The 576716-nt window shown below is 41.4% G+C and overlaps 3 protein-coding genes across 10 annotated transcripts; all 3 read left to right on the top strand.

Annotated features, from left to right (window-relative positions):
- Positions 1-32781: 32781 nt before the first annotated feature.
- On the top strand, positions 32782-38825 carry EOMES (eomesodermin; the record flags this gene model as incomplete). 3 transcript variants are annotated; one of them, XM_080673234.1, is made up of 6 exons in its annotated part: positions 32782-33650; positions 34524-34678; positions 35332-35453; positions 35890-36048; positions 36135-36196; positions 36934-38825. In XM_080673234.1, 6 exons carry the CDS (start codon positions 32782-32784, stop codon positions 37670-37672), a joined length of 2106 nt encoding a protein of 701 aa, XP_080529360.1. In that variant the 3' UTR covers positions 37673-38825. The 3 variants fall into 3 exon arrangements, with proteins under 3 accessions (XP_080529360.1, XP_080529361.1, XP_080529362.1); XM_080673235.1 differs by having other exon boundaries at positions 36991-38819; XM_080673236.1 differs by having other exon boundaries at positions 37133-37347.
- A 159205-nt stretch (positions 38826-198030) lies between these two features.
- Positions 198031-288739, top strand: SLC4A7 (solute carrier family 4 member 7). 5 transcript variants are annotated; one of them, XM_080674057.1, is made up of 26 exons: positions 198067-198369; positions 235057-235138; positions 239171-239317; positions 242250-242388; positions 242610-242770; positions 243536-243724; positions 246308-246676; positions 252497-252612; positions 254549-254706; positions 256442-256529; positions 258241-258387; positions 261409-261515; positions 263747-263921; positions 267470-267603; positions 269157-269402; positions 271475-271580; positions 272238-272399; positions 272745-272858; positions 275338-275499; positions 275685-275936; positions 278496-278564; positions 279923-280096; positions 281277-281408; positions 282160-282257; positions 284709-284816; positions 287242-288739. In XM_080674057.1, exons 1-26 carry the CDS (start codon positions 198322-198324, stop codon positions 287321-287323), a joined length of 3765 nt encoding a protein of 1254 aa, XP_080530183.1. In that variant the 5' UTR covers positions 198067-198321; the 3' UTR covers positions 287324-288739. The 5 variants fall into 5 exon arrangements, with proteins under 5 accessions (XP_080530180.1, XP_080530179.1, XP_080530183.1 ...); XM_080674056.1 differs by having other exon boundaries at positions 198190-198381; XM_080674054.1 differs by lacking the exon at positions 246308-246676 and having other exon boundaries at positions 198031-198369.
- A 4169-nt stretch (positions 288740-292908) lies between these two features.
- Positions 292909-451849, top strand: NEK10 (NIMA related kinase 10). 2 transcript variants are annotated; one of them, XM_080673185.1, is made up of 37 exons: positions 292909-293026; positions 321236-321349; positions 321633-321693; positions 329388-329518; positions 331182-331280; positions 342924-343008; positions 349866-349907; positions 351139-351217; positions 352329-352396; positions 354876-354955; positions 356282-356368; positions 358773-358997; positions 360033-360172; positions 362371-362432; positions 363164-363241; positions 364072-364136; positions 365470-365572; positions 365669-365797; positions 366286-366423; positions 368259-368304; positions 370773-370894; positions 371029-371131; positions 378646-378721; positions 391080-391209; positions 392378-392448; positions 400365-400578; positions 412401-412584; positions 412669-412755; positions 414493-414547; positions 418406-418443; positions 418543-418683; positions 429860-429960; positions 436121-436231; positions 442626-442734; positions 445231-445283; positions 445368-445423; positions 449276-451849. In XM_080673185.1, the coding sequence occupies exons 2-37, from the start codon at positions 321273-321275 to the stop codon at positions 449322-449324; spliced, it is 3495 nt and encodes a 1164-aa protein (XP_080529311.1). In that variant the 5' UTR covers positions 292909-293026; positions 321236-321272; the 3' UTR covers positions 449325-451849. The 2 variants fall into 2 exon arrangements, with proteins under 2 accessions (XP_080529311.1, XP_080529312.1); XM_080673186.1 differs by lacking the exon at positions 436121-436231 and having other exon boundaries at positions 449276-450469.
- The last annotated feature ends 124867 nt before the right edge of the window (positions 451850-576716 follow it).

The raw sequence follows: 576716 nt of genomic DNA, 5'->3' as shown, positions 1-576716 counted from the left end.
ATCATGAAGGCGGCCGCGAGCATCAGGTAGTGTCACCAGAGACAGACCAGCACTCACCACCTTCGCCGCGTCCCGTCCGCTCTAATCCTCCTGTTCTTCTACACTCATGCGAAAGTCTCCTCCTCTCTCCCGCCCCGCGCTCACCACTCACTCCAACCTCCGCTCTGCCTCCACACAGCAGTGACGTCAGAACTCCGCGTAACGTCACTGGTTGCTAGACGCCAATAGGGGCGGCCCTAGCGACCAGTTTACGGTAAATTAATTTTCATTCTGAGACAGAGCCTGCGGGCCTTATTTTCGGGGGATGCCTTATATTTCACCCAGAAGGAAACCTGTAAGTAGGTCTTATTTTCGGAGGATGTCTTATTTTCGGGGAACACGGTACTTCTCTAATGATGCAGCAGGTACTTAATGTACAGAAATGCATCAGTGTTCCCCTCTCACAAGTGGCGAAACTAAGCAGAGATTCGTAACTTGCCCAAGAGCCAGAGCTAGGACATTCCCTGAGGGTTCCCAGATTGGAGAGGGTGCAGGCTGGGCTGAGGGACACCTGCTCCATGCATGAATTTCGTGCACCGGGCCACTAGTTTCTCAATAAAAGCTGAAAATTACAAAGAGAATATGTCTTATTATTTTTCACACTCATGCATACAAGGAATGCAGGTCTTACTACTAAAGAGTTTGCAAAGGTGGCTACCTGAGCAATTAATGATGAACCAAAGGCTAATAAATACATAGCTAACTATACATGTGGATTAAATTAATTAATTAATAATAAATAGAAATAAGGAAAAAGTCAATACACCTTATTAAATTCTCAAATGTTGAATAGCAATGAAAACCATGGATTTTGGAATCAGATGGCCTAGGTTTGAAACCCCATTTAGTGCTTACTAGCCGACTCTGGAAAAATTTCTTAAACTCTGTGTCTCAGTTTCTTCAACTATAAAATAAGATGATAATAGTATCAAACTCATAGGGTTATAGTTGCTATTAAAGAGCTGGAATGCATACAGTATTTAGAATAGTGCCGGGAATACGTGGTAAAGCATTGATAAATGATTTTATTTATTTTATTTTTTTGGGGGGGAGGGTGTAAACAAATGCAGAAATATAGAAAGATAAAAAATATAAAATATGGTAAACTCCAACAACCAAATGATTGCTTCTTTCCTTCCTTCTTTCCTTTTCCTAAATTCCCTTCTTTCTTTTGAACACACACAATATGTTCTAACCGAGCTTGGCCTGTTTGGCTTAGTTGTTGAGCATTGACCTATGAACCCAGAGGTCACAGTTCAATTCCTGGTTAGGGCACATGCCCAGATTGTGGGCTCAATCTTCAGTGGGGTTGTGCAGGAGGCATCTGATCAATGATTCTCTCTAGTCATTGATTTATCTCTCCCTTCCTCTCTGGAATCAATAAAAATATATTTAAATATATATATGTCAAATTTTGGGAAACAAGAATAATTATATCACATATAAATTTCTATAGGTTAATACATGAACACACAATTTCCTAAAAATGAAATCACTTTCTTAACCTTTTCTCTGGGGTTAAAAAAAAAGTCCTGATGATTCAATCAAAAAACATCCTCAGAGTATAACCAAATTGTGTGCTTTCAATTTTACCAAATAACAGCCCTTAAAATCTGTCATTTCTCCTTGAATGGAAGAATTTTGGCTTCCCACTTGTGTAAGTAAATTTCCTGACAATCTCTCCAGGAAAATTCACAGAACGAAGAGGGGTGGTTTGCTCTGGCAGATGAACAGCTTTCCCACTCGACATCTCTTCAATGTGTTGTTTGTGTTTCTCTCCTTAACAGTTTCCTTTCCTGGACGGAAGAAACATATTTTCACATAAACAAAAATATGTTCATATCAATATTTGGTTGAGATTTTGTCACAATGTTCCCCCTTGGCAACTACTTAACTGCTATTCGATAACAGACTTTCCCGTATTTACAGTGGCAAGGAGTGCTCGGGAAAATTTAATTTCTTTTTTCTAGCCTTTAACAAAATGGTTTTATTAAATGACACTGTGCAGGGGGCTGTGCAGTAACTTCCAGAGCTTCACAGACCAATTCCCTCCCACAGGGAATACTGTGGAAGGCTCTCCTGCCGTCCCTCTCTCTCGCTCCCTCCTTCCCTCCTCAACACACACACACTACTCTGTAAATAAAAGCTGAAAATGGGGGAGGTTTGGGAGAAATGTCAATGTAGTAATATGCATAATCATAAAATTCCAGCCCGGGTTTGAAATTTGTGAGAAACTTTATTTGCCAAGAGACGTGTGTAAGTCTACATTGCCAGCAACCCTCATCCTGGACAACTTTCTCCCTCGCTCTGTCTGCATCTGAGATTGGGCCTTGGAGAACCCCAAACAAGAAGCTGTCGTCTAAGAATACTGTTGGGACAAGATCATTCTACTAGTAATTAATGGGCCCATAATATGAACCCAATCTTGATCTTCAGCCATATCCATTACCTCCTGTCTCTAGTCTTTTTCTCCTCTCCCCACACCATCCTACACTCTACCCCTGGAGCACCAAGCTGCTTTGGCCAGTATTACCCTTTTCTGCTAATCCAAGTTTTAGCCTCTCCTGTATGCTCTACTCAAAATGTGCTTTCTCAGAGACCCTTCTCCTGGCTACTCAGCTCTTCACATAATAGCTTCTTTGCCTCCTGTGAATTCACTACTTTCTGCTAGCTCTACACAGCCTCTACCTGATCGGGTTCTTTGTCATGTGGAGTGGCCTCCCTCAGCAGAGCTGCATGGGGAAGGGAAGCTGGGACAGTTCCCCAACCAGGTGAAGAAGAGAAACTGCCAAACTAACCACAGAGTGTGCGGTGGAGTGTGTGCCTGCCATGAGGGAGAAGCTAATCCAAATCACTCCCTAAATCACGGTTCCCAGAGGCAACAGGACTGAAGCCACTGAAAAGATACCAAAGCAACAAGGATCAAACCCAGGTCAGAGTGCCTGCTGAAGCAGTCGCCACCAAGAGGGGCTGCAGCGCTGTTGAACATGGAGCCCTGAAATAAAAGCCCGGTGGGTGGGAGCAGATGGCAGCTGGGCGACCTGGAAAAGGGGGCTGTACCTTCCAGAGCGTCACAGACCAAGAAAAGAGAGATGTTCACTTCCCTTCACTATGTTCGTTTCCCAAGGCGAAGTTTTGCTAAGAAGTTGTGCTTTTCAGTTGAAAACAAGACCAGGAGAAGGGTATCTGCAGGAACGGGCAGAGGGGGCTGATCAAGCTCTCTTGAGTTGGGGGAAATGCCCGGAGAGGTCACAAATGATGAAACGGGGAAAAGGAAAATGTTCTATGTAACAGTAACAGATGTAAACAGTCAGTTGAGTAGGTTTCTAATGCCGAGAACATAGAGCATGTGAAAGCTGCAGAGAACGTCTGCAGAGTGGGATTTGCATGAAAGTTGAAGGTTCCACAGCAAAAAAAAATGATGAGTGTCACTCAGTGGGGAGGGTGCCATGGTGCAGAGAGGAAAGAGGAGATAGAAGAAGGGCAGGAAATCAGTTCTGCAGGCTTGGAAACCTGGAGGGGGATGGAAAGCATCCATAAGGCATTGTTACTATTCTAAGAGAGATAAACAAATTCAAATTCTTCCTGGCTATGGCCAAGAGGGCACCACATCCGCTTACGCAAAGTCCTTTCTCTTTGAAAACACGTTGTCTCTACCCTCTTGTCCTCCCCTACCTCCACCCCTGTCCCCGTTTCCCCACCCTGGGCCTCTATCCAGGTTTGGGCAATAACAGAAGGAAGAAGAGGCTTGAGGAGATAGCCCAGCTCTTTGATCTTCCAGGGGCAGCACTGGGCCCACTCCCCGGGTGCCCATCACCTCTTCCTGCCCACTCAAAGTCCCATTGATCTTTAACTACTGCTTCCCTGTGAGAAAAATAGAGGGAATGCCATTACCATTGCTCCATAGATGTCAAAGCTGAGGCAGGAGAACTTAAGCAATTTGATGCAAATATACCTAACAGATCAGTGAACTTCCATGAAATCTGGCCAAGCAGCCAACATTATTTTTAGCAGTTTGTTTGTTTATTCAGTCATTCATTTATTTTTATTGTTGAGAATATTACAAATGTTCCCCCTTTCCCCCCCTCATTGTTCCCCTCCACCCCAGGCCTTTACCACCCTATTGTCTGTGTCCATAGGCAATGCATATATGCATATAAGTTCTTTGGTTAATCTTTTCCGGCCCCCCTCCCCAACCCCCTTTCCTCTGAGATTCGTCAGTCTATTCCCTGTTTCCATGTCTCTGATTCTATTTTGTTCATTGTGACATTGTTTATAATAGCTGAAAACTGGAAACAGCTTAGAGTTCCACCAGTAAGAGAATGGATTAAATGATATATGCCCATATTTGGAAAATTGTTACACAATTAAAAAGATTAAAATAGATCTAGGTCACTCAGATGAAAATCTCCTAAAAAATTAATGTTAAATTGAAACAAAAACCAGTTGGGAGGAAATACAGACTGTGATACAACTTATGTTTTTAATTTATATATATAACTATGTATTCTACAGATACAAATATATGTATATAAATACATTAAAAAAACTAGAGAGATAGATCAAATTTCAATGTGGGACTTAGATGTGGAGTAAAGTACTTTCATTTGATTTGTACTGTTTATGTTTTTATAAAAATGAATTCACTTATATAATTTAAAATTTAAATAAATACATTCATTGCTTTTAATTCCTAAAGAATCAATAGATATATATTATATATATATATGCCTTACACATACAATTTGATCCCATAGTTGGTAAGAAATTTTTGTTTTTTTTCTAAATTTCCACTTGATTTTTCTGTTTCTATTATATTTCACTCAGCACTTCCTTATCTTAAAAATATTTTTACTTATGTACATTATCACTATGATGTAGTAAATATTAATTAGTTTCTCAGTGGAATATATTATTCCCCAGTAGACTATACATTGCTAGTGTACTCAGAAGGCGGTTGAAATCCTAAATGTAGCATTGACCATAGCTCACCTCATCCTTTCTCGCCCCATCCTTGCCCTATCCCAACAGCCTAGTGTCCTTCCAATGCAGTTTATCAGGAGATTCCAGGTGGCTCTACCTTCTGCTGCTCTGTGGCCACCTGGTTGCCTCCTTCTCTTCCTACTCCCTCTGGGAATTTTCCCTAACCACACAAATTAGCTTCGGGTGCCTCTCCTATGGACTTCCTAAATAACTTGTAGCTTTCATGCTCAGAGCACTTACAACATTGTCTCTGTCGGTGCAAATAGTATTAAGCATCTACTAGGTGCAATGCCAGACATCATAGAAGAGGCTGCCACTAGAGGAGTGAATAAACGGTGTTTCCTGCCCTTGGATGACTTTTATTTGTTTATTTGTTTATGTTGCTCTCTAGGTCTGCTGTCTCCAAATTATCTTCATCTCACACTCAGGCTAATAAATACGTTTGAATTCATAGTCCCAATAATGTGCTAATAGACTTAAGTTTGTTTAAAAATTGAAAAAATAAAGCAAGAAAGAAAAGAAAAAGACGTTTTGTACTTGGTGAGAACAAAATAATTTAATATCCTTTTAATTTTTTTATTTGAGAGAGAGAAAAAAATCATTGATTTATTGTTCCACTTATTTATACATTCATCGGTTGATTCTGGTATGTACCCTGACCTGGGAATCGAACCTGCAACCTTGGCATATCTTGTTGCTGCTTTAATCAACTGAGCTATCCAGCCAGGTCTAGATTTAATATCCTTTAAAAAAAGAAATGTTGGTTTAACGTTTTGTAATTTAGTAATTTTATAGTATCAAGGCTTCTTCATTTCAATACAATACTTGTTTTTACAATATAATTAAAACTGCCAGAAATTCATAGCTACACAGGCCTACCTCCAGAAACAAGAAAAGCCCAAATAAACAATCTAACTTCACACCTAAAGAAAGTAGAAAAAGAAGAACAAACAAAACCCAAAGTAAACAGAAGGAAGGAAATAATTAAGATCAGAGTGGAAATAAACAAATAGAAATTTAAAAAACAATAGAAAAGATCAATGAAACTTAGAACTGTTTCTTTGAAAAGATAAACAAAATTAACAAACTTTTAGCCAAACTCATCAAGAGGAAAAGAGCCCAAATAAATGAAATCATAAGTGAAAAATTAAGTTAAAACCAACACCAGAGAAACACAAAGAATCAGTAAAGAATACTACAAGCAAGTATATGCCAACAAATCTGACAATCTAGAAGAAATGGATAGATTTCTAGAAGCATAGAACCTTTCAAGATTGAACCAGGAAGAAATAGAAAATCTATAAACCGACCAATTACTAGCAATGAAATTGCACAATAAGTTTTAATTGCTGTCACAGCTGAAAATTTGCCTTAAAGGATCCTTAGATGGAAAAGGAAGACACACAGTACTGATTGATCTGTTTTTTCCAAACATAAAAGTCAACTATGCAAAAATTTTTATTGAAATTTGCCTAATAAACACCCATTTTCCCTCATAGCAACCATTTCTAGTTCTTCTTCCAGGTAGTAGGAGAGCACTCCCTCTCCCAAGTTTTGGAATCAGATATGCCCATGTGACTTCTTTGGGCCAAAGAAATGTACAGTTCACCAGAGCTCTCCCTCCCTCGGCCATGGTGACCACCAAGGCTTCATGTAGTGGCTGCTGCTTCAGTTTGTAGAACACAGGCCCAGCCCACCTACAATGCAGTGACCATGCGGGAGGGCTGGAAAGTAAGCCTTTGTTGTTTGGGGCCATCTAGATCTGGGAGCTTTTCATTGCAGCATACTTAGCCAACCCTGACAGATTGGGTACTGTGAATCAAGTGGCCATTAGTAGGCAATTGGCTCATTGCTCCAAACCCACTCCTCTAGTCTATGTTTTGTGGTGCTGAGCCTAAAGGGTCTACATATTCCATGCCTCCTTTTCCAGCTGGCTTCTTGTTGGGCTGTGCCAATGTGGAAGGATATTGGAAGACAGGAAGGTGGTAGTGGTGGCAGTGAGGAGGTTTCTTCTTTCCTGTTTGCTCACTATTTCCGTTAGCATATCTCTCTGGCTGTGGCAGATGGTTCCAGTCCAGTCTCCAGGGTGTGTGTGTGTGTGTGTGTGTGTACGCACACAACACCAGTCTCATGTTGGCACCTCAGCTAAGCAGCACCCCTCCTCAGTGGTCCCAGCTCCAAGAAGTCCCTCCTTTGAGTACCTGAACCACCAGCACCATCCAGACAACACCTCCTCCCCACCTGCCCAACCTCCCAGCTCCCAGCCCCACCCCACAAACATCTGTGTTTCAACTACACAGGGCTTCTCCTCCAAGTTTCTCTGTTCAAATAACCCGAACCCCATCTATTTGTTCCCCACACCGCAGAGGTCATAGTTTATTCCTGGAGTTACTATCTCTGAGTTATCTCAATGACTATTTTCTAGTTTTTCAGTCCTAGAAATCGGTTAAACTAATCCCCCCCAAATTAGATTCTCTCAGTTAACATACTATTGCAATTTCTGTTTTCCTGTTTGTACCCTAGATACTGCACTGAGAAATATTTTTATGTGTGAGAGAATTGAGCTTAGTCATTCCTTTACTCACGTTGCCCCACAGTTCTCCCAATCTTTCATGACAAAAGGAAGATGTGGACCACTGGTCATCTCTTCCTGTCTTTTCTCTGAAGGAAATTGCTCAAGCCCATAATGTTTATGGAGCAAGTACAATAAGCCAAGGAGTCAAGTGTTGGGTGGACATTTCACACTGAACCAAGATCTGTGCCTTTGATTTCTAAACAATTCCAATACCAGAAACCATCAAACTTGGTTCAACTGACCGTTTGCCCCTCTTGAAGACACCTTCCAAGTAATGGAAATAAAGTTTTTGCCTGTCAGTATACACGGACAGAAAAGAGTTTGACTTAATAACAAAAAATTCTATGGGTGCAGGTGGGCAAAGGGAGAATGAGAACATCTGTAATAGCATCAACAATAAAAATAAAGTTAAATTTGTTTCAAATAACAAGGAATTCTAATTCACAGCAGAAGACACAGCCAAGCTGCCTGCAGTGGGAGTGTTTCACCTCCCTTTGTTGCATAGGTATAGCCAACAAGAGGATCCCCCTTTTCTCCATCAAGTTTGCTATTGACTCTTCTTGGCCTGGTTCCCAAAATGCAGCCTCACTTATATAATATGGAAAGTAACTTTGGTTTTTTTAACCAGCATCTGATAGCATAGCTATTAAAAAGCCACTGAACAGGAAATTGAAGCTAAGAACGCTAACAAGTGGCTTGTTAGTGAAGAATGTCCTGACTGAAGTAAGGAGCAGGCTTGTCACTTTTTACCCCATCCTCTGAGGATGATAAGTAAGGAGGACAAAATGAGTGCAGCTCTCCTGGGTCTCCCCTTAAGAGTTTAAAAGCAAAATATTGATTTTGAGTTACCCTGCTTCAACTCAGCTTTGCTCTCATGATATTTTTATTCCCTTGTAGATTCCTGGGTCCATTTGTTGCAGATTTTAAAAAGTAAATCACTGGTGAATCTGTGGTGTGTCCATGTAATATTTCTGCACCTAAAAATATGGTCAATTGACACCTTAAAGGTTTCTGAGTAGCTCTAACTCTTAGTGACATCTCCAGTTGCATCCCCAGTATGTTCAAAACAGATAAAGTGGATGCATTGATTTTAGTTGTATAAAACCCTTGACAAAATCTCTTTGTGGCCATCTAACGGTCTCTTGATGATTTAGAAAGGATTTGCTCTGACACAAATGTGATCCTTCCACTCTTTTCCATTTTGTTTCTCAACGAAGTCCACAGTGAATTTCCTGAGGCCCACAAACCAGGAGCAGAAAATTCTTAGGTATGCAGTGCTAGACATAGAATCTTTAATGTTAAGAGACAACACTAGAATTGTGATTCCGATTATTATCAATAGAGCCTTGGATTAGATCTTAAGATTCTTAATTTTAGCTAGCACTTTAAATTAAGTTTTCTGCTGCTATGGAGAAAATGTGTTGACTAAATTATGACTAGTGAGAGCTGGAACAAAAGCATACCAACATTCATTCTAAGTGGAATTTAGACACTCTTATGGGTTTCTTGGGAAGAGATGAAAAGAGTTTACACTAGAAAAGAAATCCAAATTCTGACTCTTCATTTGAATTTCTCAAGAAGAATTTTGTGACTTTATTAATAGTTATATAAGTATCAAAGGAATGAACTCCTTTCTTTTCTGGATTCTTCTGTGCAGATGAGGACCATTTTTATCTAACAAAATAGATACCAAAATCTTCAACTGCAAAAGGAGGTATTATTCTCCAAAATGCTTTGATATTAAATCCAGAATGTGGAAGGTTCCTCTTGGCTGTGCTGTAGAGATGCTAGTGACCTTGATTAATGTACTTTCCCTCTAACTGTTTATATCTCTGATTTCCCTCTATAAAATGAATGTCACCATGTTCCTATGAGACAAATACTCTCCATGGAGATGGTGCTAAAGTCATCGAAGGTAAAATCCATTTGTCCAATAACACATATTAAGACATTTATGCAAGGAGCTGTAATAAAGAGATGAACAAGACACAGATCACAGTGAGATACAAGCAAAGAAATCAATGGTCAAAATGCAAAAGACTTGAGAGCCCGAGGAGACGCCTAACTAATTCAGCCATGGGAGAGGTTAGGGGATGTCAGAAGAAGCTTTTAAAAGAGGTGACCAAATTTTTTGAAAAATTGATTTCAGAGAGGAAGGGAGAGGGAGAGAGATAGAAACATCAGTGATGAGAGAGACTCATTGATCGGCTGCCTCCTGCATGCCCCTCACTGAGGATCAACCCCACAGCACAGGCATATGCCCTTGACTGGAATTGAACCAGGGACCTTCATTCTGCAGGCCAACACTCTATCCACTGAGCCAAACCGGCTAGGGCAAGGTGATCAAATCCTGAAGCTAAATATTGAACAGTGAGTACAAAGGACTCCACCAAATGGGAAGAAGATATGTTAGTTCTTTAGGGCCGCCATAACAAAGTACCAGAGACTGGTGGCTGCATACAATAAGAATTTACTGTCTTACAGTTCTGGCAGCCAGAATTCCAAAATTAAGGTGTCAGCAGGGCCATGATCCCTCTGAAGGTGCTAAAGATTTACTTCAAGGCTCCCTCCTGGCTTGTGGCAGCATCATTCCAATCTTCACAAGATGCTCTCCCTGTGTGCATGTCCGTGTCCATATTCCCCTTTGTATAAGAACACTAGTCATATAGGATGAGGGGTCCATCATACTCTAGTATGATCTCATCTTAACTACTTATATCTGCAATGAACCCATTTCCAAATAAGGTCACCTTCTGAGACAGTGTGGTTAGGACTTAAACATATGAATTGGGGTGGGGGAAGGGAGCACATTCAATGTATAACAGAGAGAGAAGGGCCAGAGAGGCCAAGTCAATGCCTGTGCAGTCGCTGAGGGAGGACTCTGAGGTGGGGATGAAAGGTATGCTGGGGAGAGCAGGAGAAAATAAGGAGAGTGCTAGACAGTCAGATTACAGAGGGCCTTGGGGGCTTAACCAAATACTTTGGCTCATACCCTGAAGATCATAGGAAGCCACTGGAGAACATGAATCAGAGAGTGGCATAGTCAAGACTCTGGTTGAAGAAGAGCTCTCCGTCATCAGTACAGAGGATGAACTGAAGGGGGCAAGATTGAGACTTCGGAGCCATTAGAAGAAGTTAAAGGAAAAAAAATAGTAGCCCATGACTATTTTTCATCATCTAATGATTTCATTAATGACTTATTTCCTTATTAAGGCTAATTACCTAGGAAGGGGATTACTCTCATAATCAGGCTCACTGAGGTCTTACTATGTACCTTTTATGGAATGGTACTAGTTTATGAGGACATGTATCACAGTTTAGACTGATATCTACCTCATAGATATGTCATAGATATCGATGTCTAAATTATGTAGCACATAAACATGTTGAGAAGATAATCTATAATAATAAAAGCATAATATGCTAATTAGACCAGATGACCTTCCTGCGAAGCTACAGAGGTGGGGGGGCATGGCAGAGGCAGCTGCCACTGTGGCAGTGGGAGGGGGGCTGACCCCCTTGTATGAATTTCGTGCATCAGGCCTCTAGTGTTATATAAAGTAAACAAATAGATAACAAACTAGATTAGAAAGAAAATAAAAGCCAAACACCAAAAAAGTATGTGTTGCTAAAAGTAAAAATTGCAAGAAAGTCTTCTGGAGGAGATGGTACTTTGCATTGGTCTTAAAAGTTATGCCCAGCTTGTATGGCTCAGTGGTTGAGCATCGACCTATGAACCAGGAGGTCATGGTTTGATTCCCGGTGAGGGCACATGCCTGGGTTGTGTGCTCAATCCCCAGTGGCCGGTATGCAGAAGGCAGCCAATCAATGATTCTCTACATCGTTGATGTTTCTATCTCTCTCTGCCTTTCTCTTTCTCTCTGAAATCAATAAAAATCCTATCTAATAAAAGAGTAATATGCAAATTAACCATCACTTCCCAACAAAAATGGCGGCACCCATAGCCACAAGATGGCGGTGCCCAGTCCTGTCAGCCCTACCAGAGTCCCCCAGTCTCAGGTAGGGCTGCCACTGAGAGCTGGCAGAGTAAGTGGCCTGGCGGAATGCTGCCCAGAGGCCCTCCTGACCCTTTATAAAAAACAAAAACAAACTCACTCCCCACAGAGTGATCCCACACACACAAACCTGCAGCCTGGGGTCTCAGCCTGGGAGGCGCCCGCACCCCCACAGAGAGATCCCCTTCCAGCGGAAGCCTGGGGTCTCAGCCTGGGAGGGGCGTGCACCCCCACGGCACGATCCCCTCCCAGTGGCGGTAGCCTGGGGTCTCAACCACTGAGTCACACCAGCCAGGCAGATATGGAGGAATCCTAAATGTTTCTTTTTTAAAAAAATATATTTTATTGATTTGTTACAGAGAGGAAGGGAAAGGGACAGAGAGCTAGAAACATCTATGAGAGAGAAACATCTATCAGCTACCTCCTGCACACTCCCCACTGGGTATGTGCCCCCAACCAAGGTACATGCCCTTTACTGGAATCGAACCTAGGACCCTTGAGTCTGCAGGCCAACTCTCCATCCACTAAGCCAAACCAGTTAGGGCTGTCCAATATGTTAAAGAAAAAAACCCTATCTAATAAAGCAGGAATATGCAGGGGAGGGCATTTGGGGGTGACCAAATTGTCAGGGGAGGGCAGTTGGGGATGATCGGGCCAGCAGGGGAGCAGTTAGGAGTTGATCAGGCTGGCAGGGGAGTGGTTAGGGGGTGATCAGGCTGGCAGGCAGAAGTGGTTAGGGGCAATCAGGCAGGCAGGCGAGCAGTTGGGAGCCAGTAGTCCTGGATTGTGAAAGGGATGTCCGACTGCCTGTTTAGGCCCAATGCCAGTCAGACATCACCTGAGGGGTCCCAGATTGGAGAGGGTGCAGGTTGGGCTGAGGGACACCCCCCCCCCCCCGCCGTGCACAAATTTCATGCACTGGGCCTCTAGTATATATATATTTTTAAAAAGGTAACTAGAATTTAGGAAAAGTAAGAATCAACTGAGCTTATGTTTTGAGCTCTTGTTTCAAAACAAGTTATTGCTCTCTTCAACTACCAGGGGATGAACTAAGAACTCCTTAACAATGATTGGATTGGGAATGGAAGAGTAATAATAGGCATGCTTTGCAAAATTCTTTATTTTAAAAAAGCTTTGAATTTTCATAACTCCACTCTAACAGCAGTACCTGGCTATTCCATGGAGACAAACAGGAATCTTCTCCCCAAAATATATACAGCATTGAATGTCAGCACTGCGGCAAGTAAACTGTGTCAATGCATTTCTGAGCCATCCTAACATGTTCTTAATCCAAAAAGAAAGTGATTCATCTTTGCCCTTTAGGAAACGGGAGCAATTTTCATATTGTGAAATCTTGGCAAAGGTTTCCTCTTCACAATAGGTGAAGGGGAAAAAGCTGCATTAGGTACCATCTGTCAAACATAAATCCTTCAAATGAGTGGTGACCCCAGAATAACATATGCAGTGAAAATGTGGACAATATATTTTATGTGCGTAATCCTGTTAGGAGGAGGTGTCTTCTCATAGTTTATTAGCCTTCTTTCTTAATGACATTGACAAACTTTATACTCTCCTATGTATCCTACTACTTCCTTTGGGGATTATTAAGATTAAAATGCTTTGATGACTTTATAACTCTTGTTTTCTTAACACAAGACTCAGTTATCATCAAATAATAAATAAATGCTAGAGACTAAAAACCAATAGTGTGCATCACAATATGGTTTCTTTCTTTACATTATAAACCTAAAGGAAACTGAATCTATCAGTTAGGATGCTTTTAGCTACAAGCCATAGAACCAAAGAGACATGTAATCAGACAACATCTTGACTTGGGTCTCCTGCTCTCCTATTAAAATGTATTCCACATGGAAACTCTTCCTTCTGCTCCTGGATGAAAATTCAGGCACTCAAGCAATTCAATTATTTTACTAATAACACAGGAATGCATGAATGAATGAATGAATGAATGAATGAATGAATGAAAGGCTTGCACTTATTTTAAGTTGGAAAACTTGTCTAAGCTCAGTAATTATTTATAGTCCCATGTAATAATCATAAATTTGAACATGATTTTAAGTTAAAACACTCTCCCTTCCTAATTTTGGGGGGATTCTGAAGACAGGAAGCTATGAAAGTGTAGCATGGTGGCTACAAGAGCATGGACTTTGGACCATACTGCCTGCCTTTGCATTTAGATTCCATAATTTATGACCAGGGCTCATCTTGGGGGAATTGCTTGATCTTTCTGTACCTCAGTTCCTGATTTGTAAAGTGGGATAATAATAGTTACCCGTCTTGTGATGAGGATTAAATGATTCTATACATGAAAGTACTTAGAGCAACAGTGCCTCACACATTGCAAGCACTGGGTAGACATCTGTTATCTGCATCTTGCCTGATATATGTTTCCTTATGGGAACGTTAAGAAAAAATGAAATAGTACTTACCTTATGCCTCTATCAGAAGTGGGAAATATACAGTGCCTCAGAAAATAAAGATTATTCCTGCAAAATGAATCTGTTTCAAAGAAATGGACGATACCACTGTGAACAATTCACAGTAAGAGCTTTAATCGAAATACAAAATAATGGTGGAAAATTGTTATCTAAAGAAAGGGTTAGGATTTCAACAAGAGTTGTTTTTTCAATTCAAGCAATATAATTGGTCTTAATATAAAGTAGAGTAATACGTGAAGAGAAAAGGAAATAGCAATAACTCTGCTTCCTTGATTTGCTGTATCTGACTGGCTCTTATAAACAACTAGTGACCCGGTGCACAAAATTCGTGCACATTAAAAGGGAATTAATTAGAGGAAATAATTTAATATTGCTATTTGCCCTTTCTCTATAATAGAAGTGTCAGAGATTAAAGAAAATTAGTAAAATGTATATGAAAACCTTCCTCCTGTCAGAGTCTGAGGCTCACCATGGGACTCACCATCCACATGCACCTCAAAATCACGTGAGACCCAGACCCGGCCAGCACTCCCCCCCCCCCCCATGGGCTAGATCCAGACCCAGCCAGTCCCACCCTTGTCAAGCCCTGCTGGGGAGGAGGCATAGCCTCAGGTCCCCTGGCCCGGCGCCAGGATGGGGACATGGCCTGAGGTCCCCCAGCCCAGACCTGGGCAGGGTCGTGCCTTAAGGTCCTCTGTCAAGTCCCGCCAGGTGGGGTACACGGCCTGAGGTCCCCCATCAAGCCCCACCAGACAGAGGGGCGCAGCCTCAGGTCCCCTGGCCCAGCACCGGGAGAGGGGCGCAGCCTCAGGTCCCCCACCCAGCCCCACTGGGCAGGGGCGCAGCCTGAGTTCCCCTGACCCAGCACTGGGGGTGCACCTTGAGGTCCCCTGTCAAGCCCAGCCAGGCAGGGGAGCGCAGCCTCAGGTCCCCTGGCCCAGTGCTGGGGTGGGGAGCATGGCCTGAGGTCCCCTATCAAGCCCTGTCGGGTGGGGGATGTGGTCTGAGGTCCCCTGGTCTGGCGCTGGGGTGGGGGGGATCAGTCTGAGGTCCCCTAGCCCAGCACCAGGACGGGAAGCGCACCTTGAGGTCCCCTATCAAACCCTGCCGGGTGGGGGGGGGCACAGCCTGAGGTCCCCTGTCAAGCCCTGCTGGGTGGGGGGCATGGCCTGAGGTCCCCTGTCAAGCCCCACAGGTGTGGGGGAGGGCGTATAGTCTCAGGTCCCTGCTGATTGCTTGTTAAGGCTCCTTATGGAAACTTGGCCTCAGCTGTGGGTGCAGCCATCTTTGTGACAGAGTGATGGTCAATTAGCATATTCCCTCTTTATTAGGTAGGATTAGTTGGGTCACCATGAATTTAGGCTTTAATTTCAGGACAAGTCTAAGAAGTACCAGGGGGGGGGAAAAAAAAGATAGCTGTTTGGATGAGGCAAACTGAACTAAAAATCATAGATATTAGAAAATCCAACTGTAGACCTATATAATTTTGACATAATTATAATAGAAGTTATTGAAAAACTGTACAATGAATAATCACATTTTTAAACCATCAATTTAGTGATACAATAAATATAAAATAGGCTTTTGAGAAAGATGGCCCAGGTTTACAGAACACCTCTTTCCACAAACAAACAAAAAATAAAAGACATAAGACTCCAAGCAAAGGCCAGCCATGCTAAAACAAACGAGAACGTAGCCCAATTCTGTAGACTGTGTTAAGAATCAGCCAGAGCCCTGGTCAGGTTGCTCAGTTGGTTGGAGCATCATCCTGCACACCAAAAGGTTTAGGGTTCGATCCCTGGTCAGGGCTCATATGGGAGGCAATGGACCCATGTTTCTCTCTCTCTCTTCCTCCCTCTCTCTCAAAATCAATAAAAACATATCCTCAGAGGTGAGGATTTAAAAAAAGGAGCTTTGGCCGGTTTGGTTCAGTGGATAGAGCATCATTCTGCAGACTGAAGAGTCCCAGGTTCGATTCTAGTTGAGGACATGTACCTCAGTTGCAAGTTCAATCCTCCAACTTGATTGGGGCCCGTGCAGGAGGCAACCAATCGATATGTCTCTCTCACTTTGATGTTTCTGTCTCTCTCCCTGACCCTTCCACTTTCTCTAAAAATCAATGGGAAAATATCCTCAGGTGAGGATTAACAACAACAAAATTAAAAAAGAGAGAGAGAGAGAGAGAGAGAATCAATCAGACAGAAAAATCTGCAGCTCATTGAAAGAAGCCTCTGAGAGTCCGTACTGGGTTGCTATAAAACAAGAGCAGTAAGTCAAACTGATGATGTTGACTACAGCTCTGGAAACTCTCACCAAGCCTGAGAGTGCAATGGCCAAGGGGAAGCTCATATCTCAAATGGAGCCCGCTTCCCAGCACCAATAGGAATTAATGGGGCCAAGTCTAAAGAAGTGCTAAGATGCACAAAATGAAATTTAGAGGGTCTAAAGGAATACCTGCCTAAGGCATGGGTCACCATACATCCCATTCACCCCAGAGGCTTTCATAAAAAGTCACTATCCGGAAATTCTGATGCAGTTGCTACTGAATAGAAAAGGAATGCAATGCAAAAGTATACCTATTAAAAAGCATTACATGGCAAATGACTAAAAACAACCTTAATTACCATCAGTGGGAAGATAGATAAGTAACTTCGGTGCATTTGTGTATTGAAATACTCCTGCAACTGGCCACACAAAAAAGAGGAAACTCTTTACAAATTGCTATAAAGTAATTTCCAACATATATTCAGGGGGAAGGGGAGCTGATGCAGAACAGTGCTAGTCTATGCTACCATTGGGGAAAAAATAAGTATGTCTCCATTTGAATAAAATATCTCCAGAAACTCCGTGAGAAACTGATAATACTGGTTGTGTCTAAGAAGAGGAATTCAGTGGCTGGGAAAGGAGAGGAACAAAGATTTTCCTTTTTTATTCTTGAGTTTGGAACCATGTACATGTCTTACTCTATAAATAAATAATTGTCTTAGAAATATATAAAGAGAAGGAGGGAGGGTGGGAGGGAGAGAGGGAAGAAGATCAGATCATGGCAGCACCTGCAATGATTTCCTGAAACACACACACACACACACACACACACACACACACACACACACACGTATATATAATAAACACAACCCAGTCAGGCAAAAGATATTGGAAATGCAGAGGTCAGTGCACAGGAGGACTGGTAGTGAGCTCAGACCTCAGAATCACTTAATTATAAATTATGGCAAATCATTACAGCAATTGTAGTTATAAAATGAATGTCAAGTGTAAAACAACATAATGTTGAACATACAAGAATACATATAGCCCTGACCGGTTTGGCTCAGTGGATGGAGCGTCGGCCTGCGAACTGAAGGGTCCCGGGTTCGGTTCCGGTCAGGGGCATGTGCCTTGGTTGTGGACACATCCCAGTGGGGGGTGTGCAGGAGGCAGCTGATCAATGTTTCTCTCTCGTCGATGTTTCTAACTCTCTATCCCTCTCCCTTCCTCTCTGTAAAAAATCAATAAAATATATATTTTTTAAAAAGAATACATATAGATAGAATAGACTGTTTACCTAAATCTCAAAGCCTGCTGTCAAAACTTAGTGACTGTATTAATTCATTCATCCAATCAGGTTCTATGTATCCAACTTCTGTGTCTGTGTCCCTGTGCTGGGCACTGAGGATACAGAGTGAGAGACGAGTACTCACTCACCCTGTCATGATACTTCCACTCCAGCTAGTTCTCTCTTTAGCTATAGTCATTATAAGCCATTTTGTTTCTTAGGTTGGATGGGAGAGGAAACTTATGTATATAGTTTAAAGCCATTAAAATAATCTCTAATGGCAGATATTTTCTGAAATACTAATACAATGGGAATTATCTCACACACAAGCAAAAAGAAGAAAACAAAAAGGCAACAAAAAAGAAGTAAAATCATAAAATAAGACAGCAGAATCAAGACCAGATGTAACACATGACTATTATTACTATATAAAATAGGTTGCTATATTATATAACTGTACTATTTGGTCAAATTCTCAGTTAAAACATTTGAATTTTAAGAATTAAATAGTGCTATAAAAATAGAAGAAAAAGTGAAAAAGCTTGTAGAGTATTTCCAAGGATAAATTCAGGGGTAAATTTTTATTAAATTGTTGTTTCATAGAGAATAAAACAAAGTTCCCAAATTACTTTTACAAATTTAGCATATGATTCCAATCAAAACCTACAAAGATAATACGGACCAATTTCCCTTGTAAATATTGTGCAATACTCCCAAATAATAGGTTAGCATATAGAGTCTAGCAATGCATTGTGGATATAAAATATGACCATAGCCAGTTTACCACAAAAATGCAAGAGTGTTGAATATTAGAATACTTCTTAGCAAAATTTCCCATGATTGATTAAATAGGGAAAACAGCACACCTCATTTTATTGTGCATTGCTTTATTGTACTTCATAGATACTGTGTGTGTTTATATATATACTAGAGGCCGGGTGCATGAAAATTCATGCACTGGAGGGGGGTCCCTCAGCCAGGCCTGCCCCCTCTCACGGTCCAGGAGCCCTCAGAGGCAGGAGGCAACCCGGCGATCAGGGAAAGGCGACGCCCCATCACACCTCTGCTGCTGCCGCTGCCACCAGCGCAAGCCTCGGCCGGCCCTGGCTACCTGTGCCTCAGGCCGGCCCTGGGCACCTGGGCAGCTGCCATCTGAGGCTTGCCTGCACCTTGGGCTGGCCGCGGGTGGCTGGGGGGCTGAGGGAACTGAGGGACTCTGGAGGCAGGCGCCCCAGTGGGGCTGAGGGGACTGGGCGCCATCATCTTGTGGCTGTGGGTGCTGCCATCTTTGAGGGCGTGGCAGTCAATTAGCATATTCCCTCCTTATTGGCTGTGGGCACCGCCATCTTTGCGACAGCGTGAGGGTCAATTAGCATATTCTCTCTTTATTAGGATTTTTTTATTGATTTCAGAGAGGAAAGGAGAGGGAGAGAGAGACAGAAACATCAATGATGAGAGAGTATCATTGATCAGCTGCCTCCTCCATATCTCCTACTGGGGATTGAATCTGCAACTGGGCATGTGCCCTGACCAGGAATCGAACCATGTCCTCCTGGTTCATAGGTCAAGGCTCAACCACTGAGCCATACTGTCCAGGCAGATACTGTGTTTCTTACAAATTTGAGATTTGTGACAACTCTGCATGGAGCAAGTTCATGGGCAGCATTTTTCCAACAGCATTTGCTCACTTCTCATCACATTTTGATACTTCTCACAATATTTCAAATTATTTCAGTATTATTGTATTTGTTATATCTGTGATCAGTGATCTTTGATGCTACTTTTGTCATGGTTTTGGGGAACGACAAATCATGACCATGTAAGAAAAGAACCTTAACCGATAAATGTGTGTGTCCTGACTACTCCGCCCACTGACCACTCTCCCATCTCTCTTGCTCTCCATAGGCCTTCCTATTCCTGAGACACAACAATATTGAGATTCGGCCAAATTATAACCCTACAATGGCCTCTAAGTGTTTACATGAAAAGAAGAGTTGCACATCTCTCACTTTAAATCAACAGTTGGAAATGATTAAGCTTAGTGAGAAAGGCATGTTGAAATCTGAGATATACCAAAAGCTAGGCCTCTTGCACCAAACAATTAGCCAAGTTAGAAAAGTTTTTTAGCCCAGCCAGTGTGGGTCAGTGGTTGAGCCTCGACCTATGAACCAGGAGGTCATGGTTTGATTCCCAGTCAGGGCACATGCGTGGGTTGGGGGCTCGATCCTCAGTAGAGTGCCTGCAGGAAGCAGCTGATCCATGTTTCTATCTCTCCCTCTCCTTTCCTCTCTCTCTAAAATCAATAAAACAAAATATTTTTTAAAAATTATAATTCTGGGAAGAGAGAAACCAAGATGGCGGCATAGGTAAGCACCTAAACTGCTGCCTCGCACAACAATTTCAAAACTACAACTAAAAGACAGAACGGACACCATCCAGAACCACAGGAAAGCTGGCTGAGTGAAAATTCTACAACTAGAAGGAAAGAGAAAAGCTCACAGAGAATTGGAGGTACGGCAAAGTGTCTTTGTGCACGCAGAGGGAAGGGCAGCTGAGAGCCTGGCTGATTTTCTCTGGCAGAAGGGGGAAGGAAGCCCCCGACCGCACTGAACCCCAGTTCTGACTGCACTGAACCCCAGTCCCAGGCAAAACCCCATGAACCCAGGCTCATACAGGGGGAGTCTGGACTGTCAGGTAGAGAGAAAGGCACCCAGAGACTCGGAGACCCGGGGGAGACCCGGGGGAGCCCCGGCAGGCAGGGTTTCGGAGGCACGCCGCCAGTGTGCACAAAGGCTGAGGAGGTTGCCACAGGCTTTTCCTAGCAGAAGGGAGTGGGAAGCTCCTGACTGCACTGAACCCCAGTTCCAGGTGAGCCCCTGGGGACCCACGCTCTTACGGGGGGAATCTGGACTCTCGGGCGGAGACTCGGGAGCCAGGGAAGGCAGAGGTCTGGAGGCGCGTGCATGCCAGTGCGCACAAAGGCTGCAAAGGTTGCCACAGGCTTTCCCTAGTGGAAGGGAGTCAGAAGCTCCTGACTGCACTGAGCCCCAGTTCTGACTGCACTGAACCCCAGTTCCAGGCGAGCCCCTGGGTACCCACGCTCTTGTGGGGGGAATCTGGACTCTTGGGCGGAGACTCGGGAGCTGGGGAAGGCAAAGGTCTGCAGGCGTGCACGCACGCAAGGGCAAGGCTGACTGGAAGCCAGGACTGTCTGCTCCGCCCTGAGACTCCACCCCATCCAAGCTGAGCACAGAGGCTATTGCAATTTGGCAAGTCTAATCCTATAAGGCTGTCCCCAACACCGAACTTCTCCCAGCGTAGACACAGCTGATCCTTACAGCCAACTGGCCTGGAGGTCAATTCCTCCCAGTGATACCAACAACAATCAAGACTTAACTACAACAAAGCTGTACACACAGTCCAAAAAGGGGTGCACCAAGAGTGTCCACCTCAGGTTAACTGGGGAGGCCGACCCACTGGGCCATATAGAAAACCTAGCACACAATCTACCCTACCAACTCAGGGAAGCAGTGAAAATGCGTCGTCAAAGAAACAGATCACACACAAAAGAAATGGAGGAAAACAAACTACTGGATATAGAATTCAAAACCACCGTTATAAGGCTTTTCAAGAATATCCTAGAAAAGGCTGATAAATATAACGAGACCCTCGAAGATATGAAAAAGGACCAACTAGAAATTAAATATACACTGACTGAAATAAAAAATATTATACAGAGACCCAACAACAGACTAAAGGAACACAAGAATCAAGTCAAAGAATTGAAATACAAAGAAGCAAAAAACACTCAACCAAAAAAGCAAAAAGAAAAAAAAAATCCAAAAAGTTGAAGATAGTGTAAGAAGACTCTGGGACAACTTCAAGCGTACCAACATCAGAATTATGGGGGTGCCAGAAGAAGAGAGAGAGCAAGATACTGAAAACCTATTTGAAGAAATAATGACAGAAAACTTCCCCCACCTGGTGAAAGAAATAGACTTACAAGTCCAGGAAGCGCACAGAACCCCAAACAAAAGGAATCCAAAGAGGACCACACCAAGACACATCATAATTAAAATGCCAAGAGCAAAAGACAAAGAGAGAATATTAAAAGCAGCAAGAGAAAAACAGTTAATTACCTACAAGGGAGCACCCATACGATTGTCAGCTGATTTCTCAACAGAAACTATGCAGGCCAGACGGGAGTGGCAAGAAATTTTCAAAGTGATGAATAGCAAGAACCTACAACCAAGATTACTCTACCCAGCAAAGCTATCATTCAGAATTGAAGGGAAGATAAAGAGCTTCACAGATAAGAAAAAGCTAAAGGAGTTCATCACCACCAAACCAGTATTATATGAAATGCTGAAAGGTATTCTTAAAGAAGAGGAAGAAGAAAAAAGTAAAGAGAAAAATTATGAACAACAAATACATATCTATCAACAAGTGAACCTAAAAATCAAGTGAATTAAAAACCTGAGGAACAGAATAATCTGGTGAATATAATAGAATCAGGGGCATAGAAAGGGAGTGGACTGATAATTCTCAGGGGGAAAGGAGTATGGGGGGGGCGGTTCAGGAAGAGACTGGACAAAAATCATAAACCCATGGATGAGGACAATGCGGGGAGGTAAGGGCAGAAGGTGGGGTGGGAACCGGGTGGAGGGGAGCTATGGGGGGAAAAAGGAGAAACAATTGTAATAATCTGAATAAGGATTTATTTTTAAAAAATTATAATTCTGCCCTAGCCAGTTTGGCTCAATGGATAGAGTGTTGACCTGGGGACTGAAGGGTCCTGGGTTTGATTCCGATCAAGGGCACATGCCCAGGTTGCAGGCTCCATCCACAGTAGGGAGCATGCAGGAGGCAGCCAATCAATGATTCTCTCTCATAATTGATGATTCTGTCTCTCTCTCCTTTCCTCTCTAAAATCAATAAAAATAGATTTTTTAAAAAGTATAGTTCCTACCTCATATGGTTGTTGTGAGGAGTAAATGAACTGAAACCTGTACAGCATTGAGAGTAGAGAGCTCTTTGGATGACATGTGCTTACGTTAATTCTGTGACTCACCTTTCAATTTATGGAAATTCAGATGCATTCTGCAATCAATGGGGTCTTACAATCACTGTTCCTCAGGTGGCAAGTGTGACATAGTTGTTACTGCTTATGCTTACAGCTTTTCTTTCCTTCGTGTGTATGAGTGAAATATGAAAATAATTTGTCCAAATAAGCAGTTCCTTCAATAAGCACAAAATTAAAGTTTTAGAAGGAAGCTTCCCCCACCCCCCTTAGTGGACATATGAAAGGTAGCTTCTTTGATTTGAGGCAACGTCCTTATGAAATACCTCGTTAAGTTGCTGTTCGAAGCTTTCCAGCAATATTCAATTTTTAAAATATTCCCATGCATTATTTGATTTTTAAATTATGCTTAAAAGTCAGTCATTTTAAAGTAGGTATTTCCCAATGATCTTTCAAGCGTCCCTAGGCATTGGGCGATTGAAAGACTTCCCAGGGATGCACTGCGCTGTGACCAGATGCTCCGCTATCACCTGCTTCCTTCTGCTCCTAAAAGGCCCTTTCTCCCTCTCCGCTGCCAACCCCAGAGCACCAGCAAACACAGAACCTGGGCCAAGGGTATCCTTCAGGTCTTCTGCCTGCCACCTCCCCATTCCCATCTGAGCTCAAATATCAATTCTTCAGAAAGACCTCCACCAACCCCCAAGTCCAGGAGCCCAGTGGTTCCCCAACTTCGCTGCATATTGGAATTATCTAGGGATCTTTAAGTAATACTGATGCCTGGGTCTCATTCTCAGAAATCCTGATTCAGTTGTCCCAGGACACTACTTGGGCATGAACTTCTAACCTGCAGCCAGGATTGGGAACCATTGCATTATCCTGTTTGGTGATGTTCTGATATTAATTATGCTCTTAATTGATGGTTTGAATTGTTGTCTGTATCTCCCCCCCTAGCTCTGGAGAGCATGGCGTCTTGTCCTGGTCAGCATCGTGGATCCTGTATCCTAGCTACCCCGCACCCAGCTAAGAACTGAGCCTCATTGCACAACTTCTGAGAGAGAAGAGGAGGCAGCTTAGGCTTCCTCACTGAGCCTGCCATTGAGCCGGGAGGGAATTCAGAAAGTACTCCAAGTCCGGTCACTCCTTGGGCCTTTTGCAACGCACGATTCCTGGCTCTCTTACTCAACCTCATCCCCGCCCCTGGCTTCGGAGCCTAGCGGGATGTTAATGGAGATGACTGTCCCCTCCAGGTCCTCCTTTGATCAGCTAGGGGCCTGTCTAGCAGATCGCTCCCCCGCCCACGAGCCCCAGGAGCACAGAGCAGGGTCTGAGAGCTTGTTTACCTGCTTCTGGGGTCTCAGAGGACAAACAATGAGGGTCGCAAAGAAAGGAAAACTCCCACAGGGAAGCCCCGAGGGGTTCCGCGCACGTGAAGCAAGGGGGCGCTGCGCCTTTTGCGGCGCCAACCTCTCCTCCCGCGGGGCGCTTGCGGGGCGCAGAGCAGCTGGCGACCAGCCTCAAGAGAGGACCGCGGCGCAGCTGCAGGGAAAGCCCCCAAAGCACCCATATCAACTATTTCAGCTTTTCCCGCCAATCGTGCTCCACCCCGGATGTGCTGAGCCAGCAAAAACTCCCAAGTTTCCTGGAACTGACCTCAAGTTGTATTTTGAGTGGAAAAAGCTGGGTGGTGAACAGTGTGTATAACCCCGTGCAATGGGTGGAGGGACCGATAAGGAGATTCAGGTGTATACACTTACTTGCTGGCACAAACATTTAATAAACCCTGGAAATACGAGAAATTAATCCTGGTTGCTAGCGGGGGCTGAGGCGCGCGCGAGACGTTGCAACCTGGTGACTTTTTGAGTTATGAAAGCCTATGCAATATGTACATATGTTTTAAGCACCTGTGATTTTCTATTATATTTTATATTGGATAGTGTTATATATAATATGTTCTATTGTGAAAGATGCATGTATTATATATTATTATATATAGCACCACACAATGTTTTGTATAGCACACATATATCTCTGGCTGGTGGAGTTAAAGTATAAATTAGCCTCTGCCTTCGTCCTAAAGTACAGAGAGAAAGACTCCCGGCGTGAAAAGGCAAAGAGGCAGGACCAGCGGAAATGTGTGGGCACCCTGCACCCCATATATTTTCACTGAAGACAGCAGAGCGGTTGTGGGAATGGGGCGGAGGGAAACTGGGACGCGGGGCTAGACAAGCGCAACCTGAGCGCATTTGGAGTTCTAACCCCGCAGCGGGGCAACGCCGGGAACCCACCCCCGGAGAGACCCTGGCCCGGGTGCAGATGCCTTGGTTGCAGCCCCCGCCTGGATGGGCGCTTTTTTGCTCAGGCCTCCTGCCAGGGTGTGACTGGGATGATCGTGCGTCACGATGGGGACGTTCGCTGCGCGCTCGGAACCCTGCAAGACTCCCCAGAGGAGGACTTGGCTCCTCTGATGGCGAGCCGCGGTACCGAGGATGCGGCCGCACAGGCCGGAGCGCATTGGAGGAGCGATCCCGGGCGCTGTCTCGCGTTCCCTCTGTCCATCCTCAATCCAAAGGCTTCCGGCGCCTGCCCGGGAGGGGGAAAGAGCCCCCAAGGTCCTCCAAACCCCACCCTGGAGCGCATGGACGGGCCGGGAAGACGGGAAGAGAAAGGGAAACTCCGCGGCAGCCGGGGGAGAGCTGGCGGTTGCTTCGCCGCAGCTCCCTCGGCCCAGCGCCCAGTGATAAAAGTTCAGGGCCTGGAGGCCCCAGTTTCCTATTACAGTTTTTAAAGTTCCAGGGAGAGGTCGCCGCCTCCCCAGCTTCCGGGTCCGCTCGGACCTGCTACCTTCAAACTGCATGCCCTCCGGCAAATTTACCTCTCCCAGCCTGGGTTGTCTAATCTGTAAAATGGGGATGATTTAAAAGTACCTTCCTCCTGAGGTGGTCATGAAGGTTTAAAGGAGATAGTGTATGCCTAGGGCTCGAGTCAGCTCTAGCTTGTAGAGAGGTCTCCCCCCCACCCCCCCATTCTGGTTATCCCAAGCAAGAATAACCACCTCGAACCCAGGATTGAGATGTTAGAAGTCCAGCGTCCTCCAAAGAGACTCATTGTAAAAGCGACAGTGGCTGCAGATGGGCACTCCATTCCAACACCTCCCTGGGAGCCTTCCCAGGTATAGACAACCACTCGCTCCATCCCATTCACACATACTTAACCCTTCCACCCAGGGCCCCAAGGTCAGGCCACCCCTTCAAACTCCCGGGCTACCATTTTCAGCTGGTGCCCTTGGACAAGGGCCTTCGCTTCTCCAGGCATCTCTTTAGGCTTCTGTGAAATGGGATGGTAACATTTAGGGTGCCGGTGTGGAAAGATCGCACAGGTAAAGGAAAGACCCTGGCCTGTATAGTCAGCTGCTGCTGCTTTTATTATTTCCCTCCTTTGGCTGCGGATTCCAGGATGAACCCTTTTGGGGAGGATGGGGGGAGATCAGCCTCAAATGAATGGAGAGATGATCCCAGCTGCTCTTTGCTCCCCGTAGAGCTCGCTGGCCTGTGGGCCCCTCATACTCTGTGGGAGGAGGGGGTTCCTCCCGGCCCCTGCGGAGCGGTTAAGCAGTCCTGGGAGACCTGGGCTGGCGGGCCTCCTCCAGACTTCCCTGAACAACGACCCTCCACGGCTGATCTTGCTCTGCCCTTGTCCTGTCGGTTTTCAGAAGCCGCCACTGACGGTCCAGACGGCGTCTTTTTCGGGTTCCCGGGTCAGGGTGCCTTCTCCCGGAGCGGGAGCCCTGCGGGAGGCTTCCGACGATTCACTTAACTTGGTCAGCGTGGAGCGTTTAACCTCATAGGGAGAAGAACAAAACCTGAGCTAAATACCCTATTTTCTCTGCCTTTGACGAGTAACCCGCCGGAAAGGCAAAATCCCAGCGGGGGGGCGGGAGGGCGGGGAGGCCTGGGAAAAACAGAATGCTAATGGCAGCCTGCAGGGGGCGGAAGGGGCTCCGGGGTTGGGGCACCCGGCCGCCTGCCTTTGAAATGCACCTTCCCAGCCGCGCTCAAGGAGAGGGCACTGGATTTCCTTCCCCTCTGGAGGAGAAAGAAGTTGATGGGACACTAGGGTCTCCCCCTCAGGTTCTTACGGACTCGCTCCAGCTTCCTACCTCTAGTTCGTGTCGCCTTTGACCTGTTTGCTTCTGGCCTCCCACGTCACACTGGGCATACCTGGGTTCCTCACTGAATCCCAGTATCTAACAAGAAGGGCAAAAAAAGTGAGCTCTATGCAAGTGTGATGGTAGGAACAGAAAAGACTGGAGACCTTCCTCTGCGCCAGGTGCTGCTCTAATTGATGTTCCCTATGTTATTATGACACGGCACTGGGGACAGAGATGTTAAGGAGCTTACCCAGACCCACACAACAAGTAACGGAGAGCCTCAAATACCTAACAATCCTGCCTACACCCTTCTGCTTTTCTCTTGGGTGGTGGGGGAGTCTGAAAAGAGAGTTTAAGGAATGATCTCTTTGGTCTCTAGCATGTTGACTTTCCTTCCCTCTCATTCTTTCATCCTTGGTTATCTATCTCATGGGCTTAATTCCTTCTGCTGGGTAATTCCTCAACCCAGACTTCCCCTTTCGTCCCTTCTCACACGGGGCCTTGGGTCTGAGATTCCAGCTCTCTGCCATACTGAAGCTTTGCTCAACAGGGTTGGATTCTGTCCACCTGTCGTGTGGACATCCTGCCCCACCTGTGTCCTAAGGGTGCCTTCAGTTGAAACATTCATGTCCAAAGGCTCTGCCAACTCTAACAGTGATGTGCCAGGGGTGTACGTTCTGGATAATATTTCCTCTTGGCTACATGGTGGCCACTCCCATTAGCAGCTGCTCTGCAATCCCAACTCTCGCTTTTCTATTCCCCCTGGGAGAGTGTCACCACTGACGTGTACACGAAAAGCCATGCCATCAGGCAAGAACGTGGGGTTAGGAAAGGTCGAAAGGAGGTTTTTAAAATCTTAAAAAGTATTTTTAAAAAAAAAAAACAATGAAAATGCCCATTCTATCAACTTAGGAAAATCTGTTTCCTTTTTCTTTTCACTCCAGTCTTCACAGTTAGAAAGCCTGACACCTAACACTGTCCTGGGGCTATTTGGGCAGGTCTAAAATTTATTAACCCTTTTCTTTCCATGAACAACGGAGCAGCTAAGCGCCAGGCCTTTCAAGGTGCAAAGTAAGCGAGACAGGTGAGCCCAGCATAACTCTTTCATATTTTAATGCAGCAGCATTTAGCCAAACATCCCCATAATTTACTTTTGAGAGTAATTCGCTTTGTTTACTTTGCTTCATGTGGCTTTTCTTGTTATTTATGGGCTCTATGTACGTCCATTAATATGATGATGATGATGATGACGATAATCAGTTAAATCCAGGAATTCATTTGCAGTTTCAAAACTACTTTCAAAAAAAAAATTCTTGATTCTTCTTAAGAAAAGTTCATTTATTTTTTTAAAATAAGCAACTTTTGGTGTGTTTATTATCTTTCATTCCAGGATTCCCCCACCTCCTCATATTTTAACAGTGAGCAACAATTGCATTCAGCATTCTAAAACTAAGACTTGATAACTAAGGATCACTTAAATTGGTCTTTTTTGTTTGGAAAAAAAATACAGTGGATTTAATATAACCCTTTGCCTCACACATTCGTGGGCCTGGTGATTTTTTTTAAAAAATTTATTTATTTAAGCAGGTGATCAGTCCATTTTAGTGTCACGGTGACATATACATGCTTATAAAAATGAAACTGTGCTGATGGGAGTATCTTGTTGTTGTCAGCAGAATCAACATTACTTGTCCTTGCCAAAAATGTTTTATCTTACGGGACATTTTCTTTCTTTAAAAAAAAAAAAGTGAAACTTGAACAACCTTACAGTGATGAAAGCTCCCTCCCCCTTCGGAAAGCACAGTGGAGGTGGCAGATCTGGCCATCAGAGAACAAAGGGCCAAAGAGTGAACCCGAGATGGTGAAATAAAATGTAACGTCAACAAAGAAAAGGCCATAGATAAATAGTAAAAGGACCAACTCACCACAAAAAACCCATTGACGTTTTCCCAGAGTCCAGGCGAAGCGCTGGTGACCGGTTAATGTTGGAATGTTTTCCTAGGGTTAAAAGGAGAACCAGCAGCAAGTCTGCTCAGAGTTTACAAAGTGTTTGAATAACACGGACAGTGTTTGGATAACACATTTTTAGCGGGGGTGAAAATAATAGAATTTATTGGGACATTTATATAGGCCCCCTTGGTTGTGTGTGTAGGGGGAGGGATGGGAGGGATATAAACTATATATCATTGCACTCATCTATAACTCACCACTGTAATGTATCCATGCATGTATATATGTATTTGATGTATAATAGTCCTGTAACAGCCAAATGCTTCTCAGTTTTGCTTTTAAAAGAGGAATGCCCTCACAGTAGTTACCTTGTAGTTACCTTGGGGGGGGGGGCGTAAAGAGTTCACCTGGCCAGGTTGGCAGTCACTGTGTGTTATCAGGGTGAGACAGTGGCATAAAGTTGGTATTCTTGCTTGAGACAACAGAGCAGAGATTCTTAATGGGCTCTCACACAGGCATGGCCTTGGCCTCATTGTGGCCATCAGAGGGTCCTGCTTGCTCCATCCCAGGCTGAGAGGTGCAAGATTTGAGTTAATCCAGCCAGCATTTGGGTCTGGGGCTCCAAGGGGTCTCCACGTTTCCTCCCCAATGTTGATGTTTTTGTTCAATGTATTCCAATACACTGTCAGTTGAGCCACATAAAACCAGGCACCTTTCCATAAATGTCTCATTTGGATTTCATGAAGCTTGGGGTGTAATTGAAATCAAACAGCAAACAGGCTGGAGGGCCCTGTTATTTGCCCACCCAGTCTAAGGAGGGTGCTGCCTGACATGTTCCCTGAAGCCACTGCCTTCCATTTCTTTTCTGTTTCTCTTCTGGAAAAGAGCATTGGTAGTTTTTTATTTTAAAGTGCAGCTGGGACACATGAAAATAATGTTCATGTCCCTTTCCTTGGTTATAAGTAAAACCGAGCCAGCCAAAGGAGAGCCCATTCCAAGGAGGAAATCACAGATTTGCTCATCTACAACTCTGTAGGCACTGAGACTTGTATATCCTATCGGTAATAATTAAAATGTAATTAGTTAATTAATACAGAAGAACCATTAAATGAGATGTCTTTATCTTGACGCAGTCAGGAAAAAAAATCTTTAGCTGAAAGAGTCCTTTTCCTTATGTTAAAAAAAAAAAGGTATTTGTAATATCTGCTTATAAAATGTCATCTACATTATGTACATATTTGTTCTGAAAAGCCTGCGTTCCTGGACAGTTTTGTAGAGCCTGCATGTTGATTCTTTTCCGTTGTTTCTCCATCTGTAAAATGGGTTGACGTTTGAGTGAATCAATAGATGTGTTGGAGAGGTGGGGAGAGAGAAGCTGCAGCTTCTTGCCCCAAGAATCAGCACTCGCCCCGATTACAGATACCATATCGGTATATATTTAATCAGGAGGTAGCGCGGGGACCCACGCGCTTTCCCGAGCTTGCTCTAGGGCTGGAATAAAACCAGCGCTTTCTGATGTGGCGCGGGGGACAGCTGGCCCGCGTTACGTGCGCCAGAGTGGGTCGGAGCGATGCCTGTTGCCTGCGATGGCGCTTTGCCACGCGCAGCGCTTCCCTGGCCGCCTCGAAAGCAGTTTGAAGGAACACCGAGGCCCGCTTTCTCGCTGCGACAAAGCGCTACACGGCTATCCACCCCAGGCCACTCAATCTCCAATGGAGATTGGATCGCACCCCTACTTTTTCAGCGAACATCCCGAAGCTCAAGGGTAACGTGGGGGAGCCTACGAGTGGTTTCCAGGATCCCTTAGCCCCCCGGTCTACGTCGCCAAGCCAACCCAGCCGCGCGCCCCCTTCCTTTCCTAGCTCTCGCGTCCCACTCGCGGAATCTCCACTTTGAAAATCACCAAGTGTACAGAAGCACAAAGGATTTGCAAAGGACAACTCTTCCCGCTTTCCTAGAGTCAAAATACAACAAAAGCCGGGGAGGTGGGTGTGGACGGTGGGTGATCAGCGCAGAGAGCCACGTCAAACCTGAACGAGGCTTGCGGGACGAAATGCTGGGAGCGCAGGGCTGAGCGCGCTCGGGGACAGCTTTCCCGGGGTCTGCGGCCGGGCTGCTCGGCCCCGGGACTAGGAGGTCCTTGCGCCGACCCACGCGTTTAACTTGCTCCCTCCCCCTGGCTGGGCCGTGACCCTGAAAACCCTCGTGCGCTCTCCCTTTTCACCGCCGCGAAAAACCGGTCAAAGCCCAGAAGCACCCGAGTTGCCTTAAGGACCAGCCGTCTGGCTCTCTAACCCAGACGTGCCGACGCTGGCGCGGCTGTGGTTTGAACCTAGGTTCGAGCCGTTCTGCCCCGGCGTGTGGGAGCTCGATACATCCCGCGGCCGCCTCATCTGTTGTGGGCGCAGAGTTTCCCGTGTGATCGTGTTCGGTTGGGTTAGCAGAGTCCCGACATCTCAGCCGGAAAATGCGCTCCCGGAGCGATTACAAGCAGCGGCTGGAATTGCTTATTAACGGCGAACGTTCAGGCTTCTCCGTATCAGCAAGGAAACGCGCCCCATCCCCCGTAATAATAACAACACAGTATCTAGGATGGCACCACTCTCGACTCTACGGTCTGCGGAAACTCGGGAGAAGCAGGCAGCTGGGGGCAAAAGGGCTTCATTCAATATCAGACTGATTATGTCACTAATTATTCTATCTTCTGTGTTGCGCCGCGGAGGAGAGGCGCAGGGAATCATAACGGCGGGGCTGCTGGCGAACCTTTGTTTCGCCGCGTCAGGCCCCGCAGAAGATGGGGTGGGGGCAGGATCTGGGATCCAGGGAAACTGAGCGGCTAGGACTTTACATGGCAGCGGCTGTGACTGCCTCCTGAAGGCAGGCGTGTTGGCGTGGGGACGGGGGTGTTCCCAGTACCCCACGCCACCGCGGCTTTTGCTTCAGAAGCTGAGCGCTTTGGCTCTCAAGGATGGCAGTGCGCGCCCGCCGTCCCCGAGCCCAGAAGCCGAGCGCGAGGTTCCTCCCACAAATCCTTCCCACGGCGTGAAAGGATGGGACCAAACAGGAGTGATTCGCGTGTGCTGACGGCCCGGGAGTCTTCCCCCACCGGGAGGAACGTGTACCTGAAGTTACAGCCCCTGGGAGGGAAAGAGAGTTCGCTTGGGCCTCTCTCCAACTCCCCAGATTCTCACCCTCAGGGACAGGGGCCTTCCAGCAAGCCAACTTGCAGAGCCTTCTCCCTCCCGGCCTCTAAAACCTGCATTTTTCTCTCAGAGCGCTCAGGTGACGTGGACCCGGCTACGGAGACCCTAAACCCTGTTCCCCTAAACTTCAGCGAAATACAGACATCAGAATTGATCCTCGCAGCAGGGCAGAGTCTCAAAAAAAAAAAGAAAAAAAAAAAGAAAAAAGAAAAAGAAAGAAAAAAGAAGAAGAAGAAGAAAAGAAAAAGAAAAAGAAAAAAAATCAGACTAAAGGAAAAGAAAGTTGCAGGCGACTTGATCCAATTAGTACATGCCTAATTGAATTAGTGTCACCTCCATCAGCCAATAGGCGGGTCCCGGGGCTGCGGGGCCGCGAAACCCCTCCCTGGCGGCACATATATAAAGCAGCCAATGACAGCCTGCAAGTTTCCAAAGTGGTCAACTTGACCGGTAGCTTGGCAGTCGCGAAGGGCAGAGAGGCTAGCGCCGGTGGGTGGATGGGAACAGGGGGCCGAGTCCTCTCCTTACTGGGCGTGAGTGGGGGAGGAGCCTGGGGGTCCAGAGAGGCCAGAAGGACCGCTAAGAAAACAAGAGTGCTTCTCCATCAATTCCACCTCCTGCCTTGCAAGCTCAGTGCGCTTTCCTTGCGGAAAGGACGCTGGGTTGCGTACGCGCGAGGGTGCCTTAGCCGCCCCCGTGTCGCCAGGTGGGTAGCCCAGACACCAGAGGCAGGGGAAGTTACCTTCCCCTCGGAAGAGGGCGCTGGCTCCCCCATCCAGCCTTTATAATAAGGCCGCAGGAGGAGAGGAAGCCTTGCCGTCTGCACTCTGTAAAGCATGCAGTTAGGGGAGCAGCTTTTGGTGAGCTCGGTGAACCTGCCTGGCACGCACTTCTACCCGCTGGAGAGCGCGCGAGGCGGCGGGGGCGGGCCCGCCGGCCACCTCCCCGGCGCGACCCCCTCGCCTCAGAGGCTGGACTTAGACAAAGCGCCGAAGAAGTTCTCGGGCAGCCTCTCGTGCGAGGCAGGGAGCGGGGAACCCGCAGCCGCCAGCGCGGGGGCCCCCGCGGTCATGCTCAGTGACGCCGACGCCGGGGACGCCTTCGCCAGCACCGCGGCAGTGGCCAAGCCAGGGCCCCCGGACGGCCGCAAGGGCTCCCCCTGCGGGGAAGAGGAGCTCCCCTCAGCCGCGACTGCAGCAGCCACCGCCGCGGCCGCCGCCACCGCGCGCTACTCCATGGACAGCCTGAGCTCGGAGCGCTACTACCTCCAATCCCCCGGGCCGCAGGGCTCCGAGCTGGCCGCGCCCTGCTCGCTCTTTCCGTACCAGGCGGCAGCTGGGGCGCCCCATGGACCTGTGTACCCGGCTCCCAACGGGGCGCGTTACCCCTATGGCTCCATGCTGCCCTCCGGCGGCTTCCCCGCCACCGTATGCCCACCCGGGAGGGCGCAGTTCGGCCCGGGAGCCGGCGCCAGCGGCGGGGCGGGCGCCGGCGGGGGAGGTGGCCCGGGAGCCTATCAGTACAGTCAGGGGGCTCCGCTCTATGGGCCGTACCCCGGGGCAGCAGCCGCGGGTTCGTGCGGAGGATGGGGGAGCTTGGAGGTTTCTGGTTCCAGTTTACGTGCTCACGTCTACCTATGCAACCGGCCTCTGTGGCTCAAATTCCACCGCCACCAAACCGAGATGATCATTACGAAACAGGGCAGGTGAGCACAGCGCGGAGGGGGCGCGGGGCGCCGGGTGGACAGTGACAGGGTGGCCCGCAGGAAGGCCGGGGATGCACTTTGCTGGGAAAGTGTTTTTCCGTGCGCAGTAAGTGGAGATGCTGCATCTCCAGTTCCTCGTCCCTCCCCTCTACTCACGGGCGGTCCGTGCAGGGTGTACTGTTACGGCTGCCTCCTCCCTCCCGTTACCCTTACCTGGATGGAGGAGGAGGAGGCGGCGGCGGAAATGAAAATTGAAGCTTGTCCACAAAGCTGGATTTACTAGATCCGCCCGCTCGGCGATACGCAGCTCCCCGCTAGACCGAGAGGAACGGGATGGGGAGGGGGGCGGGAGGCGCATGGGTTGCCCCCCTGAGCGCAATAGATGGGCTCCCGCAGTTTTAGGCGCCAGGGTCGCCATGGGGCACCTCCGGAGGATGGAGGTCGTTGGTTAGGCAGGTCTTGGAGCCAGACCTGGCTGGGGTTTGGGAGTGAGAAAGTTCTGATACACATCCAATTGCTAACAGCGATTACTTCTGCGGAAAGTAAGGGGCGGACCAGTAGAATTGGAAAAGGACATTTTCACATCATGGAAGAAAGATGAATGAGCGCCTTAAGAAGTCGAGAACTTGAGTGGGGAGAGGACACAGAAGCACCTAACTTTGGGGCAAATTCTTTTGGACAAGAGATGTCCAAAGAGTTGCCAGCTCAAAACTATTTTGCATAGGAAGGGCCACTTCCCCGGTATTCTCTTCGTTCTGTAGATTTCTAAACGTTGTACTCCGACCCTGCCCCAGGTGCCCGCGAACCCGGCCGAGCGCGGGCCTGCTCTCGGGGTGATTAAATCGCTTCTCCTGGCTCTGTTCCCTCGCACAGGCGCATGTTTCCTTTCTTGAGCTTCAACATAAACGGACTCAATCCCGCCGCCCACTACAACGTGTTCGTGGAGGTGGTGCTGGCCGACCCCAACCACTGGCGCTTCCAGGGGGGCAAGTGGGTGACCTGCGGCAAAGCCGACAATAACATGCAGGGTGAGGAGAGAGGAGGCCCTGGTGGGGGGCGGGGGGGGGGAGAGGAGCAGGTGGGAAACCCCTGACACAAGCGTTTTCCCCCCACCTGGAACCTAGAGGTGTGAGCATGAGTTTCTTTGTCTTGAGTGTTTGGCTGAAAGAGAGAATTGCTAAGTCAGATTTCTTGCTTACCAATATACAGAGCTTTAACCATACCCCTACTGCAGCCCCCCAATTTCTACGTTTGAGTAAAGAATTATCATAAACTCTCCGGGTGTCAAGGGCTCCTGGCATTCTAATTTTCACCTGAGAAAGCCTTCCGCAAGGTTGGATACCACCCATAAAAATGCAACTATTTCCATCAGATGTTGCCCTGAACTACAAGAGGCATCCCCGGTTGCCTCCATTTTTATATTTTGAGGTCCTATTAAGATGAGCACCTTGTCAAGGAAGGCCTGGAAACACAGGGGCTCTGGAGGGGATGTGGTGGGATGTATCAGTGGAGCCTAATGGTCTCCATTGGCCTTTCTAAGCAGCTAGTGCTGGGGAGATTTGTGCTGTGAATCCTGCTCTTAAACCTCGCCCATAGGTAATAGGACATCCTTCCCTCCTCCGCTCCATTTGTAAACAGCCCTCTTTGCTCAGGTTCTGTGTTTTGTTTCATTTTCTCTTAGGCAACAAAATGTACGTCCACCCAGAGTCTCCTAATACTGGATCCCACTGGATGAGACAGGAGATTTCCTTTGGGAAATTAAAACTCACCAATAACAAAGGCGCCAATAACAACAACACGCAGGTAGGGTGACAGAGGAGGGGATGTCTTCTGGCTAGTGATCTGTTTATCTCACAAGTTCCCATACTCTTCACTGGTTTTACCTGTTTACTCACCTATTTCTAAGCTTTTTTTTTCTTTTCTTTTGACCTTTCTCATTCTCACTTTCACACTGGATTTCAATAACAGTGAGTTGACTATTAGGAACAGAAATACTGAAATCTTTGGGGGACTCAGGAAACCAAGAGGAAAGGGTGCTTTGGAAACATGCACACCCAGCTGTGTTTCGTTACAAAGTGGCAATGATCAGATCTTAAAAATGGCAATAGAGAAAGGGTAGCTGTTGGTGGGGAGCAAGCAGGAGTCCCATTCCAAAATAGGCCGTTGGTTAAAGTCTACTTTTGTTGAACCTTTAAGAGACGGTTTCGATTTGGCCACTCTATTCCTGTACCACTTCCAGATGATAGTCCTACAGTCTCTACACAAGTACCAGCCACGACTGCACATTGTGGAAGTTACAGAGGATGGCGTGGAGGACTTGAATGAGCCCTCAAAGACTCAGACCTTTACCTTCTCAGAAACGCAGTTCATTGCCGTGACGGCCTACCAAAACACCGATGTGAGTGTCCCAAAATGTCCCACGCCTCTGGCAAGCCAAGCCCAGTGTGCTAAAGCACTCAACAGCTGTTTCTCTCCCCTATCCAGATAACGCAGCTAAAGATTGATCACAACCCCTTTGCAAAAGGCTTCAGGGACAACTACGATTCGTAAGTGCTGCTTTTGTCCATGCCTGCATGTCACTTTGGAGCAGGACATTCATAACCAGACACTTTCCTAAGAACCTATTCTGGGAAAAGCTTTCATATTTGAGTCTTTCTGTTTTTATTTTTACTTTTTTTTTTTTTTTTTTTCCTGCCTGGACTAACCTTGCTTTAGAATTTTCACAGAAGGCTTTTGTTAATTTCTAAAGAAATGTAAAGGACTTTAAAATGAGGAGCATTTTTCTTTTTAACATTTGAGTGGAGATTTGACATTTTCATAATCTGCATTTACATATCTTTCCATGTAATCCCAACTTTTTTACCCTCTCAGGAGCAAGTATTACTACTACCCCCCCCTTTTTTTTCTTTTACATAAGAAAAACCTGACACTAAGGGATGTAATTTTCACATCAACAACAAGGCTCTGCAAATGGCCTTTTAAATGTGGCATTCCTCCCATCACACTAACAAGGGAGAGTTGTTGCTCTGAGTTCCTCAAATCCTAGGATTTGCAAAGGTGGACTTCCTATAGTTTAAATACTTAATACCTGGGAGGGAACTTTTTCTTACATGGTGGGAAAATTTCCCCCTGGAACCAAGAGTCCAAGTTCAGATGAGCCAGGGCATCTCCTACCTCTGTCCCTCCACACCAACAGACCAGTGTGTTTTCATTTCTGGGAATTTGGTTTGTTTGGGGACAATATTAGGGTTATTTTTTTTAAGTGTTTTTCTTTATATTGTAGCATGTACACCGCTTCAGAAAATGACAGGTTAACTCCATCTCCCACGGATTCTCCTAGATCCCATCAGATTGTCCCTGGAGGTCGGTATGGCGTTCAGTCCTTCTTCCCGGAGCCCTTTGTCAACACTTTACCTCAAGCCCGATATTATAACGGCGAGAGAACCGTGCCACAGACCAACGGCCTCCTTTCACCCCAACAGAACGAAGAGGTGGCCAACCCTCCCCAGCGGTGGCTTGTCACGCCTGTCCAGCAACCTGGGACCAACAAACTAGACATCGGTTCCTATGAGTCTGAATATACGTCCAGCACCTTGCTCCCCTATGGTATTAAATCCTTGCCCCTCCAGACATCCCATGCCCTGGGGTATTACCCTGACCCAGCCTTCCCTGCAATGGCAGGGTGGGGAGGTCGAGGTTCCTATCAGAGGAAGATGGCCGCTGGACTCCCATGGACCTCCAGAACCAGCCCCCCTGTGTTCTCTGAAGATCAGCTCTCCAAGGAGAAAGTCAAAGAAGAAATGAGCTCTTCTTGGATAGAGACTCCCCCTTCCATCAAGTCTCTGGATTCCAACGATTCGGGGGTGTACACCAGCGCTTGTAAGCGAAGGCGGCTGTCTCCCAGCTCCTCTAGCAATGAAAATTCTCCCTCCATAAAGTGTGAGGACATGAACGCCGAAGAATACAGTAAAGACACCTCAAAAGGCATGGGGGGATATTATGCTTTTTACACAACTCCCTAAAGAGTGGTTTCGACCTCATCAAAATGAGCTAAGTTTTTGCAGATGAACTTGGTGGTGTTTTTTGTTGTCTTCTTTGCCTAGGTTGCCAAAAAGATGTTTGCCTTCCACCTTGATGCATCCTGTTCTGTGCAATTCTCTAAAAGAAGGTGCCAAAGCTTTTTGATTGCTGCAGGTAACGGAAACAAGCCTAGCATTTTATTTTATTTTTTCTGAAATACAGTTAATGGAGGACTTGGAAGGGTTTTAAAATTTGAAGGTTATTCAAGGTTCTGGATTTATTTATTGGAAACACTAAACATTCAGAGAATGGGGCTGTGAAGATGGAGTGCTGAGCGCTATCCAATGAGTTGAAAGCTTTGGTTCTTATTTCTGTTTTTTAAATATCTGTGATCATATAGAAGCCCAGAATCGGTAAGGTATTTTGCTTCTAGAAGAGAAGGGCTGGTCCTTAAGCTTCAACAGGGGACTTTTTGCTGTTACCTTCTAGGGACAAAAGATGTTAGGCCTGGGAGGCAAGAAAAACTTTTGTAAAAGAAGGTATTGGTCTTACTGACTTCGATTCCTCCCAGGCTTTCAGCACAAGCCATGTCTGCCCTGGTTCAGGATTGCCTCGCTGGCTAGGCCTCTGCTGTGTGCCCGGGTGGCTCATAAGACTCAGGAGAGGACAAGGAAGGGAGTCAACTCCCCCCAACCCCCAAAACTAAAGAAAAAAAGAATCAACGAAAGAGAAAAATTTAAAGTGTATAGTTTGTGTGCTTAGATACACTGTAGAATAATGTGGAATATATTGTACAAATAGTCTACCTATGTGTCTGAGATGATGTAAAATTGGTGCTTTGGCTTTGTACAGAATGTGCAGATCACCTAGCAACAGCTGCAGAGGCAGGGGGATCGTTTCCTCATCCCGACCGTATTGGGGAATATACTGTTTACTTTTTAGATAGTTAAGAATGTATTCAGCTACTCTGTACTTAACTTGAACCGTGTCTAAGGGAAATGCCTATTTCGTCCTCTTCCTCCGCCACCCCCACTACCCAACTTGGTAATGTGAAGAAAGTAAAACCCGATGCCACAGCTCCTATAGGCTTTTTAGAGACCTTGGATTTTCATGTACAGTCTTAGTCATTTTTTAATAAATGTGGTTCATTAAGGGAGCAGGCACAGCTCTGTCTTCTGTACTATGGGTTTTCATGGAAGGATCTTATTTTGCTTTTGCCTTCCACCCTTCTCCGGCGTGAACACTTCCACCAACCCCTCTCCCTGCCATGGAAGGCTCTGGAATCTCTAAGTGGACACTGTAGTCATGAGAAGTGGGGGTGGGATGCTTTTTATTTATTTTATTTTTTTTATCCTCAAACATGAATGGGGTTATTTCCTCACCCCTCTGGGAAGCCTGGACAATGGGTATGGGGCTGGGGGTGGAGGTTACCCAGATGCAAGATTGCCTACACCAGGGCTAATTCAAACCTGGAAAACCTCGCGCCCTGGGTATCCGGGCCCTGGGCACGTTCCTAGGCTTACTTGGGGCCACCCGTCCCTGACCCACGTGGGCTCTCTGGGAACCCCCGAGGCCCTTTGAGCGCCCACGAGTTCCGGGTAGATTGGGAGCGGCGCGCAGCTGACCGCCCACAGCTCAGCTCCTGCCCCCACCTGCGGCTTCTGCGCGGAGCTTGCGGCTGCGCTCCTCGGCGGCTGCGGGCCTGGCCCGGGGCTCTCTGCGGGCAGCCAGACTCGCCGGGTGACACTGCGCCCGCGGGGGCGCGACGCCTCCACACGAGGATTCCAGTCCTCCCGCCCCTCTGCGTTTAGCTCCGTGTATTTGGCGCTCTCACTCCCCCAGGAGGGTGGAGGCTGCCCCATCCCCTGGCTGAGCCCTGGATCCGCCAAAGGATGGGGCGGAGGGCCCTTTGTCCCCCTGCCAGACGTCCCGCCAGGTTTATCAGCAGACGGCTGCAGGCCCCGCTTGCAAACCTTCCCGCCCCCTCCTGACCCTCCCGGGGTAAAGGTCTGGCCGGGAGGGTCCTTCTGCTAACTGCTGCGCGGAAATGCAGCTGCTAAGAGGATTAGCTGCTGGGAGGCGAGCAATCAGCCGGGACCTCCTCCCCTTCCGCGTCCAATTAAGGCCTCTGGGAGCTCGGACCTCGCCTCTCCCCAGTTTCCCATCCCTTCCACCCTTCAAGGGCCCAAGTTCTTCCCGCGCCGCCGGTGACCTTGGGAGCTCAGACTCTAGCGCCGCGTCTCCGACCGACCGTGCAGGTTCAAAACGCTTTGTCAAAGCCGCCCTGGATCTTACCTGAGCTGGGAGCGAAAGCCGTGAAGTTTGGTTTATGTATATTTATCCTTTTTTTTTTTTTTTAAACAAGCAAGGCTATTTATTGTGCTTTCATTACAAAGTGCATTTCACATGACACTTGCTACCACTTCAAACACAGGCATCCTTCTATCACTAAAATGAAAATGATCTCAAAGATTTTGGGGGGAAAAAGCTAACTGATTATCAGTGAACTTAGATAACTGAGTCGTGTTTGTATTTTTGATGACATTTAGACCCCTAACCTGGTCAACGTCCCCTCCCCGTCCCCCTCCCCCACCCCACCCCCAAGAACCATTGGGTGTTGGGAGATGCTAAGGAATTTCCACGCGGTGCCCTCCTGCTCTGCCCTCTGGAAAGCCGACGCTGGCCCCCGTCTATTTCGAATCCTGTATATTTTTGCACCGTACAGTGAAAAGCACCTGGTACTTGTGAAAAGTCCCTCACAGTGTTTAATAGAAACGTTAGTGGCTGAGTGGCCCCAATTAACACCTTGTGATAAGGCATTCCTAAGATGGAGTGTCAGACACCAAATTGTGAAGAGATGTATCTAATTAATCCTCCTAGGATGACACCGATAAACAAGCCTCGATTTAAATAAAGATCAAGGGCGCGGCGCCCGGTTTGTTTACATTCGCCGGCAGGGTCCCCGCCTTTGCACCCGCGCAGGCGGCGCTCCTGGCGCGCAGCTTGGAGACCTCGGCTTGGGGGTCGGCTGACTCGCCAGGGTTCGCTTCACCTCCGGTGCTGCCCCAGACAAAAATACACCAAAACAAGTCAATAAGCCGCAAGGAAAGAGGAGAACGAAGTGCCCCAAGGAGCCGACCCTAAGTTGGAAATGCTATTTGCCCTTTTCCAACACGTGTCCTTTCCATCGCCACTTTTGGGTTGTTAGGGTTAAAAAAAAAAAAAAAAAAAGTCCACATGTAGCCCTTGGAAATCTTTTTTGCTTTGGGGAGAACTGTAAGCCGGACCTTCCTCCAACCCCCTACCCCGCCTTGGCACGAGTTAGCCTCCCCCACACCCGCCAGGGTCCCAGGATTCCCCCCTCCGCCCCTCTCCTAGGCGCTGAAGCTGAGAATTGCTGGGATGTAGGGCAGCTATCCTGGGATGGGGCGGGGAGCCGCCCACTGGGAAAGGCCGCAACAGTCGGACACGAAATCGGGGAGGAGGGACAGCTGCGCACTAGCGCGCCCAGGTCCCAGTCTGAACCCGGGCCGGAGTTTGGAGCCCGCGGGGGGTCCGCGGCGCAGAGAGCGAGGAGGCTCCAAATCAGCGTTTGGTCCTAGCGCCCTTCCTTTGCAGACTCGGAGGATCAACTCTAAACCTGCAGTCCCTCCCTTCTTTCTGAAGCAAAGAAGGGAGAAGCGGGGGTGATGCAGGTTATTTACAAATTATGCAGGTGTCATGGAAACGCTCTGCATAAACACATTTCCGCACATCTCTTGATTTTAATCGAAATTGAGCCCCAGTGGAGACAAAACTTAAAGTCACTCATTTTCCACTCCCCTTTCCCGCCGGCACTCCCGATGTCCCCCACCATGCTGCACGCTGACTCCAAAAGTTTGGTTTTCACCTCACCGGAGATTTCGGCCTCATCAGAAGGCTCTTTTATAAAAAGCAGCTTGCAAAACTATGTTGGTGAGCCCGACGGAGTCCCGTTCTATGGAATCCCCATCCTTCCGTCCCTCATCCCTCCAGTCCAGACTTTCTAGTGCGCGAACCTCAGGAATCCATCCACCTGCGCCTGTCTCCGTCGGGGGTCGGGCTCCCTCCTACGTCTTGCAGAAACCTGGGCCCAGCGCATACATTTGGGGTTCTCTGGAGTTCCCGCCCGCGCGCATCCGGCACGGAGTTCCTCTTCACCCCGCCCAGGAGCTGAGCGGTTTGTATCAGCCAAAAGTTAAACTTTAATGAAAAAAAAAAAGGGGGGAGGGGGACTCTGATCTTGGTGACCACCGAATTTCTTCTTATTATGGCTTAAAGGAAAAGTAAATTTCTGGCCATTCATTTATCCCTCGCCCCACTTTCTCCATCGGCCCTAGTTATCCTTACTCGTCGCGGAGGGCGCGCATTGAGTTTACCAGGGCAAGGATTTAGCTGCGCCAGATAACGAAGCAGGCCCTCAGCGATGGTCCCTGAGATCCCAGCTTCTGCTGGGTCCCAGACCGCCGGAGAAGCGGGGCGTCGCTGCTTATTTTGGGCAGCAGGGCGTGCACCCCCAGCTTTAACCCCCCTCCCCCATTCCTGGCTCCTTAAAAATCCCGAAACTTTCTTCTACAAGCTCTTGTGGAGGCAGCGAGGCTCGAACAGTAACTTCTGTAATTTTAGGCTCGACTCAGCTTCCCCTGCACTGTGGGCGGGAAGGAGGACCCGGCGACTTGTCCTTGGCCTTGGGACTCGCGCAGTCTCCGCGCGGGGCTGCGGCCGGGCGTCTCCTCTGGCCGGCGAGCAGCCTTCGCCATCTGGTGGCCAGAACGAGTAAGGATCTCCCCAGCCGCCCCACACTCGTCAGGTCCTGAAATAAGTCTTTTCTTCATCCCACTCCCCTTGTTCTTTTCTAAAGCTTCGTGTTTGGGGAGGTGCCCGGGTTTGGAGTTTTAGGACTTGAAGTTCTAGTCTCCGAGGCCGGGGTTTCCTAGCTGCAATTGCGCCAGGCTTCTTGGATCAGTTCCTCATCCGTGATGTGTTGATTCGAAGTAGTACCCGGGAGGAAGAAATGAGATCATAAACTTAACTGTGTTGTAAGTTGTTGAGTAGCTCCAAGTATTAATAGGCATTATTAATTACTAATTTTATAACATGATTTGTGAAGCATTGGCAAATGGAAGATTTTTTTATTCATTAAAAAAATGACAAAATTTCAAACATACAGGAAAATAGGGAGCAACGGTCCCCCATGTAGCTGTCTTCCAGCTACAACCACCAACAACTCATGGCCACTCTTGTTTCATTGAATAATCCCACCCCCTTCTTTCCACCACAAATCACAGAAACCCCTAATCCAGTTATTTCCATGTATAGCCCTAAAAAAAATTATTTCAAAAATATATAATTGCATAGACATTTTAAATATTCATATATTTAAAAATATATAAAGTTTTTGTTGTTTTTCTTGTTTGTTTTACAGTTAGTTTGTTTGGATCAAGTCCCACACTTCTGGTTGATTCTCTGAATCTAGACATCTTCCTGTTGCTCCCCTTGTCTATTTTCCCCAGCAATTTATTGAAGATATCTGAGCATTTATTCTCTCTAGTTTTCCAAGTTCTGGATTTTGCTGATTGCATTTCTAGAGTGATAATAAACATCACCCTCTGACCCTGGTATTCCCCACAAAGTGGTAATTAGATATGAAGACTTGACCTGATTCAGATTCTATGTTTTGGGCAATGATATTCAAACATTGATGGTAGTCTTCCATCAGGAGGCCCATGATGGCTGGTTTGTCTCTTCTTGGAGCATGCCATTGTGCATTGATGATTGTCAACTAGATCCATTATTTCATTAGGGGCTTGACAAAGAAGGTAATTTCAGTGCAGCTGTTATTATCAACACACTCATGAGAAAGGTGTACTCAATGACACTTTGTTTTCTTAACATGGTTTTTTCAGCTTTATTGAGATGTAATTGACATAACATTGTGTAAGCTATACAGAGAGATATGCCCATTTTCATTTATTCATTCACTTGTTGAAGTACAGTCAGGTTGTTTCCATATTTGGGCTATTGTGAAGAAAGCTGTGATGAACATGGGGCACAGATACCTCTTTGAGATAGTGAGTCTCAATGACACCTTGAATGGGATTTTAAACTGAGTAACCCAGAAAGTCAGGGTCATTGCTCTTCACATATGATCTCAGGAAAACAGCTGTGGCCCTCTGAGAAACATGGGCCATAGAAAAATCCAGTGAGATGCCGAAACCGGTTTGGCTCAGTGGATAGAGCGTCGGCCTGCGGACTGAAGGGTCCCGGGTTCGATTCCGGTCAGGGGCATGTACCTTTGCTGCGGGCACATCCCCAGTGGGGGGTGTGCAGGAGGCAGCTGATCGATGTTTCTCTCTCATCGATGTTTCTAGCTTTCTATCCCTCTCCCTTCCTCTCTGTAAAAATATCAATAAAATATATTTAAAAAAAAAAAAAAAAAAGAAGAAAAATCCAGTGAGAATGCACAAAGTACATTAATTGATAAGATTTAGTGGATGACACACATTTATTGAAACAGTTTGCTACACACAAATTGCTAAGAAATCACATTAAACCAGTGCATAACAGTGTGATAAAGTCTGTTTCTATTTGCCTTTCTACTCCCAGAGCAAATTATCAATCTCTTTTAATCCTCTTAAAAATATATTTTGAAAATTGATAAGGAGGATTGTATGAAAATCATAAGCCATAAAAAGGACTATCAAATGATTTGATGGCTGTTATGGGAAAGCAGCGATTTCATCCTTGACAAGTAAAGAAAGTGATTTCCTACCACTTAGTTTGGAGTCTAGGCAGGTTTGAAGAGGGGATGTGATGGACAGAAGATGGGGAGAGGGAGTCCATGGGACTGCCAGGTTATTGTCCACAACCCACGGCCCAAACTTCTGAAACTGGATGGAGTTGGTGACTGAGAATATCATGGTAATTCTAAGAATAACAAGGGTAGATTTTAACAGGTACATGCCATTGCTATACTAGTAATCCCATCCCCTTCCTCATCCCAGACACCAAATTGTAGCCTATTCCCAAGGCCCCCAGTCAGTCAGAATATTTGCTGCAATAGCCTTTGTTACCTTTTTTTTTTGGTAACATCCAAATTTTCATGCCCTGAGAATGTGGCCTTCTGTTGATTAGACTGCTTTCTAAGTCCTTTAGTCACTGAATTGGAGAGCTGGAAGGCAGGCACCTTAGAGACTGATCTAGTTCCGTCCACCCCACTACACAGAGGCAGATTCGAGGGTCACAGGGCTCACCTGGGTGCCAGGCCCCTGGGGAGTCCATTGGGTCTGCAGCATCCATACCACAACGGATAAAGTATAAGTTTATATTTTAAACTTACAAAAAATTTCAGAGGCCTGTAAAATATGTAGTCATAAAATTCTAAACGATGGTTTTCATTATTATTTCTGTTGCTTTTCAGGGAATGAACAAGTCTTGAGAGCTAACTGGTTCAATGATTAATTGTTCTTTGTTTTCCCCCCTAAGCCTGCCAGGGAGTGGCGTCTCTTTGCTCTTGCACTTTGGCCTATACTCAGCTCTGGGTTGTAAAGCCACAGACTATCAGTGGTTCTCAACCTTTTTAATGCCACGACCCTTTAATACAGTTCCTCATGTTGTGGTGACCCCCAACCATATAATTATTTTCGTTGCTACTTCATAACTGTAATTTTGCTACTGTTATGAATCGTAATGTAAATATCTGTGTTTTCCGATGGTCTTAGGCGACCCTGCTAGTGATTCTCAACCTGTGGGTCACTGCTGTAGAGCCTAAGACCATCAGAAAATTACAGTTATGAAGTAGCAACGAAAATAATTTTATGGCTGGGGGTCACCACAACATGAGGAACTGTATTAAAGGGTCGCGGCATTAAAAAGGTTGATAACCACTGGACTAGATGTCTTCCACCCTACGTATTTGCTGGTCCTCTTCATTTCGGCAGGCAGATTTTATCTTGATCTTACAAGTCTAAAATCCAAGAACAATCTTTGACATTTTACTTCCTCCAGTATTCCTGTTCTTTCCTGTGCTCAAAAGGTGATTGTTGATCTAATTAATCCACTAATTAGACTATATTTAGAGACCACATAGCTGTTACAGAAAAGCACATAGGAACATGGGTTGAGTTATTGTGCAAAAGTGTGTATAAAGCCTATATGTGGGGGGTGTGTATTTGGGTTCCAGAGCTGAATATCATTAAGCTGAGATCACAGAGTACAAAATAGGATTTGTATAAAATGATAGGGTGGGTACCTAGTATTTTCTTAAGGACCCTTCTGCTCAGAGCTGTCAAAACAGATTGTGTAAATAGTCTAGACTGCCTGGCCAGTGTGGCTCAGTGGTTGAGTGTCAACCTATGAACCAGGAGTTCACGGTTCAATTCCCCACTAGGGCACATGCTCCGGTTGCAGGCTCCAGTGTGGGGTGATCCCCATTGTGGGGCGTGCAGGAGGGAGCAGATCAATGATTCTCTCTCATCATTGATATTTCTATCTCTCTCTCTCCTTCTCCCTTCCTCTCTAAAATCAATCTACACTGGAGAAACCAAGATGGTGGCATAGGTAAACACCTAAACTGCTGCCTCACACACAATTTCAAAACTACAACTAAAAGACAAAACGGACATCATCCAGAACCACAGGAAGGCTGGCTGAGTGGAAATTCTACAACTAGAAGGAAAGAGAAAAGCACACTGAGAATCAGAGGAGCTGCAGGAGGCAGAGGTACTAAGACGCATGTGCAGACAGGACTGGCAACTGAGTGCACAGCTGGCTTTCTCAAGCGGGAGGGAGACAAAAGCTCCCAACTGCACTGAACTCCAGTTCTGGGCGAGACTCTGGGGACCCAGACTCATTCGGGGAGAAACTGGACTGTCTGGCAGTGTGTGGAACTCGAGGGTGGCTTTCTCTCAGAGGTGCTTGCAGCGATTACCATGGGACACTGAGACACAGGGGCCTATTAGGGCAGGGCTGATGGGAAACCAATGCTGTCTGCTCTGCCCTGAGACTCCGCCCTATCCAAGCTGAGCACAGAGGCTTTTTGCAAGTCTTGTCTGATAAGGGTGTCTCCAGCACAGAAGTTCTCCCAGAGTAGACACAGCTGATCCTCACAGCCAATTGGCCTGGAGGTCAATTCCTCCCAGTGATACCAACAACAATCAAGGCTTAACTACAACAAGACTGTGCACACAGCCCACAAAAAGGTACACCAAGAGTGTCCACCTCAGGTAACTGGGGAGGCTCAGTCATTAGGTCCTATAGGACACCTAGCACACAAAACCACTCTATCAACTCAGGGAAGCAGCCAAAATGCGGAGACAAAGAAACAAATCACAAATGAAAGAAATGGAGGAAAGCAAACTACTGGCTATAGAGTTCAAAACCATGATTATGTTTTTCAAGAATTCTCTGGAAAAGGCCGATAAATTTAGCGAGACCCTCAAGGATATGAAAAAGGACCAACTAGAAATTAAGCATACACTGACTGAAATAAAAAATATTATACAGAGATCTAACAGCAGACTAGAGGATCACAAGAATCAAGTCAAAGATTTGAAATACAAAGAAGCAAAAAACACTCAACCGGAAAAGCAAAAAGAATGCAAAAATATGAAGATAGTGTAAGGAGCCTCTGGGACAACTTCAAGTGTACCAACATCAGAATTATGGGGGTGCCAGAAGAAAATAGAGAGCAAGATACTGAAAACCTATTTGAAGAAATAATGACCGAAAACTTCCCCTACCTGGTGAAAGAAATAGACTTACAAGTCCAGGAAGCGCACAGAACCCCAAACAAAAGGAATCCAAAGAGGACCACACCAAGACACATCATAATTAAAATGTCAAGAGCAAAAGACAAAGAGAGAATATTAAAAGCAGCAAGAGAAAAACAGTTAGTTACCTGCAAGGGAGCACCCATACGATTGCCAGCTGATTTCTCAACAGAAACCATGCAGGCCAGACAGGAGTGGCAAGAAATATTTAAAGTGATGAATAGCAAGAACCTACAACCAAGATTACTCTACCCAGCAAAGCTATCATTCAGAATTGAAGGGCAGATAAAGAGCTTCACAGATAAGAAAAAGCTAAAGGAGTTCATCACCACCAAACCAGTATTATATGAAATGCTGAAAGGTGTTCTTTAAGAAGAGGAAGAAGAAGAAAAAGGTAAAGATAAAAATTATGAACAACAAATACATATCTATCAACAAGTGAATCTAAAAATCAAGTGAATAAAAAAATCTGATGAACAGAATAAACTGGTGAATATAATAGAATCAGGGGCATAGAAAGGGGTGTGGGGGTGCAGGAAGAGACTGGACAAAAATCGTACACCTATAGATGAAGACAGTGCGGGGGTAAGGGCAGAGGGTGGGGTGGGAACTGGGTGGAGGGGAGCTATGGGGGAGAAAAGAGGAACAATTGTAATAATCCGAACAATAAAGATTTATTTAAAGAAGAAGAAGAAGAAGAAGAAGAAGAAGAAGAAGAAGAAGAAGAAGAAGAAGAAAAGATTAGGACACAAACAGGTACAGAACAAAGATGCAGAAGGAAGGTAGTCATCTGTACCAGGACTGGGAAGATATCAACCCTTCTGACACTTTGCTCATGGACTTCTAGCCTCCAGAACTGTGAGAAAATAAATTTCTGTTGTTTAAAAAATAAATAAATAAATAAATAAATAAAATAAAATCAATCTACACTAATAAAAGAGAAACATGCAAAGTAATCATCACTCTGCTACACCCACCAGCCAATCAGGAGCAAGTATGCAAATTAACCCAACTAAGATGGCGGCCGCTGCAGAGCTGGAGCAAGCAGGAGGCTTGGGTTGCCCCGGCGATGGAGGAAGCCAAGCTTCCCACCTGCCCTGGCCGGCCCTGGCCTCCGCTCAAGGCTATAAAGTTTCAATTATAGAAGATAAATAAATCCCAGATACCTGCTTCCAGCTGGCCCTGGCCTTGGCTCAAGGAGGCACTGAAAAAAAAAAAAAAGCCCCTTACCCAGGCTGGCCACACCCCCATGGAGTGAGGGTCCCCACTGGGGAGCTTGGCCAGCCTGCAAACAGCCCTCAGCCCCTCACTCAGGCTGGCCACACCCCCATGCCCTGTAAATGGGCAGTTGAACATCCCTCGAGGGGTCCCAGATTGGAGAGGGTGCAGGCTGGGCTGAGGGACACCCCCCTCTCGCCCCTGTGCACTAATTTCGTGCACCAGGCCTCTAGTAAGAAAATATATTTTTAAAAAACTATAAATAGACTAGATTGAGAGAGGTAATCGTAATCATATTGATGAAATGCTCTTTTGAAAGACAAAATGTAAACAGAAGACTTTACAATTAATTCTTAATCTGGAGGTGGATTTCTCAAAATAACTCCTTCTTATTCCTCCTTCTCTTTCAGCAAAAGGAAACTTGCTGAGAAAGGGTAAAAGCAAGGATTCCTGAGCCTTGGAATTTAAGGTTAGCCTTCTAAGGACCCTCTAGTTGTTTTGAGATATCCCCAGAAAAGATGTTTAAAGAATAAATGGAAATCTGTATTCGTATATGAACACTCCATTATTTCTCAATATTGGCAACTTATTTGAAAAAATTAAACAACTGAAACAGTTTTTGAGAAAGATTCAGCTATAGACAACTAGCTTTGTCCCCTGATCTAGATCAAGGATTTAATTTTAATTAACTCTAAAAATATATATATCAAAAGCAGGACTTCCCCAAGACAAGTTATAGTAACAAGGATGTGATTTATCTTTCTGTCTGGAAAATAAATCTAAAAATGAAAAATAAAAATGACAAAATAGAAAGAAGTAATGGCTTCCAAGTCTAAGGTTGCTCTAACTTATTGCCTGGAGAGTGTCCAGGCTGCATTCAGGGTGAAATAGGAGGCTCAGGCAAAGCCCAGCAGTCTACTTAAGTTGAGGACATAGCGTTGTGAGGCCAGGGGAGGTAACTACGGTGGGAATTCAGGGCAGAGTTCCAGAGAGGAGAATGCTGTAGATTCTGATTAGCAACTGCCTATGAAGAAACGTCCCAAAGTCCAGGGAACAACCACCCAAAAGGATCAGGTATGATTTCTCAACCTCAGCACTATTGACCTTTTGGGACAGATAATTCTTTTTGGGGGGGCTACAGGATGTTTAACAGCATCTTGGCTTCTACCAACTAGATGTCAGTAGCAACACCCTCTCCCCACCCTGAGCTGTGAAACAAAAAAAAATGTCTCTAGACGTTGACAGATGTCCTGGGTGGGGCAAATTTGCCCCCAGTTGAGAACCAGTGGCTGGTAGAAATTAACACCATTGATTTTTTTTTATTTTATAACTTGTACTCAGCTCTCTTACCAAATTCCCTGGTTTATACTGGAATTGTAATAAAGTTCTTTAGGATTGCTGGAGAGTCAACAGTTAAAGGATATCTTGTCTCTCTATTTCTACTTTATGAAACCCTTATTTTGTTTTCTGTTCTTACTGCTTTGGTTCAGATCTCTAAAGCAATGTCTTCTTAAACTACAGGGAAAATTTATTAGAAGTCTGAAGGGACAGGCTTGGCACTAGGATAACACGTGTCATTTCCTTCCATTTATGCATCAGTTTTTTTGTTTTTTTTTTTTTTTCAAGATTCAAAGCTGTGGAAGGGAAATTTCAACTGGTTGAACTTAGGTCTTCTGCCCACACTTAGCAGTATTGGGAGAATGATAGGATTAGCTCTTCAACTTCCCAATAGGGAGGTCAACTAATCCAGATGCAATGCAGTAGAGGAGAGATACTACACCTGAGAAAGCCTGGAAGCTGTACAAAAGGAGATGCCAGGTTTCCAAAAGTGAACAACGTCTTTTTGAGTGGGCATCTTAAGGGAATAACTTTGTTGTGAAATCAGTCCTAATGCCCACTCCTCTTTTGTAAAAATATTTCATAATACCCCCTGTGTTATTCTGCTCATGCTACCATAAGGAAATACCATAGACTGAGTGGCCTAAACAATGGAAATTTATTTTCTCACAGTTCTGGAAGCTGGGACATTGAAGACTAAGGAGCTGGCAAGGTGGGTTTCACTCTGAGACCTCTTCTCATGGCTGTAGGTGATCACTATCTTGCTGTGCACACACATGACATTTCCTTGGTGCCTGTGTTCAGAGAGAGAGAGAGAGAGAGAGAGAGAGAGAGAGAGAGAGGCTGGTATCTCTGGGTGTCTAGAGCACCACCCTCAGGACCTCATCTAACCCTAATGACCTCCCAAAGGCCCCATCTCCAAATACCATCATATTGGGGGTTGTTTTCAACATATGAGTGAGGTGGGGGCAAGAAACACAGTTCAGTCCATAGCATCCTTTTATTATCCTGAGAGGAAATGCATCCTATCTAATAAAAGAGTAATATGCAAATTAACCATCACTCCGCTACACCCACAAGCCACGCCCACCAGCCAATCAGGAGCAAATATGCAAATAAACCCAACCAAGATGGCTACGGCCACAGAGAGCAGTAGGGAGGCTTGGGTTTCCCTAGCAATGGAGGAAGCCAAGCTTTCCACCTGCCCTTGCCGGCCTAGGCCTCCACTCAAGGCTACGAAGTTTCAATGATAAAAGATACGTAAATCCAAACAGAAATGGCGGCAGCCACAGAGCTGGAAAGAGCAGGAGGCTAGGGTTGCCCCCGGTGATGGAGGAAGCCAAGCTTTCCGCACATCCTGGCCGGCCCAGGCCTTCGCTTAAGGCTACGAAGTTTTAATTATAGAAGATACATAAATCCCAATAGAAATGGCTGCCACCACGGAGCAAGCAGAAGGCTTGGCTCCACTCCAGGCTACAAAGTTTCAATTGTAGAAGATAAATAAACCCCAGATACCAGGGCCTCTGCTTAGGTTGCCAGAGGGCGTGGCCAGCCTGCAAACCACCACAGGCCCCTCACCCAGGCTGCCCCACGGGAACCCCCACCCTGATCCGGGACACCCTTCAGGGCAAACCAGCTGGCCCCCACCCATGCACCAGGCCTCTATCCTATCTAATAAAAGAGTAATATGCAGATTGACCATCACTCCAACACACAAGATGGCCGCCCCCATGTGGTCAAAGATGGCCGCCCCCATGTGGACACAAGATGGCCACCACAAGATGGCCAGCAGGGGAGGGCAGTTGGAAGAGACCAGGCCTGCAAGGGAGGGCAGTTATGGGCGATCAGGCCAGCAGGGGAGGGCAGTTGGGAGGGACCCAGGCCTGCAGGGGAGGGCAGTTAGGGGCAAACAGGCTGGCAGGGAAGCAGTTAGGCATCAATCAGACTGGCAGGGGAGTGGTTAGGGGGTGATCAGGCTGGCAGGCAGAAGCGGTTAGGGGCAATCAGGAAGGCAGACAGGCGAGCAGTTGGGAGCCAGCAGTCCTGGATTGTGAGAGGGATGTCTGACTGCCCGGTCAGTCGGACATCCCTCGAGGGGTCCCAGATTGGAGAAGGTGCAGGCTGGGCTGAGGGACACACACCCCCGTGCACGAATTTTGTGCACTGGGCCTCTAGTAGATAATATAACTGCCTATAATCAGTTTTATAAAGTGAATATGATCACCTGGAATATAAAGGAGACATTTGAAAAAGTAATTCAGAATAAGATGCTATAAGAATTTTTGATAAGAAAGTGCTTGGGCACAACTCTACTAGAAAACACGAGTAGGCAAATATCTGACTAGACATAGAAATACCATGAATATGACTATTAAAAATGTAGGCTGTTACAAGTGTGTAGGCTGATCATTCAAATTACCATGAGGCTGAAATGGAAAACAACTCCTAGTAACATTCTGATCCAAACAGAATATAATCTTCTGTTTATTTAAATGGTATTTGCATTTCTAAAAATTTGGTAAGTATTAAACCACATTATTTTGCCCTAGCTGGTTTGGCTCAGTGGATAGAGTGTCGACCTACAGACTGAAGAATCCTGGGTTTGAGTCTTGTCAAGGGCATGTACCCTGGTGGTGCCCCTGGTTGAAGGCACCCTGGTTGGGGCATGTGCAGGAGGCAACCAATCAATGTATCTCTCTCATATTGATGTTTCTCTCTCTCTGTCCCTCCCCCCCTTCACTCTCTCTAAAAATCAATGGGAAAATATCCTTGGGTGAGGATGAACTAACACCATGCTATTTTTGTATTTATATGTAAAATGAAATTAGGTTCTAGGCTCAGATTGTTATAAAGAGGGCCTGCTCCTACAGGTAGTGTGATATGGTAAGGTAGGCACTGACCAGTCAGAAGGACACTAGCTGTGGCATTACCCTTTCATCAATGGATTGTGTGTGTGTGGTTGGGGCAGGGAGTGCTAAGGGGCCCCTAGGGAAGAAGCTGTGGCAATTGGGGCATCTGGGAGGCAGTGGCTGTTTACCAATCATCATGTTAGCATATTATTCTTTTAACGATTGCTTCAAAATGCCTACCTCTCTTTAGGTTAATTCTAGAAGTAGTTTACTAAAAATCAAGCATTTCTTTTAGTATTCTCTTACAGCCATTTTATATTCAGACTAGAGGCCCAGTGCATGAAATTTGTGCACAGGTAGGGTCCCGAGGCCTGGCCAGCGATCAGGGCCGATCAGGGCCTTCCGGCTGCTGGCTGGGGCCTTCCTTTGTTCCGTGCTGCCCCCTGGTGGTCAGCACACATCATAGCCAATTATTGCACTCCTGGTCTCTCGGTCGAACTCCCGAAGGGACACTTTGCATATTAACCTTTTATATATATATAGATATACCAATGTTTGTAGCTTTTTTATAATTTTGTAATTGTTTATAATTTCTAACTGTATTTTCCCAGGGTTTTCAGAGATTTATATATTTAATGGTTCTTATTCTTCTTTGGGTTTTCTCTGTTTAATTAGTTCTCATTTTAATTCTTCTAATTAGGGATTTATGTTATTCTTTTTGTAGTTTCTTATGCTGACTTAGTTCATTTATTTTCTCTTGTTAATTTTTATTGATGAAAACATTTAAGACTATAATTTTCTTCTAAGTATCTAATTGTCTTAATTTTTTTTTAAGATAAAACACAAGTCAAATTTATGAGAGTTGTCCACAGTCAGCAATGGTGATCTTGCTTACTTAGTTCATTTACTTTCTCTTCTTAATTTTTATTGATGAAAACACTTAAGACTATAATTTTCTTGTATCTGTCTTAAATTAAAAAAAAATTTGTTCTAATCTAGACTCAACTAAATTCTATACATTTCAATTTATTGACGTTTCTCAAGTTTCTTTTTTTAAAATATGTTTTTATTGATTTTAGAGAGAGGAAGAGAGAGAGAAACATTGATGCATCAACATCCATCTGCGGCCTTCTGCATACCCCTTCTCAGGGATTGACCTGGCAACACGGGGGCGGGGGTTGGGGGGGGGGTGGGAGACGACTAGGCATGTGCCCTGATCAGAAATCAAACTGGTGACCTCTTGGTGCATGGGTCTATGCTATGCTCAATCACTAAGCGACACCAGCTGGGCCCAAGTTTCTTTTTAAAAGCAACTTTATTGAAGTAAAACGTACACAAATGAAATGAACACATTTTAAGTATGTTGTTCAATGAGACTTAACAGATATGCATCGCCACTCAAGATGCAGAATATTTCTATGACCTTTAAAGGTTACTTTGTGTCTTTCACCAGTCAAATCCCAGTCCCCACACCCGCCCCAAGGCATCCACGTTTGTGCTCTATCTCAGGGAGATAGTAATCAGTTACATATTAGTCTTTCTAACATTTCCTGTTAATATACAGTGTGTGCTTTTTCTATCTAGCAGCTGTTTAATAGTAATGTTAAGCAGGGAAACACACAGAAAGTGCTTCTAAGCCTGACACTGTGAGTGCTTATAAATCTCAGCTATTTTACTATGATTCCTTGGCTAGATTAAAAAGTTTTGTGCTTTTAACACTGTGCTGTGCATGTAGTAGGTGCTCAATACACACTTTTTTTGTTTGACTGTAGAATATAATGAACTTGTAACAAATATTTCCAATGTGTTCCAACCACTTTGCAAACATGGATTCACTTATTGCTCAAAACGACCCTATGGGACAAGGTAGGTTATCTCTGGTGACAAGGGAGGAAACCGAGGCACAGAGAGACTTAGAAAACACGCCTCACGTCAGATACCTGGTAAATGTCGGAGCGAATTTCAACCCGGGCGCTCAGGCTGCTGCCGAATGTGGGTGCTTAAACACTGCGCCATGTGGCTGAGTCCGTGAAGTGCAATCTTAGCACAAACAATGCGCTCCAACATGTCCTTGGCTCTCACCACACTCCCATGATAAGGCACTATTATCCCAATTTGGTGTAGGAGACAGCTGAGGATGGAACCACCGAAAGTCACTTGCCTCTTCCGTGCGAGGCGCACCTGACTCCACATCCACTGATTTCTCCCTCCTGATGTCACTTCTTCACGAAGAAGCCATTACAGTTATGGAATAACAAGTCCAAGTTTGGCAGACCTGGTCTGCATATTCAGTCTGAGCCGTATTGGCGAAATCTCAATCCGCTGGTCAGTTTTGGGAAATGCAGTCGCGTCTCAATCATTGCCTTTCCTCGCTCTTTTTCTGGCGCTTAATTCTTCCCCTTGCCCACTAGAGGGCAGATTTGTGCCATCGCTTCCTTCTCCGAGAGGACAAAGGAGGCTGCCCAGCCAAGAGGGAAGAACCACAAGCCGATTTCCTTGCAGATTGCAGCGTGGACGGTCTGAGCTCCTTGGAAGGCAAGTGATTAGAGGGAAGGCCATAAAGCACCTCATGCCTTGGGATCGCATTCTGATTTCTGCAGAAAAATTCAGGAACAGCCGTTCCCGGGGCTTTTACTCTTTCTGAGATCTCAGCCACTGAGGTGAAGATGGGAGACGCGGGAGTGAGTCGTGATAACAAGGCGTGGGGACAGGATGAGTTCTGGTGGCTTGGAGTTCTCAGGCTGCTGCTGAGAACAGTGGGGCCGTGTGCTGCTATCACTGTGTCAACTGCGCTCAAGGGCTGGCAAATGCCACCTGCTGGGAGCAAAGTTCCAGGGGCGCGCTGTGGGCCAATCACCCTGGGTCTGGTTTCCAGGATGTGCTCAACAGGCAGCCGGTGTGCCCCGAGGAGCCCCAACAGGGTGAGGCAAGTGCCCAATTCGGTGCCATTGTCATTCTCCTTAGCCCTGATTTCTATGATAAGCTGCTTGGATTCGGTGAGGGAGGAGGAGGGGAAAGAGAGATGAACCTGGCTGCACGAGCTGCCTCTCTGAACATGCCAGAAGCCTTGAGCTTCTAGCTGCCACAGCCTTTCTATGCGACTTGTAGCTCAACTCCCTCACAAGGTTCCCAGGTGCAGCTGCGCTGCAGGAAAGGGCATTATGCTCTTCTTCAGAACGGGGAGCGGAGGTCCTTTGAGAAAAAACAAATCGAAAGGCAGTGCCAAAATCTTGGAACTAACCGTCTGTAAACCTAGGTGGGAAGAATGGGCCCCTGTTGTTTGGCTCCATGCTCATGCAGAGGCTCTGTTCGCAGCCTGTTTGGGGGCCATGGACCTCAGGCTCACCTCTGTCATTTGAATGTGTGACAGTCTTTTGGTTCTATGTCTTCCAAGTACCCTGCTTCTCTGAGCTCAGTTCTGAGCATGTCGGATGGCCTGCCCCACATCCCCACCCGTTGTAACAGCGAAGTTACCAGTGGAAACAGGTTACTCAGGTTCCATGTGGAGAACCAGGGAGCCAAGGTGGCTGTGCCCTGGGGGCCTGGGCTTTAGGCTGCTCTGTAAAAGTCACTCAGTGGATAGAACATTTGGCTCAGTGGATAGAGCGTCGGCCTGCGGACTGAAAGGTCCCAGGTTTGATTCCGGTCAAGGGCATGTACCTTGGTTGCGGGCACATCCCCAGTGGGAGGTGTGCAGGGGGCAGCTGATCGATGTTTCTCTCTCATCGATGTTTCTAACTCTCTATCCCTCTCCCTTCCTCTCTGTAAAAAATCAATAAAATATATTTAAAAAAATAATAAAAGTCACTCAAAACCTTTATTGACATGGTGGGCCCTTAAGGTCCTTAGGAAGTAGGAGGCACTTTTGTAATTTTATCATGTCTCCCCCAGCACCCCCTGCCAAGAAAAAAGAAAAGCTGCTTCTCTGGATACCATTATTTCACAAGGAGTAAATATTATGGAGAGCTAAAAAGGACAGAGTAAGCCTGGCCAGCGTGGCTCAGTGGTTGAGCGTCGACCTATGAATTAGGAGGTCACGGTCAGGGCACATGCCCAGGTTGCACGCCCTATCCCCAGTGTGAGGCATGCAGGAGGCAGCCAATCAATGATTCTCTCTCATCATTGATGTTTCTATCTCTCTCTCCTTCACCCTTCCTCTCTGAAGTCAATTTTTAAAATTAATTAAAAAAATAAAATAAAAAGACAGAGTAAGAAGATCCTGAGTCCTAAAACTGTTTCAATCTTAGAACAGCTACTTGCCCTCTGTAAGCCTCAGTTTCCCCATCTGTAAAATCAAAATGTTGGTACAGCTGAAACCAGGTAAGGAAAGGGTTGAATCCTTGCATACTGTACACACTCAGTAAAAGTTGGCTGTTCCATTACTGTTTGCAACATTCTGCAAAGAGGAGTCCCTTTGATACTCATTGTGATGACAGTAGCTACTGAAACACTGCCCTCTCAGTCACTTCTGGACACTGAGTGTTCCCGCCTGTTGATTGTTTTCGTGAAAACTGCTGTGAAAACCCAACTTTTTCTTTGGCAGACATTGCCTTATGTACCCTTCACCCCGCTTGCCCAGAGAGGCTGGAGAGGGGAAGTAAAAAACGCCTGGCTTCTTGGAGGCCTTCTCCAAGCTACCCAGCGTAAGAATGATGATGAAACCGAGGTCAGCGGGTTGGAAATGCCTGAGGGGGAGAGCCGAGGTTTGAGTCACATTCTGCATTGCTATTAAAATTCTTACCCGCCCAGATCCTGTTCCCTACAAGTCCCATGTTATTTATTTCAGGGCCCGTGCCTGGGTACATCGTGTGTCTGCTATCATATGTACTTATGATGCAGCAAAAATTCATTTGATTGCTTTCACTCTGGAGCTAGTTTAAACGGTTACAAGAAACCCTTCTTTTTTTTTTTTTTTGATAGCTGCATTAAATTTCTGTGTATAGATATATTTAACCAATTCCTTACTGATCTTTCCCTATTACTAGTATAACCAATCATGCATAGAATACCTGTGTGCATACGTTAAGTGACCTATAAGATACACTTTTAGAATTGGAATTGCTGGGATCAACATGCATATCAAATTGTGTAATTTTTTTTTAAAATATATTTTATTGGTATTTTACAGAGAGGAAGGGAGAAGGATAGAGAGTTAGAAACATCGATGAAAGAGAAACATCGATCAGCTGCCTCCTGCACACCTCCCACTGGGGATGTGCCCGCAACCAAGGTACATGCCCTTGACCGGAATCGAACCCGGGACCCTTCAGTCCGCAGGCCGACGCTCTATCCACTGAGCCAAACCGGTTTCGGCCAAATTGTGTAATTTTGATAGACTTTTACAAATTATTCTCCCTAAGATTCTACCAATTGCCATTCCCGCTATCAATGTGTGAGAACCTTCAATAAAGATTTGAAGAATAGAGAAATGGTGAATTTGAAGTCACATACTCATTTTGGGACCATAAAATTTCTCTTTTGGGCCAGTGGGCAAAATCTCCCCAATATGTAATCAATAATTCAAATGCTAGAAAATTGATTTCCTTTAAAAGGCCAATAACTTCCTTTGTTCTGAGTGTAATGGTAATGTTACCCAATTACTTCATTTGAAAGTGCCTCCCAATTTTCTCTCTCACTTCAGCTGGTTAGACCTTTGTTATTCCCCAAACAATAAACTGGCAGGGTTAAGGAGACATCACAGGATCCATAGAGGTTATCATTACAGAGGGCAGAGAAAGGAACTAGAAATACCTTCCTCTACAATTAGCCTTTAAAAAGTTTTGCTTCTGCCTGGCCAGCGTGGCTCAATGGTTAAGCGTCAACTCACAGTTCGATTCCTGGTCTAGGCACATTCCCAGGATGCGGGCTCAATCCCCAGTAGTAGGCATGCAGGAGGCAGCCTGTCTATGATTCTCTCTCATCATTGTTGTTTCTCTTTCTCCCTCTCCCTTCCTCTTTGAAATCAATAAAAAAAAATATTTTGGAAAAATAGTGGTGCTAAGTATTTCTACAAAAACTCGTCTAATCTTCATTCATGAGGGATCTCGATGAAATTGTGGTAAACAACTATTAAGGCTTAACCAGTGTTGGTGAGGTATCTCTAGAGTGAATCACGGGTTCTGTGCTGCAGAGGTATTTTAGGTCAGGTCCCCTCGCCCCAGAACTTCAGGTGACCACATTCCTGAATGAGGTTCATGAAGTTAGTTTTCTCAGGAGAAGGGAAGTGAGAGAAGCAGGATGGGGTAGGGGAAGGATTGGTGTTATTCCTGCATGCTCACAAGTTGACTGGGGATGAATTATGTATCAATTTTTGCATTTACTAATATAAGAGTAATTTGGCCTTAATGACTCTTTTTCTCCTTAGATTCCAGGAAGCTCAGAGCTTAATATAATGCCCAAGGTAATCATATTTGCCTAATTAGGGCTAATATGATAACTATCACTTACCATCACTACCCTTCCCCCTCCACACACACACACACATCACTTGTATATTGATTTTACTTTTCTGCATTAGTTTTGCTCTTGTATAGATAAGACTTATTACTATAATGATAATAGTTCCCATTGACTGAGAGGTATTGTACTAAATTCTTTGCATCTATAATCTCATTTAATCCTCCCAAGAATCCTGTAAAATCCTGATTTTACACATGAAGAAACTAAGGCCCAGAATGGTTACTTTTCCAAGATGAAAATGGTAATAGGTAACATAGCCTGGGTTTAGACTCAGGTAGTCTGTCTTCTAGATCGTCTCTTCTATTTCTTTTATGTTTTGCTAATTGGTAGAATTACCCAGTAAATAAATATTACTGGTAGAGCCATTACTCATCTAGGGGAGATGATGATACCCATCCACCTGTTTATACAGGTCGACTTGCTCAGTCACAGGTTATCTTGGAGGCCTACACCATGTTCTGGCTGTGGATCAGAACAACACTCTCCGTGCTCACCTGGCTGGAACACCATGGCTTTGCTCCAGAGGCCTTTGAAGGCACTACAGATAGCTCACCCACCATCCAGTTGGCGGTTGCAGCCTCAGGGAGGACATGCTCCTCTGGACCACACTTGAGCTGCCTTCCATGAGTCACTGCTCTGTCTGAGCTCTCTTTTATGGGCTTTGCCAGGCCTAATGAGCCTTGTTTGATACTCTGCTCCATAAAAGGCTGTCTCTCACTGTCTGCTCTCAAAAGGTACCTGTGTCTTTTTGTTCTTGCATTCACCTTCGTTTGGTGATGTTTGATGCTTTTGATCATCCTGCTGCGCTTTTTAGAAGCTAGAATTTCCAACATCAGCCTTAATTTTCCATTCCATCCAGAGACAGGAAATACTCAGAACCTGCCAGACTGTCCTCCCTCCTTAGGGTGAGAGCCTCAATGAGGGAATGTCTGGAAAGTGACAGGAGTGTCTTGAAGGTGGGCGAAGGTAGACGTGCATTGTGGTCCTCACATGATTTTAAACAGTCTTTGTTCTGACGGGTTTAAATTTTTATCAGCTTGTTAAATAAATCCTCTTGTGTTTGTTTAGATGTTGGCTATAATTTTTGATTCCTTGTAAGACTAAGGAGAACACATTTTAATTGGCCAAAGGAGGCATGTGATGACAAAAGGAACAGTGCCAACAAGACAGGTCTCCCTTCCAGGTCCCTCCACTCCCGCCTGACTCCACTCAACAGGTCTGCCACCTGCTCTTGGCCATTGATAAACAAGCTGGATACGAGAGTTATATTGGCAAGGTTGTCTTAAAGTTTGAAAAGTGCATTGACAGGATCATATATGCAATACACTATTTTGAGGTAAGAATGGTGTCACACTCCAGCCACACGGCCATAGCATCAGTCTCTGAGGCGGCCCTAGGAGCAGGCTTGAAAACAAAAGGCTATGGTGTTTGCACAACAGAGGATTTTGCGGGTTCGTTTCCTTTGATTTCCCCAGGAGCAGACACAGTAGTGTTACAAGTTTGGAATCAGTTTTTATCTGTTCAGGTTGGAGACTAGATGGATACCTACCTTCATAGAATGCAGTCATGATGGAAAACAGAAAAAGCGTAAGTAGACAAGATCTTGTTGGGGTAGGAGGGTGAGGGGATGCCAAGGTGAGGGACAAGTGTGGGAAAACTAGTGGAATGAATGAATCAATCAATCAATGAATTTGCTGCAGGACATAGAGTAGGGCTGATATCTAAAGCCCATCCATTTTCCACCTGTTTCCTGAGACCTCCAATATAGTAGGTGACACCTTTCCTGATTCTTTTTGTTGTTGTTGTTGTTAATCCTCACCCGAGGATATTTTTTCATTGATTTTTAGAGAGAGTGGAAGAGAGAAGGAAGGACAGGGAGAAACATCGATGTGAGAGAAACACATTGATTGGTTGCCTCCTGCACGTGCCCCAACCAGGGCCCCGGGCCAAGGAGGAGCCTACAACCAAAGTATGTGCCCTTGACAATGCCCTTGACCAGAATCAAACCCAGAACCCTTTGGTCCACAAGCCGACACTCTATCCACTGAGCCAAACCAGCTAGGGCTTTCCTGATTCTTCAACAGTCCATCTCGTATCTTGCTTAGTGTCCTTCCTCAGTACTGACCCCCTCCCTCCCCTCTTCATCCCTCCTTCCTAATACTTCTACTCCGAGCCAGGAGAAGACAAGGTTGCGACTGCTAAAAGATGCTCAGTATTTGAGCAGAGAGGCAGGTTCCCACGGTAACCATCCACCGACAGCAGGGCAGCACGTGCTACTAATTCTCTGTAGGCCTCAGCTCCCCACCTGGCACGCCTGGCGGTGGCCTGTGGGAGGCAGCAGACAGACGCTCGGTAGCATTTCCACACTACAATGTGGGCTGTGGCCCTTTGCCTCCTCATTTCATGCTTCTAGTGTGAATTTGTATTTTTTATTGTTTATGTATTTTTTTTTTTTAGAAATGTAAAAATGGTCTTACAGCCCACAATTCTCAGATCTTACATATATAGGGCACATTTCTGTGTGTGTGTGTGTGTGTGTGTGTGTGTGTGTGTATGTGTGTTTAAAGCCTAAACAAGGAAAGGAGATTAATACCATTTATTTTTCCCCCCTCCTTATTGAATGGGAATGAGTTACAGTGTCTATCTGTACTTATTGCACATTGTGAATTTTTAAAGCTTGCTTTCCTGTAGGAAGCTTGTTTCCTTATTATTTGCGCGAGTGGAAGAGGGGAGGGACGAGCAGAGCAAACTCAAGTCATCTCTAAATGGTTCTGAAAATAGCGGCGTCTACTCTTGCTCTCCCGTTCTTATCCCATAGAAATGGGGATTAGTGAGAGGAAGCTCAGCTTGGGGCTTAAGAACTTCTTTGTGTGGAAAATATCGTTATCACGGAGCCAGAAACCAGCCCCAGGTGTGCTGTGTTCGGTCCTGAGTTAGAGGATCAGGCTGGGAAAGGCTTGTTCCTCCAGCTTTGTTTCCTCGTGACTGGTGTTGTTTACTGTGCCTTTCACAGAGCTCACATGGGAAATGTCTTTGCATTTCCTGTAAAAAAACACACACACGCACAAAAAAACTAAAAAAAACCAGCAACACAAAAACCTGTCTGTGGGGAACCTTCTTTACAATAAGCAAGAATCTGGTGATAAATTCTGAGAACTCAGGGCCCAGGAAGAGCTGATTTTTCTTTTTTTCCCCTCCTGATGGTCAGTGAATGCCTTTTGGCTGCCTAGAATGTTCCAAATGCTATTTTTCTCAGGAAGCAGGTCTTGTCACAAAATATTTTTATATATTCAGGGAGGGTTGGTTTTTCTGGCCTTTTTTAAAAGCTGTGATTTTATTAGAAAGTACCTTCTACTGTTTGGTTAACTGGGGGTGGGCAGGAATGATATGTGTACCCTGTTTATTGAAGGATCGCAGTGATGATAGATTTGGCCCCTCTTGGCAAGTCCTCAGGGAAGCAATTGGGTCACAGCCTCTGCAGGTTTTCCGAGAGACTTTGGGCTTCCTGTTGCCTTTTGTTTTCAGCAATGACCCTTAGTCACCATTCTGGGAAAACGGGGGGAGGGGCAGGGACATCACACACCCATCATCCTATCCTGTGGGAGTATGTAAATTATCAAAAATTGTTTCCTGAGGAGATGAAGGGTTTATGGCTCGAGAAAGGACTCCGGAGGTTTGGTGTGGTTTTGTTTTTGGTGGTACTGCTCTCCTTTACAGATGGCAGACCCTGTTTTAAGGAAAATCTGAGAGAAGTCTTAGTATTTCCAGTCTTCCCTTTGCCTCTAGGGGGCAGTGTTTTCCCCTACAGCTCAGGACTTTGTAACTCATTTTACAGGCTCCAGAGGGAGGCACTTGGGGGCTTCCTCGTTCTCTCTTCTCCAGGAGCGTGGTTGCTGGATAGGTCTAGCTACATATCATAAACTAGGAACATTCTGCGACCTGGGAGACATTCTGTGTGGTGAAGTTCAAAAGGAATCTGTTTTCTTGCAGTGCATTAAGGGCACCGATTTTTTTTTAAATATATTTTTTATTGATTTTTTACAGAGAGGAAGGTAGAGGGAGAGAGAGTTAGAAACATCGATGAGAGAGAAACATCAATCAGCTGCCTCCTGCACACCCCCCACTGGGGATATGCCCGCAACCAAGGTATATGCCCTTGACGGGAATCGAACCTAGGACCCTTGAGTCCGCAGGCCGACGCTCTATCCACTGAGCCAAACCAGTCAGGGCAAGGGCACCAATTTTGAACAGTTGGGTAGATCCCTAACCAGAAAAGGACAAGGGGCTTAGGAGTCTATGAGAAAATAGTCCTTCTTTATAAAGAGTCCAGCTCTGTAAATCTGGTTGGGTTGTTATACTTGCTCATCTCCTGGAGCCATCATTCGGGGGGGAAATGAAGTATTAAATGGCAATGAGTGTCCCCGCGAACAGAATTGCTTCTTTCCATGTTGTTTTAAAATGTATACACCTTTGCATGAGGGAGTTTTTGGGGGGCAATAGATTTATCGTGTATCCTGATCATGGTCGTGGTTCCATGAATCTGTACATGTGTGAATGTACGTATTATCATTAGCATAGAGCTTTACTAGGGAGAAGCCAACCTTCCGTAGATAAATGGGATGGAGTGGGTGGAGGGGTCACACTTAAGAAAGCATGATCATGCCTGGTCGGTGTGGCTCAGTGGTTGAGTGTCGACCCATAAACCAGGAGGTCCTGGTTCCATTTCCTGTCTGGGTACATGCCTGAGTTGTGGGCTCACTCCCCAGTAGGGGGTGCAGGAGACAGCCAATCAATGATTCTCATCATTGATGTTTCTATCTCTTTCTCCCTCTCTTTTCCTCTCTCTGAAATCAATAAAAGCTTTTTTTTTTTTTAAAGTATGATCATCTGTATTATCAATCACCTGAGAAGCACACACATCCTTTCAAATCTGAACTGAGATCAATGGTCCCAGGTAAAAATCATAGCTACCATGTGTTGAACCCTCCATCTTAAATGGTTATCAAATCTTATCTCACCTATCCCCCACAACGGCACCAGGAAGTACATCCAAACACCGGCCGGAGAACTGAGGCACAGAGAAGTTAAGTAACTTGTCCAGGGTCACCCAGACAGTAAACTGTAGAGTGTGGATTTGAATATGATTTCCCTTCAGAGCCCAAATTCTGAGCCCTCTGCTACGTCATTGCTGGCCTGGTACAGGCAGGGTGCTTTGGGGCTGAGGAACTAGGATAAAGCCCTCCAGCAGGAGGGGCAGAAACCCGTATCATTGCAGGGTTCATGCTTTTTCACGTACACCTTTTTTCCTGTAGTATCGATTCCACCCTTTTGTTTTCTGCAGTATCGATCACACCCTTTTTAGCTTAATTAGGGAGTCCATGAGAATGGGGTTCTTACAGTTGGGTTAGACTGACACAGAGGGATCAGAGTGCCTCAGGTCACCGAGGTCACCATGGAGACGGCAAGGCAGGGTTCAAAGTGAGATGACACGGAGGCCACGCTGGCAAAGGAGGCCTAGTCCCGGTTGCTTGGTTGGTTCGGCCGCACTTGTTCCCATCTGGACATTCTCTCTCCGCAGCCAGCACCTGGAGTTGCTGGTTTAATTTTGTTGGGGAACACAGTGTGTTGTAAGGTGCCACCTTCAGGCAGAAGTTAGAGAACTTAAAAAATAATAAAATAAACAACGGGGAAAGGTGAGGACAAAAAACGTTAAGCTTTGACCAGGTTGAAAAGAGATCTAGAAAGTAGTCTAGACCAGTGGTCGGCAAACTCATTAGTCCACAGAGCCAAATATCAACAGTATAATTGAAATTTCTTTTGAGAGCCAAATTTTTTAAACTTAAACTTCTTCTAACGCCACTTCTTCAAAATAGACTCGCCCAGGCCGGGGTATTTTGTGGAAGAGCCACACTCAAGGGGCCAAAGAGCCGCATGTGCTTGCGAGCCGCAGTTTGCCGACCACGGGTCTAGACAATTGTTCCTGAAGCACACCTACGATTTGTCTAATGTGACATGGATTCCCATGACAGCAGCATCTCCTGGGGCCATCACTCGGGGGGAAACGAAGTATTAATGGCAATGAGTGTCCCCGCTAACAGAATTGCTTCTTTCCATATTGTTTTAAAATGTATACACCTTTGCATGAGGGAGTTTTCTGGGGGCAATAGATTTATCGTGTATCCTGATCATGGTCGTGGTTCCATGAATCTGTACATGTGTGAACATTCTCCGAGCTGTACACTCTTTCAGTGGACACGTTTATTGTAAGATAACTTTTTAAATGAAAAACTTTTGAAGGGCCGAAACCGGTTTGGCTCAGTGGATAGAGCGTCGGCCTGCGGACTGAAGGGTCCCGGGTTCGATTCCGGTCAAGGGCATGTACCTTGGTTGTGGGCACATCCCCAGTAGGGGGTGTGCAGGAGGCAGCTGATCGATGTTCCTCTCTCATCGATGTTTCTAGCTCTCTATCCCTCTCCCTTCCTCTCTGTAAAATATCAATAAAATATATTAAAAAAAAAAAAAAAAACGTTTGAAGGGAAAAATGCCTACACGTTTTTAGAGGAAATGGTAAAACGTATACTTCCCAGCCTTTCTCACCAAGCTAAGCTGCATAGGAGTCCACCTCTTTGGGGTGAGGGGGCATCCATTGGAGGAGCAGGACAACATGTTCCCTCTGGTGGAGGCAGTTTCCCCGGAAGGCTGATGAGGCATAAGCGCCAGGACCCCTCATTATCGCAGACCACAAGAGCCTGGGCAAGCTGGGATGGCAGAGTGTTCTGGTAAGTCGCCAAATTGCAGACAAGTCTCAGAAGAAAGGGACCAGTAATTGTGTGTGTGTGTGTGTGTGTGTGTGTGTGTGTGTGTGCGTGTGCACGTGCACACACGCATGCCTGTGTTCCCATTGCTAACAAATATTCCCCTTTATGCCTGTTTGTGTTTTGTATCTTTGTGTTATTTTTCTCAATGACAATCCCTTAAATTATACAACCTTCAGATCACACAAAACCCGAGTTCACCCCTGCTTCAGCGTTGGGAAGGTGTGTGGGACACTTGATAACCCAACATTGCTGTCCTCTAGGTCTTGAGTTGATTTTTTTTTTTAAATATATTTTATTGATTTTTTACAGAGAGGAAGAGAGAGGGATAGAAAGTTAGAAACATCAATGAGAGAGACATCGATCAGCTGCCTCCTGCACGCCCCCTACTGGGGATGTGCCCGCAACCCAGGTACATGCCCTTGACCGGAATCGAACCTGGGACCCTTCAGTCCGCAGGCCGACGCTCTATCCACTGAGCCAAACCAGTTAGGGCTTGAGTTGATTTTTGAGAGGGATTTTTTTATTAAAATCTTTTTTTTTTAATTTATTGATTTTAGAGAGCGAAGAAGGGAGAGAGAAACATCAATTTGTTGTTCCATTATTTATGCATTTCTCAGTTGATTCGTGTGTGTGCCCTGATCAGGAATCAAACCCGCAACCTTGGTGTATCGGGACAATGCTCCACCAACTGAGCTACCCGACGAGAGCTTTGAGAAGATTTTGTCATTACTCCCTTTTTCCTGTGGCACCATGCTTAACTCAAACAGTACGCACATTTTATTTGTTAGGTCCCTTCTTCTGGTCTGCTTGGGGCTAGAAAATCATATAATGGAGCTTTTTAGAATCACCTAAAGTCTGGGTAAGATTTGTTTGAACGTAATGCCTCAAATCTTTTTCTACTCACTTCCCAGCTCCCACACACACTTCAGATGGTTGATGTTCCTGCCCAAGTTCTTACTGCATGAGTTAGATTGTTATCATCATCTGCTTATTAATAAAACAAGACTTTTTATTTGGGAGGAAAGAGGAGAAAGTAGAGTGTAAGGACTTGATACATTTTTAAGACAAATTCTAAATCTTTAAGCAGCATATTATAGTCATCTCAATGCTCCAAAGCACCCTGCCGTGTACAGGCAGGTACGCACTTCCCATTGATATTTGTGGTTTCAGAGGCTGTAGGATCACGTGGCTGCGTCCTTCTTGCAGACTCTGGCTGTAAGAAGTGGTATGAGCTCTAAGAAGTCACTTCCCTTCCCCACACCATGGTCTCTAAGGCTCCTCACAGCTCTGTGATTCTCTATAGTCTGTCTCCGGGATGAAGGAGGGGTCTTCCAGGCAAGTTCACTATAACTGGTGGCCAGCAGGGGGCTGAGGCACTTAGTGGCACCCAGGCTCCAGGCCTCCGGAACGCAGAATTGACAAGCACATGCAATGGCACCTAACCATCCTCAGCGCTTTCCACCACTATTCTTTTTTTTCCCCCCAATATATTTTTATTGATCTCAGAGAGGAAGGGGGAGAGAGAGAGAGAGAGAGAGAGAGAGAGAGAGAGAGAGAGAGAGAGAGAGAGAGAGAGAAACATCAATGATGAGAAAGACTCATTGATTGGCTGCCTCCTGCACACCCCCTACTGGGGACTGAGCCCGCAACCCAGACTATGCCCTGACCGGGAATCAAACCATGACCTCCTCGTTCATAGGTCAAAGCTCAACCACTGAGCCATGCCATTGGGCTCACCACTATTCTTTCCAAGCCTTATTCTCCATCACTACCCTGTGTCTGATATAGAAATAGATACTAGTAATGAATATACATACCATTAGTACTAAGTACTATGTAATTCATAGGTTGTAATACATTCTTATTATTTAACAATAACCTGTATCCGCATGACATTTTAGTCCTAATCTAGATAGCATTTCCTTTCCAGTTGCCTGAGTTCACCCCCACTGGCCCATGAAGAGGTAGAGAGCTGCCAGAGGCCAACCACCTCCCCATGTGAACCAGGAAGGGAAGCCATCCCTCCTCTCCACCCACCACCTGACGGCGCTCTAATGGGTACAGCATGACTCACAGGTCTCATGTCCAAGAAATCCTTGGGCCCATTTCTGCCTCCACAGCTGATGGTTCCAGTGATAAGTGTCTAAGAAGTCTGAGCTACTTGGTTGTACTTTAACCTCAGCCAGCTGAGGTCATAGGACACTGGAGACAGGACCAGGGAAACCCACCCTCTTCCTGCCCTTTCTTAGGGGCAGAGAATGAAAGGCTCTGCTGACGAAGCCTTTCTTATCTAAGTGACAATGATGCAGCACATCCAGTGACAAGAGCATGGTCTTCCTGATAAGGCCCTGGAAATCCAGGTCTGGCCACTAAGTTGTTATATGTTCTTAGCTCTGTGGGCTTCCCCTTCCCTGGACTCACCTGGAAAATGGGTTTTTACAAGGCCTCACTTAACACACTCTCGTGATCTTATTTATTTTTAAAATAACGTATTGTCAGGGCCATCTACATGGACTGTAGGATTCCAGAGAGCCCAGGCAGTGTAGCTATCATCACTACATACCTAGGGGTGTGTAATGCACCAATGATAATGCTGTTCATATTGTCATTCCCAGACGGGAACAAGCTACCAACATGATCAGACACTGGGTGCAGGCATTGTTCTTGTATAGTCAGAGGGATTATAATCTTTGCCCTCAAGGAGTTTACAGGTTAGTGAGTGGAACTAGTACAATTTTGTGAGTGCTGTGAATGTAGGGAGCACAGAGGACCATTTAGAGCAGGCGTCCTCAAACTACGGCCCGCGGGCCACATGCGGCCCACCGAGGACATTTATCCGGCCCGCCGGGTGCCGCTGCCTGTCCTGCTTAGCAGCCGACTCGTCCCGGGCCCACACTGCGCATAGGAATTTGTTCATAGTTTTTTTTTTTTAAACTATAGTCCGGCCCTCCAACAGTCTGAGGGACAGTGAACTGGCCCCCTGTTTAAAAAGTTTGAGGACCCCTGAATTAGAGGGTTCCCTATTTCATATGAGAGGCCAGAGAAGACTTAAGGAGACGACCCAAGATGAATTTTGAAGGATGAATAGGAGATAGCTAGTTGAAGAAAAGTAGGGGAGCGTTTGTGGGGGGCCAAGAACAGCATAACCAGCCAGAGGAACATTGTTTATTTATGCCAATCTGAATGTCTTATAAAGAAAATCAAAGAGTAATATGGCGCGCTGGTCCAGAGGTTAGAAAATCTGGGGTCATGTCCTGATACTGGCATCAGCTTTGTGAAATTAGTTCACCCAGCCCCTTAATCACTCGGGGCTTCTTTACTCATCGACTTAATGGGAGGGCAGGCAGGATATGCTCAAAGATGGCCCAAGGCCTGACTTTCTATAGTTCTGCATTTTGGGTTGACCCCAAGAAGCCACGTGAGGGTCCCAGCATCCAGTGACATTGCACCTTGGCTGGTGGGCCTACGGTCATCAGTGGAGTCTTGCTGGACACAGCGGTGATGTATTGTATTTAGCACAGGGCCATGCACAGAGCAGCTGCTCAATCAACATTCACGTGAAAAATTGGAACTCGGCACTTCGCCTCCTGGGGGAAGGTGGAGATAGTGATCATTATTTAAAACCAGGGAAATCAGATCTGTGACATGTTGGCCAGGCAGCAAGGTGCTGAGTGATGGAGCAGAGAATTCAGGATTTGTGCCTTGAAGTTGCTTTATGGAAAAGGTTGGACAGCTAACCTTGTCCCCTGAGAGGCCCCCAGTGTTGGGAGCTCCGGCAAACACTCAGGTTCTGGAGGATTAAACTTTTCACTTGGAATGTGGCTGTGAAAGGCCTCAGGAATCCAGTTCCTTCTGACTCATTCAGATATGATACAGTTTGTATTGGCCTACTGTGAGAGGAAAAGTAAATTCCTGGGGTGGAGGTGGGAGGGGGCAGCATAGGGTTAGGCATAAGGATTAGTCCTTGTCCTGTCTCATGTTCAGTAGTCCCATATTTCCTTGACGGATCCAAGCAAAGAGGGCCTGTAAGATCTTGTATTCTCCACTCCTCTCCCTCTTGCTCACATTCTGGAAATAGCTCCTGCCCTTTTGTGATTCAGATCCTTTAGATCCTGGTTACTAAAAACCAGCCTTGGTATCCTCCCCCTCTCCTCCCCCTGCCCCAAAAGAAGCCCCTTCCCCATTCCTGCCTGAAGTCAGCAAAGTCAAGGAAAAGGAAATTGGGCCAGAAAGGTAGATTCTTTGTTCCTTGGCCAAATGATGACATAAGGCCAAGGGCCATATTCTCTGAAACTATTTAACAGAAAGTAGCAAGAGAGCTTTTAAAAGCACAAGGTGGTTTGAGTATTGAAAAATTTGGCTTGAAATTTTAACATTATTCATTGGTCTTCTAAATTGAGTCACCCGTGACATTGCAGGGTCAAATGGAGTTTCTCCATGAGTTATGAGAAAAAGTCCTAATTGTGGTCAGTGATCTCCAGATAGACTTACAGGAATCGAACCACACCTGAGAGGATATTTTAAGAGAAAAATTTCTAGCCAGTTTGTCTCAGTGGATAGAGCGTCAGCCTGTGGACTAAAGGGTCCCAGGTTCGATCCTGATCAAGAGCACATTCCCGGATTGCGGGCTCAATCCCCAGTTGGGGACATGCAGGAGGCAGCCGATCAATGATTCTCTCTCATCATTGTTCCTATCTCTCTCTCCCTCTCTGAAATCAATAAAAATGTATTTTTAAAATAATAATAAAATTATTTTGTATGAAAAGAAAAATTCAAGAACTTCAAATACTATTTCCTTATCAAGGAAAATGTGGCAGGAAAATGTAGAGGGACAAAGGACCAGGAACCAGTACAAGGGGATGTTTTCAAAGGTTTCTCCTTGGAGCCAACATTCCATTAAATATCACCTTTGTTTCTACTGCAACTTCCAAGTTCCAAGAAGCTCCATTGGAGATTTTGTTTTTCCCTCCCCATAACCCTTCACGACCTTGAAGCCGCTGGGTTCACGGTGTTGTCCCATCTGAGAATGCCAGTTGGGAAAACCTTTGTCCCTGCTTGCTGATTTAGGCAGCACTGAGGCTTAATGACGTGTGGGGAGGAGAGCTGGAAATGAGATGAAGCTGCAGCGGGACTATTTGTTGCATCAGCTTGAATCAATGAGGGATGGGCCACCTGTGGGGGAAGTGGAGTCCTGCCTTCCTTGCCCTCAGGAAACTGCTTTTGAAAAGTAAACAAAATGGCTTTCTTCCTTAGGATGGTGACTGCATTTGGAAATCTGTAGGTGAGTCCTGGACATTACGGCAAAGACAGCTTCAGACATGAGGTGGTATCTGCCAATTGGAGCATCAGCCACTGACTGTTTTGAGGACCGCTGAGATGCCTAGAAGGCCAAGTTGAAGAGGTGCCTCGCATATTGTCAGTGCTGAATCAATGATGGTTGTTTGGGTGAATGAATGAATAAATGAATGAATGAATGAATGAATGAGTGAATATTTCACCTCAGGCCCTTTACTCCCCTTCCATTTAGTTTGTGGGCTTTCTATATCTCCCTAAATTTTATCTTGACAGGAGTCCTTGGGTGGACTCTCTGGGTACTTTTCCCCTAACCTTTACTGAGTCCAAACAACAGGAGGAAAACAAAGGTCCTGAAAAGCAATGATGACTCAGGGGCCGACCTTTTTCTCCGGAAAGGCCAAGGGCTACTGGCAGAGGTGCAGTTACCTCTACAAAACCGATAAGCAATTGATTTTTCAATTCAGTAAATTATGAAACATTTTTTTAAACCAAAGCCAACACTAATTAACACCAGAGAAGATTAAGCATGCACTCAAGTCTTTCACTAACTTTAATGAATTACTTGGGTTGCTGGGACATTACTCAGCACTGGCAGAATAAAGGACAGATATGTGCTCCCCAGTCTGCTGAGCATGATAATGAGGTCCCCACCTCATTTGCAGGGAAAATGTTCTTCGGTGAGCATCCACAAGTGACTGAGATAATGAACCTATGCCCCGTTTTACTTCCAATTTTATTAATAGATTATTTTACAGACTAATGTAATTATAAATTAGCTATTCAACAGCACACAATGGAATTCATGAACAGATCTGGGTAAACGCTTTCCTTGATTGCACTGCGTGTATAACATCTTGAAAACAGGGATTCGATTCTTAATTCACACCATCAATTAATGCTTGCACACATTGTATTAATCAGTTCCCTTTGCCAGGGGAAAGTTGTTTATTGGTAGGGATGTATTAGCATTTGCTGGCATCTCTAATTACTAATCTGAAATTCCTGGGGGAAAGAAGAAACTTTTATTTTTTTAATTTGTGGTTTTAAATATCAAAATACTCCTTTATGTTCATGATATAGTAAAGGGAAAAACGGGTTCAAAATGATATGACATGTATCATGCCATTGTTGTTTACCATCTAGAAGAGTCCAGAAGAAAATATCCTAAAACTTTGACCATGGTTACTTCCAGGCGATAGGCTTCCTGGTGACTTACTTTATTTTGTTGTTGTTGTTTTCCTGTATGTATAGATATTTTCCTACAGTGAACACATATATTTTGAATAAAATAGAGAGCCATACATCCTATATAATAAAAGGCTAATATGCACATTGTACCCTCAACCAGGAGTTCAACTTGGAGTTCAACTGGGAGTTAGGCCAGGGGGCAGGCCGGCCCCCCAACCACCCGTGGCCCCTCCCCCTTGCCAGCCCCACCCTCATCGCACCCCCCATCAGGGGTGGGGCCAGCCAGCCAACCTCCCTTGGCCCTTCCCCCTGGCCGGCCCTGCCTCATTGGCCCTGATCGGGGTGGGCCAGTCAGCCCCCACCCATGCACAAATTTGTGCACCGGGCCTCTAGTATATACATATGCTAAAATATACTGAAAAACATGTAAAGCATTATATGGTTTCTAAGAGTTCAGATATTCAATAAATCCTTGTGTAAATGGATTATAAAAACTCTATCACATTGGAGAATGGAATGCTGAGTAAGACAAATGAATTTAATTATATTACAAATGTATAATATAACATCACTGAATGGGGAGGGGAAAAAGGAACTGACCTATTTAACTTCTAAAAATGGTACTTTGGGTCCTGGCTGGTTTGGCTCAATGGATAGAGCATCGGCCTGCCTGCAGATCAAGGGTCCTGGGTTTGATTCTGATCAAGGGCAAGTCCCTTGGTTGCAGGCTCCTCCCTGGCATGGGCCCTGGTCAGGACACCTGTGGGAGGCAACCAATCTATGTGTTTCTCTCGAATTATTAGTTCTCTCTGTCTTTCAGGTGAGGGTAGAGAAAAAATAAAAATAAAAGTAAAAATGGTACTTTGGGTCTTATAAGACTAAAGACAAAAAGAACTTTACATAAACACCTTACTCCAGGTGGTAAATTTGTTTCTTACAGGGCTGTGGATTGAATAAATAAGTAAACAAATGTCACAAAAAGAAGTTACAGAGATACAAGAGGGAAAGGCTAGAATGTTCTCTCTGGTGTTGTATTAGGTAGGTGAAATTATGTTTATTTTAGCATATATACTTTTATATGTACATCTATATTTTATTTGTGTTAATGAATTCATTAACACATATATTAGTTTAATATATGTTTGTTTAATATGAATACATGCAGATAGTTAAATACAGAAATAAATATAGATACGAGTTAGTACACACACATATTTCTTTGCTCTGTTAGCTGACAGGGTCTAGAAGTAATGATGCCCAACAGCAAAGAATGCAACCAGTGTTCAGATCTTGCTTTCTAAAAGGCCATCCTATATAATAAAAGCCTAATATGCTAAGTGTCTGAATGTTTGTTCGACCATTCGACCAGTCACTATGATGCACACTGACCCCCAGGGGGCAGACGCTCCAACCTGTAGGTTAGTTTGCTGCTGGGGTCAGGGCGATGAGGACTGGGCCAGATGGGCTGGCCACGCCCTGGAGCCCTCCTGTGGTCCCTTTCTGGCCCCGATTGTACACCAGTGGGGTCCCTCAGCCTGGCATGCACCCTTTTGCAATCCGGGGCCCCTTGTGGGATATTGGAGAGTCGGTTTCAGCCTGATCCCTGCAGGCCAGGTGGAAGTACCCCACTGGTGCACAAATCCATGCACTGGGCCTCTAGTTCTCCAATAAAAAGAACCAGGTCTCCTTGGAGAAAGGGCTGGAACAGAGAAAATGAGTTTCGAACACCCTGTAGTTCCAGAAATTAAGAACTTCTAAAATAAATAAATAAATAAATAAGAAGGTACTAAGCATGTCGAAAGGACTTAGGGGCCAACCTGCAATAGCTCCCAATGGCCAAAGACGGAACAATTTAAGCAAGAAAATAACAACAATAATGGATTATAACCGAAGGAATATACAAAATACCCCTGAGTGCATACTAATATAAATTGAATACATACATTCAGGGAGAAGGGACAGATCTTCCATGCAGAAGAATTCCGATTCGTAAATATAGAGACTCTCCACTCCAGAAAGTGGAACTTAATTCCTCTTCCTCTGAGTGATTTGCTTCCAATGAATAGAGTATAGGGAAAGGGGCCATAGAAACATCGCCGTGAGAAACCTACTACACACCACCTCTGTCCTGCCAAGGTTAAGATCACTAGTGATAGGTCATGTAGGTATCATACCCTCCCAATATAATGAGATGAGCACTTCACCTCTCTGGTTTTCTTCTCCAAAACTCAATTTCCCTGTCTCATGATGAGAAAACTTGTTGGACAAACCCAAATTTAGGGGCACCCTCCTGACCAGTGCGCTTCCACACTATCAATGTTATAAAACTCAAGGAAAGATTGAGAAATCCTCTTGACCTGAAGGAGATGAGGGAGACAGGACAACTAACGTGACAGGGTATCCTGAATTAGATCCTGGAACAGAAAAATTCATTCATGTAAAAACTGGTAAAATCGTAATAAAGTCTATACCTAAGGTAATAGTGTTGTATCCATGTTAATATCTTTATAAAATAAATGCATCATGGTTAAGTAAGACACTAACATTGGAAGAAGCTGAGGGAAGGAGATACTGGGACTTTCTGTATTATTTCTGCAAATTTTCTATAAATCTAAAATTACTCTGAAATTTAAAAAATTCAAATCTATCTTATTATTTTATAGACCTGGTGTTCTAATTATTTCCACTACTCAAAGAAATGGTCTGTTAATAATCTCTATCTTGTGGTTCAGCATTTAGCAGCAGTAAGTGAAGAATCAGACTGCCTGTGTTTGAATCGCTTATTATGTGTGACCTCAGATAACTCATTTAGCTTTTCAGTGCTTCTGTTTCTTCATCTGTAAAATGTGAATAATAATGTAGCATAGGGAGACTGTGAGGATTAAATAAGATAATACACAAAAACGTTGTTGTTTGTGATAAATGTTGAATCAGGGTAGTAGAGATCTTTTTAAATGTCCCAGAAAGAACCTGAAAAAAATAGTTTTCATCACAAAGTCTTTTAGTTATGAGTCAGAAAATAGGCCAAAGAGTCAGAGATGGAGAAAGAGGTGAAATGAATCTGCCTATGATTGTTCTGTCCAGAGGGCACCAGCAGGAGAACTAATTTAAATAAAGCAAATATTTATATCACTCTTTTCTGCTTCATAAATTAAGCTAATTTTTCTCTTGAATGTTGACAAAGTTTTCTAATTTGCTTCATTATTTTGTTATTCTATAGTCTCCCTGAGTCAGAAGGGTCCAAATACCAGAAAGCCACCTGTGAGATGCTTTGCTCAGCTGAACGCAATAAATATTTAGGGCCTGTTATGAGTAAACCATTATATTTTTCTAGTACTCCTAGTGTTGCAAAGCTCTGGAGTGTTCCTGTAAGTCTAACTGCATTACCCTTGGAGGCTTTGCCTTTGGATCCCATTAGTCACAATCAATACTAAGCAGATATTTCACTTTTTTAAAAAACCACATTTGCTAGCATCTGATCGAAAGAAACACTTTTGGAAAAACCCTGACATTGGCAACAAAAGGAGAAAGGTTTTAGAGAATTCCTTAATATAGGACAGTGGTTCTGCGCTTTTAGCCTGGGTCAGAATCACCTGGAAGGCTGTACAAGTACAGATCGCCAGGCACACCCAGAGTTTAAAATTCAGTAGGTCAGGCTGGGACCTGACAATTGCATTTCTGATAAGCTCCCAGGTGTTGCTGGTGGTCCCAGTCTGACCTTACTTGGGGATCACTGGCTTAAAAAAACTAAGGTGGGCCTGGCCAGTGTGGCTCAGTGGTTGTGCATCAACCTATGAACCAGGAGATCACGGTTTGATTCCCGGTCAGGGCACGTGTCCTGGTTGCAAGCTCGATCCCCAGAGGTTGATCAGTGATTCTCTCTCATCACTGATGTTGCTATCTCTTCTTCTCCCTTCCTCTCTGAAATCAATGCAAATATATATATTTTTTAAAATAACTAATGTGGTTTAGGACTTATTTTACCTAACCTGGGAATACGGCTAATACCGAGGGGTGAAAAAGAGATGACCTCAGCCCTCTGGTGAGCCCCCGGGGGGGGAATCTCCTGTCATTGCTCTCTCCAGGGCTCTGAGCAGCGGACACAGCTCTTTATTGACCTGCAGGCTTCCCATGCAAGAGAGATGTTTGGCTGCTTGGCTGCTGGGGTAGAATCGGCTTCCTCAATGTTTTCCCAGTGTACAGGAATGCCAAAGGGTGTGTCTCTGTTTCTTCGGTTCTCAAATCTTATCATGCATGAGAATCACTTGGTGAGCTCATTTTAAAAGCACATTTCTGGGCCCTACCCAAGAGACTTTGATTTATTAGATAATAATAGCAAGTATTTATTATGTGCCAGGCACTATTAAAAGTGCCTTACTTGTATGAACTCATTTAATCCTCACCACAACCAGATGAGGTAGCTACTATTATTCTCATTTTACAGATGAGGAAACCGAGGCTCTCAAGGGTTAATAACTAGTTGACTGGTTAGTGGTGGAGCCTGGATGTGCACCCAGGTATTTGGCTCTGAAACCTCTTACCCACCACCATTCTAATGCCTCTTGTCTGGAGTGGGGCGCCTTCAGCTGAGTTGCCCAAAAGGAGACCCTAAAAGAAATGTGTACATGTAAGCAGTTTATTGGGGCGACAGTCCCAGAAGCACAACCAAGGGAGCAGGGAAACGTGCATTAATGAACAGTCATTGCCTTGGGCAACCAGGGCTGAGTCCTGCGGGGACCTCTAAGGAACCATGCAGAACATGCCTTAGCATTGCCCTACTGAAACCAGGAAAAGCTGGCGCCTTTACTCGGACTGCGTTCCCTTACTGGTTGAGAGTTGTCTTTCTGGGCTTGAATTCCTTGGCTCCTACAAACTCATCTGAAGGTAGAGAAGGGCCTTAGGCAATACAGTAGAGTAAGTCAGCGCACTCTCCATCGTAGCTTAAGGTGGCGCAAACCGTGGCAACAGGGTCCTAAGGGATATGAAACTGGACAGCTTTCCCCTTCTTCTTTTCATCCCCAGCTCCCCAAACTGTACCCTAAGAACCAGACCAGCAATTCATTAAGATCCCACAGTTATGTCCTGCCTTCTGTCCTAGAGGGACACATTGCACAGCCAACCAGGGACAGCTGGATCTAACCGACCACAACCAAGTCCAAGTTCTCCAGATGGGTAAGGAGAGGGGAAAAGTTTTCTGTGTCTTTATTTCTCTTGCTAAGTTTTGCCCTTTAAATCTGTTTAAAACGCTGTCACTGACTCTCTCGCCCCCACACTGATAAAATTAAACAGAACACAGAACCCAAATCCTGGGAAGGATAGAAGACAAAGCTGAAGAGGCATCTGCAGGTAATATATTTAACTCTGGCCTCCCACAGCACTCACTGAGTCCTGGTGAAACAGCATGACCCTCCGGGGATCATGAGAAAGAACGAGAACCAGAAATGTCAGAGCTGAAAGGAGGACTATTGTGTATTGGTTTGATAGGATTTCAAATCCAGCTATTTATGACAAAAATGAAGTTTTTAAAAATATACATGAATTTTATTGATTTCAGAGAGGAAGGGAGAGGGAGAGAGAGATAGAAACATTAATGATAGGAGAGAATCATTGAGAATCATTGATTGGCTGCCTCCTGCACCATGGGGATTGAGCCCACAACCCGGGCATGTGGCCTCACCGGGAATTGAACCGTGACCTCCTGGTTCATAGGTTGATGCTCAACCACTGAGCCACACCAGCTGGGCAAAAAATGAAGTTGTTTTTAAGAGTAAATTGTTTTGATATCAGAGTGAGGTAAGCTGTGTCGGGATGTCATCTGCTCCTCTCTTGTTCTTGATAAGCACTTGGTAACTCAGCTGCGAGGGTCTCCATTGGTGGTTTATCAAATAAAACATGTGGAGAAGCAACTATGCTAAGGAGACAGTTAGACTAAGAACAGTGAGAGTTTGTGAGGCCTATACCTCCAAGTGCCCAGTAATGAGAGAGGAAGAAGAGGGGTTAATAAAGTACAAGGGACCACCTGGAAAGGTTTTAGTTAATAGCACAGGTTGATGGCAGTGTTTGAAGGGATAGTGGTTAGGGGTTGAGGTCAGGGGGAATCTGAAGAGGTGGGCATTCTGAACCTGTGTGCAGTGATACTGAGTAGAAAGGAGAGGAGGGGAGCAAAGCAGAATTTTCTCAGTTGAGCAGGCAGCACAGGCAGAGGGGAAGGAAAAATAAGACTGGAGATGGAGGGAGAGGAATAATCTGCAGGGTCTGGAATGCCACTTTGCCAGGAGTTCCTGGTATCTCTCTACATTTCGCTAGCCCATGGTGCTCTATGTACAGGGAATGCAAAGCATTGGCTAGATGGTGCATACTTCAGCTTAAAGATACTCTGTAAAGGAGATAATGCTCCATATGTGGGTTGGAACGACCAGGGAGAAAGACAACTGGACCTAGGACTGGCCTTACGGACCAAGAGGCCTCTGCCCTAGGCGTGAAGGAAGCCAACCCTGAAAGAAGTGCCATGTGACCGATGATACCTTTTCTTTTATTTCTTTCTCCTTCTTTTTGTTAATCCTCACCCGAGGATATTTTTTCTTTGATTTTTAGGGAGGGTGGGAGAGAGAGGGAAAGACAGAGAGAAACATCGACGTGAGAGAAACACATCGATTGGTTGCCTCCTGCATGAGCCCTGACCAGGCCTGGGGCCAGGGAGGAGCCTGGAACCAAGGTACATGCCCTTGACTGGAATCGAACCCAGGACCCTTTGGTCTGCAGGTCAATGCTCTATCCACTGAGCAAACCAGCTAGGGCTGGATGATACCTTTCCTGATCTCCCTCCAAAGATGTCCTGGGGAAATCTGTTCCCAGGCACAGGATCCCGAATGACTGTGTGCACTGTCATTCTTTTCCCCCTGTATGTTCGCAGATGTTAGATTAGGCATTACCTTTTTTTAAAAAAACACACCACAACTATATCATAAGCATGTTCTGTGAAACCTTCCGTGGAATTAGGCAAAGCAAAGCAGGATCTTAGTATGGAAGGCTGAACAAACTTTGGATCCCATTAGAGCTCCTGGGAGATTTGCTGAGCAGTCAGAGAAGGTTAATGTGTAACCGGGGCTTAATTTACGAGCTGAGTGTACAAACCTCTTTCAAGACCGTACAACTGACTAATGAATTTATTAGGGAGATTAATGCTTATTACCTGTCATTTCAAGCTGGGCTGGTATGTGCTAGCTTGATTGTTATACTCAGAACATGCTGAAACCTCCCAAGGTTCGTCGGGAGACGGGCCTGCCTCCCAAGCCAGGTGCTCTCAGGCTGAAGTGGCGGGTTGCGAGGAGTCAGCTCCCACTCCCGTGCTGACTTCTGTGCCTCAAGGCCCATCTCCAGGGCCATGATGACCCAAGAGGCTGGCACGTTTCCCCTACCCCACCAGCCTTGCTCAGGGTTTGCCTTGAGTAGGTGCAAGCAATGCACCTGCTACGGGTAATGGCCCCCCACCCTCTGGCAGCCAAATGGCCACCTCCCTTAGGGAAGGTAAACATATGTCTTCCCACTGCCACTCACCTTCAACCTCCCTCCCTCCCCACCCCATACACATGAGCAAGTGAACCATGCTGTGTCTCCAGACAACAATAAACCTCATTAAAGCAGAGATTAGTGAGGCATGGCTAATCACCTGATTGATTCATCCATGCCAAGCCCCAGTCTTGCCTGCAACTGCCCTGTAGGGTCCTCCTGGTCCAGGTCTCTCTTGTCCTTTAACTCAAAGTCACATGAAACAGCCAGGAGTTTTGTAAAGAAAATGGAATCTCTTTTGTTGGGTGAGAAACATGTGCATTTAGTCTGTACATGTTCCCTAGACTTTGGGACTCTTATGGCTCATTATCATGAAGCACAGCATCTCTCTGAAGGACCAACTCGGCTCTCCTTGGATGGACGAAGAACGTCAGAGCCTTACTCAAACCAAATGGAGAGAGAGCGCTGAAAAGCACACCTTGGTCTCATACCACCGTTGCCTTGACTGCGGGTGTGGCTACTGGATGCCACACGGGCTGTAAATGGAAGGTCCTCATGACCTCTCATGCATTCAGTCATGTGCTCAGGGAAACACTTATTTCCATTTACCAGTTTATTATGTATGTAAACAACACAGAGGCACAGACAGATGAGGAGATACTTAAGGCAAAGTCTGGAAGGGTCCCCAGCATAAGCACAGGAGCTTCTGTTCCCATGGAGATGGGGTGCGCCCCCTTCCCAACATGTAAATATCCCCAACCCAGAAGCTCTCCAAACCTCGTACTATTGGGATTTCTCTGGAGGTTTCATCACTCCATTCCCAGGCATGAACTCCATTCCCAGCCCCTCTCCCCTCTCTGCAGAATGAAGGGTGAGGCTGATAATTTCAAACTTCTAATCGTGGCTTGGACTTTCTGGGACCAGAAATGAGCCCACCAAGAGTGACCTCATGAAAACCAAGATACTGCTACCACCTAGGAAATGACAAGGGATTTAGGGACTCCGTGTCAGGAACTGGGGCCAGAGACCAAATCTCAGAACAAAAGATGTTCCTGGTGCTCTTATCACTTAGGAGATGACAAGGGTTTTAGGCAGGGGTCCTCAAACTTTTTAAATAGGGGGCCAGTTCACTGTCCCTCAGACCGTTGGAGGGCCGGACTATAGCTTAAAAAAAAAACAAAAAACTATGAACAAATTTCTATGTGCACTGCGGGCCTGGGATGAGTCGGCTGCTAAGCAGGACAGGCAGCGGCACCCGGCGGGCCGGATAAATGTCCTCGGCGGGCCGCATGTGGCCCACGGGCTGTAGTTTGAGGACCCCTGGTTTTAGGAGTTCTGTGCCAGGGACTGGGGTCAGAGAGCAATATGTGTATTTTCTGTTATCCCACAGGCACCGACTCAGAGAAGTGGTTGGGAATGGTGGGGACAGTGGTAACCTGGGGTAAGCCACTAGCCAGTTTTAGCTGATATTTGTCATATAACAAGTGTGAAATTTCTCGTTTTTAAAAATTGGCTCAAATTTTGTCAAACACTGTGTAGTCCAAACAAAACCTGTCTGCGGGCCAGATCTTGCCTGTGGGCCAGCAGTTTAGAACTTGTAGGGGAAAGTGATAATATCTGGGACACACAGAGATGCTCCGGTGTTATAAGGTAAGCAGTAGGACGCTGTATTCACTTGCTGTTGTTACACACAAGACTAGCCAGAACCTCTCGGCATTCTGAGCACTGAAATTCCTTAGAGTTACTTCTTTTTCTGTAGGGAAAAACCACAGATGTTATGAATAACAAAGTGTGCAGCTTTCACCATCCTCCACCTTTAGCACGCAGAAAAGGCCTATATCCTCTCTCCTTTCGTCCAGGGAGAAAAAGACTCAGAGAGCATTGTTTCCCTTGGTTCACATTAACATTCTAATTTGGAAGTAGGTAGGTGACGAGGAGAGGGTGAGAGGGTGGGTTATGTGTTCACGGGTGCTTTCTTCCCCCAGCATTTGGGAGAGAGGGAGAGAGGAACTACATTTCTCATATGACGAAAGAAAAGGATGGGCTGGACAGAGGTATTCAATTATACAGACATTTGCAAATGTCCACGAGGCTGATAGCATGTAGTCAAAACATCTGAATGAGTCACTGACACTGTCGGCCTGCAGATGCATGCTTGGCATACGAAGACCGAAAGGGTGCTGTTTCCACTTACAGATGCAATGCCTTTCTCTTCCTTTATTGATTCTTTCATCCAACAGAGGAATCCAGAGTCACTCAATTTGCTATTCCTGGAATATAAATAAGGGGCCCATGGAAGCTGTTCTATTCCTTTCATAGCCCCAGGGTACCAGACCATTCTTCCTGGTCCCCTATACCAGTGGTCAGCAAACCGCGGCTCGCGAGCCACATGCGGCTCTTTGGCCCCTTGAGTGTGGCTCTTTCACAAAATACCACGGCCTGGGCGAGTCTATTTTGAAGAAGTGGCGTTAGAAGAAGTTTAAGTTTAAAAAATTTGTCTCTCAAAAGCAATTTCAGTTGTTGTACTGTTGATATTTGGCTCTGTTGACTAATGAGTTTGCCGACCACCGCCCTATACTAAGTCACATCCTATGGAGCTCATATTTCGAGCACACATGTAACCCTCATGCTATCGAATTATAACTGAATAGGTTACACACGGAGAAAGCTGGCCCATTTTTTGCAATGATCCTAATAATTAGCTATGTCCAAAGTTACATAAAAATGCATAGAAAGAAAAGTCTAATTAAATAATGACAAGCCCTAACCGGTTTGGCTCAGTGGATAGAGCTTCGACCTGCGGACTCAAGGATCCCAGGTTCGATTCCAGTCGGGGGCGTGTGCCTTGGTTGCGGGCACATCCCCAGTGGGGAGTGTGCAGGAGGCAGCTGATCGATGTTTCTCTCTCATCGTTGTTTCTGACTCTCTATCCCTCTCCCTTCCTCTCTGTAAAAAAATCAATAAAATATGTTAATAAATAAATAAATAAATAATGACAAGGGAAATGGATATATGAGTGAGTACAACCTGAGTTTGACTTATCAGGCAAAAAAAGACAATTTGATTATTTTCAAATGCATACAAATAATGCTATAGGGCACATCAAAAGTGGTCAACAAAACAAAACATGTGATCTGACAGTGAGTCTATTGCTTTAAGTAATGGGAATGATTTTTAATTTGACTATCAGTTATGTGTAGGTAAATGAGTGTTGGAAAATTGCTAGTTTTTTTAATCTCCCAAATTTGAGTCATTTGTATCTCTAAAAATATCAAGATACCAAGGCCTGCTAATTGCCACCTTCATTTGCTTTTCATATATATATATTGTTGATTTCAGAAAGAAATGAGAGGGAGATAGGACCATGAATGATGAGAATCATTGATCAGCTGCCTCCCGCATGGCGCCCCCCCCCCCCCCCCAGGATCGAGCCCACAACCCGGACATGTGCCCTTGACTGAAATTGAACCCGGGACCTTTCAGTCTGCAGGCGGACACTCTATCCACTGAGCCAAACAAGCTAGGGCTTCATTTGCTTTTCAAATCTACCCTTCCCTCCTCAGTCTCTCAGCTAACATCCTAGTTCAGTGCTTCCAAAGTTTCAGTTACACTGTCAAGTCTCCTGGGGATTTTGGTAAAAAAAACAAATCTATAATGATAAAAGCGTAATATGCAAATTGACTGAATGGCTGAATAGCAGAACGACCGTCCAGACGACCTTCCGGACGAAGCCGTGGCTGCAAGGGCTGAGCCCCTTGCACAAATTTCGTGCATCGGGCCTCCAATATATATTCTGGTGCAGATCCTGTTGGTACAGGGACCACACTTGGAGTAGCAAGGCCCTAGCCTATTATTTCCACACATCTCCCCGTTCTACCCTCAATTCTAACCTCATGGTTGGCCCTGCTGCTAAGTCTCCCTCTTCCAGCCCTTCCGGGGTCCCACTGGCAGATCAATGATTTATAAGTTGATTGATCCCTGGTGGTTTCAGTAAGGGGTCAATTAATTTCCCTTAAAGCAGTGGTTCTCAACCTTTCTAATGCCGCGACCCTTTAATACAGTTCCTCATGTTGTGGTGACCCCCAATCATAAAATTATTTTCGTTGCTACTTCATAACTGTAATTTTGCTACTGTTATGAATCGTAATGTAAATATCTGTGTTTTCCGATGGTCTTAGGCTCTAAAGCAGCGGTTCTCAACCTGTGGGTCGCGACCCACAGGTTGAGAACCGCTAGCAGGGTTGCCTAAGACCATCGGAAAAGACTGATATTTACATTACGATTTTTTTTTTTAAATAAGAATTTTACCAAGGTAATAAATGCTGTTTATGACTTTTTAAAATTCACATAGTAATCCAACATATTAACACCCTGTAAACTGCAAAAAAAAAAGAAAGAAAGAAATGCATTTACAACGGTGTTATTGATCACCAAATGGAGAGAGGAAGAAAACCTCACAATTGTGAGAATACGCAAATGTTCGCATTAAGGCAGACTTGACTCAGATGGCATTGGCGAGTTGACTCTTCTGGAAAAGGCCTGCAGAACAAGTAAACCTGGCAGTCTTCTCCGAAACTCCCCGTTCTCAGCCTTTTCCCAGCTGTGATCTCAGCTGCCGTTCTCCCCAGTCCCAAACGATTCGCTGATGCTGCTTTAAACCCTCACCTGGGAATGGCCAAAGCCCTTTCTCTTGGTTATGCTTAGCACAAAAGGAAGTAGTGATCGAAATCCTAAAGGGCACTATGGTCATCAGATTCAAGCATCTGACCTTAAGGCAATACCGTCCAGCCCCAAAACCGGGAACAATTTTTCAGGAGATGATCTGACTTTCTTTCCCAGGCCAGTTTCATTATGATGACCATCATCTCATTTCTAGTGTCCTAAAAGCTGTTTTCCCAAAAGTAACCCATATATATGTCTTTCAGACACCCTATACTCTCCCACTAAGTTCTGCTCTCCATTTGGGGAGTATTTCATGGTCACGGCCAATGGCAGACACAACAAATGATCTCATCCTTCCTGAGCCATCTTTGCCCACATGGAAGCATGTGAGTCAGGTGAGACCTACCTCTCCAAACACAGAAAATGGTTTTGTCCACATATACATAATGACCATAACAATTCCTTAGCATAAAATGCCTGTAATATACATAAAAGACAAATTTGCAAATGTTAATTAGGGCTGACTTATCTGCCAGGTCCATGATACTTTTAAGGGCCAATTTAAATTTATAAGCTTTTGGTGATATAGATGAAACAGTCAAATGTCTACATAACAAGTTTAATTTGTTCATTTAAATACACAAACATTTTTAAAATGGCTTTTTATATAAAATCCTATCTTAATTTAGAAATACTGCCTTTTGGTCTTATCTCACATTTCATGAGACAGTTTTATTTGAACTCCTCATTGCAACTACAGTTCTTAGTCATCACTCGGGCAACATGTTGGCTCATCAAACACAGTGTCTAGATGATTTCATCTTCACTTCCAGCTAAATATTTTACTTCCAAATAAGTCCTTCTTGAAATCTTTTATGGGGCTATTGCTAGAGAATATTTTTCCAAGCTACAACAGCTATTAATGTAACAGCAGGACCATTTGCTTACATTAGTGATTTCCTCATTGTAACCGCTGAGTTTTTTGTTTTGTTTTTTAAATGATCTTGTTTTAAACTAGCTACTTTATAATAATGGCCAACATTTGCAACTGAGAGGTCACAGCCTTAAGAATACTTACTAGATCTTTGTTAAATCTCTGCATTCTTTTTAAAAACAGTCTCCTTATTTGGTATCTATAAATCTCAAGCTAGTGTTCTGAAATTTCAGGTTACTACTAGAGGCCCGGTACACGAAATTCGTGCACGGTGTGTGTGTGTGTGTGTGTGTGTGTGTCCCTCAGCCCAGCCTGAACCCTCTCCAATCTGGGACCCCTTGAGGGACATCCCTCTCACAATCCAGGACCGCTGGCTCCCAACCCTCACCTGCCTGCCTGCCTGATTGCCCCTAACCACTTCTGCCTGCCAGCCTGATCACCCCCTAACCACTCCCCTGCCGGCCCAATTGCCGCTAACTGTCCTCCCCTGTAGGTCTGGTCACCCCTAACTGCCCTCCCCTGCCAGCCTGATCCCCCCACCCAACTGCCCTCCCCTGCCCGCCATCTTGTGCTGGCTATCTTGTGTCCACATGGGGGTGGCCATCTTGTGTGTTGGAGTGATGGTCAATTTGCATATTACCTCTTTATTATATAGGAGGATGTTGTTCCCCATTATTATGTTGTGGTTCAAAATGAAATAATTGAGATAGAGTCCCATTATGAGAGAGACCTATAAGGACTAGAATTTAATGTCACTCACTCCTTTTCTGAGACATAATTTAAAGGATAAAATGTTGCTTGCATTTGAGTCCATATAGATGTCCCAACACCTAATGACTTGGCATAATTTGGCAAGTGTTTCTGATGCATCAGTCTTTTTCCTTCCACCCCAAATAAATGTTTTTATTTTCCACTTTTTTTTTAAACAATTGCATTCTTTTAATTTGTTGTTGTTGTTGTTAATCATCACCTGAGGATATTTTTTCCCATTGCTTTTTAGAGAGTGAAAGGGAGATAAGGAGGGGGAGAGAGAGAAAAAGAGAGAAACATCGATGTGATTATCTCCAGCACACTCCCCAACTGCGGTGGGGAGCAAACATGCAACCCAGGTACCTGCCCTTGACTGGGAATAAAACCCTCAACCCTTTGGTGCATGGTCTCTAACCATTGAGCACACCAGCCAGGGTGACATCTTTTAATTTTTAAAAGTACTTTTTTTATTTTTCAGTTAAAGTTTCAGGTGTACAACCCAGTGATTAGACATTATATAACTAAGTGATTACCCTGATAAACCTATACCCATGTGACACCATACGTAGTTATTACAATTTTATTGACTACTAGAGGCCAAATGCATAAATTTCTTGCAAGAGTAGGCCTTCACAGCCTCAGTGGGTGCCTCGATCCCACAGCTGCAGCCACAGCTGCAGCTCTGGCTTCATCCGGAAGGTTGTCTGGAAGGATGTCCGGACAGCCGTTTGGTCAATTTGCATATTACGCTTTTATTATTATAGATATTTCCTACGCTATACTTTACATCTCATGACTATTTTGTAATTGCCAATTTGTGCTTCTTAATCCCTTCAACTTTTTCATCCAACCCCTAGTCCCCCTCCCTTCTGGCAATCATCAAAATGTTCTCTGTATCTATGAGTCTGTTTCTGTTTTGTTTGTTCATTTATTTTGTTCTTTAGATTCCACATATGAGTGACATCATGTAGTACTTGTCTTTCTCTGTCTGACTTATTTGCTCAGCACAATACCCTCCAGGTCCATCCATGTTGTCATAAATGGCAAGATTTCATTTTTTATGGCTGAGTAATATTCCATTGTATATTTGTACCACATTTTCTATATCCATTCGTGTATTGATAGGCACTTACGTTACTTCCATATCTTGGCTATCTATAACAATAAAAGCATAATATGCTAATTAGATTGGGCAGCCGAATGAAGCTGGGGCTGCGAGGGCTGAGTCCCTTGCACAAATTTCATGCATCGGGCCCCTAGTTATAAATAATGCTGCAATGAACATAATCATGCATATATCTTTTCAAATTAGTGTTTTGGGTTGCTTCAGATTAATACTCAGAGTTGGAATTGCTAGGTCCTTTTTCTCTCTTATAAAGCTTTGCTTTAAAGTTTATTTCGTCAGGTCTAAGTATTGCTACCCAGCTTTTGTTTTTTCTTTTAATTTCTAGTTTCATGAAATATCTTTCCCATTCCTTTACTTTCAGTTTCTGTGTGTCTTTCCATCTGAAGTCAGGCTCTTATAGACAGCATTATTTTATTCTTCATTTCTGATGGGTCCTTTTTTATGTTTCTGTCTCTTTGTTGAAGTTCTCACTGAGTTGACCTATTAATCCCCTAAATTTGTTGAACATCCTTAAAAGCCAGTGTTTTGAATGCTGCATCTAGTAGGTTGCTTATCTCCATTTTGTTTAGTTCTTTTTCTGGAATTTTATTTTGTTCTTTCATTTGGGGAATGTTTCTTTGACTCCTCACTTTGGCTGCCTCCCTGTGCTTGTTTCTGTGAATCAGGTAGAGCTGCAATGTCTCCTGGTCTTGGTAGAGTAGCCTTACATAGATGTCCTGTGGGTGCCAGGGGTGCAGCCTCCCCAGTCACCTGAGCAGCGTGCTCCAGGTGAGCACTCCCCCCAAGTGGACTGTGTGCAGTTGAGCCTTGATTGCTGTTGGCAAGTCAACGGGAGGGATTGACCCGCAGGCTAATTGCCCCTGAGAACCCGTTGCAACTACAGCAAAGGAGCTGCTGTGCAGGGGCCAACCCCACAGAGCAGGATGCGCTTCAGTGGGGCTCTGGTGCCCATAAGTCCGCCCCTTGAGTGTGCTGCTCATGAAGGTGGTTGGGTGGTGCCCCGGCTTGGTCAGAAGCTCTCCACTGGGTACACTGGCTCTAGGGCCTCTGGGGAGGTGCAGGCCAAGGTCAGCTGATTCCTGTGCCTTGCCCAGGCCACCCAGCACGAGCTACAAAGCAATCTGCAGATGATTGCCACTTGTGCTAGGATTGGAGGTGCCCAGGAGGAGGCTAAGCTGAGAGCTGAGGCTGGTCGGCTTGGGGCTGCTTAGCCAGAAGTATGGAGCACGCCGAGGCCAGATGCTGCTTGTTCCGGGTTTGTGGATCTTTGAGACATTTTAGGAAAGTCCAAAGCATGAGCCAAGACAGGCTGTTTGTATGGAAAAGCCACGGGAAATGGCTTGGTAGGGCCCCAAAGTTGGAGGGGCGGAGTCTCAGGGAATCATCAGGGCGGGGCGAACGGTGACAGGGTGATGGCAGGGTTGATGGAGACTCAGATACAGGGCCCACCTGCACTTGCAGGGAGAGAGCTCAGCAAAGGAGCAATGGCTTCTGCCAGCATTTCTGCCTGGGAGGAAGCTGGCCCTGCAGCCTTCACGCTGAAGCCAGACAATGCAGTTCTTCATATATGTCCCTGGCGACTTGGAGCTGCTGCCCCAGCGCTGGAGCTCAGAGCGAGTGAATCCAAGTAAGTCGGTGTGGGGGCCTTTAACAGGAACGCCTGGGCTCCAGCAGCCCTGGGTCTCACTCAACCACCATCCCTGCTGATTTTTGGTTTTGGGGTTTTTTTTGGTTAATCTTCACCCAAGGATATTTTTTCCCCATTGATTTTTAGAGAGTGGAAGGGGGTGAGGAGACTCAGAGAGAGAAACATGGATGTGAGAGAGACACATCAGTTGGTTGCCTCCCACACGAGCACCAACCAGGGCCGGGAATCAAGCCTGCAACTGAATCAAACCCGGGACCTTTCAGTCCGCAGGTCAATGCTCTATCCACTGAGCCAAACCGGCTAGGCCCTGCTGGTTTTTACAGTCATAAGTTATGGGGACATCTCTTCCCAGCATTGGAACCCTGGGCTGGGGAGTCAGTCTGGGACTGGACTCCTTGTTCCTCAAGGGAGGCCTCCACAGCTGAGAGATCCCTTCTGACTTTTAACTGCCACACATGGGTGTGGGACCAGCTCATTCTGGGTCTCCACCTCTTCTAGTCCGTTTTTTGTTGTGTTTTTTTTTTTTTTTAATATATATATTATTTCAGAGAGGATGGGAGAGGGAGAGAGAGACAGAAACATCGGAGATGAGAATCATTGATCAGCTGCTTCCTGCTCGCCCCCCAGCAGGATCCAGCCCGCAACCTGGGCATGTGCCCTGACGGGGAATCCAACCGTGGCCTCCTGGTTCATAGGTCGATGCTCAACCACTGAGTGACGCCGGCTGGGCCACCTCTTCTAGTCTTGACGTGGCTTCTTTATAGCCTTAGTTGTAGGACTTCCGTTCACCTAGATTTCAGGCGGTCCTGAATGATGGTTGTCCTGTGGTTTAGTTATCATTTTGATGTGGTCGTGGGAGGATGTGAGTACCGTGTTTACCTACTGTGCCATCTTAAATGGAAGCTATTTCCCCCTTTTTATGATGGAAACTTTGAATATATACAAAAAACAGAGGTACTAGCTTAATGAACCACATATAACTATCATCCAACATCAACAGTAATCAATATATGGCCAACTTATTTCACCAGCCAGTCTCCCCCGACCCTCATTATTTTGAAACGAATTCTAGACATCATATCACTTCATCTGTTAATATCTACAGAAAAACAAACACCACAACATTATTTTCAAAAAGTGTAATAATTCCTTAATATAAGAAAATATTGTTTTAGCTAGTGTTTGTGCATTTTGTTTCTCGTATTCTGGATCAAAATATTGTCCATAAAATTGCAATTGCTGGATCTGTTTCAATTCTTTTAGCCTATAAATGTCCTCTAACCTCTCTCTCTTTTTCCTTTCTCCTTGCAGTTTTTTTTTTTTTTTTTTTTTTTTTTTTTTTTTTTCAAATTTTTATTAAGGTATTATATGTGTACATATCTTACCATTGCCCCCCACCCCCACCCCACTCCCATACATGCCCTCACCCCCCAATGTTTTGCATCCGTTGGTTACTCTCATATACATGCATACAAGTCCTTCAGTTGATCTCTTATTTCCCCCACCTCTCCCTAACCTTACCACTGTAATTTGACAGTCTGTTTGATGCTTTACTGCCTCTGTAACTATCTTTTTGTTCATCAGTTTATAATGTTTTTCATTATCCCCAAATGAGTGGGATCATGTGGTATTTTTCCTTCATTGACTGGCTTATTTCACTTAGCATAATGTTCTCTAATTCCATCCAAGTGCCTACAAATGGTAGTAATTCCTTCTTTTTTACGGCAGCATAGTATTCCATTGTGTAGATGTACCATAGTTTTCTGATCCAGTCATCTGCTGATGGGCACCTAGGCTGTTTCCAAATCTTAGCTATTGTAAATTGTGCTGCTATGAACATAGGGGTGCATATATCCTTTCTGATTGGTGTTTCTGGTTTCTTAGGATATATTCCTAGGAGTGGGATTACTGGGTCAAATGGGAGTTCCATTTTCAGTTTTTTGAGGAAACTCCATACTGTTCTCCACAGTGGCTGCACCAGTCTGCATTCCCACCAGCAGTGCACGAGGGTTCCTTTTTCTCCGCATCCTCGCCAACACTTGTTGTTTGTTGATTTGTTGATGATAGCCATTCTGACAGGTGTGAGATGGTATCGCATTGTTGTTTTGATTTGCATCTCTCGGATAATTAGTGACTTTGAGCATGTTTTCATGTGTCTCTTGGCCTTCCTTCTGTCTTCTTTCGAAAAGCTTCTATTTAGGTCCGTTGCCCATTTTTTTATTGGATCATTTATCTTCCTTTTATTAAGTTGTATAAGCTGCCTGTAGATGTTGGAAATTAAACCTTTATCAGTGATACCATTTGCAAATATGTTCTCCCATACAGTGGGGTTTCTTGTTGTTTTGTTGATGGTTTCTTTTGCTGTGCAAAAGCTTTTTATTTTGATGTAGTCCCATTTGTTTATTTTCTGTTTGGCTTCCATTGCCCTAGGGGCAGTATCACTGAAACAGTTCTTTTGGCAAATGTCTGAGATTTTGCTGCCTGTGGATTCCTCTAGTATTTTTATGGTTTCCCGTCTTATATTTAAGTCCTGTACCCATTTTGAGTTTATTTTTGTGTATGGTGTAAGTTGGTGATCTAGTTTCATTTTTTTGCATGTATCTGTCCAATTTTCCCAACACCATTTATTAAAGAGACTGTCTTGACTCCATTGTATGCTCATGCCTCCTTTGTCAAATATTAATTGCGCATATTGGATTGGGTCAATATCTGGGTTCTCTATTCTGTTCCATTGATCTATATGTCTGTTCTTGTGCCAGTACCAGGCTGTTTTGATGACAGTGGCTTTGTAATACAGCTTGAAATCTGGTATTGAGATCCCTCCTACTTTATTCTTCTTTCTCAGGATTGCTGTTGCTATTCGGGGTCTTTTTTTATTCCAGATGAATTTTTGGAGAGTTCTTTCTAGGTCTGTGAAATACGCCGTTGGTATTTTAATGGGGAGTGCATTGAATCTATAGATTGCTTTGGGTAGTATGGACATTTTAATGATGTTGATTCTACCAATCCATGAACATGGTATGTTCTTCCATCTGTTTACATCTTCCTCTATCTCTTTTTTCAGTGTCCTGTAGTTTTCCGCATATAGGTCTTTTACCTCCTTGGTTAGGTTTATTCCTAAGTATCTTAATTTTTTTGGTGCGATGGAAAATGGGATTGCTTTTTTAGTCTCTCTTTCTGTAAGTTCATTGTTGGTGTATAGAAATGCCATAGATTTCTTGGTGTTAATTTTGTATCCTGCTACATTGCCGAATTCATTTATTAAGTCTGTTAGTTTTTTGATGGAGTCTTTCGGGTTTTTTATGTACAATATCATGTCATCTGCAAATAAGGACAGCTTTACTTCTTCTTTTCCAATTTGGATGCCTTTTATTTCTTCTTCTTGTCTAATTGCAGTGGCTAATACTTCCAGTACTATGTCAAACAGGAGTGGTGAGAGTGGGCATCCCTGTCTTGTTCCTGTTCTTAGGGGAAATGGTTTTAGTTTTTGCCCATTGAGTATGATGTTAGCTGTGGGTTTATCATATATAGCTTTTATGATGTTGAGGTATGATCCTTCTATTCCCACCTTGTTGAGAGTTTTTATCAAGAAAGGGTGTTGGATTTTGTCAAATGCTTTTTCTGCATCAATTGATATGACTATGTGATTTTTATCTCTCAATTTGTTTATGTGATGTATCACATTTATTGATTTGCGGATATTGAACCATCCTTGCATTCCTGGGATAAACCCTACTTGGTCATGGTGTATGATCTTTCTGATGTACTGCTGGATCCTATTTGCTAGAATTTTGTTGAGGATTTTGGCATCTACATTCATGAGGGATATTGGCCTGTAATTCTCTTTCATTGTGTTGTCTTTATCTGGTTTTGGTATTAGGGTGATGCTGGCTTCATAGAAGGAGCTTGGAAGTGTTCCTTCCTCTTGAATTTTTTGGAATAGTCTGAGGAGGATAGGTTTTAGTTCTTCCTTGAATGTTTGGTAGAACTCTCCAGTGAAGCCGTCTGGCCCCGGGCTTTTGTTTGCCGGAAGCTCTTTGATGACTGCTTCAATTTCTTCCATAGTTACTGGCATGTTGAGCTGTTTAGATTCTTCCTGATTGAGTTTTGGAAGGTTATATTTTTCTAGGAATATGTCCATTTCCTCCAGGTTGTCCAGTTTGTTGGAATAGAGTTGTTCGTAGTATTTTTTAACAATCCTTTGTATTTCGGCGGGATCTGTTGTTATTTCACCTCTTTCATTTCTGATCTTGTTTATTTGGGTCCTCTCCCTTTGCTTCTTGGTGAGCCTGGCTAGAGGTTCATCAATCTTGTTTATCCTTTCAAAGAACCAGCTCTTGGTTTTGTTGATCTTTTGTATTGTTTCTTTGGTCTCTATGTCGTTTATCTGTGCTCTGATCTTTATTATTTCCTTCCTTCTGCTTACACTGGGCTTTTCTTGTTGCTCTTTTTCTAACTCTTTGAGTTGTTGGGTTAGGTAATTTATTACCCCTGTTTCTTGTTTTTTGCAGTAGGCTTGTAGAGCTATGAACTTCCCTCTCAAGACTGCTTTCGCTGTGTCCCATAGATTTTGGATTGTAGTGTTTTCATTGTCATTTGTTGTCATGATGTTTTTTATTTCTTCTTTGATCTCTCTGGTAACCCAGTCATGGTTTAATAGCATGCTGTTTAGTCTCCATGTGTTTGATTTCTTTGGGTTGTTTTTATTGTAGTTGATTTCCAGTTTTATGCCACTGTGGTCTGAGAAGATGCTTGATATGATTTCTATCTTCTTGAATTTGAAGAGACTTTGCCTATGTCCCAACATATGGTCTATCTTTGAAAATGACCCATGTGCGCTTGAGAAGAATGTATATTCTGTGGCTTTGGGGTGAAATGTTCTGAAGATGTCAATTAATTCCATCTGGTCTAGTGAGTCATTTAGGATTGATGTTTCTTTGCTGATGTTTTGTTTAGAGGATTTGTCCAATGGTGATAGTGGGGTATTAAAGTCTCCTACTATGATTGTATTGCTGTCAATGTCTCCCTTGATATCTTCCAGGAGTTTTTTTATGTATTTGGGTGCTCCTGTATTGGGTGCATATATGTTTACCAGAGTTATTTCTTCTTGTTGGATTGCTCCCTTTAGTATTATGAAATGGCCTTCCTTATCTCTTGTTATGTCCTTCAGTTTGAGATCTAATTTGTCAGAAATAAGTATTGCTACCCCAGCTTTTTTTTCAGTTCCATTTGCCTGGAAAACCTTTTTCCATCCCTTCACCCTCAGTCTGTGTGCGTCTTTTTTTCTGAGGTGGGTTTCTTGTAGACAGCAGATATATGGGTCGTGTTTTCTTATCCAATCTGTTACCCTATGTCTTTTGATTGGGGCATTTAATCCATTTACATTTAAAGTTATTATTGATAGGTACTTATTTGTCGCCATTCCTATTCTTTACCCCTGTGTTACTTCTTCGCTTCCTGTTTCTTTCTTTCTTTCTTTCTTTCTTTTTCTTTCTTTTTTTTTTTTTTTTTACAGTAGACCCTTTAGCATTTCTTGCATTGCTGGTTTGGTGGTAATAAATTCCCTTAGTCCTTTTTTGTCTGTGAAGCTCCTGATTTCACCTTCAATTTTGATTGACAGCCTTGCTGGGTACAGTATTCTTGGATTCAGCCCCTTCCTTTGCATGACTTTGTATATTTCATTCCATTCCCTTCTGGCCTGATGAGTTTCTGTTGAGAAATCAGTTGCTAGTCTGATGGGGGTTCCTTTGTATGTAACTTTCTGTCTCTCTCTTGCTGCTTTTAAGATTCTTACTTTGTCGTTGGTGTTTGCCAATTTAATTATAATGTGCCTTGGCGTCGGTCTTTTGGGGTTCATTTTGCTTGGGACTCTGTGAGCTTCTTGGATTTGTGTGGGTTTTTTCTTCCCTATATCTGGGAAATTTTCTGTCATTATTTCTTCAAAGAGGTTTTCTATTCCTTGCTCAGCTTCCTTTCCTTCTGGAACCCCTATTATGCGGATGTTGTTTTGTTTCGTGTTGTCCCAAAGTTCCCTTAGACTCTCCTCCTGCCTTTTAATTTTTTTTTCTAGAAGTTGCTTTTCTTGGGTATTTTTTTCCATCTTGTCTTCTAGCTCACTGATGCGGTCCTCTGCTTCTTCTAGTCTACTCTTGATGCTTTCTATTGAGTTCTTTACAGCAGCGATGTCATTTTTCATTTCTTCTTGGTTCTTCTTTATTTCCTCTTGGTTCTTGCTCATATTGTCGAATTTGTCTTCCATTCTTTTCAGCCACCTTATGACCATTTCTCTGAATTCTTTTTCTGGAAGGTTGCTTGCCTCCATTTCGTTTACTTCCTTTTCTGGTGATGCCTGCTTTTCTTTCATATGCGGGCTGCTTCTTTGTCTCCCCATGGTCTCTCTTCTCTTGGTGTCTGGTTATGTAGTTTTCTCTCTCCTGGGTTGATTTAAAGGCACAAAATACAGCACTACCAGGTACAACTCACAAGGCACTGAACAGGAATGTATTCACGATATTAATAACCTCCAATAAAGGTGACCACCAGAGAAAGGCAAATTAGGTGATAGAAGAGAAAGAAGAAGAGGAAAAAAGAAAGAAAGAAAAAAAAAAAGAAAAAAGGAGTGTGAAAATGAAATTGGGAAAAGGGAAAGTAAAGAGAAAAAAAAAAAAGTAAGAGAGACAAGAAATTGACTAAGAGAGAAAGGGGAACAGACTATATATATTGGGGATAAAACTCCAATAGAACAATCACTAATCCCAGCAAATGCCAGCAACAAGTGCCTGGGGATTAGTACAAACTACAACACCAATTAATATGGAGTGAGGCAAGGGAAAGCTGAAGCACAAAACAAACAAAAAAATAAATAAAAGAAGAATAAGCAAAACAATCTCACAAAAAAAGCATAAAAATTGGATATAATCTACATTCAAGCAAACAACAACAAAAGGACAGAGATAAGGACAAGTTTATGGATAACTCAGACAGCGAAGGGAAAGGTGTATGTGGACTTGGAGCAGGGGATTGGAGATTAGATATGTAAGTAGGGTGAAATTTTAACAAGGGGTAAACAGAAAGAATAGGGAAAATCTAAAGCAGTAAAAGGGTAAGACAAACAGGACACTGAAAAGGGGGAGGTTAGGAAGAGAGTGATGGCCTAAAGGTAGAGTTGAGGTAGAGTAAAACGATGCTAAAGGAAAGATAAAAAATAGAATGTAGAACCCTAATCCCAAAATAAAATGAAGAGAAAATAAAATGACACTTTAAAAAAAAAAAAAAAAGATAAAATAGCAGTAGTAATAATACGGATTGAAAATAAAAATGTAATCATTAAAAAGGTAAAATCAAGTGATGAAAAAAGAAAAAAAAGTTTCTTGATTAAAAGATGCAAAAAATGAAAATTTAAAAAAAATAAAAAAATAAAAAAAATAAAAGGTAAAAATAAAATGTGGAGTAGTGAAGGTCATTCACTTCCTCTGTTTTTCTGTTTGGCACGCCTGTTTCTCAGTCCAGGCAGTATTGCAGTTCCCTGCGATCCACTGCTCTTCGGTGTTGTAAGCCAGTCCTGATTTTAAGCAGGCGGTGTGTCTTAATTTCTCGTATTCCTTTATTTTTGATTACACAAGAGTCAATTTGTGATTCAGCCCCTGGGTGGCAGTGTTTCTGGATTGACTTCCGGGTCTATCTATGGCCTCTCTAGGCAGTGTTAGAGCCTTCTTTCCCTGTGGCACTCGCCAGGGGCCTGTGGGAGTGGGCTGCCTCAGAGCTGGCTCTCTGATGGTCACTCCCCGCTCCGATCCCCAGGTTCCAGAAAAACAACCTTGCCCTGCAGTCTCCCAGGGTGTCCCCAACTGGGTGATCCTATGTATTGGGCTTAGTAATCAGATGCAAGGATTTGAAGAGGAAAAAGCCCAAGTGTGCGTACTCCGGGACTCCGCGTAAGCCCAGGCACCCAGGGAGCGCACGGGCTGCGCGTAAGTCTGGACTGCCTGAAATTCTTAGGGTGTCCCTGCACTTCAGATCAAAATGGGTTGCTTTTTAGAGTGCCCTTCTCTTAGCAGCTCTGAGGACCCCTTTCCACAGTCACAGATCACGCCAGCCCCTACAGCCACGGATTTTTCTAGGCACAGACTTCCCTGGTCCTCCAGCTCCCGCAAAACGCGCGTTCCTCTCTCCCGCCGGGACCAGAGACCTCACCTTATCCCAGGCGAAATCTGACCTTTCCGTGGTGGAGTGTAGAGCTCCTCTGAACCCGTGTGCTTGCGCCAGTTGGGGAGCGTTGTTCTGGGGCTCGCAGCTGTTCCTGGGGTGCCGCCGTTGTGGATTCTCAGGCTTCAGATAAGCTCCACTTTCCGGATCAAGATGGCGCAGACTCCGCGTCCAAGCCCGCCAAGAGGAGGTGTACCTTTTTATACTTGAAGGCACCTTTAAAAGAGATCATTCAGATCACCTAACCCCCGAAGAACAAGAAACCTTAGATGAGGAGGCGGCTCGCTATCATGATGTCCTTGCAGTTTTTTGAAGTAACTTAAATTGTTTAACTTGAAGTTTCCCATAGTCTGGATGCTGCTGAGTGCATCCCGGGGTGCATTTAACACATTCCTCTGTGGCCTATGCCTTGTATTTCCCGTAAATGTGTAGTCAGACCAGAGCGTTCAGATTCAGCCTTAATTTTTGTTGTTGTTGCTGCTGCTGTTAAAACGATGCCATAGATGGTGCTGTATATTTCTCCTGGGAGGGCTGTAATGTCTGGCTGTCTCCCTTTTTTATGATGTTATCAATTCTGAATGATCGTTGCTTAGATCCTGTAATTCAAATGGTAATATTCTAAATCTATCGCTCAGTCTTTATTTATTAGCTGCAGTTTTTCTATAAACTTCCCATAATGACTATTGGATTATTTTTTTGCATAGTAAAGGCAGGATAAATGTTTGACTCTTAATTTGCCAGTTTAAAAAATAAGGAAATAGTTCTCTAGCATTATTAAAGGGATTTAATAGGTTGATTTGATGTTTTGTAAGTATCATAATGAACTTGTGGATTTAAATATATCTGAGGATTCTAATTTATTATTTATGCTTAATTTGCTCCATCTTTTTTTAAAAAATATATATTTTATTGCTTTTTTTACAGAGAGGAAGGGAGAGGGATAGAGAGTTAGAAACATCGATGAGAGAGAAACATCGATCAGCTGCCTCCTGCACACCTCCTACTGGGGATGTGCCCGCAACCAAGGTACATGCCCCTGACCAGAATCAAACCTGGGACCTTTCAGTCCGCAAGCAGACGCTCTATCCACTGAGCCAGACTGGTTAGGGCAATTTGCTCCATCTTTGACCAGTGGGAATTTCGATATGGCATCTGCCTTTTTGTTTGTTTGATCAATAGTAAACTTCACTGATTTATTATTGTGGGTACATTGGTGTATAACATTATATATGTCAGGTGGACAGCATTATAATTCAACATCTCTATACACTACAGAGTGCTCACCACCAAAGGTCTAGTTTCCATTTGTCACCTTACAATTGACTTCTTTTACTCATTTGCCCTTCCCCCAACCCCTTCTCCTCTGGCAACCACCAATCTGTGGTCTGCTTCAGAGTTTGTTTTTGTTTTTATATTCTACATATGAATGAAATCATACAGTATTTGTCTCTCTTCTTCTCACTTATTTTATGTAGCACAATACCTTCCATTCATGCTATCACAAATGGCAAAATTTCATCTTTTTTATGGCTGAGTGGGTGTGTGTTACATCTTCTTTACCCTTTTATTCATTGATAGGCATTTAGGTTGCTTCCATATATTGGCAATTGTAAATAATGTTGCTGTGAACATATGGGTGCATACAACTTTTCAAATTCGTTAGTATTTTCCGTATTCTTTGGATTAATATCCAGAACTAGAATAGCTAATGGTAGTTTTATTCTTAGTTTATTGAGGAATCTCCATATTGTTTTTCATACTGACTATATCAATTGATAGTGTTCTCAGTTTTCTCTATGTTTTGTGTCACTTCTTGGATTTTTGTTTTGTGGTTACCATGAGGTTTGTATAAAGCATCTCACAGGAAAAAAAAAATCCCTTTTCTGCTAATAGCACCCTATGTTCATTTGCTTCTACAGATTTTATCCTTTTCCTTCTCCCCTTTTATACTCTCATTGTCACAAATTATCCCTTTTTATGTTGTGAGTTCATTACCAAATTGTGGTAGCTATAGTTATTTTTAGTGGGTTTTCACCATTTAATCTCTATGCTATAACTATTTAACACCCTATTCCGAAGTAGCGTGGCAGTTTTCTGATTCTATCTTTATTCACAGTGTTATGTACTTTTGCCTTTTCGTTGTAGATAGAAGAGCTCCTTTCAACATTTCTTATAAGGCAGGTCTACTGGCGGTGAACTTCCTTCCACTTTTGTTCATCTGAGAAAGCCTTTATATCTCCTTCAGAGATGAAGGATAACTTTGCTGGATAGAATATTCCTGGCTGAAAATGTTTATCTTTTAGTGTTTTGAATATGTCAATGCATTCTCTCTTGGACAACAGAGTTTTTGCTGAGAAATCTGTTGATAGCCTATGGGTATTCCTTTGTAAGTTACTATCTTTTTTCCTGACTGGGCTTGTATGTGCTGCCTTTGAAGTTTTTTGTGTTTGTGTTTTTTTTTATCAGTGATTTTTGTTAGTCTTAATGTAATTTGTCTTGAAGGAGGTCTTTTTGTGTTGAGATACTCAGGTGTTCTTCTAGTTTCTCTGACTTTTATAGCCAGTTTCTTCTTCAGATTTGGGAAGTTCTCAACTATTATTTCTCTCAATAAGCTCTCTGCTCCCTTCTGCCTCTCTTCTCCTTCTGGAATGCCCATTATCCTTATGTTCCTTTTTCTAATTAGTTGGATTGTTCTTGTAGAGTTTCTTCATTAAAAAAGAAATCTTTGTTCTCTCTCCCCTTACACCTGAATTATTTCTAGAGTACCATCTTTGAGCTCACTAATTCTCTCTTCTATATGATCTGCTCTATTTCCAATATTTTTAGTACAATCTTTTAGTAAAATCTCATTTATTTTCTTCAGCTCCAAAATTTTTGTTTGGCTCTTTTTTAGAACTCATTGTACTGCCTTTCTGAGCTGTATTGGAGTTTGCTGAGTTTCTTTATGACAATTATTTTGAATTCTCTACCAGATCACAATTTTCCATGACTTCAGATTTGGTTTCTGGAGAATTGTCATTTTCTTTTTTGTGATTCTGTGTTACCATAATTTTTCCTGGTGCGTGATGAGTTTTTCCTCTACCAGCACATTTGGAGTAGCCAACATTTTCTAATTTAGGTAAAGCATTGTTTGCTTTGATTCTAACAGTTCAAGTTGGTAATTAGAGGTCTTTCTTTTGTTTCCAGTAGGTGGTGACAGCGTACAAGATTTTGGTTGCTCTTACCTGTGCTGTGAGTGCTTATATTTGAGAGACAGCATTTCCCCACACTCTGCTGCCTCTGCCAGGGACGGCACGTAGTCATGGGTGCTGCCTCTGGAGTCTCTCAGATGTCAGGAGCATCCACTGCATCCAGGGTCTCAGGGAACCACCTGTAAGGGAGAGGGAGGCGGGGAGGAGCATGGGGTGAAAATCATCACAGGGTCCTTCACTGTATTGGAGGTGTTCAAGCTCACAAGTGCTACTGCTGTGAGTTGGGGGCCAGGGTCATGGGTGCCATTGCCACAACGGGGACTGGGATTGTGTGGGCTGCCTCCAGCTAAACTACTTACTGGGTTCTCTGGGAAGAATGGTACTATCCCAACTGCTGATGGAGGAGCTTATGTTGTTGCTGCCTTAAAAAAAATCCCCCCCCCCCCAACACACACACACTGGTGCTGTGTTGAGGGAGTGGGGCTGGAGTCACTGGCTGCCTCTATGGCTGCTATGGGGTTTGCTGGGACTGTGGGCTCAGTCAGGGTACCCAGGTTACAAGCACTGCCTCCTCTATGTGTCTGAATCAACCCACCTTCAGATGTACAGATGTGTGGATCTCTCTGGCACCTTGGTGTGTTGAGCGCAGAAACCTTTGTTGAGTTACAGATGTTCCACAGCTGTAGGTGGAAAAGGAGAGAAAAAGAAGCTTCTCACCCTGCCATGATGCTGATGTCACCTAGGAAACTGTCAGGGATAGAAGCACCACACTGCAGAGAGTGTGAGGGTTTCTTCCAGATGTGGGGAATGTGTGGGAAAGGTCTCTGGCAAGCATGTCCCATGAGGAGCATTCCAGACCTGGAATCTGTCTTTTGATACCACCCTTTTTGTCTTTGGAGCTGTCTTGCTATGGCATGGCATTGTGGTAGACCCATTTTGTATATGTAAATGTACAATGTTTCTGATAGGATTCAGCCATTTCTCCAAGGCATCAGTCTAGGTGCTAGGGCTACCCATTGGCAATGGGTTGGTCCTGTTGCTAGGCCTTTTCAGTGGACAAGACCTAAGAAATATAAATTTCTTTTAAACCAACTTTGTTGAGGTATAAATTACATATGATAAAATTCACATGCTAACAACCTTTGACAAAGTGTACACCCATGCAAGCAGCACTCCAGTCAAGAAACAGAAAATTTCTGTCACTCTGGAAAACGGTGCTGCCTGATAAATCCCCTCCCTCTTTGCCTCAGGCAATCACTGAAAAGATTTCTATTCCTATTAGTTTTGACTCATAGAAGTTCATATAAATGCAGTTGTACATTATGTATTGTTTTGAGTATGACTCCTTTTTTTTAGTATATTTTTGAGGTTCAGCTATGAGGTTATGTATTTTTATTGCTGAGTAGTGCCCCAATGTGTAAATATACTATAATTTCCTTATCTCTCTACCCACTGGTGTATATGTTTGGTTTGTTTCCAGTTTGGGGTTATTATGAAGAAAGCTATGAATATCTGTTAACAAGACTATTATTGAGCATATATTTTCATTTCTTTTCGATGAATACCTGAAAAATAGAATTGCTGGATCATTTGGTAAGTATAAAATTTAACTTTAGGTGAAACTGTCAAAATGTTTTCCAAAGTAGTTGCTCTATTTAACACTCCCAATAAAAATTAAAAAAAAAAAGTGTGAATGTTATAGTTGTTTCATACCCCTGACAAAATTTGGAATTACCAAAATTTTTATTTTATGTTGGTGTTAATTTACATTTCTTTTATGAACACTTTAACGTATGCTATTTGGCCACATATATATTTGTGTCTGTGTGTGTCAAGTATTTGCTTAAGGTTTTCTACTATTTTTAAAATATTGATGAACTAATTTGTTAATTTATCTAATAATGGCCCAACACTGTATTGGGAGTTACAGGGAATAGGGGGAAAAAAAAAAGGATTTTAATTTGTAAAAACTGTCATTTCCCTACTTAAAACTGACCAGTTTCTTACATCTAAGACTAAAAACCAGGTAACAAACACCTGGAGAAAGAAATCTTTTAAAAATTACAATTATTTTGACTTGTTCATTTTTAAATTGGTTGTTTGTCTCATAATTTAATTGTAAAAGTTCTTTACATATTCTGGGTACAAATCTTTTGTCATATATATGTGGCTTTTTTCATTTTTTATTATTTTTTATTTTTTTACTAGAGGCACTATGCACTGGTGGGGTCCCTCGGCCTGGCCTGTGCCCTCTTGCAATCCAGGACCCCTCGGGGGATGTCAGAGAGCCGGTTTCGGCCCAATCCCCACAGGCCAGGCCGAGGGAACCCACGGGTGCACGGATGGGCCTCTAGTATGTACATAAGATCTTTGGTTAATCTCTTCCTGCCCTTCCTCCTCCCCCTTTCCCCCTCCCCTCTGAGATTCATCAGTCTGTTCCATGTTTCCATGCCTATGGTTTCCGCTCCTGTATTGAGCGTCTGCCCCCAGTGGTCAGTGCGCGTCATAGCTACCAGACAGTTGGATGGTTGCTTAGGCTTTTATATATAGATAATTCTTTATTGTTGAAAATATTACATATGTCTCCTTTTTTCCCCCATTGACCCCTTCCAGCCTACTCCCACCCCCACCCCAGGACCTCACTGCCCCATTGTCTGTGTCCATGGGCCATGCATATATGCATATACGAGGTCCTTGGTTGATTACCTCCCACCCACCCACCTTCCCTCAGAGATTTCGAACTCTGTTCCCTGCTTTGAGTCTCTGGATCCACTCCATTCATCAGTTTATTTTGTTACTTATATTCCACATATGAGTGAGATTATGTGATACTTGTCTTTCTCTGACTGACTTCACTTAGTATGATACTCTCCAGGTCCCTCCACGCTGTCTCAAAGGATAAGAGATTCTTCTTTTTTACTGCTGCATAGTATTCCATGGTATAAATGTACCACAGCTTTTTATCCATTCGTCTACTGATGGGCACTTTGGCTGTTTCAGATCTTAGCTATTGTAAATTGTACTGCTATGAACATAGGGGTGCATACATTCTTCCTGATTTGTATTTCAGGTTTCTTAGGATATATTCCTAGAAGTGGGATCACTGGGTCAAATGACAGTTCCATATTTAATTTTTTGAGGAAACTCCATATCGTTTTCCATAATGGCTGCACCAGTTTGCATTCCCACCAGCAGTGTACTAGGATTCCCTTTTCTCCACATCCTTGACAGCACTTGTCATTTGTTGATTTGTTGATGGTAGCCATTCTTTTTGTTGTTGTTGTTGTTTCAAGTTAATTCTTTTTTTCTTTTTTTCTTGCTTAAAATATTACATATATTAGTACATATATCTCCTTTTTCCCCCCATTGACCTTCCCTAGCCTCCCCTACCCCCTGTCGCATGCCCTCATCCCACACCCCCAGTGTCTTGTGTCCATTGGTGTGCTTATATGCATGCATACAAGTCCTTTGGTTGATCTATTTCCCTCCCTCCTCAACACTCCCCAGCCTTATTGACAGTCTGTTCAGTGCTTTACTGCCTCTGTATCTATCTTTTTATTCATCAGGTTATAATGTTCTTTATTTTCCATAAATGAGTGAGATCATGTGGTATTTTTCTTTCATTGCCTGGCTTATTTCACATAACATAATGGTCTCCAGGTCCATCCATGCTGCTGCAAATGGTAAGAATTCCTTCTTTTTTATAGCAGCATAGTATTCCATTGTGTAGATGTACCATAGTTTTCTAATCCACTCATCTGCTGATGGACATTTAGGCTGTTTCCAAATCTTAGCTGTGGTGAATTGTGCTGCTATGAACATAGGGGTGCATATATCCTTTCTGATTGGTGTTTCCAGTTTCTTGGGATATATTCCTAGAAGTGGGATCACTGGGTGATATGGGAGCTCCATTTTTAGTTTTTTGAGGAAGTTCCATACTGTTCTCCACAGTGGCTGCACCAGTCTGCATTCCCACCAGCAGTGCACGAGGGTTCCTTTTTCTCCGCATCCTCGCCAGCACTTGTCATCTGCTGATTTGTTGATGGTTGCCATTCTGACAGGTGTGAGATGGTACCGCACTGTCATTTTGATTTGCATCTCTTGGATAATTAGTGACTTTGAGCATGTTTTCATATGTCTCTTGGCCTTCCTTCTGTCTTCTTTCGAAAAGATTCTATTTAGGTCTGTTACCCATTTTTTTTTTATTGGATCATTTATCTTCCTTTTACTAAGTTGTATAAGTTCCCTGTAGATGTTGGAGATTAAACCTTTATCAGTGATAACATTTGCAAATATGTTCTCCCATACAGTGGGCTTTCTTGTTGTTTTGTTGATGGTTTCTTTTGCTGTGCAAAAGCTTTTTATTTGGATGTAGTCCCATTTGTTTATTTTCTCTTTAGCTTCCATTGCCCTAGGGGCGGTATCGGTGAAGAAATTGCTTCGGCATATGTCTGAGATTTCTCTGCTTGTGGATTCCTCTAGTATTTTTATGGTTTCCCGTCTTATGTTTAAGTCCTGCATCCATTTTGAGTTAATTTTCGGGTATGGTGTAAGTTGGTGGTCTAGTTTCATTTTTTTGCATATATCTGTCCAATTTTCCCAACACCATTTATTGAAGAGACTGTCTTGACTCCGTTGTATGTTCATGCCTCCTTTGTCAAATATTAATTGGGCATACTTGTTTGGGTTGATTTCTGGGTTCTCTATTCTATTCCATTGGTCTATATGTCTGTTCTTGTGCCAGTACCAGGCTGTTTTGAGAACAGTGGCTTTGTAGTACAGCTTGAAATCTGGTATTGAGATCCCACCTACTTTGTTCTTCTTAATGAAGTATTTTTTAAAATATATTTTATTGATATTTTACAGAGAGGAAGGGAGAGGGATAGAGAGCTAGAAACATCGATCAGCTGCCTCCTGCACACCTCCCACTGGGGATGTGCCCGCAACCAAGGTACATGCCCTTGACCGGAATCGAACCCGGAACCCTTCAGTCCGCAGGCCGACACTCTATCCACGGAGCCAAACCGGTTTCAGCTACTTTGTTCTTCTTTCTCATGATTGCTGTGGCTATTCGGGATCTTTTTTTATTCCAGATGAATTTTTGGAGAGTTCTTTCTAGGTCTGTGAAATATGCCGTTGGTATTTTAATGGGGAGTGCATTGAATCTATAGATTGCTTTGGGTAGTATGGACATTTTAATGATGTTGATTCTACCAATCCATGAATATGATATGTTCTTCCATCTGTTTACATCTTCCTCTATCTCTTTTTTCAGTATCCTGTAGTTTTCCGCGTATAGGTCTTTTACCTCCTTAGTTAAGTTTATTCCTAGGTATTTTAATTTTTTTGGTGTGATGGTAAATGGGATTGCTTTTTCAGTCTCTCTTTCTGTAAGTTCACTATTGGTGTATAGAAATTCCATAGATTTCTTGGTGTTAATTTTGTATCCTGCTACATTGCCGAATTCATTTATTAAGTCTATTAGTTTTTTGATGGAGTCTTTTGGGTTTTTTATGTACAATATCATGTCATCTGCAAACAAGGACAGCTTTACTTCTTCTTTTCCAATTTGGATGCCTTTTATTTCTTCTTCTTGTCTAATTGCAATGGCTAATACTTCCAGTACTATGTCGAGCAGGAGTGGTGAGAGTGGGCATCCCTGTCTTGTTCCTGTTCTTAGGGGAAATGGTTTTAGTTTTTGCCCATTGTTTCGTGTTGTCCCAAAGCTCCCTTAGGCTCTCCTTTTGCTTTTTAATTGCTTTTTTCTAGAAGCTGCTCTACTTGGGTATTTTTTCCTACCTTGTCTTCTAGCTCACTGATGCGGTCCTCTGCTTCTTCTAGTCTACTCTTGATGCTTTCTATTGAGTTCTTTACAGCAGCGATGTCATTTTTCATTTCTTCTTGGTTCTTCTTCATTTCCTCTTGGTTCTTGCTCATATTGTTGAATTTGTCTTCCATTCTTTTCAGCCACCTTATGACCATTTCTCTGAATTCTTTCTCTGGCAGGTTGATTGCCTCCATTTCGTTTACTTCCTTTTCTGGTGATTCCTGCTTTTCTTTTATATGTGGGCTGTTTCTTTGTCTCCCCATGGTCTCTCTTCTCTGGGTGTCTGGTTATGTAGTTCTCTCTCTCCTGCATTGATTTAAAGGCACAAAATACAACACAACCAGGTACAACGCACAAGGCACTGAACAGAAGTGTATTCACGATATTAATAACCCCAAATAAAGGTGACCACCAGAGAAAGGCAAATTAGAGGATAGGAGAGAAAGAAGAAGAGGAAAAAAAGAAAGAAAGGGGTGTGAAAATGAAATTGGGAAAAGGAAAAAAATTTAAGCAAGAAAAGCAAGAGAATAAGAAAGAAGAGGGGAACAAACTATATATATTGGGAGAAAACTCCAATAGAACAGCCACTAATCCCAACAAATGCCAGCAACAAGTACCTGGAGATGAATACAAACTACAAACAACAACTAATATCAAGCGAGGCATGGGAAAACAGAAGCAAAAAACAAACAAAACCAAAACAAACAAAAAGAATAAGCAAAACAATCTCACAAACAAGCATAAAAAATCAATATAATCAACAATCAAGCAAACAACAACAAAAGGACAGAGAGAAAAACAATTTTTTGGATAGTGAAGACAGAGAAGAGAGAGGTGTGTATGGACTTGGAGCAGGGCACTGGAAATTAGATATATAAGTAGGGTGAAATTTTAACAGGGGGTAAAAAGAAAGAATAGAGAAAATCTAAAGCAGGAAAAGGGTAAGAGAAACAGGACAACAAATGGGGAAAAGTTAGGAAGAGAGTGATGGCATAAAGATAAAGTTGAGATAGAGTAAAATGATGCTAAAGAAAAGATGAAAATAGAATGTAGAACACTAATCCCAAACTAAAATAAAGAGAAAATAAAATGACACTTAAAAAAAAAAGGTAAAATAGTATTAATAATAATACTGATTGCAAATAAAAATGTAATAATTAAAAAGGTAAAATCAAGTGAGGAAAAAAGAAAAAAATTAAAGTTAAAGATGAAAAAAAATAAAAATAAAAATGTGCAGTAGTGAAGGTCATTCACTTTCTCTACTGTTTTGTTTGGCAAGCCTGTTTCCTAGTCAGGACAGTATTGCAGTTCCCTGTGTTCCACTGCTCCTCAGTGTTGTAAGCCAGTCCTGATTTTTAAACACGCAGTGTGTCTTAATTTCTTGTATTCCTTTATTTGTGTTTACACAAGAGTCAACTTGTGATTCAACCCCTGGGTGGCAGTGTTTCTGGATTGACCTCTGGGTCTATATGTCCTCTCTAACCAGTGCTTAGATCCTGCTTTCCCTGTGGCATTCAATACCGGTTTGTGGGAGTGGGTTGCCCCAGAGCTGGTTCTCTGATGGTTATTCCCCACTCTGATCCCCAGGTTCCAGAAAAGCAACTTCCCCCTGCAGTCTCTTAGGGTGTCCCCAATTGGGTGATCCTATGTATTGGGCTTAGTAATCAGAAGCAAAGATTTAAAGGAAAAAGAAAAAACAAAAACAAACAAACAAAACAAACAAAAGAGCCAGCATAAGTGTGTGAACTCCGGGGCTACGCACAAGTCTGTGCAATCTTTTTTCCCCCTTGGGTCTAAGCAGCTGGTACACTTTTAAAATTTTTAGGCTGTCCTTTTGAGTCAGATCAAAATGGTTGCTTTTAAGAGTTCCTTTCTGTTAGCAGCTCTGAGGACCCCCTTCCACATTCATGAATCATGCCATCCCCAACAGCCATGGATTTTTCTAGGCGCAGACTTCCCCCAGTCCTCCAGCTCCCGCAGTGCATGCGTTTCTCTCTCCTGCCAGGACCAGAGACCTCACCTTATCCCAGGCGAAATCTGACCTTTCCGTGGTGGAATGTAGAGCTCCTCTGAATCCGCATGTTTGCGCCTATTGGGGACCAGTGCTCTGGGGTTTGCAGCTGTTTGGCGGGTGCCGCAGTTGTAGATTTTCAGGCTTTCGATAACATCCACTTACCCCTTCAAGATGGCGCGGTCTCTGCGTCCAAGCCAGTTGCTCCGGGAGGGAACCCAGCAGCAGTGAGGGCTGCCCGGTCAGGGGAGCCCCGTCCAGCAGTTCCCCACCATCTCCTGGAGTATAGCTGTTCCTCAACTCACCAACAAACACTCCCTATGTGACCCTCAGCTGTTCTTTCTATCTGCTCTGGGACAAGGCTTGGGACACATCTGTCTATTCCGCAGCCATTTTTTCTCAAGCGATGGTAGCCATTCTTATAGGTGTGAGGTGATACCTCATTGTCATTTTAATTTGAATTTATCTGATGATCAATGACTTTGAGCATGTTTTCATATGTCTCTTGGCCATCTGTACATGCTCTTTGGAGAAGTGTCTATTGAGGTCCTTTTGCCCATTTTTTAATCGGATTGTTTGTCTTCTTTCTGTTAGGTTGTATGAGTTCCTTATATATTTTGGATATTAACCCTTTATCAGATGTATCATTGCAAATATGTTCTCTCATTCAGTGGGCTCCCTTTTTGTTTTGTTGATGCTTTCTTTTGTTGTCATTTTTTATTTTTTAAATGATACTTTCAAAGAACAGAACATTTCAACTTCAATGAATTCAAATTTATTATTTGCACTTTTATGCATAATACTTTTTCTGTCCTGTCTTGAAAAAAAAAGGTTTCCTTATCCCAAGTTCACAAAGATTTTTAATCTATGTTTTCTTCTAGAAGTTCTATAGTTTTACTGTTGTGCTTTAATATCTGATCCATTGTGAGTAAATTTGTGTATGGTGTGATATAGAGGTGGAAGGTCAATTTTTTTCTTAATATATATCCAGTTGTCCAGCATTTGTTAAAGACTGTCTTTTCTTCCACCAAATTGCATTAATCCCTTTATCAAAAATCAATAGACTCTAGATTTTCACATCTGTCTACATCTGTACACTCTATTTTGTTTTATTGATCTACTAGGGACCCAGTGCATGAATTAGTGCACCTTGAAAGAAACTGTGGGCTGCCAGGCTGTGGTGGGCACAGGGGCGGGTCTCGGCCCATCCTCCACGCCCCCGGTCCCCTATCTGCTGGCAGCCCTGCTCCTACCACCACCGCTCCCATGCTCTGATGGCGCCAGCCCTGGCTCGCACCAGCTGACAGTGCGGAGCAATTGGGGCCAGCACCAGCAGTGCGTTCGAGCGGTGGCTGCTGCCCTGATTGCCCCTCAGGAGCAGGGGGAGGTGGAGAAGCCCTCAGGGGCAATTGTGGCCGGCACCCCCCACTCGCACCCACTGATGTGCTGAGCAATCAAGACTGGCACCAGACACTGGCAGCGGGTGTGAGCAGTGGCTCTGGCACTGATGCAGGTGCAAGCAGGGCCGGCGTCGGCAATGGGTGCAAGCGGCAGCTCCAGCATCAGCAGTGGATGTGAGTGGGGCCGTTGCCGGCAGCATGTGCGAGAGGCGGTTGCCAGCCCCAGTTGCCCCTCGGGAGCAGGGAGAGGTGGAGAAGCCCTCAAGGCCAATTGGGGCCGGCATCCACTGCTCACACCCACTGACGGCACTGAGCTATCAGGGCCAGCACCAGGTGCCGGCAATGGGTGCAAGCAGCAGCTCCAGCACCAGCAGCAGGTGCAAGCAGGGCCAGTGCCAGCAGCAGGTGTGAGCGCCAGGTGGGACCGCGGCGTGCAGGAGCAAAGAATTTTCAGTAACCACCTGAGGCTTGCCCCGATGACCGCAACCAGCGTCCGCCTTCGTCTGACACCTCCACTCACCTGCTCCACCATCCCGTCATGGCCGATGCCTGCCATGTTCCGCGTGTGCCCCCTGGTGGTCGGCGTACGTCATAGCAACTGGTTGTTCAATTGTGTAGTTGTTCCACGGTTCAGTCTATTTGCATATTAGGGTTTTATATATATACTAGAGGCCTGGTGCACGAAATTCGTGCACAGGGGTGTGTGTCCCTCAGCCCAGCCTGTACCCTCTCCAATCTGGGACTCCTCGAGGGATGTCCAACTGCCCGTTTAGGCCCAGGATTGGGCCTAAACGGGCAGTTGGACATCCCTCTCAAAATCCAGGACTGCTGGCTCCAAACTGCTCGCCTGCCTGCCTTCCTGATTGCCCCTAACAGCTACTGCCTGCCAGCCTGATCACCCCCTAATCACTCCCCTGCCAGCTCGATTGTCCCTAACTGCCCTCCCCTGCAGGCCTGGTCCCCCCAAACTGCTCTCCCCTGCAGGCCAGGGTCACCCCCAACTGCCCTTCCCTGCAGGCCCAGTCGCCCCCAACTTCCCTCCTCTGCTGGCCTGGTCACTCCTAACTACCCTCCCCTGCAGGCTTGATCACCCCCAACTGCCCTCCCTTTCAGGCTTGGTCCCTCCCAACTGCCCTCCCTTGCTGGCCATCTTGTGTCCACATGGGGGCAGCCATCTTTGACCACATGGGGGCAGCCATCTTGTGTGTTGGAATGATGGTCAATTTACATATTACTCTTTTATTAGATAGGATAGATTTGTCTTTACATATCTTTGCATTGTGCTGGTAATTAAGGTTTTACAGTAAGTCCTGAAATCATTTGGTAAAAGTTCTCTGTGTTAGGATTCAATCATAGAAACAGAACCACTTGAAGACTATATATAATTAAAAAGAGGGTTTGTTTGTTTGTTTGTTTGTTTGTTTACAGAGATTTGATTGTGTGTGATTATGGTAACTGGTTTAACAATCTCTGTAAGACTGTTGTCTTAGTGTGAGATACTGGAGCTTGGAGTCCTCGGGGCAGACAGGAAGCAAAGATAGATTTAAAGTAGTAGAGAGCCAGATGAGCTGGAACCCAAGAGTATGATTTGGAACCCTTTGTCAGTTCTCACTGCCTACAATCATGATGAAGTATATGCCCTGTAAGAGAGAGTGATGTCCTTCATCTTGGAGTAAACACACACCTAGCCCAGCACTCAGAGCAGCTACAGGAGGACCCAGAAGATGGTGCTGACATGGCTGCTGCCCATTCCCACTGCACGAATCAGAAGATGAACAGCAATGTGCATGAGCTACAAAAATGCCTACCCCAACTTTCTGATATGCCTGCTGCTTCACTTCTACCTTCTGAATCTTACATACAAACACATGTCTCTTGGGGCCCTAAAAACATACAAGAAAGAGAATTCTGGGAAATGTAGTTCAACCTAGCCAAGTTGACACAAAGCCACTGCATCATCCAACCTTATTTTACAAAATCATTTTGGCTATTATAGGTCTTTTGCATTTTCATATACATTTTAGAATAAACACCATATTACTTTTAAAAACTTAACTGCTGATTGTCAATTGGAATTACATTGAATCTAGGGACACTGGACTTGTAATAATATTGAGCCTTTCAACCCACAAATATAGTATGTGTCTCAATTTATTTAGATTTTCATTAATTTTTAAAAGCAATACTTGGTAGTTTTCAATGTAAAGATTTTTCACATCTCTCAGTTTATTCCTAAGTAATTATTGATTTGATGGTATTGTAAATAATATATTTTACAATTAATTTTTCAATTGTTTGTTGCTAGCATATAGGTATTTAATTGACCTAGTATCCAAAAAGCTTGATTAAATCATTTATTAATCGTAGTTTGTTTGTTTGTTTGTTTTATAGCTTGCTTAGGATTTTCTGTGTGTAGAAAGTCATGTTGCCTGTGAATAAATGATGTTTTTCCTTTTTTTCTAAGCCTATGTCTTTAATTTTTTATTTCTTTCCTTTTGGGGTGCCAGAACCTCCTGTTCTGTGTTGACTAAAAAGGGTGGGAATGTACAAGCTTGCCTTGTTTCCAGTCTTAGGGGAAGACATTTACTCTTTCATCATTAAGTATATTATTAATTGTAGGCTTTTTAAATATGCTGCTGATTGGATTTAGAAAGTTGTTTTCCATTTCTAATTTGCTAAGATAATTTTATCATGTATTGGTATTTTTTTCTCCAAATAACTTTTTATACATCTACTAAAATGTTTATATGATTTTTGTCATTTATTTTCTTAATTTTATAAATTACATTGGTTGATGTTTAAATGTCAACTCAACCTTGCATCCTTGGAATAAATCCCACTTAGTCATGATAGAATTTTTTTTTTTTTTTTTTTTTTTTTACATATTGCTGGATTTGACTTGCTAATGTTTTTTGAGAATTTTTCCATCTGTACTCATTAAGGGTCAGTAATTTTCTTACCATATCTTTGTCAGATTTTGATATAAGTTTGGTCTGAAAATGAGATGAATGCATTAACTTCTATTTTATACAAGAGTTTATATATGTTAGTAGTATTTTTTTCCTTAAATGTTTGATAGCATTCGCTCATGAAATAATTTGGTCTTAAGGCATTCTTTGCAGAAGATTTTTAAATGTGGTACTCAATTGACTTAATACATGTAGGGCTGTTCAAATTTTCTATTTTCTACTTGCTTAGTTTGATAGTTGAGTTTTGTAGTTTTTTTTTCAAGAAACTTGTCTATTTTAATAGCTATTAAATTTATTGGCATAAAGTTTTTGCTAATATTTTCTCTGTATCCTTTTGATGTTTGTAGGATCTATAAAGATTATCTTTCTCATTTCTGATATTGATAATATTTGTTTTCTCTCTCTTCTTCTCACTAGGGTCTTATCAATTATAATTTATCTCTACAATGAACAAAATTTAAGATTTTAAAATTTATGTTTTTGTTTGTTTTCTATCATTGATTTCTGCACAAAATTTTTTACACTGAAAACAACTGAAAACAACTAAACACTGGTGATGAAAAAAATAAGAAAAATCTAATACAGTTGATTGATAAAGAACTTTTTTTTCTTTCTATTATTTAATTAATTTCCCCCCTAACTTCCTCAGATGATCATTTAAATACTTGAGTTTAAATTTTCTTCTTTGGTAAAGCTTTAAATGTTTTCCTCTAAATACTGCTTTAGCTGCACCTTACATACAAATCTTGTCATTTTTAATTATCATCCAGTTGAAAATATTTTCTAATATTTCCTTGTCATCTTTTCTTTGATTTGAAAATTATTTAGAAAGCTCCTGTACCTGGACTGCTTCCTTTCCTACTAATATCTGGTCCCCCCTTTTTTAAAGCCCCCTTTGTCTTCACTGTTCCAGTCCTGCTCAATTTGGATTCTATGCCCCGTAGTTTCTCTTCACTGCAGAGCTTTGCCTTGAAGGGAGCTCCTGTCTGTTCATTTGGGGAGTTCCCAGGGCCAGGTGGGCTCAGCGCTCTGCCATCTCCTAGCGGGCACACCCACGCTGGATCTTGTGGGGCACCTTCCAGTTTTAGTGGCTATTCTCAGATGGACCTAAAAGTTAGGGACTGTCAGAGCCCAGTTGCCTTACCTTTGTTTCACCCCATACAAGTCCTTATTGCACATGGATCCTGAAGCTTTGGGCATTTGTCCTCTCCCACCTGTGTGTGGGGTTTGGGAGGGTACCTTGCCATGCAGTTTTGTGGTAGAGGTTGCCTGTGAGTCTTTGATTTGGGTAGCCTAACTGCTCTGTTCGTTCATCTGAGAGATTCAGGGAAATCATAAATTATGCCACCTCCTCCATCTTCCCAGGATGCTCGCTCTCCAATTAGTTTCTGAGCAGGAACCACGCTCTATATGTCTTTCATAACCACATGCTATTTGCCACAGTGCTGGGCACGAGAATCAGCTGATTCGTGCTGACAGATGCAAGTTTATGTATTAGTTTTCTATTGCTATGCAGCAAATTGCCATATAGTTAGTGGCTTAAAACCACCCTGGTTATAATCTCAGAAATTTTGGTGTAGTTTAGCTGGGTTGTCTTTTTTAGGGTTTCCACCACACTGCAACCTAGGTGTCAGCCAGGGCTGCAAACTCCTATGAGATTTGGTTGGGAAGAGATCCACTCCTAAGCTCCCTCATGTTTTTGGCAGAATTCATTTGGGGGACTGAGGTCCCCATTTCCTTGCTTACTGTCAGGCAGGGGCTGCTTTCAGCTCCTAGAGCCTGCCCACAGTACTCTGACACATGACCCTCTCCATGGGCCGGTCACATCCTGGCAGCTTACTAAAACCAGCAATCGAGAGAGAGTCTCTGATGCATGTTAGCAAGGTTAGCCCTATCCATATTGTAACATAATCTCAGGAGTGACGTCGCATCAGCGCTGTCATCTCAATTGGTTAGAAGCAAGTAGTGTGTTTCTCCCATACTCGAGGAGCCAAGATTATGCAGGGCATGAACATGGAGCCACACCAGGGCTTGCCTATCTCTACCACCGTTTACATTTGCCTTGGGACCTGGTTTACTCTCTTTATTTAAAAAAAATATATATATTTTATTGACTTTTTACAGAGAGGAAGGGAGAGGGATAGAGAGTTAGAAACATCGATGAGAGAGAAACATCGATCAGCTGCCTCCTGCACACCTCCTACTGGGGATGTGCCTGCAACCAAGGTACATGCCCTTGACCGGAATCAAACCTGGGACCTTTCAGTCCGCAGGCCGATGCTCTATCCACTGAGCCAAACTGGTTAGGGCTACCCTCTTTATTTAAGACAAAGGTTTTATATTGATTGACTGTCAATGGTGACTTTTAGCTCAATTCTAGGAGAAATAGTAACAAATTCAAATATAATAATGAAATACCCATTTCAAATAGAAAAATCTGACCTCAGGAACTTGAAAATCCTATACAAGTTGTTTTCAATGCTCATTCCCTGCTCTCATCTATGAAATGGGCACTCACAACCTCACAGAGAAAGTATAAAATGATGCTTTTTAGTCTTCTTAGGAAAAATAAGGTTTCATATGCTTCTAATGTATTTTAACCTATTTTGTGTCACCTGTGCTTGTGCACATTTTTGGAATTCTTCGAAGACTACTCAGGTTCAAGAATGACATAGTACCAAAGCAATTGTTTTTGTTAAATTCCAATGAATCAGATAATCCAAGGAACCATTTGGAAGAGAATCAAAAGGCATGTGTATTTTAGAAGCCACATTTTCTGGTGCAAATGGTGAAGGAAATCATCTTATTTCCCATGCCAGGGCATTGTAAAATTTTAATGAATAAATTCATTGTTTTATCCAAGGTGGCATTGTTTATTATTTCTGCGTTTGTTCCAATAAATGGGAGCATCCATCTCTTTCATCTGTGCCTCCTTACATGTGAGCTCTGTCTTTATCTTCTTGATCTCATCATTTTCCACTGAGCATGAAAGGGATAGGAAGCAGTGCTTCTCTTTGATGAAGATACATGATCATTTTTTAAGTAATGATGTCCTGTGCTCTTGGAAGCATTCAGCTATGCGAGTGAGGGATTCTTCTCATCTGCTACACTGTAGTAAACACTGAACATTTTTTCCTCATTTGATGGATGACACATGGATGCTGTTTGCTATGGTGATGCTGTTCCCTCCTGGCAACAAGGAGGAGGTGGGAATGAGGGACTTGGGAATACAACAAACAATGCATAGAAACAAATAGTGCAGGACACACTGGCCTATGAATTTCTGATTTCCTTCCTTGTGAGAAAAGCAATCGTAATCATCAGAGTTAGTATTTACTGGATATTCAATACCAGGAATTATATACAAAATATTTAGCAACCGAAACAGCATTGTATCAACCAATCAGAATGAATGGTGACCATAGCAGCATCCATTCTGATGAGTCCCTGCACTCCCCACTCCAGTTGTTAAATATTTTGGCAACTGGCTGTTTGGGATGTGAGGACTGCCAATGTCAACCCTGCTTTACTACATGCCAGACACTGTGCCAAGCCCCTGAAGGACCTTTGCTCATGGAAACCTCCCAGCCACCCTGTAAGATGGATAGTCTTATTATTCCATCTTGACATACATATTGGAAAACTGAGGCTTCAAGAGTTTGAATGACTTGTCCCCATATCACCCAGCTGAGTTGCAGTGGGATTGGGTTCATGCCCTGGTCTGCTGATCAAGGAACCTGAGCTGTTAAGTTCTACATTCTATTAACTCTTCCCGCCCCCCCCCCAAAAAAATATATTTTTATTGATTTCAGAGAGGAAGGGAGAAGGAGAGAGAGATAGAAACATCAATGATGAGAGAGAATCATTGATTGACTGCCTTCTGCACGCCCCCCACTGGTGATCGAGCCCGCAACCCTGGACATATACCCTGATTGGGAATTGAACCATGACCTTCTTGTTCATAAGTCAACTGAGCCATGCCCACCAGGTGACATTCTTACTAACTCTTGAGGAAGCCACCACGCCCTACGGCTCTTTCTGCCCCTATGAGAGATACACACTTACTTTAGGCACAAGAAGGCTGAACTTTATTACCCTGTCCTCAGTAGCCCTTGGACAGTCCATGAAGAAAAGAAAAACAAACAGCTTCATGAAAATGAAAGAATGAGGAATAATCCCTGCCTGGGGTGAGGCCTACGCTCCAGAAATCATTCTGGAGTTGATCCAGGGTCTTAGGAAGACATGGAAGTCCAAAGTCCAGACTGGCCTTCCAGCCTGAGGGGACATTTTTTAGATAACTGTCACAGACACTAACCCCACATTCCTCAAGCCCAGTGATTTTTAACCTTTTTTTTTTTTTTTTGTCTCATGGCATACATAAACTAATTACTAAAATTCTGCAACACACCAAAATATATATTTTTTGCCGATTTGACAAAAACATGGGTATACTTTTTATCTATTCACATCAGCTAGCTATTGTTGTGTTGGCTATTGTCATTTTTTATTTGACAATCTAAGGGAAAAGAAGTTAGTGCCAGTGCCCCTGATTAAATAGTCAAGTACTGCATGTTTTAAAAGTTCCATTAGCACACCAGTGTGCCTCGTGCGACACACCAGTTGAAAATCGCTGCTCGAGCCATTAAGAGAATTCTGTCTGGTATTTGAAGCTGGGTTTATTTAGAACAAGACAAACAAACTGGATTCCAGAGATGGGCCACACTTATCTTATTTCACTGTCTTTTCTGACTATATATGTCTGGTGGGTGAATATTTTTGTTCCTCAGCCAGCAGTGTCCTCAGCCAGCAGTGACACCATGTCATCACTATCTGCGATCCGTTCATGATAGTGACACATTTCCAGAAATCTTATTTTTCAGCTGTGACGCACAGATTGATGGAATCCACATGCCCAACACACTGCCTTGAGCTAACCTTGTGTTGCATGTTACCTCATCTCTTTCTTTCCCATTCAAGAATGTGTATGGGAAATGCAAAGAGGAAGGGTAATGTTACTAGAGGAATCCACTTGGAAAACTTCCTTTAAAAAAATAAATACATACATAAATAAATAAATAAATAAATAAATATGCGCGCGCGCGCACACACACACACACACACACACACTAGAGGCCCAGTGCACGTATTCATGCATGGGTGGGGTTCCTCGGCCTGGCCAGCAATCAGGGCTGATCAGGCCAGCAAGGGGGTGGGGGGGTGGGACCATGGGAGGTTGGCTGGTCATGGGAGGTTGGCAGAGAGGAAGGGAGAGGAGGAGAGAAATAGAAACATCAATGATGAAAGAGAATCATTGATTGACTGGCTGCTTCCTGCATGCCCTCTACTGGGGATCAAGCCCCCAACCCGGGCATGTGCCCCAACCAGGAATCAAACCATGATCTCCTGATTCACAGCGTTGATACTCAACCACTGAGCCATGCCGGCCAGACTGGAAAACTTTCTTAAACCATCTGAGCCTCCATTTCCACATGTGTAAAATGTAATTGGAATGGAAGAAGGCATGACTGGTCAGAGTAAATCTTTATCTCAACTTCTCCACAACACTCACATTCACAGACTAGATCAGATTCCTGAGTTACAAAGAATGAGTTACTACAAATAAAATTCCAATATTTGTATCATCATTCTCATTGTTATTATTACTACTATTATCAACTACAACAACAACTATGATTCTACTAACAGTTGCTATGTATTGATTATTTGTTTACTACATACCAAGCACAGTGCAAAACGAGGTAGATCTCATCTCTCATTCAGCCCTTTGAAATTAGGCTTTGTTTGAGGTATGTTTTACCATTGATCTGGTTTAGAGAAATAGGCCAAGAGGTCCTGGAATGGAAGAACCAGATCTATGTGGTCCGTGTGGAGACGCAGAGTGCTCCAGCCTCCACCAGCCAGCATGAGCATCATCTGCTGCTGGCACCTGGAGGCTGTGTGGACTCACAGTGCCACGGAGCCTCCGGCTCCCATTCCAGGGAGGAGTGTTGTCTGTGCTGAGTTGCTGCACTAGTCATCCTGCCTCTTGGTGTCCAGGGAAGACAGCCCAGCCTCAGCAGCCCAGAGTGCTGTTGCCCAATAATCATCCAGCAGAAGAGATGTCTATAGGGCCTCAGCCTTCACAGTAGCCATGTGACATATTCTACATGACCCATAACACCCAGAGGCTCTCCCCTTTGTCATGAGTTTGGGGTTGGAGACACCAGGGGGATTAGGAGAGTTGTAGAGCACTTCTCAGGAGCCTGTGCATCTCTCTTGGGAGCCAGGGCAGTGGTGAAACATAGCCACACCCACTCTTAGGGTTGTTGTGAGGAATGAATGAACTATGAAATATATGCTATTGAGCACAGTCCCTGGGACATCATAAACACTCAATTAACAGCCATTGCTGCCCTAGCCAGTTTGGCTCAGTGAATAGAGTATTGGCCTGCAGACTGAAGGGTCCCCAGTTCGATTCCGGTCAAGGGCACATGCCTGGGTTGCAGGCTCGATCCCCAGTAGGGGGCATGCAGGAGGCAACTAATCAATGATTCTTTCTCATCATTGATGTTTCTATCTCTCCCTCTTCCTTCCTCTCTGAAATCATTTTTTTAAAAATAGCCATTGCTATTGTTACTAAATTTAATAGATGGTATGCAAGCATTGGCACTATATTATTAGCAACATACTGCCAACGCTCCTTCAAATAATCATGACGAAGAGCATGTCACCAGGTTCTAAGAAGCCTTGCTCCTGACAATGGAAGCCAAGTAACTTCAGAGACCTTGAGTGGACTTTCTGGCCTGGGCTGTGCCTGGTCTTGGACAGCATTCCTGGGTGCTGCCTCAGAGGAGATGCTCCTGACGCTAGCAGCAGCCGGCCGGGGAGACACTGATAAACTGGCCACAGCCATATAGATAGGCAGGCTGGGAAAGGCAGCCAAACACACCCCAATGCAGACAACGAACACTGTATCTCACCGGCACCCAGCCAGGATATTGACAGTGCCTTGTTAGCGCTAAATGTTCTTGCTTTCAAGGTCACCGCAGGCAGAATAAAGCTCTTCACATCACCAGGAGTTCATGGTTCTTTGTTTTCCGTGTGTCCTCTTAGCACGACATGGCCATTTTACATTCTCTACAGAGTTATGTCAAATCATGCAGTGATTCATTCATTGGTTCGTCCTCTCAGGCTGTTAATTTCCTCTCCTAGGTGTAGACTTTGAGTCTTAGGGATGAAAAAGACCTGGAAGTCCATCAGTCTGAGGCTGTACTAACTGAACTATCTGCAAGGGTGGGGTGCTCTATATCTACACTGTCTGGCGTGGAAGCCACTAGACAGGTGGCTATAGAGCCCTTGAAACATGGCTAGTGTTACTGAGAAACTGAAAACTTTTGGGGTCCTTGCTGGTCTCTGCAGGATATTTTTTCCATTGATTTTTAGAGAGAGTGGAAGGGAGGAGGAGAGACAGAGAAACATCGATGTGAGAGAGACACATCGATTGGTTGCCTCCCCCACACACCCCAATCAGGGCTGGGGATCAAGCCAGCAACCAAGGTATGTGCCCTTGACTGGAATCGAACCCGTGACCCTTTTTTGGGTTCTTTTTCACGCCTTCATTTAATCTTTCTTATATTTCTTCCCTTCTTAGCTCCTAATGTATAAGAGCAACTGTAAAACTGTCATTCATAGTCAGGCCCTTGGGCTATGGTGGCTAAGAACCAGGTAACATAAATTCCCAGCTTTCTCCCCTGCAGGCCAGCAGCTCCAGTAGATGGGAGACTTCCAAAGAGAGTTGCAGGTGTTAATGGGCAGGTGAAAGCAACAGTACAGTGAAGCTAGAAAAAGGATGCACAGAAAATGCTAAAGGGATGCTGGGAGATGTGGCCAGAACACTAACAATGTCTCCTGCAAAGCCTTATAACACCCACGACAAAACCCATCTCACAGATGAAGCACAGGAGGTTAAGTAATTATTTGCTCTGGTCACATAGTAAGAGAAAAAGGAAGATTTAAATCCAGGCAGACCATCTCCCAAGTCTGTGCCCTTCAACTTGGTGCAGTATCTGTCAGCTCTTCTAACCACACCAGCTCATCTTTTTTTTTTTTTTTTTTTTAAGTTTTCACTGCTCATTTGCTTAGTAAACCCTTTATATATATAATTGATTTCAGAGAGGAAGGGAGAGGGAGTGAGAATCATTGATCGGCTGCCTCCTGCATGCCCCACACTGGGGATAGAGCTCGCAGCCCAGGCATGTGCCCTGACTGGGAATCGAACCATGACCTCCTGGTTCACAGGTAGACGCTCAACCCTGAGCCACGCCGGCCAGGGCCCAGCTCCTCTTTTCAGACAGAATGCCTGCACGTTGGTCTGTGTGGCAGACATCTGGAAACACACTAAAGCCAACCAAATTGTTCCTTCACGTAGGAGGTCCTTTGTCATCCTGACTTTTCTCAGCCTCCATCGCCATCATGTAATCAGGGTGCTTTTTATGCCCGTCGGCTCCTAATTCCTGCAATTTCCTCTCAATGGCACTCCAGATCCCGCTGCTGATTACGGCCATTCACAGCCCTGCAGTGGGTGCTGGGTGTAGTTACCAGGTGCGGGCTCCCAAGCCCCCCGCTTTTCATTTGAAACAAATTTCACTTTATGTCCACATTTCAAGAAATGTTACTCTCCCTTCAAAATGGAAAATGACTTTTTCCTGGAAAGAGTTTGGCCACCATTATTTTTTTCTATTAAAAAAAAAAATCACATCAAAGTATTTCCTGTTGGCGATTAGAGAAAGTATGGACTTCATCATGTGCTCAGCATTCGGCAGCAGGACAGGTTCACTTGACAGCTGGGTTCACAACCTCTGGCGCTGGGGGTGAAAAAAATAGACTATGGACTTCTATGTCATAATTAATGGGATGATGATAAAACTGTATTTAATATATTGATAAAGTGTTCCCGATTAAATATGTACTGCTTTTTACATGTGACGGAGTGCTTTTTATAATCAGAAAAACAACAGGAAATATGATAAAGCAGTGATGTGGGTAATCATTCTCTACAGCAGTTTCTCAACCTTAACAAGTTGATTAGGTCAGATCATTTGTTTGTTTGTTTTGTTAATCTTCACTCAAGAATATTTTTAAAATTTATTATTATTATTATTATTATTATTATTATTATTTCAGAGAGAGAGTGGAAGTGAGGGAGGGAAGGAAAGAGAGAGAGAAAAAAAACATCAATGCAAGTAAGACACATGTATGGCTTGCCTCCCGCACGTCGTGCCCCGACAACAGCCAGGGATCGAAAATGCAACCCAGGAACGTTCCCTTGACCTGGAATCAAACCCATGACCCTTTGGTGCGTGGGCTGACACTCTAACCACTGAGCACCACTAGCCAGGGCTGGATAATCCTTTGTTGGGATGGGCTGTCCTGGGAACTGTAGGACGCTTAGTAGCACTGCTGGTCTCAACTCTCTAGATGCCAGTAGCGATACCCATCCCTACAAGCTGAGGAAGCCAAAAACATCCCCAGAAGTTGCCACATGTCCTGTAGGAAGCAAAACCACCCCTGGTTGAGAAGCATTGTTCGAAAGGACAGTAACAAGGAAACAACCCATGGTGTGCCTTCTGGTCTCACCCCCCCACCCCCGCCCCCAGTGTCTCTGACAATCTCTCTTCTTGGTTCTATTTTACTGGTATTCTGAGATTGACCAGTTTCAGTTCCTTGTATGTTTCGAATCTTTCTGGCAACCTGTCACCTACTATTGTCTTCTAGATGTCCACACTGTTCCCAGCTCTCAAGTTTGGGTCCAATGACTGCATTTCTGAATCTGGGGAGTCCCCATTGCCTTCGCATCAATAGCCTGAGCCTTACTTTCTTGCAAACATTAGGTATGAGAAGAAATCGCTGAAAATAGGTGGAAAAGAGGCTGCCTGTGAACATCTGCACATTTTAGCACTTCCCTTTAGTAACTTTGTTTCAATCTCATGATGTGTAAAATAATGGGGGAAATGCAGTAAGGGGAATTTAGCGTGACATTTTGGTGTGTCTGAGAGAACTGATGATGGAAAAAGAATCTGGGTTTTCTAAAATCTAGTAAGGAGACTTTTTTTATCTTTTAAAATGTGATAGTTCTAGTCAAAGAACTTTTAATGGTCTGATAAAAATATTTGTATCCACAGCCACAAAAGCCTGCTCTTGTATTTTTCCAAAGTTCAGGCCAAGTATAGCAAACAACTTTCACCCATCACACCAACATGATGGGTTGTCTCTTTACACTGTCCTTTCCCATCACATCTCTAGAGCTGGACTTTACAAAACAGGCCGACCAGATTGGAACCAAATCTACCATGTTGCCAAGAACCCAAGCAAGGTTTCTGAGGGAAATTGACCGTTCAGGTTTGAAGCTGATGCCCAATAGCTGCCACCACCCATCAACGGTCCAATTTAATGACTGTTCAGATGGTGATTTGAATTGACCCAGTGAGTCTATTCAAAACTCTGGTATCCAAATCTCTGTTGGTCTGAGGCCCCTGCATCCTTTACGATCCAATGCCTTACATGAGGATCTCCCCTCTTGGAGTATCCATACCATGATGATCACGTTTTTATTGTTCTCCATTATATTGTAGTCATTTGTGATCTGTTTGTTTTTGTCCTTTTTAAACTTGAAGCTTCTTAAAGGCAGATGTCTAATTAGTTTATCCTTATGCACAGATAAACTGTCTCTGTACAGAGTAAGGGCCCAGCAAATACTTGTGCAATTGAACTTAGTCTTGGTAGAATCACCTTAGGTCTTGCTGTGTCACTTAATGCATCTTGACTGAGGATGAAAGGAAGGAAGGAAGGAGGGAAGGAAGGAAGGAAAGGAGGGAGGGAGGGAGGGAGGAAGGCTGTTTTGTGTATTTTTACTTGAATATGTTTAAATACCAGAACACTTTAGGAGGTATGAAGTACTCTGTTGAAATCATAATAAGACCGTAATGACATGGGACAATGTTTGCCTCATCTAAAGATAAAGGTGGTTATTAATGAGAATGGCACACTACTCTCCTCCTGCCCCCTGCTTGTAAAATGTGTAGAGAAAGGAAACTTTTTACTCAGGGGACAGATAAGCTTGTTTCCCTGCTAATGAGCTTTATTTCCTTTTGCTTGCCTGAGTTTTTCTATGGCTGTAGGATTGTGAGGGACAAGAAATAATGAAGTGCTGCTTTATCCATTTGAAGCTCCATGACTTCTCAGGTATGTGAATATCTGTGTGTTCTCCCCTTGGTGCAGGAACTTTGGTCACGTGACGGCATTTCCTCCAAATGTAACATCCATCTACCCAGATCTGGGTTTTCCATTATCAAACAGATTCTGCAGCATCCTGCAGCTGGTTCTGCTGCTTCTACTGAAAGGGTGTGATAAACCTCACTGGCAGCTCGCTCTATGCAACTCTGAAGAATAGGGGAGCTCAGTTGGAATAGAAATCAGGCTGGAGATGAAGCAAGAGTGACTTCAGTAAACTGTAAAGGGAGGTTTCCTGACCAATCACAGAGGCTCAAAGACATGTGGTCTAAGTCACATGGCCTTTGCAAAGCACACAACACCGAAAGAGAAGACTTCTTCTCTAAGATAGTCATGTTCGATGCCAAAGTAGACACGATGGAATTTTGGGTACACTGTTGATGTGGAAAAGAGCCCCTTGGGGCTTTGCTTGATGGGATCTGGAAATCTAACCAAAATGGGTGGATGAAATTGAGAGGAATGTAGTTAAAGCAGGAGGCCCAGTCTGAAGAAATTAATATGACCAGATCTAAATTTCCCAAGAAATGAATATGACCAGATCAAATTTTCCACTCTTCACTGGTGGGCCATACCCCTAGAAGGTATGTAGGCAGAAGGGATTTGAATTTATGTCAAATTTTGTACATTTTTATAGAATAAGAGTCCATCCCTAGAAAGTAAAATTTTAACTACTTGGTTGCCCAAGGAATTAGATCTCCTAAGCAAAGAGAGAAGGAAAGTGGAGGTTGTAGAGGTCAAAGTGTAAGAATAAGGGACATTTTGGAGGGCCCGGGAGTTAAAATTCATAGCCATCCTATCTGATGTATTAGGGCCTTCCAAGAGAAGGGGGTGATTCAAATGAAGGGGGTGAGAGGCGCAGTTGTCCGTGTTTATCTCACCCCCTGGCACACCCAACTCTGCTCCTGCAGACTTCCAAAGAGCAGAGACTTTATGAGGTGACACTCAGATATGCTCGGCTCCTGAATATTTAATGATGGTAGGCCTTTCAGTTGCTCACTTCCTTTGTTATTTATAGTCCCAAGATCTCAATAGAATGAAGATGCCATGGCCGTATTCCAGATGCTGCCCTGGAGCAGGCCTAAAATAAAAACTAGGCAAGATGGAGGTGTAAATGGTAGCTGCTTGCACAATTTGATATGAGAGGCTTCAAGAGCAGCATTGCCCATGGATGTGCTATGGACAATGTCAGCAACCCCACCATGATCAGGATCCCTGGAGTGTGTTACAGCTTGACTCTGGTTACATGAGAATACATCAATCACCAATTCCTTAGTGTGAACCAGGACTCTTTCTTTCTCAACTGCGAGTATGTTGAGAGTGTGCACCTTGTATTCGGTTTTAAACATGAGGGGAGAGAGAGAAACAAGGTTGAAAATTGAGAGCAGAACTAGAACAGATGATAGGGTGGGGCAAGGTATGGGGTTCCAATAGAAAACCAGCAGGAAGTGAGGGATGCTTGGATGACCCTAGAGGTAAACTTAACTGGCTTTTCAGATTGGTCCAGGACCAGCCCTAGGGATGGAATGTGGCCTTGGTTTCCTTATCGGTTTCTACTTTAGGTCACAGACATTATTAGGTTTGAGGTCAAAGTGCCTTAAACAATGCAGGTAAGAGCAAGACTCACTTAAGCAAAGGGTACAGAAGTCCTTCAGGTTTAAAGGCTGGTATACGCGTCAGCTCCACCAGGAAATGTTCTCCATCAGGATGTTGATGGTGGTTCCATGGACGTATACATTTGTCCAAACTCAGCAAGCAGCAAATGAAAGGTCTATTCATTTTACTGGATGTCGTTTATGCTTCAATAAAAATTAAAATATAAAAAGTGAAGTGAACTATTATAGCCATAAAAAGTAAACTTTTGACCTTACTCAATTCATCTAATCTCCTTAATACGGTCTACTTTAAAATTAATTTATCTTGTGAACTAATCACTAACTGTCACCATTTGGGCTAAAAGTACACTTGATAAAACCTTGCAGAAAGGTCCAAAGTTCATTTCTATTCTGTTGAATCATTCCACTTGTCTTTTTTTTTTTTTAATCCTAAATGTGGTTTCTATTTTAGTAATGGGAATAGCATCGAATTTGGGAATGACTGTTGAATTCAGGATACCCACTTGGTCAATTAGCATTTTGAGTCACAAGAGGTGTTATTGTTCACTTTGGGGTAAGATTTTTTAGAAGTTGTTCATTTTTGTCAAGGAAGCAAAATATTTTTTCCTAGAGTAGTGAATTAGGAATCTTTACCTTTTAGGCACATCAATACTCACGTTAAACATACTGGTTTTCTTTCTCTTGGCCTGTTGGTTCTCAGACTCTTTATTTAATTGAAAAAGAAAAAGAAAAGAACAAACACACAGGTTTAGTCTTTACCTTAAACCTAGCCTTTCCAGAGCCTCAGAGACTGATCCTTTGGTGGTTTGATAAAACGAAGTTGGCTCCACAATGACTGCCCTGGTATTTTCCAGCTAAAATTAGCGACTGTGCAGCAAGTGGAGGCAGTCATTAAGACACGTGAATCACCCGGTCATCTGAGCCATGGTCTGGGTTTCTTGTGATGAGGATGGAGCTTCAGATCCCTGGAGACTAGTTCCTTAACAAGAAAGATAAGGAGACTGCTGTTTAACTCAACCTTGCAGCTGGTCGCCCAGCTGGATGGGAAAATTCCTGAATAAATGAAGAGAGCTCTGCATTTCCTCTCTGTGTTCCTTAAAAGGAAGAGGGCCCGGGCTGGGCTTGGGAACACTTCCCAGCTGTGCTGTAGTAGTCCTTCTGCTCTCTTCTGAGCTGTCCCCCCTAGCTAACTGTAAGCATTTGCTTATTAGTGATGTGATTCTTTGATTTGGTATTCAAGTGTTACAAAGAGCTTGATGGGTAGCAGGATAGCAAATTATTTTTGTACCTTTGGGGAAAATACTGCTGCTTTACTCTAGCAACAATCAGGCCAGAATGGACAGCCCAAAGAACTGTGGTTTATATTTTTGGCTTCTGATGAACCTCTTCTCATTTTCTTTTTGATTCACCGTCTACTTAACTTTTTTTTTCTGCTTTTATGTTCTGCTGGCCTTGGGTGAGCGATTTTATTCACTGTCAAGAGAAATGGAGTTTTTCAGGGGAAGATTCCTGGGAAGAAACAATAAGGAGTGGGGGAGTGTGGCGGGGGGGAAGGAGGGAGCCAGGCAAGAGGGCAGCACCAAGCACAGTCTCACCACGGCCTGCTCCTTCTGCAGGGAGCTCCGGAGAAGGCAGTTGTCTCAAACAGAGATAAGGGAGTCGCAGTATTGATACTCTTGTGCCCATCAATCAGTGGGTAAAGACTGTCTCGGGAGCGCACACACTCCTGGGCTTTCATGACTCTCTGAGCGAAGGGAGCTCTGGTACTGAGGACAGTCCTCTGACCAAGAGACACACGTTCCAACTATGGTGAGTGAAAGCATCCTGGGAATCGGTGCACAAGAAAATGTGGTGTGTGCCTGGCCAGCCTGGCTCAGTGGTTGAGTGTTGACCTATGAACCAGGAGGTCACGGTTCGATTACAGATCAGGGCATATGCCCAGGTTACTGGCTCAATCCTGGGGAGAGGGGAGGGAAGGGAGGGGGGGTAGGTGTGTGAGTGTACAGGAGGCAGCCAATCAATGATTCTCTCTCATCATTGATGTTCTCTCTCTCTCTCTCTCTCTCTCTCTCTCTCTCTCTCTCTCTGTCTCCCTTTCTCTCTGAAATCATTAAAAATATATTTGAAAAAGGAAAAGAAAATGTGGTGTGGACAAAAATGGTGAAGGAATGCAAGAGGAAACGGGTAAAGCACAACTTCTATCTAGTAGCAGGTTTTTTCTTTGAGAGCCTGTGATGGGGCAAAGATGGCCCTCCCTTCTTTTATGCTTTCTCTTGCCCTCCCCCACGCCCCCACCCCATTTTCCTCTAAGTCATTTTGTGAATAGTGGGGTGTTGGTTTGTTTTTTAAATGACTTGGCTAATTTATCAGATTGTTCCCCTTGACAAAGTGCAATATTTTGAAGACTCTTTTTCCCCATCTTATTTTACTTTTAAAAGATCAAATCAAAGTGTTGTGAGGTGGCCTCAGGCTCTTTGAGGTTCTTGTCATAAGAAGCAAGTTAGACAGTATTTGAGTACTTTTCCTTTCCTTTTAATCTCTCACTTCCTATCTTGCCATTACTTGTATTCACCTTGGAGAGCTTCAGTTTATATTTTATTTCAGTGTCTGTCTAAGGTTATAGACTTTATATCAGGTAGGAAATGTTTGGGGGTACAGGTAACACAATAACAAAAACAACAACAATGATGGCTAAAGCAGGGCAAATAAATAAGGTTCATTTGTCTTTCAGGGAAATCTGGAAGGAAACAGTTGGTGGAATGGCTGGATAATATCTAGGGCTCAGGATCTTTATGCTCTGTGTGTTGCCTTTCATACTCATGTTAATCATTCTATGGGGACAAGATAGCTACTATATTTCAAGGCATCACATCCGTATTCAAGGAAGAAAGAAGAGATGGTGGTAATACCATCTGCCCCTTTGGGAAAAGCAAAAGCTTTTCTATGATCTCCTCAGCAGATTTTCCAGGATGCCTTCTTGGCCAGAACTTGACAAGTTGCTTCTCCCATAGCAATGGAAGCTGAAAAAGCAAGTGTCTACTGACAGGAAAGGAACAAAGAAAAGAGGTGACAATGAGTGTTAGGTTAGTTAATGAGCAGCATCTGCCAAGATACCATGGAAGTACTTGAATTGATAAAAACCTTTATACTGGTACTTTCTCTCAGTATCTTTGTGGCTTAAAAGGAGTAGCTATTTGCCTAGCCAGCATGGCTCAGTGGTTGAATGTTGACCTGTGAACCAGGAGGTCATGGTTCAATTCCCCATTGGAGCACATGCCCACGTGGTAGGCTGCATACCGAGTGGAAAGCATGCAGGAGACAGCTGATCAATGATTCTTTCTCAACATTGATGTTTCTATATCTCTCTCCCTCTCTCTTCTCTCTGAAATATATATATATATATATATATATATATATATATATATATATATATATATTTAAAGGAGTAGCTATTCTCGACTTTCTTTGGGTTGCACATATATCTATATATATAAATGGCTAATATGCAAAGTGTTCCCATGGGAGTTCAACCGGGAGACCAGGAGTTCTATCGCTCACTATGACATGCGCTGACCACCAGGGCATGGCGCGGAATGAAGGAAGGCCCCAGCTAGCAGCCAGAAGGAAGGCCCTGGCTGGCAGCTGGAAGGCCCTGACTGGCTCTGATCGCCAGCCAGGCCTAGGGACCCTACCTGTGCATGAATTTTGTGCACTGGGCCTCTAGTGTGTGTGTGTGTGTGTGTGTGTGTGTGTACACACACACACATATATATATCATACATATTTAAATACAAAATAAAATATGTAGAATATGTATTGCACACTAATAAAATGTTTTTGTAAATACATTTTTATATATTCTGAAAAACATTTTTTAAATTGATTTTAGAAAGAGAGAGGAAGGGAAAAAGAGAGAAACATGAATTTGCTGCCTCCTACATGCTCCCTTACTGAGGATCAAGCCTGCAACCTGGACATGTGCCCTGACTTGGAATTGAACTGGCAACCTCTTGGTACATGGGATGATGCTCAACTAACTGAGCCACAGCAGCCATGACTATTTTTATATTTTTTGCTGAAGAAATTTAGATTATTAATTTGATATATTAGCTTTTGTAAACATTTTAAACAAGCACATGATCAATAAGTATTTGAAATCTCAGTGAATAATAAATAATACTCCTAAAGTAAAATGGAAACCACTTTTTTTTCAGCATTGTTATACTTATTAACAACGGAGTCATCTACTATTTAGTGGCTACTCCCAAAAGTAAGCTATTTTTTTTTTATTGAAGAAATTTGTCCTCACTTTGGAGCAAGCTTGTATCATTTGTGAATTGTGAAGGAACCACATCTAAATGATAATCCAATTAAAGAGACCTCACATAAGTGTCTCTTGAAGTGGAATTTTTATTTTCAACAGTGCCATCTTTTTGTCATTTCCACTTCTCAGGGAGTTCCTTACATATTCCTGTCCTTGAGTGATGCCTCTAGGAAGAAAAACAGTTCAGGCAGTTGAGGAGGAGGAGGAGGAAGAGTACGATTTTTAAAAGTTGCAAAACCTATGGGTGCCTAGTATTACTCATTATATGAATTAATATAATCACATGTAGTTTAATTTGTAGTGTAATTAAAGAGAGTGCAAATGGCTCTATCCTTCCAATGCTAATATTTCACCCAGAAGTCCTTTCTTCTGACATCACTGCTTAATGATTCATGGGTTTGCCATGGCTTCCTTACCTTGTCCAGCTGTCACCAATTGGTTTCTGAGACATGAGAGTGGGCTACCTGAGAAGTGATGATTCAAAGTCCATGGCTACTGGGCTTTGTGCTTACATCCAATTCACTCAGTGGATTCTGCTCCAGGAGGAGATAAAAATGAGAAGTTATTGGAACATTTCACTTGTAAGAGACAGCCAGCTGCATATTGACCTTCAGCTCCTAAGGGTATCCCTGCCAAAATGATAGTTGCTTAGTTTCCAAAGTCAAAGTTACTGATAAAATGCAAAGGTTTTCTCCCGGTAGACAGTGTGTGTTTGTGTGTGTGTGTGTGTGTGTGTGTTTGTGTGTGTGTGTGTGTTTGTGTGTGTGTGTGTGTGTGTGTGTGTGTTTGTGTGTGTGTGTGAGAGAGAGAGAGAGAGAAAGAGGTGACCTTAGTTGGAATCATGGAGGAGGCCTTACTATCTGTTTATTGGTTATTTTCAGGACTTGAGGGAGGCTGTTGGTCTTCCTTCAAAAGCCTACTCCTCAGCCCAGGTAAAAGGTTTACCTAATAGACTATGAGCCATTAACATCCTGTCCTTCTGAGATGGGGTGGACAAAAAAAAAAAAAAAAAAAAGAAAGAAAGAAAAGAAAAGAAATCCAAGTTCCAGGCTGATTATCTTTTATGATTTAACTAGAGGCCCGGTGCATGAAATTCATGCAAGAGTAGGCCTTCCTTCCCCTGGCTGCTGGCACCTGCTTCCCTCTGACACCTGGGACTGGGCTTCCCTCCCTCCAGCCGCCAGCAGACACCCGGGACCTGGGCTTCTCTCGCAGCCCCGACTTCATCCAGAAGATCATCTTGCTGTCTGGTCTAATTAGCATATTATGCTTTTATTATTATAGACTAGAGGCCTGATGCACAAAGATTTGTACAAGAATGGGCCTTCCTTCCCCTGGCTGCCGGCACCACCTTTGCTCCAGCCGGAGCCGCCTTTCCGCCTTTTCACGCTTCCCAGAGGCCCAGAGCAACTGGGGCGGTGCGAAACACCTGCGTCGTCACCATGGCGTCCCACTCCACCCTCGGAGCCTGAGTATGCAAATTAACCTTCCATCTTTTTTGGGTTAATTTACATACTCACTCCTGATTGGCTGGTGGGCATCTCGAAGGTATGGTAAATTTGCATCTTACTCTTTTATTAGTGTAGATGTTACAATGCCTCTGGTAGTTTGGGGTTTGATGGTACAGGAGAGGGGGAGAGTATGGAGAAAATAAGGAACAAAGAAAGAGAGAGTAGAGAAAACATTTTGAGAGCAATTGAAGCTTAACAATGTCAGATCTATTGTTTTGTTTTCATTTATTGAAGCAAGTTTTATAAATAGTTCTCATGGTCATAGTACAGAAGTGGGTCTATTATACAAAATGTCTCCTTTGGAACTTTGAAAGTCCTAAAGGGAAAATACTTCTTTTTCAGCTTAACTATTTCTGGCAAAATTTTATATAAACAGCCTGCTGTTTGACTCTTTGAAACTGTTGATTAAGCCAAGCTTTAAGGGAAATGAAAGTATCTTTGGTCTCTGCACAGCCACTTCTTTATTTTTTCCTTTTGCCGTTTACCAACTTAATGCATCTGTGTTGACAGCTTAAGCCTGGAGATAAAATCAGAGGAAGGTTCTTATTGCATTTTAAGATTATGTTAAACACTTGAACACATTACAATTCTCCAAAGCGGAAATGACTCTGTAATCTTTCATCAAGGTTTCAAGATTAATGACCAACATTTCCCTCACTGAAAGTATCAAAAAGCTGCAATGGCCAGAGAATGTTCTCACCCACACTGGCAAGGAGATGATTATAGTCTCCAGTGGAAGTTGTGACTTCCGGTTGCTTTTTTCCCCCTTGTGAAAACAATGGTTTCTGGTTACCCCCCAGGGTACTGTGACTTCATGAAATACCACTTCATAAAACTAACTCTGCGGATGTTGACGTAGGCGAGATGGAGAATGCCTCTGTCTTTGGAAATGAGATCTTTCTCTTCTGAAAGATGGCAGGGAAAATAATAACCGAGGCCAGCACCTATTGCTGTGCAGGGAGACTGGGCCTTCTCAGAAGTGACGATTGAATGTAGATCTCAGCGCATGCAGCTCACCCACAAGCACTGCTTTTCATTTTTCTTGACAAAAAATCTATTTTTTCTCCTTCAGCCTGGCGTTGTGTACATGCTCATTGAGAAGAAAACTGTTATCAGTTTTTCCAAGAGAGCTTTTGCCTACAGAGGAAATCAACCCCACTTTTACTTTTATGTTATATCAACAGGGAAGGAAAAAGATGAAAAGGCTAGAAAGGTGGATAACATCTGTCTTCCTTTTCTTGCTTGTTTCCCTCTTGTTGATGTCATTTCTTGCCTCCTCTGCTTTTTATTCTTCTGCTGCCTTTACATCTTCTTTTTGTTTCCCCATTCCTATGTAGTCATGTTTTCTATCTCTTCGCTTTGCTTTCTTTCCTGTCTCTTGGCCCAAGAGGAACCCCTCTGCTGAATGGGGGAGAGGAATAGATAGGAGAGGGGAAGATCCTATAGTAAAAACAAAGGTGATGTTCTGGTCCTTTAGTTGAGCTGGTTGGCTCTACCTTAAACATACATCCAGAATCCAACCACTTATCACCTCCACCGCTACTGCCATAGTTTAACCCACCACCATCGCTTGCCTAAATTATTACATTGTAACTGATCACTCTCATTCCACCCTTGTCTCTGTACTGGGAACATATCAACCAGGGTGACCCTTTGAAAAGTTAAATCATTCTTCTACTCACAGTCCTTCAATGGCTTCAGAATAACTTCCAAGTTGCTTACAATGAACTGTAAGGGCCTAAAATAAGTGATGTAGCCCCTTGCTACATCCCAAGTCTCGGCTCCTGTCATGTTTCTCCTTGCTCACATGACTCCAGCCACTCCACTCCCCACGCTGCTCAGCCTTCAGGGCCTTCTTGGTTACTCCTCCACTGTCTGGACCACTCTTCCCCAGAGAACCAAAGCCTCTCTTCCCCACTTCCTCATGTCTCTGCTCAAATGTCAATCCTTTGTTAAACTTTCCTGAGAGAGTCTCTCCAGCCCAGCCAGCATGGCTCAGTCGTTGAGCATCATCCTATGAACCAGGAGGTCACGGTTCGATTCCAGGTCAGGGGACATGCCTGGGTTGTGGGCTCAATCCCCAGTACGGGGCATGCAGGAGGTAGTCGGTCAATGATTCTCTCTCATCATTGATGTGTCTATCTCTCTACCTCTCCCTTCCTCTCTGAAATCAATATATATATATATATATATATATATATATATATATATATATATATATATATATTAAAAGAATCTCTCCAAAATAGCACCCCCTTTTATTTTGGTCCCCTTTATTGAACAGTTACTGCCACCTGACGTATAGAATTGTTTGCTTATTAATTTATGTTTTCTCCCCAGACTGGAATGCAGAATATAGGAATGTGTCTCTCTCCCCACCACCTAAAACAGAGCCCAGCAGATTGAACATAATAAATATTCATGGACTGGGTAAATGAAAAGTCATCAGACCAGCAAAATAGGTAGCCTTTGGCCAACCCCTCTTTTCTTCATAAGAAGGCCACACTGCTTATGATATATTGGAAAAGAAAGCCATAGTGGAGTGCTGAGGCCCTGACCGGGAGCCAGCCGTGGTGCTTTCTTATCCTCAGCTTGCTGGTCAGAAAGAACATGCCCAGTCATGTACCTGACTTAAGCATTTTCCAACAGGAACAAGGTGCACCCGCCCTTCCCTCGTGTCCCCGTGCCAGGGACTGTACCTATTGGTTGCATGTTTAGTTCTTATTCATGGTCATGATTCCACCTCTGAGTACTTCATGCCTGGCCACTCTTGGAAATTGCCGGTGACCCTTGGCTTCTTGCAAACTGGTCAGGCGGGGGAGGAAGGTCAAAGCCTCTTCCCGGATGGGCTGGTGGACTAAACCATCATTGCTCAGACCCTCACAGGAACCTAGAGCATGAGCATGGCTGAGCATTCTGAAGACCTTGGAAAACCCTGCTATTTAATTTTTTACAAGAGCCATGCTGCTTTTTTCTTCAATCAAATTCTTTTCTAGAAGCCCAACATGTCAAACAAACCAAATAGAAGATTCTCTGTCTGGGACAGAGGCTGGGACTAGAGTCTGCTGGGTTTGACTCAGCCTAAGGAATTTTGCAGAGCCAAGAGTTTTCATGGGGGACAGTGTGGAAACCTTGGGCGTCATCTAACTCCACTGCTTTCTAGATCCGCAAAGCAGGGTTCAGAGCGTGGAACGGATTTCCCCCCAGGTTATGTAGGAAGCAGCAGTCCTGGAGTGAGAACTCCAGTCTCCCACCACATCCACAGTCCTCTGCTCAGAGTCTGCCACATGAAGCACCCATTGCTCATTATTTCATTTAACCCTTATATCTACCCTTTGTGATAAATCCCATTAATCCCATTTTATAAACCAGAAACTGAGAAAGGACTCCCAGGACGTAAGTAGTGGGGCGAGGATTGGAACTCTGGTCTGTCTCATTCCAAAGCCTGTGTTGATTCCACTATCTCACTGAGAATAAACAAAGAAACAAGCTAAGTGTATTAGTAACAAAGGGACCTGACAACGTGTAATAAAAAGCCCAAATGGTTAATTCTGCGAGCCACCTCCTGATAAGCTTCAAGGAAATCCTCTTTTTGCTCACGTTGTCCAGAGTTGGTGTCTCTTGCCTGCAACCAGCAACTTTGAATGCTACAAGGCCTTCCAAGTCTGGCCCATTGTGATACCGCTGGAAACACCATGCTCATTGACGTAGCTGAACTCTTGCTTCCTGAGGAGCTGAGACCAGAGTTCCTGACATGACCCATGCTCCTTCATTCTTTTTTCCTTCCTTCCTCCCTTTCTTTTTTAAAAAAATATATTTTATTGACTTTTTACAGAGAGGAAGGAAGAGGGATAGAGAGTGAGAAACATCGATGAGAGAGAAACGTCAATCAGCTGCCTCCTGCACACCCCCCACTGGGGATGTGCCTGCAACCAAGGTACATGCCCTTGACTGGAATCGAACCTGGGACCCTTCAGTCCGCAGGCCGACGCTCTATCCACTGAGCCAAACCGGTCAGGGATCTTTCTTCCTTCCTTCCTTCCTTCCTTCCTTCCTTCCTTCCTTCCTTCCTTCCTTCCTTCCTTTCTTTCTTTCTTTCTTTCTTTCTTTCTTTCTTTCTTTCTTTCGTTTTAGGTGGGACAAGTGTATAAGTAATAAAGCGTTCACACTTCCTGTGAGAAGGAGGAGGTGTGGAGAAGAGTACCGAGGCAAGCAGAGGTCAGAAATTTCTGCAGCGTCCTTCATGGTAGTTAGTGAGGGAGGAAATCTGGCTGCTAGAAGGGTGGGTGTTGAGTTGAGGGCACGAGGAGGAAAGGGGTGTGTATGTGTGTGTGCCCACGTACACGCACTTTGGAGAAAGGAGTGAGATAGCCTGTACCGGATTCTCCTGAGAAGGATCTGGAAGAAGGAAATGAATGACAGGATTGTTATCCAGGGAACGTTTAAAACCTAGACAATTGTGCACTTTCTTTCACTCAGTCTCTTGACCCTATTTTTCCCTGCAAGATTTGAGTAAACTTTTGTGGTCAAAGAGAGGACCCATATTCTTTGTCAGGCCGTTAACTGTTAGTACAAGTGAATACGTTTGCTGTGCTTTTTTAAAGAGGACTTGACAGCCCCCGCCCCCCAGGCTTGTGGGCACTGGCTTTTGGTATTGGTGGAATTCCGATTCACTATGGATTCATTGATAATCTTTCACAGTTGAAAACATCTTCGTTTTCCAAATTTTTAAGGCCCCCAACGGTCATAGATGTTAATGAAGTCACATTTACATACTATCCTAATTTCACTGGCTCATAGTCCTCAACTGTGTCTCCCTGCCCTCCACCAAGTCCGTCCCTTTATTCTCAGGTGTCTCCTCAATGACAGTCCTCTGATGTTCTTCAACTCCAGCCATCCCACAAGCTCCTTGAGCAATGTCACTGTTATGTGTTGAATTATTAGGCCTCCAAAATTCCTATGTTGAAGCCCTAAACCATGACCTTAGAATGTGACCCTTTGGAGATGGGCCCTATAAAGAGGTGATTAATTTAAAATGAGGTTGTTAGGGTGGGCCCTAATCCAAGCTGACTGGTATCCTTATAAACGGAGGAAATCTGGACTCGTAAAGGGACAGTGGGAATGTGTGTGCATAGAAAAAAGGCTATGTAATAACAGGGAGAAGGTGGCTGTCTGTAGGTCAAGGAGGGAGGCCTCAGAATGAAGTCAACCCTGCTGACACCTTGATCTTGGACTTCTAGCCTCCAATACTGTGAAAAAACAAATAAATTTCTTCTTTTAAAAAATATTTTTATTGGTTTTAGAAGGGAGGGAGAGGGAAAGAGAGCTAGAAACATCATTGATTGACTGTCTCCTGCACGCCCCACACTGGGGATTGAGCCCACAACCTGGGCATGTGCCCTGATGGGGAATTGAATCACGACCTCCTGGTTCATAGATCAATGCTCAATAATTGAGCCACACTGGCTGGGCTGAGAAAATAAATTTCTGTTATTTAAGTTACCCAGTCTGAGGTGTTTTATTATAGCAGCCCTCACAAACTAATACAGTCCCTGACCATGGCCAGGATTGTTGAGACTTGTGTTAACTGTGTGTTTCTGATGCTTTGACATCATGGGGCCTTGAAGTACTGCCCCTCTTGGGGCTAGGCAATTCCTAGAGATAGTAAAGGACTCAACCTACAACCATGCCTTATGCAAACCTATAATCATGCATATGCAAACCAGCCAATACCCCCACCACCTCCTTTACATATTGGGCTCTGGCTGGGCTCTCACACTCAGGGTCACTAATCCCCTGCCTAATCACCCACGGGCCAGGTAACAACTAGGGGTAGCCCCTCTACCCTAGAGCCTGCTGAAATGAGTCAAATTTACCCTGCCTCACCCATTCCTTCCCACAGAAACCACAGTTAAGGCCCTTTCCCGCTCCTCCCTCTGCCTCCTAAGGACCCAGACCCAAGTGCCATGCCCCTCCTCTTGGGAACTATGAATAACAAAATATCTTTCCAATGACAATTTTCTCCTCATTTGTTGGCCTCATCCTGAGCCCCAGGCTAGGATGATTTCTACCAGGTCTCTCAAAGCCAGGAACTCGGAAAGGTAGAAACCATGAAAAGTGAAGTCCCCTCCCCTTGGCAAGCACCCAGAGGCTGGGTGGAGAGATGAATCTAGGGAAACACTAGAGGACGGATTGACTTACCTAGACTAAGTCAATTCATACAGAAACGGGGAGAAGCACCCCAGCGCTATGCCACACCATGGCCTGGCCCCAAGCAGTGCCGTTAATGCCCTGTGAGCTACAGCCCCTCTAGCATCTGCTTCTCCTGCTCTTGCCACAGTTCCTTCTGTCCCTGGGGCCCACATGAATCCCTGCGCTCTGCTTTGATAGCAAAAATCATGCCACTCTCCCCATCTTCCTGCACTAAACTTCTTGGAATGTCCCTCCCCCTCATGCAAAGCAGCACCTTATAAATGGATTCTTGTAGACACTGCTTTTACACAAGCAGATAAGTCTAAATTAGTATTGGTCCAGCCAGGATCTATCAACTCCACAACTGCCTCTAATAACAAGGCAGTTCATGAAGTTCAGGAAGCAGGGAAGGGAAGAGGCAAGCACAGTGCCTGCCCTGCCCTCAGGCTTTAACTAGAGACACAGCTAAAGAATGAAGTAGTGTCTGTCATTCAAGAAACACTAACACAGTTCAAAGGAGGGAGAGATGCCTTCTGCTGGAGGAATCCGGAAAGACATCACAAGAGATAAGGGGCTTGAGATAAGGTACTTGAAAATTCAGCACAATTTGATGAAACACTTGAGCAAAAAGTGAAGTCCCCTCCCCTTGGCAAGCACCCAGAGGCTGGGTGGAGAGATGAATCTAGGGAAACACTAGAGGACGGATTGACTTACCTAGACTAAGAAAGTAGGAAGGTGAGGTGCCTGCCTGAGGATGCCTTGACTGTCATTTTAGGAAACATCTATGGGCCCGTGCCCTAGCTGGTTTGGCTCAGTGGATAGAGCGTCGGCCTGTGGACTGAAGGGTCCCGGGTTCAATTCCGGTCAAGGGCATGTACCATGGTTGCAGGCTCCTCCCTCACCTGGGCCCTGGTCAAGGATGCATGCAGAAGGCACCAATCGATGTGTCTCTTTCACATTAATGTTTCTTTGTCTCTCCCTCTCTCTTCCACTCTCTTTAAGAATCAATGGAAAAATATCCTCGGGTGAGGATTCAAAAAAGAAAGAAAGAAAGAAACATCTATGGGCCCTGGCCGGTGTGGCTCAGTGGTTGAGCATCACCCCATGCACCTGTAGATCACTGGTTCATTTCTGGTTAGGGCACATGCCCAGGTTGCAGGCTTAATCCCCCGTGGAGGTGTGCAGGAAGCAGTGGATCAATGTTTCTCTCCTTCTCCCTTCTTCTCTCTCTAAAATCTATTTTTTTTTAAAGAAATATCTATGGGAAATACAATAGAAGTAGACAGCTGGTCTTTGCCTTGTAACAAAGATGAATTTTAATGGTGAAACATGCAAGAGAATATATTTATAAGTTGATGTCTTTGTGGGGTCAGCAAACATTTTATAATGGTCAAATAGTAAACGTTTTAGGCTTCCGTGGACCCTTTGGTGTCTGCCACACTACTCAATCCTGCCATTTTATTGAGTAAGCAGCCACGGACAATACATAAATGAATGGACGAGGCTGTGTTCTGAAACAACTGCATTTATAAAAACTACCAGGGGGCTGGATTTGGCCTACAGGCCCTAGTTTGCTGACCAGGCCCTAGTTTGAGTTTGTTAGTACAGAAACCAAACTAATAGTGAAATAGTTTGGGTGCCGCCTTCAGGAGCTTGGATTAAACTTCAGGGGAAAACTGGATTTTGAAAGATGATTAAAGATGTTATGTTTCAGAGTTCAGAAAAAAATTGCACCTAGAATTTGGGGGCCTCACCAATATGTCTTTAGATCTATGTAGAAGCTAGGTCCTTCCAGTCAAATACAATGGACCATCTTCCCCCCTGGAAGTCTGAATCTTGCACACAGCAGGCATAAACTCTGGAAAATCTATAAATTGAGGGTAAGCAGCTACCCTTTGCTCCAGCCCATTTTTATGGCCTGGAAGGATTGGGGATCCATCTGTTGATTCTCAATCCTCCATTGTATTTCTTTTCCATGCTTACATTTATTGAGTACTTTGCCGTGTCCCCAGGGCTCTCTGAGGATTCTTCGCCAAGTACACACCATCCTGGGACCAGGTATAAGAGTTTGTACTAGTCCAAAAAGTTAATATTTCAAAAATCTACCCTGCCACTCATTTAATCCTCACACCCATCCCGTGAAGTAAGCACTATTGTTATTATTCCCATTTAACTGAGAATGCGGAAACTGAGGCTCCAAGAGGCTCACTGCTTGCCCAAGTTCATATAGTAAGTAAATGAAGTCAACCGTGAGCTGGAATTAAAACTCAGGTACATCTGACCTCAAAGCCGGTAAGTAGAGGTCTTGCCTGTTCTGTGACTTGTGCTCTGTCTTAGGAGAGTGACCGCCCACCTGGGGTAAGACCTGGGGGAAAGATCATTACTTGCTATGACGGTCTAGTTCCCATTGGACAGGACCAGAAAAAGTTTTCAGTCCTACCGGCTCAAACTAATTCCGAATTCAGAAATAACAGCTGGGACACTAAAGGGTGATCACGTGACTGTGTCATATAATTTCCCAAAGAACAGAGTACAGGACGTAAGCTGACTTGTCAGGACAAAATGTCTCCCTTCAAGTGAAGTGACTGGAAGGAGGCTCTTGAGCGGAGGTCTGCGTGGGGAGAGGGCTGGTGCCCTGAGGGAATGTTCATTGGTTGATCATGACCCTGACTCTCTCATAAGCCACTTGGCTGCAGGTCACTGGAAAGGACTGTGCTGGGGTTCAGCAAAATATAGCAAAGCAAACAGGTTTTGTGCCCCCACTCACAATAGAGCTATTTGAAAACAGTGTCCAGGAAGAAGTCCAAGAATGATTGAGAGAGTCTGCAGAGCTACTGAAGGCCGTGGGGTGCCCCCAAGCAGGTACTCTGAGTGGATTTTAAACTCTGGTTAATCCATCAGTGTGTGGTCATGATGCTTCCCTATGTGAGACCTTGAGAAGCCGTAGGCCCCACCCGGGGAGTACATGGATAGCCTAGGAGCTGAATCTCGTGTTCACACTTACCTTTTAGCTTATAGCTCTCCCACTCCCACCCTCACCCCTTCACCCCAATACAAAGCCATATGAGTGACGGAGGGCCAGTGCAGAACAAGTGGTCCTGTCAGGGGGGATGCAGCAACCTGCTTTATTTATGCAGCAACGTGCTTTATTTCATTGTGTTTGAGGCTGAAAGACAAAAAATAGTCTGATACATGGCATATTTTTCTAATCAGGAATAGAGCAGATGGGGTGCCGGGCGTCCACACAATTATTTTATTACTATTGGTTTAGTACCGATGTTTGCTCCTGCTGAGAACAGAACCATCAGAAACGTGAACGTCATCAGACAGGTGTGTGTGTGCTGAGTAAGTCTCCGACCAATGGGACAGAAGTTCTCCCAGCTAGTCCTAGGCACAGATGCGAAGCAAAGTCACAGTGCATCAGAATGCAAGTTTTGGGGGGGCCCTCAGAGAAACTGTAGTTGCCAACCCTCTCATATAACAGATGGGAACTGAAGCCCAGAGAGGTGAACTTATTCCAAAGGTCACATCATGATCATTAAGATGGGTCAAGAACTCCAGTAAGATATGGTGGAAAGGACATTGGGAGATCTGGGTTCTTCTATCTGGTGTGCCACTCCTGGCTAGCTGTGTGATTTAGATAAGTTACTTAACCTCTCTGAGTTTTGGTTTCCTTTTTTATAAAAATGACAATAGCATCTTAACATTTATCCGTCTTTTCTCAGAGGATTGTCAGAGCAAATGGGTCTGAAGGTGCTTTACAAAGTGCTGTACAAAAATGAATGAGTGTGTGTGTGTGTGTGTGTGTGTGTGTCTATAACAAAATGTAGTCTGTGTAGTATCATAGGGAAGAGTTTGGATAGAGGAGTCCAAATTTGTTAGGATTCTTTTGCTTCTTCTATTGCAAATAATAAATCCCAACTCACACTTACTTAGAAAGTAGGAAGGGAGGAAGGGAAGAAGGTGGAAAGAAGAGAGGGAGGGAAGAAGGGGTGGAGAGATTAAGATTGACTTATTGATCTTGTGACTGAAAAGTCCAGAGATAATAGGCTTCAGGATTGGCTGGATCTAGGGACTCAAGCGACGTCATCTAGCTCCTCCTCGCTCCTCCTCTCTCCTCCTCACCTCAGTTTCCTCTTTGCTGCCTCCATTATTAGGATTTCCACAGTTGTTCATGGTGAATGCAGGCTCACACCACCCTTACAACTGCCAATCTCAATGGAAAGAGGAGCTTCTTGTTGTCTTCCTTCTAATGGAAACTTGGGTCTGATTTGGGTCATGTGCCCATCTTCAAACCAAGGGGAAAACATACAGTGATTGCCTTGTACCTGGATCACGTGAGCTCCTCTGAAACTGAAGGTAGAGATATTTTCACCTGAATAACAAAGACTAATGGGGGCAGAATAGATGCCCCCAAAAGGAATGTGTGCATTATTATGGGAAAAAGAAATGGGTCCCGAACAGAGAAAAAGCAACAGAGCTAACTCAGACTCAGGTGGGCTTAGGGTCCAACCCCAGCCTTGGGCCAATGCCTTCTCTGAGCTTCCGCTTTCTCTTCTCTGCTGTGCGGAGAATGCTCTTCCCCCTGAGGATGCCCTGAAGATCACAGAGCCCATGAACACTGGCAGGAAAGCTGAGCAACTGCTGTGAAGGGAAACCATCTCTAAGGGAGGCTCGGTAAGAAAATGCTGGACATGTAACAAGGTGGTCAAAATTGCATCCTCCCAGTCTAGCAGGAAAAGTACTCTGTGTGGTTGGAAGGAAGAGGCTCATAAACAATTCGGGGTGGTCGGATAGGAAATGAGAACCCAAACCCCTAGTCTGCCTGTTGGAGAAGGTGCAACAATGACTCACAGGGCTTTCACTGTGTTATGAGAACTTACCGGTTTGGAGGCAGAGCTGGACTGGGCTGGCGGAGGGCCATTGATTCTGGTCATTTCAGGTATGGGGGTGGGAGTAGGGACAACCGCTAGCCACCAATCTCTCCAGGGAGTTGAGATCTGTGGGTATTTTTCCTGGAAGGTGTAGCCTAGCCTCAGCCTCAGACCCTGCCAGGTCGGTATGCTCTGGCTGACCTCCAGCATCTGCCCCTTGAAGTCCAAGGGATTTTTCTGGAACCATAAAAGGTCACCCTGTGGTCCTGTGTGTGGCTGGCTTGAAGCGCTGGGAAATTATTATGCCCCCAGGAGCAGCCCAGGGCATATTTTGCACCTTTTCCCAGAGTTGCCCTGGGAGATAACTTGCTTGATAACACACCCTTCATGGCTGCCTTCCCTTCCCCACCTGCTTCCCCTCCCCCCTGCAGGTGTGGGTGTCCCATCACTTCCCAAATAAGCCACTTTCACTAGAATCCTTGATGCAGGGGATGCTTCTGGGGGAGGGGGGGGAGAGGGGCCCCCCAAATTAGGAAAGGTAGCTTCTACCACTATTGGTTCAGATAGTCATTTAACAACAACAGCAAGGGCTGCTCACGGTGGCAGGTGCCGCAGGAGGAATGAAGGCGACTGAGCCATGGACCTTGAGCAGGAGAGCCGTGGGTGAGGAAGGGGAAGATGGAATGAATGCACCGTGAGGCACTCTGCACGGAAGAGGTGGGAAATGTTAGGACCCGCAGCCTCGGGAGCAGGAGCAGACAGGCCGCGAGTCCGTTGGCATTTACTTGGTTTCCACAAGCAAAGAATATTTTTGAAACCAGAGCTCCTGGAGGCCAGGCCTCCTTGCCTTTTTTGGCCCGGGCCTGCCTGGGAGTCGCACCAGGCACATCTATCTGTGTTCCTGGGAAGCCGTTAGGGTGGGCATGTGTCCAGGCCCCGGCTGCTGAGGAATGACACCAGCACCAGCAGGCCGATGCAGCTTCTTTATTTTATTATTTTATTAAAAAATTAAAAATTTTTTCAGTTACAGTTGACATATAGTAGTTTCAGGTGTATAACCCAGTGATTAGACATTTTTCTAACTTAGGAAGTGGTCACCCCAATAAGTCCAGTACCCATCTGACACCATTCATAGTTATTACAATACTAGAGGACCAATGCACGAAATTTGTGCACTGGGGGGGCAGGTGTCCCTCAGCCCAGCCTGCACCCTCTCCAATCTGGGACCCCTCAGGGGATGTCTGACTGCCAGTTTAGGCAGGATCGGGCCTAAATCAGCAGTCGGACATCCCTCTCACAATCCGGGACTGCTGGCTCCCAACTGCTCGCCTGCCTGCCTGCCTGATTGCCCCTAACCGCCTCTGCCTGACAGCCTGATCATCCCCTAACCACTTCCCTGCCAGCCTGATCGATGCCTAACTGCCCTTTCTGGATGGCCTGGTCGCCCCCAACTGCCCTCCCCTGCTGGCCTGGTCACCCCTAATCTTCCTCCCATCTGGCAATCGTCAGGTGTTCTCTTTTTTTTTTTAATTTTAGAAGTGAAAAGGACTGAAATCTACCCTTCCTCCTAATCCTCACCCCCACTTTCAAAGCCCAATTTCAACCCCACCTCCTGTTAAATATTTGTCCACCAGCTTTTTCCCAGCCTGCCACGGCCTCCCTCCTCTCAGTTCCTCTGTCGTCACTTATGGAAATCTTGCCTCATCTTATTTTGAGTTACTACCACCCTTTTCTTGTGTCTATAGTTCTTTGTGGACAGACGCTATTTGTTGAACACCATGTTTATGGTTAAGGAGCACAAAGTTTAGGGAAGACAAAGTTATGTATATAGACCATCAGAAAAATTGAAAAAACCCTTATGCCCATCAGGGGAAAAAAGGATAAAGAAGTTTGGACGCTCATACTATGAAATACTGACGTAGCTATCAGAGAGAAAAGGGTAGGTATGGATGTCAGTGTGGTAGGCAGTTAGACAGGCATGAGCAGATCAAGAACAATGGGCCGAGTACAGAAGGTCACCGGGGTGGAAAGCCCCGGGTGCCGAGCAATGGGCAAAACTGGGAAAACAAGGATCTCTAGCCCCCAAGGTAACCTTTCCTTCCCTCATATCACTGGTCATACAGTTTAGACCCCCTGACCTTTCATGTTGCTGGTCATGCGGTGTGGACCCTTCCCTGACCTTTCCTCCCCTGGCATGCTGCTGGTCATACAGGTTAGACCCCCTTAGATGGGGAATGAAGAAGGAGGCCTGAGATTAGCCATTAAGCATTAAGCCCCCAGGACAATGAGGTTCTGACCCTCATACAATAGTCTAGGCCTCCGTTGTGTTTCAGCTCCAGGCTCAAAAAAGCAGCAAAACCAGATAAGTGATGCCATGACTGACATCAGGACCAGCTGCATTGACCCATGAAAAACCCTTGCCCTGGAGCCAACCAATCAGTGGAGACCACGACCCTGAAAGGATACACCTGGCAAGCTGATGAATATTCTATAGGGATCCTCCCCTGAGACCTCCAGATGAATATCTTCAGGCCGGAGGACCCATCACAGCTCTCTATGGAGCACCCAGGTACCTTTCCCCAACCCCTCCCCTCAGGCCCATTTTCCTGGCCTCTCCTTTTCCCAAGCCCCAAGGACCTTTCTTTTGCCTTTGCAACTTGTTTCCTGAGGCCATTTCTTCTATGACTTATTTCTTCTAACTCTGTGACTTTCTAAATAAACTTTCTCTTACAGTCTTGGCTCTGAGTTCTTTCTTAGCCAGAACTCAGGTACCAAGGCTGCTGAACCAAGTTTCAGCCTGACTCCACCTAACACCTGGTGCCATTTTGGCCGCTAATATAAGGACATGGGAAAATGTTGATGTCAAATCAAAAAATAAGTTATAGCCACGAAAAGTAATGAAGGAAACGTAAAGGCATGTTGCTAAGTGAAAGAACCCTGTCTGAAAAGAGAACATACTGTGTGATTCAACTACATTCTGGAAACAGTAGAAGTGCAATGATAGCCCTGGGTGACCTTTCAAATCTCTGGTGGACAGGGGCTGAGGTGGGGGAAGGATGAATAGATTGAGTACAGGGGCAATTTAGGGAGGTGAAACTATTCTGTATGATCCTATAATTGTGGATATGTGACATTATGTATCTGGCAAACCCATAGAAAGAGTGAACCCTAATGTAAACTAGACTTTAATTAATAATAATGTATCAAAATGGACTCATCCTATATAATAAAACCCTAATATGCAAATCGACCGAACAGCCAAACGATCGGTCACTATGTCATGCACTGACCAACAGGGGACAGACGATCAACACAGGAGCTGCTCCCTGGTGGTCAGTGTGCTCCCACAGAGGGAGCACTGCTCAGCCAGAAGCCAGGCTCATGGCTGGCACAGTAGTGGTGGCGGGAGTCTCTCCCGCCTCTGAGGCAGCACTAAGGACTCCTTGGGCCTAAGCCAGCAGGTGGACATCCCCTGAGGGGTCCCGGACTGTGAGAAGGCGCAGGTCGGGTTGAAGGGCATTCTCCTCCCCCCCCCCCCCAGTGCACGAATGTCGTGCACCGGGCCTCTAGTCAATTATAACAAACGTACCACACAAGAAGCAAGATGTTAATAATGAGGGAAACCTGCAGCCTTATTTACAATAGCCAAGATCTGAAAGCAGCCCAAGTGCCCATTAGCAGATGAAGGAATAGAAAAGCTGTGGTACATTTACATAATGGGATACTATTCGGCTATTAAAAAAAGAAGGAAATCTTACCTTTTATTACAGCATGGATAGACCTGGAGAGTATTATTCTAAGTGAAATAAGCCAGTCAGAGAAAGAAAAGTACCATATGATCTCACTTACATATGGAATCCAATGAACAAAATAAATAGACAGACAAAATATAAACAGACTCATAGATACAGAGAACAGACTGACAGCTGTTAGAGGGGAGGGGTGTTGAGGGACTGGGTGAAAAAAGTGAAGGGATTAAGCAAAACAACAACTAATAGACACAGACACAAGTATGACGATTACTAGAGGGAAAGGAGAAGGGGGGAGGTAGAGTGTAAAGGGGATAAATGGTGATGGAAGGAGACTTGACTTGGGTTGGTGAGCACACAATACAATATGCAGAAGATGTACTGTAGAACTGTACACCTGAAACCTATACAATTTTACTAACCAATGTCACCCCAATAAATTCGTTAAAAAAGAATAATGGGGGAAGCTGTGAGAGGGGCGGGAAGTAAATAAGAACTCTCTACTATCTGCTCAATTTTCTCTAAACCTGAAACTGCTGTAAGAATTAAAGTCTCTTCATTTAAAAATATAGGAATGGTATGATTCCATTTGAATAAAAAATAATTGCATGTGCATATGAGTTGTGGACAAAAAAAAAGGGGGGGGTTATATAGAAAGGAACCTCAGTGGGTGATCAGATCATCAATTTCTAACTGGGCAGGTCATGAGGAGTAGTCCCACCCCAGGCATACCACCTTCTTTCTAAAAGACTTATCTTTTTGCCTTAAGCAAACCGTGTCCATTGTCTCACTCATCTGGGTTAAAACACCTTTGAAATGCCTTCTTTCAGGCCCCTCCTTCTAATATGTGACCTCTCTCAAGAGAACACAGAATATTAACCAGCCTATAATCCAATCCCCACCTTGCTTTCTCCCACCTTCATGTAAGCTGCCTTATGTCCCCTCCTTAATTTCAAATGCATAAAAAAAAAAAAAAAAAAACACAAAAATACATCTGCAAAACTCATATTTTCTGGAGCATTTGAGTTCTTGTTCTCCAGCATATGTCAGCTTGGCTCAAATTCTTTTTTTCTTTTAATATATTTTATATCATTGTTAGTATTACAGATATCTCCCAACCCCCCTCCTTGACCCTCTCCTTCTCCTTGGCTCAAATTCTTATAAAAATTTTCTACATGTTTGGACATTTCTTATGTCAACAGTGTATATTTATATGTTTAGAAACATAGCAAAGGATCTAGAAAAATGAGTACACAACCAACTCTTAACGAGGTTTTCTGACAAAGAGGGTGGGTGGCAAGAAAAAGGAAAGACTGTCATTTTTTAATGACATAGTCCGGAATTAAGAAGGTATATAGAATAATATAATGAACACCTATGTACCTCTTCCACGCCCACCAACCAACTTCTGAATTAAAACATGGGTGAAGGGATTTATACTTGCCACTCTATATACTTTTGCCCTTTACAATATTAATATATAAGCATGTATTAATATTGTCATCTTTTTAAATATACTTTTTATTGATTTCAGAGAGGAAGGGAGAGGGAGAGAGAGATAGAAACATCAGTGATGAGAGAGAATCAGTGATCAGCTGCCTCCTGCACATCCCACACTGCGGATCGAGCCCGCAACCCAGGCATGTGCCCTGACCCGGAACTGAACCGTGACCTCCTGGTTCATAGGTTGATGCGCAATCACTGAGCCACACCTGCTGAGCAATATTATCATCTATTTTAAAAATAAAGAAGAAAGCTAGAAAAATAACAAAACAAGGTACTGCCTGGGAATGAGAGTGGAAGCAATGAATTATGCCTGGAGTTGGGGAGAGTCAGAGAGGTGGGGAGATAGGTGAGATTGAAGCGGTAATGGAATTAGAGGGAGAGAAAAGGGAGATGAGCAAATGCAAAAACAAAGGGCTGGGAGAGGCCCAGCTCCTATAAGGAATAGGAAATGATTCTGAAAGTTGGGGGCAGGGAGAAGGGAAACCGTTCCAGGAATTAGAATGGAATCTAGAGTGTCTGCTTATGGTTTGATTGTGAAAAGCATTCAACACGGTAGTAAGGAGTCTGGTCTTTCTGGTATCAGCAAAGAGTACCTAGAAGCAGCATCGAAGATGGTTCGAGACGTGCTCAGATCTGTTTTGTTGGGAGCAGCAGCAGGCAGCGAGGCCTGGGATGGGAAACACTCGGCACGCCTTCTGTGTGTGGACCCCTGCATCTCCCAAAGACATTAAGAAGGTGTGTAGTTCATTTTATAGTCTTTAGATGTTTTGTTCATTTGTATTGGACAAATAAACCTAAATTCTTCTCCTGGTATGTTGAAGCAACTTAGAAAGTATGCAGAACACCCTGAGTACCACACTTTGCTTCTCCTTACCTCCATGTTCCTGTAAGTTGGACACCATTAACCCTCATTATTTGAGGATGCCAAGGTACAGAGAAGACCACAGCCTTCCCAGAACCCTCCTAAAGGGGCAGGAGCTATCGATCTTCAGTAGGTCCCAATTAAAAGCGTATATGTCACCTGGGCGTGGCACTGAATTTCCAAAGTCCCAGCGATAACATCTCCGTCCTTTATTGCTGCCTGGATGTGTTTCATATTTCCTCCTTAATGGCATGCCATTGATTGTGTGAGTTCAGAGGTAAAGGCCTCTTGGCCCTTAGCAAGCCCCCTGTCTTTTCTAGGAGACAGTCTGGCTTTGCCTGCTGTGCTGAAAGGTCACTACTTAGGTCTCAATATTAGGAATGGAGATGCATTGATTTTGGGGGTGCATTGTTACAGTTGGGTGTCCCGGGAAGCAGACTGTGAGATGGAGTTAGCGTGGAGGCTCACTGGGAAGTGCTCCTGCCATCCACACTGGGGGAAAGGAAAGGAAGCACATTCGGGCAGAGGGAGAGGTTGAGCTGTCATGCAGGGCCAATGAGGCCTGAGCCCTCCCCTCCCCACCCTCCCCACAGAGAGTTCTGAACCTGCAAGCGTCCTTCTAGTTGTTCTGGACTGGGGCGAGAGACAGGGCCTTGATACTGGTCACATCCATCAGACATTGGGTTTGGAAGGTATTGGGTGAGGTAAGTCTCAAAAGGGGCTGAGCTGAGAGAATAGAACTGTCATTCCTGAAGAGTGATCTGAGCCATGTGTCACAATGTCCACCCAGAGATGATGCATGTAGGTGCTTTGCTGTCGTCCAAGGAAGTCCGCAGGGGCCTGGGCTTCCAGGACCTCCTCTCTTCGTCATTTTGAGCTTATGCAGCGGCCATGTGCCTTGCAGAACAAGCCCTCAACAACTTTAAATTAATTTATTTACAGCTACTTGAGTTTTTATCTCGTGGCAGACACTATTTTCTTTTGCTGTTGTCCTTAAAGACATAGAAGGATGTTTGTCATAACTAAAAAATGACCAGAATTATGTACTTTCATATTTGAAATTTGCTTATGAATTCCTTGAGTGAGAGGAATTTCTCCCCCCTTTTCCTCTTTTCCCCAATGACCCTTCCCTCTTGCCCTCCCCCCCCCCACCCCTACACACACAGAGACACTGTTTTCTTTCTTTTTTTGAGGGGGAGAAAATGTTTCTCTCTCTCTCTCTTTTTTTATTTTAAATTTAAATGATTTATTGTTCAAAGTCTTACATATGTCTCCCCTTTCCCCCTATTGATCTCTCCCCAGCTGTTCCCACCCCACTGCACATGCCCTCACCACCACCCCCCACAGGCCCTGTTTTCAATGCTAAAGCATTTTGGACATGAATAGGCACAATAGCGCTTACATTCTAGAGGTGGTGGGGTACAGATTATAAACGAAAGAACTGGTAAGGATTACTAGGGAACAGGAAGGGAGAATGGGAAGTGCTAGTTGGGGTGGGAGTGGGGGTAAGGATTTCCAGCAGAAGGAATAGCAAGTGCAAAGGCCCTAAGGTGGAAGCAGGCCTGGGTATGTAAGGAAGAGCAAGCAGGCCAGTGCTGCTGGAGTAGAAGGGAAGAGGCAAGAACATTTGCAGGAGAGGCCCACAAGGTGACCAGAGAGGTTAGGGAAGGGCCTTGGGTCTCCAAGAGCCTTGTGGGACATTGAGAGGCTTCGAGGTTTTAGTTTTCCTCTGAATGGGATGGAAAGCTGTTTGGGGGTTCAGGGCACAGAAGTGACATGATGTGATTGACACTTTAACACCACTGTTGAGAACAACCTGTGGGGAACAAGAGGGGCACTAAGGAGGCCAGTCAAGGAGGCGATCACAATAGTTCCCGCTGAGAAATGTGGTGGCTGGGACCAGGGAGGTAGCAGTGGCGATGGTAAGAAGTGACAGGACACTCTATGTGTGTTAGAGATGAAACCAGCAGCCTTTGCTGATGAATTCCATCTGAGTAATGAAAAAAAAAAAAAAAAGAGAGAGAGAAGTTGAAGATGATGACAATGTTTTGGCCTGAGCAACATGGAAAATGGTGCATCCGTTACCTGAGATGGGTTTGCTGGAGGAGATTTAGGGGTAGGGAAGCAATCAGGAGCTTAGTTGCAGACTTCTGAGTTTCAAAAGACCTTAGAACACATGTTTCCACTAGTTGGCCCCTTTTCATCAGCTACTCAGATTCTCACCTCAGGGGTTGTTTTCTGAAGTGGGATCCCTGGCTGCCAAACTAGACCATTTCCCTGGAACATGCTCTCTTCACACGCTATGCTTTCCCCTCAGAGGCGAGGCAGTTGGCAACAATATATGTGTGATTCACTTCTGTCTCTCCCTCTAATGTGAAAGTTCCTTGAGTACAGGAAGGTCTGTGTCATTCGCAGCCTGGTCACCAGCTTTAAGATCAGCCCCTGTCATGCTGTAACTATTTGAACAAACACGTTGAAATAAGTGCATGTGGAAAAGAAAACGCGTGTTTCACATGCTCCCATCTTCTTCTTTGCAGAACTTGGAAAAATCCTAAGACCCCCATTAGCCCTTTCTCTAATGTTTTAGCCACCAATCTGCCCTCTACTTCCCCACAAATGATGCTCCTAAACCCAGCTCTGGTGGCAAAAAGCATGGGATTTGGGGGTTCAAAATCTATGTGACCTTGAGCAAGCTTATTAACTTTTCTAAGTCTTAGGCAATGACAGTACCCATTTCATAGGATTAAATAAAATAATTTATGGAAAATGTTTAGTGTAAAAGGTTAGCAAAGAGTAAGTGCTTACAATAAACATTAGCTATTATTGTTATTATTACTTTATACATCCTACTTAAAAAGTCCTATTGGCTCATGTTAGTACCAATAGAAATGTCAAACTCTAGAGCAGGCATTGCATCTTCATTTCATTCCCTGCTCCCCATTACCACCCACCTGGCCCACCAAACTATTTACCCTTCTCCTCCTGCTTCCTGAAAGCCACTCCTTCTCGTCTTGCCTTTATCTGAGTTTCCTGGCCTCCGACCCAGCTCCTTGTGGCCCTCCTGCCCCGGGACAGAGCCCCAGGCCAGGATTCCCAGGCATGTGCAACCCTAGGCAGCAAGTAATGGGGAGCCATGAAGGGAGGCAAGGGAAGATGCGGAGCGATAGCAGGTGATGTTTTATGTGTTGAACACAAGCTGCCAGGCAGGTGTGTGTCTTCTGCCCAGCGATCTCATGTTGAGGTGGGAGCGAGGGAGGAGGGGACAGCCAGGCTCTGCTTCTGCTTCCGCTGGTGGCAATTCTCCCTGCCCAGAAACTACCCTGCACCCCTGGTGTGTCCCCTTTTCCATCGTCCATCCCTCCCCATGCAGGGTGGCTGGGTGTTTCAGTCAAACCCAGGAGCCAGGGGAGAAGAACGTCAGCTTCAGGGTCCCGCTGAGGGGGTGGGCCTTCCCTTGTCAAGGGAGGCGCTCATTGGTCCTGGCAGCTGCCACGTGAGGAGGTGGGCGGTGCCTGCGGAGAGGTGGCAGCAGAGGGGAGGGGGCCCTTCCCGGGGACTAGGTGGAGAAGCAGTGGATTCTGGAGAAGACCATTTCCCACCATCTATAAGCTGTGTGAGCTGGGCCACTCATGTCTTCACTCTGTGCCAATGGTCCTTCCTTTACCTTTCATTTTGAAGTAATTTCAAACCTACAGAAAATGTCAGGAGTAGCACAAAACCTCCAGTCACCCACATTTACCAATTATTAACATTTTGCTACATTTCTTTGATCATTCTCTCTCCCAGTCCTTACACACACACACACACACACACACACACACACACACACACACACACATTATTACTATTTTTCTATAATAGTTGACAGTTTATAACACCATGCACCTCTATTCCTGAATAATTCCGGGTGAATTTTCTATTAGCAAGGATGTAACCACAAATAATTATCAAAATCAAGAAAGTTGATATTATTACCTGTCCAATTTACAGTCCATATTGACATTTCACAAATTGTCCCAATAAAGTCTTTACAGCATATTCTTCCTCTCTCTGGCTCATGGGAGCCATAATAGTGCCATCTCATAAGGTTGTTATGAGAATGACATGGATGTTACATGTAAGGCACTTTAATGCCAGTTCCTGAAATTCAGTGTGTTAGCGACTATCATTATTATTTCTTCTTCAGTGAAGTCTTTTCCAGTCCCCTTCCCCTCAATTCAGAATCAATCTCTTCCCACTGTTTCCTTAGCATTTCCACATTCCTTATTGCACTTTCATATTTAGCCTTGTTTTATAAGCTTCTTAAGACACATGCCTGCCCTAGCTGGGTTGGCTCAGTGGATAGAGCATCAGCCCATGGACGGAAGGGTCCCAGGTTTGATTCTAGTCAAGGGCATGTACCTTGGCTACAGGCTCAATCACATGTGGAAAGCAACCAATCAATGTGTCTCTCTCACACTGATGTTTCTCTCTCTGTCTCTCCCCTCCACTCTCTCTAAAAATCAATGGAAACATATCCTAGGGTGAGGATTAACAGAAACAAATAAATAAAATGTATTCTAGATAGTACTCTTGTGCCTAATTCCTCTTTGCTTCTCCTCGTGGCACGGTGCACAGCATTTTGAACATAATAGGACATAATTGAGTTTATTTGGATGAAAGTGGAGGGTTGATGAGGGAGGGTAGAAGGAATTTATCTCATAGTATTGTGATAGTAGACATATTTTTGTTTTTAAAGAGCTTATGACTCATGGAGAGAAAGACAAATACACAGATGAAAACTTAAAAGAGAATGAGAACAGCATAGCTTTCAAAACAGCTCCTGAAAAAGGATTAATAGTGAATAGGAATATACAGACATTCTGGGAGTTTAAAGGAGGAAAAAGATGCTGGATGGGAAGGAAAAATAATTTCCAGAGATTTTCCCACATGGCCTCCCCAGCAGTAGAGAGCTCATGGAGACTTGATAAGCCAAAGCACTAAAGGCAAAGCTCTCAAATCTGCTTTCCCAAGGCTTGTGAACCTGGGCTAACAGCTGAACTACATCTGGGCCTTCCTTGCTGAGATGATATTCTGGCCAAAAGAACCTGAGCCAAAATGATGTGCACCACTTCCAGGCCTGGCTCATAAACAGCTGTGTGTGATCTGCCACCTTCTAGTGGTTTGGGGGACCTCATGAGGAAGATAGTGACACACAGGTAGAAGAACTATGAGTCCCTGAATGACTACATGGAGCAGAATCCCCAGCCCCAGCCCCTCACATTGCTGTGACAAGAACAAGAAAAAACTTTACTGTGCTACACCATTGAAATGTGAAGGTTGTTAGTGACAGCAGCTACCACTACTTACCCTGTCTAGTGCACTGTTAAAACCAAAAGCTGGATTCAGAAGACCTGTGTTTATTTCCTAGTTCTGCCACCTAGTAATGGGTGAGCTCAGGCAAGTTCCTTTATCTGGGAACTGCTGTGAGGATTAAATGGAAAAAGGCTTTGTAAACTGTGAACGTGCTGTAAACGTTGGATATTATTAGTATTAGTCTATTCTTCCTAAGTTGGCCAAAATAACAGAGTCCAAGAATAGTATACAGGGATTAGTCATTCTTTCCAAAATAACAAAAAGAAGAACACGGTCTGGGATCTCATGATACTGGTATTAACTCAAGTGTTGGAAAAGGAGTTTGGGTGGGTCCATGGGAGGCCATTGATTCACTTCAGAACTTCCGGAGTTACTTCTGCTTTGCTAGTCTGTGGTAAAATTATGATCAGTATGTTGGTTTGGTATTTGTAGGTAATTCTAACATGGGGATCTTTTAATATTTCAACTTTTGTTGGGGGAAGGGAACAAGAAGGAAAGAGAGGAGAATGATTTCTAGGTGAATTTTACCAATGATTGTCCTCAGAATCCAATGTATTCAAAATATTCTTTTTGGCCACACATTAGTTGGTATTTTGTATTTCTCATAAATGTTAACAGTTCTTGCTTGATCAAGGAGGTTGAGATAATCCAGAAATCATATCCCAACATGTATTACATTTTAAAGTAAATAATAGGACCAAAAGAGACTTGGAAGATGGAGTTTTATTCATCTTATAAGTTTCACCACAGTCCTGAATCCTGGAGCCATCCTGGGCGTGGATAAACTCCCAGGCTTCTTGGTGTGAGGTTTAAGAAATGGGAGAGTATCCCAGACTCACTGAAACACTTCCAAGGCACCAGTGGGAGCCTGTGAGGCGGACCACTGACAGGATATGGCCCGTCACTGTTGACAGTTCCTGTTGTAGTCAGATGAAAGGCAAGAGGCAGAGTTTGGTCATTAAAACCATCTGGGTCCTTTATTTCTGGTCCTAGACCCACCCCTTTTTGAGGAGATGATTTCTTAAACTAGCCATTGCTCCTTTTCTTCCTCTCTTTTGCCTCCCCTTCCTGTGTGCCTCCCCCTCCTCTCCCTAGCCTTCATAGACTTTTCTTATTTACTTTCACATTTTAGGATGAGGGATGATTTGAGAAAATGAAGGCATTTCCTCCTGCTTTTCTGGATCTTTTCTCCCTGTGGCTATCGTCTCTTCCTCCCTAGTTGGCTCTCCTGTTTCTAAGAACTATTTTTACTTCTTACTCACTTTGGGGAACTGGAATGGAAATCAGAAGACCTGGGCTGGTGCTCATTAACATATAGATAAAATCACTTTTCTTCTGCTTGAGGAACTAGGGTATCTCATCTGTAAAAGTAAAGGAAGGGTGGACTAGAGTGTCTCTCCATGTCCTTCCTTCTTAGATTCTGTGCGTGATCAGCTCCCCATCAGCAGCTAAACAAGGAGGCCTTTAGAATCTCTTGCTAACGTCTAAAGCTTTACAGCTAAGCAGACATTTCTTATATTTCCTGGGTGAGATATCTGGCTGAATTTCAGAAGAAGCAAGTTGAAGTCCCGGAATATGAGTATGTTAGGAATTAGTGGAGATGGGACTGGAAAAATTGCATCAAACTTAGGAAGAACCTTGCATTATATGCTAGGTTTGGAACTTTATTCTTTGGGTGGTGAAGATTTTTGAAAGTATGACCATATCTGTGTTTTAGGAAGTTCATTCTGATGGTTACACAGAGTGGTGAAAACAGAAGACAATGCCACCAGGTAAAACTGTCGTCAATATTACAGGCAAGAAATGAGGAGGATCTGAAGTAAGAATGTGGAAAGTCGTTTGAAAAAATTGGAGGGAACCAATTTAATATATTTGGAGGTTTGCTAGCGGATTGGCTGAGGGAGCTCAAGAGGGAGAGCAGTCCAGGAGGACTCTCTCACTGATTTGAGTGGACAGGTTTGTCATGAACATAGCAGACACCTATCTCCCAGTGCCTTGACTTGGGACTTCCAGTTTCCAGAACTGTGAGATATTTCTCACAGTTTCTTTGTCATGTAAGCCACCCAATCTATGGTGTTTTTGTCATAGCAGCCTGAACTAAGTAAGACAAAGTTTCAAGATATAAAGTAATGGAGCTGACAGCTCTAGAAGGAGTCAGTCTAAAGCAAAAGAAAATGAAGCCAACAGGCAAGGAAAAACACAGAGGAGAGTTCTGTTAATGTGTGAGACCCTGGCTCTAGCTGGTCATGGGGCCCATTTGCTTCCCTGTTCTTCCTACAATTTAATTGTACAGTTTTCCTTCGATTTCCTGAGATGATATTTTCTTTTTGTTGCCTAAGCTAATTCTCTAGTTCAGATACTTGCATCTGAGATTCTTGGCTAATGTGGCAATCCATTAATTGAGTTTGGGAGGAATGGGGACAGGCCAGTCTGAAAGAGAGGGTAATGACGTCAGTTTGGGACATTTTAGGTTGAGTAGCTTTGGACATCCACATAAAGCTTTTCAGCAGTGATTTCATTATAAAACTGAAGCTCAGAAAATAGATCACATTCTCCAAGTCATCAAAAATATACTGAAAAAGACAAATCTAAGTATGAGGCCTAATGGCATATCACTAGATGTACCCAAGGTAACATTGATCTTTTTGGGATATAATTGTTTAAGGCACTGCACCTCTATTCAATGGAACTAGCATTCAACTTACCTGTCTGACACTGATTCACAATGATATCATAAAACATTTTTCTAATAACTTTGATGCAATTAAGATTGAGTACTTCTATGGATTTCCCCTTTTAGTTCAACAGAATATCTTACACATAAGATGGAAATGAGATTACTCTTGGTGATCTTGGTGAACATGGCTCCTAGCACTATCTTGAAATGAATGTTGCTGTTTTCTAAATAATTACAAATCAATCATTAAAATTAATTTTTCTGGCTAAATCATCTGTCCTTATCTAAGAAGTAATGGATGGGTGTACTGAATAACTTCTCCGCAATTATAGAACTTGTCTTTATTAACCTTGTCAGGTCTATGCATGGATACTTTTGTACCTCCCAGCAAGGAAGGTCCCAGCATTCCGTGAACTTAATGGTGCCTATGAATTGTCCTTGTTGTCCTGTTTAGAGTGGAAGGCTAATGCTTCAGAAATGTCAAGTTGACCCTCCATCAGAAAAGAACTTTTTCTTTCTTTTAAATATATTTTTATTGATTTCAGAGAAAAAAAGGAGAGAGAGAGAGAGAGAGAGAGAGAGAGAGAGAGAGAGAGAAATATCAATGATGAGAGAGAATCATTGAGTGGCTGTCTCTTGCCTACCCCACACTGGAGATCGAGCCCACAACCTGGGCATGTGCCCTGACCGGTAATCAAACCGTGACCTCCTGGTTCATAGGTCCACGCTCAGCCACTGAGCCACGCCGGCTGGGCAGTATTTTTTTTGTTTTGTTTTGGTAATTTCTTAATTTTCACTTTTTTTATTGTCTAAAGTTTTACATATTCTCCTTTTTCCTCCCGATTGACCCGCCCCGCAACCATTCCCACCCCGGGCAAGCCCCCACCGCCCCAGTGTCTGTGTCCATTGGTTATGCTAATATGCATGCATACAAGTCCTTTGGTTGCTCTCTAACCGCCCCCCCACCACCTCCCCTGCCATTTGTCTCTGGATCTATTTTTGTTCATCAAATTATGTTGATCATTATATCTCACATATGAGTGAGATAATGTGATATTTATCTTTCTCCAACTAGCTTATTTTGCTTAGCATAATGCTCTCCAGGTCCATCCATGCTGTTGCAAATGGTAAAAGTTCCTTCTTTTTATAGCCACATAGTATTCCACTGTGTAGATGTACCACAGTTTTTTAATCCATTCATCTGCTGATGGGCACTTAGGCTGTTTCCAATTCTTAGCTATTGTAAATTGTGCTGCTATGAACATAGGGGTGCATATATCCTTTCTGATTGATGTTTCTGGTTTCTTGGGATATATTCCTAGAAGTGGGATTACTGAGTCAAATGGGAGTCCCATTTTTAACTTTTTGAGGAAACTCCATACTGTCTTCCATACAGTGGCTGCACCAGGCTTCATTCCCAATAGCAGTGGACAAGGGTTCCTTTTTCTCCACATCCTCGCCAGCACTTGTTGTTTGTTGATTTGTTGATGATAGCCATTCTGACAGGTGTGAGATGGTATCTCATTGTTGTTTTGATTTGCATCTCTCGGATGATTGGTGACTTTGAGCATGTTTTCATATGTCTCTTGGCCTTCTGTATGTCCTCTTTTGAAAAGTGTCTACTTAGGTCCTTTGCCCATTTTTTGATTGGATCGTTTATCTTCCTTTTGTTAAGTTGTATGAGTTCTCTGTAAATTTTGGAGATTAAACCCAGAATTTTTTTCTTTCATATCATACCAAAGGCTATGAGCAGTACGATCGTTTTTTCAAGGCAGAGAAATCTGGGGTGCAAATATTGCTTCCAGCACTAACATGCTGCATGATCTGGGCAGGGTTATATATGCTGAGCCACAATTTTCCTCATCTGGAAAATAGGAACAATGATTAATTCCTTAGTACATTTGTGGGAGTTAAATGAGATCAGGTATATACTTGATAATATAATTATCAGATATATAATTAAATCACTATATTATACTAAATTAGTTCATGGCCCATAGTCAACTTTTAGTAAAGGCTAACTGTGGCTGTGCTTTAGGTGATGACTAGTTGTTTGCATCTTCTTGTCTCTCACTAACCCACATTTATCACTGGCCTTGCCTCCTTTGCATATCATTGGCTTCTCTTTCTGGTTTCCTTTTTGAATTATTTCTTTTATCATGGCTGGGCATAGTTCATCCTCATGAAAAAGCTAAAACGGCTTCCTCTACTAATAAGAGCTGTCTGTATGGATAGCTTGTATAATTTGTGACCTTCTTAGGTCATTTCTGTCCAGGGTCCTGGCAGTGTCCATTTCTAGGCTGGTTCTCCAGTAACTCCAGGTCGATCAAAACTGCACAATGGCCCTGGCTGGATGGCTCAGTTGATTGGAACATCCTCCCATATGTCAAAAGGTTGTGAGTTTGATTCCCAGTCAGGGCACATACCTAGGTTGCGAGTTCCATCACCGGTTGGGGCACGTACAGGAGGCAACCAACCAATGTTTCTTTTTCACATCTATGTTTCTCTTTTTCTCTCTCTCTCTTCCTTCTTCTCTCTAAAAAATCAGTAAAAACATATCCTAAGGTGAGAATTAAATATATATCTGTAATACACTATGGGTAAATTATGTACACTTTACTAAACATATTAACACAAATAGTTACACACATCTGGTTTACCATCCCCTTATGGGACTCCCATTTCTTTCTAATTGATCTGGCCTGACAGTAATGGCTGAGGCAAGACTGCCTTGCAAAGCTAAGGCAGCAGGGCTTTGTTATGTAATATGCAACATCAAAGCAAAGGTAGAGAAGAGGCTCAAAGATTGTGCACACATTCAAAGAACTAAACAGTTTTGGAGTGACACCTTGAATAGCTCTTACATCTATCTACTTCTCTTCACACCCATTCCCAAGTCCACAATAACACTGTCCTCACTTGCAGCCCACTCTCTCTTCTGCTACCAGAGGGAGCTTTTTAACTTTCAACTATGACTAGGTCACTTTGCTGAGGGACCATTCAATGAGGCTTAAACGAGGCCCCTAGTGATTTAGCCACAGCATACCTCTCCAATCACGTGCCTTACCTTTGATGGCCTTCTGGTCTATGGTTCAACCATGCTAACATTTGGAGTTTTAATTTCTCAAGTGCTCTGTGATATCTCTGGTCCTCCAAGCTTTACCCTTATGGCAAATACTTTCTGATAAGAACCTTCCTTTATTCCTCCAACCTTTTGCCTTTGTCCTAATCTAGATATTGCTTCTGGGAGCCTTTTTCTGACCCAAGGCTGGGTTATTTGCCTCTCTAATGAATAAACTGTGAATCATGGCATTAATCAAATTATAAAGTGATTGCCTTTTTACTTTTCTAGATTAGTCTGTTTTGTTCACCACTGTGTGGTCAATACTATGCACAGTACTTGGCACAGAATAAGGCCCTAAATAAATCAATGTTGAATCAGCAAATGAATGGATGAATCATGACATTAGAAAGTAACAAAGAATCAGAACTAAGATACCAATCCCAAATATTGATGAAATATTTGGGATACACTTATACTAAAAAATTACTTGCTGTTTATATAAAATTCAACTTTAACTGGGTTTCCTACATTTCATCTGGAACCCTTACTTGTTAATTAAATCACTATTTCTGCATTTCTAAGAGATAAATGTACTAATTTTAAAAATCCCAAGTCTTTGATTTTTAACTGCCTTAGCAATAATCCTCTCTAACAAAAGAGTAATATGCAAATTGACCATCACTCCAACACACAAGATGGCTGCCCCCATGTGGTCAAAGATGGCTGCCCCCATGTGGACACAAGATGGCTGCCACAAGATGGCCAGCAGGGGAGGGCAGTTTGGAGGGACCAGGCCTGCAAGGGAGGGCAGTTGGGGGTGATCAAGCCAGCAGGGGAGGGCAGTTAGGGGGGACCCAGGCTGGCAGAAGAGGGAAGTTGGGGGTGACCGGGACTGCAGGGAAGGGCAGTTGAGGGGGACCCAGGCCTGCAAGAGAGGGAAGTTGGGGGTGACCAGGCCAGCAGAGGAAAGAAGTTGGGGGCAACCGAACTTGTAGGGAAGGGCAGCTGGGGGGGACCCAGACCTGCAGGGCAGAGCAGGTGGGGGGGACCAGGCCTGCAGGGGAAGGCAGCTGGGGGGGGGGAGGACCAGGCCTGCAGGGGAGGGCAGTTGGGAGGGACCCAGGCTGGCAGGAGATGGCAGTTGCGGGGGGACCAGACCAGCAGGGGAGAGCAGTTCGGGGCGATGAGGCTGGCAGGGGAGGGCAGTTAGGGTGACCAGGCTGGCAGGGGAGGGCAGTTAGGTGTGACCAGGCCAGCAGGGGAGGGCAGTTAGAGGAAAATAGGCCGGCAGGGAAGCAGTTAGGCATCAATCAGGCTGGCAGGGGAGTGGTTAGGTGGTGATCAGGCTGGCAGGCAGAAGCGGTTAGGGGCAATCAGGAAGGCAGGCAGGCAAGCAGTTGGGAGCCAGCAGTCCTGGATTGTAAGAGGGATGTCTGATTGCCCGTTTAGGCCCGATCCTAAACGGGCAGTCGGATATCCCTCGAGGGGTCCCGGATTGGAGAGGGTGCAGGCTGGGCTGAGGGACAGGCTCCCCCCCCCCCCCGCCCTGTGCACAAATTTCGTGCACCGAGCCTCTAGTACATGAATAATTATGTTACTAATGATGAATAAATTGCTTCTCTTTCTCTTTAAGCAATAGGGATTGTGTAGGTTTCCTGGTTGAATTTCAGCACTTCAATGCTCCGGTTTAATGTGAACCAACATAACATTTATTACTATACATACTCCAGTGTTTTGAATACTGTGGTTGGTTAAATTCAGAGGAACAGTTGTGATCCTTAAAATGATTGTTCTACTTCTTTTACACATTCCTCTTATAGTCTAATTTGCTGACTCCTTTTGCCTTTTAAGACTTACTTTCATTATTGCATAATCAGTGGTGACTGATGTTGAGTAATTAATGAATAATCTGATTTCCTTTTTTAATAAGTTCACTCTATCTTTCTAATTCAGTTTCACCAATAACCCATCAGAGATCCTCCTTAAGATAGAATTTATTTTCTCAGGGTACTCATAAGGAAACAAATACTGATAAAGTGGAGTGTACAAGTATTCATAACAACAAGCAATACCATAATAAGACATTGGTAACAACGTGAGGAAAACTCTTTAATACACAGTTGGTTTCACAATTTAACGTATTTGTTGAACAGCTGCTAAAAAATGTAAAAATTACTAGACTACTAGGAATTTTTAACTTAAATTACCACACAAGGAAAATTAAATCCAAAATTATTGCTTTATTAAGAACATTATTTCCATGACCTGGGTGGCTCAGTTGGATGGAGCATCATTTGTCCTGTACACCACAAGGTATGTGCTCTGGCCAGTTTGATTCCCGATTAGGGTACATACCCAGCTTGGGCTTTGATCTCTGGCCTGGGCTTGTGCAGGAGGCAACCAACTGATGTTTCATTGTCACATTGATGTTTTTGTCTCTCTCCCTCTCCCTTTAAAATCAGTAAAGGCATGTCCTCAGGTGAGGATTAAAAACAAAAAAAAAGAACATTATTAAGTATTTACTTCCATTTAAGGTCTTAGTCTGGAAGCAGTTGCAGATGTAAAAATGAGTGCCTTCCAGAAAGAACAGTTATATTTAAGGATAGGATATAATTTGTCAAGGTTAAAAGCAATTGATGCTACCTAAAAGGCACAGAATCAGTGAGAACTCAGATGTAAGTGAATTCCCTTTTGCCTGGAAGAACCTAGTAAGACTGTGTTCCTGGTTTTGGTAGATGTGGTGGCATTGGCCTTGGACCTTCAAGGGTAGCTAAGAGTCCAGGATGCATGAGAGGATAACACCATGCAGAAGCGTCCCTGTAGGCAAAGCCCTCCTTTACCTTCACAGGAGCAACGTTCAATTGCTTGAAAATGACATCCTCTAAAGAAGACCTTGAACAATGTTCATACAATGGCCACATGCCTCAGAATTTCCAAGATCGTGCCAAAAAATGCTAATATGACCCCTAGGTATATTTTAAGACACCAACTGAATTGCGAGCATGTCTAGAGATATGCTGAGAAAATATGAGGTAGCCAATTATAATTACATTTAGTATATTGATATATGTATTTAAGATAATGCTTCCATATGATTAACCTGTGGCTGGATATTGGAGACTGTCTCTCTCTCTTTTTTAATACCTTTATTTATTCCTTTATTTTTGCTATTGCTGTCACTTTAGCTGCCAACCTAAAGTGACTGTCTCTTGAAAGCTCTTTCTCTAAGTTTCAGTACAGCTCCGTTGGCATACATGACTATTCCGTAAAGAGCTGGATGACTTTTCCCACATGGGAGGCCTTAGGAGGAAGTTTCCGTGGGTGTGCTACGGCGCATGAGGGAACTACTCCAGGAGAGGCCGTGGGGATTTTTGTCTCCTGCACCTTGGTTCTGATTCATTTGTTGGCTCACGTCGCTCTCAGTGTCTGCGCCAAAAGGTGTGGAAGGCAATTACATTAAACCCTAAGCCCTCCTCTCGACCTTTTCTACGTATCACTAGCTGCTCTCCAGGCAAGCTCTCCTCTCTCTTTTTGTTCTCAAATTCACTGCTGTCAGAATGGGAATGGCACGGGAGGCCAACCAAGAAAACAGGAACTACAGATCCACTAACCTGGCCTGCTCTTCCAAAATCCAGAAAGCTCTACAAACAGAGTTTTTGTAAATCATTTGGCTGCAAAATCTGACCTCACTTGAAAACAAAATCTTACCTGGAATGACAGATTATATTTGCAGTCTTTGACCAACTAGTGTAAATATTCCCGTGTTTTACTGCACGGGGATATTTCAGGGCTGTCCCAGAGTCTGCTGGTGGTGTAAATACTTACACTGTAGCACTTTTATAAAAAATCCAAGATAACATCTGGCCCCAGCGTTTTGGATAAGGCCTTGCAGTCCCACAGTTCAAAACGCACCACGGATTGTGCCCAGGGATGAGGATTGGACTAACGTACAGTTATTGGTTCAGTTATTATTTCTGACGTTTCCCCTTTCTGTCTATGAAATTAATATTTTTCTAGAACAATAGGTTTCAATATGTGATCGTGGGTCACTAGAATTTGTAAGCTGTCTTATGGGGTCTGTACTTTTATTGTTATATATAAAAATGTATTTGTACTTTATGATGACAGCAAGACATTGACATTACTTGGTAGCACATTAAAACCAAAGCAATTTCTTCTTCACTAATCTCCCTCCTTCCCTCCCTCCCTCCCTCCCTTTCTCCCTCGTATATAGTGGCTTGTGAAGAAAATAAAACAGGGCCAGCTTCATGATATGTGACCACCATAGTCACACAAAGCTCTAGCACTCAGGAAGTGGATTAGTTAGGATTCTCCAGAGGAACAGAACCAATAGGATGCATGTGTGTATGAGTGGAGAGAGAGAGCGAGAGAGAGAGAGAGAGAGAGAGACCTGTATTACAAGAAATTGGCTTGTGTGACTATGTTAGGGAGGCTGGCAAATCCCAAGATGTGCAGGGTGAGCTGGAAAGCTGCAGACCCAGGGGAGCTGATGGTTTAGTTCCAGTCTGAGTCTGAACGCCTGAGAACCAGGAAAGCCAGCGGTGTAAGTGCCAGTCTAAAAGCTGGCAGGCTTGAGATCCAGAAAGAGCTGATGTTTCAGGTGGAGTCTGAAATCAGGGAAAACTCTCTCTTACTTGGGGGAGGGTCAGCCTTTTTGTTTTATTCAACGGACTGGATGACGTCCATCCATGACTCAATTGTTAATTTCATCCAAAAATACCCTCATAGAAATTCACAGAATAATGTTTAACCAAATACCTGGGCATCCCATGGCGCATTCAAGTTGACACATGAAATGAACCATTACATAAGGGGACCACATGTTTGGCATTTAATACTCTGTGGTCACCATCTGGAATTTTAAAAATAATGTTACCTTGAAATTTGTATTTTCTAATTGAAGTCCAATGGGACATTGGAGCTTGGAACCTCAACTCACCCACAGTCCACCTCCCATCACCTCTTAGCCTCCCAGGACCAGTTCTTATGTGCCTGTTCCCACGTCCCTGCCCAATGACCACGGCTGCCTCTGCTCTAGTACGGGGCCTGGGCACACGTATGGGAAGGATCAGAGTGGAGCACTACTAGCCAAGTTGCAGGGCAGGGCCCCAGATACCTGGAAGGTTCCTACTGGCACTGTGAGTATCCCTATGCCTGAGGTAAGGTGACGCTAAACAGCAACAACAAAAAACCCTACACAACAGATCAAGAGAGAGACCCTGGAAGAAAGGAAAAAAGCTTCTTTTCCTGATTTTATTTTAAACAAAGGGCCTCTATTTTAATTTTGCATAGGGCAAATTATGTAGCTGGTGGCACTGGAGAGGAAGAACACTGAATGAAATCGTTAGCTTCTTTTTCCTCCCGTACGCAAACACATACACACACAGAGTTGGTTTTCATGGTTGTCTTCCTATTTTTCGTGGTGTGGATGCAAAAGGAGAATTAAGTTCAAGAATAAGTCAATTCAACAGATAGTTTAAATTTGGATCATAATGGACTTTTCCCTCTTCCTCACACCCCAGTGCCAGACTGCATATTGTCCCTGCTGATGCTTGACAATGGTTCTTGTAATGTTCTTCTTATTCATTTCCACTCCCGCCAACCTAGTCCAGGAATAGCCCTTTCATTCATCTCCTTCATCTTCTTCTGTCCCCATGGCCACTACCACTATCACCATAAGAAGAGTTATTGTGCCTATAATATGCCAGGCATCCTATTAAGTGCTCAATATATTATTTAATGTATTCCACACAGCCACCCAGTAAGGTATGCGGCATTGCCCCCCTCTGCTAATGAGGAAACAATAGCTGAGGATTTGCATATGGTTCATTGCCAGGAAGTGATAAGCCTGGAAGTTACATCTGGGTGTGCTCTTTCCACTGCACCATGGCATACCGCCTCAACAGCCTCTTGGTTCAAATGGCTCATCTTGTAGTCTTCAAAAACAAGCCCAAACTTTTTTATCTAGCATTTAGGCCACCACAACACAACTATATCTACTTTGTAATCTTATCTTTGGTTACTCTTGCATTAGTCAGGACTCTGTTAGTGGCAAGTGACAAAAACACAGTGTAGCTGAGATACCAAAGCAACTGATTGTTTCCTGTTACTGGAAAGTCCAAGATGAGAGGGAGTTTAGTCTTAGTTGGCTCCAAGGATTCCAACTCTGCTCAAGACTTCCTTTCCTCCCCTCATGGTGCTTCATACTTCCAAACTGGCTTAATTCTTAAGCAGTCTTCTTCTCTGTAACAGCAATGATGCCACGGCTGAGCTAAATTTACACTGTCGTCATAACTAGCAATCATAGAAAATATAAAATAATCCCTTCTCCTTTTGCACTCCTATTCATCTCCCCAAAGGTCTCTGCTTGGCTCTGCTTGGGTCATGTACCTACTCCAGGGCGTATAGTAACCTTATTGGACATCCTATTGGTCAAAACTTAGTCACATGATCTTACCTAGCTGCAAGGGAGGCTGGAAAATGTGATTCTTGGTTGGGCTGCCGTTTGCTGAGCTAAAACGAAAAGGATGCTATTAGTAAAAGAAGGAAAGAATGCATATTTGTATAATCAGCAGTACGTAAAATAGAGATTAAGTAAAGGTGAAATGAAGAGAGATACATCTGCTTCATCTGTTGATTTGCTGCTGAAACAGAAGTGTTAGCAAAAGCTTTCCAAATTGTTAAATTGAAAACTAGTTCTCTTTGACCTTTTAGCCTGCTTTTGGTCCCAGGTACCTTAGTACCTATCTTCTCTTTTTTAAATTTTATTGTCATTCTCTAAACTTAGCACTCTTGAAGAGCTAACATACTTAACAGGATTAGGACACAGACAAAGATTAGTTTATTCATTTAGTACATTTTTCTTGAGGGCCTAGTATATGCAAAGCACTGTTTGTTAATTAACAAAAGCAATATCCCTGCCTGTGTAAGCTCCTGTTCTTGTAGTGGGTAAACAAGAAACACTATTTCCCAAGGAAACAAAGCTAACTGTATCTCAGACAAAACTTTAAGCTACTAGAATGGTAGACATGCTCTCTCCTAGTTTTATGGTCCTATAAAGATGGCACACCATACATGTGTGCTATCCAGACATTTGTTGAAAGATTCTTAACATTGTAAATAAATATCTCTCTATAGTCCCTTGGATCAAATTTTCTTTAATAAAAATATATTGGCAACTTGATTCATTTTTTTTTCACAACCAACTCAATCAATGGGTTTAGTAGAACTGTTTTTTGGTGTGTTAGGAACCTAAGTAGCTTAGGCCAAAAAAGGATGGTGGTAATGATAATAATTTTTTTAATAGATTCTTTGATTTTTTTTTTTAATCCACACCCAAGGATATTTTTCCATTGATTTTTAGGGAGAGTGGAAGAGAGAGGAAAAGACAAAGAGAAACATTGATGTGAGAGAGACACATCAATGGGTTGCCTCCTGCACGTGCCCCAACCAGGGCCCAGCCAGGGAGAAGCCTGCAACCGAGGTACGTGCCCTTGACCGGAATCGAACCTGAGACCCTTTGGTCCGCAGTTCGACACTCTATCCGCTGAGCCAAACTGGTCAGGGCGATTCTGTGATATCTTATACTTTAAGACAGCTGAGTGATCTTAGGGACAAATGGAACCCAAAACTCAAATGCAGCTAGCACTTCTCTACTTCTCTGACTTACCTCACTAGGTGTCAGTTTTTTGTTTTTGTTTTATTTTATGTACTTATTATGTATTTATGTATTTATTTATTTTTACCACTGAAGATTGGCTTCCTCTATATGGTAAGGAACACCATACCTTCAAATTTCAGACCGCATGCTATCACACAAGAGAATATGGGATTCTTGGCCGTACTTCAATGTGAAAAATTCCAAGGCAGTACTCTTATTTGGCCTGGCTTGAGTCAGGTGTCTAACCTTATAGTGATGCTGTAAGGCTAAAGAAGGAGGAAAACAGAAAAGACATTACCCCTGGGAGCCTACTTCGTGGGTATTCTCAACTGAGCAGTCAGTTCTGTTTTTGCACGGAAGCAAACTGATGGGTAGTCATAAGTTCTGAGAACATCTCATCAGTGCCCTTTCCAGGAAGTGGTACCCAAGACTGAGCAGGTTAAGAACAGAATTATTCTGAAAAAGTTTCATAACTCTGTCTGCCAGAGTCAAATCTCAGGTCTTCACATTTTCAAGGGCATTTTTAAAGCTGTGTCATAAACAACAGGTTTGTTAAGCATAAAGTCACAATCAGGGGTGTATGTTAATTGTTTTGTTTTGCTTTGGAATAGGCCTCAGGCATCTTTTAAACGCATGTGTCTGCAGCAAATGAGTAGTTCAGGAAGTTCTATAATATCCTCAGATAATTCCCTTTAAAACAAGAAACTGAGACATTAATGTAAAATATATTCTGCAAACAATGAAGCCTTTTGTTTTAAGACATCAAGTCCCAGGAAAATAGCCCTGTTTATAATCTTTTGTTTTCCATTTGGTGGTGATGTACATTATAATTTTTTCTGCCCCAAATGAGAATGTTTTGAATTAAATAATACTTCTTCCTTCCGTTGTGACTCAACCTAGAGGGACAGCAGGGTTAGTTTTCATTATTATCACATTTCTGCCAAGGATTGATGAAGGTTGACTAAGATTTGGAGTGGTAGGGCAGGGGCTCTGTTGTTCTGAGCTTTGTGAAGTCCCTAATGCAGGGACAATGTGTGGGCAGCCAGATATCTTTTAATTATATATGCCAGAAAATAGACAGTATCCAGCCTCCCACTGCTTACAAAAGATCCAGCGTTGACTTCCACATTCAAACCAGCTGAAAGGTTGAAGCTCTATTCATTTGCAATCACTCTGCTTTCTAAAAGGGAAACTGGAATGCCTGTAGCTAAATAGTTTCCCTGGGTCAGTTCCAGTTGAGCTATCCATAAGATCAAAACTTATTTGTTTTGTGATCACTTTTAAAAAAAAAAGTATTTTTATTGATTTCAGAGAGGAAGGGAGAAGGAAGAGGAAGTGAGAGATAGAAACATCAATGATGAGAAAGAATCACTGATTGGCTGCCTCCTGCACGCCCCACACTGGGGATTGAGCCCCGAACCCGGGCATGTGCCCTGACTGGGAATTGAACCGTGACCTTTTAGTTCATACATTGATGCTCAACCACTGAGCCATGCCAGCTGGGCATCACCTTTTTTTTTTTTTTGTCAACCATCTTAAGTGGCTTGATGTTGTGGCCAATGCCACTGAAAGAAAAACTGGCTGTTGGAGTGCCCCAAACTGTCAGAATGAGACAGGCCAGTAAGCCAAGACAAGTAGAACAGGGAAACTGAGACAGCTGAACAAACTGACGGAGCAATTTACAGCAGGTACAGCAGGCCGCCTCCATAGAGAGGACATCTAGGCCTCAGTTGTATTTCACTCCAGACTCAGAAAAGCAACAAAACCAGGTAGGCGACCCCAGGACCAGCTGCAATGACTAACGACCCTTTGCCCTGACACTGACCCATCAGTGGAGACCAGGACCCTGGAGGAGCACACCTGGAAAACTGGTGACTATTCAGTTGAAACCTCCCTTGAGATCTCCGCTAAGATTCCCACCTGCAAGAGAGAAATCAAAGCCTAAAGCAAAGGACCCACTGCTGGCTCTCCTACCCAGGAATACACCCAGCTCTCCGCCCTCTTCTTCCCCCACAGGCATGCAACTCCTGAACTCTAAGGGACCCCCCCCCCCCACCCACACACACACACACACACAGGAGGCTTACAACCAGGGCAGCAGCAGTTCGTCCCATACAAACCCCCTGAACCTGTCTCCAAGGCCCCCTTTGCTCTGACTTCTTAGTGAGCCAGCGCAGACCAGCCTCGGCTCATTTCCCCAGCCTTTCCCCATTTCCCTGGCCCCAGTGAACATCCTCTAAAATTCACCTGGACTCACATTGTGAAATTTTTCCTGCACAAAGTCAAGAACCCGCACACTACCGGCTGGCCCTAGGCCGACCTATTCAGGACCAGGTCCCCATTCAGGACCAGGTCCCCATTCCGGTAACAAGGTCACTTTTTCAAGCTGGTGTTTTTTAGCACCTGGTCTCAGCACGGCAGTAGGACCTTATAGAGTCTCCCCTGCTGGGAGGTCCTTTGCAGGCATAGCACTGATGGGGAGGACATCAGGAAGATGTCCTTTCAAGGCCACGATGGCCTTTCAGATTCCAGAATTGTTCAATGATATTGCCTGCCCCACTTCCCCGCCCCACCCACAAGCCCAGGCCAAGGGGGAAAGTGCCAGAAGGCAGCACGCACAGGGTGTGGTCAGCTTCAGCAGCCCCATCCCTCCTCGAGCTGACAAACAGGCAGTTGTCTGTTTTTACTTTGACTACCCTCTACTTCCGTTTACCTCAATCACACCCTTTGTAGACTTACTTCTCTTCCTCTCCCCTCCTTCCTCTTTCCCACTGTTATTTATAAATGCTGTATGCTTGTTTACAGAGAAAAGACCCATCTTGAAAATTAACGGGCGGATACAACTGCCAACCGACCAGCTTTCAGGTTCCTTTAAGCATCACAGACATTTCTCATCCTCTCTTTTCCGTCGTTACCCCTCGGTTGAGAAGACCAACAGCAGGAAGAGTGGTGACTCAAACCCAGAATCCAAAAAAACAAACACTCACTAGTGAGTCACATGCTGGAACCGGGAGACTCTGAGTCTTCCCCTTGCTTGAAAAAGACACATGCAAATGGCATTCCCATTCCGGGGAGGCCACGCTGGCTCTCCCTGTGCTGGGCCTCTGCGGAGGTGGCAGCGAGTCAGGGATGTGTCACCTCCCCAGATGTGGAGTTTACTGGGTCAGGAGATGGAGGGCGGCCTGGACTCAAATTTCTTTTCTTCCCCCCCCCCCCCCCCCCCAGTGTCTGTTGGAGACAATCTGATGTAGCCTGTGTGAGTCAGTCCTGAGTGTTGCTGTTTCTGGGGTTAGGGCGTTGTAGTCAATGCTCTCCATCTCCCTGGCTGGCTTTGTGATTTTAATGAGCCAGCCTGTCATCCGAGTGGAGGCGTGGCCTTTCCAGGGAACGGGAGTGTTCTGGCTGTGTGGTCCTCGGTGGGGCCCTTGGATCTTATAATGATATTCTTTTTTTCCTTCAAAATTTCAAAGGGCTTTACCTAACTTGAACCCGTCGGGTCCTCTGTTTATATTTAGATTAAAAAAAAAAAAACACAAAAAACACAAAACCCAAAACGAGTGACGATGGGGATCTTTTGTGGCCAAGTGCTTTGAAACCCCGAGATGAAAGGGAACCCGTAAAGAGAAATTAACCTCATTTATTTTTTAAGCAGCATTTTGCATGCATGTGCGGACAGATGTAATTTGAGGCAACATGAAGGAAGAGCCTACTCTTCACTCTGCGGTGACCCTCCCTGGCTCCGGCTGAATTGAAGGACCTCTTTTTTCTTTTCACTTCTCTATTTCCCAGGCCGGGCTAAGTCAGGCTGATCACTGGCGCTGGGCCCTGCCTCTGGGCATGGCACCCCTCTGTGGCTGGGCGTCCCCAGGGGGAGGCATCCAAGGTTCAGTAAAGAAAGGGGCAAGTGAGGGGTGTGGGGTGGGAGGCTGGGCATGACTTTGCTTCCATACATTTTGCATTCTTCATTGCACTCCTGAATCCACTAATGCATCCATGGCCAAGCACTCAGAAGCCCTTTGGGGCAAGGCTAATATTTAGCTGGAACCTACTGGTATTGCCATGCGTATTGTTAATATGTTGAAATACTCCTGCCTGTCCTGCATGGCTCAGTGGCTGGGTGTGTATTGCATTTTAAAAATTTATTTGTTTTTTTGTTTGTTTTAATCCTCACCTGAGGATATGTTTTTCATTGATTCTAGAGCTAGAGAAAAGGAAAGGGAGAGAGAGAGAGAGAAACATTGATTAGTTGCCTTCCATAACCACTCAAACCTGCATCCTGGGTATGTGCCCTAACCGGGAATCAAACCCTCAATCCTGCAGAATACGGGCCAGCACCCTAACCACTGAGCAACACTGGCTAGGGCAAGTTTGTGTGTTTTAAAGAGCATTCTTTCTGGCTCTGAATGGGACGCTTCCTTAGCAGAGTCACTGATAGTGCTATGAGGGGCCTAGTGAATATACTACATGTGTTTTCCAAAAATAGATTCCAATTCTTACCCATTTTCAGCTATGAGAGTTGTTTGAATATCTATAAAGTACCATAGGTCAAATTTTGAGACTTACTTTCTTGGATGGCTTTAAGCCACACTGGTAAAGGCATAGCAGTGACTGTCAATTGGTATCCCATCCTGGTCTAAGAACTACGTTTAGATTAAGTTAGCTTTTGAGCAGCCTACATGTGTTCTGCTTCTTGATTTTGTCTGTGGAAAGCCCTTTCCGTTGTTTTTAGGTCTGGTTTTCTTCTGGTCTTGGCATTGCAGATTTGGTGCCAATCTGTGAATAACTCCAACCAAAGGAATGGGCTGCTCTGAGCATCGTTTTTAATGGAAGAGACAGAAATTCCATCATGCTTCAGGTCATAAGTCTTACTGCCAAAACGTTTCCCAAGTGACAGCAATTACATATTTGTGATTTATTGGAGAATTTGGGTGTCAGAGAAGGACAAGAGTAGGAAAAAGAACACTTTAGGGCAAATGGTAAACTGATTCAGAGCGGCTCATCCAAGCCTTTCACATTACTTGCCCTCATGTGTGTGTGTGTGTGTGTGTGTGTGTGCGCGCGCGCGCGCGCGCTTTCGAGAATTGGAGGAACTGTAATCACTGGCCTATCAGGTTCAATATTGAACCTCTGGTCCCAAAATAATTGGAAAACGTTGCTGTGCTTAAGACAATTAAAGCTCCTAGACAATTTTCAAAGTCTTTGATCTGAGACATTTTATGAGTAGGCACAGGGCTTCTGAATGCATCATACAATTGGTCTGAAGCCAGGAAAGTCATGCCAGTGTGTTTGAACAAACCATAGCCCACGAATGCCATAATTTTATATTGGAACATTCCTTTCCTCTTCTAAAGGGAACCAGCACTCATCCTTTTTTCACATACGTGAGTAGTTGAAGAATCAGTCTCAAAAGTCTTTTTAAAAACTTTACTTTTATCCTTTTACAAGGCTGGAAAACAATAAATCAAGAAGGCAAATGCTGAATCTGCAATTTAAATTGCATGAAAAAATGTGAGCTTAAGGAATCCTCTCTATCAATCTATCTTTTTATCATCTATCTTTCTCTCTCACACACACAAGCATATGCACACATATGCTCAGTATATGTAGTCTAAGTAATATTATGAAGTTAACACTGTTATGATTACATTTATTAGTATGTGCCTTTTCTGCTTTAGCTGGTCATATAGTACAATGAACTTCGTTGATATGAAAGGACAGAATCAGATAAAATACAGTTAATCTGATGACTTCAAATGTTTCAGAATAACTGCAATTTTTTATTTATCACACTTTTGAACATTTCCTGAGTTTTCTCAGACTCTGTTCTAGGCTTTTGGAATATAAACATAAAAAATATGAGATGTCTACCTGGTGTAGGAGACAGAGGGAGAAACATGTTACAGTTCATGAGACCAATGCTGTAGGGCATTTCTGAGCAATGTTCTGGGAGAGTGCTGCAGAATGAATGTTTGTGTCCTTCACAAATTCAAATGTTGCAGTCTAATCCCCAGTGTGTTGGTGTTTGGAGCTGGGATGTTTGGTAGATGGTTAGATCATGAGTGTGAAATCCTGATGGTTAGATCATGAATGTGGAGTCCTCATAAATGCAATTAGTGCCCTTATAAAAGAGACCCCACAAAGGTCCTTTGCTCCTTTCCTCATATGAGGACACAAGAAGGCAGTTTTCTGAATCAAACATCAAATCTCCTGGTGCGTTGACCTTGGATTGCTTGATCTTTAGAACTGTGAGAAATAAATTTCTGTTGTTTATAAGCCACCAGCCTGTGTAATTCTGTGACATCAACCCAAACTGACTAAGACAGGGAGCAAAAAAGCTAAGCAACTAGACTGCATGAGGAAGGCCTCACTGAAGGGATAGATTTCTACTGAACCTTGAAGGATGGGTAGTATTTTCCTGGCTTAGAAAAGAGTCAAGTACATTCTTGGAAGTGGTGCTATATATAGCATGTCAACAGGGATTGACCAGATTTGATACATAAGATAGACAAAATATAAATCAATTGATTTTTGTAAGTATTTGTACTTATGGAGCCATTCTTGGAGTCATCTTTGACTCCTCTCTTTCTCACACATGCAATATCTAAGCTACTGGCAAATGCTATTGGCAAAATGTATAGACTCTATGTTTTAAACACATCCCAAGTCGAACTACTTCTCCCCATCTCCATGGCTACTCTCCAGGTCCAAGTCACCATTATGTCTTGCATGGACACCTAAAACAATATAAATTAATATTGAAAGTAGACTATAATTAAAAACAAATACACATTTTAACTTCTAAAAAAAGCACCCAGAAAACAAACAAACAACAAACAAACAAAAAAACACAATCAGGAGAATTTCTCACATTTCAGTCTGCTAAGATGAAGTCTTATGTAATGTAACATAATCACGAGAGTGACTCCCATCACCTTTCCACATTATGTTCATTAGAAGCAAGTCACAGGATCCGCCTGCATTCAAGGGCGAGTACTATACCAGAGCATGACTCATTAGAGATCAACTTAAGGTGTGTACAGTACATAAGTCTTCCAACTTCCACTCATGCCCTCCTACATTTTATTTTCCATATCGCAGGCAGAGTAATCTTTTTAAAATGTAAAAACTAACCATGTCATTTTCTTGCTCACAGTCTTCTTAGAAGAAGGCCTGTAAGACCTTGCACATATGGCCACTGATTTACCTCACTTGCTTCATTTTTCATCAGTCTTCCCCCTGCTCATTCCTATTCAGCCACATGGGAATCTTTATGGCTCCTCAAAAGGTCAAAATAAGGTAGAAAATTCCCATTAATCATTAATGGTATCCAGTGGGACTAAAGATTAGGACATAGAGGGGAGGAATTTAAGGTAGAGTTGTCCTCCTATGAGGAAGAGCTGTAACCTTATGATGTCTACAGAGTTGTTTGATGTCGCTCCTAAGATAGACCTGGGAAAAATGGCTGGCAGGAGATTTTGCTTCAATGGGAGAACTTGACTGTAGTCATGGCTAAATACTAATTGAAATGATGAACAGCTTCTTGGAGAAGTGAGTTTATTTTGTCACTGGAAATATTCAAATGGAGCTTAAATAACTATATATGTGAAAGATTCTTGATTTTAGTACAAGGTTGTATCCTCTTGATCTTTAAGATCACTTCCAAGGGATTACAAAACAATACCTTTTAGAAGTAGTAAAAAATTATATGGAACTCCCCCCCACTCCCCAAAGCTTACTATGTTTATAAAAATAGCTCTTTCTCTTTTTAATGCATAGCAGCTAACTTTGTTTCATAAAATCTCCCTATAAAACTACAAAAACATCAACAACAAAAACCAAACTCCAACCCTCAATAAGAAGCACTTCACATCCATCAGGATGGCTATAATCAAAAAGTTAAACAATGACAAGTGTGGTTGATGTTGTGGAGAATGTGGAACACTCATAGATTGCTCGTGTGAGTAAAATGGCAAAACCACTTTGGAAAACAGTCTAGTAGTTCCTCAAAAGGTTAAGCAGAGAGTTACCATATCATCCAGCAGTTCCATTCTGAGACATACATACACTCAAGAAAATTGAAAAAATAGTCACACAATAATGTGTACAGGAATGTTCAAAGCAACGTTATTCATAATAGTTCAGAAATAATGTAATTGCCCACCAACTGATAAATGGATAAAGAAAATGTGACATGTCCATACAATGGAATATTATTGAACTACTAGAGGTCCAATGCACAAATTTGTGCACTGGTGGGGTCCCTCAGCCTGGCTGGCAATTGGGGCTGATTAGGGCCAGCTGGCTGGGAGGGTAGTAGGGAGGGACCATGGGAGGTTGGCTTTGGGAGCACACTGACCACCAGGGGGCAGCTCCTGCATTGAGTGTCTGCCCTCTGGTGGTCAGTGCGCATCATAGCGATGACCAGTTGACTGGTCATTCGGTCTACTGGTCATAACGGTTGCTTAGGCTTTTATATCCTATCTAATAAAAGAGTAATATGCAAATTAACCATCACTCTGCTACACCCACCAGCCATGCCCACCAGCCACGCCCACCAGCCAATCAGGAGCAAATATGCAAATAAGCCCAACCAAGATGGCTACGGCCAGAGAGCAGGAGGGAGGCTTGGGTTTCCCCGGCAATGGAGAAAGCCAAGCTTTCCGCCTGCCCTTGCTGGCCCAGGCCTCCACTCAAGGCTACAAAGTTTCAATGATAGAAGATACATAAATCCAAACAGAAATGGCAGCAGCCACAGAGCTGGAAAAAGCAGGAGGCTAGGGTTGCCCCTGGTGATGGAGGAAGCCAAGCTTTCCCACACCCTGGCCAGCCCAGGCCTCTGCTTAAGGCTACAAAGTTTCAATTACAGAAGATACATAAATCCCCCCAAAAATGGCTACCGCCTCTGAGCAAGCAGAAGGCTTGGCTCCGCTCCAGGCTACAATGTTTCAATTGTAGAAGATAAATAAACCCCAGATACCAGGGCCTCTGCTTGGGTCGCCAGGGGGCGTGGCCAGCCTGCAAACCACCACAGGCCCCTTGCCCAGGCCACCCCACGCCCCAAGAGAACCCCCACCCTGATTCGGGACACCCTCCAGGGCAAACCAGCTGGCCCCCACCCATGCACCAGGCCTCTATCCTATCTAATAAAAGAGTAATATGCAAACTGACCATCACTCCAACACACAAGGTGGCTGCCCCAATGTGGTCAAAGATCCTGCCCCCATGTGGACACAAGATGGCCACCATAAGATGGCCAGCAGGGGAGGGCAGTTGGGAGGAACCAGGCCTGCAAGAGAGGGCAGTTGTGGGCGATCAGGCCAGCAGGGGAGGGCAGTTGGGAGGAACCAGGCCTGCAAGGGAGGGCAGTTGTGGGCAGTCAAGCCTGCAGGGGAGGGCAGTTAGGGGTGACCAGGCAGGCAGAGGAGGGAAGTTGGGGGTGACTGGGTCTGCAGGGAAGAGCAGTTGGGGGGTATCAGGCCTGCAGGGGAGGGCAGTTAGGGGTGACCAGGCCTGCAGGGGAGGGCAGTTAGGGGTGACCAGGCCTGCAGGGGAAGGCAGTTAGGGGCAAACAGGCTGGCAGGGGAGCAGTTAGGCATCAATCAGGCTGGCAGGGGAGTGGTTAGGGTGTGATCAGGCTGGCAGGCAGAAGCAGTTAGGGGCAATCAAGAAGGCAGGCAGGCGAGTAGTTGGGAGCCAGCAGTCCTGGATTGTGAGAGGATGCAGGCTGGGCTGAGGGACACACATCCCCGTGCACGAATTTCATGCACCGGGCCTCTAGTATATAGATAAAAAGGAATGAAGTGCTCTATATGCTATAACATTATGAATCTTAGAGCATGCTAAGTGAAAGAAGACATACACAAAGGGCCATGTATTGTGTGTTTCCATCCATATGAAATTTCCAGAAGATGCAAACCAATACAGACATAAAGGAAATTTTTTATTTCCAGAGGCTGATAGGAGGAGGGGATGGGGAGTTACTGCTAATGAGTCTTCCGTTTCTTTTAGGGGTGATAAAAATATTCTTGAATTAAATAATGGTCATGATTGCATAACCTTGAATTTCACAAAAGCTCTGAACTGTACACTTTTCAAAAGTGAATTTGATGGTGTGTAAATTATGTCAATTTTAAAAAAAGAATCTATGAAATTCTAAAGAAATAAATTATGAGAAATCACTTAAGTGAGAATATCTTTCTGACTGGAAAGATATGACCCTTTTTGTTTTTATTTTTGAGACATGACTCTTCATAGAGTTTATAGCAAGCTAGGAAACCTCTACCCACAGCTAGAGCTACCTTAGACTGATCTCATTCGGCCTTAGTGTTGGCACTGGTTATAACAGCAACAACATCAGAGAAAACCTTTTCCCCAATTCCCTTCCCTACTAGGTAAGCTTTGTTCTTCAGTTTGTCCAAATGTCCCCTACTTTTCCCCTCATGTCCTTCCTTTGTTATTCATGTTTTCCTTCCCTTTTTATGTCTCTACGTCCTACCCTTTGCTCCCACCTCTTCCTATTTGTTCCCTTCTCTCTTAACTGCCCACAGCGTGGAAAGAAAGTATATATATAAAGTATAAATTTTCTCAAGTGAGGATTAATATATATATATATATATATATATATATATATATATCCTCACTTGAGAAAAATTTCCCATTGATTTTAGAGAGTGTGGAAGAGAGAGGGAAAGACAGAGAGAAACATCGATGTGAGAGAAATACATCGATTGGTTGCCTCCTGCATGAGCCGACCAGGGCCAAAGCTGGGGAGGAGCCTGCAACTGAGGTATATGCCCTTGACCAGAATCGAATCTGGGACCCTTTAGTCCATAGGCTGATGCTCTATCCACTGAACCACACTGGCTAGGGCATTATAAAGTACTAGAGGCCCAATGCACGAAATTCGTGCAAGAGTAGGCCTTCCTCCCCCTGGCTGCTGGCACTGGCTTCCCTCTGGCACCTGGGACCCGGGCTTCCCTCGCAGCCCCAGCTTCGTCTGGAAGGACATCTGGTCTAATTAGCATATTATGCTTCTATTACTATAGATATTTTAAAGTATGTTGTAAGCATGATGCACATTTTTTCTTTCTTTGGTTAGGTGAAAAAAGAAGTCATTTTGATGCCTAATATGTCTTTCAGGAAAATCAACTCTAAATTAATTACAAGGTTGGTTTTGCTTTAGAGGATAAACCAGCAATTAAAAAAAAAAAAAGATTATCCACCCATGCAGTATGACTAGTTACAAATAAATAACTGGGGTAAGATAGTCTCCTGAACATTATAAAGTGATTTGTAAATATGAGCAGACACTACTGGTAAACACTGATAATATCTGGTACAGTGATGTTCACTTAATTATTGTTCGGCTCTTCAATGTATAGACACGCCTGAGTTAACCATTGAGGCTACAAAGCAAAACCCTCCTACACAGACAGTTTCATTTGACTCCTATCAACCTGATCACATTTCCCCTCAGGAATGTCCTTTTTGCAGTGTAAACATAAAATACAGTAGGGTTGCAAGCTCTTCCCTTGTGAAGCCATCTTCAGAATGAGCAATTATTCTCTGTCGTTCATCTGGAAGAGCGAGTAAGTAAAAAAAAAAAAAAAAAAAATACCATTAACCACAAAGTTGTCATCTGCAAATAAAATTCTGATCTGCGACTTGAAGGTTGAAATGAAAGGTTCACTGTTTTCTTGTAGGAACTGGTCAAGAGATGTGATCTTTTTCTTAACTGTCATTTTACATAAAGAGTTTATTCTGTTGGTCAAAGATGTTAAAGAAAACGAACGGGTTAAGTTTCACAGGGTTTCATGATTGAAATTCTAGTGCCCAGAGTAGTGGTGTCAGAGTGATGAGGCATCCAGATAATGATCTCAGAAACCTTTTCAAACAATATGACTGTTTCATTAGAAGGGAAAAGGGGGAAAGACCAAATTAATTCTTTATTCAGCCCCTCAGAGCCATCTATCCTGTCTTGGAGAGAAAAATCGCTTTACTGTGGGGCCTCCTTTGGTGTATTGGTAGAACGATTTCTGAAAGATTAGAATTATTTTCAGGTATTGAGTTTTAGGCACACTGAGGAGAGTTGAAGAAGGTGGTTTCCCATTTGACTGGCTCTAGCAGTCAGCCAACTGTCTGTCACCTTTAAGATCCTTCTAATATGGTTCGAGAAGCTTGGCATTTGCTTGTTTCCTTAAGCTGCACAAAGGCTCTGTGTCTGGGTCTCCTAGCTGTTCAGCAAAAATGTGTTTCCACTTCTCCTTGGGCACACAGCTAGACTACATTTCCCAGTCTCCCTTGCAGTTAGACTGGATTCTAACCCATGGAGCATGTGCAGGAGTGATTTATGCCATGTCTGAGCCAAGCCTTTTATGAAATAGGGATGTCTTATCCTTGCTCTATTTCTTCCTTGACTGGTTGGATGCTGATGAAAGGGAGGCCTCAGGGAAGTGGGAGCTACAAGATAAAACATAACATAATACAAAGGGGCCTGAGTATGAAGAGACATCCACCACCCAGAAGTAACTTATGTGCACCAGAAATAAACTTTTATTAGGCTTGAGCATTATACATTTTGAGGTCTATTTACTACATGATCCTGACTAATAAGAAATTTGAGTAGCTAGCAATTGAAGGGCTGCATTTAAAGGCAACAACACCAACAGATGTGCCTATGCCAAAGGCGTGGGAAATACCGTTTCAGAAACATAATCCTTTTCTTCCTTTTGTTTCTCATCTTTAGTTTAGCATTGTCTCGCTTTCTATTTTTATGTTTTAATTAGTTCATTAATTGGGAGTGATACTTCTCTTTTAAAAACTTGTCCCTCACCCCTTATACCAAATATGACTGAGTTTGGAAAAAGTTACCAGGAAAGATTTTCATAAATTCCCCAATTGGAGAAAATGGAATGATGGAGCTTATTGAAGAGATGTATGGTGATTGGTGGGAGGGCCTAATGAGCGTTCATGTTGATTGTGGGAAAGAAATGGCTACCTATTAGGGACAATGGTGGATTATTTTCAGGTATGCTGAACTTTGAACTTCTCATTCAACAAAATAAACATTGTTTACATTCCACCTACCTTTTCAATTGTTAAAAAGTAGAGGTAGGTACAGCATGAATAGCAGCTAGAAAGCCTGAGCCATCTTATTTACAAAGTCTTTTTTCTGGACAATTCTTGGGGAATTTGATTTTATGATATGATAATGGTAGTAACTTAGTTTAGGTAAAGAAACTGACCCAGAGTGCCTACTTGATGAAATTGCTAATGTCAGCAGTTAAAGAAATAATTTTTAAAATACTTTTTGATTGATATCAGAGAGGAAGAGAGAGGGAGAAAACATCAATGATGAGAATCATTGATCGGCTACCTCCTACACATCCTCTACTGGGGATCAAGCCTGCAACCCAGGCATGTGTCCTTGACCAGAATTTAACCCAGGACCCTTCAGTCCGCAGGCTGACGCTCCATCCCCTGAGCCAAACCAGCTAGGACTTAAAGAAATAATTTATTTTAAATTGTCTTATTTACCTGGATATGGATTAAAATGTGAACATTTTTCTTAAAGAACACACAATTATTTACAATGAAAAGTACAAAGTCTTTGAAGCATTGAATTATGAGACAAGAGTAAATCATATTTCAGGAAATATTTGTTGAGCTCCTTCCATATGTTAGGTGCTGTTATACTTGTTTTCTATGGTTCAACCAAAAATATGCACTTTATTTTCCACACATATTTAATAGTAGGCTATACAAATATATACTGGCACCATTCAAGTTTTTATGACACCATTTTACATATACCAGGTGGGGTGCCCATATGACAGTAAATTTAAATGAACACATTTTTATTCCTCTTGATTTTCTAATTTTATCTGAAACCGTCACAGGTCAGGTTACTAGGGAACAGTCTCTGAGTTCCTGAGATTTTTGCACAGATGTTTAACTAGAGGGTGCTCTCAGGATCAATACTTGTGAAGAGTAAGGAAAGCAGGACTGGGCAAAGGGAGAAGGTGAGTCAGGATGCAGTTACGAAGAGGCCTCCGCGGATCTTACATGGGGCTTTGCAGCTGGGATGCTTCTTCAGAGTTGTTCCAAGTTGAGACAAAGGGTCTGAGCCTTGTTGGATGCTGGCTGTCCCCAGGGAGGGATAACCTTGGGCAAGGTAGCTTCCTTCAGCTGAGGACAATTCCTCAAGAGGAACTGAGTTGTGAGCCATCAGCAGCCACAAGTGAGTTCCTTGACCTAAGAGGGATGTGTGGGGCACATAGCATCCACTGTATGCCTATTATGTGGGATTGTATCATTTTGTCATAAAAAGAACGATGACAGGATATAAATAGAGGGAGAAATGTGAGTCAAAAGAGAAGAAAAATAATAAACCAGTATTTGGGGCAAGGGGGGAATCAAAGAGCAGTGAGAAAGAATTACATAAATAAATAAAATAATATTTATGTGGACAAGCCACTGACTATGATTTCACAACACAGCACATTCTGGTTGAATATAGGCATCAAAAGGGCCAAGGTCCCTTGGTACATCACAGGTGGAAAACACCTGTGAATCATGATTCAGAGGCTTGTGCCATAACCTTCAAAGCACATTAAAATGATTGGAAATGCATTCTGATACACCATTTGCTGGCAGAGGTCATTCAGTCAGAAGAATACTTTCAGCGCACGAAGAAGCAAATTTGAGGAATAGTGATGCTGTGAGTGAGGAACTTAAATCTAGCAAATTTGAGTCTTGGCCTAGCTATGAATTGTCAACTTTAAAAATATATATATTTATTGATATTTAGAGAGAGAGGAAGGGAGAGGGGGAGAGAGAGAGAGAGAGAGAGAGAGAGAGAGAGAGAGACATCGATCAACTGCCTCCTAATTGAACCGGCAACCTGTTGATGCATGGGGGCGACACCCACCCAACTGAGCCACACCAGCCAGGGTTGAATTGTCAACCTTTAATCATTTTATGGGTGATTTTTAAAATGACAGCTATTTGGCTTTGGAATCCACTGTAAGAATTTGGGAGGAGCCTGCTGACCATCTTGTTTTGTGTTTTCCCAGAAGCTGACCCTGTGACAAAGATTCAGGGGCTAGCCATTTATTCTGGAGTTGCAGGAAATGTAAGGATAGTAGCCGGAGAGAGGGATTGAGAATGCAGCTAATCCAGGTGTGTTAGGAGCGTAACCCCTCTGTGAAACATACTACCGACACTTTGGAATGTTCTGAACTGAGGGGTGAGGAAGCTGGGGTATGAATCACCAGTGCTTATTGGTCATTGGTAATGAGCTCCTAACCTTCAGGCCTGCTCTGTACACAGGTAGAGCAGCCTCCCTGGGCTTAGCAAAGTGGCCCCAGGGACAGAGAGGCAGCTACGGGCCCTTGGGAGCCTGAAAATAAAGCCTGAGGGCTATGCGCAGGGACCTGTCAGTGTGGCCTCCATTATATTGACAGTCCTAAATATATTTCTCTTGTGATGGCACTCAAGTGGGCTTTCATCTTCAAGAATGAGCCTCATGCCTGGCTGAGGTGGCTCAGTGGTTGAGCGTTGATCTATGAACCAGGAGGTCACGGTTCAATTCCCGGTCAGGGCACATGCCCCGGTTGCAGGCTTGATCGTGCAGGAGGCAGCCGATCAATGATTCTCTCTCATTATTGATGTTTCTCTTTCTCTTTCCCTCTCCCTTCCTCTCTGAAATTAAATATATATATATATATATATATATATATATATATATATATATATATATATATATATGCCTGGTGTCACCAGCCGAGAGACCACCCAGATGTGTGCTGAGAAACAAGAGGAAACCATTGTAAGATAGGCACCCAGGAGCACAATTGAGAATTGAGAGGAGCTGAACCAGGCACTCCCTGCTATAGGAAAAGTCCTGGGAAGGAGCCCACGGGGGCGGGCTCCCCCATTCATGCATTTGGACCGTAAGACTCCTGAGCTGAAAAGAATAGCAAAGTGGAAAGTTTTCAGGTGGCAGTTACCTTGGCCCCGTGCCAGGTGGATTACTCACTGCTCACAAAGCTCCAGCTGGTATTTACCACCCAACGAAAGGGGAAAGAAAAGAGAAATGCTCTCTGCTGGTTTTCATGTCGTGTGCAAGGCCACCATGATGGGGACGGGACATTTCCCCCATAGTCCTTTTTTTAATTTTTATCACAGGACATCCATGATGCCTACCCCTTTAGGGAATGTAAGAATCCGAAGTGTTTCAATTCTTCTTTTTAAAATTTAATATATATATATATATATATATTTTTTTTTTTTTTTTTAAATATATTTTATTGATTTTTTTACAGAGTGGAAGGGAGAGGGATAGACAGTTAGAAACATCGATGAGAGAGAGACATCCATCAGCTGCCTCCTGCACAACCACCACTGGGGATGTGCCCGCAACCAAGGTACATGCCCTTGACCGGAATCGAACCCGGGATCCCTCAGTTCCCAGGCCGACGCTCTAGCCACTGAGCCAAACCGGTTAGGGCTAAATTTAATATGTTTTTATTGATTTCAGAGAGGAAGGGAGACGAAGAGAGAGATAGAAACATCAATGATGAGAGGGAATCATTGACTGGCTCCCTCCTGCATGTTGGACCGAGCCCACAACCCAGGCATGTGTCCTTGAATTGAACCTGGGGCCTGCCGACCCTCTATCCACTGAACCAAACAGGCTAGGGCATGTTTCAATTTTTTAACCAAATTTTCTTTATTAACCTCAAATCTGAGGAAATAACATTTAATCGGCTCCCTTCCTGAAGGGTTTGTTTCTTGTCCTTGACTCAGATTACTGTTGTGTGATAGGGCACAGCTTTCCTCGCTCCTCCCACGGAGCTGAAGAGCAATTCACACGCCCAATACAAGGGCAGGCAAAAGTAGGTTGACAGTTGTTGCTATGGAAACAGACAGGCAGGTGATGATGCCCATTGCAATTGCTACAGGAACTGTTTTGTGCACTCACCACTGTAAACCTACTTTTGCCTGCCCCTGTACATTGCATGGAAACCAGAACAAGGAATGTCCTGACCCTGAACGTCCTGTGTTTGCTCAGAAAATTCCCCTAAAAAAATGACTCTGGAAAAATACCAGCCAGGATCATATTACGAAAGAGGAAGATGTTGAACGAGTTCATTTACTTAACAAATCTTTATGTATTTTATGTACAAGGTACAAATTGCTGAGAGGGAGGCGGGACAGGAGCAGGCCTTGCTCCTAGTCCTTACGGAACTTATTGGTATTCAACACAGAAGACAGGAAAGCAATGGATGTTCACCTAATGTGAAATGATCTAGTGCTCTGATTATGAGGACATTAATGGTGCCGAGAGCTCTTGTCTCATTAAAACGTTATAGCCCTCATATTTCATGCCACATCATTTATCCGTTTCTAAAAAGTCTGCTCTCAGTGGTTTGCTATGGCTTTCTCAACCCAAATGATAACCTTCTTAAAGTCAGAAAGGAGAGCTTAAGAACCATGTTTCTAAACTTTGTGTACAAATGCCCAGGACTCTGCACGCCCAACAAGCTGCTCTGACCAACTCTTGTATCCCCGACAGCAATTGTCATACTGTTCAGAAAACTATCACTTTTCTTTCTTTCTTTTTTAAAAAACCTTACCCGAGGATATTTTTTCTATTGATTTTTAAAGATAGTGGAAGAGAGAGGGAAAGACAGAGAGAAACATCGATGTGAGAGCAACCCTCCCTGGGTTGCTCTCTCATATCTACCGAGTGACCACTGCCACCCTTCCTACCCCATTCCCATCCACCACCACCATCACCACTGCCCACCCCACTAGGAGTTGGAGCAGGGAAGGACTGGTCCTGCAGGGACGGATGGGTGCCCCTGCCCACATGCCTCTGAGGCTAGGGACTCTCTCTTCTAGTACCCACGCACCCAAGGGAGCACAGCGCTGAGCAGCAAATAAAAAACACAATGACAGGCTGAGGAGCCCGCAGAAGAAAGGAAAATACTTGTCTCCTGCTGTCTGAACCAGGGACCCTGCCTTTTCATTTTGCACTGGGCCCCACAAATGACGTAGCTACCCCTGGCTCTCAATGAATATTTGTTAGATGAATCAAAGAAATTTGATTAACCAAATGTATGTTTCTTCAAAGCAGTCGCTTAGAGAGTGTTGTCATTTCCTAAAACAGTTTTGGAACTTTTTATAGACAAAGTCGCTCATTTGTTCAATAAATGTTGTTTGAGCACTTACTTCTAGGGAACTATTTGGATAAGGCTGTGGGTCATACTTATCGTTAGAATGGCTTTGAGGTGGACTTATATTCTTAAAGAAGCCAAAAATCTCTGTGGGCCACATCTGGTGAATCAAGTGGGTCATAAAATAATCTGAATAATGCCACTTAGGACTAAAAACACTTTATAACTATGGAATCAGAAATTAAAAACATTGGGTTCTTGCCCTGGCTGGGTGGCTGTGTCAGAGTGTCATCCTGTATTCCAAAAGGTTGTGTGTTTGATTGCCAGTTGGTCAGGGCACATACCTAGGTTTTGGGTTTGATCCCTGGTCTAGGTGAGTGCGGGAGGCAACCCATCAGTGTTTCTTTCTCATGTCGATATTTCTCTTTCTGTCTGTCTCTTTCACTCACAATTAATAAAAATCATATCCTCGGGTGAAGATAAAAAAAATAAAAATATTGGGTTCCTTATGTGAGTAAACTGGTCCTGAAGATAATTTCCAAATATAAGTTTCAAATATATTTTCAGTTACTTTTAAAAAATATATTTTTATTAACTTCAGAGAGGAAGGGGAGAGGAAGGGAAAGAGGGAGAGAGATAGAAACATCAATGATGAGGGAGAATAATTGATTGGCTGCCTCCTGCATGCCCCACATTGGGAATCAAACCCACAACCCAGGCATATGCCCTGACCAGGAATCCAATGGTGACCTCCTGGTTCACAGGTCGATGCTCAACCACTAAGCAATACTGGCCGGGCTCAATTACTTTTAATAAATGAAGAGTATTCCAAGGTGACTGCCTTGAAGCAGGACTTTCAAATTAAATGTAGAAGCTCTGGAGTAAATGCATTTTTTTAAGAAAGTATTTTCTTTTTTTGGTAATTTCAATTTCCTTTTTTGTTTTACTTAAGCATCACTTTTTCATCATACATTTCATACACAGAGGGATCTGCAGTTGCTCAGCACATGGTTATTAGTAATAACCTGCTTCTATAACACACTGTTTTTATAGTCCCCACCATGATTTGTTTGTTGCTGTATGAGAGCTCCCAAATTATGATTTTGTTCATTCCTGGGACCCTGTGATAACCCATCTATATACTATATAAAAGCCTAAGTGATGGTTACGACCGGTCGACCGAACGACTGGTTGACCGGTCGCTATGATGCACACTGACCACCAGGGGCAGACGCTCAATGCAGGAACTTCCTCCCGGTGGTCAGTGCGCTCCCACAGCCAACCTCCCACGATTGGCCAACCTTCCACAGTCCCACCCCCTGGACTGGGTGAGATGGCCTTGATCGGCCCTGATCACCAGCCAGGCTGAGGGACTCCACGCGTGCACGAAATCATGCACCGGGCCTCTAGTTTGTTTTATAATACCTTCCCTATGGATACTTCTATAGTTATGTATTTTCAATACCTTTCCTATCTAGGTTGGTCCTTGTTTGCTGCATCATCTTAATTTTTTTGTGCCTTAGTTTTCTCCTAGTACTGTAGTAAGGACTAAATGAAGTAACATATCCAGAGACCTTAGAATACTACCTGGCATTTGGTAAATGCCACAGAAGAATTTTATTACAATAATTATTATTATTTGGCCCTATGCGTCCAGGCCAGGGGTGGGCAAACGTTTTCTCTAATGGGCCAGGCAGTAGATATTTAAGGCGTTGTGGGTCAGGTGATCTCTGTCATAATTTCCCAAGTTTGTTGTTGTGATGCCAAAATCAGTCTTAGACCATATATAAATGAATAGGAATGACTGGTTCCAATAAAATTTTATTAACAAAAACAGGTGCCTGGTCAGATTTGGCTCATGGGCAGTTCATTGGCTGACACTCACCTACGCTTTTCTTTTGGGACTAAGTGTGAATGGCTAGTGAAGACTTCGCCAGGAATCAAGAGTTGGGGCCACCAGCAACCTCAGTTCACTGAAGCTAAGGTCACAGTAGTAACAGGCTTCTGTAGATACGACAGCCCACAGTGAGGGCAGAGGTGGACAGGAGAGCTGGGGCTGGTGGAGACAGTAGATAGGCTACAACTGGAGAACCCCATGTATTCTACTCCCCAGAATTAGTTTTGTCCCGACAAATTGATCCAGGAGCTTTTCAGAAATACCTGCTCAGTGCCTATCTATGTAAAGGTTTACTGCAGTTTCACAGTAGGGCTATTGTGCAGTCAATGGACTCCTCTACTCACACAAGTGCCTTATTTCAACCAGTTAATATTCAGTAGCCATCTCTAATTTAATCTTTTAAAAACTAGAGAAAAGTTTTGTGTGTGTTTTTGTTAATCCTCACCCAAGGCTATTTTTCCATTGATTTTTTTAGAGAGAGTGAAAGGGAGAGGGAGAGACAGAGACAGAGAGAAACATCAATGTGAGAGAGATACATCATTGGTTGCCTCATACACGGGCCCCAACCAGGGCTGGGGATCCATCCTGCAACTGAGGTATGTGCCCTTGACTGGAATTGAACCCGGGACCCTTCAGTCCGCAGTCCAGTGCTCTATCCACCGAGCAATAGGGCAAAAGTTGTGTGTGGTTTTTTTTTTTGTTTTGTTTTGTTTTTTTGGTGGTGGTGTTTGCAGGCCCCAGATTTCTATAACATTCTTTGCCCTTGTAGTTCTTTGTGAGCCTAAATATTCAGGGAAGTGGAACCCTATTCGGTTCTACTGGCCCTTCACTTGCTTGGCAATCAGTTTCCCCCAGAGTAACCTCAAAGGAGCCAGGAAGTTATTTTTTCTTTTGTTCCATATCAGGTCAGCATGCAATATGCTTGCCTGAGTAATAGATATTATCTAGCTAGATTAGGAGATACGGACAGGATGTTTGTTTTCTCTGTGAATTTGATGTCTTAATGCGCCTGGCAGTCGGCACCTCCTCTTTTGCAACCCTGTTCCAGGTCCGCATGCGCACTCTCCTTAAGGTAAGCAAAGGGCCCTGCCAAAGTATAGTCACACCGTGCTCTCCAGAGGTGGGGCTCTGCCTACAGTCCTGAGGATGACCCAAACATAAGCTGGCCTTCACTTACATGCGACAAGACAAATTCCGATTCACTGATTGATTCAAGAAATATTTACTCGGCTTCCATTTGCAGGTGCCAGATACCATACGGGTCCCTGGAGGGTAGAGACACGAATAAACACCAGCTCTGCTCTCATGGAACCTAACTATTTGGTGCTAGAGGCGGACAGTAATCAAGTCATCAGGCAGGTAAGGACAGAGTGGAATTAGAACCAGCAGGAAGTGCTAGAAAGGAAATGGAAGTTTGTAACAATGTTTCTCCAACTTGCCGGTCATAGGAATCCTTTAGGGCTTTTGTTAAAATCATGGATTCCCTGGCCCCATCCAGACCTACTGAATCACAATCTGTGGAGAAATCCATGCATTTCATGAGCATCCCAGATAATTCTTCTGAAAAAGCGAATTTGGGAATTTAAAACAAAGACCAAAACTGTACCTTCCAACCAGGCCATGGTTTTAGAGGCTTTTATGTGAAAGAAGTGCTATTTGGCAGCTCTTTGAAGATTTGTTATAATAATTGGCAGGAAGCTTCCAATTCCAATTTGTGTTTGCTGATGCTGATGACCTATGGACTTCGATGCCACCTTTGTGAAACCCTCATTAGGTTGCTAGGCAATGGGCTGCTCTACCACCTGGGTTTAGTTTCCTAGACATGAGACCTTCAGAAACTCCTGTGGTTTTCTTTCTTTTTGTTTAAAAAATGTTTTTTCTAATCCAGAAAAGATGCCATTGAGAATATTTAGCAACAACTTAACATTCCTCTCCTTTGGACCCTACTCAGCAGACTTCATGGCAGGCTTTAGAGTTTAACCCATTCAGTTTGTGACTTAGCCTCAACGAGAGAGGCGGTATCTCTTAACAGCTTATGAACATCCTTATACTGTAATTACCTGCTTCGTTTTAGTTACTATTCATGTGTTTGGCCTTTTTAAAAAAGTGAGTTTAACTTTGAATATTACTAATGTAAACCATGGTAAAAATTTCCATTAGCATTTTAGACAATTTTGTCTTAAAAATGATGCTTACAGCTTTTTTTCTCAATGCAAAAGTAATTTATTCATTGTAGATATTTGTAGCAACCTATAAAGAGTGAAATTTAAAAATCAACTGTAACCCTACTGCCCAGAAATAAGAACTGTTAGCATTTTAGTATATTTCCTTTTGATCATTTTATTGTTAATTTTTAGTATATTTCTTTCAATTGATCTATAGTTATAACTGCAATTGTACTCTATATCAAGTTTGTATCCAGATCTTTTCCTAAAACTTGATACCATGAGCATTTTTTCATTAAAGTTTAGAATATCTTTTTGATGATTACATTATATATAACATATGGACATGTAAACCTTTAATAAATTTTCAATGCTTCAATGGTTTTTAATTTCTCACTTTTACATATAAATTGGCATAAACCCCTTTGTATATAAATTTATGTGCTTATCTATGAATCATCTTATAAGATAGTCCTAGCCATGAAGTCACTGGGTAGAAGAACATGTTCCTTTTTGAGATTGTTAATACATGTTGCCAAATTGTTTTCCAGGAACATTGTACCGATTTAGGCCCAGAGAGTATCTTTAGAGGGACATGCTAGAAATTATTCTTGAATAAATGGATCCACTGGGACCAATAACCACTAGGAAATGGGTGTGATTTATAGATGCACCAATTAGCCTCCTTGTGTTCTGTGGTCCCAGACTTGTATTCTTAACGCTGACAATATATTTTCAAGACTGAATATCATGGAAGAGCCATATCAATCTATCCTAGCTATTGTACCAAAGTCTGAAAGAACGCCTGGTACTGATGGTGAGTGGTCTTGCCATCTTTATATGCAAAGGACAGCTTAAATGCCGGGAACTATGGTCCATATAATAAGCACTATTGTTAATTGGCATTTAAAGGGGGAGATACAGCTAGTGAGTTATTGCCAAATAGTAATACTAGTATTCCCAATTGCAGGGGATACAATCTCAATCTCAAATGGAAACATTTCCAAATTCACAGTGCTGTTTCTGGCTAGTTGTCTTTAAGGAAAGATGAAATGCTGGTGCTCAGAGCTTCATACTTTGTAAAACAGCTGTTTCATTTCCCCCTCCCCACTTTCAACTTTCAAGTGAGCATAATGTCTCAGTGGACCTCAGCTACTAGCTGACCTCAAGTTATGAGGACTCCCTTATTATATGTAAGTGAGTTGTCATGTGGGCCAATGCGCACAGTGACAACTTACTATTCCTACGAAATGAAGCAGTGAGTGAGAGAGAGAGAGAGAGAGAGAGAGAGAGAGAGAGAGAGAGAGAGGAGATACTGTCTCATAGGCAAGTACAGGCTGTATGTATGTACCATATACTTACTTGGCTTCTGGCTTCAAGCACTGAAGATTACAGAAGTCTTCAGGATGCAGACAGAGCATTTGGGAGCACCCCGAGGGCTTAAGTTTTCACTTGATCTGATTTCTCTCCACTCTCTGTTGGCAATTCATTACCAGCCTGAGTTTAACAAAGCTACAGAACAAGAGACACCCAGACTGGCCCTGGGTGGGAAGGCACCCCTAATCACAGGAGCTGTCTTTATGGAGAGGGACGGCATGGGTGTGGGACAGGAAAAGAAGCTGTGAGACAGGTAGAAGCTGGAGGCCCTGTTCTGTGCTGAAGCTGAAGGAGTTCTAGCAAGTAGAATCCCCAGGGCTGCCTATGCTCAAATAGGGGCAGCACCCACTTTGTCAAGTAGTTTCGTATCCATTACCTTATGGGACAACACGTGACATCTTTGAAATAAGCAGAGTAAGCATTACAGGTCTGCGATCCTTTATTTAAAACCCTTAAGGAAAGATAGTTTAGATCTTTTCGGAATGTAGGCAAGTGGTATAATGTATGTTATGTTATACCTGCAGCAGGGTCTGAGACAACATCCTGTTGTCAGACACATTAGTATTTTGATTCTGACGTATGGACAGTCACAATAAGGAGATCAAGACTATAAACAGCCTCATGTCAGTTTAGGTTAGGTTTTTGCAGCCCAAAGAGTTATGAAAAACCATTCGTTTTCCAGAGATTTCTGGAGTTTGCAATTCAGGATAAGGGTACCCATTATCTTTGCCTATGCTCAAATTATCCCCATTTTACAGATGAGAAAACAAAGTCCATAGGTGTTTAAGTGACATGTCCAATGTCATGCAGAACCTAAGTCTCTGTCTTGCTGTCAGTTTTAGATGATCTTAAAATGGGACAATTATGAACACCCCAAGATGATCTAAACCAATCCTATTACTTATTTTAATATCAATGCACAATAACTCTTTGTTTTGAGGATTTTGATTCCATGGCAAGAACTGTTTTCCCCCATCTCTGCCTCCCTAAAAGTCTATTCTATTTCTATGTTTCTCAAAATGGGACCTCGGGAGTTTAGATTTCCCCTTTGGTTCAGGTGAGTTCTTATCCAAAATTCATTGTAGTTTTAGTTATACACCTGATGGAAGGGATCACTTTCATAAAAGGAGCAAGTGTTTATTGAAAAAAACTTTTTAAATAGATATTTTTATTGATTTCAGAGAGGAAGGGGAAGGGAGAGATAGAAACATCAATGATGAGAGAGAATCACCGATCGGCTGCTTCTTGCATGCCCCATACTGGGGAATGAGCCCACCCCTGGGCATGTGCCCTGACCTGGAATTGAACCGTAACCTCCTGGTTCATAGGTCGACGCTCAACCACTGAGCCACGCCAGGTGGGCTTGAAATTTAACTATATATTAAGAGTGGTCCTGAGATTAAAATAATGATCAAGAAGGAGCTTTCATGTTTCCCTAGCTTCAGTACTAAGAACAGTCTTCTGACAGCAACTAACATGTAAGCCGCTACCCAGGTGTACCTAGGTGTGACCAAAGTGGACTCTGACTTTTAGAGAGCAGGGCCAAAATGAAAATGCGTAACAACCTCTAAAATAAGTTTGCTGGCACATCTCGAAGTGCCAATGTACACTCTTCTGTACTCACCTGACACCTGTTACTCAATGGCAGATTGCAGTATTCCAGCCAATGCCTGAGCAAACTAAGGAGGTGGTGACCGGTGACTTGGAACTGACGTGGAGAAAGTCAGCACCCTTCAGTTCAGCACCCTTCCTCACTTGCTGCATTGACTATGACAGTGCTGGCAGACGTTAGTGTCAGTAATTGTAGTTCCTTCTGAATATATATATATATATATATATATATATATATATATATATATATGAACTCAGAAATAGACATGCAAAGCCGAAACCGGTTTGGCTCAGTGGATAGAGCGTCGGCCTGCGGACTGAAGGGTCCCGGGTTCGATTCCGGTCAAGGGCATGTACCTTGGTTGTGGGCACATCCCCAGTGGGAGGTGTGCAGGAGGCAGCTGATCGATGTTTCTCTCTCATCGATGTTTCTGGCTCTCTATCCCTCTCCCTTCCTCTCTGTAAAAAATAAATAAAATGTATTTAAAAAAAAAAAAAGAAATAGACATGCAAATAGTTTTGTATGTGTTAGTAAGAAACCAAAATAATTGAACAGGGTCCATTGAAGCTCTAAAAATATTATTTTATTAAGGATGCTGATATATACTATTTAAAGCACAATAGACGTACTGCATAATCATAAATATGTCAAATAAAGTTGATGAAAAAACTATCCACTAATCCCAGATTGTAAAATGTATGTGTGTGTGTGTGTGTGTGTTAGTTAATACGGTATGTTTCTTTTTGTTTTATGTCAGGTTTATTGAGGCATTTACATACATAGTACATATAATTCATCCTTTTTATTGTGCAGTACTATGAGTTTTGACAAATGCATACATACAGTTGTATAACTACTATCATGATCAAGAGATAGCCTGGCCGGCGTGGCTCAGTGGTTGACCGTCAACCTATGAACCAGGAGGTCACGGTTCAATTCCTGGTCAGGGCACATGCCCGGGTTGTGGGCTTGACCCCCCCAATGAGGGGCATGCAGGAGGCAACCAATTAATAATTCTCTCTTATCATTGATGTTTGTCTCTCTCTCTCCCTCTCCCTTCCTCTCTGAAATCAATAAAAAAAAGAAAAAGAAAAAGAAATGTGACTTCCTGGTTTATAGGTTGTCACTCAACCATTGAGCCACACCAGCTGGGCAAGACTTCATTTTTTAAAGCAGTTTTAGGTTCATAGCAAAATTGGGGGCAAGTGCCCACAGGCATGCATAGCCTCTCCCATTAGTATGATCACCTACCAGAGTGGTACATTGTTACAATTGCTGAACCTATAATGACACTTTATAATTACCCAAAGTCCACAGTTTTACATTCACTCTTGGTGTTGTACATAGAATGGATGTAGACAAATGTATGACATGTATCCAACCTTATGGTATACAGAGTATTTTCACTGCCACATTAAAAAGAGTGAAAAAGAAATAAATTAATTTTAATAACGTTTAACCCATGGTATCTAAAATTTTATAATTTCAACATGTAATCAATAGAGGATTAACAAGATTACATTCTTTTGTGTGTGCCGAAACTTTTAAACTTGGAGTGTATCTCAATTAAAATTAGCCACATTTCAAGTACTCCATAGTCACCGCATTGAGTAGGGCAGTTCGAACATACCTCCTTGCTCTTGGCGTTTCTCCCTTCCATTCCATCTTTACCATGGTTGTGTCTATAATGTAGTCACACCACTTCCCCCCCTAATACCCTCCAAAGTCGGGTCTGCCATAGCATGTACAAAAAAGTCCAACTTCCTTAGTGTGCCCTCATTCATTCAGTGTTTTTAAAGTGGCCACCACATGCCAGGTACTCCAGGGTATTTCCAGTGATGAGGCAGATCTGGTCCCTGCACCTGAGTTTTCATTGTAATGGGAATGCAAGCTCCGTAGATGCCGGGTAAATCAGTCTCTTCCCATTGTATGAACTTGAGCCTACCCCTTTCCCACCTCATGGTTTCCTAACCAGCTAATAATAATAAACATACAGTGAGTATTTCTTAGGTGTCAGGTGGTATGCTAGATGCTTTATTTAATATTCATTTGCTGACTCACCAGGGGAGCACCATTACCCTCAATTTACAGTTTCAAAAAGGAAGCTGGCAAGGTGAGGTAACTGGCCTAAAGACACAACTAGCACAAAAGCCGCCATCCCCAGGCAGCCTGTCTCCAGGCCGGATGGGGAAACGTTTCATCATCGGACCACCGTGCTTCTTCAGATCAATGCCACCGATCTTGCTGTTTCCTCCTCCAGGAATGCCCTTCTTCCCCATCCCACTCCCATTGATGAAATTATATCATTCCCATTCATGACTCAGATGAAATCTACTATATCTCTCTGTAGACTTTTCAAACACCTTCATGTACATCTTTTTCTCACAGGTAGCAGCCCCTTTCCCCTTCCACCTCTAGCAAAAGGCGTCCCATTCTCTTTCATTGTGATTCCCTGACTTCTGTTAAAGCGGTACCCATTTCATTGTTGGCGCACGCGCGCGTTTGTGTGTGTGTGTGTGTGTGTGTGTGTGTGTGTGTGTATGTAAGATACATTTGTGCATCTATATATTGATATACACAAAACTTCCTAAGATTTGGTCTCCCGTCCCCCAACCCCCCCCAAAGTTTTCTGTAGGCCTAGCCTACAGACATAAAGAACAATACTTTTCTCAATGCTTCTCCTTTTGTCTTTCCCATGGAGGCTGCCCTGGTGTTCTTGTAAACACCATTCCCAAGGATTTTAGTTTCCCTTATAGGGTCATATAATTGGGAACATTTAAATTTCAGCCATGACCAAGAAGAGGCCAGGAAGAGATACATAATTGTCAGAGGATCCTCTGCTAAAGGTTAAAGATGGCTTTTCAAAATGACAAGCTGCTATTTGTCTTTACAAAATATGCCCTGGCTCAAGAGAACGGCTGGGGGAAGATTATTCGTTTCTCAAGATAAAGATCTTGCCAAGAGGTTGTATCCAAGTCCCTGCTAGTATTACCTGCTGTTCCAGAAACCCAGGAAGTATCCTGAATTTTGGGATACAGCTAAATGTCATTAATTTTAGGTGGTACAAGTTCATTGTTAGTGATAACTTTAGGTTCATGTTCTCCTTTGTTTAGCAAACGTTTCCTTGTGCTATATTTTGGATAGATATTTAAAATACTTGAGAGAACAATTTGCCTTTCAGCACCTTGGAACATTTTATAGTCTTCTCCATTTGCATGAAAGCAATTTTAACACATTATCTTTTTCATTCACAACCATTACCTCGGGATGAACTCTGGCTGAGCTTGAATTAAGTGGGCAATTGAGAATAATAAATTCTATAATTCAGACCTGTACTACATTATTTTTCTAGCTGTTGGGATGAAGTGAGGAGTAGAAGAAGTGCATGACAACACAGAGGTCAAAAAAGGGCTTATTTTTTTATTTTCAGGATGGATAAGAGAAACCTATTTTCTAGCATGGTCTCACAAGCATGTATTTAGAAGTCCTTCTTGAAATCGACTACATAGTTCTTTCAAAGGTCTTAGCTCCTACTTTGTTCCTGTCTTGAAAGATGTTAGCCTCCTCTCTTTCCCCCCAAACATGTACTGAGAGATACTAGGGCCAAACACTCTCCTAGGGTTGCTAGAAATATAACAGCAAACACAAAAAATTTGCTGCTTGCATGAAACTTACATGAATGTGTGTGTGTGTGTGTGAGTGTACAAACAGTAAGCATAATAAAGCATAAAATATATAGAATGTTATAAGTGGATAAATACTGTAAAGATATATAAAACAGAGAAATGGAATAGAGGGTGTTCTGTATATACTAATTACAGTTTTATGGCAGGGGACCTACATTTTAAGCCACACCGAATTCTTCAATATTAATCATATTCACCTTAGAGACTGTTGATATGAGCACAAGTGATTGGCACCTCAGACAAATTTTGGAGGCTTAAAATATGTTTGACCCCTCTTACTCCATATTCTTTCCGTTCATTCTTGTTTCATCTTTTCTTCTCTTTTCTTTATTGTTCTTCATCTTTGCTTAGTGCAGCATTAGAATGGTGCAATAGATAGAGCAGTTCCACCTACTGGGACCTAATGCCAGTCATTGCTGTGAGCTTCGGCTTCCTCATCTGTGAAGTGGAGATAATAAAACATAGTGTTTTGTAGTGTTGTGACGATTAGAGATGAAGCATGCTTGCAAAATGTCCAAGTCTCTAATTGCAGGCCTCTTAAAATGGTAGCAATGATAATAGAAGCACATTTGCTCTAATACAAGTAAGAGAAGAATGTGTGCCAGCCTTGAGGTAACTCCGGGAAATGAGAACAAAAGGGGACTAGGACTCAAACCAGGTAGAGTCATCCAGCATCCTCAACTATTTCCGACAAAGGCTTTACTAATATCCTATTGCAGACAAATAGGATGTGAGCTCCAGATCCGCTGTAATAGTTTCCTTCCATAGCACTGATTTAGCTCTTTTCAACGAAACCTTTTTTTCTTTTTTAAACACGCAAGATAGCTCTGCTAACAATAATGCTTATAACAAGCATGCTATGTGTCAGGCACATTTATGGCTTGAAATTCACCTAGTTCTTCAATGACCCTGTGTGGCAGGCAGGTCCCTTCATCATCCCCTGTTAGAAGGCATCTGAGAGGCGAATTGAATGGGGGCCGCCGTGGGGCCCGCTCAAGCGGCAAGCACATGAACATACCTGGTCAGGAGTACTCCCTCTTTGACAGGCCCGGAGTTGGGGCTCACGCCTACTGAACTGGGGAAAAAACTTGCAGGAAGCCTGGAGACCCGTTAGTTGCTTTTGGGTTCCCGTGAGCGTCCTTGAAAAGGGTGGCATCCTCCTTCCCTCCTGCCTTTACACCAATTGGTTAGGAGCTAGAGGCGGCGGTGACCCCCACCCCACTTCTAAACTTCAGGGGAACCTCCGACCGGGAAAACGAGTTAGTCATTTAGTTACAGTCATTTCGGGTTTTACAAAGAGGGGCGGGGCCTCCAGAGGAGGTGGCATGGGTGTGTGTGTGAGGGACTCGTGCGCAACTCGCGAGCCGCCGATTGGCTGGGGCAGATGCCCGTCCCGCCTCCTCCCGACCCACCTCCGGGTGGCCTCGCGGCTGGCCCGCGGGTGCGCGGGGGAGGCTGGCGGTGCCAAACTGGCAGGGGGCGTGGCGCTGGGGCGGGGCGGCGGGTGCTGGAGGCGGGACCCGGGCGTTGCGCGCGTCACGGGCTGCGGCCCCGCCCCCGGGTCCCTACGCGGCTCTCTCCTCCACCCCCGCCTTGTCCGGCTGCTCGCTCAGTTCTCACTCCACGTTCCACGCCGCGGCCTCTCTGCCCGGCGAGAGGCAGCCCCGCGATCGCTGCGTGCGCCCGCGCGCCTCGCACCTCGCGCGCTCGCTCGACTCTTCCCCACGCGCGCGCCTCGCGCACGGACACACGTTCGTTTCCCCTCGCGCCTTCGGCTCTCGGCGGCGGCGGCGGCGGGCGGACTGCGCGGGGCCACACCGTAGCGGCCGCCGCGGGCTGGCCGGCCGGCCATGGAGGCAGATGGGGCTGGCGAGCAGATGAGACCGCTACTCACCCGGGTAACAAGCAGGGTGAGGGCGCCGCGGGCGGCGGGGTTCCTTGGGCTGGGGGCGCGGAGCGAGGCAGACAAAGGCGGGGGCGCGGCGGACGTCGCGGTCTGGCCACCCCGTCCGGGCCCCGGCGCCCCTCTACCGCCCCGCGGCCGGCGCGGCTCTCCATCCTCTTTGTGTGGCGGCCCAGGGCGCGGGTGCGAGGGGCGGGCGGCGGCGAGCCGAGGAGGCCCGAGTCGGGGCGGCCGGCAGCGCGCCGCGCGCATCCTCGCCACCCGTATCCTCCGCGCAGCTGGGGCGAGACCCCGGCACCCCCGGAGGGCCCGGCCTCCCTCCCGGGACCCCGATCCCCTCTCCTTTCTCTTTCTAGTGCTCGTCCCCTAATTCCCGTGCGTCCTCCCCGGCCGGGGTCTCAGTTCCGGTCGGCTGGGCGCTGGAGTTCAGATTAGCCCCTCGAAAGCTCATCTTTCTCCTCCCTCCAAGGAGGAGCTGGCTCCACCTGTCTCTTGCCCCAGGTAGTGGTGAAGAGCTCGGGTGGATCTTTTCCTTCCCCCTCCTCCCTCCTCCCTCCAGCCGGTCCGCTCTGCGCTTTGTTCGGTGAGTTCTCCGGCCGCGTGGACGGCCGCTTTCCTTCGCGGCCAAGGCTTCTTGTCGCTGCTGACGGTGCCTGGCCCGCCTCCTCCTCTTTTGGCGAAAACCGGAGGAGTCTGCTCCTGCCGCAGGCCAAGTGGAAAGAGGAAGGTGTCCGCAGCCTCCGCGCTGCGCCTTTCCTCAGCCCGGCAAAATCGCGTTTCCCGGAGAGGCTGGCTTTGGCTTCAGGCTTAGCGTCAGAGGGCAGTGGGGGTGGGCTTTCCAAAGGTCGGGGTGCCCCTTTGGGATGCTGGCCCGGCAGGCAAACCACGCTCCAGAAGCGGACTTCCTGCTTTCATGTGGAATACATGTGTCCCCAACAGTTGGGATTCTCTTTCTCCCTTCGTAGTTCCTGACTCAAGGCGCATGGAGGTGTAACACATTTTCCAATTTCCAGTTCTTACTCTCCGACCAGCAAAAGGGAGGTTGCCGTGAGAAATTTTCCAGTCTTTCACAACTAGCAGGAAAATTGCTTTTCACGTGTTTGTATTAATGATTTTCCTTAACACTCCCCCCCACTCCACCCCCGCGCCCCGAATCTTTTTAAGGATGATTGTAAGGCCCTGGAGAGGAGTCATTCATCATTTTAGTCTGTTCATTTATAAATTTTCAAAACATGGAGAAAAACTGAATCTCTAGACAGTGAAGTCATTATTTAGCAGTGGTTCTTGAGATCATTCCTGTGATGGTAATGGAATCTTCTGTAATTGTGTGCCCTTTGAGTAAACTGTTTAAGCACCTTCTCTAATTGTGTGTATCACATAGTGTTGTTTGCTTTTAAATTTGTTATTTGCAGATTTTCAATTCGGACCTGTAAAGAGCACCCGAGTTTTAAAGCTGGATAGAGTCTGTGATGTCTTCTTAAATATTGCCAGCTTAGCTAGCAGAGAAGCATACAAATCATTCATTCATTCATTGTTATAACATTTGGAACCTGTTGTGTAGTATCCATCAAGACAGAACCAGCTCTACTCAACAGAACTTACATTAAATTACACTTACAAGCGACTCAGGAATGATCAAACACTATATATTTTTAACTTAAATTCTTTATTGTTTAAAGTATTACATAAGTCTCCCTTTTCCCCATTGACCTCTCCCTGGCGCACCTCCCCCCCCTCATGCCCTCACCGCCCCCCCATCTGTGTCCATTGATTATGCTCATATGCATGCATACAAGTCCTTTGGTGATCAAACACTGTTAATGGCATGGCAGGGGAGCCCTTTGGAAGGGTCTGCCTTCTAAATCTTTGGGGAAATAAGACTTAGGGAAGTAAACATACAAATCAGTAATACAAATAAAATACAAAAAGCTATTATACAGTCACAAAATAGGATGGGAGAACAGGAAAACTGGTTTTAGTAGTAGAGAACACTGTAACTTGAAAACGCACAAGAGGAACTATTTACATTGACAAAGTTAAATCTTTCATCACTGATTTCCCCCCGCCCCCCCTAGTAAATGAAAGTCATAAAAAGGGAAGATAATTATATTCATCAGTCATAACTCCTCCAACTCATGCCAACTGCTTAGCATTAAAAAAAAAAGCATAAAATTCATAAAATGCTACCTTAGGTATGTAATTATGCAAACATTTTTGAATAAATTGGTGGCAGTTTATAGTCTGAAATTTGAGCTCATCTATTTCATAATTTAGGCTCAAAGATGATTTTTCCTCCTAAAATTTTGTAATTCTCATTGATCATAGTTTTGGGATAGAGAGGGAAGTCATATCTTATAAAAATACAACTTTTGTTTGCTTTGTTACAAAAACTTAACATTGTAGGCCTCCCTTAGAATTGAGTTAACCCTCAGTCTTATTTTCTGGTAGAGATTAAATCCTGTTAGAACAAGTAGCATTGTTTAGAAGGTTCTCAAGTCTTAGCAAATGGTCTTTTAAGCAGTACGTGATTTAATACAGGTCTGTTACCACTGAAATTTTGGGGCTGTTCCATGAATTTTATTGTAAGATTTCATTCATTTTATGAATATTTATCTACTACATGCCCGACACTGGGGTTAGAGGCAAAGTAGTAGACAGACCTAACCTTGCTGAATTTATTTGGGCATGTGTAGTGAACACAGGGATAGCACTTGCATTCTTGCTAATTTCATTTGTGAGCACCAGTTAAAACATTTTCATGAGTCTGCTAGAAATACATTTTTAAAAAGTAGTCATTGGAACAAGTGAAAGATATTAACAACCCAGTATGAGTTCAGCGGTGATGGTCAAGTAGGAGGTTTTTGGTAGGTCTGTAAGTATCTCTTTCGGCATCTGTGGTTAGCTATCAGTTTTAGAGATAATGTGTATCCCAGGCATAATATCAGGATTTTAAGTTACCTTTTTGCCTTATAGCTGGTATATCTGGGGCCACAATCCATGGAGTTGTAATAAGGGCGAGTCAGCAAATCTGTTAGCTGTGCAAATGAAACTGTATAACAATTAATTGAGTTGGATTGAAGAATTGTTTTGTGTGATAATTGAGGCTGGGAAGTACACAGGTTTTCTTCTAAGAGAGCTTAGGCTATGAAAATTACAGTGTTTTGTAACACTAGACTCCTGTTACTTGAGTAGGTTAAAATCGAAAGCCAAAGTAACCTGGTGTTGGAGGAACCTGGTATATTATTTTAGTGGTATGTGGTGTGCTAACCAATATATTCTAAAACCTTGGTAGTTAACACTTGTCAACATCCTGTGGTGGGTTGTTTTTCTTCCTCTTTCTTTCCCCTCTGTCTTACTGTATTTTACCACAAATATGATCTTTGATAGGAACTGCAACTGACAAAAATGGGCCATTTATATAAAAAAAAGCATACAGGTGATTCATAGGATTAATGTTATAGATTAGTCAGTCTGGCTTTTGACTTACCATATTATAGCTTCCTTTTATTGATTATGGTTTCTTTCTCTAGGTGTCACTTTTTAAACCTATAGTATTTTTAGTTTTGCAGTAAGAATGTATCAGTAATAAAGATCCGTGTTTACATATAAAAGCACAGTTAGTACCCCCTTTCCTTAGCTCCCCTTTTGAATGAGAAGTTTTGATCCCTGGGTAAAGCAGGTAGCTATTCCAACATTCTAGCTTACAATGAAGTTTGCCTCTATTTTTTGTTTAGCAGACAACTTTGGGTATTTTGTTGAGTGACACATGGGATTTTACAGCTTGGGGAAATTTAGGATTATTTGAATGATAATGATAACAGACCATGAAGGGGTCTTTGGTTGGCATATTGTTAAGATAGTATCCAGCAGTGCTGCTGCTAACAGTCTTCCTGAGGGCAGAGGGCTAGCAGACTGGAGTAGTGCTGGGTTTCTAATGAGTGGCTTTTTGCTTCCATGGGCTAGGCATTTTTAACTAAATGCTAAGAGGTGAGGGTGGCCAAACACTTTTTCAGTGCTGCTTAAGAAGACAATATGGTTATGTTGTAGATTTGCATTTTTATCTGGAACTAATATGCCTGTACAGAAAGGCCCTAGTATGGCTATTTTAAGAAGATTTTAAAATTTCCTTTTAAAAAGGACATTGTAAAATATTTCAGTTTTTCTTAACCTATAGTTTGGATTTTAATAAGTTCATTTAAGCCGGGGTTGTTTGTTTTTTTCTTTTTTTGATAGTATTTAAGTCAACGGTAAAGCACATTTCACAATGAAATAGAAAAGATGCTTTACTGTTTTAAATATGCTTTCCCACAGTTATTTGATAGGATTTACTTTGCTTGATAGCATTAATTGTTAAACATGATCCATGTGAATATGCTTTCTTTGCTTTGCACCAAGTACTCTAAATGTTGAATTCTCTGCTGTTTATTCATTAGCTTTGCATGCAAAGTGTTCTGGGTTTCCTGTTAGTATTTGGAGTATTAATGGTGCCATAGATAATATAGCACTGTCTCTTTAAAATTGCTTTAAAAATAGATGTGACCCTGGTGACTATGGATGGATCCCAATGGTCCATGAAGCCCCAGAAACTGAAAAATTTTATGCTTGTATGCATTCTTTCCAGGAAGGGTCAAATAACTTTACGTTCAGATCTCGAAGGGATTTATAATTAAAAAACCAGCTAAGGAATGCCTTCTCCAAAAATGAGCTCAGCTTGCTTTTGTGCCTTCCTTAAAAAGTTCACACTCTTATATTTTGCTTAAACAGAAGACAATGCTTATTACGTCCACCCCAGTATTTGCTCAAGTTTGTTTTGTAGTGTACAACATCTACAGAAGGTTTTGCCATAGAATCTTCCTAAAGCCAAATAAGTTTGGGAAATGCTACATGCTATACTTTTTGGAGATTTACAGTGTATAATGGTATATTACAATGTATAATGGTATATGAGAAATCCTGTAATAAATAGCATAAACTTTGATGGGGAGAGAATGCAGCCATATGAGGTGGGACTTTCTAATGGTTCTTATAAAATATGAACAGTAGGTCACTAATAAGTTGTATTATAAGTTTAAGAAGGCAGGTCCTGTGATATTGATAATTCACTTTGTTAAAAAGCAACAGGAGAGATTTGGAAAATGTATCACGTAAGAAGATGCTTTGGAAGCAACCTGATAGGGCACTAGTTGAATAAATTATGGTATATTCACACCATGGGATACTACGATACTACAGGTATAAAAAAAGAATGAGGATGGATAATCCTTTTATACTGAAGTGGCAAGATCTCTAGGATAAATGGATTTAAAAAGGCAAGGTGTGGGACAGAGAATCCTATATAGTGCTTTATTCTAAGTGGGGGATAAGAAAGTATAATTGTATTTACTAGTATTTGTGTTTTTTTTTTGTTAATCCTCACCTGAGGATATTTTTTCCATTGCTTTTCTGAGAGAGTGCAAAGGAGGGAGGGAGAGGGAAAGAGAAACATCGACTTGAGAGAGACACATTGATGACATTGACCGGTTGCCCCCGAGCACGCACCCCAATGACCGGGCCAGGCATGGAACCTACAACCCAGGTACGTGCCCTTGACCAGGAATTAAACCCGAGACCCTTTGATGCTGGAGCTGATGCTCTAACCACTGGGTAATGCTGGCCAGGGCAGTATTTGTAAAAATGTACTGGAAAGACAAAGAATTAATAAAAATGGTTGCCACAGCCCTAACTGGTTTGGCTCAGTGGATAGAGCGTTGGCCTGCGGACTCAAGGGTCCTAGGTTCGATTCCGGTCAAGGGCATGTACCTTGGTTGCGGGGAACCTACCCAGTAGGGAGTGTGCAGGAGGCAGCTGATAGATGTTTCTGGCTCCCTATCCCTCTCCCTTTCTCTCTGTAAAAAATCAATAAAATATATTTTTTTAAAAATGGTTGCCACAGAGGGTGTGAGGGGACAGGAATTGAAACAGGAGCGGGAATAAAATATCAGTGCATACCTTTCTATACAGTTTCAGTTTTCAAACCATGCAAGTGTATTATCTATTCAGTAAAATAGGATTATCTGTTATATTGCCTTATATCAGGGGTTAGCATATCCAATGCTTTCATGAGAGAGATGTGACTGTTGATGTAGTTTAATATACTATGAACTGCTTCACTCTTTGTTATTAAGGTACCACATACATACCAAAGTTGTTAATGCATGGCTTAGTAAAACCACATACTACATGCCTAATGATATTGAATGCACAAGTCCTTTGGAAATTTTGAGTTTGCACGTTGATCCTCCTCTCACTTGCAATTCCTTTCTAATCAGGGATTTAGACTAGTTGAGGAGTAAATAGATGGCGGGATGGGGGAGGAGACTGAGGTTGCTGTAATAAATGAAGTGCCTTAGGCATAAAGAAATAACTACTTGCTTACGTATATGATTTTAAACTTAGAAATTTTACTGAGGATAATGAATATTTTTAAAATGACCCAGATTAATTACAATTAATTGTTGAGATTACGGTGGCACAGTTGCAGGGGGCACTCAGTATTGGCATATTTCTCTGTTTTTGCTCCAGGAGGAACCTTGAGTACAGTGTAACTGGTCACTCCTTGAGTTGTGCAACATGGTTACCACCAAGTACTGCGGGAAGACATCACTGTAACCATAGGTTCCTCACGTTGTTACATGTATTCCATGTGCAATGTCTGTCCCTATACTTTAAAAGCTTAGGTAAAAATAAGGCCAAAGAAATGATTTCCAGTCTTTAGAAGTCAATATTTGGAAAAGGTAGATAACCATTTTTTTCCTCTCTCGCAAGTGTTTTTCCATTTTCATTTGGGTGTAAACCGCAGTACCTCCCATGAAATAGTCTCCCCTAAGGCTTCCCGCACTCCTCCTCCGATCTGGTTGGGAGGAGGTACGTCATGTTTCTCACGTTGATGCGAATCACTAATCTAGAATTTATGGTTTTGTCCTTTGCTGTGGGCAAATTAGTGAAGAACTGACTTTAAAAAAACAAATTTGTTGTTGAAAGTATTATATACGCCCCCCTTCCCCCCCGCCATCAACCCTCTCCGAGCCACCCTCATCCCCCCCAGCCCCCACCCGAGGCCTTCACTACCCCACTGTCTGCGTCCATGGGTTATGCATATATGCTTACCCCCTGCCTTCCCTCCGAGATTCTGCACTCTGCTCCATGCTTCCATGTCTCTGCGTCCACAGTGAAGAACTGACTTTTTAGAGAAAGCCTGCTTTGAGTTATGCATTTCATTAAGCATCTGTTAATCACTTATCATCTGTTACAAATGTGAAGTCATGGGCAGAGAGGCTTTCGAGAATTCCTCAGACCATACAGTTAGTAAGAGGCTAAGCCAGCCGTGGGCAAACTATAGCCCGCGGGCCGGATCCGGCCCGTTTGGCTGTTCCTATCCGGCCCGCGGAGCCGAAAGAGCGAGGGTTCTCTTGCTCTCCCCTCCACTCCTTTACTTTGAATTTATATTAGTTCACACAAACACTCCATCCATGCTTTTGTTCCGGCCCTCCGGTCCAGTTTAAGAACCCATTGTGGCCCTCGAGTCAAAAAGTTTGCCCACCCCTGGTAAGCTGAGATTTGAACCCATGGTGGATGCCAAATCACTGCTCAGCCCCTCATCTGTAGGCTGGAGTGATCAGTCAAAGATCCCTGTTTTGTCAATACCACTTACAATTAAGGATATCAGATAATTTTATGTGTATCAGATAATTGAGTTGACCGTAGTTTACTTCTCTAAGAGCTTTCATTATAACTTTTGTGAAATTGTTGCTAATATTATAGCAAATATTTCAGTGAAATTTGCCCCTGCCTCCAGATTCCGTGGGGGCTGGGATAGAATTTTTCTGGATCATTGCTAAATCCTCAATTAGGTCTGTTCCAGGGTTTAACACATAGAAAGTATTTAATGGCTATTTGTTCAGAGGATGAATGCTAGCATAACATGAAATGGTAAGATTGAATTTGAATATGCTTCTAGTTAACTGCTTAACCAGTCAGTTAATACATTATATAGTGTTTTTGTGGTTACCATGAAGACTCCTACTTTGCTTAAATATAACTGCCAATAGAAGAGAATGTTTCTTGCCTCGGTTCTATTGAGGGGGGGCATTGGATAAATACAGCTTGGATTGATTCTGAAGTAAGAGTACTTAACATTTTTTTTTTTTTAGCCTGAGATAGGGTTTTAGGCAAAGTGAATAACGTTAAAATGAAAATTTTATGACTTAAGATATTTTCACAAGTTTTAAATACATTGAAATTGATTGTTGGAAAGCAGAGGGTGGTTTAATTGTATATTAATACTTGTGTAATATTTGCTTTAAGAAATTCCATGGCTTTTAATGTATATGACTATAAAGGACCAATAGCAAGACAAGGGATTTCAAATGCCAGATACTATGCCAGCTGTTATGTATATCGGTTTGAAATTGTGCTATTTTATTAATTCCTTAGAATTGTCACATAGAATTTTTTTTTCTGTTTGTCTTTTACTTTTATGGTTTTTGAGGTTTGTGGACTTACTTCCTTCCTGGTCTCTGAGTCCCTAACTTCCCAGTCCATGCACCAGTGTTTGCACAGGTGACATAACTGGCCGGTGCACCGACTCAGTCCTTTCAGTAGTATTCTGTACTTATTTTTGTTTTGCTTATAATTGTTCCCAAATGACCTCCTAATATGTTGGGGAAGAACTTCCTCATCCATTCTTGCACATGCCGTTAGCAGTATCATCAGGATAATGTTCTCTTATGAGCTTGTTTATATCTGGGCAAGTTGGTCTCCTTTCTGTTAGGAATAAGGGATTCTTTCAGACTAAAATTGGCCTTCATTTGGTCTCTCATTTTATTGTATTGGACTGTTTTTATTCGGTAATAGGAAATTCACTAAACATCCACAAGCCGCAGCCCTCATGTTAAAAACAAGATAAAATTTGGGGGTAACTTAACAACTTAGCTTCTGGTGTAACAGGTACATGTTTGGGTTTCAGATACACCTGAGTTCCCCGTCCCTAATCTGCCACCTGGTGACCTTGGGCAGCTAACATCTTTTGAGTTTCTTTTTTTTCTTATCAATAAAATTGAAATTATAATACCTACAGGGCTTCTTCGGGATCAGGGAAAAATATATACTGTATAAAATGATAAATGTTTCTTTGGAAACTTGTTATTCATAATCATCCTGTGGTTCTTGTGAAATATCTCATGTAACAAAGTTCTAAGAGTTACTGTACATATTGATTGAAGAAATAGATAGGATATGGAAAAGTCTTGACTATCCTTAAGTCTTGAGGTGTTCTGGATAGCTCTGTGGCAAAGGGTCATGCATTATGTAAAACCGTCTTCCTCCTGTGTTTCTCCTTTGCTCTCACACTACTACCACACTCAACCCTTCTGACACCAGAGGTGGGGGGGGGGTTTTCCCCACACTAAGCAATTCTGGGACACCAGCTGGTGTCCTACAGTTCAGCTCAATCTGACAGTACCTACTTGGAGATAGCATTAGACCCCAAAGGTCAACCGCTCAGTCTCACTAGGCTGCCTCCTTCCCCTCTTCAGATGCCAGTTACAAGTCCAGGTTGTCCCCTGTGCCTCTGCCTGATCAGCTATAAAGCAGAGGTTCCTACCACCTCCTTGGATTTTGCTAGAGCGCCTCACAGAACTCAGGAAGACAGTTTACCAGTTTATTCTGAAAGGGTGTGTGAAAGGATCCAGATGAACATCCAGATGGAAGAGATGTGTCGGGGAAGGTAAGGGAATACCCTTTTGGGATTTGTCATGAAAAGCTTCATCTGTAGGCATGACAATCATTAATTCCATTTCAAGCCCCTCCCCCCAGTCTGGAGAATGAAGGGTGGGGCTGAAAGTTCCAAGCTTCTAATTAGTCATGGTTTGGCCTTTCTGCTGAGCAGCCCCATCCAGGAGCCTACCACGAGTCCCTCCTTAGAACAAAAGACCCTGCTATCACCTAGGCCAGTGGTCGGCAAACTCATTAGTCAACAGAGCCAGATATCAACAGTACAACGATTGAAATTTCTTTTGAGAGCCAAATTTTTTAAACTTCTAACGCCACTTCTTCAAAATAGACTCGCCCAGGCCGTGGTATTTTGTGGAAGAGCCACACTCAAGGGCCAAAGAGCCGCATGTGGCTCGCGAGCCGTGGTTTGCCGACCACTGACCTAGGAAATTCCAAGGGATTTAGGAGCTGTGTGTGGAACCAGGGCCAGAAACCAATATTTATTTTTTATATTATGTCACAGGTTAGATAGTGGTTATTGCCTTAGCATTCAATTTAAAAGAATATCATTACATTTTGACAAAATGTTTAGAAGTTTGAAGCATAATATTTTCATTTAATTTTAACCGTTTGACAAAAGATTTAATATGTGAAATAGGTCTCTCCTTTTAAATGTAGAGTACTGTCTTGGCTGGTGCGGCTCAGTTGGTTGAGTGTCATCCTGTGCACCGAAAGGTTGCTGGTTTGATTCCTGGTCAGGGCACATGCCTGTGTTTCGGGCAGTCCATGCATGTTCTGACCTCACATTGATGTCCCTCTCTCTTCCCCCTCCCTGCCTCCCTTCCACTCTTCCTAAAAATCAATGGGAAAAATATCCTCTGGTGAGGATTAACCAAAAAAAAAAAAAAAAAAAAAACAACAAAAAACAATTTTTATAGAGATAAGATATAAATAAAAATGATTTTATTGATTAGAAATCAAAACAGTATCCTATATAATCCTATGTAATAAAAGGCTAATATGCAATTTGACTGAATGGCAGAACTGGTCGCTATGACGTGCACTGACCACCAGGGGGCAGATGCCAACATAGGAGCTGCCCCTGGTAGTCAGTGCACTACCACAGGGGGAGCGCTGCTCAGCCAGAAGCTGGGCTCACAGCTGGGCAAGCACAGCAGAGGTGGTGGGAGACTCTCTCGCCTCCACTAAGGACCCCTTGAGGGATGTCCTACGGCTGGGAGCGGGCCTAAGCTGGCAGGTGGACATCCCCTGAGGAGTCCTGGACTGTGAGAGGGCAAAGGCCGGGTGAGGGCCCCCCCACCCCCGAACTAATGTGCACCAGGACTCTAGTTCTATCTAATAAAGAGGGAATATGCTAATTGACCATCACTCCGTCACAAAGATGGTTGCACCCACAGCTGAGGCCAAGTTCCCTTAAAGAGACTTAACGAGCAATCAGCAGGGACCTGAGGCTATGCCCTCCCCCACCCCCATGGGGCTTGACAGGGGACCTCAGGCTCACCCCCTGCCCCGGCACCAGACTGGGGGACCTCAGGCTGCACCCCCCAGCCTGGCACCAGGCCAGGGGACCTCAGGCTGCACCCCCCGCCCCAGCAACAGGCCAGGGGACCTGAGGCTGCACCCGCTCCCTGGCAGGGCTTAACAGGGGAACTCAGGCCGCACCCCCTCCCAGTGGGTCTTGACAGGGGACCTGAGGCTGTGCCCCCCTGCCAGTGGGGCTTAATAGGGGACCTGAGACTACGCCCCCCTCCCGGTGCTGGGTGGGGGGACCTGAGGCTGCGTAGGGGACCTGAGACTACGCCCCCCTCCCGGTGCTGGGTGGGGGGACCTGAGGCTGCGCTGCCCCGCCTGGCAGGGCTTGACGGGGGACCTCAGGCCATGCCCTCCACCCAGCGGGGCTTGACAGGGGATCTCAGGCTGTGTCCCCCCGTCCTGGTGCTGGGCCAGGGGACCTGAGGCTACACCCCCTGCCCAGTGGGGCTTGACAAGGGTGGGACTGGCCAGGTCTGGATCTAGCCCAATGGGGGGGGGGGGGGGCGACCGGGTCTGGGTCTCATGTGATTTTGAGGCGCATGTGGGTGGGCGGGGACTTGACTTTGGGTCCCCTGGTGAGCCCCAGACTCTGACAGGAGGAAGGTTTTCGTATACATTTTACTAATTTTCTTTCATCTCTGACACTTGTATTATAGAGAAAGGGCAAATAGCAATATTAAATTTTTTCCTCTAATTAATCCCCTTTTAATGTGCACGAATTTCATGCACCGGTCCACTAGTATTATAATGAATGAGCATTGGTAGACTAATTTTGTTTGGGTCTGTTGGGTAGGGGTTGTTTACTGTTCAAAGTCTTAAATCACTTTAGAGTACAGCTTCTGCTTCAGTTTGTCATCTGATATAAGTGAACTTGACCTGTGGTTTACAGAGTGCAGGTCTGGGGCCTTTAATCAGAACTTTTTACTCACTGTGTTGATTGTGAATTAAAAGTTTTAACTTTGCTCACCCCCACCCGCCCACCTTGTCCTCTGTTATTCAGAGTAGCTATGGAGCTAAAACTCTGACCAACCTCTGCTTGTTCAGCTTTTAAAGTAGTTGTTAATTAAAATTTAGGGAGGGTTTCCCCAAATGTTCATTCTCTGAACTTTCTCCACTATTTTCGAAACTGCAGGTTGTGACTTTCTAGTGATTTGAAAAACTATTGGATTATCACAAGTATTTAAAGACTAAAAGAAAGGTAACAGTAGAAACAGAACATGTTGCAGGTAGTAAGGACACATATTGTGTGAAACTTGTTTATCTTATGTATACATACATAGACATGTAAGCAGATATGTATGTGATGTATTTCCAGAGCTTGCTATTAAATGTATTTCTTTTCAGGGGCTACTATTCAAAAAGGAAAAGGAAATTGATTTTTGTAGATGAACAGTTGATTACATTCTTTTGGGATAATATACAAATATAGTATAACATATATAATTATATCTATATATATCTATAAAGTTTTTTCATTAAAAATTTTAACATTCAAGTAAGTATTGAGATTAAACATATGTAAATGCTACATCAAAAAGTTTTTATATTGGAAAATTTAACTTCATGTTTCGTGAACAGTAGCTTACTGGTTTCATGTATATTAAGTGAGGTGTCATGAGAAGGAAGAACTGCCAATGAATTTTCTCTCTGTTCAATATCAAACTCACGTCAACTGTTTCAGCTTTAGACTCATGGACAAAAACAAAAATGGGAATATCTACAATTAGAAAGACTTTGTTTAGTCAGTTTGACCCAGAAGTACCAGAAATAGATCAATATATTGAATGAGATCATTTGGAAAGGACTTATGGAAAACTCTATTGATAAAATCTTATCTTTAGGTATGTAGCAATTGAATCAGTACTCTATTACTGTACATTAACTGCTTTGAGATTTTGGAAGAGGCAAGATGATAAGCATGGAATGCTTAATGACACTGAACTGTAATTCTTATATTTTATGTGTAAGTAAAAAATAGAACAAACTTGAAAGACAAGTATTGTTTATTGGATAATGTAGGATAATGCTAGAGAGTTAGTTTTTTTGTTTTTGTTTTAAAGAGATGTCTGGAGTACATTCTATTGGGTTCAACAGTTTCTGATGTAGGAAGGAATGAGAGATTCTATTTGATAAGCTATAATTTAAAACTCTGTATTTGCAGTTTAAGTATCTGAAAGTGAAAAAAGCAGAGTAAGTTCCTGTATGATTCCATTTTTTTTTGTGTATTCAATGGAAGGAAATTTAATATTAAACATTATTAATATTGAATGTTGAAATAGACAAAAGTTAGTATTGAATGTCTCTTGGAGGTGGAATTTAAGGGTAAATAGTCACAAAGAGCCTGCATTATTTTTGTAATAAAAGTATTTTTTAAGTATCAGAATTTATCCTGTTATAGCCACTTCTTACACAGACTGGTAGAATGATTATCCCTAAAAGAGTTAAATTATTTTGCAGGAATTGGACAACATCTCATTGTTTTTCTGAGACTATCAGGTGGATAGCAGGACGGCTTCAATTAGTGCCCTCCCTCGGTGTTTGCTTTTTTAACTGTAAAGATGGTTGCAGTGAAAATTATTTCCACATGGTTGAGATTTAGGTTCTTGATGAGTTTAAATGTGTTTGGGCATGGCTATCATCTTACCAGAAGTTCTCTAAATTATTGCAATTCTAGAACTGAGTCCCTTTTAGAGGTTTTCAAGCATAATCAGTGTTTGAACTTTTGATGACTGTTAGGTCCTCAATGGAAGCATTATAGGAATTTATGCCTCTTTATATTTTAGTGTCATTCATGGGATTCAGTAACCAGTATTCGCCCATAATTCTTTCGCTTTAAATTTTGAGGCTTTCTAGTTGCTTGTCTCCCCGCCCCCCTTTTTTTCTTTTCCACTATTTGTACTTTTTACCATATCGAGTTACCATTCATCACCCATGTATATTTTATTTAAATACCTACACTGTTACCAGTTTTTTTTCAAAATCTTTTTTTTTAAGGTATTCATGCAGAGACTTGTCAAGACTTTTAAAAATAAAATCATTAAGTAGATGTTTTTTCTTTTTCTTTTGTGTTCTTACCTGCCCACTTGGAAACCCTGAGATCTCGTGCATTGGTACCTCACCTAGACTTGCCCACTGTGAACAATAGCCACTGCCTTTCTCATCCTTTGCATTTAAACACTCACTGCTGCTCAGTGTTGCATGAGAAATTGAGACAGACATCCCATAAAGATTTACTCTTTACAGGGTTCAGTAAGTTCAGAGGACATAATATTTGTAAAAAGTTAAAAAATAATATTTGTATCATAGAGGTATCTGCAAGTGTTAGTCACTTTGTAAAATATATTGATTTAAAAAAACAATTTTTAAATTTATTATAAATGAGGGTGATGTGCACATTTCTGATATTTGCTAATAGTTTAACTATTTACTCGTGTTGTGAATAAAGTTGAGAACATAACAGGTCAGAACATAACCCTGTCAGTAACGTGTAATAGTATAATAACATTGTTCCTGTTGTACACGTGAGGAATAGAAAGATTAGGCCTCTGCTCAAGGTCACATAGCTAGTGAGTGGAGGAGTCCGAGTTCAGACCCAGCTCTCAGGCCCCAGAGCGGGGCACTGAATGCCCTTGACCATATATTAGTAATCTTGCTGGGGACAGTGCTCACAAAGCAACCTAGAATAGCTCTTATTTTATTGTTGATATAGTATCTTTTTGTTAATATAAATGTAAACATTTATTTGTGTACTGGATATGGCTCATGTGTTCCAAAAGTTAAAAGGTCATGGTTTTCCTTGTTATTTAGCCAGTTTTTCCCCTCTCCCTGCTGAGAAAACTGATTAAAAAAAGAATGTTTTTATTATCTCAGTATATATGTTGAACATATGAAACCCTGCTCTTTGGAAGTGTATGCTGTATAGCTGAATTACCCTGTATCTGTCTTCCCTGTTATCTACTAACTAGAGGCCCCGAAATTCGTGCACGGGGGGTGGGGGGGTCCCTCAGCCCAGCCTGCACCCTCTCCAATCTGGGACCCCTTGAGGGATGTCTGACTGCCAGTCAGACATTCCTCTCACAATCCAGGACTGCTGGCTTTCAACTGCTCGCCTGCCTGCCTTCCTGATTGCGCCTAACTGCTTCTGCCTGCCAGCCTGATCACCCCCTAACCACTCCCCTGCCAGCCTGATTGATGCCTAACTGCTCCCCTGCCAGCCTGATTGCCCCTAACTGCCCTCCCCTGCAGGCCTGGTCACCCCTAACTGCCCTCTGCTGCAGGCCTGGTCCCCCCCAACTGCTCTCCCCTGCAGGCCTGGGTCCCCCCCCCAACTGCCCTTCCCTGCAGGCCCGGTCGCCCCCAACTTCCCTCCTCTGCCGGCCTGGTCACCCCTAGCTGCCCTCCCCTGCAGGCTTGATCACCCCCAACTTCACTCCCTTACAGGCCTGGTCCCGCCCAACTGTCCTCCCCTGCTGGCCATCTTGTGGTGGCCATCTTGTGTCCACATGGGGGCAGCCATCTTTGACCACATGGGGGCAGCCATCTTGTGTGTTGGAGTGATTGTCAATTTGCATATTACTCTTTTATTAGATAGGATGTTCACTTCACATCTTGTATTGAAAAAGGTGGCACCTGACTCAGTCTTCCTGTAGGTCTCCAAGGTGAAGGCCTTGTCATTATGGCTTGTTTGAGAGTGCAAAATGGGGTGATCTGTTTTAGTTTGTTGATTTTTCTCCTCGACTGGGACCCCCACTCCCATTCTGAAAATGCACATGAATGGCCTCATGTGCTGGAGCGTCTCTAGATGCCAATTCCTAAATTTGGATAAGTCTGACCATAATCTCCCTTCTATCCCCAGCTCTCTTACTCTGCTTCCTATTCTTTGAACTTTGAAGCTCTTCAGTCACTTAACTCACTTTTTTTTGTATTTTTTGTTTTTTGTCCCTCTTCATCCACTTCCCTATGCAGTGTAGAATCCATGGCCCATATGTTCAGCCTCTCTATTTTTGTTTGAGGACATTTATCATGTTTGTTGCTCTTAAATATGTCAGCAAATCCCCAATTCTCCATCAGTTTAACTGCTGGGGGTGCTCAGAACCGCTGGAAAAATTGTTACATAGCCTTATAGATTGGCACCCCTACACATTCATGCTTCCCCCAGTTTTTCAAATGCAGAAAGTACTCCTATGTATTTCTAATTATCTCCCACTTCTGTGGGTGCCTTAAATATTCTCTGTCCTCTTCAGATCATATCCTTTCACCCCTCAGCCCCAGCAGGTAGCACTACTTTCTTCCCAGAGTAAGCAGAAGATACCAGAAGGGAGTTCTACCCACTGCTCTTCCTCCTTGACATGTCTTAAGTCGGTCTTATTAAACCTCTTTCTGAATTTCTTAATTTCTTATCTCAGTGAATGGCATCACTTTCTGACTCAAATTGGAAAGTGTGAGCATTATCCGTGACTTTTCCTTCCCTATACCCCAAACCCAAATCCAGTGGCTTCAGCTTCGTTATCTCTCTAATCAATCGACTTCTCTCCATACTTCTTTTGACTGCCATGGATCTTGCCTCTGTTTTCTTTTGCTTGAAATAATGCAGTACCTTTCCAGTGTTACAGAAAAAATAGTATTCTAACTATTGAAGAAAAAATTATTCAGTGACACTTGTTCAGGAATGGCAAAACAGACTCTATTTAAGGGAGGACATTCTGATGGGTGTAAGGAGCACTTCCATGGGGGGTTGAGGGGAGGTTGGACTCAACTCTGCCTCTTTTTTTTTTTTTAAATTTCTTTATTGATTAAGGTATTACATATGTGTCCTTATTCTCCCATTACCCCCCACCTCCCATTCATGACCCCACCCCCCTGTTGTCTGTGTCCATTGATTAGGCTTATATGCATTCATATAAGTCCTTTGGTTGATCTCTCCCCCTTACCTCACTCTCCCCTACCTTCCCTGAGGTTTGACGTTCTGATTGATGTTTCTCTGTCTCTGAATCTATTTTTGTTCATCAGTTTATGTTGTTCATTATATTCCACAAATGAATGAGATCATGTGATATTTATCTTTCTCTGCCTGGCTTATTTCACTTAACATAATACTCTCCAGTTCCATCCATGCTGTTGCAAATGGTAAGAACTCCTTCTTTTTTACCGCAGCGTGGTATCCCATTGTGTAGATGTACCACAGTTTTTTAATCCACTCATCTGCTGATGGGCACTTAGGCTGTTTCCAAATCTTAGCTATGGTGAATTGTGCTGCTGTGAACATAGGGGTGCATATATCCTTTCTGATTCGTGTTTCTAGTTTCTTGGGATATATTCCTAGAAGTGGGATCACTGGGTCAAATGGGAGTTCCATTTTTAGTTTTTTGAGGAAACTCCATACTGTTCTCCACAGTGGCTGCACCAGTCTGCATTCCCACCAGCAGTGCACGAGGGTTCCTTTTTCTCCGCATCCTCGCCAGCACTTGTCATTTGTTGATTTGTTGATAATAGCCATTCTGACAGGTGTGAGATTGTATCTCATTGTTGTTTTGATTTGCATCTCTCTGATGATTAGTGACTTTGAGCATGTTTTCATATGTCTCTTGGCCTTCCTTCTGTCTTCTTTCGAAAAGTGTCTATTTAGATCAGTTGCCCATTTTTTGATTGGGTTGTTTATCTTCTTTTTGTTAAGCTGCATGAGTTCCCTGTAAATGTTGGAGATTAAACCCTTATCGTTGATATCATTAGCAAATATGTTCTCCCATGCAGTGGGCTTTCTTGTTGTTTTATTGATGGTCTCCTTTGCTGTGTAAAAGCTTTTTATTTTGATGTAGTCCCATTTGTTTCAACTCTGCCTCTTAAAGGACCAGTGGGCACTTATATTCAGGAAACAGATAGAGGTCAGGGGATGGAAAGTTACTCAGGAAACAGCAGAGGTAAGGGGGATTCTTGTTAGACCAACTCAGTAGAATTGCTGAAGGCAGACAGGACATAAACTCCAGGCTGGGTCAGATACAGAGGATTAGGGATTTTCCTTAAAATGACTTAACAGGATTCTTGCTCAGACTGGATTCTACAAGGACAGAGAGGGAAGCCAAAGGTCAGCTCTGAGCCTCATTCAAGTTTGGTCAAAAGAGAGTGTCTTTGTAGGAACTGATGAGCTCCTGAGTGTAATTCTTTAGTGTAGCCTTGGTAGAGGGATTTTGCACCACTGATTATACCCCACAATGCTCTCAGTTTGAGTCAAAAACTTACCTAGACCCTGGAAGGTCTGACTTATTTTTCTCCATCTTTTCCTGTCTTTATTCTTTGCTCCTAGTCTACATTTCAACCATATCCAACTGATTTTAGTTATTTGAATATGCTTGAATTATTCTCATCTCTGGATCTGGGCACTTCTAGCCCAGTACCTAACACATAGTAGACACCTGTTTGATGATTAAGAAAATAAAGGAACAAATTAATGTGTTTTGTAGTAGAAGGCAAGGCATAAAAATCTCTGAATTATATATCCAAATAATTGACTTAGTGAAAAAAGACACTTAAAATTTTTTATTCTATTGAATAATTGGTTGATAATGCAAAGGGCAACTTAGATTTAGAATAATGCCTACTATATTTATAAGACATTCTTAGATGCAGATTTGCATAAAATGAATGGAAAATCATTTGCATTGAAGAAGCCTTTAACATAAAGGTTGGTGCTAAATATCCTTAGATTCAGGTTTGATGCTATTTCATGGATACAATCTTGATTGTTTACTCTGTCTTCTAGAATTCATGAAGAGGTGACTTTACTAATAAATGAGTATGAAACCATTATCACAACTGGATAATGCTAGTACCAATACCCATGCTAGGACCAATTCTTTTTTTTTTTTTTTAACCTTTCAAAATGTTAGTATTTTATAAGCAAACTAGAGGCCTGGGTCCCTCGGCCTGGCCTGCACCCTCTCACAATCTGGGACCCCTCGGGGAATGTTGGACTGCCAGTTTCGGCTTGATCCCCACAGGCCCAATCCCTGCACCAGGCCTCTAGTATGCATATAAGATCTTTGGTTAATCTCTTCCTATCCTCCACCCTCCACCCTTAACTCTGAGATTCATCAGTCTCTTCCATGTTTCCATGCCTGTGCGTTGAGCGTCTGCCCCCTGGTGGTCAGTGCGCATCATAGCTACCGGTCAAAAGGTCGAATGGTTGCTTAGGCTTTTATCTATATATATATATAGGCTATATGTGACTTGCTCTGAACCTGTCTAGCATGGAATATTTTATTTTTGTTTTTACCACTAAGAAATCTGTTATATACATGCAGAGTTAATAAAATTGTGCATAAAAATTATATTTTCAAGGAGCCTGAAATGGGTTGGGAAATGGTAGTGAATATGTACAGAATAAATTTAATTTAACTTGAATAAAAAATGTAAAATTCACATAGTATGACCAGTAAAGATGATGATGTACTAGGGTGGTACTAATACCTAATATTTAATTGTTTATTTTGTGCCAAGAACTTTTCTAAGCTCATTACATTCGTTATCTTGTTTAATTTTACAACCTATCAGTTGTAACTACTGTTATTATCCGATTTCTACAGGTGAGGACACAGATCTAGTGAGATTAAGTAACTTGCCTAGCTAGTGAGTAGCAGAGCTGGGGTTTGAATTCAGGCTATCTGACTCTAGCACATATACTCATTAATGTTTCATCTCTAGCCAAAGTAAACTGGTTGACAAATTGCATGATATATGTACAGGAACAGTTTTCAGTAGTATCTAGTCTTAATTTTATGCTAATATAATTTATGGAGATAATTTCTTGGATAAGATCCTTAATTAGAAGCTGTTTCTCAAGTATATGTAAATTACCTTAATTACTTAATAAAATTCTGGGCACTGTTTGCTTATTTATACATGATTTGGTTTCTGCGAGCTACTGTATTTCTTCCATACCCATCTATTTTAAGGTTGCTGTTTATTTTCCAAATAAGATAACTGTTCCTAAATCCACTTTATAGAGTCCTAAGATTTTATGATATCTCTTATTTGTTATAGCTTCTTCTGTTCTCTTTATCTTTGCCAGTTTATCCTTTAAAAAATTACTATGATATTAGTGAATATTGGGAAAGAGAAGACATAAACCCAAACCCAAGTCTTTGATCTTTCGTGTTCTTTAATGACCTCCACGTCATTTTTCTTTACTCCCTTACCCCTTACATTCTGTAAGCATAAAGTGAGTTACTATTGTTAGGAAGCTTTATTTTTATTCACATAAAAACACGTCCCCTGTTAGAGAGCAAATATGGAAAATATTGGGAGAATGTGAAATAGAATATCTGATTGGAGTGTTCATTTGAATTCAATTGAATTAGTTACTAAAGTATTTAAAGTTAGATTATATGCTATTGGGCATGAGGATAATTGCCTGATGAATTAATTTTCATTAGCATCTGCATTATTTGAAAGATAAATGTTAATATTGAATCTTTAAAAAGGAACTAGTATCAAAGAGTAAATGGCAACAGCATTTGTTGTAATCGGTAAAGCCCTGCATAGTGGTTAGATTGACAATATCTTAATCTTAAATCCTTAAACGATTTCTGTTTCATAATCGACAGCTTTTACTCCAGGAAGTAAAAACAAATGGAATAAGTTTTGTGCATGTTCCACGCAGGGTTCTTTTGGTTACCTGGAGTCAGAGATATATTTAAACTCACTATAGTTAGAGATATATTGTAACCATACAGGTTTTTTTGCCGGCATCCAGGAAAAGCCACACCAGAAAGAGGAAAGCTAGCTCAGAGAACAGCGATCTCTAATCATCTTCCTCATCTCTGATGTATTACTTCTTTGTCAGGTGACACTTGAAGTCATTCATATTTTCTATCTGCATTTGCTTCCATTTTTTTTCCTTTTTCTGTCAATCTGACAGAGTCCATAGTCTGGATCCTTCTAAGCAAGGCTGGTCTATGAAGTTAAGTAGATTAACCAAATGACTGCATTGTGGTGAAATGCATATAGGGACAACTTGAAACAACTTAGAAAAATGACTTTTCATCTACCTCATTGTAACGCATTAATTATTCAGGGGTACATACAAAATGCCTATATGAAAACTATAGCTCTACTATCTCCTATCTAGTATATAAATGGAATATTTATATAATAGTTATTTATCTTCTTAATATTTAAGTGTTTCTGAATCTAATTAAACGCCCAGGTTTGTCAAAGCAGCTGCCAGGGAAGTGTTTTCAAACCCTGAATTTTTCTTGCCTGGAATAGATACTTAGGGGTATCCTCTTGCCATCAGCACTGCATGAGATCAGTTCCACACGCCTAATGATGGCCACCAGGTGGCGATCTTAAACATTGTTGAAGATTAGTAGTAGGTGGTGAAAACTGAATTGGTTGCTCAAATTCAGTTTTCATCGTAATAGAATATCTGAACACTATAGTCAGGTATTGTGTTTCTACACATAGCAATGCATGTCTATGTGTAGTAAGAAATAGAACTAACTTCCTTGCCCATCATTATTAAAGGACATTGGTCTTCTCACATTTTTTAAAGAGTTTCAGAAAATTGAGAAAAGGAACTGTTTTAAATTACAGAATTTAAAACATGTTTTCTCTTAGCTAAGAAAATAGTGCACCGACGGCGTCCCCCCTCCCTGTATTTGTCAAATTAAGAGAAGCGTTTATGGGTCCTTTGCTTTATGTCAGCAGCACCATCTACATCGTTAGTAGTTATACCCTCTGTTATGCTTCTGTACTAAAAAAGTGACTTCACATCTGTAAAGGGAACTTAACTGGGCACTACATATGTTTTCTTTCCCCCATATTTACTTTGAATTAACCTTTTTTTCACATTTATTGGGGTGACATTGATTAACAAGATTATATAGGTTTCAAGTGCACATTTCTATCTACATGATCTGCATATAGTACTGTGTGTGCCCAACTCACAAAGTCAGATCATCTTCCGTTACCATATATTTGACTCCTTTTACCCTTTACTACTCCTTGCCCCACTCGCTCCCCTTCTCTCTGGTAATCACCATGTTTGTTTTTCTTGTTTGTTCATTTGTTGCTTTCAGTTTTATATCCCACATATGAGTGAAATTATATGGTTCTTTACTTTTTCTGTCTTATTTCACTTAGCATGATATGCTCAAGGTACATCCATATGCTTTCTTACTAATTTTAATACTTGTACAATTCTCCACCTAACTTACATTTCTAGACCACCCCGCCCTTTGGCTGATCGAAATTTACAGTTGGTCTTTAATATCTTTGGAGAAGCATGATCTTTGTTGAAACATAGACTGACCTATATATTCTTCTGTACTTTGTTATGTTTATATAAACATATATTTTCAAATAATGTTTTATCTTTTGTAAAGTATAAAAGTGTGATCATAAACTGTAAAGCTTGATTTTTAGAATTTTATTTGAATACTAGAGGCCCGGTGCATGAAAATTCATGCACAGGGGCGGGGGGGGGAGTCCCTCAGCTCGGCCTGCCCCCTCTCACAGTCTGGGAGCCTCAGGGGTGGGAGGCGACCTGGCGATCAGGGGAAGGCGATGCCCGTCACACCTCTGCTGCTGCCACTGCTGGCAGTGCAAGCCTCGGCTGGCTCTGGTTACCTGAGCCTCGGGCGGCCCTGGGCGGCTGGGCAGCCGCCATCCAAGGCTTGCCTGCACCTTGAGCTGGCCCTGGGTGACCGGTCAGCCACCATCTGAGGCTTGCCTGTGCCTTTGGGCCGGCCCTGGGTCGCTGGGGGGCTGAGGGGACTGGGGGACTCCGGAGGAAGGTGCGTGGCCCGGCAGAGCTGAGGGGACTGGGCGCCACCATCTTGGAGAGCAGGGCAGTCAATTAGCATATTCCCTCCTGATTGGCTGTGGACACCACCATCTTTGAGGGTGGGGCAGTCAATTAGCATATTCCCTCATTGGCTGTGGGTGTGGCCATCTTTGAGGGCGGGGCAGTTAATTAGCATATTCCCTCCTTATTGGATGTGGGTGCCACCATCTTTGAGGGCAGGGCAGTCAATTAGCATATTCCCTTCTTATTGGCTATGGGCGCCGCCATCTTTGCAATGGTGTGAGGGTCAATTAGCATACTCCCTCTTTATTAGATAGGATTGGCTTAGTAGTGCCTAGGACAGGGGTGGGCAAACTTTTTGACTCGAGGGCCACAATGGGTTCTTAAACTGGACCGGAGGGCCGGAACAAAAGCATGGATGGAGTGTTTGTGTGAACTAATATAAATTCAAAGTAAAGGAGCGGAGGGGAGAGCAAGAGAACCCTCCGCTCTTTCGGCTCTGTGGGCCGGATAGAACAGCCGAACGGGCCGGATCCGGCCCGAGGGCCGTAGTTTGCCCACGGCTGGCCTAGGATAATGTCACAACAGATAAAATTTTGGAGAAATGGATGTTTTGTATTTTGATGAAGAATAACGTTTCTTTTTTCCCATTTGGGAAATTAAAAATTTGTATGCACCTAATTCCTTTTTTTCTCCTGGGGACTCTTAACCTTCTTTCCCTCCTTTTTCCCTTTCTTCTTTCCCTTCCTTTTTTTTTCTATCTAAATCCCTCTTCTCAGGGTTTTTATAATCCAGTGGGAGTGAGACATATGCATGACCAGGAGGTTAAACTCTTAAATACTAGTGGGAGTGGGGGGTGCTAAGATTTTCTACGGGAGGTAAGCGTCAGGAGGTCATTGTAGAATTTGGCATTGAACTTGATTATTTGCAGATGTCCTTTATTCTGGGCTTGATGCATTGAGAATTTTTAAAATCATTGAAAAATATGTCTTTTCTATTTGTTTCTTCAGATTTATGTTTATTTGCCAAGTATAAATTATAGAAAGTCTGAAGGTTTAAAAATATGATTAATAATTATATGTTTTATTGTAACTGTTGATATCATTGGGGTTTCTAATTCGAATTTGAAGGCTGTGTCGTGTCTTTGACCTGGTATCTACTGTCTCATAAAGCAGTGGAAGATTAACACAAAGTATTTTTTCTGTTTAATACATTATTTCAGTTTTAAATTTCTTATGTTGTTATTTTTCTGTTGCATTTCATCGGTGAATTCTACAGGATTAGCTGGTAGTAAGACTTTATTTTTGGGATATAGATAATTTCTGTAGAAAGTACATTGACTTGCTTTGTTAAAATACAGACTAAAGGTTTCAGGAAGCAAATTTGTATATTCAAAGATACATTTTTAGTTTAATGTAGATTATTTATATGAATTTGGTAGACATTTTATTCATTCATGTTCAGTTAGAATTTTGTTTTAATTAACTATAGTTGGAAATTGTTTTTTCTTGAATTAGTTGAAATAGTTTTAGACCAGTGGGTTTCAGTATAACAATGTATAAAACATTCATTTGAAATGGTTTCAGATTCCACCTTGCAAACCTTTAAGAAATGACTGTTGATTTTGGTGAAGTTTCAAAGAGTAATAGTCACAGTTATCTGAAAAGAGTATTAAAACATCCTTCCCTTTTTTCAACAGAGTATTTGTGTGAACCTAATTTTTTTTTTTTATATATATATAACTCAACCAAATAACAAATCACGTGAGATTGGTTACAGAAGTAGATATAAGAATCCAATTGTCTTCTATTAAGTCAGATATTAGAAATTTGGAAAAATGTTGAAGTCATTCTTCTCACTAAATGTTTTTGTTTTTGAAAAATGGTTATTTTCATTACAATGTTATTTATGTTATTATGTAATGGCTATATTATTTTAAAAATGAATTTAAATATTTTGAAGTTTTCTCAGTTTTACTTTCAATAGGGTAAATATAGGTGTTAAACTGGTATAAACAAAGGCCCTTTGAGGGTCTTCAATAATTATCTTAAAAAGTGTAAAGAGATATTGAGTTAAAAAGTTGGAGGGGTGCCTTTTTCCCTTTCAGCTTGTATCCATCTGAATACTTGACTTTTGGTTTAAATGATTATTATAAACCATAATACGATTTATTAGTTCTGTTATTAATATAGTTACAATAAATTGGTATAATTTTAGTAATGATAAAAGAGACAAAACTCTTCAGATGAAAACATCTTTGGATCTTTCCTGAAATTGAAATTAAGTGAAAGGGCTAGCTTTAGTGGACTATGTTGTTGAAAATATATATTCTAAGTTATACACTTATACACACACACTATGGCCCATTCATCCACACATCCTTAGGGTGTGCTGTCTTTTGAACTGATGGTTCAGAAAGGTTTATGTGTGTGCTACTTTCCAATTCTCTTATGCTGTGACTCCATTTAAGTTGTAGTTATTAGCTTGGAAGATTAGGTAACTTAGAAGACAGCGATTGGCTGTACCATAAAAGCAACTTAGAAGAGTTCATCTGTGCAAAGCACAGTGACCTAAATCAGATACGTACTCAATGTCCGTGGAATCTTCAAGGGACTTACTGAATTACATTATCAAAAACAAGGCATTTATATATTACTATGGAAAAATTTCGCCTGGAGAAGTTACCTGTATGTACCTAGTTATGATCTTGTGTTTTATTTACAAACAAGTTTGACTCTTACAGAGTTTAATAGTGAAGCTTGAAGAAATGTCAGGCTTATTAGCACTGGCTTAGAATAGTATCATCCTCTGTGTCCTTGGCTGTGGAAGTCATCTGCTGAAAAGAGTAAATCCTCGTATAAAGTTAGCAAAGTTTGTAGCATCTTTATTATGCTATAAAATTAGGTTTTTGATTAATTAATATTATTTGAAGGAGGCTTTAAAAATCCTATTTGGCTAAGATACTAGGAAAGAAATCACTCTGTCTTAATAGCTAAGTGTGTTTTGAAGCTAAATTGAAGTATTCTGTAACTAAAATTGCTCTACATGTTAATTTATGGGAGGTGTTACTTTTGAGTTACAGCTATATGTCTTACATAATGAAGAAATTAATTGATAGGGATCTTCTGCTGCTGTTTTAATAGATTTTTTAAAACCTTAAATGTCTTAAAGGATATTAGACTAGGTTTATGAGTATATCGTTAAATACACTTTTAACACCCCCCCCCCCCAAATATTCCTTTAGAATGCTAAAGTATCATTTTTTTGGTACATTTTACTAAGAAAATACAAATTGTAGACTTTGCTTTTCCAGGCAGGATAAATGACTGTGTGAAGAATTAGTAAAATGCACTATGTTGATATAAAATTTGATTCAGGAGTAGAACAAAATTTGTTTGATTTTGCTAGGAATTCTCACTTGTGAATTGAATTTTGATTTTATTATTTGCTGATGCTGGGCTTTTGTAAAAAAATAAACTGATTTTATTAAATTTAAAAATAGTACCTTTCTATGTTTGGGCTTTAATGTTATTTATAAGGAGTCCTTAAGTGGATCCAGTATAAATTTTTAGCTGAGTGTTTTGTCTTTTGAAACATATTGAACAGTATTTATTAGAGACCTTACTAAGGGCCAGGGCCTCCTTGATGCTGAAGATTCAGTGGTGAGCAAAACAGACATACTTCCTTTCTTGGAACTGACTGTTCAGACTGGGATGCAGTTAAGGAAGTGCTTACATAAATAGGTAATTAAACATTTTAATGAATACTGTAATAAAGTTACTGTGTGTTCTCAGCATGTATTATAGTGACCTTGGTTTATTGTCTAGTGTTAAAGAACCCATGTAACTGGGACTGGATTTTAATTTTAGTTCTTTCACCAACTAAACAGTGTGGTCTTAAGCAAGTCACTTAAGCTGTGAGTGTGCGCGCGCGCGTGCAGGGGCCCACTTATGTACCTGCATATCTGTCTATAGAGAGAGATCTCTGTATACTATATAAAATGAGAAAGCTGAACTGGAAAAGTAGAACCTGTCTACACCTATGAGTTTGTGAGGTCTCATTTATTTATTAGGAATGGAAAGGAGAAATCATTTATATCTGGATTTCTTACCATGGGGAGCCACATCTTACCTGCAAATTAAATTATAAACTGGGCATTTGATTATGTCAGAGTTTTTCATTCACAGATGTATTCTCAATACCTGGAATAATGCTTGGTACATAGTATGCACTCAGTAAATATTTGTTGAATGAATGGATGACTTCCTTAATAGCTAGTCTTTAAGGAAATGAGACTTCTTTTCATGATCCATCGAACTCATGGGGAACAGGGTTATTATCCAGGGGAAGAATAGGCAAACAGACCATATTGCTAAGGGATTTCCTGGTTGTTTCCTCTTGGATTTCAGTAGAAAAATGCAGCAGAACCCTAAAAATACCAAGCTACCAGTAGCCCCGTGCTGGCTGAAGACGGGGAATCTTGACAGGACGCCTATTAGACCTTCTTTTTCTGAAAAACATACTAGATCTTTGTGTGTGTGTTTTTCCCTTTTGTGTGGAGTTCCTGGGCTTTTTTATACATTTCAATGACTAATAAACTTGAGACAGTTTTGTAAGAAAGCCCATTTTGGAAATAGATTTTATCTTCATTTTTGTTAACAAATATACATACTTGATAACCCTAAAATAAGTATTCCTATATGTTTTTTTGGTGAGTGTGTGTGTGTACTGAGTTAGAACTTGGATACATGCATCTCCTCAGAGAAATAAGTGCAGTAGATCTTTGTGATTTATAGTTTCAGGTAGAACCCTGCTGAGGCTTTCCATTGTCCACGACTCTGTGTCTTGTGATGAAGCATGTGACAGTAAAGCGTGTCACTAACAATACTGGGTATTACTTGCCAGTTTTTATGCCTCGTACCTCTTTGAATTATCTGCTCTTCCATTCTTCAATTCCTTCATTTTTTACCTTTGAAACGTTCTTAACTTTTAAGTTGTCTTTAGTTTTTTTTTATTTTTAAAGTTCTTTTTTTTTTTTAAATATATTTTATTGATATTTCGCAGAGAGGAAGGGAGAGGGATAGAAAGCTAGAAACATCGATGAGAGAGAAACATCGATCAGCTGCCTCCTGCACACCTCCCACTGGGGATGTGCCCGCAACCAAGGTACATGCCCTTGACCGGAATCGAACCCGGGACCTTTCAGTCCGCAGGCCGACGCTCTATCCACTGAGCCAAACCGGTTTCGGCAGTTGTCTTTAGTTTTAACCATGGTATTTAAAAAATTTTTCGAAAGCGTTTCGTCCCAGTGTCTGAGGGAATCACACGATTGCCGAAAGTTAAAATTGGCAGTAATTTCCCATACACCTTTTACATCTCTTCAGCTTACTTTAGAGTTAATGTGTGGATCCAAAAACGGCAAGTGAGTTCTTTAGAAACTATTCATATCTATCTTTGGCTTTTCATTTCAGCAAACAGTAGTCACTGATGATTTCTCCCATTAACTGGATTAGAAAAGAGTATTTGCCTTACTCTTAAGCTTTTTACCCATCAATTTAAAGCTTTCTAATATTTAAGTTCAACTCTTGGTGGTTGGTGGGGACTGGGTTGGGAATTGGGGTTATTTGGAGGAAACTTATATTTTGGGGAGACTACATTGTTATGTGTATATACTTTGATAGACTTCCCTTAGGCATCTTGGGTAAAATATACTAACCTACAAATCAACTTTTAGAACACTAATTATATATTTGGGGTTGTTTGTATTAGTGAAAGTATGTAGTAACTTTACAGTATTTTCTGGTGAATTAGAACGTACATTTTATTTTCTGAAGGGTTGAAGCAGTGTAAATGAGGTGGGAGTGGTCCCAAGAAGACCATGAAGCAGCCTCAAAGAGAAATTTAAATAGGTGGGACTTAAGTCTGTAACATAATCCAAGGATATGTTCAAACTTTGGTGTGCACCAAAATCACGTAGAGAGGTTATTAGAAATGCAGATGGTTGAGTTCCACCTTAACCCCTGAACCAGCATCTCTTGTGCCAGACAACGGAAGCTGAGTTTTAACAAGCTCTCTAGGTGTGTCTAAATTTAATAAATCATAAAATCTCTTAAAGTAATACAGTTTTAAGTCCGTATGAAAGTTAGTTGCCGCATCTTGGCATTCCATCCTAGATGGTTATGTGTGTATTTCCTATGGCTAATTCTCTTACACAATCACAATGCTGGTTGGGGATACATTTTAAGTCTTCATATCAGTTTTACTTAGGTAATTAATGGGTATTTTTTTATACTTATAAGACTTTGCTGATCTAGATTTAAAGTTATATGGTTGATGAGAAAACATTCTTATAGAAACATGGAATAACTTTTTTATTCAGATTCAATAAAAGTGTGGGCATTGTCTGTGGGTTCTGTACTTAGTACTTGACACTTTCACATAGTATCTCATCCCACAGTTCTTTCAGGTGGTGTTAGTGTTAGACTCTTATTTGTAGTTGAGACCAAGAGAAATGGGTGAGGTGGCTTTTAAAAGATTTCATATTTAAGTCTACCTCTGTATTTACTTGGTTAAAAGAAATCAAAGCACTATAAAAAATAACAAATCAGGAGTCTACCTCTACTGCCACAAGTCTAGTTTTACTGTTTTTTTAATGTCCTTCCATTGTTTCATTATGCAAATTGAAATATCCCTATTCTGGGGACTTCCTTCCATAAAAAGTAGCATGCTTTTCTATTTGTGGTTCTCTACATTGTGTGTATTTCATTTTGTAATGGTTCACAGATATTTTTTAATGCCAGTTCATGGGGAGGGTCCTTGTTTTGTTCAGTAGCTTGGTATTCCATTGGGTAGTCATTTCCTCTATTAAGGGGTCCTTGGATTGCTCCCAGTCTTTCCCTGGTACAAGCTGCAGTAAATAACCTTGTACGTGTGCTGTTTCACATACAGAGAATTTAAACTTTATTTATGATCACCTCTGGATAACTCTCTAATCTGTTGTCTTCTTTGTTATAGAGCAATTGTATCTGAATAATTACCTGATTTTTTAAAGTAGAAATTTAAAAAATAATTTGGTTAAGATAAGAGTGATCAATCTTGCATTGATATACTTTAGGTGCCTTTTCATTCTTTCATGCATTTGAGTTTTCCCAGTGCCTTGGTTTTGTTTTATTTTATAACCATTCACTGGGTCAAAATATTTTGATGTCAAGGGTTGCTCTTTGCTGTCGCTATTTTTAGTTTTCCACTATATTCCTGGAGTTAAAAAATGAGGTAGTTTTTTTTTCTAGATGGAGATTTAAAAATAACTGGCCTATTAGGTTAAGTTTGAATTTATTCTTTTAAAAACATTAAAAGTAAAAACGTTACAAAAAAAATTAAATACTGCATGATTGCCTATCTGATATTTCCTACTGCTTTCCTAATCATCAGAGTGACAGCAGTTTGATATTTAAGCCTTCCAAATGTTTTATATTATCTATAATTTTGTTTATAATACTTTTAAAAACCAAAAATATACTCTGTGTAGTATATGAACATACTCTATATTTAGAAATATGGCTCAAAGTATTCTACTAAATGATAGTATTTAACATGCAGTATATTTGTTTCAGAAATGTCTTGTCCCCTTGAAATATCCGTGGTTTCATTCTAAGAGATCTTCAATATAAAGTGTTATGCACCCTGCATGCTTTGTTGAATTACTTGTAAAATGTCAAGATACCCAATTTGTGTGGCCTACTTAGTATTTGCATTTATAGCAGACTGCCTTTCTGATTCATATTTGACAGTCATGGAAGAGTGGGGTAAAATGCTTAAGAGAAGGGAGAAATGCAGATGCTTCTCCCCTTCCCGCTTTTTTACAGTGTTGTAATTTTTTTTGTAAATTTCAGAGAGGAAAGGAGAGGGAGAGAGAGATCGAAACATCAGTGATGAGAGAGAATCACTGGCCCTAACCGGTTTGGCTCAGTGGCTAGAGCAGGGGTGGGCAAACTTTTTGACTCGAGGGCCACAATGGGTTCTTAAACTGGACCGGAGGGCCGGAACTAAAGCATGGATGGAGTGTTTGTGTGAACTAATATAAATTCAAAGTAAACATCATTACATAAAAGGGTACGGTTTTTTTTTTTATTTCAATAGTTTTATTCATTTCAAACATTTTAACAAGAAGAATGTAAACACTAATTATTATAATTTGAAACTTCAAAAAATGGAGGAATCATAGCACAATAACATACCTTATATTGAAGATGGCAAAGGCAAAATAAAATTGCCTAACGAAAGGTACAAAAGCCTTTCAAATTAAATTTAAATATAATAAAATAATTTAAAACTAAAACAAATAGAAAAGAACAAAATGTGTAAACAGTAAATTAACATTTTCTTTAGTGCAACTTCCAAATTATGCCCGGGACGTAGATGTAGATGGCAATGTAGACTGGGTTGAAAGGTTTTTGGTCTTTAAAACATCAACTTCGGTGGGAACAGTGTTGTTGGTCTCCTTTTTAGCTAATGCTCTGATACTGTGCTCTCCAGGGGCGTGTCTACGCATTCCCAGCGTGTTGTCGGGGGACGCGTGCGTCTGCGGGCATTACAAGGAGCCTCTGGAAGATTGAGAGGTTGTTCCTTCTACTGAATGGGCAGATTTATATCCGCCCACTCAGAAGAAGGAGCTGCGGCTGTGTTTCCCGACGTTGCCATGTTAACACTGCTGCTGGTGAAGGAGCGGAGGGGAGAGCAAGAGAACCCTCCGCTCTTTCGGCTCTGCGGGCCGGTTAGAACAGCCCAAAGGGCCGGATCCGGCCCGCGGGCCGTAGTTTGCCCATGGCTGGGATAGAGCGTTGGCCTGCGGACTGAAGGGTCCCAGGTTCAATTCCGGTCATGGGCATGTACCTTGGTTGCGGGCACATCCCCAATAGGGGGTGTGCAGGAGGCAGCTGATCGATGTTTCTCTCTCATTGATGTTTCTAACTCTCTATCTCTCTCCCTTCCTCTCTGTAAAAATTAATAAAATATATTAAAAAAAAAAAAAAAAAGGAATCACTGATCTGCTGCCTCCTGCATGCCCCATACTGGGGATCGATCCTGCAACCTAGGCATGTGCCCTTGATCAGTATTGAACCCGGGACCCTTCAGTCTGCAGGCTGACGCTCTAGCCCAGGTGTCCTCAAACTTTTTAAACAGGGGGCCAGTTCACTGTCCCTCAGACCGTTGGAGGGCTGGACTATAGTTAAAAAAAAAACTATGAACAAATTCCTATGCGCACTGTGGGCCCGGGATGAGTCGGCTGCTAAGCAGGACAGGCAGCGGCACCCGGCTGGCCGGATAAATGTCCTCGGCAGGCCGCATGTGGCCCGCGGGCTGTAGTTTGAGGATGCCTGCACGGTAGCCACGGAGCCAAGCTGGCTAGGGCTAAAATTTTATATACACTGAGTGGCCAGATTATTATGATCTCTGAATGCATAATAATGTGGCCACTCAGTGTGTGTATATATATGTATGTGTGTGTGTGTGTGTGTGTGTGTATGTGTGTATGGGGCCCGGTGCATGAATTCGTGCATGGGTGGGGTCCAGCCAGCCTGGCCAGGGAGAGGGGTCATGGGTGGTTGGCCAGCCTGCCAGCTGGTCGAACTCCTGGTTGAGGGGACAATTTGCATATTAGCCTTTTATTATATAGGATATACACTGAGTGGCCAGATTATTATGCATTCAGAGATCATAATAATCTGGCCACTCAGTGTATATATATATATATGTGTGTGTGTGTGTGTGTGTGTGTGTGTGTGTGTGTGTACATATATATATAATTTTTCATTTTATTTTTTCCATCATCATTTATCCCTTCTATGCCCTCTTCTACCTCCACCGCCTGCCTGCAATCACCACACTTTTATCCATGTCCATGAATTCTCTCTCTTTTTGAAAATTTCCCCACCTCCAACCCCCATCAGAGCTATCTGCCTGCTCTCTAGGAGTCTGTCTCTATTTTGCTTGGTAGTTCCGTTCATTAAATTCCACATATTAGTGAAATCATATGGTACTTGTCTTTCTCTGTTTGGCTTATTTCACTTAGAATGGAGATATTTTCTCCCGGCCCGATTTTGTTTGTTCTACAAGTTACACATGGAAACATTCTTATTGGAAACCGAACAATAACAGTATAGTGGTAGTCTCTCTTGGCTTTCAGTTGAATGACTTACTTAAGACTTTACAGACAGTGTCTAGTGGGAGCAGGCTGGAAGACCATGAGAGGATGTATATCCTTTTTATTTTAATATTCCACTTCTTATATGTATTAAGTATTTTTTTTAATGATAGATGTTTAGAGTGTTCGTTGTAAATAAGTAAATATTGTGAGATGGCTCAATTTAAGCTATTTTTGAGTGTTAACTGATCAGTGTTGTCTGTACATCTAAGCCTATAAGTATATCTGCATAGAAATAAAAGGTTTTGTTGTTGTTTAGGGGTGAGAGATTAAGTACATTGTTTTGCATCCTATCTTGGTAATTGTTCTTGCCCGAAAATTTAGAATGGGAGCAGTTAATCCCTTTAAAAATACACAGCATGCTGCCTCTTGGGACAATACAACCTCTGACTTTTTGTACCTGTGCATGTTTAGGGGCTAAATGGAAGAACGCTAAGGAAAGTTTTTAGAGTATGACATACTTAGTCAATGGTAATTATTAATTATCCATTCTTGTACTTTTCTGTGGGTTTTTTGTTTGTTTCCTATCTTAGCCTTTCCTCCTTCCTAAGGGCATAGGATTGCTATAAGGCAATTTGATTAACCCACATACCTTTGTCTGTCTTTATATGAAAATGTCACATGGTCTACACAGTCTGCTTCCTACTTCCATGGAGCCATAGCAAGTCCTTTTCCTTCTCTGCGTTTCCTATATTAAGTTGAGTACCAGTCCTTTTGAGTCATATACAAGTACCACTTGATATCCAAATGTATTTGATTCTATAGTTTGGATATGTAACCTTCAAAAAGTAAGTGTGGATATCAAGAGATTTGCATTCCCTAATATACTGAGTCTGGTTCTGAGTTTCAGGTAGCAAATAGTGAGAGTTTGGATAGCAGGGAATTTATTTAAAGTAATCAGAGACTCAAACATTTTTTATTATTATATGTTTATTTCTAGTCTGCAGAGGCAAGATTTTTTAAAGGAAAGAAATGGGGAAAAAATACAGAGGCAAAGAAGCATTGAACAGACTGTCAAACTACAGCGGGAAGGCAGGGGAGGTTGCGGGGGAGGGCTGTAAGAGATCAACCGAAGGAATTGTACGCATGCATATAAGCATAACCAATGGATACAAGACACGGGGGCGGGGGGCAGGTAAAGGCATGTACTGGGGGTTAGGGGAGGCCGGGGGGAGGTCAATGGGGAAAAAAGAAAAGGAGACATATGTACTGCTATTTGTAATACTTCAAGCAATAAAAAAAAAAGAAAAGAAAAAAAAGAATCAGAATGATTCAGTTCCTGAGTTTAAAGATAGGAGAATGGATACTGAGAGTTTAGATAGCAAGGAACAATTGTATATGAATCTAGTCTGTATACACTGAAAAAAGCTATACACAGAAGTACAATACTTTAGACCCAAAGTTGGAAGAGACCTTAAAAGATCATTTACTCAGCCTCCTGTTTGATTCTTTCTAAAACAAACTGGTTCTCCAGTGTGTGGACATTGAGAGTGGTAAGAAGCTGACTGTGCTATGTATCACTTTGGTCTCTTTTAAGTGCTAAGGAGATGCTGGACAATAAGAGAAACCACAAAGAAAATGGGAATGGTTGAAAGTTTGTTTTGTTAAATTAAAGAAATACTATAATTGGATGGACGAAAAAGTAGCTTCATTCTAGAAGAATGATGTTCAATGGAGAATTAACTGTGTTGTAATTAATGTTAATATTATTTAATTCTATCATCTCTAGTCATCTCTGTTGCCTTCTAAAGTACCAATAGAAGCATAAGGACCTTCTAAGAGAAAAAAATTAGACTATTTCTTTTCCTTCTTGAAAGCTGTTTTTTCCCTTTTCCTGCTTTGGAAGGTTTATTGGACTTTGCTTCCACATGAGCCGGAACATTGCCCTGCCCATTTCCTGTTGCCCATCCTTTTGCCCACTGTGAATGAATGGTTTCAGGTCCTCTACTCCTTCCCAAAGCCCTAGCCCCTTGCAACTCATTTCTAGTTCTTCAGCCTCTTCCTGGACCATCCTTTTCCTGCATTCATCTTTGCTGTGATTCTTTGACAGAGGTGTTATGGGACGGGGCCTCTCTGGTGGGAATGGTTTGCTGAATGAGGTTTCACATTCTGGGGTCCTCTGTGTACTGCACACCCAGCATAAACTTCATGTGTTGATCCATATGAAGTTCAGATTGGCCTGCATAATATCAGCCAGCCCTTCCTCAGAACCTTTGTGTATCTTTTAAAAGCGTGCATGTCCTCCTCCAATATGTCTCCCAGTCCTTGTCCACTGTTCTCTGCTTCTGGGACACTGCCCTCTAGTCTTTGTCACATAAAATGGAATAGACTTTCCCAAGGAACTGGCAGTGGTCAGGTGTCCTCCTTGTCAGCCTTGCCCTCCCAGTCTGGGTGCATGTGTTGGGACACCATGTGGAGGAGGTTTGGGCTTCATAACCTGCAAGGTTAAAGGTCAGCAAGTTGAATTTTTTTTTGCCTGGCTCCAGCAGACCCATGCTGGGTAAGGGTCCAGAGCGAACTATAGCTGAAGTTGAAGACCTTGAGGGAAGGGAATTTGTGCATCTGTCTCTATCTGTGGCACAGAATCTTCTGCATAATAATTACATAATAGTTACTGGTGATTATAATGCTCCTTTGAAAGTTAAGTTAGAAGTTGGGAAGGGAAGTTAAACCTGAAATTTTATTATTTTAAAAGTAATCTATACAATATTTTATAATAGATATATTTAGTCTGTTGAGCTGGAGAAGGGAACAAAATTATGAAGGTAGACTTTCACGAGTGTAAAGCTAGAATATCCTAGAGTATTTAATTTTGGCCTGGTTTTTCCTTTGTATCAATAAAAAGTGCTTATAACTTTGATTGGCTCTTGGTTAATTTGTCAGTGGTACTACATGCTAAGTCTGTAGACAAGTTTTTGACAATTTTATGTTTAACTATAATCCAGTCTATTATAGCTCAGTTAAGTGTTTCCCTTTAATCATAGGGCCAAAGTGCAAAGAACAAAAAATAAAACATTCTATATTGATATCTAAGGGTCCCTCTCATCCCAGACTTTCTTTAATTTCTGATCTGGAGGGTCTTTCTGTGGAAGCGAATATATGTACCAGTTACTTAGTAACTTCCATAGAATACCAATTAAAAATCTTTGTTGTCTCAGTTCTTATCATGAGATTTTTGAATGGTCTTCTGTGGATTACGAAGAAAAGACTATAAGCACACTTTACAAAGAATGAACTTAGCTGTAATGAGAATTCAGTCCTTTGATAGGAAGGCAATCTTACATACTTTTTGGCTATCTCCAACAATGCACCCAGTAGTAGGTCCTCACTATGTATTGATTCATGAGCCAATGAAAATAATTTCTTTTTAGGGTCCTGATGAAGAAGCTGTTGTGGATCTTGGCAAAACCAGCTCAACTGTGAACACCAAGTTTGAAAAAGAAGAACTAGAAAGTAAGGCTATTTACAAACACTTACGCTTAGCAGGATAAATTACTAACGAATGTTAGTGTCCTTTGAGTTTTACCTACTATTTGTTGAAGTATTTTTTGTTGTTGTGAGGTAGAGCATACATTGAGAGGGGTGTTCAATTGTATTTTCTTAATATAATTTAAAGATTAATACAGGAAACACTCATGTAAATGCTACCTATATCTGTAAATAGAACATTCCATGATTATATACTCCTTGTTGAAAGTATTGGCATAACATAGGTTATATAACATAAACTTCATTAATGGTTACCATTATTTAACTTGGAAAACTGAAATGCCACAGTTACAAAATCAGTTAATACTTCTATTTTTTTTTTCATTTCTAGCAGGTTGGGTAATTTGTGTTAAGAGCAAACTAGACTACCAGCCTAATAAAAGCCACAATCATCACTAGTTCTCATCTAAATGTTCATTTTATAGGTCTGTTACATCAGCCTTTTAAAATGCTATAATAACCTCAGCGTAGAATTGTGGAGCAAATGAATTATTTGCCAATCTTTCTTCCCCAAGCAGAAAGAAGTGGTTTCTTTTCTTTTTTTAGAATTTTCTTTTGAAATAAATTTAGATTTACGGAAGAGTTGCAAAGACAGTACAGTGTGTTCCTGTGTACCCTTCGCCCAGCTTTTTCTGTTAACATTTTACTTAACCAGCACAAGTTTATGAGAATGAAAGAATTAACACTGGTGTAAGTCTATTAACTAAATTACAGATTTTATTCAGATTTCACCAGTTTTTCCACTGATGTCCTCTTTCTGTTTCAGGATCCATTTGAACAATTTAGGATCCAATAATACATTAAGTTGTTGTGTCTCTTTAGTCTCATCTAATCTGTAACAGTTCTCCGTCTTCCTTGTTTTTCATGACCTTGACTCTTGGAGAGTAGTGGTTAGATACTTTATAGAATGTATGGAAGTTTGGGTTTGTCTAATGTTATCATATGAATAGACCAAGATTACGGATGTTTGGGGAACATACCACAGAAGTGATGAACTCTTCTCAGTGTATCATATCTGTGGACATAGGATATCAACATGACTTCTTGTTGGTGATGTTAACTTTGAACACTTGGTTAAGGTGGTGTTCATGGCAAATGTTTTGGTAGACTTACCTTTGGGTCTTTTTGAGGACACATTGTTAAGTTAAACTCTTCCGTGAAAACTGGTGTCACTTGGGGTCATTAAGGACATGGAAAGAGACGCAAGTGTTCTCCACATTTACCTTCTGAAATGGGAAAAACAACACCCTGTCTCTTAAATTCAACTTTTAAAGTCTAGGGCTTCTAGAAAGAACCTGTTACCTAGAAGGTTATGGTTAGATTCTGTGAATTGCAGGGACTACAGACATTAAGATTTTTAGCAGTAATGTTATTAATTTAAATGTATGGTGATACATTTAAATGCATGGTGATACATTTAACCCATCATTTACCATTTAATGTCACACCTCAAATATTTGTGACCTAGAATATGAGGAGAGGCATTTTACTATGTTCCTTGGCCTCCCTCGGTTACCCCAAGGCCCCTTAACTTTGTAAATATTTAAATTTCAGTATCAAGTTAGAGAGATTAACTTTATCTCAGAGTTTGACTAAATAGGGCTTTGATGAGAAGTAAGGGTGAAAGAAAAGAGAAAGAAAATTATAACAGAACACTCGGGGGGAAGTAATAAAAACAAAAAAATATCATAAAGCTTTAGCTTTCAATCTTTGGATTCTAGCATGTTTTTATTTATTTTATCTAAATTGCAAACTCATAAATAAATCATTTATTTATTTCTAAATTGCTAACTCATAAAATTTATTTTTGGCTTGGTGCATCAGGGCTTGTGTACGAAAACCCGTTAGTACCAATTGGGATAACAACTTTGTAATTCCCAGTGCGTAGCAATGAGAATCTCTACTTTCCTTTGGTGTTCAGAAGAAGATAGTTTCGCTAAGATAGAATTGTAAGATTACTGAATTTTGTTATAGCTGTGGTTTTTTTCCCCCACTTTTCTTGAGCTATGATTCACCATTTTAAAGTGGATAATTCATTGTTTTTTTAGTATACTCACTATGTTGTGCAACCATCACAACTTTCTAATTCCAGAAGTTTCCCATCATTCCAAAAAGAAGCACTTTATAATTGGTTTTTAAGTTTGGTCTTTTCTGGTGAAATGTTTTCAAATAATTGATATTTAATTTCTACAGTTCTTTAGTACTTACCAAAAACTAGGTAGAGTAGTGGGTACTGGGTGATGTTTGTTTGTTTGTTTGTTTATTTATATGTTTTTATTGATTTCAGAGAGGATGAGAGAGGGAGAGATAGAAACATCAATCAATGATGAGAGAGAATCATTGATTGACTGCCTCCTGTATGCCCCCTACTGGGGATTAAGCCCAGGACCCAGGCATGTGCCCTTGGCTGGAATCGAACCTGGTACTCTTCAGTCCACAGGCTGACACTCTATCCACTGAGCAAAACCAACTAGGGCAGTGGTTCTCAACCTTTTTAATGCCACGACCCTTTAATACAGTTCCTCATGTTGTGGTGACCCCCAACCATAAAATTATTTTCGTTGTTACCTCATAACTGTAATTTTGCTACTGTTAATGAATTGTAATGTAAATATCTGTGTTTTCCGATGGTCTTAGGCTCTACAGCAGCGGTTCTCAACCTATGGGTCGCGATCCACATGTTGAGAACCGCTAGCAGAGTCACCTAAGACCATCGGAAAACACAGATATTTACATTACGATTCATAACAGTAGCAAAATTACAGTTATGAAGTAGCAACGAAAATAATTTTATGGTTGGGGGTCACTACAACATGAGGAACTGTATTAAAGGGTCGCGGCATTAAAAAGGTTAAGAACCACTGAACTAGGGCTAAACAGTTTTATTATGTATTTCAGCATAATGCGTTGTTGTAGGTCTGGTATCTTTATTTAAAAGGTGATTATTTACTTTATTGACATTAACATATTGGCAACCAAAACAAGAAGTCAGAGTGTCACCCTTTTTCAGCCTTAGCTGGGAATGAGTGTCAGGCAAGGCAGTTTTTTTGCTTCTATGTGCATGTTTGTAAATGACTGCGAACTCTCCCATCAGTTTGGGGTTACAAATAACTTTTATCGAATTGGCAGATTTGCAAATACAGAATTCATGAGTAATCAGGATTGACTCTACTTCCAAATCTCATTTAAAGATGAGCTCTTGAATTTCTTGAGGTATTTATTTTCTGACCATCTTATGGAATTTGTTAGGAAAGGAATGACATTTCATATTTCAGCATATTACTTGTTTATATTATTTTTGGTATATGAAAGCAAAAAGCAGCACTATGCCGATGGTTTTTGCCTGTTGCACACTTGTAGTCCATGACCCCTATTCCTCAACACAGCTTAGGTAGGAACCTCATGAAAACTATTTAAGAAATCAAATTAATGCTTCTTAATAGTTGACACAGTGCTGCGAGCTGTCTAGCTCCACGATTCAGTTTTATTTAGTAGACAAGAGCAGAGATTGCCTTTCATAACCAGACTGTTGATCAGAATACAAACTCAGGATATTGCAACATCAGCAGCAGCTTTTTCTGTTCTAAAAGTAGATGATAACCATACTGTTGTATTGCTTTGTTTTCCCAGATAATTTCTACCCTTTAATTGGAGTATTTGGACCATTTACTTTTAATGTAGCCCTCAGTAATTTGGACCTTGCTTACTTGAGATTTTCAAAACTTTTAAGAAATTAATAAATATTTATGAATATCTATTTGTAAATAATTTTTTATAGAGTATTTAATTATCATTAAAGCATATCTAAAGGACCTCTACTAACTAGGGTTGGCCATAAATGTGTAGTGCTCTGTAAAATAAGAGAAGTAACAGGAGACTAGCTTTTTAAATTATGTGAACTTCTATGTAATTCTATCATAGTAAATTTGGTATACTTTTGTGCATATCACTTTTTTTCTTGAAAAACCAGTAATATGTTTTTGAACCATTTGCTAGGTCACCGAGCTGTATATATTGGTGTTCACGTCCCATTTAGTAAAGAGAGTCGTCGACGTCATAAGCATCGTGGACACAAGCATCACCACCGGAGAAGAAAAGATAAAGAATCAGATAAAGAAGATGGGCGGGAATCTCCTTCTTATGGTAAAAGAAAACAGTTCTTTCCTGAAAAGATTTTTTTTTAATTGAATGTTTTCTTTTTAAAATTGTATGTCTGCAATAATTTGGACACATTATATGCGTTGAAAGATATTAATTGAAGTAAGAATATTATTTTCTACAAGAAAAATAACTGAGTGGCCAGGTTATTATGATCTCTGAACGCATAATAATCTGGCCACTCAGTGTATATCCTCCTATATAATAAAAGGCTAATATGCCAATTGTCCCCTCGACCAGGAGTTCAACCAGCAGGCAGGCTGGCCAACCGCCCATGTCCCCTCCCCCTGGCCAGGCTGGCCGGACCTCACCCATGCACTGGGCCTCTAATACACACACACACACACACACACACACACACACACACACACACACACACACACACACACAGTGGCCAGATTATTATGTGTTCAGAGATCATAATAATCTGGCCACTCAGTGTATTTGGTTTATAGGTTAAGGTCTACTTCGGATAAATGCGAAAAGTAGGGGGCTTTGTTTTCATTGTATTCCAGCCTTGGAATTGTGAAAGTTGAGTTTTGGCACTGACACTTCCATTTAGTAGGGTTTTATTTATCTTTTTCTATTATATATTTTATGATTTACATGAGCAATGACCAAATACCTGGAATTTTCAGGCTCCTGAAAGAAATTGAATATTTTATTTCATTTTTAAACATTTTGGCCAGAAGATCTTAACTACTAAGCTGGATTGCTTGATTATTTAAGCAAAAAAGAGTGCTCTGATTTGATAATATAGTTTATGGAAGGATGGGATTTTTGAAAGTAGAGAAACATAGAAGTACCAATAGACAGAGAAAATCAGAAGAAAAAGGCATATGGTAGAGGAAAGAGAGTGTTATCTGGTAATAAATATTGTTGGTGATGATTTAAGTGGTCCTGAGAGGTGGGAATGGTCAGTTGCACTTAGCTGGCAGTGGTTTTTTAGGACAACATGGGCCCACATGGCCCTCTTTACGCTAGTGTGTGTGCCTTCCAGCAAAGCTCTGTGAGTTGCATCCCCATCAACACTTGAGTGCTATAGTAAAGGGACGTTTTTGTGAAGAGGGAAAGAATTACTGTGTATAATACAGCTACAATATGAACATAAGAAAGAAAATACTGACGGCCTAGTAATATTAAGTGCCAGTTCTACGCTAAGCATTGCACCAAGCCCTTGACATACACTTTTTTATTTACACTTCTCCGTATTTTCTAAGACATGGGTATTATTGTTTTCATAGTATAGATGGAGAAACTTCAGCTTAGAGAGGCAAAAAGGTGGGCTTAACAGCCTGCATTAAAAGATACTAATAAAATATTTAAGTGGTCATATAGCTAACAAAGGTCACATAGCTAGCAAAGGAAAAAGATCACTAGGAACTTTGATGATGTAAAGCAATTTAGAAGTATTTTGCTGTTCCATGTCATGTATCCATCCAGTTTAGGATATCTTAGGCTGTTCTGTGAGTGGATCAGTATGTGTCTGTAATTCATACTGAATAAAAAGGCACACAATATTTTTATAGAAATGCTGTTGACTTAACTGTGAGTAATGTTTATCTGTTCACTTGGGTGGGTGATTTGATGGTTCAAGCTAAGTTATGATATTTGAAGTCTAAATTCAGTGGCTTGAAAATAAATTTGGCGTAGGTCATATTTGTGACTTTTTAATGGAATAACTATCCCTAGAAAAGTTTTATGCTGCTGAGGTTGGTTTATTTTGGTTTCAACTGCCAATATGTATCTTAGAAATTGCTATGAATGAAGTCCCTTCATTCTTTTCCCCACTCTCTAAAAAGAGATTATAGAGGACTTTGGCTTCTGACATGATGGAATAACAGGACTAATTGGATTTGCCCTCCCATTTTAAACAGCAAAATGGGTAAACTATATGAAATGGTAATTTTTAGACATTGGGCAACAGGCAGCACCGGTCTCTGAGCTCTGAGAGAGGATAAGCAAGTTAGATGAGCTCTACGTTTGCCTTTCCCCCTATTGTTTATATTGCCCTCTTTCTGGAGTTTTTCCTGTTCAACTTTCTTATTCAGTTCTCTGCATCTCTTAACCTTTTGTGTTTTTCATCTTATTTGTCATTGATGCATTCTGTCCGATTTCCTCGGATCTGCCTTTTCCTTTAATAATTCCCTCTAATTTACCTGTTCTGATACCTCTCTTTGTTGCATCTACAAGTGCATGAAAGTTTGTTTACTTCAGTGTATATTTTGAATTTGAAGTTATCTCTTATGTTCAGCAGAATTTGAATTTGTTTTTAATTATTGCTTATTGTTGTTTGATAGTTTGTTTCAACTGTCCTAGACTAGAATTTATGCACATTTCTCTGTTTGGAGATACCATACCGCATAGTTAGTTTAAATTCGGATGCCATGCATGGGGTATTTCTTATCATGACTGTCCTGCCTCCCTAACCTCAGCTGACAGAGTTTGGCTCCTCCATGATAGTAGGAAAAGTTGGTTTCTATATACTTATAGTTTGGGTTTTCTCATATTTTTTGGAACTTGGAAATTTTCTTTTTTTCACTCTTGAACTTAGCTACATATAAATTACATATTTTTTAATGTTCTATTTTATTTAACATTTCCACATATTTTTAGTGAGGGGAAAGTCCTGTCTTTGAGCATAGTATTTTCCATGGTTTTAGATGTTGCTTATTTTCATTTGTTTGTTTTTATGTTAATTAATTTGTTTTTACATCAGTTAGTTACAAGATTAGTCTTGTTTATTTTTAACATATAATTTTTCTTTTTCATCTGTGATGTGATCTTTCTGTGTACTCTTTTTTTTTTTTTTTTTGGAGCACATTTATTTATAACCAAAGGATTTCCCTTTCAAAGCTTAATTTAATCTTTGAGTGGAGAACAGTATTGAATGTATTTCAATTCTTATTTTGTTAAGACACACCGTCCCAGAGGGTCCAGTTCATCCTCGGGACTGAGGATGACGATGAGGAGCACATTCCGCATGACCTCTTCACGGAGATGGACGAGCTGTACTACAGAGATGGCGAAGAGTACGAATGGAAAGAAACTGCCAGGTAATCAGCACTAGATCTCAGTAAGGGGAACTGCAAAGGTAACTTGTGACTAATAGATATTGTAGACCATTAGCCTAATTTGTAGAAATATGTTTGTAACCAAATTGTGTTTTGGTGGTGGTGATCCTTGTTTCTCTTTAAAAGTTTATGTTTATCCTATTAAAATAGACCAATGAAATCATTATTATTTATAAAATATTTTTATATATTATCCATTTCAGATGGCTGAAATTTGAAGAGGATGTTGAAGATGGTGGTGACCGGTGGAGTAAACCCTATGTGGCAACACTCTCTTTGCACAGTCTTTTTGAACTAAGAAGTTGCATCCTAAATGGAACAGTCATGCTGGATATGCGAGCAGGCACTCTAGATGAAATAGCAGGTTATAGCAAATCAATGCTTTTATATTTAACTTGTACTGAAATTAGAGGTTCTTAAATAAGGGAAATAAGTAGAATTTTTAGGCCTTGCTATAGCCATCCAAATTAAAAATAGTCCAGTCACCACAGTAATTTATAAAATGGCATCGCCATCCGTCTCCCCATCCCCTACACCCTCCTTATAGACTAATATATTCATCTTCCTAGAACTTACTACTTCATGATATTTTATCTATTTGCTCATTGTTGCTGTACCTCTGGAAGAGTAAGAGCAAAAACTTAATCTGTTTAGCTGACTGCTGTATTTCCAACATATAATAGGTACTCAGTAAATAGTTAAATGATTAAATGAATGAGTTAAGATATTCATCTACAGTTTTGGGGAAAAGTATGAGGTGACACAGTTAAATACCTTCACTTCTTAGGAAGCCAATATTATTGAATATTCAGTTTAATAGAATTTATTATATTCTTATCAGGAAAGCACTTTCAACTATAGAGAGGCTATTAGTGTGTAACAGTGGCTTCTTTATATAAATAATAGTACTTAGTAAAATATGGGTCTTTATGTAATTTGTTCATTTTTGTAGGATAATGTTCATATTTATCTTGATGCATACTTTATTCAGTACAAGAAAAGAATAATGCTTTCCAGAGCTATGTAAGAATCTCATTTTCTTAGTACAGTTTCACTTACAGTTTATTCCATGCTGTAGTCATTCAAGTGTTAGTTTATTTATTTATTTGTTTATTTTTTCTTCGAATAGATATGGTATTGGACAACATGATAGCCTCTGGCCAGTTGGATGAGTCCATTAGGGAGAATGTCAGAGAAGCTCTTCTGAAGAGACATCATCATCAGAATGAGAAAAGATTCACCAGTCGGATTCCCCTTGTGCGATCTTTTGCAGATATAGGCAAGAAACATTCTGATCCTCACTTGCTTGAAAGGAATGGTGAGATAAGTTATGGCATCCAATTTTTTCTAACACTTCTATTCTAACAGCATTCTAGTATGTTACAAATAGCATTTGGGGAAAGAAAAATATTTTTTTTCCAGATAATTATACAGGCCATTTTCTTTTTTGTTATTTTTAAAAAATAGTGTTGTTTATTTTTAAGATGTCATTTCTAAAATGTTTTTTCAACATGACAGAATTATCTGTAGAAATCATTTAGATAAAAATGAAGTATTCACTCTATTAATATGGCACACTTAAGTATCAGTAATATTTAAATACTACCCCTATATCTAACCCTGAATTCCTTCTCCTTCCTGCTTTTCTATTTGTGTTCAAGAATTCTTGTATAATTGATTACAGAGGCTTAGATTATGATCTATAAATTTAGTATAATCTTTTTAAAATTCTAAATCTTGGGTTTGAACTTTATTATCTATATTAGATTTTTGCTAGTGATTTTTTTTTTTGGTCTCTTGAATATACTTTATTTCTGGGTATAAACAAGTGTTTTGGGGTTGGTTTCCTGATTTCACTGCTCTTTCTTTATACAGTTTGTGAGAAGTTTTTACAATTGCTCCTATCTTATGCTAGAAGTGACCTAGTTGATGTCTTCCACAGACCTATATATTTCCTCTCTCCACTCTCCTTCATGGTCTAGCAGTGGGTTATATGTGAGGTGTGGGGAGACTGTGGTTTTTTTTGTTTGTTTGTTTTTTTAGCCATTTACCTTTGTCACTATCTTAAGGCTGGGACACATGGAGGCCTTGCCTTTCCTCTTTTTAAAGTGGAGGATTACATCACTGGGGTTCTATTTTGGCTGTGAAAGAGAGCTGATGACAGCGACTCTGAAAACCCAGGTGCAGAGGGTTAGAGTTGCTTATGAGGGTCACTGTTTCCTCTAGCTGCAGCTATTACCCAAGGTTTAGGAGGATTATAGTGAAGAGGAGTGGAGGATGGGCCACAATGTCTTTCTAGCCCTAAAATAATAAGGCTTTTAAGTGTTCTACAGGCAAACAGTCATAGGTGACAGGGTTTAATTTCTCTAAAGTTGACAGTAACCATTGTTAGCTCAGGGTAAAATACTTGAGTTCATTTTCTTCTGATCATTTGACCACTAAAATAAAAGTAGTTTTTCTTTCTTTTTAAACTTTATTTTTATTGTTGACACTATTACAGGTGTTCCCATCCCCCGCTCCTTTACCTACCCCACCCAGCTCCCACCCCCCAAAAGTCTTTTTAATCTGTTTTAAATTGGGTCTTTGTACAGTTAAGGAAGCTTAGAATAAGAGAAATCTTTTATGGTCCTAAGTTCAATTTAAAAGCACGCCATGTATGTCACATTTTGCCTCTCATTTATATCTTTCATGTATTGTATATTCTCTACTTCCATGAAATGGGCTCATTTACTCAGAGAGACCCTATATCTTTATTTCTCATATGCAGTGGTTCCAGATTATTCTCCAATTGTCATTTGGTTTCTTTTAATCATAAGACAATGGCTGTTTTCTTTTTTAACAAGGGAATTGTTTTGTTTCATTGCTTGTATTGTACTTTAACAGTGTTCCTGCATCTATCTTTATTTTTTAACTAAACACGTTGGTTGTTTATGGAGATTAATCTTTATTTTTAATATTTCTGGGATCTTTCGAGCATGTAGCTTTGATTACTTAGATCGTATGGGATTGATTTTTACGTTTCTTGTTTTCCTAAAAACAATGGAATTTTATGAAGGTATACTTTGTAGAATAGGTATTTGAAGTATGAATAGACATTACCTTTTAAAATATGCAAGACTTACTTTGTTTTTGCTGTTTTGGTGAGAAATACTTTATTTTTATCTAGTTAGATTAAAGATTGAATGTATTTGTTTAAATCTATCTGCTGTATCACAAATGGAAGCCTATTTTAGGACATTTATTAATATCTTTAGAGAGCTCAAGAATATGTATCCTTTAACACTGACATTATATTTCTCTTAAAACAACTCGTGTTATGTTTTTAAATTTTACAAGTGAGCACTATGAATAGGGGATGCACTGTTGATTTAATGTTATAAAGATTTGATTTAAGTTAGGAAGTAATAAGGTCAGTGTGGACTTTTCTGGTGAGAGATAATTATCTATTGTGGTTCAGTACAGTGTAGGACAAATATACTAAGTATAAACTATTACTGCTGGTAACTTTTGTGTTGGGTTCTATTTCTTAGATTTTTGTATTATGTTCTTATTTAATATTTATCATTTATTTAAGCAGCAACTTTGCATTGATATTGTTCTTTTTTAAAAAAGCCACTATTGGGCATTCTAATTACTAATAATATTGTCCACTACCTTCTACATTAACATTTTTTTGTTTTGTTATTTTTTTGGATACACCTTCAAGGGAACTAATTACAGTTTAAACAATTTTTCAATGACTTTCTAACATTTAAAAATCTGATTGCCTGATAGCATGAGTTTGCAGTGTTGGGTCTGGAAAGCTTGCTATTTACAGTGTGAATTGATTTTTTTTGGTGTGTGTTTCTATTTGTCTTCTGCAGTGAACTTCATCATTTTTCATTTATTTGTTTTATCTCAGGGGAAGGCCTTTCAGCCTCCCGCCACTCTTTGCGAACAGGCCTGTCAGCCTCAAACCTTTCACTGAGAGGAGAATCACCTTTATCTCTTCTTCTCAGTCATCTTCTCCCTTCTTCGAGAGCTGGAACCCCTGCAGGCTCGAGGTGTACAACCCCAGTGCCCACCCCTCCAAACAGCCCTCCTTCTAGCCCTAGCATCAGTCGCCTGACCTCCAGAAGTTCCCAACAGAGTCAGCTGCAGGTCCCAGAACTACTGGTTTCTCCTGCCAGTGATGATATTCCCACAGTAGTAATTCATCCGCCAGAGGAAGACTTAGAAGCATCGAAAGGCCAGGAGCAGAAGAATGAGGAAAATGTTGACATAACTCCAGGCAACTATTTACAATCCTCCCTGCGTGGTGCTTTCTGCCTCTGGGTCACTTGCACTTGGAATGCCTTTTAGCACCGAGCTTTAGCAGCATTTGTAGATGATGCTTCTAATTTATTTTGACTTCTGCATGGTTTTCCCCCCCCTTTACAATATATTTTAGAAAAGAATAGCATTATTGAAAATTTTAAGTTATAAGAAGACTACACATAATTTAATAAGCCCTTTCAAAAATGTTCACTGAAATTTACAGGTCCGCCTACATTTGAATGGTTCAGGAAAACGTAGAAGTTTTGGTACATAATCTTTTAATTTGCCATGATTTTTAGAAAATGGTGGCTTTTCTTATGCATGAAGGTGAATAACACATTGTACATGAATGATAATGAGGTGAGGTGCCTTTTACCTACTCTTTGGTGCTTTTGTCCAAAGAATGCAGTATGTTTTAACCTTTTTGATAATAATAGGATCTAATGTTCTTTTTCTCATTTTGTCTGAGAAGATTGATGTTCCCTAAGGACTGCCTCAAGTCATCATTATTTCAAGATTAGTATTATATTTTGGAATAGATTTTAGTTGTCTGTTATTTAATTAATGTCATAACTATTTTTAATCCAAATTTACCTGGAACTTTTCAAGACCAGTGTTTATGTAGTTGTGGCTAGAGTATATTTTTGTATGTGAATTAGAAAAATTATTTCTAATGGATAAAAGTCTTATAACTTATCTAAGGTTTATGTATTATGAAAATCTTGGCTCTTTTATGTTAATGATAGGTCCATTGATACATCCATTTATGCCCAGTTCATATGAAGTATTCTTTGTGACTACTGACAGTCAAGTATCAATGTGATATATGCAAATACTACCTACAGTTTTTAATCCCATAGTATTATCACACTTATGTATAATACCGATAATATGTAACACTTCAGTGGTAGTTTATAGTTATTAAATTAGCCTATTTAATTGGTATAAAAATTTGTTAGGCGGTTACAACCATTTTCAGAAACTCAGACTCAGAAAAGTTAAATAATTCCCCCTGGATCACACCAGCTAGTAAGTGACAGCCTAAGAAGCCCGACTAAAAATCTCATACATGCAAGCCTCGCACCCTCTTTACTGGCTATGTCCGAGCACGCCAAGTACATTTAATAGAAGCTCATGGTACTGCCCTGGCTCGGTGGCTCGTTTGGTTGGAGCATCGTCTCATATACAGAAAAGTCTCTGGGTCATGGCATATACCTAGGTCGTGGGTTTGGTCCGGGTTGGAGCCTGTACGAGAGGAAACCAATGGATGTTTCTCTCTCACATTGATGTTTCTCTCTTTTCTCTCTCTAAAGTCAATAAACATATCCTTGGGTGAGGATTGAAGGGGAAAAAAAAAAGCTCATTAAGTTGTCAAAAAGTGATATACTTTTAGAAATAAAAAAAATTAGAAGTTTTATGGCTAAATAACTATAACATTAGTCATGATTGTAGTTAAAGCCACCATTGTTTTATAGTTTGTTCCACACATAGGTATAGTTGCTTTTCAGATACCATATTCCTAATTCTTTGTATGATACAATGAGGTTCGTGCTACTATTCCTATTTCACAAATGAAGAAAATTAAGACTTAGAGATGATAAAATCATACTGTAAATGACCAGAGCAAGGACTTGAACTCAGATCTACCTAGAACAAAACCTATTATTTGTTTATACCGATATCTCAGTAACGCTGAATATTTATTTTTTTGCCAGCTTCTATGTTATTAATAATGAGGGACTACAAATTTTATCTAGGGAGGAAGTGACATATGGGTCTCAACAGCTTACTAGGCCATGCTGTTCAGGGATAAAAGGAGCAATTAACTGAGAATTGAGGAACACAGTTCTTTTCCTCCTCTGCAGTAAGTAAGCCAGGGGATTTATCAGCCTTTCTAAAGGAAAAGAAATTAGAATGGAAGATAGAGAATTTCTAAAGATAAGAAAAAGCTTACAATTAATGTTTAAGAAGATAGCTATAGAAGGTATGTAATTAAAATAATAGAAGCAGCTATATATTATTCTGTTTAATTATTTTTGGTTTTTAAAGCACCTACAAACTATAGTTTAGTTTTCTTGGAGTCTGATGCTATGTTAGAGGAGGAAGTAGGTGGCCTCAGCATAATTTTGGAGAAACTAATGTCATTTGTGTCATGGGTCATTCTTTGTGCATACCCGTAGTTGAACATAAAGTGGTGTCTCCCATTAGTGGTTCTTTCAGAGAATAATTATGTAAAAGAGGTAGACTCATTTCTAGTATTTGTAACTATCTTCTAACTCAGTGATTTTCAACCGGTGTGGTGTGGCACAAGAATTTTTTAAACATGCAATACCTGACTGTTTAGTCAGGGACATTGATCTTTATTTCCTTGGATTGTCAAATGAAAAAATGACAACAGCTAACACAATACTAGCTCTCCGGTGTGAATGCCCTGTCTTGAACCATAAACATATAGGTCATATAATAGGTTTGTATCTTATTGGTCACGTCACATAATAATAATAGTAAGGTTGCATCTGATTGGTTAATTATTGGTACCAGAAGTCCTTATACAAGTATAGGACCTGATTTTTAAAAAAGTCTCTTTGGAGCAAAAGGGTAGGTAATAACTATTATAATTTTTTATAGTAAATCAAAGTTATACCTACTTTTTTTCTTTGTCAGATAAGCAAATACATTTTTTCGTGTGCTGCAGAGTTTTAGTAATTACTTTATGTGTACCATGAAATGAAAGAAGTTGAGAATCACTGTTGTAACTCAGTTTCTCAGCCTCGGCACTGTTGACATTTTGGGCTAGACCTTTCTTTGTTTCAGGGCCTGTGCTGTGCACAGTAGGATATTTAGCAGCCGCCCTGGCCTTCCTTCACTAGCTGTCAGCAGCACTCCCTAGCTGTGACAACCAAAATGCCTCAGACATTGCCTCTTGGGGGACAAAATCTTTCCACGTTGTGAACCATTGCTCCAATTGCTTCTACTTGTAAACTTTTAATGCCAGAAAACTCTGGATAACTTTGATTTACCTTTCTCTAGTGTGATTGTTGAATCTCAGTATTGATGTTATATGTACACATACTCACATTTTTTCATTTTTCTTAAAGCAAAGAAATGTCCTTGTGAGTTATCTATGCTAATGGTAGTTTGAACTTTGGGGACTTTACTCATTTAATCTGCGCTCTAGGTATTTATTGCAGGAGCAGGGAGATTTCCTTTACTGATAGAGAAAACAGCTTTAGCTTAGCTGAGATTGAGAAAGGCTACCTAGAGAAGATAACGGTGGGAAACTAACACGTACCTGGCATGGCAGTTTTTACAGCTTTAAGATGGCCAGGTTAGCTAAATGACTTCAGGTCACATCTGGCTTTACCAGCAAGTAGTTCCATATCATTTCTTCTTCCCATTCCTACCTTATCCTTACTTTCCCCCATAACCTTCTTCTTATTCCACTCTTCTCTCCAATGTGTTTGCTGGGACTGTTCTGGGAAACTGTGCCCATGTGCTCTTTGATTACATATCTACAGATTGAATATTTTTAGTACTTACAAGTATAGATGCATTGATGCTCTGTTGTACTTGCTGCCAGGGCCTTAATGATATTCATCATTGTGTGGGAGTTGGTGGAAACTACTGAAAATACGAGTTCACTTTTTCCCCCTCTTGGGCATGTATTTTAATAAAAAGACTGTCTTCTGGAAATTTAGGGACAAAGGTCAAAGAAGAGGAATCTTAATGACTTTTCTGTACTAAGCTAAAATGCTAAAAAAATAAGTTAAGTTTTAGGAAACATTTTATTTATTTCAGAATTCTCTAACACTTCCAGAGAATGAGCATGTTGCTAAATAGATTGGATATGCTTTTTCATACTGAGATTTTGGGGCCACAGTGATATCCTAGTTTAGTTATTTAATACAGAAGTGGATATTACAAAGGTCTTCTCTCATTGAGTTTAAACAGTAAACCCGAATGACTTAATTTAAGTTATTAGTAATAGAAAGTTATCTTCTAGAAAAATGAAAACTTTCTTAGATGCATCAAATATATGTGGTGTGAGTTCCTGTGGGTCACTAGATTGCCCTGTGAGTGGTAAAATCTGTCATAAGTCTTGTGCCTTTTCTCCTGTGATACTTAGTGTTTTATATTCTTGAACTAGAAATCTTAGGTGTTTTGAGAAAATGAAGTATACCTAATGGTAGAAATCTGGATTGTATTTTAAAATTTTTGAGATATGAGCTTTTTGCAAAAGTCATACTGGTAACAATTGGTCATATGTTACAGGGTGTTGTTAGGTTATTTTATTGTTATGAAATGTTGCTGCTGACTGTTACTTGAAATGAACATACTAATGCTGGGACATTAGTATCATTCAAACAAGCTCATTTTGTAGAATATACTAGAAGCCTGGTGCATGAATTTGTGCACCAGTGAGGTCCCTCGGCCTGGCCTGTGGGATCGGGCTGAAACCAGCTCTCCGACATCCCCCGAGGGGTCTCGGATTACTTGAGGATGCAGGCCAGGTCGAGGGATCCCACCAGTGCACAATCGGGGCCAGGGAGGGATGCAGGAGGTTGGCCAGCTGGGGAGGGGCCACGGGAGAGCTCCAGGGCATTTCTGGCCTGTCTCACTCAGTCCTGATAGGCGGGACGCCAGCAGCAAGCTAACCTACTAGTTGGAGCGTCTGCCCCCTGGTGGTCAGTGCATGTCATAGTGAGCGGTTGAGCGGCCTTAGCATATCATTAGCATATTAGGCTTTGATTGGTTGAACGGACGACCGGACACTTAGCATATTAGGCTTTTATTATATAGGATATCTATCATTTCTAATACAAACAAACAAACTAATTTTATAAGTTTACCTGCATCCTAGAGGTTGCATGAGTTAAAGTCACATGGCTTACAAAGTGGCAGAGTGCTTATTTCAACACAGGTCTGTTTAACTAAAAAACCCTTCCTCTTTAGCCCTAGCTGGTTTGGCTCAGTGGGTAGAGTGTCCGCCCATGGAAGGAAGGTTCCGGGTTCGATTCCAGTTAAACGCATGTGCCTTGGTTGCAGGCTCAATCCCTGGCCCTGAGCACATTGATGTTTTTCTCTCTCTCGCTCTGTCTCTCCCTCTCCCTTCCACTCTCTCTAAAAATATAAATGGCAAAAAATATCCTCGGTTGAGGATTAACAAAAAAAAAAAACCCTTTCCTCTTTGTATTTATATTATAAAAAACATCGCTAGTATAAAGTGGTATTCTTTTAGGAATAATGACAGTCGGCAGCACATAAATGTTACCCAACAGAAATGAAAATTATTGAGGAAACTGTTATGATTGTGGAACATTGTGGTGCATTTAACCTACATTATTTGATCCAGCTCTTAAATTTTCCTGTGTTACACTTATGATTTATCAGAAAACTTATATTGTTATTAATGCAAGCATGTGAAGTTTAGTTAGGCATCATTAACCTCTGCAGTTCACATGTATGTTAGCTATATTGCAAGTGCAATCTCTAAACATTTGTAGTAGTAATCAGACTCACGTCTTCCCTCTTCTGTGGTTCGGCACCTACTCACTTTTTCTTTTTGCAAAGGTCACCATTTTTGTAATTGTATTATTAAAAATGTTAAAATATATAGCTTTAATATTGCTTAAAATGTTATTTTGGTCTTGCTGGTTTGGTACTAACACTTGGCACTTTTTTTTTTTTTTTTACCTTGCACATTTGCTTTTAATAAACCATCACTTTCAGGAGATGAGCAGAATCAGTGAATTTTCTCCTTACTAATTTGGAATTTATTTATTCTCGAATACAGGTATTTTGGCCTCTCCACAGTCTGCACCTGGAAACTTAGACACTAGTAAAAGTGCAGAGATTAAAGGTAATGGAGGTGGAGGAAGCAGAGAAAATAGTACTGTTGACTTCAGCAAGGTAATTCTGTCATTCACTGAACATTTTCCTAATCATTCTAAGAAAATCGCTAGCACTGAGCCTTTATTAGCATTGGTTATAATAATTTTTTTAATAGACTGGTGCTTACAAACCTGCCTGTGATGCTTGTGATAGGTTAATTTAAGGTCCGAAATTGTAAGGAAGGTAACAGTCTTGGAGCACTTGAATATCACTATATCTTACTAGTTTTAGAAATTCTGACTAAAGAATATGTGAATGATACGGTATTTTCATCCGTACCTACCCATAGATACCATGAAACTTTAGTACCTTTTGAATTCTAGTCATTGGTTCTGGAAATACCACCACTAGAAAGATTAATTCTGGGAATGATGTTACAGCAATGGTAGTGAAGTCAGCCTTTTTCTGGCTGTAAAGTGATTCCAGAATTACTGTCTTATGGCGTCAGCAGTTTCTGATGAAATTAGGCACGTTCAGGGTGGTATGGCTGCAGACAGTGTCAATACTTTTTGGAATGTCACTGGGAAGCTTATTGGCGCTTCCCCATGGGTAGGTAAAGGCATGGATTTAAAAACAGAAAATGTATTTTTTAAACAAGGAGCAAAAACTACCAAGTTCAAATTACAATAGAATTTAAAGAGTACTTTATGAGTACTACTTCCGCATAATAGATTCTAAAGGCCATTTTAACATAATGCTGTTAATTTAATTTGCTACAGGACTTTCAATGCTTTAATATTTTTGTATCCAATGTCAGACATTTAATTAAATGTGATTATTCCAAGTAAGATTTGTTCAGTCTTTCATGATACAAAGCATAGATCGCATTTTGTAGAAAAGGAGTTTAAATGATGATCTGTGCTATGCACCTTGCCTGCGTTTCGTGCTCTACAATCATAGAAAGCCTTGCATAAGGGACATTGACTGCGAACAGGCTGTGGTACTTTTACTTCTGTGCTAACGCGATTATATTTTCACTGGTGCTCCTGTTATCTTAGACGAGTGAAAAGCGTTCAGGAACTAAATTCAAGTTATTCTCATGAAATGAGTCCATGAATATAGTTTACGTTATAGATCTCCTCTAGACATGGCAGATGCCATTTATTTTTGTTCCTCTGTCACAGTTTTACTTTTTTTTTTTACTTGGCCCATCCCTGTGTACACCTCCTTGTCTCCTGTTGGGCAGGAGTCTGCCTCCTGGCACTGTAGTTGTGGCACACTGGGTGTGGGACTCAAGAGGCCCGCTGTAAGTGCTGCTTTCTTGTTAACGGATAGCCCTGTAAGTGGTTGTTTAGTGACTTGTGTGAAGCTGTGTATAAATGACGAAGCTCCCATGGCTTTGATATTCTGTTTGTGACCTTTCCTTGGTAATTATACACAGACAACCAAATTTGATCATATGGCACTACCGTGTATTTATACCAGTAATGGCTATTTTCATTTTAAATAAAAAATAAAGACAAAAATTTCCCCCCATTTGGTGAAAATACTGGGGAATGCCCAGAGTGCTTTAAAATAAGAAGGACTTGTAAAAAAGACAAAGGGACTAACTCATTTCTGAGATGAAGCAATAGATTATCATGAAGTGAATGTTTTTTAGCACTGTGTATAATTTCATGAGCTATTGCTAGTTTGTGAACTATACTTTTGTCTTTAAATAATTTTTAATGAATAGTGCTGTGTTCATTGAAAAATTTTTTCTCGTTGCTATGTTTGATAATTTGGATCTCTGAAATAGTAAAAATTATGACAGTTGAAGCAATTGGGAGTATTTTTTTCTAGATGTATTTTGCTTGCTTTTTTTGTATTTGTCTATTCCATCCTTTGTGAGAATGTTGACATTTATACCTTCTTTAGATCACCAGTTTAGTCTTAAAGGCATCTTTTCTTTCCTGTTTCCCGTCTTATAATACCATGTAAATTTTATTTTAAATGATGACTTATTTGTCAATAGGTTGATATGAATTTCATGAGGAAAATTCCTTCGGGAGCCGAGGCATCCAATGTCCTGGTGGGAGAAGTAGACTTTTTGGAAAGACCGATCATCGCGTTTGTGAGACTGGCTCCTGCTGTTCTCCTCTCAGGGCTGACCGAAGTCCCTGTCCCGACCAGGTGAAGTGTTCCTTTCAAGGAACGCGCTCTCAGCATGTCCAAAATCTAAGTTTTTTCCTACTGCGGGAACATGTTCCATTATGTATGTAGTAAAAGGTCATTTTAATTATTAATGTTGCCATTGTGCCAGAGGCTTTGACTACTAGGAGATAAAAGTATGGTCTCTCTTTTTATTTTTGAATAACTTTTTTTTTAATTGACTTTAGAAAGAGGAAGGGAGTGTGAGAGAGAGGGTGAGAGAGAGAAACATTGATCTGTTGCCAGGACTGGGGATCCAACCCAAAACCTGGGTATGTACCCTGACCAGGAATGGAACCCGCAACCTTTTGGTGTATGGGATGACAGTCCAACCAACTGAGCCACACCAACCAAGGCCAATCTCTCTTTCTGAAACTAAAGAAAGCAAAGGGGCCGGGGGGAAGAGTATATCTATAATACTTTCAACAATAAAGATAAATTTAAAAAAGTAATTGCAGCATGAAAAAATATTGCATTGATACCTTTATACGGATTTTGGCATCTCAGGAGTTTTGGTTTAAGAAATGGTTCATTTTAGCTATATGATCTGTGCAGGCACTGGAGTCAGAGAAAATGGAGTTGAATCCTTGCACTTCCACTTTTGTGGGAGGGTCAGACCTGACTTAAATTTTCTAAGCTTCATTTGTAAAATGAGGATAATAATACCTCATTTTGATTAAATTGATAATGCCCCTGAATTAGGCAAAGAGCTTTGTTCTGACCTGACCAAAATCTTCTGTTCAGAATACATTATGAGTAAAAATGAAAATAGGGGTAATATCCATAAGAATAATTACCAAGCTGTGCTATAAAGAGTAATCAGTTCCTTAGCTATTGACTGTATAAACTTAATTCGAAATGAGAATAATTTAAAAATATTTAAAAATTATTTTTATAATAGTAAATCTGAGGAATTAATTGCAACTTGATTGAAATGTACATGCCTATTTTCAATATGCTTTACTGAGTATTAGTATTAATGTAGTATTAAGATAAATGAGAAAAATAATTCTATAGATTCATATTTACATTGTCATAAAATAGGAAGATGAATACTTCTAGTTTGGATAAGTGTAAATATTAATATTTTACTGTCGTTAATAAGGACATAATTATATAGGAAGTTAATTACTTTTTATTTAGTCACTATAAGTAAATAAAAAAATCAAGTAATAGTTGGTTTGGTGATAAATTTGGAGCTATAGATAAAAATTCTTTTTCCTTCCAAAGGAATTAGTCCCTTATTTACTACCATACTAGTATTAGTCTTAATTCAGATTATATTTTGAGGATTTATGGATTTTTTTGTGTATACTCTTTAATTATTTTCCTAGGCAAACCTTTTAAGTACTTCAATGGAATTGGTATTCACTTATTTATTTATTTATTGTCAAACAGACCAGAGAAAATTGTTTACTCAAATTCAAAACGGTATAGAAGATGGGAATTTTTAATGTAAAACACTAAATTCTTGAATTATTGTCTTACCCTAAGGAAGGTGGGAAGTGATAACTTAGTAGGAAGTTAATTATGAATGCCTTTCTTAGTTCTGTGATTTGCTTTAGTCTGAGTAGAGTTGCCAACTTTTTTCAGTGATTGGGGTGGGAAGATGATAAGTGTTTTTGTGTTGATACTCAGTGACTTTTTTTTATGATTGCTGAGATTTATGTGTGTATGTTGTTTATATTTAAATGTCTGTATTTTAATGTTTTCTTAGGTTTTTGTTTTTGTTACTGGGTCCAGCAGGCAAGGCACCACAGTACCATGAAATTGGAAGATCAATAGCCACTCTCATGACGGATGAGGTAATTAAATGCCCTTTAAAGTGGACACTGATTATGAAGCATATACTATATAAAGTCCCTTTTGAAGTGGAATTTCCAATTCTTTTGGACACCAATTATGAAGCATGTAATATTTATTAAATTATAGTTCTTTTTTATAGCTATGCTTAAAAATTGACCTTGCTGTATGTAATATTTTATCTCATATTCACTTTTTGTTAATTGAATTTATTGGGGTGATATTGATTAATAAAATTATATAGGTTTCAGGTACCTCTCATATTCACTCTCTTCAACTGTTTTGCCTTTGTTATGGTCTTCAGGATGATTCTGTCAGGATCAGTGGATATTTCTTAGTGTTTTCTTTATTTTCTCTCCCACATTTGATGAAATTATTGATCACCTTCTAAAAATTATCTTCATCCTGAATTTTAGGATATAATTTCTTTTGGGTTTCCTCGGGGCTTTGTCTTTTTCTCTTTTCCCCTTTTTTCTCTCTAGTTTCTTTCTTCCATTTGTGAACTTCACCTTTGACCATGACCTGTATTGATCAGGACTTCTCTCTCTTTTGGAGAGGCTCCAGCCATCTCTGCCGTATGTCCCTAAGGTATCTGAAACCCCAAACATCTGAACCTGACCTCCTTTGTCTGTCCTGTTTCAAACAATTGGTCACCAAATTCTGTTGATTTTACCTCCTTAATATGTTTTCAATCTAATCTGCCACCTCCACTGCCGCTTCTCTGGTTTACACTCTACCTTCTTCTCTTTGGTGATTAAAGTGGACTTTCCGAATCTTAGGATAGTCTCCTCTGCACTACCAATTACATGCAGATTTCAATATATCATTATCTTGATCCAGATATGTCAATGCCATCTTGTTATATACTTATGTTTAAACGTAAAATCTTTGCCATTTCTGAATAGGGTCTGTCTGATCTGGCCTCTGCATACTTCTTGAAACTCAGATCCTCCCCCATTTTGCCCTGGCCACATTAGTTTCCCTTTTGTTCCTCAGATGTGTTATGTTCTTTTCTGCCTCTGGTCCTTTACAGAGGTAATTCCCTTTGCCTGAGTGCTCTTCTACCATCTCTTCCCTCTGCATGGGTTTGTCCCTCATTTCACTCACATTTCTTCTGTAGTGTTGCCTCCTGTAAGACTTTCCTTCGCCTGTTTTATTTTTATCACAGTAATCATTTTTACCTGTAATTATGTATTTATGTAATTAACTTCTTTCACTATCTTTCTCCCTAGGGCTCTTGAATACAGAGATCTTGCCTTATCTGTGTCCATTGCACTCTCCAAGTGCAAATAGTAGGCACCCAAGTAAATATAAGCGATCAAATAAATTATGTGTTTAAGTAAAGTTGTTTGTACATCCATGATTATTGGTTTAGGATAAATGACATTTAATATCCTAGAAGTGGAAAGACATGCTGCAGTATTGTTTTATTCAGTAATGAATTGCTGAGTATTTGTCATGTAAAAATTTCTCTTTTTAAAAATTATTTTGCCTTAACACATCACTACTTTATTTTGTTTTATTGTTACTGGTAATTCATCTGATAATACTAATAATGGGTTATTTTTTATAGTTATTACCCAGGGTGGGATAAGAGGTTAGGTAATTATCTTTATTGTATACTTATTCATGTTATCTGAAGTGGATTTACTTTGTATAGAACTTTCAACTTTAAAATTCTTTTACTCAGTGTTTTTTTCCCCCCTCCTTTAGATTTTTCATGATGTAGCTTATAAAGCAAAAGACAGAAATGACCTCTTATCTGGAATTGATGAGTTTTTAGATCAAGTAACTGTCCTACCTCCAGGAGAGTGGGATCCTTCTATACGCATAGAGCCACCAAAAAGTGTTCCGTCTCAGGTAAGAGTCCACACAGTATTTGAGGAACATTTACAACATTTAAAAAAATACTTTATACATTTAAAAGAATTTTTTTTTATTAACTTCAGAAAGGGAGGGAGAGGGAGAAAGAGATGGAAACATCAATGATGAGAGAGAATCATCTGCTGCCTCCTGCACGCCCCCTACCGGGGATCAAACGCGCAACCCAGGCAGGTGCTCTTGACCAGAATTGAACCTGGGATCCTTCAGTCCGCAGGCCGACACTCTATCCACTGAGCCAAACCAGCCAGGGCTACTTTATACATTTTTAAAAATCAAAACTGTATACAGCACTCAGAGAAGTTATACCCCAATATGTCCCCTTGATGTTCTTATCTCTGTACCACCTTCTGTGGGCCACCATTTGTTACTAGGTTTTTCTTTATCCTTCTAGTTTTTATTCAGTACAAAGAAATACGAACCTACAGTTTTATTTTCTCCTCTTTCTACCAAAAGTTAATATACTATGTGTACTGTTTGGCACCTTGCTGCTGCTGCTGCTGCTTTTTTTTTTTTTTAAATATATTTTATTGATTTTTTTTTTACAGAGAGGAAGGGAGAGGGATAGAGAGTTAGAAACATCGATGAGAGAGAAACATCGATCAGCTGCCTCCTGCACACTCCCTACAGTGTATGTGCCCGCAACCAAGGTACATGCCCTTGACCGGAATCGAACCTGGGACCTTTCAGTCCGCAGGCCGACGCTCTATCCACTGAGCCAAACCGGTTTCGGCTATTCATTAGTATTTTATCTTTATTGTTTATATTGCAAATGAAGTCTCTGTTCTATTACATTGTCTGTTTGCTACTTTTATGTATATGAAGGCTATGTTACTGTATATTTCTTATATTGCTGTATATTTATGCTACCATTTTTCTTAATTCTTTTATTATATGTAGATTTTCAGTCATATCATCTATAGTATTTTATTCTCTCCTTTTAAAAATCTTATACCTCTGATATGTTTTCTGCTTTCTAATTGTATTGACTAAAATCTTGATAGTGTTAGGTAGTAGTTGACTTGATAAGGGCATTTCTTAATTAGTTTCTAACTGTAGTCAGTGTCTCCAGTGTTTCTCTTAATAAGTTTCTGATATTGGGACCAAAAATAAACATTTTTATCATGTTCAGAAAGTACCCTAATTTCTATTTCATGGAAAATTTTAATATAAATGGATGTTGAATTTTTAGCATCTCTGGAGACAATCATATGAACTTTTTTTTATCAATTATTATGGTAAAGCATATTAATAAATTCTTTAATATGAATTCCAACTTTTGCATTGTTGGACTAAACCCAACCTGGACTCTAATGTGTTGGCAGTCTTTGTCTAGTACTTTATTTAAGTTGTTTGCATCTCTTTAAGTAGATTGGTCCATAGATTTTTGTGCAATCTTTATGTTTTGGTATTATCATTAGACTTGTTTTATAAAACGTTTTAAATTTCCCTTTTTCTGTGTTCTTAAATCTTTAAATGGCTTGGAATAATTTGGTTCTAAGAGTTGGAAGAATTCTTTTGTAAAGTCTTCTGAGCCTGAATATTTTGTTGTAAGGCTTCAACAAATTGCTTATTCTGTGGAAATTGCTTTGTGTAAGCTTTTTATTTTTTCTAAGGTCAGTTTTAGTAAATTATTGTAATGATTTCTCTCTTTTCTGGTGTCAGTTTTGGGAAATTACATTTTCGTAGTTTATTACCCATTTCATCAAGGTTTTAAATTTGTATAGGGTTGTCCAGTATAATCTCTGTTTCTCTTTATAGATATATATGTGTGTGTGTGTGTGTGTGTGTGTGTGTGTGTGTGTGTATATATATTTATATATATATATATATATATATATAATTCCTCTCAGTTGGTGAAGTTGCCTCCTTGTTGTGATTAGCTAATCGTTTATCATATTTTTCAAATAGAGCAGCTTAAAAATATAATTTTAGTTTTTTTGAAATGTATTTTGTTTTCTAACTCAATTTCTGCATTTTAGTTGTTTTATTCCTTTCAGGAAAGATTTTCTTTTTCTTTTTTTTTTGGTTTTAACATTTTCTGAGGTATTCATTTTTCTTAATAAAATTGTTTGTTTTCCAGAAATTCCATGACTTCGTTTTTTTCCTTGAGCTAAGATGTAATTTAGATTTTGATATTTTCAAATGGTAATTTTATGATTATAGATAAGTCTTTATACTCTATACATATTGAACATATAAACCAGGTAGTTTTAAGTCATCTAGAGTCTTTGAACCAGGGGATCTCCTGGGTTGACCTCACCTAACCCACCTTTCTCTCCCTCTCTCTCCCCGCTGCTCCTTCTACCGCCCTCTCTCTTCCTCCTCCTGCTCCCTCTCCTCCTCCTTTTTCTCTGTTTCTTTCTTGTTCTTTTAGGCCCAAGTAACCAATTAAAAACTCACTCCTTTCTTTTCAAGTGAGTGGGACAAGATCCTTTATCATGAGAATAGTACTCTTGAATTTGTAATAAAATATAATGGGATATTGATTTTTTAATGCTTTTAATAACCCTTGTGCTATTTATATCTCAAGGGAAGTATTTTAGTAAAAGAAAACTTGCATTTACACTTTTCTTAATGTTAAGTACATTTTTAGTAGTTAACATGAGCAGTATTTTAAAAATTCTGGTTGGAGCAATGCTTTTATTGGCTATTTATGTTCCTTTTGCTGAATAGTAATTTGAAATGTTGTGTATGAATGTGTTTTATATTGTAATTGATATTAGAGTATAAAATGGAGCAAGCTGAGCTTGAACCTAGAAATATTAATGGACAAATATTGGCTTCTGTTCTAAAGTAGAGCTTATTTAAAGTAGAAGTTCATGTTAGGAAGCATCTTTTTCTAGGAGCACAATACACACACACACACACACACACACACACACACACAGTAAGAGATCTCATGCTCCCTCTGAATTGAAGATGCCATCTCAGCCTTCTTTAAAAAAAAAATCTGAAAGTGTTGTTGTTTTTTTTTGTGTGTGTGTGTGTGAAATGCAGGAAAAGAGAAAGATTCCTGTATTTCCCAATGGATCTGCCCCCAGCTCGGGTGAGACTCATAAAGAGGCCGCTGATCATGCTGGGCCTGAGCTACAGAGGACTGGACGGTGGGTACAAATACTGATACAATGTGGGTATCTTTTGAGACTAGGGTTTGAATTGATGAAAAAGACATAAAAAGTCTTTTTCTTTGCAAATATTTGAACCTAACCTTATATGGTATTTTTTTACATTAAAAAAATGCCTTATTGTATAGGTATGTGATGTTGAGGGAAATTAATATATATTTAAAGATAATTTTAAAAGTATATACTTGGGTTCTGTATACCAAGCTTTAATTTATAATGAAAATATGCACCATATTAAGAATGTTGCACAGTTACATAGTAAGTTAATTTACATTAATTTACAAAAAGGTTTTTAAATAAAGTGTGGAGTTAAAATTCTCCTTATGAAATTAGAGAATTATGGGAACAGAAAGGAATTATAACCAATGTTTTTTTGTGTGTGTGCATAGACTTAAAACTTTTAAAAGAGCATTATATCATATGATAATGTAAAATTAGACAAGTATAATTAATCCATGGTATTGAACTCTGGAAACCTATCTAGAAAAATTGTTGAAGTTGTTCATTTTTGGAATAAAGAATATATTGCCAGGTGTAAACATTGCCTTAAAATATTTTGTAGAAGTAGAGAAATGTTATTTTACTTTTTATGTAGTAAAGCATGGGATAGTGATACCTTTTGTCCACTGGTGGTCTCTGTAGAAGTAAATATTGAATCTTGAATATTTGTTTAAAAAGCTGGATATCTTATACAGATACACTATTAGGGATAGTAATGACATGCCTAAATAATACTGCATAGGAAAAAACACACAAATGGTATACTAAATATAAACTTTAGAGAAGCTTAAACTCACAATTAATCCATTGACTAATGTATTAGTCTCTGTGACTATAATAGGAAATAAGATTGTCCCCATGCAAGAGGTGCTGGTCTGATACTAGCTATTGTTATTATTTCCTCAAACTTCAGATTGAGATAGGATTGACACATATGTAATACCTTAATCAATAAAGAAAAAAAATTGAGATAGGATTAGTTACTGAGAAGTGCTAAGGCCCCCATTGATCTCATGGTCAGTGATCTGAAAGCCTTATATAAGCTGTTAAATAATCAATTATTGATTTGATGGTATGATTTTATTTTTAGATTATCATTGGCACCTTTATTGCAAATTAATCCCCCTTGCTGTCAGATTATCTATAGGGTAACTTCTTCCACTTGTCATTGTGTGTTTAGGATCCATTTCACTATTAACTTAAAAAAAAATGTTAGAAGGGTAAAGCTTGAAACATCCAAAGCATTTGAAAGCATAAGATTAATTTTTTTGGAGTGTTTTCTACAGTAGGGATTTGAATGATTATATATATTTTGAGTCACAAAATGTTTTTGAATTACCGATTTGTCACAAGTATTTATTGAATATTTACTCTCTCTCAGGCAGTGTTCTAGACATGAGATGGTGACACTATGAATAAGAAAAAGTCTGCCCCTCACAGAGCTTATATTTTAGTGGAATGCTTTCAAGTTAGCTGTATCCAAAAGTTTGATTTAAAAAAAACCACCCCACACATTGAAATTATACACACAGCTTTGATGTGCAAATATAGATTTTTATATTTATTAAAACTTCTTAGTACTATGTACACTAGTTTGACGACAAATAAAGTAAATTGCATACACTGAGGTACTTTTTAGGCTTTTTTCCTGGACCAGAAATATTTATACTATTAAAGTGCTAATTTAAAAAGTAATTGAAATTATTTAACTTACAACTGAGTGGCTCTAAGCACAGCATACTCTATTTATATTAAAGGGTATTTAACATTTACATTATAACTGCCTTCCTGCTATTTCTGACACTTGCCTTTAAGATTTATAGTGTAGATAATAATAATTAGAATTGCTTATGCATATTTTCATGAATGGGTTGTTAGGTTTTATTTACTTTTATTGTACATTTTCTTGCCCATTTGTGTCTGAAATTACATTTACTCATATAAAATCATTTTCCTGCAGTCTTTTCAATATGTAGTCCATGAAATACAGATGTTTATGTCTCTTAACGTAATGAAATCGACCTTTCCTCTACCAGTGGGTTAGATTAAATGAGTGTATCTTCTGTAATTTATACCATGATTTAAATAGGATTTTAATTTTTGTTGACAAAACACTAGACACCAGCAGTTTTATGTAGCCCATAGTTTTAGTTTGCAATAGCTAGAATCCTCTAGTGTACAGTTTGACGAGTTTCATCTCACCTATTTAGGCTTTTTGGTGGTTTGATACTTGACATCAAAAGGAAAGCACCTTTTTTCTTGAGTGACTTCAAGGATGCATTAAGTCTGCAGTGCCTGGCCTCGATTCTTTTCCTATACTGTGCCTGTATGTCTCCTGTAATCACTTTTGGAGGGCTGCTTGGAGAAGCTACAGAAGGCAGAATAGTGAGTACAAAGATTGGTAGCGGCCAGGCTCTTAGCTCCTCAGAGGCAAGTGTCTGTGTGCATTTGTCTCACTATTCCTACTTTTATCCGAAGAGTCTACCCACAGCATGATTAACCCGTCCAAAAGCAGACTTCCCCCAAAGGTAATTGCTATGGAAAACATGGGGAAGCCATATGAACAGGAGAAGATGCACAGTTGAGGTAAAAAAATAAAAATAAAATTTAAAGAAGAAGAAGAAGAAGAAGAAAAGTTTATCCTGGCTTGCTGGATGAATGGTTTTATAAATTGAGTAAAAGGCTTGTGTTGTCTGTCTGGGGGAGAAGGGTCTGGTGGGGGGAGTCTGCTTGAACTGAGTCCGGGTGGGTTGTGGGTGGAGGATTTTACCACTGGGGCTACATCACATCCTGTAAGGCATCATAGGATTAGGTACAGCCATGTGAGTGATATTAACTCATCAACCCTGGCGGGTAGGCCCGGACTAGTCTGTTTGGAAGAAGAGAACATAACTGTGGACAAATGATGGATTTTTGATGTGGTACTTGTTTTAATTTTGCTGTTAACTAAATTTGTGTGAAAGTAGTTAAAGCTTGTCATTGGAAAGTATACCTGAAACCTGCATCTGTAATTTGACATAACTGAAATGAAAGTTTTTATGGTCTTTCGTTTTTTGTTGATCTTGGTAATATTGTATTAGGGGCTGTGGGAGGCATAACTGAATAGTGCTTTGTAAAATATTAAAGACAAGTTTTTGTTTATATTTTAATGGCTTTTAAATGAGATGATTTGTAATTCTTAAGTGTATTTTATTTAATTATATTTACTCTTGGGGAGAAAATTGACATATTTATTTATTTATTTATTTATTTATTTTACAAATAAAAGGTTAAGAAATAGCCAAAGCTAAGTAGTGATATTCTTTAATTAAAGTATTTCATGAGCTGAACAGGAGATAAACATGACAGTTGAAATTTCCTTTCAGCTCAGTTTATTTTCAGTTACTTAGATAATATTCCCTTACTCTGTAATCACTGAATTAAAGGTATATAATTTTTTGTAAGTTGCTTCATGTGCTGACATGAGTTGCACATGTAATTCGTAACAAGTTCCCCATGGAATTGTGTGTCACCTGTTCCCATCATGGAAATGCTGCTTTGCTTCTGGACTGACTGTCACTCTCTGTCTGCCCATCTCATCCTGCCATCTAATGCTATGGGCTTGTGATAGTGCTTTAGGCACCGGAGGAATATAGATGAGTGTAACACGAGCATGCGTCTCTGTCCTCCAGGATCCTAACCTAAGGGGAAAAAAGACTAGAGAGTATAATGTAGTTACCTTGTCCTGGGTGCTGGGCCACGTAGGAGTCAGATCAAGGAAGAGCTGTGGGAGTTGAAGTAATGGAAATGGAGAGCTCAGAGTGAGTTATGGAGGAAGGTGGTTTGGAAATGTGTTTGTTTTCAGATGCTTTATGGGAACTTCAAGTATTGGGTACTTCAAGTATAAAAGGAGATGGCAGGAGGAGGAGTTCCAGAGTTTGTAGTGGTCAAGGAGGAATGAGGAGATTGGGAGTGGTTCAGACAAGTGGGGCTTGAAACTGAGAATAGCTGGAGGTAATTTACAGGGAGAGCAGGTGAGGAATGGAGGAGGGATGAGAACAGGAGGAAAATGGCCCAGCATATCAGATCCAGGCGCAGTCAGAGCTCAGGATGAAGTAATTTTGCAAAAACCAAAACAGATTTTTGAGGAGGACAGACTAGCAGGGAGTGTTTAGTGTCATGCAGTGGGGAGGTCTGTGGGGAAGAGAAGGGTAGGGCTATGGGTGGGTAAAACGGAAACTTCTGAATGTGGGGTGGGGATGGCAGGTAGCAGGGCTGGGACTTCTTTAGGGCAAGACCTGGTTCAGTTTGGGCATGAGCATAGAAATAGTTTTAAAAATAGATCTGGGTAAAGGACCTAGTAAATGTGGCAATAAGGGGTTGGGAGTGGTGAAAGGAAGGTCTTCATGTGGCCACTCTGCTTTTTCAATATCACGTTGGGAGGGACACTGTAATCTTGTGCCTCTCTGTCCCTGTTAGCATTGCTTTATTTGCCATCTCTTTGCTTTTCTTCTCAATTTTTTTTTCTATTTCTAGATACCATTTAATACGTAAATATGCATATTCTATTTTAACTAAGGATTTTATAATGGCTTAGCGGTGTCTTCTAGGACAAACTCCATCTACGGGCAAGAAACATTCATTTTATACAATTAACAACTAGATGCCTAATATGAACACTTTTAAATTTTGCCAAAAGTCAAGTTTGTTTTTCTATTAAGAGTTAAATAATACTTGTACCGCATATTATTATTTTGTGATTTTAATTTTGGAAGGTGCTGTTTATTGCTGGCAATGAGGATTGCTACCATTTGTTGAGTACATTCTGTAAGGCTAGATGCTAGACTTGCTAGGTGTTTCCCAAAGTTCTCCTGGCTAAAATCACCCCCATTCAAAAGGGGGAGAGAAGTTGGGCTCAAAAAGTTTTAGGTGTGCCCATGGCGTAACACCTAGTAGGAACCAGTCTTAACGCTTCAAATCTGGTTCTCAAGCCCGGCTCTTGGCCTGATGTCATGCTGTCTCCAGTCCCTGGGGGGTTGTTTCTCATAAGCTGCTTCTCCTTGTCTTTACTTACTGATGAGGGGCTTTTCCTTTCTTGATAGTGCACTCCAAGAACTTTGTGAATGGTAAACTATCCTTTTCCTTCTGATCCCTTCCCTTTGTCTAGTGGCCTAGCATAACCCCCTACTACTTAATAACGTAAAGGTAGAATGTAATGTTGGTAGTGGTCTAAAATTGGCTACTAGTTTTGATTTAAAATTTCTCTGAGTCTTTTCATTTTATTTTCTGTTACCAAACTTTAATAATAGTAAGATACTTCCTCATTTATGATTGCTGTCAGTTTTATAAAGAGGTTTTCCCATCTATTTTATTTATGTTAAGCATTTCATTTTTGATATCTGTTGTTTAAAGTCTATCATATTAGATTACTTTCTTTAAAATGTGTGAAAATTGATCTTTAGAAATCAATGTGAGAACAATAGTATCACATGTTAATTTCTTACCTGTTTGAAGGAGTCTTTTTTCTAACAGGATATTGAGTATTTAATATGTTTTCTTTTTTTTTTTAAATGAACTATTTCAGACATACAAAAATATTCAAAATAATATATTGTACTCACCACAGGCTTAAGAATAAAACATCTGTAGATAGAATTAAGGCTTCTGTCTTCCATTTATTCCTCCCTCTATGACTCTCACAGTTTTGAATTAAGGTTGATCTCAAATGTTCACTTTTAATATGCAAAAACAAAGCAATTTTCCCTTTGTATTTAAAGTGTATTTTTCATTTTCTGTATTTAAAATACAAATTTGAAATTCAGAGTTGTGTTTGCTTTATCTTTTTATTTGATTCATATTTTTTATTTTCTAGATTTCTTATTATATGTATTATCGTATGTTAGAGATATATTTATGATGCGTTGCTTTTATTCGTTTCTTTTTTCCTTAAACAGAGTGCAATAGAGTCTCTTTTTGGAGCATCATTAACTGGGATTGCCTATTCGTTGTTTGCTGGGCAACCTCTAACAATATTGGGGAGTACAGGTCCAGTTTTAGTGTTTGAAAAAATTTTATTTAAATTCTGCAGGTACGTAATAGTTATCTATTTGTCACATGTGTTTGAGTATGTGTATAATTGTATATTATATTGGTTTTTTTAACTTTAGGTAAAAGTACATTATATATTTAATATAGCTGAAAAAGAAGATCTGATCAATATGTATATTTTTAATATTTTTGTGTTACTGTGTGGTTGACCCTGCTCTGGCCTCTGTCATCATCTCTACCCCAATCACATTGAGTAGAAAAATCGATGGATTTGAGTACTGATAAGCAAATCACTTAAAGGGCAACAAAAATTCTTTGTGTTAGAAAATTTCAACTCAGTAAGAACATGTTAGTCTGACTTGCTTATTAGGTGGTATATTGGACTTATAAAAGAAGGTTAGGAAGGTGGGTCTTGAGGGCTTAAGCTGACTTCATCCCTTGGGCCTGTTCCTCAGAAGGCATTGGCACAGTCGAGGGAGATGCCTGTTTCCACCGGCAGGGCTGACAGTGTGGGAACCAGTGCAGGGTACTGTGTCTGGTAGACTCGGAATTCGATATTGCCAGTCCTGTTCCTTTTGTGAGATAAACGCAACTGAATATTTTAGCCTGGAGCAACCTGATGCTATTAAATATTTGATCCTCTAACTCAGTGGTTCTCAACCTTTCTAATGCCACGACCCTTTAATACAGTTCCTCATGTTGTGGTGATCCCCAATTTTCGTTGCTACTTCATAACTGTAATTTTGCTACTGTTAATGAATCGTAATGTAAATATCTGTGTTTTCCGATGGTCTTAGGCTCTATAGCAGCGGTTCTCAACCTGTGGGTTGCTAGCAGGGTCGCCTAAGACCATCAGAAAACACAGATATTTACATTACGATTCATTAACAGTAGCAAAATTACAGTTATGAAGTAGCAACAAAAATAATTTTATGGTTGGGGGTCACCACAACATGAGGAACTGTATTAAAGGGTCGCGGCATTAGAAAGGTTGAGAACCACTGCTAACTCCTCTTACTCTGATTCTTTCTTCACTGAACAAACTGATTCTGATCCTGATCTGGCACACAATATAGACTAATAGAGGATGCAATTACCTATAGTAATTTCTCAATTAAATTGAATTAAAAATTGAAGTCACTTTCTCTGGGGATACTGGTGGTAGAGGAGATGGTGGTGGTGATGACGGTGATGGTGGGGCAGCAATGTGATCACCATGTTGACACTAGAGCATCCAGGTCTTCTGAGAGAGTCACGTTCCGTTGTTCTACAGACAGCTTGTCTGTCGTTGACTCCTCATAACTGGCTTCTGAAATGAGGTCTTTGTTTTTTTGAAATGTTTATTGCCTAGCAGATTTTCAATAAATATTTTATTTAAGTAAAATATAACCATAAGTATGTTAATAAGAAGCTAGTCTTCCGTTGAAGCAGAATAAACACACACAGCTTCCTTTAGTCATTATTTTGTTGTTCTATGATTTATGACTCTTAGGTTGTTTTACTGTTCTTATTGCTTGTGATGACAATTTTAAGTCATTAAATAATGTTCCTTTAGTATGTGTTGATCGTGTTCACATTTTTCTTTTTAAACAGAGATTACCAGCTTTCCTACTTGTCTTTAAGAACCAGTATTGGTCTGTGGACTTCTTTCTTGTGCATTGTTTTGGTTGCCACAGATGCAAGCAGCCTTGTGTGTTACATTACTCGGTTTACAGAGGAGGCTTTTGCAGCTCTCATTTGCATCATATTCATCTACGAGGCTTTGGAGAAGCTCTTTCATTTAGGAGAAATATATGCATTTAATATGCACAACAATTTAGATGAACTTACCAGCTACTCGTAAGTGTCTCTGATTCTCTCTAATATTAAAATGTATTTTTTTGCAGAGATGTCTGAGCCTAAGAATGGACTTTTTACATGATGTGATGCTCACTGTATCGAGCTGAAATTACCCAACTAGCCATGTGAAGGTTGACTTGTTTGTTACAGATGAGATTTTACCACAGCACTCAGAGGACATAAATCCAGTTGAACAGATTCACTTATTTTTATTCTGTAAATGTGATTCTGCATTTGATTGACTTATATGGAGAAATGTGGTTATCAACAAACAAGAACACAACTTCCTTCCTGCCTTCCTAAGGCCCAAATCCCTGTACTCTTCTGATTCCTTCTATATGTCTCTTCCATACTCCTTCCCTTGCCTGCCGTGCAAACGCTCAACTTTGATGGTAGGAGTAGGGAGGGCTATGAAAATTCCTTTAAGACAAGCATGTCAAGCTCAAAGACTAACACGAGCCAGATAAACAAGGTTTAAGTTTATGTGGGCTGCAAAAAAACAAAAGCATCAATTTTCATAGAAACGTAGGTTTATTTCGATAGAGACATGCTGAATACAAAGGGCTGAAATAAGTGAGTAATCATTAACATAAAATAATAGAACACTTAAATAAAAATTAATATTTTTTCTTGAACATTAACTTACCAGACACTGAATAACTGCACAAATTAGTAAGCATAACGCTAATAAACCTATTTTTCTTGTTCTCCGAAAGCGAAATATTTCCTGTTGCGCACACCAAACAAGTCAGTATAAGACTAATGACGTGGCAATCAGCTGCTAAAATATTTGCTGCTAGTATTAGTGGAGAGAACGGTGCGCCTGCGCATAAGGTGCATAAAGGGAGATGAATGCAACACGATTATAGTAATCAGTCATTAGCGAACGTTGTAGTTTGTTATTAATAATTATGTATAACAGGATATTGTAAAAATTAAGTCTTACATGCTGTTATATTGGCTGGGCCCCAAAAATATTCTTTGTGGGCCTCGAGTTTGACATGTTTGCTTTAAGACATTGACCTGTTTGAAAATATTAGTGACACTTTGATGCCGAATCTATTTTGTGCTATCTTCTTTGCTCTTAAACTATTTAATTTTTTTTAATGTTATTTTTTTTGTTTCCTTTCTTTTGCTGCTCCTTTGACCTCTTTGAAGCATTGTTTTTAGAGCGATGCTTCCTTCTGGTTAACTGAGTAATTACCGTGAACATCATGTGTTCAGTTAACATTCTGTGGGCACATGCTACGAATGTTGCATAATTTGTGTCATAGTGTTCCTTAACTATTCATATGTATGTAGAAACTGAGGCTCTTGGAGATTAAAATTTGTCTTGGGTCAAACGGCTAGTAAATAAGAGAGCCTGGATTGAATCCAAACTCCAGCCTCTTGCCTCTCCTCAAACAGCTCATAATTTAATTGGAAATATTCCTGTTTGTTTTCAAGTTTTAAATTCACATTAGGGATTTCTTTACGTGTGTGTGTGTGTGTGTGTGTGTGTGTGTGTGTGTGTGTGTTTAATACCATTTCTTTTAGGTGGGTGAGTTCTGGATATGAACTAAAACTATGATCTTCTAATGACTGATCTAAACTTGTCCTGATGGAAAACTGTGTTATTTCTTTAAGAATGGGCCTTAAGATCAATAAAGGATGAGTAGGTAGGGCTTGTCAGAGTACAAGGAATTACTGGGAGTATAACTTTTATTGGGAATCTGTGCATGATATGTCTGTGTGGGGATTAAGTACATGAGATTTAGTGGAGAGTAAACTTGATAAATATGGTAGTATCTTCTCAGATTTTTAAAGAAATTAGTACCCCCTCCCAAAGAGATATGTCTAACTAGTTTCATTAAGTAATATCTCACTGTTATTTGTACTAATTATGCTTTATTTATGTAAGCCAAACCTCATTCCATTCTATTGTTCCTGATGTGTTTTCATTTTCCTCTTATTCATGCTTTGCAACATGGAAAAATTAGGAAGTCAAAAGCTACACTTTGTGGGATCAATTTAATAAAATGTAAACATGAAATACAGGATCCTAAAAATGTTACCCTATTCTAATTTCTCAGATGTGTATGTATTGAACCTCCTAACCCTAGCAACGAAACTCTGAAGGTGTGGATGGAAAATAATATAACAGCACATGATATTTCCTGGGGGAATCTCACTGTTTCTGTGAGTATATTATAAACTAAAGGATTTTGCAACTATTAATCTAGTTCTTTAGCTTTTTCTGAGTAGGCCTACATTTTCTTCTTGATTGATGTATATAGTATGTTTTCAAAACATAGTGTTAGGTTGACCAAGTAGGAGTTACCACATTTTTATGTATCATGCCCTAAAAAAGTATAGGCTGAAACAAATGAAGTTGGTGTAGAAAAAAAAGACAGAATATATTTGACTTCCAAGTTATAATTATTAAAAATATGTTAATATACTTTTTTTTCTAATTCCTCTTAGATTCATAAATTCAAAGGAAGTATACACTAGGTCTGTGGTTACACATAGAGTTGACAGTTACAACAGCTCATATCCACTTGTCCTGCCTTCTGTTTTTTTGGTTCATCTGCTTTATGAACAACTTAGTTAGAAGACCACAAATGTTCTGCTAATGTCCCGAATGTCAAACCATAACATCTCTGAACTCAGAATGTGTCTTAACAATTGATGGTGTGTTAGTTAAAGTTGAGTTGGAAGTGAGTGATACATAAAATTGATGGTGTGTCTTACAATCAGTAGCATCTTAGAGTCTGTGAAATTCGTTAATACTTTATTGGATATCTGAGAATCCCCTTCAATACCTCCTTTTTCTATTTTTTCTCTTTTTCCCAGGAATGTAAAACCTTTCACGGTGTATTTGTAGGATCAGCTTGTGGTCATCATGGGCCTTATATTCCAGATGTGCTTTTTTGGTGTGTTATCTTGTTTTTCACAACATTTTTTTTGTCCTCATTCCTCAAGCAATTCAAGACCAAGCGCTATTTTCCTACTAAGGTAATTGGGGTATAATTTTGGAGTTCTGGTAATATATTGTTTGGGGGTTAATACTTTTTATCAAATAGTTTAAAAGAAATTATTCATAGTAAAAATGTATATTATGCGTCTGAGCTAGCAGTAGGAAAACAACAGTACTTTGAGAGATGATAGGTTAGTTGTAAAATGTGTTTCCTATCTTTTGGGAAAAAAATAATAGATATAAATGTATTTCACTGACACATTGTCACCAATTAAAACCTCCTTCACATTTTCTAGTGGCATATTTTAATCTGAACGATATGAATTATTTATAAAGGATACATACTGTATCTGCATTTGTATTAATGTATTCTTTTAACATAGGTGCGATCGACAATCAGTGACTTTGCTATATTTCTCACAATAGTAATAATGGTCCTAATTGACTACCTTGTAGGAGTTCCTTCTCCTAAACTTCACGTTCCTGAAAAATTCGAGGTAAGGATGAAAACACTTGGCTATTTGTTACTTAGGCATACCAAACTACTTTAAACTGTGTAGGCAGTTATTTTTAAACTGTGCATAATCTCTCCAAAGAGCTGATCCTTGAAAGGAAACATTTTATTTCCCACATATATAAAAAGAATGACAAGATGCAAAGCTGCAAGTGGACCCGTTTAGGAAATAAGTAAGTAGGTATCAAAGCTAGTCCATTCTGGAGAATGAATGAAAATATCCATGGTGAAGAGTTGAGAGACATTAAAAAAATTTGACCCTGTTCTCATAGCTGGAGTTCATGATGTTCTTTCCAGGCAAAAGAAACCTTCTTTATTCCCTTTTAAAGAACTAAATCAAACTTGAATTTTTGAGTAGCAAGGACATTCTTGTTAAATTTCTAGAAGGATAATGTATCTGACAGGAGAGAATCAAATACTCTCCCATAAGAAAAAGGACACTCATTGTGAACATCCATGAACCCTTTGTTTTCATTAGCAAACACTAGTTCTTTTGTGTACAATATACTGTATGCATAATACAGCACCTAAAAATATTTTCCCGTCTAAGTTAGAGGTGGCAGCTTTTGAATAATTTCTGGAATTTATTCTTAGAGTCAAGTATTTGTGTTACTGCTTATATTTACATTGAGCAGATTAGATGACTTCTTTCAGAAGCAGAAGGTTTAAAGGTGATTAGGAATAAGGAATATAATGAAGATAATTTTAGTCTGTTTTACCTTTCACTGGGATAAAAATAACATTATTTTTAAAACCAACGATCTCCAAAGTAGAGGGCATGGGTAGAAAATGATCCACCAAGATTATTTAGAAGTTCAATTTATATCTTTATCTAAAAATAAGAAAAATTAAGCCTTATACTATTTACTACATGAATTTTACTCTATGGATAATCAAACATTAGTAATATAACAGGTAAATGAATATAGAACCATTGGGTATATGTGCTCACTTTTATTTATAAAAACTTTTGATATGTTTGATAGTTTTGCATAATTTAAAAAGTTTGGAGACCTTTGTTTAAAAGCATAGATTTTTGAGCCACTAAAGATTTTAGGCCAGGAAGAGATGGCTATATAAAAGTCATTCTATTTTTACCAAATCATACAAATAAATGAAACTCTAAATTAATATTGGTTCAAAATATTGATGTATTTTCCTGTAGTCATAGCCCCATTTCCTGATTCAGATTCCTAAATATATCCTTGTTATTCATTTATTCATCTAGCTTTCAAGTAGTAGACTGGTTTCCAGGGGCATAAAATACACTTGGGGAAACAGTTTAAGGAACTCTTAAGAATGTAAACATTATATAGATAAAATATTTTACACATGTGCAGTATTGAATATGAAGCAGTTTAATAAATAGCAGTGTGGGAACATTTGAATACCTGAATCAGAAAATATTAAATTTCCTTTTTGTGTTGACAAATGTCTTCAAGAAGAAAAAACAGGCTTAATATGAAGTCTAGGTAATGAAAATGTGTAGATTTTAATACAATCGATATCCTTCAAGAATATTAAACTCTCTTACGATCTTTTAAATTTTTTTGCTATAAAACAAATTTCCCATTATAGCGTTGAAATTACTAGCATCTGATACAGTAAAGTGCCAGATTTTTGTCAGTAGATGCTTTGAAAAATAGTGTCCTGAGGCCCAATTCTTAGTACTGACTGTGCCAAGATCACTAGTCTGCAGGATCTCTAAAGCAGTTTAGTTTAGGAGTTGATCTAGTAGGTAGATTGATTTTACATTTTATGAGATAGGTAGGAGCATGTCGAAATGACACTGCTTCACTTATCTGTTCCTGCATTGCAAACCTCCCAAAACATAATGCCTTTAAGCAATCGCCATTTGTTCATAAATCTGTGCTACTGGGACTAGGCTAGCTGGGTAGTGGTCTGGTCTCTTGTTAGTGATATTTCGTATGGCCACAGAAATCGGCTGCCTTGATGAGGGGCAGAGTGACCTCCACACGCCTGGGACTTCAGATGGCTGAAACAGCTGGGGTGGTTGCCTCCTGTCCCTCTCTCACTACATTGTGTCACATCCTGAAGAAAGCTTATCCAGGCGCACTCAGCAGCTTAATCTCAGGGATCCGAGAGGGTTAGAAAAGAAGCTGCAAAGGTCCTTTCAGACCAAGACTCAAGACACCACGCAATGTCACGTTGGCCTTATTCTGTTGGTTAAAGTAAACCTTACATTTGGCCCAGATTCAAGGGGAGGAAATAGACTCCACCTCTGCATGGAAAGAGTCGGACGTGGGGCCCGAGTCTAGGGATGGGAAAAATCCTTGTGGCTATCTTTGCAAATAATTCACTGTACTTACCAAGATTTAATCTAGTTCTTTCTGATCCCTTGGGCATTTCTTGGAATAGACACAGTATATGCTGTGGGAATTTTGTACAGTAGAAGAAGGAAACTTTTTTCTTTTTAAATTTATTTGTTTTTTTTTTAACAGCCTACTGATCCAAATAGGGGCTGGATTATAAACCCATTGGGAGAAAATCCTTGGTGGACCTTATTAATAGCCGCTATTCCAGCTCTGCTTTGCACCATTCTCATCTTTATGGATCAACAAATTACGGCTGTAATCATAAACAGAAAGGAGCACAAATTGAAGGTAACATTAAATTTTATCTCAAAGTATTCTAATTTCTTGAAGACTTTGGAGTGTTTTTGTAATGGCTAGAACTTGAAAAGATGTAAAGTGAAAACGAATCCATTCTCTCTTTATGAGTAGTATAGAATTTTAACCTGAAAGAAAAATGTAGACTTGTAAATGTTCATGTCTACTTCACTTTGCAGAAAGGAGCTGGCTATCACCTTGACCTGTTCGTGGTTGGAGTTATGTTGGGAGTGTGTTCTGTCATGGGACTTCCATGGTTCGTGGCTGCAACAGTGCTGTCGATAAGCCATGTCAACAGCTTAAAACTGGAATCTGAATGTTCTGCTCCCGGGGAACAACCCAAGTTTTTGGGAATTCGTGAACAGCGGGTCACAGGGCTAGTGATTTTCATACTAATGGGCCTGTCTGTGTTTATGACGTCAGTACTAAAGGTAACATCCCTTTATGGCAAATATTTTAAAATATTCTTTGTCGGAAAATTTATGCCTGGCAGTATGAAAATGAAACATTAAAGTTATCTAAAATTAGTTTTATTTCCTAGACTTTACCTGGAAAGTAATATTTTTGGCATGGTGTTTAGAATAGTAGGCATTTCAGTATTAGATGTATCCATTTAAAAAATAATTTTAAAAGGATAGAATTAAAATTAAAGACTATAGAGTTTTGGAAGGAATTAATCCATGACTTAAGATTTAAAAGAAGAATACAGTGAGAGGATGTTAAAAGCATAAATAGAAAAAAATATTGAAAAATGGATGAAACTGAGTTATTTGACCAAAATATAAAAATAATATTGCTATTAATTAAATTAATGCATTTTCCTAATAAACTAAATGAAAGAAAAGTAGTAGTAGCAAGCACTTAGTAGAAAAATATGAACAGCTAATAATATAAATGAATTATGTAAGAATTTATATTTTGTCTAACATCTTTAGTCACATATGCTTCTTGCCATACACATCCTATTGAATCTCGTTGATTTAAAAAGATAACGATAACCATAGCAAACACAGCTAAATATCTAATCTGAAATTTTCTATCTATCCTGGAAGAGCTCAGCTTCATTTTTCCCTTGGTTGCTGTAGTTATTTTTGTTGTAAATGAAATTACTAAGTAAAGAGTTGTATACCATTTATAAACTAGGATACAAGCTTAGAGTACATAAATGTGTGTGCATGCTATATAGTAACGAAAAAATTGATAGTTAAATACTAGAATTCTTTGGCCTCTTTTCATGCACTTTCTAACAGCCTGTTAATTCACCAAATATTTGTTGAGTACTTACTATTCTACTGAGCACTGGGGAAGCAATAATAAACAGGATGCATTGTTGTCTCCTTTTAAGAACTTGCCAGTCTAGTTGGTGAAACAGATAGGTAAATGGGCCATTACTGCCCAGTGGTGAATTATTGTTAGAAGTGTTGGGACAGAAGGAGAAATAGGTGGTCTTATGAGGATGCCATTCTCTCTTGATGAAGGTGCCCTTTAATTTCTTGAAGTTAAAAAATGTTAAAGTATTAACTGCATATAGGCAGAGCAAGTCAAGTAGAATATCAAGAAAGCTCTAAAATGAAAAGCTAGCCTGCTGTTTTTCCTTACTTTCTGAAAGGAACTATCCAGAGGTAAATTCATTTTACTTTTTTGTCTTTTGAGTTATTTTGGCCATTACCACCTTTATAGTTTTTTATACTTCCATAATCTTATTTTTCACTTTATTATCTTTAGACTGGATATCTTTATCAAAGACCGTGATTTCCAAAGTCTAGCTCCAGGGTCGCTGGGAGTTCCTGACACCCTGTCAGGGACTGCCAGATCCTTTTCTTTCCAATCATGTAACTGTCTGAGGCTGAATTTTCTTCATCTGCTTCGGCCAGAGCGACATATTGCAGCAGATTCAGTGTACATGCAGATAAGAGAACTTAGTGGTCTCTCTTAAGCCACCCACTGCAGAGATTTTACAGAAATACAAAACAATGCTACTCTTCTTAATTTTTTTTTAAATTACAGTTTTCCATAAAAATGTCCTTTATATTAATTTGTAATGGGTTTGTTATTTTTAAATGAATTAAAAATAACTATTTAAAAATTGCTTTTAATTCCCAATATGGTGATTATCTATTTCCCAATATAGCTATATGTGTACAGTGTATACATCAATATCTTTAATTTTTAGGGGCTTTTTCCCCCCATTCTGTTTTTTCACTTTTCTTAGCATTCTAATGTTGCTTTATGGATAAAATATTTTCCTGAAGTTTCTGGAGTATATTGATTAGATTTTCTCCAGGTTTCTTAGGAAGGACATACTAGGTTGTTAGTAGAGTCTCCTCTGTGCTCTTAGGTCTTTTTCCTCACAGCTCTCTCCCTTGGATGAGAGTGATGATTGTGGTTTTGAGGAAATGAATGGGGTCTGTTGGCAGTGTCCTGTATCATGCCTAGGCATGGACTAGGTAGGCGTGATTTGGGATCCTCCTCACTGCCAAAGAAATAAGAATTTTCTTTTGGGGGTGGGGTTCAATTATTATATTCAGTAAATGCTACTGTGTGATAGTCACTGTAGGGGTAGTGACAGTAAATAACAATGACTAATGCTGTTTGAGTGATAATTATATATACCACATGCTTTTTTGATCATTTTATGTATTGGAAACCCTTTAATTTTCATGGCATTCTGATACAGGAAAGCACAGAGGTTAAGGCTCAATAAGAGGCTAACTGGGTTTTTAAATCAAGTGATCGGATTGTAATGTTCAATCTCTTAACCACTGAACATGCTCCCTCCCCTTTTAGGAAGGAACATGGAGAAGGTAAACAATTTTCAAGGAGGTTATTGTTTACTAGCATTTCTCTTATTTATAGAAAAGTTAGATCTCATTCCTGAAAGGTCATGTAATTCTGTCTCAGTAGGTATTCAGCAGCCATGCTTTTGTGTCCTTATTGCTGAGAAATTGTTTTAGTAGCATGGGTTCTGATGCTGGTCCTTTCCCTTACAGTTTATCCCAATGCCTGTGCTCTATGGTGTTTTCCTTTACATGGGAGTTTCCTCATTAAAAGGAATCCAGGTAAGTCTTAAATATTTAATGATTTCGTAGAAAAACTTAACAAATTCTTCACTTGCGAAGATTATTTTTATGATGGTAGTGATTTATTCTCAACTCTAATATTTTGAGGACAGGTTAACTGGTGACTTCAAATCTACATTTTCTTGTGATTATTGGCTTACTGCACATTTTCCCCCCCGAGAATGAGGTTATGAACTGATAAGGTCCTAACTATCTTTAATTGAAATCTTTGAAAGGCTTCTATGATTGAAGACTAGTATAGTATGAGGGGAAATCAAAAGGATGGGATGGGGAAAAGGCTGTTTCTGATATGCCGAACAATAATTTCTATGCTTACAAAGAAAAGGTAGATAATCGTTTTCCATTAAAAATGGTAATACCTGCCATTGGTATGGGTGCAGTACAGTTTATAAAGCTAGTACAGAAATTATTCTGTGATCCTTGAAACATCATTGGGAAGCAGGGAAGGAAGAAGTACTAATTTTGTAAATCAGGAAACAAATTGAGGTACTCACTGAGGGTTCTTAACTAAGTAGTGGAGCCAACCAAGGCTGGAACCCAGTGATTTCGCTCTTGTTTTGTCTTATTTATAGTACTTCTGGAGAACAACCCGGTGAAATTTACTAAGATTTGTATCAATCCAACCTTAGTGTAAAATATTTAGCACATAAAGCAAGGTCAGTACCACATGACCACCTCCTGTAATGAAAAGCATATTGTCTAAAGTTGCTGGCAAGACTTCTCAAAGGCAGCATCTTGATTTTTTTCAACACTGTCCAGTATCTGCTCTCCACTGGTCAGGAAATGATCTCATTAACTTTTTTTTTTTTTTTTTTTACAATAATTGTGTGAGGTAGGTAGGGCTGATCTTATTCCAACTTTATAAATGAGGAAATGAAAGCTCAAAAAGACCAAGGAATTTGCTTACAGTTTCCTTTTCAGTGGGTGAAAAATTGGTAATTGTTACCTGAGGTTATTTTCATAGAATCGGTAATGTTAGAACCTTAAAAGATTGTTACTGTTTTGTTGTACATATTAGAAACAAGTTGAAAGATTAAGTGACTCCTGCATTTGATTATAGCACACCAATTTATCTAAATATTTCAGTCCCCCAAATTAAAGCATTTTGGCTTGAGTTTTCGGATTAAATTAATTGCATTGCTCTGATTCCTCCCTGCCTCCTCTCTCCCCCTGGGTTCAGATGTTGTACCCTGAAACATTCTCCTGTACTATCAGAACAAGGAAGTTATAGTTTCAATCACAAAACCCTGAAGTTGAATGTAATTTTTTTCCTAGATAGCAGAAATGATATTTTTGTTGAAAACGTTTTCTTGTTTTGTTTTCCATTCCACACTCAGTTTTTCGACCGTATAAAATTATTTGGCATGCCTGCTAAGCATCAACCCGACCTGATATACCTCCGCTACGTGCCTCTCTGGAAGGTCCACATTTTCACGGTCATTCAGCTTACCTGTCTGGTTCTTTTGTGGGTAATCAAAGCTTCGGCTGCTGCAGTAGTTTTTCCCATGATGGTACGTTTTCTTTTTCAGGCTTTGTTACTAATTAATAACATCTTTGTGTTTTATAGTAATTATTAATATTTATAATTGACTTTGAGAAATAGAATAAACCCATTTTAAGTACCTTTGGTGTTTTGAAATAGGAATGAGCCCTTTCTAGCTATTAAACTAATCATTTTCAAGACGGAATTTGCTTATTTTCTATACTTTTGTCTTGTTTGTTTTTTAGTCTTTGAGCTGTAGATACCATTTTGTATTTTTAAACAACTTTTAAACAAGGTTAGGATATTTATGGAATAAATATGATAGGCAGGTGTAAAAAGCAAAGTAACCAGAACAACTTGATGAATTCAGGACTTATTAAATTGTAGTAAAAATTTTTGAAGAATATTTGTTATAATTCAGTCATTGAGAGTAACTTTTCAAAGATAGGGAAACCCAATCGTAAAAGAAAGAGATTTATTCGACCGCATAATTAAATGTTTTATATGTCCATAGTAAAATCAGATTGTGAACTTGGAGAAAATACTTGTCACATATAAGGCAGATAACGTGTTTCTGTCCAACTACACAGAACTCTTATGAATTTATGACCAAGTCATAAAAACCAATTGCAAAACAGGCAAAGGATATGAAATAGTAAAAACAGAAAAGGGAATCCAAATTGCCAGTGAACATTTGAAAACATCTTTAACCTTATTAATAGTTAAAGAAAAGCAGACTAAGTAAAAACATATCTTTTTTACAAATATAACTGGAAAGTTATATTTTACAAATATAATTGGAACCTAATGCTATAAAATGGGTTCTCTCATGCACTGCTCAAAGATTTTTTTGTTATTATCTCTACTTATATAATGTATGTAGTACAAAGTCATCATAAAAGTTAATAATCTTTTTTAAACTGTGAAGATGCCATGCTTAAACTGCTTTATGATTTATACAGAGTGTAAGGGATTTATATAAGAAAAGGTTAAAAATGCCTTTACATCTTTTCTTTGAGCAGAAAGACAGAGGGGACTCAGTTCCTTTGAAGTAAAAAGGTGCATGAAATCATATTAAAATAAATTTTATAAAGTACTTTTTCTTATGTTTAATAAATTAAAGTAATATACTAAAGTAATGTATAATAAATTAATATAATTTATATATTTTTAAATGTTACTTAATAGTCTTCCCCTCACTTTTTAAGGTTCTTGCATTAGTCTTTGTACGTAAGCTCATGGATCTGTGTTTCACAAAGAGAGAACTAAGTTGGCTTGATGATCTCATGCCAGAAAGTAAGAAAAAGAAGGAAGATGACAAAAAGAAAAAAGAGAAAGAGGTAAAAACACAAGAATTTTAAATTTACCAAGTAGCAGCCTCTATTACAGTCACTTTATGGGAATGAACTCCTTTAAGACCTCTTAAGAACTTTATCATTATAAAGTGTAAGTACTTTATTACTCCCAATTTACAAGTAAGGAAACTTGGAGAGAGGTTAGTTAGTAGGTAACTTGTCCCAAATATGGTTTTTACCCATTTTACCAACTTGTTCCATCCATAGTCCCGACACAAAAATACTTCTTAAAAAAATTACATATTATGTGCATATTTAATAACCATTCAGAAGAATTTAGCAGTGTGCAAACATAGGAACACAGAATAATTCTACATCATAGTCTACAATCTAATTTAACTTTAAATACAGAAGTATATTTTAGGGTACACTTAAATTCTTTAAAAATATATTTTTTTATTGATTTCAGAGAGGACGGGAGGAGAAAGAGATTGAAACATCAATGATGATGAGAGAGAATCATTGATTGGCTGCCTTCTGCATGCCCCCTACGGGGGATGGAGCTGCAACCTGGTTCATAGGTCGGTGCTCAACCACTGAGCCACACTGGCTGGGTGGTACACTTTAATTTTTACAGCGATTTAATAATCTGGCATACACAAAGACAAAAAGGACTTTTAAGTAAACATCTTATGACAAAAAATAAAATAAAACTTTAGTCTTCATATGTTGACTTGTAACATGGAGGTTGAGTTGAAATCTTCCGGGAGAAGTAATCTCTGTGTGTGCTCTAAAGGAGGCTGAACGCATGCTTCAAGCTGACGACGACACTGTGCACCTTCCGTTTGAAGGAGGAAGTCTCTTGCAGATTCCGGTTAAGGCCCTAAAATATAGGTGAGATACAACTGTACCTTGTAAATGTGTTTTATATACACATGTCAATTGCACGAATAAGCTATGTAATGCTTCTTTAAAATAATGGTACCTATTTTTAAAAAGGCCACAAAGCCTGCGTCTGGCATATCAGCTAAAGGAGGGCTTCATGCAATTCTCCTGCTCCTTCTTCCTCCCAGGAGCGAAGAAGAAGCTGGACTTGAACCAGAGCTCTGAATTTCTGGGCCAAGCAGACAAGATTTCCTTGTCTCAGCACTTTTTAAGTTTCAGAGAAGTTGAAGGTTAACACACAAGTCTCTGAATATTCTCATTCTCTCAGTAGTACAGCTGGGGTCAGTGTGTGCTGGACAGTAAACCTTTGCAATGCATTTTCTGATACCCTTCCAATATACAACTCTGTTTAGAGGCCCAGGAACTCCTAGTGTCCAAAGGTGTGATTTGACCTCTGGCAGCTAAGGCTCATATTATGGAAAAATAATGAAGTTTCATATTTCGTTTGTCATGTGGGCTTTCGGTGATTTATATTTTAAATTTAAGAAGAACTAAAGGTAGAGGTTGCGAAATGTAAACTTTTTTTGTAAAGATTAAAATGTAAACTTTTTAAAAAAGATTAAAAACCTGCATTATTTATGCACACTTCTGATTCCTATTTCTAAATATTCCATTTCTGATTAGCTAGTTAGAGCTCTGCTTTGCTAGATTCTGTAAATGTTGGCTAAATGAATTAATATAATAACTTTGTTGGTTGTACTTCTAAAAGGAGTTTAGGAAACTGCCGTGGTTATTAGTGACACTCATCAACTTGGGGAGATGCTTTACTACTTAATTTCTGTTGGTCCTGCATTAGCACTTTCTCAGTGTGGTTATACATGGGCCTTGACGAATGGAATTTGAGTTTGTATTTAAACTGTGTGATATTGAACAAAAAGAACGGGTGTATATTCACTTTTATTGTTTAAGTGATGACACGAACCACGATTAATGCTGCTTTCCTTCAAATTTGAACATCACGAATACTAGGAATTGGCTGACCTGTTTATCTGCCAGAATTTAAAATTTTAATTAGTTTTGGATTACTTGCCGTGAAAATCAACGAGATAATTTATGACACCATTTGGAAACTATTTAGCCCTATATAATGCGAAAGTAATGTATTTAATGTGAGCAAACTTTTCCCCATCTAGTTTTGGAGGAAAACAAAATGTGTACTTTCTTCAAAAAGGTCTTAATGTCTACTAATGGGAAAGTCCTGACTTAAAGGAGGACATTTGGAAACTAAAACGTGGTTCAAGAATTCTTCTCTTCAGTTATTTGATGTTGGCAACCAAGCAAAGAAATGTTTTCTCAGAGCAGGCAGAGTTCCAATTTGTATGGCCGTGCCTTTGTGAATTGGGGCATTCAAATTGTGTGCACTTTTAAAAAGTTGACCTGATGAAGCAGCCATTTCTAGAGACTCTAAAATGATCATGTCCCACTTTTCTAGTCTTAAATTTAAAATGATATTCGGATTTAAAGAATGGACAAAGCTAGCACCCTCTAAATGACTGCTATTTGGTCATTTATAACCTAGTTGCCATCACATTGTTAATTTAACATCTAACTTGACATTTGTGTTTGTCGCTTTCTTGCATGAAATGTTTTTCTTTTGCTGAAGAAAAAGAGCTTGCAAATATGTTCTGTTAACTTCATGTTTCTAGTACTTCCATATTACTTGTGACTGACAACCTTGAGCCCATAATGATTTATGGATTAGCATCATTATTGGATTTAGGGTTTTGAAGTAATTTTTTACAGTATTTCAAATAGACATTTGTTTTTTATAATGAGACAGTATTTTGATCTTTTGATTTTCATTTGATAAATTTGATATAACACTTTGATACTAAAAATGTGAATGCCAGCAAAAATCAGTACTTATAAAGCCTGTTTTTGTACTGCCTGTTGAAATATTTTCAGAGCTCTGTTTTCAGTTTTAAAGTGTCACCTTTCCCAGCATTCTTTGAATGGTTTTAAGAGCTTTAAAAAAGCATAGTCTTAATTTTTTCCTACCTACTTTGGATAGTTATTTGATGAGATTAAAGTTTGTGCCAATTATAAGTTTTCTAATTGACTTGAGGCAGTATTATTTTTATATTTGTTAACACAATAATATATTCTTATATGTTATTTCAATAGTATACTTATAGCCAAAATGATCATCTTTGGGTATCATTGCCAATTTAATTAGCCTTACTTCTAGTTTTGACTATAAAGAAAGATGCATTTCCTCGTGAGACCTTTATAATGGAACTCCCAATATTCTGATATCTTGCTAGACCTTGGTTTGTGTGCATGGCAAAGAGTTTTCTTAATTTTAAGTTGATGAAAGCAAATATTATATAGGTAAATAATGACATTATTAATGCTTTTGCAAGTACTGAATACTAATAAAAAAGTGTGTTTGTTCTTCAGTGTTGATCCCTCAGTTGTTAACATATCAGATGAAATGGCCAAAACTGCACAGTGGAAGGCACTTTCCATGAATACTGAGAATGCCAAAGTAACCAGATCTAACACGAGGTAGCTGTAACTATTTACGCATTTTCTATCTCTAGCCAGTTTTCAATTTGCTTATGGATAGCTGTTCAGTAAAACCATTGTGTTTAACTTAATTTACATAATTTATATTTTCCTTACCTAAAACCAACTTTTTTTCTTCTTTTCCTTCCTTTTTCCTTTCATCTATTAACCCATTATTTTTCTGGATACTGGAATCAGGTAAAAATACTGATTATTTTGTTTTTTAAAATTTGTTGTTTTCTGCCCTTACCGGTTTGGCTCAGTGGATAGAGTGTTGGCCTGCGGACTGAGGGGTCCCGGGTTCGATTCCGGTCAGGGGCATGTGCCTTGGTTGCGGGCACATCCCCAGTGGGGAGTGTGCAGGAGGCAGCTGATCGATGTTTCTCTCTCATCGATGTTTCTAACTCTATCCCTCTCCCTCTCTGTAAAAAAATCAATAAAATATATTTTAAAAAAAATAAAAAAAATTTGTTTTCTATTTCAAAAAATTTGAGCTATTTTATAATAAAGATGAATATATACCTCTGATAGTATAAAGTACATATATATAAAAGATCAGAAACCCTATAAAAATATAATTACTAGGGATAAATAAATTCTGTGATTAAACACTTTCAGTCATGCTCTCTGATATTCCAAGAAGAAAACATAAAATATTTTTTTTAAATTTTGTTTTAGCCTGGGATTTCTCTGAAGATATTGGGAAGAAATGTAATCCATGGATATAAAGGCCATTCAGTTTTATAATGTCCCATATATCACATAACCATTTTATAACCCCTTTCTTATATTTCTTATTATGTAACCCTTTTTTCTTCGTTTCAAGGCCTGAACCTCAGGGATTCCAGTTTGATAATCATTAGTACTTTCATCCCTTAGGTGTCTGGAGAAATGAGGTATAATCTTGTTGGATACTCATTTATTATTATTATTTTCGTTAACCCTCAGAAGATATTTTTTCCCATTGTTTTTTCAGAGAAAGTGGAAGAAGGGGAGGGAGAGAGAGAGAGAGAGAGAGGTGAGAGAGATACATTGACTGGTTGCCTCCTGCATGCACCCCCAGAGGGGGCAGGGAGTGAACCTGCAACCCAGGTATGTGCCCTTCCCTGAAATGAAATCAAACCCTTCACCCTTCAGTGTGCAGGCCAATGCTCTAACCACTGAACTCACTGGCTAGGGCCTCATTCATTTTTAACAAATATTTATTTTGTGTGCACTTTGTACCAGACTATAGATTGGGTGTCAGTATACTCTGTTTGGGCATCAGGTTAACATTTTTCCAGGCAAGCAGTCACATAGCTATTTCTGTTTAGTTATTATCTTTCTGGCCACCATCTTTTGATGATACTTGATTAGGGTTTGTTTCGTTTTTTTTTTTATTCTTTCCCTACCTCCTTTTAGAACATTACTCCTACTTAATCTCTCCATTTTTTTTTTAATGTTATCATTTCTTGAGTTCTAATTTCTAAACTGGTGATTTCCTTATTCACTTCTGCCTTTTATCTTAAAGTTTTTAAGTTGAGCTCTGTCATTTTGGGTTATTTCATGTAGCCAGAGTTTCACTGAATACTCTTAATTTTTCACCCCTCGTCAGCACTCCTGGCCCAGATTTTTAATATAGTTATGATATGTGTGTGTATATAAATATCTACCTTACAGTAATATTATAGTATTTTTATATTTCTGCCTTTCATTTACGTTATCCCTCAATTCAAAATCAAATAGGAAGAAAGAGAATGTTTGGGTTATATTGTTTTAACAGAAAAATATTTTTGGGCAGGGGATACCTTGCTTCAGTTTTGTCTGGAGAAGGCAGCAAAACATAAGTGTGTTTTTATACTTTTGAAAGTAATTCAGATCCCAGATATATTCCTGTAGTACAATTAAATCAGTTACTTAAATCCATATACATGGAATTATTGTATTTTATATTAACTTTTGAAAATAAGAATATGTGTTTTGATCTTATATTTGTGAACCAAATTTGGGAGAGAAGATTTATAAATTTGTTACATTTTTTTTTTAGGAAATCTATTTGATGCTTACAAATGTTAATAAAGATTAATTTTTAATGGATTTGTCAGTGCAATAAAAGTCCAGTGCTATCACTGTACATATATAAAGTAAAAGCAATAAATCAAACATAGTAATATACTGAACAATTTAAAGAGCTGCTCTTCAGCTGTAAGAAAAACATGAATCTCAGTGGGAAAATTATCTATTAAAAGAACTAAGAATTTTAATATTTGTCTTTCCAATTAAGTTTACAGATAGGAAAAGAAAGCAGTAAAATAATAGTAGCAAGACATTTATATTATTAATAGCCATCTGAAAGGCTTATTATGAATGCTTATTGTTAGCCATATTTAGAATGTAATATCTATTTATTTAAAAGTCATTTATTCTCATTCTTTGTTTTAAATAGCCCTGAAAAACCTGTGAGTGTTAAAATAAATATTGAAGATGAACCAACAAAGAAATACATGGATGCTGAAACTTCACTATAGAATTGAACCAAGAGGAATTATATATATATAGACATACAGATACTTATATATATGATGTGTGTATTTCATGTCACTATAACAATATTGTATGTCATGCTATTTATGCGTGACCACTTGGTTTTTAAAAGTGGTGTCTGAAGTTTGTTAGGAGTGCCATGGAGACTGTGTATATAAAGAAATAGTCTTTTAGAAGTGAGGTATATGGTTCTTACAATTCAAATATTTATTCTGATGAAAAAAATTGTTCTGTTTTGCAATAGAAAGATGTGGGGAAATGCATTCAATGTACATTTATTTAAATTTGTTTATCAGTGACAATTCATACCAATCTTAAGTGATATGTACTTTGTCCATATGTTTCTAATTTTAACTTGAGTTGCACACATTATTTCACTTGTGCTAGTGCTTTATGGGAAGAATAGGGGATCGTTATGCCAATGCTGTGGGACAGAATATTAACATGTCATGGCTTCTCTTTGTGTGTGTTCCGTTTATGTAGATGCCCATCATGTTTCACAAGCGATGGAATTTTTTCGCTTACAGAGGTAGAACAATGGAAACTTCCTAGATAAGAACTATAGTTTTGACCTTTTTTTAAAAAAATTTATTTTAAATCTTTAAGACCTCCAACATCTAGGTTTCATTCAGATAAGTAAAATTGCAGATGATTTTAATTTAACCCCCATCCCAGTCAGACATTTATGAATTTTAGAATGCTAGTTACAGTAGTTAAATTTTGTTACCATTGTAGAAATTTTTTTCTGATTTCTAATACTTTATTAGAGCCCAGAATGCTCACTCTATTCTCTGCCTTTGCTGTCTTTTACTTAAGTGTGGTTTAGTTTGTATCAGGTTCAAGGTTTTGATTATTTTTCTATTGTAAGTAGTACGATGAAATAATCAGGAGTCAGAATTCTCTTAAATGGGTTTATGATCAGTATTACTTTATTCTAGTAGGATTTACCTTTCATTTTCTGTTTACATTGTTCTTTCTATTGTATAGATAATATTTAATAGATTGTTATATGTGATTTCATTTTAAAATATTTTATTTATTTTAATTGATATGATGCTTATGTATTATAAACAAACATTTGAAAAGGTAACAAATATAGAGTAAATTGTTAATGTAAATAGTTGGTGCTCATTGCATTTACAGTTTATTATCTGAAAGCAGTTGACAGATTTTACATCTTTATATAATGCACTGCCATATTTGTATTTTAAAAGGAATTTGGAAATTTTATGTATAGCTCAGATTGATGGCATTCTTTCTGTTTTGTGTTAGTATTTGTTACTTAGTTTTTGATCTTCTGAGCTGTCTTTTAACTTCTAGCAAATCTTTTTAGTCATCTTTTTTCTACTCTTAGCTCCACATGAAATAAATAAATGTTCTTGTTAAGCCTGTAGGACTGGATGAATGGGGTTGTGAAACTAATTTGGCAAGAGGATAATTTAATAACAGCTAAATGAATATAGAGAAGCCCCAGAAATATTTAAAATAGTGACATGAATAGTAGGACAGAGGATCATGAGAAATGCCCAAAGCTGATATTTTAGCAATTTGGAATGCTTTTAAATCTATTTTAAAATACTTAATAACTAGTGTAATTTACCCGTCTGAGATTGTATTATCAGATTCTAGTTAAAATAACAGATGTAACTTATGCCTCAGATGGGAGGTTGCAAATGTAGCCACTCTTAAATATAGCTGGCATCATTTGGTACTGCCTAAAAAAGAGTTCTACTCTATTGACAGTTGATAATAGAGTATTTATTACCCACGGTGCTTGTTATTGTTCTTGCGCTTCCATTGAAGTGATTCCTTTTTGTTCATAGCAGCATAATCATTTCCAAAGACCCCCAGTATTTGCTGCTGTATTTTGTAAACTCCCCTGATGTACATGAATAGGAGGATTTCCTCACATAATTTCCTTAAGTCTGGACATCATAAGTTTAACAAATGTGCGTTATTTTATAGGATGTGATTTTAAAATTCAAACTGAAAACTACCTGGGATCATAGTGTTTCTGTGATTTTATTGAATTATGTATAGTGATTGTCCAGTGCCAGAAAAACCATGACTTGCAAAATACTTTGCACTCAAAATGTTTTTAGTATGTTTCAAATTTGATAATGGTTTCTGCTTTCTTTTGACTACTTGACTTATAAAATGATTTGATATGACTACTCCATTGAAGAGCAAAGGTAACTCAAGTTTAAGTAATTAACTGCTTGTTTTATATGGTTATATTATTCCACTATTTTTGAAAAATAACAATCATGGATAGCATTCATTGCCAGAGAATGAAAAATATAATTTACTACATATATTGATTCTTAAATGTTGCCTTAAATAGGTGGAAATGAGCAGTAGTAATTGCTATGTACTGATTTACCTCAAGGTGCAAAATAATTCAACCTGTACATATTCCATTTACAAAATAAGTTCACAGACACAGCTCTGCACTTTCTTAGATGCCTTGGTTTCCAGGATGGGGCTTAGTGCTACTGAATACCCTGGCTCCAGAGCCACCTCAGGATATTCTTCTCTCCACCCTATTTTATTTATTTATAGACACTGCTTACAAAGACTATAATGAATCCTGATGCTGACCATCTGAAATTTACTTTTTTTGAATGCTACTTCATTCTAAAATAGCAGCTTTTGAAAAAACAGTGAACTAACTTCCTTATGATAAAAGGATGATTCTGTATATTCTCTAATAATATTAGGTATGCCGAGTGAAGCACACAATCTTTCTAATAGGTGTTTGTGTGCGTGTGCGTGTGCGTGTGCGTGTGTGTGTGTATATAAGTGATTTATCAAATCTTAAATCTCTCAAGTTGTTTAACAAAGCTGTGGCGAATCAATGTTCACATTTGCCAAGTCTTCTGTAAAACATATAGGACAAATTTTTTTTATGTCCTAATGTGTGTATTTATAAAGCAGATTTCTTTACCACTCAAGATTAATTTTTTTCATCCAAAAACATTTCTTTTTTTTTTCTTCACATACTTTAAAATTTATTGTATGTATATAATAGCTTTCTTTTTCCTTTTACAAAGACAGGTTCAAAATTCTGTACAAAGAGAAAATGGTTTCTGAAACAGGTATGACACCAGAGCTTGCTGTCTTGTCAGGATTATATCATGTACATCAGTTCTGTGAATGTGCTCAAGAATTTTACATGTGAATCCTGTTTTAAAGTGCCCAGATTTCAGATACATCAGCCATTTGATACATTTTAATTAAAAAAATGTTTAATGTTTTAAATTTATTTATATAGATCACATTGTTGTTACCGTATGCAGTACAAATATGTGAAATGTCTTTTGATTTAGTCCGACAATTATTTATTTTTCAGAAAGTAAACTTAAAGACTTTAAGGACATTCAAAATTTAAAATAGTGTTCAGAATTAAAAATTTGGCAATTTAATGTAAAGTTGATTCTCTCTTAACTTTTCAAAAAATAATATAAGTATCAATAGGAAAACATATATTTGGAAATGGAATCATCTAAAGATCATTTTAAAAATTTAATTTATCAGCACATATTGACTTCTATAGTTGACTTAGAATAATTGTTAAACCCCAGTTTTTTAAATCAGATTTTTGTGCATTGATTGATTTTTGCGTTTTGGCTTTTCTTTTGTTGCTTTAATATTGAAAGTTTCTGTTTTGTTTTGATTTTTCCTGTAGAAGGGGTTATCTTCCAATGTTTACTATATTTAAATAAGTAGAAATTGAATTTTATTGTTCATTTATGTAATATTTGATAGCTTGGTATAATTTCACAGTACAGTTCTAATTTTTATGACTTTTATAATTACAATGATATTTTTTTTGTAATAAAATCCAAAGTAAATTAAACATTGAAAACGTAGAACTGATATTTTTCATTTATATGAAGTACAAGTCTCTACCAAGTCTAATGTGAATGACCTTGCCTTTTAAATTTGTTTTATAATTGTTAGAAGAAAACTATTTTTTGGAGATGTTATTGAAGTTGAAAGAGCAATAAAAGTCTACTGAATTAGTTGTTGGATAGTCTTTATTCTGTACTTGGATTTTTAGAAGAGTTGCATATCATGCTCAGGAGGAGGGATAGGGGATAAAGAAATGAAAGTGATTTCTATTTCTTACCTCCTGATACTCACATGCTTCAGTAAGAGAGAAAAGAGAAAACTGATAAAAGATGAAACAAAGTAGTGTGTATTCATAATTACTTTTTTGATAGTTGAGAAATTAAAGCCCTGTAAAATAGGCTGATTTATTATTTTTCCTATTTTAAGACACATCTATTTAGGGTAGCATTTGCAATGTGATGTGTAATGAGCACACATCACATTACATGGTATGTAATGACCATGTTAATATTGGGTGCTCATTGCGTGCCAGGCAGAATTCAAAACTCTCATTTCGTTTACACTTCACATCAACATCTGGGAGTCGTCATTTTCCATTCCAGTTGAGTTGTAAAATGAAAACATAAGAAATTTCCCAAGTTGCCCAACATGGAAGAGTCCGCCCTCATCCCCCACCCCAGGCCTTCACCACACTATTGTCTATGTCCATGGGTTATGCATATATGCATACAAGTTCCTGGGTTGATCTTTTCCCACCCACACACACACCCGCCTTCCCTCTTGAGAGTCCATAGCCTGTTCCATGCCTCTATGTCTCTAGATCTATTTTGTTCATTAGATTTCACACACGAGTGAGATCATGTGATACTTGTCTTTCTCTGACTGGCTTATTTCACTTAGCATAATACTCTCCAGGTCACTCCATGCTCTCTCAAAAGGTAAGATCCTTTTTTACTGCTGCATAGTGTTCCATGGTGTAAATGTACCACAGCTTTTTTATCCACTCATCTACTGATGGGTCCTTGGGCTGTTGCCAGATCTTAGCTATTATAAATTGCACTGCTATGAACATAGGAGTGCATATATTTTTTCTGATTGGTGTTTTGGGTTTCTTAGGATATATTCCTAGAAGTGGGATCACTGGGTCAAATGACAGTTCCATATTTAAATTTTTGAGGAAACTCCATACCGTTTTCCATAATGGCCGCACCAGTCTGCGTTCCCACCAGCAGTGCACTAGGATTCCCTTCTCTCCACATCCTCGCCAGCACTAGCCATAGCAATTCTTGAAACAACCTAAGATGAAGCTCTTTCACACCCATTTCATTTCAAGTGCTAAAGGTTGTGAACACCAAGTCTAGAAAAATCTAAGTCTAGAAAAATGCAGTGTTTAGGAAACCCTATACACAGGTGAGCAGCTCTAGCGCCGAGTAAAGTGGCTGCACCACCTCTCTCTGCCCCAGCTTGCAGACTTGGGGCGGGATCCTGCGCGTTCTTTGGTTGCTACGGCAACACTGAGGCAGCGTCACCTGTGGCTCTGGCGCTGGGCACGCGACAGCACTGCTGTTCCTGATTGGCTGTGGCGCCCCGGCGAGGCAGAAGAAGGAGGGTTGGCATTGGCTCAGCCGGCGCCGGTTGGTGGCCTAGAGGAGGATTTGATTGAAAAAAACCAACGGTGCAGCTGGTATTGGTGCCCCCGAAGTTCCAGGGGCCGGGAGTGTGCTGGGGGAGGGCGGGCTGGCCCTCCTATCCGGAGCAGCGGTGACCGCCGCAGAAACGATGAGAAGGACCATTTAGGGATTGGCCTGAAGGAGGGACCTCCCTCCAGCGCGGTGAGTCGGCAGGAGCGGGCGTCCCCCTGGGCCCGCGCGCGATTTGAGTAGGGTCTCCAGGGAGGTACCCACTGGTCCTTGTGGAGCATCCGGAAGCCTCGGGAGTCGACCTCAGGCAGGGGCTGTCAGTGCGCGCCGTTGTGGGTAGGGAGTCCCTGTGAGCCGTTCTCACAGCAGATGGGTTGGTGATGAGCGGATGGATGATGGTGGGGAAGTGCCATCAACGGTGTTTGTTCCATGAAGTAATTATTCTGGTTACATGGAGCCTGAGCGTGTCTCTTCCAGTCTGCCCCCACGTCTCTGGAGACTCAGGCATAAAACCCTTATGGCGCGTGCTTTTTATACGTTCCCCTGATATGATGCTGCTCGGACTGGCCCTCTGCTTTTCTGCTCCACGTGGGTGAGCCTGTCCACCTCCATGCCTCAGGCCCAGATGTCTGCTGAGGACTGGAAAGCTTCCACCTCCAGCCTAGTATGCCTCACGGAGCGTCAGACCCCCAAATCCAGCTGCCAGTTAACTCCACACATGCCCCTAAACCCCATTCCCCCCCACTCCCACCAGACTGCCTCACCCTTGGGTTCCCTGTCTTGGGCACCACCTATTCAGTTACCAAAACCACCTTCTGGGCAACATCTTTGACACTACCACCTCTTCTGCATTTCCAGCAATTGCCAAGGCTGTACCTTCTTACTAGCTGCCAAGTCAATTCCCACAGCACCATCTCCATTCTCCCTATATTGCATTTTCCACCAATTCCTTGGTTAAATTCAACACCCATCCAACTCCCCTGATTCCAGTCTGGCCCTATCAAATCCATTTTCATCTGTTAGACTGATCCTTCTAAAGAAACATAGAAGGGCATTTCCCTGCCTGCAAACAGTCAAATCCAGTTAGATCTTCTGTTGGCAGTTCTGTAGAAGAACATGCCACATTCTCTCCCGTGCATCGTAATTTCACCTGTAGCTCACACTGCCTGCAGAGGAGTCCCCTTTTTGTGCCATCGCCAGCCTTGTTCTCTCCCCAGTCATGATCTGTGTGCTCCTGATTACTTCTCTGCTCCCTCCTCTGGACTTTCTCTGTGAGGGCAGAGGCCACATTTGTTTTACTCACACCATTTGTCGCATCTAGCACAATACCATGCACATAGCAGGGCTTCAAGAAATACTTGTTAAATGAGTGGATCTCTAAAATGAGAAATGATTGTTTTTCATGGCATTCTTATTAGTTTCAGAAAAGTCAGAAATAACTTCTGGCCAATGAAGCTTCTGCTTCTAAGAGCTGAATGTCGAACGTACAGGTTTTACTCAGATTTTGAGATTCTTAGTAGTTGGATATTATTTCAATTCATAGTCTGTATTTCATGCCATAATCATGATGATGATAACTGTTATTGTATGGCATAAGTTTAAAATGGAAAACAAAGGGAATATATCACAGTTTGCAAGAGAGAAGCTTTAGAGTCAGACGTACCTGGGTTTGAATCCTGGCTCCAACAATTGAGCTCTGTGGCCCACAGCAAATTAGCCTCTAATCAGCTCCTTTACCTCTACTATGCGCTAATATTAACATCTGCCTCACAGGACTGTTATAAAGACTGAATGTGCATGATCTATATCAAGTGTGCCATGCCGTATACTTAGTTTATCTTCACATGTTTACAAAACGGAAGCATTTACATGGATGCTGGTAGCAGCTTTATTCACAGTCACCAATACCTGCAAACAACTAACATGTCCTTCAGGGGGTGAATCCTATCTAATAAAAGAGTAATATGCAGATTGACCATCACTCCAACACACAAGATGGCTGCCCCCATGTGGTCAAAGATCCTGCCCCCATGTGGACACAAGATGGCCACCACAAGATGGCCAGCAAGGGAGGGCAGTTGGGAGGGACCAGGCCGTAAGGGAGGGCAGTTGGGGGCGATCAAGCCTGCAGGGGAGGGCAGTTGGGGTGACCAAGCCGGCAGAGGAGGGAAGTTGGGGGCGACCAGGCCTACAGGGAAAGGCAGTTGGGAGGGACCCAGGCCTGCAGAGGAGAGCAGTTGGGGGGACAAGGCCTGCAGGGGAGGGCAGTTAGGGGTGACCAGGCCTGCAGGGGAGAGCAGTTGGGGGGGACCAGGCCTGCAGGGGAGGGCAGTTAGGGGTGACCAGGCCTGCAGGGGAGGGCAGTTAGGGGAAAACAGGCTGGTAGGGGAGCAGTTAGACATCAATCAGGGTGGCAGGGGAGTGGTTAGGGGGTGATCAGGCTGGCAGGCAGAAGCGGTTAGGGGCAATCAGGAAGGCAGGCAGGCGAGCAGTTGAAAGCCAGCAGTCCTGGATTGTGAGAGGGATGTCCGACTGCCCGCTTAACAGGCAGTCGGACATCCCTCGAGGGGTCCCAGATTGGAGAGGGTGCAGGCTGGGCTGAGGGACACCCCCTCGCCCGTGCACGAATTTCGTGCACCGGGCCTCTAGTGAGTAAATAAACTGTGACACATCCAGACAATAGAATATTATTCAGTAAAAAAAAAAAAGAAATGAAGTATGACACTGTGAAAAGACATGAAGAAACCTCAAGTGCATATAACTGAAAGAAGCCAATCTGGAAAGGCTATATACTATATTATTCCATCCATATGCCCTTTCGGAAAATCCAAGACAATGGAGACAGTAAAAAGATAAGTGGTTGCCGGGGGGTGGGGGACTAGGGTAGGGGGAAGATGAATAGGCAGAGAACAGAAAGGTTTTTAGGGCAGCCAAAATGCCTTATCTATAATAATAAAAGCCTAATATGCTAATTAGACCAGATGTCCTTCCGCACGAAGCTGGGGCTGCAGCTGCGGGCTCGAGGAAGCCACCGTGGCTGTGAGGGAGGGATCCAGGCTGCAGTCCATGGCTGCAAAGGCCTACTCTTGCACGAATTTCGTGCATCGGGCCTCTGGTGATATTATAATGATGAATACATTATACATTTGTCCAAACTCATAGAATGTACAACACCAAGAGTTACTTAACTTTTCAGTGCCTGGGTTTCTTCATCTGTTAAGTGGGAGAGACAACACTGTCTACCTCATAGGATTGTCTTGAGGATTAAATGAATATGTCGAAATGCTTATAAAAGTGAATCCTAAATAATATTAGCTTTAAAAAATTAAAATGAAGACTGACATTGAAAATAAAACATTTTTTTTTCATTTTATGTCTAGTATTTGTCACCAGTGGATCTCAGTCAGTGAATATAGTCAAATGATTTAAAATAAGCATGATAAGCTCTTCAAGTTGAATAGTAATATTGCCAATAATAATATTTACAACAGCTATCATAATAATAACTTACATTTCTATAGCCATCGCCCATTTTAAAGGGGCTTCCCTTTATTTAGTTCTAAGCACCACTTATAAAGGAGATGTTGTTAATTCTATTTTTGGTAGATGAGGAAACTAATAATCAAGGAGGTCCAGGGACTTTCCGAGGTCACTCGGCGGGCAAGTGGAAACCAGGTCTCCGCTGCTTTTGGCCTCATCCCAGCAGTGTCACCGGAAGAATTCACATTCCCAAACCTTTAACCCAGGCGTCCTCAAACTATGGCCCGCGGGCCACATGCGGCCCGCTGAGGACATTTACCCGGCCCGCCGGGTGCCACTGCCTGTCCTGCTTAGCAGCCGACTCGTCCCGGGCCCGCAGTGCGCATAGGAATTTGTTCATAGTTTTTTTTTTAACCGTCTGAGGGACAGTGAACTGGCCCCCTGTTTAAAAAGTTTGAGGACCCCTGCTTTAACCTCTCGTCAGTGGAGATCACGGCATTCATTTAAAGTGCAGATATATGTTGCACTTGATGTAAATATGAACATCCATCTTTCCTTTAGGAAATGTTATTGTTCCTTTCATGTATACTTGAGCTAGTCCGTATTTAACATGGATATTGTAAATAAGATATAGAGAGATTTTTGTCTAACCAACATTCTGTAATAACTTGATACTGATCAACTGGGGCAAACGTATTTCGTGATAGTTTTTTCATTATCTTTTTTCTCCATGTCTAAACAATGATACTCCAGTTATACTTGGAGCCTCCAAATCATATTTCATGGGATTTGTTCTTTCATTCATTCAGCAATCATTTATTGAATTTTTTTGTTTGTTCTAACTAGTAGTTCTGTCCTGGATGCTGAGGATGAGCAAGCTAACTGTCATCTCTATCCGTGACTAGTTTATAGTAGACTAAGGAGACAGACATGCATATTTATTCAATTATTGCCTGAATCTTCCCCTTTATTAAGAGCTGCAAGGCAGTGCAGGGTGGGGCTGTGACTATATCAAGGAGGTCAGCAAAAATTTCCTTCAAGAATGGATACTTGAGTTGAGACATGATGGATGAGCCTTCCAGGCCTTTCTGTACCAATCTGACCCTTGTATCCAGGAGTAGAATCCTGAGGCATCAAGGAGAAGCAGATCTGGGACAAGGATTCAGGGCCTGGTATGAGTAGAGCTGGCTAGGGGGTCAGAAGCATCATCTCATGAAACACCTCATAGGCCTTGGTAAGTTTTGTTTTTATCCTAAGAGACATGGAAGCTCATGAAGGCTGAATTGGTCAAATTTGTACCACACAAGGGGTGCTTTTGTTGCTGTGTGGAGAATTGATTTTTTGTTTTCGGGAGGAAGGAGAAGTTGGAAGTGGAGGGACCACTGCAGAAGTGATTACTGTAGTTCAGGTGGTGATGTAGACTAGGGTGTTGGCAGTGAGCATGGAGAGATGTGAACAGACGGGAGCCACGTTGAGTAAGACAAGAGTCAGGATTTAGTGATCAAATGAGCAAGAGGGCAAGGAGGAGGGCGGTGTCATTTTTCTGAGGTTCATGCCAAAGAGCTATGCTTTATTTGAGACTATTTTGTCCCATAAGTTGGCTGTAGTCTTGGAGGTCACCACTCATTCATGTACCTATTATTCACTTCTTTTTTTTTTTTCTTTTTTTTTTTTTTTTTTTTTTTCAAATTTTTATTAAGGTATTACATGTGTACATATCTTATCATTGCCCCCGACCCCCACCCCACTCCCATATATGCCCTCACCCCCCAATGTTTTGCATCCGTTGGTTACTCTTATATACATGCATATAAGTCTTTCAGTTGATCTCTTATTTCCCCCACCTCTCCCTAACCTTACCACTGTAATTTGACAGTCTGTTTGATGCTTTACTGCCTCTGTAACTATCTTTTTGTTCATCAGTTTATAATGTTTTTCATTATCCCCAAATGAGTGGGATCATGTGGTATTTTTCTTTCATTGACTGGCTTATTTCACTTAGCATAATGTTCTCTAATTCCATCCAAGTGCCTACAAATGGTAGTAATTCCTTCTTTTTTACGGCAGCATAGTATTCCATTGTGTAGATGTACCATAGTTTTCTGATCCAGTCATCTGCTGATGGGCATTTAGGCTGTTTCCAAATCTTAGCTATTGTAAATTGTGCTGCTATGAACATAGGGGTGCATATATCCTTTCTGATTGGTGTTTCTGGTTTCTTAGGATATATTCCTAGGAGTGGGATTACTGGGTCAAATGGGAGTTCCATTTTCAGTTTTTTGAGGAAACTCCATACTGTTCTCCACAGTGGCTGCACCAGTCTGCATTCCCACCAGCAGTGCACGAGGGTTCCTTTTTCTCCACATCCTCGCCAACACTTGTCGTTTGTTGATTTGTTGATGATAGCCATTCTGACAGGTGTGAGATGGTATCGCATTGTTGTTTTGATTTGCATCTCTCGGATAATTAGTGACTTTGAGCATGTTTTCATGTGTCTCTTGGCCTTCCTTCTGTCTTCTTTCGAAAAGCTTCTATTTAGGTCCGTTGCCCATTTTTTTATTGGATCATTTATCTTCCTTTTATTAAGTTGTATAAGCTGCCTGTAGATGTTGGAAATTAAACCTTTATCAGTGATACCATTTGCAAATATGTTCTCCCATACAGTGGGGTTTCTTGTTGTTTTGTTGATGGTTTCTTTTGCTGTGCAAAAGCTTTTTATTTTGATGTAGTCCCATTTGTTTATTTTCTGTTTGGCTTCCATTACCCTAGGGGCAGTATCACTGAAAAAGTTCTTTTGGCATATGTCTGAGATTTTGCTGCCTGTGGATTCCTCTAGTATTTTTATGGTTTCCCGTCTTATATTTAAGTCCTGTACCCATTTTGAGTTTATTTTTGTGTAAGGTGTAAGTTGGTGATCTAGTTTCATTTTTTTGCATGTATCTGTCCAATTTTCCCAACACCATTTATTAAAGAGACTGTCTTGACTCCATTGTATGCTCATGCCTCCTTTGTCAAATATTAAATGCGCATATTGGTTTGGGTCGATATCTGGATTCTCTATTCTGTTCCATTGATCTATATGTCTGTTCTTGTGCCAGTACCAGGCTGTTTTGAGGACAGTGGCTTTGTAATACAGCTTGAAATCTGGTATTGAGATCCCTCCTACTTTATTCTTCTTTCTCAGGATTGCTGTGGCTATTCGGGGTCTTTTTTTATTCCAGATGAATTTTTGGAGAGTTCTTTCTAGGTCTGTGAAATACGCCGTTGGTATTTTAATGGGGAGTGCATTGAATCTATAGATTGCTTTGGGTAGTATGGACATTTTAATGATGTTGATTCTACCAATCCATGAACATGGTATGTTCTTCCATCTGTTTACATCTTCCTCTATCTCTTTTTTCAGTGTCCTGTAGTTTTCCGCATATAGGTCTTTTACCTCCTTGGTTAGGTTTATTCCTAAGTATCTTAATTTTTTTGGTGCGATGGAAAATGGGATTGCTTTTTTAGTCTCTCTTTCTGTAAGTTCATTGTTGGTGTATAGAAATGCCATAGATTTCTTGGTGTTAATTTTGTATCCTGCTACATTGCCGAATTCATTTATTAAGTCTGTTAGTTTTTTGATGGAGTCTTTCGGGTTTTTTATGTACAATATCATGTCATCTGCAAATAAGGACAGCTTTACTTCTTCTTTTCCAATTTGGATGCCTTTTATTTCTTCTTCTTGTCTAATTGCAGTGGCTAATACTTCCAGTACTATGTCAAACAGGAGTGGTGAGAGTGGGCATCCCTGTCTTGTTCCTGTTCTTAGGGGAAATGGTTTTAGTTTTTGCCCATTGAGTATGATGTTAGCTGTGGGTTTATCATATATAGCTTTTATGATGTTGAGGTATGATCCTTCTATTCCCACCTTGTTGAGAGTTTTTATCAAGAAAGGGTGTTGGATTTTGTCAAATGCTTTTTCTGCATCAATTGATATGACTATGTGATTTTTATCTCTCAATTTGTTTATGTGATGTATCACATTTATTGATTTGCGGATATTGAACCATCCTTGCATTCCTGGGATAAATCCTACTTGGTCATGGTGTATGATCTTTCTGATGTACTGCTGGATCCTATTTGCTAGAATTTTATTGAGGATTTTGGCATCTACATTCATGAGAGATATTGGCCTGTAATTCTCCTTCATTGTGTTGTCTTTATCTGGTTTTTGTATTAGGGTGATGCTGGCTTCATAGAAGGAGCTGGGAAGTGTTCCTTCCTCTTGAATTTTTTGGAATAGTCTGAGGAGGATAGGTTTTAGTTCTTCCTTGAATGTTTGGTAGAACTCTCCTGTGAAGCCGTCTGGCCCCGGGCTTTTGTTTGCCGGAAGCTCTTTGATGACTGCTTCAATTTCTTCCATAGTTACTGGCATGTTGAGCTGTTTAGATTCTTCCTGATTGAGTTTTGGAAGGTTATATTTTTCTAGGAATATGTCCATTTCCTCCAGGTTGTCCAGTTTGTTGGAATAGAGTTGTTCGTAGTAATTTTTAACAATCCTTTGTATTTCGGCGGGATCTGTTGTTATTTCACCTCTTTCATTTCTGATCTTGTTTATTTGGGTCCTCTCCCTTTGCTTCTTGGTGAGCCTGGCTAGAGGTTCATCAATCTTGTTTATCCTTTCAAAGAACCAGCTCTTGGTTTTGTTGATCTTTTGTATTGTTTCTTTGGTCTCTATGTCGTTTATCTGTGCTCTGATCTTTATTATTTCCTTCCTTCTGCTTACACTGGGCTTTTCTTGTTGCTCTTTTTCTAACTCTTTGAGTTGTTGGGTTAGGTAATTTATTACCCCTGTTTCTTGTTTTTTGCAGTAGGCTTGTAGAGCTATGAACTTCCCTCTCAAGACTGCTTTCGCTGTGTCCCATAGATTTTGGATTGTAGTGTTTTCATTGTCATTTGTTGTCATGATGTTTTTTATTTCTTCTTTGATCTCTCTGGTAACCCAGTCATGGTTTAATAGCATGCTGTTTAGTCTCCATGTGTTTGATTTCTTTGGGTTGTTTTTATTGTAGTTGATTTCCAGTTTTATGCCACTGTGGTCTGAGAAGATGCTTGATATGATTTCTATCTTCTTGAATTTGAAGAGACTTTGCCTATGTCCCAACATATGGTCTATCTTTGAAAATGACCCATGTGCACTTGAGAAGAATGTATATTCTGTGGCTTTGGGGTGAAATGTTCTGAAGATGTCAATTAATTCCATCTGGTCTAGTGAGTCATTTAGGATTGATGTTTCTTTGCTGATGTTTTGTTTAGAGGATTTGTCCAATGGTGATAGTGGGGTATTAAAGTCTCCTACTATGATTGTATTGCTGTCAATGTCTCCCTTAATATCCTCCAGGAGTTTTTTTATGTATTTGGGTGCTCCTGTATTGGGTGCATATATGTTTACCAGAGTTATTTCTTCTTGTTGGATTGCTCCCTTTAGTATTATGAAATGGCCTTCCTTATCTCTTGTTATGTCCTTCAGTTTGAGATCTAATTTGTCAGAAATAAGTATTGCTACCCCAGCTTTTTTTTCAGTTCCATTTGCCTGGAAAACCTTTTTCCATCCCTTCACCCTCAGTCTGTGTGCGTCTTTTTTTCTGAGGTGGGTTTCTTGTAGACAGCAGATATATGGGTCGTGTTTTCTTATCCAATCTGTTACCCTATGTCTTTTGATTGGGGCATTTAATCCATTTACATTTAAAGTTATTATTGATAGGTACTTATTTGTCGCCATTCCTATTCTTTACCCCTGTGTTACTTCTTCGCTTCCTGTTTCTTTCTTTCTTTCTTTCTTTTTTACAGTAGACCCTTTAGCATTTCTTGCATTGCTGGTTTGGTGGTAATAAATTCCCTTAGTCCTTTTTTGTCTGTGAAGCTCCTGATTTCACCTTCAATTTTGATTGACAGCCTTGCTGGGTACAGTATTCTTGGATTCAGCCCCTTCCTTTGCATGACTTTGTATATTTCATTCCATTCCCTTCTGGCCTGATGAGTTTCTGTTGAGAAATCAGTTGCTAGTCTGATGGGGGTTCCTTTGTATGTAACTTTCTGTCTCTCTCTTGCTGCTTTTAAGATTCTTACTTTGTCGTTGGTGTTTGCCAATTTAATTATAATGTGCCTTGGCGTCGGTCTTTTGGGGTTCATTTTGCTTGGGACTCTGTGAGCTTCTTGGATTTGTGTGGGTTTTTTCTTCCCTATATCTGGGAAATTTTCTGTCATTATTTCTTCAAAGAGGTTTTCTATTCCTTGCTCAGCTTCCTTTCCTTCTGGAACCCCTATTATGCGGATGTTGTTTTGTTTCGTGTTGTCCCAAAGTTCCCTTAGACTCTCCTCCTGCCTTTTAATTTTTTTTTCTAGAAGTTGCTTTTCTTGGGTATTTTTTTCCATCTTGTCTTCTAGCTCACTGATGCGGTCCTCTGCTTCTTCTAGTCTACTCTTGATGCTTTCTATTGAGTTCTTTACAGCAGCGATGTCATTTTTCATTTCTTCTTGGTTCTTCTTCATTTCCTCTTGGTTCTTGCTCATATTGTCGAATTTGTCTTCCATTCTTTTCAGCCACCTTATGACCATTTCTCTGAATTCTTTTTCTGGAAGGTTGCTTGCCTCCATTTCGTTTACTTCCTTTTCTGGTGATGCCTGCTTTTCTTTCATATGCGGGCTGCTTCTTTGTCTCCCCATGGTCTCTCTTCTCTGGGTGTCTGGTTATGTAGTTCTCTCTCTCCTGGGTTGATTTAAAGGCACAAAATACAGCACTACCAGGTACAACTCACAAGGCACTGAACAGAAATGTATTCACGATATTAATAACCTCCAATAAAGGTGACCACCAGAGAAAGGCAAATTAGGTGATAGGAGAGAAAGAAGAAGAGGAAAAAAGAAAGAAAGAAAGAAAAAAAGAAAAAAGGAGTGTGAAAATGAAATTGGGAAAAGGGAAAGTAAAGAGAAAAAAAAAGTAAGAGAGACAAGAAAGTGACTAAGAGAGAAAGGGGAACAGACTATATATATTGGGGATAAAACTCCAATAGAACAATCACTAATCCCGGCAAATGCCAGCAACAAGTGCCTGGGGATTAATACAAACTACAACACCAACTAATATGGATTGAGGCAAGGGAAAGCTGAAGCACAAAACAAACAAAAAAATAAACAAAAGAAGAATAAGCAAAACAATCTCACAAAAACAGCATAAAAATTGGATATAATCTACATTCAAGCAAACAACAACAAAAGGACAGAGAGAAGGACAAGTTTATGGATAGCTCAGACAGCGAAGGGAGAGGTGTATGTGGACTTGGAGCAGGGGATTAGAGATTAGATATGTAAGTAGGGTGAAATTTTAACAAGGGGTAAACAGAAAGAATAGGGAAAATCTAAAGCAGTAAAAGGGTAAGACAAACAGGACACTGAAAAGGGGGAGGTTAGGAAGAGAGTGATGGCCTAAAGGTAGAGTTGAGATAGAGTAAAACGATGCTAAAGGAAAGATAAAAAATAGAATGTAGAACCCTAATCCCAAAATAAAATGAAGAGAAAATAAAATGACACTTTAAAAAAAAAAGATAAAATAGCAGTAGTAATAATACGGATTGAAAATAAAAATGTAATCATTAAAAAGGTAAAATCAAGTGATGAAAAAAGAAAAAAAAGTTTCTTGATTAAAGGATGCAAAAAATGAAAATAAAAAAAAATAAAAAAATAAAAGGTAAAAATAAAATGTGAAGTAGTGAAGGTCATTCACTTCCTCTGTTTTTCTGTTTGGCACGCCTCTTTCTCAGTCCAGACAGTATTGCAGTTCCCTGCGATCCACTGCTCTTCGGTGTTGTAAGCCAGTCCTGATTTTAAGCAGGCGGTGTGTCTTAATTTCTCGTATTCCTTTATTTTTGATTACGCAAGAGTCAATTTGTGATTCAGCCCCTGGGTGGCAGTGTTTCTGGATTGACTTCCGGGTCTATCTATGGCCTCTCTAGGCAGTGTTAGAGCCTTTTTTCTCTGTGGCACTGCCACCGGCCTGTGGGCGTGGTCTGCCTCAGAGCTGACTCTCTGATGGTCACTCCCCGCTCCGATCCCCAGGTTCCAGAAAAACAACTTTCCCCTGCAGTCTCCCAGGGTGTCCCCAACTGGGTGATCCTATGTATTGGGCTTAGTAATCAGAAGCAAGGATTTGAAGAGGAAAAAGCCCAAGTGTGCGAACTCCAGGACTGCGAGTAAACCCAGGCACAAAGGGAGCGCACGGGCTGCGCGTAAGTCTGGACAGCCTGAAATTCTTAGGGTGTCCCTGCACTTCAGATCAAAATGGGTTGCTTTTTAGAGTGCCCTTCTCTTAGCAGCTCTGAGGACCCCTTTCCACAATCACAGATCACGCCAGCCCCTACAGCCACGGATTTTTCTAGGCACAGACTTCCCTGGTCCTCCAGCTCCCGCAAAACGCGCGTTCCTCTCTCCCGCCGGGACCAGAGACCTCACCTTATCCCAGGCGAAATCTGACCTTTCCGTGGTGGAGTGTAGAGCTCCTCTGAACCCGTGTGCTTGCGCCAGTTGGGGAGCGTTGTTCTGGGGCTCGCAGCTGTTCCTGGGGTGCCGCAGTTGTGGATTCTCAGGCTTCAGATAAGCTCCACTTCCCGGATCAAGATGGCGCAGACTCCGCGTCCAAGCCCGCAGCTCCGGGAGGGGACCCAGCCGCAGTTGGTGCTGCCAGGTCAGGGGAACCCCGTTCAGCAGTCCCCCACCTCCTTCTGGAATTCAGCTGTCTCCCAACCAGCCAACAAACACTCCTTGTGCGTCCCTCAGCTGTTCTTTCTTTCTGCTCCGGGACAAGGCTCGGAACACGTCTGTCTATTCCGCCGCCATTATTCCCTCTCCCTATTATTCACTTCTTTCCAGATTTCTCAGCTCCAATTCAACTCATCTACTCACCATATCCCTAAACCACTCTCAGGATCTAGCCTCCAAACCTCTGTTTCACTCCCCCAGAGTATTCTTCACCCACCCAGAGTATTCTTCACCCACACTACCTATTCTTACGGACCTTCTTCAGGTCACCAGGGTTCATGAGCCTTTCCATAGCTCTTCAGCCCACAGCGATCTTTCTTTTCCTTGAATTCATTCAATTTGTAATCTCCTATGGATATTCATTTGCTCTGCTTTCTGACATTTGTAGTGTTTTAATTGAATCCTTTGTTTTAGGCTGAACTGTAAAAAAAATACACATTTTTCGTATTAACTACGTATTTACGATTTCCCCCACACACTGAATTGTGGATGGATTTTTTTCTGCAGTGCTCAGGAGTCTCTTCTGCACAGAGCAGAGTAAATAATAAAATGCACTTAGAATGGAATGTTATTAGGGGAAATATTATTTTATTTTATGGCTCAGAAAGTACTTCTAGTTCCTTGCAGTTCTGCCAGTTGTTATGAACATCATTGTGTTTACCGGTGTTCCCTTAGAAGGTCTACGGCTGAGTCCATACTCACTTATTACTAATTCATGACTCACTTATTATCATGACTTATTCCCACGATGGTTAACTTTTTGGAGAAGACATTTGGGATCATGTCCTATTCAGTGTAGCATCCTCAATACCTGGCATATATGAGGAGATCAATAACTATTTCTTAAAGGAATGAATGAATATCATTTTCACAGTTCTCTCTCACAAAAAAACAGGGAGTAGAATGTAATTTTACTGTGTTTGGGGCTAATGAGAAAAGGGAAATTTGGTGTGCTGCTTTAGTTATTTTCATTAACTGGCTAATAGAAACTCTTCCTTCATATCATCTTTACTCATTTATTTATTTATGTTAATATATTTTTATTGATTTCAGAGAGGAAGGGAAAGGGAGAGATAGATAGAAACATCAATGATGAGAGAGGAACATCAATCAGCTACCTCCTGCATGCCCCTTACTGGGGAAGGAGACCACAATCAAGGCATATGCCCTGACCGGGAATTGAACCATGACCTCTTGGTTCATAGCTTGATGCTCAATCACTGAGCAACGCTGGCCGGGCAATGGACCTATTTTTCCTTTTTAATATCACTACTTAATATATGGGCCTCGGATTCATTTGTCCTAACACAGGCACATGGTAAACTCTGTCATGAATAGACTTGGGTTAGCAGCCACACAAACTTGAACACAAACATAACACAAATAACATTATGCAGTGACTGTTGAGGGGATTCATAAAAATTACATCCATATCTTCAAGTATTTCCCTAAATCACAAAATATATGAGTTTGTATGGGAATAAAGCTTGAAAATAAGAAAAATGTAATGTATTTTTTTGCTGCATATTCTATTTGCAGCATTCTCAGACCAACTTGGGTAGCTATTAGCCAGAGGAAAATGAAGGCAAACTTACAAAGGAGTGTCTAACATATAGCCCCTGGTCAATAAATATTTGTGGGAATGAGTGGGAGACAATCAGAATACTGTACTATTAGAATGTTTGATTCTTTTAGCCTCCAAGTGCTTATTTAAATGAAAAATAGAAAATTGTTTACAGTATAAACTATTTGCACAAGGAAGGTGTCAAGTCTGTTGACTCAGGAGCAAGGCCATGATGATACTTGCCCTTAGCTAGCGAGGCACTCCTGCCAATGGAGGTTCTGTAGCAACTGGGTCTTTGTTTTCCACTCTGATGGTGATATTACTGAACACCACCTACCTATTTCACATGAGTGAGCCGGGATGAATGTATGGATGTTTGTAAGCACTCCAGGGTCCAGGAGGTGGAGTATGCAAGCATCAATTCTTTGCCCTCGGCTAAGGGCCAAAGTCAACAAACCCCCTCTTTCCCATCCACCCCAGAGTTTGCCATTAAGATTTAGGCCTTGCAGGTGAACTGGGCTTTGTTCTCCTTCTACTCCCAGGTACGTTTTACCTCTTTGGGTCTCAGTTTCTTCATGTGTTAAATGGAGGACGTTGAGTCAAGACCTGCAACTGATGACCTGTAGATCTGCTTTATATGTCCCGTGCAAGTGTTTCAATTTGTTTAGCTTCATTTTTAATGTGATTTTGAGTCCCTTTAGGGAAGGTATGTCTTCTCAGGTTTGACTGAAGCCCTGCCACTCTCTGTCATCTACTCTACTTCTGTCATTCATTTACATTCTGCTCCTGGGCGTAGAAGGTGTTAGACCCTGATACTAGATGTGCTCTAAGGTTCTTTCTTATAGTAACTGTCTTTGTTCTGCTAACTCCACACATAGTTCCTTGAAGAACAATAACAATGTTATGTAAAGGATAAAATCTAGCATACAGTTTAGAGAAACAGACTCCCTCTTTGAGCTATAATAGGTATGAGTAAGTCATGTTTCTTATAGAAGTTCCTTAATTTTTTTTATCACTTTACTTTTAAAATGTGTATGTGGCCCCAGACAAGTGGCTAGGTTGGTTGGAGCATTGTCCTGTACACCAAAAGGTTGTGGGTTTGATCCTGGTTAGGGTGTGTTCAGGAAGCAATGGATTGATGTTTCCCTCCTTTCCCTTCCCCTTCCTCTCTCTCTAAAAATCAATAAAAACATATCCTCAAGTGAGGATTAACAAAAATAAAAATAAAAGGAAGAGAGAGAGAGAGAGAGAGAGAGAGAGAGAGAGAGAGAAAGAGAGAGAGAGAGAGAGAGTGTGTGTGTGTGTGTGTGTGTGTGTGTGTGTGTGTGTGTGTCTTTTATTTGCCATTAAGTTATCCAATTTAACGTAACACTTTCTGTGCAGGATACATAGTTTTCTAACACACAACTAATTTGAAAAAGACCAAGTACCTATATCTGTGAGATTAAGTGCAATTATTCTTTGTAAAAAAAAAGAAAAGAAAAAAGAACCCTTCCTCTATTCTCAGAGCACTTTACTTAAACTGCTCAAGTGGCCAACACATTTTTAAGTGTTTTTTAAAAAATAATTTTAGACGTACATGAAAACTATAAAAATAGTACAGTGACTTTCCATATACCCTTCACTCAGCTTCCCCTAATGTTAGTTTCTTGCATCACTCTGGTACAGTTATCAAGATTTAGAAAATAATGATTAACCAATGCATTTAACACATTTTTTTTCTTATTTCTGGTTGCTTTATGTGAGTTATATCTTATTTTTATCACTTTTTTGCAAAGAACCACCATGAAAGGAATTTTATGAAAAATATATCCACAGTAAAGGAAGTGGAAAAATGATTTTTCATTTTGCAGTGCCAGCGAGTCCCAGGGCTGGAGGTGCGCTCAGTTTCTTTACTGTTTACTTGAGCACAGACAGAACTGCAGCTTGTCATCTAGTGGGAGGTTACCCATAACTCATCAATGGAAATAAGGACTCCCTGGTGTTGGTACAAGGAAGTTTCACTTCCTTTTGTGGTAGGGTTCACAGCAGTTTATTTTAGTTCTTTTTCAAAATAATAAACCCAATGTGGCCAAAGTGGCAATTACCTTTAGTTATACCAAACTCTGTTACTATAATTACTTTCTAAGTGTTGTCTTTTTTAACCATTAGCAAATATAGTAAATAAAATAAGGTGCAGCCCTAAGTGATTAGAAGGAAAAGAAAGCATTGTGGGATTTGAAGTATTTCCATAAGGAATCCAGTGACTTTGTAAAGATGAGGCATTTGAGGATATTTGGAGCAGCCAAGTCAACTGTGGGATAAAAAAACTTCCAGGTAGAAAATCTGAAAACCATATTACAAATATCACGACATTTAGTGTAGTGGGTTTAAATTGTACAATTTAGATTAATTACAGTCAGTTAGGTGATTTGACCATGGCTTGGATATCTTTCTCTGTCAGATGTGTTTATCCTGCGATTACCAAGCGATTGAAGGCAAACGAGCTGTGTGTCTCTGGGGACTTCTTTTAGAATTAACCCAGATTTCAGGTGACAATAGAAGATAGGAATTACATTTGAGAGTTTCTTTTTTTAATGGGTTAAAAAATTGATCAGAATTGTGATGATTTCTGTGCTTTACTGGGGCTGTAAACACCAAACCCATGTGGCTGTCCTGTGATGTATGGAAAGATATTATCTCTCCCACGGGAGATAGGATTTGGGTCCCAGGACTGAGGTACCAAGGAAAGATACCAAAAGTTTCTGTTGTTAAAGTAATATGCATTTTTAACCAATGGATGCAAGACACTGGGGGGCTGGGGGTGATGGTGAGGGTATGTGCCGGGGGTAGGGGAGGCTGGGGGAAGGTCAATGGGAAAAAAAAGGAGACATATGTACTACTATTTGTAATACTTTAAACAATAAAATTAAATTAAATAAAAAAGTAATATGCATTTGGATTTTACATATAAATTTTACATATAAATTTACATAAAATGTACTCCTAATTTTTTTCAGAACACACATACACACACACACACACACACACACACACATCATTTCAGCTTTTCCATTTAGAATCAGACAAAAGTCCATGTGAGCACAGTGTTCGTGTAGCAAGTATTGTAATCTCTTTGGCCTCATCTCATCTATGAAAGAAATGATAGAAAATGAGTGGTTTTCTATTTGTATTTTCAGCAGAAGAACGCTTTTCTCAAATGAAACTACACAGAACCCCAGTGAAGCAGGATTTGCTTGGGTTCATGCAAGTGGGGAGTCCATGCTCAGCCCTGCTTGACCACACCTCTCCCCTCCCAGGCCCACTCTCGCCCTCTCATGGTTGTCCTGGAATTGACAACACTCAGGCTGTGTGGTACTTGGGCAGTGCTTCTCAGAGCACCATCTAGGGTTGCTATGAAGACAGTTTTGTTATTTGAAAAGAAAGACTTCAATGGTCTAGACCCGAGGTCGGCAAACTCATTAGTCAACAGAGCCAAATATCAACAGTACAACAATTGAAATTTCTTTTGAGAGCCAAATTTTTAATTTTTTATTTATTTATGTCTTATTTGCAAAAAAGATAGACCTTTTTATTTCATGTTTTTCTGTTTAGACATGATGTTACTTTTTAAAAAAATTTCCTTATTCCCCCATTACCCCCCACCTCCCATTCATGCCCCCACCCCCCTGTTGTCTGTGTCCATTGATTAGGCTTACATGCATGCGTATAAGTCCTTTGGTTGATCTCTCCCCCTTACCCCCACCCTCCCCTACCTTCCCTGAGGTTTGACATTCTGATTGATGTTTATCTGTCTCTGGATCTATTTTTGTTCATCAGTTTATGTTGTTCATTATATTCCACAAATGAGTGAGATTATGTGATATTTATCTTTCTCTGCCTGGCTTATTTCACTTAGCATAATGCTCTTCATCTCCATCCATGTTGTTGCAAATGGTAAGAACTCCTTTTTTACCGCAGCGTAGTATTCCATTGTGTAGATGTACCACAGTTTTTTAATCCACTCATCTGCTGATGGGCGCTTAGGCTGTTTCCAAATCTTAGCTATGGTGAATTGTGCTGCAATGAACATAGGGGTGCATATATCCTTTCTGACTGGTGTTTCTAGTTTCTTGGGATATAGTCCTAGCAGTGGGATCACTGGGTCAAATGGGAGTTCCATTTTTAGTTTTTTGAGGAAACTCCATACTGTTCTCCACAGTGGCTGTACCAGTCTGCATTCCCACCAGCAGTGCAGGAGGGTTCCTTTTTCTCCGCATCCTCGCCAGCACTTGTCATTTGTTGATTTGTTGATGATAGCCATTCTGACAGGTGTGAGATGGTACCGCATTGTTGTTTTGATTTGCATCTCTCTGATGATTAGTGACTTTGAGCAGGTTTTCATATGTCTCTTGGCCTTCCTTCTGTCTTCTTTCGAAAAGTATCTATTTAGGTCCGTTGCCTATTTTTTGATTGGGTTGTTTATCTTCTTTTTGTTAAGCTGCATGAGTTCCCTATAAATGTTGGAGATTAAACCCTTATCATTGATATCATTGGCAAATATGTTCTCCCATGCAGTGGGCTTTCTTGTTGTTTTATTGATGGTCTCCTTTGCTGTGCAAAAGCTTTTTATTTTGATGTAGTCCCATTTTATTTTCTCTTTATTTTCCATTGCCCTAGGAGCAGTATCAGTGAAGAAATTGCTTCAGCATATGTCTGAGATTTCTCTGCCTGTGGATTCCTCTAGTATTTTTATGGTTTCTCGTCATATGTTTAAGTCCTTGATCCATTTTGAGTTTATTTTTGTGTATGGTGTAAGTTGGTGGTCTAGTTTGATTTTTTTTGCATGTATCTGTCCAATTTTCCCAACACCATTTATTGAAGAGACTGTCTTGACTCCATTGTATGTTCATGCCTCCTTTGTCAAATATTAATTGAGCGTAGTGGTTTGGGCCAATTTCTGGGTTCTATATTCTATTCCATTGATCTGTATGTCTATTCTTGTGCCAGTACCAGGCAGTTTTGAGAACAGTGGCTTTGTAATACAGCTTGAAATCTGGTATTGAGATCCCACCTACTTTGTTCTTCTTTCTCAGGATTGCTGTGGCTATTCGGGGTCTTTTTTATTCCAGATGAATTTTTGGAGAGTTCTTTCTAGGTCTGTGAAATATGCCATTAGTATTTTAATGGGGAATGCATTGAATCTATAGATTGCTTTGGGTAGTATGGACATTTTAATGATGTTGATTCTCCCAATCCATGAACATGGTATGTTCTTCCATCTGTTTACGTCTTCCTCTATCTCTTTTTTCAGTGTCCTGTAGTTTTCCGCGTATAGGTCTTTTACCTCCTTAGTTAAGTTTATTCCTAGGTATCTTAATTTTTTTGGTGTGATGGTAAATGGGATTGCTTTTTTAGTCTCTCTTTCTGTAAGTTCACTATTGGTGTATAGAAATGCCATAGATTTCTTGGCGTTAATTTTGTATCCTGCTACATTGCCGAATTCATTTATTAAGTCTATTAGTTTTTTGATGGAGCCTTTTGGGTTTTTTATGTAGAATATCATGTCATCTGCAAATAAGGACAGCTTTACTTCTTCTTTTCCAATTTGGATGCCTTTTATTTCTTCTTCTTGTCTAATTGCAATGGCTAATACTTCCAGTACTATGTCAAGCAGGAGTGGTGAGAGTGGGCATCCCTGTATTGTTCCTGTTCTTAGGGGAAATGGTTTTAGTTTTTGCCCATTGAGTATGATGTTAGCTGTGGGTTTCTCATATATAGCTTTTATGATGTTGAGGCATGATCCTTCTATTCCCACCTTGTTGAGAGTTTTTATCAAGAAAGGGTGTTGGATTTTGTCAGATGCTTTTTCTGCATCAATTGATATGACTATGTGATTTTTATCTCTCAATTTGTTTATGTGATGTATCACGTGTATTGATTTGTAGATATTGTACCATCCTTGCATTCCTGGGATAAATCCTACTTGGTCATGGTGTATGATCTTTCTGATGTAGTGCTGGATCTGATTTGCTAGAATATTGTTGAGGATTTTGGCATCTATGTTCATGAGGAATATTGGCCTGTAATTCTCTTTCATTGTGTTGTCTTTATCTGGTTTTAGTATAAGGGTGATGCTGGCTTCATAGAAGGAGCTTGGAAGTGTTCCTTCCTCTTGAATTTTTTGGAATAGTCTGAGGAGGATAGATTTTAGTTCTTCCTTGAATGTTTGGTAAAACTCCCCTGTGAAGCCATCTGGCCCCGGGCTTTTGTTAGCTGGAAGCTTTTTTTAAAAATTTTTATTTATTTATTTTTTTAATTGTGTGAAGTATTACAAATAGTAGTATATATGTCTCCTTTTTTTGTTTTTCCCATTGACCTCCCCCCGGCCTCCCCTTCCCCCCAGTACATACTGGAAGCTTTTTGATGACTGCTTCAATTTCTTCCATAGTTATTCGCCTATTGAGATGTTTAGATTCTTCCTGATTGAGTTTTGGAAGGTTATATTTTTCTAGGAATATGTCTATTTCCACCAGGTTGTCCAGTTTGTTGGAATAGAGTTGTTCATAGTATTTTTTAACAATCCTTTGTATTTCGGTAGGGTCTGTTGTTATTTCTCCTCTTTCATTTCTGACTTTGTTTATTTGGGTCCTCTCTCTTTGCTTCTTGGTGAGCCTGGCTAGAGGTTCATCAATCTTGTTTATCCTTTCAAAGAACCAGCTCTTGGTTTTGTTGATCTTTTGTATTGTTTTTTTGTTTTCAATGTAGTTTATCTCCGCTCTGATCTTTATTATTTCCTTCCTTCTGCTTACACTGGGCTTTTCTTGTTGCTCTCTTTCTAACGCTTTGAGTTGTAGGGTTAGGTAATTTATTACTATTGTTTCTTGTTTTTTTTTGCAGTATGCTTGTAGAGCTATGAACTTCCCTCTCAAGACTGCTTTCGCTGTGTCCCATAGATTTTGGATTGTAGTGTTTTCATTGTCATTTGTTGTCATGATGTTTTTTATTTCTTCTTTGATCTCTCTGGTAACCCAGTCATTGTTTAATAGCATGCTGTTTAGTCTCCATGTGTTTTGATTTTTTTGGATTGTTTTTATGGTAGTTGGTTTCCAGTTTTGTGCCACTGTGATCTGAGAAGATGCTTGATATGATTTCTATCTTCTTGAATTTGAAGAGACTTTGCCTATGACCCAACATATGGTCTATCTTTGAAAATGATCCATGTACACTTGAGAAGAATGTATATTCTGTGGCTTTGGGGTGAAATGTTCTGAAGATGTCAATTAATTCCATCTGGCCTAGTGAGTCATTTAGCATTGATGTTTCTTTGCTGATTTTTTTGTTTAGAGGATTTGTCCAATGGTGATAGTGGGTATTAAAGTCTCCTACTATGATTGTATTGCTGTCAGTCTCTCCTTTGATATCCTCCAGGATTTTTCTTTATGTATTTGGGTGCTCCTGTATTGGGTGCATATATGTTTACCAGGGTTATTTCTTCTTGTTGGATTGCTCCCTTTAGTATTATGAAGTGGCCTTCCTAATCTCTTGTTATATCCTTCACTTTGAGATCTAATTTGTCAGATATAAGTATTGCTACCCCAGCTTTTTTTCATTTCTGTTCGCCTGAAAAACCTTTTTCCATCCTTTCACCCTCAATCTGTATGCGTCTTTTTTTCTGAGGTGGGTTTCTTGTAGACAGCAGATATATGGGTCATGTTTTCTTATCCAATCCGTTACCCTATATCTTTTGATTGGGGTATTTAATCCATTTACATTTAAAGTTATCATTGATAGGTACTTATTTGTCGCCATTTTTATTCTTTACCCCTGTGTTCCTTCTTCGCTTCCTATTTCTTTTTTTTACAGCAGACCCTTCAGCATTTCTTGCATTGCTGGTTTGGTGGTAATAAATTCCCTTAGTCCTTTTTTTGTCTGTGAAGCTCCTGATTTCACCTTCAATTTTGATTGATAGCCTTGCTGGGTACAGTATTCTTGGATTCAGACCCTTCCTTTGCATGACTTTGTATATTTTATTCCATTCCCTTCTGGCCTGATGAATTTCTGTTGAGAAATCAGTTGCTAGTCTGATGGGGGTTCCTTTGTAGGTAACTTTCTGTCTCTCTCTGGCCGCTTTTAAGATTCTTACTTTGTCGTTGGTGTTTGCCAGTTTAATTATAATGTGCCTTGGCATCGGTCTTTTGGGGTTCATTTTGCTTGGGACTCTGTGAGCTTCTTGGATTTGTGTGGGTTTTTTCTTCCCTATATCAGGGAAGTTTTCTGCCATTATTTCTTCAAACAAGTTTTCTATTCCTTGCTCAGTTTCCTCTCCTTCTGGAACCCCTATTATGCGGATGTTGTTTTGTTTCGTGTTGTCCCAAAGTTCCCTTAGGCTTTGAGAGCCAAATTTTTTAAACTTAAACTTCTTCTAATGCCACTTCTTCAAAATAGACTCTCCCAGGCTGTGGTATTTTGTGGAAGAGCCACAATGAAGGGGCCAAAAAGCTGCATGTGGCTCTCGAGCCACGGTTTGCCAACCACGAGTCTAGGCCATTGCTATTTAGGTGGTCTCCAAACTGGTATGTTACTGGTCCATGAGGAGAGTGTTTAGGGATGTTCACAGCAATTTCACATTGCTACAACAATTTTTTTCCCCTCATTGATCTCATCTGGCCCATCCCCACCCTCTACCCCCAGGCCTTCACCACACTATTGTGTGTCCATAGGTTATGCATATATGCATGCAAGTTCTTTGGTTGGACTCTTCCCACCCACCTACCCTCTCCTGCCTTCCCTCTGAGGAGAGATTTTTAAAAAATATTCACCCAAGGATAGGCTTTTCTTGAATTTTTAGAGAGGGAGGAAGAGAGAGAAACATCAACATAAGAGAGAAGCATTGTTCAGTTGCCTCCTGTATGTGCCCAGGAATCAAACCTACAACCCTGCTGTGCACAGGATGATACTCCAACCAACGGAGCCACACCAGGCAGGTAGAGATTTTTGAACTAAAGTAATGACACAGGTTTTTAAAAAAATATTTTTTATTCACTCATTAATTTTTATTTAATTAATACAGGGTGAGGAAAAGTAAGTTTATAGGGAAAATAACACAACAATTAAGAAATAATAATACAAACATAAACTCTGTTTCATGTACTCACAACTGTAAAACCTTCTTTTGCCCCACCCTGTTATTGTTAGCCTCTCAGGTGTCTGGTGACTAAGGGAGGGCCAGTCCCTGGTCTTATGGGGTGACCAGGCAATTGCAATATTTCATGCATAAATTTGCAGTGTAGGGAGTTCAGGCTACCCTGGGGCACTGAGAAGGAGCACCAGGTTGGGAGGCCCTAATTCTAAAATTAAATAATTGTTAAAAAGCAAATAATTCACAAACTGGTAAAAAAAAAAAAATACCTTAAGCCACTTTTTCACAGATTCTGACAAGTATTTTTTGAGTTTTTACACTGTGTCATGCACTGTTCTAAGTGTTGTTCTGTGTGCTGGGGATATATTTGTGGATAAAACAGACACAATATCTGTCACATGGGGCTTATGATCTTGTGCAAGGAAACCAATACATGGACAAGTAGGTTTCAGATGTTGATGAGCTCCAGAAGGAAATCAGACACGGAGAGGTGGTAAAAGTGGGTGTGTGGGAATGAATATGTTGTAGAGATTGGTCAGGGGAGCCCTCACTGAGGAGGGGAAATCTTGAGCTGAGACCTGAATGACACGAGAGAGCCTGCCGGAGAACATGAGAGGGGAACAGCGAGTGGCAAGTGCCCAGGCTTTCAGGCAGGAATGAGGTTGGGAGAAAGCCAGCATGGCTGCAGTGGAGTAAGTGAGAGGGAAGGGAGAGGCTAGAAGCGCTCCGAGGTGAAAGTCATGGTTAGAAGCCAAGTGCAGCAGGGAAGGCCACAGGAAGGTTGTAAACTACAGAGTGGCAGGATCTGCTTCGCATTTTATTCATTTAGTATTAAAAAATAATTTTATTGATTTTAGAGAGTGAGGAAGGGAGAGGGATAGAGAGAGAGAAACATCAATGAGAGAGACCTCCTGCATGCCTCCCACTGAGGATCGAGCTGAAACCTGGCATGTGCCCTAATTGTGAATCCACCTGGGGACCTCTTGGTTCATGGGTCAACACTCAACCACTGAGCCACACCAGCCAGGCTGATTCACATTTTAAACCAATCCCATGGACTCCTGCAGATATAGAGGAGCAAGGGTGGAAACAGAGAGACTAGTGAGGAATGGTGCCAGTGGTCCAGACAAGAGCTGCAGTGGCTCGGAGTACAGAGCAATAGCAGTGGGAGTGGAGATGAGGGAAAGCTGACTGACTGGTCTTGGTGGTGGCTGGAATGTGGGAGGTGAAGGAGAAGGATGGAGAACATTGTCTAGACTAGCTGGGTGGTGCCAGTGACTAGATGAGGGCCCTATGATCTGGGGGTGGGGTTTAAGGGTTTTGTTTGGGGTGTATTAAATTTGGGATGCTTGTTAGACAACCAGGTGAGGACTGTGCATCGAAGAGCTCAGGATGGGGTTCGGGCTGACCGTATACATTTGGGGCTGCAAGAGATCCCTTAGGGAGAAGCGGGTAGATAGAGAAGAGAAGAGGGCCAGAGACCAAGCTGACTGCTAGGCCAACAAGGTCATGCTAGCATCTGGAGAGGTCAAGCAAAGGAGCAGGGACATGGGACTCATTAGTTGAGAGCTACTGCGGGAGGCTCGGGCTCAGCCTGTAGCCACAGTAAAGATTCTGTTCCCTCATCACCCACAGCTCCTCCACTGGAGTTGATGATCACAGTGGACGACATGGGCATTCCACCCACAGCCTCTTCCATCCCTTAGGCCTGTTTGTTTGTCCTGGGTATAGGCTTCAATGTTCTTTTGCTTCTAACAGCTAATTCCCATATCTCTTTTTTGGAGGACCCCCCTTCCCCAAGCTATCAGGGGCTCCTTAGTCCTCAGGCAGGAGTGCCTGGGAGAGATGACCTCTCTTGGTGGCCCCTAAGCAGTGACTGAAGGAGACAGGAGCACAAAAGCCCAGCTCCCTTCCCTCGGCCTTAGACAGCTCTGAGGCAGAGCCTGTACCCTGCAGCGTTCTCCTGGGAATCAGGCGGAAGCTACCCTCTGGAGAGCTCTTGCCTCAGCGAGCACCCTTGCTGGACCTGTCTTAGTAACACTTTTTCACTAAGCTGTGTCCTCTGGGCAACTTGGCTGAAGCTCTTGAAATGCTCTCCCCGCCACCAAGCCTGCCTCCTCGTCCCCGGCCCCATTCTGAGATTATAACTACTGGTATAGTGTCATCATTTAAAAAATAAAATAAAATTAGAGAACATATTTTAAAGCTTTCCCAAATTATCAAAGTTATTATTTTTTGGAACAGTTTATATATTAACAGCCATCAAGTGGAAAGGATTTGTTTTTTGTTTTTTTTTTAGTCATAAAGTCAATTGTCTGTTTCTACTGATTCTGATGGATTTGTTTACTGTTCAATTAAGTGAGACATTTCCAGGGATTTATTTATTTTCACTCTTCCAGCTCAGAGAGTAAATGCAAATCTTAAACTGATAAAACTATTAGCTGATTATTTCTTGTTCACATACTGGGTCAATGACATTACGGAGATTAAGCAGGGGAGTCAGATAGGTGTTTAGCAGGATTTGCCTGCCATGGATGTGATCTTTGGCAGAAGAAGCTGTGAGCTTTTCTACCCATTTTCATGTGCTAATCTCTGTATCTTTCATTCCCTACTTGTAAAACAGTCTGCAGCTATGGTCTGAGCAGGAATGGGAAGCCAAAGGGCCAGTGTGTCTATGTGGAATTTTCTCTCTGTCATTGAGGGAAAAGTAAAATTAGATTTTATTTATTTTGACTGGATTTCCATTTATTTTAGAACTTTTTGGGGTATTTTAATATCTGTCTATAAAAAGGACTTGGATCTTTTGCTTTAAGAAATGATTTTTTAAAAATATTTTTTTGATTTCAGAGAGGAAGGGAGAGGGGGAGAGAGATAGAAACATCAATGATGAGAGAAAATCACTGATCGGCTGCCTCCTGCACGCCACCCACTGGGGATGGAGCTTGCAACCTGGGCATGTGCCCTGACTGGGAATCGAACCGTGACTTCCTGGTTCATAGGTCAATGCTCAACCACTAAGCCACACCGGCCGGGCTTAAAGAATAATTTACAGACCATCCATTCTTCCTCTCTCCCACCCTCCCTCCCTCTTGCCTTTCTTTCCCCCTTCCCTTCTCTTCCCTTCCCTTCCCTTCCCTTCCCTTCCCTTCCCTTCCCTTCCCTTCCCTTCCCTTCCCTTCCCTTCCCTTCCCTTTCTTTTCTTTTTTCCCTCCCTCCTTCCCTCCCTCTCTCCCACCCTCCCACCCTCCCTCCTTCCCCTCTTTCCTTCCTCCCTGCCTTACTTTCTTTCTGAGTAAAGCCAATGCTAATTCAAGTCTCTAGCTGAATATCATACAAAACATACTTTAAACTTGCCAAGTGGGTTTTTCTTTGCTTGTGGTAGAATCACAAAATTGTGATAGCCTCTTTTACCTTCAACAGTTTTCTGTCTGAGATTAGACATAGTAAATAAATATCTGTTAAATGGATGAGTCCATAGTGTTATGTCCTAGGCCAGTGGTTGACAAACTCATTAGTCAACAGAGCCGCATGTGGCTCGCGAGCCACAGTTTGCTGACCACTGTCCTAGGCACAGTCCTAAAATATCAGTGATGTGTTTTTCTTGGTGTGCATCTGTGATGAGAGACTTGGCCTCCAATTAATTTCAGCTCAACTCTTTGTCACAAATATGACAACTATATTGGGAAAATAATTTTTAATTCCTTAACGGTCTGTACATTTCACAAAATTAAATTTTACTAGATTCTGTTGCCGTGGAACACCCATTGGCAATTCTTTTTGCCTCTAAATACTTCTGAAACACTTGGATGCTGACCATTGATTTCATAATACATCGAGGCATGCAGTTATAAGACAGTAATGCATGCTTTTTCATGCCTGAAAAACACACCGTGAAGTCAAGCTATGGCATTGAGGCACAGTGGAAACATTTGCATCCAGTCAAATTAAACTAATAGTATACTTAATTTTGTATTTGCTATAGAGTTGAAAGTCTGGGTATCTTCCACTTCCTTTTTGTTTCTATTCTGGAAACTAAAACAATTGAATGAGAAGTTTGTTAAGGGTTAAAAAAGCAAACAAATAAATTGTTCTATTTGTGAACTCATATTTTGAGTGGGAGTGAGAAATAGTACTAAAATTGATCTTGGAAAGTTGACAATGACCACAAAGCTTCATTCAGAAGACTGAAATGCCTATTGGGTTGTATTTTGAGGTGCATTCACCCACTTGTTAAAAGAACAAAATTCAACTGAGTAAAATTTAAAACTTTTTATTGGCTTTATTCAGCAGTTTATAAATTGGGCAGCAGCATCCAATCTAGCAGATAGAAAGGAGCTTTGAGTTGCTGTTCAAATAGAAAGACTTTTATAGGCAGAACGGAGCAGGAATGAGGAAGTTGTGCTAGGCAGAAAGCAGGCCGGCTATTGCAAGGTTGCTTTACCGAAAGGGGATGGTAGGAGTTTGTCAGGTAGGTTACCTAACTAACGCTGGTTTAAGTTTCCACTTCTGGGAGAGCTGAAATGTAATTAAGTCTTGGTTCAGTAATGTGGGGCTTAGCATAAGTGACTCCATTTTGGGCCTGTTGAATTGTTTTTAACAAGATGGTTGAGTGAGTTCAGGGCCTGTCCAACTGTTGCAGAAGAGCTTATGACTGGAACTGATCCACGTGGGGATTCAGGTGGCACTCAAACACTTTAGGAATTCTGGAAATCCAATGACATTTTGTTGCTCTAGACCAGGGGTCATCAAACTTTTTAAACAGGGGGCCAGTTCACTGTCCCTCAGACTGTTGGAGGGCCGGACTATAGTTTAAAAAAAAAAACTATGAACAAATTCCTATGCGCACTGCGGGCCCGGGACGAGTCGGCTGCTAAGCAGGACAGGCAGTGGCACCCGGTGGGCTGGATAAATGTCCTTGGCGGGCCACATGTGGCCCGCGGGCCGTAGTTTGAGGACACCTGCTAGACATTGCAATGCTTATTTGCAAGTGGATGAGGCTTTCTCTGGGACTCTTATGGACATGACCTGTGATGAGGGAGGAACCCCTAACTAGCAGCTATCGTCAAGGATACGTGTCAAGAAAGACAAGTAAGAAGGCATAATAGCATCAGTTGGGATGTAGGTATTTGCTTATAGATATACATATTTTAGAAACCCCAAATGAGGACATTTTTCCTGACACGCAGAACAATACTTATTGGAGCAATGGGTCAGAATGTTTGAAACCAAGGATGACTTAGAAAATATAGGCTCTGGAGTACTATAAACTATTCTCTAAATGTACCCAGAGGCCTTCAGATGAGAATAGTAAATGGTATTCATATTGACATTTTTTTGTTGCATATTTAAGTAAATGTTATAAGTGACTTTTGGCTGTATTAACTGAGAATATTTTGGAGCATCCAACCCAACTAAAGTTTTTCCCTCCGGTTTACTTTGAAAGGAATGCAATGTTAATTCTGGGGCGTTGACGTTTTACAATGCCTGATCAAGACAGAAAGGTGAAGACCACAGAAAAATCAACCGATAAAAAACAGCAAGGAATTACCACCACCAGGTAACCCCATACTGAGTCTTTGCTAATTATTAACTCAGGCAGTGGCCAGCAACTGGATTTAATAGGCTTCTGAGAAATAGCGTGGACCCTTGACCACTGCTACTCTGGGTTGCAGTGTTTACTGTACTGTGTGACCATTTGCAAAGTTCTGAAGGAAGTGTTTAGTGTGCCTATGTTTCCGTCCATAAAAGCAGGCCTCCAGGTGGCAGTGCCATCAGTGGGTGACATGCCTAGTTCACCTGGAGTCTTCTGCTGGCTGACATTGTGTTATTCTTTCTCCTAGGGACTATTCAGATCTTAAAAGACTTCGGTGCCTTTTGAACGTCCAATCAAGCAAACAACAGGTACGGTTTTCAAAGAAGGTGTGGACATCAATAAAAAGGAAATCACGTGTTTCTAAAGGGATCCATCCAACATCTTTCTGAATGATATGCCTACTTCTCTTTTTTCTTTTGCATATTTTGTCTTTCTTCACCCAGTTGTGTCTCTCATACCTGCCAAGACTTGGCATCCATAGTCTGTCTTTTCATTCTTCTCTCAGGCCTCGGACCTGCTCTATTCTATGCTTGTTTCCATGTGTCCTCATTACCAAAGCTCTCAGGTCTGGAAACAGCATGTCTTCTATTGAATGCCCAATGTTCAAGTCTTCAGAGCTTTGGGGCAAGTGATTTTTTCAAAACACTCTTCACCACATTTCCCTTCTTCTCCTCTTCACCCCTCTCATGCTGCGCACCTGCTACAACAACACTCTTGAGGATTGCTGCCAATTGTCTCTTACTGAAAAGAGGGGAGAGGAGTGAGTTTGGGCTATTTTTACAATAGTATTTTTATGTTTTTATTAGACAGAAAAAGGAATTTATCTGGACACATTTCTTTTTGGTTTTGCTTCTGTAAGACTTCGGAGAATCATGAGATTAAACGCCATCCCTGGAGGTTTGGGAAACAACCCAGCAATGCTAATAATAATAATAATAATAGAAGACACTTATTTAGCACTGTTAACTAGTAAATGGCTGGGATGGGACTTGACGGTGGTGGCATGGCCCCAAAGCCTGCTATGCTATTCCTGTTTCACTTGTTTAAGAGCTCATGTGGTGGTAACTCAACATCGATGGCGTTTGCTATATCAACCGAACTTTGCAGAGAACTACAGCATTTCTATCTATTTATTTTTAGCAGAGAATGACTTTCTAATGATTTGATGGCAAATAAAGGCCAAATAATGATAGTTCATTTTAGGGAACACTTACTATGTGCCTGATGCTTTTCCTGCCTTACCCTGCTTAACAACCAAAGCTCCCACTTCCACAGGTAAGGAGCCAGAAGCACAGAGAGGTTAGGTGACTTTCCCAAGATCACACAGACAGCTAATGGTAGAAGACAGATCTGAACTCAAACACGCCACCTCTGCAATGTGTGCCTCTAACCACTGAGATACATGTTAAATGACTTGGGAAATTAAATCATGTACCGTTAAAAAAGTAGTTGAGTAAGCTCTGATTTGGAGTAAATGTGGCCTTAAAACATTTTTTCTCCTATCACTTCCTTCTTCTCTGTTACTAATGCTACACCCTCACTCCCCTCGCAGTAACTCCTTTCTTTTCACCCACCGATTTCAGCAGTCACTCTTACCCTTTGTCTGTCCTGACACAGCTTAGTGTCCTTCTGGCTCACTGCTCACAACCTTCATGAATCATTGCCCCAAATCCAGCCCATTCTTTCTTAGTAAGGTGAGCAGGATGACTCAGCATGCAGTTTTGGTTGTAGTTCCCATTCTCTCTCACTGCAAGTTGTTACCATATTGTCAGACTTCTAGCTTTTCTTTCTATTCCTTTCTCCCGAATTTCTTACCTATTTCCAAGACTCAAATCTAGTGAGGCCACCTCCACAAAAAGCTTTCCCTTTACCTTCCATTCGAGAAGTAATTACGCCTCTCTCTTCTCAATGCACCATCTCTCACTCTTGTAGCATTATTTTCTCCATTGTTTTGGAAACTCTTGTCTATGCGTCTAATTTCCTGGCAAGATGATAGATTTCCCAATGCCAACAACTTTGACTTATGCCTCTGCTTCGCTGTATCCTCTATTCCGTGAATTCTTGGTCAGGTTTTGCCAAATTGAACTGTGTCTTAAGAATTGGGTTACCTCATGGGTGTGTATAACAACCCTCCAGCCGGGGTAAAAGAATCACCAGTGGTGGTTTTGGCAGTAGTTTTCCACCTTTGAAGCTCATGCTGCACTAGATCTATTGTGTCCCTTTCAACACCTGGCTGTTAATGAAAGTGAATTGAATAGTTTCCCTCCCACCAGTTTTAGAATTTGCAATCTGTTGTTTGACAAGTTCATATGGCTTATCTTTTTGTGAAATATTTCACATGTACAAAAATGTGTATTGTAATGTTTTAATTACTCAGAAAGCAGATGGTTCTGTGAAAAATAACTGCTCAACCATGTGAAGGTTCCCGAGGTTCACAAAATCCATTCCTAATTCTGTGTATAAAACTTACATTCATTTTAAATTCTAAAATAATAAATCTTATTCTGAACACCCTAATCTCCTTTCCATAAAATAGTGTAGAGGCATTTATAGGAGAAGAAAGAAATTGGAGGGAATAAATCAAGAATTTATTTATATCTTACTTGTTCCAGTAAGGAGGCTTATAAAGATACATCAAGTATGACAGTTTATCATTAATTAAACCAGGGCCAAGAAGAAAGAAAAACAAGGGTTATAGCAAAGTAGAGTCATAGGCAGAAATGCCCATCAAAATGTGTAAGTGGGCCACACACTGGTTCTGAGACTTAGAGTAGCAGTCAGTTTGAAAACAGAAACTTGGGATTAAGGCCCACTCACCTGAATTTGGTTCTAACAAGTCCTGGCCTGTTATTTGTAAATGGGCCAAGATGGCCAGTTAACCAGTTGAAGAGGAAATACACTTTGTGGGTTTGGGCAGAGAATTGCAAGAACTGAGTGTCCTTCTTCTGAATCTAATGAGCCCCACCACTTAACCTCGTTGCTTCCTGTGTTCCAGCGTCTGCCTTCGCTGTTGGTCCTGTTTGCTCTTCACCACATTAGCGTCTGCTGCTCCGTAGGAGGGTCCCACAGTGTGACAGAAGTGGGGGCAGACACACACTGAGGCAGATGTACACCTGCCTTCACCATAAGCAGGGTTAGAATGATCGTAACCCAGTGACGCCAAATAATTCCAGGAAAATAATTGCTCCAGGTTTGTTGCAACAAAGGGAAATTACAAAATTGGTTGGAGATTTCACCAGAGGTTTTCACAAATCTTTTTTTTTAAAAATATTTTCTATTGATTTTAGAGATGAAGGGAGAAGGAGAGAGAGATAGAAACATCAGTGATGAGAGAAAATAATTGATCATCTGCCTTCTGCACGCCCCACACTAGGGATCAAGCCCGCAACCTGGGCATATGGCCTGACTGGGAATTGAACCGTGACCTCCTGGTTCATAAGTCGACACTTAACCACTGAGCTACTTAGGCCAGGCCATTTTTCACAAATCCTGAAATAATCTGCCTAGAGCTGGAATTTCAGTACCCCCCACCCCCCCACACACACATACACACACATACTTTTAAAGCCATAGGGAGCTGAGAAATTGGTTTGCAATAAAAAATAGAATAAAGAAATTAATTATTGACAGGTCAGTTAAATGCCTTTGAAATAAAAGGTTTTATTGCAAATAAAACCTATGGAAAGAAAAAGTATAAGGTACAGTTCTTGTGGTCTCACAGACCAAGTGTAGGAAAGACAATTCTGGTACATGACAAGGCAGGACGAGAATCCTGCCTTGTGAATGGTACAGACGTGGGTACAGATTTTAAGGAGGATGGTTCTTGAAAAATGGGCTGTTTTTTTCATCGGCAGAATGGATGGGAAAGACATTCTAGGTGAAGTGAATAAGGAAAGAAAATAAGCATTGCAAAGCCAAATGGCGACTGGACATTTCTACTGGAAGCAGTGATAAATGAAGCTAGAAGAAGCTGTGCAGTATCTGACGGCCCATCTACAAATGCTGTCCTGGATCCATAAGCAACAGGGAATGTTGACCTTTCCAAGTAGAAGTTACATGATCAAAATTTTAGGAAGGCCCTTTGCTTTATTCTTGGCTCTCTTTCCTTTCCACTCGTATTATTCAAGTTGCCCAGGTAGCTTTCAGTTTCTATAGCACCCACAGTTTTTCTCTGCCTTCCAGCCTGTGTAAAAATCTGCCTAGAACACTCTGGATTACTCCTGGCATCCTGGTCCATGGCCCACCCTATTCTCTTTACTTTCCACCACAACAAACCCTTGTTCAGTAATTTTGCAGCATGTTCTTATGCTAGTTTAACCCCTTCCCCACCCTTATGGGTCTGCAATCTCCTTGAGGGCAGAGGCCATGGCCGTCCTGCTTACTTATACCCAGTGTCTCACACATCATCTGGCAAACAATGTGTCTGCAACAAACATGTGAATGGATGAACGTGGCTGGAGGTAATATACCAGATGAATCAGATTCGCAAGACACTGTGGACAAAGTGAGTATTCATTCAACAGTTTCACGTTTGAACACCTATGTGCCAGGCTGTGTGAGAGGTGCTGCCCTCGGGGGGGGGTCAAATTTGAGGAGGCCGATGTGTAAACTAGACATCACACTCAGCCGTGATAAGAGCTCCATGAGAGATCAGCACAGAATGCCACCAGGGAGGGAGCGAACAGCTCAACCAGGAAGGCTTGGGCAGGTGCACGCCAGGAGGCTGTTGGAGCTGCGCCCTGGAAGGTGATCTGGATTTATAGTTGCAGCACACGCCCAGGCATGGAATGGTCAAACATTACAGTGGTTCTGGGGTGGGTGACCAGTTTGATGTAGCCAGGACTTGGTGCATGGTTTTTTATTTTTTTGTTTATGCACTTATGTATTTATATTGTCTGGCCTTGTGGGTCCTTATTTTATTCTATGGTGGATTTGTCATCTAACACTGCATAGCAAATCAGTCCCAATCTTAGTGGTTTAAAGCAACAAAGGTCATTTATTGTCCCTCACCCATCTGTGGGTCATGAATTCAACGCAGCTTGTCCTGGCTCAGGTTTCTGATGGGGTTGCAGTCAGGTGTCAGCGAAGCTGTGGTCCTGTCAACATCCCTGGGGCTGGAGGACCCACTGCCAACATGACTCACTCCACGGGCTGACAAGGCCCTGCTGTTTGCTGGTGGAAGGCCTCTCCATAGGACTGTCTGTCTTCAGAGCACGGAGTCTGGGGAGGCCCTCCAGAGCGAGTCGCCTGACATGTTGAAAGAAACAATCATATTTGCCAATGCTATTTCCGATAAGGGTTTAATCTCCAAAATTTACAGAGAACTCATACAACTCAACAAAAGGAAGATAAACAATACAATAAAAAAATGGGCAAAGGACCTAAATAGAAACTTTCAAAAGAGGATATACAGAAGGCCGAGAGACATATGAAAACATGCTCAAAGTCACTAATCATCAGAGAGATGCAAATCAAAACAACAATGAGATACAATCTCACACCTGTCAGAATGGCTATTATCAACAAATCAACATATGACAAGTGCTGGTGAGGATGCGGAGAAAAAGGAACCCTCGTGCACTGCTGGTGAGAATGCAGACTGGTGCAGCCACTGTGGAAGACAGTATGGAGTTTCCTCAAAAAACTAAAAATGGAACTCCCATTTGACCCAGTAATCTCACTTCTAGGACTATATCCCAAGAAACTAGAAACACCAATCAGAAAGGATATATGCACCCCTATGTTCATAGCAGCACAATTTACAATAGCTAAGATTTGGAAACAACCTAAGTGCCCATCAGCAGATGAGTGGATTAGAAAACTGTGGTACATCTACACAATGGAATACTATGCTGCTATGAAAAAGAAGGAACTTTTACCATTTGCAACAGCATGGATGGATCTGGCAAGCATTATGCTAAGCGAAATAAGCCAGTCAGAGAAAGATAAATATCACACGATTTTACTCATATGTGGGATATAATGATCAACATAAACTGATGAACAAAAATAGATCCAGAGACAAATGGCAGGGAAGGTGGGGGGGTTAGAGATCAACCAAAGGACTTGTATGGATGCATATTAGCATAACCAATGGACACAGACACTGGGGGGGGGGGCTTGCTCTTGGGGGTAGGAATGGCTGTGGGGGGGTCAATCGGGGGAAAAGGAGACATATGTAAAACTTTAGACAATTAAAAAAAAGAAAAGAAAAGAAACAATCCTGTCCTTTCAAATACTGTGAAAGGTGATGATGCTGGACTGGAAGACAGGGATGGAACAGTATGAAGGAGACCTCTGAAAAGCACATGGGCTGTCTCAAGAGAGTGTTTCTCCTCCTTGGAGATAAGTGGGTGTTGGAGGATTGAGCACCGTGAAGAGGGAGGGCGATTGTCTAGATCTGAATCTCAGCTCTGTCCTTTGCTAGCTGTGTGACCCTTAGGCAAGTCACTTCGCCCCTCTGTGCCTCAGTTTTCTCATCTGAAAATGGTATTTACCTCAGTGGGGCCAATCCACAGCCACCACAAGACACAACATCCTGTTTTACAGGATGAAAGATTTATATTACTATTTTGAGAGAATTCAACTGGGACTAGCATATGATGAAGAAGGATTCTGAGTTTTTTACAATATTCTCATTATAATGCATTGTTTCATAAGCTGACTGCCTTATAGGAAGTCAGACATTTTGTTTGGATAAGGAAATGATGTCTTTATGCAGATTTCCATCAAATACTTTGATGGAATAAGATAAGCACAACATATTATAGCTTTATTTGCTAATTATGGTATGTAGAATGAAACAATTTACTGAAAATTGGATCCTTTACCCTGTTATATTACGCTCTACTTACCTAATACATAGTAATTCAGCTAATTATAGAACATCCCTTGTTTGTACTTTGGGAAGAATAGGCTATTTGTTTGCACTATGCTCAGCTTCACTGTGGTACAAAAACAATTCTCAAGATTATCCCACTTGTAGGTAAATATTAGTAAATGAAACTATTTGAATGCTGATAACTTGAGAATTTATTATGTAAGTGATTACCAGATCATGTTGTAAATGGAGCATGCTCAAGTTGTTGTGGTTGATTTAAGCACATTTTACTTTTCTTATGGTGAATTATATAATACTAGAGGCCCAATACACAAAAATTTGTGCAAGAGTAGGCCTTCCTTCCCCCTGGCTGCTGGCACTGGCTTCCCTCTAGCACCCGGGACTGGGCTTCCTTCCTCTGGCCACCAGCAGGCACCCAGGACCCAGGCTGGCTTCCTTCCGGCCCTGGCTACATCAGGAAGGATGTCCGGAATGACGTCCAGAAGACGTCTGGTCTAATTAGAGTATTACCCTTTTATTATTATAGATAATTTCATGATGTTAAGACTAATTAAAAGTGATAGAATCTTCTTTACCTTTATATCCATTGCACCAGGCAAGTAGTGTTGTATGATTGGTAAATGTTGAAGGATGGATGGATGGATGGATGGATGGAATGAACAAATGATGACTTTCAGTTTGGGGCTCCACTCTCTATACAAGAGTGTTCTATAGACCCTGAAACTCCCCATCCTGGTTGCACATTTGAATCACCTGAGAAACTTCAAAATATCCTAATGCCCAGGCCTTGTGCAGACCTGTGTCCCAGCACTGTTTGAGGTGGGGGGATCCGGCATTGGACCGAAACAGGCCAGTTCCTGCTTACTTCCAGCTGACACTTGAAACAAAGGAGACTGAAAATGCATAAATAACTGTAAGATATGACAGGAGGTGTGACGAGCTATGAAGGAAAACGAAGCAGTCTGAGATAGAAAGAGTAAATGGTGTTTAAGTCAATGGTCTTCAATCTCTGAAAACCCCTCCATTGGGCATGGCTATCATGTTAACTATTGGTTTGAAGAAAGACTCGTTCCCTTCCCCCCGCCCCTCCCCCTTTTGGTTACTTTCTTTATCCTGGGCTGAATTGTTATCCTCACGTACTCTGTGCTTCTATTTCTGTAGCTTCCAGCCATTACCTTCGATAGTGCCCAAAATAGCATGACGAAGTCTGAGCCCGCCATCAAGGCGGGTGGACACAGAGCTCGAGGTCAATGGCACGAGTCCACCGAAGCTGTTGAACTTGAAAATTTTAGGTAAGAAATCCAGGATCTCTCTGGCCTTTAGCAACCTATTCTAATTAGCTCAAAGCTTTATGTAAGTTTATCAAGGGAGCTGAAATTTAAAATCCATTTCAAAATTTACCATGAGGATTCTTAATAATTTTTTTGTCAGTGCCTAAACAATTCCCAGAAATAGGGTGTGAATTTACAGGCTTACTGGCTGCCGGTGAAACTGACTGGGAGCTTCGGGACACTTTGGTGACACGCAATTGGCATTTGCTCCGTGAGGAAGTGGCTCCACGGTGTTGACCCTTTGAGGCCGATTCCAAGCTTTGTCTTCAGCGTGGTGTGTCCATAGCTCGCCAGCAATGAGGAGAAATAAAATAATCCATGACCATGAACAGATGTGGTGGCTAAAGACCATGGTTGTCCAACCAACAGAGCTTTTCAGATGAAGGGCTTGCACCTCACCTTTAACACTGACTGTGTCAGCCCTTGTTTGTCTCTCCTGTCGCCATGCAGAGCTTCTAGAAGCTGTATGTTCCCATGGCCACTCCCCTCCCAGGAGCTGGTTCTGTCAGTTTTAGAGTGCACGAAGGTCATTTGGCACTAAGTGCCACGTAAGTAGTGAGTGACATGAAATGTCAACATGAATATTCTAGAAGGATCATTTATTTATTTGGCCTAGATTTTGTTTCCTCGTCATTTTATGACAGTGAATTTAGTAGTTCACAAAAGTCACATGATGTTACAAGTTCATATATTTAAAATATAGTTTTAGTGAGGGACACTAAATTCTTTAAAAATGGTTACATATTCAGTCTACCAGTGTCCATGTACTAAGACAGCATTATAACCCTCGCCTGCTGAGGGTAGGGACTCACTGTCCACTGTTATCTGCGAAGGCAGACAGTACAGTACAGTTGGCCATTTAAGGGTCCAGAGATTGCCTTTGAGGTGGTATGTTTATGTGATCACAGCTTATTAGGCCTAGATCTTAAAGCTGGTCTACTTTAACACTGCACAAAAATGTACTATAGCTTCTGTAGCAATGTGACCCTTTTGCACATTTATCGCTTATCTTCTCCCAGTTCTAAAGTGTAATGCCTGGGATATTTTTTTTTTTTTTTTTTTACCTCTGATGGCTGTAATACCAGAAAAAAGAAGCTGGAGCTGGACTTTGTTAAACACACACACACACACACACACACACACACACACACACACACACAATCAGCAACCAAAAACTCTCACTATCTACAAGGAAATATGTGTGACAACCCCTGGGGTTAATAGCTATAGTAGCCATCGAGATCACAGTGGGTAGAGAAGTGAAGGGAGGAATTCTCTAAGTACTGCTCAGCTGTCTAAATAATGTGCCCCAATCATTCTTTCCACATACTCATCTCCTTCCTCTGACCAATTTTAGCTGTTAAGTGTTTGTAGGGCATAAGTTAGTTAATGTGATAAAATGAAATATATGTGCCTGCCTGTGATCTTAATATTAACTTTATAACTGCATTATAACTGCATTTCTATTTCCTATTTTTAATAACTGATACTTGCCTTTGGCAATATATTAAAATCCAAGAATCCCTGAATGTTTGCATGAATACAGGTGATCATTCTTTGGTAACTTTGCGGCATCCTAAATAATTTTTTGTTATGAAATACTTTTCTGTTTGTTTCATCTCAGTATAAACTACAAGAATGAGAGGAATTTCAGCAAACATCCCCAGCATCAACTATTTCAGGAGATCTTTACAGCATTGGTGAAAAATAGGCTCATATGCAGGTAAGATTGTCCCAGGAAAGAGAGACATTTAGCCAAGAATGGCATATTTTACATGTCTCCAGCATATGGTTTAAAGTTGTTTACAAGACTTAATATAACATACATAAAGGATAAAACAGAGCAAAGGCCATTTAGAAGGAGATGAATAAACAGGCATTGCACATGATCTCATTGAGATTACTCTGGTTAGGTACCGAAGTTGCTGAATTTAATGATAAATATGGTAAAATGAGAAAGGCAAGCTACACTGTTTTCCTTAGTCTGAGTTTGGATACTCAGGCGGAGATTATGGTCTGGTCCTTATGAGGGAGATGTCAGGTAACACAGGGCAACATCCTCACAGTGCACTTCTGTAGACTATACAGGGACTGATTACGTGGGCTGCCCAGCCTGGACCTTGGAGAAGGGGTGAATGTGTGACATCCACTCACAGCCCGATGACGACCTGTCATCCCAGGACCAAATCAAATGCTCTTTCCTTTGCTCCCCTTTGTCTTCACACAGGTGCAGTGTGGGACTACAGAGAAGGAACAGTTAGCCAGTTCTCTAGGTTCTCTCTCTCGAGTCTCAGGGGGTTTTGGTGAGCCACTGCTGCTGGATTGCAGTCAGGATTGAGTTTTTTCTCAAGTTCCTGTTCTGGGCTGCTGGAAGGAGGCTCCCAACACTTGGTCGTGGTAGGACCTGGTCTTCTACTCTGCCCAGGAGGCCCAGACCCTCTCTCCCCCCTCCCCCCCGCCCCACAGCACTGGCTGAAAAGACACCTATGAAAACTTTACATCTTCCCCACCACTCGAGACTTGATTGAGATATCTGATTCTGTCCCAGTGAGATGAGAAAAAAATACTGCTATAAAATAGGAGAGATAGTAGTAATTTAATGCCTTGATTGAAAGAAAACTCTGACTTGGTCCAGTGTAATAGCTGACTTTAAGTAGAACATCATCCCAATGGGTCCTCCATGATGAATCAGCTACTGAATGCATGCCTAAGTGGTGGCCTAATGCTTGGATCTGTTGGAGGGGTTATTTAGTATTGAGTATTTAAGTACTGGGCAGTGACTGCTAAGTATGTTGATTTACTATAAAGCAATCGAGGATTGGGACAGCATCTGTCATACTTTTGTACTTGATTTAAGCAGAGGATTATTAGACTGACTCAGATGACACAGAAGTCTAGAATCTTGATGATGGTCATGTAATTAGGTCAGCACTCAATTCTTGACAATATATGCAAAGATCATTGAAAGATTAATGAACATTACAAAGGACCTGAAGTTGTCCTGGGTTATTTCTTCTTGAGCTTGAACAGAGTAGAATAATGATTAGTAGCAGAAAAATTATGCCTGAAATGGTATTAGAAAAATGAAGTTCTTTAATTTGTTTTGAAGGCAACTATCATGGATTCTTCAAGGGATGATTAGGAGGCTATTTCTCAGGTTGGTACTTTGGAAAAGGGAGCAGATTTTCCTGTATTAAAGCTGTAGAGACCTCTCTGTGTCCCTACACTGAAGGCACTAGATACAGATATTGTTATGGAAAATGATTGGGCAAGGGTTGGCATCCAACAGTTGAAAAAGATCTTAACAATTCTGAAGTCAAGATATCTCTTGTCAGGACCTTTCCAACTTCTTAGTGATTAATGAGGCATCTTATATTGGATGGTGTTACTGGTTTGCAATATGAGCAGTCCCTGGAAATCTTCAAACCAGGAAAGGATGATTATAGACCTCTTTGCTTTCATAGTATGAGAAGGAATTTGGGAATGTTAAACATTAAGAACATCCTTTTACATCATCCTTTGGCTGCTGACAGATTGGTATGTTCAGTTCTATTCTAAAAGCAGGGTTGGGTAAAAGGTCTAAAGGTCTATTGTTTTTCAGACCATATAACCTTGCTAAGTTGGGCAGACTACTCTTTTGTCCTTTTCTCTCTAACTTTAGATTTATAGAAGAATTAAATCACAGGGCCGTAATTCTTTTCTGGTATGGCTTCCCATGCCCTTTCTTTGTGAACATCAGACTTAATGTTGACTGGAGGGCCTGGATTCAATTCAATAAACAAATTGTTGAGCATCTACTATGTGCAAGAAAGAGAAACAGAGCAAATGGTGGAGAAGGAAGAGGGGGTGAAAATACAGAGATGAATAAGATGCGTGGTCCCTTTTTTCTAGGGACTCAGAGTCTACTTTGGTCAGCAAAACAGTTATTTTCTATCACCTATAAGGGAACATATGGCAAATATAAATGTGTATATGAAGACACCAAAGGCTGCAGGGTCTGGACTTTGGTCCATTTCTGGTTGTAGACATGATTGGCATATTCAGGATGTTATGCCATTCACTTTTATCCTGAGAATATGGCTGATTGGGAGCTTAATCTCATCTGTGGAGTGTGAGCTCTTCCAACTCCTCTCCCTATTTATGCCCAATTGATGTTGTTCCTCTTCTATTCCACCCTCCCCAACTTCAGTCAACCCCTATCCCCCACTTCTGGATACCTCACTTCTGGGTTTTTTTCCTAAGATTGACCTGTGATACTCCCTTGTTCTCAGAAATGACATTGTGAGGCAGCCTCTGAAATGAAACAGGACTTGTTAATCCAGAGTCAGATAAGGTAACACTGTAAACACCTCATGGTAGATCTCAAAGGGTAAGTGAAAGTGTGGCCTCTGAATCTAAGGTTACTGCTGGTTACACATGGTAATGAATCCCTATGTGGGCAGAGTATGGGAGCAAATTTTGATCTCCCAACTTTTATTTCTGCCATAACATCATTTGTAGACTCTGCTGTTACTAAACAAACCTACCTCTTCTTATCTTATCTGGAGGAAATTGCAAAGAAAGCACAAAGAGTGCTTGGTATCCAAGATAAGGTTCTGAGGTTCTGTAGAGAAGTACAAGTTGTCACAAAATGGACATATTTCCCAGTAAACTGACCACTTATAAAATTGACCTCTACTCAAATATCTCTTCTGTGTATCTGTTCCTCTGAGCTCCCTCTCTGTTGGTTCATTCCTTGCTGATTGCCAGACAATGCAAATGTAACATAACCTACTTGTGAAGTGAACTTGTGAATCTGGCTAAAGATGTAGAGTGTTAGGAAGTTACTGAAAGTAACTTTGAATTGAAGAAGAGAGTGTTAACAAGGAAGATGATAAGATGGGACTTTAAATAAACATATTTTAAATAGCAAAGAGTAGGAGATGCCATTAGGAAAAACTGATGAATCTTTCTAACATATTTGCAAAAATGAACCTCTTAATGCTGCAAAAGTCAAAAGTGAAGTCAAGGGTATTGGATCACCTTATACAATTTTGCCAGAAAGAGCGTGCCAAAGAGGTCAGCAGAATCTGTTCTTGCTTTTTTTCTACTTGTTAGATTAGAGTTACAATTATAATATTTAAATGGAATCTTGCCTCTGCTATTTATTGTGAAATTTGATGCTATTTTAAGGTGGGTTCATTTAACTGGCTTTTTTCTGATACAATTATTCTAGAATTGCCAGGATAGCCCCTTTTTCTAACATATTTGCAAACATGAACCTCTTTATGCTGTAACTTTTATAGAGGTGAATATAACCCAGATTTAATTCCAGTTAAAAGAGACCCAACTGATTCATTTAGCATGATCTTTTCTGTCCAAAAATGCAGTCACTTTTCTGATAAGAACAAGTTGGTATCATTATTTTACATCACATTTCCTGAAATACTTTCTACAAATTTGAAATATTTTGGAAATGAGTTTGTAGGGAGTCTAGCTTGGGAAGGTTATATTTACATTCTATACAAGAGCTCAAGAACTGCTTGAACTAGGGGAACACATACGGCCCAAACATCACAATCTTGTTAGAAATGCTATTAGAAGTGTTCTGGGAACTTCACAGACACTCCTCACCAAAAGGATCTATGTAGTTATTTGTTTACTCATCAGACCTTTGTGCCCATGTCCACTCTTGGGCATATGTCTGATGCAGGTGACTCTTCCTTTGAACTTTTCCTGATCCCCAGCATTAGCTATCCAGACCCTGTCACAGGAGGTTAGAGGAGAGGACTAGAAGTTAGGATGCAGGAGCAATCTCTTCAGTGTCTTGATTGGAGTCTTAAAATATACAAAATTGATGGAGAGATGCTTTTTCTGGGATTCTATCTCACCAGGGAGTAGAGAGGCCATTAGGGGCCTTGGAAGGCTTCCTCCTGGCCTAGGAAAAGAGAAGCCTGGTCACCTTGGTCAAGTCTACCAGATCGTTCTAACCTCCCCAGAGAGGTCTCTAAATCAGCCCATAAGTTGGATAAATGTAAAGGTTCATTAAGGTCCCCCAAAGTCTCAGGATTGGGTCTTTAGGCACTTAAAAACATTCTAACGGCCAGGGTAACCCTCCAGTTCCTTAGCTGGTTGATACAGTTCTTGAGATCTCGTTCCTTCTTGGCCTCATCTCTCTCTCTCTCTCTCTTTCTTTTTAAAAATATATTTTTATTGATTTCAGAGAGGAAGGGAGAGGGAGAGAGAGAGAGAGAGAGAGAGAGAGAGAGAGAGAGAGAGAGAAACATCAATGATGAGAGAGAGAATCATTGATTGACTGCCTCCTGCATGCCCCCTCCTGGGGATCGAGCCTGTAACCCAAGCATGTGCCCTTCAGTCCACAGGCCAATGCTCCAACCAATGAGCCAAACTAGCTAGGGCTTGGCCTCATCTCTTGATCCTTCCCGTAGCATCCTTTGGGCTCACCAAGGTCAGAGTGAACCACTCATTGTTTTTGGAACGTTATGACTCTCACTTCTGAGCCTTGGCCCATGCTCATCCTCACCTGAAGAATGTTGCCCCCACATCTTCTCCTTTCTGGCTGTTCTGGCCCCTCGGCTGGCTGTCCCCCTCCTCTCCCTTCCATGGCCCTGGGCCTGAGTTCCTCACCACTATGAGCTATGCTTCTAAAGAACAGGGCTTGGTTTTTTTTTTTATCCCCAACCCAAGCCATTGACACTAGTTTTATCACAGAGCATGGGGCCTGAGAGTCTTCATAAAGTGGAACTTCTTTGCATTAAATTGTTTTGATCACTTTAAAATTTTTTGAAAAATACAGAATATTATAAAAAATGAAAATGTACTCTTTATATCATTCTTAGAAATACCTACTTTAACTCTTACTATATTTCCTTCTAATATTTTAAAAAATTCTGTTTTTTTTCCTTCACTTATATGCGAGATTATTGTATACATACAAAATTGTGTTCTGCCTTTAACCAGAGTAGAATTTTTAGAGTTGAATCATGGGCTGAATATCCTTTGTGATCATATCCTTTTGTATTTATTTACTTATTTTTTTGGTCCAAGTTTCACAACTTTATATGTATAAGCCTTAAGAACCTAGGATTTCATGTAACCTCAAGCAAGAATAATGTCTCCTCTTTCTCCCATTGGAACAAATATCTAGCTCTTACATTTTTATTTCTCCTGAAACGTTATTTAGAGTTTATCCAAAACTTAAAATGTGCACACACACACAAATACAAAAAATGATATCCAATTACAGAGGTGGAATAGATCCTGAAATAAAAATCCAGCCCAGCCTCCTTTGAGAGATAAAGTAGCTGAGAGGGTAGGGACAAGCCCAAGGTCCTAATGCAAATCTTGAATAACATTCTTTTCTCCTCTGCCTCGCTGATAACCTGATTCTTTTATTAATCAAAGTACATTTAAAATCTGTTCTCAGTTCTGCACCATAGAAAAATAATCACTTCAGGATTCATTTTCTCTCTTTTTTCACTATTTACTACTGCTTCTTGCAAAACTTTTTCACTTGGATGTGTAACAGGCATGACATTAAAATGTTCCCACCTTCCCAGGAAAGGACTTCTTGTTCTTTGGCCACATGCAACCACCAGAACCAGTTTTAACCTGGCCAAAGCAATAAATGACAGTTTTCCATCCGTGCAGGAGCTTCTGAGAGCCAGGCAGTAAGCGACAGACACATGCCCACGGCTAACATCAATCCACCAATCCCCGGACAGTCCCACTAATGAAAGTCCACCTATCCCTGAATTACTCTCATCAGCTTGGTCCTGAGAGACTGTGCCTTATAAGTATGTATCTCTCTTGCTGACAATTCATCTTTTGTTTCACGCATTGATTGGTGCCCAGTAGGACTTTTGATTGGGTTCTCTCCACTTGCCCACCCCTCAGCTTTAGAGTTCCTTGCCTATTAACCTAGTCCCAGCTGCCATCATCTCTTGCTTGGCCCATTGCAGTAAGCAGCTCCCTATACTACTCTCAACACCATACCCTGAAGGATCCTTTCACACTCTGTCACATCATGGCAGTCCTCTGTTTAAAGCCTTCAGTGACCTTCCAGAATAAAAAGTCCAAAGTCCCTATTCGTATTCTTCAAAGCCCTGCAGATGTGGCTGCTGCTCTCTCTGACTTCCCTCCTGTAACTCAGTCTTGGCTCATTCTGTTCCAGCCTCAAGGACTTCCTTGCCATTCTTGGCACAAACCACCACACTCCTGCTCATGGACTACATGCTTAACTCTTCTGCTCTTCCCACCCAGACTCTCTCCTCAATTCACTCAGAAGCTAATCTTATTTGAGAACCCTTCTCCATCTGACTGTCCTAAAATAGCATCCCCAGAACCCCTACAGCAGTGGTTCTCAACCTTTTCAATGCCGTGACCCTTTAATACAGTTCCTCATGTTGTGCTGACCCCCAACCATAAAATTATTTTCGTTGCTACTTCATAACTGTAATTTTGCTACTGTTAATGAATCGTAATGTAAATATCACAGGTTGAGAACTGCTAGCAGGGTCGCCTAAGACCATCGGAAAACACAGATATTTACATTATGATACATAACAGTAGCAAAATTACAGTTATGACGTAGCAACGAAAATAATTTTATGGTTGGGGGTCACCATAACATGAGGAACTGTATTAAAGGGTTGCTGTATTAAAAAGGTTGAGAACCACTGCCCTACAGCCTTAACCTTGGTTTTCTTCACTGGTTACCACCTGATGTACATTTTTATCAGTCTGTGTGTATTATTATTGGTCTTCTCCCTTTAGAAGAAGTGCAATGAACACAAGTGCATGCTTTGTCCCAAACTATAGCCATCCCTGAGGGGGCAACAGTGCCAACTCCTAGTAGGTGATGAGTAAATATTTAAAAGCATTCTACCTCTGAAACTTTCATCAACTAACTGGAAGAAACATCAAAAGACAGACCTTTCTGCTCACTATCTCTCTGAGTTTAGGAGCCAGTGTAATTCACTGGATGGACCTTCTATTGGGGCCTGTGCTGGTCTAGATTTAGGGGTAGACACAGAGGAAGAACACGGGCCCATTATGAAGAGTGGAACATGTCAGCCAAGATTCCTTGAATATCTATCTATATAGAAGCCTAAGCGACCGAATGACCGGTTGACTGGTTGCTATGATGCACACTAACCACCAGGGGGCAGACGCTCAATGCAGGAGCTGCCCCCTGGTGGTCAGTGCGCTCCTGCACCAAGAGCACTGCTTAGCTGACCTACGGGTGCCAGACACAGGGCTCACGGCTGGAACTGACTGACTGGGCGCAAGCCTGCAGCAGGCACAGCAGGGTCAGGATGAGCGAGAGCGGCAGGCAGGAGTGGCAGGCGGCGTTGGACTGCCGGTTTCAGCCAATCCCCGCAGGCCACGCCGAGGGACCCCACCGGTGCACAAATCCATGCACCGGGTCTCTAGTTCATTTATAATCAGTTTCTATTTTGATGTTACTTTTACTTTTTAAACTATCCCAGAAAAATAGGTCTCTGTCTTATGAATTTAGGTAATATTTATTTTGAAACAGGCTTGACTTCCTCCACTTTAAAATCTCGAGTCAGAAGTGGCAGTTTTGTTGCTGTGTTTTGTGTTAACGCAAACAGTATGACAACATGAAAAGGGAAATCTAAAGAACACTCTCCCCATGAAGATGCTGCTTGTTCTGAGTGGGAGACAGAGGGAAGCATTGCAAAGCGGGGGTCTAGGTTGTAACCTCTGGCATGTGCACAGCCCTTGGTCAGTTAACCCCAGACTACCCGATGCCCTCATTTAGCTTGGTGCTTGCAGCTTTATTATTACTCAATAATCAGTACCACAGCCCCGTGGCTGGTGGTCCCACGAGTACTCACATCGCATACTGGGTTCCCCCACTGTGCAAGAAGGTGACACCCCAACTACCCTTTCTCTGTTCAAATGCCGGGCCTCTGGTGATGCCAGTTTCCTCCACTTCTCATAGTGATGGCAGAAAGTGGCATCTGAGGCTGCAAGCGATGTGGCAGCGGGTCCTAGGCCAAGGCCCTGGAGCCGGTCACGCTGCCATGTATTAATAGTCCTGTGAAAGCCGTGGCAGAGGTTCAGTCACAGAGGGGATAATATTTGCCTGCTCGGAATCCGTGGTGTGTGGCTGCTATATTGGGACCTAATCCTCCAGGGAAACACTATCTTTGCAGACAGACGGGTTTCCAGAGTTGCCTCAGAGGATCCCCTGGCCTGTGCTGAACATTCCTGCTCCCATAGTAAGAGTCACTTTCTCTCCGGCCATCCGCTGGGGTAGGACCTGGCCTGGGCGTCAGGCTCCGCTGCTCCAGGCCGTGACGGCTGCTGCGGGGAAGTGAAGGCACTGGCTCTCCAGCCTGCCACTGTCATGCTCGGCCACTCTCTGCTGGCACTGAGGGTGTGTTTCCTAGTCCCCCAACCCTTGGAAACAGAGAGAGATATCGTCTTACAGAGCACGTCACTCCCCTTGGACACCAGAGCTCCATGTGACGTGCCATGCTCTCGTGGGGGGTCAAGGGCGGGGAGCCAAGGCAGGAACAACTGCTCCTTGAGAGGTCAGTGCTCAGAGAGGAAGAGCCAGAGGGCTCAGACACCAGGAATTCTATTTACATTCGCTGCAGCGGAGGCCAGAGCCATGCAGAAATATTAATAGCTTTGGGCTTCCGTCCCCAAAACGCAAAAAAACCCACAAAAAACACATTAAAAAAAAATGGCAATTTGTTTGGAATAGAACTTTCAACTCTGTTCTGGAGAGTTGAAAGTTCTTTTCTGGACTTTTAAGATTTTTTTCTGGACCTCTTCATTTATGTACATTCTTTTAACAGTTAAAAAAAAAAAGAAACCTATGGTGGAATTTTTTTATTTTCCTTTTTTTTTTTTTTTAGTAGGGGAGGAAGCAAAAAACTTTTCCTACTTATTTTGACATGAAAAAAACACTGGAAAGGCCATGAACTTTTCTCAGGAAGATTGCATATAGTTAGGAAAAACACCAAGTGTACACATATTTGTTCCATGAATCATCGCTTAACAGGCCCCTGGCTTTTCCTTTAAGTAATGAAAGCAATCAGCATTAACCCTCATCGGGTTGCCAGCAGCTGTTGCACTTGATGGTTACTGCTGGGATCTCTGGGATGGAGCATTTGCACCACAATCAGCCTTCCAGCACCGAAGGGAAGGGAGAGTGGTCGTGTGCTACCTCCCCATTGATAAGATCAAAGGTATTCTCTCTGTGACAGGAGCCTCCGAATAACCACCTCCTTACAAGTGTCCCCCATAGGTGATTGTGTTTTAGATTCAAAGTGTATTTCAAATTGGCATTATTTTTCCCAATGTGGGGAGGTCAGATGAACTGTCGGAGCTTCCCGGTGGGGCCTGGGGTAGTTCTGCCTGGCTGGTAGCCCTGGGATGGGTTGCCTCCGTAGGAAAGGTGTCACTGTCACATGCCTGGGCTGGAGAAGGGTCGGAGGGTCCACTGCTGCTGCGGTGGGCAGCTCCAGCCAGAAGCCTCTGTTATGGCAGGAGGAATAGTTCCCAGCCAGCAATGCTCTTGGGAGTCCTTGCCCAATTTCTCCCCACTGGGCCAGGCCTCTGCTGGGGGCTATGTCTATAAAGAGCCGTCAATCATCCCTGGGAATATAAGGCCAAGGGAAAGCAGGCTTACCAGCCTCCTTCCCAGGAGCCAAGTCTTGGTAGGTGGAAGGAATGGTAAGTGGCTTGGGGTGGAGTGTGGGTGGCATAGGGTGCGGGACGATGCCTCCAGGGCCAGTGACCCCAGATAGCCGCCCTGCCTTTGAGGAGAGTGGGGTTTTGCACTCAGATTGAGATGTGCAGGTGAGGGGGCAGAGTTGAATTTCAGGATCATAGAGAAGACGAAGCTGGATTCTGTACTAAGGAGTAATAAATATGGGACAAGCCAGGCGAGGGTTGGCTTGGGGGTCACGCCTCAATAAATGCTTCACTTGACGGATCTTTAATGTAACCTTGCCCCATGCACAGCCAGCCCAGCTGGGGAGCTGGAAGGGGGAGGGAGAAATTCTGTGGAGTTTCATCTGGAATCTCTTCCTGTAACTTCCTTAGTTTTTCTCGGCTAAGCATGGGGTAGCAGACACTTTTTATTTTAGGTGTCTGTTCATTTTTGCACCAGGTGCCATGGTGGACCAGGTTGAGGGCCGTGTGAGACAGGTGTCCCCTGGCGGTCCTCCGTCCACTGGGATTCAGGCAGTGCACACAGCAAGTTCCCGGCGCCGCCAGTGCCCAGCTTCCTTCCTCCTCTCTCAGGGGTCCCACCTGGGCCATGTTGGTGGTATCTGCATGTTCTGGCCTCATGTCACTTTAGAGAACATCTTTCTAATTCCCGGGGAGGTTCCAGTGGGAAAAAGTCGCAGAAGGCTGTCACAGGGAACACCTAAGGCTCAGGGCCTCAAACTGCCTGCTGAGAACACCCAGGGGTGTCATGGATATTTTAAATTTTCAAGGAAAACAGCGATATTCAACATCCATCAGACACAGTGCAAGCTACTCAAGGTAGCTTACGGTTTCCACATTGAATTTCCACATGAAGCTCGTGCTGCTTCCTAGAGACGATGGCATAGCTTAGCGAAGCTGGGTTTTCCGTGGTCACTGTGATAAATAGCAGGTGGAAGAGGACCCTGTGGGGGTGCTGTCCAGTCTGATTCCAAGGCTCCAGAAGCTGCTTGTGTCCGAGGATGCACTCATCCCATTGATAAGTAAATGTGGTTATTTATGTATAAAATTCAGTCTGGCCGATGTGGCTTAGTGGTTGAGCATCGACCCATCAACCTGGAGGTCACAGTTCAATTCCCGGTCAGGGCACATGCCCTGGTTGCGGGCTCGATCCTCAGTAGAGGGCATGCAGGAGGCAGCTGATCAATGATTCTCTCTCATAACTGATGTTTCTTTCCCTCTTTCTCTCCCATCCTCTCTCTGAAATCAATAAAAACATATTTAAAAAAGAATAAAATACAAATATTTTCCTTTTAATGTATGTGTATTATTTTTTAGTCATTAGGGCATTCGTTCGTATTAAGGTAAATCTAATTATTGGACCTTCTAGCTATCTGTTGTGGTCGGGGTCTGCCCGGAGTCAGTAACGGCACTGTAAACCACGTAACTGTGGGGGCCTCTATGTCAGAGGGTTAATGAGTGTTTTGCGTTAAAATGGGACAAATGTGTAAGTCCAAAATAACCATTCCCATTGCAGATTAAGTTTGAAATAAACTAATGCTATTCCTTTGTATGTTCCTCATTCTCCTTCATAGTCGTGCGTTGTTTATGAACTGGCATGTTCGTCTTTTAGACATGAACAAACATGTTCTCTCTTGTTTTCTTCTTTCAGAGAGTGGGTTAATCGAGCCCCATCTATTCACTTTCTGAGAGTGTTAATCTGTCTGAGACTACTCATGAGGGATCCATGTTACCAGGTTGGTTGGAAAAAAAAAATAAAGATATTTTGTACGGGTGATGAAGATGAAAGAAAACACTGGTGGGTTTTTCTTCCAAGCAGACCATGTTAACTTTTTCATTCACTTGCAACTCAATAGCTTTCAAATTTGGAAAGTATCTCATCTGCTATTTAAAAGATAGGAGAAAAGTGATTTAATGAGGACCAAAAAGAAAATCTCTACATTTCTACTATATTACCTACGGGATTAAGTGGATTACTCGTTGGTCTATATTTTCATTATTAGCTGGCATTGAAAATCACAGGCAGTTCAGAGAGGTATGCACTTGACCACACCTTCAAGCATGTTCAAGGCTAAGCAGCTCTCTGGGTCAAAGTCAGCTGTGACCAGTGGGGGCGCTTTGGGGGGCTCTGGAGTCATGGTGGCTCCACATTTTTCCTTTAGAAGAACCATTCCCTTCCTCCTTCTGTATTTTAGGCTGGCTTTGTGCTGTAATAGTTTAGCCAACCATAATCATTTGACTGTGAGACTTAGGGCATCACTGATGGCTTTCTGTCCTGGTTGCTCACAGTTTTCTAGGAGTTTTCATTTCCCTCATGACTAACCACACAGAACTGTGTGTTCCACACATTTCTGAGCTGCCATGAGCAATGCAGTGTGGGTCACATATGATAAGGGTGGACCATATGTTCCACTTTGCCCCAGTCAGTCCCAGTGTGTGCTCACTCTTCCTACTTAATTATTAATAGCCCCCTCTTTTTCTCTCCAGCATGTCCCAATTGGGGTGAGAACAGTGCATATATAATATGAAGGAAAGTGTTCCCGGAGGCAGGTGGAGAGCTAGTGCTTTGGCTTATAAGAAATTAGGAAAATATTTGCCTTAGAGATGTCCTGTTTGTTCAGAACACTGGTGACAGTTGTGTCATGCTTGGCTGATCTCCTTTCTCAGCCAAGTTCTTGATGGAATCAGACAGGGTTGATTGTACTGCTCTCCAAAGGAAAGAATTCAGTAACCTCTTTGTTTATGGGATTTCGTGACCAACACACATACTAAACTATATCTCTCTCTGGTTTCATCTTTCCATAGAAGGGGATGCTCTCCGAATCGCTCCTTCTGGCAGCCTTTTCACAAAGAAGAGCATGTGCTCAGGCAGTTACTCAATATCTAAAGTTGCCAAGAATTGTTGGCCAAAGTCACAAAGCTAGGCTGGGGTTTACGACCACTTATGCCGCAGAGTCTCAGCGAGCCTTCGCCACGGCTTGGCATTCCTGTCCTCGCTGGTTGTATCCAGGATCCACAGCGGCTGTTCCAAACCATCTTCCTTCTCACACCCAAACCGCCTCCTGCCCCTGTCACTCTCATCACCGTACATCTGTTTCACAGGGAAATCTGAAGACATCCCAGTGGGAGCGCTCCTATTTCCTTCTCTTTGTTGCTTGAAATACTTGGATTATCATGCAATTTTACTTCTCTCCTTGTTTCAAAGGAAACATCCCCCGTCCTTGCCAAGGCTTACCCTCCCATCTGTTCTCTTGTCAGTGGCTCCCCTTCTGTTGCCTTTATCATCAATACCCCCTTTTTGATCCTTTATCCCTTCCAGTCTTCCATCTTACCATCATCACTACGTTTTTTGAAAGGTCAGGATGTGAGCCCACTTCCTTGCTATCTGGACATTGAATTCTGTGTACAGGGTTCTCTCTGGAAGCTATTTAAATAGTCCAGAGTGTGGCAGGCTTCCGTCATTCCTTCACCCAGAGGCTGCACGCTGGTGGCCTGCAGATTGAGTCTTTCCTGCCAGTGGACAGAGGCTTTAAGCTATGCCCAATGGAGATTCCAGCAAGAACACTGGACGAAAGAGAAGCCACAATTGCTTAGAGTTTTCCTTAACTAAAGGCAGACATGCGAGGTTTCAGGTATCGTCGGAGCTCCAAGCAGCATAAGATAAATTCCCAGCTGGATTCGTTATAGTGAAACCGCAGCACATTACTTACCAAGGATAAAGGGAAAATCTTAAAAGCTCCAACTGCAGTTACCTTAGAAGGAACAGTGAGAAGACAGGCCAGCGGAGAGGCCTTGTCCCGGCCTCGCCCTCCCCAGCCCTCTGCAGCAGTGCACGCCTGTCCCGCACTCTGCCTCACCGACCCTGAGAACCTCAGCTCCTCCTCAGCCCTTTTCATTCTTCTTCTCTTTTACTTGCTCCTTTTTAAAATCCTGCTTTTCTAAATGTCAACTTTCCCAAAGTCCTTTTCTTTCTTTTCTTTTTTTTAAGTAATATATTTTTATTGATTTCAGAGAGGAAGGGGGGCGGGCGGAGAAAAACATCAACGAAGAGAGAGAATCTTTGATTGGCTGCCGCCTACAAGCCCCACACTGGGGTTGAGCCTGCAACCCAGGCAGGTGCCCTGACCGGGAATTGAACCATGACCTCCTGGTTCATAGGTTGACGCTCAACCACTGAGCCACGCCGGAAGGGCCCAAAGTTCTTTTCTTTATTATCTTCTTCCCCATCTTCCTAGCTCTTGGCTTCAACTATCATTTTTTGTTGTTATTGCTGTTCTTTGCCCCCAACCACATGTCTGCGTTCTCAAACTTTCTCCTTTATTTAAGCCCTGCATTTCCAGGGATATGATGGGGACAGCCATCCCGGTGACAGAGTAGCATAATGGTTCTCCAGGTGTGATCCAGGAACTGCTTACAGGTCTCTGAACCCCCTTCAGGGGTTCCACAGGATCAAAACTGTCTTCAGGATCGCGCGCAGGTGTGATCTGCCCCTTTGCTCTCACTCCGTACAAGTGTGCAGTGCGGTGTCCCAGAGGCTGCAGGTTGCGTGAGGTTGTCATGGCTGTGACGGCTGATGGAACATGTGCTGTGCGCTCTTGTGTTTTAGGAATGTCTCACTTGCGATTTCTAATATGGTAAATGTAGATAGACATAACCCATATAAGCAGCCTTTGGGGTTCTGGAGAATGTGTAAGGGTGTAAAGGGGTACAGAGACCAAAGAGTTTGAGAAGCACTGTTGTAGCCCATTATATGCAGTAACTTTCAAATGGACCTCTTCAATTCTCCCTCAAGCCTTTTAGAAGAGTGGTTACTATCACTCCTGGGGAGATAAGTGAAGGCCAGTGCATAGAGGGGTCTTAAAATCGTGATGGAGGAATCAGCAGCGTGGAAACACTGATAAAAGTGCACAGAAAAGGATCAGGTTAGTGATTCAGGATCAAGGGCTCCCTGCAGTGTGTTTAGCATTGCTTTAGTTGCTGAGTAGTTTTAGGATGAGCATGTCTAATGGCAATGACCTTTTTGGCTGTGGTAGAAATAATGGTGGACTAACAACACCCATATTGGCGTGCAGTGTGTTCCATTTTTTAAGGCATACTTTTTGTCTGTATTATATTATTGTATTTCCCGCCCCCCCCCTTTTTTTTTAATAAAAGGAAAAACTCAGGGGATAGGCAGAGCAAGGACATTTGTTCACATTTTGCACATTAAACTGAGATCTGATTCACTAAAGGACTTTCTCCAGGTCGTTAGGCTCAGAAATACAGACCCCAGTCTTGTGACCCTCCGGGCTGTGACCAGGGAGAAAACTCTGAGGCCTGACAGGGCAAGCAGGAGGCGTCCCTGTACTCTAAGCAGGCAGTCATGTTTGCTTTTCAGATCAGTAACCAGAGCGGTCAAGCCCAGGTATGTGCATACCTTGTGGTCTTGCTTTTCTCTAGTTGATGCTCTCAGGTTGGAGCAATCCCATTGGTGTAACCAACGGAAATACAAGGAAGACCACGGGTCTGTGAGCAACTCCTGGCCTTGCTCCAGTCTCCATAGGAGAATGGGAGGGGGCAGAATGTTTATTTCATAAATGAAGGGTGAAGTCTTGAGTACATAGCAACAAAACTCTCTTTGCCCTTTTGTAAAAAACTTTTTAAAATTATTTTTTTAATCCTTACCCAAGGATATGTTTTTATTGAGAGAGAGAGAGAGAGAGAGAGAGAGAGAGAAACCTCGATGTGAGAGAGAAACATGGATTGGTTGCCTCCCACATGCACTTGACCGGGGATTTTGAACCCCCACAAACTGGGTATGTGTCCTGACAGGGAATTGAAACTGTGACCCTTTGGTGCATGGGACGATGCTCCAACCAGCTGAGCCACCTGGCCAGGGCCGCTTTGCCCTTCATATACTTCATAATAGTACTTCTCAAACTGTGCTTCCCAGTGGTTAAGTATTCTGTGAACAGAATTGTGCTCCGAAAGATATGTTTAGGAAAGGCTGCACTCCAGGTCTCCCACTGGAGCAGCATAGTAAAAGCTCTGAGGAGTCCTATGATGAAGTACTTTGTTAAACTCTGTGTAACCTAGCACCTAGCATTTCCCAAGCTAATTTGAATTTGATCACAAAACTTTTTTTTTTTGGTAGAATTTCTAATACCACCCACTGCACAGAATAGAATGATCATCCCCATGACATAGTTTAGGAAACACTGACGTAGTCCCATATTATTAACATTAATTTTTGGATTGATATATTTCTCGTCAAGGTAAACATTTAAAGATGAACTTAAAAAACCAACAAGAACAACAACAAAAACAAAATTTTTAAAGTGAACTTGACCATGAGGAATCATTTAAACATTATTCTTTTCCTTGGTTTCTTCTCATTCAAATTTAAATCACCTTCGTGTCAGTGACTCTGAGATTTGAACCTTTTGCCCTTATCTCATTTTTCATGGCCCATTGTACTTTTTTTTCACCTGTATATCCTATCAGCAACTCAGCATATCCAAATCACGTCTTCTCCTCTAACCTAGTCTAGTCTTCTCTCCCTCTTGGTGTTTGTTAACCAAGGCCCTGTCCCCCCATCACCCGGGCTCTAATATGGTGATGCCTTGTACTTTCTTCCCTTTCTTCCAATGTGTCTTCCTCTTCATACCACCTCAAAGACTATCTCGGCCTCTCCATCTGCCTTCCCACTGCCATGGCAAACCAGCTGGGCTTCCAGTTGACACTTTGCCTCTCCAGTTCATTCTAAGACTAGAGGGGAAGCCCTTAAAACATTTCATTGGGTTTCCTGGTCTGCATGATGAAGCCCAAATCCAGGCTCATGTCTCAGTCCTCCCACGGTGTGATCCCACCTTGCTTTTCTAACATTAGTCCCAAGCGTGTTCTTCCTGGAGTTACGGAGGTGCTTTGCAGAGTTATGGAACATCTGGATGTTCTTTCTGCACAACTTCTATGCGCCTTGGAACTCACTGTTCCCTTTGCTTGGAATCTCCTTTATCTTCCCTTGTCCCCCATTTTTCCCCCAGCAGATCTTTCCATCTTTCTCAGCCCATCAGAGCCCATCACTCTTATTATGAAGTTTCCCTTAGTCCTCTCAGCAGGATATCACGTGTCCCTAGGAATTCATGAATAACTTTCTTATAACACTGACCAAATTCTGCCTTAAATTCCAGTTCTCTGTGTATCTACCTTATGCCTGAAGTTCAGGAAGTAGGCCTCTGCCATCTACATATTTGTGTCCTCTTTAGAGCCTAACCCAGGGCTTTTACGTAACAGGAATGGAAAAAAATTGTAGAATAAATATTAATAGTTTTTAAATGTTATTTCTATTTTTATATGTATAAAATATCCCAACATCACTAGGGATAATGTATACAACATTCCTGTGTTCTTTAATTATAGCTTTTCTGGCGTGAGTAGCAGTGAAGAGAATTCAAATTCATAGGTAGTCACAGAACTATTTTTAATTGAGTTGTAAATGTCCCTTCACTCTTAATTTAAACATGGATATGTTTAGACTTTCCAAATTCACTTTGCACAGAAGAAGGAAACCTTGACCCCAGAGGCCTTGAGAGCCTGCGCCTGCCCCCCACCTGCCCCACCTGCTCCCTCGGTAGGTCAGCTTCCTGGCAGGACTTCACTATTCCCTCTCACACTCGTGTACTCAGCCCCCTGCACTTCCCAGAACTGGACCGATGGCTGATGTTTATATTTCAAATAACTTCCTTGTGTGCATGTTAAGTAAGAAGTGAGACGTCAACACAGCTTTAATTAAACAGGTTAGGGCCACCTGAACTATGTTGGCCTGAAAACAAATGTCAGTGTGAACAACCCGAGAACACTTCCTATTCATAGTTCCAAGCTAGTCTCCGGCCTCCCACCCCCTCTCTTCCTCATTGGCACTTTCAGGAAGCTTCGGGATTGTGACGAGATGCCTTCTGACTGGGAATTGGATTTTAAGACCTGTGTCAGGAGATATTTGGCAAAGATGACCCTCACCCTGGTTCAGAGCGTAGGTTTAAGAAGACCAATTAGCCTAATCATTTTAAGGAGAAGCCTGCAGTCTAGTCTGATCTTGTTGAAACTCAGAGTGTGAGTCAGCAGGAGATTCCGCATTTCCACTCAGCCCCCAGGCCAGGCTGATGCCGCTGGTCTGCGGACCACACCAGGCAGAAGCCCAGAGGAAGGGTCTGGGCATTTGGGACCCCGGACTCCTATCGTGGCTTGTCACTTAGGCAAGTGGTTTACCTTTCTGGGTTTTAGTTTGCCTGTCTGCAACATGAGAGGATTTAAAGGGAGCGACATCGAACCGTTCCTTTGAGCTCTACCAGTTTCTGATGACTTGGGAGAAAGTGAAAAAGTGAGGAGTCTGGCTGAAGTTATGAGCATATTTATATTTTCTGATTCTCAACCCAACTTTCCTTTTTATTAACAGTTTATCTTAAACGTATGACAAGCATTCAAGTTTTCCACATTGATGTTAGAATGTGGACCTTCATAAAATAATTCTAAATCTCATGAATTAATAAAAAACTTTCATGCAAAGCACACCTTCCCCCCACCTTTTACGTATGTTCTGTTGTTTCTGTTTTATTAGGAAATACTCTACAGCTTGGGTGGGATTGAAAACCTAGCTCAGGTAAGATTCCTTTTGCCGTGGCTGGTCTTGCCTTTCCATGTTGCGCCGTGGCTCTGGGCAAGGATCACATAGGTATGTGACAGAAGATGGCTTTTTTAAACCATAGGCTGCCGGCCCAGGGGAGGAAGAGGCAGGGTTAATAAGTGAGAGTGTGAGGCAGGACACTCATGGGGCAGGGCGGCACCCATGACATTTTGTTCTGGCTAATTGGGCTCACTTTACCTAGCCTGTTGAAACGAGAAAGTGCTATAAAAGGTCACATGTCTTTAGTTAGTAATGAAAAGAAATAGACCTTGGCTGGCAGGCCCAGTCCTCAGTGCTGCACGTACCAAGTGATGGGAGAAAATATTGGTGATGAAGCTGTTCGCAACTTTCTCACACTTTTAAAAAGAAGCACTGTGCTCACTAAAATTTTAACCAATAAATGACAATGTGAGGAATGATTTTAACTTCATGTATTTTTCAGCTTTGGTAACCACTGAGGGAAAGTAAGCAGGAGAATATATGTGCTGAGCTCATCAAATGTTTGGGTTTGTTAATTTGCTAAAACATGGCATTGAATTGAAACAGTCCATTCTCCTAAAACCCATAGCATGTACAGAAAAATGGTTTTCATAATAAGTCTGTGGCCCTCAAAACTCACTCGGAGTTATTAAAGGAAGATGAAGTTTAATGGCAATTTAATGTTAAATCTATGTTATTTTCATTTTTGGGAAATGGATACAATGTATCTAGCTTTTATTTTTAAGATTTTAAAAAATTGGCTGGAGATTTACCTCATTTAATGAAATAGTCTTTCATAAAATTGTAAATGACATTCTTATCCACTTTAGCCTCCATTAAAATATCAGAAGTTAAATTCTACTGAAAAGCCACATTGAAGAAATAAACTTCTATGTACTACATATTATGCATCTTATTTGTATCTTATACTTGGAGACTAAATTACACTACAAACCTATTCATCTACAAATTATTGGGGGACTTTTGAGAGTTGATACAGTTTTTGCACGGTCCCTCCCTAACTTCAGGGCATGCGAGAGAAGGCCAAGAATCCAGAAACGCAGTCACCTATTTGCACTTGAATGAAAGGGGCCGGGAAGCACTATTATTTGGTGAATCTGTTGCGCCACCTACAGCTCATCTTTAGAAGTGCACAGTCTTGTTACCTGCTTGTGTGCTTTTGGTGTCTTCTCCTCTGACTTGCTTGTTGGTTTGGTCCCTCCTGCAGTACATGGAGATCGTGGCCACCGAGTACCTCAGCTACGGCGAGGAGCAGCACAGTGTGGGCAAGCTGGTCAACATGACGTGTGAGCATGGCCGGGGGGCGGGGGCGGTGGGGGCGCACAGCCAACTCTGCACGTGCAGAAAAAGCAACACGATGTTTGCAGCACAGCAGGAAAAGGGATACTTGGAACATTTATGTGTTGAGACTCCATGCCAATTGTTATAGTCAGTGCCAAAATATACCCAGAAGGAAGACTTCTAGATCACAACTGTTACCTTGAAAAGCCCAATTTCACGTTTAAGAATATTTTCATTGAGCACAAGCTTTCGCTATATAATGCAAGAGAGACTTCCATACCAGCAGATTTTGGTAAGCATATTTTTGGTTCCTCTAATTCCTATTAACATGTCAGAGGCTATTCAATTTTCATCTATAAAGTTAGGTTAATAATGATGCCTATCTTCAAACATTGGAACATCCAAAGCATATAAAAGAAAAAAAGCCCTAATGTGATAACAATAATGTGAAATCATTGGCCTGTGTGGTGAGCTGTTCTCTGGTCACCCAGTCTTCTCTCTCTGGAGGCTCTTCCCAGCCCCACCTTCCATCCTCTTCAGAGCCTTCCTGCTGTGGGGGTACCCAGCCCACTCTTTGTGAACAGGCTGGTTTCCCGTCCGTGCTTATTTGCTGGACAGCACCCTGATTCAGTCACAGGGAGAGAAGTGCAGGTGGTGAGCCCTGGGCACCAGGAAGGCTCTTTGAGAACAACCGCTTCCCTCAGCCGAGGAGTCCTGCTGGGTCCATCACATCTGCTGGCTTCCCTCTCCTCTTTGTCAAGTTGACATCTTTATGGGGCGGGACTTGGAAAAGCAGGTTTCACTGTGAACTTATAACAATGTTAAGAAACTCATTTAACTTTAGGTGGAAGGAAAGCTTTGCCTTTTGTTACCCCCTTATTTCATTATGTAATAGTGTTATACAATAAATACCAGCTGAGCTTGAGAGGTACTTCTTGAATTCAAAAACAACAACAAATAACCCAGTTCCTCCTCCCTCCATTGTTCCTTCTGTGCTATATCTCCTTTCCCACTGCCCTTTCTCTGCTGGCTCGTCAATACTTTAGGCGTGAGGTGCTAGAATACTACCCTCTTTAAGTTCCAAATCCCTCTTTGAGTTATTTCCTTTCTTTATAGATATTTTTCAAAAGCTTGCTGCTGTCAAAGACCAAAGAGAATGGGTCACCACAAGCGGCGCCCACAAGGTGAGTGTCCTGGGAAGCCAACACTTAGCTCCACATGGCAATGGCTCACGCTGCGTGGGGTTCAGAGCCCTGTGGTCAAGTTCTGTCATTATAACTCAGATCTGCTAACCGAGCCTCAACTTGTAAATCTCTGCTAACCCTTGAATATTCTCTATCAGCCCAAGGAGCAAAACAGGGGTTTCTGAAACTGTCCCCCCTTATGTCACTTAATACCAACTAAGTTTATTAATTTAAATGTTGCTTGCAAAGCCCTGACTATACATAAACTGATCCTAGGTGCATGCTTACAAATAAACAGTGCAATGTGTGTATTCATAGAAATGCATTCCATGTGGCACCAGAAGGAAGACTTTTAGATCACAGGTCTTGTCTTGAAAAGCCCAGTTTCATGTTTAAGATTTTCACTGAGTGCAAGCTTGCTTTATTTAATGTCAGAGAGACTTCTGTAACAGCAGATTTGGGTAGCAAAATTTTTTGTCTCATTTAATTTCTATTAAAATGTCAGAAGCTATTCACTTTCCATCTACGAAGTTGGGTTCATAATAATACCTATTCCATAAAATTTGGAACATTCCATTTTCAAAAAATGAGTTTTTGTTTGTTTGTTTTCCATTTTAAAAAGTGAGTTTCCAGGTTATGTTGGTTTGAACCATATGAAGTTGCCATGGTCTGTGGGCCACTTTCACATGGTCCCATCTTATAATTAGACTAGAGGCCTGATGCATGAAGATGTGTGCAAGAATGGGCCTTCCTTCCCCTGGCTGCCTGCACCACCTTCACTCCGGCCAGAGCCACCTTTCCGCCTTCCCACACTGCCCAGAGGCCCTGAGCTGCTGGGGCGGTGCGGCCTGCCTGCGTCATCGCCATGGCGACGATGCAAGTGTCCTGCCCCTGGCCACTCAGCCCCTGTGTATGCAAATTAACCTTCCATATTTGTTGGGTTAATTTGCATACTCACTCCTGATTGGCTGGTGGGCATCGTGAGGGTACGGTTAATTTGCATCTTTCTCTTTTATTAGTGTAGATGGTATAATATTATAAGCATATGGGTCAAATGTACATTTCAAGATAGTTGAATGCAGGTTTAACCAAATAGACTACATTTATATTTATAGCAAAACTATTTAGATGGAACCTGCCTAGAGCCAAGTTTCAATAATCTGTTGATGTCTTATATTCCAGGAAGCCACTTTCCAGGCTATATTAGAGCAAGGTTGCCTCAGATGCTGCTCATTGGATAGCGGGGTGGGGAACCATTTTTTCTGCCAAGGACTGCCATTTGGATATTTATATAATCATTCGTAGGCCATACAAAATTATCAGCTTAAAAATTAGCCTGCTATATTTGGTCAACATTTAATTAACTTACCCCTAATGCCTTGGCAGGGCCAGATCAAATGATTTTGTGGGTCTTATACAGCCTGCTGGCCCGGCGTTGCCCACCCCTGGTACAAGGAATGATTCTAGGTGACATAAGGTCCACATTTCTCATTTAAATAGTCATATTTCACTGATATTATTGCTTAGAAATTGCTAAACATTTTTGAGTAGCATTGAGGTTTTAAGTGGCTGTGGCAAAAATTATAATAAGGATCTCAGTGACTGACATTTGGAAAACATTTAAGTTAGAAGACAGAGAGAGGAAAGAAAAAGTGAGATGAAAAAGAGGAAAGGATCAGAGAAACAAAGATAATGATAGCTTCATAAAAATGCATGAAATCATAAAGGAGAAAAACCTACTGATGGAAAATCCAAAGTTGTCCAGCAGTTGTTGCAGCTGTGACCTGGACTCTGTTTGAGTGGGTACTTCTGGGGGACTCTGAGTTTTAAAAACGTAGACAGAAGAGCAATGAACTTGTGTTAATGGGAATTCAGCAGAGCAAACTGATAAGATCAGAAGACTTCTAGCCAAGTCCTGCTCCTCGAGATGATGTCTGGAAGCATTGATTCATGCTCTTTCAACATGAATTAGACATCTGGGAGGCAAGGGGAGTGCTTTGCAGTGTTAACATATCTTGCTTAGTTTGGGGGAAAAATGACAGTTTTCAACATTTTGGTGAAAATAGTTCCACAATGCCTGACTTGGAATGTGTTCTCAATGACCGGTATTCCGTGTACTTAGTTATCATGACCAGTGTTTATGTCATTATTCTCCCCACTTCTCCCTGTGGGGAAGGGTCAGAAGAAGCAGAGCAGACCTCTTGGGCACATGGAAATAGAGGGAAGTGTGAGAACCAGGCTGGCCATGTGGCTTGGCCCCTTTTCCCTTCTGTCTTGGGCAAGGAATGGCTACACGGTGCTGGAGTCAAGAGTTCCAGTCAAGGATCGACACCTTCCCCTGTAAAGAGCTGGATGCCATGAATGTTTAACAGAACTCCCTTTGAGGTTAAGCCTCTATGCTCTTTACAGGAAACATTATACTGTTCAAGAAGCATGTGGTACTTATGCAATTAAACTTTCTTTTCCTTCATTTTTTCAGACATTAGTAAATTTACTCGGTGCCCGAGATACCAGTGTTCTGTTGGGTGCCCTTCTGGCTCTGGCTAGTTTGGCTGAAAGGTAAGTGTATTTTGATATACTGTCCAGTTCTACTACTGTAGCAATTTAGGCGGCAGAGATACCAAATAGATTAGTTTCTCTACTTACTTTGCTACCTACTCAGAAAAATAAGCATGGCATACCATTAACATATATATTTAAGAGGACTTGGATAGAAAAGCATAATTTTAAATTTTAAGCTGTTGGAAAGGCAAATCACAGTTTAAATTTTTCTATCTTTTTTTTTCCCCTAACCGAAAATATTTACCTAGTCTTTCATTCAATGTTCAGTTACTTCTACTTTCAAAATTATTACAGTATTTCTTTGACAATTGAATTTCCCTAACCTTTTTTCCATTCTTTCCTGTGTACTTATTTTGACATATACAACATTTTCAAATATTTTTACCCTTAAAAAAGCCTAAATAACCTGTCCTCTTTAGATCTGATTACTTAAAATAAAAGCGCTAGAAATATATTTTATGCCAATAAGTGGATCATTGCTTTTTTTTTTCTCTTTGAGTTTTTTCTCCAACCTTATAGGAAACAGTTGAAATATAATTGTATGTATTTCAAGTGTACAACATGATGATTTATATACATTGTGGAATTATGACCAAGATCAACGTAATTAATACATCCATCACCTCACGTAGTTAATTCTCTGTGTGTGACCAGAACACAGATCTGCTCTCAGCAACTTTCAAGTATACAATGCCATATTAGTAGCTGTAGTCACCATGCTGCACATTAGATCCTCAGGATTCATTCTTCTTATAACTGCAAGTTTATACCTTTACTTTAACCTATATATTCCCATTTCCTCCTCTTCCCAGACCCTGGCAACCACCCACCATTCTATTCTCTGTTTCTACTTAATCAGCTTTTTTTTGTTTCGATACTGTTTTTAGATTCCACATACAGTATTTGCCTTTCTCTTCCTGGCTTCTTTCACTTAGCGTAATGCCCTCCATGTTCATCCATGTTTCCTATTTTTATGGCTGAATAATATTTAATCGTATATATCACATTTGCCTTATCCATTCATCTGTCAAAGAACAAATAGCTCATTTACATATTTTAGGTCTTGTGAATAGTGCTGATCATTACTTTTTTGGTGAACAGCATGATTCCCTTTGCAGAAAAGGAATTAAGTTATCATCACACTATTATTAAACAGATTTATGACCTATAATGTTAATTGAATATTGGGATGTGATGCAACCCTGCCCCATGGAGTTATATTGCATTTTGTTTTCCTCCTGAGATAATATAAGAGCTAGGATATTAAATAAGTGAATATGGTAAACTGTGTTTTTAGTAGTTACTAATAGTTTCAATTTGTAGCCCAGAATGTAGGGAGAAGATAAGTGAACTCAACGTTGTAGAAAATCTGCTGACGATTTTACATGAATATGACTTACTTTCCAAAAGGTAGGATTGCTCACAGGGAAAAAGACAATGTCTTATATTTGATGAAAATGGTTATTATTTTTTTATTATCTCATGTTTTTTACATTATTAACTGAATATCATGAGTCAGCTTGGCATTTGTTTTCTATTTAAGTTTATGTGAAGTAAGTAGAGCAAGGTGGTGTATCAATTTATCTTTCTTTAGTCTTATATTACTTCTAGATCTGGGCATAGAATCAAATTGTATTAATCTTATGATCACATCTTTAATGTATTTCTTATTGCATTTATTTACATCTTGTCTCTTTAAGGAAAGAAAATATGACATGGCTCTATTTTTAGTAATTTCAGATTGTGTCTTGAAGAAATGATTAATTGCTAAAATCTATTTTGCTTAAGGCCAGTAAAATAAATTAAAGCAGGTACTGGCCTGTTTCATGACCTCCTATTTTTATAACTCAAAACAGAAACTAGTGTAAAATTAAATCATTCAATTGAACTACATATTGCTCTAAAGAATTACTATATACAGATAGTTATTAGTTTGTCTTTAAATAGAGTTGCAGTCAACATCATTTGATATGTAGTCAAGTAAATAATTTTCTAAAGAGGCAAAATAGATAACAGAAATCAAGTAATAAAACTCTGATACTTAAATTCATAGTAAATCCCCCTAGATTCTTCTTTAAAGCCATTTTATCATTCTTTTACAAACTATCCCTAAAGACTTGGCTATCTGAACTCATTCACCCAACTAACGGCCTCTGCACAAGTGTTGGCGAACCACAGATGAATAAGAAACAAGTGAATAGTGTAGGAGAGGAGGACAGGCATGCACATCAGCGGTTTTGCCACAGCACTGTCCGTGGTGAGGTCCGTGGTGTGTCTGTGGTGTGGTCCCTGGTGCACTGGATACGCTGGAGCATAGAGCAGAACCTCTGAGGGGGCACGCAGGTTTCCCAAGGGCAGGAGGAGTGATCGAGGCAGAGGGAGAGAGCGAGTGGAAACAGAATATGCTCCCACTTGAAATGGTATGTGTTAGGATCTTGCATGATTGGGCACAGCTAGAGCCAAGAATGCAGGAGGGAAAGTGCCAGAAACCTAGACTAGACAGTATTAATGACACATTAAAAATACAGCTAATTTTGGTCAGGCCCTGCTCTAAGTCCTTCTGTGTGTTCACTCATTTGAGCTGCACAGTAACTCCATTAATGTCCATATTTTATGGCCAAGGCAATAAAACACTATTAGTCAGGTCATGATGGGCTCTTTGTATTAAAGAAGGAGTGTAGTTTTTTATCATGAATAGCAGGAGGGCTCACAGAAAGATTTTAAGAAGGATCAGGTTTATTTGGGGGGAAGATTACTCTGAAGGCAGTGTGTGGGGGCTGTGGGGTGGAGAATACAGCTGCACGAGATCCACGTAGAACATGGAAGGAATGTGTTGTGTAGAAAGTCTGAGAGGTAAAGAATACTGTTTACCAAAGAACATATGTTCTGAATGTCACAGCATGAAAGTGAGGAGCTATGGAAAACTGGCTCAGGGGAAAGGAATTTTGAAGGGAATGAGAATATTGGAGATGTAGATGACAGAGGGGCTTATACCTGGAGCATAATCAAATATTACAAGAATGGGAGGAGCTGTGGGGTTAGCTAGCTGCACAACTTACAAGAGACTTGATCCCAGCAGTTGCCCAGGAAATGGGCACTGAAGGTCCTTGATTGGCAGTGGCAGGTTGAGATGATTTCCACTCTTCTATGGTGTCATGAATCAAGATCAGGGACAAAAGAGGAAGAGCCGATTTTGGGAGGAGGATAATGTCTTTGAGTTTAGACGCAGTGTGCTGAGTACCTGTGGAACTATCTTTAAAGACTTGGCTAATTCCCCTGCATTGTAGTATTTTTGCCATTTGGTATTAATGTCTTGTTTTTGCAACCACATAGTAAGTTGCTGTAGACTAGGATAAAGCTTTTATATTTCTTGTGTCTTGAGCACAATGCAGGTCCCATTGTATGTACCTGACACCTATTTGCTGGTGAGAAGTTTTTTAGCCAGACAAATGGGGGTACAATGAGAATATGACTTAGAACAGCAGTCAGCAAACCGTGACCTGAAAGCTAAATTTGGCCCCCTGCCTGTTTTTGTAAATAAAGATTTATTGAGACACCGCCATGCTCCATTTATTTGTATGGGTTGTCTATGGCTGCTTTTGCACATTTTGGCATGACTGGGTAGTTGTGACAGCCTATATGCCAGCAAAGCTGAAAACATTTGGCTGTGGCCCAGCCCTTCACAGAAAGTGTATGTTGACCTGTGATTTAGAAAACGTTAGACGCATCCTTCACGCAGTGATGATAGCTCTAGTCTAGATGTCGTCAATGACCCCCTACTGCCGTGACTCTCATCCTCGCCGCCTCCCCTCAGGCTCACTGCGGAGCTGCTGCGCCTCCTCTGTGCCGAGCCCCAGGTGAAGGAGCAGGTGAAGCTCTACGAAGGGATCCCCGTCCTCCTCAGCCTGCTCCACTCTGACCACCTGAAGCTGCTCTGGAGCGTGGTCTGGATCCTGGTGCAGGTTTGCGAGGATCCCGAGACCAGTGTGGAAATCCGCATTTGGGGAGGCATCAAGCAGCTGCTTCATATTTTACGAGGGTGAGTGAGGGCGGGCTTTGTCCCACTTTGCCCTAGTCATTGACTGCAGATTGGAAATGTGCTCAGCTCGCTCCCTCCTGGTCTATAATAGTTAAGCAATACTTCAAAGACAAAAACCTATCCTTTTACCACATAGAATGGAGTTTAACTCAAGGAACCATTTTTCCTCGTTGGCTCAAGTCATAACTATCCTTGAGAGAAAAGAGTTCTTTCACGTCTAACGAGGCATTTTCCCAGTCCATTTCTATGGCGCAATGTTAGAATACTCTTCTGGGAAGATGATAGATGTCAACACTTTTTCTACGTGAAATATGTCTCAGTGCTCTGGGAGAATTTATTACCCCACCTGGATAAACAATATCCTTTCAGAGCCTGTGCCTGCCCCTGAGCTGCCTCGAGCTGGTTCGAGGGGTGGAGGTTGCCAGGTTTTCTGCTGGCTTGAGTATGAACAGGTGGTGTTGTCAGAGGGTTTCCAGGGAGCCTGTTCATACCCATTCACCTGCAGTCACCAGGGGGCCCAGATGATGAGGGGACTCTACCCACATTATAGTTAGGCACAGAAATCCAGGCAGAGCTGCTGTCAAAAATAAACAAATGAAAAAACGTGGTGCACATAAAACAAAAGGGAACAAAGCAGATAAAAGACACCAAGGCTCTATTGTGGAAGATGTTGCATTACATAAACAGAAAAACCAATGTTTTATTTTATCAAAGATGTTAAACAGTACAGGACGTTTAGGAAATGAGATTAAAGACGAGAGGAGAGAATAATAGAAAGGGGAGGAGAGAGGTTGTGAGCTAGGAAAGAAGACAAAGATTGAATAACCTACACAAAACTGCTAAATTCTCTAGAAAGTGGAATTAGGAAAAGGATGGGCAAGCTCCTCCTCCTCCTCCTCCTCCTCCTCCTCCTTCTTCCTCCTCTTCTCTCCCTCTCACTCTGTTTTTGCAGAGATTTCTTCAGCAGGACTCAGAAAGCACTGACGAGGAAGGAGAGCTGGTAAACTGATCTGTGCACTAACTTTTCTCTCCCAGAGATAGGAATTTTGTTTCTGACCGCTCTTCCATCGGAAGCCTGTCCAGTGCGAATGCGGCAGGCCGCATCCAGCACCTCCATTTGTCAGAAGATTTGAGCCCTCGGGAAATACAAGAAAATACTTTCTCTCTTCAAGCAGGTATTTATAGCATATTATTATGTTTTACTATTGGGTACTGTTTAATATTACATTGATTATTCTCTTTATTTTTAATTTATTATTATTTTTTTAAAATCCTCACCCGAGGATATTTTTTCATTGATTTTTAGAGAGAGTGGAAGAGAGGGTAAGACAGAGAGAAATATCAATGTGAGAGAAACACATCGATTGATTGTCTCCTGCATGAGTCTGGACAAGGGTCCAGGCCGGGGAGGAGGCTGAAACCGAGATATGTGCCCTTGACCAAAATCAAACCCGGGACCCTTCACAGGCCAGTGCTCTATCCACTGAGCCAAACTGGCTAGGGCTTATTATTGTCTTTATAAAGTTAGTATGATAGTATTAATTAGGCATGATTTGTAAGTTTTTAAAAAAGTGAAATTAAATCCATGTGGATGCCCGAATCTTGTTGGTACCAGTGTTGGACTTGCAGGTTCATGACACCACAAACTTTCCTCCCCCTTCCACGTCCTACACACGCCAAGAGATCAACAGAAAGGTCAGACGGAAAGAGAGTGGATGTTAGCTTTGTTACTGGGAAGGCTGCGTTAGGGAATGCAGCTTGATCTGTCTGCTAGAGCTCAGGGCTCCCTCCTTAAGGGAGATTCTACAGCATAGGTACCTACTCCGCAGGGAGCAAGGGGGTGCTAGCCTCACACCTCTGAGCTCCTAAAGGGAAGAGAGAGGTGCTGTCTGTGTGGGATCTCCACACAAGAGCGGGAGCAGGAATGCATGAAGTTTTGGGCAGTTTGGCACAACCTGGAACAGTGCTGTAGCCTGTGGCCTGCGTAAGTGCACGTGGCCTGCGGGGCAAGTGGGGCTCCAGTGCTGCTGACCAAGCCAGGGCCCTGCCATGGCCCAGGAAGGGACAGAGAGGCACCGGGTGGGCAGCAGGAGGGCAGGCAGGCCCTAAGGGGAAGAGCAGACATGGAGCGGGGGGATTTGAGGAAAAGAGGGGTAGGAGAAGGGTGGACTGCTTCCTACTCTGTCCTCCTGGATAATAGAGGTGTTTCCTCACAGGTGTTTGAGGCCAGGGAAATAGGGGCCCCTGCTTGAGCTATCATTTCGGCTTCCTCTGAAAGGCCTCTGCCTCAGTATAAAGACTCTTACGGAGAATTTCCTGTTTGAAGGCCCCCAGAATCTAATCCAGCTGAAACCAGAGCTCCTGGTATTTCCAGGCCCCTCCCAAGAGTGGATGAGATTGATGGTGACAAGGTCAGAAGGGCCGTTACCCACATTCAGGATGAGAAGTTATTTCCTGGGAAACGGCCTTTGGGGGCAGTGCTTACCGGGTGGATAGATACGTAATAGCTCACCGAGCTGTACACTTAAGATGTGTCTGCTTTACACTGCTCATTTTATATCTCAATAAAACAAATTTAAAATGTGTCTGAGTTTTGGCTGCACCCCTTTGTTGGCCTTATGGTCTCGACAAGTTTCTTAACCTGCCCAGGCCTCACTTCTGCTTCTGTGAAATGGCGATGGTGGTCACAGTGTCCGTGAGCATTATGTGAGGACGTAAGTTTTTAGCACAGTGCAGGGCCGGTGCCAGGGCTCAATAAAAGCGTCATTACCCTTTACAGATGCTCTGGGCTGCGGGATCCAGCATACCTCTGCCTGGACAGGAGGCAGCTCGGGACAGAATGCCACCAGAGGCTGCAAAGAGCTCCTAGTGTGAAGGGTGGTGCTCCGGGCGTGGGACCTAATGCCTGACAGGCTGGGTTCAGACCCCTGGCCCCTTCCACTTAATAGTTCTGTGGCCTAGGCCCATAACCTGGGTTTTCTCATCAGTAAAACTGGTAATCATCACACATACTCTGATTATAAGGGTCAGTTTGGATAATTTATTTAAAGAACTCATTTATTCAACTGGTGTGGATGTATTTATTGAGCACCTGCTCAATGGCAGGCACATGTTGGCACTGGGGATTCCAGTGAACCAGACAAATCCAGTCCCTGCCTCTTGGTGCACAGTAAGTGCTCACTAAAAGGCTTCTGTGGGCTGTATGTGTACACACATTACATACAGAGGAGAGTCCCCTTCTCCCGGAGCCGGGCCTGAGGAAGATGTGTGTCCGGGGCTGACTGCTAACAGATTCCCTGGAGTTAGATGGTGATGTGCCGTGCGGTCCCGCAGTCACAGTGATGAGACCTGACCTTGGCGGTTCTCGTTCCAGCCTGCTGTGCTGCCCTCACCGAGCTGGTGCTCAACGACACCAACGCCCACCAGGTGGTTCAGGTATGTGCCACTGCCCGGGGCGGGGGTGGGAGGGGCTCCGCAACAGGTCTCCCCAGGCCGGTCAACTCTGTGTCCCAGAATGTAGCGTTGGGGATCCCATCACATGGTTTTAAAATCTTTGAATATGTCTTATTTAACTTATAGAATTCCATTTTCTATTCTTGTTCTTCTTTTAACTTGCTTGGCTTAAAAAGAAAAGAAGTTTAGAAAGATGTTAACTGTGTTTTCATGAATAATGCTCATTTTGTTCTTTTTCTTAGTCTTTAAATGTAAAAATGTGTTTATTCACAATCCTTGACTATTATTATTCTTGTTTCTTTTATTTTTCTATAATAATTAACATGGATATATTACTTTATTAAAAAAACCATAAAAGGAGAAATTACCTTTCATAATTAGATATTTAAAAGGCAGTGTATACAGATTAAAAAGATATTTAAATACCTTTCTATCCCCTACTCTAAAGTATTTCATAAAGTATTAGATTAATATACTTTATTATTTATCATCTTTAAAGACAATTGAAGTTTTAAAGTTGTGGTTGTAGTCTTTGGTAGTAAAAGATACAATGACATTTTTAGTATTGTCCTGTCATATTTACTTGAAGTTCCCAGATTATACTAACTATAACATGACATCAGTTTTTGCGATTGTTCAGTTGCTTCTTTATGCTTGTGTGTCTTGGTGGCGTTGTCCCTGGTCCCTGACCACATGCCCCTTTATTCTTTCAGGAGAATGGTGTGTATACTATAGCAAAATTGATTTTACCGAACAAACAAAAGAATGCAGCAAAAACTAATCTACTACAGGTAACAAACATCTCTGTTGCTCTTCAATATCAAGTTACCGAAATATGGGGAAACCCTGATAATCTAATCTATGATTTTTTAGAATTTTTAGCTTAGGGCTGGTCCCTGCACTGACTGGGAGGGAAAATACCTGGTGAGGGAGGCTGGCGTGGAAGCAAATGCTGTTAAAGTAAAAGGCTTAACAACGATTGGCCTGCGGGAGGGAATTAGGTGACTTTATTTAGATATTTCTTTGCTTATCAGTTAGTTCTATTTTTTAAGAACATGTATTGCTTGAGTAACAGAAAATAGTAAGTTGAAAATCAAGCATGGACCCAGTCACTAACATTTCACTTTTACAAAGGAAAGCCTGTAAAGGGATCTCGATGGATGAGGAAAGATGTGCCAGATGGATGCAGGGATATGAGCGGGGCACCAATAGCATCTGCTACAGGGTGGAAGGGCATCCACATGGAGGGAACAGTATGTGCAAAGTGTGGGAGCCTGACAGCTTCCAGTTCAGTGCTGAGGCTGCTCAGTGGGGCTGGGTGTGTGGTTGGGGGAGAGGGTGGACGCTTGGTTTTCTCAGCGGAGGAATTTTCTTTCCTGTCTCTGTGCTCATTTGGTACTTTCTAGAAAGGAATGCATGCCAAGTCCAGAGTGAACCAAGGCCAAGATCCCCAGCATTTATGCGACATAAGTGCTCTTTAAAAATAAGCGTTGGCTCCCACGTAGATCAGCCACACTCATAAAACCACTTTAATGTTTACCTCCTGATAGTTGTAGCCTGAGAGGTTTTCTTTCAGTTCTTGAGCTGCCTTTGGAGAATCACACGTCCTTGTCTTTTCCAGTGTTATGCTTTCAGAGCCTTGAGGTTTCTCTTCAGTATGGAAAGAAACAGGCCACTCTTCAAAAGGTAGGAGCTTCAAGAAATGTAAGCGACCAGCGCCCCCAAGACTGAACTGTCTCCACATAGCTGACTTAGATGCAGACAGCAAGGGAAGACGAGTGAGAACGCAAAACCTGGGGCTCCAGGCTTCGGAGAATCCACAGATTCTGAGCTACCCCAGGGATATCTTAACACTGAAAATGAACAAAATGATGGAAGAGCATGAACCATGCTCTCAGTACAACTCTTCTTAATGACATGTGGCTGCTATCGTTTTAGTTTCTTTTTTTTTAGACATGAACATTTTAAGTGGATGACATTAAAATCTGTGTTTGGGTTAGCCCATTCATAAATTCCGGTTGATGTAGTTATTTCCTCTTGGAGAAAGAAGAGGATTTGTCTGGATATCTGCCATAGGGTGGGGGTTCATTGGAAGGGGAGGAGGCTGATGTTTTTGGGTCGGAGACTGTGCTGGTGAGCATGACAAAAATCACCGCTTTGGGAAGCAAACACTGGTTCCTTACAGGTGTGGTCTGCATGCCGTTTAGCTGGGCAGGTTAGCCAACATCATAGGCCCAAGATTTTACAGGAAGTTTATTGATAAGGCAGACTAGAAATAAAAGCTTGAGTTAATGTAATATTGTTTGTTTAGAAGCATGGAGCATTTTATGTTGTTATTGTATTTTCATATGATGCTTGAACTTGGGAGGGGGAAGGAAAGGAAATTATTCATTTATTAAAATCTTTAATTTCAAGGCCCCAAATCATCCATTTTGAGTGGACTTAAAGATTGTAATAAACCCTCTAGCCAATGCCTTGGAAATGATGGTAAATCTCTCAATTTTTTTCCTCATTTACCTGTATTTTTATTTTCATAAAACATTAAAAAATTAGGTTAATATTTACCTCCTAGGGCTCATATGAGGACTGAATCTATTAGCATTTATTAAAGTGCCCAGTACTCAATAAACATCCAGTAAGCATCCCTTTGTAACACGTTTAATACCTATACCCACAAATATCTCACAAATAAGGTATTTCTATAATCTGTATCATATTTTTTTTTTATTGTAGTAAAGAGCACATAACATGAGATACAACCTCTTAGCTAATGTTTAATTGTACAATACAGTGCTGTTGACCATAGCAGAATGCTGTACAGCAGATCTCTACACTTTCCATTGGTTTTCCTTACTCTTACAAACTATGGCTATAGTTCACTTTTGTGAGATAAGCTGGTATTTCCTCCCACTTGGTCCATAACTTAAGGAAGTTAAGTGTTTTTAATTAATCTGTGAATGAGCTAGATCCAACATGGAAGGAATGAGCAACAGTGCGCATGTGTGTTTTTTCCCTGTAGACTTTTCCCCACCGACTTGTTTGAGATCTTCATTGACATAGGACATTACGTGCGTGATATTAGTGCTTATGAAGAATTGGTCTCAAAGTTGAATTTATTAGTGGTAAGTCGTGAGTTTTAAATTTTGGCAGGCTGCTATGTGGTCAGGAAGGAACTTATCAGAGCAACCCATTTTCTTTTTATTTATTTGTTTGGTTAGGAGGATGAACTGATGCAAATTGCTGAAAATATTGAAAGTATTAATCAGAATAAAGCTCCTTCGAAATATATAGGCAACTACGCAATTTTGGATCATCTTGGAAGTGGAGCTTTTGGCTGTGTTTACAAGGTGACTTTGCCCTTTCTTATGTCCCCAAGCACACCACTATGTCCCACTTGCACACCCACACTCAGCTGAGTTGGAGCCCCCTCACTGAAAAGTAGTGAAAAATAGATATAAAAATTAGAGTGATTGTTTTTATCCACTATATAGTTGCATCAATGTTGTCTTATCTTAACTTTCAGCCTTAGAAATTGATTACTGACTTTTGAAGAGAAAAGCCATCATTAATCTCTCATAAAAAATTGTCACAATGGCTTGTTCCCATGCATGGCACATTCTCTCCATTCTGTATTAATGTAGTAAAATCCTACGAAGTATTGCAGATTGACCCAGGAGATACCAGTTTTTGAGCTGAGCTTAGTGTAAATACAGAAAGAGTTTTAAAAGTTCCAGGACTTATTTAAACGACTTGCTTTAATCATGTGATCTTATTACTGTATCTCTTTTCTCCCCTTTCTACCTCCACCTCATTTTTTTTTTTTTTATCTTGTTAGGTTAGGAAGCGTAGTGGTCAAAATCTCTTAGCAATGAAAGAAGTCAATTTACATAATCCAGCCTTTGGAAAGGATAAAAAAGATCGAGACAGCAGTGTGAAGAACATTGTTTCTGAATTAACCATAATTAAAGAGCAGGTAAATATTCTTTTCTTGTTTATGAAAGTATTTCCCTTAAATAAATGCCATCAAAATAAAGTTCTTATGCTATTCTTCTCCAGGCTGTTTAAGATCTACTGTTTAAAATAATTCACATTAAGTGGGTTATACTTCAGCCAACTTTTTTTTCCTAAGGCTTGACATTGAACCATAGAAACACTTTCTGGAGTTTTTATCAGGGCAAGGGGGGCAGAACATTAGAGTTTACAGCACAGAGTGATTCTTGTATGAAAAATCCTTCTCTTTTCATTGCAAACGTATCCATTTCTCTCTCCTTATATTGTAGAATATTTGGTTACTTAGTTACATGCATCAGCATATGACTAAGAGTTCCCTGACTTTTGTCAAGTGGAACCAAGCTGTTAACATTCCTCCAATATGGCTTATTAAGTCTAAAATGTGGCTTTTCCAGATGGGCTGTTATTTATTAGCATGAGCAGGATATTCTGACATAATGTAACACATCAATTAACTATCATTATGAAGGTTTGTTTGGGGAGAAAGAATAAACATGCCAGAAGAGAACTGGGACTTCTTTTTGTGACCCAAGAATGCGTGGGTTTCTTTTTCAGCTTTCCTTCCTTGTGCATTCATTTCGGACGCTGCTCTTTTATAACGCCTGTGGAGAGCCATCCACTGCCTGCACTTCGTTCTCCACTAGTTACATTTGCCCAGCATCTGTGCCGGGACATAGCGATCACCATGAATAAGATGATCTTTATGCATCAACATATGCATAAGCTTTACTCCAGTTTGTAAATTATAGTAAATATTATCATAAGCAGCTTACTTATAACTGATCTTTGTACAGTAATAGTTTGCTTACGCTTAGTATAGCCTAGCCTTCAGCAGTGCGCTGTCTCATTATAACACAGGCTGGAACGTGGCTTCTGCCCTAAGCTGATCCAGTATCTTCCTTGGAACTGAAGTCTGGGTGGAGTCCTGGCCAGTGAGCTGGATCTCTAGAATATGGTTCTGGTTGCTTACCTGAATTCATATTGTTTAGAACCTGCTGGGGCTTTGCTAGTTGGTGAGGTAGACTATTTGTTTTAGTCCATTCCCTAAGAAAAGAAAGTATCAGGGTCAAGAAAGGAGTTTTTGTCAATTATGGTAATTTCAGCAGAGTTAATAACTCTCACTTCAGTTTCCTACTAATCATTTTGGAGAGCATAAAAGGCACCAATGGTGTAAATAGACACAAACAGTGAATGTACATACCTAAGTGGTGAAGAGGTAAAGAGCAAGGAGGTCTGTATTCAACATGAATTGCTTCATTTTTGTTTTCTCCCTCTGCATTCTGTGTGTGGTGTTGGGCCTGGGAATCCCAATGAATTCTTAAGGTTCCTTCTGGTTCCACAATTCTCTGTTTTAGTTTAATTAAAGTGATAACCACAATCAGTGTTTACTTCTATTTGATAAGGCTATAGGAGATTCCTATTTCAGATTAGTTTGATAAGTAGAAAATAAAGAGAATCATGAAAAAATCTGAATTAGATGATAACTTTTTTCCCTTTTTATTGAATTTACTGGGGTGACACTGGTTAAAAAAATTATACAGGTTTCAGGTGCACAATTCTACAACACATCATCTCTTACACTGTATTATGGGTTCACCACCCTAAGTCAAGTCTCCATCCATCACCATTTATCCCCCTAAACCCTTCTCCACATTTCCCACCCCATTAGATAAATTAAAATGCTTAGTTTTAGAAATAAAAAGAAATACAACACTTTCTTTGTTGTTTTCAAATATGAAATATGTAAAAAGTTTGTATTTTGAAGTAGTGTAATGTTTGTTACTTATTTTCTTATAGCTTTATCATCCCAATGTTGTACGCTATTACAAAACATTTCTGGAAAGTAAGTATGAATTTTTATGATATTTCCAATTAAGGGAAAGTATCTTTGTTACATATTTGCATATTAGAATGTAAAAAAAATAAGCTCAATCACCTACTTTCTTTACCTTCTTTGCTGTTTATATGACAGTCGACAATCTTGTGCATCACTTTCTTGATGAGTGGAACAGTGATGTAATCAGGGACCTAAACAGTTATATATAAAGTACCTAGACTCTCATCTGAGAGACACTGAATGAATAAACTGAAATAGCTTTTACAGCTATTTTCATACACATAAAAATCACTTCGGATCTGTAGAGAAGAAACTTAAGGATAGTTGCTTTCTTAAGAAAAAAAATTGAAAGTTGTTCTTATTGAATTAGATAACATTTTTCACCTCCAAAATAAATTGGAAGTGGGCTGGCTTTGATTTCTTTCTTTTTTTTCTTTATTGATTAAGGTATTATATATGTGTCCTTATCCCCCCATTACCCCCCTACCCCCCCCCCCCCCCCCACTCTTGCCCTCACCCCCCTGGTGTCTGTGTCCATTGGTTAGGCTTATATGCATGCATACAAGTCCTTTGGTTGATCTCTCCCCCTCACCCCCACCCTCCCCTACCTTCCCTCTGAGGTTTGACGGTCTAATTTCTTTTACTTGAAGTTCAATTAATTGCCACCAGGTGGTGATGGAGCCCTGACTGATGCTGCAGGCGGGCAGGCTCTTTCCGCAGGGTTGATGTTGAGATGCAGCCAAAACAGTCAATTGTTCAAAACAGCACAGGACCTCTGGCTGCAGTAATAGAAGTATTGATAAACCTTCATACGCCACACGTGAGCTTTCAGAGTAAACCTCCATTTGAAGGAAGATTTAAGAAATATAAGGCAACGATTGGGGCTTCCTCGCTGCCTCTTCATAGTTGCTATTGTTAAGCAGACCTGTCATGTACTGTGACATATTATGGTTTTACCCATCTCCCTCCCCCTAGATGACTCAGAGGAACTCAGTGCCGGAAGTCTCCAGTAAATCCTGCGCCCCCGGCTGTTGGTTCTTGATATTAGAATAATTTCCTGTGATTTAGTGCATATCCAATCACACAGAGCTCTAGATTGGCTCTTGTGTTGAAGTGGCACAACATGTCTTACTTAAGAATGAAACAACACAAAGTGTTTTTTTGCAACCTAACTTCCTCCAAAAAGAACTGGAAGTGGTTAAAAAAATACATAAAATGTGATAAAACAGAGGAGAAAATTATGATAAAAGGAAATAAAATGTGAGAAAATGAAGAATAAAGCTAAAGGTAAGGTTAGTACATATAAAAATATTTCTTGAGATTATGAAAAATTGGAAGCAATATGAATGCCTATCCTTGGGAAAATGATTAAATAAATTATGATCCAACTGTATTGTGGAGTAATAATGTAACCAACAGAACGAATGGCATGGATCTATGTATACTGACACATAACAACACTGCAAGTTGCAAAACACGTATAGTATGATTTTGTTTTTGTAAATATTGTGTACATGTGTATTCTACTGGTATATAAATCCCAAACATCACAAAGGATACACAGTGCATTCCACTGTGCGTAGTTTCCTACTGGTTTTGAAGGAGGAAGTAGAATTTTCTCCTTTGTTTCCTGGCATCCACAGCATTTAGAGGAACACAATTAGCTATGAGGTTTTCAGTGTCCATCAGGTAGAACCAGGAGAAGCGCAGCTTTCTGTGCTCTTGAGGGGCATAACAAATTTCTATCCTGGGTGGTATTTCACCTCTGTCATTCATTACAAGGCCACGGTGTGATTCCATTGTAAAAGTCAGAAAGGTAACCCTATGAGACTACAAACAATGCAGTGTAAAATGCAGTTTTCTGAATGGCTGGCTTGATTTAAGGGTAAATATTAGACTATTGAGATGAAGTGGGTTTACATGTTCTTCAGGGACTCCTCCATGACTTGGGCTCATTTGCTCCTTCTCTTTGGTGCCTCCCAACCATTCCATGTCACAGCGTACATAGCAAATGATAGTAGTGGCCTGTGTAATTAATGCTAGCAGGTTCCTGTAGCTGGGAGAGACTGTTGCTGGGCTCCAGTTGTCCCAAGATCCGCCCCCGCCCCCGATCTCACCCCTTCCAGGGCTGAGTGGATTCATATCTTAAGGCATCTCTAACTCGTTAGTGCTGCACACCTATTGGGAAACTCAGATTCTAATTCCTAAGTGTTTCCAAAATATCTTTATTGAACTTAAATTTCTATTGTCTTTTTCTTGTTTTTTTCTTTTCTTTTCTTTTCTTTTCTTTTCTTTTCTTTTCTTTTCTTTTCTTTTCTTTTCTTTTCTTTTCTCTTCTCTTCTCTTCTCTTTTTCCTTCCTTCCTTCCTTCCTTCCTTCCTTCCTTCCTTCCTTCCTTCCTTCCTTCCTTCCTTCCTTCCTTCCTTCCTTTTCTTTCTTTCTTTCGTTCTTTCTTTCTTTCTTTCTTTCTCTAGATGATAGGTTGTATATAGTTATGGAGCTTATAGAAGGAGCCCCTCTTGGAGAGCATTTCAGTTCTTTGAAGGAAAAACAACTTCATTTTACTGAAGAAAGACTATGGAAAATATTTATTCAGGTACGCGTTTATTTTCATTAAATTTTCCTGTAAAATGGTGAAGACCCAAGCTGATATTTTAGAGCCGTGTGTAGTATTCATCAGTGCTTATTTGTATATTTGGGGAAATAAAATTTCGTCTTTGCTGTTTCAAGCTGTGCTTAGCTCTTCGGTACTTGCACAAGGAGAAGAGAATCGTCCATAGAGATCTGACGCCAAACAACATCATGTTGGGGGATAAGGACAAAGTAACAGTGAGTAAGTATAAACATCTGAAACATTTTAATTTCAGAATTCCTGAATTTTATTCTGAGCAGAGCTGTCCCATGGAACTGCACTGTGCTGATGGGGATGTTCTGTATCAGCACTATCCTATAGAGCAGCCACTAGCCACAGGTGACTGTTGGTCACTTGAAATGTGGCTAATGTGACTGAGGATGTGAATCTGAAATTCTGTTAAACTTTAAGGTGAACATCCCTATGTGACTAGTAGCTACTATTGAGTTGTATATTGCCGCATGAGAGAATAAAGTACCCTTAGGATTCATGAGAATTTAATTCCCAAACCAATGGTCTCTAGGTCTTTTCTTTCTGTAGAATGTTACTTCATCAACACAAGCTTTTATGACCACCATGTGAGCATGTTATTTTAAACGATTTTAACATGGTCTGTACCATACAGGTAACAAATGTACTTATCAAGGGCTATGAAAAAATCAAGCCATTTATAATTTCAATATCAGTTTTTACCAAAGTATTTTCAACTGCAGCAGGTAGGCCTCATGTTGGCTAACATTTTACAAATGAGAAAATTATTTTCCCCCAACAGTTGGTTAATTCTTAATCATAACTTAACTTTTTAATGCTTTAATGATATATTAGCTTTTTCCTGCCTTTCTTCACTCATGAACATTTGTGTTACTCTTATGCACTATTAATGGGGAGCCATCTCTAAATCAGAACTCTATTGTTTTCGATCATGACATTCTATTAGTAAAACGTTTTTTTTGATAATATGCTGCCGTTATATGTAGGCTTGTTTATAAATTCTGTACATATATTACTGTGTAATTATTTTATAGTACATTAAGTATACAGAAATAAAATACAAAGGGGTATATTAAAATAATCAAAGTACAGGTTTTAATATTTTTTTCTGCTCCTCAGTGGATTGCCATAGGCACCCACTTTGGAGACCAATGCCCTAAATATTATAGATGTAAGAAATATGACAACATTGTGAAGGTGAATCTCTTAATTTTAGAGGAACCTAATTCTTTACCGAAAGTACACATTTACCTAAACCATGTCTTCAATAACAATGATTAGATTTCCTGTCCAGATTTTTGCAAGTAGAGATCCTATATTAGTTTAAAAAATTAAAAGCAACCTAAAACAGAAACTCTGTGGATAATCTTCAATGTAAAATTACTTGAAATATTTAAGCATGTGCTTTGTGAGATATAAAATGAGACCAAATAATTGTGAATCTTCATCTTGGACACACATTTACTTAATCATTTGAAATTAATTACAATTTTGTTTACCATATGCCTTTTACTGTTTTTCTTTTTATAAAATAGACTTGGGTTTCCTTAAAAATTTTTAGTATTTATATACATGTAGGTATTTCAATTTGTAAGTTAATAAATATATAAATTGTGTATTTAAATTTTATAGCAAATAGTATCTTTACTATTAAATAATGATTAAAAAGATTTGTTCAGTGGGGATATTTGTTCTTCTTAGATGGCTACTCAGGCCATATTTCCTGAATAATAGCTAATCCTGAATTTAATTTTCTCACTAAGATTAACTGCAATCATTTCCCTTGATTAGATTTAAATACATCAAGGTTAATCTATTATTGTAGTAGCTTGATTTTTTCCCTAAATTTACTTTAATTAATTATATATATTTTATTTAACCAGTACTACATATCAAAGTAGTTTACAAAATAAAATAGCACTAAAAAGCTAATAAAGAAAAACTTACCTCTAAGCAACTCCCAGTTCCTTTTCCCTAAAACAACCATTTCTTTTTAACTTTATTTCTGGCATTTTACTTTCGACTGTGAAAGTTGAAGATTTAGTTTTTTTTAAATATCTTCTTCTTCCCCATCTACCATCTTGCCAATGCATTTATAGCACAATTTGGGTAAAGATAATATTCAGTGTTTACATTATTATTATTGTACTAGAGGCCCAGTGCACAAAATTAGTGCACGGGGGTGTGTGTCCTTCAGCCCAGCCTGCACCCTCTCCAATCTGGGACCCCTCGAGGGATGTCGGACTGCCTATTTAGGCCTGATCCCGGTAGGATCGGGCCTAAACGGGCAGTCGGACATCCCTCTCACAATCCAGGACTACAGGCTCCCAACTGCTCGCCTGCCTGCCTTCCTGATTGCCCCTAACTGCTTCTGCCTGCCAGCCTGATCACCCCTATCCACTCCCCTGCCAGACTGATTGATGCCTAACTGCTCCCCTGCCAGCCCAATTGCCCCTAACTGCCCTCCCCTGCATGCCTGGGTCCCCCCCAACTGCCCTCCCCTGCTGATCCGGTCACCCTAACTGCCCTCCCCTGCTAGCCTCATTGCCCCTAACTGCTCTCCCCTGCTGATCTGGTCCCCCCAAACTGCCCTCCCCTGCAGGCCTGGGTCCCCCAAACTGCCTTCCCCTGCAGGCCTGGTCCCCCCCAGTTGCTCTCCCCTGCAGGCCTGGTCCCCCCCCAGCTGCCCTTCCCTGCAGGCCTGGTCGCCCCCAACTTCCCTCCTCTGCTGACCTGGTCACCCCTAACTGCCCTCCCCTGCAGGCTTGATTGCCCCCAACTTCCCTCCCTTGCAGGCCTGGTCCCTCTCAACTGCCCTCCCCTGCTGGCCATCTTGAGGCGGCCATCTTGTGTCCACAGGGGAGCAGCCATCTTTGACCACATGGGGGCAGCCATCTTGTGTGTTGGAGTGACAGTCCATTTGCATATTACTCTTTTATTAGATAGGATAGAGGCCTGGTGCACGGGTGGGGGCTGGCTGGTTTGCCCTGAAGGGTGTCCTGGATCAGGGTGGGGGTTACCTTGGGGCATGGGGCAGCCTGGGTGAGGGGCCTGTGGTGGTTTGCAGGCTGGCTCCGCCCCCTGGCAACCCAAGCATAGGTCAGGGCCGGCTGGAAGCAGGTATCTGGGATTTATTTATCTTCCATAATTGAAACTTGGTAGCCTTGAGCGGAGGCCATGGCCAGTCAGGGCGGTGGGAAGCTTGGCTTCCTCCATCACTGGGGGCAACCCAAGCTTCCTGCTTGCTCCAGCTCCATGGCAGCCGCCATCTTAGCTGGGATTTATTTATCTTCTATAATTGAAACTTGGTAGCCTTGAGTGGAGGCCAGGGCCAGCCAGGGCGGGCGGGAAGATTGGCTTCCTCCATCGCCGGTGGTAACCCAAGCCTCCTGCTTGCTCCAGCTCCATGGCGGCCGCCATCTTAGTTGGATTAATATGCATACTCGCTCTGATTGGCTGGTGGGCATAGCAGAGTGATGGTCAATTTGCATGTTTCTCTTTTATTAGTGTTGATAGTAATCATTTAGTGTTGATTACCTTTCCTTTCTCATAGACCTTTTTGTTTTTCTTGGAGTTAATAATTGCCCTCTTTTTAATTTGTTTTCCTAGGGTTTTTTTTAAAAAATGTACCCATTATTTCTTCTTTCTAAACTTTCTAAAAACATTATGAAAGCCCTCTTTGTACTATTTATACATGGTCAAACATGACAATTTTTTTCAATTTATTTTTCTGGACAACCAATTCCTGTAGCTATTTGCTGTAATGATGACTGGATTTGAACTTTCATTTGCTCCTCTTCTGATTGGAGTCTCTGTTTCTTGTATCCTGTGTCTTTCTCTTTCTGTGTAATATTCTCAAAGGAAAGTCATTATCTTTCCAAATTTGAAGGTGTTACTTCAATCTTCCAGCATCTGATTTTGCTGTTAGGAAATTCAGTGCTATTCTGATTCCCGTTGCTTGATAAGTGGACTGTTTTTTTCCTTTGGAAACTTTTAGAATGTTTCCTTTATCTGCTTTGGATGGCTCTCTTTTCATTCAATGTGTCTGGAACTAGGTGTACTTCTCGATCTGGAGACTTAAATTTTTAGTTTTGGGAAATTTTCCTGCATGATTTCTTCACTATTTTTCTCCCCTTTGCTTTCTCTGTTTCTCCTTCTAGAAATCCTTTTAGTCTTAGATCTTTATACTAAATAATCTCTTAGTTTTTAAAATAATTATTCTCAGTTGTTAGCTCTTTGTATTTTTGTTTTACTATTTTAAAATATTTAAAATAAAATTGTGATGAAATATGTTTTTCAGTGTCTCACGATTGATATAAGTATGAACATTAAAAACTCTTATTGATTTTTAAGAGGAATTATAGTTAAATTAAAATAATACAACATTAATTTGAAAACATATGTATAAGATTCCCACATTTGGGGAGATTTAAATAAAGCTGCAATTCATAGAGCCTATAAAAATAGTATGAGTGTGTGTATATGTGTGTGTAAGCATGTCACCACTAAGGGGCAGCCTTGTCATATTTTATTTTTCTCTTTTCTGTGCTAGAAGGTTTATTTACTCCCAGAAAAGAAGCACAGAATTGCCAAACAATGTTTAAGATGCATGAGACAAAATGTATTAAAACCGTGACCAGAAAAAAAAAACTTTAGAAAAACGAAAAATTCCCCTTTTTTCCTTTTTTCACTCACTGTAGGTGAATTAGATGTTTTAAGATGAAGGTTAGTTTGCAATTATTTATAGTAACATGCTGCCTGGATTTTGCCTTCATGAGGCAGCAGAGTACCAGCATATTTAGGTGTGCATAATTTTACAAATGGTAGCTAATTTTAATGTCTAAATATATTTCCACATAGGAGACTGTATCTTTTTAAAAAAATCCTCACTTGAGAATATATTTACTGATGAGAGAGAGAGAGAGAGGGAGGGAGAGAGAGAGAGAGAGAGAGAGAGAGAGAGAGAGAGAGAAGAGAGAGAGAGAGAGAGAGAGAGAGAGAGAGAGAGAGAGAGAGAGAGAGAGACATCAATAAGAGAGAGAAATTTCAATTGGTTGCCTGTAGTTTGTGCCGCAACTGGGGATCGAACCTGCAACCTAGATATGTGCCCTGACTTGGAATTGAACCCACAACCTTTTGGTGGATGGGAGGATGCTATAATCAACTGAGCCACCGGGCCAGGGCAGAAGACTGTATCTTTTCAGTCATCTTTTAATCACTTGTTGCCATGAAACATGTCCAGGTCTTGTCACTGCACTTATTTGCGGCCTTGGAGGTGACACAGACCCTGATTTAGTGGCACATTGGGCTCAGCATAGTCAGAGTTGGCCCCAAATGCTGCCACCTGCCAAGTAAGATCCACCTTGACCTAAGCTGTTGAGTGGTTTAAAAAAAAAAAAAAGAATCTGTAGGTGACTTGAAAAGTTCATCAAATGCTAATATTAAATACTAGAGGCCCGGTGCACGAAATTCGTGCACGGGGGGTGAGGGGTGTCCCTCAGCCCAGCCTGCACCCTCTCCAATCTGGGACCCCTCGAGGGATGTCCGACTGCCCGTTTAGGCCTGATCCCCACCGAGGGATGTCTGACTGCCCGTTTAGGCCCGATCCCGGTGGGGATTGGGCCTAAACGGGCAGTCGGACATCCCTCTCACAATCCAGGACTGCTGGCTCCTAACTGCTCACCAGCCTGCCTTCCTGATAGCCCCTAACCGCTTCTGCCTGCCAGCCTGATCACCCCCTAACCACTCCCCTGCCAGCCTGATTGATGCCTAACTGTTCCCCTGCTAGCCCAGTTGCCTCTAACTGCCCTCCCCTGCAGGCCTGGTCACACCTAACTGCCCTCCCCTGCAGCCCTGGTCTCCCCCAACTGCCCTCCCCTGCAGGCCTGGTCGCCCCCAACTTCCCTCCTCTGCCAGCCGGGTCAACCCTAACTGCCCTTCCCTGCAGGCCTGCTTGCCCCCAACTTCCCTCCTCTGCCGACTTGGTCACCCCTAACTGCCCTCCCCTGCTGGCCTGATCTCCCACAACTGCCCTCCCTTGCAGGGCTGGTCCCTCCCAACTGCCCTCCCTGCTGGCCATCTTGTGGTGGCCATCTTGTGTCCACATGGGGGCAGGATCTTTGACCACATGGGGGCAGCCATCTTGTGTATTGCAGTGATGGTCAATCTGCATATTACTCTTTTATTAGATAGGATAGAGGCCTGGTGCATGGGTGGGGGCCAGCTGGTTTGCCCTGAAGGATGTCCCAGATCAGGGTGGGGGTTACCTTGGGGCGTGTGGCGGCCTGGGCGAGGGGCCTGTGGTGGTTTGCAGGCCGGCCACACCCCCTGGCAACCCACGTGGAGGCCCTGGTATCTGGGGTTTATTTATCTTCTACAATTGAAACTTTGTAGCCTGGAGCAGAGCCAAGCCTTCTGCTTGCTCCATGGCGGCAGCCATTTCTGTTGGGATATATGTATCTTCTATAATTGAAACTTTGTAGCCTTGAGCGGAGGCCTAGGCCGGCAAGGACAGGAGGAAAGCTTGGCTTCCTCCATTGCCAGGGAAACCCAAGCCTCCCTCCTGCTCTCTGTGGTGGTAGCCATCTTGGTTTGGTTTATTTGCATCTTCGCTCCTGATTGGCTGGTGGGCGTGGCTGGTGGGCGTGGCTGGTGGGTGTAGCGTATTGATGATTAATTTGCATATTACTCTTTTATTAGATAGGATAAATATTTGGTGTTCTAAGTTGAAAATCAGAATTATTTGGTGATGTATAAATATTTTGAGATGATTCTGAACATCATATTTACTGTGATTTAGTACCAATAGATTCCATTTAATTTCATGTTTTCAGATCTTCATGGTGGTTATTTAGGTTATTTACCTTATTTTTTTAAAATATGTTTTTATTGCTCTGACTGGTTTGGCTCAGTGGATAGAGCGTTGGCCTGCGGACTGAAGGGTCCCAGGTTCGATTCCGGTCAAGGGCATGTACCTTGGTTGCGGGCACATCCCCAGTGGGGGGTGTGCAGGAGGCAGCTGATCGATGTTTCTCTCTCATCGATGTTTCTAACTCTCCCTCTCCCTTCCTCTCTGTAAAAAAATAAAAAAAAAATATATTAAAAAAAATAAAAAAATAAAATATGTTTTTATTAATTTCAGAGAGGAGGGGGAGGGAGAGAGAGATAGAAACATTAATGATGAGAGAATCATTGATCGGCTGCCTCCTGCAGACTCCCTACTGGGGATTGAGCCCGCATCCCGGGCATGTGCCCTGACTGGGACTCCAACTGAGACCTCCTGTTCATAGGTTCACATTCAATCACTGAGTCACAGCGGCCAGGCAGGCTTACTTTATTTTTAATTTTTATTTATTTTTTGGTCAGGTGAGGTCATGACTGCCATATGCCAAAATATTAGATTAATTCTATTAAGTTGAAATTATAAAAGGTAATTTGAAATGTGAAACAAGAAGTTCAAATAGTACTTTGTCCTATGTTTCAGTTAGCAAGACTTACTTTAGTATTTTTTTAAATGATAAAACTCATGTCAAAATACATAGCATAATGGAATATTGTATGTATGCCATTCATTAAGGCTGGTGGTGTTGTGGAAGATTGATACATAGGGCATTCTGTAGAAGGTTGTGAGCTGTAATAACTATTATACATGATCTCAAAGTCTAAGGAAAGATGCTAATTCTGGGGAAAAAAATGCTAACATTGTTTTGTTTTGTGAATTGTAGCTGACTTTGGCCTGGCAAAGCAAAAACAAGAGAACAGTAAACTCACATCTGTTGTTGGAACAATCCTGTATTCCTGGTAAGCACAATTATTTCATGGCTCTCAAACATCAGACTTAACTAGTTTGGGCTTTCATTCCTCTTCTTGGCTCACAAAGGAAAGACAACTTTAGGAAAAGAAGCTTATTTAGTAAGTTTTCCCCAATTACCCAAGTAATACACGTGTATAGAATTATACATCACTCTGTATGTTTAAAACAATGACAACAAAGTACTGTTCCCCAGTCCCTTGTAGGGACTCTTTTATTACCTAGATATGGAAACGAGCCTTGGTACATAGTAGGTGTGCAATAACTGTTGATTATGTGAATGAACTAGTACACTTGTTACCCAACATGACACTTAAAACATTTTATTTATTTATTTATTTTTAATATATTTTATTGATTTTTTATAGAGAGGAAGAGAGAGGGATAGAAAGTTAGAAACATCGATGAGAGAGAAACATCGATCAGCTGCCTCCTGCATGCCGCCTACTGGGGATGTGCCTGCAACCCAGGTACATGCCCTTGACCGGAATGGAACCTGGGACCCTTCAGTCCGCAGGCCGACGCTCTATCCACTGAGCCAAACCGGTTAGGGCAACACTTAAAACATTTTATTACACCTATGGTATATATGATTCTTTTTTTCTGCTTATCCACATTCAAGGGCATGGGAAGGGTTTTTTATGTTCTAATCGGTATCCCACCATCTGGCAAATAATATGTGCTTAATAAATTTATTGTGTGAATGAATAATTGATAACATACATACTTAGACATATATTTACAAGGTTGGTTGTTCTTGAATAAATGAGTGTTTATATTTTGATGAATTCAGACACTTGTAGCTTCTTAGCATGACCTGAGGATTTATTTGCAATCCATTAATTATTTTGAAGTGAGGATCTTCTTTTGCCTATTACACATCATTTGTCTGAATCTGTTGGAATTAGTAAATGGATGTGGTAGTAAGTAGACATACAGATTTCAAGGAAATATTCTGAAATATTATTCGTCAGGTCAAGTAATCAAACACTTCCATTTTCTTTTAAGTCTAGTCTGTTGTTGTGCATTTGAGTCCTGGGGGTAGAATTCAGAATGAATCTTCTCAAGGGAGGTTGGGTATTATTTATACTAATGAAAGGGTAATATGCAAATGGTCAGGATACCCTCACACGTAACGACCGATCAGCAGGAGACTGCGTGCGCAGCAGGTGTGGGTGGATGGGGACTTGCAGCATTGGGGACTTGTGTCACGCCGTCACAATTCATCACCAAGAGGCCTGGGGCCCAGCGGAGGCCTCTGCACGGCGGCCTGAGGGCAGGGCCTGGTGGAGGCCTCTGCACAGCTCCAGTGGGGGTCCGGAGGCCTCTGCTGGGGGTACTTCGGGTTCCGCGCGACTGGCCCAGAGTCGGCGTCCAGTGGATGCCTCCATGTGCTTCTGCCAGGGGTCTGGAGGCCTCCATGCGGCCTGGCCCAGAGGTGGGGTCTGAAGGAGGCCTTTGTGTGGCGAGGCCTGGGGGTTCCATGGTGTGGAGGCAGGACCCCCGGCTCTGGCCTACCTCTTTGGGGCAATCCATCGAGGAGCCCCGGTTGGGTGGGCGGGGCCTACCTCTTTGAGGCGATGGATCGCGGGGCTCCCACACTGTGACAGGGCACAGGCCAGGCTGAGGGACCCTCCCCCCCCACCCTTGAGTGCACCAATTTTGTGCACCAGGCCACTAGTCTATAAATAAGTCATTTAAAACTCTGCCCCTGTGTCTGGACAGGTTCCACTGGGTAGTCTCATGCCTATAGTGCCTACCCCTGGCCCATGCCTGACATCTCAGGAAGCCTCTTCCTCCAGGTGCAGGTGGCAATGTCCCTCTAGCACCATCTCTGAAGAAAATTTAGCATTGTGCTTACTTTAAAGGAGAAATGTTTAACGGAATTCCATCGCTTATGGAAGGGTGCGTTAGGATCTAAGAAGCATTAAACTGATAACTGACACAGTAAGTAGCTCTGGGGTTGACCCAGCACACCCCAGCATGGGGCACCAGTAGAATACGGCTGCTCCACTGCATGGCCTGGTCAATGCCTTGACTCCTTCCACACAGAAGGTGCTATATTTCTCTGTGCCTTCAGCATTGGTACATCTCAGGAGTGTCTTTTTGAATTGTGAAGACGAAATCATCCTTCAGTTCAATTCTGAATGGATTCAGCATAATTAGGGGAGAGCAGGAGTGTGGTTTGGTTGGGTTTCGATTTATGTTGAGATATTGGGAGACCTGGAATTTTTCCTCTTGGCATTGTAGCCACTGGGTATCTCTCAGCCTGACAGTCACTTAATGGAAGCACTTTTTTTTTCTTCTTTTTAAGCTTTTTGGAATTAAACTGGGGAAGGGAAGGGGCGGGGAGGGGTGGGGAGGGTGTGTTTATCATCTTACCTTCCCTTATGTAGATATCCCAGCGCTTACTTGGAGTAGGTGACTTAAATCCTTTACCATGTGATGTGGTAGGAGCCTTCATCAGGGGCATCGGAAGGTCCCCAGGGACAATGCAGAAAGCCACGGCAGAGCAGGGCCCAGCCAGTGCTGCAAAGCTGGAGGGGAAGGCCCGTGGCGCTGGGGTGGGCACCCCACTATTGTGTGTAATGGTCGTGCCATGTCTGTGTACTATGTAAGCATTATGCAAAGGGATCTATAGCTTCCTCCCTTTCAGACATTATGACAGAACTTGCTTGGAAGTGAGTCTGATTGACTAACAAAATGATAACAGGTCACACATGAAGAAAAACAGATAACCACAGTGATGTGGGTAAACTGGGAGAGGAAAGAGGGAAGTCAGAGGATTTAAACCGTGGGGAAACAGGGAGGCCAGATCACCATGTCAGCGGCCGTCTTCTCACTGTGTCCTCACATGTTGGAAGGCACAAGAGAGCTTTCTGGGATTTCTTTTGAAAAGGCACTAATCTAACTCATGGGGGCTCTGCCTTCATGACCTGATCATCTTCCAAAGGCCCTCCTCCTAACTCCATCACCTTGGAGGTTAGGACCGCAACATACCGATTTTGGGGGAACACAAACATTTAGTCCATAATAGTGGTCTTTATATTTATAATAGTTTCAGCTTTATTTTCTTCTTCTTTTTTAAATTTCTTCTGCTTTATTTTTATATAATTTAATACAGATATGTATAGGTCATGAATCTTTATTTTCAATCGTACCTTTCATCAGTGAGAAGTGGCTAGTGTACTAAATATTTCTTTGTTTGCTTGTCTCAAATATTTTCTTTGTTTTAATTTAGTATTGTGAATTCTCGTTTTTGTTTCGGCCCTCAGTCACTTCTGTTATTTCTTATTGTGGTATTGAATCTGTAATGACTCTCTGGAATTCTTGGACCTTTCTTGGGAATGACCTGTTTTTCTTTCCCAGACAATGAATCCATTCACAAAGCTTGTTAGTTTATACTTTTTATACATTTAAAAAAGGAGAGGAAACTTTTTAAGAGCTCTAGTTATCAATTTAAAACCACCAAACTGTTCAGTGTTGGTACAATAAATTAAGGCGACGATTTCTAAATGTGGTAAACAAAGCAAAGTACAATCCTTATTTCACTTTCTTTGTTTCTCTTTTGCCCTTCCTCCCATTTAAACTGCAGACATCGGAGGAAAGGGCCGGAGTATAAATTGAGTAAATAGGGCATTGTGGGCCTTATATTTTGAAAATATGTTGCATTTCCTGTTTCATGGGAAAGGAAACAAAATACGAAGAGTATATCTCCCAGGCTCATTCCGTTCATCCACCAGGTTCTTTGCTAAATTGATTTATTCTCTCTCTTGAGCTGGCATCCCATAGGCTACACTGATAGCTGTTAATTCTTGAGTGGAACACAATAAATTTGGATCTGAGTAAGGTGCTTTATTTCTTTGTTTTGAAGATCTGTTATTGTACTTAAAAAGAGAAGAAGGTACTCTTCATAAACGATCAGATTATTAAGATGAATTTTAGCAGTGTTGGGAATATGGACATTTTCAAGGACGAAGCTTCAAAAGGAAGTAAAAGCTACCGGCCTTCCATTTCAGTGGCTTGAGTAAGAGAAGAGAAGTAGAGGTAGATCAGTTAGCTCCTTGCCAACAGGAGGGAAATTAGCAATTTAGTACAGGTACAATGGTAGCAGAAATGGACCCTCATTCTTTAACTTTTACCCAGAAATCTAAGAGTCATGCATTGAACAATTACTTCGTTAGGAAAAAAAAAAACAACTTAATTTTTAGTCAGTGTAGTAGAGATAATAGGCAATTATGGCAAACCAGAGTGTTAGCAAAACAAAGTGGCAAGGAAAACACCTTTCTTGTCATGTTCGTTACAGATAGTAGAGAGCAGTTATAATAAAATATGGCTTAAAACTCCTCCTCTTTTGCTCTTGAAAATCTTTTTCTTCTTTATTCCATCTATAATTTTTTAATGCCACACTCTGATTTTAGGGAAATTACTATAAAGATGCTTCATGTGTAGCCTTGGACTCGATGCTATGTCATGCTATTGTTTTTTTAGCTCATTGTCAACCAGACAGTCATTATCAAACATACTCCAGCCATGGATTTTCCATGTTTTAATCCCTCCTTCCCATTTCCCCATATCAATTTCCCAGGCATCTCTACAGGGTTTCACTAATGGCAGATATTGGCCTCAGGGAAGACTTGTTGGGTGAAAGAAGCTTCTCTGTATTCCTGATAGCATACCGGATCTGTGTTTTTTATTGACAGCTTTCTTTGTTGGGGTTTAGCAAATGGTTTACTTATCAGGGATAGTGAGACAGAGTCAAATCATTCATGAGAAAGCTGTCAGAGGCCACGGCCAAAAGTTTTTCATATATTCAGAGCTATGGAATGATGGAACATCTATTTAAAAGATGAAAGAGGAATGCATTTTTTTTTCTTTTTCAGCCACAGAAGAGTGCAGATATTGGATGTATTTGCCCAGCACTTTATGAGGAAATACAGTGGGGATTCAGTCTAAGAAATCTATAAATAAAAAGATGGATTCTAAAGAGTGACTTTGAAAAATGTGCTAGCTCTCTTTTAGAATAAAAACCCTTTATTTTGTCTAAAAGTCTTAAACAGAAAATAGGTTCTAATAGTCTATCAAAGGAGTACATCATCAGAAATTGTTGATATGCTCACCAATTGTTTTCGAGTAGAATGCTATCTAATTTTAAATATAATGTTGAATATAAGGTAGGAATCAACACTATATTTCTGTATGTTTAGAAATATAGAAAAATAAATTTAATCTCTGTTTTAAAATGGTGTATATATCTGTCATTAAGATGTTTTTTTTTTTTTTTTTTTAAAGATATTTTATTGATATTTTTACAGAGAGGAAGCGAGAGGGATAGAAAGCTAGAAACATCGATGAGAGAGAAACATCGATCAGCTGCCTCCTGCACACCCCACACTGGGGATGTGCCCGCAGCCAAGGTACATGCCCTTGACCAGAATCGAACCCGGGACCCTTCAGTCCGCAGGTCGACGCTCTATCCACTGAGCCAAACCGGTTTCGGCTCATTAAGATGTTTTAAACCTAACTGATGGGCACAACATTCCAGAACAAGAATATGTCTTACAAACCTTTTTCTTATGGAGGTGAGAACAAGACCTCCAAAGGTGAAATAGCTGTTTGATGCCACAGAACAGTTAAATGTAACTCGTGAGATACACTTTTTTCTTTTATATAACGATTTTCTTCATAGCACTTATTAACTTTTATTTACTTACTTACATGTCAGTTGTCTCAGTAGAATGGAAGCTCCATGAGGCCAGGGATTTTTTTTTTTTTTTTTTTTTTTTTGGTGTGTTCTCTTCACTGCTATGTCCCCAACACCTGCAGCAGTGCCTGGCATATAGTAAGTGGCCAATACATATTTGTTGAATAAATGAAAATATGACTAGGGAGCAATAGTGCTTTTAGAATTTGGTGTCAGGCCATCTGTGTTTGCTGGCTTGGTAAGAGAAGGTTCCACCCAATAGGTAGAACTTGATCTATACGATAAAGAATAGTATTGCTTGGGGATGAAGAGAGTGAACGTGCTAGATAAGGGTTGCCACGAAATAGGAGCAAAGATCAGAAGAATTTAAATGTTAATATAATTGACATGGGTGGGACAGGGCAAGAGCAGGCTACCACTAGTGTTTTGAGATCACACATCCTTTTCTCAAACTGGACCTGCCGGAAAAGACAGCCTGGCACCACTACTATCACTATGGACTTTTTTCACTGGGGGTGGTAGAGGGTGGTAAAAGTTCTTGCCCTATTCGACTTTGACTTGAATAGGCCAAAGGTCAAATATTTGTTTGTCCACTCAGACCTCGTCAGGATTCAGGAATATGACAGTCCCATCCTCACTACTATGTCTGCCGTGCTGCCTGGTTTTTACCTAACCCACTTATTGTCACAACCCCCATGAAAGGTGACAGATTTCTCTGTAGAATAACAATGAAGCCACTTTGCGTTTGTATTTTTCATTCTTAATAAATTGCAGTGTCAGATAAAATGATCTAGAATCAATTGTGCCACCTGTGCAACGTTCACTCATCCTAGTGGGGAGATGAAATTGAATGTAACTTGACATTTCATTTTCTAGTAAAATGCTCTTCCACATAAGACGCTTAATAGCTTAAAGAAGTGTTGCATTAATCAATGAAATAATAGGTCAGTTTTTATTTTTAAGCAGCATCTACCACTCATTCATGGAAAGTGTATTGATAATTCTTCCAGCTAGAGTGTCTTGCCCCTCTAGTTCATACAGTGTTACTTAGGGGTCTGAATAATACACTTCCTGAATCCACAGGAGGCAGGCGACCCAAGGGGAAATTTTGGCATCTAGAAACTAGTCATGGTCCACCTCGACCTCTGGAGCTAGTGAGGCTATTCTGATGGGTCATAGTCCAGTTTACTTATTCTTTAACTAAAATGTTTACAGATGACATGTGGTCATTGCAAAAATTGGGGCTGGACTTAACATTTCACATATATGTGTTTCAATATATTTAAATGCATATTTAAAAGAACTTTTATACGTAAAAGTTTATATTTAAAGTGCTTATATTTAAAATAACTTTCTAATCATTGACTTCATTGGTGTTACATCAATACATGTCTTTATGCAAGATGAGAGAAATGTGATGCTTTTAGAGAAATATAAATACGCGGCTATCCTTATTTTTTCGAAAGTAAGTGCAGAAAACCACATTTAATGCTTAAGCAGCTTTTCGTGTGCCTTTCTGTAAGAAGGACGAGTTGAGCACTAACAAAGGAGAGTACACAAAGAATATCACCACTGGAATAAAAGACAAGATTCCCAATGAAATTGGACTTTTAAAGAAACAACTGAGTTTTTTCAGTTTGTGTCCAAATATTGTATTTTTTAGCATAAATACATCCCAGATGTTGCAAATTTTTAGTAATTGAAATTTAGCTGGTGATCTGGATTTTTACTGGCTAAGGCTGCCAACCCTAGATGCAACGTAGGTCCAGGCAGACTCTAAAATCTGTATAAAGCTGTGGCCTATTTCCTTCAGTGGCATGTCCCTGGCTCTTGAATGTGTCATCTAATTCTGTTTTCTCTCTGTAAGAACTTTGTGTTTAGAACAAACTTAAATTTATTTAGATATCAAATCTCTCTAATTATCTGCTTAATGGCACCAGGCATCTGTGAGTTGAGAATATCTCAGTGGTGTTGGCTACAGAACCTGTCAGAATAGGGCTTTATGAGTCTAACAGCTTCCAGAATGGTGTTACCCATTGGATATTCCTAACTGTGGCTCTCTCAGACATGAATCAGTGTACTCCAAATTGACCTAGCTTCTACTAGTTCCCCCTATGAGCACACACTGCATATTGTAGTGTATGTTTATCACCCCATCACCCAAGTCAGAAACTCGGGAGCCTGAAAGGTGAGAGGGTCTTCCCCTTCCCTTATCCTCCTCCCCATGTGCAGTCAGTCCTGGGGATTTTCTCTTCTCTCATTTCCTTGGTCACCACATTAATAGAGACTCATTCTTTCTGTCCCTCCTCCAGCTCATTCCCCCACCCCCACCCCCTTCATAGTGGAGAACACCACTGGGCTGATCAGAATGGCCTCTAAATTCTGTGGCTCCAGTGGGACTAGACATATTTCATCAATGCCTTTAGGTACTTTCAATAATAGGGCCTCATAGAAAAAGACCAGAACATGGATGGATCTTGCAACTACATGCATCATTGTGCCTAGAGTCCTTTTTGCTAAGCTCTGTTCATCTCACCAAGTATCTGAGTATCATATTGCTCACCCCTTCCCAGAAAATGCACCCAGGCACTTATTCCTTCTGAGTCTTCCCAACTTCCCACATCCCCTTTGGTTTTCATTGCCTTCCATCCCACCATAGTGATTGTTGTCTGAGCCATTTCTCAGAATCATTTTACCCCACCCTCAGCAGCCATAAACATGCACTGACAGGCACACACACATGCACGCATATGTGTGCACACACTGTGCATGTGTGTGTTTTGGCCATCCTATAAATGCTAAATGCTCTACATGGAATCATTCCGAGATACAACACAATTTACTTTTCAGTCTAAATAAACTGTAGTTATTGGCCTATAGTCATAATTATGTCACTTCAGATTTTTATCCTCATAAATTCATATGGATTTTTGCCTTCTTGACTGAGCAAATAGTGGATCTTGTGTTCTCAGACAGATGGTTTATATTCTTTCGGAATTTTACATTTTTGTTTCTCTTTCAGTTAACAATGATAAGTTAGTTCTCTCTCTCCTCTGTTGTGAAGGCAGTCTAGGGAGATGAATGTTTGATAGCCAGAACCAGAGAACTAAATGTACTTGTTAATAAACTGAGATTAATACATTGCTGGGAGATGCAAAAATCCCTTTTCTATCTTGACTCAGTGAAGCAAATATTATGGGGTGAGTTATTCAATAAGAGAAACTTGTCTCCAAACATTTAGTCTTTACTCTGTCCCAAACTCCTCAAGATCCTTTTATTAGTATTTTCTAACATTTGCTGAGGAAATTTTTTTTAATTTGTTGAATTTATTGGTTTTCTCAGAAAACCTGCAATAGTTTGCTAGGGTCTGTAACAAAATACCACAGACAGGGTGGCTTTAATGCCAGTGGTCTTGATCCGGCATCTGCAAGGGGGGTTCGGAAACCTGGAGAAGGGCTGTGCGTAAATTAAATAAGAGTCCAGAGACGAAACATAATTTTGAAAGGCATTTTGGGGGCCAGAGGAGCTTGGCTGAAGAAACCAAGTTCTCCTTGTCTCAGGACCCCTTGCTTTTTATTAACACAATTTGTCCTAAGTCAAGGTGGAGATACACACATCAAAGGGTAGGGTTAGGTACAGAATTCATTGTCAGACTGGGGAATTAACTCCGGCTGTTTAGGTGTTTGGACAACATGAGGCAATAACATGTAGATTAAGATGCCCTGAGCTGTCTGACAGCAAGCAATCATCCTTTTCAGGTTTGGGGAAATGCCTTTAGCCATTCCCAACAGGCGATAACATATGTGACTCAGCCCTTGTTGAGTCCCCAAGTTCCATCAACCTTTCGATGAAACTCTTGCAATTATGACATGCTGGAATTGGCTTCCGGCATGGCTTGAAGAACAGAAATTTATTTGCTTACAGTTCTGAAGGCTAGAAGTTCAAGATCAAGATGTTGTTAGATTTGCTTTCCTCTGAGGCCTCTCTCCTTGGCTTGCAGGTGGCCGCCCTCCTGCTGCCTCTTTAGATGGTGGTTCTATGTACACACACTCCAGGTGTCTCTTCTTCTTAGGACACTAGTTATATTGGATCAGGACCCATCCTAATGGCATCTTCTTAATTCAGTCCTCCTGTATATACCGGTTCTCTAAACACAGTTACATTCTGAGGTACTGGGAGTTGGGACTGCAGCATATACAATTGGGGCGGGGGGCAAAGTTCAGACTGTATAACAGAACATTTTGTTGAGTCTTCTAAATATCAGATTCTATTTCCAGTTTGTCATTACTTTTAGTTGTAATTATGAAACTCTTAACTTGGAGATTAATTGAAGTTGGATCCCAGAAGCAAAGTGATCGTTAGCAACTGTTGTTGTTTGTCTCTGTTTCTTTACTTACTCTCTTCCAGAGAAGTGATTCTCGGTCTTTTTGAGGGACCTCTGGACAGTATTGAGAATCTGATGAAAGCTATTATATCAGTTCACTTTGACAAACTATCTCAAAACTTAGTGGTTTAATATAATAACCTCCCCCCACCCTCAATACACTGAATGCTGGCAAATTGGGCTGGTCCCAGCAGGGACTGCACTCACATGATTGTCAATGGCTTGCATGCATAGGGTTTTCAAGAGCAGAAAGAGAGAGTGAGTTCCAAAGAGGGTGTTTTCCAAGTATCTCTTAGCATCACTTTTACTGACGCTTCCTTAGCCAAAGCAAATCATATGGTCCAGCCAAGATTTGAGGGGTGGAGAAGCAGGCTCCCCCTCTAGATGGGAGGACCCCCAAAGCCTGTGGAAAGGGGGCATGCCTGTGGGAACGGGAGGAGTCTGTGGTCTCCAGTGAGGAGGAGGAGGAGATGTAATGGTGAGAAAAGTAAACGGAGCACACTCTATTCTTACAAGTGTTTTCTCCCCACATTGAGGAATTATCTTTTGAGGAGAAATGAACTGTCTCTAGAGAAGTCCAGACACTGCTGTGGAGAGTGACTGGAGAAGGGCCCTGGGCCCCTGGTGGGGCACAGAGCACCTGCTTCATGAGTTCTTGGAAACAGGAAGCACATCTCTTGCGTTCTCAGTAGATAAAAACATGAGAAATTTGCCTGTGGGGAGCCAAGGGCATCTTCCTCTTGAGGACATTATTTCTTATATGGCATTTCTTTTTAAATGTGAGCAGTTGATCAGGTGGTAACAAGGGACACCTTTTTAGTCACTTGGGACCAGCAGAGTCCTGCAAATCACCCCAGATTCCCCTATGGCCATGTGATTGAATTCAAAAGCGCCAAATAAGACAATGCTTAACTCAGGAACTAGGAATCACACTTTCCTCTGCAAATACATAATGGGCATCTTACACCAGGAATTCCTCAGAATAGCACAAGAACAGCGACTCCGTGGTTATTCTTAGCAGTCAGTACTGAATTATACCTACTCTGTTCTGACATTGATTTATCAATTTCTTTAAACCTTAACTCACTGTCCAAGTTAACCATTAATCCCCACTCCATTAATTTAGAGGACTTAGCACAGCCCTAAGTATATGCTGTAGGACTTAATTATCAAACTACTTTATTTGGTGTGTGTAGGTTTGACACTTTGCTGAGTTTCATTCTACAAATATGAAGGAGGAAACTTCTATTAGTCCGAAATATCTAAGGGGACAACATTCCCCTCCACATTAAAAGAAGAAAGAAAGAAAGAAAGGAAGGAAGGAAGGAAGGAAGGAAGGAAGAAGAAAGAGAAAGAGAAAGAAATGGCAAACGTGTCCCTCACAGCTTAACTTCGTTTAAAGGCTGACAGCATCCTTGTCCAGATCGGAAATACAATTTCAGAGAAGCTGATATGATGGGTGTTGTCATTTTCTGCAATGTATTTAAATGTAGTTTTCCACCTATTTTATAGATTACAGTTGAATAGCAAAGAAAAGTGCTGTATCAGTATTTTCCCATAAAAATGCTGCGTTAGAAACCACCGCAAAACCTTAATGGCATTCGACAACAAGCATTCACTGTCAGACTCACAGGTCTGGGTCTTCTGGGCGGGTTCTGCTTCAGGGTGCAGGTTTATGGGTTGTCTGCGCCAGGTCTGCTTCACGTGTCTTATTACGGGCTCAGGCCGGAGAGGCAGCAGCTACCTGGGATATCCTCTTCAGAAGCTCCTAGAGGGACAAATGGAAGCCCTTGAACCTGTTTGGACTGAGACCTGATCTGGTGCACTGTCCCTTCCACATGGCACTGGCCAGAGCCAGGCAACACAATCACAACCAGAGGCAGGAGTGGGTAACAAAGACTGCCTACGAAGAGGCCAGGGTGAGATGTACAAAACTTCCAGAATAGAAACGAACTGGGGCCAGTGATTCCATCCACCACAGAGAGGTGGTTGTTTCTGGAAATAACTTCCCTGGACACTTGGTAGGCAATGTTTATGGTCAACTGAAGTCTAGTGCTTGAATGGAATTGCTTGCTTGTGCTTATGGTTCATCCAAGTCTGGGCGAATTCAAAGATACTTTTTCATGTGTATACTTGAAATAGTGATCAACAGTTTCAGATTTTTTTCCTTTTATCTCCAACTATAGCTTAAAAACTGGACTTCTTTCTGAACTGACCTCTCTGCTTTTCAGTGTCCATTAACATCCTCCTTTTTGTTCAGCCCTGAGGTACTGAAGAGTGAGCCATACGGGGAGAAGGCTGATGTCTGGGCCGCAGGCTGCATCCTGTACCAGATGGCCACGCTGAACCCTCCCTTCTACAGCTCCAACATGCTCTCCCTGGCTACAAAAGTAAGCAGGCGCGGGAGGCAGCAGGCCTCCTGTTGCTGAGAATGCCACTCCTTTTCTGCTTAAATAGAACCTGTGACATCAGTAAAAGTGTCAAATAACAGCAGGCATTGATTTTTCCCAAAAAATATGTTTTTATTGATTTTTAGAGAGAAGGGAAGGGAGAGGGATAGAGAGATAGAAACATCGAGGAGCTCAACCACTGAGCCACACCGGCCAGGCAGCAGGCATAGTTTATTAACGACATGCTCCAGTTTAGTTTTCCTCCTTTCTTCTAAATCTACATCATGTGCCATGTCACATTTCCCCCTGTAATTGCCTTTATTTATAATAGAAAATTATAAAATAAATATATCAAGTTACTTTTTAAAAAATATTTTATTGATTTTTTTTTACAGAGAGGAAGGGAGAGGGATAGAGAGTTAGAAACATCGATGAGAGAGAAACATCGATCAGCTGCCTCCTGCACACTCCCCACTGGGTATGTGCCTGCAACCAAGGTACATGCCCTAGATCAGAATCGAACCTGGGACCCTTGAGTCTGCAGGCTGACGCTCTATCCACTGAGCCAAACCGGTTAGGGCTCAAGTTACTTTTTGGTCTATTATTCTTTTTTTATTTAGATCTTTATTGTTGAAAGTATTACATATGTCCCATTTCCTCCCCCCCCATTGACCCCTTCTAGCCCCTCCCCTGCCCTTCCTCTCCGCACCCCAGATGGCCACGCTGAACCCCCACTGCCCCCCACCCCAGGCTTTCACCACCCTATTGTCTGTATCCATGGGTTATGCATATATGTATACAAATTCTTTGGTTGATCACATCCACCCACCTGCTCACCCCCACTTTCCCTTTGCAATTTGGTCTGTTATTCTTAATTGCAGTTTGGACTACCCACGATCCAACATAACATAACATATTATATTATCCTCCACATCATTCATATGAATCTGAGGTTAACTTTAGCTCAGCTTGAAGAACATAATTCCAGGCTAAAGAACTATTTAATTGATGTCAATTTTGTATTTGTTGGAATGCTTTTGCTCCTGATTAGAATTTGTGCACAAAGTTACAATGCTTACTGGGTAACTCTCGTGCGGTGGTCAAGCTTTACTACTCAAAAATATCAATGTCCCTTCATTCCCATCACTCCACTCTGTTTGTGTTGCAGATAGTGGAGGCGGTGTATGAGCCAGTGCCAGAAGGCATCTACTCTGAAAAAGTGACAGATACCATCAGCAGGTAATTAAGCTCCCAACTTTGAACATATAGGGATCCTCAAGAAATACCTCACGATTATACGGATTTCCTTTGTAAATATTCATGTGGTGGGAGGGCTCCCAAATAATCTAAACCTGGAAAAATATTTTGCATCATCAATAATAGTGACCACTTGGAAGCCATGAAATGTCTAAGAGGAAGTAATACATTCACTTGAAATATTATGCAACCACTAGAATGATGACTCTGAATGCTTTGTTTCCACTTGTAAGACACGTGCAGTATAAACCTAAGTACAGCAGGATGTAAAGTTGTTTATAACTATGACAAAAAGCTTAAAAATATGGCATAAATGTGGAAAAAGGCTGGATAGGAATATATGAAATGGAAAAAGGTCATGTTAGATAAAAGTATAAGCATTTTTCTTTTCTGTTTTTAAATCAGTAATGTTGTGTTGTATAATACATTTTCAAAGAAAGTTGGGAAGAATTTTTCTAGCTAGCAATATAGTAGGAGTTTAATGAAAGGCATTATCCCTTCGCAAAGTTCTGACCCCACAGGGCTTGTCCCAGCTGACCCGCCCCACTGCCCTCCCACTTTTCCTCTTTTCTCTCCCTTTGGACCTTTGACCTTGCTATTCCCCCTTTCTGGAACTCTCTTCTCTGAAGCATGCATGGCACAGGCCTTCACTTCCCTCGGGCTTCTGCTGAGATGTCCTGTGTCAGGAAGCCAGCCCCACAGCCTCTCTGTACCCTCTCGTGCCTGCTTTCCAAAGCTCACAGCGCCCATCACCCTGACGTGTTGTGCCTGTGTATGCGGACTTGTCTCTTTATTGTCTCTCTGTCCTCACCAGACTCCACAAGAGCAGGGACTTCTTCAGTTTAGCTCACAGCTGTTCCGTGCCCAAAGTAATGACTGGCACAATGTAGACCCTTAACAAATTAATTACTGGTTGTACGAATAAATGACTCCCATTTATCTGGCTGATTGTTATTTCTGGACCATTTTAAATACTTAATTTGGCCCAAGATTACTTCTCTGCCCCACTGAGCTGAGTCAAATTCTCATTATTATGATGGAAACCCTAGAGTCACCTCAGATAGAATCTTTATCCATGTCCCTGCCCGATTCCCGTCCAGCTCGGTTCTGTGTCTGGCCCAGCCCTGAGCAGCATCTCTGGTGGGATGTCATAGACATATTACTGTGACTGCCCCTTCCCCTTTGGTTTCCCCTTCCAGCCCATTGTTTGGCAGTAATAGGCACTCCTAACGTGGTTGCAGGGTTATATCTGGAGTCTCTCTTTGCTCAGCACAGTGCTGTCCTGCTGTGTCCTAGGAGCCCCAGGCCCAGCTCAGGCTGAGCTTCACTAACTACAGACTCTGAACAAACCATTTGGCCACTCTTTCTGCATTTCTGATTCCTCATTCGGTAAAATGGGGACCCTAGTAGTACCAACCTCATCAGGCTCGTGTGATGGTTACACAGGGAATATATTGTTAATATTACAGGAAATGAGCTGAAACCCCTTCCTAAATCATCTGAATTCTGCATGTCTTGGATCGTGCCTTGCTGCTAATGAATCCAGATAAATGTATTTAAACTGCTCATCTGTACACTTTGTCCCCGTTCTCTGCTATCTGTTTTTTGCAAAGTGCCTTAAAAATCCAAGTCTCCCGAATTGTCAAGACAGGAGTACCAGACGTACTCATTTGACTTCTCCTTTTCATAGGTATTTGATTGCCACAAGGAGCCGGGGAAGGGTAGTGCAGAGAAAAAGAATAGAGACATTATTCTGATTTTGTGGCACCGGGCAAACAGAACCATAATTTGCTTCTGACAGGCTCCCCGGCTATTGGTACCCATGCCTCTTGGGGCTAAGAGGCTGTGGCAGAGTCATACATCAGCATTGTCATGAAAAGGTTAAGAGCATCAGTAGGTTCTGGAATTAACTGAATTCAAATTCCTCCTCTTCCACTCATCTGAACATTCCCAGCCCCACTTTTCCCACCGGTGCTGCGCAGGTAGCAATGGCAACTACTCATCGGCTTGCTTCAAAGCCTGAATAAGATAATGCTTCTGATGCTCTTAGCACAGTACCCAGCATGTAGTGAGCACTCAAAATTAGGTATTGCTATTAATAACAATATTATGTGTGGAATTAAGTATATAAAACCAATTGTGATAAATGTGATGCAGGATAGTAAAGGGGCAATAAGAGATTACGGAAGAATTTGGCCTAGTCTGGAGATTTGAGGAAGATTACATGAAGAAGGGATATGTAATCTGGCCCCGAATAATTCTCAAATAGTAAACAGAGTAGAGAAAGCATTTCACAGACGGGCATCTGTGAAGGCTTTCCTGGGAGAAAGAGCTTGTTAGTTTGAGGAACTGAAAGAAATTGGTGATGGAGCGTGTTAAGTACGGGAGAGAATAATGAGCACATGATTAGGGGCTAGGGAGGGACCAGATTGACCAGGTCCTATAGGCCACAGTGAGAGTTTGGAATTTTTACCTCGAGTACTGAGGAGAGGACTGAAGGGCAATTAGCAGGCTGGGCACAGTGAAAATTTTCTCTTTAGCACAGATCATGGGGGACAGACTAGAGGAAAAGAGTGTGGGAGGGAGAGGAAGGCCCAGCTGCCCACTGAAAGCTGATGGTGGCTTTGACTGGAGTGGGTTGGTGTTGATGGAGAGAAGTGGGGTTGTTTCCTCTGTAGGCTGGCAATTGAGTCAACAAGTTTGGGGTACAATCATAAGAGGATTAAAAAATACTTTAGTTAACTGGGACAATGTAGTGCTGTTGAAAAAATGAAAGCAATTGGATTTATTCTATGGAACTTCAGAAAATGGAGCCACGATCATGGAGTAGAGAGTCCTAGGAGGCCAAGGTCAGCTCACCATTAGGAACTATGTGTCAGAATTAGAGGCTCACACCGTGGAGCAGGCTGCTGGGTGGGTAGTGTCACCGGAATGTTTAAGAGAAGGAATGATCACTATTAAGAGACTCCAGATTAAATGTTTTTGAGGATAATTTTTATTCAAAATAATAAGATGCCATAAGAAGAACTGACAATTAGTTTTATAACTGACTGCAAATTAAGATTGCAGCATGCATTTTGTAACAGATGTTGTTTTCATTTAAAGTTATTCAAGACTCATTGTCTGGGTTCACATCACAAATAAAGTTTTATCTTTAGAAAATTTGACACACACACAAAAAACAAAATCAGTCATGGGTTGCTTGCAGTCACATATTTAATTTGCTTTGGATTTTTAGTCTTTAAAAATTTCCTTCCCAAAGAATTAGGGAACAAATTCAATTTCCTGTTTTCCTCAGGAAATTGGTACCAGGGAACATCAAGGCAGAAGTGTTCTTAATGATCATTTATGACTCAGCAAACGAGGCTCAGAGCCAGTCACTAGTACTGTTGTAGAGCTTTTGAAATACAAGACAACCATTGATGGGAAAATTCACTAGACTCATTCTTAATTTTCAACAAGGTGTTGTTTCTGATCATACATCTTTTTTCTTTGTCTGCTGTACCATCTTCTCACTTTTACTTCCTGCATCTTGTCAGCTAGAGCTCATACAGTTTGTTTTCCTGTTTATTGAGGTAGTAGACAGTGGTCATTGGAACCTTTTTTTTTTTTCCTTAATAGGCTTTTAAATTAGGAGAATTTCTTAGCAACCCTGAAGAGTTTGGGGCAGAAAAGAAATACATTTCATTGCTCTGCACAGTATCAGCATTACTACTTTTACCTTGCAGTAGACTGTCTAGGGAGTATTGTCTGTTTACTTTTGAAAAAGGAAGAACATTTCTTATTATGCACAAAATATTCCAATTGCCTTATTTATCGCTGTCTCCGCCTGGTTGCATAAGCTGGCTGGCCCTTTGTTTCCCAGGCACTTGGGAGACTAACAGAGTTAATGCTTTCAGCTCTTCTGGGGACAAATTGATCGTTACATTTTCCACACCACCTTCAACTCTTTGCTTTTTTAAACATAGAACAAATACAACTCAACATTGTAGCCCTCTCAGTCTTTCCATCTGGTCTCAGTGCAGAGTGGGGACAAGGTGGTCAGGCTGATTGGAACATCCCAGATTTTTTTCTAGAACATGATTCCATGCTTATTCGATTCAAGAATCATTGAAGCATTGGATTGCTCTTAAGAATTTCTGTGAACTATCTACGCAGGGAGACATTTCAAAGCAGTGAAGCTAGACTAGAACTTCTGGTGGGAGATATACCTGGTATCTCAGTCTGTGGCCAAATAGTTTGGGTTATGGACAGGTGACTTTTTAAATGATGGGCTTTATTTAGTTTGTTTGTTTACTCACTTGCTGAGTTCCTCTTAGGACCCAGACTCCATTTTACATGCTGGGGGGAGATCATGGCGAAGGGGACACATGCCCCCCCTCTCAAAAAATTTCCAGTTTCTAGTGGTGAAACAGACCATTAAAATACAATAATTATAGTGGTTTAAGTACCTAAATATAGACTGCAGTGGGAACATACCAGAGGGAGACAGTGTGTCTACCTGAGGGGGTTCCGAAAAGTCTTACTGATAGAGACTTGCAAAAGAGTGGGATTTTGGTAAGCAGTTATTGGATGTGGTTTAGGAAAGGGCAGACACCATCAGCAAAAAAAAACAGATTCAAGCAGAAGGAATAAAATGAGCAAAGAAATGGGAGCATAGGAAAGCCATGGGCTATTTGGGAAAGTACAGGGAGGAGCATTTGTTGTGTTGCTGGGGCAGAGGGAGAAGAGGAGGAGAGGTGGTGGAGAGAGGTAAGAGACAGTTCAGGCGGGGCTTGTATGGCATGCTGGGAATTTTAATTTTGTCCACTTGGGCCACTGAGGGGCTATTGAGCAGTTCTGAGCAGAGGAGCGACGTAATCAGTTTTGGAATATTATTCTGTAGCATTTTACCATATGGAGCAGAGGTGGACAAGAGATGAGCATGCCACTTAGAAGATTATTTCAGTAGTCCAAGCAAGTGCTGATGAAATAGGCCAATGGTCATGGGATCAGAGGGGAAGGATACAGAGGCAGAAATTAGTGAAAAGGCAGAAGCCACAGGACTTAGTGTTGGTTGAATGTGGGAGGGGATTGGAGAGAAATAAAGTTGTGGATTTTCTTTTCCATTTATTAGGCTTTTATAACGTGTCAGCACTTTATAGGGCTGGCTTCATTTCATCACCATGCCAGCTTGATCTTATGATGATACCATTTTACAGATGGGCTGTCTGAGGCTTAGAAGCGAAGTGTTGCCCAACATCATAGGTAATGAAGGACAAGCCAGGATTTAAACCCCATTGGTGTGGCTTGGAGCCTTCAGACCTAATTATGATGCTAAACTGTACCTCCTGGATGGCAAATGCAGAATGGGGAGTAATCTGGGAGAGAAGGGGATGGATAAATGCCAGAACAGAGGCCATGCTGGTTCCCATTTACCATAATATATAACTATATAATTTTAAAAATTAGTTTATGTTGCCTTTTCAATTAAAAAACAGCTGATAATTAAACTGCCAATATTATGTTGAATTAGTTTAAAAATCTGCAGACTGAGAATTTAGAATATCTGCATTGATGAAAGGCTCAGTTGCTGGGAGCCTTTGTTTTTCCCCCTCACATAGCAGTCATAAGCAACACTAGGTCAACCAAACATTGTTTATGAGCTTCAATCCCTTTTGCTAATTAAGTGAGGGTAGAGGAAAAAGCACATCTAGTTAGAAGATGGACTTCAACACTTAGCTTCTTTTGTGCTTATGAACAATAGTAAGAAACTTGAACACAAATATGTCTCTGCCTCACAAAGCCGGCTTTCTGTGCTTACGACCAATGCATGGAGCCTCTGAACTCAAATCAGTCCTGTGCTCAGGGTAAGGGTCTGCATCCGAGGTCAACTATTGCATCTTTGAATTGGTCTGTTGGAAGTGAAATATTGGGATATATGGGATAAGGAGCATGTGTGTTGAGGGTTTGGGGCCTCAGCTTATGCTCCCTGCCTCCCTGGCATAGATTCTCAGCCATCTGCTCCAGTCCCCTGGACCTTTACCTGGCCTCGAGCTCCATCTCCCTGTTTCTGTCCCATCATTGCTGCTGCCCCCTACCTGCTGTGGCAGTTGGGTGTGTCAGCAGGGGAGGCCTGTGCTCCACCTTTACCCTCCTCCCCATGGGGTGTTGCTGAAGGTAAGTAAGGAGGGGTCAGGATGGAGCATGTGTCCTGCTGTGTCTTGGGTCAGGGCCAAGAAGAGGTCATCCCTGACCAGGCTGGCAGTACCATGGTATGTTTGGAGGGTGATTCAGTGGGGGGTCTCTTGCCCACCTCCAATCCAGGTACCTATTACATCCTGCTGGCACAGAGGTTGCAATCTTTGGGATCTCCCATCTTCTATCAGGATGCTGGACTGTGGAAAGGGGAGATTGACTTCCCACTCCCTCCTGGGGCCCGTAGTTTCATTTTGTACTGGGAACCACACAAATTATGTAGCTGGCCCTGTCTCCACAATCTCTCGCCTTACTTTGTATATAATAAAGTTCATAGACTGAACTTCGTTAAATATGAATTCAAAAGATGTGTAAGTGTTGATCATAACCATAGTAGAAGCCAACTGCCTCAGAACTTAAAAAGAAGTAGCATAAAGATAAAGCATGAAATGGAATGTCTTAAACTCTGATTAAGATATGTGTAGTTTGCTCCTGGTTAATAAACTCAATAAAAAAGAATAATTAACATATTAGAATCTTATTTGGAGGAATAATTGTGTGTAATAATTCTTCAATCTTTCCTGGAGATATCAGTATAGGCACAACTTGTATTAACTATGGGTTGCTAAATAGAATACAAGATGTGAAAATTAGATCTTTTTCTCAATGTCCAAACAATTTAAATTTTACTGAAAAGCACCAACTTACTTTAGTGAAGTTGGTGAATTTGAATTTAAAAATAGAGAAAATAATGCTTGGCCGATGTGGCTCAGTGTTTGAGCATTGACCTATGAACCAGGAAGATATGGTTCGATTCCTGGTCAGGGCACATATAGGGCTCAGTTCCCAGTAAGGGGCATGCAAGGGGCAGCTGATCAATGATTCTCTCTCATCATTGATGTTTCTATCTCTCTCTCCTTCTCTCTTCCTCTCTGAAATCAATGCAAATATATTTTTAAAAATAGAGAAAATATTGTAGTGAGTTCCAGAAGCATTTAAGGATGCTAGCCAATGATCTTGACAACTGGTTCCCTGGTCATCTAGTGTTTAGCTGTGACATGAACAATACTCCTTTTAGTAGGCTGATTATTTCATACCTCCAACATTAAAGAAAATATTAGTAAGCAATGTATCAAATTAATTACTTTTTAAAAAATTTATTACAAACACTCTAAACCTCTTTAGTAACTGGGGTGCATGTTATTTCTATGACCTCATGTTTTGAAAAATATTCACTAATTAGGTTTGTTAATATTTGCTGTAAGGCTGGAAAAGGTCAATTTGTGACCCCCCTACCCCCAACATTTCTTCCTTTGATGCATCAGGGGTGATCATTAGGGACTCTATTATCGGTTTCCATCTTTGTTTCACTGACCAGTGAGTTGGTGGCGATTTTAGAAAATAACCAGTTCACACAGGAGAAGATGACCCCATCCGCCTGTCCTGAGACCCAAGGAGCAGCTTCATGCTCAGCCTGTAGCCCTTGCCTGCGGGTCCAGCTGCAAAGAGAACAGTGCTGTCTCCCTCCCCTCCCCAAACTTTTCAAATGCCTTTGGAAAAGTCTTGGATTCAAAACTATGCTTGATGTCCAACCCACCCTTAGGTTCTCTTGGGTGCAAACACCGTGGTGGGCACAGAGTGGAATCTAACCTTCACCTTCCAAGCCCCCTGGCTGGTGCTGATGTTGATCGGACTGTAGTAACGAACAAATCTTCTCTTAGGTGCCTCACTCCTGACGCAGAAGCCCGCCCAGATATTGTGGAAGTCAGCTCCCTGATATCGGATGTCATGATGAAGTATTTAGATAGCTTGTCTACATCCCAGCTGGCCTTGGAGAAGAAACTGGAACGGGAACGGAGGCGCACACAGAGGTATTTTATGGAAGCCAACCGGAACGCCGTCACATGTCACCATGAGCTGGCTCCACTGTCTCATGTAAGTGTGAATCCTTCAGTCTCTTTATGATGCACTCTAGTAGGTGCTCTAAGGTTGTTCACGCTGTCTTAAAGAATAACTCCTTTATTTTTTTTCTTTTTATTGAATTTATTGGGGTGACAGTAGTTAACAATATTATACATGTTTCAGGTGCACAGTTCTACAACACATCATCTATACACTGTATTGTGTGTTCACCACCCCAAGTCAAGTCTCCTTTCATCATCATTTATCCCCCCTATACCCTCCTCCACCCCTCACTCCGGTAATCCCCACACTGTTGTCCCTGTCTATGAGTTTTTTTTTTTATTTTTGCTCTATTTCCCCCCCCCCCCCACCCACCACACACAGAGCTGTCAGCATGCTCTCTTCTTAGAAGGAAAGCCCACTCTACTGTTAGGTGGGTTTGTCTTGACGTACATGGAATCCAGGAGTTAAAGATTCAATATAGTTTTCTTTGGGGGGAAACTCATCTTCATTGCCTTAGATGCTGATCCCAGCTGTAATCTCACAGAGCAATTCATGGCGATTCTCCAAGGCCTGGGTTTATGTTTCGGAGCATATAGCTTGGCGTTACAGCTATTGCAGAACAGTCAAATCTTACACTCAGGGAATTAGAGTGCACTTCACTTATTGTTTTGCTACCTGACTTTGTAAAAACTAGGCAACAATGAGAAACACACAGATGCCATGTTGCATTCAGAGTTAGTATTTCCAATAAACTAAAATGCAAGGGATTTAGCCATTTCTATAGATCTTAAGTATCTGGGGCCTTCTGTTAAGTTCTGCACTGCAAAGCTACTTGGCCAATTTCCAATGTAATATAAACAAGTCGGTTTATATGAGATTCATGTAGCTGATAGGTGAAGTTAGTTTAAAATCGTACAGCAGAAATTCCCTTATCTTTAGCAAAACACCTTGAGAAAGACCATTTACTTTATTTAATTTTATTCCTCAGCTTTTTTAAAAACTCTATTGTGGAAAATTTGATACATTTCTGGAGATAAAGACAGTGCTTTGTGCATCCATCCTCGAGCCTTAACAATTTGCTGCTGCGGACCAGTCATGTGTCATCTCTATGCTTACCCACTACTCCCTCCCAAATCCAAGAGGCCGTATCATTTTAACTGGAAACCCAGCTGTCAGGCCATGACTGGACAGAATAAAGGGAGAGACCTACAGTCAAGGAGGGAGTCTTGAGGTTTTAGAAGTTATTTACTCATCTGTAAATCAGTGGGGAAATATTACCAATTGCAGAGGGCACTAGGATTAAATAGATCAATGTGTTTGAATACTGTGCAAATTAAAAAGTGGTATAAACTGTACGATAACATCAGTTATTTAAAATGAGCAATGCCCATGATGAAGAAGAGTTTGTTGATGCAAATTGTTAATCTAATACTAGAGGTCCATTAGTACTAAATCCACGTCTGTTACCCCTGTGGTTAATAGACATTTATTGAGCACCTGTTCCTAGTTAGCCTCCAAGCCCTTCTGGAGCCTTCAGTGTCAGGGACCACAGAGAAGTAAACAAAGCAGAGTTCACACTACCACTTTAAAGGGCCATAAATACCTTCTTTTGCATTCTATGCAGACATACTGGTGATTTTTCATTTCAAGATTAATCAAATGATAGCTCGTAGGAAAAAATGCAGCTTTATGAAAGAACTGAGATGAAATCATTACATTTCATTAAAGACAGCATGCAGTTAATTGGCCTTATCCTCACTGGGTACCATCCTTATTTTTTAAAACTCCCATCTACACTATTACTGGCAAAAGAATTTTAGTGTAAAATTGTTGTTTCTTTTTTTCTTAAGCAGTATTGTGGTATTGTAATTGTTTCATTTCAAATATAGTGGCCTGTTCTCCCAGAGAAGCTAATCTCAATAATGCAATTACACAATCTAATGATAAATCCTAGTCAAAGGAAAGGCAAATTAGTGGGTTCAGTATAACTGTATGAATTCCCAGCACCGATAAAAAGATCCTCTGCGAATTACTGAAATTTTGCAAATTAGCAGGTAAGCAAACAATTGATAAGAAGCATTAAAGGCTCCTATCTCATGGTGGGCATGCTGTTTACTTCCACATGTTAAATTATTCTGAACTATGAAAGTGTTCATTATGAGCTAGTAAAGACAAGAATTAACATAAGCCTCAAAAGCACAGAGAATTCTTCACTAATAAGTTCATGCCTGTGTACTGTGGTTTATTTAGCCTCTATGAAAGAATCAAGACTTGCCTTTGGAAAATGTTAAGATTTCTAAGTTTTATAATTCAAAATAATCTATCTCAAGGAGAGCACAGAGTCAGGAATGGCAAGAATTTAGAAAAAAAAAATCAAGTGCAATTTTTACTTAAAAGTGTAGTAATAGCCCTACCAGCGTGGCTCAGTGGTTGAGCTTCGACCTATGAACCAGGAGGTCACAGTTTGATTCTGGGTCAGGGCACATGCCTGGGTTGCCGGCTTGTTCCCCAGTAGGGGGCCCGATTCATATTTTCTTAATGCAAATTTTAAAAATGTTGTTTTATTTATTGACCCGAGTTTTATTTCCATTATGCCAAATGTCATTTACAAGTGCTGAGCTCACTACTAAAGGCACGTGTCTGCAGTCCTCTGCTTAGAGATTGAATAAGCCATGTGGAAAATGATAAATTTTAAAAAGACAATATTTTAGTGAATATCTTTGCTTTTATTGTCTGGTTAGTTGTTGACTAAATTTTCCCCAAGGCTGTTAAAATGCAACAAGGAATGATGCAGTGAAAGAAATATCAGGAAAAATCATGACTTGTTTTGGAAATGTTCTATATTTATTATGTTTTAAGAAAACAAAGCGATGCCTTATAGGCTCCCACACCAGATATATATGCAATCCACCCCTTTCTATTTTTTTACATATAGTTAACTGGAAAAATTTTAAGTGCTTAGTTTAGTAACTTTTGACCATGCATAACTCCCACCCAAAACCAGATGCAGAACATTTACATCACTTCAGGAAGTTCCCTTTGCCCTTTCTCACCCAATTCCTGGACCACAGACAGACTGGGGTAATTTCCATCGCTATAGATGACTTCTGCCTATTGTTTGACTTCATATAAAAATCATACACATGCACTCTTGAGTGGCTAGGGTCTTTCAGATGACATGATGTCTGTGAGATTCATCCATGTTGTCATGTATCGCAGTAATTTGTTCATATTCCTAGAGTATTATGTGGATGAATATATCAAAATTTGATTATTCTCCTGGTGAGGAACACTTATATTGTGTTTCTAGACTTGAGGTTTTATAAGTGAAACTGCTATGAGTTGTCTGGGGTAAGTCTTTTTGTGGATATATTCTCATTTCTCCTCGATGAATACCTAAGAATATAATTTCAGGGTCATAAGGTAGTTACATGTTTAAACTTAAAAGAAACTGCCAAACAGTTCTCCAACATGCACTGTTTAGCACTTTAAGGAGCAATGTATGAGATTGTTCCACATTCTTGCAACCTTTTGGTACAGTCTTTTAGATTCTAGCCTTTGTAGTGGGTATAAAAGGGTATCTCTGTGGTTTTATTTTGCATTTTCGTAATAACCAAGAATATTGAGCACTTTAAAATGTGCTTATTAGTCATTTATCTATCTCTTTGTGTCTGTGAAGTGTCTGTTCAAATCTTTGCCCATTATTTTATTGAATTGTTTGCTTGTTTTTGTTTATTTGTAGGAGTTTTTTATATATTCTAGATATGACTTTCTTGAACATATGCATTACAGATATTTCTCCCAGTCTATGGCTTCTTAAATTTTATTAATGATATTTTCTTTATGAGCACAAAATTTTGTTAAGTTTTAATTTTGTTAAAGTCCAATTTATTTATTTAGATTTTTGTTCATGCTTTTTGCATTCTATTAAAGATATTGTTTACTATCCTAAAGTTAAAAAAATAAGTTTGTTTTTTCTTGTAAATTCTTTATGTTTATAGCTTTAATGTAATGTGATCCATTTTTGTGATCAGTGGAAGTAGAGTTTTTGGGTGCTACAGGGAAAAGGAGGATGGGGTTTCATGGAAAGCTTTATTGATGATGTAAAATTATTTGGGTTTCCCTCCAAGGTGCTATCTTCTTCCATCTTGCCCTGGAAGAAGTTCAGCAGGGCTAGAATTAAGGCCACTGCCCCAAATTTCTATTCCATATTAAAGTCCAGTCCAGTCCAGTCCAGTCCAGTCCAGCATCTGGCTAGCTTAGCTTGTGTTCCCAGCTGCAGTCCATTGCTTAAGGCCACATGGCAAGCTTAAGGCCACATGGCAGAGTAGCGCATGGGGGCACGTGGGTCATGGAGCTAGAGAGAAAGGGGAGTAAGGGGAACCATGCAAACAAGAAGCAAGGAAGAGAGAACTCTTGGTCTGGGGGTTTTGCCCTTTCAAGATTTCTCAGGCTTACTTTGGGGTCCACCCTTCTAGCCAATGATCTTTCTCCCAGGCTAGACTGACAGGCAAGCACCTCCCCTACATCACCTGACTTCACTGCACATGCTCCCATCTCCCCTTTGTTCCATCCCTTCCCCAGTGATTGGCAGGGAATGGGTCCCTGGTTCCCTGGGGAGCGGGAAGCTGCCCCATGACCATGCTTATAGTGCCTGGCCCCCCCCCTTTGCTCCCTTCCTTATTAATATTAATGAACTATCTAATTATGATGATAGCATTTTGATACAGTTTTGTGAATAGAATAATGAAGAGATTGAGTTTTCTTTTTTTTCCACATGGGTATTCAGTTCTTCAGATATAGTTTCTTAAAATGCCTAATCTTTCCCTATTCATTTTATTAGGCATTTTTGTTAAAAATCATTTGATAGTACATATGTGGACCTATCTCTGAGCTCTTTTCTGTTATATTGTAGGTTTTTAATACGTTTTGAAATCAGTTGTATAGTTCCTCTGATTTTGTTCTTTGTCAAGTTTGATTTGGCTGTTCTAAGTCTGTTGTATTTCCTTATTAATTTTAGAATCAGTTTGTCAATTTCTTTAAAAAAATCGTGCTGAAATTTTGATTTCTACTCATTGTTGTACAACACTTTGAAAAAAAATCAATATTATATTTCACTTATTCAACAAAACTTATTGAACATCTGTTTTCTTCTGGGAATTATTCTTGTCTGATATTATAACAGTGAACGGAACAGTCAAAGACATCCACCTTCATAGTTGGGGAAGGCAAATAATACATAAAAATAAAGTGTTATGGGCAAAAATTATAAGAAGGCAAGGCAATAGAAGGTGATTATTCATGTGGAAAGAGGCTATTTTAAATAGAGATATCATGGAAAACCTTTATACTTATGTGACATCTGAGAAGAGACCAGGATATATTAAAGGGATGAGTCATGCAAATATCTGGAGGCACAACATTGATAGCTGAGGAATCAGCAAGTGCAAAGATCATGAGGTGATAGTGTTCCTGCCAAGTTCAAGGAGTGAGCAAGGAGGCCTGTGTGGCTGGAGTGGAGTGAAGCAGGGGGAGACTTAGGAGATGAGGAGGCTATAAGTCCATGGTAGAGACTTGAGTGATGTGAGTTCATTGAAGGAGAGTGACATAATCTTTCCAAATGATATAGCAGGCTGCTGTGTAGTAATAGACTGCTGAGAGCAAAAAGTGGAAGCAGGGAAATTGGTTAGGAGGAGATTGCATTGGGACCAGGCAAAAAAACGATGTAGACTCTTTTCCTTGGTTTCTAATTCTTTGTCTATTAGTTTGGTGCTTTAGAAAAAAACTTTTCTGTGCTGTTTTTAAGAAAGCCTTTTCTTTAGAATCTTACATCTTTTTAAAATACATATTTTTTATTGACTTCAGAGAAGAAGGGAGAGGGAGAGAGAGATAGAAACATCAATAAGGAGAGAAAATCATTGGCCAGCTGCCTCTTGCACACTCCCTACTGGGGATCAAGCCTGAAACCCAGGCATGTGCCCTGACTGTAATCAAACTATGACCTCCTGATTCATAGGTCAACGCTCAACCACTGAGCCACATCGGCCAGGCTCAATTTGGTATTTTGATATTCTGTGCTAAGAATGCTGTTTAACAAGAATTAGACCCTTCCTTATGTAATTTTGTGTTAAAAATGGAACAGTAAGTGGGGTTCCAATTTGTGGGTCTCATCTCTATTGATAATACCCATGTCTAATTTCATTCTGTTTAATGCCTTAAGCTATGCTGGTTTTCAATTACATTTCTTGTTTTTGAGCAATCCAAATTAGAATGTCTTAAAACTTGACTGCTTGATAATTCTCTGTGCATTGTTTCTTCTACATGTTAAGTGGCATTGCCTGATCTGTCCTCTTTTGAAATGCTTTTGGAAATATTAATAGACATTCAGTTGTTTTCATCTGTCTGCAGTCTTGGAACAAAATGGTGGTCGGTAGTTGATGTAGACCATATTGTCTGTATTTTTAATAAGTGATATTTTTAGATTATGACACTGTTCTTCCCCTCATCTTTATTATTATTATTATGATGATGATGATGTCTAGCAAATCTGTCTTTGAATTAGGAATGTCAGGTTAGTTATGGGGTGGCAGGGAAACATTGCCAAACATGGTAAATTTGGTTCTAGGATTTTAGACTGAATTATTATAATTAATTCATTCTCTAATTTTATTTAAGTTAGTGACAGTTCATTAATATGTTCTTATGGGTTTAAGAAGTTCAGAGAATGTTGTAATAATAAAGGAATCATAATTATGTGCATAAATTATATTAAAGTGAAATGTTTAGCTTTGTATGAGTATTTTTAGCAAGTTCAAAACAAAAAAAGTTAATATTCAAATGTGAAGAGACCATTTTCCTTTATTGTGTAATAGTTGTAAATTTAGCTATTTTCAAGGCTTAAACACTAGTTTTTCTGGTTTAACTTGAACATATTACTCTGTGGGGCATGGGAGAAGGGAAATGCTTCAAGATTTTATCAATGAAATTAAACATTCTCCAAAGAACTTGGGAACTAAAAGAGTTCCATCCTCCATATTGACGGACCAGACTCCGGCCTTACTGCATCAGCCTACCTCTCTGTGATGGCAAAGCCAGGGTCCCAGAGCGCGTTCCTGGAAGGAGCCTCTCATTGCCCTTGCTGAGTGGACAGTCCACTCAGCTATGGCCGAGTCTATGTGACCCCTTCAGCCATATGGCCACACTGGCTGACTTTTTAAATACTTTAAAATTCAGTAACTAAGTTTATGTACAATGATATGCAGTTAATAATCTGTCTCCTGTTTTGAGTTTTCTTTTAAAAAATATTTTTATTGATGTTCGAGGGGAAGGGAAAGAGAGAGAGATAGAAACATCAATGATGAGAGAGAATCATTGATTGGCTGCCTCCTGCACACCCACACTGGGAATCGAGCCCACAACCTAGGCATATGCCCTGACCGGGAATTGAACCAGGACCTCTGGTTCTTAGGTCGACTGGACTGTTTTGAATTTTCTTTGTGGTATCAGCCATGAAAAACATAAAACTTGGTTTGTCACCTAAAAGAGATCACCTCATCCTGGTGAATTTCTGTCAAGCATTGGATAGCCCTAAATTCATGTATTTAAGGTCACAATTATTAACTGAATAAATGGAAGACATGCGGTAAAGATAAAACAAATAGAATATGAATATTTAGAACACAACAGATGTAGTGCATTCTTTATGGCTCTACAGTAAAGCTTCTACAAGATGTAGCTGGTGTTATGCTTTATATTTATTTCTTGCTTTGCTTTGTCTTGTTATAAAACTAACCTTCTGGGCAACTTAAAAATATTGCACTAGTTTTAATAAACTAGGCTCTCTTTATTCTTTTCCTACTGCCACAGTTAATTTGGGCATTGCCAGTCTGTTACTGTTAGAATTGCTATTCAACTAAAAAATGTATTATGATCTGCTCCACACATAAACATTACATTGTAATGAGCTAAACATAATTGTGTCTATATCAGCAATTGTGACAGGAAGCGGCTTCTCTAATGGTGATGACTACCACATCAACGATCATTTTATTGTAAAATTTCCATTGTCTTCTCCTTGCTGCCATATCAATACTCAGAATGTGTCCATTCATTCCTAGGAGATACAGAAGCCAAAAAAAAATTTAAATTCACTCTCCAATTCCCAGAAAAACCCTAAGTAATTAAAAGTACAAAAAATGACAGCAGCCAAATTCCATCCCCCAAGGTGTACCTTTCCCCCACCACTCTAACTTGCTTTAATAGGTTTATGGACTTGCTGAGGCAACTTTTGAAAATATCTTAATGGCCTCAACTATTATGGCTGAAAATACCCGACCATCTCTGCCTTTGCCCAGTGCCTGCTGAGTTACAGGTGCTTGATGTCATTGCTGGGCTGGTCATCTTTAAGACAGGCGAGCTTTACAGCCTTCCCTAGTGCAGAGAGGGAAAGGGAAGGGAGAAGTTCGCATCACCAAACAGTCCCTTTACCTCTCAGAAATGTCACCGTAGGACTCTGCAGAAAGGGGCAAGATTGAAAACACAGCCGTTACAAAACCTGCTTGTCCTATAAGGGAATTCACCTGTTTTTCTAGCCCTTCTCTCCCTTTGATATCAACACAGCAACTACGTATTGAGCATTTGCTATGTGCAAGGTATCCAGGAATTTAAAAGGGACTGAAATAGCCCCCAGGTCTTAAAGGAGTGAGTTGGATAATAACTTGAGTACTCAAATATTCACAAGCAAAAACTCTGGAAATCACACTTGGGAAAGTGTGTCTATAGTGGCATTTAGTTTATGGCACCTACAAAAAACTGTATAGAATTTTTTAAAGCAAAAACTGCTTCAAGAGATCATAGAAATAGAGGTTTTAAACCAAAAACAAGCTACACATTCCACATTACTTTATCATACCTGTCATGCTTATAGAGTCTGAAGAACCATCTCTCCCACAATGGGAGTTCCCTTTATCAACATTTAAGCCAACACCCAATTACTCATGGATGCAATTTTGGCAATTGCAAAGGACTTGAATTGCAACCCAACTGGTTCTTGGGTGTTGGTGGCAAGTCAGACCTCCGTAAGTCTGGAATTGCATATATGGGACTCACAGCAACTCCCTACTTTTCAGCTGTTCAAAGAAAAATGTTCCTCTGGTGTCTTATCCACACCTGTTCTCAAGAGATAAAAAGCCCTTGCTGAAGTTTTGTTAGTTTTACACATATATGGCTTCTAGTATCTATTTGCATCAATCCGGAAAAAAAACGTTTTCTAAGTAAAAAATTATCTCTTGTCTTGTTTTCAACATTGATAGCTTTGACACATCTTGGGTGTAGAGTCCTTACAGGGTTGTAAGTGACAGTTGTGGTCTTTAGAATAGGGCAGGAGATGATATATTTAGAATCAAAAAGTTGCTAGGAGGAGAAAGCCTTAAACAGAGATCAGACAGAAAAAGGAAGAGGCCTGGAAGAGGTTAAGTGGTTTTGCAGACAAGTTTTGAGCCTTAGAAGGAGCTTCTGGATTTGGTATCGGGATCTGGGGCATGGGCAGAACTGAGGCTGGCATTGGGAGCCTTAGGCATGAGAAAATTCTCTGAGGAGCACACATTCAGCTCTGCCAAAGGGTATTCAAAGCATTTCCCATCTCAGGTTCTCGCTTAGCAGACCAGGGTGCACTCAAGAAACAGGGTTGAGAAATTCTGAGTCCCAAAAGCAGGAAGACATTGAACATTGGGTGGATGTCTAGACAAAGAAAATGAAAACGCTCCTTCAACTAACTGCATGTTACTCTCCACAGAGCAAGAAATATCTCCAAGTATCTTAGTCAAACTTTGAGGAAGGAAAAATGAAAAAACTCAGGAAAAAGACATAACAAACTCATTGGACAGTTTGCAATGCACAAAATGTCTTTGATAGTTTTTTTGGGTGTGTGTGTGTCTTGTTTAATAGACATAAATACATGAAAGTTTTCATAAGTTTACTTCTAACTGCGGTCACTCATAAAGTCTTGGATTGACTTCACCTGCAAATTCTACCACCACAGAGTTTTTAGAAAACTGCTCCTTGAAGCTATGGGTGTTACTTTAGAATAGGGCAGGAGATGATTTATATAGAATTAAAAAAGTTACAAGGAGGAGAAAGCCTTAAACAGAATGTTTATTTCTATGTAAGTTTCTAGTGACCTCAGTTGAGGAGAGCTGGAGGAAGAAAGATCTGTGGGCTAGGACAGAAAAAGGAAGAGGGCCTGGAAGAGGTTGAGTGGGTTTTGCAGGCAAGGAAAATAAATATCAGGGGGAAAATCATGAACCTGTCTCTGTAGCAAGCATTGCTCATCATTGGAGTTGACTTGTGACTAAGCAATCTGACACACTTCACAAGTAGATGTTTTTTTTCTTTTAATAAATGCACCCCTTTGCTTTCCTCTCATGCTCTTCAACTTTTAGTTACATTTCTTATGGCCTTTCTTCCTTTGTCTTTTCATCTTCCTGGTCTATGCCTTAGGGTCAGCATTGTTTAGCCCAACAGCCTAAGTAAGGTTTTACACACTTACCACAAACAGTCGCACACAATAAAGGTTTTAGGAACTGGGACTCAACTGAGTAAAGAAACAGTTCTTTTCCTGCTGAGTCATATGTGCTTCCTTTCCCTGTCTTTTTCTTAGAAAATGAAAAACTTTAATAAGTGATATTTTTAGATTATGACACTGTTCTTCCCCTCATCTTTATTAGTAATATTATATGTAGCAAATCTGTCTTTGGATTAGCAATACCAAGATGATGGATTAGGAATTTAATGAGAGTAATCTTTCTTTTCCCCTTCATTCTTATTGAACTGTCAGATATAATCTTGCAGTTTCTAATACTTGCAGTTTAGGGAAATGTGGACTCACATGGCCAGATGGTAACCTTGGGATGCTATCATAATAAAAACACAGCAGTTGGAGGAGCCCGTGGCTAGCAAAGCTCTGTGGAAAGTATTGACTCCAGGCAGTGGCCTGGGGTCCTAAGTGGTTTGAAGTCCCTTTGCTGTAGCTCATCTCTTAAGAACTCTCTCTCTCTCTCTCTCTCTCTCTCTCTCTCTCTCTCTCTCCATGGCCTGGCTGTGTCTGCTACTAATTACCTTTGAACTTTGAAGAAACTAAGCCATACTTACTTATTCTCTGTGGTGCTGAGATGTGATAGCACATCTTTTCAAAATAACTTAAGAGAGCTCTCAGTTTAATTGATACACATAGGTTCCTTATTACTGTATTTTCTTTATTTTTATTGTTGATATTTTTATTGATTTTTAGAGAGAGAGGAAGGGAGAGGGAGAGAGAGAGAGAAATATCAATCAATGGGCTGCCTCCTGCATGTCCCCCACCGGGGATGGAGCCACAACTTGGACATGTGTCCTGACTGGGAATCGAACCAGCAGCCCTTTGGTGCATGGGACGATGCCCAGCCAACTGAATCACACCAGCCAGGGCCTTAGTACTACATTTTTCCCCACCAGCTTACACAGACCTTTGTGACTAAGCATCTCGCTACATCCATTTTATTTTGGTCCAATGGTATCTTTACTAAAAAAAAAAAAATTATATATATACACACACACACACACATATATATATATATATATATATATATATATATATATATATGGAGAAAGAGAGAGAGAATGAATTCTATGGCAAATCTACAGTTGGAGCCTCTGATGATACTTTAGCACACATATTTATAATGCTACTTTAAGTATTTTATTTTTAATTTATTTTTAATTTTTTACTTTAAGTATTTTAAAATATGTCCTAACAAGCTTTGTAACCTGCAGAAGGAAGACAGAAGTATCTACTAAAGGTTGTGTTTCTCTCTCAGGAGACCTTCGAGAAGGCGAGCCTGAGCAGCAGCAGCAGCGGGGCAGCCAGCCTGAGGAGCGAGCTTTCCGAGAGTGCAGACCTGCCCCCCGAAGGGCTCCAGGCCCCCTGTGGAAGGGACGAAGACAGGGCCTGTGATGAAATCCTGTCGGATGATACCTTCAACCTGGAAAACATCGAGAAAGGTAATTCAAGTGAAGGGCTGGCAAGCACTCTGGACTCCTCTCTGTTTCAGGGTTCATTTGCTTCTTCTGTTTATTAATGTGCAGATATATACTCAGAGCTAGACGATGACTTGGACATCTCAGACAACTCCAGCAGCTCCAGTTCCAGCCCTTTGAAAGAATCTACATTCAGTAAGCATTCTTTACCAGGTGTGGGTTCCAGCAGGCAGTAGTTTGGGCGTCCGGTAAATGTCATCCCATACACACCCCAGTGGTTTGTTTCCCAGGTGCAGTGCCAATTAGCACAGGTGTGTCATTACTCTGACTGAGCCCCCAAACCAACCAGCACTGTGGTTTTTTGTTGCCTCAGTGGTCAAATCGTACCTCAGTTGCAGGTTAGATCTCCAGCCCCCGTCCGGGCTGGTGTGGGAGGCAACCAGCCAAAGTGTCTCTCTCACATCGATGTTTCTCTCTCTCTCTTTCCCTTCCACTCTCTCTCTCTCTCTAAAGATCCATGGGAAAAATATTCTCTGGTGAGAATTAAAAAAAAAAAAAAAGAAACTTGGAGAATAAATTAGAGTTGGTATAGACTAAGTTTTGTAAAATGTTATTTACATTAATGTAAAGGGATGTATTATTCTTAAAACACAAAAGTAACCTAAATATTTAATTGTTTAGAACTATGAAAAAATATGTTATATAAATCCAGTCCATATGTTAATTTAACTCTTAATTTGAAACAGTAAAGAAAACAGTCACACTGGGATATGGGAAAGAAAAATAATAGATATATTAAGATAAAATTTAAAGATGATAAGGAGAGAGAGGATTCAGTTCACTCAACAAATCTGAAAGAAAAGAAAAGATGTTATAATAGAAAATGGAGAGAAAATAAAAACTCTTTTAAAAGAATAAGTTCATGGGATATTAAATAGGGTGGATAGAAATACTTTCTAAAATAAGTGAAAATAATTCTTACCAATGACTGTGTGACTTCTCACCAATGACTGTCTCAAAAAAGAAGGTATAAAATAGTCTACCTAAGGATAAAATTAGAACCCCAGGGATTTAGCTTCCTTCTTTGTCCCTTTTCAAACTTAATTGGAAAATTGGTGACTAGATGTTTCAGATTTTCCGGGATAATCCCAATTTCCAACACTTTGCTCTGTTTTCCCTATAAATTTCAGCCTACTAAGGAAAAATGTCTTTAAATTTTTTAAAAAATATATTTTTATTGATTTCAGAGAGATAGAAACATCAATGATGAAAGAGAATCATTGATCGGCTGCCTCCTGCACGTCCCCTACTGGGGATCGAGCCCGCAACCCAGGCATGTGCCCTTGGCCAGAATCAAACCTGAGACCCTTCAGTCCACGGGCCAACACTCTATCCACTGAGCCAAACTGGGTAGGGCCTAGGGAAAATGTCTTCATTTGTAATTGGGAAAACATGAATATTGTACTGTAAAAATATCCATGCATATAAATATGTGTAGCAGATTGTAGAAGCAGTTAATTACTGACTGTTTTAAGATGAATTCAGTGCTGTATATCTCCAGTAACAATGGCGGGAGGGTCAGTGGGAAAGAAAAAGTTGGACCCTTAAATTTGCATGTGGTAACTTGCACTGGCTGTCTTGGCAAAGCTTTTGGATGATTATGACATAGATGTGTTATTGTTCCTTGTTAGCTATTAATAATGGAGTTTCTTTGCTCAGCACCTTTTCTTAATTAAAAAAGACTCTAGACAAAACTGTCAGGTCAATATTAATTTGCAACATTATATTTTAGCTGGTGCTTTCATAAATGAAGATAGTCTTTATACTATGTACAATTTCTCAGATAATAGAATGCCGCACATTTTATTTATTTAAACAAATAAATGATTTGCAATGGGAAACTATGTAATTATTTTTATTTTCTTGTTCCAGGCATTTTAAAGAGAAGTTTTAGTGCTTCAGGAGGAGAAAGACAATCCCAAATGAGGTACATACACATTGAGCTCTTAGAAATATTTTTAGACTCCATAGAGTTGTGTTATTGCTGGCTAACTTGAAACCTGATAGCTAGAAGTTAACCTGGGCATGTGGAAATGGAGTCTATTAGAGCCCGCCCTCCCAGAACTGATGTAGTTTACCAAGCAGCATACTGCGAAGAGTGCTAAGCTTGGATCTGGTTTTAGTCTGGGTTTGTGCCCTTCAGCTAATCAGTTCATTTCTTTGAGCTCAAGGGTGGGCCAGGGAGGTAGGGCAGTTGTGCTTGTATGAGATCATCTGGAACCCTGGCTCCTTACATTTTGTTGTTGTTTTTTTTTTTCACATCTCCAGGGAATAGGTTTTATCCTCATGGTAAATGTGGACCACATCACACCCACAGGTGGCTGGTGGGAAGTGGGAAGGGAAAGGGAGACACGCCTCTTCCTTTTAAGCACACGACCCAGAGGTTGTGCTCATCCCTTCTGCTCACATACCATTGGCCAGAACTTTGTCATATGACCACTTCTATCTGCAAGGGAGGATGAATATGTGTGGGGGCTTCTGTTTTTTAAAAGGAATAAGAAATTATTGTTTTGGGATAACTAGAAGTTTCTACAACAGTTGATTCCTGGGCTTAGGACTAAAACAAAACTATTCAATTTGGCCTTCTTCAAGTCCCTGGCTACAGACCTTCCTGAGAGCAGTTTCCATGGCATTGGGGGAGGCTGGTGTGAACAGAAGCCTGAGCCTGATTGTGGTGGTTTTAGAAGTGACAGAGGGAGGGTATAGAGCAATTGAAGAAAGTGAGGGGTGAGCTGCGAAAGTTAGCTGGTGGGGAATGTCAATGGAAAAGGGCCTTCTAGAATCTTCTGCAGGCCGATTGGGACTGAGGAGAAGCAGACCCTGGAGAGGAGAGACTTAGGATGGAAGAGAAGCGATGGTGGACAGTTTCCGAGTGGCTTGGAGCCAGAGAGGGGGCCTGGGAAAGATGAGGTGACAGCCGTTTCTCTGTGTCTGAGAAATGGAGGCAAAGATAAAATGCAGCTAGAAAGCAGAGAACAGGGATATTAAGGAAAATAGTATACTTGGTGGGTTTTGTTTATTAGATGACTGGATGGTTTAGATTTGAGGAGTGTGATCAACCAGGGAGAAGCAGATAAACATTTCTGAATTGATATGGACTATATTTTTTGTTATCTTGGCTAAATACCTAGAGTGACATGGTTGGAGCATATGGTAGGTTTATGCTTAACTTTTTAAGAAACTGCCAAAGTGTTTTCCAGAGGGGTTGTAGCACATTTCCATCCCCACTTTGAGAGAGATGAACTTCATGTGTATATTGAGAGGGGGTGAAGCAGATAATAGTGTTTGTGGAAATCATCCTTTAATGTGTGTATCTCTGAAATGATAAGGAGAAGAGGGAAAATAGAACTCACTGTTCATGGTCGAACTCTCACAAAATATTATCTACTTTCAAATAACCATATGAATAGACATCCTTATTGTTAACGTTTGTTTGATGTTTTGTGCATATCAACAGAGTTAGACAAAAGCTGGTTAATGTCTGTCAGGAAAAAGCAATTCAAAATTCAATAATTAGGACTTTATTTGAAATTTCCAACTTTAATCATTTTCAGTGATCTAAGTGATGTAAAATCTTCTTCCTTTATTACTATTGCTTCCTTTATTACAAGAATAGGGAATGGGCTTGACTTTTATCAGTTTCTAGCTGGGTTTTATGGTCTCACTCAGTATATATATTGATAGTTCTAATTCAATAAGCCATAAAATTTTATTTCTATTTACAAATAAATTATTCTGTATAGTGGAATTTGATAATGCACACAGGGGCTTCAGCCTCTTCCATTGTCACGTACACTCCGATCCTGCTAAGCTTTGGTCACTGTGTCATGACCTTAAGAACATCAGTTGATATTTATTACTGTGTGTTGGTCCATAACAGACTACATTCATCTTTTATTGCATTGTCCAGGACACAGTGCACTGCACAGAGGTTCCAGTCCACAAATACCTGTAATTAATAGTTGCATGATTTTTATCTTGGCAGAAATTCTATATTTCTCACTGTAATAGGACTGAAATCTCACCTACTGGCTTGAACTTACAGCCTTTGCCATAGCCACAACCTAAGGCCCCACTCCCTCTTTTCTTTAAGATTCTGTTGCTCAGGCAACAAGATTTTTCCATGCTTGCTTGCGTCGTGTTGCTAAGGCAACAGGGTATAGTTGGCAGGCTAGTTTATGACATCGGATGTCTGTGGCAGCAGAGATGCTTGTGGTTCACAACTTTGATAAATCAGTGAATGCATAATTGTGTTCAGGGTGTGTGCCTGACTCTAGTCTTTGCATATAAAGATGATTATGGGCATTTGTAACCATCCAGTATCATACATGTGTCCAGAAAGGCCCTTTTGTAATCGCAGGAGCTATGGATCTTGCCTCCTTTTTTTTTTTTTTTGTTAATCCTCACCTGAGGTGATTTTTAGAAATAGTGGAAGGGTGGGAGGGAGGGAGGGCAGGGGTGAGGTGGGGAGAGCGAAACATTTATGTGAGAGACACATCAATTGGTTGCCTCCCTCAGGTACCCTGACTGGGGCTGGATCAAACCTGCAACCCAGGTATGTGCCTTTGACTGGGAATTGAACCCATAACCCTTCTGTATGCGGGGATACCCTCTAACCACTGAGCACACCAGCCAGGGCTGAGCTTTGCCCTCTTTGAACTCTCTGAGGGCAAAGGCCATCCCTTTTCTTTCTTTATACATCCCCTTATCCCAGGGCTAGGGAGAGTCAATTCACTGTACAAGACTGGTGAGATTCACTTACTTTTTAAGGCTCTGGAAACATGGGCTGGAAATGGGACAGAAAAAATAATGGGATCAAGAGAGGGCTGGTTTGGTAGAGGGTTAGGAGGAATGGAAAAGGATAGGGAAGAACTCAGAGTTGGATGTAAAGATTTTAGCTTTATTCTAGTACTTAGAAGTTAGGTAGTAGGTAATGAGTGCCAATTTTGTTATTCCTCATAACTTAGGTATATGTTGCATGCATGTATCAAGATCTCTATGATGAAAATGAATAGGGTAGGGTAAGAGAATCACCAATCATGTTTATTTGAATCCCTATATGAATGCATTATTACTCAGCATATGACTATCGGGTGCCTCATACTTGATTGATGTTGTATATATTCTTGTCGGATTGCATTAAATTGAAGTGTGGTTCTTATAACTTGCCAGGGCACAGATGCTTTTTTATTTTATTTTAAAAAATCCAACTATTAGGAAATAGGGTCTAAATTTTAGTGGAAAAAACAAGGTTGAAGGTTATTTATGGCTGTCCTCGGTGCAGAATGATCAGAAAATCCAGAATTTTAAGGCAGTTGCAAACAAGTGATGTTAATAATACTGGAAACTTTAGGAAAAATAGAATCCTTTTAAATGCAAAAATCATCTTATGTCATAGGATGAGATATTTCTTTTTTAGAAATCAGGGACAACGTGTAGAAAAATAATATATCTAAAATTAAATATTTCTTTTCAGTACAAATAAGTATGTTCATTTTAGTGTAACAAGCAAATCATTCAAGGTGCTAAGAGATTTAGGCTCCTAGTCATTAGAGCTGATGACTCTGGTGGGACACGGCTCTTCTATTGCTCAGTGGGTTGTCAGGTCTGCTCTGGGTTCAGATATGTTTTATTTTCTTCTTTACTGAACTCTTGAGAGTGTCTTAGGGGGAAAAACTTTATTTATTTTTATAATCTAAGCCATAGCAAGGTGCAGGCTTTCAGTAAATGTTGGTCAAGTCCAAGTTGAATAAGTCCTTCTAATGGCCCCTAATTCTGTTTTCAGGGACTTCACTGGGGGAGTGGTATCAAGACCAAGACCAGGTAATTTAATGTTGGCAGCAATGAAATCATGCATGCCTCCCTGAAATTCAATGTAATGTATGTTACAGTTTCTTATCTTTCCCCCTTTTATTTCTTCAGCTTTGCTGCCTCTTGACCTGCTTCTGAAAGTGCCACCCCTCATGCTCAGGGCCCACATTAAGGAGGTAGAGGCCGAGCTAGTGACGGGGTGGCAGTCCCACAGCCTCCCCACTGTGATCCTCCGCAATCTCAAAGATCATGGTAGTACTTATTAGATCAAGTTCATGTCAAGCGCACAAAGGGTGAACACAGAATTATAGTTGGGCCTGAAATGTCTGAATGATGCTTGGGAGGTAATTTTAATACAAAGAGCCAAGGAATCTTGTTTTGTCTATCATTATTTGGCATTTAAGAGTATCAAAATGCTTTCTGTGTTCACTTATTTGATGTAAATATACGCTGTTTTTCTAAAATTTGCATTTCTGCTTTGAGGGAATAGTAACCAGTTGAACTATTGGTGCTTAAAGTGCATACCTACGAACAAAAAATAGTAGCAATCTTTTACAGACATGTTTCTGTAAGCTCTAGACCTATATGATACAGAAGACTAAAGCACATTTTTTTCTATCTCCTTTACTCTGATGCAGATAGTTCTTTTTAATTATTTGTATTTGATTAAAACAATATCGTATCACATTTTCTTTAATAATTTAATAATTATGATTCTTAAAATAAATGTAAGTATTTATAATAATGGTCTGGGGGGTGGGGAGAGTTTCTGATTTCTATTAAAGAGGACCGAAGTACAACAGTAATGGCAAAACTGTCAGCTAAACCTGGACAGTTCAGGAAAAAGTTTAGTGATTGTGCTTTGAACATGTGTAGGAGCGTATGACTCGAGTATAAAGTTCTGTTGGACTACTTTGGTTAATTTGGAATTATTGCTTAATGCTATTTTCACTTTAACTTCCTTAATTCACGTGTTTTTATAGTGTTAACACATGTAGTGAACAAAGGTGATGTGAATTGATTTCCTGTAATATTAGTCCCATCTCTCCGTATTTAATAAAGATTCTTGGAACAGTTATTGAGACCTTGGGGCTATTTACACTGTCAACATAGATGCAAAAAAGGATGATTTTGTAATTAAGATGTCCAAAGCTCTCATGTTGACTGTGCTCCTCTATTCCTACTATTTTGGCACAGGGCAAGTTCATAGCATCATCGTGAAGCTAAAACAGTCATTGTTGATTAATTTTTTAACAGCAAGAGCAGATCATACACACACATATGTAAACGACTCACAGTTCTGTTGTGACCCATATAGGGATTCCTTTTCCTAAAGGTCAGATTAAGATTTGACTTGATGTCAGTGAAATTGTTCAGATCTTGGGACCTTTTAGCACAGTTTACATGTAATATACTGTTTGTTATAGTGTTCAATTTTTTAAATATTCACTGATGCATATATATCTTTTAATTTAAAACAGAATATGGTATAGCATTTGTGAGTGTTTTCAGTGAATGCTAAAGTTTACTCATAAAGGAGATTAATAATATAGAACACATTCATGCATATGACCATTTGAGTTACAACTTATGGTAGTAGGTGGTAGGTTTCTGTTTTCCAGTAGAAAAACAACTCTGTATTTTTTCCATCCTAAAACAACTGGTACCAGCCCCACCCTCATCTGTAAATCATGCCCCTCTCCAGTTGTCCCCTCTGTATCTCTAGCCTAACTCAGAGAATAAAAAGGCGGGAGACACTGTTGCTCTGGTTATACGGTCTTTGTTACCCAGGATAGGTACAGCACTGGAATGTGAGAATGATTTATTAAGAACAAAACAAAACAAGCAGATCATATTAGTATTTCATTTATTTAAAATTTGATTTCGCTTTATTGGATAGAAAGGAACATGCTGGAAATTATGTATAACCAACAGCTGCAGCCCTGTATTACCTAAATGTTCTAGAAAAAAATTGTCAGGGAGGGGATTTATGTCAAAGCCTAGGTATGCCCCCAGGACTATAGCTAGTACGTGAACATCATTTTCTATGGGCTCTGGCAGAACAAAGGGTGAGAACTATTATTTTAGAGTCCCACATGGCTGTGTTGTAATAAGATCCTGCCTACATTGTACTCCTAAACTGTGGACTTCTAGGTCCATATTGTGATGATACAGCAGAATCAAAACTCCTGTAGAACAAATAACTGGAACTATTTCAGGTGAACACAATTACAATGAAAAGTCCTCTTACTCTTTTTTACAGCATATATTTATATTGATTTCAGATAGGAAGGGAGAAGAGAGAGCTAGAAACATCAATGATGATTGTTGCCTCCTGCACGCTCCACACTGGGGATTGAGCCCCAACCTGAGCATGTGCCCTGACCAGGAATCAAACCATGACCTCCTGGTTCATAAGTCGATGCTCAACCACTGAACCACACTGGCTGGGCTTATTCTTTCTTTTTATACTAGATTGTGTAAATGTTTTATAGACTTTCTTTAGGTTAGATAATAGACTATAGTTCTCTGCTAATAGAAATAAAAATTTAGGAATTCCTATATTGCATAGGTGAAAATAGTAACAATAGTTAACATGGAATCAATGGATGAATAAAAATTTTAAACATGTTATTTTAGCTCTGCTTCCCTAACTTTAGTGACTTATAGATTTTCATTGCACAGCTGACCATACCTGAGTACCATCTGCACTACTATTTTCCTGATATATTGTTTAATTTCTTAAAAGAAACATTAAATTTTATTTTAAATTACAGTTTATATTAAATATTATTGTGTATTAGTTTCCAGTGTACAGCATAGTGGTTAGATAATCATATACTTTGCAATGTGTTCCCTTCCTCCCTTCCCCCCTCTGATATTTCCAGTGCCCACCTGGCACCATACATAGTTTTGACTGGATTGACACTGATATTTTCTCTCTCTTGCTCAGTTTTCATTTTCATCAGCATTAGTAGGCACCGAATTGATGTATGGAGATTCTTATTCTCTGTGTTTTGACTAGGAATTGTCACTTCATGAAATCTGGGCTCTTAATTTTGTTCTCTTACTGGATGACAGAGAATCTATTTTTATGCTTATCTTTTGCTCATAATGAGCTGATCTAAAGAAAATAGTCAGTGTCCCTCCCAAATATTCCAGAGAGTACAGCTAATACTCTCTTCTAATGAGCAACTGTTCAAATTAGTAGCTTATGTTCAAATTAGTCATTCACAATAGGTACTTAATACTAAATTTCACAATTGCCATGATTCTGAGTACATGCCTTCTCTCATTTTACTGCGTAACAATTTTTTTTGCATATAAAAATGTGCTCCCCAGATTTTAATCAAAACTTATAATACTAGTTTATACTATGTGATTTGGCATATAATTATATACTTTCTATATCGCTTGTTGGGATTTTGTTATATTAGCTCTACCTTCCAATCAGATTATAAGCATCTTTCGTAAAGTTTGCATATATCTGGAACATTTCCTCTGAGATCAGGCCCTTGAAAACTTACTGAGTGACTGATGCAGACCTACCCTATATACATCCTTGTCTATCCTTGCTATTGGGAACAGCTGCATAGTAATCTTATGATTACTTCAAGGATGGAAATAATATTTTAATGTTAGACTTTAGATTGGAGAAAGGGTAGGTGACATTTCCTTTGCCTCTGATAATTTGCTTCCTAATTCTTCCTGCCAAGTGAGGCACTGAAGGAGTGTGGACCAGGTCCCAGGAGGACGCTGCCAGAGATATAGATTTTCTTTTTCATATTCTTTGTAGGATAATTTTCCAAAGAGATATTCAGACTCACAAAAGTTATCTATGGTCCCAATCCAAGACCAAGTGCCTACTGCAAATCAGCTGATCAGTGGCAGCTCACATCACATCCTGAGGGTTTCTGCCCTGGGGGAAAGGCCAAGTGGAAGGAAGAGAAAGCCACACCCCCTCTGGTAGAAGGAAAAGGAGGTCAGTGTGACATGGGTGATGGGGGTAGCACTCTGTCCAAAATAACTGAGTCAATACAAAAGCAAGGCTCTCAAGTTCCAAATTGGCATTATTAATTATTTTAATAAAATTTAAAAAATAGTTTTGGAGTATATTCAACTATCCTTTGAGTTGTCATCCTATAGTAACTTGAGTATTGAGGACGGAGACAAGTCAGTCAAGACTAATCACAAGAGGCTCTTTCTTCTAGCTGGACCACCCGCCTGCCCTCCAGTACACCCGGGACCTTACCCATGCTTGATTAACATTCCCCACTATGGACTCCATAGATTATTTGGGATGCTTTAGATAGTGAGTTATATAAATAATTTATATGAATACTTTTTCAAACAATATTGGAATGCAAAAACATAATTCTTAAAGTTATTCTTTAACCAGTGTTTCAGTTTTATTTAATCTATTAATGATGGAACTAGCTGGAGAATAAAAGAGCTGGTTCTAAGAGCATTTAAAGAGCAGGGATTTATATAGTTAGTCAAGAAAGAAAAGCCGAAATAACATTGCTAAATTAAGCATAAGACTGGTGAAATTTCTACAGGGCAATTAAACCATGTGTGTTTGTGATTAACTTCTTGTTCTGCCTATGAAGTCATACCAATAGGTCAGTTTCTGCAGATAAATCCCTAACTACAGGCTGTAAACTATCTGCACCTTTATCGGTGTGGATTGTTAGTTAAATATACTGGGACATTACCCAAAAGTGTTAGATTAGGATCAAGTGGGGTTATAAAACAATCTAGCATGATGCCAGAGAATTAAGCAATGATCATTTTGCCTAGTCTTTCCATGATTATTGGGATAAATCATAGAAAAGCTTGGGCTCCAGTCACTGAGCATTTTTCTTGTTCAGGTAATTGAATGGGGTTGGGGGCATCTTTTCTTTCTGTTTTTTTTTTTTTTTTTTTTTTTTTATTGGTTAGCCTTTGCATTCTCAATGCTGAACATAGTGTGGTTTTCACACCACAATATTTTATTCCTGAGAATCTGGGCTTCATTAATCGAGTTGACTTTCAGAGAAAAAATAGTTCCCTTTAGCAGGAATAAATGAGTCAGCATGACTTGGTTAGTCATTGTAGCATTGCATAAGAAATAACTAAGTGAGAAGAGTCAGGCTGTATGGACCAGACCAAATGCATATGTTATTTTTAGTCCAAAGAGTCAGGAATAAAATTTAACTCTCTATATTTTCCCAACACTGACCTTAATTGTTATATTGAGCCCCCTTCCAGATATCAGAAAGCATGGTCAATTACCCTAAATCTAAATGTCAATGTGTTGGTGATTTCTTCATTATATCAGGTTCAAAGTCAGACCAACCCAGGATTGCTGTTCTCTCTCCTTCCCTGGGTGATATTTTTGTGCCAAGGATTTAATTGGCATCATGGTACTGGGCTTTGAGACCGCCTGTGCTGGTGTCTGATCTGATTATTGAGTGTGGTTACTCTTCCACATTGGCATCCAGGGAAGTGACACAGCCCCACCTGACTTCCCATTACAGTCCATGTTTCCACGGTGGCTGTGGAATGAAGGCAAGGCCTTTGTAGGGCAAGCTCTCACTCTGTTGGCTTCCCTTCTCCGGGGGCTGGGAGGTGAGTCTGACATTTCTGGGCCTGGAGATTTGAGATCTCAGCAGAGCCTCTTTGACACCCCAGGGAGCTATTCCTGAGGCCCCACCTGACCCATGCCATTGCCGATGGTGCAGGTGAGCTCTGCATGACCAGGGCCTCTCAGAGTTCCCCTTGGGAACCAGCACCCAGTCTTGCCACTCCTGAACCCCCAAACTCAAAGACAATTCCATCAACCATCTCTTTCCTCCTTTCTGCTCCCACCCAGACTTCGCCTAAGGTGAGCTGCAATTTGAGTCTCTTCTGAGACTTTCTTTTCCCCTTTTCTCTGTATTCTCCCTCCTCAGAGAATCTTTATGTCATCCAGGAGGGGTGGGAAGATGAGTTTATTCAGCAATTATTCTTTTGAATCTCTCTGCCTTTTGCTTAGACAGATTTTTTTTTAAGCCCAGGAATGTATTTGCTCTTTTCCTTGGTTCCTCTTTGCCACTCCATCCTGGGGAAATGCTAGTCACACTCTGCTTGCTCAGCAAGGGGACTTCATGAGGTGGAAAGGGACTGTGGGAAATAATACAACAGAAAATTTTCTACACAGCCTCTTGCCATGTGTATTGTGTAGTCATTTCTACGAACTTTGACTTTAAAAATCTTGAGGTTATATTTTATATTTTGCAGAATAACTAAAGACATGGCAAGTTTAGAATTGGGGACCCCCTACTTAGTTTAAAGAGAGAGAGACAAAGAGAGAGAGAGAGAGAGAGAGAGAGAGAGAGAGAGAGAGAGAGAGAATTTCCTGTTTGTGTCCCATGTGTGTGTTTTTCTATAGAGAGCACTTACAAACAAATAAGAAAAAACACACACATGGGACACAAACAGGAAATTCACCAAAGAAGTACACGCTTTTCTATGATTTATCCCAAGAGAGAGAGAAAGAGATATTAAGCCTGAGCAGGATGAAATGCATTATGTCAAGGTGACTAAGTCAGAATTTAAGAGTGAAGGGCTTCAAAGCAGCCTTGCTTCTTTGGCCTTTAAACAGCTCCTATCTGAAGGTTCAAATGAAAGGGGGTTGAAGGGAGCCTGATCACTCAGAGGGTGAAAGAAGCTGAGGCTGCCCTAACCGGTTTGGCTCAGGGGATAGAACGTCGGCCTGCAGACTCAAGGGTCCCAGGCTCGATTCCGGTCAAGGGCATGTACCTTGGTTGCGGGCACATACCCAGTAGGGAGTGTGCAGGAGGCAGCTGATCGATGTTTTTCTCTCATCGATGTTTCTAACTCTCTATCCCTCTCCCTTCCTCTCTGTAAAAAATCAATAAAATACATTTTTTTTAAAAAAGAAGAAGAAGCTGAGGCTTTGATGTAGCTTCCTGCCATTTTGTGGGAAATCCACCAGGTGTGGCATTAGGGGAACTTGGCCCTCCTTGTATAACTCCCTGTTGGTCTGTGATGGGAAGATTTCATGCCCAAGCTCCCAGTCTTCTTCTTCCCTCTCATCTCCCTCTCTCTTTCCACTAGATGTCATTCTCTCTCAGTGACCAGAGCCCAAGCTTCCGCAGCCTCCTTGGCTCCTGCTCCCCCAAGATAGTCACACATGCCATTCCAAGCCAAGCCTCTGACTTCAGCTCTAGGCCTCTTCTCATGAGATCACCTTCCCTGAAATACAGTCTCCCGGATGGCCCCTCGCCATCATATATGGTCCCTGGCTATCTCATCAGCCATACCCGCATCCTTTCATTGTACTGCACCCCGGATAAACTGGACACTAGCTGCTCTCCAGAGGTGGGCCCACGTAGCTGACTCCTGTCCTTTGCTGGAAATGTTTCTTCTACTCAGAAGCTCTCACTCAAGTCTACCTTCCCTCACACCAAATCCATGTCCTGGCCTATTGAAAGCCTCCTCATTCTGCATGGACTTCACAAATGAAACCTGGACTTGACAAATGAAACCTTTTTATAAACTCTTGGCCCTCCATTCCACAGTTGTTTGGGTGAACCTCCCATGATCCTTTGTCAACTTCTAAGCACAGGGGTTGGTTGTTGAATATTTGTAGATTTGAACTACAATTCAGTTACTTCATTTCATCTTACTTAAAAGTAAAGGAAAGAAATGAGAGTGAATCTGTCCACCGTACTTAAATGTAAAAGGTTGTATTGTCTTTTAACAGAGAAGTTGGTCCAAAAGAGTGAAGCCCATGTATGTTTCAGCCCCCTTCATAAAGGGAAAATATTTTTCACTTCTTCAGGGAGCTTTGGCTTGAAACTTTCTATCCTCCAGTTGTTCAAAAATTGCTGACTCTCAGCAGAGAGAATTCAGGAAAATAGTAGGTTGATACTACCTCTTGGTCAACTGGGGGAATACAGTGTAATCCATCTTTTGCTAAGTATGTAGTAATTAACAGCTTGCATTGTGAACTGTAGTTTTAATAGATTGGATTTATAGTGTAAATCAAGTCTCAAAGCACAGGGATGGGCCATGACTGACCTGGTATTGTAACGTGCCATGACCTAATCAAGCAGGATATAGTGCACTGCACAGGCGACAAAGGCCTAATGCTTTTTGTGTAAACAGTTAGGATGCATAGTGTTTTCAGTGTACTCATCTGAAAGATTTATTGAGAGAGAATGCTTTAAACCTCTAAATGATATGGTTAACATTTGCCATTAACTTGGTAGTTATTAATATTTAAATAAGGGATAAAAGTTTTAAAAGGTATCTATTTGGATTTTTATCCCTTTTTGTTTTCCTAAAATTATTAAGAGCTAAATAAGTATACATTTTGGGGGTGAGGGAATATAAGAAATTATGAAGATTTGATCATGTAGAAAAGAAGGAATAATAGTTCTCATACCCAGAATTAGCCGAAGTTGTTCAGGAAATCAAGAGGGTTTGCAAATGTTATAGCTAGACTCCCTCCTATTATTTCCAGTCTCAAATTTCCTTTTTCTCTCCAACCATAACTCACATCTCAGTAAATTTTCCAGAGTACACCAGGAGTGCTGAACTAGTCATGGGGTCCTGCTTTGCCATGATACAGCAGCAGCAGGTACCTGAGTGACTGTACTTGTGGTACCTGAGACTAAACATTACCTTTAATCTAGGTGATGGTGTGGGAAATAACTTTAAATTGAAAAAAAAACCAGCAGGTTACATGATAATGCTTTTAATTTATAAAATGCAATAAAAGAATTAGGATTCAGACTATGTAGAGAGCACTTACAAACAAATAAGAAAAAACACACACATGGGACACAAACAGGAAATTCACCAAAGAAGTACAATAACCTCATTGCCTTCAGATAAACACACACAAAAAACTCCTAGAATCAGATTGGTAGAATTGAGAAGTATAATATATAGTGTTGATCAAGTTATAGACAAATGGATTCTCTTCTGATCAGAGTGCAAGTTGATTTAGCCACTTTAAAATGTATTTGTTAAAATAAGAAATATGTATAGGTGAAGGCCCAACTAGTATTTAATTTCTCCTCATCTTCTGTAAAAGACCTTTTGTACTTATGGACAACAAAGCATGCGCGTGTACACTCACTGTGGCATCACTTGTAAGCATGAGAAATTGAAAGCAAACTCAGTACCCATCAAGACAGAGGTGGAACCCTAGCTGGTTTGGCTCAGTGGATAGAGCATTGGTCTGTAGACTGAAGGGTCTCGGGTTTGAATCCAGTCAAGGGCACATACCTCTGTTGCAGGCTCCTCCCCGGCCCAGGCCCTGGTTGGGACTCGTGCACGTGGCAACCAATCACATCGATGTTTCTCTTTGTTTTTCCCTAAAAATCAATGGAAAAATATCCCCGGGTGAGGATTAACAAAAAAACCCCCACAAGACAGAGGTGGCTAAGTAAGCTGTGCTGCATGCAGAATGTGCAGTGCTACTCAACAGTGGGTATGAAGAATGAGCCAGAACTCTGTGTTGGCAAAAAGAATCTCCATGCCAGACTGAATGCGAAAAAAATCGAACAAGTCTTATGATGTATCGCCATATATTTTTAAAAAGAGAAAGAATTCATAAGCTAATGCTATAGATTTTCTACAATAGTAGTTTTCAAAATCTTTTGGCAATGATCCTCAATAAGAAACACATTTTTTATCTTGAATGAGTGAACTCTTGCTACATGCAATGCACTCTGAAAGTTTTCTATGCTGTTCCACTTCATTCCAACCCATTTTTCAAAATGCTGGTCATGGCCCATTCAACTCATTTCAGGATCAACCACAGTTTGAAAAATACTGTTGTGAAGTTAAAGCTTATGTATGTAAGTGGATAGAAAAGTGACTTGGCAACACACCAAGCTGATGTCAGAGGTTACCTCTGGGGAGGAGGCTGATGGGTGGTGGTTCCAGGGGGCCTCCTGCTCCTCTGTAATACTTAGGTTGTTGTTATGTTTGTTTTCTTGTTTTACAAGGGGCATGTGTAATTAAACATTTTTAAATTTGTTTTTTAGAGAGGAAGCAATCAAAACTATTTTCCAAAGTCAAGAATTTATTGGAATTGAGGGAGAATAGTCAAAAGTTCTTAAGAAAAACAGTTTTAAGTTATTTTGCCTAATTGAGTAATTCAGAAGACAGGCATTCTAGCTAACCATCTCTGTTTTTGTATTTAGGGCCACAGATGAGCACATTCTTGTGGCAAGGTAGAGTCAAACCCATGTGACATCCCACTCAAAATGTCATCACAAATCTAAGGACACTCTGCCAGGCTGTGAGATTGTAACTCGTTTCCTGGAAGTATTAAGTCCCCATATCAAAAGCATAAAGTGGGCAACGTAAAAATGATCAAGAACTAAGCTGTTTAGTTTCTGAAAATGCAAAGTTAATGTTCCTGTTGCAGCATCAACTTGGCCACATTACATGGTCTCTAATTTTTGGTATGGGTCTAGACAAACAGTTGCATTTTAACAATTATTTTGGCAAGAAACCACCACTGTAGAAAATATGGCACACGCACACTCAGTCATCTCTGCAGGCTGTAGCTCCAGCTCTCTTTTCTGTTTTAGAGCTATCTTCATTCTTTCTGATTTACCTTCACCTTTTTACCTTATGAGTAATTTATTAAACCTCATTCTAATGATCAAGTAATTGATGCTTAAAAGGAGTTAGACACAGTTCCAAGGAAGATAGATCCTTTAAATTTTAAACATTCAAAGTATTAAATGCTGATGAACTAGAACTAGATTGTTTCTTGTGTGAATTTCTTAATTAACTCAATAAAGATACCCATAAAGAAAATAATATTTGACACCAACCTAGCCTAAAACTGTGAAAGTAGTGTGGCTCTATGATGAGAATTTGGGATGAATTATAAATGTGTCCTATTGAGACCTGGACAGAAATCCAGGTGAAAATTATAATTTGTAATAGTCAAGAGTTTGAAAGTTATTTAATTTGAACTTTAGTTCTTAGAATTTTTTGTTTTTTTTGGGGGGGCGGATTTTTCCTCTCTGTATGATTGTCTATTCAGTGTTTGCATAAATGAATTTAACACTTAAAAGCATGATATTCTCTTAACTGCACATATATGAATCCCAGCTTTTCAATGGCTGCCACTGACTCTCAGTGGCAGCCTCCTGTAATTGCAGGCAAAATTCCAAGAGATAACTGGTCTTTCAGATGTTAGAAAGTAGAAGTCCGAGAAGTAAAAGGAAGAACTTGTGCATCCCCTGTTATAAAATATTGAAGTCTTACACGGTCCCTACATATTGTCTCATTGGTAGGATGAGGGTCTTTGCTTAACTTTTATTTCAGAATTTTACCCCATTTTCTACTAATAATCACTTTTAAGAGAGACAACCAGGGTCTTGACTAACTGAAAACGTGTCATCCACAGCATCTGCAGGGATCGCTGTATCCCAGAGGAAAGTCCGTCAGATCAGTGATCCCATTCAGCAGATCTTAATTCAGCTGCACAAAATCATCTACATCACGCAGGTCAGTGTTTTAGCCTTTCATTTCCTCTTCATCTTAAAGATAAATCTGCTGCTAATATTGCTTACAGACTTTGTGGAACGTTTAGTTGAGTGAGTACTTGTTTTTATCCTCCCCAACTACAAATATCTGGGGACATTATGGCTTAGCAGCGGAGCTAGGGAGATAGAAGAATAAAGAAAGCAACTATGGCTGCTTTTCCCTGTGACCTCCACACTGCTCTTTCACTTAGTGCCCAACCAAAACCAAACTTCAATGCAATGTGCCCTCCCTGTGGGGGTGAAAGTGAGGACAGAGATGGGCTTTTGACACCACAGGCAGGAAAGAGGAAAGTAGTGTCCACCCACAAATCCTGAGGGTGCCGGCTTAAAACCAGGACCTCTCAGAGAAATGAAAACTGTAAGCACAGAAAATCCAGGATTGTGAAAACTCCCTTTTTCTAAACCTCAGCAACTCTGTTTAAAAATGCCTACCAAGTACTTACAGAAATGTGTCTGGCTTGACTGTTCGTCTACTAAGGAGAGGAAGAGAAATCTAGAAAATAAAGGAGGATCAGAGAGGGAAGTCACTAAAAGTCCCGAGGCAGAGCACAAGAAAGGGACAGAATAGAAGGGGACACCCCAGCCTGGGCTGAGGTCCCGACCTCACTGGGAAGGTGGGAGAAGTCCACGGAGGTGCTGTTTCCTCAGGGGGTTGGGATGAGCCACCGATGAGGTGTCCTGCCGCGGAGCTTGCTGGAAATCAGCACGCGAGCATGGTGTGATGGGGTGTGCCCTCTACAGGACCGGGAGGCTGCTGATGGGTAGGCGCCGCCTGCAGGGTTGAATCTGGCTGGGGAGACCCCATTGCTCTGACTGCTTCCTGCTAAAGGCCCAGGGCAGAGCAGGAGCATCCCTGGAAGCAGGGACAAGCTCCGCCCTCCTCCAGTGTCCCTTAGTGCGTCCCTTCAGCGCCCTCTCTCGTACAGCTGCACATCCTGCCAGCTGGCAGGGGAGAAGTAGTCCATGTCCCAAGCAGGACAGTGAAGGGTGTATTTGGACCTAAGAGGCAATAAATTGGCAGCCGGCACACGTAACCTGGGGAAGGGGGGCAGACATGGGAGACCTTTCTCTGGGACTTCCCCATCTACAAGTTCTCAATAGGAGGATGGGGGTGCGGGACTTGGTTAATAAATCAAATATAATGTGCCACATCTCTATTGAGTACAGGTATTATATTCAAAACTGCGTTTCTACTTAAATACTGACAGATATAGGGGCAAAGCATTCTTAACTTCAGTGTTATGGAAATAGCTTATTGGTGCCTCAATGATTAACTCATAAATTGAGAGAAAATATCCTTTGAAATTTAAATATAGTGTTCATATGCCTGTCTTGCTATTTTATATATAATAAAAAACTTTTTAATGGATGTATTCTATAACTTTATTAGATTTCAACCTATTTAAAGCAAGAATGAAACTATTATGATGATCTTACTATTATACTCTCACACTGCCAGCATAACAAATGGTTTCAAATTTTTTGGCAAGATGGCATTTCTTGCTGTAAGTTCAGATATAACCATTGTGGTTTTTTAAATTGCATTTCCAGGACCCTTTAAAGTTTATGACGTTGCACATAGTAAGGAATGATTCCTCTTTGGGGAACTTTACATTACAGGGCTAACTAAAGTCAGTGCCTTTCAAATACAGGAGACAAATACAAGTGTAACGATTATACTAGTGAATTTGCTGGAGGTTAAAGACCAAGATCACTGTCTTTCTCTCTGTCAATTGCAGAGGAAAACTGCTAAAAGTAAAACGGAATTGACAAGACAAAATGAATCAACAAAAAATCTTGTTCACACATTTATTTACTAGTCAAACTCTCAAACTTTGGCTGTGGAGGCCGAGCCAGATTGCAGGGCCGGGCCGGTCCCTCCTGACAGCCAGCAGATGACCTGACGGGGAAACGGTTCACTTTTGGCTGGAGGTGGCCTTCTCTCTCCAGTTTCCATGGAGACAGATCTGTAGAAATCATCCAAGAGCAACTATTTTAAAAGGCAGGATGTTAAAATCCTTACCCTGCCTTCACTGATTTGACATGTTTTAATCAACACTGAGATGTAATCTTAAGACAAAAAAGCTGAGAATGAAATCAGTGGTTCATTTCCATCGCTGAAGCCAAAGTCAGTCTCTGGGTATATCAAGTGACCAAGTACATATGTTACCTTTTAGCCTGAGCCTCTGTGTGTTTTCCCTTAGATAAGACCTGCCTAACCAATTTCAGCTTTGGATTTAACTCTGCATTTAGGGTTTGGTTGTTTTGTTAAATAAATGCTTTGAAATTAGCATAGAGCTACTTTCAAGAATTAGACATCTGTCTCCCAGAGAACAGACAGGCAGTCTGGCCAGAGCTGCTTTGCATTTTGCATCTCCATCTTATCAACCACAAATGTTGCCAACAGAACAAAAATATCTGGTTGGGAAGAGCACTGTGCCGTCCTCAGATGTAAGTTGCACTACGGACTGTGAAACATTACTGCCTTTCTCATAAGTGATGATGGATGGAAAGAGAACCATCCACACCCTTGCATCTGGATCTCCTGTTTCCTAATGGCGAGGGTGACAGGTTGAATAGAATTTAGGGTAACACTGTGTTTCTCAAATGAACTCAGGTTTGCAGGGTTTGTAAATTCTAAGAGAAGTCTTTTATTTTGTGTATTTATTTTTATGATAATCTTGGAACATTTTACTTTAGCATTTAAAGAAATCTCTTAAGCAGTCAGAATAGGGTTTTTATTATGGAAAAGATATTAAGTCACTATCAGATGGAGCCCCTCAGACTCCAAATGGTCTGCCAATGTATTCTTGGAGATACTAGAGAATGATGTTCTTTAAAAAGAATCCATGTATTTAGCAAGTTGGAGAAAACCTACTATAAAACATATGTATCAGATTTCATTTGTTATTTTGTAGTAAAAACAAATGAAAATCAAGCTTTTAGACGTGTGAGTCATTATCTTTTCTAGACTCATTTCCTTCATCAGTAAAATTCAGGCAGCTTATGGGGCTATTGTGATAAAGAAAAGAAAGAATATGAGATGTTTATAAATGATAAAGTACAATACTACAGTACAGCTTGTGGTGACGCTGTTTGCTCCAGATTATTGGTTGTGCAAGAGGACTCACTACCTCAGGAAGCATCCTTGCATGTTATGTTATGTCTTTAAGCTCCGATTTCCTCACCTATAAAATATTTCCTGCTTTATAAGTTTTGTAGGAAAACGTGCTGTATTATGCATAAAAGAGTAATCAGAGCCCCTGGCACATAGAAATCATAGGTTATTCATGTTTTATTCTTAGTACTATAGTTTTTATATATCTTTATACCTATGTCATCTGCAACTGGGTAAATTTTCAAATTCTTTTGTGAAAACTTTAAAGATGCAGTGCTGTCCAGTGATAGTTATTCCAATAAGACACAATATCATTTTTTAATACCGCCCTGTGTATGAATCTTAGGTTGATGGAATGTTAGCTTACTCAAGAAAGTTTTCATGAGGATTAATTCAAGCCATCAGAAGAAGTAAAACTAATTCTAACTAAAGGCTCATTAAGTTAAATAAATAATAAGGATTTTAAGAACACCTGAATTAGTAAGTTAATACTGGTAGCTGCCAGTACTGGGGTAAGCCGCCTTTAAAGGAATCTATGGACCACTGATGATTCACATCTTCAAAAGTTTGCCATAGCAGACAATTAGGTGTATCAGAACAGGCTTTCTAAGCCTTTCTCTCTGACAGTTGGGGCCATGCGGGGCAGTTACTAGACAGTCCCAGGCCAACACTGCCATCTGGTGTTTAACTTAGGGAAGTGGCAATTTCTGGTGAGTAACAGTAGGAAATTATCAAATTCAATAGTATCTCACTCAAGGCACTTCCCCCATCTCTTTTCCACTCTAACCCATCACCCCCATGCACATGCTCTCCTCTTCATAGTCTGATGCACTTTAAGTTAAATTTACCCACTTTTGCTAATCTCTCATGCACACAAATATCATTTTTACTCATTTTCCTTCTCATCTGTCTTCCAACTGTTTGCTCATTAATGCTGAGAAATCTGCCTCTTAACATTTCTTGATTTCCCCTTTTCATTAAAGAACAACATTAATTATGACTCTTTGCCTGGAAGTAGTAGGAAGTAGTAATCCCGTCTGGCTCTAGGTAAAACAAGCCACAATATTGAAGTAAAAATAGATCAGCAGAGGTTCAGTGCAGTCAACCTATAAAACCTTTCAGGGTACACTGAAGGGCTTCTGAATCTCCAATCTTAATTCTTCTGTAATTAAACTGCTTTGACTCAAGCAAAGTCAAGGATTAACTAGGATTATAGATGCATTTTAAAACTTTTTTCAATTGCATTATTCTTATTTTATATCCTTACCGTGCTTCATAATGGGTCCCGTATTCTATTGTGTTTGAGCTGATGAACAGTTTTTCTTTGCTATAAAATCAGTGGTTGTGAGCTCCTGTAGACCCTATTCTGTGCTCTACTATTACCTTTTATATATCTCCCTGTTTTGTGGAACTTTGTATTGTACTTTACAATAATAGATGTCCATTGTATTAGTCAGGATATGTTAAGTTATGCTGCACTAACAGATGCACCCTGGAGTCTCTTGACTTGTCACAATAGAGGTCTACTTCTCACTCAACTAACATTGGCTGTCGTTCACCTGTGGCTCTGGCATCAGGACTCCAAGCTTCTTGCCCTAGAGGAGGGCAGGGATGGAGGAAGAACATTGGCTTTGCATGGCCTTATTCTTGGAATGACACACATCATTTTCATTGGTCACAAGTAGTCACATGGCACCAAACTAAAACTGAAAGAGGGGGGTGGAGTAATAATCGTCTCTGCTACATTACTCTTTCTTTCTATCTGAGCTCTGTGTGTTTTCTTTCAAATCTTTAGAGTTCCTACTACCACATTTTTCTTCCTATTTAGCCTTTCATTTTTCTTACTGGTTCCTTTTCCTCTCCTTGCAAGACTGCTCCATATTTCAACAAACCAAACGCCATTTTCACCGGAAGACTCCTTGTCATGTTGACCCTATTTCTTTCCTCTGTTGTCCATCTCTCAAACTTCACTTTACCCCTCTGTGTTTTTTAGGACCTTTGATTTCCTTGTATAAATCCAACCTGCAAAGTAGTAAAAAAAAACCACATTTTTTTTGAAATCCCCATTTTCATCCAATCCCACATTTTCTAAGATTCTATAGTGACTTCCTACTACTTACTTATTAAACCTAACTCATCCTGGCCTGGCTTTCATGTGTAAGAATTCATTCTCTCTCTCTCTCTCTCTCTCTCTCTCTCTGCTATTACATATATATATATATATATATATATATATATATATATATATATATTAATATTTTTATTGATTTCAGAGAGGAAGGGAGAGGGAGAGAGAGATAGAAACATCAATGATGAGAATCATTAATCAGCTACCTCCTACACACCCCCCACCAGGGATCGAGCCCGCAACCCAAGCATGTGCCCCCGACCGGAATCGAACCTGGGACACTCCATTCCACAGTTCAGCGCTCTATCCACTGAGCCAAACCAGCCAGGGCCATTCTCTCCTTCTCGATAAGATTGGTCTCTACAGTCTCCAGCTGTATGCTCAGAAGCACTCACAGGCAGGCATCTGATTATGTGCTGACGCATATATGTGCTTCCTGGTCCAAAGTATCAGATCCTTCAGGACAGGGCCTTGATTAGAGTGTAAGCATGGGTTTTGCTTATGAACATGACCCAGACATCTAAATATCTGATAGGATATATTCTTCCTCATCAAGTCTGTTCTTTACAAAAGTCAATTTATATGTGCAATTAATATAATTTAGTTGTTATGTGAAAAATAGTATCAGTACAATGAAAGAACAGTAAGATAAATTAAGCAGCCTTTTGAAAGACAGCAGAGTAATATATTTTTTCTGGATTATAGAATTAAAAATTGTAACATAGACTCATGCTATTTGGAGTACAGTTTAAATTCTTATTTAGTCCTGTTGAGCGAATATTGTTACACTGACCCTCAGTAAATGCTTCCCCGGAGTCAGTCAGCTGTGCAGTGTGAACAATTTGCTCATAATGATTGTTTTCTCACTTTATACAGCTTCCTCCAGCGCTGCACCACAATTTGAAAAGAAGGGTTATAGAGAGATTCAAGAAATCCCTCTTCAGCCAGCAGAGTAACCCTTGTAATTTGAAATCTGAAATTAAAAAGGTATGGTATTCTACATTTAGGAATTCTTCTTTGGCTAATAAAAACACATCCTTCGAGTTAAATTTCCTACCTCCTTTGCCTGCTGCTCTCTCCTCTATTAAAGGGTATTATTATTTTCTTAGTCCATTCAGGCTGCTATAACAAAAATACCATAAACCAAGGAGCTTATGAACAACAGAGATTTATTGCCCACAGTTCTGGAAGCTGGAAGTCCAAGATCAGGGTGCCAGTGTGAGGACCCTCTTCTAGGTTGTAGACTGTCTACTTTTCATTGCATCTACACGTGACAGAGGAGACAGGGGAGCTCACATAGGCCCCTGTTATAAAGGCATTTTTTAAAAATAAGAGCACTTGTAGAAGGATTCCATCCGCTGACCTAATTACCTCTCAAAGGTCCCACTTTGTAATACAAGTACCGTGGGGATTGGCTTCAACATATGAATTTGGGGGGACAAACATTCAGATTGCTTAAGACACTAAGTCAAGAACATGTCTTTGCTTCTCATTTTCTCATTTTTATGTCTGAAGTCACTATTCTCAGAAAAATAGCAGAAAGTTCTTTCCATATTATTGCATGTTTTCCTAAGACTAAATATTAGTAAATAATTTTACTCTAAATAGACTTTAATCTTGTTTTAGAGAACTCTATCCCAATTTTTTATTAGAATGTTCTTCAACAAGTCCCTAAATTGAGTGTTGCCAGTCTGAGCAAGTCATTTAACCATCTCAACCATGATTTTTATCACCTCTGAGAACCTTACAAACAGACTGAACTATTTGTAAGGTTCTTTCCATCTTGACATTCTACCACCTCCTAGACTTCAGGTGCTAGTAAATATTTCTATTCATACATACAGAAACTAAATCACAACAAGGTCAAGTCAACCAGACAGGAAGGAAATTGTTTGTTTTTGTTTAACAACATGGTGACAGGAAATCCCTTTGTTCTGCTCAATAGCATTTTAATACAGGCATGAAAATGGTCATAAGCTCCCATACCTGTCCCTGAAAGACCCAAGGCCTGGGCAGTTTGGGCCCACCTGGGTACAGATCCTTGGTCCCATTCCAATCCTATCCAATAAAGAGGGAATATGCTAATTGACCATCCCTCCGTCACAAAGATGGCTGCAACCACAGCTGAGGCCAAGTTCCCATAAGGAGCCTTAATGAGCAATCAGCAGGGACCTGAGGCTGTGCCCTCCCCTGCCCCCATGGGGCTTGACAGGGGAACTCAGGCCATGTCCTCCACCCAGCAGGGCTTGACAGGGGATCTCAGGCCATGTCCTCCACCCAGCAGGGCTTGACAGGGGATCTCAGGCCGCGCCCCACACCCGACAGGGCTTGATGGAGGACCTCAAGGTGCACTTCCTGTCCTGGTGCTGGGCTAGGGGACCTCAGGCTGCTCCCCCCGCCCCAGTGCCAGGCTGGGGGACCTCAGGCCATGCCCCTACCAGGTGGGGCTTGACAGGGGACTTCAGGCTGCGCCCTCCACCCCAGCACCAGGCTGGGGGACCTTAGGCCGCACCCCCCACTCAGCAGGGCTTGATGGGGACCTCAAGCCTTGCCCCCCGCCTGGCAGGGCTTGACGGGGGACCTTAAGGTGCGCTTCCTGTCCTGGTGCTGGGCTAGGGGACCTCAGGTTGCTCCCTCTGCCCCAGCACCAGGCCGGGGGACCTCAGGCCGCACCCCCCACCAAGTGGGGCTTGACAGGGGACTTCAGGCCATGCCCCCCACCCCAGCACGAGGCCGGGGGACCTCAGGCCACAACCCCACCCCAGCACCTCCCCAGCACTGGGCCAGGGGACCTGAGGCTGCGACCCCCTGCCTGGCGGGGCTTGACAGGGGACCTCAAGGTGCACCCCCAGTGGTGGGTCAGGGGAATTCAGGCCACGCCCCTTGCACAGCGGGGCTTGACGGGGGACCTGAGGCTGTGCCCCCCCTCCCAGTGCCAGGCTGCAGGCCCTGAAGCTGTGCCCCCCCATCTGGCGGGGCTTGACAGGGGACCTCAGGCCATGCCCCCCACCCAGCAGTGCTTGACAGGGGATTTCAGGCCGTGTCCCCCACCTGGCGGGGCTTAACGGGGGACTTCAAGGCATGCCCCCCACCCCGGTCTGGGCTGGGGGACCTCAGGCCACGCCCCCCATCCTGACGCCAGGCCAAGGGACCTGAGGCTACGTCCCCTACCCAGTGGGGCTTGACAAGGGTGGGACTGGCCAGGTCTGAATCTAGCCCAATGAGGGCGGCGGCTGGGTCTGGGTCTCCTGCGATTTTGAGGCACATGTGGGTGGGCGGGGACTTGACTCTGGGTCCCATGGTGTGGTGTGCCCCAGACTCTGACAGGAGGAAGGTTTTCATATACATTTTACTGATTTTCTTTCATCTCTGACACTTCTATTATAGAGAAAGGGCAAATAGCAATATTAAATTATTTCCTCTAATTAATCCCCTTTTAATGTGCATGAATTTCATGCACTGGGCCACTAGTTTCATATAATTTTTAAAAGTTTCATCAGACACTTAAACGTTGGCACAGTCATGCTTCTAATGGTATTTTTTAAGGTTTCTTTTTCCTTCAGTGTCTCCAATCTTAGACATAAATGTGCTCATTATTCAGGCAGGACGATGGGCTCTTTGATAAGAAATTCAGACAGTGTATTGGCTTTGTTACCTTACATCAGTGGTGGCTGCACATACACACACAGGAGATGGAAAAAATAAAAGGCACAGCAGCAAGTAAACAAAGCCTAAACCCCACCTCACCAGAGATTCGAGAGCCAAGTTTCTTCCGTGGGCTGTGTTGGCAAATAAGGCCAAGCAACAAAGCTAGGGGAGATCAAAACAGAAGTGAGGGAGACCGCAGATCAATATTTATTTTAACATATTTCTATATCATCTCACTCATACCAATAAATTTTAAAAAGACAGAAGCTCTAATCTCCCATGAAAAGATGAAAAGATTTTTAGATCCTTATTAAAATGATATTCAGAATAACCCTGGTTGTACACAAAATTCATTTTAACAGAAATCCCAGCTTTAGGAGATGAAAGTGCCAGGCACGAACGGTCTGATGCACAAAGGTGGCGCGGCTCTTCCCCTGAAGTAATTTTCCATCCGTGCGTGTCTTCAAAGCAAATCATTTTCTCTTTGATTACTTAGGTTTTCACTTTTGATCCCTTCCCTGCTGTCTTTTCTCTCCTAATAGAAGAGAGACTTCCTTTCGTTAAATTGCACCCCAACCTTATCTGCCTGCTTCTGTATTAAGGCGGCATCTCTCATTAGAGCACCTGCCTTCTGTCCTTGGTCTGGGGCAGTAGAAGCAGGGATGGATGGGTGGTGGCGGGTGTTCAGGGAGCATGGGTGAGGGGACCTAAAGGGGCATCAATTCATCTTTAATTTCAACTTGGTTAAGAGGCAGATTAAATTCTCCTATGAAGAGAGCTCCAGTCCCTTCCTCTGATATGAGCTTGTGGTGGTTCACGCACCATAGTGTCTACCTTCCTGATCAGTCGGTCCTCATCTCCTAGGAGCTAAAGAAATCTTCATCCTGGGATGTCAACGTATTTTCTATCCCTCGCCACCGAACTGAGAAGCCAAGTCCTCCGTAAAAACCTTCCATCATTTTCCCTGTCCAGAATTCATCTCCCTTTCCCCGTACCTCAGTCCCTTTTCACACATGTTGCTGTGTTTTAAGTACCTTGTCATCTGCATTACTTTCCTGTTTTTCCCAAAGGCAGTAAGTGTGTCTTATTCTTCTTTGATTCCCTCAGGGTCTTGCACAGTGCCTGGCACATGGTAGGTGCTTAATGTGTAGTTGTTGAACATAGACTATATTACCTGTGTATTCTGTATAATATATTCTATGTTGGTTCCATATAATATATTCATATGTGAATGTAGAAGGAAACCCTCCTGCCCCATCTAAATCTAAATGAGAAGAACCAGTGGCCTCTGTGTTTCCTCCTTTCTGGCATAATCTCTTGTTAACGATGACTTTTGTTCAGAGATGGATTTTTCATCCCCTGTACAACCACGGAAGAGTGGTCAACTAGCCTTTGACTGACACCGTCACCCACCAGGGCCCTGGAAGCAGCGAGTGGTGAGGGCATGTCAAACGCATTTGATTCCCACCTTCCCCTCTGGAACTTCTCCTGAAACTTAGGGACCAGGTCCCTAGTCTGAAGGGGTCGTTATGGGATCACTGTGGCTATGACCCAGCAGGCTATAGAGAGGAATTAAAAATAAATAAATAAAAAGGAAAATCCCTTTTCTAGCAAATGAAGGTCCTTCTTTATAACTCACCTGAGTTGGTCTTCATTCTTGTGGACTCCACCTTGGCCAGAGCTGCAGAGGAATAAAGCATCTGAGTCATTGTGTAGGTGTCTGTGGGAACTAGAACTTCCAGTATGAGAGGAAGGAGAAACAAGATAGAAGATAGTCACTCAAATTAGAATAGGAAGTATCAATATGAATGAATATGAGTTTATGATAAATCGCATCTTTTAAAAAATATAGATATTTTCTAATGTTTTCACTAAAATGATCTAGAAACTAAACAAGCAGCAACGAACTTCCTTAACACTATGTTTTCAGGAATGTAAAAGTATGGAACTATATTTTTTTTCTAAAGTGTAGTGTTTGGCAACATGAAGATTGAAAAACACAAATGGTTTGTATTTACAGCATCCAAAGTGCATTCATGGGATATAAGTTGCTAATATGAAATGTTTTTATTAAGGAATAAAATGCATAATGCACAGAGATACATTTACAGCTCCCTGAACTTTAACAGATGTGTTCCCCCATGTGACCACCACCTACACTGACACAGAACAGTTCTACTCCCCCAGAAGGCTCCTGCCTGCCTTTTCCTGGCCCCTGCCACAATGCACTTATTTTCCTGATTTCTATCACCATCAGTTAGTTTTGCCTGATTGTGAAAATGTATATCAGTGAAGTCAGATACTGTGTATTCTTTTGATTCTGGTTCTTTTGCTCAACCCATTTGCTGTGGGTATCCAGAGTCTGTTCTTTCTCATTGCTTTGAAGAAGTCCATTGGGTAAGCACACCACAACACAGCATCTCTATTTTCCTGCTACCAGGGAACATTAGGGGTGTTTATAGTTTAGGCTTATTGTGAGCAAAATTGCTATGAACATTCTTATACATTTCTGTTGATGGACAGACATACTCATTTCTTTTGTGTAGCTTCCTAAGAGTGGGATTGCTGAGTCATAGGGGAGGCATATGTTGTTTAAGTTTAATATATACTGCCAAACAGTTTTCCCAAGTGATTGAACATGATGTATTTTATTTTATGGGTTTTTGTTGTTGTTAATTCTCACCCGAGGATATTTTTCCATTGATTTTTTTAAAGAGAGAGGAAGGGAAAGGGAGAGATATATATAGAGAGAAACATCGATGTGAGAGAGACAAATCAATAATTGGTTGCTTCCCACAGGTACCCTGACTGGGTCCAGCAACTCAGGTATGTGCCCTTGACTGGAATTGAACCCTGGACCCTTCAGTCCACCACCCGATGCTCTATCCACTGAGCCAAACCGGCTAGGGCACTATGATGTATTTTAATTCATTAACAGAGTATGTGACTCCAAGGTAACCACTAATACATGGTCCAAATTGTGCCATATGTTTATTAATATGAGTCAACATTTTAAAAGTATATTATGTTAGCACAGGCACTAAACCTTGGCCAGTCCACATGCTGGTTGGAATTAAAGGTGAAAGGAGGATAAAAAACGTTTATAGTCAAAAATTTCATTAAAAATTTCAGCTGCAGAGAAGAGCATTAAACAATTGCAACTTCAATAAATTCTGTCATTTGGTGAATTACTCTTTCCTTTAGAGTGCTGGGAATCAATGTGTGGAAATTAAAATTAATTAATAGTTATTCATGAAAATGTATTAAGAAATGTGTTTGCTTTGGTAGAAGAAGAAGGCATTGTTCAAAGCAGATACACGAAAAAGGTTGGTGATTTGGGCTAAACATATTGTTATAATTGAAGTTCATTCCACCTACGCATGATTAAAAAAAAAACAAAAAAAACCACATTTTGATGTCCCAATCCGTGACATTATTTTTCTATCTATTTTTTATTTTGCTCTCATAAAGCTATAAAGTGTAGAGTTTTTTTTCTTCTTTTCATGTGACCAGGGAATTATCTAACTTGCTCTCGGTGTAACTTGGCTGTTTCTGATTTATACGTTATTTTGGAAGGAAGAAGATGTGTGTTTATCTATTTGCAAGGGATTGAAATGCACAGAGCACTAAATTCTCTGTGCAGACGCAGGGAAATGGAAAAGCTCACATAGAGGCCTCCTGCCATTTGCTTCTGAGTATAAAAGATGATGTGGTTTTACTTTTTCTGTTCCAGTTATCTCAGGGATCTCCAGAACCGATCGAGCCCAACTTTTTCACGGCGGATTATCATTTATTACATCACTCAGCAGGTGGAAACAGTCTGTCCCCAAATGAACCGTCAGGTAATGGTCTCCAGCATGGGAAATCTGATGCTCACAGAAATATAGCTTTTGGAGTGAGAGCTACCTTTAAAGATTATAATCTTCAATTTAAAAGAAAAATAGAGCTTATTTTGATTGTCTAGGGAAGTAGTTCCAAGGGATACGGTAGGAATCTAGAAATACCCTGAGATGTACTTCCCCTGGTTGTGGCAGCTTCTTGATCATTTATTAATACCGTAAACAAACAGCAGGATCCGTGTGGGTGAATTATATTTCTTTTTATTTCTTCTTGCTTATCTGGTGATGACAAATCAAGTGCCCAAAGCATCCAGGGAGATAAAAAGCAGAAATGAAGAGTTTGAATATTTAAAATGGAGACAATTTGAAACTTATATGAAGGATCCACATCAGACATACTTAATTTTTTTCTTCTTTTTGCACAAATCTCACATCGGGCGGCTATATATAGCATAGGGACTAAAGGAACAGATTTTTACAGATTCTAGACATTGATGCCTAGATTTACATCTTGGCTCATCCATTTAGTAGCTGATCTTGGTCAAGTTATTTGACCTTTCTGCATCCAGTTGCCTTTCCTATAAAATGGGGATAAAAATGGTATCCGTATCATAGAGTTAAAGTGAGGATCCGTGTAAACTCGGAAAAAGTGCTTGGCCGTGAGTAAGGGCTCAGCAAATGTTACATTTCCTGTGACATTTGAACTCTCAGAAGTTTTCAAGCTACTTGAGGTTTCAGAATTCCTCCATAGTTTTTGAGTCCCTGTAAACTATAGTTACATCACTCAGTGGAATGGACTGAAGTCAAGTTTACGGTTAAATGAAGACTTGTCATCTCAGCCTAGGAAAATACTCACTTTAGTTGTGTCTTTGTGGTTGCCTAATATAGGCAAATTATTTCATGTATTAATTATTAAATTTTCCCTAAGTCTTAGAGTCCTGGGATAAAGCTAGCCCATGTAGGCAGAATTTCACGTGAAATAGATCCCGAGAAATCCATAAGGTAAAGATAAACTGTTGTCTAAAGTCATTTGCTTTTGAAAGTGTCTACCAGGCAGGCGAGTCAGTCTGTAGGCGAGCCTTCTGACAATAGCAGCTCTGTGAACTGAAGAGTCTGGCAGAAGTCTCTCTGTGGCCTGAGAGCGAGTGGACAGATTGGACCAGGACAGCTGAACACCCCACCCCAGAGCAGACCAGGAATATCCCTCGTCACAGCAGGCTGGGCAAAAGCAAAGACAGCAGACCCTGTGGGCTTTAAAAGCAAGCTTCCTCATACCTCCCATGCCAGGGGTGGGCAAACTTTTTGACTCGAGGGCCACAATGGGTTCTTAAACTGGACTGGAGGGCCGGAACAAAAGCATGGATGGAGTGTTTGTGTGAACTAATATAAATTCAAAGTAAAGGAGCGGAGGGGAGAGCAAGAGAACCCTCCGCTCTTTCGGCTCCGCGGGCCGGATAGAACAGCCGAACGGGCCGAATCCGGCCCGCGGGCCATAGTTTGCCCACAGCTGTCCCATGCTCATACCTCCCCTTGACCTTCAACCCATTTTTTTTCTTCTCTCTCCAACTGGGCAGGGGAGCCCCAGGGCATCCACATAAGTCAGTGTTGATTGATTTGAGTGGAAGCTGGTTGATGTTACTTTGGGTGGCGTCAGAGTGGCTTACGGTGTTAGCATATCATACTCAGATCAAACACCAAAACAAGTATTGCCTTTTGGCATTAAATGTATACATTTTATTTCCCTCTAGGCAGCCGTAGGAAAGGGTCAGGTCTTTTGTTGTCTTTTACTGTCTATTTCTGCTTCCTTCTAAAAATTTATCTTCTTTCTAGCACAAATCTATTCTCTACCTTATGGACTAGGAAGAGTTCAATGACCAGAACATTCACCCCATCAAGTAGTTGCAGTTTGGAATCACTACACACACAAACACTCTCTCTCTCTCTCTCTCTCTCTCTCTCTCTCTCTCTCTCTCTCTCTCCCTCTCTCTCCCCCTCTCTCCCTCTCTCTCTCAATGGAGGAATACTCTAAACTTTGTGTATTATTTTGTGATGGCTACCTCAAAAGCACCTATGTATTAAAGGAAGAGAATAAAAAGTTTGACTGTTCTAAGCCAAGACTATTTGGAATGTTTGTAAGTATTCATCTTCATCATTAAAAAACTGGCCTGCCGGAACCGGTTTGGCTCAGTGGATAGAGCGTCGGCCTGCAGACTGAAGGGTCCCGGGTTCGATTCCGGTCAAGGGCATGTACCTTGGTTGCGGGCGCGTCCCCAGTGGGGGGTGTGCAGGAGGCAGCTGATCGATGTATCTCTCTCATCGATGTTTCTAACTCTCTATCCCTCTCCCTTCCTCTCTGTAAAAAATCAATAAAATATATTAAAAAAAAAAACAAAAAAAAAAAAAACTGGCCTGATCTCCCTGCAGTTGAGCCATAATTGCCAATAAAGTCTAACTAAGAAAATGTGAACCAAATGTCAGACTTTCCATCATTTATTGCAGGCCTCCCCACCAGCTGTGACTTGGAGGAGGGAATAACGTATGAGCAGATGCAGGTGAGGTTTCGGCAGTACCTCTGGATGATTTTATTTTGTTGCTTTTAACTCAATGCTAATCCGTTTTTTTCCCCCCAACTTTAGACTGTGATTGAAGAAGTCCTAGAGGAAAGTGGTTATTACAATTTTACTTCTAACAGGTGAGCTCTAGAGTTTGCTTTCCAATTTGAAACATCATTTGAGATCAGTGGATATTAAATCTGGTTTCTCTATATTTGATTCCAGAAGGCTTTTTCCAACTTTTATTTTAAACACTTTTATAAAGTATCTTGTCTCAGACTAGATATATCATTGGTAGAATATATGTTGCTCATCTTTTGTATGGATGCAGTATTGTTGAAAAGAAAGGGTGACCACTTAGTAGTAATTTACTCCCATAAAAATGTGAACACAGTAAAATGGAAAATCATTTTTAGATTTTTTAAAAAAAATTAAGCAGTTGTTTGTTCCACTCATTAGAGCTTTAATTTCCATCCCTGAAATCGACCCACTGCTTTTATAGGATGCAAGAGGAAAATGCAGCAAAACAATCACTTCTGGTCACTTTATGTTTGTGAGAGAGGGACTTGTGATGTGTTGCCATTTGAGTACCCTATACAGGGGCTGTATAGTATCTTCTACTATAGCCATTATTGATGCTCTGAAAATATACTCTATTTTATCAATTTAGTTCAGTTCTGGATTCCTGCAGTTTTACTGTTGGACATGGTGTTGGGCACAAAGATTTGAGTACAATTAGTTTATTTAAGAGGCAATTCCAGGAAGCACTGGTAGGGGAAGAGATCATTCAATAGAGGTTTCGTTTCCAAGCAAGTTACCATTGCAGATGACTGGAGCTTGATCCCACCAGGGAATCTGAGAGCCTACGTAGAAGATGGGCCTCACTATTCCTCCAGTTTCCATCAGTCATTGTTTGAGGCCTTTCCCCAGGGGATGTTAGTTACCTGGCATTTCTGGCTTTCTGGAAAGCGAACAAAGCCTATTCTAGAGGCCAGAGAAACTCTCAAGGAAAAGAAATGCAGATGCTGGCCGTTGTAATCAGGCTGGCATGCTTCGAAGTGGTAAGGATGAAGGAATATGAGCATTGACAGTGTCTACTACACACAAGTTGTCTCTTGATTTTTCCAAGAAGCCACACAGAATATGCATGGATAGTAAGCAACCACATACACATTATATGTGGCTAAAAGTAGCTGTAGGAAGCACAGTCTTATGGAGTTTGTTCTCCCAAAGTGGCCTTTATTTGCCTAGAGGAACTGCCTTCCTTTCTAACTAGTGAAACTATCTTGTGACATGATTTAAATTATTCAAGAAGTTTTCCCCAAAGATAACTATTAATAGTCCTGGCAAGAGAAAGAGGGCCCAAGAACATCCTGTGAAGGTCATTATACGGAAATTAGATTCTTGTGAGGTTAGTTCAGTTTCCAACATTGTTTTTCCTTCTGTTTCACTAATTGTTCTTATGAATCACACATGAGATTATTCAACTACTTGTTCTTTTGGTGTGGCAATATATTTCCAAAATACTACCTTCATAAATGTAGTTCTGTTTTGATTTGTAACTGAAATGATGAGTAATTCTCATTTTCCAAGGATATATTGTTAATAGAAATCACCATGTCCATGTTCACTGGCCTTCCACCATTCCTGGATTTAATTTTTCACTGTCTACTCCTGGACTGGGAACACTCAGCCTTCCATGGATAGTGTGTATGTCTCTGTTCTTGACTCTTAGCATCTCATTTCAAGTGCTTTGTCTTAAGTGGGGGCAAAAGGAATACTTGTCAGTTTTTAATCTGTATCTTCTCAGAGACTCAGGATCATGGGCAATAACTGTCTTCATATTTTGCAGAAAAATCAACTAAATATTAATGGAAAAAAAAACAGGTGTTTAAGGAACTTAGATAACTTTTTATAAGAGTTAATTTTCCTTAAAAAACAAAACAAAACAATTTCAGCCTGATTTTGAAAAATTTGCTTATGTTTTTCAGTTCTACTATCACATTTTAAAAATAAAATCAAACATTACTTCTACTTCCAAAGACATATTCCCGTATTAAAAGACATTGCAAATTCTCTTATTATGATAAACAGATAAGATGCTTAATAACAAAGGCAAAAAATTATTCACATTTGTATTCAGAATTATGAATAGAATAGGAAGGCATGATTTAAATGATCAAGTTTAAGCAACATAGGATAGATATGAAATATTCTTAAAAATGCTTTAAATGAAAATGATTCACCCATGTATAAATCCATATAACCATAACACTCCCTTTTCTGCTTCTACTAGCAATGATAGAATATATTTTGGGAGAAAGACTCTACAGTTGACTAGTAAAAATAACCCTTGGTTTTGCTTAAAGCCATCACTTGTTTACTGGTGTTCCAAATTAATTCCCAAGAAATAATTCAAGCTGTACTTAGAAGAACCCAATACTTTAGAAGCTGGAAATACACATAATTTCAAATACAAATCAAATCAGCTGTGACAGTAATGATTTCTTTTATAATCAAAAGATAGAGGATGTTAAATATCACAGAACATGTATAGGTATTTAGAATCAGTAGATGGTGTTTTCCCAAATACCTCTCAGAGAAGAGCTAATATTACCAGAGATATTAATAGATGTTCCCTGAAAAACAAAGTTTCATGACCAAATATATTTGGGAAACTCTGAACATACAATTTTCCATTTGTAAAGAATGTTGACACACATACCATATTAAAGACTCTGAGATGGACTGTAGGAAAAAAATCTGTTAACTTTGTTTAGCCCAGTAATTCCTCAGCTTTTACTGGGAATGCAAGTTGAGAAAAATTGCCTAGCAATATGATTTGAAATGAAAAACATTGTTTTACCTCCTCTGCCAGTGTCTACTCAGATCTGCTATTGTTCTCATTATCTTCATCATTATCATCATCATCATCACAAAATGTCATTAAATTACCATGCACAGAGAATTATATACCTAATTTCTGTTTACAGCTTAAGACTGTCAGTTCAAATTTATACACACTTCTACAAAGCATCAAGATAGCAACTAACACATTAAGCTAAGAGATGACACATTTTCAGCTTAAAGACTTTGTTTAGGGATAGAGAGATGCCACTGGCATTTAGCTATTGGCTATCTTTTGGGAAGATTTCTGGAACTATTTAATTAATGAGGATAGTGCTGGGACAGTTGGTAGAAAGAATCTCTCTGGCACAAAATGCTGCTTTAGTTTTTAAAAAATGGTAACAGAAACAGAAATAGCAGCAAGAAACCATAACCAAATAGGGGATTCTTCATTTCTGGGCTTCTGGGAAGGGGAGGTAGGCCTGAGTTGAGAGGAAGAAAGCAGGATAAAGAAAATGAAACAAGGTCAAAACAAACTTGGCCAGCCCAAAGCAGATACTTTCTAGGGTTATATGATTAATCATATTTGACACATAAACATTTAACTTCCTTACCAGAAAGATACAGCCTAGCATGCCTTAATGTTCTCATTGTTGTTGTGAGAGTAAAACTGCGTTCTGTGAGCAAATAGATGACAAACATATACTTAAAGGTAACATTAATATTTTACTTTGTAATGATGAAATATGTGTTGAGAAATAGGGATATGCAAGATAAAAAGAGATCTTCATTGAATCAACTTGCATTGCTCCCCTCTCCCCATTAACTGATGAATATATAAAATAAATATTTAATGTGCATAGGCATTTAAATGTACAAGCTACTTTGAATAGGTGCTTATTTTTCCACTATACACGGTTATCAGTTCCTATTGAGTTCATAATTTGACAAAGCACTGTGTTGGCCCTGAACATCAGTAAAAGGTTGCTTTCTAAAAATCTCCTCATTTTATTATCATGTAGAACCGCTTTTTTACTTGTTGTGATTTATTTACTTATACACCTGAGCAACTGCTCTGGAAATGGAATGTGTAAGCTAAAAGATTCGTGACTCTATAGAACTCTTTCCACTTCTGAATCTTCTAGGTATCCCTCCTATCCATGGGGGACCAAGAACTACCCAACCAAAAGATGAAAATGCTGCACTTTGAATGAACTTGGTTCTCCCAGTGAAGTTCAGGTTCGGGACTTCGGCCGTCACTGCAAGATGCCTGAGGACTGGGTGCTGTTAAAAGCGTGTGGAGGAGAAAAGACCGCGATGCCATGGTGCCGGCAGGACCTCTTTCTGGAGGTCTGGTGCTAGGCTCTGTGAGGCCTGCGGTGCTTGGAGGCTCAATTCCTGGGATGCATTATACACGGGACGACAGGGCTCTCACTGTGCTCCTGGGAGAAGATGCTGCAAATTCACCTGCAGGAAGAAAACCCACTCCTCACAGAACTTTCCTCCAAGTCAGAAAAAATGAACACCTTGTCATATTTTTCAAAGAAATATTTTATACTTAGAATTGCTAAGTTCAGAGACATCTAGCCTTCCATGTATACAAAATAGTTTTAGTTAAAGGAAATTATAGGACTCAAAATAATAACATATTGGGTGATTCACTGTATCTCCCATTTTTTAATCTTAAAAGATATTTAAAATGTGATTGAATTTTTTTGCTTGTTTGTTTTAATGAAAGGATTGTTTCTCTCTTAACCACTTGGGTGCTAATGGTCTTGAACCCGGATACAGTGTAGACAGTATTGTAACCTTGCACAGCCTCTGGGAATAACAATCAAATAGTCATATTTAAGTTAGAGTAATTGAATATATGGATGTACAGTGTGTATATGTACATATGAGTGGGGGCAGAGGGGTTTTGGATTAGGCTAATGCTTTGCTGCTAATCAAACTTATAGTGTTTTTAGAGCACTTTGAAGAGTTCATAGAATCTATGAGAGAGATGCAATATTCCTTGTTATAAGTCCCCCCCTTACTAAAATTACATTGTTATAAAATTTTTATTGTTGAAAATTTGAAATGAAAATAAGTTATATAATAAAATTGAAGTTCCTTGATTCATTGAGATATCCCTTAAAAAGAGAAATCAGAATACCAAACAGTGTCCCATTCCTATATAGAAAGAATTTACGATGGAAACTTTCTAGATTCTTATAAGGCTAAAATATCTTCAATTGGCTTCTACAACTTCTGTAATGTCAAGATATGCCCTATTGTCAAATCAGACTGCACTTCTAACTCCTTAAAGAATATTTTAATGCTATATAATTAGTAATCTGAAATTAGGCTTTTTGTTTACTTTTCACTGAGTTCTGTTATGTTTATTTACATTGGTATATTTTTAGCACTATTGAATAGAATTTAGTTCAATATATTTACAGTGGTTAAAACACTAACCTTTTGTATAGAATGGGAAAATATTTTAATGTGAATCCATCTTTTTTTTACAATTAGCATGTTTAATACTTAAATGATATGCAAATTCCCTTTAGCTAATGCCTTTGAAGACTGTCAATGAATCTTTGTCTTTAAGCCAAAGTAATAACAAATACAGTGCAATTTACAGATTCACATCTAATTTAAAATCATAGATGCAAATATAGTAATGACAAATTTCATTTTCAGCTTTCAAACCAATTCCATCCAAATGTGAAATTTATACGTGAAATCAAAATGCTGTGGTTTTGTTGATTTAAACCAAGCAAACTTTTATTTCTATTTCATTTAATTTGAACCTGAACTATTACTTTTTATGTGTTTTTTTTAAAATATATGGAATGGGCACAGTTTCTCATCATATAGGAGGCATAGGCCTAGAGGGGCAGTACTTAGAAATAAACCAAGCTATGTGGTGAATGTTTGAACAATAAAGTTCTCCATCAAATGACAATATATAGAAAAGAATAGTCTTCAGAGGTCACACATTGGTTAGAGAAGAGACATTATGTATTGAAGGTGATCTTCAATGCATGCAGTCAATCTCATTAACTGAGCAGAAGATTTCCGTCTCACACTTTCAGGCCAGAACGGCATGGATTATTAGGAGCCAGTAAAAAACGAACAAAAATAAGCAAATGCATGTCTTTTTCAGCAGCAGCTTCAGGCCCATCACTGATAAGTGGATTCTTTTGCCAAAATAATGTATGTGTGCAGTTTGAATCCCTCCCTTTAACTACCAGTTACTGAATCAACATTCTCCCAGGCAAGAAACAAGCCTTTAAGAGGAAGTTAGGTCCTGCTAAAGGAACCTCTTTGTGCACGGAGGCACATCCCAACAGCAAAGTTAACTTTCAAAAGCCTTGTCTTTCAAGTAACAAGCCCCCCTCCCCCTTACAAGGAAACAAGAAGGATCATTTTGTTTTGATGATCTGAACTGTCTTCTAGTGCAAAGAAATTGTTACTTGAACTTAAAAGACCTCATCATCTTTCCTTGATTGCATTTCCAGAGTTTCTCTTTCTTTTGTACGAGTTTTAATTATGTGTTGTGTAATGAAATCCCTGTTAATCTGTCTCATGCTCAGTCACTGAATATTTGTATGGGACAGAATATGAGTCAGTCTTTTCAGATCACCTTTGTTGCACAGACACTTCAGTGAATTATGTTATGATCCACCAGCTCTACCTGAACATGTATATTTGAAACCTTAGTTTGCTTCTTCAAAAAAAAAAAAAATGTTCCTTCTCAGGGAAGTGACTGCAGCAGGCCTATGAGCTTTCTGGTTGTTAACCTTGTCTCCTTCCAGATGTATTTCGTTAGAGATCTTCAGGACATAGTAATATGCGCACCAGACCCAGTGCTCACGGAGGAATTTCAGAAATCTAGAGAAATGTGGAGACTGGTGAGGCAGTGGTCAGTGTGTACAATCTGCTTCGGCATTCTGAAGCGGAACCTCATTAGCAAACACTGTTATAATGTTTACCCAAATGGTGGAACTGACTAGGAATTAGTGTCTTCCTAGAGGTACCATCTATGACTTAATAAATAACAAATTTTGATGTGCGAAAACAAATATAGGGCTGCTTGATTATGTGCAATTGCAGCAATACCCTTAATCATCACTCATATTTAAGACAGGTGAAGGCGATAATATTGTTGAGGCAACTCTGTCAGTATTAATATGCCTAGAATCCACATCCTTTCTTTGATTTGCTAAATTGCGAAATATATTTATGGCTATTCCTTCGTTTGGAATGGCAAGGAACAGAGTACAGTCGATATGCTGGATTCCTTTAGAAGTAGGTCCCGCTTCTACCTGAAAGCAGGAAACGCTTCTTTATAAGCTGCTTTTATTGTTTACCTTTCACTTTTCTAATATTGTGTATTCATGAGCACAGGAATCAACTGGAGAGGCAGGCGATGCAGCCGCAGAGGGCGCCTGAGCAAGGGATGCTTGGTGCTTTCAGAGACTGACCTTGACTTTGGGTAAAATTCTGTCCAAACATGCAATTCTTCATGTTTAGCAACTAAATGTTATGATAAGTGTATTCCATATCTTTATAATACCTTTCAGATGGCACACATTGGTGGAAGTGGGCATCATTTTGTGTATCTTTTCCATTGAAATGTGCTGCTAACTGTATACTTAACCTTGAATGCTGTTTTTCATGTTGATGGGAAGACTCAAACATCTCAGGGAAAGAACTTTGTGATAAAATAATTCTTATGTGTGTCATTATAGTTAACTTGCATACTGTAATTAGGATTATTATAGTTGATTACATTCCTGCCATGGTGTTGCTTTGAGGTTTGCAAGATGAACAGGAAAGAGTTTATAATTTTGATGGGGTGGATGTTGCCAGTTTACACATGCTCTGGGTCAAAGCACAATAGTTGTTTTCGAAAATGAAGATCACACACCCTGAAATGATAGCAGCATTCTTGTTATGTGACGTATGTTAGAGTTTTAACTACATATATGCAGTGATTAATAATATACAAAAATTTAAATACAGTTTATTGCTTTTATCCTAAAAGTAAATGAACTCTATATTCTCAATTGAAAACTAAAAATTACTCCTCTAAACATGACAAATGGTATTTTTTCATGTTGTACTATGAAGCTCTGCCCTGTGCCCAGAAACTGCATTTAGGAGTAGCAGATGTGTGTTATAGCAAATATGTGACTTTTTAACTGCTGTCCTTTGGAACTAGCTTACCTTTGTTTTCCTCCAAACAAAGTTTTGTCTCTATAGAAAAATCAGTCATTTTGACAGCTCACCAAGTCTGGGTCAATACTCTGAATTGATCTGATGAGCTCACACATGAAAAATTAGCTGAAGTTTTTGCAATCATATGACAGACTGGTCTCATATAACGGTAGAGAGAGGTTTGGACGAAGTAACAAACCTAGAGGATCACATGCTTTAAACCCTTAGCACCTTTAAGTCAGACTGTGAAAGTCACTTTCAGAATGATATTCTTAACTCGAGTCAGTTCTGCATGTCAAGCATCACGTGAGTCAGGATTCTGAAAGACAACATAAGGCTTATCAATGACTTGAATTTGCTTTCCTTGCCCTCCACGTTCTCTGTGTCTGCGTCCTATGTCAGTGACTTGTGAAGGGAACACGGCTGGTTTGGGGACAGCTCATGTCAGGAATGAGTATCTGAAGTGTTTGTATGAGTCCAACATTACTTCGAGGGGGATGATACATGTAAGTTCTCAGGAGTGAAATCCCAGCTTGTCAAAGATGAATGATGGGTCCCTCACGGACATGGGATGGTCCCCAAATAAACACTATTTTGAGACGTTGGAGTCCATGAGAAGGCAAGTAGTTCCCCAGTGCCTGACATTGCCCTACAGGCTCCTCACAAGTGGTGAGCAGTTGGCAAGGGGCCAGGTAACTCCATGCACTTGACTGACTCATGTCATCCCCCAGAGCAGTGGTTCTCAACCTTTCTAATGCTGCGACCCTTTAATACAATTCCTCATGTTGTGGTGACCCCCAACCATAAAATTATTTTCGTTGCTACTTCATAACTGTAATTTTGCTACTGTTATGAATCGTAATGTAAATATCTGTGTTTTCCGATGGTCTTAGGTTGAGAACCGCTAGCAGGGTCGCCTAAGACCATTGGAAAACACAGATATTTACATTACGATTCATAACAGTAGCAAAATTACAGTTATGGAGTAGCAACGAAAATAATTGTATGGTTGGGGGTCACCACCACATGAGGAACTGTATTAAAGGGTCGCGGCATTAGAAAGGTTGGGAACCACTGCCCCAGAGTGCAGTGTCATTGGACTGTGGTCTCTGAGCTCTCACCAGTCAGGTGACCCTCAGAGTGGCCTCCTGAGGCTCCCAGTAACTTGGTCAAATCCCTAGGACAGGGTCCCTATGAAGCAGGAAACACCTCAAAGAAGCCCTTCTGTCTGCCATCAAGTGAAGGCAGTTCCGCCTCTGAGGCCCATGGTTTCTCCCCTGGTCTTCCCTCTATGGCCTCAGGCCCGTTTCCTCCGATAATGCACGTTTTATAAGAAATGCATGTGGAGTTTAGGGAAGTGCAGGCAGCTCGGAATATGCCGACACTTAGCTAGGTTAGATAAGAAACATTCTAAGGGATTTCAAGAAAACCACGCACTTGACTGACTCGTGGAGCGATCCCATCATTTTGCTCTTCCGAAATGGGAAACAAAACCCAGTTAAAAGAAAAATCCTCTGAGGGCATTTTGTTTACTGGCATTTAGTGGACCAAACGGAATGAGAATGCTTCCCGTGTTTTATTGTTCTCAGCGGTGAATTCGTCAGGATCGACAGGAACAGAGCTGTTCTCTGCAAAGGGCAGCCCCTGACCCCACATTGCTCAGGACTTCTATTATCTGGGTGGCCGGGGTGCGAGACAAAGGCCTGGGCCCACAGGACGGAAAAGTACTGCCGATTCGCACTCCTCACCTCAGCCTCTAAGAGGGCACCTCCTTCTATTCCAGCCCTAGGCCTCGAACACCCCTGCCCCATTCCTCCCCCAGAACAGACTGTTCCCGGGTGTCCTCCTGGGGTCCCTGGGTTTTTTGAGATGTTGGCAGTTCTGTGACCATGTGTGATGTGGAAGGCAGAGGCTGGCAGATCCCCCCGCACAGGGTCCCGTCCTCCCCAAACCTCCCAAACACCTTCCTGTGTGAGCACATGGAGCCTGAGCTGCTGATGACCTTGACGCCTTGGAAGCGAAGGAAAATGAAAACGCTTCTATAAAGGATTTATATAAAAATGCAAGCAGCCTCTATTGTTGCTATCGCCTTAGATATGCTTTGTAAAATGCTAAAGAAAATTAAAAATGTATTTTCAACCTACTGGAAAATTTTTCTTTATCAGGCGTTCCTAGCAAATGGTCATATTATTTCTCTCACCAGCCCCCGAATCTCTCCTTTTATACTTGTAAGTCTTTTGATTTTAAGAAAAATGTTCCAAATAGGCAATGATGCACGTGTTTAAGCTCAAAAGTGCCCCACAATTTTAATTGGTGTGTCCCTGCCTGCAGCAATGATCTATTGCCACTAATGTTGCACAATGAAGCCCCACAAAATTAATGGCTTGAAATGACAAGCATTTATTATTTCTCATGAAGCTGTAGGTCAGCTGGGCGATGCTCTGCTGGTCTGAGTGGGGCTCCGATGATCTCCACTGGGTAATCTCTGCTGTCTGTGGTCAGCTGGCAGGTTGCCTGGGGTCTGGCTGGTCTAGGATGGACTCGGAGGGGAAAAGAAAGCTCTCCTCTGTCTCTCTCACATCCCTCCAGCAACTTAGCAGATGAGTTTTTTGTGGCTGGCGGTAGCAAGAGTTGAAGAAAGAATGTAGAAACGCAAGACTCCTTTGTCAAGCTTCTGCTTATGTCAAGTTTTCTCCATTCCCATTAGCCAAAGCAGATCACATGGTCAAAGCCCCCAACCCCCGTGAGTGTAGGCAGATGTATCAGGTTTTTTATTGCTGTGTAACAAATTGTCATAAACTTGGCAATTAGAAAAAGTACATTTTTAATCTCTCGATTTCTGTAGGTCAGAAGTTTGGGCATGCCTTAACTGTCCTCTTACAGGCTAGAATGAAGTATGGGCTGGGGGCTGGCTCTCATCTGGGCCTCGGGATTCTCTCCCAAGCTCCTGTGATCACTGGCAGACTTCAGTTCCTTGTGTTTGTAGGACTGAGGTTCACAGCAATTAGATGTGGCCAGTAGGAGTCCGCTGCCATGTGTAGACAGTTCACATCAAGGCAGCTTGCTTTTTCAAACAGTAGCTAGTCTCTCTCTCTCTCTCTCTCTCTCTCTCTCTCTCTCTCTCTCTCTCTCTCACTAAAACAGAGGTTTATAACATAACCAAACCAAGGGAACGGCATCCTGTTACCTTCACCATATTCTAGTTGTTATAAGCAAGTCACAGGTGCAGGCTACACTTAAGGGGAGGGGGTTATATAAGGGAATGGATGCTTAGGGTCACCTTACGGTATGTCTGCCACAGAGTGCAATACCAAAGCACACACATAGGGAGACCTGAAAAATTAGGGCCATGAAATACAAAAAAATCACGATATCCAACAAGCTGGAGAAGAAAGAATTGTGTGAGGTAGTCTCATGAAAATGACCTCAGACTGCAGAACCTGAATTCCAGAGCGAGTCTAGGCCCCATCCCAGGATTTAGCTGGCTGCCCCAGCAGGCTCCTTGAAAGCCAGGTCCAACCCAGCAGACAGACAAACCTCAGTCACTGGCATGGGAAGCAGGAGAGGAAATCATTCTTCCTGAGGCCAGAGGAGCTTTGTGGACATCCCTCATGCCCTCCAGGCTCAGGGCAGTGTACTCTGCTATTCTTAATTTAGTCCTTTATTAAATGGGAACAAATTGATTGTTCTCAGTAATTACGTTTACATGGCAAAGAGCAGGAATTACGTGAATTATAGAGTGTAGCTTTATATAACTACAAATGGCCATCTTAAAAAAAAACTTCATAAGTAGTGAATAAAAGAAAATATCTCCCAAATATAAAGATTCTGTCCCTCGCCTCAAGATAGAGAGTATAACTCATATTCACTTTGCTCTTTTTATGAATCTGTTCCTATAATGCTGATTTAAGTTGCTATCATACTTTAAAGACTAAAATGGCATGAATTAATTCTGTGCACACACTGGTTTTATCTCTTGAGCCATGGAGACTTGCCACGGACATTTTAACCATCTTCCCACGTGCAGAAAAGTTGTTTACATGACCCAGGGAAATAGTTGTAATTTTCCTAATGAGTATATAGGTACATACTGTGAATTGTTTAAGGATCAGGAAACAAATCACTCAAAGTCTAAAGTTCCCTAAATGTATTTACACATGAAACTAGAAGTGAGCACTGGGAAGGATCTGGGTGCTTGGCTCACATGGACTTGGGTTAGGATGGCAGCTCATGATTTCTCTTGGATGATCTCAGACCAAGGACTTGACCTTTCGAAGGCTTAGCTTCCGCATCTGTGCAATGGAGATAATAGGAGATTCCACTTTAAAAGTCACAGAGCCTAAGCTGGATGCAATGCAGGTAAGGTGCTCAGTACCTCGTTAGCCTGTACTCACCCGGATCCAGCAGACCCTGGACCGTGCCTGTGCGCGTGGCCTCCTGGGTACTTTCCCAATAGTCTGCTTCTGTGGCTCTTTGATGAGAACTGCCCTCAGGTGGCAGGAACTGGTTTGGCCTGCCAGCAACTCTAACATCTGAAAAACTCTGCCTCCAGTCGCAGCCCTTAAGCACTGACAGATCCACAGGAACAAAGCTCCAGTGCCCTCATGCCTGACTGGGACATCTCTGAGGTGTGTTCTTCACTGCTTCACAGCTCCCCTGAAGAACGAATCAGTCACCTTCCGTGGAACTGTACTTGTTCAGGTACCCTAGCCTGGCTTCCCTCCTCTCTTTCCACTCACCTATCAGTCTTCCTGGCAACACTTCCTGGTGAAACTGCCCCACATCTCAGGACATGCTTCTGGGGAAGCCCCCGGAAGGCACTGGCAGAATATAAATGGCCAACTTAATATTAGCTTAAAATCTGTGTGACTAGGCATGTGGATTGACAATCTCTTAATGCAGTGGTCGGCAAACTGCGGCTCGCGAGCCACATGTGGCTCTTTGGCCCCTTGAGTGTGGCTCTTCCACAAAATACCACGGCCTGGGCGAGTCTATTTTGAAGAAGTGGCATTAGAAGAAGTTTAAGTTTAAAAAATTTGGCTCTCAAAAGAAATTTCAATCATTGTACTGTTGATATTTGGCTCTGTTGACTAATGAGTTTGCCGACCACTGTCTTAATGGTACAGGTGCCTAAGGAAATGATGCATTGATTGGTGTCACTGCGGTGTGTTGGCTATGGAGTCCCTATTAGGCAGGAATAAAACTAGGCATTATGACCTGGTGGTTGGGGCCACACTCCACACCCCAGGTTGGCGGCCACTTGTGGCTATTAGTGGAATAACACATCAGCTGCCTAAGAAAAGCACCTGCCTAACCTCTTGCAATGTCTTGGAGCATTCCTGCCTGTCTTTGGGGAGCCAACTGCCTCTCTCTGTGATGTACTGTTGTACTTTAGATTAAGTGAGGTCAGAATTCCAAAAAAAGGAGAGGACATCGCAGGAAGTAAGAAGAACCTTTAGACAGGGGGTTCTTCCCCCACCTCCATTGGCCACACACAAAAGGAGTTAGCTCAGCCTTGGGGAAACCTCCCTGCTGTCGGGGACAGAGGAAAGGTTGGCTGACCCTCTTTTGATCTCTAAGAGAGACAGAATGTTTTCTCCTATATCCTTTACTAGTTTTACTTTGAGAGTGTTTACAGTACTTTTTCCAAAAAACCTCAACCAAAGTAATGAGCATCTTGGTGTCTGCTAATTATTTAAAAATGCTTTTGGATGACATTGATTAAGCTTACTGTGAACCTTTTAGCTAGTCCTATCTCCTGCCTTTCCAAAAAGTGAATTCTCATGACAAACATGTAACGTTCAACATGAAGTACATAACAAATGACTATTGATTCATGTCCAATGCCGATCAGCGTCTCTGGTCAGTTACGTATGAGGAACTATTTTTAATGGACATTTTTTTTATGACAACTTTCAGGGGTTGACATGTCCCATTTTGTTCCTGTCATCACTGGCCTGGTTGGGTCTTATCAGTAGCAACATTAGGGTTTTGACATCAGCTGCTCCAATTTGGAGAGAGTATTCCAAATGAGAAAAGTGCAGAAAAGTAGGGAGGGGTAGTGAAGTTCTGGTTGTTCAAACTCTGCTTGGCACTCAGTCAGTGCAATTGTGAGGAGGAAAAGCTCTCACTCCGGGCCTTGTTCTTAAAGGAATCAGGAGAATGCTACCAGAAACTGTTTGCCAGCCCCTTCTACTCCCTACACTTGTTCTGCTCCCACAACCCTGCACAATAACACACACACACACATACACACACCATGACCCCTTTCCCACCTCCCCCCACCGCCCCCCACCCCCACTCTTGAGAAGGTGAACAAAATCTTCCCAGTCCTTTTCCTGTTGGTTAGCATTTTCATTGGTCAATTGAGGTAGCACCAAGCTTTGGCTGCATTTCCAAATATCTACTCAACTCTTTCACTGTTCCTTCCTTTTCCTTATTCTAAAATCCAGAGTGTGTTGGTTCATATGCTAACACTAACTCTGTGTCTACTAGGAAACATTGCTCAGTCTACATAACTCAATGACTTTAAGGGTCAACACTCTTTATATCATTGAATGCTAAAGCTTATTTTCTTTTCTCTTCCACTGTCTTCTAATTATTCAATATTTTTAATGTGCATTACCTTCAGGGATACGAAATGTAATAGAAACATTGTTTTCCCATTTTTATCCTCTTCTCCCCCTCGGAAACAGTAGAAGTGAATTTGCTAACTTGGAAACAAAATTTCTGACTACATCTTGACCCAGCATTTTTATGTTAAAATTTTTACTGAGTTACATGGATTAAAAATAAGCACACAAATAAGAGGTCGACAAATCATGTGAATCAGAAGGTCTTTCATCCAGTCAAAGGTTAACAGATCGATTTTGAGAAGTGCTAGGTTTTTGGGGAGCAATACATTTACTGCTCGCCATAAATTCTCGCTGGGGAGGGAGAGAGTGTCGAGTGGCTACTGTGTCAGGCACTTTCCATATGTCTACTTAGCATAATGGCCCTCGAGTGTTAGTTAGGTTATAACTAACACTGTTGGGAAGAACTGAGATGCAGAAAAGTGAAGACGCTAGTGGGTAAAAAAAAGTCAGGACCCTGGGAGAAAAGTAAGATTCTGCATGGCTCCAATTCTGCTGCTCTTCTTATCCCTACCAAGCAAAACCCTTGATTTATATTGTAGCGAAAGGATGGTTAACTTGATGAGATTTGTAGCATTCTCTGTGTGCCTTATTAAATGGTAACATCTTGTCTATAGCTCCTAGTGGCTGCTTTGTCTGAACACCTTAAATAGTTACAGGAAAAGATGCTCTATTATTCATCCTTGTGCAAAAGCACAAATGCTGACTACATTCGAGTTCAATAATTCCCTGATGCCGAAGCCCAAGCTACCCCAGAAGACAGCCCATTTTTTAATGTTTTCACTAGGACCCAACCTTCCATAAAGTGCTTCAATAACCCTGCCCATGGAACCTCTTGATATGTAGTGAGTTCTCAAATATGATTTTCTAATTAAATGGCTCAAAAGCCAATCAGGCATTTTGGCTTTAAAAATCAATGGGGGGCAGGGGGCAAGGGGGGATAGGAATCAATGGAATGAGGCTTCTCCTTCTTTTTCCAAAGTGAGGGAGATATACCACTGGCTGTGTGACCTAAGGTGAATGACTTGACCATTCTGGACCACAGTTTTCTGAGATAACAGTGCTTTTCTTATTGTATTATCATAAGGTGCTAACATATCAGCAATAATTAATTCAATGAATAGACAGAGGAAACATTAAATAAATAAAAACTACTAGCCTTATTAACTTGCAGTTTCCCAAAGGTTGAAGGGCAATCTTGCTGAACATTTAAGTCTATTTCCTAATTTTTAAAATGATTCAGCCAGTACTGCCTCCAAAGGATGGCTGACCTTGAAAATGACTGTTCCAATGGGACAGTGTCAGAAGGGTCTGCTGGTACCCCAGCATCCTGTTCAATTCTCAGTTGCAAGAGATAGACTACCAAGAGGTTCAAAGGGTAAAAGTGAATTTCTTGGCTGATATAACTGAAATATTCAGGATCAGACATTGCTAAAGTCAAAGGCTCAGAGGTAGCAACAGGACCCCCTCTCTCTCTCTCAATCTTTCTCTGTTTTTCCCTGCCTCTCTCTCTTATACTCATTTCTGAGTTTTGCTCTTCATTATGGCCTTACTTCCAAGCAGGTCTTCTTCCCACACTGGTTTAAAAGAACACTAGGATTATATGCTTCCAGTGCCCAGTACATCAGAAAGATTCCCTTATCAATTTGAGAGACGTTCCAGAATGAAGTCTCAGAAAACCAACCTGGTAACAGGTCCAGTAGTTAAACTAGAAGAGAAGAGAAGATAAAGGAGTTGAGATGATTGCCTTGGGCATGTGCTCAACCCTGAGTCAATCACTGTGGCTAGAAAAATGGGATGCCCATCCCTGGAACCCAGAATGAAGGAGCCTATGGAACACCATGGCTTGAGAGTGGAACGGGGCAGTTATCCAAGAATGATAGTGGGGAAATGATGAACCTAAGGATAATGAGGAGCAGGATTTTTTTGGCAGACAAAAGCAGATCCTTATGAACTTGGTTTAGTCTCATCAGAAAGCATTTACATCTGATCATAGACAGGGATTTCTGGCCAAATTATTCCTGCCCCACCACTTCATCACCTCAGTTTTCTTACAGGTACTGAGACAAACTATCTTTTAATCAAAAGATTTCAGCAGAAAAGCAATATAATCAAAGCAAATCAGGAAGCCCGGGGAACAACTGTCTGCATAGCTCTTGTGTTTCATTTGTCAGAGAGCCCCCTGGGTAATCTAGGCAGAATAGTAACACTGAGCAAGCTGGAAGAATAGATGCATCCTTCCCTGGGGGCAGTTTGCAACTTTGCTGTAGTAACACGTGTTAATTCCCGGCCTTCAGTTCTACAACATCCAGCCCTTTTGTTCTCCAAAGGACTGTGCAGGGATGCTATTCTTGTTTCCCTCCACCACTCACCTCCATTTGGGCCAGAGCATGGCACAGCCTTTCCCTAAACTCTACTCAGTCTGCCTCATTGGTTGGTAACCTGCAATTCAGGCCTCCAAGCCTTGGGCCCAACCTGACTAGAGCAACTAGGATATTACTAGAAGCTCAGAGCCACACACACAAAAAACTCTTCCTCAACCCACCACTGATGTGATCTGGCATTATTCTTGCTGGCCTAGCAGGTGTGTCACCTAGAGCTCAGGCCCAAGCCAATCTGCATAGCCCAGGTGTTTCAGGGGTTATCTGCCTGACTGTAACCCAGGCCCTGGCTTGACCTTCAACCTCAACTCATTTGGTTGAGTCCAACACAAACTTACCACCTGGAACCTAACATACAGCCTGCTACATGCCAAACACCAAAGTAAGCCCTTGGATAATGACCCCCCACATCAAGACAAGCTCTTCAATCCCCCTCAGGATAATAAAATTTGGGCAGCAGCCCTCCCTCCCTCAGCTCACAGAGGTCTCACTTTTCCTATTCACCCACTTTAACTTTGTTCTTTGCTTCAAAGGTCCCAATGGGTTTTGGTGCCAAGCCTGCCCACATGACTTATGGCACTGAGGGCGTTCTCCCTACATCCATAAAGCAAAGCTGGGTTACCCTATCTTGTGAGCCAAGAGCGTTCTTTCACCCTTTTATTTATTTATACAACAAATGTTCATCACACAGTCCAGTGCTTCTAAAATTTTAATATGCATACCAATTACCTGTGGATCTCATTAGAATGCAGGTTCTGATCCAGTCAGGCTGGGCTGGGTCCTGGGCTTCTGCATTTTTAATAAGCTCCCAGATGATATTTTATGAATGAGTGTTTCACTGATAAGGAATATAGGAATTCAGTAAATATTTGTTGAAAGTTAAATAAATGAAAACCTGCATCAAAGTTTCGAACAATAGTTTCAGTTTAGGTAGTAAGAAAATAGAGGCATGATGTTGGTAAATGACAGGTAAGGGGCCAGACTCTTCAGCCTTTGCCAACAGAGTCTTCCCTGGTGCATTCTCCTCATTAGTCATCCTAATAGCCACTGCCCCTGCCTCTTGCTAAGGGAACCACAGACAACCTTAGATTAGCATTTCAATTACCTGAGTTAATTTTTTTTTAATCCTCACTCAAGGATATTTTTTCCCATTGATTTCTAGAGAATAGAAGGGAGGGAAGAGGGGGAGAGAGACAGAGAAACATCGATGTGAGAGAGACACATTGATTGGCTGCCTCCCATATGCGCCCCTCCTGGGGCTGGGGAATCTGCAATGGAGGTATGTGCCCTTGACGTGGGACTGAACCTTTGACCCTTTGGTCTGCAGGCCGATGCTCTAACCACTGAAATGAACAGGCCAGGGCTTAATTTAAAAAACACACACATGTTTTTATTGATTTCAGAGAGACAAAGGGAGAGGGAGAGAGAGATAAAACATCAATGATAGGAAAGAATCATTGATCAACTGCCTTCTGCATGCCCCCTACTGGAGATTGAGCCCGAAACCCCGGGAATGTGACCTGACTGGGAATCAAACTGTAACCTCCTGGTTCATGGGTCAATGCTCAACCACTGAGACACATCTGTTGGACCAATTACCTGACTTTTAAAGCCTGTTTTTTTGTGTTTTTTTTGAACCATACTCACAGTTTTCCAAGATGCTTGGTATAAGCATAGCTTTGCATTTACACACATGCATATGCACACACACACATGCACATACATGCCAGATAATGCCCAATTCCCAGCCATTTTGGTGCAACCAATAACCTACATCCCCCAACCTTACTAGACACCCAAACTTTTGATGATCTTCCATGTCTATCTGGATTTCCATCAACCTCACATCATTTAAGCTGGGTCAAAATAGAAGCTGCCCAGGAGATCATGTAGAGACAAGGCCTCTCCCCACCTCATCCCTATTCATCTTCTTCCCCTGTGTCTGGCGTGATTTCTTTGCCAAGCCAGATAGCCGGGCAATGCAAACACTCCTTTGTACCCTCGGAAAGTTCCTTTTTCAGCTTACAGCAGAGCCTGTGGAGAGGTTTGCTCGGGAAGAAGGCACACAGCAGGAAAAGGTAGGCTGTTTCACAGCCGTCAGTTGGAAGCCCATTCTCCGTGGATAATAAGAATCTTGCCTCTCGAAGAGCTCATTAGAGATCCCCAAGAGGTCTAGCGAGGAGGCTGGGGTTGGGAGAGGGGGATAATAAGGCCTGGTGAAAATGTTAGGGCTGTCATTCCTGCCTCAGAACTCTGGCTCTCCACATAATGAACAATTTGCCCCTAACTCGCTGGAAATGATGGAAGGCTCATGCATTAGTTATCTCCCTGCCTGCAGCCGAGAGCCGAGAGCCGTGCTTCGCTGCATTATTGTAGATCTTAGACATGATAGCCCCAGACAGGCACTGGGAAGACCTCTGCTTTCTCGGCTGTGGTGACCTGGGGGTGGGGGGTGGGGGGAGGGCATACCTTTGAGAGTAACATGTAATGGTGAGGTTTCCTACAAGCACCATCTAAAGCAACTTTGGCTTTGTTCCCAAACCTTACCCCTCAACAAGTTCAATTTCATCTGTTCTCTCTGGAATGGGCTCTCCTTCCAGCTTAAATAGCAAGTGGATTCCATTAAAGTTCCCTTTCGGCTGGCATGCCCTTTCAGTTTAAGCTGCCATCCGCGTGAGCTCACCTGAGATCATGGATAGAAAATGGCCATGTCCCATGACCATCATTCGGTGGTGGGCTTTAGGAGACAACTAACAGCATTCAATGACTTTTTAAAAAATTATTTATTTATTTTATATTTTTATCTTTGTTGTTGAAAGTATTACAGATGTCCCCTTTCTCCCCCAATGACCCTCTATACCCGCCACCTGCCCCCACCCAGGCCTTTAATGATTTTTTTAGTAGGCAGTGTCTGGCCTCGGAGTTTCAACGTCCTTGCTGTTATCACCACCGTAGATTTAACAGGCGCCAGTGGGCTGAAACTGCTGTCTGTGGACGGTCCCTCATTGTAACCACTAAATCGGGAACATTTATTGCAGGATGAGCCCGGAGATAAGCATCCTTGGGCTTCACTCTGCAGGTTATAAAACTTGTCCAAGTCTAACTCATGGAAAAACCCAGATTGTGGGGAGCCCTCAGGCTGAATTTGGGAGGATGCATTGAAAAGGCCATACTTGAATGAGAAACGGCTTGGATTGGGCTTGTTCCATTAATGCATGATAGTTTTTGGCTGTGCCTGGTGACAATATGGCATTTTCAGCTTCTGAGTTCGACGACCATAGCTCCAAACTGGAAGATTTTAAGAGCATCATTGTTCTCTCTAGGGTGTTGTTGTTGTTATTATTATTATTTTAATTAAAATGCCCCTTTCTGGTTGGCATCTCACCTTCCCCAGAAAAAAAGGAATACAAAAAGTATGCAAAAAGTAAAACAGCTAAACAACTTTAGATGCCTGGAAAACCTTCATCTATACCAGGCTTCAGCAAATGGTGGCCAAATCCTGCCCACTGTCTAGTTTTGTAAATACTAAAATGTAATGGGAACACAGCATGCTCATTCATTGGTGGATTGTCTCTGGCTGCTTTCAAGCTCCACTGGCACTGTTCCATAGCTCCAAAGTGTGACCCTCAGACCAGCAGCAATGGTATCATCTGTGAGCCTCATTAGAAATGCAGAATCTCAGGCCACACTCCAGACCTATGCAATCATAACCTCATTTGACAAGGTCCCCCAGGTGATTCTTATGCACATTAAAGTCCCAGATGTGCAGTTTCAGACCTAAAGTCCTGCTCTGTACTTCCATCCATTTCTCTCCGGAATCCAGTGGAAAGAATGAAGAAATGTGGGCTGTGAAGCCCAGGATTACACCATCAAATGACAATTGTTTTTTAGTTAAAAGAGAAAAACAATTGCATGCTAAGAGGTAAGAATGTTCATTCAAATGTTCTCTGTTTATTCAACAGGCTGCCGTTGCTTCTGGAAGCTGTCAAGGTTTATTTAGGCTGGAGAGAAACTTTTCTTTCTTTCACCAAATACACAGAGAGATGAGTCCTATTTCATTAGGAACTTCTTGAGAAATAATTTCCTTTCTTGCTTTTTTTTTTTTTTTTAAAGGGCCTTTGTCTGCCCAGAGGACACAAATGCTTCTTGAATTCTTGCAGACAAACTGTCCATTAGGAAGGAACGCTGAGCTCTGGGGACACGGGATGCAGTACAGCAGCTGTCGCTGTGTTGACCCTGCAGTCCCTTTTACAAATGTAGTTACTTGTCCGGGGCCACTTCCCAGGACAGGTGGTGGGTGAGCAGGCCAATAGGAGAGCTGTCTAGGCTGCTCCATGTCTGGGACACCCAGCTGCGGGGCCCTGAGAGGGGAGTCTGCCCAGGGCACTGGGCTTGTTTGCTTGCTGGTTGAGCTGTCACCGTTTGTTGAGGAATTTTCATTAAAATACAGAGAGGTTGTTGAAGAAACCAGGGTAGGTGGATAAGTGCCTAGGCTTTAGAAACAGACAGACCTGCATTATATCCCAGGTCTGCCATGTACTTAATTGCTTTGTTTCCTTGCCTCCCTAAATGAAAACACTTAAAACACTTAATGTTATTATTATTACTAGAGGCCCGGTGCACGAAATTCGTGCACTTGGGAAGGGGTGGGGTCCCTCACCGCGGCCTGCACCCTCTTGCAGTCCGGAGCCCTCAGGGGATGTCTGACTGCCAACTGCGGGCCTAAGCTGTCAGTTGGACATCCTTAGTGCTGCTATGGAGGCAAGAGAGGCTCCCGCTCCCGCCATCGCCACTGTGCTCACTAGCTGTGAGCCCGGCTTCTGGTTGAGTAGTGCTCTCCCTGTGGGATTGGGCTGAAAGCGGCTCTCCGACATCCCCCGAGGGGTCCTGGATTGCGAGAGGATGCAGGCAGGCTGAGGGATCCCACCAGTGCATGATTGGGACTGGGGAGAAACACGGGAGGTTGGCCAGCCGAGGAGGAACCGCAGGAGGGCTCAGTCCCGATCGGCCGGACCCCAGCAGCAAGCTAACCTAAGCTAGCCTAGCGGTTGAAGTGTCTGCGCCCTGGTGGTCAGTGCACATCATAGCAACTGGTTGACCGGTCAACTGTCTGCCCCCTGGTGGTCAGTGCATGTCATAGCGAGCTGTTGAGCAGACTTAGCATATCATTAGCATATTATGTTTTGATTGGCTGAACAGCCGACCAGTGGCCCGGTTACTTAGCATATTAAGGTTTTATTATATAGGATTATTATTATTATCTCCCACAACTGCCTTGTGAGTACTTTATGTCTTGATGCTTTCACATACTTTAATTCATTTTCTCACAGATGTATATTGAGAGTCTGCTCTGAGCCATGAATGCTTTGGGCTCTTTGGGGGTGAAGAAAAGATGCAATAGCCAATTCTTTCAAGTTGGTAGGAGGAGAAAACTCAAAGATGTCAGCTCTGCAAGGACCAGACCTTGCTGTATTTTCCTTTGGAATCCAAACCCTAGTGTGGTGTAAGATACAACACAGACGCAATGGGAAAATGTATGTGGATGTGGACATGGGCATGCGAGAGAGAGAAAATGCATCATAACATACCCTTGGCCATGCTTCCCCTTCCTCAGCTCTCCATTCCCCTCACCCCCACCTGCTCCTTTCTGATGGTTCTTATTGCCCACAGAGTGAATATCCAGTCCTCCACACTTGGCTTTACCTACCTCATTTCCATTCATTCTATCCCTGTTAAACTATTTTGGAGCACATTGTCCCAAGGTTGTCTCTCATTCTCTGCCATCTTTTCTGCCTGTGGACTTCCTCTCTTTGTTGCTACCCACTCTTTTTTTAAAAAAAATATATTTTATTGATTTTTTACAGAGAGGAAGGGAGAGTGATAGAGAGTTAGAAACATCAATGAGAGAGAAACATCGATCAGCTGCCTCCTGCACACCTCCTACTGGGGATGTGCCTGCAACCAAGGTACATGCCCTTGACCGGAATCGAACCTGAGACCCTTCAGTCCGCAGGCCGACACTCTATCCACTGAGCCAAACCGGTTAGGGTTACCCACTCTTCAAGGTACAGTTCAATTGCCGCATCTGCAGCCGATGCTGCCAGCAGCCCACCTCTAACCCCTCGGCACCTTTTCTTGGGTGTTGTCAACTTGACTTCCAGCAGCCAGTCTGTATGAGTCTGCCTGCGAGCTTGCTCTGGCCATGGAGTCCATTCTGCCCGTGTGCCATGCTGGCTGCCAGCACAGGGGAACTAACCTAATGTCCCTTCCCCGGGACTCAGCATCCCCACCAATAACCAGCAGGATTGCTTTGGGGCTGAATAATCCCAAGCTATGTGTGGCCTGTGGGCCCCCAGACCTTCTAGCATGATTGATCTTGATAACATGCCCCTTATTGCTTTCCTTCCCCTGTCTCTGTTCCCACGCCCCTACTGGTGTGTCCAGGGATCACCTCCAAAACAAATTACTTATCCTCATCTCGTCATTTCAGGGTCTGCTTTCCTCCTCTCTGTTTTCTGAGAACTCCCTAGGAAAAAGAATCACTTCCCACCTATTGTCCTGTAACATTTGCATATATCTCTGGTGCATTATTTATCACAATGTATTATAATTATTTGTTTATGCATTAGACTGGAAGGTGGAGGAGGCAAGACCCTTGCCATTTTGATGTATGTGGCCCCTTGCCTAGTGTGCACCTGCCACATAGCAGGCACCCAGTACTTCTTGAACTCAAGTGGTTTCCATCGACTTCCCCTTCTCAGGCCCTTGCTCTACCCTGGCATGGCTAGGGTATACCAGCAATTTCTCCCAACCCCTATTTGCACAGATACCTTCTCTGAGAGGTAGCAATGTTATGCTAAGATTCCCAGGACTTCAACCAGCATAGCAATAAGCAGTTACTGAAAAATTACAGAGTGGTCCCAAGGTTAACCAAATTTGTAATTATAAAAAGTTCAGCCTAGTAGCCCTTGGGGAATTGTGCGTGTTTGTGCGATGATTACTAATAGGAAGGTTAGACTAATGAGGATGTGTTCCTGACTCAGGGAGGAAGGAAACTTACCAAGAAGAGCGAGGGGGGGGGGGGGCGGGGAAGTCCTAGTCATGCTGGATCTCCCAGGTTTCACTGGGATAAAGTCAGGAAGAGCATCACTCCCACCCTTACAACAAGAATACAGGCACACAGAATACATCAGATAACAAAAATGGCAGGGCCACCAACTAACCTAAAATCTTGGAAAAGAAAGGCACCTGCAAGTGTTTAAAAAAGTGTTATACAAATATTAACTTCTTATTTTTTATATTGCACTATTTTAAAAAAATATATTTTTATTGATTTCAGAGAGGGAGAGCATCAATGATGAGAGAGAATCATTGATTGGCTGCCTCCTGCACGCCCCACATGGGGACTGAGCTTGCAACCCGGGCATGTGCCCTGACCAGGAATTGAACTGTGACTTCCTGATTCATAAGTTGACGCTCAACCACTGAGCCATGCTGGCCAGGCTATAGCACTATTTTTAAATTGTAAGATGTTGACAACAGAAGAAGCTAGATAGGTGCATGGTTTACAGGAACTCTATTATCTTTCCAACATTTTGGTAGGTTTAAAATGATTTCAAATTAGAATATTTAAAAGCATGTTAAAATTCATATCTATATTACTATCAAATTTTTGTTTATTGGAAAAATATTTGGAGGAAATACACAAAATACTACCAGTGTTTGTGTTTGGTTGATAGTATTGGCGTAAGGAAAGTAACATCCTTCTTCCAATTAATTATTTCTCTTAATTCTCAAAAAAATTCTCTGAGGTGGCATCATCATCCACATTTTACAGATGAGAACAAAGGCTTAAAGAGGTCAAATATTTTACTCAAGGTTATAGGTACCAAGTGGAAGATCCCCAAAATTAGCCTAATTTTTCCAACTCCAAGGACCATGGATAATGCTACTACAGGGTAGGGCAAAAGTAGGGTTACAGTTGTTTGCATGAAAAATAATACAAGAACTAATAAATAATAATACAAGAAGAAATTCTATTTCTTGAACTCACAACTGTAAACCTACATTTGCTGATGCCTATACTTCTCCCCCCTCTTTTTTCTGTCTTTTGGATTATGTAGTTATATTGCCATTTTATTAGGAAAAAAAAAATAGAACACACAATACAGCATAATAAAAAATAAATTAAACTTAGTATCTGAAGATAGTAAAGTGCTGGAAATACAGCAAGTGAGAGGAAAAAATAGAGTTCCAGGCCGGAGTTGCCATGTATTGATGACAGGCCACTGCTTGGTTGCATTTGTTAAAGCTCTTGGGAATGTTATTGGGTTTGCAGGGTGAGGAGCTGCTGTGTTTCTCTCATTTCCTGGGTTTTAATGCTCATTGATGCATGAGTCCCTGGAATACATTAGGAATATACGAAATAAGAATTCTTTATTTATTAACTTATTTTTGAGCCAGTATGACAGATCCAAAAAGAATCTGATGAAAGCGGTTGCATCGCTCCAGAGCAATGCATATGCAAAATCATGTTACAATTTTATTTTATTTTAAGGTTAAGCTCCTAGAGGCCTAGAACAATAAAATAGATGCCACATACCACAATTGAATAAAAAGTATTAAGGCCACAGGTGTGCTCTTTAACATATAAAGCATGTCCACAGGCCTTATCTGGCCTCTAGTACCCTGGATGACCTCTGGCTTGTTGTTGATGACCTCTGGCTTTAGAAACGCTGTGGCTGTCACGTCATCTCCCAGAGTCACTAGGAATCATAGATGAGCCCCAGACCAAGGGGAGTCAGAAGTAAGAGCGCATCTCGCATTTGAGGCATAGCCTACATTCAAGAAGAAAACTCATCTGTCAACCCTGCAGTGACAACTTGGCAAAGAACGTTACCCGTGAGTTTATATTCCTGTTTCCTCTGTTTCTCGTGGGGCCCATCAATCAGCTAGGACAGTGGTCGGCAAACTCATTTGTCAACAGAGCCAAATATCAACAGTACAATGATTGAAATTTCTTTTGAGAGCCAAATTTTTCAAACTTAAACTTCTTCTAACACCACTTCTTCAAAATAGACTCGCCCAGGCTGTGGTATTTTGTGCAAGAGCCACACTCAAGGGGCCAAAGAGCTGCATGTGGCTCACGAGCCGTGGTTTGCCGACCACTGAGGTAGGAGATGTCAGTGGAACTCCAGCTGTTGGCTGTGTCTTTAACAGGGGGAGTCAGGCAATTTGAATAGATGTGGTTTTCTTTTCCTCTGCATTTCTCCATGTTTTGGTGATTGCCAATTAACTTTGTAGCATTTAGTCTTAGAGACAGGAATACATAAAAGTGAAAGATTTCTCTTGGAGTCCAGCCAAGGACTCTGGAAATCATGGAATCAGTGAGTGTAGACCCTATGGGTCTCACCCTCTTCATTTTACAGAGGAGGAAACTGAGGCCTGTGAGGTTATGGTCTTGTCTCACTGGCAGGCAAGCCTTGGAAGTCTACAAGGGTTTTCTGAGGCTATGGCATGCTGAGTTCCTTAAGGAATTCAGTTGGAAAGTTGGGTCTCCATGTTGCTACATGTGTTGGAGCAGAAGAACTCTCAGTTATTTTTTTTTTTAAATTTCTTTATTAATTAAGGTGTTACATATGTGTCCTTCTTCCCCCATTACCCCCCCACCCCCCCGACTCATGCCCTCACCCCCCTGTTGTCTGTGTCCATTGGTTAGGCCCATATGCATGCATACAAGTCCTTTGGTTGATCTCTCCTCCTTACCCCCACCCTCCCCTACCTTCCCTCCGAGGTTTGAGAACTCTCAGTTTTGACGTCAAATCTTGTCAGCACTTGCGGTAGTCAAAGAAAATTATGATGATATTATTGAGGGATTATAGATGTGTTTCAGGTTTATAACTGGAATTGTGAACTTAACCTAAATTGTCCAATGCTATTAGCCAACTATGTTGAAGGGAGAAGGTAGTATCTTTCATCATCAGAGGGTTTAATAGAGGATCTCAAATCTGTTTGTCCATCCTAGTGCAGCCTTTCCCATCTTTAACATCAGCTACTTTCTGGATACTCAGGCCCATATCTTCTGATTTATGGGGCTTCTGATTGCCCTGGGCCATGGACAAGGTCAACTGACTCATGGAATGATCAAATGATACCACTTGTATTGGAGGACCCACAGGCTCATCACTGGCTATTTTTTTTTTTTTTTTTGTTAATCCTCAGCTGAGGGTATTTTTTTTCCATTGGTTTTTAGAGAGAGTGGATGGGAGAGAGGGAGGGGAAGAGAGAGAGAAAAACATCAAAGTGAGAGAGACACATTGATTGGTTGCCTCTCACACGCATCCCGACTGGGGCCAGAGATTGAACTTGCAACCTAGGTATGTGCCCTTGACTGGGAATCAAACCCACGACCCTTTGGTGTGTGGGCTGATGCTCTGACCACTGAGCACACCGGCCAGGGCTCACCACTGGCAGCTGTGGATGAGTGTTGTTATTGATGACCTGAGAAGGGGGCTGGTGCATGGTAGAGACAATGGCATGATACACCCTCCACTGGCAACCAGAGTCTCTAGACATGAACTCAGCTCCTGAGAGCTCCCTGACGCTGCCAGCTGACCTCTTCTCTCAGGCAGATTCTGAAGAACCTTTGACACCAACCCTACTACTGGTTACATGGTCCTTCCCAGCCTCTCCACACAACCTTCCTTGCTTCCCCTGCCCCAGCCCCGACTCCCTTCTGGTCTATTCTTTCCCAATGCTCTAGGATGGGACCAGGTGTTAGCCAGCTCTTCATCCTCAAATCTACTATTGATCATAAAACATTTTTTTTTCTTTTGCTACTCAAAATACCCAAGTTCTTGCAAAGAAAGCTTTTCCTTATAAAAGCAACTGTCTTCCCCAAGGGCCTCAGAAGTGTAGTTGGAAATTCAAGGCTGTGCAGCAACCCTTTCTTTTTTCTCTGCATTTTTGCTATAACAACCCTACCCCGAGGGCAGCACAGAGAACAGAAAGTCCTTGTTGCTGTGTGAACAGTGGGGACAGGATAGCAGTGGAGGGAACTGCAGAAGAATAATGCAATGCACAGGTTAATTTGAAACTTGTTACCTTGCAACACAGAATTTGGGTCATATCCCACCCACACTTGGAGTTTGCAAACTGCCCATATAATTAACAAGAAATTGGGGCCTTATTACCTAAATTAGCCAGACTCTCACTCAACTTTCCATTTGGTATGTTGCTTTGTTGTGATTTGAATATAACTGATTTCACTCAAGAGGAGAAATATATAGACTTTTTCTATGGGAATAATATTCTTGTCTTTCAGAGGCTGCATTAAGGTCTGTCTTTCAGGTATCTTTTACCCAGAAACAGAATTTGAGGAGGGCCCTGGAAGCTGAGGAGGGGAGAAGCAGTGAGAAAAAGAGCATATTCAGAAACCAATAGGGGCCTGAGGAAGAATATATTGTCTGTGTTTTTCTTTTATGGTTATTTAGTCTCAAATATGTCCTTGAAGAAACCTTTAATTTCAATATGTGTTTAATTTAGATATGTGGTAGAGTTTGAGTAATTGTCAGCCTGCCTACTGGGAAAAAAATTCCCAAAGTGACCTCATTATTATTATTATTATTTCTAAACTCTGTTTCCATTACTCTGGTTGTAGATTTTTGCTTAATTAATAGTCAATTTCTGATTAGAAGTTGGTTGTGGTGAGAGGTGGGTAGCTATCGCTTATTGTGGATTTAAGCAAGTCCTAAGGAATTGTAAGTTCATTTTATAACTGTTGATTCACCCATTTTACTAGTTTTCATGTTGACTACGGCTGCAACACCTGAGTCGGTCTCCAATTTCTCCAGCCAGCTTCTGGCTTCCCAGGTTCATGGTCCACCCCCTGCCTAAGCTAGTTCTCACGCAGCCTCAGGCCACATTCCATTCTGCTAGGGCCTAGAGTCAATCTCAAGGCCTTGGTTGCCAGGTCTTCTTTTCCTCTCAGCTTACCCTGCACTTCCGCAGTGTCTTAGCCTGTGGATGGGTCTGGAATCCTAACAGTCTGCCTCACTTTTGCTCACTTATTTGAGGAGGCAGGATTTAAAAAAAATTACCTTTATTGTTGAAAGTATTACTCATGTCCCCTATTGACTCCCTCCTCCACACTCCCGCCCCCTTCCCAGGCCTTCACTGCACTATTGTCTGTGTCCCTGGGTTATGCATATAAGTTTTTTGGTTAAGCTCTTCTCCATCCCCCCTTCTTCTTCCCCTTCCCTCTGAGAATTGGCAGTCTGTTGCATGTTTCCATGTCTCTGGGTCTACTTGGTTTCAGTTTATTTTGTTCATTAGATTCTACATATGAGTAAGATCATGGGACATTTGTCAATCTCCGACTGGCTTATTTCACTCAGCATAATACTCTTCAGGTCGAGGAGGTAGGATTTTGCTCCCGCTGACTGGCTACTAGCTAAAGTCCTTAATGACAAAGGAATGAATGTTGAAAAACTCTAGGGCATGGACTATCAGCTTCCCAAGACTACCTCTAAATATCCAGGGGTAGTTTCTTCTGGTCTCATCTCTCTCATCAACACAGCAGTATGGCAAAGTGTCTACAAAGTGGGCTTTGAAGTCAGACTTCCTGAAAATACATCCTGGATCTTCCTCTTGAGAGCTGTGTGGCCTTGGGAAGGTCATTTAGTTTCCCCTGGGCCTCATTTTCACTTTCAGAGGGTAACAATGGTTTCTATGTAGTGTACATAATTGTGTTGTTTCTTATTTTATTTCATTTAAAAATATACTTACTGATTTCAGAGAGGAAGGGAGAGGGAGAGATAGAAACATCAATAATGAGAGAGAGAATTATTGATCGGCTGCCTCCTGCATGCCCCACACTGAGGATCTGAGGCCTTAAAGCCCTTAACCAAATTGAACCATAACCTCCTGGTTCATAGGTCTATGCTCAACCAGTGAGTCACACCCACCCAAAGTATTTACCCTGAACTCCGGGGTTGTTCAGGTCTCCATCCTTTCTCCATAAAGCCGGAGAAAGTGAGCCTTGTGCCATTTGCTTCATGAGGTAGTACATGCCCCAGTTCCCTTCACTGAGATGGGAGGGGAAACCTGCTGTTGACCAGATCCCTGCCCCTTAAGAGAGAGCATGAAAGAGTCACTTTTCCTCTAAACACTGTATGTGACAACCTGGAGTTGCCGTCTTACTGTACTCGGGAGGCGCCAACACTGAGGATGGAAGCACGTGGGCACAGATAGACAGCTAGTTTCTGGATGACCTGGCTAAAGCACCAAATCCATCCAGTCCTGAAGTCTGCCCTGTTTCTAGGTTTCTTTTCACAGAGAGAATAATTTACTTCCTGGTTAAATCAGTTTGAGGAAGGGGTTCAATTTCTTGCAGCCAAAAGAATCTTAACTTACAGTGGCAGTATTGGCAGTAATAAATGAGAATAAAGCATGGAAAAGGCTAACCATGCAGTCAGCACACATGACCTATTATTGTGAATAGCATTTTTATTACAACTTCTCTGACCCTAGTGGGCCTACCCTTGGGGGCTGAGCCTATCTTCCTGGACCTTTTCTCATTTAGTCCTCTCATGTGTGTTTCTAAATCTATTGCTGCTGAAAGTTTAGCATATCCCATCCCCAATCCTTCCTGAGCTACGATCACCAGAAAAGAGAATGCATATATGTGTCCATGGGAACTATTAGAAGTTGTTCTCAGAGACACTTGGTGCAGAATGAGTGAGACTAAAAGATGTGATTCTGCAGGCACCAGGTAGCTTTATTCTGAGTTTGTGTGTGTGTGTGTGTGTGTGTGTGTGTGTACCCATGCTGCTAATATTCTTTTAGGATTTCTCCACATGATCCTTAGTTTCAACTCATTTATGCCTCCTTGACCCGACTGAATTCCCATTTACTGTCTGGTGCCCGCCTCTTTCTCTCTTGATCTGCTCTCCAATGAACAAGCTTTGCGTTATCCTGGTCCACAGAGCCACTGTGAGACCCTTAACTTTAACAAGCTTTGCGTTATCCTGGTCCACAGAGCCACTGTGAGACCCTTAACTTTTTGCCCATCAGTGTTCAGGATTCATCTTCTACTTGTGTTTCCTTAGTGTTCTCCCTCCCTGCCCATCAGCATATAGACACACAGCCCTGGGGTCTGATCTGTGAAGTGTACCAAGTTTGGGCATCTTCAACACAGACATTTTGTCATAGAGAACTAAAATACAGATCTACTTCCAATGACCACACATAAATAGTTTATCTGATTAAAAACTACAAATGCAAGAACGTTACTAAGGTGAAGTTTAAATGATGCATTGCATGTTCAAATGAACATGTCACAAATGCTTTCTTTTGCTTAGCCTATTCACACTTGGTATTTGAAGACCAGATTCATGTATCATTCCAGGTTATCATAATCAATTTATTGATCTCTCTGCTTGAAAGCGAAGACCTTGGGTTACCACAAGGCTATCATTTTCAGGTTACCTTTTTTTTTGTTTATTTGTTTAGTTTTTCAAAATGAATAGAAAGTGGTATGGTGAACTGAGAAGCTGGGAATTAAGAATTTGTGTAGGCTGGGAACAGAAAATAAAGAATTTCATGTGTCAGCTGTCAGAGCAGAGATAATATTTTAAACTCTATTAGGATTCTATAATTAGGGAGCATTATCCCAACCTGAAGAATACTGTAATTGGAGGATATCAGCTGGGAGGTGGGTTAGTAAGTAGTTATCATGACTGGATTTAAACTTATTTCTTAAGCTAATTCAATGTCTAATTTTAGAGGCATGAATCTGCAGTGTTCTCACAGGGGAAAGTACACATCCCCAATTCCTTACGAAGTCTAATATTAATTCCTTCAGGTGTATCATCCTTTGTGGTTATCTCCCTGACATTACCTTGAAGTTCAATAACATGCTCCATTGCTCAAGATAGTCAATTGTCTGTCACAGGATATGCTGGATGACCTAGAAAAAAATGTAAGTCTACAGGTAACCCTCACAGTCCACTTAGCCAGCGGTTTTAATGTCAATGTTTTTGCCTAGATGTGAATAAACTGCACATCTGATGGCTAGACAGTGAGTGTTTCTGCTCTCCTTCTGGACTCCTGCGATGGAAGAGATCACAAGCAGTGAAAAAGGTTGTGAAGACAGTTATTAAGCAGCTGTCAGGTTTTACACTCAACCTCATTTACGTTTTATACTCAGTGGTGCTTAAACTGTTCTGCATGAGAATCACCCCAGAAAGTTTTTAAGCTGCATCCCAGATCAAGACCTTAGTATTTTCTGAGCTTCCCAGGGGATTTCAATGTTCCAAGAGGAGAACCATTCTTACAGTGGCCCCTTTTGCATACTGGCATTTGAGGTCCTGTAACTTTAACTTCCTCAAGGTAACATCCAAGAGTAGGTTAGAGTCCCAGCTTAATGCTCTTTTGCTTACATTTCTTTCTTAAAAAAAAAAAAGATTTTTAATTGATTTTTTTTTGAGAGAGAGAGAGAGGGAGAGAGAGAGAGAAACATCAATGTGTGATGGAAACATTGGTTGGCTGCCTCCTGCAGGCCCTCTACCAGGGATTGAGCCCACAATCCCCACATGTGCCCTGACTGGGAATCAAACTGGCAACCTTTTGGTGCACAGGATGATGCCCAACCAACTGAGCCACACCGGCCAGGGCTACTTTTCTTATTGTCTCAGGAAACCGGAGGGCACTGTATAAGACCTAATATATTTAAAGTGCATGGCATGCTATTTGTGTTAAATGGTTTTATTTTGTTCTTTTTCATTTTATTTCTTATGCGGTTGATTTTCTAGAAACTCTCCATGGCAAAGGCAGCCATGGTGCTGCTGTGGTTGAGACCCAGTGGTTGTAGAATGCATGTTCCTGGGTCAGTGATGTTTCCTGCAAGTCTCCAGGGCCCCGAACAGGTTATTTCCTGTGCTGAGGCTGGCATGGCCCTTGTCCCACCCTTGCCACTTCTAGCTGAGGCCTGAAGGTAGTGAAGACAGCAGCCCCGCCTCCACCCCCTTGTCTTCTCTTGGTTGGCTGGGCTGTGGTCATTAGCATTTAGATCAGTGAGGGAATTAGGCTCCTGAGTCGGGGCAGCCCATTTCCTCTAGCCATTTTTAAACCCCAGAAGATTGCCTGATGTGACAGAAAACATTTCATGTGAGACTGAATTTTAAGGAGGAAATGAAGCCGGTGGCTTGGCTGAGCGCAACGGGGTAGAACGTGAACTCTATTTGTCCTGGTTATTGAATCTCCAGGGAGAGCTTTGCCAATCAGTCTACCTCTTCTAAAATTCACCAGGAGCATAGCCTACTGCTGAGGACAAGGGTGGAGAGAGGGGAGGAGAGTGGGGAGCCAAGGAGGACTGAGATCTGAAAGCACCTTAAAAGGAGGTGCCAGGCTAACCTCCAGCAGCTGGGAGGCCTCGGGCTGCAGAGGCCAGATGCTCTCATGCTTGTCAATAGCAGTTTTGCAGGTAATCTCAGCACAGACGCTTCTCCCTGCACCAGCAGTTAGCATTTTAGCTGACATCTCGGGCAGGGGAGGCAGTGGAAGCTCTGAGTCTGTTTTATCACCAAGGCCTTGCAAGTCCACTGAGCTCCCTGTATTTGTTTCTGTTGGCAATCAATTCCGGGCGGTAGGATGGATGCACTTGGTTGGTGATGAGAGCTGCTGCAGAGCAAGTGGGTGGGGACTTGCTGTCGGCCTGGTTTGAAATGCAGAGCACGTCTTGGTGGGGTAACCGGAGTCCCAGGAAATAACTGAGTCCGGGGGACATCGTTTCTGACATGGTCTTCATCTTTGCCTCATTCTGGAAACTGTTTGGGAGAGTATAATGTACCTTTAGAGTTAGGAAAGAGTGCGGTAGTCTGACCCAAGGACGGAAATAGGGAAATTTCTCTGAGGAAAAGGTTCTCAAATGCAACCATCACAGTATCAGGGTTAAGTGAGCAGCCTCAGGAACCAGACACGCCTGTGGTTGTAATCCAGGCGTGTCACTGCAGGAAGCAACTTCCTCTCTCTAAACTTCATTGTCTGTGTGTAAAGCATTAGCCGGAGTCCTGGTCCTCAGGGTGCATTTGCATCAGCAGCCTCTGGAGGGCTCGTTGGATAGATATCCCTGAGCTCCGCCCAGAGAGTTTTGGGTTCAGCAGGTCTGGGGGCGCAGGGTTGGTAATCTGCTTTTTAAAAAGTTTATTAATTTTTTAAAGTTTTCAATGACAGTTTATGTTCAGTGTTATTTTGTATTGGTTTCAGGTGTACAGCGTGGTGGTTAGACAATCATCTACTTTACAAAGTGTCCCACCTAATATTTCTGGGACTCACCTGGCACCATACATAGTTGCCACAATATCATTGACTATATTCCATATGCTGTACTGCATTTTTAACTCGTTTCCTGGAGATGCTGATGTTGCTGGTCCAGGGACCACATTCACTTCTCCTATGGGTATTTATTAAACCATGTTCCAGTACTTGACTAGGCCTGAGTCACAGTAGTGAACAAAGTCCTTGTATCTAGTTGTAAGGGAAGGCAATAAACAAATAAACAAGTAAATACCTAGTAAAATAAGCACGTAGCATGATAAGTAACATTAAAAATTAAATCAGGATGAGGGCTGCCCCAAGTTGTGGAGGGAGTATTACTTTACACACAATGGTTAGTGTGGAATTCACCAACATGGTGATGCTTGAGCACAAACCTGAAAGAGGAACTCAGCCCTGCAGATAACTGGGAATGAATGTTTTAGGCAAGCAACAGCAAGTCCTAAGGCCCTGCGGCAGGTATGTGTGCTTGAAGAACAACGAAGTGGCCACTGTGGCTTGATCAGGAGTGATCACAGCAGAAAACGGGTGGAGGTGAGGTCAGAAATGGAGTTCGAGGCAGGGAAGGCCTCCAGGGTATTGAAAAAGGCCATTGAAATGGGAAACCAGGTACTAGCTGGGTCAGAGGGGGAACCGGTCTGACTTCTATTGTAAGAGATTATGTTGTAGTGTAACCCCCATCTTACAAAGGACGCCTCAAAAAGTCAAATTATGGAGTCATTTATTAAAAGCCGGCGGCATATGAGGGAGCAAAAGCGCTCCAGACCTCGCAGCCCCGAACAGCTTGCCACATCTGGCTTATATTGGCAGAATATCACAAAGGTATCGATTACATCTTTGGGTCTGGAATGAGGAAACCTGTTTCGCGAAAAGCATTCTTTACAGAAGCAAAAATTGAGCAAGTTAGTTATCTAAAGTATTTACGAATCACTGAATCAACAGAAACACATTATCTGGGACCACCGGGACAATTTAGAATAACTGTGCTGTCCAGATTCTGGGACCACTGAGTCAACCGGAATGCATTATCTGTAGCTACTGAGGCAATTTAGGGTCTGTTCTGATTCAGGGACCATGGAGTCAACTGAAACTCAGTTATCTGTAGCTACTGAGACAATTTAGGTTGATTGAGCTGTCCTGGTTCCCAGAAAAATGGGCTTCAGTAACCAGTGAGATCACAATCAATGGGATATTCAAACCATCATCAATGGAGTATTGGGAAAGCATACATAAGTTCAGAAAATCAAAATAACTTTCTATTGTTTTAGCAAACAAATAAGTACAGAACCCAAACAGCAGTTTCTACCTGAGATGATTGCTACCATACTTCAATTAAGGCTGCTGTTGTGCTGAGTGAGGATGGAGTGGAGATTATGTAGAGGCTATTGCAATAACCTAGACTCTTGATTCCAATAATTACAGGCTGTTGTTGTTTCTCGTGATTAAGCTCCTATGGATCCAGTTGTCCACAAACTCATTAGTCAACAGAGCCAAATATCAACAGTACAACGAATGAAATTTCTTTTGAGAGCCAAATTTTTTAAACTTAAACTTCTTCTAACGCCACTTCTTCAAAATAGACTCACCCAGGCCGTGGTATTTTGTGGAAGAGCCACACTCAAGGGGCCAAAGAGCCGCATGTGGCTCACGAGCCGCGGTTTGCCAACCACGGCCCTAGGGGATGCATACTGATAGCCTGGAGCAAAATTGGGAGAAGTGGTTGAAATTCTGAATAAATTATGTAAGTAGAGCTAACAAAATTCACGATGGATTTGATGTGGGATAAGGGAGGAAGAGAGGAGTCAAGAATTACTCCAAGGCTGGCTTGGAAAGATGAGATTGCTGTTGGCACAGTCAGGGAAGACAGGGGATGAAGGTTGTGCAAAGAGTGAACCCAGCAGGTTTGAGTTGCTTAAACCCTGCACACTGCAAAGAGAGGCTGGTCTTCAGGACTGGTCCTTAGCCAGCTCCTGGGCCCTTGGAATATTCTACCCAATACGAATGTTTTTGTATGCCTAAAGGTTTGGGCCACATGGCACCAGTGTGACCAGGTAAGTTTCTCCCAACAATATGATTTATGATGAATGCCCATGTTTGCTTTGTGGGGGTTGGAGTCTGAGTAACTGAGGCTAGTCATGTGAGTGATGCATGCCTCCATGACTGACACCCCAGTAAACTTCTTGAGCACTAAGGCTCAAGTGAGCTTCCCTAGTTGACAACACTGTATATGGATTGTCAGACATCTTTGCTGACTGAATTAAGTGTGTCCCCTCTGACTTCACTGGGAGGGACACCCCCAGCTTGCCTGTGAATTGCCTGGACTACACTTTATGTACCTTCACCATTTGCTGAGTTTAATCTGTGTCCTTTCATTGTAATAAATCATAAACTTGAGTATAACAACTTTTCTGATTCCTGAGAGTCTGTCTAGCGAATCATCAAGCTTGAGGGTGGCCTTGGGGACGACACACAGTGAGCAAGGGGAAACTGAGAATTGGGTTTTTGACATGTCAAGTTTGAGATTCCTATTAGATATCCAGATAGAGATATCTGCTCAATAGTTGCTATATGAGTCTGGATTTCAGGGGAAAGATCTGGGCTGGGGATGTAAGTGTGAGAGATGGTTGTAGAGCAAAACCTATTGTTCTTCACAGTTCTCAGTGCTCTCATTTTTCATATGATCGGGTTGGGCTGGAGCATAGCACCTGCAGTTCCTTCGAGAGGTAATATTTACGATTTTGTGTTCTCTGTCTTCCGTGTGGTTGGTTTTGATATCTTACTTAAAAGCAAGTTTCCATGGGGATTAAGTGAAAAGCATATCATTACTGAGTTGCTGAGAAGTAAGGCAGTAGAACTGGGAGGGAAATGGCCAGAGGAAACTGAATTGATTTCAAGCCTTGCTGCTCTCCAGCCCTCTGTCTTCCAGCCACTCAGTCTTTTGGATGTCTTCTAACATCATTTTATACTTTTGCTTGAGGGATAACAGAGAATGGTAAGAGGACTACAACTGCTACTCCTTGGACCAACGACAATGAAAGGCAAATCTACAAGGGGGATTGCTCTGGTTGGGCCCCTATGTATGTCAGCATTTGTGAGCAAATATCTTTTCCATTAAGCCCAGAAATCCATGATGTGGGTGAACAGGTTCTTGGTCACTGCTTACAGACATCCAATTCAGATGCTATGATAAGATGGACTCAGTGAGGACCACTGAGTGTGTGGACAGGTGAGCTATTAAATCACTAGCTATAGACACTTAGCACTGAGTTTTAAGCCTAGCATAGAGCTGACACCAAGTGGATGCTCTATAAAGACTTCTTCATTGAATGAATACATGAATGAATGGATGGTTGCTCTGGGCCTGCAATTGTAGCAGAGTGAATTTGGGTCAGAGGGTTGCCTCTTAGAGTATGAAGAGGAAGAGGAGTGTGGTAATAGCCTGGTGCTAAAGGCGGGTGGGTGTGCTGTAGGTGGGTGAGTGTGCTGTAGGTGGGCGGGTGTGTTATTTGAGAGGGTGGGCATGCTACAGTTGCAGGACATCAGTAGCATAACCCAGGTAGCTGAAATCTATCTTCTGGTTCAGGGCCCATGCTGAGCTTCAGCAGGGTTTGCTATGGAGGTGCGAACAGAAAGACCCAAATAATTAAAAGTGAGTAAGACAAAGTGAACTTTAAATGGTTGTCATTAGGGTCTGCCTTTTATATGCACAGCGAACACAATGAGCTAATTAGGAAGTTAACAAGCCCCTGATTTGAGCTAATATCCGGCTTGATTGCATCTGATCATTATTATTACAGACATGAGGAGAATTCAAATTAAAGTTTGCATGTCAATATGAGATAATTAACTGAAACCTGTGGGGACCTTGATTGGATCCCATCTAACCCTCTTCTGAACACACATCAACCTTCTCTCCAGGGGAAATGATTAGCTTGTCAAGGCCTGAGGAAGGAAAGCTGGCTTGGCACCCATATTGGAGTGACCAGGAATCCTGGGTGGCAAATTGGTCCGGCAGATAATGCTGTCAGTATTTAGAGTGTTAAAAGAAAATTGCCCCCAGACATTTCCTGATCTAGCAGGCTTTTATTTAGCAACCCATGAATTGGGCAGCATCCAAATGGGCAGACGGAAAGGAACTTTTATGACCTCTCTACAAGGCAAGAGATTTTGGTAGACCAAAGTGAGCAGGAACAAGAATATTATACTGGGTATATGCTGATTGGTTAAAGCAGGTTACTTTTCTTATATGGAACAAAAGGAAATCTTGCAGTTGAATTAGGTAACTTGTGCCAGTAGGCAGGCAAGCACTGATTAGTTGAGCTAGGCCATCCTTTTTTGGGAGACAGGCATTAAGTCATAGACATTAAGTTTTAGTTTGCTGATGTGGGGTGTAGCATAAGTGACTTTCTCTTTGGCCTAATCTTGTACTTGAGAAAGCGTTAAGTTCATATGAATCAAAAGGCCCCCTGCAAAGTATATTGTGTGTAATGTGAGAATAACCCCCTTTTTTATTTCTGTATCTGTCTTTGAAGGCAGGGCCTCCCAGTGCGTGGCACAGTCTCTGACAGAGAAGGTACTCAGTGTGAGTTTGTTCAAAGAACGAATGACTGAATGTATGGGTAGAGTTCTACGTGTTGAGTGGGCATTGGGGGATGAGGAGGAGGATACTAGCATTTCTTGCATACCTAAGTACCATGCGATGTCATTCAAAATAATGATTCTTCTCTACATCAACTCTGAAATTGATGAGATGTCCTGTTTCTCCCATGAGTAGTTTTACCTTTTACCAGCTGTATGACCTTAAGTAAGGTGACTGAATCTTCCTGACCCTTAACCCTCTCAGCAGTAGAATAGGAATAAAAATACATATTTTATAGGGATGTTATGAGAAGTGAATAAAACAAGCTATGTAAAGTACTTGGCAAGTAATGGACACAATTAATATTCAGATTCCTTTCCTTGGTAAATATTTCTAGGGTAATTGCATGGTAGATTTAAAGACATTGGCTTATAAAGGTTCTTTGGCAGGCCATAGGTGGGATGATATAATCACACAATTTTTTGTTTAGTCCTTATGAGACAGCAATCATCTGAAGAGTTCCCTGAGTCTAAGATAGAGGTTATTCCATACATGAGATTTCATTGCCATGGAGCCCCAGGAATGTGATGTCCAGCCAGGGTAGCTACCAGGTGTTAACCCAGCAGAAGGAGGAGGAGGGGAGAAATGTTCAGGGGGAGGCAGCACCAGTTCTCCAGGTCACTCTCCTTCTTGGTGGTGATGCTTGGTGGTCCAGCCCTCTGTGGCCAGAGCCTTCCTCCTGGGGAAGAGCCACACACTGCTAGGATATGAGCCACCTGTCATTGCATCCTGAGTCCCAGGATGAAAGGAAGTCCTACATGGATGGCTTTCTTATGGCAGTTTGCTTGCTTCCAGAAGGCTTGTTGGAAATTTCACTGCCTTGTAATGTGTCTGGTTGGGGGAGACAGTATCGGTTTTCTCCTTAGGAGGATCTTTTTTTTTATTGCCTGGCATATTTCTCTGCAGTGTCTCGAAATTGCAGAATTGGGAATGACAAAACATGCAAAAATGAATCATAGGTAAGAGTGATAGTTCAGAAATGACAAAATAGGCTGTAGGTGGGATGCAGTTTAAAATGGAACAAGAACAGTTTCAAGGTTTTCTTTTCCTTGTTCTTTCTCTCCTCCACCCTACTTCTAACTCTTATCTAGGAATAGAGGCAAAAGACAACGTGGAGAGTGCCGTGTACTCCGCTCACCCAGGCCAAGTGAGGGATCAAATCAGAAAAGCACATTATTGGGAGCAGGGAAAAGGGCTAAAGAGCAAGGCCAGGGATGAAGGCTGCAATGAATACATAAGAATTTAATTATTAAAGCCTGGATTGCATTATCCTCTTTTACTCTGGGATAGGAAAGTGAGGGAAAGGGCAACGTAAGAGGAGAATGAGATATGGAAAATGACAAACTGTGGGCTTTCAGTTTAGAACAAGTCAGGTAAAGGCTGAAATTCTTAGGAAGAAGTGATTGATACACATATTGCACCAGCATAGTTGGTGTATCAGCTAGTTAATGCCATGTAACAAACCACCCCAAACTAGGGGCTTAGAACAATCATCATTTATTCTTATTCATGTACCTGTTAGTCAATCAGTGGAGACCGGGCTTGGCTAGCAGCTGAGCTTCGAGTGGTGAGCATCACTGGGCTCAGCTTCACACTGCATATTGGGCTCAGGGCTCTTTCATGTATATTTACTCTGGGGTCCTGTGTTCAGAGGGCACCAGCAACCTGGGGAAATGCCTCTTGTGTTGATGGCAGAAATTCAAGAAAGAAAAAGGAAACAAGTGATGCTTTTTAAGGCCTGGTCTTGGAATTGGCACGGGGCCACTCCTGCCCACATTCCGTTTTTGGCCATTTTCATGAAAACCCGTATGAAACCACCACCCACGTCAACGAAGAGAATGTTGCTAACATCCCAGGAGGCTTCCAAGTGCCTCGTCCCAAATGTAGGCTCTCTCTTTTTAAAAATTAAGTACCGTTTTAACTTTTGAATAATAATTTCCTTGTGTTTCTCTATGTATCAATTCCCAAATATTTATTATCTCAATACAATAGTTTAAATTTGACCATTCATTTCTGCTTTTTAAATTTTATGTTGTAAAGCCTCCTTTTGAATCTATAGGCTCCCCTTTCATCCTTTTCCTTACATTTTATCTGTTGAAAAGCCTAGGGCAGTGGTCTCGCGAGCCACACGTGGCTCACGAGCCGCGGTTTGCCGCTCTGTTGACTAATGAGTTTGCTGACCACTGACCTAGACTCTCGATTCCAGTAATTACAGGCTGTTGTTGTTCCTTGTGATTAAGCCTCTATTGGATCCAGTGGTCGGCAAACTCATTAGTCAACAGAGCGGCAAACCGTGGCTCGCGAGCCGCATGTGGCTCACGAGCTGCAGTTTGCCGACCACTGGCCTAGGCCATTTGACCTGCAGAGTTTTGCAGAGTCTGGATTTTACGGATCATATAATTATGGTGCAGTTCAACTATGTCCCTCTCTATTTCCTGCAAATTTATAGGAAAATTAAGTTTTATCATACTCAACTGTTCTAAATTTAAACTTATAGGGGTGGTTTGTTTTACAGCACTGTTATAACCATGGCTAATGGATATACCTGCCAACATGTTACTTACAGATAATTTGATGTTTAGTCATGCTGGATACTTGTAAGCTTTGTAGAGATACAGGGCCAGGAACTTGGGAATCCTGTGTAGTATGGGGCATAACAGGAAAACCTGACTTTCTGCCTAAGGTGGAACTCAATGGAAATAGCAGGGAATTTCACTATAGTCGGGCAGAAATGGAAAAATTGTATAAATCTTAGTGGATGGAAAGAGAGAGGATGAGGTTATAATTTATAAAAATACTGATTATATTCTATTCATTTGATTTTATCTGTTGAGGAACCCAAGGATGTGAGATTTGCTTTGTTTATTTGTTTTCACCCTTTACCTGAATAATTGTAGTCAATTCCTTGAATACAGTTGGTCACCAGCCTTCTTTCCTTCTTATAGCTCCTCTGGCTCTACCCGCCTACTTATATTCTGTTGTTAATGTCAGTCTATGTCAATGAAGGCATGACACTCTTAGGGCCTCTAAATGATGAACCATACAAAAATGCAGCATTTTATTATTCCACAAATGGAAAAGTCAAGTACTTTTTCAGAGTGATTAAACTCAGCAACTAATCCATTATTGAGGTAATTATTTTTTAATTTGCTGAAATGTTAGCGCACAGCTGGCTGTGACACTGGGAAAAAAATGACTGCTTATGGGTATTAGAGGCAAAGGGATTCAACTAAGTATGACAAAGACAAAATGTTCTCCTCAGTTGGTATAAAAGGCCTGATGGTATTTGATGTTCTCTTTGTTAGAAGTTAGTGGCATGATCCAGCTTTTACTAGTAATGTGCTAAACCCAGGTCACTTACACTGCTGTACTGCTTGGCACTTCCCTCAGCTTCTAGGAATAAGCAATGGGTTTCCCTTCAATGTTAACTGCAAATTATAAGGTGTGACCTTGAGAGAGTCATTTCTTCTCTCTGAGTTAATTGTTCTCACCTATAAAAGGAGGCTTTGTTTGATATTATCTCTAAGGTCACATTTTGTACTAAAACTATATTATACTCAAAGGGTCAGGTTAGAGAGGGGTAACTTGAAAATCATGGACAAGGACCAAGCAACTGATTAGAATCTGTGTGGAGTTGGAAGATGGTAAAGAGAATCTCCAGATACACTGAGTGGCCAGATAATTATGATCTCTGAATGCATAATAATCTGGCCACTCAGTGTATATCCTATATAATAAAAGGCTAATATGCAAATTGTCCCCTTGACCAGGAGTTCGACCAGCAGGCAGGCCAGCCAACTGCCCATGTCCCCTTCCCCTGGCCAGGCTGGCCAGACCCCACCCATGCACGAATTCGTGCACCGGGCCTCTAAAATACACACACACACACACACACACACACACACACACACACACACACACAGTGGCCAGATTATTATGCGTTCAGAGATCACAATAATCTGGCCACTCAGTGTAGTACTGAGCTGGTCCCAGGAAGTGTCTGAAGTCATCAGGCCACATTTCCCAAACTCTAGTTGCCCAACCATTAAAGTATTTTGGAAGCTCACACTACTGCAAGGGAGATCTTAGGGGCTGGGAGGAAAGGCAGGATAATAAAAGTCTAGAACTTTAAAGAAGTGAGCTCCTTCAATACTTTGCCTTTTTTTTTTTCTGGGGAGGGGGATATCACCATTACCATTTTGCTGCATTTTCTCCCAAGCTAGCTAGCTTGCTCCCAAAGTTCCTTAGCAATTTAAGCTCCAGTGGACCACTGACTGGGGTAATTTGATTGATGTTGAAAATGGGGGCAACTGAATTGTCCAAATGAGAACCCAAAACATAGTCTTAACAGGTATTTTTGTTGTTGTTCTGTGAATTTGTTTATATGTAACAATGCTAAAAATGTGTTCAGTTGATCACCTGGATTGAAAAGAATACAATTGTCTCAGAACAATGACTGAGCAATGATTTAGAAAGACCACTGCCCCTTTGCATTTCATAGTTGGCTGTCTCTTTAGCTGTATGTATAGCAGTGTGCCTCTTTTCTTAACATCTGTCTGTACTCAATTATTTTAATTAGTCAAATGACCCAATCATATACGTTAGTTGGTGAAGGTGGTGATGCCTGGGAAGAAGCTAGCTGGGCAGGACTTTGGCCTCCCACCCTATCTCTTTTGAACCATGGCAGTGCTGGAACCCTCTTCTCATTTTTTATTGTCCAATTCTCCACTCAGTGAAGCTGGAGTCCTTTTGACAAAGCACGTCTATACCCTTTCCAAAGTTCACCCAGCAGAGACCTCCAGACTTCTCCCTGTCTCCAAGAATCTCTATCAAATTGCTTATTTAAGATTCTATGAGCCACCATCTCTCCTTACTTCAGTGGAGACATCATCAATGATGGTAAAACCCAGAAAATCAGCATGCCTGCTAGTAGAAGGCATTTCCTCTCCCAGAGCATTTCGATGGATGTGGCCTGATTCTGAAAATGGCCTGAAAGTAATACTTCAGACAAACATAAATGAGATTGATGAAAGTACAGAGTCAGTGCCCCAAATTCAAGGCATCTGGTGGATTTCTATTACCTGTTTTTCCACTTGAGGAGAAAGATTAGTTTCTGCTGCTTTCTTTGAGTGCAGAGAGGGAACGTTGTGGTTTCGGTTGGGAAAGCACTCTTATTATCCACCCCTATTTTTAGAATATTTTAGACGTCTAACTTATTGACTTTAGTTTATAATTTAGGCCTGTAATCTTTAGAAAAAATGATTCTTTCCCCTAGAAATTTATCATGCATGATTTTAACCCAGAGGAGAGTTTTTTTTGAAAGTTTAGTAAAATCTGCCTTATCATCATAGTTATAGAGCTATTCTAAGAGAAAGGAGTAATGTATTATCTATAATATCCTGGTACACTCTCTAAATTCCAACTCTCTGATGTCATATTGAGGATCTGCTGAATATACATAAAAGAGAAATTCTGAGTTTCATATAGTACTCAACATTCATTCACCTGATATATATCACTTAGTGTCTATTTTTTGTTTAAATGGAATATTTGGACTGTATGGTGAGGGCTGGAGGCACTCATGGGAGGTGTTACAGAGATAGCCCTTTGGAACAAGCTAAAGTAGCTGTAGCAAATATTGCTGGTCCCATTTATAATAGGAACACCTGTGCCCCAGCTGCTCTGAGTTTAAGGGCGGAAGGTTGCATCCTCCAGAGACTTGCTCTCTACTACAGGAACAATACTTTTAGGAGATGGCCTGAAAGGTTATGCCCTCTTCTCTAGGTAGATAGCCACAGCTCACTACTAACTGAAACAAGGTACAAAAGCCTGACCCCATTGGCTCAAGCTATATCTCAGCCTGCATCCAGAAAACCACATCTAATTGGCTATCATCTTTGTGAATTATGGGAGAAATTTATGAACAACTCACCTTTGATATGGGTAGCAGGGAGAAATGGATGTTTAAGTGCATTTTTTTGAACACATGCTTTGCTTAATGGTGGGAATCCGTTAAGCCAGAGTTCCTACTCTCAAAGACATGATTAATGTTGTTCTTTTAAATTCAGTTTTGATGCCAGACATGATCACAGTTTCATAAATGATTTCTAACTGCTTGGAGAATTGTCAGACCTGGAGAAATGCTGAAAAAAATATGTTGATACAGTCTCAGAACTGCCAAGAGTGCATTCACATCCTCTTCATGACATGCTGCAGTGGGGTCACGTGATTTCACTTTCTGTATTCAAGCCTTGGTTCCAATGTGAGGAGATCTCTCTAATGGGATTTTGAATGCGTGTGGCAGGTCCTAAACTCATTTTTCTTCTGAGATCTTCCCATAGCAGGAGCTGACAAGAGACCATCTTGAGCACAGCTTCCAAGTTGTTTTTCCCTTTCTTTCATCCTTTTACTTTCTTCCTCCTGCCTTCTAAACAGCTCGATTTCCAGCCTTGTATCTACAGAGGGAACCAGAAGATCTCTAGGGCCAGCAGTCCTGCTTTATTTTGTGTGAGCAAAGGCCAGCCCTACATCTGAACATGGTTCTCATGGGAAATTTGCTTCTGATTTTAATCATACAGCTTGCAATGATTATAGCGACTCAGCAAAGGCAAATTTTATTCCATTTGCCCCATCAAATAAAAATCATGGTATTGAAAGTGGTCATGCTTTAGATAAAAGTGTTTCTGAAAAAAAGACTCCACTCTATTCCTTTGTGTGTCTGAGAAAATAAGAATGCAACACAGGGACCAATCTGTGATGAATTACTTTTCTTTTTTTTTTTTTTTATATATTTTATTCATTTTTTACAGAGAGGAAGGGAGAGGGATAGAGAGTTAGAAACATCAATGAGAGAGACACATCGATCAGCTGCCTCCTGCACACCTCCCACTGGGGATGTGCCCGCAACCAAGGTACATGCCCTTGACCGGAATCGAACCTGGGACCCTTCAGTCCGCAGGCCGACGCTCTATCCACTGAGCCAAACCGGTTAGGGCATGAATTACTTTTCTGATGGTATCACCAAGGGACCTTGGTGGGATGAATTGCTTGATGTTTGTGACAAGTGTTTTAGACTCTCTGAACACCTCCAAGACCTCTGATTTGAAGTTGATGATTCCTTATGCTTTTTATATTCATAAATGTATCTAAACCTCTTTGTATTTAGTTCATGCCAAATTTCTGGTAGTGAATGCATTAAGCTCCTACTTTTAACTTTCAATAAAATTTAGTATTTCTTTCACTTAACTGTTAAAAACTTTTGTTTATCCTTAAAAGAATTTCTTTTTCACAGAAGAGAAGTTATTTCTCATTTCAGTTACTTTTCTCTCTTTTGAAAAGCAGTCCACTCTTTGCCAAACACATGTGAGTTCTGGGGATTGTTAGGCAACTTTCTTGAAAGCTCTTCATAGCCCAATAGCCTCTCTTGGGACCCAGCTTTATAGTTCTCTTTCTTCACAGTTAGTGAGACGCTCAAAAGCAAACTTTGGAACTTACTATTATTTTGTATAAATCTGATTGAGCAAAGAATGTGATTTTTGGCCCTACTCTTCCTGGATAACAGCTCAAACACAATTTTTAAAGGTTTATGATGGCTGTCAAGCGGTCTTCCATTCTTTGACTTGAAAAGAACTACATCTGGTCTCTGAAAGTAGTTCAGAACAGTGCTTGGCAAAGACTAGCTTTGATAGTGGAAAGGGAAAGGATAGATTAGGGACAAGTTAAAGAATGGGGGGGAGATTCATGTTTTTGTTCTTTAATTTAGATAAACTTGGAATGCATTGTTAGCTCCTGTCATGTCCCTCCTCTCCGCATTGGCCTTGTGGCTTTTGACGCTTGCTTCATGAACATAGAAGAAGAGGCCTAGAGGGGATCGCCTCTACCTGCTGGTTTTGGAACAGGACACTACCCTCTCATGCAGACATTGTCTCACTATTGCATTCTCCTCCCTACTCCATGCTTTCCAACGTGACCAGTGAACCTTCCAGGTTCCTGCAGGATGATATTAGGTGGTAAAAATAAAGTTTTTCTAATATAATCAAGCAAAGAACTACTCTTCTTGTGTCATTACTATGTATTAAGTCCTTTATTCAATTAAGCTAATTATATCCATTAATTCAAATAATAAACCCACCTCCTAAATGCTAGAGGATTAAGGAGTTTTATTATTCCCATTTTATAGATAAGAAAACGGAAGTTTAGCAAGATTGGTATATCATTTGGCCAAAGATCTACAATTGGTAAGTAGTAGAGCCAGAATTGAAACTCAGGTGGGACTAACTTCAAACTACACACCCTTAATCATTATGTTGATGCATTCCCTCTGCTAAGAGCACAGGATCATAGAACTTTGTCATTGAAAAAGGGAACTTGTCTACTCACTCTGTTTTATAAGTGAGAGACCTGAGATCAAAACATGGGAAGAATAAACCTCAAGGCATTTAGTTATTACAAAACTAAATGTCAATAATAGAACTTGACTGAATTAAAAGTAAATAAGTATTTAAGTATTCTTATTTGAGAAATTATAACTTAAATTTCAGATATGTATTTATTTACATATTCCTTTCATTTATTCAAAAGCTTCATCCTACAGTTTATATTCTAGCATCACAAATCCTGGTTTTCTCCACTGCATACCTCATATCTTTCTCTAGGATACCACCAGGCATTGAGTAACACTTAATACAAATATACCCTTTGAAGACATACTAGTTTTTTTTTATTGCTGTGTAACAAAGTTAACAGCGTAAACCAATATATCTACTTCATTAATTCAGTTTCTGTGTGTTGGGAGACCAGTCACAGACTGTAGGACTCTGCTCAGATTGCAGTTCGGGTGTACACTGTTCTTTCTGACATTCTGGGTCCTCCTCTAAGCCCACATAATTTTGTACAGAATTCAGTTCTTTATGTCTATTGGGTTGAGGTCCCCACTTTCTTGTATATTGTCACGCAGGGCCCACTATTAGCTCCTAGAGGGTTTCTTGCTCTTAGGGATTGTCTTAGTCTTTCCTGGCTGCTATGACAAAGTACCACAGCCTGGGTGGCTTATAAACAGAAATTTATGCTTAAAGTATTGGACACTGGAAGTCTGAGCTGAGGATGTCTGTAGGGTGGGGTGAGGCCCCTCTTCCAGATTGTGGACTGGCATCTTCTCATGTATCTTGACATAACGGAAAGAGAGTGAGCTAGCTTTCTGGCCTCTTCTTATAAGGGCGCTAATTCTATTCATGAAGGCTCCACCTTCATGACGTAATTACTTCCCAAAGACCCCACCTCCAAATACCATCAACAGGGCTTAGATTTCAACACAGAAATTTGAATGGGACACAAACATTGAGACTGAAACACAGAACCTCTCACAATATGGCGATTTGGTTCTTCAAAGCCCACAGGTGAACTCTCACTCCAGTCTGCTACATATAACATGAAATAATCATGGGAGTGATTATTTCAACAGCTTTTCCATATTCCCTTGGCCAGAAGCAAGTCACAAGCTCTATCTGTAGTCAGGTGTTTTTTTTTGTGTGTGTTTTTTTTTAATAGAGGCATAATTCACTGGGAGTCATCTTTGAATTCTGCCTTCCACAGGAGAGAAAATTCAGAGACGATAGAACATAAACTGAAAGTGACAGAATGTTCATGCAGTGTGGACTTAGGAAAAATGTGGCCTCATGGGTCTCAGCCCTGGCTAAACATCGAACTTTAAACAAATAGCCCTGCTCTTGGAGAGTCTAATTTATTACTCTAGGGCCGTGGTCGGCAAACTGCGGCTCGCGAGCCACATGCGGCTCTTTGGCCCCTTGAGTGTGGCTCTTCCACAAAATACCACGGCTTGGGTGAGTCTATTTTGAAGAAGTGGCAATAGAAGAATTTTAAGTTTAAAAAATTTGGCTCTCAAAAGAAATTTCAATCGTACTGTTGATATTTGGCTCTGTTGACTAATGAGTTTGCCGACTACTGCTCTAAGGTAAGGCCTGGGCATCATATTTTTAAAAATCTTCCCATTTAATTTAAATCCATCCAGGATTGAGAAACAGTAATCTAATCCAACTGCTTTATTTCATAGGTTAGAGGACTGAAGTTCAGGAAGGTTGTGTCTTATTGAAGTACATGTTAGTGGCAGAGATAGGATTGGACCCAGGTCTCCTACCTGTTGTCAAGCCTTCCTAACACTGACAAATATATGTTACCTTATGGAGATTTTTCTAATTAGTCAGGTGAGATTCTAAGGGCAAAAAGTCTCTAAATTGCAGGTAGATTTGAACTAAACCAGCTTGAATTCTCTCTATTGTGTAGCCAACTTCTTAGTACCAACATGGATTTCCCAGATTGAGCTTTCTGTCAGCAGCTTCAAGAGTAAAAACTTAAATAAAATTCACCTATTTTTGGAAAGTTGGTATACAAATCATTTCTGGCACTTGGTGAAATGTATTTTCCACTGTGGCTTAAATCATAAATTATTTGATGCTTACTTAAGATGTTATTCATTTTCTGACATGGGCGAATGGGCACATTGGGCTGAGCCATTTAGAAAGGTGTTTGAGCTCTTTTGGCAATATTTCATAAACCTGAAATACCAAGCTATATATACCCATTGGTGGGCTGATGGGTCCTGACCTAGAGATTAGTGGATAAGGCCTTTTCCTGGGTTTGGCCATACCTTTTTAAAAGTGAGTTCTTCACTTTCCCTTGCCATTCACTCAGTCTCTACTGCTATAAACTCTTGTCATTCAGCTCTAATGTTCTCTGGGTTTTGGGAGTGAAGTTCCAGGCTATAAAGAAAGAAACACCCTTACAGCATCAGGAACCTGGCATATTCCTGTTTCTCACTTGGCTCCAACGACCTGTATCTCCATTGTGAAGGGACAGCAGGGCCACCAAAATCCTGGACATGAGACTTGTCAGGCTCCCACACTTGTCAGGAATCATCAGTCACTTTACTTGTAGAAAATCTTACAGTGTTAAATATGACACAGGTAATGGGAACCAGTGGGAGTATGGTACTCATTTCAAGTTTTTTCAGCCCACTGAGGGAAAAGTATCTAGTCTGGCCTCTTTGCCATATACTCACTGGACTAGCCTAGTGCTAAATAGACCTAGACCAAATGACCCCACAGGCTTCCCAGATGATGACGACGAGGACTCGATCTCTATCCAAAATTTCCCACCGAAAAGCCCAAGAGTGTGATCATGCATTTAAAATGAACCCAACCCTATTAAGCTTAATCTAGAATAAGAAAAAGTATGTTAACTTATTTTGATTGAAAACTCCTTTAGCTAAGCTGAAGCATGTCGTAATTTCTGTAGAGACCACAATATACAATTAAGTAGCGTGTAATCATGACAATCGCCATGGCAAGACAGTATGAGTTCCCAGGAGGCGAAGGGCAATAGTAATTAATGCTCCTTCCATTTATGCAGGTTCTTTATTTTAATAGCAAGTTGCTTTCCTCTCCATTAGAGGAAATTGTGACCGTTTACAGAGAAATGCAGTTACTGAAAAATGGAGCCCTAGGTCTAAAGAGACACACACAGGAGCTGCCTGAGCAGGAATATAGACAGTGGCAGGAGAATTTAACTGTGTTACAAAGGTATGACACAGCCACACCGAAGAGGATGGGGAGAAAGGTGCTGACCCAAGTATCTTTGGAAATAGAAGTTTGTGAGACTTAAGGCAAAAAGAACTGTACCCTAGTTGATAAAGTTGTTTCCATGGAGGTATAGTTAACATGTATATTGGAATAGAATAACTAATTAAATGGATAGCAGGTGGTGTAAGTGGAAGGTTACAGATAAGCAAGGGGAATAAGCTAGAATGGTCCATGTGACAACTGGATTAGAGTTAGAGATATCAGCATGAACTCATGTTTAGCTTAATGTAGATAGAGATGTTTACATATGAAAATGTATAGACATGTATAAAGTATATACATGGGTTAGTATAAACGCATAGTTTTTTGTTCTGTCAGATTAAGAGGGCCTGAAAGAAATGATATCTCATTTGCAATGAAGACACTTAGAACCCCAATCTTGATTTCTAGTACCATTCTCCAATAGAAATAACCAGGGATCCTTGGAGAAATGACTGATTCCATGATTGGGAGAGGAAATATAGAGGATAAACCTGGATCATCTTGCAGCACCAGAAACTAAGAAAAAAGGTGCACGGTGATGTGGATAAGCCAAAGGGAAATAGGAGGCAACAAAAGAGTTCCCTCTCAATGGCCCAGACTGGAAAGAACAAAACCATAAAGCAGTACTGGACTTTCACTCAAAGTATAAAGTAAATACCCATGAGTCCAGACTGATATACACAAATTACCAGATAAATTACTAAGTGAGGGAGAATTGACAAATCTCCCACACAGAAGAATTCCAGATATTTTATGCAGATATCCACCTTGAAGGAGTTGACACATAAACCCCTGCTTTTTAGGTTGTAGGCTGCCCAAAGTGACTTCCTTTCAAAGTGCACAGCATGGAAAGGGGACAGAAGGATAACTTTACCCTGAAGAAACCTGGCAAAACATGGTCAGGGCCAACATCAATGGTCATAAGTCATGTTGATAGGATGTGGTGAAAACAGCACTTTATCTCTTTGGCCTTCTTCCCAGTAACCCAAAACCCCAGTCTTATGATAAAAATATCAGACAATTCTAATAATGGGACATCCTACAAACTGCCTGACCAGTACCCCTTAAAATTCTCAAAATCATCTAAACGAAGTCTGAGAAATGGTCACAGCCAAGAGGAGCCTGAAGGGACATAGCTGTAAATGTGGAATCCTAAAACAGAAAAAGGTTTTTAGGGAAAAACCAAGAAATGTAAATAAACCAAGGATGTTAGTTAATAATAATGTATCATTATTGGCTCATTATTTGCAGCAAAGGTATATTAATGAAAGATATGAATAATAAGGGAAACCAATGTGAGGTAAATAACTCTGTACTATCTTTTCAATTTTTCTGTAAATCTAAAATAGTTCTAAGAAATTTCTCATATATAAATTTATATATAAACTGGAGGCCTGATGCACACAATTCATGCAAGGGGCTCGGCCCTCGCAGCCCTGGCTTTGTCCAGAAGGTCGGCCGGACAGTCTGCTGTTCGGCTGTCCGCTTTAATTAGCATATTAGCTCTTTATTATATAGGATATTTCTCATCTCCCACTCATGGTAGAACAGGGCTCCATCCCTTCCTGACACCTGACATGTTTCAGGGTATAGTTAATGGGAAGTCTGAAGCTCTGATTTGAGAGGTACTGAAGGAAGGCTAGCTGCATTCCACCAGGGGCATAACTGAAGAGCAGTGGTGGCAAAAGGGAGAGAAGAACACTAGGACAGGACGTGAAAGCAGCCAGACTTGGTTTGTGGACTGCCAGGGGACGGAGGGTACCCAATTGCAGCCATCCTTGCAGGCAGATGGCTTTTCCTTCTATTAAAATAACCACATTCATTCTTCATTGTCATTGAAAGAGAATGGGACGAAGAAGAGGATGGATTGCTCTAAATCTTGTCAAATCTTTATTAATTGAATTTCTGATTAGCACACACATCATACGTAATGAGATTCCGAAGAGCAGCTGCAAACACGGCTCAGTTTAACATTTTGTCCCCGGGGTATTTCTGTGTGGGTGGGGCAGTTGGGCAGTCATGGAAACAAGTGCTGGCTGATGTGCCCTTGTCTTGGATGCAATTTGTAACAAGTAATGAGATTAATAAGTATTCCGCAGAAGGCTTAAAATAAATGACAGCATTTATGCTTCCCCGGTTCACTTTTCATGTGTGTCTTCATTTGTGGAGGAAATGAATATATTTTCTTCTGATAATACTTAGAGTTGTAAGATATAAGATTCTATGAGAAAATTGAGGCTTGGGGCAGTGAGGTGACCTCATCAATGTTGTACGATAGCGGCACATGGGTTAGCACCTTGCCATTCAATCTGTAAAGCAAATCAGCAGCAGAGCAGAAACATCAACATTATTTGCTTGTTAGAAATGCAGAATTTTAGCCCCATCACTGACCTATTGCATCAGAAATCTGCATTTTTACAAGCTTCCCTGGTGAGTCCTAGGCACATGCAATGTAAGATGTGCTAGTTGATAACTTACAATTATTTCTACTGGATCATTGTATTGTACCTGGGGTTAAAGGCCTCCTCCATGATTAGATACCCAGATCAGAGGATTAGATAGAAGCCAGCACGCCTGACTCATGCTGTGCTACTTTGGCAGACACCATACTCTTGTAAGCAAACACCATTCACAATCCCCATTTCTGTACCTTCCCCTACTTTTACTGGAGAGCTAAACTATCACTTTGATTCGTTGTGGCCGTGTGACCGAGCTCTGGTTTAATCAGATGTAGGCAAAGTCACTGAGAAGAGCTTTGGTCTTGAAGTACAAAGACAGAAGCCGCATAAGGGGAAGGCTTTGCATGCTTTCCCCATTGTCTGACATGGAAAGCGAGTGGATGACTGAGGCTGCAGCAGCCATCTTGCAACCATGTGCATAAAATGCACACACTGACAGTGGTGGAGCTAAAATGACAGAAGGAAATGTAATCTTTAATGAAATTGTAAACCCATGATAGTGACTGTTCTAGAAATCTTTGCACCTTGTATTACATGAAAAAGTAAACCCTTAATTATTAAACTATTATGAATTAGATTTGTGATTACATGCAACAGAATATAATCTAATTTGGTACAAGCACATCTCACACATGTTTTCTTATGGAAAACATTTTCTTAGGATACTATGTGGAGGGGACTATTGTGTCAGAATAGTTTTTATGCGATGACATCTTCAGATAAACTACTACTAGTATAATCACTTTTTAAAAATAATTGGCAAAACTGATAGACATAGAAAATGAAATGGAGGGTTTTGATGTTGGTGTAAGAGTTACAGAATTCTGTTCCCCTTTCTGAGGCCTTTCTATATCTGACATTCTTTTTATTTTTAAAAATTTCTTTATTGATTAAGGTGTTACATATGTGTCTTATTCCCCCCTTACCCCCCATCCCCCCACTCATGCCCTCACCCCCCTGTTGTCTGTGTCCATTGGTTAGGCTTAGATGCATGCATACAAATCCTTTGGTTGATCTCTCCCCCTTACCCCCACCCTCCCCTACCTTCCCTCTGAGGTTTAATGGTCTGATTGATGTTTCTCTGTCTCTGAATCTGTTTTTGTTCATCAGTTTATGTGGTTCATTATATTCCACAAATGAGTGAGATCATGTGATATTTATCTTTCTCTGACTGGCTTATTTCATTCAGCATAATGCTCTCCAGTTCCATCCAGGCTGTTGCAAATGGTAAGAATTCCTTCTTTTTTACTGCAGTGTAGTATTCCATTGTGTAGGTGTACCACAGTTTTTTAATCCACTCATCTGCTGATGGGCACTTAGGCTGTTTCCAAATCTTAGCTATTGTAAATTGTGCTGCCATGAACATGGGGTGCATATATCCTTTCTAATTGGAGTTTCTAGTTTCTTTGGATATATTCCTAGAAGTGAAATCACTGGGTCAAATGGGAGTTCCATTTTTAGTTTTTTGAGGAAACTCCATACTGTTCTCCACAGTGGCTGCACCAGTCTGCATTCCCACCAGCAATGCACGAGGGTTCCTTTTTCTCCGCATCCTTGCCAGCACTTGTCATTTGTTGATTTGTTGATGATAGCCATTCTGACAAGTGTGAGATGGTACCTCATTGTCGTTTTGATTTGCATCTCTTGGATGATTAGTGACTTTGAGCATGTTTTCATATGCCTCTTGGCCTTCCTTCTGACTTATTACAAAACGTATCTATTTAGGTCCGTTGCCCATTTTTTTGATTGGGTTGTTTATCTTTCTTTTGTTAAGTTGTATGAGTTCCCTGTAAATGTTGGAGATTAAACCCTTATTGGTGATAACATTGGCAAATATGTTCTCCCATGCAGTGGGCTTTCTTGTTGTTTTGTTGATGGTTTCTTTTGCTGTGAAAAAGCTTTTTATTTTGATGTAGTATCATTTGTTTATTTTCTCTTTAGTTTCCATTGCCTAGGAGCAGTATCAGTGAAGAAATTGCTTTGGCATATGTCTGAGATTTTGCTGCCAGTGGATTCCTCTAGTATTTTTATGGTTTCCCATCTTATGCTTAAGTCCTGTATCCATGTTGAGTTTATTTTTGTATATGGTGTAAGTTGGTGGTCTAGTTTCATTTTTTTGCATGTATCTGAGTATCTGACATTCTTATTGACCAATCTCTTACTCCATGCCAAAGCAATGGCATTCCTCTGCCTTCCCAGGGGTGGGCAAACTTTTTGACTTGAGGGCCACAATGGGTTCTTAAACTGGACTGGAGGGCCGGAACAAAAGCATGGATGGAGTGTTTGTGTGAACTAATATAAATTCAAAGTAAAGGAGCGGAGGGGAGAGCAAGAGAACCCTCCGCTCTTAGAACAGCCAAATGGGCCAGATCCGGCCAGCGGGCCGTACTTTGCCCACGGCTGAAATAGACCATTAAATGATGCTGTCCATGCCTCAGTAGTCTTGTCCACATAGTTTCCAAGAATGTATCTTGGAATATGTGAGACTCCCTTTCCTTCACTCTTTTATGGCTCTATTGTAAGGAGGAGAATTCTTTGTCGAAGACTGTGGGCAATTCTTTTGATATTCTCTTTATTTCTTCTCATACCATTCCTTGCAGTCCTGTAGAGAGTGGGCACAAGTATTATTTACTTTTAAATCTGAGTAAGGGAACAAAATGGCTTTTGAAAGAAGGTAGAAGTTCAGGTTCCTGGGAATAGAGTCCCTTTGTTCTGATTAACAGTGGAAATAGGACTTGGGAGAAAATTAAACTATTCTGCACAATAGAGGGATAAAAACTTGGGGCTCTAAGGAATATAGGACGAAGGCAGTGAAGAGATAGGGCAGGAAGGAGAGAGAAGAGAGTAGTCAACAAAATGACTAGAGCCTCCATGACATCATCCCTGTTGAGCAAATTGTATTTTCCATAAATAACCACAAAAATGTTTCTGGTTCCACATTCTCTTTTAGATCCTTGCTACTCCCCTATTAAAAGGGGGTAGTCTGGCCCAGCTGGCATGGCTCAGTGGTTGAGCACCAATCTATGAACTAGGATGTCACAGTTTGATTCCTGGTCAGGGCACATGCCCGGGTTGTGGACTTGATCTCAAGTGGGGGATGTGCAGGAGGCAGCCAATCAGTGATTCTCATCATTGATGTTTCTATCTCGCTGTCCCTCTCCCTTCCTCTCTGAAATCAATAAAAATATATGTATTTAAAAGGGGGTAGTCTGTCCATTTCCCTTAAAACTGGGGACATTGTGACTTCCTTGACAAATAGAAGGCAGTAAAAGAAATGATGGGTGACTTCCAAGGCCAGGTTAGAAAAGGTGAAATAGCTTCTGTTAGCTGTCTCTCACATTGGAGCCTTGGACCGCCATGTAAGAAGTCTGGCTATTCTTAATCACAAATGCTTCAGTGAAGACAACATGGAAAGATCATAAAGAGAATGACAGCCCGGAGAAAGGCCCCTGTTCCAGTCCTCAATCTTTTGAGTCTTTCCAGCCCAGGGACCAGACATATGAGTGAGGAAACCCTCCAGGCCCCGCCTCTGTAACTGCATGAGAGGCCGAAGGAGCACCGCCCGACCAAGCCCAGCCCTGGTCAACCCTATAACCATGAGGGGCTCTGAGAATAATAACAAGTGATTGTTGTTGTTTTACATCACTAAATTTCGGGGTGATTTATTTCAAGCAGGCCTTTGTAACATAGCAATGGATACCTAGAGTACATTTTTGTGATTCTCAAGTTTTAGTAAAATCTGAAATACTCATACATGCTTGCTATAAGTTGGTAGATGGGTAAGGCTAGAAAGGACAGGCAGGGTGCATTGCCTTCAGGTTGATGACTGTCATCAGGCTGAAACAGAAACAGAGATAGCATCCTCACATATAGAAATCAGAGGCAGGGGGACCCAAGACTAAACTGGATCCAGAAATTGTGTGGAGTGTGTTGTCATGTCACAGGTCCTGGAATTGGGGTCCCACCAAAGGACAGGGCCTGCCCAGTTAACATCTAGGTTACATCTAATGGCGATGTCTGCAGAATTTTTTATTTTATAAACCTCACCTGAGGATATTTTTCCAGTGATTGTTAGAGAGAATGGAAGAGAGAGGAAAAGATAGAGATAAATATCAATGTGAGAGAAACACATCAATTGGTTGCCTCCTGCACAAGCCCCAACTGGGGCCCGGGCCAGGGAGGAGTCTGCAACCAAGGTACATGCCCTTGACCGGAATCGAACTCGGGACCCTTTGGTCCACAGGCCAATGCTCTATCCTCTGAGCCAAACTGGCTAGGGCGTGATGTCTGCACGTTTTAAATGAGGTCTGCATCAGGTCTATTTCATGTTCCTCAGTGAACACGAGGGACTCCCTTGCAAGGATTTTCTCCTTGACCTTTCTTTTGGCATCTTCTGGTTCTCTGGCATGATATCTTCAGATATAACTGTCCCTGACTCTCACATCTATGAAAGGGAATGCAAAATTTATGGAGGTGATAATTGTATCTATTGAATTTTTTGAATAGAATTTTCCAGGAGGGTAATTGGATGGAGAAGGGCATTTTTATTTGAAAATCACCAGTATTTGAGTATCTGGGAGCTTCTGCTTGAGTATAGTGTGACCAATCAACAAAGAACAGCTCTTATGTATGCCTATGAAGTAGTCTTATTTGTAACCATTTGTTATTTCCCCATTATATTACTTATTGTTATAATGTTTAAGATTTGGGAAATGCCAACAGCAAGCAGATATGTGCATTCTCTTTCTGCATAGCTTCTTCCTTCTCCCTAGGAATTGTCTCTCTTATCTCTTTCATACAAACAAAATCCTTTGGGGAGGCAGAAAGGAACATTGGAAGGCAATTCATCATACAGATAAACCTCAAATATTTTAACTCAGTAGAAAATATCCAGCACAATTTCATATGTGATTTTGAGGCTGTGTGAGCTATGTTCTGTTTTGACAGGCAGATTTTTTTCTAGCGTTTGTTTCTAGCCACTGGAGACATATTCAGCTTTGGGGACTGTTAAATTTACAGGTGAATTGTGTTCTGGTTGTTAGTGTACCTTCAAATGGAGGTGAGGATTGTATTCTTTATGTTACCAATATTTATGACACCCCCATGTATTGCTGAGCACTGCTTGGATGTACATCAATTTATTTAATAGGTGGATTACCAAAGGCATAAGCACAAAAATTTTCCATAAAATCAAAAGGCCGGAAGGAACCCTGAAAACATTTTGGTTCATTATTTCGTAAGCTATCATTGGGGCCACATCCAATGCTCTTCAGGGAGATATGGGATAACTTCATGTGACACCTGGACAAGGCATTCTATGACATTAAATCACCCAGTGAATGGTGTTTCCTTCCAATACTATACAATCATCCTGATTATATACAGTAGAGAGTTATATCCAGGTTGACATTAGTATGTATTTACCACTTCTCAAATGCTCATTAATCTCCATTTTCCTGAAAAAAAGCAAGGGAACATTATCTAGTTAGGCTCCAATGGCACTGTTTAGTCTTATTTGTATTTATTTCTGTGAATGCCTTCTCTTTGTGTCAGGTAACAATGGTGGTCCCTTCTCGGTATCCCTTGGAAATAGCAAATGTCGTGAAGGTGGCACTCACATGACTGAACACTGGGAAACACTAATCTAGTCCCACACATAGGAAGAGTCTGCTGCCTAGTAAGGGCAACTCATTTCTCATGATAATACATCCTATGGAGGAAACTCAAGGTGATATTTGTAGTAATAGTTAGCAATACGAATGATAAACAACAGAAGGTTATCAGCTTCTGATATGGTGCATAATCCCTATGTGTCTTTATACCAGGAGTCGGCATTATGTACTGGGAATAGTATGGACCTTTAAACTCAGACTGACCTGGTTCTGAATCCCAGCTCTGCCAATGGATGACATGGATAGGTCAATTAACCTCTCTGTGCTTTAATTGTCTCATCTGGAATGTGATGAGAATGATCAAACTCACTGTCCTGAGCACTAGATAAGGCAAAGTACTAGGAAATGAATCCTGTTTGAACACCTAAGCTGGTCCATAGCAGCTTGTGGCCCTCTGGCTTTGGTGTGCACCTTCACGTGATTGGGGGCATGTTGATATTCTCAGAATCTTTTTCTTTTTTTTCTTTTTTTTAATTGTTTGAAGTATTACAAATAGTAGTACATATGTCTCCCTTTTTTTCAGAATCTTTTTCAATTGAACATACAAAGTCACCTTTTCATGGGAGACACTATTAAGATGACCAGTGTCCAAGTGGGGAATATGTAGGATGACCCTCCCCGAACTTATAGGACTTTCCAGGACTGTGTCTTGACTTTCTAGGACGGTGCCTTGATCCAGCCTGACTGTGGTGGTGGGGGAGCCCTTCAAAGTGTTTCTAAGAACTTTACGGACCTCCTAGTGCCAAGTGCTTTATATCATCTTCATAACAGCCTTGGGAACTATAGAGAAAGATTTTGGCTCAGTGAGAAAAGGTAGTATGTCCGAGTTCCCACAATGAGTACAGAGTAGAGCCAGGCCTTGACAAATTTTAGTTCGAGAATGAATAATCTGTGCAACAGGCAGGCTATGTGTAATTATACATTAATAGAAAAAGTGGCTCTCAGTTTTGCAGGAAGCAATATAGCACAGTGATGAAGAGGACAGACAGTATACAGCCTCGGTTGACAATTTCCCTGCTTGGTGACTTTGGGTGTTAATTAATTTTAGTTTCCTCTCCAAAATGGGAATAGTAATAGTACTCCAAAAAAATTATCATAGGGCCAAAACCGGTTTGGCTCAGTGGATAGAGCATCAGCCTGCGGACTGAATGGTCCCGGGTTCGATTCCGGTCAAGGGCATGTACCTTGGTTGCGGGCACATCCCCAGCGGGAGGTGTGCAGGAGGCAGCTGATGGATGTTTCTCTCTCATCAATGTTTCTAGCTCTCTATCCCTCTCCCTTCCTCTCTGTAAAATATCAATAAAATATATTTAAAAAAATTATCATAGGATTAAATGAGAAAATTCCTATAACCATGATGTACCTGACATGTAAGAAGGTATATTGCAAATTAGCTGTTAAAGTTATAGCGTCGCTGATACAAGTAGTTAGGTACCCAACAATGCAGGGTGAGTAAATGAATGATATTGGACAGATCAGCTTTTTCAAAATCCTGAGACTCTTGACTTGTTTCATCCCCATTGGGTGGATGTGTAGCTGTAGTTTTGCACTTACTTGTACATCAGTGCTGGTTTTAATAAGTGTGTGTGTGTGTGTGTGTGTGTGTGTGTGTGTGTGACAGAGAGGGAGAGAGAAACAATCAAGCTACTCATTCATGTAACAAGCTATAGTTTCCAGCTGGTTTCATAAACAATGCAATTACTTAGCTTATATATAGACAACTCTTACCTGGTCTGAAGTGCTCAGTGAAGAATCTGTTTAAAACAACTGCATATGCGTAATAGTCATGGCCATGATAATTCGGTGACCTGGGTGAATAAATACATTCTTGTATGTGGCTTTGTTCTCACATGACTGCTTATTGGCACATGAAGCACTTCTCAAGGGAAGTGAGCATCATTTCTTGCTTGGCTTTCTGTTGTTCCGTTCCTCTGCCTGCCGGCTGTGTCTACATGCCCCCCATCTGTATTTTGGTACAATCTTCTCTGAGCTCAGGTAGTGTCCGGCCTGCTGCCTAAATAATAATTTAAAAACACAGCTGAGATTTTTAAAAAATTGCGTTGTGTTCTTTTTTAATATAAGGATTAACTTAATATTCTAGAATAGTCTATACACGTGTTTCTCAAACTTTAGTTGTGTCAGAATCGCTTGCTAAACACAGATTGCTGGGCCCACTTATTTAGTAAGCCAGGGTGGGACCTAAGAATTTGCATTTCTAACCAGTTCCCAGGTGATGGTGATGTTTTTTAGTTCAAAGATCATTTTGAGAAACACTATTCTATATGAAAATTTAGGCACTTCTATTTAAGAGGATGTTCAAGACTATTTGGCCTCTTCTATCTTACATAATACCATAAAAATTAGCTCTTCTTCTGGCAAAGACAGGACACTTACCCATACAGTCTGCTTCCAGAGCCTGTGTTTTAATCATTTTACCGAACTACGTGGGGGAAATGTGTATGATGCATTTAAAAATCTTAGCAGATTTCTTTGTGTTCCCCAAGGCAATAAGATATGCAATGAGACATGGGTTTAATGCTGAACTTGAGCTAGGCAGTTGCAGCCAAATAGTATTTTCAATTACTCATTTCAGAGGTTGCACGCTGGCTTGTTTACAGATTAGATGCCTATTAATTTATCAGGTGAACTGAAGCAGGAGAGATGATATTGTGTCTGTCCAGGGGATGTGTGGAGTTTGCAGTATGGTGCCCAAATAGTTGGCTAAATCTGCATGACTGATCCAAGGAATTGGGGAGGGGGAATGAAAAGTCTATTTTCATGGAAGGACAATGCTTTCTAAGAAAACATCAGTGCCTGCTGTCTTTACCAAATTCTGCAACTCAGGCAAATCATAAAACCCTCTCTGAACCCTCATTTTCTCATATGTAAAATAAAACGGAAGTAACATTTGTCCCACAGCTCAGGGGGATTTGAGATTTTCATGTCAGCTTTGTCCAATTATAAGGTTCTACTCCTAGTGATAAAACCAATAAAAATCACTAAAGATAAAATTTTTAATTGATTTTTTTAGAGATAGAGGAAGAGAGAGAGAGAGAAACTTAGGTACAAGGGTGACACATTGATTGGCTGCCTCCTGCATGCCCTCAACTGGGGATTGAGCCTGCAACCTGGGGATTGAGCCTGCAACCCGGGCGTGTGCCCTGACGGGGAATGGAACCAGCAACCTTTTGGTGCATGGGACAACCACCCAACTGAGCCATGCCTGCCAGGGCTGCACCCCTTCCTTTGAGTTCCCAGGTTCCTGTGAGTTGCAGAGGGTCACATGAGAGGTAATTAGAAGGGAACTGTATTCATAATGGAATGGCACTCCTGATGGCCAGTTTTTGGGGCAGTGATGCATACTGACAAAGTTAAGTCCTCACTGGGCACCCATGGGGAGGTACAGTTGATAAAGGCACTCCACCTGGGTGATGAAGTGTTCACTTCGACAGCCTTGGTAGTCGGTGGTGAGAGATGAGCTTCTATGAAACTCTTAAACACCTGAGTCATGTAGTGAACTGGTTAGTTCCACTCACTCAGCTCTATGTAGCTTCTGCTGCTATGAAAACTTCCTTTGCACCTTCCATTTCTTTCCCAAGAAAGCTTGATAACTTACTTAACTCAGCCCTGGCACCGTTATAGCTGAATGCCTTGTTGCTCTGTTCTCAGGGGGATAGGACAGGCTTATTTTTCAAATCTTTGTTGGAGGTGTGAAAAAACAGAGCCTTCCATTCTGCAAAGAAAAGGAAGAAAGCAGAACAACCTGGGTGATGGAATGTTCACTTCAGTTCAGTTTCCATATTAAAGCTATCTGAACTAGCAACTACCTAGATGCTAGATTGGGTCATCTCTACATTCTCTTCCAGCTTTCACTTACTATGCATTTGAAGCCAAGAGCAAGAGAATGTTGCTTTTCCTTCTGGTGCTACTAATTATATGGAGAAAATCTTAGTGTTTTTAGGATCTGGATCTATAAAAACATATACATTTCAAGGCACAGAAGGGTTGAATGACAGCATTGAATCTACTGTTAAAGCTTTATGATTGTGGCTTAGTGGACTTATGATGCCAAATTTACTGTTGCACCATTATTTAGAAAGATGAGCATGGTCTTGGAAAGCCATTCTGTAAATATATATAGGGTGTCCCCCAAAATGTATACACACTTTAACAGCCGAGAGCTCAATTGATGTTTCTTTATTTTCAGATTTAACCCATTGGAATTCATAATTAGTCTAAGTATGTATACATTTTTAGGGACACCCTGAATTTATGAATTTGATGATTATCTAAATTAATTAGCATGCTTTGAACAATGTCCCAGGAATTGTTCAAAGGTGTGTGCATGGGCAAGTGAGTCAGGGGAAAATGACAGAAACCACAATCAATTGCTTCACATTCAGAGACTCATAAGCAAACATCTGAGACCGTTCTCCTTTGTAGACTGACATTTTCCTTCATTGCTCAGTCTGTTTAATCAGCTTTCACGATGCTGCTTGAACCACGGCAAGCATTGCTCTTCTGAGTTTGTTCTGTCAACTAAAATATTCCAGCAGCATCACTAAGCCACTTTAAGCTGCTAAGAAGCTAGGTGTCTGGCTCCATGCTTTATGCACGATTTGATGAAGAAGAGTGCTTAGGTTTTCATCATCCTAATATATAAAAACCTTGGGTCCGTCATGATCAGAGGCTCAACCAACCGGAAGTCAGTCCTACAGTCAGCACTGGGTTGCTGTGGTGACCCAGCACTGACTGCTGCAGCTGCAGGCGTGGTGACCCAGCACTGACTGCTTAGGGGGGTGAGAATCAGGCCCAGAGAGAGGCCTGAAGAGAGAAGCAGGGTCTGATCTGTAGCCTGTGTGACAGCTGTTGATCAGCACTTGCCTCTCTCTTTCTCTCCAGGCTGGGCCAGCAGCTGCACCTCCATTTCTCTCCAGGCCTCCACCGGGGCTGTTGATCAGCCCCACCTTTCTAATCAGGCCCCGCTGATATGCCCAGAGATGCTGACTGGCATAGAAACTGACCAATCAGAACCAAATCTGGGCCAACTGTGAGGAGCCAATGGCTGCCTAGGAGGCGGAGCTTTTGATGCTGATTGGCATAGAAACTGACCAATCAGAACCGAATATGGGTGAACTGTGAGGAGCCAATGGCTGCCTAGGAGGTGGAGCTTTTGACGCTGACTGGCATAGAAACCGACCAATTAGAACCAAATTGGCCAGCAGAGGAGGGCAGTTGGGGGCAAGATCAGGCCGGCAGGGGAGGGCAGTTAGGGTTATCAGGCAGGCAGGGGAGAGGAGTTGGGGTTGAGATCAGGCCGGTAGGGGAGGGCAGTTGGGGGCAACCAGGCTGATAGGGGAGGGCAGTTGGAAGTGAGATCAGGTCGGCAGGGGAGGGCCATTGGGGGCGAGATCAGGCTGGCAGGGGAGGGCAGTTAGGGGTGATCAGGCAGGTAGAGGCAGTTGGGGGCGAGATCAGGCCAGCAGGGGAGGGCAGTTAGGGGCGATCAGGCAGGCAGGCAGGCAGAGGCAGTTAAGGGCGAGCAGGCAGGCAGGCAGAGAGGTTAGGGGCGATCGGGCAGGCAGGCAGAGGGTGTATGGGCAATCAGGCAGGCAGGCAGAGGCAGTTTGGGGCAATCAAGCAGGCAGGCAGGTAAGAGGTTAGGAGCCAGGGGTTCCAGATTGTGCGAGGGATGTCCGAATGCCAGTGTAGGCCCAATCGGGATGGGGCCTAAACTGGCAGTCGGACATCCCCCAAGGGGTCCCCAATTGGAGAGGGTGCAGGCTGGGCTGAGGGAACTGCTCCTCCATGCACCAGGCCACTAGTTTATTTATATCTGCATTCATTCACTCAATCCATCTGTCTGTACATCCATCCACGATTGGTCATGAACCATGAATCAGATTTTTAGATACTTCTATTTGAAAATAAAATTTAGAAAACAGGGAAAAAACACCTTTTTCATTGCAGTATCAGGTGGTAAAAAACCATCAAGGGTATATGCAGTTACAGCAGATTTTTTTTTAAGGGGAAGTGACTACTGTGAGCAATAATCTGGGTTTAGGCTGCCCTTCCTGCCACTATGGGACATAAAAGACTCTTAATGCTGCTCCTCGGGAGAGGCAGGAACCCCTGGGGAGCAAGGCAGGCTGCCCACTTTCTCTTTATAGTCTAGGCTCACAGAAAGCAGCATTTAGGGCTCCACAGGGGGCACACATCTCCCCACGCTCCTCTTTGCTACTATCTTCTCTCTGCATCCTCTTCAGGGAATTAGATGCTGCTCCAATATCATGCAAAGTTAATTAATAATCTCAGCACACACTCCCTCCCAGGGAAGCACTCAGATGAAATGACATAAATGCGCCTGCCTAAAAGCAAAGCAATTAACCTAGAAAGTTACACACCCAGGGCTTCAGTTCCAGATCTATTTTCATCTGCAGAAGAGATTTAAGAAGCTTATATTCTTATCCAGGATATTGTCCACTCTCATTTCTCTTTCCCAAAGGTCAGTTTTTTGCTGGCCCCAGTGGGAGAGGTCTTGACAACCTTCCTGAATGGATATTTTGTGTAGAGTCTTAGAAAAGTGATAAAAATAAGCAAACTCATATTACATGGTCAGAGAAAGCCCATCTGAAAAATGAGAATCGTGGAAGCTCAGGAGCTGTTGTAGGAGTAGATGGGATATTGTGCAGATGATACTTAAAGACTTGGCATATAGGCAGAGCTCAATAGCTGTTACTGCCTTTACAAAAAATATTGGTTCCCTGTGGGTTCTGGGAAAGGCCAGTAAGAGCAAAGTACTTCTGTTGCATCACCTATTACAGATGTCTAAACTCAGCTTGAGGCACAAGAGTGCTCCTCAGCATTCACTGAAGGGTGAGGAAGGCGTGAAGAGCCAGAAAGGTGAAGAAGGAGGAAGCAACCTTTGTTAGGTGATGCTGGGCTTGCTGAGACAGATGGCTGCTCCAAAGAATAAACATCCCTTTGAACTTGCCCTTCTCTAGGAGGGTAGACAACATTATTAGTTAATTAGCCCCTCCCTGGCTAGAGGAGGGATGTTCCAGACTCCTGTGGTTTTCAGGATGTTAAAGCTACAGGAGCCAAGATTCAGTGGGACCATGTTGAACAGAAAGGCCCTCCTCCTGGGGGTGGGGGGTGTCTCTCTTCTTTTCAAAGGAGCCCTGGTGTGTGTTCATTTCTTCCTGCTCCAGGATTCTCTGCTCTACTGGATTTTCAACCTCTGTCTGCCCTGCACTGCCAACTCCTGGATGGGCAGCCTGCACCTTGTGACCAGTGCCCTGGAAAGAGAACCAGCTAAAACGAGAGGTCTAAACTCATTCCTTCCAACACAGCACAACCTAACATGGTGGTTAAGAATGTTTTCTCTGGATTATAGCTAGTAATTGGATGCAGGTCTCAGGTCTGCCATTTTCTTTCTCTCTCTCTCTCTCTCTCTCTCTCTCTCTCTCTCTCTCTCTCTATATATATATATATATATATATATATATAAACTTCTTTCTTATAGAAAGGAGATAATATATATATATATTATCTCCTTTTTATAGAAAGGAGATAATATATATATCTCTCCTATCTAATAAAAGAGTAATATGCAAATTAACCATCACTCTGCTACACCCACAAGCCATGCCCACCAGCCATGCCCACCAGCCAATCAGGAGCGAATATGCAAATAAACCCAACCAAGATGGCTACAGCCACAGAGAGCAGGAGGGAGGCTTGGGTTTCCCCGGCAATGGAGGAAGCCAAGCTTTCCGCCTGACCTTGCCGGCCCAGGCCTCCACTCAAGGCTACAAAGTTTCAATGATAGAAGATACATAAATCCCAATAGAAATGGCTGCCGCCAGGGAGCAAGCAGGAGGCTTGGCTCCGCTCCAGGCTACAAAGTTTCAATTGTAGAAGATAAATAAACCCCTGATACCAGGGCCTCCGCTTGGGTTGCCAGGGGGCGTGGCCAGCCTGCAAACCACCACAGGCCCCTTGCCCAGGCCGCCCCACGCCCCAAGGGAACCCCCACCCTGATCTGGGACACCCTTCAGGGCAAACCAGCTGGCCCCCACCCATGCACCAGGCCTCTATCCTATCTAATAAAAGAGTAATATGCAGATTGACCATCACTCCAACACACAAGATGGCTGCCCCCATGTGGTCAAAGATCCTGCCCCCATGTGGACACAAGATGGCCACCACAAGATGGCCAGCAAGGAAGGGCAGTTGGGAGGGACCAGGCCTGCAAGGGAGGGCAGTTGTGGGCGATCAGGCCAGCAGGGGAGGGCAGTTGGGAGGGACCCAGCCTGCAGGGGAGAGCAGTTGGGGGGGGACAAGGCCTGCAGCGGAGGGCAGTTAGGGGTGACCAGGCCTGCAGGGGAGGGCAGTTAGGGGAAAACAGGCTGGCAGGGGAGTGGTTAGGGGGTGATCAGGCTGGCAGGCAGAAGCGGTTAGGGGCAATCAGGAAGGCAGGCAGGCAAGCAGTTGGGAGCCAGCCATCCTGGATTGTGAGAGGGATATCCGACTGCCCGTTTAAGCCCGATCCCACTGGGATCGGGCTTAAACGGGCAGTCGGACATTCCTCAAAAGGTCCCAGATTGGAGAGGGTGCAGGCTGGGCTGAGGGACACACACCCCCGTGCACGAATTTCTTGTACCGGGCCTCTAGTACACACACACACACACACACACACACACAAATATATATATTTCAGAGAGGAAATGGAAATGTCAATGATGAATGAGAGAGATGGAAATGTCAATGATGAATGAAAATCATTGATTGCCTTCCTCCTGTATGCCCCACACTGGGGATAGAACCTGTAACCTGGGTATGTGCCCTGACTGGGAATTGAACCAGCAACCTCCTGGAGCATAGGTCGACACTCAACCACTGAGCCATGGCAGCGGGGCTCACTTAATATTTTTAAGCCTTAGTTTCCTTGACTCATTATAGAAATAGTTAATACCTACCTGGTAGTGATGTTGAAGATGGCAGAGCCACACGATTGAAGAGCCAAGTCCCTAAATCCCTACACCTTTTGCTTATAAGGAACACATATTTGACTTTTATATATATAAGAAAGAAACTTCAATTCTGTTAAGCTACTGAGATTATTCCTTGCTTATTTTGTTTTATTTATTACAGAAACCAACATTACTTAATCTTTCTAAACCTTGAAAGGTTTTGGTTTAAATATTTACCCAAAACTTCTGAACATCATGCCTGGTACATAGCAAGCCCTCAATAAATGTTAGCTGTCATTATAAATATCATTCAATATTAGGACAGAAAAGCTTGGCTGAGGAAAGGGCATTTGAGTCATGTCCTGGGATACTGGTAGGATTTTTCCTGGTGAGAAGTCTAAGGGACAGCATCTCCAATGGGAGTGATGATGTATAAAAGGCTAGAGGGAAAGAAATTTTCAGGAAATAAAACCAGCCATCTCATTTTCACTGAACAGCTGGGAAGATGGAGAGATTAATGGAGGATAAAATGGTAAGGTTGGTTGCTGCCCAATATTGGAGAGACTTAAAGTAAAACCAATGGAGACTTGAGTGGCATCCAAGCACAGGAAAAAGAGTATTAATATGCATATTAAGGGAACTGAGTGAAAAGAAATCTGCTGGAATAATCATTGAATTCATTAAGGGTGCTTAGACTTTGCAAAGTAGGGGCAGTGGAACGTGAATGGGCTTTGTGACCAGACATGAAATTAAAGAGCAAGACACTATTAGCAGGAACAGCTTGATCTGTATTTGCATCCCAGACCTCTTTGAGAATATGATGGAAGCTAAGAATCCCCTTCCAAAAAATACACATAAACATAAACACTAAGTCCTCTTTGTCTATCCATGGACCCCAAGTTAAGATCCCTTGAGTCAGAGAAATTCAAGAGAAGAGAAAAGAAGCAAGCTTGGTTATGTTTGGTGTCGTGTCTGGCTGAAACCTAATAACCAAATATGTCTTCCACAGTGACAGAGACATCATGCTGCGGGCAAGTGGACGTACTGACAGTGACAATAAGAGTTTGACCCTGCATCAGGGAACATGCTGTGATTTTCCAGTACTATCACTCTCAGCATGGCCATGGCCAAGTCAGTAGGATACTCTGCAACTTAATTGCTTATTATGTGCAATGAAGTTGTTAATATCTGTAAGAGATATAGAGGAAAGTGCTTTCTGAAATTCTGAACGGTTAATTGCTATAGATATGTATGCTGGCTATTCCTTAAATGATGCTTAGTTTACTACTTTGCTTCCTCAAGAGCCATCATCTCTCATTCCCTTAACGAAGGATATATTGGATGACTACCCTGAGGCAAGCATTTTCCTGGATGCTAGGGATGCAAAGCAAATGAGATATTGTCAGAGCTTAAGAAGCACCGTGTGCTCATGAACTTCCTTCCCTGAGCTTAGTTCTACTGTCTCAGGTTGGGGGCCCCCAGAAACATTCCTGGGAACGAAGATTCAAGGGTCGGTAGTTTATTTGGGAGGTACAGGGAGCATCAGTAAGGGAGTGCAGAAGTGCCACTAATGAGGAAAGACAGTGAATACAGAAAGCATATTATCAACCCTGCTACCACAGTGCATAACCTGGAGCTTCATGCCATGGGAAACCCCCGGGAAACTGTACACACACTTCAAGGTTATCCCATGTGAGGGAAAGGAACTTTAGATTTTATATATCACCATCCCCCAGGGGGCAATAATTCCCAGGATTCCCAGCCTGCTTTGCAAAGGGATATTCTCCAGCTTCTGAGAAAGCCCTTTGCGGGGAAGAGATGAAGATGCTGACAGCTGGAATTCAGCTGAAGAGCACTGAAGTGGAGAGGCCCAAGGGACACGAGCCAAACACAGACAGCAATTATCTTATGTCCTAAAATAATGAATCCCTCACTGAGTGGCTGCCGTCTCCTGATCCCCATCTTAACTGGGATGAAAGATCTCTAGCTAAAGAACAAGTAGAGGGAGACTATAGACTATTCTAATGATCACCTCTTTAGGTGACTACAAACATTTTTCCTCATAAATTCCATGGAGTGGTTTAATCCCAAATGTTTATGCAGAGGAGAAACACGAAAGGAAGAGACAGACCACAAATAGAATAGCTATCATGGGCTAGAAGGGGATTCTTAGTTTCCATTATATTTTCTTTTAAAAAATATTTTTATTGATTTCAGAGAGGAAGGGAGAGGGAGAGAGAGAGAAACATCAATGATGAGAATTATTGGTCGGCTGCCTCCTGCACGCCCCCTACTAAGGATCGAGCCTGCAACCCAGTCATGTGCCCTTGACCGGAATTGAACCCAGGACACCTTCAGTCCGCAGGCTGATGCTATCCACTGAGCCAAACTGGCTAGGGCTCCATCATATTTTCAAAGAGGTCTGTGATCCAAATAAAGAGCCACTGTCCAAGCTGCTGCTGCTAATAGTGTCTTGCTCTTGAATTACACTTCTGGTGACAAAGTGCATTCATGTTCCACTTCCCCTACTTTGCAACAATCTAAGTCTACCACGTATGTGACCCCCAAGCCTTCCTTGGTATAGTCATTGCATGGTATCCAGCCCCTTGTGTTTAGAGGTTGGGGCATGTGACTCATTCAAGTCAATGAAAAGAGAGTGGACGTGATGCGTTATTTTAGGCAGGAGTGATTGCCTATCTGGTGTGTCTTCCCTTGGTACTTCCTCCCTCCTTAAGAGACCTTGGAAGATGCCAGCCAAGCCCTTGATGCCTGAGTTATTGCTTAGAAGAGAGCCCAGCCCTCAAAGGATCACTAACCAGGAACATCTGCATTGGACTTTTGAGAGTTGGGGATGTGTAACAGACTCCTCTGACTAATACACTTCCCAGTATTAACAACTTATTGAGAGTAACAAAATATCCTCCAATGGAGGACTAGGAATTGTTTATTCCTCATACAGATGCCTTTTTCACTGTCCTTATCACACCCCATTTTACACTGGGATTAGCTATATTTTCTCTCTGTGCTCATTGGCCAGGTCTTAAAGACAATCACGGGTCTATTCCCCTGGGATTCAGCAGGTTCTGGCACATATTTAGGGACTGAATGTTGAAAGAGTAAATTCATGAGCTGTCTTAGTCTATGCTCAAAATAATCTTTTCAGATAAGCAGGACAGGTATTTATTTTCATTATGGAAGTAATGAAACACAAAATGTTTGGAAAATAAAGTTTAAAAAAGTTTTAATCTCATCACTTTTCTCTGTTATCATCTTTGTATATTTTATTTTTTCATGTTTTACATGCATTTTTGTACCTTTTTAATTTAATTTTATAGCATGGTTATTTTCGCATGCTGCTACTTTGCTTCCATAACCATGGTTTTTAATCTCTGCTCATACCAGTGAATATAGAATAATTTATCTGCTTGCAATATGTACTATGCAGATATAATCTTAGTAAAAGTCTGTGTCCATAGAGCTTTACCACATATTTATTTACGTATTTTCCTTCAATTCAATTTTCAAATGTAATATGAGTATACCAAAGGGTATGAACATTTTTATTATTGTTGATACATATTATCAAATTACTTTCTAGAAGATTTGTACTTGTTTACAGAAAATTACATGTAATCACAAGATTAACAATGAAACATTTGTTTGGATTTATTATATAAAAATCTCATTTATTTACTCGAAAGAGGGAATCCTTTTGGATTGATTGTTTTTTTAGTTGTGTTTTTTCATTTGTATGTTGTCTGTTTCTATTTAAATTATTTTTTATTTAAAACCCATTTATTGCGTCAAGCAATGTGTGGTGGGGTACAGTAAAAAAAAAAAAAAATGGATAGAAGTCTTTGCCCTTAACAAGTGCTCATCCTGGTAGGAAAAGATGGGAAGACAATAAGTTAACAAATAAAAGAAACAATTTGTATGAAGTCAATTCATAGGATTGGTGAGTACTTTATGTAAGTCCTCTGCAGAGTCCACTCTAAAAAGAAGTCTTAGCTAGACTTGAAAAATATGAAAGAGCCAGTCACAAAGTATCTGGGAGAGGAGAATTCCAGGCAAAGATACAAGTTAGTATAAAGCCACGGAGGCGCAAATGGTGTGGTATATTCAGGAAAGAAAGAAGGTTATAGTCGTTGGAACATAGTGACGTGTGGGAAGTGGTATGATATGAGGTTGGGGGTTTGGGCTGGGACTAGACATCAAAGGTTTCACTGGCCACTGCAACAATTTAAGTTTTGTTCTAGATGAGGAAGAAAACAATTGAAGGGTTTTAAGTGGGACAGTGCTGTAATATGACTTAAAAAGAGAATTTTGGTTGTTGTGTGGAAAATAAATTTGAGGTAGAAGAGGCAAGTTTATTAGGAGGTTATTACAGTATTAGAGGCTCAGTGCATAAAATTTGTGCACTGGGTGTGTGTGTGTGTGGGGGGGGTGGGGGTGGGGTCCCTCAGCCCAGCCTGCGCTCTCTTGCAGTCAGACATCCCTCTTGCAATCTTGGATCCCTTGCTCCTTACCGACTGTCTGCTCACTCCTTACCACTCGGCTCGCTGCTCCTTAGCACTGCCATGGAGGTGGGAGAGGCTCCGCCACCGCCACTGTGCTCACCAGCCATGAGCCTGGCTTCTGGCTGAGTAGCCGCTCCCCCTGGGGAGCACACTGACCACCAGGGGGCAGCTCTTGCATTGAGTATCTGCCCCTGGTGGTCAGTGAGCACCATAGTGACCGGTCATTTCAGTCATTCGGGCCGGAATGGTTGCTTAGGCTTTTATTATATAGACTAGAGGCCCGTTGCACAATATTCATGCAAGAATAGGCCTTCCTTCCCCTGGCTTCACTCCCAGCCGCCAGGAAGCCAGCAAGTCCCCGCTCCCTGGCTGCCCAGGAGCCGGCAAGTCCTTGCTTCTGTCCAGAGCACCCCTCCTGTAGCTCCCTCCACCACCCCTCTTCTCCTAATAGCAGACTTCCGGCCCCTGGCCACTCTGCGCCTGCATATGCAAATTAACCGCCATCTTTGTTGGGTTAATTTGCATACTCACTCTGATTGGCTGTGGGTGTAGTGGAGGTATGGTTAATTTACATGTTTGTCTATTATTAGGTAAGATTCTATGCAAAAGGTAATGGGACCAGTAGACTAGGGCAGTGGCAGGAAAGAATAGAGATAAAAAGACCTTAACTTCTTTTGAGACTGAGACAAAGATTCAGGTGCAGATAATATGATCTGGGAGGTGATCCCAGGAAGTGGAAGTGAGAGAACAAGGTGAGTGAGAAAGGGAAGGATAAAAGGTCAAGATAAAGATGCATCAAGGTCATTGCTACAGACAATGGGACCTCTAAGAATAGAATGCCTTTCAGCAGAGTCCATCCAAGCACCTGGAGGCTGGGGCATTTATCCATGGAGTTCAAACCTCCTTTCACCATTTATTGAGGCTTGCCCTCTGGGTATTTATTCCCAGGTACATCTGGACTACAGTCTCACTGAGTAGACAGACTCCCATAGCTTTGGACCTGGGCTGAAAAACAGAAAATATACAGCTGGGTCTTGAGGTGGGAGGCTGTCAGGGTGCACCAAACTTCGCACTGCAATGTCAATGGAAATCAAAGTCACAGTCGAGCCTCTCGGGCCCCTAGTGAAAGTTGGACATCCAGGTGGGTATCTGAATCACAGAAGACCCCCGTCTCAAGGAGTGTGAGCAGGAAGCTCATTCAGCAGATCTAGGGACCTCACCAGTGGCCATTGTACACCATTAATGGGACTTCCCTTTTTTTTTTAGATCTTTGCTTCATTCTGAATCAGTCTATGTTTTTTCTCAGTGCCTGTGGCCAGGTCCACTGTGCTTACCTTGCTCGGGTGGGCACAGCCATGCAAGAGTGGGCACAATTTGGACAGAAGAGTGCACACTGGATTTCCATCCCAACTCCCCCCTCAGCCAGGTGGAAGGTGCCAGGCACCACCTTCTCAACCGCCGGCCCACTGGTTCCTCACTTTTCTGTAACTCCGTGTGCCTATAGCTTCTTGCTTCTTGATAGCTTCTGCTGCCTTATATTGCTTGTTTATTTATACCTTCTGCTCACATGCCCCATCCCCCTGAGTCCTCTGCAGGCTTTTCTGTGTGCATCCCTTTAATTCAGCTTTCACTGCCAACTGCTTGGTTTTCTCATTGATTTCCAATTTAATTCCTGGAAATGAGGTTCTGATCGCTCAAACTGATATCAACTTGGCAAGAAATTTTTTACTTCAAATGATCTTATAAGCCTGGAAGGCTTGGCTGCTTTTGGATCAGGACCCAATCCCTGGTCAGTTAAAAAAAAGTCTTTGAGTAGTGGGTAAAGCTACTGGAAACCCAAGGTGGGTACCTAAACCTGCCCCCTTGTGAGGAGCTTTGGGAAGGTAGGAGCATAATTGACATGTCTAGTTCAAGTCTCACTTATAATGAATGTTATTTGTAATTATGTGTTGTCTTTATCCACAGAGAATTAGGAAAATCTAAAACAAAAACAGCACATTTGAAGATGTAATCAAACAGAAAATACCAACAGAAAAAAAAAATAAAGTTATAGAAGAACACAAGTGTTTTGACCACTGTGGTGAACGTAGTTGCTTGATGGTGCTTCAGATTTGCTGCTGAGTTTCCTGATGTCCAAGGAAGGAAGGGAAGTGAGGTAAGTTGTATAGTTCTCATTATTGGAAAGGAAATAATTCTATGTTTCAGTTTATTGGGTGGAGGAGGCCTTAAGCTTCCTTAACATGGGTCCCTTCTAATAACAGATAGGAGTTGGGAGAAAGAACTATGTTGGTAGGAACTGGAATCTAAATGTATATAGATCATTTGTCTTTATTGATAACTGATACTTAATGTAGCAGACTATATTTTTAGCAAATTTGCTTTACTTCCTTATAACTCAGAGCCCTCAGGCAAGCAAATCCTCATGGATAACAAGACTAGTATTTCCCCTTGCTGCCTATCCCTAAATGTTTAGCCCAGAAGTTGGTCTTACCAAGTCAAGTACCATTATATGGGATCACAGGGAAAACTCAAACGTGCTTCTTCCACTGAAATCTTTATTTCAAGGTCTCAGCATCTTCAGCTTATCCCAACCTCCATGATCACTTGTTTCTGTGAATGGAGACTTCAGGAACCTTTTGTGTTTGGAAACACCCAGCAAGCCAAGGCCATGGTTATAGAAAAAGTGTTGCTAGGAATATCAAGAGAGCTCAGATCCTTCCACCTGTGTGGCCTCAGTTTCTCTCCTTATGACTCTGAAAGGCCTGGGGATGACATCAGTGTTTCTCAGGGTTACTAAGTGCTAACTAATGAAAATTCAGACTCTATGATCATACTCCAGACCTACTGAATCAGAATCGCTGGGGATGAGACGTGAGATTCTGCATCTTATCAACTCTCTGGATGCTTCTGACGTACATCCAAATTGGAGAATCATTCTATTTGGTGACCTTCTAGATTCTTTCCAGTTCAACATTTATTTGATCGCACATTTCTGAGGAAATAATCATATTCTTCCTGGTGAAAATTTTCAGCCATGTAGTACTAGAATAGATACAGAAACAGATTAAAGGCAAGTCTAGGCTTTTCTCCCTAGTTAGTTACACATTAGGCCACTTCTTTTTTTTTTTTTTTAAGTTTTTATTGACTTTGGAGGGAGAGGGAGGGAGAAGATGAGAGAGAAATATCAACATGAGAGAGAAACATCCATTGGCTGCCTCCTGGAAACCCTGACCAGGAATCGAACCAGTCACCTTTTGGTGCATGGGATGCATGGATGACACTCAACCAACTGTGCCACACTGGACAGAGCTAGTCCACTTCTTGACATAATTATTTCCTTAAAGCCCCCAGGTAACTTATTAATTATCCTAATTAATAACTAGCACAAGTAGAAAGTTCTTGTGGGGGAGGGGTGTTGTTGGTATTTTTTGGAATATTGATCCAAAAAGTAGCTGGAAGCTTGTAATTAGATGGCTGTAAGATGATGAAAATGAAGATCAGCCAAAAACATGTTCAGGATGAAAATTTAAAAATGAACTTAAAGTATCAGTCTGAAGATCTGAGATAGAGTCATTTTCATTATTTACAGATAGTTAACTTCCATGCCTATTAAATTTCCAAGACACGTTACTCTTCTGGTAGCTGGCACTCATTTTCGATGGTCCCTTTAGTTAGCACTGCATACTGTATATAACTGAATGGAAATGATCTCTCATTTTGCCTTCTGGGGCATCTCGTGGCAAATTGGGGCTCATCCCTCTCTAGTTTAGCCTATCGTTTTGGGCCTAAGTGGTTGCAACACCTATCATGCTTATAATGTGACAGGCCTCTTCTCAACTTTACATCTATTAGCTCATTTACTCCTCAAGCAACTCTACATATTAATTTCACAGATAGGACTTCAGGCCCAGATATGTTCTTTAATGTGCCCAGGATCACACAGCTAGTAGGTGGAGGAGTTGCAATGGGAGAATGATTTGATTTGCTTGTCCCAAGAGAACACTCGTGAGAAGAAAGCTCCTGCATAAGTAGTTAGAGGATTAAGGAATTAATTTGCCATTTTACTAAGTGGTCAGGTCTGTACTATGAGTGGTAGCTTGTGATGAACTCAACATTGTCCTTACCTTGGCATCTACCCAAAGATCTGGGTTACCTATAAAGAAGACTTTACCCTCTTTGGCTTCCTTTTCCTTACCTGTAAGAAGAAATACAATTTCTAGGTCTTCCAAGCTAAGTTATGATGAGGCTAATATTCAATCATCAATGCACAAACCTAAGAGGTAATATTTTAAAGTGTCAGCCATTGTATGATGAGCACCAATAGTGGGAAGTGCTCTGACATGGGGGTCAAGAAATGGTGAGGGACTCCAGTTCTAAGGTAGGTTTGTCCTATGCCCTTGGAAAACTCACAAAGTCTCTCTGTCCTTGGTCCAACCATCTCTAGAACAATGGATTGAATTAGAGTCAATATGTAGTAAAACAAAATTTGGAAAATGCACAATCTATGACTCTCTTAGCAATTTATTGTCTGCATTAACATATAAAATGCTTTGAGAAACTCTGCCATAAATAAAACCTGTTTATTTTGTTTAATTAAGATTCCTAAATTTATTGGAATGCATGTTTTTCCATCTTTTTTCTCTCCTAAGACCAATAAACATGTAATAAAAACACTTTTGGGACTGTTAGGTTACACAATTTTTACATTTTCAAACATAAAATTCTATGATTTCTTTCACTGTCTACTGTTGGTTGATTGATTCTTAGGGTGAAAGGATATAAGTACAAACAGTACTCTCAATAGATTGAAGTAATTGTGTGTAGGGATCAGAATAAGAAAGAAAGAAAGTTGGATATTACATTTATAGACTGAGATGTTTTAAGTTGAAATCTGTCTTGTTGAACTGAATGCCTACAGTGAGTTGTCCTCATCTGAACACCTAGCTAATTGCCAGAAGAGCGTTAATACCTCCAGCTCCGTTTTGGGAGAGAGAGAGAGAATTCATCAAACAATTAGCTGATCTCTGAGTATGGGCTAAAGCTCTTAAGAATGCAGTTAGACCTGGCTGGTGTTGCTCAGTGGTTGAGCACTGACTTATGAACCAGGAGGTCACAGTTCCATTCCCAGTCAGGGCACATGCCCGGGTTGTGGGCTCGGTCCCAGGAGGCAGCGGATTGATTATTCTGTCTCATCATTGATGTTTCTCTCTCTCTCTCTCTTTCTCCCTGCCTCTCTGAAATCAATTTTAAAAAATGATTAGTTCAGCCAGCAGGGACCTGCATCCTTCCCCCTCTGGAGTGAACCGGGAATATCCATTCTCAATGTTGTCTGTGTGTTCCTCCTTCTTGTGGCTGAGCAGATTTAATGGCCAACTTTTAACAATCCAATTCCTTCTCTCACTAAGAGGACAGTAAATGAATCACGATTTACTTGTAAAACAGCTGAGATTTCAGGCATAAAAATGGGATGTGGAGTAGAGTCCAGAATTGAAAGTGTTTTCCAATTACCCATTAGAGATCTCTCCTACAGAATCAGATATGAGTTAGGGGGTGAGCTCTTATAAGGACAGATGCAGGCACTCTACATCCATCACTGATCACCTGCAGAGATGCAGTTCTGATTTGGTAATGGGTAGTTTCTTTTGCCTGGCATCTCATTTAATTAGTCCTTTGGTCCAAGAAAACAGGCTGCCATTGCTCTGTGGGCCAAATCAAAAAATCAAAACATTGCCTACTGGAAAAGGCTTAAGCAAAAGCTTTAGTGAATCTTTTTTATAGTAAATGTTCTAATAACATGTCACAACTCTGTATTTATTCTCTTCATCTTGTTCAGAAAGGCAGTTTTCCCCAAATACTCAGAAATGAGGTCATGCTAATTGTATTTTTATTCCTTTTGGCTGCTTTTAAAACCATTTTAAGCTTTTTATTTTAAAACATAAAAAAATGAAGACAGAATAGGCTGAATAGATCTTCAACAATTTTAAAATATGATTAATTGTATATTTTCTATATCTTCTCACTCTTCCCATTCTCTACAAATGGGATAATTTTGAAGAGATTCACAGACATCTTATAATTTTATCCATAAATACTTCAGTATATACCACTAAAACAAGATTTTTTTTTTAGGATTACCACAACATTGAACACCTAAAACTGTACCAGCAATTCCTTAATATTAGCAAATTGCTAGTCAATATTAAAATATTCAGATTTTCTGATTCTCTCATGATTTAATATTTATTTATTTATTTATTTATTTATTTATTTATTTATTTATATTAAAAATTTTTAATGCTGACATTATTGCAGGTGCCCCCCTTTGCCCACCTCCACCCACCTCTACCTTCCCCTCCCTAATTTTTTAAATTTCACAAAAAACAAGGTCTATACCTTGCATTGAGCTGATGGATATTTGAGTACTGTTTGCACCACAGCCTTACCAACACTTACTGATCTTTTAATTTTAGCCATTCGGGTAACCCTGTAGTAGAATCTTATTGTGATTTTGATCTGCATTTCCCTTATGACTAATAATACCGAGTGTTTTCCTTTGGGCTTAATTGCAACAAAGATGTGTGTCTCACTTCAGTCAAAGCCTGGTACAGGTTGGGTATTTTTCCTGGGCATGTCTCCTGAATGACCTAGGAATCTGGGCCGCTTTCTTTCTGAAACTTTGCCATCTTAAAGAACTTTGCTTCCATTCACTCCTGCTCTTAACCATCTTAGACCAAAGCAGCATATTCCCATAGATAAGAACTCAATTACAAGCTTCCATCCTCACTATTAGTAGGGCTAGGAAATAGAATTTCCCTGAGTTTGCAGGAAGGAGAAACAGTGTAGTGAACACAACATTATTTCACTGCAATTATTATTTGGCCTTATTTATGAACTCTCTTAATTAAACTCATTTAAATATTTTAAATTGCAACCATCTATTAATTTAATATACTCTAACTCCTAAGTACCTCAATTGAGTAGTTAAGTGTTTCTTATTAATCTAGTAATTTAAATTTATATGGTGAATCTTAAGTTTTATTTAGTATTCTAATAGTATTTACAATAACTTAATAAGACTTCAATTTAAAAACAAAAATTTAAAAGTATTTTCTCCAAAGGATGGAAAAGGGTTGTTGTAGAGAATGAAAAAGAGGTTAAGAATTGTGGGAATGTTACCTATTTGTTAACATATTTTTAAATTTATTTTTAAAGGTATGATTTAAAAGAATCAAAAGTATAAACCAATAATGCAATTGCACATTAATTTCTGAATTAGTATTACATAAGTCTAACCTATTGCCTTAATAGAACAAATTCTCCTGATTATTATAAATACTCAAGCACACCAAACATGCACAAGTTTAAAACAATACTAGTATTATGGCTTGGATTCTCTTACATATTTCTAGACCCAATTATGAACCTTCCTTGTGTTGAGAGATGATAGCAACTAATCAAACAATTATGCTAAACCAAAATATTTAGGGTAACCTTTTCAAATAATTCTTGTGTTTACTTACACTGCTGGTTGAGGCTATTCATGACCTAAGAAGTTTCCATCTGAGATGCTGAAGGCATTCCTGCAAACAGGTCACAACTATAAGGCTGAGCTGAGTTTTATTCTTGTTCCTTCTACCCCTCATCTCAGTTTATAGCCCACAACCCCTGGATTCACTTGCTATATTACCTATTTCTTATGTCTCCACATGGAAGTTGCTGTCTCATTTGATATGATTTTAACTAATCTATTGACTTCTCCTCTAAATTCTATTCATATTCTTCCTATGTGTTACTGCCACAACTTATAGATATTTAAATGTTAATCTAGTCATTCATATGACCTCAGAGTCAGGCAGTATCATGAGGTGGTTATGAGCATAATGAGTTCTGGATCCAGACTGCTTGGGTTCCCATCCCAGCTGACCCATTTACTTGCTGTGTGACCTTTACCAAGTTACTAATCTGCTCCGTGTCTCCATATTCTTATCCATAAAACAGGAATAACTAGTACTACCTTACAGGGTTGTTGTGAGAGTTAAATGAGCTAATAAATACAGAGGACTCAGAACAATGTCTGACACATACCAAGTGCCTCATATATGTGAGCTATTGTTATTGTTATGATCACTGTTATTAACATTATTATTATTTGAATGACTCTGAGGTCACAGGTCTGAGGTCCTCGCAATGACACCCAGAGGGGAGTGTGCAGAACTCCACTTTTGGGGCTTCATCAATGTTTATCCTCTCATTGCGCCCCTTCACACATTTTCTCTCCCAGGGAATCCTGTTTGGGGATCAGAGGGTAAGAGGGAGAAATTACTGTTTCTTGGGATGATCTTGCCCCAATCTTTGCGGGGCTGGAGTCATTTCCCCCTTACAGTTTCTGTGCTCCCTTCCCAAGCTCTGGTGCACTTTGCTTCTGCACTTGTGGCTCTCTCTTGGCAGCCTTTTCTCAGGTTACTGCTTCGCCTGTCCTGGCAGATTGCTGGAAATGCCCTGATACCCGCCCTCCCCGCTCCCTGGCTCTGGGGCCCCTTCTAGCCAATGATGGACAGGAACGGGAGTATGAAGGGCCTCCCCTTTGCCTCAGGTTGGGACTACTCTGAGGACTAATTTATAGCACACTAGGGATGGAATTACACCAATAAGATGTCATCATTTTATCATCTAGAGCAGTGGTCGGCAAACTCATTAGTCAACAGAGCCAAATATTAACAGTACAACGATTGAAATTTCTTTTGAGAGCCGAAAACTGACTTCTGCGCATGGGCCACGAAGTTTCAATCACACTGTACATGCGCGCCCGCACGTGGTATTTTGTGGAAGAGCCACACTCAAGGGGCCAAAGAGCCGCATATGGCTTGTGAGCCGCAGTTTGCCGACCACTGATCTAAAGCATCTGTTGTGGACTGCACTGTCCTTTTGGAATAAACACTTACTTTTAACTCAGGCAACCGCCTGGGAAATGTACTTGGTGACCTGGAGAGACTCTGTAGGGGGGCCAGGAAGGGCTCAGGGCTGATGCATCCCTCACCTCTAAGGCAGAGAGAACTCCAAGCACCTGGTGCTCTTGAAATGGATCTGATGTCTCAGTCCTTGAAAGTGACAGTGAAGATCACATGATTCACTTAAATGTAATTTTCTTTTCTTTTCAGAAAACAAAATAAAACACATGCTTGTTTAATACAGATCATGTTAAAAGTTCTTAGTAAGGACCCGCTGAAAGAGAAAGAGAACAGTTTGAAAGCTGTGGCTTATTTATTTAGGAATATTTTGTAATTGTTATCCTTAAGTAGAGGTGGTTTTTATTTTTTAAATATAATTTAATGTGTTTTCTGATTATAAAACTTAAAGTATTCTATTTCTAAATATATGATGAATAATATTTAAAATGTCCATAATATCTGAGAGAACCACTGTTAGCATTTGGCCAAGTATGATATCTCTCCATATATATATATATATATATATATATATATATATATATATATATATATATATATATGATTTCAGAGAGGAAGGTAGATAGAGAGAGATAGAAACATCAATGATGAGGGAGCATCATCAGTTGGCTGCCTCCTGCATGCTCTGTCCTGGGGATGGAGCCTGCAACCTGAGCAGCTGCCCCAACCAGGAATCAAACTGTGACCTTCTGGTTCATAGGTCGATGCTCAAGCACTGAGCCACGCTGGCCGGGCTCTTCTCTTTTCAATATAAAATATACATGTAGTGTGTGACAAAATTAGCATGTGACTTAGTGCTCTATCACGGATATAACAAATGATCATACAGTTAGTGGCTCAGCCAGAGTTATTATCTCACGGTTCTGCAGTTCAGAAGTCTGACCCAAGGTTCCCTGGACTAAAACCAAGGGCTTAGCAGGGCCCTGCTCCCCCTGGAGGTTCTGGGGGGAGGGGGGAGAATCCATTCATTTGCCGTTTCAGCTTCCAGATGCTGCCTGCATGCTCTGGCTCCTGTTTCCCAGCCTCAGTCTTCAAAGGTAATGAAGTGGCATCTGCCTGACCCTCCTGTGGAAACATCTTGTTTTGATGATAGCCAGGCAAGGCTCTCTGTTTCTAAGGACTCAGGAGATTAGGTCTGAGCTACCTGGATAAAGCAGGATAATTTCTCCACCTCAGTGTCCTTAACCTTAATCACATCTGCAAGCCCCCTAGTGTCATATAATCAAACACAGTCATAGGTTCTGGGGATAACAGCATAGGCATCTTTGGGTGGGGAGGGGCATTATTCTGCCCACCATAGGATAATATTACACATTGTACTAGGTAATCTATTTCTCCCCCGCCCCGCCCACACACACAATTAACAGTAAATCTTGGGCATTTTCTGATATCATTAGACATTTTCCTGCAACAAGACTAAGGAAGAATGAGATCCATTGATGTATGTACGCATATAGCATTTAAGCAATTCTATGGTGCGTACAAACGGTTTCTAATTTTTCACAATAAAAATAAGGCCAACATACACACATTTTAAAATAAAAGGGTACATCCTGATGACTTTATTAAGATGAACTTCTGAAAATGAAATTCCTGGGTCAGAGGATATACAACTATGTTTAAGGTCTATGACTATACTTTGCCAAGTCCCCCCTTCATCCCAGGGGTTGTGACAATTTAAACCATCATCATTACTGGGCAAAATAAAAATTTGCTTTGCATCTTTACCAGTGCTTGTATTGACATTTAAAAAATCCTTGTCTAGTTTTCAAAAAAAAAAAAAACCACAACCCTGTTTTCTTTTTTTAAAAAATATGTTTTTATTGATTTTAGAGAGAGAGGAAGAGAGAGACACATCGATCAGTTGCTTCCCACATGCAGCCCAATGGGGATCGAACCCGAAACCTGGGTATGTGCCCCAACCAAGGATCCAACCAGTGACCCTTCAGTGCACAAGACAATGCTCAACCAACTGAGCCGCACCGGCCAAGGCTGGTTTCTTATATTTGCCTGGTTTTGGTTTATAGTGAGACAAAAAAAGAATGCTTATTATTTAAGACAGAATAATTTTTCCATATTCAAGCTTTACTTCTTTTCCAATACATAATTATCAACTAGAGGCCCTATGCATGAAATTTGTGCAAGAGTAGGCCTACTTTTATTCCAAGCACCTGGGTGCAGGTGGGCTGAGACTGAGAAAGGAATCAGTGGAGACTGAAGGGAGATGCAGGTTTTTATTAACTTCTGCTGGCTGCAAGCTGTTTCTGCTGATGTAAGGGTCCAGTCCTTTGTTCATCCCATCGCCGGATGTCTAGTGGTTATCTAGGCTGTGCCGAGCTCAAGCCTGCACGCTTTCTGCAAGGTATCTGCTAAGCATAATAAGTTTCCTCTGCCCCGTTTTATTCTCTTTAACCCTTTCACATAGTTTCTTTTTATTGCTGACTATCCTATGGATGGGCCACACTTTGCATATCCATTCACAAGTCTGGGGACATTTGGGTGGTTTTTAGCTTTTGCAGGTTATTAATAAAGTTGCTATAAACATCTACTTGGAGGTTTTTATATAAATATAAATTTTTATATCTTTTGGATACCAAGAAGTGGAATTACTGGGTCACGTAATAAGTATATGTTTAACTTTACAAGAAACTGTCAAACTATTTTCCAAGATAGTAGTATCATTTTGCATTCTCATCAGTGACGTATACCAGTTCTGGTTGGTACTGTCAATTGCTTTTAACGATTGTTGCCATTCTAATTGGTTTTAAATGTTAACTAAGCCTTGCATTCGTGAGAAAAATATCACTTGTTTATATTTACCTTTTATCTTTTTTAGGTATAGCTGGATTTAATAATGTTTGTAAGTTTCTTTTTCTTGTAATTACTTGATCTAGATTTGATACTAAAATGATCATGAAATCATAAGATAAGTTGGGAAATGTTCATTTCTACTTGGAAAATAGTTTGACAGTTTCTTATAAAGTTAAACATAACTTGTTATGTGACCCAGCAATTATACTTCTTAGTACCCAAAATAATTGGTATTAGTATAGAACTGGTATTAGGTTTTCCAATGTATGTTAGAATTTACAAAAGGGCCTGGAGTTTTCTTTGTAGAATGGTTTTAACTATGAATTCAATTTCTTAATATATTTAGGACTACTTAGGTTATCTGTTTCATTTTTGTTTCAAATTGCTCGCCACACAGTCTTTTATAATATCCCATTATTATCTGTAATGTCTATAGGGTGAATAGTGTACTTACTCTCTTACATTCTTTCTCTTTTTCTTCTTAAATCTGTCTAGAGAAATACAAAAATTCTTCATCTTTTCAGGGAACCTGCTTTTCTTCTTGTTTATTTATTTTATTGTTTTTATGTTTTCAATTTCATTGATTTCTGCTCTTATCTGTATTATTTCCTTTTGTTTGCTTTGGGTTAATTTACTATTCTATTTCTATCAGCTTGATAAGGTGAAAATTTAAATTATTAATTCAATAATAAATTTTAAATTTGGTAAAATTTTCTATAATTTTTAGTTATATCTCACAAATTTTGTATGTTAAGTTTTCATTTTCTTTCAATTATTTGGGGGTATTCCAAATACATATCTGTTAGTGGTTTCTACTTTAATTCTGTTATGGTTAGAGGACATATTTTGTCTGGTTTTAATTCTTTTAATTTGTTATGGTTTGTGTTCATATCCAGAATATTGTCTATCTTTGTTGCTTCACATGCACTTGAGAAGGAGGCATATTCTGCTTTTGTTGGGTGATGTGTTACATAGATGTCAATTAGGTGAAGCTGGTGGTTAATGTTGTCCAAATTCCCTATTATCCTTACTGATTTTCTGTCTACTTGTTTTATTGATTGCTGAGAGAAGAGTGTTGAATACTCCAACTATAATTGTAGATTGGTTCTATTTCTTCTTTTAGTTTTGTTAGTTTCAGATTCAATATTTTTAAGCTCCAAGGTGGATACACATTCAGACTTTTAATGATTCTAGTTTAATTGTCCTTCTTTATTCCTCAAAATACTGCTTGCTTTAAAGTCTCCTTTGGTATTTGCCGCCAGTCCAGCTTTCTCTTGATTAGTGTTTGTATGCTATATTATTTTTTATCTTTTAATTTATGTATATCTTTATACTTAAAGTGGATTTCCTATAGAAAGCATGTGGTTGGGTCTTCATTATTTATCTAATATAATTATTTGTCTTTTAATTGTTCTGTTTAATTTATATTTAATAAAATTATTGATAAGGTTGGATTTAGATTTATCATTTTGTTATTTCTTTTCTTTCTTACTCTTTTTTTTAAAAAATATATTTTATTGATATTTTACAGAGAGGAAGGGAGAGGGACAGAGAGCCAGAAACATCAATGAGATAGAAACATCGATCAGCTGCCTCCTGCACACCCCCCTCTGGGGATGTGCCCGCAACCAAGGTACATGCCCTTGACCGGAATCGAACCCGGGACCCTTCAGTCCGCAGGCCGACGCTCTATCCACTGAGCCAAACCGGTTTCAGCTCTTTTTTACTCTTGATTCTCATTTCCCTTCTTGCCTTTATTTTGAATGTCTGAATACTTTTTAGCATTCAACTTTAATTTCTCTTTTGACATTTTGGCTCTTGTTATGTCTATTTTTTTTAGAGATACAATATACATCCCTAAAGTTTTAGCACCTGCTTAGAGTTAGTATTGTACCACTTCAGGTGAAATGTAGACACATTGCAACCATTTAAGTCCACTTAGCATTCCACATTGACCATCATGTTATAGCTATCAGATAGATTATATCTATATGCATTGAAAACCCCTTTAGACAATGTTATGGTTTTTACTTTTACTAGCCATATATGTTTAATATTATATGATTTTATGTTACCCAGAAATTTACCATTTCTGTTTCTTTTCCTTCATTCCTCAAGACTCACAATTTCCTTTGATATCATTTCCCTTCAGCCTAAAAAACTTCCTTTAGCATTTAGAGCTTCTTTATTAGTGATATTTTCTCTTAGTTTTCCTTCAGCTGAGCTTGTCTTTATTTTACTATCATTCCTGAAAAATATTTGCATGTTCATTTCTTTCAGTACTTTTAAAGTATTATTCCACTGTATTCTGGCCTCTTTATTTTTCTGATGAGAAATTCAAAGTCACTTAAATCATTGCTTTCCTGTATGTAATATGCTACTTTTCTGTAGCTACTTTCCAGATATATATTTTTTATCTTTGTTTTATAGAAGTTTGACTATGATTTTGTCTATCTGTGGTTTTGCTTGAATTTATCCTATTTTGGATCATATACCTTAAATTTGTAAATTTATATCTTTCACCAAACTTGGGAAGTTTTTGGCTATTATCTCTTCAAATACGTTCTTTCCACAATCTCTCCTCTCCTTCTAAGATTAAGTGACTGATATGTGAAATATTTTGATATTGTCTTATTGTTCTTTGAGAATTTTTATCCTCCTTTTTGATAATTTTCCTGATTTTAGGTGAGATCTTTTTTTTAAATCCTTACTTGAGGACATGTTCATTGATTTTTAGAGAGAAGGGGATAGGGGGAGGAGGAGGGAACAGGGAAAGAAAGGGAGATGTGAGAGAGAAACATCCATTGGTTGCTTCTCCCATGTGCCTTGACCAGGGATTGAACCCACAACCTAGGTATGTGCCCTAATGGGGAATCGAACCCGCAACTCTTTGGTGCATGGAAGGACACTACAACCACCTGAGTTACATTGGCCAGGACTAAATGGGATAATTCTACTTACATACCTTAAAGTTTATTAATACCCTTTTTTCATCATCATATTTAAGCCCATCCAGTGATTAAAATTATTTTTTTCAGATATTCTATTTTTCAGTTCTGAAATTTCCGCTTCTCTCTTTTTTATAACTGCTGTTTCCCTAAGAACTTACATCTATCTGTTCACTTCAGACATGTTTTCCTTTATCTCATAAAGCATGGTTGTAACAGTTGATTTAATAATAATTCCAACACCTGGGTTTTCAAGGGGCTGGCTTCTGTTTATTGCATTTTGTTTGTATGTGCTTCATTGTGCATTGAGTAACTGTGGATTTTATCTTGGACATTTTGAATGTTATGGTGTTCAGACTCTGTGTCCTGTTATAATCTTCTGGGAAATGTTGATATTTTCATTTGATCAGACAAGTAATCTGGTTAGATTGGAACTGAAAGTCTGTTTTGCCTTCTGTGAGGGGCAATTCAAATTCCAGGTCCAGTCTCTAAGCTTTGCCATGCTGGTTTGTGTCCCACATGCTCCTGTGTAGCTCAGCAGTGAGCAAGAAGGCTTGAGCAGGTTCATACACAGAATTAGGAGATGGCTTTCTTCATTCTGGGACCCTCCATTTATTTTGTAGCCATCAATATCTCCTTTTCCCGGTTTCTCTGGCCTGAAATACAGGGTTTTTACTCAAGTATTAGCTACCTGTGCCACCACCTCACAGCTCTTAGGGTCTAGCTGTTAAAAACAAACAAACAAAAAAAGTAGAGAAACTCACGCCGTGCAATTGTGTTTCTAAGTTTTGACATCCATCCTTGATCCATCTGCTCTTATTTATTTTTCAGCATCCTTGGGCTATTTTTTATGTTTTATTCAGAACTTTTAGTTGTAATCAAGACAAGAGATGGGCTGTAATGGGCTCAGGTGTCCATGCTGGAACTGGTAATTCTCAAGAACTCAGTTACTGTATCTGTTAAACAAGTGATCCTTTAAGCAAAAAATAAAACAATCTTTTTACAGCTTTAGACTCCAAATTCCAGAGAATTGAAATAGATCGGAGAAGCCGGCCTAGCTAGTTAGGGAAGGCATATAATATAATGTAAAAACCATGTACTTTTTAACCAGGTAGATCTGTGGAAGAAATACAGCCCCACTATTTTTCAATGTGTAATTAATGACTTTCTTGGCATGTTAGTCTCCCCATCAAAAGCAAATTAAACAGATAATAAGGCCTTCCACTCCTCAACTTCCACCACCTCTTAGAAATGCTATTGGTAGCCCAGAGAAGTAGTAGACTTTTCTATGTGCTCAAGAAGTGGTTTGCAAGTTACCCCAGAGAGACAGCAGTGTTTGCTTTTAGGCCAGTGCAGCTTGTCCATCATTACACAGCTGCCTTGTTTTGAGTCTACACTCAAGAAGAAACCTTCAGGTTGTGAGTTGGCTCTGGGAGTAGCTTGTCTGTAGGAAGAGAATGTTCTAGGCATACTGATGTGAGCTTCCAGGCAGGCTGGCAGTTGTAGGTTTCATTGCATTTCCTCAAATTGGCATTCTGGCTTTCTTTAGCTGTCTTGTGAGATTGGTCAGTTTGATTAAGCTTCCTAGAATTTGAGTAACAGGGGGATACTGACAAGCTTGAAATGTGTGAGTTTCTGAGCCAAGTAAAAGATCAGCCTTGGAATATAATGAATTTTCTAGAAAATGCACTTTTTAGAGAAATCCTTTTGCAACTGGGGAGTCTTGGCCAGTTGGTACAAAGTGTGGTACGAGATTATCTTAAATGTTTCATGTACAAATATTTTTAAATTTAATACTTCATGTTTATTTTCAATGTATTAGAAAACTATAACTAGCACAGAAACAGTCCCCATTGTTTCATAAGTTTCAGAGCTTAGAATGAGGTTTTAAGAGTGGATCATTTTAAAGAAAACACATTAAATACATAATAGAACCATTGGTATGTGGAAGTGACAAAAGTCATAAAAAATAAACACATGTTTTGAGCACACTAAGTTAGGCCACATTAGTATGACTTTGAAATACTAATAAGATTGATAAATTCACAAACAAAATATTGAAGGAGAGAAGCCAGATACAAGAAAGTACACACTCAGTGCTTCTCTTCATGTAAAGTTCCAAAATACATAAAACTGATCTATTGTGTTAAAAATCAGCATTGTGATTATTTTGGGGGAGAATGACTGAAAGGCGACAAATGTGATCTACTGATATTGAAGAAAAGTTCTGTTTTTTCTTTGGGTGCCGATTACATAGATGTGTATGTTCATTTTGTTTAAATTCATTTATTTTTATACTTGTGATTTGTTCATTTACTTTTATGCATACTATAATTCAAAAAAGATACATTAATCATAAAATCAAATCAGGAAAATCTAGAAATAAAACTATCCTTATTCCATTAGCACTTTTAATAAATTGGAGCATGTTCTTTGTAGGGGATTTTTAAAGGAGGCTCATATACGTATTTTGGTAGTATGGGAAAAAAAATGAAACCAGTGACCTGTACCTCATTTCCTATACATGCTTTTGGTATATAGGTTAGATACATTACTAGACCAGTATGTTTTCCTTGAGATAGTTGGGAATTATAGTAACTGTGTTGTCAGTGATGTCTTTTGAATGATGGGTCAGCCTCTTGTACCAAGGAGAAGGGGGAATAGATAGAGTCTCAGGATAGCATCCAAAAAGGATGACTGCAATGCCAGTAGGCAGCATAACCCCAGTTATGGCTGAAATATAAAGGTAGCCTCGGAAAAGTTGAAATACGTTTGTTTATTATACAGTATTTGAGTTAATCTAGAAGTCTAGACTGCAATAGTAGTATATGACAGTGCTCATATTTTAAAAAACATATATTTTATTGATTTTTTTACAGAGAGGAAGGGAGAGGGAGAGTCAGAAACATCGATGAGAGAGAAACATCCATCAGCTGCCTCCTGCACACCCCCTAATGGGGATGTGCCCACAACCAACGTTATGCCCTTGACCAGAATCGAACCTGGGACCCTTGAGTCTGCAGGCCGACACTCTATCCACTGAGCCAAACTGGTTAGGGCTCATATTTTTTATTTATTTTTATTTATTTTTATTTTTTTTATTAAGGTATTATATGTGTACATATCTTACCATTGCCCCCCCCACCCCACTCCCATACATGCCTCACCCCCCAATGTTTTGAATCCGTTGGTTACTCTTATATACATGCATATAAGTCCTTCAGTTGATCTCTTATTTCCCCCACCTCTCCCTAACCTTACTGCTGTAATTTGACAGTCTGTTTGATGCTTTACTGCCTCTGTATCTATCTTTTTGTTCATCAGTTTATAATGTTTTTCATTATCCCCAAATGAGTGAGATCATGTGGTATTTTTCTTTCATTGACTGGCTTATTTCACTTAGCATAATGTTCTCTAATTCCATCCAGGTGCCTGCAAATGGTAGTAATTCCTTCTTTTTTATGGCAGCATAGTATTCCATTGTGTAGATGTACCATAGTTTTCTGATCCAGTCATCTGCTGACGGGCACTTAGGCTGTTTCCAAATCTTAGCTATGGTAAATTGTGCTGCTATGAACATAGGGGTGCATATATCCTTTCTGATTGGTGTTTCTGGTTTCTTAGGATATATTCCCAGGAGTGGGATTACTGGGTCAAATGGGAGTTCCATTTTCAGTTTTTTGAGGAAACTCCATACTGTTCTCCACAGTGGCTGCACCAGTCTGCATTCCCACCAGCAGTGCACGAGGGTTCCTTTTTCTCCGCATCCTCGCCAACACTTGTCGTTTGTTGATTTGTTGATGATAGCCATTCTGACAGGTGTGAGATGGTATCGCATTGTTGTTTTGATTTGCATCTCTCGGATAATTAGTGACTTTGAGCATGTTTTCATGTGTCTCTTGGCCCTCCTTCTGTCTTCTTTCGAAAAGATTCTATTTAGGTCTGTTGCCCATTTTTTTATTGGATCATTTATCTTCCTTTTATTAAGTTGTATAAGCTGCCTGTAGATGTTGGAGATTAAACCTTTATCAGTGATAACATTTGCAAATATGTTCTCCCATACAGTGGGGTTTCTTGTTGTTTTGTTGATGGTTTCTTTTGCTGTGAAAAAACTTTTTATTTTGATGTAGTCCCATTTGTTTATTTTCTCTTTGGCTTCCATTGCCCTAGGGGCAGTATCAGTGAAAAAGTTCTTTTGGCATATGTCTGAGATTTTGCTGCCTGTGGATTCCTCCAGTATTTTTATGGTTTCCCGTCTTATATTTAAGTCCTGTACCCATTTTGAGTTTATTTTTGTGTATGGTGTAAGTTGGTGATCTAGTTTCATTTTTTTGCATGTATCTGTCCAATTTTCCCAACACCATTTATTAAAGAGACTGTCTTGACTCCATTGTATGCTCATGCCTCCTTTGTCAAATATTAAATGCGCATATTGGTTTGGGTCAATATCTGGATTCTCTATTCTGTTCCATTGATCTATATGTCTGTTCTTGTGCCAGTACCAGGCTGTTTTGAGGACAGTGGCTTTGTAATACAGCTTGAAATCTGGTATTGAGATCCCTCCTACTTTATTCTTCTTTCTCAGGATTGCTGTGGCTATTCGGGGTCTTTTTTTATTCCAGATGAATTTTTGGAGAGTTCTTTCTAGGTCTGTGAAATATGCTGTTGGTATTTTAATGGGGAGTGCATTGAATCTATAGATTGCTTTGGGTAGTATGGACATTTTGATGATGTTGATTCTACCAATCCATGAACATGGTATGTTCTTCCATCTGTTTACATCTTCCTCTATCTCTTTTTTCAGTGTCCTGTAGTTTTCCGCATATAGGTCTTTTACCTCCTTGGTTAGGTTTATTCCTAAGTATCTTAATTTTTTTGGTGCGATGGAAAATGGGATTGCTTTTTTAGTCTCTCTTTCTGTAAGTTCACTGTTGGTGTATAGAAATGCCATAGATTTCTTGGCGTTAATTTTGTATCCTGCTACCTTGCCGAATTCATTTATTAAGTCTGTTAGTTTTTTGATAGAGTCTTTCGGGTTTTTTATGTACAATATCATGTCATCTGCAAATAAGGACAGCTTTACTTCTTCTTTTCCAATTTGGATGCCTTTTATTTCTTCTTCTTGTCTAATTGCAGTGGCTAATACTTCCAGTACTATGTCAAACAGGAGTGGTGAGAGTGGGCATCCTTGTCTTGTTCCTGTTCTTAGGGGAAATGGTTTTAGTTTTTGCCCATTGAGTATGATGTTAGCTGTGGGTTTATCATATATAGCTTTTATTATGTTGAGGTATGATCCTTCTATTCCCACCTTGTTGAGAGTTTTTATCAAGAAAGGGTGTTGGATTTTGTCAAATGCTTTTCTGCATCAATTGATATGACTATGTGATTTTTATCTTTCAATTTGTTTATGTGATGTATCACATTTATTGATTTTCGGATATTGAACCATCCTTGCATTCCTGGGATAAACCCTACTTGGTCATGGTGTATGATCTTTCTGATGTACTGCTGGATCCGATTTGCTAGAATTTTGTTGAGGATTTTGGCATCTACATTCATGAGGGATATTGGCCTGTAATTCTCCTTCATTGTGTTGTCTTTATCTGGTTTTGGTATTAGGGTGATGCTGGCTTCATAGAAGGAGCTTGGAAGTGTTCCTTCCTCTTGAATTTTTTGGAATAGTCTGAGGAGGATAGGTTTTAGTTCTTCCTTGAATGTTTGGTAGAACTCTCCTGTGAAGCCGTCTGGCCCCGGGCTTTTGTTTGCCGGAAGCTCTTTGATGACTGCTTCAATTTCTTCCATAGTTACTGGCATGTTGAGCTGTTTAGATTCTTCCTGATTGAGTTTTGGAAGGTTATATTTTTCTAGGAATATGTCCATTTCCTCCAGGTTGTGCAGTTTGTTGGAATAGAGTTGTTCGTAGTATTTTTTAACAATCCTTTGTATTTCGGCGGGATCTGTTGTTATTTCACCTCTTTCATTTCTGATCTTGTTTATTTGGGTCCTCTCTCTTTGCTTCTTGGTGAGCCTGGCTAGAGGTTCATCAATCTTGTTTATCCTTTCAAAGAACCAGCTCTTGGTTTTGCTGATCTTTTGTATTGTTTCTTTGGTCTCTCTGTCGTTTATCTGTGCTCTGATCTTTATTATTTCCTTCCTTCTGCTTACACTGGGATTTTCTTGTTGCTCTTTTTCTAACTCTTTGAGTTGTTGGGTTAGGTAATTTATTACCCCTCTTTCTTGTTTTTTGCAGTAGGCTTGTAGAGCTATGAACTTCCCTCTCAAGACTGCTTTCGCTGTGTCCCATAGATTTTGGATTGTAGTGTTTTCATTGTCATTTGTTGTCATGATGTTTTTTATTTCTTCTTTGATCTCTCTGGTAACCCAGTCATGGTTTAATAGCATGCTGTTTAGTCTCCATGTGTTTGATTTCTTTGGGTTGTTTTTATTGTAGTTGATTTCCAGTTTTATGCCACTGTGGTCTGAGAAGATGCTTGATATGATTTCTATCTTCTTGAATTTGAAGAGACTTTGCCTATGTCCCAACATATGGTCTATCTTTGAAAATGACCCATGTGCACTTGAGAAGAATGTATATTCTGTGGCTTAGGGGTGAAATGTTCTGAAGATGTCAATTAATTCCATCTGGTCTAGTGAGTCATTTAGGATTGATGTTTCTTTGCTGATGTTTTGTTTAGAGGATTTGTCCAATGGTGATAGTGGGGTATTAAAGTCTCCTACTATGATTATATTGCTGTCAATCTCTCCCTTGATATCCTCCAGGAGTTTTTTTATGTATTTGGATGCTCCTGTATTGGGTGCATATATGTTTACCAGAGTTATTTCTTCTTGTTGGATTGCTCCCTTTAGTATTATGAAATGGCCTTCCTTATCTCTTGTTATGTCCTTCAGTTTGAGATCTAATTTGTCAGAAATAAGTATTGCTACCCCAGCTTTTTTTTCAGTTCCATTTGCCTGGAAAACCTTTCTCCATCCCTTCACCCTCAGTCTGTGTGCATCTTTTTTTCTGAGGTGGGTTTCTTGTAGACAGCAGATATATGGGTCGTGTTTTCTTATCCAATCCGTTACCCTATGTCTTTTGATTGGGGCATTTAATCCATTTACATTTAAAGTTATTATTGATAGGTACTTATTTGTCGCCATTCCTATTCTTTACCCCTGTGTTACTTCTTCGCTTCCTGTTTCTTTCTTTCTTTCTTTCTTTCTTTCTTTTTTTTTTTTTTTTACAGCAGACCCTTTAGCATTTCTTGCATTGCTGGTTTGGTGGTAATAAATTCCCTTAGTCCTTTTTTGTCTGTGAAGCTCCTGATTTCACCTTCAATTTTGATTGATAGCCTTGCTGGGTACAGTATTCTTGGATTCAGACCTTTCCTTTGCATGACTTTGTATATTTCATTCCATTCCCTTCTGGCCTGATGAGTTTCTGTTGAGAAATCAGTTGCTAGTCTGATGGGGGTTCCTTTGTATGTAACTTTCTGTCTCTCTCTGGCCGCTTTTAAGATTCTTACTTTGTCGTTGGTGTTTGCCAATTTAATTATAATGTGCCTTGGCGTCGGTCTTTTGGGGTTCATTTTGCTTGGGACTCTGTGAGCTTCTTGGATTTGTGTGGGTTTTTTCTTCTCTATATCAGGGAAATTTTCTGTCATTATTTCTTCAAATAGGTTTTCTATTCCTTGCTCAGCTTCCTTTCCTTCTGGAACCCCTATTATGCAGATGTTGTTTTGTTTCGTGTTGTCCCAAAGTTCCCTTAGGCTCTCCTCCTGCCTTTTAATTTTTTTTTCTAGAAGTTGCTCTACTTGGGTATTTTTTCCCATCTTGTCTTCTAGCTCACTGATGCGGTCCTCTGCTTCTTCTAGTCTACTCTTGATGCTTTCTATTGAGTTCTTTACAGCAGCGATGTCATTTTTCATTTCTTCTTGGTTCTTCTTCATTTCCTCTTGGTTCTTGCTCATATTGTCGAATTTGTCTTCCATTCTTTTCAGCCACCTTATGACCATTTCTCTGAATTCTTTTTCTGGAAGGTTGCTTGCTTCCATTTCGTTTACTTCCTTTTCTGGTGATGCCTGCTTTTCTTTCATATGCGGGCTGTGTCTTTGTCTCCCCATGGTCTCTCTTCTCTGGGTGTCTTGTTATGTAGTTCTCTCTCTCCTGCGTCGATTTAAAGGCACAAAATACAGCACTACCAGGTACAACACACAAGGCACTGAACAGAAATGTATTCACGATATTAATAACCTCCAATAAAGGTGACCACCAGAGAAAGGCAAATTAAGGGATAGTAGAGAAAGAAGAAGAGGGAAAAGAAAGAAAGAAGAAGAAGAAAAAGGGGGTGTCAAAATGAAATTGGGAAAAGGGAAAAAAAGAAGAAAAAAAAGTAAGAGAGACAAGAAAGAGACTAAGAGAGAAAGGGAAACAGACTATATATATTGGGGATAAAACTCCAATAGAACAATCACTTATCCCAGCAAATGCCAGCAACAAGTACCTGGGGATTAATACAAACTACAACACCAACTAATATTGAGTGAGGCAAGGGAAAACAGAAGCACTAAACAAACAAAAAAATAAACAAAAGAAGAATAAGCAAAACAATCTCACAAAAAAGCATAAAAATTCAATATAATCTACATTCAAACGAACAACAACAAAAGGACAGAGAGAAAAACAATTTTTGGATAGTTAAGACAGCGAAGAGAGAGGTGTGTATGGACTTGGAGCAGGGGATTGGAGGTTAGATATATAAGTAGGGTGAAATTTTAAAAGGGGGTAAACAGAAAGAATGGGGAAAATCTAAAGCAGGAAAGGGGTAAGATAAACAAGACACTGAAAAGGGAAAAGTGAGGAAGAGAGTGATGGCATAAAGGTAGATTTGAGATAGAGTAAAATGATGCTAAAGGAAAGATAAAAATAGAATGTAGAACATTAATCCCAAAACAAAATGAAGAGAAAATAAAATGACACTTAAAAAAAAAAAAAGATAAAATTGCAGTAGTAATAATACGGATTGAAAATAAAAATGTAATAATTAAAAAGGTAAAATCAAGTGAGGAAAAAAATTAGTTTCTTGAGTAAAAGATGCAAAAAATGAAAATAAAAAAATAAAAAATAAAAATAAAATGTGGAGTAGTGAAGGTCATTCACTTCCTCTGTTGTTCTGTTTGGCACGCCTGTTTCTCAGTCCGGACAGTATTGCAGTTCCCTGCGTTCCACTGCTCTTCAGTGATGTAGGCCAGTCCTGATTTTAAGCAGGCGGTGTGTCTTAATTCGTATTCCTTTATTTTTGATTACACAAGAGTCAACTTGTGATTCAGCCCCTGGGTGGCAGTGTTTCTGGATTGACTTCCGGGTCTATCTATGGCCTCTCTAGGGAGTGTTAGAGCCTTCTTTCCCTGTGGCACTCACTACCAGTTTGTGGGAGTGGGCAGCCTCAGAGCTGACTCTCCGATGGTCACTCCCTGCTCCGATCCCCAGGTTCCAGAAAAACAACTTTCCCCTGCAGTCTCCCAGGGTGTCCCCAACTGGGTGATCCTATGTATTGGGCTTAGTAATCAGAAGCAAGAATTTCAAGAGGAAAAAGCCCAAGTGTGCGCACTCCGTGGCTGCGCATAAGTCTAGCACACCCCTGAAATTCTTAGGGTGTCCCTGCACTTCAGATCAAAATGGGTTGCTTTTTAGAGAGCCCTTCTGTTAGCAGCTCTGAGGACCCCCTTCCACATTCACAGATCACGCCAGCCCCAGCAGCCACTGATTTTTCTAGGCACAGACTTCCCTGGTCCTCCAGCTCCCGCAAAACGCGCGTTCCTCTCTCGCGCTGGGACCAGAGACCTCACCTTATCCCAGGCGAAATCTGACCTTTCCGTGGTGGAGTGTAGAGCTCCTCTGAACCCGTGTGTTTGCGCCAATTGGGGAGCGTTGTTCTGGGGCTCGCAGCTGTTCCGTGGGTGCCGCAGTTGTGGATTCTCAGGCTTCCGATAAGCTCCACTTTCTGGTTCAAGATGGCGCAGACTCCGCGTCCAAGCCCGCAGCTCCGGGAGGGGACCCAGCCGCAGTTGGTGCTGCCAGGTCAGGGGAAACCCGTTTAGCAGTCCCCCACCTCCTTCTGGAATTCAGCTGTCTCCCAACCAGCCAACAAACACTCCTTGTGCGACCCTCAGCTGTTCTTTCTTTCTGCTCCGGGACAAGGCTCGGAACACGTCTGTCTATTCCGCCGCCATTATTCCCTCTCTAGGGCTCATATTTTTAATTATGATTGGTTTGGTTGGCTAACAGACTTACCTAGGTGTGAGTACTTCCTGGAGCAAGCAGCTAAGTTTTCTTTGCTTGGTCACAGTACCATTTATTATAGAGTTAGCGAAATATGGCCACTCAATGCCAGTATCATGTATATAATCTTTCAGTTATTACTTATCTTACTATTAACAAGGCATTATTTTTAATATAGAAGTGTACACTGCCACGGAAAAAGTCCCTGCAGAAAATGGTAGGGTGCTTAATGAGAACAGCACTTTGTGACAATACTGTCCTATGACAGTTTGCCTCTGATGGCTTTTCCCCTCAGTAAACTCATTTCTATTTATTTATTCATGGGATTTCTCATGAAAGGAAATGACAACAGGAATCTCTGGAAATCCCCAAACATCTCTTAGTTCAGTAACTACTGTGCTCTGCTACTGACATGTAGAGCCCACACCAACTTCTGGACTCTCTGGGCACAGGACATAGTAATCTCTCAATTAGATCAGATTGCTCTTCTGCTGCTGCCATCACTGAAATTGCTGAGGGATATCATTTTATTATTTTGGTGTCACTCCCTGGAAGAAGTGTTCTGGTCTACTAAAATCCAGGAGCAATTGTTTTACTTTAGGAGTTTCTTATCTTCCTCCAGGATTTAAAAACCACTTAGAGACCTGGTCCTACAGCAAAAATATTAATCATGAAGAATGTAAGGAAGGTTAGATTCCCATGGGCTTGTCAAAAGAGCTATTGATAACATTCTAAAATACTTCAAGTCTAAAGTCTAGAAAAGAAAAGAAGCAAAGGTGTTTTTTTAAACAATTATTATTGCATTGAATTTATTTGGAAGAAAGGTGCAAAAGAGAGGATTTGGGTAATCATCTACCCAGGTAATTCCTGGAGGAAAATATCTTTTCAGAAACATGCTCTAAAGAAGACTATATTACTAAACATCCCTTATCTACTGTACCAATGGAGACCTTTCAAGATTAATGAAAGATTATGGAAGTGGCTGATGGATTGATCTATGTGCCACAGAGAGAAGTAGTGTCTCTCTCTGTGTGTGTGTGTGTGTGTGTGTGTGTGTGTGTGTGTGTGTGTGTGTTGGGTAGATAAATTGTGTTTGCTAATAGGAAAATGGGTCCAGAAAAGTAAACAAAACATCATTACTTTTCCCCTTATCAGTGCCCTGGAAGACAGATGACAATGGTTGGATTTGTTTCTGTTTTGCTAATAGCTAACTTCTAAACATAGTACCCTCACAGCAAGTATAAATCATTAAACTGCTTAGATTTCAATAATTTTGATTGGGCATTATTCTGTCAATTACAAAACTTGTAAACAAATTTAATGAGCTTGTTGGATTTGGTTCTGTGTCTGGGCTTAATTAGATCCATCAAACACCAAAGGGGTTTTTAAACTCTCGAATTAGCATCTATCTGGTCATTGGTAAAACAGCATCAGTTTGGGATTAGAAAGACTGGGATTTAAATCCAAGCTCCAATACACTGTGTTCCGATTTCTGATTGAATTGCTCAGATAGGCCCCGCTTCTCTGTTGTTCTTCAGGCACAGATTCCTTACCTCCCATTCATCTCACATTCCTTAATGATACAATGATGTACTGGCTGTGTCCACCCCCTGCTGTTTGTTTTCCTTATTACTGACTCCAGCCCTCATGTACCAGCAACTCTTAGGCTCTCAGATCATTTGTATGGCCACAGTTACTGCTTTGCTTGTTAAATAGTAAACTGAGTTGTGTTTTGAAGTGTTGTTTCCCTCATCACACATTGTTGGTAAATCTGCTTTGTTTGCATTTGCTTCTACGGCCCTTTCGCCAACCGTCATACATTTTTTAGTGGCTGCACACCTAATGAGACAGTCAGAAGATCTCTCCAAGCGATCTGACTTCCCAGGCTTCGACAAGCCTGGCTAGGATTTTCAATTAAAAGGAAGTTGAAAAGAGATAGAAGATAGCAAGCAAGTAATTAAGCAGCAACAGGGTCTTGGCAGAAGTTGTTAAATACATTATTTAATGAAGCAGTTTGGAGCATGGAGACCAGGCTCCCACTGGCTCCTGAGTCCCATAAAAGCCAGAGCCGCTTCCTACCCTCTTTATTGTGCTCTGACTAAGGGGCCAGGTGGATCTGTGGGCTTCAGGAAAGTGGAGAATTGTGGGTGATAAATGTTTTATCAGCCAGGGGCAGGCTCTGACATTAAGAGGAATTCTGGAAGGGCTTTGTTTGGGGACTCCCAACACCTGCAATGAGGGTGCATATGAAAGATTCTGTCTTTCTGAAGCATCCTGGTATGACACCAGAGTTTCAAGGTCCAGCGCATTCTGGGCCGAGGCAGGGTGCAATGACTGATGAGGGAATCTGAAAGTTCATATTTTCATGTTTCCTCTTCTCTTTTCAGCAGCTAATACAAAACACATTATTATATCCTTCTGGCCATCTGGTGGCTAGATTTAATGTCTGAGCCACCAGTTTAATTTGCAAACTAAAGTAATGTGAATGGAAGAGAATTGTAGAGAGACAGAGCAGGCAGTCAGACAGGGCATGTGTTGCTGAGACTGAGCTTCTATGCCACTGGGTACCAAGCATGAAGTGTCTCAGCCTCCCTAACAGGAGGTTGTTGTGTGTGGTCATTCATGCTTTATGTCAAGTATTAATGTCAGAGAAAAGGGTCCTTCTGTTCTGTCCATCTGGACTTACCCATACTGGGATGGAAGTGAATGGGACGCTGATGTATGTCTCCACTTGCAGGACTTCTCAGTGATGATACCTATTTGTGTATACAGCTTTGTGGTGTGTGTGTGTGTGTGTGTGTGTGTGTGTGTGTGTGTGTGTGTGTGTATGCACATGGTATAGCAGGATCCTCAGAGAAAACAAAACCATGTTTGAATAATGCAGGGGAGTAATAGAAGGGCCTGGAGAATGTGATGTAAGTGGCTAAGAGTGACCTCAACTTGCCAACAGGAAGCCTTGATGTACGGGTGTGGAGAGCCATCCCGAGCTTACAGTCCATGCCCAATGAGTGTTTACTATCCTCCAGGCGCTGCTGCTAAGTTCAGCATCAGCAATGTGGGTGATGTTAATGGCTTCCATATGGATCTGGAAGCAAGAGAACATATCTAGAGAAAGGAGAAGAATTTAAAAGGGGGAGTGTTTGCAGGAAGAAGACCAATGTCTCTCCTGGGAGGGGATAGAACCAACTGGCAAATCAGGCAATAACATCCTAATAAACACCATCAGGCACAAATCAAAAACTAAAAGTGTGCTCATATGTTACATTGGGTGTGTGTGTGTTGAGCTATACTTATGATTCTGAAGTTAAATGAATGCTCTTTGGTTCATAAAACTCTTGGCAAATGGGAATTCATTCTTGCACAATTTATTCCATGAGGTTTATTATTTTTTTAGTGGCAGACAGTACCGCATCATGTACAGAAAATCAACGTGGTCAGGTCCATGAATCAAGCCTTCAGGTAAGATGGCAAGTGATGAGTAGATAACACAAGTAAACATTTACTCCTAATCATTGATGGTTTTTGAAATGCATGAGATGGTACATGACCACAAGTTAAGAAAGCAGTCAAGAGCAGGTTAAGTGAGGATGGTATCCAAATCCTATTACTTCTCTCACGTTCCTAAACGATCACCCTCTTCATGTTAAAAGACGGTGGTGATCAGGCCTATGGCTACTCCTGAAATTTTCTGAGCTGCCCTAGGACTCTGGAGAGTTTATCCCCATTCATTTTTCCTTAGCTTCCACTCTGTACCCCAGAATCATTATGTGCCTCGAGCACATAAAGTATGTATTTTTTTGACCTTGCGGAATTCGAGTTACAAATAACCTTCTGAAATGGAACAATTATATAACTTGGGAAATATTTATGAAGTTCTTAGTCAAATGGTGAACATTAGCCATAATATGCATCAATTATACTGTGGTAAAAAATGTAAGGAAAGAGAAATTTTCAGTCCATTCAGAAGGTTCACAGGACACGTTGCATTGGAGTGATTGCATAAACTGGGAAATACCTATTTAGCTCTCTGGCAAGAGCTGAGCATTAGCAATGATACACATGCTTCTTACTGTGGTAAAAGTTTTACGAGAAGAGAAAAATCACTGTCCATTGACACAATCAAGGTCTTTACTTGGGAAATTAACTCAATTCTGACCAATATTTTCATCACATTCCTGGAAGTTATTTTTGACACTGGCCTCAAATAAGGACATCCCATAATCAATTATTTAGCTGTGTCAGAATTAGACCGTTGTTCTGCTTGTTATCAGCTCTTGTACCCCTCGTCTTCCCTTCTGAGATGTCATTTCTAATGATGACAATGGAAACTGATGTACCTCTTTCTTGAAAGGATGCTAATTGAAAAGAAACTGTGCACACTCTGCAATCTTTTGTAGCCTTGGGCCTCTAAAATAGTGTCTCAGGAGAGAATAAAGTAGAAAATTGAAAAGTTGTCGCATTTTCATTTCCCATGTGTTTGGGAATGATGTAAAAAATATATATATTTTGAAATGAGAGCTATAACAAGAAACTCACCATAAATGAGATTTGCTATTATTTTTCTGTCTTTACAATTTGGTAGCATGAGTTCCCCTGAAAAGTGCTACAGATGTATGGATGAAATGTGGAACTCTTGAGATAATCTTAATCTTTTCTGATGTGCTTTCTAGACTTTTTTTTTAATCCTTGCCCGAGGATATGCTTTATTGATTTTTAGAAAGAAAGGAAGGGAGAAGAAGAAGAAGAAGAAGAAGAAGAAGAAGAAGAAGAAGAAGAAGAAGAAGAAGAAGAAAAAAAAAGAGAGAGAGAGAGAGAGAGAGAGAAAAGAGAAACATCTCAGTTGCCTCCTGTTCATGCCCTGACTGGGGATTGAACCCTATACCTAGGTATGTGCCCTGACCAGGAATCAAACCTGCAACCTTTTGGTTTATAGAACAATGCTCCAACCAACTGAGCTACCCAGTTTGGACCTTCCTAGACTTGTAAGTACAAGATATAGAACATTGAATGTGGGGAGTGGGAAAGAAGACTCTATGTACTAATATTACTATGAGGATATTCTCAGTCTTTATCCTAATTTTTGGCAACACCGTGTACCTGATGTGACATTGCAGATTAGACCACAACGTTCATGTCTCCATTTTTAGTGGAGAAAATGGAGTCACTTAATGTATCTATGCCTCATTTTCTTAATGGTAAAGCATCAATGAATATCTTCTCTATTATAGGAAGGAATTCATGCTGATTTAAAGAGATAATTGAGAAATAAATGATGATTTTGAAGCACATAATACATGATTAATGATAGCATAAGAAGAGCCAAATTAAAAGTATTTTCAACACCATTACACATTTCTCATTTGCTCCAATGAGGCCGAAGTTTAGTAGAGAAAAATTCTAGGAGGATAGTGCCAAATTGAAAATCAACAATAATTCCCCAATGGAAGACTCAAGAAGCCAATAACCTGTAGGCAAATCAACCAAAATGAACTATAAAAATTTCAACCACTTGAGGGCAAATGAAAAAGAATGGAAAAAAACAAACTTCTTAAAATTAAAAAATGATAGCAAATCCAATCCAAGTTTTGACTCATTATAGCTATATAATTAAAGTGGCATCCTGCCTAAAGTAACTTCTGTAACTCAGTGACAATGTGTTGATAGTGTTACTCAGTGTCTTTTACATTTTTATTATGACAACTTTAAATTTATTTAACCCAAAATTTGTACTGAACACTGGTTATTATTTCAAAATACTCAGGATGAGCAGCCAAATATTATGTATGGATTTTAGTTACATTATCAATATTGTCAGTTTTACTCAAGGAAGAGTACTAGGATAGAAAGTTCACATTTAGGAATTATTTTTTTTTTTAGGAATTATTTTTAATCAACCCCAGAGGCACTGCTGACTAACATATAAGTTTCCATTGGTGAAATTTGTGGTATTCATAATAATTGGATTGGATGGGCTCAGATATTTAACAGAGTCTTTATATTGTCTGAAGAGGGCTTTAAAATCCAGAGAAAGATGGTCTTAATCTTTCTATAATTTTTTCTTTTCTACTCCTCTCCATCCTTCTTTCCTTCTCTCTTCCCTCTCTCTTTTTTTTTCTGGCTTCTTTTCCTCCCCTCCTTTTCCCTCTCCTCTCTCTCATTTAACTATTTAATATGCAGCATGAGGTTCTAGTCACTTATTTATGGCTCCTTCCCTGATCTCTGATATGAATTGTTGCTCAGTTGAAGATAAGAGAAACTACTCTAGCATTTTAAGAAGGAAGTAATTTAATACAGAAAATTTTGGTGTTGAAATCATTGTTTCCTGGCCAACAGCACAGAGCTGAGTCCATTGGGGGCCAAGATAACTCTGCTACCTTCAGGAAGCACCTGCTGCGCCAGCATCATGCAGTCCTCGCTGGGATCGGGGAGTCAGGATGTCCTTGCTAGTCTGCTGTAGTTCCACATGGTCTTAGCTGAGATCCAGAGGTAGGTTGGCTGCTACCACTTCAGAGCCACGCCATACCTATTAGATGCACACCAGCAGCACAGACCCCTTGCATGCCACTGTGCCCTGTCCACTTAAGGCATTTATGAATTCAGGTTCATGCAATTCATGGGGGCATCCTATAGTTGTGAGTTTGGGCCCTTTCAATAGTTTGTTATGATGAATTTCCAAAAGGAGAACATATGTTTACTTTCAGGCTTACTTATATGAATTGCATGATTGCCACAGAAAGATTGTTCCAATTTCCATTCCCTCTGGCTGACTAGGAGCCTGTCTATTTCCTTGCATAGAAGATAAGTTTTCCTTCTTCTCTGTAACAGAAGCATATGTGATAGCTGAAATAACCATGACACATTTTTTAAAATATATTTTATTGATTTTTTACAGAGAGGAATAGAGTTAGAAACATCGATGAGAGAGAAACATCCATCAGCTGCCTCCTGCACGCCCCCTACTGGGGATGTGCCTGCAACCAAGGTACATGCCCTTGACTGGAATCGAACCTGGGACCCTTCAGTCCGCAGGCCGATGCTCTATCCACTGAGCCAAACCGGTTAGGGCCCATGACACATTTTTAATGCAAATGATTTAAAGACCTTCTCTGGTTTTCATTATATTGTTATATTACTGTCTGGAATAGCTGGCAGTTTCTGATCAGTTGGGGTTTCCTAGAGTTTTATGGGAGAGAGTCAGGAAAAACCAGTCGTGTTTTCGGGTGTGTACTTTCTCCAGGGCCATGGGTCTCTTGCGAGTGAAATCGGGACTCCTGTGAAGGTTAATAACATGAAACCAAGCCGGTAAAAATGGGTAACTATAGCTGTGGCATCTGAGGGAGGGATATTCACCTAGTTGGAAATACAATCTTTCGTAAACTTAGTCTTGGGGGTTGGTGACATTGAGAAGTTTATTAGTATCTGAGTTCATGAAATCGTGTGGCCTCCTCTATTTCTACCAGCTGGGAATATAAGTAAGTATCATCTCCCTGAAGTTCTAAATGTTAGCATGTTGTCAGCATTGTTGTAATCATGGTGGTGGGGTGAGGTGTGGGGGCAGTTAATGTGAGCAGCGATGAGACAGTTTATTTACACAAGTATCTTGATTCCCTCGAAGGATAAACTTGGGGCAGAGAGAAACATGATAATTTCACACTTTAAAAAATATATATTTTATTGATTTCAGAGAAGAAGGAAGAGAGATAAAGACATCAGTGATGACAGAGAATCATTGATCGGCTGCCTCTGCCCACATTGGAGATTGAGCCTGCAACCCAGTATGGCAATCAAACCGTGACCTCCTGGTTCATAGGTCGACGCTCAATGACTGAGCCACACCAGCCGGGCTAATTTCATATCTCTTAACAGCCACGATGAACACACTGCACGTTCCTGCAGATGTCTGCTGGCCAGCAGCTTCACATCACCTAGGTCCTTGTTAGAGATGGCAAATTCCAGACCCCACTCCCGACCTCCTAAATCAGAACCAGCATTTTAATAAAATCTTCAGGTGATTCGTGTGCACATTCATGTTTGAAGAGCACGGTTGTAGGCTGCTCACCAGAAAGTCTGCTTGATTCTACCATGAGTTCTGTTCTCATTTTTGTGACAATTGTTAAGTTACTGCCCCCTGTAAGCCCAAGTTTTCTCATCTATTAAATTATATTAACAGCATTTCTTTATAGAGATATTAGAGAATTATACTACAATGTGAGCATAGTGCTCTTATTATCTTGTATTATAAATCCAGCACCATAACGCTCATAATGGCCACTGACTGAGGGATTGCCCTGTGCTGATGTACTGCAGGCATCATTTCTCTGCAAAGTAAGTATGAATGAGTTCCATTTCCCCGATAAAGGCTATGAGGTCAGAAGGATTAAGTGACTTACCCAAAGCCATAAAACTGGTAAACGTGGGAGCTGGGATTTCAACCTAAGTTCATGTGGCTCACATTTCTATCTTCTTTTCTATTTCAGGCTTACAATTGCTCTTCTCTTCACGGTGGAGACAATTTCTTTTATAGTCTGTGTTGTTTATTTATCCCCACTACACAGACGTAAATAACCTATGTGCAATATTATTGAGGAATTTTAAGTCACAAAAATCTGTACCCTCACAGTGATGTTTCCTCTCCAGTCACTACTGTTTGTCATGTAAACAACTAACATTAGCTTCATTTGGCAAATTTGTGTTACCTCCTTCACAGGGTTATTCAGAGTTGGCGTCATATTACTAATATGGGAATAATCTTTAAAAACGTTTGACAAGTGAGCTGCCGGTCCCAGCCCATGCAAAGTAAAGGGGGACTGAGGAGTGTGTCCAGAGTCTCATGAAAAAAGAGGCAGGAAATAGCAATGTCAGATGAAGAGACAGGCTTTGCCCATGCCTGCCATAAGCCTGAAACTCCAAGTATTAGGACAGAATGGTGGTTCTCACTTGGGGTAGGACAGTTGAATCACCTGGGGAGATTTTAAGGTTATTTTTCAATGCTAAGACCACACTCTACCAATTAAATCTGAATCTCTGGGGAGGAGATGCAAGCACCAGTATTACCTAAATCCCAGACAATTCCAATGTCCAGCCAAGTTTATGAACCAGTGGACAAGAGCAGTGGTTCTCAAAATTTTAGTATTCATCAGAATCACGGAGAACTAATTGAGTAGGTCTCCCAAGGGGCTCAAAAATCTGCCTTTCTGACAAGTTCACAGGTGATACTGATGCGGATGGTCCAGGGACCAGACTTTGAGAATCAATGCACTCGAATATGGGAGCTTAGAAGATGTCTCTATGTTCTCTCACTGTACCCATTGTTATCCCTGGTGTCTTTTTAAAGCACACGATCAAAATTGCTCACTTAGCCATTGACCTTCATTGGTCCATGGCCTCCTTAATGGCAAGTACTGCCACTTCCTTACTTGGTACCTCCAGCCACGGAGTCAGTGCTTGGCATATAACTGCCCAATAAACATTGTTCAAAGAAGTAGATTATTTCTTCTTGCAGGGTTGTCTCACATTAGACAGTCTCTTGGTCACCACATCAGGCCTGCTGGATCAGATAATCAGCAGGCCTGGTCTGCCATGTGGATAAACAGTCTGGTCTGCCACATGGATACTGGCATTAGCAAGATATCCTGCTACTTAAAAGCTGGCCATTCCTGGGATATAAGCCCCAGAAAATAGGGTGGCTGAAGTCTTTTTGGTATGATTTGATTCAGCTCTTGTACAGAGAATCTGGTTGGAAGCTTCGGTCTCAATACCAACTTGTTAAACCCAGCCATCTGTTGGAGAGGATTTTATTTTAGATGAGAGCATCTGGGTCCCCATTTACATTTGCCAAGGTTAATAGACTGGACAACCTTTCTCTCTTCTCAGCAGGAGCACATCCTGGCGCTGCTGGGGAGGAGGCAGCTGAACTTTCCACTGGTTGTTCTCAAATACACTCTCCCCACCTGAAAGCACTTTTATCTTTCATCTTAATACTCTTATTTCTTAAGAATCGTAGCTCTCAAGTCCATAGACTGTACACAGTCAAAAAGCTGTCTTAACTAAGTTGAAGTTGTGGTAGATTATGAATCAACAGGAGGAAGGAGTGTCACAGAGACCTCAGGTCCAATCCCAGTCACTGCCACTTGGTAGCTAGCTGGGTTAGCTGGGCCAAATTTTTTGACCTTTCTGAACCTTATTTTTCTCACCTGAATATAAAGGAGAAAATATCTATCTTGCCGTTTTGTGAGAATTAAATAATACATATTAAAGCTAAGTAGTTGCCTGGCTGGCGTGCCTCAGTGGTTGGGCGTCAGCCTGTGAACCAGGAGATCAGGGTTCAATTCCCTGGTTGGGTCACATGCCCGAGTTGCAGGCTCAATCCCCAGTGTGGGGCATGCAGAAGGCAGCCGATCAATTATGCTCTCTCATCATTGATGTTTCTTTCTTTTCCCCTCTCCCTTCCTTTCTGAAATTAAAAATATATATATTTTTAAAAAGCTAAGTGGTCATTATTTTTACCTTTCAGTTGGTTTTCACTTCAGAGATTCTGTAGGAATTTCACATATATTTAATTTAATATAATTCTCGTAACAACCCTGTTGCAAGTTGCATTTCCTGACTCTAAGGTGGACATGATATTTATTATAAGACATCCTTGAGATGACGCACAAAGAACGAGGGGGAAGGAAGCAGAATGGAGCAGAAGGAGAAGTTAAACTATGATGTAGGCCCAATGCGTTTTAGTCAATTCCATGGGAGCTCTGGAACTGGAAGGGTGTGCTGAAGAGTTGTCCTGAGTCTGGCCAAGAGGCCCAAATCATTATACTCCTGTATCTGTCAGCCATTGAGTGAGGGCACTCTGTGTTTGATGGACAAGGAGTCTTAGGCAAGGGTACTCTCTGCAGTGAAGCAATCACTGAAGGAGGTGGAAACTGAAGGCTTTTCACCAATAGCCTTTGCAACAGCTGGGTGACAAGTCTTTCACGGTAGTTTCTTTTCTAAATAAATGATAAGGGTCCAGACTTTCCTCAAGTGAGATAGAAAGATGTGTATGTGTGTGTGTGTGTGTGTGTGTGTGTGTGTGTGTGTGTGTGTGGTATTTGTAGAGAGAGAAGAGAGAAAAAGGAGAGAGGAGAGAATGGAACCTAACAACATTTTCTTAATTGGAGGTCTTTTGAGAGTAAGGAAAACTTGTCTTATAAAAGGCAGCTTGCTTTAAGAGAGACGTGTTAGAGCATGCACCCCAGGAAGATGAAGGAGTCAACTATGAATCCTATATCCCCTTGTTAAGAAACCATGAATGATTCATAGGATGAGCCCAGGAGGAACAGGGAGGTGTCAAAATAAGAACTGCGATGAAAAAAAGGGAAATAGGCAAGGAAGACTTCATGCAAGACTACTGCAAAGGGAGAGAGAGATTGAATTCAACTGGAGAAGGGGATGTTGCAGGTGTCAAACTTAAGTTCACAGATCTTGCTCACTGGAGGGTTTTCAAGAGCTGTGATGGGGGAATCATAGCCACCTGTATTTGCTAATTGGCTCTACCCAAAGGAAAAGTAAACATTCTCCTATCTGCACGAAGGGAGGTAGCTTTACAGCTTGAAACAAGGTGCCCTGTGAAGCTAGGCTCCTACCCTCCCACAGAGACTGGGAGCTAGGGAGCTAGCTCCTTTGAATTTTACTTTGCAAAGAGATGCTTCTCGGGTCCTTGAGAAAGACATTTCCTGGGTCCCAAACTGGTAAAAGGCTTCTTGGGAGATTTATATATATTTCAAAAGGGGCAGAAAGAGAATTTGTGAATACTAGTTTTCTGAAGGAAATGCTCTAAGAAAAGGGAGGACAGGGGCCTATAATCAGGAAGACTTGCCTGAAGTTTAGTCACAATGAGGGGAACATTAGAGCTGTGAGACCCGTCTTGATCAGAGCTTCTCAGAGGAGCTCAGAAGTCAGAGCTTGAATGCTGGGTTTTGACAAAGAAGGGCAATTAGATGTGCTCACAGCGAGCGGCACCTGGAAGACAGGTGCTTGCTGAACTGCCTTAAAATGGATAATGAGATACTAGCCACCAGAGAGGGTCTGGGTGAGTCAAGCTCCAACCAGGAAACCAGAAAGCAGGAAGTACTCTAAATTAGAGCCTTACAAATGACTGCAAGTGATATGTACTCACCTGAAATTTCAGAAAGTACAGGCATGGTCACCACTTCTGACGCTGTGTTGTGTTTGTGTTTAGCTATGTGCATTGGTCATCTGAATTGTCTCAGCTATTGCCAGTCTCAGGGTAATGCTGGGCCCTATTTATGCTCCATAATGGAAGTTTCACTGAATTTGCCTCCTTGAATGTTGGAGAAACTTTCCTTTCCTTAACTCCTGCCTAATCCCACCCAGAGATTTCTGGAATCCCCATCGGGAAGGGAACGTTTCAGGTGTCAAACATGAATTCACAAACAATTCTCACATATATTTCCACTTCAGGCCGACAGCTGCTTTTCATGCTGGAGAGAGGTTAGGAGAGGTTAGCCTGGCCTGGGGAGATGGTGTTGCACCTCAAGGGGCCAAAACTGAACTCTGCATCTCACACAGCTCGGTTCTGGTAAGTAAGATGTGAAGTGCAGTGTAACAAAAGAATTCTTTTTCTAAGGCCTTTTGCTGATTCAGACTTGTTCGCTCCATAGATCCATTCCTTGTGCTTCCGCTATTGAGGAGGGTGGATGGGAAGAGGGGAGAAGTCAGGGGAATTCTCTACCCTCCTCCCTGCCTCAGGACTTACCTCCCCCATGGCTCCAACTCAGGCCGGACAAGCCCACCCTAGCCTCAGTTAGCCTTGAATGACCTAGCCCTTGGGTTGTGCTGTTTCTACTACCCATCTTATCCTAGGGGTGTACCTGGCTTCCTGATTTTCCTAATCTCCGGTTTTCTTCCTGTCTCCTGTTTTCACCAAGCTGTTCTATTGCCTGTGCCTCCAATTCCATAAATTAAATTCTCTCTATTTAAAATATGCAGTCATGTCTCCCTTATCAAATCCTGATTGGTGCAGACCTCTGAGTAGCCACAATGTAATCTAATATAACCTTTATCTTTCAGGCTAGCTCTTATTTTCTTTGTGGTATCTCACAGGGAGAAAAAAATTCTCTAGTTTCAGAAATCTCTTAGCCACTAACAATAAAGGAGGGAACGTTGTGTTAGCTGAATTCATTTCCCCTTCCTGGCTCTGTTTGCAGCAGAGACTGAAGGAAGGAAAGGCATGAGGTCATCTGCTAAACCCTCAGAGTTTTCTTTCTCTTTGTCGAGTGGAAAAGGAGAAATAGAAATTCGATGGATTACAGTGAAATCTTTAAGAATCACAGCCAGCACCATATTGCTTAAAGGAATATATTAAGAAAGATTTCTCTTTACTTATGATATCAAAGCATTCATTGTCTATGTCACAGATACCTAAGGCAGCTGGAATGTGTTAAAGTAAGTACATAGCTTAGATTTGGGTTTGCGGATGTACTATTTTTAGTTACTTCATTCTAATCAATTCTTCAAAGCAATCCTGTGCTTATCTTTTTCCCATAACATAATGAATACATTAAATGCAGTTCAATAAACAAATAAACTAGAGTTTAATTACTGCAAGGGATTATTAATGCAAAAAGGGTCCTCATTATTTGTAGTGAATTAAGAAAAATTATATTCCATGAAGTTTATATAAAGTGTTTAGCATAGTAGGCTCTTGGTAAACATTAATTTCCTTCCCACTTCAACTAAAAATGCATTTTTTTTGTTTTAGTCTTGCTTAACCCAATATTAAAATTGTTCTTGTGTGCTCTAAGCACCCATCTCTTCTTTGTGTATCCCCACCACCTTGGCTGGTAAAAAGCTTGAATGAGCATCACCCATGATTACCTCTCTGACTCTCATTGTCCTATGCTTTCCTAGAGCGTTCTGATCTGCTCTTCAGGGCCACCCCCCTTGTATTCATCCTTTGTAATATGGTTTTTTTTCCCCTTTAGTCCTTAGAAAATCCCTCTATAGTCCTTAAATATAGAACAGGTTAATGTAAATTATAGTGTAACAGCTAATATTTAGACATATGTGGTATTTTAAATATAAGAATGTGACTGTCTTTTATATGCCTGGATACCTGAGTCTTGTAATGCCTGACCACTGGCTGTAGGAATTAAAAGCCTTATAATTAAATGTATAATGATCGTCTCTCCAGGGCAGGGGTCCTCAAACTTTTTAAACAGGGGGCCAGTTCACTGTCCCTCAGACCGTTGGAGGGCCGGACTATAGTTTTAAAAAAAAACTATGAACAAATTCCTATGCGCACTGCGGGCCCGGGATGAGTCGGCTGCTAAGCAGGACAGGCAGCGGCACCCGGCGGGCCGGATAAATGTCCTTGGCGGGCCACATGTGTCCCGCGGGCCGTAGTTTGAGGACACCTGCTCCAGGGCTTCCTGAGGTTACTGGTCACAGAAAGAGACTTTTGGGTAGAATTACTCTGTTTTATTGATGAGTTTCTCAAGGACACATGCCTTATTTTTTCATTTACCTTGTGTTGGGTCCCTTAGAAATTGGTCATTCACTGTTTGCTGAGTAGAGGTTGGATGATTGATGTCTTTGTGAGCTTATGATATTGGCACTGGGGTTTACTACATGTACAGACAGGAGACAGCATTCTGGCATGAGGCTCATGCTTGGCTATTGCTCTCCTAGGAGGGTCACGAGACTAGCAGACACTACGGATGAATCCTAATTTCAGAACTTTCTACTGTGTGATCTTGGGCAGCTCATTTCACCTGTTTGACTTTTAGTGCCTTTATTTATGAAATGGAATAAAAATATAGTGAGCATTTCGCTAGATGTTTTAAAGATCAAATTTGGTAATTATATATGTAGGTGGTCGGCAAACTGTGGCTCGCGAGCCGCGGTTTGCCGCTCTGTTGACTAATGAGTTTGCCAACCACTGGTATATGTAAGAATCATGTAAATTATAGAGTACAAAACAAGTATAATCAGGTAGTATTAACTTGCATAGAGATAATTATGAGATGAAAATTGAATAAAGAATATCTTGGTCAATACGTACCTAGCTATTTGCAAGTTCTTCAGATTTACTGCCCTATACTTCAGGGTCTGTACCATCTTGTTTTCAACCTGAATTGAATTCATTGCCATTGAGCATCTCAGTGTGTATTTATTTCCCCCTTGCTTTGTGGCCAATCACTACAATCTATAATAATAAAAGCATAATATGTTAATTAGACCGGGTGTCCTTCTGGACATCCTTCCGGATGACCCCCGGGGCTGCGAGGGCCGAGGCGGCAGCGGCGGAGGGGTGGGGGGTGAGCCCCTTACACGAATTTCGTGCATCAGGCCTCTAGTTTACATATAAAAGGAAAGGAGAAGGTAGGTCACAAAGTTCCATCTTTACCCATGGAAAATGTTGATCTAAATGTCCATCTACTCAAGACCCAAACTGTTATTTCTCTCTTTGGCTCCAATGATAAATACACTTTAAACTAAAATAAAAATGTTCATGAAGAATAAATTTGAAAAGCCATGAAGAAAAAGAAATAAAACAATATATTGAGAAGAAGATTAAAGTAAAAGAAAAAAAAAATCCCACTTTCTTATTATGTAAAAGCTTCTAACTCCAGCATAGTTATTCTTTTTTTTTTTTTTTTTTTTTTTTTTTTTTTTTAAGTAACAATTGGCTAGCTTTTACCTACTTCAGGGTTCCTACACCCAAGAAAATGGTCTGAATTTTTATGGTAAAAAATGTATATACAACCTAGGAACCATAGGACTATTGTATATATAAGAGAATTCTTTATAACTTTTCAGACAAATCCAGACAACTATTTGTGGATATATTATCTATTTATTATTAATAATAATTACATATTTGCCTGCTCTGTAGCAAGTATTGCTTGTGTATAAAACACCACAGAAACCAATTATATTAAAAAACATTCAGTCTGTCAATTGGCTGTTTCCTCGACTTGGCCAATTCACTGGACAAATTATTGAGGACACAACACATGGACAGAGTGAATTTTGACTAAATTTTTCTCATGACACAGATGTAACTGGCCACGTTTATGAATATATTAAAGTATAACCTCATAGAAGTGACACTTTTTGAATTTTAATTTTATCTGGCACATGAGAGCAATAATAATGAACTTGCAGATTGATACATTTAGTTCATCAAGTGTTGAGACATCAGGGAGACAGGACCGTGATTAGAGTTGTAAGGATGAAATGTGTTGCTCAGTCTAATCTGTTAGCCCTGTGGTACCATATAATAGCTATATTAACATATAGTAGTTATATGTTAATTCCATTTTCTGCCACAAAACTCACCCAATTGACTATTCCTTTACATTCAGAATTACCACTAACAGTCATTGGGCATCAATTACATAAAACTATTTTAAATGAGCCGGGCCTTTTAACAATATAGACAGATTGTGTTACAGCTAGCATTCTGACTTCGGATGCTAGACCAGTGTCTACCAAGGTCACTGCTACCTCAGCTAGGGAATAAATACTATGGGAAAACTTTCACTCTGTATTGCTTCAGCCCCAAATTTTCATCTGATCTGATCCAACCTTGACTTTGACAAAACCCAAAGCTTCTATTGGTACCAGAAGTTCTGTGTTCCCTTTGGAGTATTCTTGCTTTGTTTTGGTTTGGTTTTGGCCTATGGGGAACACGAGGTGGTGGGCCAGCTCATATGCCACGGGCAGCCTCCTTCCAACCAGCTTCACCAGAGAGGGGCAAGAGTAGAAATCAAACAGTTCTGAGAAGAGAGGATTGTGATTACACCTTAATTCTATTTAGAATCTTGTTGCCTCTCCCATTCATAAAAAACAAACAACAATAACAACACATTCCACTTTTTTGTGTGATGACCCCATTTGGTGACCTTAGGAGCACATTTTGGGCTTATCCCCCTCCTTAGGGGCAAAGCATATACATGGTTGGGGAGACAGGAAGAATAGAGGGTGTTAGTGCCTTATAGAGGATGGGAACTTTTTTGTTTGGAAAATGGAGCCACAAATATGTAAGAAAAATGATTGAAATGAGCAAAAGCGAACTGAAATCTTGTTTTGGTTCTGACACAGTTGACGCGGATTTTGTGGTTACCAGTGTCCTAGGAATGAGTGGGAAAGTACACAAACCATGATGCCTGCAAAACTAGGAGCTTTTCTGGGGACCAAGCTGTGGGCATATGAGTAAATGGAATTCTCTGTGCTCAGGAGCATGGAAGGAAAGTGGGAGGGGCTCATGTGTAGGCAAAGCTGTGTGGGCCGAACCATTTTTAGGAAATTCCCATAACATTCACCAGCTATAGAACACTGTGTATTGATGGAGGGCCCAACTAACACTCTGTGAGAGTATTAATTCTGGCATGTCAAAGACATGTTAACCTAGATCCGTGGTCGGCAAACTGTGGCTCGCAAGCCACATGCGGCTCTTTGGCCCCTTGAGTGTATCTCTTCCACAAAATACCACGGCCTGGGCGAGTCTGTTTTGAAGAAGTGGTGTTAGAAGAAGTTTAAGTTTAAAAAATTTGGTTCTCAAAAGAAATTTCAATTGTTGTACTGTTGATATTTGGCTCTGTGGACTAATGAGTTTGCTGACCACTGACCTAGATGCACAGAACAATGGGCAGGGCTTGCTTAAAAACCTTCCACTGAAGAACTTATAGGCTTAGGCCCAGCCAGGGTGGTTAGTGGTTGAGCATTGAACTAGGAACCAGAAGGTCACAGTTAGATTCCCAGTCAGGGCACATGCCCAAGTTGTGGGCTTGATCCCCAGTGGCAGGGGGGCGGGTGTGTGTGTGTGTGTGTGTGTGTGTGTGTGTGTGTGTGTGTGTGTGTGTGCAGGATCAATGACTGTCTCATCACTGATATTTCTATCTCTCTCCCTTTCTCTCTGAAATCAATAACAATATATTAAAATAAAAAAGAAATTATAGGCTTAGGACATTACTACTGACCATGAGCTGCCCAGTTAGGAATTTATGATTTATTACAGCACCCCTTTTTGTTCACTGTATACATGGTATATCACTGTATATATATGGTTTAGGTAACCAGTGTATTAAATAAGAAAAATTCATGATGGGTGATCACAGAATGCATTTCCCTTACTCTCACTTTAAAATGTATGCAGCAGGACTGATATTTCCCCTGCCCAACTCCTCCTAAAATACACTGCAGAGCACAACCTCCTCAGACTCAGTAATTCCTTATACTCTATTTGCAATTGAAATGACTCATGTTTCCTTATCTCAAAGGCAGAGGAAATGAATGGCCCTCCCTTCCCAAGACAAATGCCACCACTAAGAGGTGGGGTGGGCAGCAGGTCTGTTTCTAGACATCAAAGAGTCCAAATTTATTGCTTTTTCTAGTTTTCCCCACAGAAAAATAAACTCCGTCCCCATTATAACAGAGACAGCACTGGAGGCCCCAGAAATCGCTCAGAACCTTCACTTCCCTGCCAGCACTGAATTTACCTTTGGAAGGACTTTTTAGCAATTGTATGAGTGTTTGGGGAGTTCTTTGTTGACATATTTTCTGAAAGATCTCGCCTGTAGTCCTCTAGACATTTCCCAGTGTTTATTAATGCCTTGCCAAGTTAGAGTGTCTAAATTTCCCCTAACTAGACTAGTAACATATTTTTCAAGCTACTCTCTGTTATGTTGCTAAGGGAAGGGAAGGTACCAAAGGGAAATGGAGCATTGGTGTCATGTGATTGGGCACTGGCCCCTCTGCTAATACCTTCTCGGTTGTATACATTCATTGCACACCTATATTTTATGGTAGAATATGAAACCTCAACTTCTCTGTGCTTCATATCTGTTACTTTAGCACTCTCTCATGCAACCATTTTCTATTTAAGTTCTTAGTTTCCTCTAAAAATCTTCAGCCAATCAGCACATCCCATTGCCCTGGACATCATCATTCTATCTAATAAAGAGGGAATATGCTAATTACCCTCACGCCATTTCAAAGATGGCTGCGCCCACAGATAAGGAGGGAATATGCTAATTGACTGCCACACCCTTAAAGATGGCGGCGCCCACAGCCACAAGATGGTGGCGCCCAGTCCCCTCAGCCCTGCCGGAGTGGCAGACGCCCGGCCGCTCCACGCACCTGCCTCCGGAGTCCCCCAGTCCCCTCAGCCCCCAAGCCTCCCAAGGCCAGCCTGAGGCACAGGCAAGCTTTGGATGGCAGCTGCCCAGCCGCCCAAGGCCGCCCGAGGCTCAGGTAACCAGGGCCGGCCAAGGCTTGCGCTGCCGGCAGTGGCAGCAGCAGAGGTGTGATGGGGCATCACCTTCCCCTTATCGCCAGGTCACCTCCCACCCTTGAGGGCTCCCAGACTGTGAGAGGGGGCAGGCCAAGCTGAGGGACCCCCCTCTCCAGTGTATGAATTTTCATGCACTGGACCTCTAGTTGTTTCAGAAGAGAATATGAGTTACACTGATTAGGGAAAATTTTAGATGTAGATTCTGAGACAGGAGCCACCTATGCTTAATGAGCCACTTAGTTGTGACCACCTCCATGGGGACACCTTAGAAGGGGCCAGTGAGAATGGCAAGCATTGCAAGGCTTGGTAGATGGGCTACTTTTGAGTCTCCAAGCCTTGAGTTCCTCATCTGTACATTCCAGAAAATGCCATGGCTGATATGAACATTGCATTAGATTAACACCTGAAGAGCTCCTAGTGTAGTGGTGGGCATGCAGTAAGAGAGGCTTCCTCTCTCTTCCTCTTGCAATGCAGTAATATATGAAAGAAGGAAGCCCAGTTAGAGAATTGTGTGAAATAATTTTCAAATTATTTTCTAGCTCTCAAATTTTATACTTCCATGATAATCTGTGTCACCCTGTTTGCATTTTATTACCTTAAAAATTCCAAGGACTTTAGGACAAATATTGATCACTGAGCTTTCTTTTCCTTTTTCTTTCCCTTCCCTTTTTCTTTTGATTTACACATTTTTTATTGTAAAGCATAATATGCATTAGACAATCCTTGCTCCATTTTGAAATGCTAAACTTTAAACAGAATCAGTGGGAATAATAGAAACAACCTGTTAATTGCACTTAAAGTTAAACTTCATACTTGTGAGTAAAGTGAAGTTTAATACAATGTTCATACCAGTTTGCTTAGTTGATTGAAAGCCATTTTTAGAAGAAAGAACAAACAAGACAAGCACAAATTAGAAGGTTTAAATAAGGAATGTAAAGGGCTAAAGTAGTGTCTGCCAAGATGCTGTTATAAATAAATGGTAGTTATCATCATCACCTCTAAAATAACAAATATGTTTTTAAATATGTGTTTAATAAAATGAATCTATGAAGTTGGAAAAGAAGTTACTCTCAGGAAAGTAGTAACTCTATATAGGTTCCAGGTTCTTCAGGGAAACATAACCAATTGAGTATCTATATAAGTATATGTAATACATATGTGTGTGTGTATATTTATGTATATGCATATGATATATGTTATGTGTGTGTATATATATATATACACACATAGAAAGAGGTTTAGTTCAAGGAACTGGCTCATATAGTTGTGGGACTTGGCTAATCTATAATCTGCAGGCCAGGCCAGCAGGTGGAGACTCTCAGGCATGAGCAGATGCTATAGTCTTGAGGCAGAATTTCTTCTTCCTTAGGCAAATCTCAGTTTTGCTTTGAAGGCCTTTCAACTGATGGGATAAATCCTACCCACATTATTGAGAACAATCTCCTTTATGTAAAGTCAACTGATTGTAGATGTTGGCCACTTTTACAAAACACCTTCCTAACACCTCAATTAGTGTTTGATTGGGTACTGAGTTCTATAGCCTAACCAAGTGGACATAAAATTAACCACCACAACTGAACGAGAACATGAATGGGGCTTCTGGAATAATATTCTGTTTCTTGATTTGGGTGCTGGGATTTTGAAAATTCTTGCAGCAGTACATTTATGATATGTGTGTTTTCCTACATATACATTATACTTTAACAAAAAACTTTAAAAATGTATTTATTTTTATTTTATCTAAATCTCATGGAGATTTGTCTGGTGGCTACTCCTGCTGAGTTCCTTGGCAGGTGTGATGGTTGGGATTAGTAAATAAGATCTCCAATAAACAAGCACAAGGAGAGAGCATGTCACCTGTATATTGATCATCTCCCTGTTCATTACAGTTTTAAAGTACGTGTGGACTCTTCGATGTCCTAAAACACGTAAGGACTCTCTGAAGTTGTTATTTATGTTTGAAATAATGACATTGCTAATGTTCTTTCTGTATAAGTATAATGGTGATTCATTTAACAACATTTATCCTATGTAATAAAAGGCTAATATGCAAATTGACCAAACAGTGGAACGACCGGTCGCTATGACACACACTGACCACCAGGGGGCATATGCTCAATGCAGGAAGGAGCTCTCCCCTGGTGGTCAGTGCACTCTCACAGGGGGAGTGCTGTTCAGCCAGAAGCTGGGCTCACGGCTGGCGAGCACAGCAGTGGTGATGGGGGCCTCTCCTGCCTCCGCGACAGTGCTAAGGATGTCTGGCTGATGGCTCCCAGACTTTGAGAGGGCGCAGGCTGGGCTAAGGGACTCCCCCTGAGTACAAGAATTTTGTGTACTGGGCCTCTAGTTTAGTTATAATGGCCCTAATATGACTTTCTTGTCTAGGTTCATATATCTTAAGATCTCCCTTTTTTCTTGTTCTCTTCATTAGTTACAAATGATGAATAAAGTACATGTGACTAAAAGTATGTCTCTGCTTGGTGGTCTCTATCTCAACAAAGATATGATAGAAAGTAAACCATGTAAACACTACTTTGATTGGGAGTTAGGGGTTTTGAAATCTAGTATATAGCTTGACCAAATGGCACAGGTTTCTGCATTCTGATTTCAGCTCAGACTTACTTGAAGAATTGATCTTATTAAGGCCTGGATTCTTTCACACTTTTTTGCTGACAAAGGAGACAAAAAAGTGTGAGAGTGCTGTTCTCCTTTGACCTTTCATAGCTGGCCCAATTTTGCAAAAGTTTAGGTTGAAATAGAAAGAAATTTCTTGGCAATTCCCTCTCATCTGACGCTCTACATTGAACACAGGCTGCATGTTGTTAACTGGCTCTCTGTAACTGGCAGTGTTTAAGTGGGCCGCTGGCAGTGATTACAATGAGGAGGGCAGGATGGAGGGAAAGAATGAGCTGACGATTCCCTGCTTTCTGGTCATGCCAGATTGTTTAACAGTGTACATGGATTCTCTGAGCGATTCATTGACACCCTCTGTGGATTGTAGGCGGAAGAGCCATTTTTATACCAGATAATCCCTTGGAAATAAGTGATCAGGCCATGTTTTTATCTGGCATAGGGTGAAATGGCTGGGACTAGGGCAGGTGAGGCAGGCACTTGCCTTAGGTAGAAAAAGTTAGGAGACTTTAAAAAGGTATCCAGATAAGTACAATTAAATAATATGTTAAAATAGCATTTATCTCAATGAATGAGTTGTCTTTTGGCTCTCCCAAATATTGTCTCAAATCAAGCCAGTGGAACACAAGTCAGATTTTAGGGCCCTTTCTTTCTCTTTCTGATTCCTAAACTCAGGTTGTTTAGGGTTTGCAATTTTTCTTGAATATATAGTTTCTCTTTCATATTTTCAGTTCAAATTTATTCAAGCTTCGTATGCCCAGAGAACCACCAGGCAAGGTTTTCAAGGTAACATGGTAATATAATAAAATAGCAATATGCAAATTGACCATCACTCTAAGACTCAAGATAGCTGCCCCCATGTGGTCAAATATGGCTGCCCCCATGTGGACACAAGATGGCTGCCACAAGATGGCCTTCAGGGGAGGTCAGTTGTGGGCAGTTAGGGGTGACCAGGCCAGCAGAGGAGGGCAGTTGGGGGAGACCAGGCCAGCAAGGGAGGGCAGTTGGGGGGGCCAGGCCTGCAGGGGAGGGCAGTTAGGGGTGACCAGGCCTTCATGGGAGGGCAGTTAGGGGCAATCGGGCCAGCCGTGGAGCAGTTAGGCGTCGATCAGGCTGGCAGGGGAGTGGTTAGGGGGTGATCAGGCTGGCAGGCAGAAGCGCTTAGGGGCAATTAGGCAGAGGCAGGCAAGCAGTTGGGAGCCAGCAGTCCTGGATTGTGAGAGGGATGTCCGACTGCCCGTTTAGGCCTGATCCCTCAAGGAGTCCCAGATTGGAGAGGGTGCAGGCTGGACTGAGGGACACCACCCCTGTGCATGAATTTCATGCACCAGGCCTCTAGTTTAAGAGATAAAAAAGAGCTAACGGGGCAAAAGAAAATACAAAGGAAACATTGGGGGGAAAACTATGTAGAGATGTTTTCTAATTATAAAATTAGTAAGTGCTTGATTCTTATAAAATTTATAAATTTAATAAAATTGTAAAGAAGAAAGAATATTACCTTTCAAACCATCCTTACTGCCACAAATATGTTGGTGAATATATTTTCTTTATATCTCTTTCTCACTCATTCTCTATCTCTTTCCCTATCTGTCTTTAATATGTGTATATGTAATCCCAAAATTATATATTTGTGAATATATATGTAGTTTTATATACTACTATTTTCACTTCAAAATTTTAAGCCTTTTTCTATGTCAATTCAAATTCACATTTTTAAGTTCAGAATTTTAATAAACATCTAAGTTATGATGCACTCTATTGATACACTAAATTTTAGTTAAATATTTACATCTTGCTTTACATTAAACTCTATTTCTGACTTTTTTTTTAGCTATTATGAATATTGTAAACATAAGTATTTAATCATTGCTTAAGAGGCACTCCTAGAAGTTAAATCACAAAGTCAAATGCTATAGGCCTTTAGATAGTTAGTGATACAGATTGCCAAATTATTTTCCAAAAGTCTTTTTTAAATTACTGATAACATTGTCTTTTTCTATTTTTAATTTTTAGGAAACCCTTTCCAAGTCTGAGATGTATATTCACTTATGTTTCCTTTTTGGGGGCTTGTTTTTAAGTAGTTCTATTTGTTTCCTTTATGAACTTAATCCATTGAGGTGGCTGTTGTCAGCATCCTGGATGAGTTTCCACTATTTAGTAGGTCATGGTGGTTCCATTGGACAGAGTTCATTCCATCTTTGTTTATCAGGCTGTGAAATTCTGAGTTCTGAATTTTTTTCTGGATATCTTGAAGTTATCTGTACTGTATGGAATTACTACAGCTCCCATATATGTTTGATTAGTAAAAATTGATTCTGACATCTGTATAATTATGGACTGATATTCTTAATTTCAGGTCCTTTTATTTTCATGTATAATTTAATAGGCAGGTAAAAGAGAATGAATTGGTCTCTGCACACAGGTCCCCAAAGTTTGATATTACTTTTATTTATCCTTTTCTTTTCTTTTCCCATTCTTTAAATGTCACATTGTTTACAGAATGATTGAAAACAGCTCTAGTTTTTTCAAGTGCTGTCACAGAGATGTTGCTGTGAAGGTCCCCTGATAAATCTGTTAAAAAAGATTTATTTTAAAAAAATGGTTGGAATTAACACTGTGCCAAGCCAGAGCTAGTGGGTGAATATGTATTTTCTCCGAAATGAAAATTGTAATACAGATACAGGCTTCCAATTTTGCTGTCAGGTTTTATTATTATGACTTGTGTCAAGCTGGGACAGCCATTTCAGACTTGTAAAGGGCTGACTACAAGTTTCTGGCTTGCTTCCAACTGGTATGGCACATCCATGCTCAAAACAAAGCCATCCTCCTCCTTGGCACAGTCTCCTAAGTCTCCCTTCCAAGGAGACCAGGAAATGTGTTCATGCTGAATAATCATTTCATCCAAAAGATCCCAAACCTCATAGTTTTAAATGGAACTTCATAACTATTCATAAGACTTCTAGTTTCGTTAACTCATTCATTCAGCAAATATTCACTAATTGCCTATTATGTTCTAGGTAAATATCTGATAGCAGGGGATTCAGTGATGAAAAGGCTAATAAGACCACTGTTTTTGTGGCATTCACATTCAATTGAGGGACACAGGCAATAAAGCATCAGCAAATCAAGCAATTTTATAAATCTTAAGTGTTAAGAAGAAAGAGAGACTGATGGAGTGACAGGGGGAGAGGAGGTACCATGGAGGCCTCCCCCAGGAGATGAATTTTGAGCTGAGGCCAGGATTATGAAAAGAAGCCATTCAAACACAAATAGGAAATGATTTCCAGGCAGAGGAAAGAGCAATGCAATTTCCTAAGACAGGTGTAATTTCTTTGTATGTTCCAGGAACAGAAAAAAAAGTCCATGAGGTGAAAGCATTGTGGACGAGGGAGACCCAAGTTGTAGATGAAATCCGAAGGGTTAGCAGAAGCCATGGAGCATGTACAGTCTTAGCTTTTGCTAAGAATTTGTGATCATAAACATTGGAGGATTGAAAACAGAGAGACGTGCCAGGATCTTTTTTTTTTTTTTTTTTTTTTACAAATTTAAAAGACCACTTTAGCTGTTCTGTGGGGAAAGTATTAAAAGAGGAAAAGAGGAGGAGGAGATGGAATTTGGAAGTAGTAGTTCTGGGGCTATGGCCCAGCTCCTTGGCTTATGTAGGGAAACAACAGACAGATGGAAGGTATATTTTGGAGGTAGAGCTGACAGCATCTGGTATCCAGAGAACTGTTGTGTAGCTGAGGACATTAATCACCTTTTATTTTTCAAACAATACGAACAGAAACTTTTAAGGAAAATATCTGATTTTTCCCCCACCTACTGTTTTATTTTCTGTATTACATTTATTTCAATCCATAGAAGGTTATTTTTAAACGATCCCTCATTATTTTCGTAATACTGTCATACATATTATTCATTTGATGCTCATCCCAATCTTAGGAGACAAGCAATGCTGATTTTCTTTCTTTCTTTTTTTATTATTTTAAAATTACAGTTGACATGCACTATTATACTAGTTTCAGGGGTAGAGTGGTTACATGTTTATATAACTTACGAAGCGATCCCCAATAAGTCTCGTTCCTACCTGATTCCAGGCTTCATAAAGAAATTGAGCTTCAGACAGGACAAAATGACTCACCCAAGATTGCCTAGCCAGTAAAGCTATCATTTGGGATTTACAGCTCAATCCATTAGGTTGTTTTCCCCAAGTTGATCACAAGGAGATGGATCACAAGAAAAGAGTCTCCATTTTGCCCTTTCATTTGCAGTTATTTAGAAGTATGTCACCACCACCACCCCCCCACCCCGCCCCCTGCCAACCCTCTGCACACACCCCTTACATCTCCATGCCCATTGGAATGGTTTGGGGTAGGAAGGGTGAAGAAATATGTTTTTCTCTTCTACTTTTACTGACAAAGCTGCTAACATATTGAGATTAAGCATTTCCCTCATTACTTCATTTCATCATGCTGTGGCTAGGAACTCTCTCTTTAACTCATTGCTTTGGGCAGAGGTCTACAAAAAAAATTTACAGGAGAATGCGCCATTAGGAAAAAGCCTTTGGGAAGTGAGCCTACTCAATAGAGAGAATCAACAGTAGTAAGTGCTTACCCCAAAGCCATAATGAGCTCAAGAGATAAGATTCATGGAGAGATAATTAAAATAATAAAAGTGGTACTCACTTTAATAATCAAGGCTACTTTCAAATAAGTTAAATATAATGAGTAAAACTTGGTTATGATTTAATACAGCCCACCTATTCTCAGATAATCTGCTGCATCTAACCCCACATTTCCCAGAAATCTGCATGTCCATCCTTTTATTTTGCAGAGGGAACAACTGAGTGTTTCTTATCAGAAAGTGTGCTAGATTGGTTGTGGGAATAACAGTTTAAAATAATATAGCATTCTACTACATTTATTATTAATTTTATTAATCAACAAACAGTTACTTAGTTCCGTCTATATTCTAAGCACAGCAACAAAGTGATCATATTCTACTCTTGCTCTCTCTTCCCACTCTGAAGTCCCTGACCATCTTGCTGTTCCTCAGACATGCCATGCATACTCCTCAGAACCTTAGCCTTGGCATATGCTGCTCCCCCGCCTAAACTCTCTTTCCCCAGAATTTCATTTGACTCACTCCCACCCTTCCTTCAGGTGGTCCTCAAATATCACCCTCCCAATGTGTCTGCCTCTGATTATTCCATCTAAAATTTCATCCCCACCCCCACTACCACAACCTGTAAACAATTCATATCTTCCTCAGTCTTCCCCCAAATATAAGCTTTATAGGGACAGGGATTTTTGTCATGGTTGTATCTTCTGGACCAAGGACAGTACCTGGAACACAGTGGGTACTAATGTACTTTGAGCAAATGAATGCATGAAATGAATCCATGCATAAAAATACTTGAAGTATAGTCCAGCTGTCATGGCTCAAGGATTGAGTGGTGACCTATGAACCAGGAGGTCATGCCTAGTGTGGGACATGCAGGAGGTGGCTGATCAGTGATTCTCTCTCATCATTGATGTTTCTATTTCTCTCTCTCCCTCTCTCTTCCTCTCTGACATCAATAAAAATATATATATTTAAAAAAAATCTTGAAGTCTAAAATTGACAATGTGATCACTGCCATGGGAAGGTCAGCAGAGGATGTCAAGAAGCACAGAGGGAAGTCTTTAACTCACAGCAGGATGGAGTGTCAGGGAAGGCTGCCAGGAGGACATGTTGCTATGCAGATACCCAATGTTGGATGGGAATTAGTCAGACAAAAAGAAGGATACTGGTTAAATTGCAAAAATTTGACTTAGGTTTGATCATGGCCATGAAAGAAGGATCATGTGCTCATCTGTACACATAGCTAGAACAATGACTTTAATAAGTACACATCCAAAAATAAATAAATAAATAAATAAATAAATAAATAACTCAGAAGCAACTTTCGAGTTATCATGAGACATCATCACATTTTACATCCCTTGAACTGTGATATTTGCACAAGTGAGAGACTAACATGAACTCATTTTTGGAATATTTATAAAATCACCATTAGCCTGTATTTGTTCTTTTGCTCAGGAGTCACAAGTTCATCATGCAAGAAGGTTTTGTTTCTCTCTTACACCCTATAATTGTGTTATCTGAAACCTTAGGTGTGTGATCTGAAGCATGTGCTAGAAGTTGAAATTCAGATTTCCTAAATATCTCCATGTTAATCCACTTATTAATAATCATTTATCAAACAAAGGGCAACACTGAAAGAACACTGTAAAGGGGATGCAAGTTTAGAGTAATATTGTAAAGGGTTAAATAGCAAAAAAGTATTTAGAGTAATATTGTAAAGAATTAGGTAGCAAAAATATATAATTTGTGTACTGTTATCGAATCCTTCCTTTTACCTATTTTGCCCGTAAGAGAGAAAACACTGGCTCTGCTGTCCTTACCAGCATCCAACTGGGAACAGCATCTTCCATCAGAGTTGAGAGCAGATCTGTCAACAATCTGAATCAGACTAGCTTAATTCCCTGAGGAACTTCCCAGTGACACGCACTCCTTTCCTTAAGTAAAAAGAACTGGGATGCTTCCTGGGGTAAGGAGCAGCAGGGGGAGGTAAAGAAGGACAGCCTTTGACTGCTGGCTGCCACCCTCTATAGGGAGCACACTGTTCTTTGAGGCAGAGGCAAGAAACGGAGGTCTTAGTTGCATAAATGCATCTTCCAGTAAAGAATGAATGCTCTTTTTCCAGTGCTAAAGGAATAAGGTTCCAATTTCTGCTTAAAGCAACAAAGAGAGCATGCCCTTCTGCAATCAGCGTTCTAGCTGTGAGCTGCTCCACCCGGTGCTACTCCGTGCTCAGCTGGTTTCCCTGGTAAATTAGATCTCCCCTAGCAACCCCAACTTTTCCTCAAAACTGTTGTTATAAATCCAAGTTCATATTAAGACAGGATAGCATTTAAATGAAAAAAATGCAACAAAATATGTGCAGACCTTTAATATTTCAGGTTTCAAGAGATTTGTTGCCTCTAACATTCAAATGCTATTTTTTTAGAATAACGGTTCTCAACTTTGTTTGCATTTTAGAATTACCTGGGCACTTTTTAAAAATTAACAATGCTAGGTTCTTCCCCCAAAGATGCTTTTTAGTTGATCTGGGTGTGCCCCGATTCCATTTTTCTTTCTCTGACATGATCAAACATTAGCAATATAATATAACAGAGAACACTTGGCTTTACCCCTACCACTTTCTACCCAAGTGGCCCCACACATACCTCTTAGCATCCCTGAGCCTTACTGTAAAAGTATTTAAGTATTTTTAAAAATATTATCACTGTAAAAGTATCTACTTGTTTTCTGAGTGTGAGCTTGTTTGTTGAAATCAAACAAAATAATAGCTTTTGAAATACTTGAAAAGTACATTCTAAAATGTAATACTAGCTTTACATGTGATATTTGAGAAATGTGTGGAAACTCAGATATCATTTAAAAATGTGCAGAGGTGGCTATTTATGATCTGTAACTGCCTGCCAGCTCTTTTATCTTGGGACTTTAAGCAGGAGGCCAGACCTCATTTCCACATGTGACCCAAAGCAGACCAGTCCAAAGGTCCTTCCCTAGAGGCCCGGAGAGTTTCTGTGGTCGGTTCTCATTTAGTCCTAGTCCCAGACCCGAGATCTGCCTGCCCTGAGATTCATGCTGTGGCCCAGTCTGCAGAGATGTCCCAGTGCCTCTGAATTTCCTAGCTTCATTCTCTACCTTCTTCTTTTTTTAAAATATATTTTATTGATTTTTTACAGAGAGGAAGGAAGAGTGATAGATAGTCAGAAACATCGATGAGAGAGAAACATCCATCAGCTGCCTCTTGCACACCTCCTACTGGGGATGTGCCCGCAACCAAGTTACATGCCCTCGACCGGAATCGAACCTGGGACCTTTCAGTCCGCAGGCTGACGCTCTATCCACTGAGCCAAACCGGTTTTGGCTTCTTTTTTTTTTTTAATCAATTGTAACTACTCTCTTTGACACTAACTGAAATGATTCAGCCTTGACATTTAACAGCTCATTTCCTCGATATTTCCTCAAAGACCCAGGTTCCCTGCAGACTCGGGGTCTGAGAAGGAGAAGAGAGGGCAGCTAAACCACCTCCTCACACCTTCAGGCTGTCTTGTCCTCCTTTATTATTTTTTTAAATCCTAACCCAAGGATATGTTTTCATTGATTTTTAGAGAGAGAAAGGAGAGAGCGAGAGAGCGAGAGAGCGAGAGAGCGAGAGAGCGAGAGAGCGAGAGAGAGAGAGAGAGAGAGAGAGAGAGAGAGAATCAATTGCATCCCGTATACACCCTGACCGCAGATGGAACCCACAATCTAAGTATGTGCCCTGACCGGGAACCAAACCCACAATCTATTTTGGCATATGGGAGGATGCTCCAATCAACTGAGCCACCTGGCCAGGGCTCCTTTCTTTATCCTTCATGGGCTTCTCGGAGCAAGTGGTCCTATGCCCCTTTTCATAGCGTACATGCTTTTTTAAAACATGCCCAAGAAGAGAGATAATGGTCTCCTAGAAACAAAGATCAGAATAAATCAGGAACTTTATTGGTATGTTAAGTATTCAGTCCAGGAAGGAAGGCTGTGGATATGTTAGAGGCGTTGTTCCTGGTTCCAGCCTTGGATCCATCACTGTGTGACCTTGGGCAAGTAGTTTAACCTCTCTGGGTCCAGGCATCAACACCTGTAAATGGAATTCATAGTTATTTGTTTTAAACAACTAAGAGTATTATAAGTCAAGTTCTTTATAGGTAGCAGATATTTTAAAATGTTGACTAATGAGGCTGAAGACTAGAAAGAAGAAATTGGCCTGTGCACTTAGCTTAAACAATCATTTTTTTTGTTTTGTTTTAATTTAATTGATTCCAGTAGCTGTTTCAGATGTTCTGGAAGCAAATGCTTTTCCAATCAATGTTCAGTGCCCACACCTACTCAGGGGATAGTCAGGGCACAGAGCTGTGGATTGTTAGGATCTTCCAATTTCATGGATCTTTTGTCCTTCTAAAAAAAGGAATTTACTTTGTGCCAAAGAGGGTTTACAATTAATAGGCTGTGGTCATCTTTTTGGAGAAAACTGTTTTTCTTTCTCATCATTCTGTTGCACATGTGTAGACACATGTACACACACACACACACACACACACACACACACCTGGGTTAATTACTGTTTATTTTATTGCCAGTACAAAGGCAGAAAGCTTTAGCACCACCTATGTGAAAATGGCCCATTGTTATCCATCAAAAGGCATCATTCTAAACTTGTGCTCCTACAAAAGCTTTGCTTTATGGACTGTGGAGCTCTGTTAGGAGGATAGAAAAAGAACATGCCCTCAATTTTCAGTTTCCACAGGTACAGTTTTGTCAATTTTGATGCCAACCTGGAGAGAATACATCTTACATTTTCCACTCAGTAAGACATGTTCTGCAAAGATCGATCTAAATCTGATAGCAAGAATGTGGTGTGGTGATTAGTGACTAACTCTCCCCACCTCCCCTGATATTTGCCTGGGTCAAACTTGTATTGATTCTGGCTGCCATTTGACAAGATGGTGCTATAATTACAGAACAGACACTGCAAAGAGTGTGGGTACTGAGAGGAAGTGCCCACGGGGTTCTTTTGTCTGAATTTGAATGGAAATATAGGGTAGGATAGTCAGGAATATGGGAGATGTGTATTTTTCTTAGGACACGGTTAGTATTTGGAGGGACCTGGGGAAAGAAAAGAGGCTTAGGATTGAACACGAGGGGTTACATGGGCTAAGCTTCCCCAATATGAAGCAAACAGCTCAGAGTCCACAAAGGCACACAACAGGAGGACTTGGAGTCTCAGGTTGATTTTGCAGGTGTGTCTGTGATGTTACCTGGACATAATAGCTCATGTTCCTGACAGATGAGTTGGGCTTCCATTAGCTTTGAGGCCTTGGACAAGTTATTCACCACTTTAAAGCTTAATTTTCAGCCTGGCTGGTGTGGCTCAGTGGTTGAGTGTCCCACCCATGCACCAGGTCCAGGAGATCGCCATTTCAATTCCTGGTCAGGGCGCATGCCGGGATTGTTGGCTCAATCCTCAGTGTGGGGCATGCAGGAGGCAGCTGACTGATGTTTCTTTCTCATCTCTCTCTCTCTCTCTCTCTCTCTCTCTCTCTCTCTCTTTGAAATCAATAAAAGCATAGCAAAAAAAAAAGTTTCATTTTCAAAGGTGAGAATATAATACCTACATGGCAGGCATATTTTATGTGAGAGGAGAGTTTTTAAAAGTTATATTCATTCAAAAGGCACATAATTCAGATGTTCTGAAAGCAAATGCTTTTCTAATCAATGTTCAGTGCCCACACCTACTCAGGGGATAGTCAGGCACAGAGCTGTGGATTGGTAGGACCTTCCAATTTCATGGATCCTGAAAAGTGGGGCCTTGATTAAAACTGGAGCCAGGCTGCCTGAGTTTAAATTCTACTTCTGCTTCTCACTGTGTCCTCAGATGCACAATGGGAAAAATCGTAGTCCTACAACATTGGATTTTTCGGTGAAAAATAAAGGGGATGATATCTATGAAATGCTTAGTGTTCAATAAGTACTGGCTTTCACTCTAAAAATTATTATTTTCTAGCAAAAGTGGCACACCTGCATGTTACCAAAGAGTAAATAATCTTTAAAATTCTCCAGGCTTGTCATTTAAATTAGGCAATTCTTCATACTCTTTAAAATCGGGAGACATTTGCTATATTTGAAATTTTGTAAATAAAGTTGGAATGTGGTGATCATTTTATATTACATTCTTTCAAATTTGCATAATTAAAATTTGTATGATTTGAATTTCCATAAAATGTAAATAGCCCTGGATCTCACTGAGTTATCATGAGCATTAAGTATGCTAATGTATAGCAGACTCACTTAGCCCAGGGCCTGGAATTATTAGTAATAATGATCTTCAGGCAGTGAGAACTGAGATTGGGCACTGGGATAATTACTGTTTCCCCTTTATATCTTTCAATAATTCACCCAATAAATGTCTGTTCTTTTCCATGCTATCTCAGAACTGACTTAGGAGTGTGAGGGAGGAACTTTATAACTGTTGTCTACATGTCCCTGTCAGGAGGTATTTCAGGAAAGTACAGCAAACTCACAAACCCTATGAGACTCTCTTCAAAAACTACACTGAGGGTTGCTGATATCTGGAATATTGTCCTTATCTTTACAGCTTGGGAAAAAAGTATGTCAAATTTTAGGTTTTAGACATAAATGTCTTTGTATATGAGAAGTTGATAGAAAGCAGGAGTCCTGAGGACTTTTTTTTTTTTTTTTTTTAATCTCATACTGCCCTGACCAACGGTTATCAGTTTATAGTATGGACTCTAAAATCAACTTATTCACTGTGGACAAAAGTCTGTTGAGGTTTATGCTAGAGCCAAAAGGGAATCCTGACTGTCTCTACTTCCCCCAAATGAAATTTTATCTATCTATCTATCTATCTATCTATCTATCTATCTATCTATCTATCTATCATCTGTCTATCTATCATCTACTATCTACCAATCTATCACGTATTTTTTTCATCTATTCATTTACCAAACTTATGTTAAAACTCTACTATATATTAAATGCTTAAATACTGCTAATTTCTGGATAAAAATAGTGAATGAGTCACAGGCTTTTAGCATACACACGGTCCAAATTGGAAGTGACTGATAGTCAATTATCATAGGAAGGAATAATAAGTGAAGTGATAAGGAATAATATGAAAGCCAGGGGATGACCACTTACCTTGGTCCTGGGAATGAAGTCAAGTTAATTAGAAGAAGTTATATTAGAGCTACTTGGAAAACAATAACCTCTTAAAGATCCCAGAAAAATAGATTATTTTTTTATTTATTTGTTAATCCTCATCCAAGGATATTTTTCCATTGGTTTTTTAGAGTGGAAGAGAGGGAGGGAGGGGAAGATAGAAAGAGAGAGAGAGAGAGAGAGAGAGAGAGAGAGAGAGAGAGAGAGAGAGCGCCTCCCACACACATTTTGGTGCAAGGACCAACATTCTAACCATTGAACAACACTGGCCAGGGTGAAAGCAGATTATTTTTAATGAACTATCACAATCAAGTTAATCTATAAGACTTACTATTGGTAAAAATTAAAGCTAGAAATATCTCATCTTCCT

The sequence above is a fragment of the Plecotus auritus genome, assembly GCF_963455305.1.
Source record: "Plecotus auritus genome assembly, chromosome: 6".
NCBI classification, from domain to species: Eukaryota; Metazoa; Chordata; class Mammalia; order Chiroptera; family Vespertilionidae; genus Plecotus; species Plecotus auritus.
This window is presented reverse-complemented; position numbering and strand designations above follow the sequence as displayed.

Excerpts from the sequence above, each read along its gene's own strand:
- SLC4A7 (XM_080674056.1), top strand. The coding sequence starts at position 198,322 with ATGGAGGCAGATGGGGCTGGCGAGCAGATGAGACCGCTACTCACCCGG. Across the intron at positions 246,677-252,496 it reads AAATGTTGACATAACTCCAG|GTATTTTGGCCTCTCCACAG; the intron begins GCAACTATTTAC and ends TCTCGAATACAG. Across the intron at positions 256,530-258,240 it reads CCACTCTCATGACGGATGAG|ATTTTTCATGATGTAGCTTA; the intron begins GTAATTAAATGC and ends CCCCTCCTTTAG.
- NEK10 (XM_080673185.1), top strand. The coding sequence starts at position 321,273 with ATGCCTGATCAAGACAGAAAGGTGAAGACCACAGAAAAATCAACCGAT. Across the intron at positions 366,424-368,258 it reads TAACCATAATTAAAGAGCAG|CTTTATCATCCCAATGTTGT; the intron begins GTAAATATTCTT and ends ATTTTCTTATAG. Across the intron at positions 391,210-392,377 it reads TGCTCTCCCTGGCTACAAAA|ATAGTGGAGGCGGTGTATGA; the intron begins GTAAGCAGGCGC and ends TTTGTGTTGCAG.